The 534,567-nt window shown below is 17.7% G+C and overlaps 153 protein-coding genes, 1 non-coding gene and 1 pseudogene across 155 annotated transcripts, besides 2 other annotated features; 83 read left to right on the top strand and 72 right to left on the bottom strand.

Moving 5' to 3' along the window:
- Positions 1-2: 2 nt before the first annotated feature.
- PRELSG_0215400 (conserved Plasmodium protein, unknown function) lies at positions 3-1,517 on the top strand (the record flags this gene model as incomplete). Its single annotated transcript, XM_028679945.1, has 1 exon — positions 3-1,517. A coding segment is annotated over one exon (1,515 nt), but the record flags the coding sequence as incomplete, so codon positions are not given.
- Positions 1,518-2,670: 1,153 nt separating this feature from the next.
- Positions 2,671-5,538, top strand: VPS53 (vacuolar protein sorting-associated protein 53, putative; the record flags this gene model as incomplete). Its single annotated transcript, XM_028679944.1, has 1 exon — positions 2,671-5,538. The coding sequence occupies one exon, from the start codon at positions 2,671-2,673 to the stop codon at positions 5,536-5,538; it is 2,868 nt and encodes a 955-aa protein (XP_028535613.1).
- Positions 5,539-6,144: 606 nt separating this feature from the next.
- On the bottom strand, positions 6,145-7,548 carry TIM50 (mitochondrial import inner membrane translocase subunit TIM50, putative; the record flags this gene model as incomplete). Its single annotated transcript, XM_028679943.1, has 1 exon — positions 6,145-7,548. The coding sequence occupies one exon, from the start codon at positions 7,546-7,548 to the stop codon at positions 6,145-6,147; it is 1,404 nt and encodes a 467-aa protein (XP_028535612.1).
- Positions 7,549-8,703: 1,155 nt separating this feature from the next.
- On the top strand, positions 8,704-9,349 carry PRELSG_0215100 (conserved Plasmodium protein, unknown function; the record flags this gene model as incomplete). The annotated part of the gene is made up of 3 exons (XM_028679942.1): positions 8,704-8,916; positions 9,069-9,150; positions 9,321-9,349. The coding sequence occupies 3 exons, from the start codon at positions 8,704-8,706 to the stop codon at positions 9,347-9,349; spliced, it is 324 nt and encodes a 107-aa protein (XP_028535611.1).
- Positions 9,350-9,449: 100 nt separating this feature from the next.
- PRELSG_0215000 (conserved Plasmodium protein, unknown function) lies at positions 9,450-9,950 on the top strand (the record flags this gene model as incomplete). Its single annotated transcript, XM_028679941.1, has 1 exon — positions 9,450-9,950. The coding sequence occupies one exon, from the start codon at positions 9,450-9,452 to the stop codon at positions 9,948-9,950; it is 501 nt and encodes a 166-aa protein (XP_028535610.1).
- Positions 9,951-10,513: 563 nt separating this feature from the next.
- PRELSG_0214900 (conserved Plasmodium protein, unknown function) lies at positions 10,514-12,584 on the bottom strand (the record flags this gene model as incomplete). The annotated part of the gene is made up of 2 exons (XM_028679940.1): positions 10,514-10,911; positions 11,033-12,584. The coding sequence occupies 2 exons, from the start codon at positions 12,582-12,584 to the stop codon at positions 10,514-10,516; spliced, it is 1,950 nt and encodes a 649-aa protein (XP_028535609.1).
- A 4,161-nt stretch (positions 12,585-16,745) lies between these two features.
- On the top strand, positions 16,746-25,638 carry PRELSG_0214800 (ubiquitin carboxyl-terminal hydrolase, putative; the record flags this gene model as incomplete). The annotated part of the gene is made up of 4 exons (XM_028679939.1): positions 16,746-24,965; positions 25,091-25,159; positions 25,238-25,406; positions 25,583-25,638. The coding sequence occupies 4 exons, from the start codon at positions 16,746-16,748 to the stop codon at positions 25,636-25,638; spliced, it is 8,514 nt and encodes a 2,837-aa protein (XP_028535608.1).
- A 1,293-nt stretch (positions 25,639-26,931) lies between these two features.
- PRELSG_0214700 (conserved Plasmodium protein, unknown function) lies at positions 26,932-40,426 on the top strand (the record flags this gene model as incomplete). Its single annotated transcript, XM_028679938.1, has 5 exons — positions 26,932-27,172; positions 27,412-27,632; positions 27,884-29,170; positions 29,401-40,259; positions 40,393-40,426. 5 exons carry the CDS (start codon positions 26,932-26,934, stop codon positions 40,424-40,426), a joined length of 12,642 nt encoding a protein of 4,213 aa, XP_028535607.1.
- Positions 40,427-40,733: 307 nt separating this feature from the next.
- PMS1 (DNA mismatch repair protein PMS1, putative) lies at positions 40,734-44,556 on the bottom strand (the record flags this gene model as incomplete). Its single annotated transcript, XM_028679936.1, has 2 exons — positions 40,734-41,043; positions 41,132-44,556. 2 exons carry the CDS (start codon positions 44,554-44,556, stop codon positions 40,734-40,736), a joined length of 3,735 nt encoding a protein of 1,244 aa, XP_028535606.1.
- A 1,363-nt stretch (positions 44,557-45,919) lies between these two features.
- On the bottom strand, positions 45,920-47,365 carry PRELSG_0214500 (conserved Plasmodium protein, unknown function; the record flags this gene model as incomplete). Its single annotated transcript, XM_028679935.1, has 1 exon — positions 45,920-47,365. The coding sequence occupies one exon, from the start codon at positions 47,363-47,365 to the stop codon at positions 45,920-45,922; it is 1,446 nt and encodes a 481-aa protein (XP_028535605.1).
- Positions 47,366-48,349: 984 nt separating this feature from the next.
- Positions 48,350-50,179, bottom strand: PRELSG_0214400 (aspartate--tRNA ligase, putative; the record flags this gene model as incomplete). Its single annotated transcript, XM_028679934.1, has 1 exon — positions 48,350-50,179. One exon carries the CDS (start codon positions 50,177-50,179, stop codon positions 48,350-48,352), a length of 1,830 nt encoding a protein of 609 aa, XP_028535604.1.
- A 1,129-nt stretch (positions 50,180-51,308) lies between these two features.
- On the bottom strand, positions 51,309-53,012 carry PRELSG_0214300 (vacuolar protein sorting-associated protein VTA1, putative; the record flags this gene model as incomplete). Its single annotated transcript, XM_028679933.1, has 7 exons — positions 51,309-51,379; positions 51,628-51,699; positions 51,804-51,938; positions 52,084-52,323; positions 52,438-52,536; positions 52,669-52,740; positions 52,904-53,012. The coding sequence occupies 7 exons, from the start codon at positions 53,010-53,012 to the stop codon at positions 51,309-51,311; spliced, it is 798 nt and encodes a 265-aa protein (XP_028535603.1).
- Positions 53,013-53,996: 984 nt separating this feature from the next.
- Positions 53,997-58,229, bottom strand: VPS51 (vacuolar protein sorting-associated protein 51, putative; the record flags this gene model as incomplete). The annotated part of the gene is made up of 1 exon (XM_028679932.1): positions 53,997-58,229. One exon carries the CDS (start codon positions 58,227-58,229, stop codon positions 53,997-53,999), a length of 4,233 nt encoding a protein of 1,410 aa, XP_028535602.1.
- A 955-nt stretch (positions 58,230-59,184) lies between these two features.
- PRELSG_0214100 (AN1-like zinc finger, putative) lies at positions 59,185-60,438 on the top strand (the record flags this gene model as incomplete). Its single annotated transcript, XM_028679931.1, has 2 exons — positions 59,185-59,311; positions 59,546-60,438. The coding sequence occupies 2 exons, from the start codon at positions 59,185-59,187 to the stop codon at positions 60,436-60,438; spliced, it is 1,020 nt and encodes a 339-aa protein (XP_028535601.1).
- A 456-nt stretch (positions 60,439-60,894) lies between these two features.
- NT4 (nucleoside transporter 4, putative) lies at positions 60,895-62,334 on the bottom strand (the record flags this gene model as incomplete). Its single annotated transcript, XM_028679930.1, has 2 exons — positions 60,895-61,319; positions 61,407-62,334. 2 exons carry the CDS (start codon positions 62,332-62,334, stop codon positions 60,895-60,897), a joined length of 1,353 nt encoding a protein of 450 aa, XP_028535600.1.
- A 1,117-nt stretch (positions 62,335-63,451) lies between these two features.
- On the bottom strand, positions 63,452-65,644 carry PRELSG_0213900 (conserved Plasmodium protein, unknown function; the record flags this gene model as incomplete). The annotated part of the gene is made up of 1 exon (XM_028679929.1): positions 63,452-65,644. The coding sequence occupies one exon, from the start codon at positions 65,642-65,644 to the stop codon at positions 63,452-63,454; it is 2,193 nt and encodes a 730-aa protein (XP_028535599.1).
- Positions 65,645-66,853: 1,209 nt separating this feature from the next.
- On the bottom strand, positions 66,854-72,370 carry PRELSG_0213800 (zinc-carboxypeptidase, putative; the record flags this gene model as incomplete). The annotated part of the gene is made up of 1 exon (XM_028679928.1): positions 66,854-72,370. One exon carries the CDS (start codon positions 72,368-72,370, stop codon positions 66,854-66,856), a length of 5,517 nt encoding a protein of 1,838 aa, XP_028535598.1.
- A 1,292-nt stretch (positions 72,371-73,662) lies between these two features.
- Positions 73,663-79,328, top strand: PRELSG_0213700 (conserved Plasmodium protein, unknown function; the record flags this gene model as incomplete). Its single annotated transcript, XM_028679927.1, has 7 exons — positions 73,663-75,782; positions 75,918-77,981; positions 78,096-78,189; positions 78,281-78,393; positions 78,536-78,625; positions 78,742-78,922; positions 79,002-79,328. 7 exons carry the CDS (start codon positions 73,663-73,665, stop codon positions 79,326-79,328), a joined length of 4,989 nt encoding a protein of 1,662 aa, XP_028535597.1.
- Positions 79,329-79,743: 415 nt separating this feature from the next.
- PRELSG_0213600 (ATP-dependent RNA helicase, putative) lies at positions 79,744-83,984 on the top strand (the record flags this gene model as incomplete). Its single annotated transcript, XM_028679925.1, has 3 exons — positions 79,744-83,313; positions 83,421-83,679; positions 83,794-83,984. The coding sequence occupies 3 exons, from the start codon at positions 79,744-79,746 to the stop codon at positions 83,982-83,984; spliced, it is 4,020 nt and encodes a 1,339-aa protein (XP_028535596.1).
- Positions 83,985-84,367: 383 nt separating this feature from the next.
- On the top strand, positions 84,368-86,226 carry PSTK (L-seryl-tRNA(Sec) kinase, putative; the record flags this gene model as incomplete). Its single annotated transcript, XM_028679924.1, has 5 exons — positions 84,368-85,334; positions 85,440-85,696; positions 85,843-85,914; positions 86,022-86,079; positions 86,150-86,226. The coding sequence occupies 5 exons, from the start codon at positions 84,368-84,370 to the stop codon at positions 86,224-86,226; spliced, it is 1,431 nt and encodes a 476-aa protein (XP_028535595.1).
- A 521-nt stretch (positions 86,227-86,747) lies between these two features.
- ARP1 (actin-related protein) lies at positions 86,748-88,872 on the bottom strand (the record flags this gene model as incomplete). The annotated part of the gene is made up of 10 exons (XM_028679923.1): positions 86,748-86,795; positions 86,922-87,023; positions 87,113-87,168; positions 87,297-87,401; positions 87,477-87,546; positions 87,617-87,858; positions 87,985-88,186; positions 88,292-88,414; positions 88,561-88,633; positions 88,754-88,872. 10 exons carry the CDS (start codon positions 88,870-88,872, stop codon positions 86,748-86,750), a joined length of 1,140 nt encoding a protein of 379 aa, XP_028535594.1.
- Positions 88,873-91,418: 2,546 nt separating this feature from the next.
- Positions 91,419-92,891, top strand: PIEPS15 (parasite-infected erythrocyte surface protein, putative; the record flags this gene model as incomplete). Its single annotated transcript, XM_028679922.1, has 1 exon — positions 91,419-92,891. The coding sequence occupies one exon, from the start codon at positions 91,419-91,421 to the stop codon at positions 92,889-92,891; it is 1,473 nt and encodes a 490-aa protein (XP_028535593.1).
- A 1,642-nt stretch (positions 92,892-94,533) lies between these two features.
- TRSP (thrombospondin-related sporozoite protein, putative) lies at positions 94,534-95,274 on the top strand (the record flags this gene model as incomplete). The annotated part of the gene is made up of 3 exons (XM_028679921.1): positions 94,534-94,591; positions 94,689-94,743; positions 94,899-95,274. The coding sequence occupies 3 exons, from the start codon at positions 94,534-94,536 to the stop codon at positions 95,272-95,274; spliced, it is 489 nt and encodes a 162-aa protein (XP_028535592.1).
- Positions 95,275-96,526: 1,252 nt separating this feature from the next.
- On the bottom strand, positions 96,527-98,188 carry PRELSG_0213100 (hypothetical protein; the record flags this gene model as incomplete). Its single annotated transcript, XM_028679920.1, has 2 exons — positions 96,527-97,884; positions 98,164-98,188. 2 exons carry the CDS (start codon positions 98,186-98,188, stop codon positions 96,527-96,529), a joined length of 1,383 nt encoding a protein of 460 aa, XP_028535591.1.
- Positions 98,189-100,222: 2,034 nt separating this feature from the next.
- On the top strand, positions 100,223-102,691 carry PRELSG_0213000 (conserved Plasmodium protein, unknown function; the record flags this gene model as incomplete). Its single annotated transcript, XM_028679919.1, has 2 exons — positions 100,223-100,985; positions 101,091-102,691. 2 exons carry the CDS (start codon positions 100,223-100,225, stop codon positions 102,689-102,691), a joined length of 2,364 nt encoding a protein of 787 aa, XP_028535590.1.
- A 1,026-nt stretch (positions 102,692-103,717) lies between these two features.
- On the bottom strand, positions 103,718-105,244 carry PRELSG_0212900 (StAR-related lipid transfer protein, putative; the record flags this gene model as incomplete). Its single annotated transcript, XM_028679918.1, has 1 exon — positions 103,718-105,244. One exon carries the CDS (start codon positions 105,242-105,244, stop codon positions 103,718-103,720), a length of 1,527 nt encoding a protein of 508 aa, XP_028535589.1.
- Positions 105,245-106,847: 1,603 nt separating this feature from the next.
- UBP1 (ubiquitin carboxyl-terminal hydrolase 1, putative) lies at positions 106,848-115,506 on the top strand (the record flags this gene model as incomplete). The annotated part of the gene is made up of 3 exons (XM_028679917.1): positions 106,848-112,494; positions 112,591-115,039; positions 115,167-115,506. The coding sequence occupies 3 exons, from the start codon at positions 106,848-106,850 to the stop codon at positions 115,504-115,506; spliced, it is 8,436 nt and encodes a 2,811-aa protein (XP_028535588.1).
- A 567-nt stretch (positions 115,507-116,073) lies between these two features.
- Positions 116,074-117,522, top strand: LytB (4-hydroxy-3-methylbut-2-enyl diphosphate reductase, putative; the record flags this gene model as incomplete). The annotated part of the gene is made up of 1 exon (XM_028679916.1): positions 116,074-117,522. One exon carries the CDS (start codon positions 116,074-116,076, stop codon positions 117,520-117,522), a length of 1,449 nt encoding a protein of 482 aa, XP_028535587.1.
- A 674-nt stretch (positions 117,523-118,196) lies between these two features.
- Positions 118,197-118,991, bottom strand: PRELSG_0212600 (conserved Plasmodium protein, unknown function; the record flags this gene model as incomplete). Its single annotated transcript, XM_028679914.1, has 1 exon — positions 118,197-118,991. One exon carries the CDS (start codon positions 118,989-118,991, stop codon positions 118,197-118,199), a length of 795 nt encoding a protein of 264 aa, XP_028535586.1.
- Positions 118,992-119,484: 493 nt separating this feature from the next.
- PRELSG_0212500 (conserved Plasmodium protein, unknown function) lies at positions 119,485-122,979 on the top strand (the record flags this gene model as incomplete). Its single annotated transcript, XM_028679913.1, has 1 exon — positions 119,485-122,979. The coding sequence occupies one exon, from the start codon at positions 119,485-119,487 to the stop codon at positions 122,977-122,979; it is 3,495 nt and encodes a 1,164-aa protein (XP_028535585.1).
- An 801-nt stretch (positions 122,980-123,780) lies between these two features.
- Positions 123,781-125,628, top strand: PRELSG_0212400 (transporter, putative; the record flags this gene model as incomplete). The annotated part of the gene is made up of 1 exon (XM_028679912.1): positions 123,781-125,628. The coding sequence occupies one exon, from the start codon at positions 123,781-123,783 to the stop codon at positions 125,626-125,628; it is 1,848 nt and encodes a 615-aa protein (XP_028535584.1).
- Positions 125,629-127,846: 2,218 nt separating this feature from the next.
- Positions 127,847-129,445, top strand: NPT1 (novel putative transporter 1, putative; the record flags this gene model as incomplete). Its single annotated transcript, XM_028679911.1, has 1 exon — positions 127,847-129,445. The coding sequence occupies one exon, from the start codon at positions 127,847-127,849 to the stop codon at positions 129,443-129,445; it is 1,599 nt and encodes a 532-aa protein (XP_028535583.1).
- Positions 129,446-130,927: 1,482 nt separating this feature from the next.
- Positions 130,928-131,164, bottom strand: PRELSG_0212200. Its single transcript, XR_003699256.1, has one exon.
- Positions 131,165-133,914: 2,750 nt separating this feature from the next.
- Positions 133,915-134,340, top strand: PRELSG_0212100 (conserved Plasmodium protein, unknown function; the record flags this gene model as incomplete). The annotated part of the gene is made up of 1 exon (XM_028679910.1): positions 133,915-134,340. The coding sequence occupies one exon, from the start codon at positions 133,915-133,917 to the stop codon at positions 134,338-134,340; it is 426 nt and encodes a 141-aa protein (XP_028535582.1).
- Positions 134,341-136,367: 2,027 nt separating this feature from the next.
- PRELSG_0212000 (hypothetical protein) lies at positions 136,368-138,295 on the top strand (the record flags this gene model as incomplete). The annotated part of the gene is made up of 2 exons (XM_028679909.1): positions 136,368-136,721; positions 137,279-138,295. The coding sequence occupies 2 exons, from the start codon at positions 136,368-136,370 to the stop codon at positions 138,293-138,295; spliced, it is 1,371 nt and encodes a 456-aa protein (XP_028535581.1).
- Positions 138,296-139,261: 966 nt separating this feature from the next.
- On the top strand, positions 139,262-145,657 carry PRELSG_0211900 (hypothetical protein; the record flags this gene model as incomplete). The annotated part of the gene is made up of 1 exon (XM_028679908.1): positions 139,262-145,657. The coding sequence occupies one exon, from the start codon at positions 139,262-139,264 to the stop codon at positions 145,655-145,657; it is 6,396 nt and encodes a 2,131-aa protein (XP_028535580.1).
- Positions 145,658-146,199: 542 nt separating this feature from the next.
- PRELSG_0211800 (conserved Plasmodium protein, unknown function) lies at positions 146,200-147,891 on the bottom strand (the record flags this gene model as incomplete). The annotated part of the gene is made up of 1 exon (XM_028679907.1): positions 146,200-147,891. The coding sequence occupies one exon, from the start codon at positions 147,889-147,891 to the stop codon at positions 146,200-146,202; it is 1,692 nt and encodes a 563-aa protein (XP_028535579.1).
- A 1,098-nt stretch (positions 147,892-148,989) lies between these two features.
- On the bottom strand, positions 148,990-150,133 carry CAP (cyclase-associated protein, putative; the record flags this gene model as incomplete). Its single annotated transcript, XM_028679906.1, has 2 exons — positions 148,990-149,459; positions 149,839-150,133. 2 exons carry the CDS (start codon positions 150,131-150,133, stop codon positions 148,990-148,992), a joined length of 765 nt encoding a protein of 254 aa, XP_028535578.1.
- Positions 150,134-151,888: 1,755 nt separating this feature from the next.
- PRELSG_0211600 (conserved Plasmodium protein, unknown function) lies at positions 151,889-152,768 on the bottom strand (the record flags this gene model as incomplete). The annotated part of the gene is made up of 2 exons (XM_028679905.1): positions 151,889-152,091; positions 152,561-152,768. The coding sequence occupies 2 exons, from the start codon at positions 152,766-152,768 to the stop codon at positions 151,889-151,891; spliced, it is 411 nt and encodes a 136-aa protein (XP_028535577.1).
- A 795-nt stretch (positions 152,769-153,563) lies between these two features.
- On the bottom strand, positions 153,564-154,547 carry PRELSG_0211500 (conserved Plasmodium protein, unknown function; the record flags this gene model as incomplete). The annotated part of the gene is made up of 1 exon (XM_028679903.1): positions 153,564-154,547. One exon carries the CDS (start codon positions 154,545-154,547, stop codon positions 153,564-153,566), a length of 984 nt encoding a protein of 327 aa, XP_028535576.1.
- A 789-nt stretch (positions 154,548-155,336) lies between these two features.
- On the bottom strand, positions 155,337-159,292 carry PRELSG_0211400 (conserved Plasmodium protein, unknown function; the record flags this gene model as incomplete). Its single annotated transcript, XM_028679902.1, has 3 exons — positions 155,337-156,442; positions 156,586-158,780; positions 159,150-159,292. 3 exons carry the CDS (start codon positions 159,290-159,292, stop codon positions 155,337-155,339), a joined length of 3,444 nt encoding a protein of 1,147 aa, XP_028535575.1.
- A 3,798-nt stretch (positions 159,293-163,090) lies between these two features.
- Positions 163,091-169,159, top strand: PRELSG_0211300 (asparagine-rich antigen, putative; the record flags this gene model as incomplete). Its single annotated transcript, XM_028679901.1, has 1 exon — positions 163,091-169,159. The coding sequence occupies one exon, from the start codon at positions 163,091-163,093 to the stop codon at positions 169,157-169,159; it is 6,069 nt and encodes a 2,022-aa protein (XP_028535574.1).
- Positions 169,160-170,645: 1,486 nt separating this feature from the next.
- Positions 170,646-173,173, bottom strand: PRELSG_0211200 (conserved Plasmodium protein, unknown function; the record flags this gene model as incomplete). The annotated part of the gene is made up of 2 exons (XM_028679900.1): positions 170,646-171,706; positions 171,934-173,173. The coding sequence occupies 2 exons, from the start codon at positions 173,171-173,173 to the stop codon at positions 170,646-170,648; spliced, it is 2,301 nt and encodes a 766-aa protein (XP_028535573.1).
- Positions 173,174-174,192: 1,019 nt separating this feature from the next.
- PRELSG_0211100 (DNA binding protein, putative) lies at positions 174,193-175,509 on the top strand (the record flags this gene model as incomplete). The annotated part of the gene is made up of 1 exon (XM_028679899.1): positions 174,193-175,509. The coding sequence occupies one exon, from the start codon at positions 174,193-174,195 to the stop codon at positions 175,507-175,509; it is 1,317 nt and encodes a 438-aa protein (XP_028535572.1).
- A 758-nt stretch (positions 175,510-176,267) lies between these two features.
- PRELSG_0211000 (conserved Plasmodium protein, unknown function) lies at positions 176,268-178,469 on the bottom strand (the record flags this gene model as incomplete). The annotated part of the gene is made up of 1 exon (XM_028679898.1): positions 176,268-178,469. The coding sequence occupies one exon, from the start codon at positions 178,467-178,469 to the stop codon at positions 176,268-176,270; it is 2,202 nt and encodes a 733-aa protein (XP_028535571.1).
- A 1,755-nt stretch (positions 178,470-180,224) lies between these two features.
- On the bottom strand, positions 180,225-181,376 carry PRELSG_0210900 (vacuolar ATP synthase subunit c, putative; the record flags this gene model as incomplete). Its single annotated transcript, XM_028679897.1, has 1 exon — positions 180,225-181,376. One exon carries the CDS (start codon positions 181,374-181,376, stop codon positions 180,225-180,227), a length of 1,152 nt encoding a protein of 383 aa, XP_028535570.1.
- A 1,382-nt stretch (positions 181,377-182,758) lies between these two features.
- On the bottom strand, positions 182,759-183,701 carry PRELSG_0210800 (conserved Plasmodium protein, unknown function; the record flags this gene model as incomplete). The annotated part of the gene is made up of 2 exons (XM_028679896.1): positions 182,759-183,257; positions 183,568-183,701. 2 exons carry the CDS (start codon positions 183,699-183,701, stop codon positions 182,759-182,761), a joined length of 633 nt encoding a protein of 210 aa, XP_028535569.1.
- An 825-nt stretch (positions 183,702-184,526) lies between these two features.
- Positions 184,527-188,187, bottom strand: ATP6 (calcium-transporting ATPase, putative; the record flags this gene model as incomplete). The annotated part of the gene is made up of 3 exons (XM_028679895.1): positions 184,527-184,856; positions 184,989-185,287; positions 185,442-188,187. 3 exons carry the CDS (start codon positions 188,185-188,187, stop codon positions 184,527-184,529), a joined length of 3,375 nt encoding a protein of 1,124 aa, XP_028535568.1.
- Positions 188,188-191,181: 2,994 nt separating this feature from the next.
- On the top strand, positions 191,182-192,086 carry PRELSG_0210600 (pre-rRNA-processing protein TSR2, putative; the record flags this gene model as incomplete). Its single annotated transcript, XM_028679894.1, has 4 exons — positions 191,182-191,240; positions 191,463-191,563; positions 191,705-191,790; positions 191,886-192,086. The coding sequence occupies 4 exons, from the start codon at positions 191,182-191,184 to the stop codon at positions 192,084-192,086; spliced, it is 447 nt and encodes a 148-aa protein (XP_028535567.1).
- Positions 192,087-193,534: 1,448 nt separating this feature from the next.
- Positions 193,535-197,329, top strand: PRELSG_0210500 (annotated as a pseudogene; the record flags this gene model as incomplete). Its single annotated transcript has 1 exon — positions 193,535-197,329.
- Positions 193,535-197,329: a sequence feature (contains an internal stop codon; conserved Plasmodium protein, unknown function).
- A 598-nt stretch (positions 197,330-197,927) lies between these two features.
- PRELSG_0210400 (conserved Plasmodium protein, unknown function) lies at positions 197,928-198,755 on the top strand (the record flags this gene model as incomplete). The annotated part of the gene is made up of 1 exon (XM_028679892.1): positions 197,928-198,755. The coding sequence occupies one exon, from the start codon at positions 197,928-197,930 to the stop codon at positions 198,753-198,755; it is 828 nt and encodes a 275-aa protein (XP_028535566.1).
- Positions 198,756-199,915: 1,160 nt separating this feature from the next.
- On the top strand, positions 199,916-203,713 carry AARP2 (small ribosomal subunit assembling AARP2 protein, putative; the record flags this gene model as incomplete). The annotated part of the gene is made up of 1 exon (XM_028679891.1): positions 199,916-203,713. The coding sequence occupies one exon, from the start codon at positions 199,916-199,918 to the stop codon at positions 203,711-203,713; it is 3,798 nt and encodes a 1,265-aa protein (XP_028535565.1).
- Positions 203,714-205,312: 1,599 nt separating this feature from the next.
- RAB5c (ras-related protein Rab-5C, putative) lies at positions 205,313-206,940 on the top strand (the record flags this gene model as incomplete). The annotated part of the gene is made up of 9 exons (XM_028679890.1): positions 205,313-205,412; positions 205,588-205,671; positions 205,880-205,949; positions 206,066-206,104; positions 206,204-206,316; positions 206,408-206,460; positions 206,588-206,681; positions 206,763-206,815; positions 206,902-206,940. The coding sequence occupies 9 exons, from the start codon at positions 205,313-205,315 to the stop codon at positions 206,938-206,940; spliced, it is 645 nt and encodes a 214-aa protein (XP_028535564.1).
- A 951-nt stretch (positions 206,941-207,891) lies between these two features.
- IspD (2-C-methyl-D-erythritol 4-phosphate cytidylyltransferase, putative) lies at positions 207,892-209,871 on the top strand (the record flags this gene model as incomplete). Its single annotated transcript, XM_028679889.1, has 1 exon — positions 207,892-209,871. One exon carries the CDS (start codon positions 207,892-207,894, stop codon positions 209,869-209,871), a length of 1,980 nt encoding a protein of 659 aa, XP_028535563.1.
- A 1,041-nt stretch (positions 209,872-210,912) lies between these two features.
- On the top strand, positions 210,913-212,211 carry CEN1 (centrin-1, putative; the record flags this gene model as incomplete). Its single annotated transcript, XM_028679888.1, has 6 exons — positions 210,913-211,015; positions 211,099-211,166; positions 211,466-211,552; positions 211,631-211,711; positions 211,821-211,880; positions 212,125-212,211. 6 exons carry the CDS (start codon positions 210,913-210,915, stop codon positions 212,209-212,211), a joined length of 486 nt encoding a protein of 161 aa, XP_028535562.1.
- Positions 212,212-212,511: 300 nt separating this feature from the next.
- Positions 212,512-213,828, bottom strand: PRELSG_0209900 (conserved Plasmodium protein, unknown function; the record flags this gene model as incomplete). Its single annotated transcript, XM_028679887.1, has 1 exon — positions 212,512-213,828. The coding sequence occupies one exon, from the start codon at positions 213,826-213,828 to the stop codon at positions 212,512-212,514; it is 1,317 nt and encodes a 438-aa protein (XP_028535561.1).
- A 386-nt stretch (positions 213,829-214,214) lies between these two features.
- On the top strand, positions 214,215-216,056 carry PRELSG_0209800 (carbon catabolite repressor protein 4, putative; the record flags this gene model as incomplete). Its single annotated transcript, XM_028679886.1, has 10 exons — positions 214,215-214,388; positions 214,486-214,604; positions 214,695-214,788; positions 214,891-214,965; positions 215,106-215,288; positions 215,359-215,408; positions 215,480-215,525; positions 215,584-215,661; positions 215,766-215,884; positions 215,981-216,056. The coding sequence occupies 10 exons, from the start codon at positions 214,215-214,217 to the stop codon at positions 216,054-216,056; spliced, it is 1,014 nt and encodes a 337-aa protein (XP_028535560.1).
- Positions 216,057-216,665: 609 nt separating this feature from the next.
- Positions 216,666-218,464, bottom strand: PRELSG_0209700 (hypothetical protein; the record flags this gene model as incomplete). Its single annotated transcript, XM_028679885.1, has 2 exons — positions 216,666-217,712; positions 217,853-218,464. 2 exons carry the CDS (start codon positions 218,462-218,464, stop codon positions 216,666-216,668), a joined length of 1,659 nt encoding a protein of 552 aa, XP_028535559.1.
- A 2,336-nt stretch (positions 218,465-220,800) lies between these two features.
- PRELSG_0209600 (conserved Plasmodium protein, unknown function) lies at positions 220,801-221,256 on the top strand (the record flags this gene model as incomplete). Its single annotated transcript, XM_028679884.1, has 1 exon — positions 220,801-221,256. One exon carries the CDS (start codon positions 220,801-220,803, stop codon positions 221,254-221,256), a length of 456 nt encoding a protein of 151 aa, XP_028535558.1.
- Positions 221,257-221,798: 542 nt separating this feature from the next.
- Positions 221,799-226,136, bottom strand: PRELSG_0209500 (lipid/sterol:H+ symporter, putative; the record flags this gene model as incomplete). Its single annotated transcript, XM_028679883.1, has 4 exons — positions 221,799-221,870; positions 222,074-222,203; positions 222,294-222,366; positions 222,461-226,136. 4 exons carry the CDS (start codon positions 226,134-226,136, stop codon positions 221,799-221,801), a joined length of 3,951 nt encoding a protein of 1,316 aa, XP_028535557.1.
- A 3,057-nt stretch (positions 226,137-229,193) lies between these two features.
- On the bottom strand, positions 229,194-232,694 carry PRELSG_0209400 (hypothetical protein; the record flags this gene model as incomplete). The annotated part of the gene is made up of 1 exon (XM_028679880.1): positions 229,194-232,694. One exon carries the CDS (start codon positions 232,692-232,694, stop codon positions 229,194-229,196), a length of 3,501 nt encoding a protein of 1,166 aa, XP_028535556.1.
- Positions 232,695-237,159: 4,465 nt separating this feature from the next.
- PRELSG_0209300 (serine/threonine protein kinase, putative) lies at positions 237,160-248,076 on the top strand (the record flags this gene model as incomplete). Its single annotated transcript, XM_028679879.1, has 1 exon — positions 237,160-248,076. One exon carries the CDS (start codon positions 237,160-237,162, stop codon positions 248,074-248,076), a length of 10,917 nt encoding a protein of 3,638 aa, XP_028535555.1.
- A 752-nt stretch (positions 248,077-248,828) lies between these two features.
- Positions 248,829-250,034, top strand: PRELSG_0209200 (conserved Plasmodium membrane protein, unknown function; the record flags this gene model as incomplete). Its single annotated transcript, XM_028679878.1, has 1 exon — positions 248,829-250,034. One exon carries the CDS (start codon positions 248,829-248,831, stop codon positions 250,032-250,034), a length of 1,206 nt encoding a protein of 401 aa, XP_028535554.1.
- A 664-nt stretch (positions 250,035-250,698) lies between these two features.
- MRE11 (double-strand break repair protein MRE11, putative) lies at positions 250,699-254,028 on the top strand (the record flags this gene model as incomplete). The annotated part of the gene is made up of 1 exon (XM_028679877.1): positions 250,699-254,028. One exon carries the CDS (start codon positions 250,699-250,701, stop codon positions 254,026-254,028), a length of 3,330 nt encoding a protein of 1,109 aa, XP_028535553.1.
- A 270-nt stretch (positions 254,029-254,298) lies between these two features.
- On the bottom strand, positions 254,299-254,967 carry PRELSG_0209000 (conserved Plasmodium protein, unknown function; the record flags this gene model as incomplete). The annotated part of the gene is made up of 1 exon (XM_028679876.1): positions 254,299-254,967. One exon carries the CDS (start codon positions 254,965-254,967, stop codon positions 254,299-254,301), a length of 669 nt encoding a protein of 222 aa, XP_028535552.1.
- A 1,928-nt stretch (positions 254,968-256,895) lies between these two features.
- On the bottom strand, positions 256,896-258,011 carry PRELSG_0208900 (proteasome subunit beta type-3, putative; the record flags this gene model as incomplete). Its single annotated transcript, XM_028679875.1, has 4 exons — positions 256,896-256,944; positions 257,068-257,162; positions 257,229-257,738; positions 258,009-258,011. The coding sequence occupies 4 exons, from the start codon at positions 258,009-258,011 to the stop codon at positions 256,896-256,898; spliced, it is 657 nt and encodes a 218-aa protein (XP_028535551.1).
- An 861-nt stretch (positions 258,012-258,872) lies between these two features.
- Positions 258,873-260,777, top strand: PRELSG_0208800 (conserved Plasmodium protein, unknown function; the record flags this gene model as incomplete). The annotated part of the gene is made up of 1 exon (XM_028679874.1): positions 258,873-260,777. One exon carries the CDS (start codon positions 258,873-258,875, stop codon positions 260,775-260,777), a length of 1,905 nt encoding a protein of 634 aa, XP_028535550.1.
- Positions 260,778-265,228: 4,451 nt separating this feature from the next.
- On the top strand, positions 265,229-271,335 carry PRELSG_0208700 (conserved Plasmodium protein, unknown function; the record flags this gene model as incomplete). Its single annotated transcript, XM_028679873.1, has 2 exons — positions 265,229-266,354; positions 266,507-271,335. The coding sequence occupies 2 exons, from the start codon at positions 265,229-265,231 to the stop codon at positions 271,333-271,335; spliced, it is 5,955 nt and encodes a 1,984-aa protein (XP_028535549.1).
- A 903-nt stretch (positions 271,336-272,238) lies between these two features.
- Positions 272,239-274,027, bottom strand: PRELSG_0208600 (mitochondrial carrier protein, putative; the record flags this gene model as incomplete). Its single annotated transcript, XM_028679872.1, has 9 exons — positions 272,239-272,394; positions 272,502-272,556; positions 272,700-272,824; positions 272,915-272,986; positions 273,085-273,168; positions 273,253-273,320; positions 273,406-273,560; positions 273,659-273,866; positions 274,012-274,027. The coding sequence occupies 9 exons, from the start codon at positions 274,025-274,027 to the stop codon at positions 272,239-272,241; spliced, it is 939 nt and encodes a 312-aa protein (XP_028535548.1).
- Positions 274,028-274,559: 532 nt separating this feature from the next.
- On the top strand, positions 274,560-275,351 carry PRELSG_0208500 (conserved Plasmodium protein, unknown function; the record flags this gene model as incomplete). Its single annotated transcript, XM_028679871.1, has 1 exon — positions 274,560-275,351. The coding sequence occupies one exon, from the start codon at positions 274,560-274,562 to the stop codon at positions 275,349-275,351; it is 792 nt and encodes a 263-aa protein (XP_028535547.1).
- Positions 275,352-275,595: 244 nt separating this feature from the next.
- Positions 275,596-277,075, bottom strand: PRELSG_0208400 (conserved Plasmodium protein, unknown function; the record flags this gene model as incomplete). Its single annotated transcript, XM_028679869.1, has 6 exons — positions 275,596-275,700; positions 275,836-275,910; positions 275,990-276,113; positions 276,197-276,359; positions 276,524-276,716; positions 276,839-277,075. 6 exons carry the CDS (start codon positions 277,073-277,075, stop codon positions 275,596-275,598), a joined length of 897 nt encoding a protein of 298 aa, XP_028535546.1.
- A 301-nt stretch (positions 277,076-277,376) lies between these two features.
- PSOP24 (secreted ookinete protein, putative) lies at positions 277,377-280,439 on the bottom strand (the record flags this gene model as incomplete). The annotated part of the gene is made up of 4 exons (XM_028679868.1): positions 277,377-277,428; positions 277,530-277,611; positions 277,716-277,908; positions 278,034-280,439. 4 exons carry the CDS (start codon positions 280,437-280,439, stop codon positions 277,377-277,379), a joined length of 2,733 nt encoding a protein of 910 aa, XP_028535545.1.
- Positions 280,440-281,239: 800 nt separating this feature from the next.
- On the top strand, positions 281,240-283,647 carry PRELSG_0208200 (conserved Plasmodium protein, unknown function; the record flags this gene model as incomplete). The annotated part of the gene is made up of 11 exons (XM_028679867.1): positions 281,240-281,255; positions 281,354-281,421; positions 281,740-281,871; positions 282,103-282,173; positions 282,259-282,314; positions 282,416-282,721; positions 282,838-283,017; positions 283,127-283,197; positions 283,277-283,330; positions 283,426-283,479; positions 283,573-283,647. The coding sequence occupies 11 exons, from the start codon at positions 281,240-281,242 to the stop codon at positions 283,645-283,647; spliced, it is 1,083 nt and encodes a 360-aa protein (XP_028535544.1).
- A 2,852-nt stretch (positions 283,648-286,499) lies between these two features.
- On the top strand, positions 286,500-287,168 carry PRELSG_0208100 (photosensitized INA-labeled protein 1, PhIL1, putative; the record flags this gene model as incomplete). Its single annotated transcript, XM_028679866.1, has 1 exon — positions 286,500-287,168. The coding sequence occupies one exon, from the start codon at positions 286,500-286,502 to the stop codon at positions 287,166-287,168; it is 669 nt and encodes a 222-aa protein (XP_028535543.1).
- A 1,180-nt stretch (positions 287,169-288,348) lies between these two features.
- On the top strand, positions 288,349-291,446 carry CCp5 (LCCL domain-containing protein, putative; the record flags this gene model as incomplete). The annotated part of the gene is made up of 2 exons (XM_028679865.1): positions 288,349-288,562; positions 288,688-291,446. 2 exons carry the CDS (start codon positions 288,349-288,351, stop codon positions 291,444-291,446), a joined length of 2,973 nt encoding a protein of 990 aa, XP_028535542.1.
- A 900-nt stretch (positions 291,447-292,346) lies between these two features.
- On the bottom strand, positions 292,347-293,042 carry PRELSG_0207900 (mRNA cleavage factor-like protein, putative; the record flags this gene model as incomplete). The annotated part of the gene is made up of 1 exon (XM_028679864.1): positions 292,347-293,042. The coding sequence occupies one exon, from the start codon at positions 293,040-293,042 to the stop codon at positions 292,347-292,349; it is 696 nt and encodes a 231-aa protein (XP_028535541.1).
- A 1,716-nt stretch (positions 293,043-294,758) lies between these two features.
- On the bottom strand, positions 294,759-295,912 carry PRELSG_0207800 (fatty acid elongation protein, GNS1/SUR4 family, putative; the record flags this gene model as incomplete). The annotated part of the gene is made up of 2 exons (XM_028679863.1): positions 294,759-295,584; positions 295,776-295,912. 2 exons carry the CDS (start codon positions 295,910-295,912, stop codon positions 294,759-294,761), a joined length of 963 nt encoding a protein of 320 aa, XP_028535540.1.
- Positions 295,913-297,213: 1,301 nt separating this feature from the next.
- On the bottom strand, positions 297,214-297,974 carry PRELSG_0207700 (tubulin-specific chaperone a, putative; the record flags this gene model as incomplete). Its single annotated transcript, XM_028679862.1, has 2 exons — positions 297,214-297,582; positions 297,846-297,974. The coding sequence occupies 2 exons, from the start codon at positions 297,972-297,974 to the stop codon at positions 297,214-297,216; spliced, it is 498 nt and encodes a 165-aa protein (XP_028535539.1).
- Positions 297,975-298,837: 863 nt separating this feature from the next.
- PRELSG_0207600 (N-acetyltransferase, putative) lies at positions 298,838-299,385 on the bottom strand (the record flags this gene model as incomplete). The annotated part of the gene is made up of 2 exons (XM_028679861.1): positions 298,838-299,130; positions 299,211-299,385. 2 exons carry the CDS (start codon positions 299,383-299,385, stop codon positions 298,838-298,840), a joined length of 468 nt encoding a protein of 155 aa, XP_028535538.1.
- Positions 299,386-299,868: 483 nt separating this feature from the next.
- Positions 299,869-300,487, bottom strand: PRELSG_0207500 (cold-shock protein, putative; the record flags this gene model as incomplete). Its single annotated transcript, XM_028679860.1, has 3 exons — positions 299,869-300,098; positions 300,183-300,236; positions 300,346-300,487. 3 exons carry the CDS (start codon positions 300,485-300,487, stop codon positions 299,869-299,871), a joined length of 426 nt encoding a protein of 141 aa, XP_028535537.1.
- A 392-nt stretch (positions 300,488-300,879) lies between these two features.
- PRELSG_0207400 (conserved protein, unknown function) lies at positions 300,880-301,663 on the bottom strand (the record flags this gene model as incomplete). Its single annotated transcript, XM_028679858.1, has 2 exons — positions 300,880-301,292; positions 301,510-301,663. 2 exons carry the CDS (start codon positions 301,661-301,663, stop codon positions 300,880-300,882), a joined length of 567 nt encoding a protein of 188 aa, XP_028535536.1.
- A 767-nt stretch (positions 301,664-302,430) lies between these two features.
- Positions 302,431-304,071, top strand: PRELSG_0207300 (phenylalanine--tRNA ligase alpha subunit, putative; the record flags this gene model as incomplete). The annotated part of the gene is made up of 1 exon (XM_028679857.1): positions 302,431-304,071. The coding sequence occupies one exon, from the start codon at positions 302,431-302,433 to the stop codon at positions 304,069-304,071; it is 1,641 nt and encodes a 546-aa protein (XP_028535535.1).
- A 658-nt stretch (positions 304,072-304,729) lies between these two features.
- On the top strand, positions 304,730-307,811 carry PRELSG_0207250 (phosphatidate cytidylyltransferase, putative; the record flags this gene model as incomplete). Its single annotated transcript, XM_028679856.1, has 13 exons — positions 304,730-305,138; positions 305,327-305,452; positions 305,558-305,663; positions 305,832-305,970; positions 306,057-306,207; positions 306,309-306,511; positions 306,680-306,801; positions 306,870-306,929; positions 307,008-307,152; positions 307,238-307,304; positions 307,405-307,466; positions 307,560-307,622; positions 307,737-307,811. 13 exons carry the CDS (start codon positions 304,730-304,732, stop codon positions 307,809-307,811), a joined length of 1,728 nt encoding a protein of 575 aa, XP_028535534.1.
- Positions 307,812-307,976: 165 nt separating this feature from the next.
- PRELSG_0207150 (conserved Plasmodium protein, unknown function) lies at positions 307,977-309,008 on the top strand (the record flags this gene model as incomplete). The annotated part of the gene is made up of 6 exons (XM_028679855.1): positions 307,977-307,991; positions 308,083-308,254; positions 308,353-308,435; positions 308,578-308,605; positions 308,715-308,850; positions 308,942-309,008. 6 exons carry the CDS (start codon positions 307,977-307,979, stop codon positions 309,006-309,008), a joined length of 501 nt encoding a protein of 166 aa, XP_028535533.1.
- A 490-nt stretch (positions 309,009-309,498) lies between these two features.
- On the top strand, positions 309,499-310,116 carry PRELSG_0207100 (conserved Plasmodium protein, unknown function; the record flags this gene model as incomplete). Its single annotated transcript, XM_028679854.1, has 1 exon — positions 309,499-310,116. The coding sequence occupies one exon, from the start codon at positions 309,499-309,501 to the stop codon at positions 310,114-310,116; it is 618 nt and encodes a 205-aa protein (XP_028535532.1).
- A 180-nt stretch (positions 310,117-310,296) lies between these two features.
- PRELSG_0207000 (selenocysteine-specific elongation factor selB, putative) lies at positions 310,297-312,369 on the bottom strand (the record flags this gene model as incomplete). Its single annotated transcript, XM_028679853.1, has 1 exon — positions 310,297-312,369. One exon carries the CDS (start codon positions 312,367-312,369, stop codon positions 310,297-310,299), a length of 2,073 nt encoding a protein of 690 aa, XP_028535531.1.
- A 526-nt stretch (positions 312,370-312,895) lies between these two features.
- Positions 312,896-313,309, top strand: ERV1 (FAD-linked sulfhydryl oxidase ERV1, putative; the record flags this gene model as incomplete). Its single annotated transcript, XM_028679852.1, has 1 exon — positions 312,896-313,309. The coding sequence occupies one exon, from the start codon at positions 312,896-312,898 to the stop codon at positions 313,307-313,309; it is 414 nt and encodes a 137-aa protein (XP_028535530.1).
- A 698-nt stretch (positions 313,310-314,007) lies between these two features.
- Positions 314,008-315,208, bottom strand: PRELSG_0206800 (DNA-directed RNA polymerase 2, putative; the record flags this gene model as incomplete). Its single annotated transcript, XM_028679851.1, has 2 exons — positions 314,008-314,521; positions 315,042-315,208. The coding sequence occupies 2 exons, from the start codon at positions 315,206-315,208 to the stop codon at positions 314,008-314,010; spliced, it is 681 nt and encodes a 226-aa protein (XP_028535529.1).
- Positions 315,209-316,107: 899 nt separating this feature from the next.
- Positions 316,108-321,277, top strand: PRELSG_0206700 (bromodomain protein, putative; the record flags this gene model as incomplete). The annotated part of the gene is made up of 2 exons (XM_028679850.1): positions 316,108-321,033; positions 321,194-321,277. The coding sequence occupies 2 exons, from the start codon at positions 316,108-316,110 to the stop codon at positions 321,275-321,277; spliced, it is 5,010 nt and encodes a 1,669-aa protein (XP_028535528.1).
- Positions 321,278-322,641: 1,364 nt separating this feature from the next.
- Positions 322,642-327,658, top strand: PRELSG_0206600 (phosphatidylinositol-4-phosphate 5-kinase, putative; the record flags this gene model as incomplete). The annotated part of the gene is made up of 7 exons (XM_028679849.1): positions 322,642-326,298; positions 326,397-326,529; positions 326,620-327,017; positions 327,108-327,187; positions 327,320-327,358; positions 327,448-327,497; positions 327,621-327,658. The coding sequence occupies 7 exons, from the start codon at positions 322,642-322,644 to the stop codon at positions 327,656-327,658; spliced, it is 4,395 nt and encodes a 1,464-aa protein (XP_028535527.1).
- A 1,132-nt stretch (positions 327,659-328,790) lies between these two features.
- On the bottom strand, positions 328,791-330,131 carry PRELSG_0206500 (chromatin assembly factor 1 protein WD40 domain, putative; the record flags this gene model as incomplete). The annotated part of the gene is made up of 1 exon (XM_028679847.1): positions 328,791-330,131. The coding sequence occupies one exon, from the start codon at positions 330,129-330,131 to the stop codon at positions 328,791-328,793; it is 1,341 nt and encodes a 446-aa protein (XP_028535526.1).
- Positions 330,132-333,538: 3,407 nt separating this feature from the next.
- On the top strand, positions 333,539-334,949 carry PRELSG_0206400 (transcription initiation factor TFIIB, putative; the record flags this gene model as incomplete). The annotated part of the gene is made up of 3 exons (XM_028679846.1): positions 333,539-333,608; positions 333,798-334,252; positions 334,377-334,949. 3 exons carry the CDS (start codon positions 333,539-333,541, stop codon positions 334,947-334,949), a joined length of 1,098 nt encoding a protein of 365 aa, XP_028535525.1.
- Positions 334,950-335,607: 658 nt separating this feature from the next.
- On the bottom strand, positions 335,608-336,171 carry AKLP1 (adenylate kinase-like protein 1; the record flags this gene model as incomplete). The annotated part of the gene is made up of 1 exon (XM_028679845.1): positions 335,608-336,171. The coding sequence occupies one exon, from the start codon at positions 336,169-336,171 to the stop codon at positions 335,608-335,610; it is 564 nt and encodes a 187-aa protein (XP_028535524.1).
- Positions 336,172-336,760: 589 nt separating this feature from the next.
- PRELSG_0206200 (kinesin-8, putative) lies at positions 336,761-341,396 on the bottom strand (the record flags this gene model as incomplete). The annotated part of the gene is made up of 5 exons (XM_028679844.1): positions 336,761-336,868; positions 337,111-337,266; positions 337,354-337,476; positions 337,579-337,641; positions 337,773-341,396. 5 exons carry the CDS (start codon positions 341,394-341,396, stop codon positions 336,761-336,763), a joined length of 4,074 nt encoding a protein of 1,357 aa, XP_028535523.1.
- Positions 341,397-344,108: 2,712 nt separating this feature from the next.
- On the bottom strand, positions 344,109-344,623 carry PRELSG_0206100 (conserved Plasmodium protein, unknown function; the record flags this gene model as incomplete). The annotated part of the gene is made up of 3 exons (XM_028679843.1): positions 344,109-344,187; positions 344,309-344,412; positions 344,513-344,623. The coding sequence occupies 3 exons, from the start codon at positions 344,621-344,623 to the stop codon at positions 344,109-344,111; spliced, it is 294 nt and encodes a 97-aa protein (XP_028535522.1).
- A 788-nt stretch (positions 344,624-345,411) lies between these two features.
- PRELSG_0206000 (replication factor c protein, putative) lies at positions 345,412-348,624 on the bottom strand (the record flags this gene model as incomplete). Its single annotated transcript, XM_028679842.1, has 1 exon — positions 345,412-348,624. One exon carries the CDS (start codon positions 348,622-348,624, stop codon positions 345,412-345,414), a length of 3,213 nt encoding a protein of 1,070 aa, XP_028535521.1.
- A 1,492-nt stretch (positions 348,625-350,116) lies between these two features.
- Positions 350,117-351,760, top strand: PRELSG_0205900 (conserved Plasmodium protein, unknown function; the record flags this gene model as incomplete). Its single annotated transcript, XM_028679841.1, has 1 exon — positions 350,117-351,760. One exon carries the CDS (start codon positions 350,117-350,119, stop codon positions 351,758-351,760), a length of 1,644 nt encoding a protein of 547 aa, XP_028535520.1.
- Positions 351,761-352,611: 851 nt separating this feature from the next.
- On the bottom strand, positions 352,612-354,075 carry PRELSG_0205800 (UMP-CMP kinase, putative; the record flags this gene model as incomplete). The annotated part of the gene is made up of 5 exons (XM_028679840.1): positions 352,612-352,784; positions 352,926-353,357; positions 353,431-353,520; positions 353,609-353,696; positions 353,770-354,075. The coding sequence occupies 5 exons, from the start codon at positions 354,073-354,075 to the stop codon at positions 352,612-352,614; spliced, it is 1,089 nt and encodes a 362-aa protein (XP_028535519.1).
- Positions 354,076-354,625: 550 nt separating this feature from the next.
- On the bottom strand, positions 354,626-355,327 carry PRELSG_0205700 (conserved Plasmodium protein, unknown function; the record flags this gene model as incomplete). Its single annotated transcript, XM_028679839.1, has 1 exon — positions 354,626-355,327. One exon carries the CDS (start codon positions 355,325-355,327, stop codon positions 354,626-354,628), a length of 702 nt encoding a protein of 233 aa, XP_028535518.1.
- Positions 355,328-355,451: 124 nt separating this feature from the next.
- PRELSG_0205600 (conserved Plasmodium protein, unknown function) lies at positions 355,452-355,802 on the bottom strand (the record flags this gene model as incomplete). Its single annotated transcript, XM_028679838.1, has 1 exon — positions 355,452-355,802. One exon carries the CDS (start codon positions 355,800-355,802, stop codon positions 355,452-355,454), a length of 351 nt encoding a protein of 116 aa, XP_028535517.1.
- Positions 355,803-356,599: 797 nt separating this feature from the next.
- PRELSG_0205500 (conserved Plasmodium protein, unknown function) lies at positions 356,600-358,945 on the top strand (the record flags this gene model as incomplete). Its single annotated transcript, XM_028679836.1, has 8 exons — positions 356,600-357,235; positions 357,380-357,504; positions 357,596-357,683; positions 357,752-357,835; positions 357,958-358,088; positions 358,181-358,244; positions 358,320-358,470; positions 358,551-358,945. The coding sequence occupies 8 exons, from the start codon at positions 356,600-356,602 to the stop codon at positions 358,943-358,945; spliced, it is 1,674 nt and encodes a 557-aa protein (XP_028535516.1).
- Positions 358,946-359,729: 784 nt separating this feature from the next.
- On the bottom strand, positions 359,730-360,229 carry PRELSG_0205400 (conserved protein, unknown function; the record flags this gene model as incomplete). Its single annotated transcript, XM_028679835.1, has 3 exons — positions 359,730-359,786; positions 359,912-360,043; positions 360,173-360,229. 3 exons carry the CDS (start codon positions 360,227-360,229, stop codon positions 359,730-359,732), a joined length of 246 nt encoding a protein of 81 aa, XP_028535515.1.
- An 83-nt stretch (positions 360,230-360,312) lies between these two features.
- Positions 360,313-362,371, bottom strand: PRELSG_0205300 (TatD-like deoxyribonuclease, putative; the record flags this gene model as incomplete). Its single annotated transcript, XM_028679834.1, has 5 exons — positions 360,313-360,355; positions 360,553-360,618; positions 360,929-361,802; positions 361,873-361,973; positions 362,085-362,371. 5 exons carry the CDS (start codon positions 362,369-362,371, stop codon positions 360,313-360,315), a joined length of 1,371 nt encoding a protein of 456 aa, XP_028535514.1.
- A 1,538-nt stretch (positions 362,372-363,909) lies between these two features.
- Positions 363,910-364,392, top strand: PRELSG_0205200 (conserved Plasmodium protein, unknown function; the record flags this gene model as incomplete). Its single annotated transcript, XM_028679833.1, has 1 exon — positions 363,910-364,392. One exon carries the CDS (start codon positions 363,910-363,912, stop codon positions 364,390-364,392), a length of 483 nt encoding a protein of 160 aa, XP_028535513.1.
- An 8,030-nt stretch (positions 364,393-372,422) lies between these two features.
- Positions 372,423-373,397: a sequence feature.
- A 2,073-nt stretch (positions 373,398-375,470) lies between these two features.
- CRMP2 (cysteine repeat modular protein 2, putative) lies at positions 375,471-384,144 on the bottom strand (the record flags this gene model as incomplete). The annotated part of the gene is made up of 7 exons (XM_028679832.1): positions 375,471-380,537; positions 380,764-382,055; positions 382,251-382,940; positions 383,070-383,255; positions 383,340-383,555; positions 383,915-383,975; positions 384,079-384,144. 7 exons carry the CDS (start codon positions 384,142-384,144, stop codon positions 375,471-375,473), a joined length of 7,578 nt encoding a protein of 2,525 aa, XP_028535512.1.
- A 1,522-nt stretch (positions 384,145-385,666) lies between these two features.
- PRELSG_0205000 (mitochondrial ribosomal protein S8 precursor, putative) lies at positions 385,667-386,263 on the top strand (the record flags this gene model as incomplete). The annotated part of the gene is made up of 2 exons (XM_028679831.1): positions 385,667-385,849; positions 386,057-386,263. 2 exons carry the CDS (start codon positions 385,667-385,669, stop codon positions 386,261-386,263), a joined length of 390 nt encoding a protein of 129 aa, XP_028535511.1.
- Positions 386,264-388,298: 2,035 nt separating this feature from the next.
- PRELSG_0204900 (prefoldin subunit 3, putative) lies at positions 388,299-389,743 on the top strand (the record flags this gene model as incomplete). Its single annotated transcript, XM_028679830.1, has 6 exons — positions 388,299-388,364; positions 388,488-388,558; positions 388,829-388,940; positions 389,087-389,191; positions 389,302-389,391; positions 389,618-389,743. 6 exons carry the CDS (start codon positions 388,299-388,301, stop codon positions 389,741-389,743), a joined length of 570 nt encoding a protein of 189 aa, XP_028535510.1.
- A 1,180-nt stretch (positions 389,744-390,923) lies between these two features.
- Positions 390,924-396,254, top strand: PRELSG_0204800 (conserved Plasmodium protein, unknown function; the record flags this gene model as incomplete). Its single annotated transcript, XM_028679829.1, has 10 exons — positions 390,924-390,926; positions 391,030-391,097; positions 391,195-391,246; positions 391,347-391,411; positions 391,492-391,561; positions 391,715-391,817; positions 391,947-391,996; positions 392,135-394,082; positions 394,213-394,262; positions 394,692-396,254. The coding sequence occupies 10 exons, from the start codon at positions 390,924-390,926 to the stop codon at positions 396,252-396,254; spliced, it is 3,972 nt and encodes a 1,323-aa protein (XP_028535509.1).
- A 697-nt stretch (positions 396,255-396,951) lies between these two features.
- PRELSG_0204700 (conserved Plasmodium protein, unknown function) lies at positions 396,952-398,313 on the bottom strand (the record flags this gene model as incomplete). The annotated part of the gene is made up of 1 exon (XM_028679828.1): positions 396,952-398,313. The coding sequence occupies one exon, from the start codon at positions 398,311-398,313 to the stop codon at positions 396,952-396,954; it is 1,362 nt and encodes a 453-aa protein (XP_028535508.1).
- Positions 398,314-399,247: 934 nt separating this feature from the next.
- Positions 399,248-401,014, bottom strand: PRELSG_0204600 (conserved Plasmodium protein, unknown function; the record flags this gene model as incomplete). Its single annotated transcript, XM_028679827.1, has 5 exons — positions 399,248-399,416; positions 399,709-399,932; positions 400,049-400,231; positions 400,355-400,565; positions 400,980-401,014. 5 exons carry the CDS (start codon positions 401,012-401,014, stop codon positions 399,248-399,250), a joined length of 822 nt encoding a protein of 273 aa, XP_028535507.1.
- A 3,162-nt stretch (positions 401,015-404,176) lies between these two features.
- PRELSG_0204500 (conserved Plasmodium protein, unknown function) lies at positions 404,177-405,118 on the top strand (the record flags this gene model as incomplete). Its single annotated transcript, XM_028679825.1, has 2 exons — positions 404,177-404,593; positions 404,792-405,118. The coding sequence occupies 2 exons, from the start codon at positions 404,177-404,179 to the stop codon at positions 405,116-405,118; spliced, it is 744 nt and encodes a 247-aa protein (XP_028535506.1).
- A 1,236-nt stretch (positions 405,119-406,354) lies between these two features.
- PRELSG_0204400 (conserved Plasmodium protein, unknown function) lies at positions 406,355-406,909 on the top strand (the record flags this gene model as incomplete). Its single annotated transcript, XM_028679824.1, has 1 exon — positions 406,355-406,909. One exon carries the CDS (start codon positions 406,355-406,357, stop codon positions 406,907-406,909), a length of 555 nt encoding a protein of 184 aa, XP_028535505.1.
- A 489-nt stretch (positions 406,910-407,398) lies between these two features.
- Positions 407,399-408,179, bottom strand: PRELSG_0204300 (conserved Plasmodium protein, unknown function; the record flags this gene model as incomplete). The annotated part of the gene is made up of 4 exons (XM_028679823.1): positions 407,399-407,584; positions 407,664-407,918; positions 408,009-408,072; positions 408,145-408,179. 4 exons carry the CDS (start codon positions 408,177-408,179, stop codon positions 407,399-407,401), a joined length of 540 nt encoding a protein of 179 aa, XP_028535504.1.
- Positions 408,180-409,121: 942 nt separating this feature from the next.
- NEK4 (NIMA related kinase 4, putative) lies at positions 409,122-410,776 on the top strand (the record flags this gene model as incomplete). The annotated part of the gene is made up of 7 exons (XM_028679822.1): positions 409,122-409,204; positions 409,289-409,361; positions 409,464-409,557; positions 409,651-409,785; positions 409,885-410,162; positions 410,295-410,414; positions 410,627-410,776. 7 exons carry the CDS (start codon positions 409,122-409,124, stop codon positions 410,774-410,776), a joined length of 933 nt encoding a protein of 310 aa, XP_028535503.1.
- A 1,867-nt stretch (positions 410,777-412,643) lies between these two features.
- ARP6 (actin-related protein, putative) lies at positions 412,644-415,247 on the top strand (the record flags this gene model as incomplete). Its single annotated transcript, XM_028679821.1, has 1 exon — positions 412,644-415,247. The coding sequence occupies one exon, from the start codon at positions 412,644-412,646 to the stop codon at positions 415,245-415,247; it is 2,604 nt and encodes an 867-aa protein (XP_028535502.1).
- Positions 415,248-416,030: 783 nt separating this feature from the next.
- PRELSG_0204000 (conserved Plasmodium protein, unknown function) lies at positions 416,031-419,954 on the bottom strand (the record flags this gene model as incomplete). The annotated part of the gene is made up of 1 exon (XM_028679820.1): positions 416,031-419,954. One exon carries the CDS (start codon positions 419,952-419,954, stop codon positions 416,031-416,033), a length of 3,924 nt encoding a protein of 1,307 aa, XP_028535501.1.
- Positions 419,955-421,942: 1,988 nt separating this feature from the next.
- PRELSG_0203900 (conserved Plasmodium protein, unknown function) lies at positions 421,943-423,725 on the bottom strand (the record flags this gene model as incomplete). Its single annotated transcript, XM_028679819.1, has 2 exons — positions 421,943-422,566; positions 422,730-423,725. 2 exons carry the CDS (start codon positions 423,723-423,725, stop codon positions 421,943-421,945), a joined length of 1,620 nt encoding a protein of 539 aa, XP_028535500.1.
- A 1,963-nt stretch (positions 423,726-425,688) lies between these two features.
- Positions 425,689-426,670, bottom strand: PRELSG_0203800 (60S ribosomal protein L11a, putative; the record flags this gene model as incomplete). Its single annotated transcript, XM_028679818.1, has 2 exons — positions 425,689-426,135; positions 426,596-426,670. 2 exons carry the CDS (start codon positions 426,668-426,670, stop codon positions 425,689-425,691), a joined length of 522 nt encoding a protein of 173 aa, XP_028535499.1.
- Positions 426,671-427,492: 822 nt separating this feature from the next.
- On the top strand, positions 427,493-428,188 carry PRELSG_0203700 (40S ribosomal protein S10, putative; the record flags this gene model as incomplete). The annotated part of the gene is made up of 3 exons (XM_028679817.1): positions 427,493-427,577; positions 427,768-427,929; positions 428,022-428,188. 3 exons carry the CDS (start codon positions 427,493-427,495, stop codon positions 428,186-428,188), a joined length of 414 nt encoding a protein of 137 aa, XP_028535498.1.
- An 865-nt stretch (positions 428,189-429,053) lies between these two features.
- PRELSG_0203600 (conserved Plasmodium protein, unknown function) lies at positions 429,054-430,379 on the bottom strand (the record flags this gene model as incomplete). The annotated part of the gene is made up of 1 exon (XM_028679816.1): positions 429,054-430,379. One exon carries the CDS (start codon positions 430,377-430,379, stop codon positions 429,054-429,056), a length of 1,326 nt encoding a protein of 441 aa, XP_028535497.1.
- A 474-nt stretch (positions 430,380-430,853) lies between these two features.
- On the top strand, positions 430,854-438,704 carry PRELSG_0203500 (conserved Plasmodium membrane protein, unknown function; the record flags this gene model as incomplete). The annotated part of the gene is made up of 1 exon (XM_028679814.1): positions 430,854-438,704. One exon carries the CDS (start codon positions 430,854-430,856, stop codon positions 438,702-438,704), a length of 7,851 nt encoding a protein of 2,616 aa, XP_028535496.1.
- Positions 438,705-439,397: 693 nt separating this feature from the next.
- CSL4 (exosome complex component CSL4, putative) lies at positions 439,398-440,146 on the top strand (the record flags this gene model as incomplete). Its single annotated transcript, XM_028679813.1, has 2 exons — positions 439,398-439,866; positions 440,046-440,146. 2 exons carry the CDS (start codon positions 439,398-439,400, stop codon positions 440,144-440,146), a joined length of 570 nt encoding a protein of 189 aa, XP_028535495.1.
- Positions 440,147-440,300: 154 nt separating this feature from the next.
- On the bottom strand, positions 440,301-441,272 carry PRELSG_0203300 (small subunit rRNA processing protein, putative; the record flags this gene model as incomplete). The annotated part of the gene is made up of 1 exon (XM_028679812.1): positions 440,301-441,272. One exon carries the CDS (start codon positions 441,270-441,272, stop codon positions 440,301-440,303), a length of 972 nt encoding a protein of 323 aa, XP_028535494.1.
- Positions 441,273-441,745: 473 nt separating this feature from the next.
- PRELSG_0203200 (conserved Plasmodium protein, unknown function) lies at positions 441,746-442,257 on the top strand (the record flags this gene model as incomplete). The annotated part of the gene is made up of 2 exons (XM_028679811.1): positions 441,746-441,976; positions 442,123-442,257. 2 exons carry the CDS (start codon positions 441,746-441,748, stop codon positions 442,255-442,257), a joined length of 366 nt encoding a protein of 121 aa, XP_028535493.1.
- Positions 442,258-442,826: 569 nt separating this feature from the next.
- PRELSG_0203100 (conserved Plasmodium protein, unknown function) lies at positions 442,827-443,446 on the bottom strand (the record flags this gene model as incomplete). The annotated part of the gene is made up of 2 exons (XM_028679810.1): positions 442,827-443,058; positions 443,361-443,446. The coding sequence occupies 2 exons, from the start codon at positions 443,444-443,446 to the stop codon at positions 442,827-442,829; spliced, it is 318 nt and encodes a 105-aa protein (XP_028535492.1).
- A 2,355-nt stretch (positions 443,447-445,801) lies between these two features.
- On the top strand, positions 445,802-447,889 carry PRELSG_0203000 (ferrodoxin reductase-like protein; the record flags this gene model as incomplete). The annotated part of the gene is made up of 2 exons (XM_028679809.1): positions 445,802-447,341; positions 447,516-447,889. 2 exons carry the CDS (start codon positions 445,802-445,804, stop codon positions 447,887-447,889), a joined length of 1,914 nt encoding a protein of 637 aa, XP_028535491.1.
- Positions 447,890-448,996: 1,107 nt separating this feature from the next.
- On the top strand, positions 448,997-449,937 carry PRELSG_0202900 (conserved Plasmodium protein, unknown function; the record flags this gene model as incomplete). Its single annotated transcript, XM_028679808.1, has 6 exons — positions 448,997-449,054; positions 449,169-449,240; positions 449,334-449,407; positions 449,533-449,633; positions 449,719-449,775; positions 449,898-449,937. The coding sequence occupies 6 exons, from the start codon at positions 448,997-448,999 to the stop codon at positions 449,935-449,937; spliced, it is 402 nt and encodes a 133-aa protein (XP_028535490.1).
- A 238-nt stretch (positions 449,938-450,175) lies between these two features.
- On the bottom strand, positions 450,176-451,469 carry PRELSG_0202800 (conserved Plasmodium protein, unknown function; the record flags this gene model as incomplete). Its single annotated transcript, XM_028679807.1, has 7 exons — positions 450,176-450,283; positions 450,387-450,547; positions 450,639-450,688; positions 450,842-450,958; positions 451,026-451,146; positions 451,242-451,332; positions 451,422-451,469. The coding sequence occupies 7 exons, from the start codon at positions 451,467-451,469 to the stop codon at positions 450,176-450,178; spliced, it is 696 nt and encodes a 231-aa protein (XP_028535489.1).
- Positions 451,470-453,047: 1,578 nt separating this feature from the next.
- PRELSG_0202700 (phosphoinositide-binding protein, putative) lies at positions 453,048-458,955 on the top strand (the record flags this gene model as incomplete). Its single annotated transcript, XM_028679806.1, has 6 exons — positions 453,048-453,140; positions 453,233-453,361; positions 453,448-453,506; positions 453,645-454,045; positions 454,188-458,304; positions 458,553-458,955. 6 exons carry the CDS (start codon positions 453,048-453,050, stop codon positions 458,953-458,955), a joined length of 5,202 nt encoding a protein of 1,733 aa, XP_028535488.1.
- A 587-nt stretch (positions 458,956-459,542) lies between these two features.
- Positions 459,543-461,080, top strand: PRELSG_0202600 (Ham1-like protein, putative; the record flags this gene model as incomplete). The annotated part of the gene is made up of 7 exons (XM_028679805.1): positions 459,543-459,639; positions 459,928-460,102; positions 460,199-460,259; positions 460,364-460,441; positions 460,667-460,707; positions 460,821-460,926; positions 461,042-461,080. The coding sequence occupies 7 exons, from the start codon at positions 459,543-459,545 to the stop codon at positions 461,078-461,080; spliced, it is 597 nt and encodes a 198-aa protein (XP_028535487.1).
- Positions 461,081-461,250: 170 nt separating this feature from the next.
- Positions 461,251-462,231, top strand: PRELSG_0202500 (conserved Plasmodium protein, unknown function; the record flags this gene model as incomplete). The annotated part of the gene is made up of 4 exons (XM_028679803.1): positions 461,251-461,316; positions 461,474-461,543; positions 461,635-461,933; positions 462,064-462,231. 4 exons carry the CDS (start codon positions 461,251-461,253, stop codon positions 462,229-462,231), a joined length of 603 nt encoding a protein of 200 aa, XP_028535486.1.
- Positions 462,232-463,888: 1,657 nt separating this feature from the next.
- PRELSG_0202400 (conserved Plasmodium protein, unknown function) lies at positions 463,889-472,139 on the top strand (the record flags this gene model as incomplete). Its single annotated transcript, XM_028679802.1, has 2 exons — positions 463,889-466,666; positions 466,764-472,139. The coding sequence occupies 2 exons, from the start codon at positions 463,889-463,891 to the stop codon at positions 472,137-472,139; spliced, it is 8,154 nt and encodes a 2,717-aa protein (XP_028535485.1).
- Positions 472,140-473,767: 1,628 nt separating this feature from the next.
- On the top strand, positions 473,768-474,466 carry PRELSG_0202300 (conserved Plasmodium protein, unknown function; the record flags this gene model as incomplete). The annotated part of the gene is made up of 1 exon (XM_028679801.1): positions 473,768-474,466. The coding sequence occupies one exon, from the start codon at positions 473,768-473,770 to the stop codon at positions 474,464-474,466; it is 699 nt and encodes a 232-aa protein (XP_028535484.1).
- Positions 474,467-475,609: 1,143 nt separating this feature from the next.
- PRELSG_0202200 (conserved Plasmodium protein, unknown function) lies at positions 475,610-478,210 on the bottom strand (the record flags this gene model as incomplete). The annotated part of the gene is made up of 1 exon (XM_028679800.1): positions 475,610-478,210. One exon carries the CDS (start codon positions 478,208-478,210, stop codon positions 475,610-475,612), a length of 2,601 nt encoding a protein of 866 aa, XP_028535483.1.
- A 1,001-nt stretch (positions 478,211-479,211) lies between these two features.
- PRELSG_0202100 (DEAD/DEAH box ATP-dependent RNA helicase, putative) lies at positions 479,212-481,587 on the top strand (the record flags this gene model as incomplete). The annotated part of the gene is made up of 1 exon (XM_028679799.1): positions 479,212-481,587. One exon carries the CDS (start codon positions 479,212-479,214, stop codon positions 481,585-481,587), a length of 2,376 nt encoding a protein of 791 aa, XP_028535482.1.
- Positions 481,588-482,753: 1,166 nt separating this feature from the next.
- PRELSG_0202000 (conserved Plasmodium protein, unknown function) lies at positions 482,754-483,874 on the top strand (the record flags this gene model as incomplete). Its single annotated transcript, XM_028679798.1, has 6 exons — positions 482,754-482,841; positions 482,930-483,019; positions 483,100-483,222; positions 483,321-483,450; positions 483,556-483,637; positions 483,725-483,874. 6 exons carry the CDS (start codon positions 482,754-482,756, stop codon positions 483,872-483,874), a joined length of 663 nt encoding a protein of 220 aa, XP_028535481.1.
- A 441-nt stretch (positions 483,875-484,315) lies between these two features.
- On the top strand, positions 484,316-486,850 carry PRELSG_0201900 (conserved Plasmodium protein, unknown function; the record flags this gene model as incomplete). Its single annotated transcript, XM_028679797.1, has 1 exon — positions 484,316-486,850. The coding sequence occupies one exon, from the start codon at positions 484,316-484,318 to the stop codon at positions 486,848-486,850; it is 2,535 nt and encodes an 844-aa protein (XP_028535480.1).
- A 533-nt stretch (positions 486,851-487,383) lies between these two features.
- Positions 487,384-488,049, bottom strand: PRELSG_0201800 (40S ribosomal protein S5, putative; the record flags this gene model as incomplete). The annotated part of the gene is made up of 2 exons (XM_028679796.1): positions 487,384-487,893; positions 487,975-488,049. The coding sequence occupies 2 exons, from the start codon at positions 488,047-488,049 to the stop codon at positions 487,384-487,386; spliced, it is 585 nt and encodes a 194-aa protein (XP_028535479.1).
- A 2,707-nt stretch (positions 488,050-490,756) lies between these two features.
- On the top strand, positions 490,757-492,391 carry PSOP1 (secreted ookinete protein, putative; the record flags this gene model as incomplete). The annotated part of the gene is made up of 1 exon (XM_028679795.1): positions 490,757-492,391. The coding sequence occupies one exon, from the start codon at positions 490,757-490,759 to the stop codon at positions 492,389-492,391; it is 1,635 nt and encodes a 544-aa protein (XP_028535478.1).
- A 1,583-nt stretch (positions 492,392-493,974) lies between these two features.
- Positions 493,975-494,613, top strand: PRELSG_0201600 (conserved Plasmodium protein, unknown function; the record flags this gene model as incomplete). The annotated part of the gene is made up of 3 exons (XM_028679794.1): positions 493,975-494,128; positions 494,321-494,383; positions 494,507-494,613. 3 exons carry the CDS (start codon positions 493,975-493,977, stop codon positions 494,611-494,613), a joined length of 324 nt encoding a protein of 107 aa, XP_028535477.1.
- A 652-nt stretch (positions 494,614-495,265) lies between these two features.
- On the bottom strand, positions 495,266-495,687 carry PRELSG_0201500 (conserved Plasmodium protein, unknown function; the record flags this gene model as incomplete). Its single annotated transcript, XM_028679792.1, has 3 exons — positions 495,266-495,332; positions 495,416-495,463; positions 495,569-495,687. The coding sequence occupies 3 exons, from the start codon at positions 495,685-495,687 to the stop codon at positions 495,266-495,268; spliced, it is 234 nt and encodes a 77-aa protein (XP_028535476.1).
- Positions 495,688-496,484: 797 nt separating this feature from the next.
- On the top strand, positions 496,485-497,006 carry PRELSG_0201400 (conserved Plasmodium protein, unknown function; the record flags this gene model as incomplete). The annotated part of the gene is made up of 1 exon (XM_028679791.1): positions 496,485-497,006. One exon carries the CDS (start codon positions 496,485-496,487, stop codon positions 497,004-497,006), a length of 522 nt encoding a protein of 173 aa, XP_028535475.1.
- A 2,371-nt stretch (positions 497,007-499,377) lies between these two features.
- Positions 499,378-500,616, top strand: PRELSG_0201300 (PelOta protein homologue, putative; the record flags this gene model as incomplete). The annotated part of the gene is made up of 1 exon (XM_028679790.1): positions 499,378-500,616. One exon carries the CDS (start codon positions 499,378-499,380, stop codon positions 500,614-500,616), a length of 1,239 nt encoding a protein of 412 aa, XP_028535474.1.
- Positions 500,617-501,817: 1,201 nt separating this feature from the next.
- On the top strand, positions 501,818-504,187 carry RALP1 (rhoptry-associated leucine zipper-like protein 1, putative; the record flags this gene model as incomplete). The annotated part of the gene is made up of 1 exon (XM_028679789.1): positions 501,818-504,187. The coding sequence occupies one exon, from the start codon at positions 501,818-501,820 to the stop codon at positions 504,185-504,187; it is 2,370 nt and encodes a 789-aa protein (XP_028535473.1).
- Positions 504,188-504,893: 706 nt separating this feature from the next.
- PRELSG_0201100 (ubiquitin carboxyl-terminal hydrolase, putative) lies at positions 504,894-508,214 on the bottom strand (the record flags this gene model as incomplete). The annotated part of the gene is made up of 1 exon (XM_028679788.1): positions 504,894-508,214. One exon carries the CDS (start codon positions 508,212-508,214, stop codon positions 504,894-504,896), a length of 3,321 nt encoding a protein of 1,106 aa, XP_028535472.1.
- Positions 508,215-510,612: 2,398 nt separating this feature from the next.
- PRELSG_0201000 (GTP-binding protein, putative) lies at positions 510,613-512,006 on the top strand (the record flags this gene model as incomplete). Its single annotated transcript, XM_028679787.1, has 3 exons — positions 510,613-510,659; positions 510,768-510,814; positions 510,925-512,006. 3 exons carry the CDS (start codon positions 510,613-510,615, stop codon positions 512,004-512,006), a joined length of 1,176 nt encoding a protein of 391 aa, XP_028535471.1.
- A 329-nt stretch (positions 512,007-512,335) lies between these two features.
- Positions 512,336-513,308, bottom strand: PRELSG_0200900 (cell cycle control protein cwf15, putative; the record flags this gene model as incomplete). Its single annotated transcript, XM_028679786.1, has 2 exons — positions 512,336-513,090; positions 513,254-513,308. 2 exons carry the CDS (start codon positions 513,306-513,308, stop codon positions 512,336-512,338), a joined length of 810 nt encoding a protein of 269 aa, XP_028535470.1.
- An 860-nt stretch (positions 513,309-514,168) lies between these two features.
- PRELSG_0200800 (nucleolar rRNA processing protein, putative) lies at positions 514,169-516,136 on the bottom strand (the record flags this gene model as incomplete). Its single annotated transcript, XM_028679785.1, has 1 exon — positions 514,169-516,136. The coding sequence occupies one exon, from the start codon at positions 516,134-516,136 to the stop codon at positions 514,169-514,171; it is 1,968 nt and encodes a 655-aa protein (XP_028535469.1).
- A 711-nt stretch (positions 516,137-516,847) lies between these two features.
- PRELSG_0200700 (conserved Plasmodium protein, unknown function) lies at positions 516,848-517,241 on the top strand (the record flags this gene model as incomplete). Its single annotated transcript, XM_028679784.1, has 2 exons — positions 516,848-516,930; positions 517,085-517,241. 2 exons carry the CDS (start codon positions 516,848-516,850, stop codon positions 517,239-517,241), a joined length of 240 nt encoding a protein of 79 aa, XP_028535468.1.
- Positions 517,242-518,103: 862 nt separating this feature from the next.
- PRELSG_0200600 (conserved Plasmodium protein, unknown function) lies at positions 518,104-519,885 on the top strand (the record flags this gene model as incomplete). Its single annotated transcript, XM_028679779.1, has 1 exon — positions 518,104-519,885. One exon carries the CDS (start codon positions 518,104-518,106, stop codon positions 519,883-519,885), a length of 1,782 nt encoding a protein of 593 aa, XP_028535467.1.
- Positions 519,886-521,020: 1,135 nt separating this feature from the next.
- PRELSG_0200500 (conserved Plasmodium protein, unknown function) lies at positions 521,021-523,188 on the bottom strand (the record flags this gene model as incomplete). Its single annotated transcript, XM_028679767.1, has 11 exons — positions 521,021-521,106; positions 521,238-521,328; positions 521,441-521,515; positions 521,599-521,679; positions 521,786-521,848; positions 521,919-522,036; positions 522,121-522,147; positions 522,245-522,425; positions 522,612-522,714; positions 522,801-522,849; positions 523,133-523,188. The coding sequence occupies 11 exons, from the start codon at positions 523,186-523,188 to the stop codon at positions 521,021-521,023; spliced, it is 930 nt and encodes a 309-aa protein (XP_028535466.1).
- An 818-nt stretch (positions 523,189-524,006) lies between these two features.
- PRELSG_0200400 (tRNAHis guanylyltransferase, putative) lies at positions 524,007-524,948 on the bottom strand (the record flags this gene model as incomplete). The annotated part of the gene is made up of 1 exon (XM_028679756.1): positions 524,007-524,948. One exon carries the CDS (start codon positions 524,946-524,948, stop codon positions 524,007-524,009), a length of 942 nt encoding a protein of 313 aa, XP_028535465.1.
- A 1,462-nt stretch (positions 524,949-526,410) lies between these two features.
- PRELSG_0200300 (conserved Plasmodium protein, unknown function) lies at positions 526,411-527,796 on the bottom strand (the record flags this gene model as incomplete). Its single annotated transcript, XM_028679745.1, has 1 exon — positions 526,411-527,796. The coding sequence occupies one exon, from the start codon at positions 527,794-527,796 to the stop codon at positions 526,411-526,413; it is 1,386 nt and encodes a 461-aa protein (XP_028535464.1).
- Positions 527,797-529,362: 1,566 nt separating this feature from the next.
- Positions 529,363-530,868, top strand: PRELSG_0200200 (conserved Plasmodium protein, unknown function; the record flags this gene model as incomplete). Its single annotated transcript, XM_028679734.1, has 4 exons — positions 529,363-529,702; positions 529,811-529,865; positions 530,100-530,162; positions 530,250-530,868. 4 exons carry the CDS (start codon positions 529,363-529,365, stop codon positions 530,866-530,868), a joined length of 1,077 nt encoding a protein of 358 aa, XP_028535463.1.
- A 2,382-nt stretch (positions 530,869-533,250) lies between these two features.
- On the top strand, positions 533,251-534,566 carry PRELSG_0200100 (conserved Plasmodium protein, unknown function; the record flags this gene model as incomplete). The annotated part of the gene is made up of 1 exon (XM_028679723.1): positions 533,251-534,566. A coding segment is annotated over one exon (1,316 nt), but the record flags the coding sequence as incomplete, so codon positions are not given.
- Position 534,567: the final 1 nt, after the last annotated feature.

Below are 534,567 nucleotides of genomic sequence, written 5' to 3'. Positions count from 1 at the left end.
ATATAATAAAACATAATTATATATATTCTAATAATATTTTAAATTTATATGAATATGACATCAATACCAATTCTTATATAAATAAATTTGATGAAACATATAAAGAAGTTTCATTAAATGACTTTTTAGATATAAACAAAAAAAAAAAATTAAATATTTTTTATGATAATAAAAGATTTGAGCCTTTTTATAAATATGCCCAAAATTATAGTAAAGACAATAATTTAAAAAAAATTATGAATATAACTTATTCAAAAGAAAAATATATTAATTCTGTTTCTGTACTAAATAAAAACAATAAAGAAGGAAATGATATTAATAAAAATATGTACAATAAAAATGATACTAGTGATGATTTGAAAAATCATTTTGAAGAATCACTATCATCTGAAAATAGTAATCAAAACCATTCTAATAATTATGTAGAAAATGAAGAAAATAATAAAAAAGATAATAACAATTCCAATGATTTGTTAGACAAAATAAAAAATAACCCTGAGTTAAAAAATGAAATTTTAAGAAAAATTTGTGAAAAAATGCATAGCGAATTCTGTGAAATGAAAGTATTGGATGAGCAAGGAAAAATTGATTTAAATAAAATTGATGATATTAAAAATGATAAGGATAACGTTTTATACAAAAAAGTATATGCTATGCGTGATTTTTTTTATAATATATATTATAATAATTATAAACCTAATCTAGATTTATATGAATTAGAAACATTTGTTGATGCTGAATATAGAACATTTTCATTTAAAAAAGATTTAAATACACTATTTATAAATTGGGTATTAAATGAAAATAAAGAATTACCAAAAGTTCATTTTGCAAAAAAAGATGTTGAGATAGCTAAAGAAAGATTTTTATCGAAAAGAAAAAGAAAAATATTAGAGTTTAATAAAATGTTTTTAAAACGTCACGGGCAAGGGGAAAAAAATAATAAACGCAAAGAAGAATATAATGAAAATGAAAATGAGAATGGAAATAAAACAAATAAGAAATCAATTAACTGCTTAATTAAGTGGAATTTTGAGTGTGAAGATAAATTTCAAGAAATAAACGATGATGATAAAATAACAAAAGAAGACAACAAAAAAGAAGATACTGATATAAACGATGATAAAATAACAAAAGAAGACAACAAAAAAGAAGATACTGATATAAACGATTTTAATTATAATAAAAAAGACTTTAATAATGATGAAAAAGACTCATATAGTTTTTGTGATGAAAATCTAGATGATTTTGACGATGCAGAATCATCTTTTGATAATTTAAGTTTTGCTAAATTAGTTATTTATGATGATAATTATGATAAGGAAGAATTTGTGGAAACTTTAATGCAATATATATCTACATGTGATTATAAAAGAGCTCATTCAATTTATAATTTATTAAAGATAAAAGGAAAAGTTGACAGCTTATATTTTAAAAATTTTGAAAGGGCTGAAAACTTAGCTTTTCTATTAAGACAATCAAAACAAAAAATTTTAGTTGATGTAGAATTATTATAAAAAATTTATACCGTTATAAATTTTTATTTTAATTATTTAACTTCATTTTTTTGTTAAATGGCAACTTATAAATTTTTTGACATAAAAATATAAATACTTTTATTGTATTTTTTAGTGATTATGAAGTAAAAGCCTTTTTTTTTTTTTTTTTTTAAATTTATTTATCTAATGGTAGTTACATAAAGCAAAGGAGGATACACAAGAATAAGGAGGATTAAAAAAAAAAAATTATATATAAATAAAAGAATTGTTATGCACACTATTAGTTTTACATTATATTTTTTAAAAGAAGAAAATTTAAAAATAAAAGTAAAACGTACTTAGTATATATAAATATAACAATTAATTTTTTTATCAAGCACAAAAAAACTTTAAAATTTAAAAAAACAATGTATAATAATTATTACTTAATTCATTCTTATTCCTACACTTAATATTTATTTATATAAAAATTTATTTATTGTTTTGTTTTATTTTATTTTATTTTATTCTATTTTTATTTTATTTTATTTTTTTTTTTTTTTTTTTGTTCAATATTTTATTATTTTTACCAATTCTGTTATATAAATAAGCAATTCTTTCTTATTCTTTTTTATAATTTTTTTTTTATATATTTGTGACACGAATTCATTTTTATACAAAACCAAATCGTTAAATTGTTCGTATACTCTTAAATATGAATATATATATATTCATAATTATAAAATTATAATTTTTGTATTGGCCATTTTCCCTTAAAATGAAAAATGATTTTATACAAAAATTTATTTAAAAAAAAATAAAAATACATAAAAAATATTAAGATAATTTTATATTATTTTCCATAAAGTGTGTTTTCATTTTATTTTTTTATTTTATTTTATTTTATTTTTTTTTTTCGTTAATAAAGACTTACTAAAAAGATATATTTTACATTTTTGTATATTATTAAAAAAATATATTTAATATGACATTAAATTAATATTTAAATTAATTTAAAAAAAAAAAAACCCAATAAGTAAATTTTTCTTTTCACTTCGAATTGACTTTGAATTTTTCTGCTTTATATTTTAATGAGTTCAACATCAATTACAATATAAAATTTTTTATTATATAATAGAAAAAAATCATATATATATATATACGATAATCCTCTTTTTATTAATTTTATAATATGAATTTTTTTGAAAGTTCTGATTTAAAGAATAATTTATTTGAGTATAGCAAAGAAATAACAAATGAAGATGAAAACGATGAATTTGTATGTGACTACATAAATAACAATATAAAAAGTATTGAAGATGTTGATGCCCATTTAGAAAAAATGAGTAACGAAATAGTTGAACTGGATAAGGTTATCAACGAAAAAGTAGAGAAACACATTTTAAGAAAAAATGAATATGAAAGTAAGCTAAATAACATAAAAGAAAAAATAAAATTAATAAATAAAAAAATGGATGATGTAGATAAGAAAACAGAAGAAAGTGAAGATATACTGATAAAGTTATGTAAAGATATAAAAAAGTTAGATATAGGAAAAAAAAATGTTACTGAAACTATTATAATATTAAAAAGAATTGTAATGGTTATTACTGCTATAAGTAATTTAAAAAAAAAAGCATTAAAAAGAAATTATAAAGATTGTATATCTTTAATATCTGTCATTAAAGAAATGTTAATTCACATTTCAAATTTAAAAACTAATAATAAATTAAATGATTTATATAATGATACAAATACCTTATTTAATGATTTAAAAAATCAAATAAATGAAGATATTGATCTTATATATGATTGTGATGTACACATAGAAAAAAATGTCATTGTTGTAAATGAATTAAATGATAATAAAATTTATATTAACTTATTTGATGCTTGCAATTGTTTATACTATTTAAATTCTAGTTTTACAACAAATATAGTAAAAAAATTCACCAATTTTTTTTTAGAAAAATATGTATTGATTTTTGAAAATCAAGCAAATACTTTAGAAAGCATTGATAGAAGAATAGCTTGGATAAAGCGTTCTTTAAATAATTATGAAAATACATATTCTCATATTTTTCCAAAAAATTATAATATCCCTTTTAATATTGTAAATAAATTCTGTTCAATTACAAAAAAACACATTGTTAAAATACTTTCTTCTTCTATTGAAGAAATTAATCCAGTTTTATTAATACAAACAGTTATAAAAGTTATAAAATTTGAGAATTTTTTAACAAAAAATGTAAAATTTTATAAAGAGGATAATCATATATCTTATGATAGCTACTCTTCTTTAGATTTTCCCTTTCCAGAATTGATAATTCAAAAAGATTTGAACCATTCGGAGAATGAAAAAATTTCAAATGATAATATAAAAGAAGAAAACATTAATGGTTACAAAAATTCAGATAATAAAAATGAAACATATTCAATAAAAAATGTAAAAAATGATATTATTTCAAAGGAAGATCCATGTAATAAAGAAGAAAACATTAGTGATAAATGTAAAGAAATGCCAAATAATAAAGAATTTAATTGTATTACTGAAAATGTTGGTGATAATAAAAGTAGTAATAATATCGGAAATAATATTAGTGATAATAATAATAATAATAATGAGTTTGAAGAAAATTATTTCAAAGAAAAAAATAGGAATAATGATTACATTAATATTTCTATATCAAATAAAGAAATGGAACATAATTTTAAAGGTGTTATTTCATGTGTATTTGATAGCTATTTGTGTAATTGGTTAAAATATGAAGAAAAAAAAATTTTAGCTAAATTTGAAAGTGTAATAAATGAAAATGAAGGGGACGATAGTTTAGATAACTTAAGAAATAATGAAGCAAAACAACCACATTTTCCAAATGACACATTTGATGATGTAAAGAATTTAATAAATAAAAATGAATTTATGCTTGAAATGGATTTCGAAATCATAGAAAAACATACGGTTTATAAATCTGCTTATAAATTATTCTATTTATATAAAAGTTATGTTAACATGATATTATTATTTAGCAATTGCCAGACTTTATATGATTTTATTATGTTTTTTAAAACATTGTTATTAAAATACGGCAATGTGTTGAATAAAAGAATAATAATAAAAATCAAAGAAGAAAATAAAATTCAAAATTTTAAATTATTATCTATTTTAATTAATACAAGTTATTATGTCGAACAAACTATTAATGAGGCTTATGAAAATATAATTAAAGATATTGATTCAATTTTTTCTGATAAAATTTCTTTTAAAGAAGAAGAAAAAGTATTTTTAAATATAAAAACTAAATGTATAAAAGTAATAATTACATATATGGAAGAAAAAATGAACACTATCCTTTCTAACAATTGTGTAGTAAACATATTTGATATAAATAAAATTCAAGAAAGATCATTTTATATATCAAATATAGAAGCTTTTCTTCGTAATCATTTTGCACTTTTTAAAAAAATATTTAACGAGACTTATTTAACATATTTATTAGAAAAAATAACTACTCTCATTATTCAACGGTTTTATCAAATTATATTTTCTCTTAAATATATGACTAATATAACAGCACAACAATTGCTGTTAGACTGTTATGAAATTCAAAAAGTTTTATTTCAAATCCCTAAAATATTAAACAATGAAAAAAAAGAAAATATCTATGTGGAAAATAGTATAGAAAATAAAAAGGGAGAACAAAATAAAAAAGAATTTTCTTTAACAGAGGAAGAAAATATAACAGATGTAGATGAGTTTATTATACCTAAAACTTATTTTAATTACATTAAAAATCAAATGAATAAAATAGAATTTTTAATAAAAATATTTTTATCTAATATTTATGATATGGATTCTTTTAATTTATTACTTACAGAAAATAACAATATATGTACTATGGAGGAAATAGAAAAAATATTATCTTTAAAAGAAAAAAAAAGTGAAAATATAGGAAATCAATTAAATTTTAATAATAATTATGTATATGATATTAAGAAAAAAGGTATAAAAGCAGCTGAAGAAGTGAAATTTTTTTTTAATAAAATAACTAGCACATAAAAAAAAAAAAAAAAATAATAAAATAATCTAATAATAGTAAAAAAACAGATATACTTTGAAAAAATTTATAAAAATAGTAAAAAATTAATATCAATATATATATGTCAAATATCAATTTTTACAAATATGGAATATTTAGTTTTTTTTTTTTTAAGAATTTTTCGTCTTTATGATTTATATGAATATTTCTTTGTAAACATTTTAAATACTTTTGCTTCAAAAGCATCTCCATATATAATTTATACATATAAAAATTAAGAATTATGCAATATGAAAGTTTTCAGTTTTTTTTTAAAAGATAAAATAAAAATTTAGTTTATCAAAATCATGCGTGTATATATTTTATAAATAGTAATTAAAAAAAATGGTTCTAAAAATTTTTATGTTGATTTAAAGAATAAAAATATATAGTTCTTCAAAATTTGTTTACATTTCAAATTAATAAAAAGAATATAGTAGTATATATTAAAAAATTTTTTTCTTTTATATTAATTACAAAAATTTATAATAAAAATTAAGAAACACGTATGTATGCATATATTTGCAAATTAAAAATAATCTTTAATAAATAATATATATATATATATATGTATATATAATTTTTTTTTAAGAGTTAAAAGAAATGCCATTAGGTGTTTTTTTATTATCTAGTTGAAAAATTTTTCCTATACTTCTAATTCGTTTTGATTTTTGTTCTGTATCACTTTTTAATTGTAAATATCTTTTTCCTATATTATAATCTCCTCCACCATATTTTTTTAAAAATTGTCTAATATCATATGTACTAATAGCAAAAGATTTTAATAAATCAATAAGACATAAAATTTCTTTATCATCTACATCTCCATGAAATTCCTTAATTAATATTCCATTTTCAGGTTGTAACATAAAAGCATGTATATCATGATCTATGATTACTACCCTATCTAAATTTCTTCCTAATCTTTTTAAATCTTTTACATAAAATTTTTTTTTTTTGGAACATTGATCTCTGTGTAAACATCCTATTGCAGGTATCCCCCATTTTGATACTACCTCTTGTGCAACAGGAAAGTTATCATCAGACCAAATGACAATTTCATAAAAACTTGACAATTCTTTAAAAAATAAATCTGCATATGGCCTCTTTAATACTCTCCATCCTGTTTTTCTATCATATTCTAGTTTTGCAATTACATAATTTAAATCAATAACTAAAGTTGGTAAGTTTTCAGGATAATTTAAATCTTTAAAATCTGGTAATAAGGGCTCATTGCTTAAGGGAAAGTACTTATCTATAAATTCATGTAATAAATCATTATATTTATTTTCGATTATTTCTGACCTTTTTTTTATTATTTTTAATAAATCATCTATTGTTAGATTATTTTGTAAACAATACATATAAGTGTATCCAAATGGAATTAATATTAAACTTAAAAGTAAATACAATTTTATCAACTTTTCTTTTTGTTTTTTATCTATATACATTTGTTTTATTGTTTTATTATTTTTATTAGTAGTATTTAATTGTTTTTCTTTTGTAACATCAGTAACTTGTGCTTCTTCTTTTTTTACTTTTTCATTTATATTATTAGAAATATCACTAAAATTTCTTGCATAATACTTATTACAAAAAATTCTATTCGCACTCTTATTTTTTTCAGCATTTGTTAATTTATTTAAATTATTTATTTTAATATTTTCATTTTTTGTTTCTTCTTTGTAATTATTTATATTACTTCTTTTTAAAACAGATTCTATGTTACTTGTTAAAATAATGTTTTTATTAGACACATTTTTATTCCATTTATTGTAAGAATAATTCATATTATTAAATAAATTTATTTTATTCACCATATACCCATTTTTACTCCCTTGTACATCTAAATATTTATTTAACTTATTTACATTTATTGTTTTTTTTTTATTATCTGTATAATTATTTACTTTAATGATATAATTTCTTCTTAATAAAAATCCCTTTAATTTTTTTTCATTAATGACCAAATTTCTCAAAGACTTTATCATTTTAATATTTCCTAAATATTCCAAATTATTAATGTAAGTAATTTAAACATAATATGAGAAAAAAAAAAAAAAAAAATAATAATAAAAAACTATATATATATATATAACAGAAGAATAAATTATTTCTATATTCATATATCTTATTAAAATATAAGTTAATTTTACTTTTTTATTATAACATCAATTTTTGTTAAATGAATATTAATCTTCAGACAAAAAGAATTTATAAGATTACTAAATAGTTAACAAAGAAAAAAATAAAAAGTTAATAATTATTTAAAATTCATATATATATATAATTTAAAAAACTTTTTCTGATATTTTTTTTTCTATTAAAAATTTAATATTGAAAAATATATAGAAAAAAACTATCCTAAACATTGTTTACTTTTGAATTAAAAGCCTATATATTATTTTATTTTATTTTTTATTTTTTTTTTAATGAAAACATTATTCTTTATTTTTATTTACAAAAAACAAATTTAGTTACTTTGTAAAGAATAAAAAATAAAAAATAAAAAATAAAAAATAAATTAAAAAATACATTTATGAAAAATAGTAAATATATATTCTTTTTCAAGTACTTTAATTTAAAAAAAAATATGAATAATAAAATATATGAAAATTTTTTTTTCTTTTTTTTATATTAATTAAAAAAAAAAAAAGTAAAATAGTTAAAAAGGAAAAATTTATGAAAAATAATTTAGTAAATAAACAGGGAGAAAGTTATATAAAAATGTAGAAAACAAAAAAAAAAAAAAGGAAAAAATAAAACTATACTAAATAAAACAAGTATATAAGTTGATCCCAATTTTAAGAAGTAATTTTTTATACTTATTAAAAATATTATTTATAGTATTTTTTAAAAATCCTTGAAGTGTAAATGTACATAAGGTATATAATTAATCGCAAAAAAATATTATTAGTTTACAACAATTTTAATAAAATTCTTTTTAAGAAAAAAAAATTTTTTCTTTGTTGATTTAAAGTATAAAATGATATTATTAAAAACGATGTATTTTATAAGCATCTTTTAAATACTTTTTTTATTTTTTTAAATAGTATTATTTGTAATTTTTTTTTTTTTAAATACATTTTGATGAGATTATTTTTTATTGTAAATTTTCTAATATTTTTGAAAGAATAAAATAAAAAATGAATAAAATATTAGAAAATTTTTACAAAAATTATAGCAGTATTCCAAGAATAATTAAATTTATTGATATATATGTTATCTTTACTTTTTTTCAGTTAATTATTTTATCTTTGTATGCATATTTTACTTATTCTTTTCATGAGAAATTTTCAGTTGCAGCTATTTTTACAGCTATAGGAAATATAACTTTTTTAGTTGCAATGAGGGAACAAGTAAAAAAAAAAAAAAAAATTAAATAAAAAAAAAGTAAAAATAAATGCTTGTATTTTTGAATTTTGAAAAGATGAGAAAATACTTAATTTATATCATTTACATTTACATTATTAAAAATAATTACACATTTTCTAATTTTCCGTTTTTAAAGATTATTAACAAAAGTATTTTTAATCTTAAAAGAGAAAAAATTATATTTGATTTTGTTCTTTGCTCATTGGTATTACATATTGGTAATTTAAAAGTTGATATATTATTTTATTTTTACTTATATTTTTATTTTTATCTTTAATTTGATTTGTACTTTTTTTTTTTTTTTTATTGTTTTTATCAAGTTTTTCAATTTTTTGTGTTTATATTTTTAACATTTTTTCTTTTATTGTATCTTTACTTCTTTTTATAGGGGCATTTAGTTATATGCACTTAAATTAAAAATAACGTATTCTTCAATTTATTTTATGATAATATTTTTTTTTTTTTTTTTTGTATTCAATTGTCATGAAAAAAAGATACAATTAATAATAATTGATAAATGAAGAGTCTTCTTTTTTTTTATATTCTGTTAATTATATCATGTAACAGCTACATAATAAATTTAAAAAATGGGAATAATAGTTTGATATATAGACAAGTATGGAATAAAAATAATAGAAAATCAGTAAATAACTTTAAAATTTACATGAAAAGACTAAGAAATGCAACTGTTGAAATTGATTTAGAAAATAGAAAAGATTTGACTAAAACTGAGGTTATTAAAATTTTTTTAAAAGGAGTAAAAGAATGTAAAAATGTAGAATATTTAAAAGAAAAATCTAAAGGCCATGTTCCCCCTACAACCAAGAGAAAATTAATGAAACAGAAAAGAATGATTAATTTAAAAGCTCATATAAGAAATACTAGAATAAGAAAACAAGAAGAAGTACCACCTAAAAAAAATATTCTTAATTTCCCTTTAAATCAATTAAAAAATATTAATGCAGCTGTTTTATATTTTAAGCATTATTTTGAAAAATATGAAGAAAATACAAAATAAGTTATAGAATAATAAATTCTGCATATCAAAAGTTTTTTCTATATGCATATAATTTATAAGCATATATACATATATATATATATATTTTTTTTTTTTATTTTTGTACAATTAAAAGTTATACATATATATTTATGTATATCTTTCTTCCTTTTTTTTTACAAGTTTATAACAAAAAATATATTCTTTTATTTAATTTAAAAGAAATTAATAAATATTTAAAGTAAAATATAAAATGCAAAAATATTTTTTAAAATTGTTAATTATAAATAAAAACAAATGTATATATATATATATATATTTAGATGATTTAATATATATTATATTAATAGATAAGAATAACAAATAAAAAAAAAATTAGAAACCAATTAATAGCGTAAAAAAATTTATAGTAAAAAATAAAATAATGATTTTATTCAAAAAACAAATGAAAAAAATATAATGGATATTTATAAATCCATTAACAATTATTAATAACATAAAAACAAACACGAAAAAAATAAATAAAAAAGTTATAATATACAATACTTATATGAAAAAAAAAAAAAAAAAAAAAATTATGAATTTCAATAATATTTTTTATAATTTGCATTAATATTATTTATTACTTCTATTGTCTCTTTTTTTATTTGAGTATATATTTTATATTCTTTCTCTACAGGATAAATATCTCTATATGTTTTAACGCATCTATTATTAATATGAACGAAATTTCTTTGATAATTAAATAAAATGTTTTTGTAATGCCTTTTTTTTAATAATAAACTTTTTAGTTTCACTAAATCTTTAAATATATATTTATAATCCTTTTCTAAATGGCTAATATCTTTATTCCCATCAACATCTAGTAATATTTTTTTAATGTTAGAATCATTTATTATATTTGAAAAACTACCTAAATTTGAATATTCATTGGAGATTTTTTTTTGAATACTTTTTATATCATCATATTCTTTATTATTCACTTTAAAGTGAGAAAAAAATAAAAAAAATAAAGATATAAAAGTTGAAAAAATAAACGTATATATATATATATACATAAAATAAATAAATAGTATATATAATTTTTTTTTTTTTTTCCCTACCTTTTGTCTGAATTTCATTATCTTTATTAAATGATGAAGATTTTCCTGATTTCAAATCAAAAGAATTATTAGAAGTATTCCCCTCTATATTACATTTTAAATTTTGATAATACGAATAAATTGGTCTTAATGTTTCTTTGTAAAATTTATTTGGAATAAATTTAAAATGATTATAAAATAATTTATCATAAAGCTTTAAAATTTCTTTAATTTTTTTTTTTTCATACAAAAGCTTCTCATTTTTTAATTGGCATGGAGAAAAAAAATAATCTAAATCTTTTTTTAAAACATTCATACAAATGCTTAAATAAATATTCCCATATGATTCCATTGTAATATTTTTTTCCTTTGATTCTTCACTTTTTATTTCTTCAATAATAGAGTTTATGCTTCTTTTATCGTACTCCATGTATTGAATTTTTTCTTTATTTATTGGATTATTATTTATATTTTTATAACTTTCTTTATATTCATTAGTATTCATATCTTTTCTTGCATTCATTAATTTATATTTTTCAGTAGAATAATTATTTTCCATATTTTTTTCATTGTCAATCCTGCTTATGTTATCTTTACTACTAGTTTTTTCTACTATACTTTTGTTTTTTTTAGGATCATTAACTATACATATGTTACTACTAATATTATTATATAAATTTCCTTCTTCTATTTCATATTTTTCATTTTCATCTTCACTTTTTTCTTTTTCCATTACTTTTTTTTTGTTTTTTCTTTCTGCTTCTTCTTTATGTTGTAATATTAATAAATGTTGCTGTTGCTTTTGTTCTTCCTTTTCTTCTTTTTTTGAATCTTTTTTAATTTCTTCATAATTTTTGTTTTCTTCATTTTCTTTTTTAAATTTTTGAAGACTTAATTTTTTTTTTTCTTTAATCTCATTTTTTATTTTATCAAGTTTTTCCAATTTAATTTTTTCTTTTCTTTCATTTTCTTTATTATTCTTTTTCTCATGTAAATTAAAATTATTATTAATTTCACTAACTTGTTCTGCTATACAATCATAAAAGTAATTACTTTCATTAACATCATTTGCTTCATTAGTATCTATTTTGTAATTTTTGTCTTCATTTACTTTATCTTTAATGAATGACTTGTTAAAAGGAATTTCATTTTTGTTATTTTTTATATCACTTTCACTTAAGATGTTCATATATATACTATTACTATTGTAAAATATATCTTCATCGTCGTAATCTTCATTTAGGTTAGAAATACTTCTATCTGTTTTGTATAATTTTTGTAAAGGAAATTCTGATGATTTTACTCCCTTGTAAAAATTTTGCAGTTTTATAATTTCATTATTTAAGTTATAATCTTTTTCTATATTATTATTTTTATCATTTTCTTCTTTTAAAAAGGGGAACCAATCTTGGACACAATTTTCTAAAATTAAATTTATCGTTTCATTTTGAAAATTGGAAAATTTATAATTATTGCTCAAATTCTGAGATGAAGATATACTTAACATTGATGATGTTCGAGGGCTACTTATAACATTACTCGAATAGTTATATACGTTCGTTAAATTATTCATATTGCTTTTCTAAAAAAAAAAAAAAAATCAACATTATTATTACCATTTTTTTATAATTACAAACTTTATAATATATATAAAAATCCAATTAAATAATATATGTAATCTAAAATATTCATTATTACTGTTTTTTCCTTTTATATTAATTTAATTGTATTTTATTTCATTCTTTCTCTTTTACATATATGATTAAATACCTTCAATAAATATTCCCTATTTTTTAATTTATCATAAAAAATAAATATAAATTTTAATATTTATTTTTTTGGCAGCTATTACATATAAAAAAGTTTTATATATGAATAATAAAACAAAAATGATTTTGTTGTATTATTTTTTTCTTTTATTTCTAATTAAATTATTGCTTCATATTCTTTATTAAAAAAAAAAAAAAATTAAATAAAAAAAAAATAATGGTTTTTTTAAAAAATATTAAAAAAAAAAGTTTTTTTTTCTTCTTTTTTGCTTTTTACATACATATGAAAATACACATTAAAAATTAAATGGAAGAAATAATCAAAGATTATCAAATAAAAATAGAAATCTATATTTGTGAATATTTTTTTATTTAAAAAATTGAACTATTTTATTTTCATTGAATTTTTTATGTAATATTACTTATTATTTTTTTTAAAAATTAAATAGGAAAATTCCGAGTAAAGAATAAAAAATAAAAATTACACATTAATTTTAAATTATGCTTAAAATTAAGTGCATTCATAATAATTTATATAATATTGTTAACAAAAAACTTTTTTAATATCTTTTTTAGTATGTTTTTTTAAGTTTCTATATGAAGGTAAAGATAAACACTTTGAAATACATATTTATGAATGAAAAAACGTTATATATTTATATTATGTTTGTACAACTATAGATTTTTTTTTTTTTTTTTTTTTTATCGTATAGACTACTTACTATTTAAATAATATAAATGTATTTTTATTAAATATATTGTAATTATTATCTTATAAATTTAAAAAAAATGTATATATATTAGGTGATATAAAAATATAAAGATAAGAAAAAGCAAAAATGGATATATATGAAAAATAATTATATAAAAAAAAAAAATAAAATAAAATATGATTTAAGATAAAATTTCTTCAAAGTAATTTTACAAAAAGTAATAGATAAATCTTTGTTGAAAAAAAAATTCTAACCTTTTTTATTTATATAGGAAAATTGGAAATCAGATGTGTAATCAAAAATAAAAAAATTTAATAAAAATTAAAGATTTATAATATTAAAAAAAAAGCTAATTTTATGTTTATTATTATAATTACGTACACTATTATGATAGTACTATTATATTCATAGATATACGAATAAAATTCCTTATACATGTTAAAACTTCTAAGATTTTTGTTTTTAATAATATTTCTATGTTTAGATATTTAACTAATTATTTTGAATCATTCTTAATTTAAAAAAAAAAAAAATAAATAAATAAACACCGTATTTGCTAAAGGTTATTTTGGAATACTGCTAATATAAAATAATTACAAGAATATGTAATTATATATATTATATATATAGAGAGAGAGAGAGAAAAAAAAAAAAGTTTGCATTTTTTTTTATGAAAAATAATTTTTAAAAGATATATTACTAAAAAGCAATAAACTTTGAAATAATTTTTTTTTTTTAATTGCCAAAATTGCACACAAAAATGATAGTAATAAATATTTTAGAAAAATAAAGATACTTTTATGTTTTATGTATTTTTACATTTAAATAAAGTATATTTAAATGTTTTTAAAATTTAAAAAATATTGTTATATCTAAAAATTAGAGAAAACATAATTCAATTAAAGTATGTTTAAACAAATAATCTATTATTTCTTTTTATTTCTATTTTTTTTTTTTTTTTTATAACATTAAATAATACAAATTTTAGATATTATATATATATATATATATATTTCATAAGAATATTGTTACTAATTTTTTTATCATGTATAAGTTAAAAAAGCAACCTTTAAATGAAATATACGAAGTCTTAAAAAAAAGAATAATTTAAAAAAATAAAGAAAAATTTTAAATAAAAAAATTATAGATATTTTCCTTAGAAATTTTTTAAGAATTAATTTTTTTTCTTGATTAATTTTTCTCTTTGCACTAATTTTACAAAAAATTCACTTATGTGTATAATTTTTTTTTTTTTTTTTTGTACTTTTAGAATTTTAAGTACAAAAAGAAATATGATAATATTCTCTAATTTAAGTAATTTTAATAAAATAATTTATTTGTATTTTTTAATATTAAGAATTTTATGTGTATAATCTATGAATTCTTTTCACTTTTTCTTTTTTTTTTTATTATTTTCTTTCACATAAAAGACTTTTTTAGTGAACTTTTTTTTTAATTATTGTATAATCCTTTATATTATTTCTTTTCCTTTTATTTTTCTATTAAGTGTAATATTGTTAATAGCCATATAGTAATTTTTTAACTTATAAAACATCAGATAGATCTAAAACAAATGTTTTTTTATTTATTTTATTTTTATTTTTATACTATGTTTTTTTATTTATATTTTTATATTGTTAATTCATATATTTTATATTTTTTCTAAAATCTTTTTATATATGCAATGTCAAATATATTTTTTTTTTTTACTTTTATTAATATTTATTCTCTTACTATTATATAATTATTTCCCTTTATTTTTTTTTTTCTATTAAAAAATAATCTTATTTTTTATGTTATAATTTTAATTTATTTCATTTCATTTTTTTTTTTTTTTTACTTTTTTGTTGTAAAAATACACTTAAGATTTTAGGGATCTTTATATTTAACTTTAAAGTTTTTATTAATATTGTTTTTATTTTTTACTATTAATTTTCTTATGTATTTTGTGTTTAATTATGCATTTGATGTAATAGAAATAAATATATATATTTACAAAAAAAAAAAAAAAAAAAGTATACGGTGAAAAGATTAAAAAGAAAAAAATATATTTCAGTTTTAAAAATAAAAATGTGTATTAAAAATAAAAAAAAAAAAATTATTTTTATATAGAAAAAAACATTATATGAACATTTTTATTATTATTCCTACATTTTTATTTATTTTACTTTTTTTTTTTTTATAATTTTATTAATGCAAATGTCGTCTTCATGTGTTTAAAAAAAAAAAAAAAAGATTAGTTTGAAAATAACTAAATAATTAAAAAGAATAAATTTTTAAATATAAAATGAGTAAAAAAAAAAAAAAATTATACATATGCATAAATCTATATATATTATAATAAATTTTTTTAAGGCATGTATTTTTTTTTTTTTAATTGCATTATTAAAGATATAAATCTTTACAAAATTAATTTTATTTTATATATTTTTATATCTATTAATATTCATTTTATTATTATTTATAGCCATTGGTTTTAGTTATAAAAGTCAAAGCATTTGTTGAATATATAATAATGTTATAAGTTCGCCATAATAAAAAGATAATCTTTAATTTTATTTTCTACTTGTTTATGGCTGGCTTCTCATTATATATATTTATAATATGATAATTTAAAACAGTGTTAACTATATTTTGTTAAAAAAAAAAAAAAGAACAAACATATATTATTTATAAATTGTGTTATCATTTTGAAGAAACATTTATTTAAAAAAAAAAAAATATAATAATAATAATAGCAAAATAATATATATTATCCTTAAAGTCGTATGATTTAAATATATATATATATATATATTAAATGAAGTAAAATATTTATAATTGTGATTAAATATAGATAAAGTGGAAATAAAACCTTAAGATCATAAATTTAAAAAAAAATTACTTGAAAATTTATATATAAGAATTATGTGCTGATACAAAATTGAAAAAAATTGTGTAATTGTAGATAATAGTTTTATTTTTATTAATGATGAGTACAAATATATTATATAATAAAATATTATTTTTAAATCATCCTTTTGTCATAAAAAAAGCAACATAAATATATATATATATATATATATATATATATATATATATATATATATATATATATATATATATATATATATATATTTATATTTGTATTTATATATGTATATTTACATAAAAATATATATATAATAAATAATATATAGGAATAATAGAACAATACATGATAATATATAGTTAAAATAAATATATGTAAAAATTAATATATTAGAACAAAAAATGTTTAATAATAATGATGACGAAGAAGAAAATTATACAAGGAATAGAAGGAGTAATTCATCAGACAGCATGAATGGGAATACAATGAATGACCATGTGAATAATTATAATAATTATAATAATTTTAATAGATATCATGAGCAGAATATGAATTCATGTAAGATTGATGAAATATATGTGGATGATAGTTATGATGAAAATAATAATTATTATCAAAGAGGAGATAATAAGTTTGAAATAAATAAAAATGTAAATTTTGATGGGCCATATAGTCATAAAAACTTAAGGCCTGTTAATGAAAATGAAATAGAGTTAGTAGTAGATAATTTTTTTGATAAAATTAGAAATAATGAAGAAGTATATTCAGAATGGAAAATTTGTCCAAATTTTATTTTTAGAATATTATTTATTGCAAAGTCAAGATCAAATAATTATATGTATCCAGTTGCATCTTCTTTTATTGAAGCTGTACAAAAAGAAGATTGGGTTAATGATTGGGGATTTAGTAATGTTCAGTATTATATTATATTAATCAATCTAGCCGATTATAGAAAATCTTATTATAAAATAGATCATTTTAATTTTTCTCATCTAAACACTGATCGAGGATGGCATAACTTCGTTCCTTTTGAAAAATTAAGAGAACCTGGGTTTATAAATGAACAAGGTCAGATAATATTAAGAGCAGGAGTATATCCATTTGGGTCTGAATCTTATAAAAACAGTAGAGATGCTAATTATAATAGCAAACTAAGAACTGGTTTTGTTGGATTAAAAAATCATGGAGCTACTTGCTATATGAATGCACTTTTACAATTATTATATCACATTAATATTTTTAGAAAAGCAGTTTGTATGATGATATTTAATATTGAAAATATTATTGGAAAAAAAACATTAGAATTTTTCAAAAATAAATTAGAAAAAAAAAAAAAAAATAAAATAGCTTTAAAAAAAGAAAAAAGAGGAAAAAGATTAAAAGATGGAAAAAGTTCAGAAGTAGAAGATTCAAAGGATACTTCAAAAGATTTTCCATCTAAATTGTTGCCATGTATAAAAAATGAAAATTATTTATCATCAAATGAAAATATTATAGACAAAGAAAATTCCAATCATAGAATAAAAAATGACATGAAATTCTTTTTAAAAAATGAAAATGAGAATCCTGATTTTTTAGATAATGAAATAGGCATTGTAAAAGAAGAGAATGATAATAACAGAGATACAATTGATGATATACATAAAAAAAAAAAACATATAGATAAAGTAGAGAATTCCAAGAATGAAAAAACAAATGAATTCTCTACAAATTTTATGCTAAATAATGAAATGAATAATAGCAAAAATGAATACAAAAAAAATAAAAACATTTGTGACAGTGATATTAAAGATAATATAAATCCTAGTAACTACGACTATGAAATGAAAAAAAATAAAAAGCATGGCTATGCACACTTTTCTTCAGATCCATCTAATGATACAGGAAAATATAATACAAATAATGAAGATAATGGAGTATATAGTAGTGTGCGTAAGAATAAAGAATATAATAATGAAATAAAAAAAAACAGCAAAAAAAATAAAAAGAAAATTATTAATTATGAAGCGAAAAAAAATTTAAAGAAAAAAAAAAAAATTTTCAAATATGCAAATGAAAGAAAATATAATGATCTAGAAAATGAAGACAATGGTATTTCTCAAATGTCATCTTCAGATAATTTATCCAATATATCAAATTCCTCAAAGAAAAAAAAGTTTTCTTCTAATAGTAATTCAAATAATTTTTTAAGCACTAAAAAAAATTCTAGTTCTTTAAATACTTCCAAATCAGACAGAGATGATGATGATGATAATGATAATGATGATAAGGACTCTGTAATGTATAGTTATGAAGATTCTTATTCGGATAGCGAGCTATCTGTTCTTTCTATAACTTCATCAGGGTCATCATCATATGTCACTTGTTCGTCATCATCTTCGTCATATTATTATAAAAATAAAAAAAAGGTAAAATACGAAAAGTCAAAAGAAGCAGATTATAAAAATATTTTATTAGAAGAAGAAATAGAAAAAAAAAATATTTTGCCGACATCATTAGCTTTGCAAAATTTATTCTATAAATTACATTCATTAAATGAAGCAGTTTCATGTAAAGAATTAATTCGTTCATTTGGGTGGGATGCCAGTGATGTTTTTACACAACAAGATACGCACGAATTATTGAAATTGTTATTAGACAAAGTAGAAGAACAAATGAAAGGGACTGTTGTAGAAGGATCTGTTAAGAAAATGTTCGAAGGTGAAGTCGAAACATACATTGAATGCTTAGATATAGATTACAAAAGTGTTCGTAAAGAAAGTTATGAAGATATTCAATTAGATGTTCAAGGTTGTAATAATATATACGAATCTTTAAATAAAGCAATAGAAGCTGAAATTTTAGAAGGTGATAATATATATGAAACGGATGGATATGGGAAACAAAAAGCAAAAAAAGGAATGAGGTTTTTAAGCTTTCCTAATATATGTATTTTTTTATTAAAAAGATTTACATTTGATTTACAGAGAATGGAAACTGTTAAGTTAAATAATCGATTTGAATTTTATAAAGAATTAGATCTATCAAAGTATTGTGAAACAGGTGGGCAGTACGTTCTGCAAGCAGTCTCTGTTCATCAGGGAAATATGAATAGCGGTCATTACTACTCCTTCAGTTATAAGCACAATGAAAACTTTTGGTTAAAATGCGATGATGATAAAATATTTCGTGTAAGTGAATATTCTGTTATTAATGATAACTTCGGAGGTTATGATATAAATATAGATAAGGATTTATATGATTTTGATATATCTGATAAAATTAAACAAAGAATGAAAAACTATAGTGCTTACATGCTAGTTTATGTTAAAAAATCTCTTATCCCTAAATTAATTAAAGAATGTGATCCTGCAGTTGTAAATCCTCAAGTAGTTAAAAGATGCAAATTAGAAGAAATTATAAATAAAAAAAGATCAAAACTAAAACAAGAAATTTTACAATATGTTAAAATAAGAGTATTTGATAAATATTGTTATCTTTATAAATCCTTTAACGATTTGCCACCCAATGGAATCCCTTCTTTGTTCAATATCAAATTCGACAGAAGCAAAACAGTTGCAGAATCATTTTATAAAATTTTGAAAATATTAAAAAATATATACATAAGAAAAAAAAAAAAAAAAAATATAAAGATGTTAAAAAAATCAAATAAAAAGCAAAAAACATTGCTACAATTAAGTAGTAATAATATTGTTAATAGTATTAATGATAAAAATATCCATGAAAATAGTTTAAATACCTGTGAAAACTACAGAAATGTAAAAGATTCCTATGTTAATATAAATTCGCATCAAAACATGAATGATAATGAATCATTTCTAAAAAAAATATCAAATGAACCAGCTGATATTTCTACAGTTTATTTTGTGAATGATAATTCATTAAAAAACAGTGATATAAAAAAATATAAGGACTCCTTTAAAAATGTAAAAAAAAAAAAAAAAAAAAGTTATATATGTGGTAATATTAATGAAGGCATAAGTAATTCAGAATTAAATAGTCATGTAATAAGTGCTGATGAAAAAAAGGAAGAACTAGATGAACAAGAAGAAAAACAAAATGATGAGAAAAATAAGAAAAGTAATGAGCATGAAGAAACTAAATTAGAAGAAAAATGTAAAAGCTTTAAGTTAAAAGAAAATAATAAATCAAAAAAAGATAACAACACTAATTGCATAAATAAATTACAAAATAATTTAAGTCATGTAAAAATAGAAAATAATTACAATGAATACGATAGCTCTTCTATCGATTCATCATCATCTATTTCATCTGTTCCTTCATGTTGCACTGTAAATTCTATAGATAATTATATTAAATATATGTCAAGAAAAAAATTCAAAAAAAGTAAGAGAAAATCTGATGAAAGTAATTCACGTATGCGAGATTTTTCTTCATCAAATAATAATTCTTCATATTATTCTTCATCGTCATCTTCTTCTTCCTCTTCTAATTCAGCTGATAATTCTTCTTCTTCGTCTTACTGTTATTTGAAAGAAAAGAAATGCTTTTATGCATTACTTTCAACTAATGATGTTTATAGATTTTTTCCATTAGATATGAAGATTAATAGTCAATTATATTTATATGAATTGTTTAAGAAAACAAACAAAGAGTCATCTGATTTATTCCCAACAATAGACATTTTATATCTACCTCATAATAAAAAAACATTAATATCTGCCAATACATCATCAAAAAATAAAAGTTTTTTATTTTTTTTTAAATATTTTGACATATATGCAGAAGAGAAAATTAACGATTCCTCTCTAATCTGCCTAGATGTTGTCCATTGCGACATTCATTTAAAACCAAAACAGTTGGAAATTAGAATAATAGAAAAAATTCTGAAGGCTATGGAAAAAGGCTATATTACTAAATATAACTATGATTTATTAAAAAATTATATACAAAATGAATACTTCGATACAGATGATCCTCTAAATTTTAAAATATTTATTGAATGTAAAAATAAATGTAATTTAATAAAATCAAAAAAAAATATAGCTCATAATAAAATTGCTCCCGGTGATATTTTAATTTTTAACTTTCTAACTAATATGAATTTAGAAAAGAAAAAAAATTTTATTTTACGTTTAGGAACCAGAAAGGAAGATTTATATTTAACAGAAGAAAATCAAACTTCGTATGATATATATTTTAATGCAAATATATTAAGTAAGGTTTTATATAAAAAAAAAAAATTAATAGAAAAAATTTATAACTGCTGTTATATTTTTAATAATAGAAATGGAATATACTATAAAATAAAATTTTTCGATAGTAGTAACAGTGGAAATACATTAAAAGAAGAAAACAATAATAAAGAAGAAAATAATATATCAAATACTACTAATTTGCTAAATGATAATTATTTTTCATATAAAAGTAAGAAAGAAGAAAAAAATACGAAGGATAGTATAAGTAATCATAATTACCCCACTAGAAACATATTTATTAGTAATAATGATATATCAAATAATGAAAAAGAATCAAATCAGCTTAACTATTTTTCATCTTGCGAACATCTTTCAACTGAAAAAGAAAATGATAATGATAATAATGTTAATAATAACATAGAAAAGAAATTTAATAAGGAAAATGCAGAGCCGCTAAATAAAAAAAAAAATATAAATGATTCCAATAATATATGTGATTTAAGTAACGCAAATAATATAAAGTATAATTCTAATTATTTACAAGATGATAAAGATAAAATAGTAAAGGATTGTTATAATAAAAATTCTAATAATATAGTTTTGCCATTGGATTATGAAAATAATATAAAAGTGGATGAACTGTATATAAAGAATAATTTCAATGAAGATAATATTGATTTTAATGTTTTAAATATTAATAAAGAGAATTTAAATACTCAGGAAGTAATAAACTTATATTTATACTTAAAAAAATATAGTTCTGAATTTGCAAAAAATGGAATTAGCTATGTATACAGTTTATTAAGCAAAAGATCATTAGAAGAGGTAACAGAATATGCTTTAAATAACCAAAAAGAAATTTTGAAAAAGAAAAAGAGAAATAATATATTTAATTATGATAATATAAATATATGTAGGGATTATCAATACCCTTTTTATTCTCCTTCTACGTCTGATTTATCTACTGATGATGAAAAAATAAATACAAAAAAGAGAAAAAAAAAAAAAAAAAAGGAAAAAAAAGAAATAGTGAATACAAATTATATGAATAAAAATAAAAATGAATCAAAAGAGATAAATATAATGAGAACAATCAATGAAACAAATGTTGATATAAATCATACAAGGAAAATAAAAGAAATGAATGATGATAAACATATAACAAAAAGTATTAATGAAATAAATAATGAGGAAAATCAAATAAATATGTTTAATTATATTTATTATTCTAATAAAACGGTTAACATGAATGAAAGTAATAATGAACTAAATGAAACATGCGAATTTAAAAATGCTAGTACTGTAAATAACATTCATATTTCTAGTAATATGAATTCACAAAATGAAAATAACATTTCAAACGATTTTATACAAAGAATTAATTCAGACATTTCATTCTTTTCTTCTGCAAACTCCTCACTAACATTTACCTCAGAAAGCACCGACTATTATTTATATAATGTTGAAGAATCCTTAGAATCTATTTATACTAATGATATATATGATCATAAAAAGAAAAATAAAAAAAAAAAAAAAAAAATTAAAAAAAAAAAAAAAATTATCTCAATATATGAAAATGATAAGGAGAATGAATTTAGTAAATCTAATATTTCAGTGAATGATCGTGGTTATGAAAAAAATATAATTAGTTTAAATTCAGATATAGAAGAAGATTCTTATATAGATCCGTTATATGAAAAAGATAAACATAAATCTGATAAATATGCTTGCTTAAACGATTTTGACGATATAGATATGAATAATACAGTGAAAATAGAAACAAATAATAATAAGGATAATAGGCATGTTTCATCAAATGTAGATAAAATAAGAAATACTATTAAAAACATAAATATCCCTTTAAATAATAATAATAATATAAATTTACGTAATGAAAATGCTTCTAAAGAAGTAGGAAGTAATTCATTAGATAATAATTTTGTAAATAATGATATATCTAAAAATAATGAAATTAGTGAAATAAACTACTCCTGTGATATTACGGAACAAACTATAGAAATAAATACTAACAATAATATTTCAAATAATACTTGTTTAAATTCTTCGCTTGATAATAATTATATTGATCTTGATAATATAAGTGAAAATATATATTCCCATTATAAAAATAAAGATATCTTAAATAATAACAATAATAATAATAATGAAACGAATAACAGTCAAATAAATGTTAAAAACATTAATGAAAAATGTAATGGTATATTGCCTAAAGACAATAATAATAAGAATGATATCGATTCAAATATGCAGGATAATGTAAGTAATGAAATCAATAACGATAGTATTAATAGTAATAATACATTATTAAATATTGCTACAAAACAAACAAAAAAAAAAAAGAAAAAAAATCAAAAGGTAAAAATAATCAAAAAATGTGGAGGACTACCAGATAAAGAAGAACCAATATTACCCTTTTATGTAATTTGTGATTATTTAGATTTTGTAGAAAGAAAAATATATGTCAGTAGGTTCAGATTCAAATTGTATGATCCAATTTATCAACTAGGAAAGTATAGAAACTGCGCAGGTGTTATTTTAAAAAAAGATTTAAAAAAAAGTTGTTTGAATTATATTGATTCTCATTTCCTTTTTTTAAAGAGGGAATTATATAAAATTGATTTAGATATAGATATTAGATGCCCAACAAAGCAAATTTTTAAACATGTATGTTATAAAATGAATGTAGATCCAACTCATATATTAATTTTTCCTTATCCTCCTTTAAATAGTCCTGTGAACTTTTCTCCTTATAATATAGATTCTTTTACTTGTCATTCTGATTCAGATTATGAAAATTATCAAAAAAATAGTAATTCTTGTTATGGTCAAACACCATTTGAAACATTGATAAAGCAGCATTCGATGGCTTTAGAACATAATTCTTTAACTGAACAGAAGACATTTTGTTTATCTTTATTACCTTTTCATTATAAATATTTTACTAGATTATACCCAACAGACTCACCTAAATATTTTCATTACGTTGTTCAGTTATTTAATTCTCATGTTCAGTCAGTTGCTGCGTACAGTGGTCATATAAAATTTAAAAAAAGCCTAGAAAATGATATTAAATCAAATGATTTTTATGATCGTGACGAATCTAATAGTGATTATTCTTCATCAAATTCTGATAATTCTAACAGTACTATCATCAATAATGAATATATACCAAATAACTATACAACTGTACAAGATCTAATAGATAAAATCAAATTGGAAATGAGTCCTTATTTGAAAAAAAGAGGAATAGATATAAAACAAAAATTCCGTTTATTATTTACATTTGGTCCAAAAATAAAATACTTAAATAATGATGAACAATTAATAGAAATGGATTTTGTAAAAACAAATCATATCAAAAATATTTACGTTACCCCATTAAGAATGGAACCTGATTTTACTGATGAACAAAAACGACTAATAGAAACTGATCAATTGAAAGTAATTTTACATTTATAAAAAAATATATACCAACTGTTTTGATTATTAATATAATACATTTATAATTAATATAATTTTCTTTTATTTTTGTAAAAAATTATTATTTTTTTTTTTTTTTTTCTCAGATTATTCACGTTTTTAATCAAACACCATCAAAAGAAGTATTTGGTTATAGCTTTGATGTTCTTGTTGATGTAAGTATATATTTTTTTTAAATTTCATAGTAAAATTATTAATTTATAATATATATATATTTAATTATTTATTCTCAGCCGAATGATAATATGTTAGACATTAAAAATAAAATAAGAAAAAGAACATTGCTACCTAAATATATTTTTGATAAAATTACTTTCTTTGAATTTGAAAATGGACAAAGAATATGGAGATCAAATGATGATACTATAAATTGGAAAAATAAACAATTTGCTATAATTATAGGTTGGTGTTTTTATCTCTTTTTTTTTTTATGTTATAATTTAATTAAATGCATATATTGTTCTTATGTATTCAATAGTTTTTTAATGTATTTAATAAGCCATAATACCCAACATAAATAAATTACTTTTTTTTTTTATATATATTCATTTTTCATTTTTTTTATTTATATTTTTTAGGAGAACACCATGCTCCATCTCATTCAAAACCTCAAATGGGAATGAAAATAGCCTAACTTTTTTTTTCTCTTTTTTTTTTTTCTTAATTTTTAATATATTTATAACAGACAAAAATACATACTTAAATTTTTTTTATTAATTTTAATTAATTTTTTTTTTTCCTCTTTTTTCTCTAAAATATAAATTCATGAATTATTGAATTATAAATTTACACAAATATATGCATTTTCTACAATTTTTTTTCTTTCTTTCAAATTATATATTTTGTAGAAATAATTCAATAATATCAATGTAAAAAAAAAAAAAAATGACTTTATAAATTTATTTTACCTTTTTATTATATGAACAAAATTAAAACTTTTTTAATTTTATTTTTTATTTTATTTTATTTTTTATTGTATTTTTTCCATTATCTTTTAATATATATATATATATATATATATATATATATATATATATATATATATATATTATTTAAAATATATTTTTTTCTTCGCTTTTTGTTTTCTAGTAAAGATATAATAATTCATTATAATTTTCTCTTTTTTTTTTTTTCATTTTTGTTTTTTATCTTCAACTAAAATATATATATATATATATTTAAAAAAATAAAAAAAAGTGTATGCACACAAATGTTCACAAGAATAAAAAATACATAAAAATTTATCTTTGCAGAAAATTTCTTTGTATAAATATTTTCTTTTCAGATTATATCTATATTTTATTAAATTGTATCTATATATATATATATTTCTATTTTTTTTATTTCATTTATAATATCCTTAAAAAAGTAGTAAATATACTCTCTGGCATAAATGTATATTATTATTTAATTTTTTAAATTAAAATTAATTTTTTATAAAAAAAAAAAAATTAAAGTAAAAAAAAACAATAACAATATAAAAATTATATAAAAATTTAATTTTTAAATTTTAATCTTATAGTCTAAAAAAAAAAAAATAAAATAATTAGAAAGAAAAAGATTCTTAAAAAAAAAAAGAATTTTTTAATTCATTCTTTATTTTTTATTTTTTTTTTTTTTTTGTCAAATAAAACTCTGATAAAATTTAAAAAAATAATAATATTTACTTACAATTTTTTTTTTTTTTGTTTGTATAAAAAAACTATCACAAACGAAAATGTATTTTTACACATTAAATAAGAAAGGTTATTTATAAAAACAAAAATTTATTTTATAGTCATTTTTTTTTTTTTTTTTGTTATGTTTTTAAATGTTATACTTAAGAAAATGAAAAAAAAAAGTATAATAATATAAAAATACTTTATAGATTAATTATAGAATACTTTTTTCTTAAAATAATTATTATTATTTTTTTATTATTACAAAAATGATAAAAATAAATAAGGTACTCGAAATTAATATTAATGACATTGCTAATGATATAAATGTATTTGAAAAAAAAAATAAAGGAAATAATAATATAGGGAGACTAGAAGTAAAACGCGATAAATGTTATTTTCATAAAAGAACAATAACAAAATATAAAAATACATTTACAATTTCATTAGGCAGATATATATTTATATGTATCCTTCAAGACAATAAATGGAAACTATTCAGATACAACTGTAATAAGTATTATTTATTAAAAAAAAATACATAATAATGATAGCAAAATAAATATTTTTAAAACATTAAAAATTCATATATATATATATGTGAAATTGAAAATTAAAAAAAAAATTATAAAATGGCAAAAATCCTCTTTTTATAATATTCTAATTAAAAATTTAAATTAAATTATGTTTTTTATTTATTTTGTTTTATTTTATTATTTCATTTTTTTTTTTTTTTTTGTTTAATATAGTCTCTCATAAAGTTAGTAAATGCATATGTATTGATAATTTGAATCTGTTAATAATACAAAAGAACAATCAACTAGTTATCAAGGAATTCAAAAAAATTGATACGAATAAATCTATAAATGATATAAAATTATTAAAAAAACATGTTTTTGCTATATATATCAATTTTTTTTATATACACAATGATCATATTTATGTTGTTGAGAAATATGGAAAACTAATGGTTATATAAATAAATAAACATATTATATATATATATATTTTAATAAATGATTTGTGTATTATGTATAAAATAGAATATAATAAAATGTATTTTATTTTAAATTAAATAATTGAATTGTTTTTTACATATATAACCAATTTTATATATATATAACTTAATATGAATATAATATTAATTTTTTAATAATATACATTATTTTACTTGTTTTTATATAAATTGCTTTATATTTATCATAATTTTTTTTTTTTTAGGAACTTGATATAAAAGAATTACTTGATCCTTCTCCATCATTTAAAGAAATAGAGGATTTTGAATTAAAAAAAAATGAAGTTTATTTTAAAATTGAAAATAACATTATTTTAATTATAGCCTATTGTGATAATAAAAAAGAAGAAATAAATATAATTATTTATAACTTAAAAAATAGAAAAGTTAAATATGTAGAAATAGATATATCATGTTATATTAAAAAAGAAGATAATAAGAGAAATATTGAATATATTACACTGAATGATAATTATATAGTTATATTATTTAATACTAATGATTTTATAATTTTGAAAAAAGAAAAAGATTCTAATACATACGAAATTTATAAATATCTTGATAAAAATAAATCAAGTCAACTGAAATATTTTAACAACAAAAGTTTAAAGGAAATTGAATGTTATTCATTGGAATACATAAAAAAAATAAATAAAATTTCTTCTATTTATTTAAATAAAGACAATAATTTATTTCTAATTTACAGTGATGTCTTCTTACCAGATTTATATTTAAATAAAAATAAATTTATATATCCTTCATTTGTTCGAAATACAGGAAATATGTTAAATTCTTATTGTAAAGAATTTGCAAAAAAATTTTTTTCTAAGTTTCTTAGTCAAGATAAATTCAATAATAATTCATTATTATATGATATAAATGAACAATTAATTAAGAACACGAACATTAATATGTGTAATATAAATATTTTAGATAAAAAAATTAATGCATTAGATTTAAATTTTAATGATGAAATATACAGTTTATATAGTAATACTTTAAATATTTTAAAAGAAGGTTTGAACAATATCGATGATAAGCATCATAACCAAGAAACAAAGTTAGAAGAAGCTTTACATATGCCTATTCGTTTAGACATATATGAAATAAACCAGAATAAAATAAAAATACTTAATAACGAATTGTATGATGATATATCTGAAAAGGGTTTTTTGAATATGGAATTTCTAAAGGATATAGCAAAAAATAAAAACCAAATTGGTGACAATCATTTATACAATAATATATATTTATGTGAAATAGATAGACATTTTTTAATTTTAGAAAACATATATGATGATTTTAATTTAACATTGTATGAAGTAAAATTTTTAAATAAAATAGAATTATTAATTTATCAATTTTTTAATAATTATTATGATTCTATTTTATTAGCTGAGCGTAAACATTTTAGTTTAGTTCATCAATTTTATGTTTATTCTGTATATGATTATAGTGGAAAATATTTCGATGCTCCTTTAATTGATTATCAAGTAATTTCATATATTATTTAAATAAACTTATAATTTATACAATTTTATGATTCTATCATGTATTTTTGCTATTTAAAGTTTTTTACACATGAAGAAGTTCGCTTAATAACTTTATGTTTTAAAAATTTAAAGGAATATTTATACAAATTTTTTTATAGTTTTATTTTTTTTATATTTTTATTTTTTTTAATATTTTTATTTTATTTATTTTTATTTTTTTTTTTTTTTAGTGCTTATTTAAAATTAAAAATATATTTGATTTCCTTGAAAGAGCAATAAAATATGATCCATTTTTATTTAGAGATGAAGATGATGAAAATATAATTGAGCTTTTAAATTTAAAAAATAATTCAAATAATAAATGTGATAATGTCATAACTAATTTAAATATAGATGAAGAGAATAGTAATTATCATAATTTATTTTTTCTACTTAATGAAACTAATCCCTTCTCATCTAAATATGTTAATAATTATTACAACGTAAAAAAAATAAATACTACAGCTTTATTCAACAATATAGATATAAATATACATTTATATAAATTAAAAAATGTTTTATATTATTCTCTAAAAAGAATAAATTATATATTAGAAGAGGAAAATGAATCAACATATTCAATAAATTCTGAAGATGAAGAGGACGAAGAAAATATTATAATTAAATTAACAAAAAACAAAATTAAAAAAAAAATAAAGACAAAAACAAATATAAAGAGAGAATACGAGAATGAAAAAGAATATAATGAAAATGAATATGATTCATTTGATGAAAAAGAGGATGATGAAAGTTGTATCAATAAAATATGGGGACTATCAATTAATGAGGAAGAGTTAGATGAATATGATTCCTCTTTAGATTTATTAAAAGAAAAAAAACATGAGAAAAAAGAGATGGAAGACAAAAATTTTAATTTACTTAATACAGAATTAAATGGGAATGATGACCATTTAATAAATATAAAGGAAGATGAAATCTTAAAAAAAAAATTAATTAATTATAAAAGAGAAATAATAAGTCAAATTTATAAATTTAAACTATATAGATATATAATGAAATTATTGGATAAAGAAAGAAGTAATAACTATTTTTCTAAATTTGATGAAAAAAATAAAAATTTAAATATAATAAAATGTAATAACAAAAATAAATTTTCTGATATTTTTAACATTTTTAAGAAAAATACAAATGATTCAATAAATATAAATGAAGAAAAAAACGATAATAAAAAAAGTAATAATAATGATGATAAAAATTTAAATTCAACTAATATATATATTATTAGTTGGACAAAATTTAAATATCATTATTCTCCATTTGATATTTTAAAATATTTCTTAATTAATCAAAATTATCTTTTGATAAAAATATTCTATAAATACTTTAATACATTTGTCAATTATAATTGGCAAAAGATTTATTATTATATTCCAATAAATACAAATATTGAAGATTTTTTTTTTCTGTTACCAATTATTAAAAAAACGGAAGATTATGTAGATACATATGAATTAAATGATTATAATATTAAAAATAATAATAATAATAATAATAATAATAATAATAATAATACAATTATCAATAAGGGAATTCAGTGTTCCAATATTAAATCATCTGAGAATATTGGTGATATATTAGAAAATGAATCTTTAAATAATTTAGAAAGTAAAAGAAGTGAAAAAGAATATTCCTTATTTTTTTATAAAAATATTGACATAAATTGTATTAAAAATTTTGATATAGAATGTAATGAATGTGCTTTTTTTGAATTTTTTATAAATAGAAGTATTAATATTATAAAGAAAACACATTTAATTAAAAGTCGTCTTTTAGCATTTGCTTATATTTGCTTAAAACAAATAAATAATAATAACATTTATAAAATATTTAAATATGATAATTTATTAAAGAAATACACTTTTAATAAAAGATATTTTATTGCATCTGATAATAATATTTTAAATAAAAATAAAAATTATTCCAATAATTTAATAGAAGACTATGATAAAAATAGAAAAAACTCGAAAGAAGGAAATGTAGATATGAATGAGGAAAATAATATAAGTACATTTAATTTTAATGATATTATATTCATAAAAAACAATTTGTTTGTTAATTTAAAAAAAGATAAAATTTCAAATAAAAATGTTATATTAATGTATAGTTTTTTTATTCTTATTAAAATGTATATTATTTGTAAAGAGAATAATAAAAATATAAAATTTGATGAATTTTTAGAAATGGATATTTATGATAGATTATGCTTGATTTTAGATTTTGATATAAAATACTTATCCTATGAATATGACCAAGAAAATTATATAAAAAATTTTTATGATAAATTTCAAGATATTTTACAGAATTATAAATTTATCAACGAGCATATAATAACAACTAATAAAAATTATCTAATTTTCGATAAAGAAGTGGTTAATTTAAGTTATAAAAGGGCAAATAATTTTTTAGAATGCTTATATATAAATGCTTTATATTCATCACAACAACTTTTTATAATATTTTGTTTAAAAACACTGGAAATATTACAATCAAAAAACTTTTGCTCTAATTACGAAAAATCAAGTAAAAGCATATCATGTTTATTAAGTGAAAACTTACTCGCAGATAAAAAAAAAAAAAAGATGAAAAAAAAAACAGCTGAATTAGATAAGGTATTAATTTTTTTAAAATATATTTACTTTATTTATAAAAACAGAATTATTTTTAATGATGATTATGAATATTCTTTTTTCTTTTTAATAATTTTTTATAAACACATGAAAATAAATTTACTATATTTTACATCTATATTTAATGATTTTTACAATCTTTTGCCTAAACAAATTAAAGTAAATAAAGAAAAATTATCATTAGATCAAATACATATGAAAAGTCAATTGTGTTCTGAAAAAATTATATCAGATAGTAAGAGAGATACTAATTTCTTTAATCTTATTCACGTTTTTAAAACAAGTGATAGTTATAGTAACACAATAATATTAGATGAATATTTGAGTCATATTGTTATTTATTATTATGATAGCATTAAAAAGAATAACTTAAAATTACAAACAAATTTTGAAGAAGAAGAAAAATTAGACCAATGTAAATTAATAGAAAGGTATTTAGATATGTTTGAAAAACATTTAAATGCATTGGAATTAGTAAAACATTTTAAAAAGGATTTCACTAGACAAGAATATGACTTAAAAATAAATATTGATATAATTATAAGTTCAAGAAATAATATAAAAAAAAATATAGTAAATATATACAAATTATTTAAAATCATCATATTAAACACTAACTATAAAGATAATAATTTCACTAAGAATTGTTTACAATTATATTACAATTTATTTTTATACTCTGATTTATATTTATATTTTTTGATTTTATTTTATATTATCTTATTTTATTCTAGTGATTTCGAATATTTGTATTCTTTTATGAAATTCTATAAAGAATATAGTCATTTAGATATGAACGAATATAGTTATATAATAAATTATTTAATTACTAACAGAGTAAAAAGTATTACTATATATGACAATTTTATAGAATTATATAATTTTTTAAAAAAAGTATATTCTCCAGAAAATTTTTTCAATTTAAAAAAGAATGATGAAATTTTAACAAATTTAAGAATACTATACTATATACAAAATTTTATAAATAAAAATAGATACATAACATCGTCAGATGGCACTAATACACACAAAAAAATTTCTGAATCAAATGAAGATATATATAAATCTTTTTCTAAATTAATTTCACAGTCCTATGAAAAAGGCAGTAAGAATTATATAAAAAAAAAATATATAAATGACAAAATGTTTATTTTTTACAATAGTATTTTCTATGATAGTTACATAAAAGTGAAAATGGAAGTAAACAAATTTAAAATATTTAAAAATATTGTTGAAAATAATTTAAATCTATGTTGTAATTATAGAAAAACTTTAAATTTAATAAAATTGCTAAATATAAACAGTGAACATTTGATTGATACTATTATATATGTTATATATATATTAAGAATAAAAAAAAAAACTCAAATGTTACCTTTTTATTTAATTCTTTTTATAATTTTATTCCAAAACCAAAAGTTAAGAAAAAATTATAAATTATTTCTTGAAAATGTTATCATATATTATAGTAAGTTTTCAGAACAATCAATTAACTATATATATAATTTTTCTATGTTTTTTTTCTCTCATCTATCTTTAAATTATTCTTTGTGCTTAAATAATATTTATAAATTATTTTTAAAAAAAAAAAGATTTCTAACCAAAAAAATAAAGAAAGGCAATGAAATGTACCAATTTAATAATTTTACATCTGTTTATCAGTTTTTAAATGAACAAATGGATGAAACAAAAATAAAAGATAAAAAATCCACCGATAATAAAACTGGAGAAAGCATCAAGCAAGATAAAATATTCGGTGTGTTTAATAGAATAAATAATAATCAAAATAATAAAAGTGAATATACTTATAATATCTTAACAAATAAGGAAGAAAAAATATTATTTATGAGGGAATATACTGATAATTTAAATAATAATAAATATAAAAATAATAAAGACAAAACCTATTCTGATAATGAAAAAAATAATTTTACTGAATATTTTGTTGAAAGCATAATAAAAGATGAAAAAGGTACTTCTAAGAGTCAAGAAACAGAAAACTGTCTTGATCCATTTATTCAAAATGAAATAAAAAAAGATAATATACATAACAATAAAATTAATTTAAATTATGAATTTGATAATAATCATATAATAGATTATAAATACGAAAATAAGAATAATGAAAAAGTAAAATATTTAAACGAAATTCAAATAAATGGAAATATAGAAGCATATGATGAAAAAATGGATGAAGAAATAGAAAAAGAAATGAAAAAAGAGAATGAGGACAAAGATAATTCAAATAATTTGGGCTACAACTATATAAATGAAAATGATTTTGATGAGGACGATTATGAAGAAAATTATTTTGATGAAAACATTTTTGCTGAAAATTACATTAATGAAAGTAATATTGATGAGAGTGATACTGATGAAAATAATAATGAAGTAACTATTTTTGATGATAATTTTAATAGTGAAAGTGATAATGATATGAATAACTTTATTAAAAATGATATTAGTGATGGCCATAATGAACTAAATGATAAAGATGAAATAGATATTGATGAAAGCGATAATGAACTAAGTAGTGAATATGAAAATAAGATTTATGAAAATTCTGATGAGGAAAACGAATCTGATCATTATTTTTTAGAAAATTGTTATTATGATAATAAAAAAAACAAAGATTTAAGGAATGAAAAGGATAAATCATTAAATTATGAAAATGAAAATAAAAAAAATGATGTAAATTATAAAGAAGATTCAACACATGAAGAGAAAAAAAATTCTGAAAAAAACACTATCAAATATTTAAATAAAGAAAATTTTAATTTATTTTACACATACAATTTAAGTAATAAATTTTCAAATGATGAAACAATATATAAAAACAACTTAATATATTTCTTTATAAAAAAGGTTAATAATAAAATAAATAAATACAATGTTAGAAAATGGGATACAGATAATATTTTTAAAATAGTAAATAAGATTAAGAACATTTTTAAAAAAAAAGAAAAATTAAAACAAAGAGATAATTTATTTTTACATTGCTTTCATATGAAAAATGATTTAAAAAAAGAATATAATAATAAAAAAAAAGATATGTACTACTCTCTAATTAGTAATGATATTTATTTTGCATTTGTCTATTTATTAAGTGTTGAAGATTATGCATTTATTTATACATTTATAAAAAAGATTATACTAAGTAATTCTATTCTAATTAATAGAAAACTTAAAATCATTGATACTCTTTTAGTCAGTATATATAATTTTCGCATAATGGACCAGCAAAAATGTAACATTAGCAAAAATAATAATAATCACAATGTTTTTCTACAAAAAATTATTTGCTTATTAATTATTATAAGATATTTATTATTTCATCTACATATAAAGAAAATTAATATGATAAATATAAAAAAATTGTTCTTTGAAGATAACTATAAAAAAAATATAGTAGAAAATTTAGATAAAAGAGCATGTGATGAAATTTTAGAAATTTTAATAAAAACTGCTGATATTTCAAAAGTACATTTATTAGAAATTAACTATAAATTAATAAAAAAGAAAAGCTATTTAATATATAATATAGCGCTATTTGAAGAAAAAGATATTTCAAGCAATTTTCATATTTATAAAAATAATCCATTCAATGAAGAAACAAAAAAGGAAAAAAGATTTCAATATATGTTTGAAATAGAAACAGAAAAAGAAATTCTAAATCAATTTCAAAAAAATGAAAAAAATGCACTACTTCATTATATATTAACGAACTTTAAATATTTAAATTTTAACATAAATTTTATTTATAAAATATTATATTATATATATGAAACTTGTTTGTATAATATATGTTCTTCTATATATTTTATAAAAATATCCTTCTATAATTTTAATTTAGGAAATATTTTTTTTTCTATATCAAAAATAATAAAAAAATTATCTCTTGATGAAATAATAAGCAAGCTAATTGAATTAAGATGTGTTTTTATATATTTAAATGAATTACAATTAGTGGGATCAGAGAAAAAACAAACAAATGAAAGAGCTAACAAAAATGAAAATAAAAATAGCATAAATAATTATGAAAATGAAAGTTCTAATAATAACAAAATAATGGATAATATAAATAATAGTAATAATTATAAGAATAATTTATCGTATGATTATTGTTACAAAATACCAGAACATTTATATAGTTCCATGCATATGATATACAATTCAAAAATATTAAATAATTTTAATTTTTGTATTAATGAAGTAAAGAATATAGATTCATCACTTTATCATAAAAATATAAATTTTTTAAAAAGTAGTAACAATGTTGAAATTTACAAATTGGAAAAAAAAAATATATATGATTACTATATTTTCTTAATTAAAAAATTAAATATAAATCCCTATTTTTATGACTTATGTTTTTTATTAAGAAATTTAAATATATATTTTCATTCTTTTTTTTATATAAGTGAGAAAAATTATGAAAAAGTAAAAGAATTGTTTAATCCTGATGAAGATGATTATTTAAAATTTTTGATGTTAATGCTATTAAAGAAAAATTTTCTTTTATTTGAAAAAGTAAAAAATATTGAAAATAACGTTTACAGATATTTTTATTCAAATGAAAAGTATCATAGCATATTTATGAAGTTTTTTACTTTTCATATTTTATTAAAATTAAAAAATGAAAATGATGATTCCTTAAAAATATTTAATATCATAAATAAAAAATTTAAGGATATTAAATATAATATAGAGTTAGATTTTAATAAATGGCTTCTTATGAGTAAAAAAAAAATGAATAACTTTTCAAATTTTTATAAGTTCATGGATAAATTTAGTATATATTATTCAGAAAAATTCTTAAAGTTAGTTGTAGATAATATATATAAGTTAGACATCTTATTTATCATTCTTTTATCCCAGAAAAATAAGAAAATATTAGAATATATTATTCTTAAAATTTTGATTGTGCTTTTTTTTTCGCGTTCCTCTAAATGTACTAATATTTCAGTAAATGATTTTTTTCGTTTTATTTTTTCAGTTAATAAAAAAAAATTAAATTTAGAGAAGTGTTCATTTCTTGATGAAATATTTAATGAGGAAAAATGTTTACATAAAAAAAAAAAAAAAAATTATATAAATAATTATGATAAGAATCATCAGCTAACTATTAATAAAAGTTTAAATATAATAAGAAAAGAACATGATAAATATACTGATATTGATGAAGATTTTAACATTGATAAAGATGTACATATAGATAAAAATATTAGCACTTGTGATGATAGTGATATTGATATTATTAAAACAAATGATATTGAAAATATTAATATGGAAAAACATGATATAAATATTAATAAAAATATTATTAATGAAAATATTAATATTGATGAAAGTATTAATAGTGTTTATATAAATGAAGACTTTAAATTTGATGAAATTAATAACATTAATATTTATAACCATGATTACATTAACAAGGACTTTAATATAGAAAATATTAGTGTTGATGAACAAGTAAACCCTATTGAAGATAATAATAATGAAAATGAAAAAATAGAAAATTTTGCTGAACTTAATGAACACAATTATGAAATGATCATTAATTTTTGTTTAAATTATTTGAGTAAAGAAAAAATTATAAAAATGATAATAGAAAATGAATTAAATAGTTTAGTATTTTTAAAATTTTCTTATAATGTAAAGGTTTTAAGTATATATGAAAAATCAAAACACATTTATAATTATTTAAATAATATAAATAAATGTAATATCTTTTTTTCTATTAAAATATTAGTTAAATTGTTACTAAGAAGCAAAATGAAACAAAAGAATAATACTATTTATCACTTTTTTCTGATTCTTCATATCCTTTATTATATAAAAAAAAATTTATTTGTTATAAAAAAAGAAGGAAAAATAGATGAACACTCGGATTTTTACTTTAAAAATGATGTCAAAACGAATGAAGAATCTTATAAAAATAACAATAATAATAATAATGGAAGTAAAATGAGCTACTTCAATGATGTCACATATAATTTAGATATTATAATCACTAATAAATTATACATATTGAAAAGCTTAATAATATTATTATTTATTAAATTGACAAATATATTTTTACCTTCTATTAATAAAATATACTTTAATAAAGCAAAAGATTATATATTTATTGATGAAAAAGGTGAAATTAATTTAAAATATGATATTAGTGATTTTATATTTTTAATTTTGAATTTTATTGACATGATTTATACAAGAGGATATGAATTCATCTATATGAGTATATTATTTTTAATAGAATATTGTTTAGAATTATTTTGTGATAATAATGATATAAAACATATAAATATATCTAATATATTAATTTTTAACAAAGCGGAAAACTTGATAAATGAATATAAAAAAGATTATGGCTTATTTGATGATAAAGATAACGTATTAAATTTTGTAACTAAGGAAAATTATGATAACATAAAAATTATGTTAAGTGCAATATATTTAAAAATACTTAAAAATTGCGATAATTCTATTTTATTAGTATGCAAAATTATGATAGGTAATAGATTAAATCTAGGAGATGAAATGGATCTGTTAAAAGTTGTAAAGAATGATTTTCTTTTTTTTTTTACATACAATAATTCTATATTAAAATCAAATAAGCAAAATATATTGTTACAGAGCAATTTAAAAAAAATATCCAAAGAAAAAAATGATCTTTTCCAAACAAAAATTTATACTTTTATTAAAATACTTTTAATAATAATAAAATACAATATAAATTCTTTTAAAGATTCAGAATATTACCAAACAATTAAGCAAATCATTAGTGACAATCAGTGGTTCATTATGTATAACGGTTATTATGTAAGTGGAGAAAATGAAATAAATTTTCTTTGCAAAAATAAAAATAAAGATAATGATAATTCTTCTGATAGTAGTAGTACTGAATTAAGTCAAACATTAAAATTGTATTCATTGAATACTACTAAAAATAAAAGTGAAACAAGTAAAAATGATAAAAATTCTGACGAAGAGAATTGTAAAGATTTTCTTAAAGAAAAATTTAATGAACAATTTAAAATGATAGATTTAATAAACTCTAATGAAATAAAAAATTATAACGAAAGTGTAAGTAGAAGCAAAACTGGTGATAATTTTTCTACATGCCAACATGTAATAGAAAAATGTGAAATATCATATTATGAAAATGATAAAAATGAAAATAAAAATACAAAAATTGAAAACAATATATTTGATGATACCTTATATAAGAATAATAATGAAAACTCTTATGTAAATGAAGAATTATCAGAAAAAAAATTTAGTGAAATTAAACCAGACGATAATGAAATGAGTAATGAAGAAGATGAGTTTTTTAAATATAATATATTTAACTCAAAAGATGTTATTTTAAATGAATATGGAAAAGGATTTTTATCATTTTATATAAATAAATTAAATAATAATGAAAATTGTGAAAAGCATTTTAAAACAATTTATAAAAAATCGAAAATGATTGATTTAATGGAATATTGTAAATATATATTAAAGTATTGGAGAATTGAAATGGAAAATGATAAAAAAAGTGAAGGAATGCAAATTTTAATATTTTTTGCAAACTATTTTAATTTTTTTCAAAATTTTATAAAATATAAAATTATTTTAAAATTATATATTAATAATAATTTTAATGAAGCAGATGAAATATTAGGTAATAAGAGTGTCTGGAGCTGGTATAGAAATGATATGAAAATAAAAAATAACATTGAGAATTATTTAACAAAAGATATTTCATGTAATAATTTCTTCAATAATATAGGGGATGATAAATTTTTGAAAAATTTATATAAGTTTTATTATAAAAATAATTTTCAAAAAGGCAATTTTTATATGAAAAATTTTCGCAACAATAAATATAATAAAAAATTTCTTAGAAGTATGTATATGCAATATTATGCTTTTATTAAATATACAAAGGAAGATAATGAAGAAAATATTACAAATTTTTACCTTAATAGGAGTGATAAAGAAGAAAATGACTGCTTTAATAATATTAATAATTTACATAAAGATCAGAACGATGTTAATAAACAAAATTATGATTACAATATATTTCCTTTATTTTTCTTAAGTGTTTTAGAAGTTTATAAAGACACTACTGATGTTTATGATTTTTACTATCAATCTATCATTTATAAATTAATGAATGATCATGAATTAAATATAAATAAGTTGCAATTACTTTATCAAGATTTACAAAAATACTTTCAAAACAAATTAATTAACTATGATATATATTTAATGCTTTTTTATTATCAATATTTTTCATTTCAATCTATTTATAATTCAAATACAAATATTAATTTTTTGAATAAAAGTGAACAAAAATTAATATTATACATGTGGGTAAAATATACTCAATCACTTTTAAAAAAGTATAGGTATAAAAAATAAAAAATAAAAAAAATAAAAATAAAAATAAATAAGTATAAATTAAAAATATAATTTCAAATATGTTTGCCATATTTATTTTTATTACGTTGAATTTTATCCTATTTTTTTTTTTTTTTCTAGGTCTAAGAGTAGTTTATCTAATGTCTTCTATTAAATAATAAATAAAAATTGGAAAAGATAAAAAAAAAAAAAATTATAATAATATATTTTATGAAGAGTGTTAATTAGAAATTAAAAACAAAAAAAAATTTTTAAAATAAGAATTTACATTTTAAAGCATAATGTAATTAAGTAAATAAGTAAATAATATATATATATATATATATACATAAGCAATACAAAACTATTACACACAAAAAAGTTAAAAAGAAAAAATAAAATAATTTTTTAAATAAAAAAAGTATACTTTCAAAAAAAGGAATTTTTTTTTTTTTTTTTAAATTAAAAAAACTACATAACAATTACTGAAATTTCAATATAGGCCCAAGTAATGGTTTAGTTGACATAATTAAAAAAAATATATGATTATGAAAAAGATATTTATATGCTTCATAATTTTTTGTTAAAATTAAATTTGAAATTTCATCATATAATTTTAAGTAGTAATTTTTAAAGCAATTTTTTATATCAACATTATTAATGATATATTTAATAGTAGGTCTACCATGAGGACAATTCCATGGATTCTTTAATACACTTAATTTTTTTTTTATTTTTATCATTTCAGAAATATTTAAAGTTTTTCCTACCATTATTGCATTTCTACAAGCTCTGTAACAAAAAAATTAAAAAAAATAAAATAAAATAAAATAATAATGAAAATTTTTTTATAATATATATATATATATATTTCCCTTACTTTGATGCTAAAATTCTCCAAACTTTTTGAGGTCTAGGAAAGTTATAATTAAACCAAGTATCTACTTTTCCATTTGATTGATGTTTATTTTCTATAAAAATTTCAAAACTTCTTTTATCAAATGTTACTGGATGCTCAGTGAGATGATACAAAAGTGACATAAAATCTACGACTTCTAATATTTTTCCATTAAAAACTGGTAATGATAATAAGTATACTTTTATTTCCATGAGCATTTCTTCTTCTTCTTCGTTTATATTATTTAATTTTCTTTTTTTATGTATCGACTCTTCAACTATTTCTACTTCAAATCCATTTTCTAAAAATATTTCTAAATTTTTTTGAATAATATGTATTTGCGCTGGGCTTAGTTGCAAATTAATTTTGCTTATTAATTTTTGAGATTTCATAGTAAAAGTTTTATTATATTTTTCAAAATTGGATTTTTCATCAGCTGCATGTTGATCTATTATAAATAAAGCATAATCATTCTTATTATAATTTTTATTATTACTATTATCAGAAAAATTACTATTTTCTTGATTAAATTGATTTTTAAAATAATTTAAGTCAATTTTGGATATAACAAAACCTCTATTAAACTGCCCACATATTTTCAATTTTTCAAATAAATTTGACTTAAAATATAAGTCTTTCTGATTTTCATCAATATTACTAAAGTTGATATCTTCACTATTACTATTATTGCTGTTCTTAGTGGTATTGATGCTCTCTTTTATATTTAAATCACTATTAAATAAGTTTTTATAATCATTCTCCTGGTCATTATCAGTTAAACATAAATAATTATTTAATTTGCTTTCATCTTTCATTTTATGAAAAACAATATTTTTAATTTTCTCGCTATTTGTTAAATTTATTAAATGTATTTGATCATAATCATAGCCACTTCTCAATTTTTCTCTATTGATATACATATTGATATCTATAGGAATACTTTTAATACAACTACTTCTTATATTTTCTTTTAAATCATCAAAAGAATAATCAGTATAATCATAATTTGAATTTTCTTGTTCTACCTTTATTATTTTCATTTTATGTTCGCTTACTTGTGAACTGCTAAACTCATTTTGAATATTTTTAAATTTATATTCATACGTGTTTTCATTTTCATTATTTTTCAATTTATATTCATACATATTTTCATCATCATTTTTTAATTTGTATTCATATACTTTCTCTTTTTCATCATTTTTTAATTTATTTTCATTTGTATTTTCGTTTACATAATTTTCTAATTTATATTCATACATATTTTCATTTTCTTTTTCATTATTTTCCAATTTATATTCATACATATTTTCATCATCATTTTTTAATTTGTATTCATATACTTTCTCTTTTTCATCATTTTTTAATTTATTTTCATTTGTATTTTCGTTTACATAATTTTCTAATTTATATTCATACATATTTTCATTTTCTTTTTCATTATTTTTTAATTTATATTCGTACACATTATCACTTTCATTATTTTCTAATTTGTATTCATATATATTATCATTTGTATCATTTTTTAATTTATATTCGTACACATTATCACTTTCATTATTTTCTAATTTGTATTCGTATATGTTATCATTTTTATCATTTTTTAATTTATATTCGTTTTTTGGTTTTTCTTTTTTAATCATATTATGTTCTAATGATTTTTTTATAGTGTTTATATTATTATTTATTTGAATATCAGTGGTTCCCTTTTCGTGATATATTATATTATCATCCTTGTTTATATTTTTGAATTGAACATAATCAGAATAATAAGGACATGCCTCATTTTCATTATCAAATTTTTCTTTTGTGTTTGTATTTAAGGAATCATAAACAAAATTTTCCTCTTTAGAAGTAACATAGTTATCATATTTAAATACTTGTTTTTCTCTCTCTTTTTTTACAAACATAGAATAATTGTGTTCATTAACTTTATTTTCATTTATAACAGAATTTACACTTTGTTTCTCTATATTTTTATCTTCAGAACTCATTTCATTTTTATAAAAACTATACGTATTTTCAAAATTCGTATCATTAATATTGTTACTATTATTTTGAAATTCATTATTTGTATAATAATTATTATTATCTCGATTATTATAACATACTTTTATATTATTATTGCCTTCTATTTTTAAGATATTGTCTTTGTCATAACTACCATTTTTATTATCATCATTATCGTAATCATTAATGTTATCCTTTTCCTTTTTAATATAAATGTTATCACAACTTTCATTATTTGAGCAATCATTATTTTTATTGCTTTTGTTTAAATTATGAAGGTCTTTTTCATAATCATTTTCTATTTTTAAATTATTATTTTTAGATAATATATTATTACTCTTCAAAAAGTAATCACCAATTTGTGTATCAATTAAATTATTCGTTTTAGGTGTTAGTAACTTCACTAGAGAATTTTTAATTTGCTCACACATTTCATTTTCAAATGTAAAAAAAACTTCTCTTTTATCAGGTGTAACATTAATATCTATATTTTTAGTATCCGATAAAATATTAATTATGATAATTGGGTATAATCTACTATTAAATTCTCTGAAAATAGTATTAATAATTTTATTTACATTTTTTAATATATGTATAGGTCTACTATTCATATAATAAAATTGTAAATCTTTATCTCTTCTTCCACTATTATTATCACTAATAAATCCTCTTATTTTCCAACAATCGGAATCAATATTAAATTCCATTAAATTTCCAATATTTCTTTTCCCAAAAATTGAATAGAAGTTTTTTATTATGTTATCATTTCCATTCGTCATTAATAAATTAATATTTTTTGTTACTCCTTTAGTTACAACAATATTATTAATAGAAAATTTTATTTGATGATAAATAATAGCATACTGCTGCATCAAAAGCAGCAATTGAGATAATTGCGTTTTTATATTTTTTATAAAATCCTTTTTTCTTATAGGTATATTTTTAAAGATATTTTCACAACTAACAGTTGTTCCTCTTAATCTTGCAATTGGCTCTTCATGAACTAACTTTCCGAGCTTATCAAATTTTAATAAATAACCATGTTCACTTTCATCATTTTTAGTAGTGATATTTAAATCACTTAACATGCATAAAGAATTTAATGCTTCACCTCTAAAACCCAAAGTATTCAAAGAATTCTGAATATCATTAAATTCACTTATTTTTGATGTAGCATGTCTAGCACAAACATTTTCAAAATTTATTTTTTTTATTCCTTTTCCATTATCATGTACTTCGATTAATTTTATTCCACTTTCTATTAATTTTATTTTTATTTCATTCGCATCTGCATCAATTGAATTTTCAACTAACTCCTTTACAACACTACTTAATGTGAATATTACTTGACTACTACATATAGCATGAATAGACTCTTTACCAATGTTTCTTATCTGCATTTATTTTTTTACATACATACACATAAAAAAAAAAAGAATTTTTTTTTTTAAAAATAAATAAAGTAAAAAAATAAAAACATTTGTATATTATAAAAGTGAAGATTTTAAAAATTATCTTTATAATAAATCATTTAAAGAATAAAAAAATAATTTCAATATTTATTATATAAAGTAAATTTCCATTACACCATATTGTTTAAGAATAGAAAAAAAAAAAAAAAAAAAATATAAATTAATTATTAAAATACATTAAAAATATGAAAGAATATATATTTTTTGAAATTATTTACACATAGTATATCCAAGAATAAATATTTTTCAGAATAAAAAATTTATGTTAAAGTTTTTAAATTAAATCTAAATTTTCAAATTATTTTATTAAAATGCTTACATAAGTTTATAAAATTAATTATTTTATATAAATAAATTTATTCAAAAATAATATTCAAATATAGATAAAAAAAAAAAAAAAAATACAATTTTTATATTGCTTCATTCAATGAAAATTTTTTTTTTATAAAAGGTGATTCAATTTTATACTCATTATTTTAAAAGGAATAATTAAAAAAAAAAAAGAAATGTCTCATACCAATATAAATATGTGTATTTATTTATTCATTCATTTATCTATTTTAAAATTATATTAAAAAAAAAAATGAAAGTATAATTTATTTCATAATTAAAAATTCGTATTTTCAAATTATTTAATTCATCAAAAAGAATAAAAGAATAAATAAAATGCTATTACAGAATACAGGAGAGTAAATTACTTTTCATACTATATTATAATTTTTTATTAAATTTTAGAGATATATTTTTAATACAGAAAATAAAAAATTAAGCAACTTATTTTTTAAAAAAATAATCGTAAAAAAACATAATATGCCTTTAAAAATTATTTTATTTAAAAAAACAGAATTTATATAAATAAAATCAAATGATAATTTATAAAAAGAAAATAATTAGAATTAAGACATGACTTATTTGAGTTTATTTTATTTCAAAAAAGTTTAAAAAATAAATTTTATAAAAAAAGCAATATAAAGAATTTATATCTAATTAAATTTAAAAAAAATTGTCTTTTTAAATTATTAAAATGCTAAATATGTATGTATGCATATATATATAATCATATCTTTTTTCTTTTATATTACTTTTTATATTAAATTTTCTCTTTTTTTTTCTATTTTCTTTTTAATATTCACTATTGCTATTATCCAATTTTTTTATATTACTTTTTTGTTTATTTTGTTTTATTATATAATTAAGGTCTTTAATTATTCATTAAAACTTCTTTAAATTTATATTATTTTTCTTTTTTTTTCTATTTTATAAATGTATCTTTTTTATTTCTTTTCCTATTTTAATAATTAATCAAGAAATAATAGCATAAGACAAAAAAAAAAAAGATAGTATTGATAAAAATTAGGAATGATGACAAAATGAAAACAAAAATATAAAAAAATAAAAATGGGTATTTATGCATATAATAATAAATAAAATTAACATATACTAATATAACTACGTATGCTTTATATATTTGAATTGGGGGATTCATATATATTTGAATTTTACTGAAATCTGTAACATATTCATAGTCATTTACCAAGAGTATTTCTTTAGTTTGATTATTATGCACATTAAAAAAATAAAATGGAGTATTAAAAAATAAATGTAATTTTTTTATAAACTCATAATTTTTATTATTAATATATAACTTTTCTTTTCTTAAAAGAATATTATTATTTTTATTAAATATTTCAGTTACTAGTTGAATGAAATATAATTTATCGTTGTATTCGTTATTTATATATGAGAAATTCAGAAGAACATCAATTTTATAACCTTTTTTTATTTTCAGAATATTTTTTTTATTTTTAAAAAAAGGCATAAAAAATTTATAAAAAAAATGTTTATTAAAATATGAACTTTCACTTAAATTATTTTGAAAATTTATATATCCTGTTAATATGTTATTTCGCATATTTTTATGCTCCATTTCATTATCAAAAGTAAATAATTTTTCATTATTTGAATAACTTATATTTTTATTTAAAAAAGGAAAATTGCTATTTTCAGGAAACTTTTCTGAGAAACAATGAGTATGTTTATTATTTATACTATCTAAAATTTCTCTTTTAATAGAATTTAAATGATTCAGGTATAATTCTTCACTTTTGTTCAAACTAGAAATTTTTGATTCATTCATAAAATTTGCTTTGTTGTTACTATTATTTTTATTTTTTAAGTAATCTTCAATTGGGTTTTTAACTAAAGAAAAATCAATAGGATATGTGTATTTATTCTGGGGTATTATGTAAAAATATAAAAAGAAATATACAAATGTAGAAAAGATGAATAATGTTATATTTATCAATATATATATTATTAATATATATATGAAGTGCTTAATTTTTATATTGGTAGCAGAATTTATACAAAAATATTTCATTTGATTATATTGTTTATTCACATAATTAGTTATATTTATTAATGATTTTGATGTTAAATCAAAAAAAGTTTTACATAAATGCTTTTTTTTTCTTTTTCTTTTTTTACTTTGTAGTGATATTTTATTCTTTTTTCTAATATGTAAATATTTTTTTTTTAATTTACAAAATAATTTTATATTACTAGAGTAAATTTCATTTTCTATAGTCTTATTATTTAGCTCGTAATTCATATCATTTATTTCTTTTTCTCTTCGTTTTTTAATGAAATTATTCTCTTTATTTTTACCATTATTACTATTTCTTACAGTCTCTTCTTTTATTTCATTTTGAATATGTAAATTATCGTTTTCATTCATATTATAAATCAATTTCTTTTAATCATTATATTTAACTTTTTTTAAAAATATTATAAATATATATATATATATATAATTAAATTGTTTTTTCTCTCTTTTAAGGATATAAAAAAGGTAATATATATAAAGAAAAAAAAAAAAATTAATGATAAAATATATTTTCCTTTAATAAGGCCACAAAAAAAAAAGAGGAATTATTGAATCATTTATAATTTTTTATAAAATGTTTTATTTAAAATATAAATAAACATTGACAAATGAAAAAAAAAAAAAAAAAAATCATTGTGAAAATATGTATAAATGGAACATATTTTAAGAATGAAGAAAAAAAAAAAAATCTGCAAATTGAAAAAAAAAAAATAAACTAAAAGTGTTTTATTTATTTTTTTTTTTCTTTTTTTTTCTTTTCTTTTTTCTCATTTAATTAATATTGCAAAAAATAGGCACCTAATTTTTGTTGTGAGTAAATAAACAACGGTAATTAAAAATAAAAAAAACAGGAGATAATATAAATTAATATGAAAAAATTGCATATTTTATGAAGACATATATTTTAGTTAATTTATTTAAAGATAGAAAAATTCTCAGAAAAGTTATAATAATTGTTCAACAATCTTATTTAAAAAAAAAAAAAAGTAAAATTTTATAAGTAAATAAAATTATTTGTACATATGAAAAGTGTAAATTGAAATTTTTAATTTTTAATGTAACAAATATCCTACTTATAATGTGAATTAAAAATACTATCGTGTTAAAAAATAGATGCATCATTTTTAACGCGCATATATATATGTACTTTATATAAAAAATATTTAAATGAATTATCATAGTAAAAGTTTTGTTAATATTTTAACTTCCATTAGAATCAGTAAATCGAAATATTCTTTAAAAACTTCACATTAAAATGTTTAATAAATATAATATTTTTTCATAAATATATAATGTTAATGAATGATGAAATATATTCATTTTTATTTTTTTTTCTCATGGTATTAACCTTTTTGGATCTCTTGGAAATAATGAAGTTTTTCTAATGTTATTTAATCCTAGAAAAAGCATGAGAACTCTTTCTAAACCTATACCACATCCAGAGTGAGGATATGAAGAATAAGAAAAGGATTCAATATAGAAATTTAGTTTTTGAGGATCTAGATTGAATGATTTTACATTATTTAATAATAACTTCACATCGCTAATTCTCTGAGACCCAGATAAAACTTCTTCACCTCTCATAAAAAAATCATACGAATTTGAAATTTGAGGATTATTCTCATCGTACATAGTATAAAATGGCCTTAATGAAGAGGGAAAATTGATAATTATATAATAATGAGTATTATGAGAATCATTAATAATTTTTCCTAACTCCTTTTCCATATCAGTGGTTAAGTCATAAGTTAAAATTTCTTCTTCTTTTAAATTTAATTTGTTGTGTTTTATTAATAACCTTATTGCTTCTTCATATGTAAATATTGGTGTTACATCTAACCATTTAAAATCCTCAGAAGGATATTGATTCTTTATGGATTTAATAAACATATCATTTTTTTCTAAAGTAGTTAGTTCTTTAAATATATGTTTAAACATAGAATCATAAAAATATACATTTTCCATATAATCATATTTATATGTCATTTCAACATCTAATGATATATATTCACACAAATGTCTATAAGTATTACTATTTTCAGCTCTGAAAACTGGACCTATTTCAAATACTCTATCAAATCCTGAGTTAATACACATTTGCTTAAACAGTTGAGGAGATTGAGCCAAGTATCCATTTTGATTAAAATAATTTATTTGAAATGCATTTGCTCCTCCTTCACTACTTTCTCCTAATAATTTTGGAGTGTGTATTTCTATAAAATTGTTCTGAACTAAAAAGTTTCTAAATATTTGACATATTTGTGATTGAAGAAAAAAAATACTAAAGTTTGCATAAGTACGCAAATCAAAACATCGGTTATTAAGTCTATTATCTTGATTAACTTTTATTGTTGATTCTTCACACGTTTCTTTCATATTGGCATCTTTTAATAAAAAAGGTAATTCTTTAACTGTTCTACTTATACAGAAAATTTTATCTATATGTATTTCATATTTAATACTTGTGCTATCAATTGGTATATCCGGTTTAATTAACTTACCATATATATCGACTATTGATTCCAAAGATAAATTGTTAACCCACTTTATCATGTTCTTATCATTGTTATTATTTTTTATATCTAGAATACATTGAAGTGAGTAAATCTTATGTCTTAAAATTATAAAAGATAAAGAACCCTTTCCTCTGATATCATGTATTCTTCCTCTTATCCATATATTATTTTGTAAAATATATTCTAATTCATTTCTTTTTTCTTTATCTTCATTTGAAGTAGAAGTTATATTATTATCTTCTCTTTTAATTTCCTTGTTACTTTCATTTAACAACAAATTATATATTGCCTCTAAATTATATAATTTAATATCTTTTTCTTTGATATTTGATACACTAAGGTATCCATAATTATCTTTATTTATATCCTCACAAACATATTCTAGTATTTTCGTTGCTTCATTTTTTAAATTTTCTCTTTCGGCTTTCTTAGCCAGTTTTTTCTCTTTTTCTGCTAACTTTTTTAATTTTTTTTCTTTTTTCTTATCACTTACATCAGTAATATTAACAGTAGGTATATCCTCCATTTTTTTCGTTAAAAAATATATTTTTTGATAATTTATGAAAAAAAAATGTTTTACTTTGTATTTTTTTGATGATATATATTTTAAATTAAGTAATTTATTCAATATATAGTAAGAACTTTGCATGCTACAATTTATATTTTTTACATTTGTAAAGAAAAAAATATATATATTTTTTTAAAAAAAAAGAAAATTAATAGTAAGAGAATTATCCTTTATTTATCTCTTATTTGAATGTAAAACAAGTAATACTTTTATATTTCTATTTTTCTTTTTAATAATGATAGAAATATACTATATTTTATATTTTTTAATTATTAATAAAAAAAAAAATAAATAAATAAAATGTAAATAATAATAATTTAATAAATTAAAAAAAAAAAATTTATATAGTATCACTTCAATTAAAAAAAAAAAATGATATATATTTAATTAGTTGAGTTCATGATTAATTTTTCTATGGTATTAATATAAATATTTATATTTTTTCTTTTTCTTTGTTCTCTATATATTATGAATACTATAAAAAATGTTACTTTTGGAACACTTATCTCATTTTTTTTTTTTTATTGATGGTTTGTTAATATATATCTCATCTGTTCTATTATTTTTATTAATTTGTCACATTTTGATGTACAAACAAATATGAAAATTAAAATAAAATAGTATTATTATTAATAATAATTATATTGTTTATTATATATATGTGTATATTTTATTTTATAGTCTAAATCTTTATATAATTAAAAAATAACAAAAATTTTTACAATTTTTAATATAAAATATAAGTATTATTGAATCTTCATTACATTTTTTTATAACATTGTCTGTATTCCTAAAATATCAACATAATAGTTTTGTTTTTTTTGTTAATAAAAATAAAAAGAGAAAACTGATTGTATTTTATGGAAATTTTTATTTTTAGAAAAAAGCATAGCTAAAATAATTATTAAATTAATTTTTTAGTTTAACGAAAGAGTACATGTTTATGTTCATGAGACGAAAAATTAAATTATTCTATTTAATTTTTAACAAAAAAGAAATATAGAAAAATAAAAAAAAAAAAGTAAAAAAGATTAAAATATAATTATATACATATAATTATTTCTTAAAAATTTTATATGGACATTTATTTTTCAATTTTATTATTGTGAATTTTTCAGAATTCCTTTTATTTATGTAAATAAATCTATATACACCTTAAATTATTAATAAGTGATATCCATATAGCAAAAAATATGTATTTTTTTTAATTTTATTTCTCTAAATATGAAAGAGAAAGTTTTAACTGATATTTTGCAGTATCTAAATCTTCAAACATTAATGCTAAAAATAAAATAAAAAAAAGAAATATATAATTTTCTAATATTAAAGAAATAATTTAATATATTTTTAATTTTTTTAAATTATTCTCTCTTTATTCTTATATGAATATATCATATAGTAATATTCAACTTATTTTATTTAATTTTTTTTTTTTTTAACGCAATGTTTAAAATTAAAAATGAAAATTAATGTCTTTTAAAACATAATAAAATATAATATAAATGTTTTTATTATAAAATATATTATACCATTAACAGCATATTGGGCATGTTTTAAACTTGAACTAAAATCAATTGTGTTATATATTTTCTTATTTTCGTCTGTTAATATATATATAAAAAAAAAATAAATATATATATATAAGTATGAATGCAATATTGTATCCTATTCTATTAAAATTATATATCATTATTTTTTCTTTAACCTGATATATTTGCTTTTTTTTCTTGAAAACCTATGTCATAATCATTATTACTTATTGAATTATCTTCACAAGAAATTTCATTATTAATTGTTTCTTGGTAGTTTCTTTCATCTTTGGAAATATCTTCACATAATTCTATTTATTAAAAATATATATATAAATAGTATGGTAAAAAAAATAATAATAACAAATAAATAAATAAAAAAATAAATAAATAAATATATATACATATATATATAAAATAATAAAATAATATCAAAGAAGGAACTAAATAGATAACCTGAAATATCTTCTTTTTCATTTTTCGGGGTTCCTGGTTCTGGTTTTATATTATTATCAAAACATTTTTTTAAATATATTGTTTTATATTTTGCATAAAGATATTTTTTTTTTTCTTCATCATTTAATTTTTTGAAATGATTTAATATTTCATAAAATATCTGAGAAGTAAAAAACATTTGTAATGTTTTTTTTGTTATTTCTTCATATCTATCATTTTTATTAGCCCCTAAAAATAATCCTAATAATTTAATAAAAAAAAAAGATAATGAAATGTATATATGTGTATAGAATATGTTTTATGTATTATATAAATTTTCCTTCTCATAAATTAGAAAATATAATTTATTTTTACTTTCACAAAATTTAGAAAGCTCATTATAATCTAACGAATCAAAAGATGGTCTAATTTTTTCTGCCTTATTTAAGCAATTAATTAATATGTTTTTTGCTTCTTCAAAAAAAAATAAAAAAAAATAATACAATGTATAATAATAAAATAATTATCCTAAAGGTTTATTTAAGCTTTTTATTGCTATATTTATTTATATACTTTTTAATAATTCATGTTTTTAATTTTTAATACCTATATCAGTATAATCGTTTTTTACATAATCATTTAATTGTTCTATAACGTATAGAATGCAAAAGAATGATACTACAATTATAAAAAAAAAAAAAAAGAAGTGCAATTAAAGTGCTAAATATATTAAAAATATATGTATGTTAATCTTTATAATAATAATTTTTATTTTTATTTTTGTAAGTGTTAAAACTTATGTTTTAAAATTCATTTTATTATATTTTATATTCCAAGATACTTAATAAATGATCTTTCTCTAATTCCTCAGATTTCTTTATTATAAAATAAATAGATTTTTTATTAATTTTTTTATTTTCTTTTACATGTGTTTCATCTTTGCTTTCCATTTTTATTCAACTTTATTTTTATATATTTTAATGTCTTTTTTATTAAAAAAACAAAAAAAAAGAAATGATTTAAAAGCTAATAATTTTCTTTTTTCATAGATTTTCTAAAACTATTAAAATAATAGAAACATTTATATGTACAGATTTTATTTTGTTACATTTATAAATGTATTAATTAAAAGTTATGAATAAAAAAATAAGTTTATATATAAATGTTTTAAAATTCTTAATGACATTTTTTTACCTTTTTTTTTTTTTTGCAATCATTAAACATTTTAAATATCTTACATATTAAGAAAAATCAATGAAAAAATTGAGAATAAAAAAAAATGGAAGTAACATATAAAGATTAAAGCAATATAGCAACAGTTATGTATATATTTTTTTTATAATGTTAAAAATTTTTTTCATTTAAATTTTTATTTTTATATTAATTTCTATTTACAATAGTTACACTTAATGGGTTTTTTATATAAATAATTTTTGTCTTAGTGTTTAATAATTAAAATTTATTGCTTCAAAATTCTAATAGTTTCGCAAAAATATTAAAAAAAAATTTTAACATGAAAACCAAATTCTTTCATGTATTTTAAAATATATGTTTTTAATTCTTTTATTTAAAAAAAAAAAAAAATTAACTTTTAAAACATTATGCAATTTCATAATTTTTGAAAAAAAAAAAAAAGAAAAAAAGAAAAAACAGTACAAAAATAGAAAATATAAAATTATTAATAATATATAAATGGTAAAGCATATCTTTAATTATGTATATTTTTGTTTATAGTATATATAAAGATATATTCATTTTTAAAATCATAATGAATAAAAAATTTTTAATTTTTATTTTATATTTTTTAATTTTTAATAGAAAAAAAAATTTCATATTAAACTTCTACTAGAATATAATTAAAAAAAAAAAAAGGAATAACAAACATATATATATATACATATACATATATTCATAGAAACAATATAATTTATAGGTTAATTTCCTTTTAAGTTTTTCAATATAAAATTTTTATTTTTATCTATGTTAATTTTAATGTTATCTAATAAATATGAGTGGTACATATTGTTATTATCAACTTTTTTATTTAGCTGATTAATCCTGTCTTTTGCATTTATTAAAACTTCATTTAGAATAACAAATAAAATGTTCTCATCATCTGAAGGTATATAGTGTTTTAAACAATAGAAATAAAAAAAAAAGTCTATTTTTAACTTTTCAAAACCTTTTTCATTAAAATAGGAATTTCTGATGTATTCAGTATAATTCTTAAATAATATTTTTATTATTATGAAGAGAATTTTTTTAGTTTCAAGTTTTATATTTCTTTTATAATTTTTCATTTTCAACATATATAATTTATACATATACATTTCTAAATTTTTTTGGTCATTTATTGAATGTATACTAATATTATTATTATTTTGTATTTGTTTTATATTTTCCAAATCACTGGAGAAATTAACATTTTTTTTTTTTGAATACTTTTTACATATTTGTTCTAATTCCTTTTCTATTTTTATATATATTTCACTAAAATTATTTATTTTGTTTACATTTTTTGCTTTGTTATTAAAAAAATTAGTTAAATGATTATGAATTTTATCAATTTCTTTTAAGAGGTATATAAAGTTATTACTTACTAATTCTGCTTCTTTGCTTTCTATCCACTTTTCATTTTCAATATACAACTCGATTGTACGTGATATTTTGTTAACATAAAAAGAAATAAATAGATTTATTAATTCATTACATTTTTCGTGTAATTTATATTTCATAAATTTACAAATACCAACTACATACTTATTTTTATCATTGTTATCACTATAAAAATCATCATCACTATAATTTTCTTCTGATTTCGAATTAGACGACTCCTTTTCTATACTATTTGAAATTAATTCATTAAAGTTTTTTATTTTACTTACGCTATTTTTATTTTCTAAGTTGTATGCATTATTATTATTTCTATTTTCTAAATTGATTTTATTATCAATATCACTTTTTAAAAAAATATCATTATATTCATGATCACTTTTAGTTTCTGTTACCTTTTTTTTATTTTTTTTTTTATCATTTTCTATATTTGTATTATAAATGAATAGTTTTTTATTTATTTCTTCTTTTTTGTTATATAAAAGCGAATCATTTTCTTCTTTTTTATAATTTTTTTTATCTGAATAACTTTCTCCGTTTACTTCATTATCTGAATTAGGTAAATCATTCCTTTTAGATAAATAATAATCGCCAATATCTTCATTAATTAACTCATTTTTATTTAAATTATCACATTCAAGCATGTTCACTTTTTTCATTTCAACTTCTTCTTTTTTTAAAAATGGGTATATATCTTTGTATAGTAATACATCTAAGTTATCATATAGAGGTATTTTTTTGTTTTCATTTATTAAAGAATGAGAATTTTTATATATATCAAGTAATATAGTAAAAATTTTATAAATACCTTCCTTTTTGAAATTATAAAATACTAAAACTAGAGACAATAAAAAATATATTTCTTTTATTTTTCTTATTTCATATTTTTCTTCTTCAGTTATTTTTTCAATAAAATTCTCGTGATCCATTTTCATATATTTTTTTGTATTTTTTAAAATATTTTGTAATTCTATATTATTAATATAAATATTTTCATACAAATAATTTGATAAAATCTTAAAATCTTTTAGTTTCTTTTCTTCATTTTTTTTTTTCCCATCTTCTTCGTTATAAGTAATGGGATATATATTTTTGTATTTAAATACACTTTCTTTATTTATATATGAACTATTTGAATATTCTTTCCTAAAACTATCACTTTTATATGAATTTATGTTATTACTATTCTTAAAATCTCTCGACGTTCTTTTATCATAGTTACTATCATTTTCAGAATTTAAATTTTTTATTAATTCTTCAATATTATTGACATTTTCTCTTTTTGTTTGAAAATCATCCAAATAAGGTTTACACTGATTTTTAATATTATCATTTTCTTCCTTTATTTTTTTTCCTCCCTTTTCATATTCTAACTTTCCATATATTTTTTCTTCTTTATTGTTTTCATCTGATACTTCATAATAAGTATTATTTTCATATACACAAATAAAATATTTCATAAAATTATTAATATAATTAATTAAAAATATAAAATAAATAATTACGAAATTAATTAAGTGTTTGAAATAAAAATTACTACTTATATTTATTTCTTCATAAAATACTTCAAAATCCATGAAGGTTAAACAAAGATTTAATAATATATTATGACCCAGTTCATTTTTACTTTCCATGATATATAATATTTCTTCTTTATTACAAATATTCAAAAAATTCGAAAGAGCTATGTTATTATTAAAACACATATTATAAAAATGTAATTTTAATAATATATAATATATTTTATTTATAAAATTATTCATAATTTTTGATATGACAATTTTACAATTATTATAATTTTTAACATTTTTTATTAATTTTTTTAAACATAATACAATTATTTTTATTGGTGGATTAATTATATATATGCAATCAATGGTTAGTTTTAATAAAGCTTTAAAAAAACCTTTTGTTAAAGTTTCAATTATTTTATTATCATCATCATTATTCAATAACTTATTTAATCCATTACTATAATTTATATCAAAAGGAAGATCATCTTTATGATATTTTTCGTGTTTAGTAGTAGTTGTATTATCAGCATATGATATTATATCCTTTTTAAAAGATTTATTTTTTTCTTCTATTTTTGTGTTCAAATTATTTATTAAATTCTTTAAGTAATGAATATCTTTATAAAACTTTTCTTTTCCATCATTATTATTATCATTCTCTGTTTTATTTAAAAGAAAATGCTGTTGATGTTCTTTACTAGATTCCTCAATAAATATTTTTTTTAAATTGTCTACAATACTAAAGAAAAATTTTAATAAATGATTGTAAGATAATTCAAAAATACTTTCAAATATCTTGTTATAAAAAATACTAGCATTACTAGCATGTTCATCATTTCCTTTTTCACTCTTTACTTCTTTGGAAGTAAACATATTGCATTTTAACTTTAATTTTTTTGTGTCAAAATCTTCGTAATTATTTAAATTAAAAATATTATAAAATAGATATTTTAAAGCATTAATTCTATTTTGAATATACAAATTTCTTATTTTTTTTTTATTTTTTCCATAAGATAGTATTAAATATAAGCATGAAATTATTTCATCACTTGGTAAAACATAGGAATGTAATAATTCAAATGATTGTTCTAAATCATTTTTAAAAAAAGCAAAATTTTTATCTTCTTTTTCATTTTTATTATCCATTTTATTTTTATTTTCATTGTTTAGAAATACTTTAGGTAATTTTTTTATATTTTTTTCCTTATTTAATTTTTTTAAAAAGAAGTGACAAGCAATATTAGCTAAATTATTACTATCTAAATATAAATTTTGAAATGCTACAATATTTTTATTTTTATTAAAGAACGGTATAGCTTCAATAAAAATTTGTAATGCTTTTATATATTTCTTTTGAACAATAAAAGAAAACATATTTTGGGGTATTTTCATAATTAAATTAATATCATTTAATAATTTTTTGATTTCAATCAAATTTTCAATTTTTTCAAAATTTCTAGAAACTTTATTACATACTGAATTAGAATTATTGTCTATATACTCTATATGATCATTTATACCTTTGATTTTTTCTTTTACACCATTAAAATTTTTTTTTAAATATATAATTGTATCTGCTGCTTCAATAAATTTATTGTAATTTTCATATACTAAAGATTGCATAAAACTGTCATTTTGTTTAATTTCTTTCTCTATTTTCTTTGATTTATTTATTAACTCTTCTAAACTAGAATTTTCTAACAATTTTTTAAAATAATTATTTACATTGAATTCAGAACTTTTTTTATCAAGTTCATCTACATCTTTTATTTGTTCTTTTGAAATAATTCTTTCGTTTTCTATAGATTTTTCAGTATTTTTTTCATTTATTAAGTTTTTATTTAAATCATATTCTGTGATATTATTGTTATTCCTTAATTTACTACCCACATCTTCTTCAGTTATTTTTTTATTAATACAATAAATTTTATTTAAATTATTGATATCTTCATCTTTCCTAACACTGTTTTCATCATTTAAATTATAGTAATTATATAATAAAGAACCTACATTTTTTCTTCTAACATTTTTATTAGCCATATTCTCTCTTCATAACTCAAAAAAAAAAAAAATTTTAAAGTAACATTTCGTTTTATATAAAACCTTTTTTTTGTTTTTGTTTTTTAAAACTGTGTTTATATATATATATATATATATATATATATATATATATATATATATATATTTTTATTACATTATGTCTGATAAATCTTATAAATTTCAATATATTTATTTTATTTTTATGAAAGAAGATTTATGAATTAATTTTCAATAATTTTTAAAAGAACAAAAATATAAAAATTTCTAGATTATTTGTCATTTTTAAAAAATGTTTATCTATACATATGTGTATATTTTATCCTTATAATGTTTTTTATGTATATATATGTATAAAATAAAATTTATATAACCTATTTTATTACATTTATATATAATATATATATATTTTTAGTATTTATGTGTATAAATAAATTTCTATTAATTTTTTGTCCATTGTTTGCACTTTTTTGTTTTTTTGTTTTTTTTTTTTATTCTAAGAAAAAAAAAAAATGAATTAGTTATTTTATTATTTTATTAATTATATTTATTTTTTTTAATTTATATATATTTATATTGTTAGTCTTACTAATTTTTTTAAAAAGTGTAATTTAAAGAAAAAAATTATTTTTAAATATATATATATATATTTTTATTATAAATACTATTAATATACTTTAAATGCACAAGAATAATAACACATATACTCATTTCAAAAAATGTTTCAAAAAAAAAAAAAAATCTTAAATATATATTATATATATACAATACACAAAAACAAAAATTTCATGCTGTATATTTTGCATATATTTATTCATTATATCTAAAATGACTTTAAAAAGAAACAAAAAAAAAAAAAAAAAAACCATTAATTATTTGTAAATTAAAATGAAAAAAATGTAATTTTTTTTCATTATTATACACTTTTTAATTTTTTTTTTTTTTTTTTTCATATAAAATGAATCATAATATTGAAAAACAATGTTCATATGATTATTGCAAAATAAATGACTTTTTACCTTTCTTATGTAGATATTGTAAAAAGTTTTTTTGTATTTATCATCAAAATGCTGAAGATCACCAATGTATAGGTATTCAATAAGATGCTAAATAAAAATGAAAGAGAAAATAAAAAAATGAGAAAATGTATAAATACATTTCATAACAATAATTTTTTTCAAATTTAATTGAATTTTATTAAATTATACATTTAAAGATATGTAATAGACATTATTTTTTTTGTTTTTTGTTTATTTATATACATATATGTTAGTACTATTTTATTTATTTTATTATTATTTTATGCTTTATTTTTTCAGACTATTTGAACATTAAAGATAAAATGATGATATGTCATGATAAAAAAATAGCTGTTAAAAATGATAAAGATTTGTTTCTTGTCTGTGAAAAATGCAAGACATTGATAAAGATAAATGAAAATGAAAATGAAAATAAAAATGGAAGTGATTTCATAAATATTGTAAAAGAAATATATGAAAAACACTTAATGAATGAATGTAAAAATAATGTAATTTCTCCTAAATATTGCTTTGTTAATGAATGCATATATAATAAATATTGTATTAATTCAAATAATAACAGAAAATGCATAATATGTCAGAAAATTTTTTGTTTCAATCATGTAAATGCAGTTAATCATAACTGTGAAGAAATGAAAAAAAAAATGTCACTAAAAAAAGAAGAAATAAAATTAAAATTTCAAAAAAGAATATCCTCCAATACTTCTAGTACCATTATGGAGAATAAAAAATCGGAAATTGTTAATGATACACCAAATGAAAGAAAAAAAAAATTAGAAGAAAAAATTTTTAGAATAAAAATAAGATTAACATCTATAGGGTTAATGTCAATAAGTGAATCTTCTCGAATATTCATAAAATTGGTTATTGATAATTCAATGATTATTATAAAAAATTCTTTTCAAATAGAAAAAAAAACTTGTACGTTTAAAAATAGAAGCATTAATATATGGCTAGATGGAGATACAACTATTGGAAACAATATAGAATTATTGAGTAATATTTTTAAAGCTATTATATTTTCAAAAAATGAAAATAATTTTTTTTTGTATAAAATTTTAAAATATAGAGATGGGCAATTAACATTTAATGATGATGAATTGTACCTGTTAGATTGCTCCTCTTTTTGTCGTAATGTTATTAGTGATGGTGATACTGTACTTATAAAATAAAATTTCAATTTTCTTTTTTTTTTTGTGAAAAATATATATATAAATCAAATATAAGGATTATAAAAAAGAAAAAAAAGCAATTTTATGAATGCTTTAATTTTTAGCACTTTTTTTTTCTATCATATGAAATTTTTATTTCAATATTTTATATGAAAAAAATATTTTTTAATCTTGTATATAATTTTAAAATGTTATTTATCATGAATCATGTCTCTAACATTTTATTTTATTTCTTTTAAATTCATGTAATAATTTTTTAAAGTAAACATAGAATTCACTGTATTTTTAATTCACTTTTTTTTTTTTTAAAAAATATATATGAATATCAGTATTCTTTTAATAAAAAATAGTTTTAAAAATATATATAACAAATGAAACATTAAAAAAAAAACAACTTCATGTGTATAAAATGATAAACAAAGATTTTTTTTGATTGTGTATATTTTGCTTTATTTTTTAGGAATCTATTATTATGCTACAAAACCAAGGTGCTAATGCAAAACTGACTAGAAAAGTAAGTGCACAAAAAGAGGATGAAACAGCAATATTCCTTTCTTTTTCATGAGTATCTTTAAAACAATCACAAATTCTTGCATAGCTTATATTTATTAAAGATCCATTTGTTGATCCTACTAATAAAATAACAAATGATATAAATCCATTGGAGTATAAGAAAGAGTTTTCTTGCACATTTTTTATTTTATAAGCCAATAATAATAGCAGTATTCTGCATATACATAAAATTAACACATATTGTTGTTTAAAAAAGGAAAGAAAATTTAAGTACACAGTTAATAAAAGACTGAAAATAAGATCGCTACACTGATATAAAAACATAAATAAGTATTTATAATAGACCCCTTTGTTTAACTTGTTTGGTACTATAAAAAAAAGAAAAAAAAAAAACATATATATATATAAGCATCAAATATATATATCTCTTTTTTTTTTTTTTTTTAATTTCATACTTATATGAGGATATATTATGAAGGTTATGAAAATATTAAAAGATATTGGTATTAAACATGAATAATAATATTTAATTAAAACAGCACCATCAATTATATTATTACAATTAAACATTTTCTTGGAAATTTTGCATTCTTTTTCATTTATATTTATTTTAGAAATGTTATCTTTAACAGTATATCTTGATTCTTCATCATTCATATTAGAAACTTTATCACTTGTTATCTTATCTTTTGAGAAATTAATTTCTCCATTTTCTATTTCACTAGGTACATTTAATTTATTATCAATATGTCTTTCTATATTTTTTTTTGATTCAATCTTTTCTTTTTGCTCTAAGAAATATGGTGATCTCATATGCATGTATATAATAGACACAATGATTAAAAGTTTTAATATAACAACTGTACCAATTGATAAGATTATTGTGTTATAATATGATCTTATATTGTTATCTTCAATAGTAAAATAAGACGTCAATAAATTAATTATAAAAAAAAATAATGCACAGAAACTTATACCACTGACCAGATACCCATTGACTCTCATATCAAATAATAAAGAGTACTTTGTGCTTGCAGAATATAGGAATCCAATAAAGAATCCAATAGAAGAAGAAATAAAAAATATGTAATTTTTTGATGCTCTACATAAACATATTAATATTAATAAAATAAGCAAATTCAGAGTATTCAGAAAATTGCAAATTATTATTGATTTAAATGAAGTAAATTCAAAGGTTAATTGAATCAGTGATGAAATGATCATACATCCCGATAAAAAACCTAATATGCTTATTGAAACTTCTTCATTGTATATATTATTAATCAAAAAAGACACGTTTATTAGTACATTTGAAGGCAAACTTAACAGTAAACCTAAGAAAAAAAATATTAATTTTATCTTTGCTTCCTCACCTTTTAACATTTTATTTTTATACATTTTTTTCTAATTATACAAAATTATTACATATAGTAATTTAATAGATAAATAAAGATTTAATTCATAAATAAATAATTTAATCTTAAAAAGAAATTAAAAAAAATATATATTAACAAAGAAGGATAAATAATATTAATTCATTTACATATTCAAATAAAAAATAATATAAAATGAATAATTAATATATAGGAATTGTTATAAACAAAACTAATTAAAACAAAGAAAATAAAAATATAGAATTAAAAATGTTTGTTAAAACAAAAATATATATATATAAACAGATTAATTTCAAAATTTTTTTTCGTTAAATTCTTATTATTTTTAAATAGCACCAGGGATAAAAATAGTTTAAAAAAATTTAAAAAAAAGATTTAAAGAAGTAGAAAGAAAAATAATATAATAAAATTAAAAAATTAACTATAAAAATTTATATGAAATTAAAAAAAACATAATTTATTAACAATGATAAAATCTATAATTTCAGTTATAATAAGAATAATAACTCTAAATAACTTTTTTTAGCATTTCTCTTAAAAATTTTCAAAACTATAAATTTTTTTTTTGTAATATTTTCCACTTATGTTGCAAAATTAAAATTTTTTTTTTTTTTTTTGAAAAAAATAATTTTAAGAATTATATATATAAAATATTCTTTTTTAATAACTTTATTTTTGATAGTTTATAAAAACTTTTTTATTTTATTTTTTTTTTTTTGAATACTATATAATTTATATTTAAATATATGAAAAAAAAAATTTTTTATTTTATTTTTCCTTTTTAATTATATAAAAAATATTTTTAAATGTAAGGCAGATCAATATCTATCCTTATTTTAATTTATGAAAAAAAAAAAAATTTCATTTTTTAAATTTATAATTAACAAAAAAAAAAAAAAAGAAACAAATGTGGAAAATAAACGATTTTAATTTTTATTAAAAATACATAAAGATACATAATTAAACATTAATATTATATCTATATATAAATATATAATTATTTTTGTATTACATGTAACTATTTAAAAAGGTTCCCAAAAGTATTTCAAAGTGTATATATATATTTATAAATTAATTTTTTTTTTTTTTTTTTTCTTTCATTTATGCTACTGTTTAATAGTTGAAAAAAATATAGCATTAACTGCATTATAGAATATATTTATATGCAAATTATTTTTCTTAACATGTTTAAAAAGCTCTTTAAGATATTTTTCTTTGTATATTCTTTGTAATTTTCTAATAAAATCAAATTCTTGTTTTGTTAAAAAAGGTAATAAGGCACAGTAACCGGAATAAGGATTATTAATATTAAAATTATTTTGTATAGACAATGGAGCAATTTTAGTTTCATACAAAATTTCAAAAATTTCTTGAAAACCATTTTCTTTTGATGAATTATTAGCAGAAGTAATATTTCTTTGCTTATTTTCTTCGTTTAATTTTATATTTATTTGATTTTCATTTGTATCATTTAAGGAGTAAGAAGTATCTACTTTCTCTTTTATTGCCATATGATTTTTCTTTTCTTCGTCCTCTATTATATTATTAGTACTTGTTTTTTTCGTATCATAGTAAGTTGGTCTACTACCATATTTAATATAATTGTCTACACTTAAAACGACATCTTTGAATTTTTTTAAATCTAATATAATTTCAATATTGTTTTTTTTTTTTTTTTGCCTTTTATTATTAATAATATTATAAATAGGCTGTTTTTTTGCTGGAAAAAAACATGTTTTCTCATATTTATTAACGTAATCTACTTTATATATATTTCCATAATTCAATTTTTCTAAAATATTTTCATTATTTTGACTCTCGTTATGAAACCATTTATGCAGAAAATCCTGTACTAATTTTTTTTTATTTTTATCTATGGTATCATCTTTTTTATTATTATTAATAATAAAAAATAACTCTTTTACATAAAATACTCCAATTAATGAATAAGAAGTTTCCCCTCCAACAAATGATATGGGCATAATATAAGTTTTATTTTTGTTATATAATTCTTCATCAATTTCACTAACTGAGCTATCTCTTATATTCTTATTTTCATCATTTACATTGTTATTTTCATCATTTAAATTAATATTTTTATTATTGTCATTTTCACTCGTAATTTGAGTATTTAAATCAACTGAAATTAAATCTTCTTTCATATCACTATTTACAATTTCTCTATTACCATTGTCTTCATCTTTCTTATTTAATTCGTTGTTAAAGTCATCATCATTAAGATTTTTATCTATATCACTAACATCGAAAATGCTATTGTTATTATTTGCTCCATTTTCTTTATTTTTTTCTTGAATTTCCTCATATATATTTTTTACGTTAATTTTTTGTAATGAATCAAATATTAAACTATCAAAATCAATATACATCATATTATATTCTTTTATACAATTTAATTTATTACTTTCCATTAAGTATAAAAAATGATGAAATATTTTATTCTCAACAGATTTTATTGGTTGATTATTATTTTTATTAACATTAGAATAAATAAATTTTTTCTTGATAATTACAAAAATTTCATTATCAAATATATTATTTTTATTTATATAATCAAAATTTTCAATTTTTAGTTTTTCAATAATTTTTAAAAATTTATTATTTCTTTCATCTATATTAAGATTATATGAATCTATATCATTTCTTTCATCTTGTAATTTCTCTAAAGTTAGTTCAATTTTTTTATTTAAAATACAATATTTTAAGAAGCCATTACATATAGGACACTTCACATTGCCATTTAATAATGATAAATCAATATAATGTGCTTTTCTTTCATTTTCTTTTATTAAACAATTCAATATATAAAACAAAATACAATTTTTACATACTGAATAACCACAATTATTATTACATACAATGATATATGATTCCAGTAATATCAAGTTACATAATTTACATAAAAATTCATTCGGTATATTAATTTTTTGTTTTTCTTCAACATTTAGTATTATTTCTTTTTTGGCTTTATGAGTAATATCGGAAACATTGCTTTTTTTTTTTATATTTCTATGAACAAGAATTTTTGTTCCATTATAAATTTTATCTTCTCCATTTAGATATTTTATTTCTTTTTCATTATTTCTATTGTTTATATATTCATTATTATTTTCATCTTTATATATAGAAAAATATATATCAATTTTGTTATTATAATTAATATTACTCTGCTTGCATATTATATTTTTTAATTCATTAGCTAAAATATAATTTTCATTTTTGTTTATTTCTAATAATCTCCATAATGAGTGTTCACTAAATAACCTATACTGGATATACATATTTTTTTTTTTAAAAAACAAAAATTATACATATATATAACTATTATTATATTATTATTATTATATATTTAAAACAAAAAAAAAAAAAAAAAAAAAAAAGGAAAAAGGAAGAAGGTATATATAAAATTTATTATTTATACATTATTAATTCAATTTTTTTAATTATTTAAATAAATGTAATAAATATATATTTTATATAATTAAAAATTTTTAAATGAAGAAAAAATAAATTTATTTCATTAAAAATATATATAATTAAAAATATGAAATGAAAAATACTTGTAGTTTATTAAAAAAAAAAAATATATTTGTATAAAATTAGTTTACATAAAAAATACATAGAAAATGTATTTTTTTTTTTTTTTTACTAAACAATGACGAATTAGTCATTTTTAAGCTAAATTTTTATATATTTAGTTTACAATAGCATTTTTTAGAAGTATAAAAAAACTTCATTATTTATAATTTATATAGAAAAGTATATTTTGTATATATAAATTTCTTTGATATAGAATTTCAAAATTTATTTGATTTATTTTCTAGGGTAAATAAACACTAAAAATTTTGTGTTTTTTTTTTCTAATTTTTAATATTTTTTTAAAACAATACAAATTATTTTTATATTTAAATGATATTTTTAAAATATTCTTTTTTTACAATCTTATATATTGTTAAATACTTTTTCATCTTAATATTTTGAAGACCTTTTTGTATACAAATTTCTAATGTTATTGTTTTGTAAAAAAAAAATTAAAGAAAAAAATGAAAAAGATATTTAAAAAAATTATATAATTATAAAACAAAAATAAGATACAAAAAATGAATATTTTAATTTTATGAAATACATGGATATTACATAAAAACTTGTAACAATTAGAAAAAACATTTAATAAAAACAATAAAAAAAATCAAGGAAAATAGATAACTCATTATACTAAAAAATATATAAAAAAACAAAACAAAAAGAAACAAAACAAAAAGAAACAACAAAAAAAAAAAAAAAAAAACAAGATAACAAAAATATAAAAAATTCATTTTAAAAAAAAATTTAAATTATGCATAATTATGCTTCAATACTTATTTTTTTTTTTTTTCAGTTAATTATAAAATTAATCTTTTTAAAATCATTTTAGCTTACAATATATATTTTTATTTTATTTATTTCCTTTTTTTTTTTATTTTAGTCTATTTCAATTGTATATTTAGCATTTAAAGATTTTCACTGTTTTTTTTTTTTTTTTTTTCCTTAATTGCAACATTTTCCATTTTACTTGATGTTTCAATTTTGAATGGTGATTTTTTTAAAATAATTTTTTGAAGCTGTATACTATTCGTTTCATTATAGCACTTTTCAATTTTTTTTTTTAAATTTAGTATTTTAAAATATTTATTATCATAGAATAATTCTTCAGACTTTAAATAATTTTTCATTTTTGTAATCAATGATGTAACATAAATATTGGAAAAACTTTTTTTTTTTCTTTTTTTTTTTCTTTTTACATGCATATTTTTATCATTATCTTTTAATATTGGGAACGAATAACAATTTATTTCACTTTCCATATTCTTGGTTTTAACAATTTTGATAATACTCAAACTTTTACAAATCTTTAAATTATTCTTCGTCTTATTTACCTTCATATTCTTTTCTTTTGTGTTAATATTTCCTTTTATGAAACATTTATGTTTGTTTTCCATTTCATTTTGTTTTTTTTTTGTATGCATACAATCTGCTGTGTATACTTCATTTTTTATTTTTTTGTTTCTTGATAATTTTATGCTTTCTTTTATTTTTTTATTTCCATTATCTACATAAGATGTTTTATTATTAATATATTCACTTAAAGTAATTTTATCTCTTGTTTTTATTTTACCTAAATATGAATCAGATAAAATTGCATTTTTTTTTTCAGTTGTTTTTACTTTATCCAAATCTTTTTCTTTCATATACTTCTTGCTTTTTATTGTTGCCGATCTACTCTTATTTTTTCTTTCCTTGTTCACAAATTTGCACTTTTTAGAATCAAGTTGTATTTTACTTTTACTATGCATATTACCATTTAATAAAATTTCATAATTCATATGTTCATTGTTTATGTTATATTTTTTATTATCATTATTGTTTCCACTGCTTTTATTATTGTGATTACCAATATGAAAATTATTATCATTGTTTTTGCTGTTATCACTGATACATAAAAAAGAATCTATATGTACTTTTTCTCCTTTATTTAATTCTCTTATATTTTCTCTAGAAGGGATAATTGAATTTAATGTGAAATAAGTTTTATTTTCTGCAGAAAATTTTATCTTTCGAAAATCTTTTACACAATATGTACTATTTATATTTTTATTCATAAAATACTTGGTATCATTTTCAGTAAATGAATTAATAGTGTGTCTAATTCCATAGTGCTTTATATTAATACTTGGTAATTTTTCTTCATTCTTTTTTTTATTAATAATATTTAAGTTATTTACTTCTTTTTCTTTTAAATATATTTTGGTATTTTTAGAGGTATTCTCCAAATATTCCTTATTATTCTCGTATGAAGTTTTCTTATATTTTATTTTTTTTCCTTTTTTTGTGTGACTATGTAAATTTTTTATAAATTTACTTGCACTACTAGAATTATTGTCAGCAAGCATATCACCATTCTTATTATTACAATAATAATTATAACAAGCATTATTACTAATATAATTATTCAAATTATTACTAGTAATTATGTTTTTTTCTGAAGTACTACTTAAATAATTATTATTAGATTTCTGTTCGTTATTTACTAATTTTTTTTTCTTTCTCTCCTCTCCAATAACATTACTCACCTTTTCTGTATCATTAATAACATTATTATTATTAATGTTTTGTAAATTATTTTTACTGATTTTTACTTCACTAAAATTAAGGGAGTTATCAACAAGATCCTTTTTCTTTATTTTAACTTTCTTTTTACTATTTATTTGTTTTAATCCATTAGAATTATTAGATTTATTTACATTCAATCCTTCCAATTCATCGTTATTATTTATGCATTTTAAGTTTCTTGCTAATGACGAACTCTTCAATAATTTTTTTTCATTAGCCACTTTATATAAGGAAGATTCATAATATGCCGAAAAATTCATAAATTTGAAAAGTGAAATACCAAAACTAATACCAGTCATTAAAAACATATTTTCATCATAATAAAAAAAATCATATATATTAGGATCATAATAATAATCAACTATATTTCCATGATTTTCTATCTTGCTTGTATTATTTAATTCTTTTGAGTTTTTTCTTTGATAATTTTCATTTAAATGACTGTTATCACCATCTACAATATCACATTTGCCACAATTAGCAACAATTTCCTTAGTTGTTTCATTAATTTTTATTTTTGTACCTTTTTCTTTTTCTTCTTTATTGCAAATTTGTTCATGCTTCTGGAATAAGTTATTACTTGTCTTCTCATTTATCTCAGAATCATCCATGTTATTCTGAATTTTTTTCTCATTTATCTCATAAATACCTGAACTGTTAAGAATCATTTCTTTATTTTCTTTACTTCTGCACATTTCATCATTTTTGGTAAGTAAAAGGTCTTTGGTAATATTAGGCAAAAAATTAAAATCCTTTTTTATTTTCACCCCTATTAAAGACATTTCTAATGTATAACTACAATCAATATTGAACTCATAGCCACATATATATCTAGCTATTCCTCTATTTTCATTTTCAATTTTAAATTTTGTGTCTTTAAGTGAAAACCAAGGCAAAGATTCTGTAATAATCTCAGGAAATATTTCTGCAAACTTTTTATTTTTTATATACGTACTTGTATATGAATTTCCAAATAAAAAGCAATTGTACTTTCTTGAATGACCATGAAAATCACAAAAAAATACAATTTTATGACTTTTACTAATTTTTTTTATCAAAGATTTTGCTGCATATATAGTTGGATGCAGATAAAATATTGGTTTATTCCACTGCCTGTTTAAATCATATCCATTAGAACAATATCTATTATGCCCTAGTACTACTCCATCAATATTTAACATTGGTATTATAATAAAAATAAAATTATCACGTAAAATATTTGCATAAATATTATCTGATATAATAAAAGATAAGAATCCATGCATAGCATAACTTGCATTTGTTTCTCCAGGATGCACACGAGCTGTCAAAAAAATAATATTTTTTTCTTTTTTTTGAAAATTTACAATTCCATTTGAATTTAATGACTCTCTAGTTTTATTTTTCTTTGTTTCATAAATAACATCTTTTTTTAACAAACTTGGAAATTCATTCATAAATGCGTTAGAACTCTTGTTTACTGTATTTTGTGTCATTATATTTAAAGAACTCATGGTTTTATCACTTTTTATGTAAGTATTCACATTTTTGCTAACATTTTCACTCAAACTATTTTCATTTAAATTATACAATAAATTATAATGAAACATTTTATCGTTGTTATTTTGATTATCATAATCTTCTTTTTTATATTCTTTTGTATATAAATTATTTATTTTGCTAACATTATTTGAACCTAAGCTTGTACCAGTATATAACCCTTCATTTTCTAAATTAATAACGTTATTAGGTGAAAAACAGTGTTTTTTGTTAATTGAAGTAATACCTTTATTATCCATTTCATTTTCTTTATTTTTCAAATTTGTACAATGCTTGATACAAAAGCATTCATCATTTTGAAATATATCTCCTCCTTTTTCTGTTTTTGCATTTTCATGATTAGAGGTAAAGTTGTTATTATTGATCATATTTCCAGGTTCATTGTTGAAATTATTTTTTTCTTCAATATTTTTGTCAAACTTTTCATTAGTTATATCATTTATTTCATCTGAATCTTTTTGATTTTCTTTTGATTTATTTTCCTGAGTATTTATATGATCATAATTTGTTATAGCTATGATTGGGCATTTAAAACCACAGCTAGTTTTACATAGTATTTTTTCTATATAATTAATAGTTTTATTATCCTTTAAATAATTTTCAATAGAATTTAAATATTGTATCAAATAAGAATATGTATAGGGATAACAGCTACAAAAATATACAGTATCGTATGAATATGTAAAGTCATAATTGAATTCTAATGAATAAGTATTATAATTCATATTTTCAAAACAGTTTTTTTTTATATTAAAATATTTTGCTGATGTATTTTTTATGTATTTTACATTATATGCACATCTTTCCCAATGAATATTTTCAAATTTACTTTTACATTCTGAAAAAACCAAAGGAGAATATCCTTCTTTATATAAAAAATAAGGCTTTGACATATTTACTATTTTAAATCGAACAGTAAATGGTTTTTCCAACTTTTTGATGTTAGATACTGAAAATTTATCAGATGAATCAACAGAATATTTAATATTATTACTATCTATATATATATCTTTATTTATTTCATTTAAAAACTCACTCATATTTCTCTGCTTGTTTTTTTTTTTATCTAATTCATATTTATAATATTCATCTGGAACATAACTAGCACTAAAATAAAACCACTGATTTTTTTTTTCGTTCATTCTTATATCATGATTTAAAAATAAAGAATATATTTCTTTATTTTTTTCTTTTATAGCATATTGCAAATTAGCACTTTCAAATTTAGAATTAAATAAAATATTTGCTTTAGAAATATACAACTCTTTAATATTGTCCAGTCTATGATTTGGTGGATATATATATTTATAATTAATTCCTGGTTTATGCATACAGTAAATATTTTTTATTTTTTCATATATACAACGACAATTTTTACTTTTTATTTTAGTTTGTTCATTCTTTTTTTTTAATATGTTTTTTTCATATAGGTCATTTTCCTCTGAAAATTTTTTATCTACCTTTATTTCATCACATCTTTTTTTTTGTTCATCTTTACACAACTTTACTTTATGTAAGAAATCACAATTCAAAATACACTCATCAATATTTGCATTAGATGAAAATGCATTTTTCTCATATAAATTAAAATTTTCTTTATCACTCTTAGTTTTATCATTTTGTAATTCCTTTTTCATTTTTGGAATATGATATAAGAAATTATCATGATTCTGAACAAAAATTATATCCGATTTATACATATTTTTGTATATAGAAAAATAATTATAATTCAATATTTCATTAATCAAATTAATGTTTTTTAAAAAATGTTCCTCATTTTTCAAATTCAAATACTTTAAATTACTATTTAAATAATCTTTTAAATCATCAATTTTTCTTACATTATTTATTTTCTTCTCAATGTTATTATTATTACTGTCATTATTATTATCCTTATCATATATTATCGAAGGTAGTTCTATATGTATATTTGTATCTTCATAAATTAATTTATAAGATTCGTGATAAACTAAATCAAACATAGTTTTTAAATTTTCATTGCTATTCATAAAATCTCTGACTTTTTTAGGAATATTTTCATTACTATTTAAATTATCCACACTTCTTTTTTCTTCAATGGAAAGAAGATAATTTTCTGAATTATCTTCTAAGTTTTTTATGCATTCTACTGTGCTAGGATTTTTCTTTTGATTTTCATTATTTATTATAACATCTTCGTTTTTATTTCCATCTTTATTAACTTCTTTATTTAATTTGTTATTTTCCAAATTTATAAAATGAAATAAAGAAATACAGCTAGGGTTAGTACAAGTAAAATCATAAAGATTATTGACACTGTCTTCATTTTTAATAAGCATTATATTTTAAATAAAAAAAAAAAAAATGTATATTCTAAACCTTATATACTACAATTATGAAATTTTAAAAAAAATATTTTTCATATGCATATATATATATATATAAATGTAAAATATCAATTATGGAATTCATTAAAAAAATATTGTATATACATATATGTACATATATATATGTATAGAAGGGAAAAAAAAAATGTGCAATACTTTGTGCACTTCTTTGCTATGTAAAAAAAAAAAAAAAATGTTTAATGGATTATTCATTAAATCAAAAATCACAAAAATTCAAAAAATATAAAATATTTTTATAATGCCAATATCTTATAATATATTTTAGTATCTATATTAATAATATTCCTTTTAAAATATTTTCTGCTATAATATAAAAAAAATATTGTTAAAATTTTAGTTTTATCTTAAATTGAGATCTTCATAAAAAATAAAAAAAAAAAAGAATCACAAAAGAAAAAAAGAGAAAAAAAAAAGTGACAATTAAAAATTGAGAACAAACATTTTAACAATATATTATATATTTAATTAAATAAATGTTTCTTTTTTAAAAAAAGTGAATAATTCATAAAAATAAATATAAGAGTAAAGAATAAATAATATATATATATATATATGATTGAAAGCATTAATATGAGAATAAAGAACATAATCATATATGGACATAAAAAATTAATAAAAAAAAAATTTAGTGAAAATTAAAAATGTAAGTTACATCTTATATTTTAAGAATAGTTTTCACCTCAAATTAAATTTAGAAAATTTTCATTAAAATTTGTAGCAAAAATACAATTCATTACTTTCATAAAATTTTTTAAAGTCAGTATGGTTCTTTATTTTGAAATCTTCAATTTCTAATTTTTTCTTTTTTTGTTTTATTTTATTTATTTAAACTTAATATTTATGATGATTTTAATATGTTCATCAAAATATAAAATCGAATTTAAAGGCTATAATTTTTTTTTTCTTTTTGACCTTTGTAACTTTTAATAAAAAAAAAAAAAATTAAAGGAATTTAATTATTATTTTTATATTTAAAAAAAAAAAAAAACAGAACGTTATAGAAAATATAAAAATGAAAATAAAACTATATTGGAATAAAATAAGAAATTTTAAAAAAAATGTTAATAAATTACTGTTTGAATTTATTTTTAATTGACACATGCTTATATAAATTATTTTCTATTCTCAATTTCATCTTTTATTTTATTTTACTTATTTATTTATTTACTTTTTTTTTTGTTTCTTTACACTTTCCTTTTTCAAAATATATTTAATATGTAGAAATGGATTCACAAAATGATACAATAGATTCATTAATTTTATTTATAAAAAAAAATAGTATCGATGATGATTTAATATATGTAAAAAAAATATTTCATTTGATCAAAAAAAATAAAATATCCAACGATTTAAAAATATTTGATGAAAGAGAAAATATTTTTCATAGCATAGCTTCAGTTATATGCAATAAACTAAAAATTTATATCTATTTATTAAAAAATGAAAATTTCAATATTATTTTTAAAAACTCAATTTTGGAAAACAAAATTAATGATTATATAAAAAACTATGATATGTATTGTATTCCCAAGAGTTACTTAGTAATAGAATATTTTTTGAAAGTTTTAGCTTTTTGCTTTGAGAAAATAAATAATAAGGATAAAATACTTTTCTTTACATTTTTAAATAATATTTCATTATTATTAGAATTAGAATTTAAAGAAAATTCTATAAATAAAGGGCAGCTGACAATTTTTAGCGAAGAATTAAATGTTATAATAATAAAATATATAAAAAAGTTGTTCATTCATATATATCCATTAAACATATTTGAAAATTTAAATGAATATGATCTTATAAATATACATAATAGCATAGAATATTGTGATACAGGTAATGAATATGTTATATTTTCTTGTCTGGCTAATGTTATAAAAATTATTTTAGAAAATATAATAAAGAAAAATAAAAAAATAAAGTTGAAAAGTTTAAAATTATTATATATAATTCATCAAAAAATAGAAAATGTCTTCATTATAAAAAAATTATTTAAAGGAGTTAGTTTAAATCTTTTTATTCTATACAAAAGTTGTGATATAAAAAATTTAAGAAATTTCATTGTAAAAATATTTTCTTTATGCTTTGATAAAATATTAACACACTATTCTTTTATTCAAAATGATTTTACTAAATTATACTTAAAGAACGAGTGGAGAAATTTTCAAAATGATTCTTTTAATAATGAAAATTATAAAAGATATTTTACTTTTTTAAAAAAAAACTCTCTAACAAAAGAGTATTTTATTGCAAATGATGAAAAAGAACTTAATACACAAGACAAAAAGATTAAAAATATTCATTCGGAGAAAAAACAATATATGAATGAAGAAAATATAAAAAAAGAAATTAAAGATGTAAAAAAAAAAATTGAAACAAAAAAAATAAAAACGGGTGAAATTAAAGAAGGAATAGAAAAAGTAAAAACAGATGAGAACAAAAAAATTATCTCAAATATTTATTTTGTCTGTTATTATATTTTGATTAATTATGACGATAACAATATTGAAATTTTTAATTTATGCAAAATCATTATTAAATATTACTTCATTTTAAATAAAAATTTAGTTCTAATGAGTTTTTTTTTTATTTTATCTCAAATATTATATGATGATAACAATTTTTTACCACATCTTTATTTATTATTTAACAAGCATATAGCCCAATTTTTTGAATTAAATAACATATATATAGAAGACTTAAATGAAATAATTGAAATTTTAAATTGTAAAAATTCATGTAATTTAATTAATTTAAAAAATAAAAAATTTGAAAATTATGATGATAATACATATGATATTAATAAAAGGTCTGACTTAATATATAATAATACTTATTTTTATAACGACTTATATTCTATTTTCTTTAATTTAATTAAGTTACTAAAAACAGAAGAAAGTAATTATTCATTAAATAGTATTTCTAATTATTCTATTGAAAATTTAAATCATAATATCGAAAATTATTATTTTAAATATATGTATAATATTTTTTTATTCAAAAAGCAAGATGATAAATTTCTTTTAGAGTTTTTAAAGGGTTTTATTTATTACAATTTCATTAACAAACATATTAATAAAAGTTTATTTCATAAAAAGTTTAATTTATTAGATTATATATTATACTTATATGAAATATCTGATTTTTCTTGCATAAAAAATCAAAATAATTTATCTTTCTGTACTTCTAATAATATACTAAGCGAGGATAATACTCTTTATTCTTTAAATATATATGAACATAAAAATGAGAAAGATTATCTCTTTATAAGTGACGATCTAGAAGAAGAAATAAATTTTCATAAATTTCAAAATATTAAAGATGGATTTAAATTTCAAAATATTAGGTTAATAAAATAGTTGCAAAAAAAAAAAAAAAAAAAATAATTTTTTTTTTTTTTTTACCTGTCTTTTTTATATCAAACTTTACATATTTATATTTTTTTATTTACGCAATTAATTTTTTTTTTTTTTTTTTTTAGTCTAATTAACGACCTAAGTATTTTTTTTTTTCTTTTTACTGACGAGAACGAAATAAATAGTTATTTAGATGAAATCTTATTTTTTAGGTGGTGCGGTAAGGAAAATGTAATAGAAGAAAAAATAGAAAAAGATTTTACTTTAAAGAATAAATGGTGGGAAGATATATACTATTTCACTGATTCCAATGAATCAAATATATTGAATGATAACCAAAAGAAAGAAAAAAAAATTCAAGAAAAAAAAGAGAAAATAGAAAAATTAGAAAAAAATACTAGAAGTAAGAAAGAAAATATTGATGAAACATATAAAGAAAGTAAAATAGAAGAAAGAATGGAAGAAGCATATAAATTAAAAGAAAAATACAAATGTTTACATTTCATTAATTTTTATTTAGATTCTCTAATCATAATATTATATATACATTTTAAATTAATGATAAAAAAAACAGATAAAATACAAAGTTTAAATACAAGTACAAATCTTGATAGCATCAATAATTATAATTATTACGAGAATTTTTTAGAAAATGATTTATTAAAAAATGTTCTGAGAGAATATTCTAATATTTTTAATATATTTTTTTCCTTAGCAATAAAAATAAAATTTCTAAATTTTAATTTAAATTTAAAAAAAATATTAGAAAAAATAATCTTATTTTTGACTTGCAATCATGTAAAAAAAGATGAAATAAAATTAAGAAATGAAATAAATATAGATAACACTTACATTTATTATTATATATCCTTATTAATAATATGTATAAATAAATGTTTTTGTATATTATTTCTGTGTATGTATGATGATTTATTAGAAAAATACTTTTATAAAATTTTGCTCTATTTAATGTTAAATATAAATAGTTCTTCTTCATATGTTAAAGAATTATCTAAATATACTGTTTTAAATATTCATTATTATTTAAACGAAGCAAAAAAAAATAAATGTAATGTTACTTTTACTAAATGTGATAGGAGCTTAGAAAAAAAAGATATATCTATTAATAAGAAGAATAAAAATGAAAAATATAATATATCAAATATAATCAAGATCTATAATGATATTATATCATCCTACATATATAAAAAAATAATAAATATTGATTCATTTAGTAGTTGTAATAAAATCTTAAACATAACTCAATTTTTAGCTAACTATAATTATCATACATATATTTATAAAGATATTTGCTTAAATTTAATAAAGTATACTAAAAAATTATCTTTTTCTTACTTAACTTATGAAAATAAAAATAAAATTATTATCATTATTCTAAATATTTTTAATTGCATTTTATATATATTTTACAAGTATATCAATAATAAAAGAATTCAAATATGTAATGAAAATGATTACTTGATTATAATGAAAAATTTGTTATTCCAAGGTTTTATACACATCAATTTTAATGATTTAAAAAATTTAAGTGAACGAAAAGATAAAAAGAATAAAAAATATTTTGATAAAAGGGAGAACAATGTTATAGAAAAAGAATTAATGAATGAAAAAAATAATAAAAATTTTAATAAAGAAATTCATGTTCACATAAATGAAGACAATATAAATAAAAATGGAAAAACTAGTGATGATAATTCTTTTGAAAAATGTTATAAATTTAATAACGAATGTTATTCTTCTATAGTTCATAAAGATGCAAAAAAAAAAAAAAAAAAGTTATTTTTGCATAATTTCTTTTTCTTTAAATTTTATGATAGCCTTTTTAATTTAGATTATCTGAATATAATTTCAAATAATAATTTAAAAAATGAATATTCAAAAAATATAAAAGATGATATGAAAAATATCATAAGAGAAATAAAGAAAAATATCAAATGTACGAGTATTGTTAATATTTTAGTAGATGATGATTTCTATGATATAAATGATGAACATAACAAGAAAAGAAAAAATGAAATAAATAATAATCCAGATTACTACAAAAATAATTTATTTGATAATAAATACTTTGAAAATATCAATTATAAAGAAATAACTTATTACTCAAATATTAGACATACAGTATCTCATATTTTTAATTTTTCAAAACGATTCTTATGTCATCAGAAGTAAATCAAATGGAAAAAAAAAAAAAAATAATGAAATATATTTATAAAAAGAATATATATATATATATAAATTTTATTAAACTATATTTTTATTCATTTTACTTTTATATTTAGTGTATACGTAAGATTTAATGCTTATCTCTGCATATTACGATGTCTTTTTATTTTTTCAACACGCCTTTTTGAATTATATCCAAAAATTCATCAAGTAATACAAAAAAAAAAAAAAAAGAAAGAAAGTATGAATTACCTATAATTATGAGAGAAAAAAAAAAAATCTATATTACTTTTATTAATAGATATGGGGATATATAAAGATAAACTTTTCTAATAACACATATATGAATAACATAGTAGTGCTAAATATAATAAATTATATAATAACGATTGATGATAAATTTTCAGTTGAGAGGTGATATTTTATATATTTTTATATAACTAAAATGGAATATTAAAAATATTTTGTTGTTATTTTTGTTTTTATTTAAAAAAAAAATATTACTATAAATAATTCTACTACTTTTTTTTTTCTTCTTATTTATTTATTTTTCTAGAATTTTAAGTGATATCATTCCTCAAATATTTGACAAATTAAAGTCTTTTGAAGTAAAAAATGAAACATCAGAACAAACCTACGAGTACAAGTAATATACTTTTGTTTAATTCTTAAAAACGTATTATATAAATCATTATGTAACATATTAATTTTAAATTACTTTTTTTATTTTATTTTATTCTATAAATATTTCTTAATTTTCAGATTTCTATTTAATGTAATGTTGTTCTTTTTAAATATTTCAAAGGAAGAAAAATATTTTGAGAAAACACATGAAACTATTCTTTTTTTTTGTTTAAAATGTCTCAATAAAACAATTAATGAAAAAATTAAAAAGTTATCTTTAAATATCATTTGTAATTTATATCTTAATAATATCCCAAAGGTTAAATTATTTTTTTTTTTTTCATTATGTATATATATATCTAAAGTAACACAATCTAATATTTTATATATTTTCTTAGATAAAAAAAGGTATAGAAAATTTAATAATTATAAAGGATAGAATAAATGTTTTAAATAATGAAAATACAAATGAGAAACAAATATTAAATACTATTTTTTTAAAAGAAGATATTAAAGATATTTTACTTGTTCAACCATTACACTATGTATCATGTTTGTTAAAAATAGAAAATTTTAAAGAATTAATTTCCTTAATTATACAGATAGATGATAATTTATTGAATTTCCTATTATTTTATTTTTCTTTTTTAAATAATAAATATAAATATAAATGTAGCTTAAATCAGCATTCTCTAATAATATATAATCATTTTAAAGATTCCTAAATTTCCTGTTTAAAAAACAGATAAAATAATAAAATTATAACAAATTAAATAATATATATTTTGTTTTAAATTATTTTATTAATAAATTTAACTTTTTTTTTTTTTTTTTTTTTTTAAGAATATTAAATTCTACAATATCTTTTTCTTTTTAAAATTTATTTTTATTTTTATTTTTATTTTTTTTTTTTTTTTTTTGTAATTCTCTTTATTATTTTAACTGCATATGTTATATTTATTTTTATGTGAATACTTTTTAATTTTTTAATTTTTTATCATAATTTATATAATTTCTTTTTTTTTTATAGATACATATATTTTTATTATATTTTTTATAATTTTTTTTATTTGTCATAATCATAGAAGCATATATCTTTTTATATTCCTTAATTATTTTAGCACTATTTTTTCATTATAAATGTACTTTCATTTCTTTTTTTTTTTCTTCTGTTATTTTCTTTTTTTTTTTAAGTTCTTCACATCTAATTTCTTAATTATTAATTCAAAAAAAAATTCAATAGCCTTTTTAAAAACCGGCTTATATAAATCGTATCATATTAATTTATTTGATAATAAAAAAATACAACTAGAACATAAGAAAAAACATGATAATTTCGGAAAGGGGAAACTTAAAAAAAAAAACCATGATAATAATAAAACAAAAGAAAAAAAGAATCAAAATGATATAAAATCAAAGAAGATAAGTAACAAATTTTTTAAAAAGAGATATTATAAGAGACCATTTAAAAAGTTTTATAAAACAACTAAAAAAGACAAAGAATTGAAAGTATCAAAAAATAAAGATGAAAATGAAAATAAAAATGAAAATGTAGATGAAAATGAAGAAAAGAAAATAAAAGAAAAAAAAGTAAAAAAAAGAAAGTACATTAATTTAAAGAAGCTTAAGGAAAAAAAAAAAAAAAGTGAAAAAGAAGAAAAAATTTTGAATATGTTTCAAAATGACTTAAATTATTCTATTGAAAAGCTAAATAAAAGAACTAGAAAATATGAAATATTTAAAGAAAATGAGAATTTAAAGGATAATATTTTAAAAAATGAAATTCTCCAAAAAGTTTTTGGAAAAAATAGTTCAAATAAAAAGGAAAACATAAAAAAAAAAGAAAAAAAAAAAGTATTTATTGATGACATTAGCGATAATAACAATGATGTCAATGATGAAAGCAAAAATAAAAGAGAAAATAAAAAAAAAAATAATTATGAAAAAATTAGGTTAGAAAACAGTGGTGATGAGAATAGTCTAACTGAAAAGAAAAAGAAAAAAGAAACAAATATTAAGAAGTATCCTGATTTTAAAAAATTAAATCATACTAATCAAATTCATTTTAAGACTAAAAAAAAGGAAGATTTAGAAGATAGAAAATTTATGGAAAGTAAAGATTTATTAATTTCTAATGAAAAAAAAAAAAATTCTATAAAAACAATTACTAAAAATAATAATAATAATAATAATAAAACGAAATCAGGAACAATTAATAATGAATTAGAAAAAGATGATAAAATTGAAAAAATTAGTATTCAAAGAGAAAATAATGAGAAAACAAAAACTAACGAAGAAGAAATAAATTACGAAATGAGAAATAAAAATAAGGATAGAAAAATAAATAAAGAAAAATTAGCCAATGAAAAAATGAACATAGAAAATATAACTGAGGAAAAAATGAATAATGAAAAAAATAAAAGTAACATAGATATACAAAGTATTCTAAAAATTGGAGATTCTATTGATAATTTTAGAAAAGAAATTATAATTTTAGATAACAAAAATAAGGAATATAATAATATAAAAAGTAAATTAATTAAATTTAATAGTATTATAGATTTAAATGCAAACAAATACACAGAAAAGAAAAAAAAAATTAATAGTAACAAAATTTGTAATTTTAAAGATATAGGAATTTTTGATAATTTTATTAATGTTTACTTAAAGTATAATAAAATTAAAACAGCTACAGAATATCAAAGAAAATATATACCTATGATTCTTTTTTTTATGAATAATACATACTTTGATTTACGAAATTGTTACAACTATATAAAAGATAAGAAATCTTCAACTACGAAAAATACTAATTTTTTATTTAGTAGAAATAGCACTTCAAATTTTTTAGAAATACAAAATAGTGATAATCAAATGATAAAAAATAAGGAAATAAGTTATCAGAATATAAAAAAAGAAAAGGAAAAGGAAATGAAAATAGAAGATAAAAAAGAAATGATAGAAGATAAAAAAGAAATGATAGAAGATAAAAAAGAAATGATAGAAGATAAAGTAGAAATGATAGAAGATAAAGTAGAAAATAATTATATAACTAATGATATAAATAATAACAATAAAATAGAGCAAATAATTTATGTAAATAAATATAATGATTTAAGTAAAAAATTTATAAGAACTTTTTTTTTACATTGTCCAACAGGAACAGGAAAAACATTTATATATTTATTACCTATTTTTCAGTCTATTTCTAATTTTAGTTTTTTAGAATATGAAATGAATTATTTAATTAAAAACGAAAAATATTTAAACAGTATTTTATTTGATGAAAATAAGCTTTTTTATGAAAATAAAAGTATTAATGAAAACTTAACTTCCTTTTTTTGCGTAGATAAATTAAAAGATAATTTTTTTGATGAATATAACCTACAAAGAATGAATAATATTTATAAATGTTTAATTAATAAAAAGAAGAAAAAAGTGGTAGATCAAGACAATAGTTTAAAAAATGAGATAATAAATTATAATCATAAAGTAAATAAGTGGATTGATAAGAATATAAACGATTTAAAAATAAGAAAAAAAAATGATATTCTAATTCTTACCTATAATAAAGAACTGGCTGTGCAAATTTATGAATTATATAAAGATATAATTAACTCTTTTTATAAATCTTTTAATTCAAATTTTTTTAAAAACAATGATTCATTAATTTTTTCCAACTTAATAGAAAAAGAAGAACAATCTATTATTGAAAAGATAAATGTAAATTTTAAAAAAAAAATTAATATTAATGCATACCTACTAATTGGTGGAAACAATATAAAATATCAGCTAAAAAGTTTAAAAAAAAAAAAAATAAATATTACAAGTGAAAACGCAGATAGTATTAATAACTCCAGTATTGATAACAATACAAGTAATGACTGTAATGAAAGTAATAAGAATCATAACAATAAATTTTTTAATGAAATACAAAATATAAATATATACATTGGCACACCAGGAAGGCTAGATAAATTAATACATGAAAGAAAAATTATAAAATTAAAAAATATTTCTACAGTTATATTTGACGAATATGATTTCTTTTTTAATTCTTTTAAAAATAGTGATGATAAAAGTAGTTGTCAAAAAATAAAACTAGAAAATATATATTTTTCTAAACTACTGAAAAGTATTTACTTAAATAATAAAGAAGAAAATAAACTAAATAATATAAAAAAAATATCATATACTAACGTAATTTGTTGTAGTGCTACATCTGCAGTATATTCTTACCTAACTTATACAAAACATATAATAACAACAAATTTTTTACAAAATTTAAGATATAAAATTAGTGAAAATACACTAGAAAGAAGCAATTTACTAAATAATTCAATTGTAAATCAAAAAGATAATTGGGAAATAAATAATGAAAATAAAAATGAAATGATAGATAAAAAAAGCAAAATTGAAATAAATAATGAGAATAAAAATGAATTAATAAATGAAGATAATGCTATACAGAACAAGGATGGAGAATTAAAAAAACATATATCCTCTATTAATTACAAAAACGAAAGGAATATGTTAAATGAGTTATTTAAAATAAATGAGATAGCTAAAATACCAGAAAATTTGATACATTTAAATTATTACTATGATATAAGGAAAAAAAAAAAAAATAATAATGCAATTTCCAATTTTTTAAGAATTTTGTTTTCAAATCCCTTGAATAAGAATGTTTTAGTTTTTTGTAACACTAAAGTAACTTAATATTATTTTAATAAGATGCATTTTTTTATTTTTTTTTAAATATTTTAAAATATTTTTTTTATTTTTATATATTTTTCAATTTTTTTCTTACTTTTTAGAAAAAGGTAATGGACATATGGAGTTTATTTAAAAACCGTTTTGATGTAGATATTCAGACAATCTTTTGTGATAAAGAAAAACAAAAAAAAAAAAAAATTTTCAAAGATATTAATTATGCAAATTTTTTTAAAAATGATTTAATAGATTATAAAAATTTAAAAAAATACGTAAACTTTTTATTTATATCAACAAATTTACTATATAGAGGAATAAATTGTATGGGATTTACAACCGTTGTTAATTTTGATATGCCTCTAAGTAATTTTTTGTGAAATAATAAAAGACATACATATATATAAATAAGTCATATAAATTTTATTAGAGACATTATATATATATATATATATATATTTTTTTTTTATTTAAATTTAGATTCAACAGAATATGTACATAGATGTGGAAGAATAGGAAGAATAAATAATAAAGGAACAATAATAAATATTTTTGAAAAAAAATATAAAAGAAAATACTATAAAGAAATTTTTAATAAATTAAATTTAAATGTTTTTGATATAGATTGCTACATGAATCATATGTTTACTTTAAAAAGTGAAAAGAACTAAAAATTATATTTTTATTTAATTTCTTTATTATTAAATTATATAAAAATATAATTATCATTTGTTAAAATTTTATAGAAGTCTTCTTTTTTTTTTTTTTTTTTGTTCTTTCATTTAAAAATTTTTTTTTTTTTTGTAAATAATTTTTCTAAAACTATGTTACTATCCCATTTATTGTTACAATTTTTTTTTTATTATAATTATTAATATTTTATTATTTTCTTTAATTATATTTTCTTTTACTTTTTTTTCAAAAAAAAATTATTGTTTGATAATCTTTCTATGATAATTCCTTCTTTAATCATTCATAATTTTTTTTTCTTCAATTTCTTTTAATTTTTTTTTTAGATATTTCCTTTTTTTTTTTTTTCTATTTAATAAATAAAATGAATTGCTTAGTATTATTATATGGTAGCCCTTGTAGTGGTAAAGACACATTCATAAATTTTTTATTAAAAAAAAAAAAAAAGCTTCTTTTATTTCTTTATTTTTTTTTAAATTTAACAAAGAAGAAGCCTTATAAATATATAAGAGAAAAAATATTCTTTATTGAATTAATTAAATATTTTTATAGGATAAATAACTATAGATATAAATTAGTCTATATAAAAAAAAAAAAATTAAGAATTTCTTTCAAATATCTAATATATTTGATTAGGCATTTTGATATTATTATAAAAAATAGATATTTTTATCCTAATAAATACATGAAATTAAATAATCTGAAAAAAAAAATTCTTAAGAATAATAACAAACAAGGAAAGTATACATTTAAAAGATGGAGAATAAAAAAATACCCAAAATTATTTGATTATTTTAAGAATTCTAAAATATTTTTCATTTTACATAAAGAAATAACAAAATGGAAAATATATTTTAAAAAATTTTTAGAAAAAAATAAAATTTGTATTTACAACATATCAACTGATTTTATTGAAAAACAATTTTATCATAATATAGAAGAAAAATCATTTAAATATAGCAAACGTAATAAAAAATATTTATATACATTAAATAAAAAATATATAACTTTCTCTAAAAAAATAAATGATACTTTTTATTTATTTCTTAAAAAAACAAATATCAAGAATGAAAAGTTTGTTATAAAAAAAGAGAAAAAAAAAAAAAAAGTAACATTAATTAATCAAACTAAAAATTGGAAAAAAGCAAGAAAAATTGCATATGAATATTGTATGAATATAATGAAAATTAATAAGGAAAGTTTTATAAATGATAATAAAAAAAAAAGAAATTATTATTATAATGAAAAATCTGAAAATAAAATAATTATCTTAAATGATACCTTTCATTTGCCATCAATGAGAAAACAGTATTATATATTATCTAAAAAATGTAATTTTTTTTTGTCTATTTTTTAAAAAAACCCAAAATGAATACGTGAAATGTACAAGTATGTGTATTCATATATATATTCATGTTTATTTTTTTTTTCATTAGATTATTACAATTATATACAAATTTTTATAAATACTCCTCTTAAAAAATGTTTAAAGAGAAATATAAATAGAAAGAAATTTAAGTACATATCTAATAAGACAATTATAAAAAATCACAAATATCATAAAAAATATGCTATTAGATTAAAAGAAAAAAAAAACAAAAATTTCTTTAAAATAATTAATGTTATTAAAGGGAATTACAAATGGCAAAGGAAAATATTATCTCTGGAAATTAATTCTTTTAAAAAAAAAAAAGTTATATATATATATATATTTTTTTTTAACCTTTATCTAAAATAATATAAATACAAAATTTTATACTAGTATATATATATTTTTTTTTTATTAAAAAGTTTTTAGAAATTTTATTTTTTATATACAAATATTCTAATTATTTCAAGAATATAAAAGAAAAAAAAATAATGTCTATAAAAGAACAAAAGAAGCCAAAAATAGAATTAAATCATTTAGACGTATTTTTTATTTTTTTTTTTAAACATTAAAAAAAAAAAAAAAATTATAATAATTACATTCCTTTCATAGAATTAATCCTTTTTCTTTTTTTTTTTTTTTTTTGCAGATTATTAATACAACCATTAATAAAATTATACATGAAAAGTTGAAAGAACTTCCTAATGGTAAACATAAAATAAATTAATAAGAACATATAAAATTAATAAAATAAATATGTAATTATTTTAATATCAGAACAAAAGAATGAATATGCAAAGAAATTTCGTTTAATTAAATTACAATTATTAAAAGGTAATAAATTTTCAATGTAATTTATCATTTATTTTTTTATAAATTCTTTTAATTTTCTTTTTTTTTTCTAAATTTATAGAATGCAAAACTAACAAAACATATACGATGAAAAGTATAGAGAATAAATTCATAGTTAATTAAGGAAGTTACAATTATTTTTATTTATTTATTTTTTTTTTTTTTTGAATTTTGTCTATTTTTTTATTTTAAATTATATTTATAAATCTAAAGAAGGAATTTAATAAAAAAAAAAATTTTTATTTTTTGTGATAATATAAACTACTGAAAAAATTACTAAAAAATAAAAGATAAAAAACGTAACAAATCAATGGAATATATATTAGTCATTTCTATATTCTAATATAAAGGTAAAAAAAAAAAAAAAGAAAAATGCAAAATATTAAATATATACTTTAATTTGTAAACAATATTATTTTGAATGAATAAAATATATATAATAGACAAGTAGTACTCATATAAATGCAAAGAAACATTAAAAAAAACTTATGAAACTATTTATTGTCATTAAAAAAAAAAAAACTCAAAATGTTTTTTTGTGTAGTATAACAGAACCATATTCGTCGAATTCCTATAAAAAGAATAAATAAATAAATATAAATAAAAGTTCTTTCTATTAATTTTAACACATATTAATTAATTTTATATTTATAAAACCTTATTATTTAATTTATTATTATTTTATATTTTTATTAACTTGTTTAGATATCCAAATTTTTTTAAAAGTTGCTAAAGATGCTAAAATTGATCCTCCTATAAATGTACTGAATTTTCTTTCCGGTGGTGCACTAATTCTTATCTATTCAAAAAAAAAAACAATTATAAAGTAAATAAAATATGTTAATAAATAGATAATGAATAAATTAAAATAATTTTTTATAATAATACTGTTATATCTTTGGGAGCAAATTTCCTAATTTCATTTAATAGTCTATCACCGAAACCTAAAAAAAAAAAAAATGTAACACTTTTAAAAAAATTGGAATAAAAATTATATTATTATTCTATAAGTTTAAAATAAAATGGTAAAAATTATATATATATATATATATATTAAAGTTTTAAAGTTAACCATGAAATAAAGTTGTTCCTCCAGATAAGACAATATGTGAATATAAAGTTTTTCGTAAATCCATATCGGCTCTTGTTATTGATGTAACTATTAGTTCAGATAATCCTATATATATATATATATATATAATAGGTAAATATATTTATATACTCAATTTTTTATTTTTAATTATTATCTTACCTAAATATTCTAATCCTAAAATAGATGGATTAAACAAAACTTCTGGTGCTCTATACCTCTCAGATCCAATCTATTATTTATTAAAAAAAAAAAAAATTATTTATAAACAATTTTTAAGAAATTTTTATATGTATATTAACCAATATTTGTGATCCATCAGGAAGTATGTAAGGTAAAGCAGTAATAGATTTATCAGAAGAATTTTTTTCTTTATTCATATTAAAAGAAACATAACAACAATTTTCTTTCATAGTTTTTACTATTTCCATTTCAGCTGAAGTATTAAATAAATGCCCATTTTTTCTTAACAAATAACCTAAATAAGTTGTGATATCTCTTCCTGCAACATCTGTTCTTGTTATTGTATTTGTTATACTATATCCTTTTATAGAAATATGATATAATAAAATAATGATATAATTTTAATACTAATATTTATAAATAAATCTTTGTTTTTATTTGTAAATATATATAGTGTTCAAGATTGTTTGATAATTTTTCTCTTTACCTTCATAAATTGAAACACAATGGCAAACTCCATCTCCGCAATCTAAAACTGTCCCATTAGTTTTTCCACAAGAATATAAGGAAAGAATAGCTTGAATAGAAATAAATAAGGCAGGAACATTAAATGATTCAAAAAAAACCTCCGCAATTTTCTCTTTATTTTTTTGAGGATTTAAAGGGGCTTCAGTTAATAAGACAGGATGCTAAAAATAAAAAAAATAAAAAAATTAAAAATAAATAAAATAAAAACAAATAAATTTAAATATGTGGATATGCATTTAATTAAATTAAAAAAAATTTTTATATACTTCTTCTGAATTAATTTTTAAAGAATTGAATACATGAATCCAAATATTTTCCATATCATTCCAATTTTCAATAATTCCATGATTAATTGGATAAGTAACTTTTAATAGTCCCCTATATTCTTCCTATAATAAAAAACAGATATTTGAAAGAATTAAAATATAATAGATTTTTATAATTATACTCTTTAATCCTTACTATTTTATCCCATTTATTATTAATTTTACTGTAATTATATAAATATATATATATATATATTTTTTTTTATTACCGCTTTATTTCCGACAAAAATGTTACCTTCTACTGCTCCCGCCATAACCCTCTTATATTTTGGTCTACCTACACTAAACATAAAAAGAAAAAAATAATTAAAAAAATATTAAATGTTTGAAATATTTTCTTATTAATATATTTTATGATATATTTAATGATTTTAAGATATTATATATTTATGTATTTTGTACTATGATGGAAATACAATATTAGGAATATCATCTCCGGCAAAACCAGCTTTTATATATCCACTTCCATTATCAATTATTATAGGTTGATTAGAATAAATTTGATTACCATATTCATTCATTCTATCAATAATATATACATATACTCAAAAATATTTTCTATTTTTTTTTTTTTCTTTTTTTTTATAAGGAAATATAATTTATTCACAAAAAGAAGAAAAAATATATCAATTATAATAATAATTTTGAGAATAAATTATAATAAATAATAAAGTTTCTGCGATACATATAATAAAAGTGTTTTTATAAGAATACTACATATCTATATATCTACATATACATATATATATATATATTCATCAAAAAATTTTTTTTTTAATATACCTATTTTTTGTCTTAAAAAAAGTAAATATTAATAAACATGTTAGACTTTTCTTAAAATATAAAATAGAACAATTTATGTGTGCACATGTGTGTAAAAAATAAGGAAAAGGTAAAATAGGAAAATAAAAATATAATATAAAAGAACTATAATAATTTTAAGATTAAGAATTATCATATATGCACTCATACGTACAAATTATGAAAATAATTTTAAAAGTTTTTAAAAATTATACATATGTATGCTTTTTAAATTGCTAATTTTTATATAAAATAAAGTTACACCCTATATTTTATCATATAAAAAAAAAAAAAAAAAAAAATACATTTATAAAAAATAAATATAAAAAAAAAAAAATTGTCATAAGTATTAAGATATTAAAAAAAGTAATTTGTATACAAAGAAAAAAAAAAAATGTAATGGCATTCATATATTGAAAGAATTAGTAGATTTTGTCTGAAATATTTCATTTATTTTTCAACCTAAAATAAGTTTTATTATTGGGGTTTAAACATCAATGAACATATGTAATGCTATGTATTTTTTTTTTTTTTTTTTTGAATTTTATTTGATTTTTATATTGATTTTGTTATTAATGCATTCTTATTTTATTTTCATTTCCTTTTTTTATAATAATTTTTTTTCTTCTTTTTTTAATTTTCATTTTATTTATAATAAAATATATTTAATAGTTTTGATTTATATAAATTGTTTGTGTGCTTACACATTTGAATGATCAAAACTTAAATTTTCTATAAAAAAATATATTCATTTATATTTTTATTTTTAATCTCTTTTTAAATGAAATAATATTAAAAACAAATAACCAGTAACTAAAAATATTTAGAATATCAATATTTGTATAATATTAAAAATATATTAAAAGTTTTATTATTAAAATTAAATAATTCATATATTTTATCAGAGGAATAAAAAAAAAAATATTTATATACATAAATATATAAATATTGGAATAGACAGAATATGATAAAAAAAAAAAAATCAAACAAGTTAACATATATCATTAATCTTATTTTATGTATCAATTTCCATTTATTTAAATATTTCAAGAACCAAGTATCTTTACAAAAATGTGTAAAAAGAGAATTTTTATTTTTTTAATTAAAGTGTCTTTTTTTTTCTGATTAATAATTAAAATAATTATAAAAATATTCTTCAATTGATGGAGAATATTATATTAAATACAGCTAAATAAAAAAAAAAAGAATTATATTTTTATTTTTTTAGTAATTCATTTACAACGTTTTTTCAAAATATATGGTTTACTTATTATTTTATGTTTTAATTTTAATTTTTTTATTTTAAACTCTTTCACAAAAATATATATATATATTAGTGTATTAAATGAATATTATCAAATATAGTAGTCCTCTAGTATACTATTTTTTTTTTTTGTAGCTGTATTATATATTTAAAAAAAAAATGGTGTATTTTATTTTTAGTTAAAAAATGGGTAAATTTATTTTTATATTGTTCCTCTTAAAATTTTAGATAAATTGAAAATGAGCTTCATATTATTAAATTTTCTATCTTGTTATACTATTTTTTTTTCTTTTTTTTCTAATAAAATGAATATAAAAAGAACATTTTTTCATTTTTAATGTAATTTTAATTATATTTTATGACTTTATTTTTTTTTTTCCTTTTACAATAAAGTGATTTACGTTTGAATATTAAAAATGGAGAAAATTCTTCTTCAAACATAAATATACACGTTTAAACAAATTTCTTAACATCTTTAAAAAGTTTATAAAATATATACATGTTGTATTTTTAAATCATTAAAAAGAAAGTAATAGAAAAATCATTTTGAATTATCATTTATTTTTCCATTATATGACAATCATGCTTAAAACTTATGAATTTTTTAATAAAAAATAAGCATATAATTTAAAAATTTAAATAATTATTCCATTTTTTTTTTAAGGTTTTTTCAAATTAATACATGTAAAAATTTTTTTTTTAGACCTGTTTTTTCGTTTCTTTTTATTTTTATTAACATCTATAAAAAAAAAAAAAAATAATTTTGTATATATTTAAATTTTTTTAAAATTTAATTTTTTATTTTTTATTCTTATATCATTATCAAATTTATGTAATATATAATATATATATATATATTACATATTTTAACTATTTTGTGAGAAAAAAAGAAAAAAATTATATATATATGTCATTATTTTTAATATATTTTTTTATCTTTGTTTTTTTTTTTTTTTTCATTGTTAATGAATTAATTACATTTTTTTAATATGTTTAAATAAAATGAAAACTTATATAATTTTATATAATTTAATTGTAATAGTTAGCATTTTTTTAAAAAGGTGTATAAATGAAGGACGGAGTACAAGTTATTTGCCATTACATTCATTTAAATCTCCATTTACAGTAAATGATTTAAATAATGGATGGATTTTAAATTATTCGGCAACAAGTACAAATGAATATTTAGTGTTAATACCAAATGTGTACAACAGAAGAGGATTATTTTACCATGACAAACCAATTTTATCAGATAGTTTACAAATAGAATTTACATTTTATATGCATAAAAAACAATATAAAGAATCATTAGATGATAAATATTACCAAAATGATGATATAAAACAGATAAATTATAAAACAAATATTGAAGAGAAAAATAAAATTAATGCTTTTGGCTTATGGATACTAGAAAATGAATTTTCAATAAAAACAAGTAATGAAAATAATGAATTAGATGAAGATGAATTTATCCTATATGGATTTAAAAAAGGATTCAATGGAGTTGGTATTTTTTTTGAGTTAAAAAGTAATGAATTGATTGTATCTGGTTTGTTAAACAATGGGAATAATGATATAAATGTAAATAATTCAGTTGTAAAAAATCACAATTTTGATTCATTAGTTTTTAATAATTTAATAACTGTAAAAGTAGTTTTACATAAAAATGAAATTAATGTTTCCTTTTTTGATGCAAAACGCTCAGAATATATACAAAGTATATTTATGAAAAAACAAATTTCTAAAAAAAACTATATTGGTTTTAGTGCTTTTAACTTTAAAGAAGATGAAAATATACCATTATCGAATATAAATAAATATGAGCCCACGTTTGTAGGTATAAAAGAAGTATCTATTTTTAATAATTATACAAATGAAGAAGATGAAACAAATTATGATGATTCCTCGAATATTAAGAATATAAAAGATATATCTACGAATGAATTAAATAATTCAGCTAATGATATATTAAAAGAATTATCTCCTCATAAGGATCAAATTAATCAAACAGAAGCTTTAAAATCTTTAACAAAATTATTTCAAAAATTCATGGTATATCAAATAAATTATGAAAAAAAATTATTACATAGTATTGATATAATGAAAGAAAGAATTCAAATTATGCAATCTGAATTAAAATTGATAAAAAAAAATTGTACAAATAAATCAGATGATCCAAAACATATTCAAAAAATATTTACAACCGAATTAAGTGGTTTGAAAAATTTATTTCACTCACATACACAACATCATAAGAAAAATATTGAAGACATTACCAACAAATTAACTAAAAAAATAGATAATAACCAAGAATTAAAAATGCTAGCTGAAAAAGCAGAAAAATTAGAAAATATAATTAATAAAGGAAATAGTACTACTTATATTTTTTCAATAGGTTTTGCTGGTTTAATAATTACAACTCTAATTTTAATTTATAAGAAAATTAGAGATGTAGAGAAAAAACATATTCTATAAATATATATATTATTTTCTTGTTTTTTAATCTTTATTTTATTATATAATACTTTTTTTTTTTTAATTTTTTATCCTACACAATTGTTTATATATTATTTAATAATATTTTCTATATATTTTATTGTACTTTAATTATTTTATTTTTTATTTATTTATTTTTTTTTTTTTATAATTTTACATAAAACCTTATTTTTTAAAATATCACATTAAAGTTCGTCTTTTTTTTTTTTTTTTTTTAAATTTCTTTTTTCTTTTATTTATCATTTTAATGGGAAAAAACACATATATTATATATATATGTTCATGAATTAGTCAATTAAATATTAAAAAAACAAAAAAAATTATAAAGTAAATAACTTTGAATAATACAATAGTAATTTTTATCATATTTTACCTTCATCATTAAATGAGAAATATGAATCTTGTAATTGTCAATAAAATATATGTTACTTTATTTTCTTAATTTAGTTTGCTTTGTATATAAATATTTATTTATTTAGAAATTATTAAATTTTTTGATCCTTTTTGGCTAAAATTCTGTTTCTTTTTTTTTTTTGTATAAAATTTTCTTGTGAAACATTTGAAGTATCAATTTACCTTTCTCATATTTTGCTTTTATTTTTTAGTTATATATTCTGCAAGTTATTTTTTCAAATAATTAAAAAATGATAAAATATAATTAATTAAAAAAAAAAAGAAAGTTTCCATTTATATAAGCATATCTATAAAAATTGTCTGAAATTACAACGTATATACCATCTCTTTAGAATATTAATTTTATATAATTTAATGAATAATTTTTTTTATTCATACAAAATTTATTTATATATGATATTTTCAAAATGTATTAGGAGTAATAATTATTTTAACAAATTTCAAACAAAAAAATAGTAATACATCTGTTGTATATATTTTTTTTTCAGCAAGTTTTAAGATTTCGCAATGTAGAATCATTATAGTTTTAAAAAATAAATTGAATTTTTTATTTACTATTATTTTTATACATATATATTTTTGTTTCTATAAATTTTTGAATAATTCAAATTATTATCAGCATAATATATATGAAATATTATTTTACAAAAAATACGTTTTCAAGTATTTTTTTGACTTAAATTTTATATTTATTTTTATTTTTTTCTTTAAAAAAATTAAATAATGGCTATTTTATTATTCGTTGTATTTTATATTATTTATTTATTTATTTTTATTTTTTTTCCTCAAATAAAAAAAAAAGTGTAATAAAATAAAACAATAATAAAACATAAATAGCAAAATTAATAAAACCAAATTAATGAAAATAGAAAAAAGAACAAAGGACAAAACATTTATTTTTTAAGCATTTTGCATGTAGAACAAAATCAGCTCACTGTCTCTCTATTTCAATATTATGAATTTTAATTTTTGTATAACATCAAAAAGATCCTTTCTTTTCAATTGTAAATTTCATTTTTACATGTTCAAATTATTTTAAATCCTTTATGTGATAAAAAGGAAAATATATATATAAAAAGAAATATAAATTTATAAATTAGATCTTTTTTTTTTTTTTCAAAATATAAATAAAAAAGACAAAAACTTTACAAAGTTGTAAAAGGTTTTTTTTTTTTTTTTTATTGCAAACGCGTTCTTATAATTCAAAATGTTGATAAATATCTCTATGTACTTTTTTTTATTATATGTGATTAAATCACACTTTGGTAATCTTAAATTTACTACAAGAAAAAAAAAGAAAAAATTTTATATTTCTTATTAAATTATTTTACAATAAACTTAATTTTTCCTTTTTTTACACAGATTCTTTTTTTGGTTACAAGAATAATCCTTCGGTACAATCTATTGAATCAGACATGTAAATGAAACTTTTTTTTTTATATAATTTAAAAATTTTAATTTCACAAAAAAAAAATTATATTTTCTTCTTTTATAAAAATACATTATAAATATCTATATTAAAAAATAGTTAAATATATAATATTTTTTACATTAATTTTTTTTTTTTTTTAGATTATTATACAAATGTTCCAATATAAAAAATAGAATATTAGAAGAAGATAATCCTGTTTGTGATGAATGGTCCGAATGGACAAATTGTTCAAAAACATGCGATGTTGGAATAAAAATGAGAGTCAAGATGGATAGCAAAAAAGAACATTCTAGAGAATGTTCCAAAATTACTGAAACTACTTTATGTAAGTTAAAAGAATGCTCTGAATCTGATAATCAAGGAAATAAATATGAAACAAAACATTACAATGAAGAAAAAGAAACAAAGAAAAAAATTTTAAGAAAATATCTTTTAATTTTTGGTATTATTTCTTTTATTAATATATTATTACTAATAATATGTATAATTGTCTCACTAAAGAAAAAAATTATATAATTTTATTAGAATTATTTTGAAAATCAGTTAATTAGAAAAAAAAAAAAAAAGGATATATTTTTCTGATTTCGTTATTTTTTTTTTAATTCTTAATATTTCATATTTTATATTTTTTTAGTATCATTTGTATTGTTCATTATTTTAATATTTTTTGCATATATATTTTTCTTGTATTTTTTTTTTTTCTGTTTCTTTTTCAATTTGTTCACTTATATCATTGTTTTTTTTTTTAAAAAATATTTTTTTTAATTACATAAAAATTACACCTTTAATAAAATTTTGAAGCTCTGTCATTTTTCAATTGAGAAGTAAATTTTATAGTCAATTATTATCAAAAAAAATTTTTGGTAAACTAATGTTACAACTAATATATCTTACATATCATTTATGAATTTATTTTTATTCATAAACTTAAAATTATTATTTCTAATTATCATCATTATATATATATATGTATATATATTCAAAAACAGATAAAAAACACAATATTGAATAATAAACTTAAAGTTACATACAAATAGCTGAGTTTATTATTTAAAGAGAAAAAAGAAGACACAATCAAAGATAATAACAAAAAAAAAAAAAAAAAATTTAAAGACAGACAACAACAAAAAAAAAAATTTTTTTAATTCTAATAAAAAATTAAATGGTTAACAATTCCTAGAATTTAATCATTTTTGCAATATTTTAATATTATATTAACATAGATTAATTGTGTAGAATTATAAAATATAACATAAAGTATATAAATAAATGCTTAAACTAATTTAATTAATAAATATTAATTCATTAATATTTATAAATTAAATTACAAGGAAAGTACATTTATAATTCTTATAAAAACAAAGAATTTTAAATAAATAACTAAAGTAAAAATTCATAAATTTACCAAAAAGTTCTGTCTAAAATGAAATATACTTATATGAAATACTCTTATCTGTGTAATATAATTTTTAACTATATATTTTTTTTAAACAATATCAAAATTTTCTTAAAAAATATTAACGTTTAGGTAATAAATGATAATTTCTGTATAATTATAATTTTATAGAAAATTTTTATCATTATTAGGATAATGATCTATTAGTTGTAAACTTTTTCTATCTTTTTTAATAAGAAAAACATTAAAAGTATTAATATTATTAATTTTATAAGGTGAATCATGATAAGAAAAATCATTATATATATATAGCTTCTAGATGATTTTAATTTATAAGTTTTTTACTTTTAACCCTTTTAAAATTAAATCTAATTAATCAATGTAATTTAAATTATCTCTAAATATACAAGTAGTAACGTTTCCTCTAAAAACTTTATCTAAATTTATAAATGTTTTTTTCTTTTTTTTTTGTTTGTTTTTTTCTTTTTTTTTGTAATAAATGTACATATCACCAAAATTTGTATCTTGAATTTTTTTGTTTATAATTTTTCCATTATACAAATTATTTTGTGTGATAAAATCTATTACTTTTTTTTCTTCTTCATTCCTAATTAGAGTATCTCCATGATATTTATTTGCAGCATCGATAAAATATTTTAAGTCAAAAACATTAGAAAATACATTATTTTCAAGAAAATTCATTTTTTTCTTATCATTTAACATGTCCTTTTCATTTATATTTTCCAAATTATTTTTACATAAATTTAATGTAGAATTTTCCTTTTGAATACTATTATTTTGAGTTTCTACTACTTTCTTTTTTAACTTTTTCTGTATCTTCATATAATTTATATGGGCATTTATAAGCATTTCACTCAAGTCAAAATGTTTTACAAAACTCTTGATAACATTATTATTTTCTTCAAGAATAGTATTTAATAAAAAAAAGTTATTATAATAGCAAAGAATATTTGTTTCTTTATTTTTTTTTGTGATATTATAAGTAAAATTACTTTCTAATTTAATCACATCCAATAAATCATCTTTTTCTTCTATAAATATAATTTTACAAATTTTGTTTTCTATTAGTTTAAATATTTTATATAAATTTTCCTTTAAATTTTTACTCTTGTAAATTATAACAGTATTAATATAAATGGGTACAATAATTGAGATAATATCATTTATATCTCTTATTAATAGATAAAAGGAAACATTATTAAAATCAATAGCGTTTATATCTTCAAAATTATATAATATAACACCTTCTGATAGATTTTTAATACAATATTTATATGAAAATAAAGAGAAGGAATATAAAAATTTTTCTACATATAAAAATAGAAGAAATTGAAATTCATCTGAGCTAATATATTTATGTATATGTAAATTTAAAAAATCTTTTATATTTAATTTAAATATTGGATATATTTTATTATTATCTACAAAAGTATTATTGAAACATCTTTCAAAACATTTAATTAGATTATAAGTTATTGTTCTGTTCTCAAACAAACATAAACATTTTTTATTCATCTTACAATATATTTCCATTTTTTCTATTAGATCACTATATTTCGCAAAATATATTTTATTTCTATCATTTAAAACACTTTTTTCACCTCTTAAATAAATTAATTCATTTATTTTATGAAATATATTTAACATTTTTTTTTCATTAGATATTTCAAAAATGTCTAAGGTATAATTAAGAGCTTTAGTTATAAGTTCTGAAGAAAAAAAAAGAAAATAGAAAAGTTTTCTTTGTGTTACACTTTATGAATTAAAAAGTAAATGAATACTCTTTTTATAATATGATTCATATATATAGGATATTTAAAAAAAATAAAAAAAAATTCTATATTTCGGTAATTTTTAAAAAAATAATATTTATATTTATTTTTATGCATTTAATATTCTATTTTCCTTTCTTTTTCTTATTTTATAGATCATATATATATATATATATATATTCCTTATAAAATTAGTTTTTCATTAATAAAGCTTACCGTTTTTTCTTAGCGAATATTCCATTTTTAAAAATTACATTAACAAATAAAAAATATATAGTTATTTATTTATTTTTATTCACATATATTGCATTCAATATGGAAAAGAAAATTACATATACAGACAAACAATTGAATTTAATTTTCTTAAGCTTATATTATTATCTTATTTTTGTTATTCTATTAATAATTGAAAAGAAAATCTTTCATTGTAAAAATCAAAGAAATGAAGAGGAAAATACATATATTCATATTAATAAACATTGAAACTCTTCAGATACAGTATAAAATAATTAAATTCAGTATATTTTTTATGATTAAGACAGGAATTATTTACATTTTTTATTCTTATTTCCTTTTTTTTTTTTAAAAAGGAATATATATATATATATATTTCTTCTAAATAAATAAAAAAAAGAAGACAATTGAATAAGCGTTCTTTGTTTTTATTAACAAATCCTTTTAAAATTGTAAATTATTAATATTTAAGTTTGTATACATTGAATATCGAAACATAATAACAAAAGAGAATAAAATTTTATTTCTTATTAAAAAATATATTTTTTTTTTTTTTTTTGAAATAATTTTTGTAATTCAATATATTTTATATTAAAGCTAATTTGCTTTTATGATTTTTTAGCTTTTTTTTTTTTTTTAATATATATATGATTTTATCAAAATAAATAAAAGTAATGAATAATACTTATAAAGAATTGTCTCTACTTTTTTTCGTAAGAATTTTGAATAAAAAAAAGTATATTTCATTTTTAATTTTTATTTAAATGAATTTTAAAGTTAGCCAAAAGAGAATTAGTCCAAAAAAAAAAAAAAAAAATATTTGTTATCTATATTTTATGTGAGAAATTAAAATATTTTATAAGAAATTAAGAATTCACAATTACAAGGGAAGATAATTGAAAAGTATACTAATGTTTATATCTCATAAAAATTTGTATTTATTATTGTATATCTTTATTTAACAAAATAAACTCTGTCTATAATTCACAAAAAATTTAAAAAAATGGAGCAGAAAAAATATAATTATCTCGATAAAATTGAAGGATTTTAATTATAAGTGTTTTATAAATTTTACATTACTTGAAAAATTATATGATACAATTTTACAAACTTTTTGTTTTAAAAGGGGATTTTAAATATTAACTCAAATAATTATTTAAAAAAAAAAAAAATAATATACCATTAAATTTTTAAATAATTATATTTCTGAAACAAGAAATATTTACATGGAAAATCAAAGTCTGTAAAATGGTTTAGATTTTTTCTAAATTGATCATTTGGAACCCTCCAATGGTAATAAATATATAAAAAGAATTAAAATTTTTTTTTCTTTGATTTAAATAAAGAATAAACGTGATTAAGATATTGAATAAAAACAAAGATAAAAAAGAGAAAGCAAAAGATTTTTAAAGAAATCTTTAAAAATTAAATAAAATTAATAAAATATTTAATATATGGACTTACATATTTTAATATATTTGAAAACTTTTTTTTATTTTTGTTATGCATGCAAGAAAAAAGTATATTAATATATATATTTATATACATATAACTGATTTAGCTCTTCTAAATAATATTTTTTGATGATTTTATGAGTTTTTTTTTTTTTTATTTAATAAGATCATTACTCTAATTTTTTAGTTTTTAATTAATACATAAATGTAATAAATAAAAATGGTATTATTGCAGTGTGCATGATATTAAAAATATAAGGATATATATGAGATATTTAATTAAAAATTCTTAATTTTAATTGAAAACATATTTTTTTTTATATTTATTACAAAATATTAATATGTAGAATATAAAGAAAAATATATATATATATATGTATATATATGTATAAATATTAGTTTTATGTTTTAAAAAAAAATTTTAAATTCTTACATAAGAAATTATGTAGACATGTTTTGATGCGTATGTTTTAAGATCATATTTTTAAATATTTTTTGTTCATATTTTAGTTTTATGCATTATTTGCATTTATATTATTTGCTAGTTTATTTTTGTATATCATTTTTTATTTATATTAATTTTAAAAATGAGTCAATTTTATGATGTAAGTAGAGAAATATCACAAACAGAATCAATAAAGCATCATTTAAAACAATTATACGGACTTGTAAATTCCGAATTTGGTTATTTTTGTAGAAATAATGGTGATGAATATTCTTTTAATAGAATAAATGACTTTTCTAAAAGTTCGTTGATGCCTTTTTTTTCTTCTTGGAAAATGGATGATTTAGCTAATTTTGATTTAAATAGTATCTTTTCTATATTAAGGAGAAATCAATTTTTTATGATATGCATATCTTTTCTTGGTCTTTTTTCATGTATTTATATTACAAGTCTTATTCTATATTCTAAATGTGCAAGGAGAATAATAAAATTATTTACTAGTTGTTGTATTAGAACTAAAAAAAAAAGAGAGGATGGAGATGAAGATGAACTTGAAGATGAAAATAGAGCATCTAGAGATACATTAAAAATATTCAAAAATATCTTAACATATTTTTTTTTGTGTATTTTTTTATGTGGTCTTATTATTACGGGTTCCTTTTTTCTACATTATTTTTTTAAAACTAAAAAGGGTATCCACATGAATATATGTAATGTTTCTAAGACATTTGAAAATCTAATAAAAGATAAATGCCCAAGTCAAATACATGATAATATACCTTGTTTTTCTGTTGAAAAAGTAATAAATGAAGCTATATCAATTTTACAGAAATATAAAAATCTAAAAAAACAAGTTGAAGATAATTCTCTTGTTGATATAAACAAACCAATTCCTTTCCTTGCAAGTATAAATATATATATATATTTCATATATTTAATATATTTTTTTTTTTTTGTATTCACATTATGTTTATATAATTTTTTTTTTTTTTTTTTCATATAATTTTTAGAGTATACAAAATCTTTTAATAACTTAAGTAAACTGAAAAACATTTTAGCTCGTAATAATAATGTGCTTGAAAGAAGATATTTGCATATGTATCCGGCTTTGATAGGGTTAGAAAGAGCTCTTGATTCTATTATATATGATGGAGGTAATCATTTTAAAAAAACGGAAGATACAATAATTCAGATAAAAATAGCAATAAAAAAAACTTTTGATAATATAGATTATTCTATATCACAAAGTTTTAGGGGAAATTACGATAATATAGTTGAAAAAATTCAATTAGCTAGTTATTTTATAAGTGAATTTAACGGAAAATATAAATTTAAAGAAAACATAAATAAATATACCAATTCAATTCCCTTTATATTTGTTGTTCTATTATTACCACCTTTAATTATTCTTATAGGGTTAATTTTTTATATAATATGTATAATAAAAGGAGATGCTTTAGGAAATAACAATTTTTTTTTTAAACTATTTAGTTTATTTAGTGCCTATTTCGGTTTTCTAACTATTATTTCTTTAATTGTTACCACTGTTTTAATGGGTTTTTCAATTTTAGGTGGAACCACTTGTGCTATAACAGAAGATGTATTGCAAAAAAAAATAGATATTAATTTTCTGAATAATACAATAATTGAGAAATGCTTTGTAAATGAAAATGCTGCTTTAATTGATGAAAAAGATATTAATTTATTTACAAAAAAAATTAATATATTTAATCCAAGAATTATTGAAGACAAATTAAATGAATATGAAATATTTTTTAATAATATAAAACATAGGTTTTATCAAAATTCTGATAAATTTTTTGAATATATGTGGGTAGTATTAATGAAAACAGATAATAATAGATATTACAATAAAATAAAAACAAATGATATTAAAGATTCATTACCAGCAATAGGAATTACAAAAGAATCTTTTCATTTTATTAATAAGGATCTTATCGGTATAGATGAATATTTAAGAATTTTAAATCAACGTATTTTTCATAATAACAATAATAAATTATGTTTTGAAGATGATATATGCCAAAATGATCCAGATAAATATAATATTACTGAAAAATCTAGTATTGATGATCAAAAATATATTCAATTACGTGATCAAATAAATGTACTTATTAGGGAAGATGTGGACGAACTTGTTCAGTTATTTATACTTAAAGCTAAAATTAGACATGACAAAATTTTCGATGTAAGTGATTTAGATAATACTATAACAGAAAAGTTGGAGTGGAAAAAATATACTCCAAAGACTGATGCACAAACTAGAAAAAATTCGATCATATATAATTATATAACGAATACAATTGACAGTATAAATTTTATTGAGATTAAAAATTTTTGCAATCAAATAAAAATTCAATTTAGTTTAGTAAAAGAATTAATTATCAAAACAATTAGATCAATATCAAAAAATACTAGGTGTAATAGAATTATGAAGGAAATACAGAATGCGAAATATTTTTTTTGTAATAAAATTGTCTTAAATTTAACTATCTTGTCTATTTTTTTATTCTCATTTTCAGTTACTTCTTTTATCTTATGGTTTTTTTTTCTATTTTTGTGGTTACGTCACAAATTAAGTATAATGTAACAGGGAAATAAAGAAATATTATTTTTTTATTATTTAAAATAAAAAACATAGTTATCTTTTCAGTTATCATATTCTTTATATAGAAGTATAAAAAAAAAAAAATTGAAAATATAAAAGAAATTAATAAAGAAATAAATGAATGAAAATGCTTATTTTATTAATATTCATTATCCTTCAAGATCTAATGATTACTTAATATAATGAAATTATTATTTATTGTCTTTATTACTTCAGTAAAAACCGTTTAAAATAATTTAGTTATTTAAATTAAATTATATACTATTAATAAAAATAATAATAAATAAGTGTATAATATTGCTAAAATAGTAAATATACATATAAGCTCTAAATGTTAAATTTGAATTATTTGTTTCTTTCTCTTTTATTTTCTTTTCAAAACTGTTTGTTTGTCTATTATTAATTCTACATATTTATTGCTAATTTTATTTATATATTTTATTGTTTTTTTACGTTATTAATTGATTTTTTTTTTTTTTTTTTTTTGATTAAAAATTTTGAAGTGTCTTTATATTCTATTTTTCTCTTTGTATGAAATAGTTAATATTTTAAAAATATATTTTTGCCGTTTATAAAACATTTAATATGTTTTATTTTTTTTTTTTTAATAATAATATCATTGATATATTTGTTTTGCTTTTTATATTTGATTCTTAATAATTTTCTTGAATTTAATTTTTGTTTCTTAAAGGTTATAATGTGACAGATGCATATATATATATATATATAAAGAACATTTTAAAGAAAAACTATGTAAAAAATTAAATAAATATATAAAAATATAAAAAAAAAAAAAAAAGGTGAATAAATTTATTAAATAACAAATTATAAATTATAAATAATTAAGAAAATAATAATGAAGCATAAAATCATTATTAAATACATGAATATTTTTCTGTAAAGACAACAAAATGATAAGAAAACTAAATTTTAAAAAGTAAAAAATTAAGATATAATTAAGAAAAATACAATTTCATAATGTTGATGAATATATAAATATATATATATTCAAAATAAATGATACAAATAAAAAAATAATTTTTTTAAAAATTTTTTCTTTGCTCTCCACATGGAGTTTACTTTATCAATGAATAAAAATTTGAACGATTTTGTATTAAAATAATTAGATTTTATATCTAATTTTTCATTATATTTTTTATCTTTTATTTCTCTTTTTTTATTATTATCTTTTTCGCAATTTTTTAAATCATTAGGTGTTAACAGTTTCATTTTGTCTTCATGACTAATATCTTTTTTTTTAATAGTTTCTTTTTGCGAATAGTTATATAAATTATAAATGAGAGAAGGAAATAAATGACTAAATAAATTATTTTGAATAATTTTGGGTATGCTAGCATTGTAATATAATGAAATAACATAATCTAAACCTTTTTCAAAAAAATCCTTACTTTTTGGGTATATGCAAAAAAAATTCTCATAATTTTTAATTCTTGAAAAATTTTCATTTTGGTTAAATATATCATTAATTGATTTATTTACAATAATAAACATGTTTTGATGTTCATCATAATTTTGGTAAGCTTCATATATAACATCATGACTTTTAAATGGCCAAGGTAGACTATTCACCAAATAAAGAATATTTTTTTTATCATTTGATAGATCATTCTCATTATTTACTATGTATTTATTAATATTTAGCATTTCTGCATTATTTCTTTTTTTTAACAACATAGCTTTACTTATGTTTAAATAATTTAATTTTTTAATATTTTTATTCCACTTTTTAATACTTTCAATATCATTTAACGAATAATTTAAAGCATATGCAGATACATCCTTCATTTCACCATATCCAAGTAAGTCATATTTTTTATCTTTATTTTCTAAAAGATTTTTATATAAAGTTAAAATACTTGAATTGTGAACTTTAAAACTATTTTTCAAATCAAAAGTCTTTTTATAAACCTTATTACAAATATCTTTAAAATTATCAACCATTTCTTTATTTATCATTTCATTAAATCTAGGAACCTTGTTTTCATTAATATCATTGCTATTATTATTTTCTTTTTTTAAAGAAAAATCACATTCTTTATTTTTATTTTTTAATTGTAATGATTCTAGTTGTTTATCATTTTTAAATATATTCCTAGACCTTATATTTTTGTAAGAATTTATTTTTTCTAAACTATTGAATTCTTTTTTTTTCTTTTCATCAATCGGAACATAAGAATATATATTGTCTTTATATTCTTTCACAATTCTAAAAATACTTTTTTTTTTTAATTGTATATTACCAAAATTTATCCTATTTCTTTCATTTATTATTATGGGATTTTTAGAAAATTTTAGCTCATCATCTAATAAATAATTAGAATTATTTTTTAAAAATAATTTACTAAAAATTTCATTTTGTCCTATAAATGGTTTAAAGAATAATTTTCTTTTTGAAAATTCTGAAGAATCTGCATTAAAGAATTTTATAAATTCTTTTTTTTCTTCACAATAAAAACATACATTAAATAAATGGAAAAGTATTAATATAATGAATTTTTTTTTTTTTAAAATCATTTTTATAATTTATATATATACTCAAGCAAATGTACATCTTTTTTTTTTTTCCCTTTATTTTCACATATTTTGAGTAGATGCAAAACAAATAATGTATATTTACATTTTTTGAAATACAAGGATAATTGTTTATTCTTCTATATAAAAATTTTAATTTTATTATGTTTTTTTTTTTTTTTTTTAAATATAGCAATACATATATTTATTTTCTTTTAATATTACAAAAAAAATTTATATTTATTTACACAATATAATTTTACCCTTTTTTTTTTTTTTGTCACTTTTACATTTGACTTTAAAAATTGTAAAAAAAATATATAATAATATTATTAAATAAGGGAAAGATTTAATTTTTTAAATAAATGAAAATTATTTCAAATTTTAATTTATGAATATCCATATTGTATGTTTAGAACAGTATTAACAAAGAAAGATAGTAAGAAAAAAGTCATGAAAAATTAGTTGAAATCATTTATCTATTCATATATGAACAGAGATAAATCTCACAAATTAGTACTATTTAGATAAATTAATGAATATATATATATATATTTTCAGTTTTCTACTATCTTTTTTTTTTTTTTTTTTTGTAAAATAGAAACTAATTATTCTAAACATAATTTTCTAAAAAAGATATTATTTTCCTATTTTCTATAAGCTTATATAATTAATTGTTAAAATAAAAATCTATTTATAATTGATTCAAAAAATGATAAAAAAAAAAATATTTAAAACAATTTCAAAATATGATGAAGTATATTTTACATAAATAATATGCTTTATAATTATTATAAAAAATACTTTTTCTATATATAATAAGTGATTCTAATTTTGTATTTTTTTTTTTTTTTTCATAATTTTAAATAAGAGAAATAAATGGAAAATAGAAGAAAAAATAAAAAGTGAATTTTTATATTTTAAATTTAAATTAAGTTTATGATTTTCTTCATTAGCAATGTTTTTATTATATAAATTCTAATTTTTTTTTTTTTTTTTTCTAAAGAATAATAATTGTATAAAATTGAAGTTATAACTTGAAGTAATGTTGTTTCTAACGTTTTGTTTTTTTTTTTCTCCAATTTACACTTAAATTTTCTTTTTCTTAATTTTTTTTAACTTTTTTCCTTTTTTTTTTTATTTTTCTTGTTCTTACAAATTTTAATTTTTTTTTTTTTCTGTTTTTTGATTTTATTTTAAAATTAAAATTAATAATTTTGAATAAATTTTATTTCTTAGTGAAACGTGTGCAATTTCTCTTAGAAATAAACTAATTTACTTTATTTTTATTCCATGTGATGAATTTGTTATATAGAAAAATAATAATCTAATTTTTTAAGGAATATTTAAAAAAGCGAAAAGATAAATTTATAATATATTATAGTTCTTAAATTAGTAATAAGAAAAAAAAAAAAATTCCTCTTTTTTGTTTATGTTTTTAATATCATAAATATAAACTTATTTATTTATACAATGACCACTTTAACTTTTAATATTATTTGATATTATTAAGGAAATATATATACATATTGTAGAAATTTTTTTTTTTTTTTTTTTTTTTTGATTTAACTAAATACAATGAATACCACAATTAAAAAAAAAAAAAATGCAAAATAAAAAATATCTAGACTATAATAAATTAAAAAAAAATGACAGATTAAAAAAGAATATAAAAGTAATTGACTCAATATTATTAAGTAATTTTAATAATGAAAAAAAATTAAATTTAATAAATAACTACTTTAGTTTATGCTCTAATAATGAACGTGATGCGTTCATATATAAATTAAAAAAAAAAAAAAAGGAAAAATTACGAAAAAAAATTAACCAAAACAATATAAAATTAAATTTATATAATTTAAAAAATTTTGAATATAGAAATAATTACACGTTTACACAAATAAAACATAATCAAGAAGACTTCTTTAAAGATATAATAAAAATTAAAGAGAAAGAAAAAAAAGATAATTCAAAACATGAAGTCATAAATATGTTAAACTACAATGTTAATAAACTTAATGATTTAGATATATTAAAAAGTGAAAATGAAAGAATAAACAGATATAATTACATGGAAGATAAAAAAAACCATTATGAAAATGAAGATGAAGACAAAGAAGAAGAATATATAAAAGAAGAAAATAAAGACGTAAAGGAAGATGAAAGTGAAAAAGAAGATGAAAAAGATGAAAATGAGAATAAAGTAAAAGGAAATAAAGGTGATGAGGATGAAAAAGTAGAAAATAAACAAGAGAAAGATGAAAAAAAATCAGAAGAAAAAAGAAATGAAATGCCTTTATATAATGAAGAAAAGTATATTGGTGATGTTTATAATTATGAATATGAAGATTTAATAAGTAACAAAACTAAAAATTTATATTCAGAAATAAATCAAGTAAACTTAAATGAATTACAGAGTTCTATTAAGAAGAAGAAAAAAAAAAAGAAAAAAAAAAGTGATATTTTGTTTGAATATAATAAATATGACAAAAAAAAAAGATTGAAGGAATATAATGATTCTTATAAAAAAATAAGCAATGTAGACAATTTTAATAAAATGAAAAAAAAATCATCTAGCATAAGTGAAGAAAAAAAATTTAGTTCATTCTTTAATATTAATGATATGGATAAACATATGAGTGATATTTCAAATGATGATTTAAAAAATAATGTGGAAATAAATTCTCATAATGAAGATAGTTTATCTACAAATAAAGAGCCATCTTCTTTAAATGATATAAAAAAATTAAATAAAGAAAAAAAAAAGAAAACACATTCATATGATAAACAAAATAAGTATAAGAATAACCATAGTGGAAATGATTATAAAAGTCATATTCAGTATGATAAACATAAAATGAATACACTTGATAACGAATCATGGAATGAATCATTGAAAGGTGATGACAATTCAAGTGAATATTCTAATTACGAAAAAAATATATCAAAATTTGATTCAAAAAAAAAAAAAAAAAAAAAAAATATTAATGAAAAAAATAATGATAAATTACTTAATTATTGCACGTATGATTACTCTAATAAAGAGAATGATGATAACGAATTATCATTAGAGAAAAAAAAAAATATATATATAAATGAAAATTTATCTATTAAAGATAATGTTTATGAAAGTTTTGTTAAAGAATATAAAAATCTTCAATCTTTATTTTCTTATAAGAATAAAATAGATGATCATTATAGTCCCTTTTCCAATATAAATGAAAATCTAGATGAAAAAAATTTTAAAAATGAAAATACTTTAATAGAAAATAATATTAATAAGTTATTCTCTTCTTCTCATGAAAATAATTCTAAGAAAATTTTTATTAATTATATAAATACCGAAGATATAGATACTTTTGAAATAAATAAAAAAAGTAGTAAATTTGAATCCTTAGATAATTTTAATTATGATAACAACTTAAATCAAATAAATGAATCACAAAGACTATATAGTGTAATCAGCAATGACACTTTTAAATTCAGTCAGGGATATACTGAAAGAAGTTCACATAAAGAAAGTAATTCATTTTTAAAAAAAAAAAAAAAAAAAAAGGAAGATAATAGTAAGTCTAAGCAAATAAAGCTAATGACCAAGAGAAATAAATATTCGCATAATATTAAACTTGGGGATCATAGCGAATCGTATCATTATAATTTTAAAAAATTAGATACTTTTCCGAGTTCATTAAACTTTTATAATATAACGTCAAAAAGTAGAGGTAAATTTAATTCAGAAATGAGTAAATCTTTTTGCATTTCAAATAGTTGTAATAAAATATTTTACAATGATAATAATTGTGAAAATGAAACAATAAATTCCAAAAAAGTGTCTAAAACAAAAATGAGTAATGAGCACAACTTGAATGATTCTAGCTTAACTTTTAATCGAAATTTTTTTAAAGATCATACATATGAAGAACAAAAAAAAAAAAAAAAAAAAATGAGTGAACACATTTCAAACTATTTCAATGATTCTTATTTTATTGATAAGAATTCAATGTTTTCAATAAATGATCAACGCGATTTTACAGATAATGATATTCCAAACAAGAATGAATATAAAAAAAAAAGAAAAAGTACTCAAGAGTTAATCGACGAGGATTTCACAACAGAAAATAGTAATATTAGCGGTGATAATAATATTAAGAGTAATGATGAGGATAATAAAAAAATAAAGAAAAATAAAGAAAAAAAAGGCCAAATGAATAATGGACTAATTAAAAAAAAAAAGAATTTGAGGTATAGAAAAAAAACAAATTTCCCTGTTGAAGAAAAATTTAAAAGTTATAATATTTCAAAAGAGCAATATATATTAAATTATAATAATAACAATTTTAATTCTATTCTAGAAAAAAAAAATAAAGAAAATGATAATAGAAATATATTTAAATATTTTAAAACAGACAACACTGAAGAAGGCGAAGAAACAGAAGAAAATATAAAAGGTGAAGAATTAGGAGTAGAAGAGATAAAAAAATTCAACAAAGATTTTAAAGAAGAAAATAAAGATGAAAATGTTAACGAATTTTTTAATTCAATAATAGAAAATAATGTTTCAAAAAAAAAGAAAAAGGAATATAGTTTATTAAAAGAAACTATGGTAAAAGAGAAAAAAAAAGAAAAAGAAAAAGAAAAAGAAAAAAAGGAAAAGCAAAATTCCCAAAATATTTCAAAAATGAAAATAGACGAAGATGCAAATTTGGAAATAGAAATATCAAAAAATGAACCATTACAAGATGACTTTTTAAAAAATGAAAATTTAGAAAAAAAAAAAGAAATATATACAAGACATGCTTCTGAAGAAAAAAATAAAAAAAGGCAGAGTAATGTTAAAGAAGAAGAAACTTGTTTCAAAATCAATGATCAAGGATATGAAAAAAAATCACTTTCTCCTAACTTAAAAGGGTATGATTATGAAAATAATGAAGGAAAACAAACTAATTTAGAAGAAAATAATTTAAAAATGAGTAATATATATTTTAACAACATAAAAAAAAATGATACAAAACAAGAAAAAATTAGAAATCAATATAAAAAAAATAATAATAATTTGATAAATGATAATTCTCAATGGAATAAAAATAATTTAGATGAATTTTTTTCAAATAATAATTTTTTTCACATAAAAGGAATAAAAGAAAAAAAAAATAGTATGTCAAATTTTGTTATAAAAGGAGATATTTCAGATAAAACTGATGAAAGAGGTGATATTGACATAAAAATAGAAAAAAAAAATACATATGATGATCCTAATAAAATTAATTATAAAAACATTGGAAGTAGTAAAATAGATGATTTTTTAGGCTTTCATAAAAAAAATAATGAAGTTATTAATTTTTATAACAATTTCATCAATGAAGGTAAGGAGAACATTAATAATAGTAGTAATGATAGTAATAATAATTACAATTATAATGTCAGTGATCAAGATATTATTAGTAATAAAAATAAAATTCTTAATAATAATAATAATGACGATGATGATAATAATAATAATAATAATAATAATAATAATAATGACGATGATGATAATAATAATAATAATAATAATTATAATAATATTATTAATAATAATAATAATAACAATAATAATATTAATAATAATAATAATATTAATAATAATAATAATATTAATAATAATAATAATAACAATAACAATAATAATAATAATAATAATAATAAGGATATCAATGATGATGTTGATAAAAATGACATTAGTACAAAAAATTTTAAAAATATTAAAAACATATTATTATCATTAGAGTTAAATAATGAGGAAAAAATTGATAAGATTAGAAAATTATTATTTTATTCGTCATATGAAGAAAAAAAATATATAATGAATGAAGTATTAAATATTTTATATATCTATCCTCAATTATATAATACATGTATAGTTAGCCTATTTTATATATTCATTTTAGATAATGAAACATTTGAAAAGAATTTTAAACCAGATGATTTAATTTATATATTTAACGATAAGATAGATTTCAGATACGCAGAATGGTTTCTTAAAACATATCTTTTTTATAAATATAAATTTTCAAATGCAACATATTCAAATGAATATTATAAAAAATGTTTTAAAAAAAATTATTTGAAGGATAATATGAATAATGAGGTATATAAAGAAAGCTTAAAAAATATGAACGAAAAGAAATATAAAAAAAAGCTGTATTCTAACAATTTTTATAAAGGTAAAAAAAAAGTAATAATAATGAAAAATAAAAATTTTGATAATTTTTTTGAAGGCTATAATTCAAACATTGATTCATCTGATAATTTTTTTTGCGAATTTTCTGATGTTGAAAAAGACTTTTATACATTTTGGAAAAATTTAGAAAATTTAAAATATGTAGGCTATAATGAATGTAAAATATTATTAAAAATTTGTTTAAAAAATGAAAAAGAAAAAAATGTTAATAAAATTAGCTCTACAAAAATTCGAGATTTAGTTGTTTCTATATGGTGTAATATACCGTCTTCGAAACCGAAAAAATCCTTCGTTAAATTAATATATAATTGGATAAATAATAAAAAAGACGATTTGAATAAAAAAAAAAATTTATTTTTTTTATTAAGAGCAGAAAAAGAACATAATCCTAATTTATCCAAAATATGCTTTACTTATTTTCTGAATTTTTTAATTAAATATAAAGAGAATTGTTCAAATGATATTATATATACCTTATATTTAATAGAGCCCGATGAATTAATGAATTATTCAAAAAAATTTTTTCAAAATCATAAAATTAATTTTAATCAATTTATATCTATTTGGAACATCATGTGCATTTTATTTTGGGACACGAAAAAAATAAGTCATTTCACTTTTTTTCAAAAAAATGAATATTACTATTATGATTTCATGCTTATTTTTTTAAAAACATTTTATGAATATATTTGTTTAAATAATGATATGAAGGAGAAAATGAAGTTAAATTTAAAAAAAAAGTTTTTGCCTGATCATTGTAACAATACTAAGGATAAAAAAAAGAAAAACGTGATTTCTCATAAAAATATTTCTTATACTTCATCTAAAGAGGATTTTTTAGTTACTAACACTATGAATAAAGAAGAAATTAAAGAAGAAAATGAATATTTAAATCTTTTTGATATTGAAAACATTATAAATAATTTTAATTTTAATGACTTTGTAAACAATGAGATAAAAAGAGAAAACTATTTTGATATATATTTCAATGGATACTTATTTAATAATGATCATAATTGTGAAAAAATAAATGGTAGCAAAATAAATATGCATATATATATAGTAATATGAAAAAATTAGTATTTTAATGATATATTATTCCACTTTTTTTTTTTTTTTTTTTTTTCAGAATGGAAAAGTAATGATTATACTAATGAAAATATAAATAGTAGTGTATTATCATGTAATTTAACTTTGCAAAATAACAGGGAATGCAGTAATTTTATGAGTGGTAATAATGAAATAGAAAATTTAATTTTTTTAGGTATTTGTATAAAAATTGTGGTATGTAGAATTTCTTGTCTTTTAAATGCAAAGTCATGTTTAAAACAATTTCATTATTTCTTAAATCATAAAATATTGGGTCTGAAAACTTTTAAATATTCATATGTAGTTTTAGTATATTTCATTCCATTTTTCAAAAAATATTTTTTTTTATGGAGATTTATTGAGCATGAAATCGATTATGAAATTATGAGTTTAATTAAAGAAATTATAAAAGATTTAGAAAATATTCAGAATGATAATAATGAATCAAATATTAGTAATTATAATATCTATAATAATTCCAATAACATAAAAGAAATACATAATTCTAGCGTAGTCAGCAACCCGATAAACTGCAATCATTTATCCTCTTTATCTAATATCTCGCCATTTGATGAAAATAACAATATCAAAAGTGAAAAAAATAATTTTAAAAATGATATTTTCCTAAAAGAGGAAGAGAAAAAAATGAGAAATCTCAAAGATATCAATATAAATCTTGGCAATAATTATTATTCTAATAAGAATAATTATTTCGTCGACACAAAAAACAGCAGGGACAATAAATTTGACAATATAGATAGTAGGGTAAATAAGAATTTTAGTAATAATATTAGCAATAAAATTTATAATATAAATAATGAAGTAAGTAATAAATTTAATAGTATTAATAATAAATATGATGTTGATATTTTTTTTGAAGAAAATTTAAAAAATGAAAAATTAAAATCAAAAAAAAATTATTCATTAAAGAAACGTTCAGAAGAAAACTTAGAAAAAATGAATAATAATTCTTATTCAGATTTTCAGTTTTTTTTTAATAAAAGGGATTCAGAAAAACACATTGCTAATAATCATTTATTTAAAAATTATAAAGGTGAACATAATAGTGTTAACAAGAATACATTAGAGAATAACAACGTTAAAGACTATGCAACGAATTTAGGTTTCAGTAAGTTAGGAGATGATCATTTTTTATCAAAAAAAAATATTTCTAATATGAAAAATTGTGAAGAGAAAAACAATATACAGGGATTAAAATTGAATAACGAATGTGTACCACTGTACAATGAACTAAATGAGAATAGTTTTGCTTCTGAAAACTTGCCTAAAGTAAAAGTATCATCACCAAGATATGATATTTACGATAACGTTAACAATGATATATTTAAAAATTGTTCAGATATATATTATAATAAAAAAAAAAGTAGAAATACATCATATTCATTTTTTAATCAAGATGATAGTCCTTCAAATATATTAAAGCCATCATTGGATTATTTTTTTAGGGAGCCAATATCTCAAAATAATGGATTCAATAAAAGTATAAACAAATATAATGAATACTTAAATAATCCTAATAATATAGATTGTAATTTAGAAAATATAAAAGCACACAAAAAAAACGATGAATTTTTTTATACTAGTCCTATAACGAACGAAAATTATAGTATTCAGACAGAAAAGAATTATTCGAAAAGCCATGCATTAAATGATAATTATAATGAAATAAAATTTAGTAGTGATTTTTTGGAAGAAAATTTTTTTGATAATAAAAAGAAAAAAAAAGAAAGAAGCGAAAAGAAAAAAAAAAAAAAATATTTAATGCTACGTATTGATAAATCAGAATTGAAAAAAATGAAAAAAAGAGAAATGCAACATCCCCCTGTTGGACTAAAAAATTTAGGAAACACATGTTACCTGAACAGTTTATTACAAGCATTATATAGCACCGTATCTTTTATAGTTAACTTATTTTTATTTAAAATTAGCGGAAACAAAAAAAAAGACCAACACCAAGCATTAAATAAAGAGGAAATATGTAAAGGAGCACCAACTGAAGAATCAGAGCACTTTTTAGAAGAATTAAAAAGTTTTTTTAAAAAAATGACAATTACGAATAAACCATACATATCTACTGAGCAAGTATTAAATATCCTTCCAAGTGAACTTAGTAACAAAAAGCAGCAAGATGTAACTGAAGTGTTTAGGTATATATTTGATAAATTAGGAGGGTCAGATAAAGAATTTTTAAGATTAATTTTTTCTGGAGTTATAGTTCAGAAAGTCCAATGCCAAAAATGTCTTTATATTTCAAAAAAAGAAGAAATTATACATGATTTATCATTTCCTGTTCCCATGCATACTACTGAGGACTTGTCAATACAAAAGTTTTTCGATACTTTTGTTCAGAAAGAAAAAATATATGGCAGTAACAAATACAAATGCTCTAAATGTAATAAAAGAAGAAATGCTTTAAAATGGAATGAAATTTTATCACCTCCTTGTCATCTTATTTTGATATTAAATAGGTAAAAAAAAGAAAAAGCAGTAACAATTATCACAATTTTTTAAATAGTATTAATAGTACAATTGTATATATATATATAATTTTATTTTTTGTTATTTTATTATAAACAAATGTATGTATTTTTATAGATATAACTGGTCTTTTACATCTAATGAAAAAAAAAAGATAAAAACTCATGTGAAAATAAATTCAAAAATAATTGTAAATAATTTTGATTATAAATTATATGGAGGAATAATACATGGGGGGGTATCAGCATCATCAGGTCATTATTATTTTATTGGAAAAAAATCTGAACATAGAAAAAAAAATAAAAATGAATGGTATCAAATGGATGATTCAACTGTTACTAAAGTAAATTCAAGACTAATAAATGATATTTCAGAGGATATATCAAATGATCATACACCTTATGTTTTATTTTATCGATGTAAGCAAGCACCTACTTCTCCTGCTTTGCATTTTTAATATATATATATATATATTTTTTTTTTTGTATTCATTTTTTTTGTCCAGTTTTGTTTTTTAATCTATCATAACTATAATAGCAATAATTATAATAATAATAATTGTAACTAATATGTAAGATTTTATCTATTTTTTCTTATAATTTGATTATTAGTATTCATATGTTTTGATTTTTACTTTTTTTTTTTTATTGTTAAATATTTTAATTATTGTATAAACAATTTAGTGTTTTTAATTAAATATTTATTATTTACATTTATATTATTTTTAATTACATTTTTTTTACATTGCATGTTTTTTTTTTTTTTTTTGGTAATAAATTTAAGCCTGAAGTTAAATTATAAAAAAAAAAAAATATGAATACATATTTAAAATTTTTTTTTAATTGCCGATTTATTTGTTTTTTTTTTTAATCTACTTTATATATAATGTATATTTTGTTTTGAAAGTAAAAAATTTTAAAATATTTCATTAATAAGAAAAGAAACAATTTTTTCTTATGATAAATTTTGTATAACATTTTAAATTTAAAATTACGAATAAATATAGAAATAAATATAATTTAGAATGTACTACGCTTTATTTCCCATTTTAAAAAAGTTGTTTCCACTTCATATTCCTTGTTCAAAATACTCCCTCAAATTATTTCTGATTTTATTCTTCAAATGTTTAGTAATTTTAATAAATGCAAATAAAATTAAATATACAATGAAAAACCCATTAAAATTATTAGGAATTCCCCATAAAATACCATTGGCTACTTTTAAGACTAGGAATATGGAAACCTTTGTAAATTTTAGAAAGAATGATGCAAAACTAATAAATTATGCTTTTCTATATTATAAACTAAAATTAAATAATAGTAAATTAATTCAAAATGAAAGTTTTTTCAATGCAAGAAGGTTTAGTAATAAAAAAGCACATGAAAAAATAAATGTTAATGAAATGAAACGTCTAGGAATGTGCGAAAAAAGTAATGAACAAGAAGTAAATTCTATAAATGAAAATAATAATACAGATAAAGGAAAAGAAAATATAATTAATAATGACGAAAAGATATTATATTTAATAAACCCAAGAGGGTTTTGTAAAGGGGTTAGTAGAGCAATAGAAACAGTGGAGGAATGCTTAAAATTGTTTAATACTAAAATTTACGTGAAACATAAAATTGTTCATAATGATATAGTTTGCAGTGATCTGGAAAAAAAAGGAGCTATATTTATCGAGGATGTAAATGAAGTCCCTGATGGAAGCATTTTAATTTATTCAGCACATGGAATCAGTCCACAGATAAGAGAATTAGCTAAAAAAAAAAAACTAATTGAAATTGATGCAACTTGCCCATTAGTTAATAAAGTTCATGTATATGTTCAGATGAAATCTAAAGAAGGATATAAAATTATATTGATTGGCCATAAAAATCACGTAGAAGTTGTAGGTACTTACAATGAAGCACCTGAATGTACACATATTGTTGAAAAAGTAGAAGATGTAGAAAAATTAAATTTCCCACAAAACGAAAAGTTATTTTATGTTACACAAACAACATTAAGTATGGATGATTGTGCATTAATTGTAAAAAAATTAAAAGAAAAATATCCTCAAATACAAACAATTCCAAGCGGTTCTATTTGTTATGCAACAACGAATAGACAAAGAGCTCTTAATCAAATTTGTACAGAATGTGATTTAACAATTGTTGTTGGAAGTCAGTCATCTTCAAATGCAAAGAAATTGGTTTATTCATCACAAATAAGAAATGTTTCAGCTGTATTAGTTAATACGGTTGATGATTTTAATTTTGATATCCTTAAAAATGTTAAAAAAATAGCTTTAACTTCTGCTGCTTCAACTCCCGAAGTAGAAACACAAAAATTCGTACAAGTCTTGACTAATCCCCCTTTCATTTATAAATTAAAAATTTTTGATGGAGTTAAGGAAACCGTACCCAAATGGAAACTACCTAAGAACCTTTTAGATTATATAAAAGAAAAAAAACAAGATGAAACAAATTAATAAAGAATATTTTTAAATAGTTCTATTTATCTCAAAAAAAAAAAAAAAAAGTATTATATTTAGGAAAATAAAAATTCATGATATAAAAAAATGGACTATAAAGTAATTAAGAATAATTAAAAGGAAATGAACAATTACAGAAATATTAAAATTACAATAATTTAGGGATATTAATGCATATTGCTAATTTTGATAATATAACCATTAAAACAATATCCTTATGTATGCATTAAAAATCTATGAATTTTAATTTAATAAAAAAGTTATAGATTTTATCATAGTAATTTTGTATATTTATATATATATATGTATATAAACATATTTTTTATGAAAATCACATGATGTTTTTTTTAAAAAGCTATTAATATGAATTATTATTCATATAATTCCTATATTTATAAGTTTTATTGAAATAATTTTCTTGTTTATAATCAAAAATATTTATTTTTCATTTATTTAAATTATTATTTTTAACTAATTTTAGAGAATTTATCAATACATTTTTTTAAGAATTTGATTGTTCTATTTTACATATTTTAATTTTTTTAACATAAAACACAAAATTTTAGTTTATTTAAAAAAATTTAACTTGTTATTCTTATATAATGCCAAAACTTTTATAGAAATATTTTTAAATAAATTTTTATTTATTTTTTTTCTTTATAAATCAAAAATTAATTGTCTATGATTGATACATGATGCCTCCAATATTTAACTGATTCTAAATATTTCTCACGATTTAAATTAATACCACTTCCTCCTTCAGTTATTAAAGTATTTCTTAGCATAGTAATTGGGGTCATAGGTAATTCATAATCTTCATCTTGAGGTTTTATACAAATTATCGAATATAAACAGTTTGATTTTTTATGTGGAATAATTTTTGTTTCTTTATTTTCTTTTTCTATTTGTTCTCTTGAGTATAAAATTAAATCTAAATATTTTGCTTTCCTTATATCTGTTATATCTTTTTTTGATATCCATCTAATTAATACAGGCAATTCATTATCTCTTCTAGATATATAATCTGTTTTTATTAAGTCTCTATTTTTATCAGTAATTTCTATTGTTTCAATTGTTGCATCAGTAAAATTTTCAATAAATATATGCTTACAAAAACCTGCATAGCCTGGTACAACTTTAATCTTTTTTTCTTTTATTAATTCATTTACTTTTTCAATAAATTCCGTTTTATTATATGGAATATAAGAACAGGATTTTTTTGTTTTATCAAACTGTTTGTAACAAAATTCATCCAAATCTACTTCACAAAAATCCATTTCGTACTTCTTTAAATATATCTTTCTTTTCTCTTTAAAAAAAAAAAAATTACTTTTTATAAAAAATAAATTTTTATTTTTCAAATAGTATGTAACTTTATTCATGTAAATAATTCTAATTTGCTTTAAAAATATTATATAAATAATGTATGTTATATATTTTTTTCTGGAGATATATTGTATAAACATAATTTTCTTTTCTGAACTAAATTGTATAAACCATTTAAATTTAAAGTAAAAGTAATTTAAAAAAAAAAAATAATAAAAATATAGTAATTAATTATTTTCGTTGAAAAGAATTTAATGTTCATCCTGATGAAAAAAATTAAAACACTTCAGAAAAATACATATATATGCATATAAATATTTTGAGTGAATATTAATAATTATATATATATATATTTTTCTTAACAACATACAAAGTTATGCATTTTTTAATTTTATATTTTTGAATTATTTAGCTTTTACATCATTAGATAAAATTACAAAAAAAAAAAAAAATGAAAAAATTAAAGAGATAAATTTTTTTAATAACAAATATAATAATAGTTTATATCTATTAAAACCAATGAAAATCAGTATTCCTTTTTCTCCTTTTTTAAATTTTATATTTGTTTATATAAAAACAAAAATTTTCAGTGATTATATATTTATTTCAAAAGCATAATGGAAGTTTATGATTATGATAAAATTAAAAATAAACTATTTTTTTAAAAATGTGAACAACATTTTTTTTTACAAAGAACGAAGGAAATTAATTCTTTGTAAATTTTATTCTAATAAAACATATTTCTTAAATAATTCAGAAAAAGAAGAAAAAAAAATTTATAAAGAAAATAATGTAGAAAATAAGGATTTGGTTTATGGAGATTTAAAAAAGAATAAAATAAATATAGAAAAGTTAAAAAATGATATTATAGGTATAATTAAAGATGTAAAATCAATTGAAAATAATGAAATAGTTATATATAATTTTATTGATATAATTCTTCATTTAAAAAATAATTTAAATATTTTATTATATTTAAAAGAAAAATATCTTATTGGATATCTTTGGTCTATATCTAAAACCATAAATTTTTTAGAAAAAAAGAAATTAATGAACAATGAAATAATCTTAAATTTGAAATATCTTTTCGTTTACATTGCTAATTCAGTTATTAAAGAAAAAGATTTACAATACAATAACACTTATATTAATCTAAAACAGTTTATTTTTTCAGTTCTATCCATTAGAATAAATAACAATGATATAAATGAAATTAACGATGGTAAGTTTTATAAAGATGAGGATTTTATGAATTATTTATATAATTATAAAAGTAAATTTAAGGATGAGAAAAAAGTAAATAAAGAAGAAAAAAATAAACAGCAAAGAAAAAAAAAAGCAAAAAATAATAAATTTAATGATAGCAATAATGTATATAGTTTGAAAAATAAAAACTGTTTTTTCAGTATTTATAAAAAAAATATATTTATGAACGTATTTAACTCATTACAATATTATATTATAGAAAAGTTAAAATGTATTAATCTAGATGTTAAGACAACTATTAATTTCTTAGAATACTCTAATAAAAATATGAATTATAATATAAAAATATTAATTAGTAATATATTATTAAATAAATTTCATTCTAATCAGAATATTTATGATTTTTCTATTTTTGAGTTGTGTAGATTAATAAATATAATAGTAAACTATAATATAAGAAATGCAGATAAGCTTATATCAATTATTGTTAATTTATTATTATATGAACAAATTTATATACAAAATGAAATTATATTTAACTTTAATTTATTATTACTAGATGAATTTTATATAAATGACACAAATTTTTCTAAATATGTTTTAAAAAAAAATTCAATTAAAAATTTTAACTTATGGCTTCATAATGGGAGTAAAAGAGACATTTCCTCTTTAATAAGAGATTTTTCAAGAATCAAAATTATGAATAATAACTTATATAAAATTTTAATTGAATGCTTTTTATATAAAATAAATTACGTAGATATTAATAAGTTGACTGATTTATTTGAATTTCATAATAGCATAAATATTTTAGATAAAAATTATAATTTAAGTAAGGTTAAAAATTCTGATACAAATATTTCATACAGCAAAAACTATATGAAAAATTTTAAAAAATATGATTCATTTAAATTATCATCAAATATAGTAAACACATACAAAATAGATAACTGTAGAGAAAATAAATTAGATAATAATTTAAATAGAGAGAATAAAACAAAAATAAAAGAAGATATTTTAAAAAACATTTCTACTAATAACATTTCGAGATATCAGGGAAGCAATAATTTTATAATGAATATGAAATATATAGAAGAAAGAAAAGATAATAAATATGATGAAAAAAATATTAGCATATCGGAAATAAGGAATTGCGTTGATGTTTTGATAGGCTTAGCGAATGTTAAATATTTTTACGAAAAATTTATACATTTTTTTGTTCATAATATAGTTAAGAATGAATATTTTTTTAACTTGAAAAATATCCAAAATATTATTTTAGTTAAGAGAAATTTGCTAATTTTAGAATACAATAATTTACTTATTTTAGAAAAATTATTTAATTTTATTATAGAGAATCATAAGATTATTGAAATAAAGCAACTAATAATGATTTTCTATTCAATATATAGTTATATTATTAAACAGTATCAGTCGAAAAATGTAAAATACAATAGTAATACTAACAATTTATTTTATACTTCTAACACTCTTAAAAATGATGATTACTATATAGATAAAATTAAAGAGAATAATGAAAAAAAAAAAAAAAAAGAAATTATATTGGAGTTATATAATATGAAAAATAAATTATTTAATCAATTATACAAATTATCAGATATTATATTTTTAAGAAAAGAAGAAATTAATTCTCTACAAGGTTTAGTTAATTTTTATTTTTCTTTAGTTAATAGCATAAATGCTTTATCTATAGAAAAATACAGTTTATTTTATGAAAAATTTTGGTATTTATTAAGGAAAGAAGGAAAAAAGAATATAAAAGTACAAACTATTGCTCAAATTTTTTTATTACACTATAAAAACAATATGATACATAAGAAACTGTTTTTATATTTACTTGATGTTTTTATTACTTCTTTAGCAGTTGATATTAATAATATGTGCGCTATTACTTTTATATCATATCATTTTAATATTATAAATAAATCTTTCTTTAATTTTATTTTAAATATGTTATTTAAAGAAATAAAAAATAGGGAAGAACAAAGAATAACTCTAGTTAACAATATTAAATATGATTTAAATAATAATGAAAAAAAGAATAAAAAGGTAGAAACAATGATGTTATATAAAAATAGTAGTATTAATAATAATGAGTTATCTTTTATTGAAGAATATAGATTAAATGAAGGAAATATCATTAGTGATTTTAATAAGAGCATAGTTTATAACACATTTGATGAAAATTATGATTTTTTTAATGATTTAAATAATTTTTTAGGTGTTAATAATAATAATTCAAAGGAGGAAATATATAATAAACTAATTAAATGTATATGGCCTTTAGTTTTAAGCAGTTTTTTTCTTGAAAGTTCAAAAATTACATTTCTGAAAATTTGTTTACTACTAAAAAAGATATTCAAGAATAAAATTATTTTGAATGAAGAAGAACGTAATATAGTATATCAAATAATGTTAGGTTTAAATTTATATTATAAGAAAAATAATTTAAAAAATCATTTAAATGTCCCTGTTACTTTTTATATTCCATATAGCATACTAAAAGAGGCAATAAAAAATAACATCAATTTACAAAAAAAAATAAATATATCTAGTTTTCAATATAAAATTTCTAACTATTTTAATAAAAAAAGAATAATGTATAAATCAGAATATTCTTTAAAATATGGCATAATAGTTGATTTTTTACTTTATAGAAATAATAAACCATTTTTACTGTTGGAAATTGACGGAATATATCATTATAATATATCCAATGAAAATAACTATGAGTTAAAGTATAATAATATATTTTTAATGAAAAATGGAAGAACAATATTTCGTAATAATTTAATGCAAGTTTTATACCAACTGAAATTTATATCAATACCTTGGTTTTTTTTTTTACAATCTGAATCCTTTAAAAAATTACAAATTATATTGAAAAAAAATGAACTGTAGAGAGAAAAAGAATTAATATTTTAGAAAAAAAAAAACATATAAATATACATATGTTAATTTTACACATTAAATTTTTCCTTAAGCCTTTTTTTGAGTATTTTTGTTTATATTTTTTTATAAATTTTTCGATTTTTTTTTTTTTTTCATTAAGAAAAATTTAGTTATTTTTGTTTAAAAAAAAAAAAATTATAATAAATATGTTTTAAAAGAATCTATACGCATATATGTTATATATGTATTTTTTTTTTTTTTTGAGTTAAAATTTTCTTAATGTATATCCCATAAAAGGAGGTTTGTATGCATGCGTATGCCACATATTTGGTTCGATGAAATCTAGTCATATATAAAATAAGTATTCATTTTTTTTTTTATTGCATATTAAATCTCCTAATTATTAAAAAGAAAAAACTGTCTGAATTAATATTTTAAATATGTGTAAACTATAAGGTAAATTAATTTTTATTTACATTTACATATTTTTAATAGAAGTGATATTGTCTAAAATAAATTTATAAAGAAGAAATAATTTACATATACATATATATATATATATATATATATATATATTTGTTTATAAAATAATGAATTACAAAAAGCTGAATGGGTAATATTCAGGATTTGATTGGAGTTATATTAAAGAATTAAGTTAAAACTTTAAAAAAAAAAAAAATAAGGGAGAAAAAGAGTTTAGGGGGGGGGGAAAAAAAAAATAAAACACAAAAATTAAAAAATTATTAATATTTACGTTAAGAAGAAAAAATATTTACATATATATATGCACATATATATATATTACTTAAAATGGTATTTTTACAAAATGAAAGAGGAAAGGAGAACTTTTTTAAAAAATATTTTATAAAAAGTATAGATATAAATAAATTATCAATTACACAAAAATATTTAATATTTACATTATTCTGTATCTATATAACGACATGCGTAGGAATATTTTTTAATTGGATATCTTTATCAGACTTTTTTTATAGTGGAAATGTATACATAAATTATTGTAATGAACAAAATAAAAATATAAAAAATGAAAGCACTCAAAAGTATAGTTGTGAAGAACAAGATAAAAAGGTTCAATCTTTGTATCCAATTATTCTTTGTTCTAATTTTATTATGTCAGCTATATCCGGTATTTTTTTTGATTATTGTGGACCGAAAATTACAGCATTGATTGGACATAGTTTTAATATACTTTCTTGGATTTTAATTGGATTACAAGGAGAAGGAAACAATAGTATAATTTTTGGTGGTATATTTTTAGGATTATCTTGTGATTCCACTTTTATTCCTATTCTTAATTTAATTTATTTATTTCCTAAACATCATACTGTTTATACTGTTATATTAGGATGCTGCGCTTCTTTAAGTTTTTCCATACCAATATTTTTAGAATTATTTTCTAAAGATAATGATTCAAATTCTTTTCAGTTAATTTGCTTTTTATATTGTATTATTATTTTAGTCCCCTTTTTCTTTGTTTTACTAATTTTTCTTCCGTGGAAACATATACAAACTCCCACAGAAGAAAATATAAAAACTCGTAATACTACTATCCAAGAACTAGAAAGTTATGTCCTTTCATATCATATGGGAGACGTAAAGTCAAATAATTCTAAAACTGATACTACAGAAAATCAAAATAATTCATTAGGTAGAGAAAATCATCAAGAAAAAGAAAAAATAAAAGACTTTGTTAGAAATAGTAATACTTTAGACATGATAAAATTGAAAAATGAAAACAGTAAAAAAAATGAGGATAATCAATTGTTGGAATATGAAGAAAAAAAAAATTATTTAGGGAAAGAAAATTTATTTCAAGAAATAGAAAAAGAAAAAAAATTACATTCATTATCTGAAGATAAAGATTTTAATGAACAAATAAATTTATCCGTTTCACAAAGCATAATTTTAAGAAGAAAAGATAAAATAGAAAGTAGTAAAATTAATGAAAATTTTTCAGAGGATGACGTTGAAAAAAGAAAAAGTACACCTAAAAATGAAGAAGACAATATAGAAAAAAAGAAAAAACACAAGTACAGCATCCTAAGTAACTATTGGCAAGAAATTAAATTGATATTCTTTTCCTTAAAATATATAAGTATTTGCTATTATTTTACCATATTTAATTTATCTTTAGTAAATTATAATGAATGTGCTAAATTATTTTTTAAAGACTACAATGATATACAAAATTTACTTAAAATATTTGGCCCTTTATCAGTCTTTCCTTGTGCTTTATTGGGATTTTTAATTCGAAAAATTCATATACTTCCTATAATATTTTGTTTACTGATGAGTAATATATTCATGTACACATTTGCTGTTTTAAAATTAAAAATTTTTGCTTATTTTAGTTCTTTTTGTTATTTAATTGTAACTGGATGTTATACTACACAGCTTTATTGCTATATTCAACTTATGTTTCCAAAGTGCCATTTTGGAAAAATTGCTGGAACTACTAGTATGATAAGTGGCTTATTATCTTTATTAAACATACCTATTTATAATTATTATATTGTAGATTATAACAATAATGATCCTAATCCTTTTGCATATATTGTTATTGTACTTTTAATTTCTACATTTCCTCTCCTGTTTTATATTTATAAGGAAAATAGAAAGGAAATGTTAAATTTATAAATATTCAAGTTTAAAATATTATTTATAAAAAAAAAAAAAAAAAAAAAAATATAAATAAATAAAATCAAATATATTTTCGTATAGCGAGAATATAAATATTAAACGATTCTAGGATTCTCAAAATTTAAAAAAAAATTACTTCAATATATGTTCTTAATAATTTTTAATAAGTAGTTACTAAAAAAAAATTTTTTAATTAAAATTTGAGGCAAATAAAAAGGAATACATTTAATTTATACATATAAAAAATTAGAAACTATTAATTATTAATAGAATATTGATAAATTTATTGATTTTCTATTGTGCACTTGCTAAAATAAAGTCATTAAAATATGAACTAAATACCTAGTAAAAGTGTATCAAATAAATCAATAATAACAAAAAAAACAATTGTATTTTTGCATGAGAGAAATTATAGAAAATAATGAATAGTTAGATAAAAGAGAAAATAAAAAAAAAATAAAATATATTTTTTTAGTGAGAATAGCTCATTAGCTGGATTTATTTATTAAAAAAAATAAAATATATAGTAATATTTATTAACAAAATACATAAAATTATTTTGTTAATAGAAAACTTTTGGGAAAATTTATAATCATAAAATTATAAATTTAATTAATTATTATTTTAATAAAATATAATAAAAATACATAAAGTGAAAAATAGAAAAATTATAATGTAAAAAATACCATTAGAAACATTATTTTTTTTTTTTATCTTATTGCATGCTATTTTATTATATTTACATGGTGAAATTAAAATTAGGGTATACCTTGTTTTTTTTAAGTTTATTTTAATGCATTTAGTAGAAAACAAAAAAAAAAAATTTTTTTTTTTTCGTATATTTTATATTATACTATATCTTTTGTTTTTTTTTTAAATTATAAAATTCAAGGATGCATATATCATGAACTTTTGTTCTATTTTGATCAAAAGTGTAAGAGGTATATATTTCTAATAATTTGTTGTACTTGTTTTTTTTCTTTTTCCATATCAACTACAAGACAGGTAAATGCAAATAAAATAAAATATATATTTTATGTTTATATAAGAATTTAAGAAATATATATATTTTTGAAGTCTTACAAATTGGTGAATAGTTACAAAGATGAATAACTCATCATATATATAGTGATTTTAAATCTTATTATTACTTATTTCTATATAAAAATTCATAAAAAATATTATTTCATTTATAGGAATAATACTTCAATAATGCAAACATAAGAGAGAATATATATACGAGAATCTACTACTACACTTAAACATTTAGATTTATGCATGTAAGTGTAAAGGCAAATCCTTCTATATATATGTATATATATTTTTCACATGTAAAAATAAAATTGGAAGATAAAATGAAAATTTGTGTACAAAAAAGTATTATACTAATATAAAAAATATATATGCAAATAAAAAAGTTAAAAAAGGTGAAATATACTGAATAATAGACTATTCATTGCTATCAACGTTGATATGTAGTGGAGCAATTTATGTAACATTTACAATTATATATATTCATAAAAATTTCAATAAAAATATAATATGTTTTAAATAAAAAATTTCTTGTAACATTAAAAAAATTTATAAAATTTACCTTAAAATATAATTTATTTGAAATATTTAAATGTAGTTTTTACTTTAATATTTCATAAGACCATTCGATTTATCATATATATATATTATATATACATAATATGTATTATTACAACTTAATTATTTTTTACAAAATACTATCATGAAATATTAAAAAAAAAATAAATAAAATATAATAATTAAAAAAAAAAAAATTTATAAAAAAAAAAACAAAAATTGCAAACACAAAAAATAAACCCAAAACAAAAAATCAAAATTTTTTATTGAATGCAGGAAGAATATTATATCTGTATTAATAAATATAAATAAATATATTTATATATGCATTTATTTTTTGAAAATATTATAATTTCATTATTTTCTTGAATAAATAAAAATAGAACAACCTCATAAAAATTAAAAATTTTTAATTTTTTTTTCCTTAATTTATTATTTTTTTTTCTTACATCTTGTAACGATTTTTTCTTTTTAAATTTAATTATATATATTTTTAAATTACATTATTTCATTTTTTTTTTTTTTTTACAAGTTGTAACATTTTCTGTTATTTAGTCATATTTTTTTTAATTAAAAAAAATTGATACGTGATTACGTATAGTTTAAAACTAAATTAAAAAAAACAATGAAAGAATCTTTATATGATAAGTTCATCAAGGGAGTAAAAGGATTATGGCTAAAGTCTGATCCAGAATTGCCAGGAGCTAAGCAAAAAACCCCATTAAATATAAGCCGGTTTTATTTGTTAATTATAATAGTAATATATACAGCAACCTCTGCATGTATATATTTTGATTGGAGTGCAGTCAGAAATTTATTATTAAAAGCTAGAAAATATGAATATTTAAATGTAGATCAGTATAGTGACATAACATTAACTCCACAATATAAAAGAATAAATAATTTATTACCAATGACTATAGCTATACATTTTACAACTTCGGTTTTTTGCGGATTTTTATTTGATCACATTGGACCTAAATTTACAGCAATTTTAGGACAACTGTTTAATATTATTTGCTGGATTCTTTTATCAATTGAAAGCACAACTGTAGATACAACTCTTATTGGATTTATATTTTTAGGATTAGGAGCAGATACAGCTTTCATACCTATTCTTACTGTTGCAAATTTATATCCAGATGCATCTACTTTTATTTTAACAGTTGTTGGAGCAGCAGCTTCATTAAGTTTTGCTGTTCCTGCAACATTAAATATAATTTATAACAATATTTCTAATATTTCATTTTCTTATATTTGTTATGGTTACATTTTTGTTATTCTTGTGCCTTGTCTATTAGTTGCAATATTCTTATTGCCATTAAAACCATTTAAAGGATTAGATTATTATTTAGAAAAGGATAATGAAAAAGTACAAAATCTGAAAGACGATGCGGTAATAAAACATAATAATATTAATGAAATAGAATTAGGATATATTGAATCATTAGATAAAATGAACAAAGAACATAGTGGCAGCCAATCAATTTATGAAATGGAAAACGATTTTGAAAAAATGAAAAATAAAACTAATAATATTAGTAATGAAAGTACGATGAATTCATCAAAGAGCATTATGGAAAGTAAAGATTTCCACATGAAAAGTATAAAATTATTTTTTAGAATATTAGTAAGTTATCCTGGTGTATGCGTTATTTCTTATTTTGTTTTATTTAATATTTCATGCGTTTTTTATGGAATGGTTAATGAAACATATTTTAGCTATGATAGATCTATTATAAACATTATTAATATTTTATTACCTGCTTCTTCTATACCTTGTATTATATTTGGAAGATTTGTAAATAAATATGGAGCTGCTTTAATTATTTTAATTATGAATGCATTTTCAGCGCTTATGCATCTTACTGCTTTAATTAAACACAAACTCGCAGGATTAATTTCTGTTTTTCTTTATATGTGTGTTACTAGTATGTATACTAGCCAAATTTATTGCTTCATTCAAAATTCTTTTCCATCTATTGTTTTTGGAAAATTACTTGGATTTGCTAGTTTGTGTGGGGGTACATTTTCTTTAATTTGTAATAATCTTTATGATTCTGCCATAAATCAAAATAATTCAAACATTGACCCTACTAATGTTTCCTTACTTTTAGTTGCCTCATTTATGATTATGTTTCTTCCTTTAAGTATATTATATGTTAGAAAATATGAACGATCCATTGAAAATATAGGAGAAAACAATAACTTAACGGAAAGTTAATTTTATTATGGGATTTATATATTTGTTAATTAAGATGATAATATAGACATTAATATTACTCCATTTATTGAGTTATCATTCATACATATATATTTTGTTATAAATATAGCATTATTTTAGTCTATATAAAAATATATATTTGTATAAAAAAATTTAAGGAACATTAGAGTAATTTTTATATCTATCTATTTATCTGTTTATCTATATATATATATATATATATATATATATATATATATATATATATATATATATATATAGTACAACACTTTTTTTTAATGATTTTTTAATAATGATTTAATTTTTAAAGATTTTTTAGCATAATTAACATAATTGTGCTATTTAATCCGCAATTATATTACAATTTTAATTTTTTTTTTTTTAATATTTTCTTTATTTCATACTTAATCTTTTTAAAAGTGTTGTTTAAATTGTTATTTTTATATTTGTAAAATTGTAGATTTTGTAATTTTATTGTTTTTTTTTTTTTTTTTCTTTTTTTAAACCTTAATACTGGAGCTTTCCCTTAATATTACAATGATTATTTAAATTATTTTTAAAATAACATTAAATATTAAAAAATGATACATAAAAATAATACATATTACATTCTATAAAAAAAAAAAAAACTCGCAAAATTTTTTATATATTAAGGGAAAAATAAATTTTTGATAAAATGAAGGTAATTAGTGAAACTCTTATGGTGGATTAGTAAAGTTATACGATTATATATATGAAGCATAAAAAATAAAATTTACAATAATTTTTTATAAAAATGCAAATTAAAATGGAGTTTATCATAATTTAAAAATTATCTAAGAAATGAATTTTTATTCTCATTCTTTTGAATATAAAAAATATTTTTGCTTGAATATAAAATAAATAAATAAAAAATATATATTACAATACTGAATATAATTCCATCAATACTATTAGCTGAATTTTTATAAAGAAATAATACGTGACAATTTATCAATGTATATGAAAGAACATCTTAGTGAAGACAAAAATATAAATTAAAATTTAAAAAAATTTATGAATAAAAATATTGTTCCTAGTTATTTAAAAGATACGATACTGTAAAAAAAAAAAAAAATAGAACGATTATTTTCTTTTCAATTAAAATTTAGTAAATAGAGAACTGAATTAAATTTTATATAAAGTGCTAGAAAATGTAAATTGATAATTATATAAAATCTCCCCATATTCTATGAAAAAATATTAATAAAAAAATAAAATTTACAAGAATTTTATATATTTTTTATATCTAATTTTAAGTTGTTAAAATAACATGTTAGTCAATAGGTTTAATAAGTTTTTTAAAATTGAACAAGTATTAATATAAAACATAAAAGTAAAAAAGAATAAATATTATAAAATGTTCAAAAAAAAAAAATAAAAATAAAAATAACACTTTCCTACACATATATATATATAATGGGTAAATTTAACATATGTATAAGCCCCATTCTGTGATGCCTAAAGGCACATGTTACATTTAACTCGCATTTTAAATATAACTTTGTATATAATCAATAATTTACAAAGAATTTATAAGATAAATAACTTATTAAGTTATTAGCTTTCCTAAAAAAACTTTTATAATAATAATCGTTTATCTCGGGGACTTTCCCAACAGAATAAATGAAAATTTCTCAAAAAAAAAATTTTCTGTATATTTTCTGCAAGTAACATTACTATGTTAAATTTATCCAATATATATATATATACAAATTACACAACAGTATATGTAATCATTTGAATTTTCAACTTTCAAGAAAAAAAATTATTTTTATTTTTATCAAAATCCCTTATATATTTTTCTACTTCATTTAAAATACATAATCACACAGGTATATTATTAAAATAGGTATTTTTCTATCCAATTCAAAATAAAGTTACTTTTTCATATGAAATAGCATTTCTTAAACTTCTTGTTTTCCATTTTATTAATTATAAGAAATAATAAAAATTCTTTCAATTACTTGTTATATTTATCATATTCCTCTTCATTATTCATAGGTATGAAATAACATTTATTTTACATGATATCAAAACTATTAAAAGGATATTAGTGTTACATTCTTTAGTGTCATTTTTTTTTTTTTTTTTTTCAAAGAATAAAATTATAAATAACTTAGTAAAAAAAAAAATAATAATAAATAAAAACAATTTTTATATTTAACTATAAAAATCAAATTTACAAAAAAAAAAAATAAAAATAAGTTTTAATATTTAAACTTAATATAAATTATGCAACAAAGAATTAAACCATTATTAATAATACATGTTTATGTATATAACTTTAATTTAAAAAAATATGCTTTAAGAAATTATATTTACTCAATGAATATTAGTATACATAAATAAAAAAAATACAAAATGAAAAAAGAATATATATATATATACAAAAAAAAAAAAAAAAAAAAAAAAAAAAAAAAAAAAAAAAAAAAAAAAAAAAAAAAAAAAAAAAAAAAAAAAAAAAAAAAATACATAAAACATAAAAAATAAATACACATATAAATATATATATAAAATTAAATAAAAAAAAATATATAAAAAGAGAATATAAAATAAAAAAAAAAATATATTTATATACATAAATAAAAAAAAAAAATAAAAATATATATATATATATATATATAAATAAAAAAAAAATATATATATATAATTAAATATAAAAAAATATATATATATAATTAAATATAAAAAAATATAAAAAAAAAAAAAATAAACAAAAATAACAATTATATATATATAAAGAGGAAATAAAAAAAAAATATTGCATGTAATTAAAAAAGTGTTGTATTTTAAAATTTTTTCACTTTAAAAGTATCATAAGTGCATATGTATTAACACAAGTGATATTTTTTTTTAATCCTTTTTAATGTATACAAGAATAATATAAATTTATGTTTTAATGAAGAAATTTAGTAAAAGATTTACAAGATATAAAAAAAAATATTTACATTTTAAATTGTGATAACTTTTTTTTCTTTAACATAAATACTTATTTTTTATTCTCTATAAATAATTGATATTATTTATGCTCTTTTTTTTATTTTTTATTTCACTTTACAAATATTTAAAAAAAAATTAGTAAAATTCTTTTTAAATGTTAATTAAAGATTAATGAATATTTAATATTTAATTTTAAATATTATATATTTGCTTTATTTTAAAAAGATAAAATTACTTCTAATTTAACTGAAGAAGTATCTCTAGAATTTGACTTTTGTTAACTTTTATTATTCTCATACATTATGATTTCTTTACATAATAAAAAAAAATAATTTTATAAAATAATTTAAGATTTCTTTCATATTGAAAGAGAAAATGGTAGTTACATAATAGAAAAATCAAATTATAAGATTAATAAATTTCTCAATTTTTATCATTAGTGTAATTGAACTTTGGATAATTTACTGCAAAAATGTCATAAGTTTTTATTAGAAAAACTTTAATATCACATAAAGATCTTGTATTTTATATTATAATTTAAAAGAATTTTTTACTATTTTAACTATATTAATTTTATTTAAAAAATATTAAATGCTTGCACAGGTCATAAACAAAGAAGCAAAATTTAATTTTATTTATTATTTAACAATTATTTATAATATACATATTTATTATAGTTAATGCATTTTTAAAAATTTTATTATTTTGAACTACTACGAAATATAAAAATAAAAAGTGAAATAATAAATATAGAATTTCCTTTAAGATAATATACATTTATATAATATACTTAAATATACATTTTTTTTTTTAAATAAATATAAAACATAAAATACTTAAAAATATAGAAATTTTTTTAGGAATAGTAACAATATTTCTCAAAATCCATTACTAAATATATTATAAAAATTTTTAAAAATAAAAAAATAAAATATGTTATAACTAAAACTATACTTTTAGTGTATTCTTGTATTAAGAAAGAAAACGAATTTTATATTACTATATTTTATATAATAGTGTATAAAATGAACAAAATGAGCATGTTCTAAGAAAGTATATTACAGTTAAAAAAAAAAAAAAAAAATTAAAAAATTAGATAAATAAATAATAAAAGTTTTTATATAATTATTGGTATTTCATTAATAAAATTATGATTTAAAATTTTTTTTTTCATTTATAATAATTTGGAAATTTCATATTATAAAATATGCATATGAAATTTTATTAATACACAGTTTTAATTTTGTAACATATTTTTGTAAAATTATATTAATCTTTTTCAAGTGTTGCAATTAAAAAAAAATGAGTAAAAAAAAAGAGAATCATTACAATGAAAAAATATTATTTATTTCAGATATTATATGTAAAAAGAAAAATAAATTTTCTACTATTGTAAAATAGATGTTTTTGAAAATAAAAATTTAAATACTACATAAGGGGGTTTATATATATATTACATTTTATTTATATACTTACTATTTTTTTTTTTTTTTTCTTAAAACAAATAAATGAATAGCAGTAAAAAAAGAAATAATGAGTTATTATTTCCTGTAGCAAAATTACAAAAAAAATTTCCTTTGATTGAGTGGTGGCAAGGAAAAGAAATTTTGCATAAAATTCAAAAAAAAAATCAAAGAAATTTTGAGACAAATCCTTGTGATAGTTTATGGGGAAAGTTTATTAATTGCTTAAGGAAATATCCTCATACATTTTCTAAATGTAAAATAGATGCTATTAGATATTTACAATGTTTATCATCTATTAATCAGAAAGAAGAAGTAGATAAACCTATGAATTATGTAAAAGTTTTAGAATATTTTAAAATTTTCAACGAAACAAGTAGATTTAAATATAAAAAGCCAGAGTTAAAAGATTATTCTTTTTCTCAAAATTTATCGTTCCAGAAAAATAAAGATAACAGTGATATTTTTTAATTTTTTATTTTTTATTTTAATTTTTTTTTATATCATATTAATATTGCTATTTTTAATAAAAACTATTAAAATGAATGATGAGAAAATATATAAAAAAAAATTAATATACATAAAAAATACATAGACATTAAGAAAATAAATGTATATTCTTTAAAATTATTTTAACTGTATTGATTTTATTTCATTTTTTATTTCATAATTTTAGTGTGTTGTTTCTATTTTTTGAATACATAAAAAAAGAAAAGAATTATTAATGAATACTTTTATTATTTTAATGATATTCTTTTTCTTTTTTTCTAAATAAAGTATACTATCATTTTTTTTTTTTTTTCGTTTAATAATTAGAGCAGTTTCCCTTTAATTAAAAATTATCATATTTAATTTATTGTAGTGAAAAATTACTTTTATGAATATATATTTAAATATAATTGTTTATATTTGCCATATATGAATTATGTAAAATATTTTCCAGACGTTTCATTTTTGTAAAATATAATTAATTTTTACAAATAAATTACTTAAATTATTATCATTTTTATAATTATGATAGTATTATTGATAATATAGAATATTTTTATTTATTTAAAATTATAAATCCTATATAAATAATCCTAGTTTTTTTTTTTAATAGAGTATATAAAATATTTCTAGTAAATGAAATATATATTATTCTTCTAAAAAAAAAAAATTGTATACTTGTTGGAAATGGCAATGTTATTTAACAAATTGAATATAGTAGACTAGTGCATTTGATTAAATTTGTTTTTTTATATTTTCAAATTTATATTACAATACTATTATCTTTATATAACTTTAAAGTAAAATTTTATTTTATTTTTTTTAAATAATTTTCATAGTCCTATAGAACTATTTAATTGTATACAAAATTTATAAAATTTTATCTCATTGTTTTAATTTGTTTTTTACATAGAAAATCTTTAAAAATTTTACAATAAAAATAAAATAAAATAATTGTTTTATTATTTATTTTTCTTTTTTTTTTTTATAATAAATACTTAATTAAATTAATTATATAACAATATGTATGCGCACAATCCCTTATATTTTTCATTTCGTCATTTATTTACATACTATTACATATATTCATCTTTTTTTTTACTTTAAAATATATAAATTATACAACTTTTCCACTTTCTTTAATACTAAATATACATTGCTACTTTTTTTTTTTTTTTTAATTAATAATATAAATATTCTATGGAAGGAAAAAAAAAAAAAAAAGACAATTATTGGAACATTGTGAGACTTAATATGGAAAATTTGTTGTGAACAAAAAAAAAAAAAAAAAAAAAAAATAAAAGTTTTATTGCATTAAAAATACAAAAAAAAAAAATTATGAGATTATAGTAAATATTCTTATTCTTTTTTTATAATTTTATTTTATTTTTTAAAATGTTATGACTAAAACATATAATTGTATTATTCATGATATGCATTGTGTATTTCTCAGTTCACTTTTTTCTTATTGATTATTTAAACAACTGAAATTTATGGAAATTTAAAAAAAGTTATATTTTAAAAGATCATAATAATTATTATTAATATAAATTATAATTTTTTTTTTTTTTTTTTTAAAAATAATATAATGGAAAATATATTTTATTTTTTATTCCTAATTTCATAAAATTTTGTAATTTTTTTTTCTTATTGTTTTTCTTTTTATTATTTGTTGATTAAAGAAATGATACATATATTTAAAGAAAAATAAATATATTACTACATTTATAGATTAAAACAGTTACATTTATTGAGTATATAAATATAAAACCAACTATATGCTTACAATTTTTTTTATAAAAATATATGAAATAAATTCAGTTGCAATTCATATGCATATATACAGACATGTATAATTTATGGAATAATATTATGTTAATATTATTTTCGCATATATTTTTTATGGATATGTATATTGAAATTTTTTTCTGATATAAGATAATAATATTTTCATTTTTTTCATTTTTCATTATTTTTATTTTTTCAATTCATTTTGGGTTTTACATCTAATGACCAACTTGAATTATAAAAGAGGATATAACTCTATAAATGATTACAATGATGAGGATCATATAAAAAATAAGAAAAATAATAATAAAAAGAATGAGAATAATACATCTTTTGAATCAAATGAATTTAAATGCTTTGATTTAAATGAAACATGTAAAAAAAAAATACTGATTGAGAATAATATAAAAGAAGACAAAGATGTCGAAAAAATTGGAATTCTAGCAGAGCACGTTGATGAAATATTTTTTGATACAAAAATAGATTTACAAATATTAAACAAAAAAAATTTTAATTTGAAAAGTTACATGGATAATAATATAAGGCAGTTAAAAAAAGAAGATACATCAAATTTGGTAATTTTTTGCTACATTACAAATATAAAAAATAATATAATAATGATAAATATATATATTAGAATAACTGAGTAAAAAAATATTAAACACAAAAAAATTATTGAACTTTTTTCAAAATGTAACAAAAATCATTTTTTTTTTTTTAAAAAAAAATATATACAATTGCAATCATTTCTTAACATTTTATTGTTACAAGATATAATTAAAACATAAAGCATTTCTTTTTTTTTATTATGTGTATATATATGTATATTTTTAATTTTCTTTTTCTTTTTAAATTAATATTTTTGCATATATTTATATATACGATCATTTTTATTAAGTTCTTAATTTTTTGAGTTATTAATACTCTATCACTATTTTTAATTCTCTTTTTATATAAATACTTTATATGAGAACTTTTTTTGTTTTAAAAAATTTGATATATATATGAAACAATTGAAATTTATTCAAATATTTCAATATTTTTTTTATATGAAGTAAATAGGATTTTTTTTTTTAATATTTATAATTTCTGTACGAAATTCTTATAATTTAAATTTTTTTTTTTTTTTCAGATAAATATAAAGGATGGTAATGGAAATAAAAGAAAATACAGTTTAGTTGACTATAAAATATTATGTAGAAAAAATAAAATGAGTGTTATTGATGTAATAGAAAATCCCTTAATTGAAAAAGAATTAGTTGAAGTTGTAAAGAAAGCAAACTTAAAGGTTCATTGGGGTTCAGAAAAAGTTAAAGAATTTGAAAAAGATAATGATAATTATTCTAAAAATGAAAATAATTCAGAAAAAGCAAAAATTTACAAAAATAGTAGACACATTATTAATAACTCAAAAAAAGAAAATGAATTAGATGCTGCTATTGATTTATTAAAAAGTTATTATCAATTAAAAGAAACTTTTATTTATTATATATCACAAAATGGTAAATTGCTACCAGCAAATTTGTCAATATTTAAAAAAGTTATAAACATAAAATTATCAAATGATAAGATTATAAAAATAAATATCAAAAATATTATAAAAGTAGAAGACCATTTAACTAATTCGAAATATATAAAAATACATAATTTGGAAAATCTTAATTTAATTGTTATTAAATATGAAAAGTCATCGAAAGTATATTACTTTCCCATTATATTCAAGGATAAATTAAAATTATGTTTATTTTTCACTTTACTCAAGTCATATCATAGAATAAATTTTAAGGAATTTTCAGAAGATGCAGTAGAATTAATGTCTAGATATAGTTTAGGAGTCAATGTTAGAAAAGTTTCTAAGAATGGAAGAATATCTGATTGTAAAATTTTAATATACGATAATATTATCAGATTTTTTTCTACAACAAAAATGAAAGGTAAAATATTTGATATTTTAGAAGATTTTATATCATATGAAACATGTATAAATGTATCATATTTTAATTTACTTGATGAAGTTCAAAAAAAACAAATTAACCAAGAAGAATGTGTAGTTTTACATTTTATTAATTCATCTGTACCACTCATCTTTTCTTCACCAGCTGAAAGAGACAATTTTATTATGTTATTTTTATTCTTAAGAAGACATTGAAAAAAAAAAAAAGAATTTTTTTTTTTTTGTTTAACTAATTTTTATAAAATTTTCCTATTTTTTTTTTTTTTAATGTGCATTAAATGTTTTAAAATTTTGCGACAATAATTAAAATGATTGTATATTTTTGTTTTATTCTCTTAATTTTTTTATAATTAAAAAATTTTTTATTTTTTCCATAATTTTTTAATAATTTATAATTCAATATATTATATTTACAAATATATATATTAACTATTTTAAATATGTATTAAAAATTATTAAAAATTTCATAATAAAATATAATCAATTTGTTAAGAAGTAAAAAAAATAAATAAATAAGTACTTTAGAATTTTGTATTTTTGGAATTCACTTTGTGCATATGGAAAACCCTTTTTTTTTTTTTTTGTCATCAAAATATTATAAATAATTAATATTTTTAATACACTAAAACATTTTCTTACATATTCAGAGGATTGTTTTTAATTATAATTTTTATTTTATTTTTTTATTTTAAAATAATTCTATAAGTTTATTTATTATATATATATATATATAAAAATACTATTTATTAATTTTGTTATATCCATATAGAAATAAGTTTTATCATTTTCTTAATTATGATTAGATATGTTAAAGAAATTTTCAATGAAACTTTTTTTTTGTTGTTTTTCCTTTGCTTTTTTAAATTTATTTAAATCTAAGTTTAAAAATTTTATTTTGAGTTCATTAAAAAAATGATCAAATAAATATTTAAAATGAACTAGACAACATTTATTTTTATCTTAACAATTTAAGAATTTTAATATAAATTTCTTTATTGAAGAGAAAAAAGAATTAAAAGAAAGCCAAAAAGAAACATAAAAAATATAAATAAATATCTTTTATATTAATCATTTTATTGAATTAATATTAAAGAACTTGAATGCTGTTATTTTTTTTAATTATTTCTTTTTTTTTTTTTATTTAAATAGTAAAAACAAATAATGCCTTTGTTTCATTCATTCGAAAGATATAACAGCATAAAGTTGATAATATATGTAGCATTTCCACTTTTAATTTTTATATTTTTTTTTAATTACAAAATTGAAGATTCTTTCAATAAATATTCTCCATTTAGAATAGAAATCTTATATTCAAGTAAATATAAAAATAAAGAAAAGGAAGAACATTTTCCAATAAAAGATATAGATTTTGTTAAATTTCGTAAACTGATATTAAAAAAATACGAAAAATATTCAGAGGATTTTTTTTTTTCTACTAATAAAAGTGAAAGTAGTAGCAATTCAAAGAAGTTATCAAATTTCCAGAAATATAATTTAAAAAATTTGAATTATGAAAAAATTTTTGAAGAAATAATTAATTTCATTGAGAAAGATAAACATAAAAATGATGATAGTTTTATTACATACAGAAATTTTAATCCTAATAATATAAAAAAGGAAATTATTAAAAAAAAAGATAAAATAATATACAAAAAGAATAATGTTAATAATTTAAATAAAAAAAATTATTCCAAAAATATGATAAATGTATCTAAAAAAAATAAAATTTTAGACAATAATAATTTTGATACGTATGATAAAAAAAATTATAAAACGAATTCTGTGTGGAATATTATTGAAAAAAGAGCACTGGAATTAGATAAATATTATAATTTACTTACAGAAAATATTTTCAATTTAAAAGAAATACCTAAAATTATGTATAAAATAACACTTTATTTGATTAATAACAATAAAAATGGAAATAATAAGAAATTAAAAATATTTAGTAAAAACAAAAGAGAGTACAATAATACTTGTAAAAAAAGGGCAGAAACAAAATCCTATAAAAAAGGTAAGAATTTAATATTATTAGGAAATACTTTTTGTAAAATATATTTAAATAAAAATCATGTAGTTAATGATTTGGTTAAATATGAAATTTTAAAAAGAATAAAAAAAAAAAACAATGAATCTAGTAAGAACTTAGAAAAAAACATTGAACGTAAACATTTTATTCCTATTTTTAAAAAATACAGAAACGTAAAAAGCTGTTTTCGTAATGATTATAGAAAAATTAATAAAGAAGAAAAATTAAAAAATCATTATCAAAATATCTCTTCTAAAAATAGAAAAAATTCTGAAAATTTAAAAGATGAATACGAAGATGAAAACATAACAAAGGATGATATAAGTAATGTTAAAAAAATTATATCAAAAATAAAACTCAATATAATAGAAGGATCTAATACCAGTTTAAATTTATTAAATAATAAAAGTTTTCAAATAGATATTATATATGATATAAGAAATAACTCAATGATATTATTAATATTGTATAATAAACTAAGAAACAATGATTCCTCTTCTAATATGTATAAAAGTGAATTACATATATATTATAGGTCTTTAAACGAATTTGTTGAAAATATAATTTCTAATTCTAATATAAAAAATAAAATAGAACAAAATTATAAAAAGAAGTTTACTAATAGTAGGAATATTATATTCAATAATGAAATAACCGAATTAAAAAGAAAAATTAGTACACATTATCATGAAGATATATTAAAAGTAAAAAATGATCTAGAAAAATTAAGAAAATATCACAAAATTTATTTTAATGAACATAAAAAAAAAACTGGATTAAAAAAAAATAATAATTTTAATATAAATAATAAAAGGAAATATATAGAAAAAATAAATGAAACTGGAAATGCTGACAACATAAAAAGTACTTTAAAAAATAATGAAATTCAAGAAAAAAATAATTATTATGAAAGAATATTCAGAAATTATATTAAAAATAACAAGGATATACATTTTTTCTTAAAAGATAATATCAGTGATAAGAAAAGTATAATAAATTATTTATGTAATAATAATAAAAATAACGATTTTTATAATTTTTCAAATTATATTTCTAATTATTGTGAATCAAACGTATGCAATAATCCTTTTTATAAAAATAATTCACATATACAGAAAAAATTTTCAAAAAAAGAAATATGCAAAATGTTAATATATACATATTATGATATTGTTTATATTGATAAAAATATTAAATTATATGAATTTTTAAATGATAAAAAAAAACTTTTCTATAAAACTTATAATCTCTTGGAAAATAAAGAAACGAATAATAGAAATAAGAAATTAAAAAGTATAGCATTTTTACCATTTTATATTTTAAAATATTTATGTAACATTTTTAGTATATCTTACGAGATATATTTATTTATATTTAATGATATATTTCAATGTTATCTTTTGTTTATCAAATATAGTTTTTATTATTTTTTTGATAAAAAAAGTTTTTTATCTATGTTTAATGATTTAGAAAACTTCCATCCAAGTATTGCATTTAATATTATTAGAAGGTTTAGATTTATTTACTTTTTAAATGAAAGAAATAGTCAAACTGAAAATTTTATTAAAAAAAAGAGGGAATTTTTTTCTTACATGAAGAATTATTTATATTATGATAAAAATGAAATTTTTAATCAAAAAGAACTTTCTGATAAGACAATATTTTTTGACGAAAACAATTTTTCCTATGAGGGTTTATGCAATAAGAAGAATGAATACCATTTATTTTCTTACACAACAATTTTATGTAAAATAGTTTTCATTATACGTTACATAATAATTTACTTAATAGTTTCTTATAATACCTTAATAAATATTATGAAGAAAACAATAAATAATATTATGATCATATTTAGTTATATATTATTTTGCGAGAAAAATAAACATATATATAAAAATAATCTATTGTTTAATTTTTTAGAATACCAAATAGTAAATTCATATGAAGAAAAGGTCAGTCCTATTAAATATATTAAAAGTAATAACATTTATTCTCTATTTTTTTTATATTATTTATTAATGTATAAGAATATAAATTACTATTATAATGATTCACATATGTATTCAGATTATTTTACCATTTTATTCAAATATTTAAAAAAAGAAAAAAATAAAAATGAAGAAATAAAGAAAAACAAAGAAGATTGTGAATTGGATGATTTTTTTTTAAAAAAGAACAACAATTGTAAAAAAAAAATAAATATATATGAAAAAAATAATAATTCCAGTAAAAAGAATCATGTTAAATATATAAATCATTTTATAAATTCAAATGGATGGAAACATGTAACTACAATCATTTTAAATTCCCTATCATCCCATATTGTAGTAAACAAAGAAAATTTCGATTTTATTATTAAATACAAGACATATATAAATGAAAAAATAGTAAACAGACTAATATATTTCCCATTAATGAATACAAATAAACTGGAGTTATTTAATAATAAAATAATTTCTATAGATGAAAATAAAATTGTTGTAAAATATAAGGAAAATTATAAACCAGTACATAAATATATATTAAATATATATAAGAAAATGATAAAAGATAGAGAAGAATTAAAAAAAAAATTAGATAACAATAACAAAAAGAAAAATGTAAAAAATTATTATTATAATACTAATAAAGTTTTATATTTCTATTATAATAAAAAAAAATTATTAAAAAAGGAAAACTACATTAATAAAATAAATAATTATATCAATTTGAAAAAAAATAAAAAAAGTAATTCTCTTCATTTTTCCAATAGAATAAAATCAGTAGAAAGAAAAAACACCTTGTTGAATATGTTAAATACGTTTTTCTTTAATAAAATGAAATGTCTTAAAAACAAAAATATATTAAAAAGAAATAATTCTTATTATATTGAACTGATAAAAAAGAAAAAAAGTATCTATAATTTTGATGAATATTTATTTTACTTTTTTTTTTACTTTTCTAAAAAATATTATGTTTCAATGAATAAAAAAAAACATAATTTTATAAAAGTGAATGAAAATAATATTATATCTTCAATAAAAAATCAAATGGAAATAATTAAGTATATTTATTTTTGCATTTTTACAGATTTAAGAGATTATAAAGAGAAATTAAATATTCTAAAAACTATAAAATATATTTCTACAGCAAAAAACATGATACATTATATAGAAGAAAATAAAAGTATATTATCTGAGAGTAAATATATATTAACACATCCTTTTATTAATATTTTTATTGAATTTATTATAAATGCACTTAAAGAATTAGGTGATTTATTATCATTTGATTGGGAAAAAAGAAGAAATTTGGAAAATTATATAATATATATGAATCTTATTGATTTAAAAATAGAACAATTATATCTCTATAGACAAAATTTATATAATTTAAAAATACATGAAATTAAACAAATAAATTTTCATAAATTTATTCTTAATTATAAAAAAAGAAAAAATAAAATGAAAAAGAAAAATCATGAAAGGGAAAAATACATTGAAAAAGATGATACTCTAGATAGAGATAATTTAAAAAGTTATCAAAAGAAGAATCATATACAATACAAAAAGAATAAGAAAGGATATGATATGCAAAATAAAATTATTTTTTATGAAAAAGAGCATGTGGTTATGCTAGATTACTTAAATTTTTCTTTTTTTTCTAATAATAATTATGAAATTAATAATGAATTATTTAAAAATATGTATGCGGTATTTATAAATAAGCAAAAAGAAAATGCAGTATATAAATTTTACCTAGAAAATAAAAATAGTTACATAATAAGAAATATAGAAAATTATAAGGATATGATACTAAATTATGAAGAAATACTAAAAGAAAAAATGAAAAATTTATATCGTTTTAAAGCTAATTTATTGAGAACTATAGATCTTTTTCTTATAAAAAAGAAGCAAATAAACAAATATAAAAAATATGAGAAGAATTTAAAAATTTTAAAAAAAGAAATATTTCTTATAGATTCTCTAAATGAATTAAATAATAACGAAAGAGTTTTATTCAAAAATTATTTAAAAGAAAATTTATTTTATGTATATGAATTTCCTTATATTAGTGAAATATCATTATTGAAATTAACAAACAAGCGAATATATTTTGGTAATAAAAATGATAATAAATATATTTGTTATGGATCAGTAGAATTATCAAAATTGACTTCAAATTATGAAAAATATAAATATATGAACAAGAAAATTCCTCAGTTGCCAATAGAAATATCAATTCCAAATTATAATGCTAATAAAAGAAAACGAAATAAAAATTTAAAATTTTTTTTAATAAAAGAAGTAGATAATAATAATGAGGGAGAACAAATTATAACTATATCTATGTGTAAATATAATAATATTTTAAGATATTATTTCAACATTTATAATATATATAATATAATTAATTTGACTAATTATAAAATAGATTTCTTAATATCACAATTTCAGAAAAGGATATATAATGAAGCTAGTAAGAAGGGAATTCAACAAAAAGGAAAATGGAATTATAATATTTATAAACTTCAAAAAAACAATAATAAGAATGAAAATTATTTAGTTTTTTACAAAAATAAGCTTTCTGAAAAAAGAATGAATTATTTATTGAAACTCAGATGTATTCAAAAATTTGCTTTACCAGCTAATATATTAAAATATTCTATAAACTTGTATGATGTTATATCAAATATAAATAATACTAGAAATAAAAAAAAACCATTTGATATAAATCAAGAACGCAATATATTCTCTGTTTTATCAGCATTAACTAACTACAATCTTAGTTCCTTTTTTTCCAAAACAAATTGTGCAAATAATTTTTACGAATTCTCTAAAAGAAATTTTAAAAATTCTAACTTTTTGGATTTATCAAATTTACAAGATTTTATTAATAATATAAATGAAAATAATGATAGGAAATGGATAAATAGTGATGGAAATATTATTGCTTTTTTAAAAAGTTCTAATTTATTTTTATCATTAAGAGATTCTGAAACAAATAAGATGAGTAAGCCATATTATGTATCATTAGATAAATTACCTGAATTGTATAAATCTTTAAAATTAATTCATGTGTCCTTTTTTTCTATTGAAAGTTATTTTCCTTTTTTGAATGTAATAAATCAAAAAAATCCAGAGAATAATTTACATAAAAAATTAATATTTTTACTTTTAACATATGAAGATGGTTTACTAGCTCTTATAGCGGTTTACGATGATAGTGATAATTTATATTCATATTTCTTAAATAAATTTAAATCATTTTTTACCAATACTCATTATTTTTTCTTGCAAATGTTCATTTACTTTTTTTTATATATCTTAGAGATATTAAGATTCCATTTATCAGAAAATGGAGGAAACCAATTTGCTCAAATATACTTTGCCTTTCTTATGTTAATAGATACAATTTTATATCCTATTTTTTTTTTTCTATATTATATTTTTAATTTTGTAAGGAAAATATTTTGTAATCGTATTAATAATACCAATGTTATTAATAATATAGATAACGATAATATTCAAACACCAATTAATAGATAAATTTTATGAATTATATATACATATATATATATATGCAATTGAAATTTTTTTATTTTATTTTATTTATTTATTTTCTTTAATTTGCATCAATGCTTTTTAAAAATTTTTTTTTTTTATATTAAGTAAAAAATCTTTAAATGTGTATCTTATAAAAATTATCATTATTATATTATTACATAAATATATATATATATATATATAATAAGATATTAAAAAAAAAAAAATTTATAAGTTTATAAATATATATGTAAAGCCAAGCTTCTTGTCACTTTTTTTTTTTTTAATTAATGATCATTAAATCTCTATTTTTAAAATAATTTATTTTTAAGTATTCTTTTTATTCTATAATAAAAAGTTAATTTTCATATATATATATATATAACGATATTTTTTATCTATACCTATTTAAAATATTCATTTTTTTTTCTTTTTTGTTTTTTAGTACTTTATAAAAAAAAATTTATGCTATACATTTATAAACTTTTATATATATGTATATTTTTTTTCTAAGTTAAAATTTAACAAATTAATTTTTTATTTATTTAATTTTCCTTCTGACTAATGTCCATTTTTTTTTCATTCAACTCTTGATTCATTTCTTGTAAATTCTGTTTTTTATCTGTTACTGAATATATGATATCACATAAATAGTTTTGTTGTTCATTCTCAGTTCTACATTTTCTCCATTTCCAAAATTGAATTTTAGCTGTTTTATAACCTAAATTTTCAAAATATTTATGCTTAATTTGAAAAGAGGTATGTCTAACAATAGTATCTAAATCAATTATAATTTTCTTATCATTATCTATAAAATCTACTGAATATGAATGAACAACTTGAAGAGGGGTGAAATTTAATTGAAAATTTAAAGCAATTGAATTTAAAACATTTTGAACTTCATGAAAGGTTTTTAATGCTTGTAATTTTTCGTGATCTATTCTTAAGAAATCATTCATAGCATTTAACCATGATGGAGAAATATTATTTAAATCAAATTTAAAATTATTATCAGCTGATAAAAAATAGATGGGTTCTCTTATTTTAGCAATTAACGTTAATGATTTAGGAATATTTCTTTTAAATAATAAATTAATTAAATCTAACAATTTTTCCTTTTCTATATATTTGTTATAATATGTAGAAGCATGAATAAAATCAATTAAAGTAGCTGTTTTTGTAGTATTAAATTGATCATATTTAATATTTTCAAAAATTTTGTTTATTTTATTTTCTTCATTTATTTCGTTCATATAAAGTGTATACAATAATTCAGATAAAGTAGTTATGTTACAATTTTCTAAATGTTCTTCAACATTTTTATATATTATATCTATATGATTTGCTGTTGTGAATTTCAACTTTGTCAAATTATATATAATATTTATTAAAGAAGAATGATGAAAATGTGATACATTATCAAAAACTAAATTACATAAACGGCGAATCAAAAATCCTCTTGGTATACCAGCCATTGATAATGTTTTTAAAGCTAAGTTCACATCTTTTGTAGTAAAACGATCAATTTCTTCACACATTTTCTCTACTATCAAATTAGTTAATTCCACATCTAAATTTTGTGATAATCTCATACTTTCTAATAATTGAGTTAATAAAGTTGGTGTAAAAGCATCAATGTTTGAAATTGTTTCTTTTTTTACATGCTCAAAAAAATATTCATTGATATTATTGCATAAGCTTAAAGCATAACAAATCCCAACCAAATCCCTTGGGTTTACATTCATTTTTTTTAATATGTGCTCACTTATTTTTGTTAGTACCCTTTTTATTTCATCATTATTTATTGAAATACTTACTAATCTTAAAGAAAAATTACATAGATATCTAGTATTCATTATATTGATACGATTTTCTATTTCTTCAATGATGTTTAAAAATTTTTCATTTTCTACAATTTTTTTCTTATCATCAATCTTTTTTCTACTTAAATTTTTTATTAAATTATATAGTTTATCTATATTCATATTTTTGTTTTCTTCAAAAAATTTAATTATGTCATCATTGCTCATGTATTCATCTACATTATCTTTTCTTTTTTCTAAAACATTATTTGTTACATTCCTCTGAAAAACAAGAGCATTTAAATTTATTTTCTTTATAATTTGTTGACTACATATTTCATTTATTCCCTTTAAATAAGAAAAATTACTTATTTTTCTTCTCGATACATTATGAAAAAAATTACATTTCACTACTGTGTTTTTTAAAATTCTCATTTTGTATAATAAATATATATTTGAAAGGAAAAAATGAAGTATATTTAAAATAATTTATATTTTTAGTTTATTCATTAAAACAACTGATTAATATATTTTTTTTTTATTTTTTTTTTTTTTAATTTCTTTGCTTTTTATGCTTTTTAAATAATATACAAATTTTTTTTAGATTAATAATTACTGAAAAATATTTTTAAAAAATTTATTTTTATTGTATATTTTTTTTTCTTTATAAATATATTAAAAATATGTATCATTTTATAATTATGTTTATCATATTATAATCCTATCATAAAATAATATTTATTTTCTTTCTTCTTTTTCAAGTAAAAAAAAAAAAAAAAGAGAATAATGTTAATATACATTTAAATGCTTTTATAAGGTGCATTATTGTTAATATAAGTATTATTATAAACTTTAATAAATTTGTATATATGTATCCTTACATAAATCTACATATATTAAAAATAAATATTTTTGATATTTATATTTAACTAAAGTTTTATATGCTAATTTTTTTTTTTCTATGTTATATTAAAATTTGTTTTTTTTTTTTTTAAATTTTAAAAATATGTAGTTAATAAATATATATTTCTACAGTTTCCTTTTTCTTAATATTTTCTACTTTGTTGTATATATTCTTTAATTTTTATAAGAATATTCTGAAAGTTTTTTAGAAGCTTTTCTATTGAGTACAAACAAAGTTTCATTTTTATATAATAATTTCTACAAATTATTATATTTTTTTCATTTTTTTAAAAACAAATATTTATAATTAAATATGATTAAATATTATATTTTATGAATAACTATTGCTCGTTTAAAAAAGAAGATAACATTTAATAAAACGCTATCCATATATAATATATAGAATATTAATAAAATATGAAGATTCACATAGGCAATTAAAAATTGAATAATCTTTTTATAAAAAAAAGAAAAAAATGATATTAAAAATAAGGGAAAAAAAAGGCATATTTATTAAAATTATATATAAGAAACAAATATAAACAAAAAATAAAATTTTCTATAATAAAAACGAGTTGAAACTATATTAACAATTATTACATGATAATATTTAAATAAATATATATGAATTTAAAACTTATATAAATCCGAAACTCTTGTATTAAGTTTTCCGTTTTCTAATTGATGCTGAAATTGTTCAGGAATTGTAATTTCTTTCCAGTCATCTTCATTTTCTAAGTGAACATTCATTTCAGCTGATAATGCTGTTGTAAACTCTGTTTCATTATTTTCTTTTGATAAATAAATATCTATTCCTATGCATTTATCTATAGTGATAGACGAACATTTTCCGAGAACTTGAATTTTTATTTTTTTAGAATCGATTATTTCAATAGAAGATATTAAATTATTTAAAACTATATTGCATTTTACACATTTCTGAATTTGCAATGACTTAAATTTATCTTTTTCTATCACAAATGTGGTATTTTCACAGTCAAATATATTAACAGCATTATTAAACTCCACTTCACTTAACTTAACAGTCCCTGAATTCTTGTAATTAGAAACATCCCATTGATTATCTTTCAGTTCTAGCACTAATGTGTAAAAAAAAAAAAAAAAAAATTTTTTATAAAGAAAACTAAAAAATTGGTTAATGATTTATATAAAAATTATAGTAAAAAAAAAAAAAATTGGAAAAATTAGATAAATAATAATTAAAACAATAAAATAAAAAAAAATTTTAAATTTTCAACTTTTCTAACAAAATGAAATTAAAATTATAAATATATTAATTTAAAAATTACAAAATATACTTTTTGGAACATATTAAAAATAAAAATATTATGAAAAGTGACAAATGCTTTACACATTTAAAATTACGATTAATTTTAGAAAAAAAATAAAATTAAACTATTCATACATATATATAAATAAATTTTCATTGAAAATTTGAAAAAAATATATTTTTTTTACTTGATTTTGGAGCCATTGTATTTTCCTGATTTTTGGAGAAATTTCTTTTCTTTTTTTTTAATTTACTCTTTTTATATTTTGATTTATTATTTTTAGAATAGTTAGATTCTTTATCTTTTGATTTATTATTTGCTTTTTTTTTTTTTTCATTATTAGTTTTTTCGTTTACATAATTATTGTTATGTTTTTCTTTATTTATTTTCTTACCATTATTTAGTTTTTTTTCATCCAATTTTTTAATATGAAAGTTATCTTTTGCTATACGAACTTCAGTGCAACATGAAAAAATATCCATTTTTTTTTTTCAAATAATAAAAAAAAAAAAAAAAGCAAAAAAAAAAATGGATAAAGTAACAAAAAAACAAAAAAAAATGACAAAAATTCCCCTCTATATTAGCATTGTATATTTTTATGACTTTTTAGAAAAATCAAATACAATATAGAAAACAAAAATAATATTCAAAGGACAAAATAAAGCAAAATTCATACAATAAAATTCATTATATTCAGATTAAGAAATAATGAAAATTATAATATCGTTATTTTAACATTTGCCAAATAAAAAAAAGTAAAACTCATAAATAATATAGGTTAAAACAAATTGATAGACAATAAATTTACTGTTTATATTAAAAAAATACTTGTCCTTATTTAAAATTTAAAATTATAAAAAAAAATAAAAAACTAATTATAAATGAATAAATAAAAAATGGTATATCAATTAAAAAAAAAAAAACACACACACACACAGACATATATAAGAATATGTATTATCTATATATATTAATTTTGAAAAGCACAAATAATATAATATTTGAAAATTTTATTTCTCTTTAATGATTGAAATAAAATTTATCTTATTTTATTCTTTACTTATTCTTAAGTATACTGTGTAATTACTTTTTTCTTTCCTTTTTATAAAGTATGACAAGCTAAATAAAACTTCCATAAGACAAAAAAAAAAAAAAAAAAGAAATGAGTTTTTTCTTTTTTATATATTTACATAATTTTAAATTTTATTAGAGTTTATAATTTTTTGAATATGATTATTCACTAAGGTAATAAATTCTTTAAATTAATCCTTAATTCTAGAAGAAATGTTAAGTTTTAAATTAGTCTATATATGTCCTTAAAAGAGGATTTATTTTTAAACATGTACAAAACAATATATTTTATTTAAATAATAAAAATTTTATGCTTCAATTATAAAAAAAAAAAAAAATAAATAAAAGTAAATAAATAATTAGGAATCAGAAAATATAACCATTGAAAAAATATAATTAGCAAGAAAATGGATATATATAAAGAGAGCAAATTATTTTTGGCAATGAAAAAACTAAAAGAAAAAATAGTTATATATACAAATTTAGGGAAATAAAAAAACATGAAGAGCTATTATATAAATAAAAAAATTAGATAAAAAAATGCTAAAGAGAAAAAATTCTTCACTGAACTGGGATGGTGCATATAAATTAAAATAATTTAGGGATTATATATATTAGTAAAAATTGATAACTATAAATAATAATATAAATAGAGAAATTAAAAATAAAATCCCAAATAGAACTGACAATACAAAAACAATAACTTAAGGAAATTTAACATATTAACTAAATAAAAAATATAACATAGTATAATATCATGAATTCCAAAGTTCATATATTAGATTTATATAAAATAATAATTTGATATATTACACATTTTTGTTATGAACTCTTTAAAATTTCTTTTTTTTTTTTTGAATATTTTGATAAAGGTAGTTTTTAGTGATGTTACTTTGTTTTAAAATTTATAAATTATTGTTTAAAAAATAAAATAATAAATTTTATGTATTATGTATTTTTTTTAATTTTTTGTAAAATTGCTTATTCATGTAGATGCCTACTTTAACTATATATATATGTTATCTTTCGTAAGCATTTTTATTTATTTTTAGTGTTCATATATATATATATATATATATATTTTAATTTAAAGGTAAATATATGTGATTGAGTTTTAAATTTGTTTTTTGTCTACATATTTAAATTTTTTTGAAAATGTATTAAGATTATGGAAAATGAGGATTAGTAACATAATAATTTGTTATATTTCTATGTCTCTTATTTTTTGGAGAATTATATTCTAAATTATCAACATACAAATAAACTCCTATACTACTAACTAGAATAAACATAACCAAAAAAATAACACCTCCCCACATTAAACGTGAATAATAAAGAGTAGATGTTCCCATTGCATTATTATCCATATCTAAAAAGTAAAAAAAGATCATTATATGAAATGATAATTATTTTATAAAGAAGAACAAATGAAATTAAAAAAGTAATAATGTGTTTTATTAATACAAGTTAAAGGAGAATATGCTTATTAATTTTTATGAAATAATAATAGTAATAATATATACATTTATTAATAATGACAATAAAGAAAAATAATAAGAAAAAACACTAATGAAATGTATTATTTTAATATTCATGTATTTGTCTTAATATATTATTGTAATTAATATATTTTAATGTTTCCATTAATTTCCTTTTTCTTTTTTCTTTGTTTTTTCTTTTTTCCACATATATAAAGTATATATGTTTTGCAAGGATATAAAAATAGTATGTTATATATTTATGTCTATTTTTATTTAGTTGAAAATTTATAATGCTGTGAATAAAATACATTTATAAAAACAATGAAAGTTTATTTTGTTAATTTCCTTTAACTATACCTCTAGATACTATTGATGGATCATATATATTTCCCGATTTAACTTGTAAAAAATTTTTTTCATTATCATTATTTAAAATATGTAAATTATTTTTTTTTTTAAATTTATTTGTAAATGTATTTCTTTTATTTCTGATATACATGCCATTCTTTGCATAAAATGTGTTAAGAATAGTAAAATAAAAAAAAATTCCTATAAATAATTTCATTTTATTTAATAAATTAGCAAAACACTTTTAGATCAATAAAAATTAACACTAAAATAAAAATAAATAAATTTATTAATCGGATTTATTAAAAAAGTAACATATGCATATTTATTTATACTTACTAAATTATTAGATTTATATTATTTTTTTTTATTATAATGATTTTCTCAATAGAAAAGATTGTGCAACACTTTAAAAAAAAAATATATTCATTTGTTAACTAAATTTTTCCTAGAAATTTGTTTTTTACAATTTTTTCTTATATATTTTAAGTATAAAAGACATCTTTTTTCATTTTTCTTGTTTAAAAAAAATAATATAAAAAATATTTTTATTGAATAAAATTCAAGATATTACAAATTAAAACAAATGTTACATATATTTTTTTCAAAAATATTTGGGAATAATTTTATAGTATATATCTAATAAATATTAAACGTGCAAATATAAAAAAAAGTATACACATAAAAAAAAAAGAATTGAAAAGGAGCCTATATAATATCAAAAATAATATATAAAGAACAAAATGGTAAATAGAATAATATTTTATAATACATATATATATATATATATATATATATATATATATATATATATATATATATAAATGTTATGTATATGTATAAAATAAATAAAAATGAAATGGATAAATAAGATATCATGTTTTTTTTCTTTTGCTTTTTTTAAGATTACAAGATAAAAAATAAAATTTATACTATAGAAAAAGAAAAAAAGTTTAAAATAAAAATAAAATATACAAATGAAAATTATTTATAATATACAAAAACATATTTGTTAGAATATAACTTTATCATTTGGATTTATCCAATTCATAATTTTTACGTTTGCTGAATTATAAACTGGCATATCAATATCTACTCTTTTCGGTACAGGATCCCTTCTATGAGGTAAAGGAAAAGAAGAAATAGATTCTACTTGGATAACTTGTCTATTTATTTGATCAAAGGTATTTTTATAACCAACAAATTCATCATCTTCATTTTTTATATTTTCATAATCACCAATTTCTTTATATCCAATTTTTTTGGAGTATATTAATTCCTTAATTTTCATTATAGCTTCTTTTTTAGTTATTCTCTTTGTTTTATCATCACATAATTGATTTTCGACTAAAAACCTTTTTACACTTTCTTCTTTATATATTAATCTTATTGTATTTTCTGAAAAGAAATATCTTTCACTTAATTTTTTAAATGTGAATCTATATGGATCAAATGAGTGCAAAAAATATATGTATTCTCTTAATAAAGGATCAATTTTTTTATGTTCAGGAATTTTAATTGGAAAAATACGATTAAGAAACTTTTTAAAACCGCTATCTTGCCAGTATCTATAATTATCAAAAGTAGATAATGAAGGATTTCGAAATTCACAGAAATCAGTATAGGATATATTATCACTAACATCTCGACTATATTCTTCTTTTATATTTTTTTCATCCTTCACATTCTTTTTTGTAGGAATGACTATTTTATAATTATATGGGACATTATATGCATAGTTATCTGAAAGTGAAAAATTATATTTTTTGTGTTCTTTTTTTAATTCTTTGTCTCTCCATTCTTCTGACCAACTTCTATTATTTTCTGATGGTTGCATATAAGAAGGAAGATTATCTTTTTCTTTTAAAGGAGGATCATATACATTTTCTTCTCCTGATTCATTTAATTTATTATCTAATTCGGAAATTATATATTTCTTTTTTTCAAAGTTTGTCCTTTTATTTCTTAGTAATATTCTACATAAACTGATTGCCATTAATATATTTAAATTTAGATAAAAAAAAAAAAAATAATAAGCAAATAAAACGTAGAATATATAATAATTATTAAAATTTAAGAAATAATGAAAATATAAATTCAACAGCAAAAAATATATATATATAAATTCAATGAAAATATACGTTAATAGAAAAAGTTAAGAATAAAAAAAAATAAAAGGAACAAAACGAAAAGAAAAATTAACATTAAAAATATAAAAAATTTGAGTTAATAACATATGTAAAATTAAAAGATGTTACAATAAAATAAATTGAATAAAAAAAAAAAAAATGAATATATGTAAAATATACAAAAACGGAAAAGAATTTAAATTCCAAAAAATTAATATAATATTTATTATTATTTTATTTTTTTTTTTTTTTAAGAATCTAAAGGATATATATATGTGTTATATGAATTAATAATATTTTTAATTTTGTTATTCCAATTTTTTATCATTTCTATAAAGAAAACTGTATTTATATAAGGTTGTTTTTTTAAATCTTAATTTTTTTTCTTATAAATTTTATTATTATTATTTTATTTTATTTTTTTTTTTTTGGGAAATTGCATATAATGTTAATGCTTCTTTTAAAAGTTAAAGAAAAAACAAAAAATTAAAATAAAATAATTTTAAAAATGATAAAGAATAAAATAATAAAAAAATGGAATAAAAAATAGATTATTTAAAAATTAATGATATATTTAAATTTATTAAAAGTATTAAAGAAAAAAAAAATTTGAATTTAAATTAAAAATATGGAAATTTTTTTTATTTTTCAATGTATTAAGAGCTTTCCCAAACAGTTTCTGATATAGATATTTCACTCGGAACATTTTTATATTCATAAACAATTGAATAATTTGAGTCACTAGATGAATTTTCATATATATTTTCTCTATCTTTTTCATTCTCTTTTAAATCAAATAAACTTTTAAAATGACCACTTCTTGAAATTTCTTTTTCATTATTATTTTCACTTCTAATTTCCCCTTCATTTTCTTTTGGGTCATTTAATTCCTTTTCATCCTCACTTTTTTCATTTTTTTCATCATCACTGTCTTCTATTTCATCATCTTCGGTTTCATCTTTTCTTTCATCAAATTCATCAGAATTAATAATAATAGACCTATATACATTTCTAAAACTTTTGTTTTGAATAACATATGCTTTAAAAAAATGAGTTAGCAAGCATTTTATTAATGCTTTATTATGATAAAAGTATTTTGGTTCTTTCATAAAATTCAAACATATATTTATATGATGTTTAAAATAAAAAGAATTAAATTTTTTTAAAAGTAAAACAAAATATTTATTCATAATAAAATATATAGGTGTAGAAAAATATATATCACAATTTCTTTTCTTTTCTTTCATTCCTCCTTTTTTGTTATCTTCTTTATTAAAATTTTTCTCATCCAAATACTTATTGCATATTATAACATCCCATATATATTGAATATAATGACGATAAACATAATTTTCATTAAAATTATAACAATAAATATAAAAATCTAAATTTATATCGTCACAAGAAGGAGGTAAGAAAAATTCTATTTTCTCAAATGAGCAAAATAAAATATATATTAAACCAGCAGTAAAAAATGTAAGTACACTACTTAAACGCAAAATCATATTACCGCTTTTCATTAAATAATTAAAAGCTATAATTAAACTAGCAACAAAATAATTTTTTATTTTTAATTCCTTCTGAACTAAGTGTACAAAATTAGGAAAAATAGTATTTAAGTCTATATATATAAGAGAACAAATATTTTTTTTTTTTAATTTATTTATTAATAATTCACTAAAAATTTTATATGGCTTTCTTGTTTCATATAATTTTTCAACACTAATAAAAGAAACACGGCTTTTTCTATGTTCATCAGTTACTACAAAAAATAAAATAAAATCACATAAATATTTTATAATTAATTATTTTTATATATTTTTACATGTAAATATCAAAAATAAATACTATTTTTATTTTGTATATATATATATATGTGAACATTTATTTATATATTTTAGATACCATATTCTATTGGATTGTTATTTGAGTTTTCATTTTCTAATGAAACATAATAACCATTTTCAAATTTTGAAAAAAAATTATACATAATGCTTTCTGCACTTATAACTAAGAAATTTTCTAAAAATTTAGAATCCTTAAAAATATCACAATTAGCACAGTTTTTTAAAACAAATAAGCAATCAATAACATTACAGTATAATTCATAATTTATATATCTAATGCTCAATGGTTCGTATTGTTTCAATATTTGTTTTAAACTATTTATGTGTATATCACAATTATTATAATACAAATAATACCTGCATTTTAAAATATCTCTAAAAATGCTTTTTTTTAAATAAAAAGGTTTCTCAAAATTTGATATATCGTTTTGTAAATAAGTCTTAAACCAATTTCTATTATTTAAATATGCTTGTTTTTGTAATAAAAATTGAAATTCATTTTCTTCTTTTAAAAAAGAGCTTTTTTCTAAAGCAAATACCCTTTCTTTCAGTATTTCTTTATCTAATTGAAATAATTCTTTCTTTCCTGGATTTTCTTTTTTATTTTTGTATTTTATTTTTTTTAGAAGAGTTGCAATTTGTTTACTATACCTTTTTACATTATTATTGCAATCTAAATTTTTTTTATAAATATTTTCAAAATATGCTTTCTTATTTTCAATATGAAATACTATGTTTTTTATTTTGGATATTTTTTTATTACTATATATAATTTCGCTGCAGGTATAGCATGAATCACAACTTTCAGAATTATTTTCTCTATCCTTCTTACTTAACAAATCATTTTCATTTTCTGTTTGATCGTACTGATATAATAATTCTTTATCTTCATATATATTAACTAATTTATGTAATAATTTATCTTTTCTTTTAATCTCCATTATTTTATTTTCTTCAAAAAATTTGGAAATGTATGTATTTTTTGTATTTTCAATATTTTTTTTAATCAAATTGGTGTTAGAAACATTTATGCATTTTTTTAAGTAATAAATTTGATAATCAATAAAATGCTTAATACAATTTTTGTATTCTTGAAAAAAACTATTTTTTATCCATTTTCTAGGTATTATATTACTATTTAAATAATTTGTGGTTTTATTTATATCAGAATACTCATTTCTGTTATCTTTATTTTTATTATCATAAAAATATGTTATCTCTTTTTGTGCTGATTGAACCCAATTATTTAAACTAGATAGAAATATAGATGTAATACCATTAAAATGGATACCTATTAAAAATACTACATTCCTTAAGTAACAGCAAGAGGGTCTATACACTTCTAATTTTTTAAAGCAAATGGATAAAATTGAAAATACAGATAAAAGAAAATTATCAAAAGACAATTTAACTTTTATAATAAAAAACCCTCCAATATTTAACATACCTAAAGCACATACTAGTTGACTCACACATAGAATCTTATCAATTTCTATGTTTTCTGTTGTTAAATTTTCATTTCTTTTTTTTAATTTATAATCAGTATTATCCATTTTTACACTATTTGAAGTTATTAAATGAAAAAGTTTTATTTTATTATTTTCTCTTACTGTCTTATTCCATATATAGTCAATATTTTCTAAATGAAGGATATTACCTGAATTATTTATTCCTGATATCCATTTTTCATTATCTTGTATATATAATAAATAATACAAAGGGTAAAACTTTTTATACCCTAATGAAATATCCATATTTTCCTTTTCTTCTATATTTGAGGGTATATTTATATGCGAACAATTTTTTTTATTATCATCTTGATTTTCTCTATTGTCACAAAATTGAAAAAGAATTTCATTATTATTTACATATTCACTAAATGGGTTTTCGCTCATTCCCATCCAGTTATGATTCACATTATTATATTTATTCACCTTGATATAATAATTTAAACAACTTATAAAATTTGCTTCTTCATCTAAATGAAAGCTATTAAATAATACTAACTCTTTATTACTCTTTGTGTCAATGCACCTTTCTAATACTTTGCGATCCTTTAATAATTCATAAAAATACAACCAATCTTCATTTTCTATTTCATTATTTATTCTATTTTTCTTTATATACCTAACTATTTCTTTGTCATACTCAAAGCGATTTACGACATCTTTATATTTATCTACAATTTTTTCACATATTTCATTATAATATTTTTTAAGATCAGAAAATTCTTCTAAATCCTTTTTTTTTTCACTGTAAAAAATGTTTATTTTTTTTTTGATAAATTATAAAATATAAAACATTTTATAATTTTTTGACAAAATACTTTTAAGAATAATATTAAATTATATAAAATATAAATTTTTTTTTATATTTTTCTCATTATCTTTCTCTTTCTCTCTTCATATATATATATATATATATATGCATGTATAATGTGTAAAAAAATAAATAACAACTTATTTAAAAATAAAAACAAAAAAAAAAAAATAAAATAAAATACATTTCTATATACACTTTAAATAATTTTTAATTTAAATTATGTTTTTCTTAAAAGTTTTGATAGCCTTTTACAATGTTATATGTATTTATTTTTTTATTATAATTTATTCTTTTTTTTACCTTCCTAATTCTTTTTTTATAGTATCACATTTACATATTCTTTTCCTTTTTATACAATAATCACAATTTTTTTCAGAGTTTTTAACATCATCGCCTGTAAATATATCATTTAAATTTGTCTCAAATGTAAAAATATGATTCATTTTTATGTTTATTTCCTCTGAATCATAAAAAGAAAAGTAGGTGATTCTTCTGTTTTTTCTCGTTTAATTCCTAATGTATTTTAATTACAAAATCATATTCTAATTGCTTATTAAAAATATAAATTATTATATATTTTATTTGACATAAACAAAATTCTAATTTAATTTTTTTTTCTTTCATGAAAAGATCTGATTTTTGTTTTGTTTCATTTTTTCTTTTTTTATCATTTTTAATTACTATTTTTTTTTAATAATATACGCATTATTTTTATTGTAATATATATATATATATATTTTTCTTTTTTATTGTATATCTTTTTATTACATTTTTCTTTTTCTTTATTTTTATTCCTATTTTTATTTATACTCTTATTTTTATTTATTTATTTTATTTTATTATTATTTTTTTTTATTATTTATATAATTTAAATCTATTTTTTATGTTTATATCTCTTCTATAATTTTTTTTTTTTATTTTTTTTTTTTTTTATTATAATATGCATAACTTATATAAAAACAGTATTGCCATTTTTTTTTTTTTTAAATGGTATTATTCTTGAAATCCTTGCATTATATATAGAAATTCATCCTATGATTATAAACCTCATACTAAAAATTATCTATATGTTTTAAAACCTTTTAATTGTATAATAAATAAAAAAGTTTTTAAAAATAACACCAAATTGAAATTCAATGTATTTCCTTTGATTTCTTTAAAAAGTGAATGGTAGGATAGGTTTTTTAGTTAGTGCTCATAAAAATCAGTAATTAAATTATAGATATGTCTTCTGTTTTATTGAAGAATTAATTAAAAGATTTTTTCTAATTTTTTTTTTTTTTTTTATGTGTGTAATTTTTAGTTATTACAAAATATCTTTATTATTATTATATAAAATATATATTTTAAGTTTTCATTACAATAAAGAACAAATACAATTTAAAATGATCGAGACGTGATTAACTATTGATATTTATTTTAATTTAATTAATGATATTGATAGCTTCTAAAATTCTTCTGAATTTTTTTTTATATTTGTTGAATTTTTCACTATAGTAGCTTAATCTTTTATTTGAATTCTTAGGTGCAACTTAAAATGTATTTACATGAAAATGAAATAAGTAGTACTAAATGTTATTTTTAAATATTTTTCCATTCTCTTTTATAAAATAAATGATAAGGTTTCATGTGAAATTTTTTGTCAAAAATAATTTTTAAATCAAATTTTTTTTATTTTTTATTCATTTACAACATTACTAATCATTTTTTGTTTATAGCATATTATAGAAAAAGCACCTAAATAAATTGTAAATAAAAAATGTATTCTTATTAATCTTATGAAATGAAAGAATTTACATATGATAATATTTACAATTTATTTATCCTTCCCCTTTTATCTATGAATTTACATGGATATAAAAGCATAAGAAATAACATTAATAAATAGAAGTTGTATACTTTTTATATTTACTTTTATAAAATGATTTTATAAGCTTTAATAAAAATTTTATTTTAATAAATTAAGGATTTAAAATTGAATTTTGAGCAAAATAATTTCAAATAAATAGAATAAAAATTACAAATAAACATTAATATAAAACCTATGAGGAAATAAAATGATTAATATTTTTATATTAGATATATGGAAAATGGAGAACTAATTAAAATAACTTTTGGAAATGTGGAATAAAAAATAGCCTTTAATATAAAAAAAAAAGAATTTATATATATATATATATATATATATATATATACACATATTTGCATGCTATAAAAAATGAAATGATATTAAAATAATTAAATAATTAAAACAGAGCTCAAAAATATGTTGGCTTTTCATGTGGATAAAAATAAATTTTTCCAAGTTGGAAAAGTTTTATTAAGGAGTATTTGCAAATGAATATGAATATATACATATGTGTAAAACATTAATTTTATCGCTAGATTTATGAATAAATTCTGAAAAAAATCTGAACATTCAGAAAACATGTATATTTACTATAGAAAAAAAAAATAAAAAGTATAATTTTACTTAAAGAAAATTTGAATCTACCATTTATATTACATAATTATATGAACTATAAAATGTTCATTTCAATGCAAATATGAGATTCTCTAAAAATTTTTTTTTTATGCATCTCATACAGGTTTATTTTTGGACTTCAAAGATTAACATAATTTTTATGTTTTTACTCAAAGATACTTGACATTGAACAACATTTTACAAAATTACCAAAAATATAATATTTACAAATGTTTGTACTACTTTATCTATTATAGTCCATTTACATAAATATTATTTATTTCTCTTAATACAAGTATTTTGTGTTTTTGCATATGAATAATTCTTGAATTTCATATTGCTCTTTATGTTATTTTTTGTTATCGAAAAATCGAGTTATGCAAAATTGTCATATTCATTACTTTAAATTTATATATCTTTTATTTTATTTTATTTTTATTTTTTTTTTTTTTTCATAAATATAATTAAATTTTATATAATCATATTTATTGTTATCATATTTTTTTGATTTTTAAATTATGTATTTTTTTTGGATTTAATAAATTAATTGTTGCATTGAATATTACAGAATAATGAGGAATACATGAAAATATGAAAGAAAGAAAATGATAAAATAGAATAATAATAATTTAATTACAAAACATTATTTGTTCGATAAATAAAATTTTCATCTATTTCTTTATTTTTTTATTTTTTTTTTTTTTTTATCGTATTTATATTTGAACTATAATGAATTACCTTAACCTTATAAAAAAAAACGTTTTGTCAACTTTTTTTTTTCATTATTTTTGAGTATGCCAAGAATATTTCATTTTCCGCTTTTTTTTCTATGTGTATGTTTATGCATGTTCTGATATATATATATTTTTTTTATTAATACATCTTTTATTTTTATAATTAGATGTACTAAATATATTTTCCATACTTGAATTATGCATATAAATACGTTTTTATACTTTAGTACACATATATATGTGTATAATAATACATAAAAATGAGCATTTAATAAAAAATTAATTGCAAAGTTATTTAATCATTATATTTAATATATATATGTTAAATTTTTTTGTAGCATGTCCACGAAAAGTAGGAACATTTGTAGAAAGAATGGCACATATTGAAAATGCTAAAAAAAAATATATACAAATAAATATAATACATTATATATATCCATGTTTCCTAAATATATTTTGTGATATATTTTTACGTTTTTATATATTTATTATATCACTATTTTTTTTAACATATACTTAATGTAATATATATATATATATATATATATATATATATATATATATTTATACATATTTATATGCATATATTCATATATGTATATAAATATATCAATATTTATAAATATATACTTATAAATTTTTTTTTTTTTTTTTGCAGAATTTATTTGAATTTAAAATATATTTTTCTTTAAATCTTAAAGAAATAATTAAAAATAAAAAAAAATTATTATTTAGATTAATTAAATGTTTAAATTGCTAATTAGATAGACTATCTTTTCAACTAAGAAATTATGCATAAATACATATATAAATACATACACATATTTGCATTATAAATAAAACTAAAAAATTTTTGCGAGCATTAATAAAAAAAAAAAATTCTACTTAAATTATTATTTACATATATTTCATACCCACATTAAAAACTTATATATTTACATTAAAAAAATTTACAAAGATAATATGTGTTGTAAATTTGTTTTATTTGTATATAACTACTCTATTTTTATATTTTGTATGTTTTTAAAATAAAATTAAAAACTATGGATACTGTTAAACCAAAAAAAATTAAGAATATTAAAAATAAGGAGGAATCTTATAGTATAAGTAATGTTGAAAATGCAGAAAATTGCATGAAAATAAATAAAGGAAAAAATCACAAAAGTACTAATAATAATTATAAATCCTTATTAAGAGAAAATCAGACGAAATTAACAAATAATTCAAACTATAATAATTATTCATATAATTTTACAAATAATGGGAATTATAATGAAAATAAAATGTATAATAATCAAAATATGAATAATAAATATTATAAAATGTATTGTAATGAGAATAATTATGAGTATTTAGGGAAAGTTAACAATTTCAAAAATAATAAATGCTATAATGGAGATTATATAAAATACAGCAAAAAAAATAATAACTATAATAGTTCTAGTAATTGTAGTGCATTTAATACACTTGAAAAGAATTTTACTTCAAAAGAACTTACTGAATCATCAAAAAAAAGTCAAAATAATGTAGTGGCAAATGAATTATACAATGTTAAGGAGTGTAACAACAATGAAATAAAAACAAATAATAACACAAGTAGAAATGATAAAAAAGTAATTAGTAGAAACAATAAAAGATTATCTATGGAATTAGTAATATCAAAAAATAACACAAATGATAGTTATATAAAAGATGATACGATTTCAAATAGCATTCAAGACGATTTTTTATCAAAAAATAGGAAAAAAAACTACTTTCGCAATTACAATAACTATAAAAACAATTCACAATATTTTAACAATTCATTGAATAATAAAAACTCTAGTTATTTTAACTTTAGTTGTTGTAACTACAATAACAACAATAATGCTAAGGGAAATAATAGCTTCAACTACAAAAATAGCAATGTTATTAATAACTGTCATAATTATAGTAATTCTTTTAATATAAACTCTAATGATAATCTAATTAAAAGTGAAAATATCAATTACAACAAAAAAATAAATAAAATGAATAATGAAAGTATAAATAATGAAAACAATAATAATAACAGTTATGTTAAAAAGAATAACAATAATAACACGAATTTTAGTAATAATGACAATAATAGCTATATTAATAATGATGAAGATAATACCAATATTAACTATGTGGACATTAATAATAGCAACAATGATACTATTAATAGTAATGACAATGATATTAATAATAATAATTATAATAGTTATTGTAATGATATTAATTATAATTATGATTCTTCGTATAATAATAATAATAATGACTTTAATAGTACAAATAAGCATAGCATATACGATCTTAGTAATAATGATAAAAGTATTAACGAGAATATGGAACTAAACATAAATTATAATAAGATAAACATAAAATATGAACAAACTCCAATATGCAAAAAAAGTACAAATAATATAGAAAAAGGTATTGATAACATGAATAGAGATGCCATAAAAGAAAATTTTGATAAAAAATTAGATGAAAACAAAGGTAGTGATAAAAATAATGATATGCATAATCAGAAATTAGTTAACTACTATAAAAATAATAATCACAAAACTATTAAGAATAATAATAATTATAATAATATGAAAAATGAAAAGCGTAATAACATAAATCAACATAATAATATAAATTGTAATTCTATGAGTAATCATCAAAGTTTTCTTCATACAAATCATGGAGAAAATAAGATTACAAAAGAAACTTATTCACTGAACACATTTAATAAAAATGATATCAGTAAGAAGGGAGCGTTTAATAATTATTATAGTATACAAAATTCAAATTACAAATATTCAAAAAAAAAGTTTTTTAGGCATAATAATATGAATGATGACTTCAAAAGAAGTCATATATTTAGGGACTACAAAATTAAACGAAACACAGGTGATAATTTAAAGGAAAATAAGGAACAAGGAAGGGAGTGTAATATAAATGAGATAAAAAGTAAGGAAAAAATAAAAAGTAATATTAACACAATGAATGATGATAAGGTAGAAAATTGTGAAGTTATATTAAATAATGATAAAATTAAAAATTGTAATATGAAAAGTTATGACAATATACAATATGATAAAAATTTAGATTGTGAAGAAACAAAAAATGATGATAACATAAAATTTTGTGAGAATTTTAAAAATTTTAATGAAAACGTAAATATAAGAAAAAATATATCAAATAATTATAACAACATATACAATGTAGAAAACAATTTTATTAAAGACAATAATCTTAATAATAACAATTTAAATGATAATTATACAAGAAATAATTCAGATTATGACGCAAATAATTATTTTTTTAATGATTCTTGTAATCTCAATCTAAATAAAAATAATATATGTAGCAAGAATAATGATTCTTCTAATTCTAACAAAAAGAATATTAAATATCAAACAAAAAATGAGAAAGATATCACAAATCTTAAAATTAATTCATTTAAAAATAAAAGAAAAATAAGCATTAATTCAAATTACAATGAAGATAATACAAATAATCAAAATAATGAAACTTTTTTATGCCAAATGTATGATATTAATAATGCAGACACTCAAATTCCAATCTCGTCTAGTTCAACAAATAAACTAGTTTCTGACATGAAAAAAAAAGTTACTCAATGTGAATTAGTAGAAAGAGTTGATAATAATAACAAAAATGTAACATTTCCTTCAAATAGCACAATTCGGAGTTATAAAGAAAATTATAACTGTGATAAATATTCGCTTATGCTAGCACCTGACTATTCTGTAGGTAATTATAATAAAAGCTTAAGTTCAAGTGATAACTTAAAAAATGAATCAAATCTAAGTAATGAAAAAAAAAATAAAAATATGAAGCCAATTAAAATTAATTCAAAGGGAAAAATGAATCCAGATAAAAAAAATAAAAATGTAATAGACAATAAAGAATTAAAAGATTATATATCACATAGTGAAAAAAAAAAAAAAAAAAAAAGTCAAAAAGTGATTCATAATCATTATAGATCTAAATCAGAAAATATGCATTATAAAAAAAATAATTTTAAGGATCTTGAAATCTCTATGATAAAGCCGCATATGCTGAAATTCGAACAAACAATAAATATGGAAGGTTTTCGAAAAATATTAAAAAAAATTTTAATTAACGATGAAAAAGATTCATTAGATTATTATGTTAACTCAAATAAATCTCTGTATGTTAATAAGAAAGACAACTATTATTGTAGTCAAAATATTCACACACATATAGTTAGTGAAAATAAACTAAAAAAGAACTCACATATTAATGAAGTCTGTGATAATGAAGAGGATGAACATATACTAAATGACAAGGAAAAAAATTTAGAAAAAAATATAAATTCTTTAGAAAACTATGATATTAATTTATTGAGCAAAGATAATACTTTCCATTTAAATAAAAATGCAAAATTAAAAAATAAAACTGATGAAATTAATATGGCCTGTTACAATTATCATGATAGTGATTCTATGTATAATGCTGATTATAACATGAAAGCAGAGAACACTTTTCTTTGCATATTCAAGCAAAAATTATTTCCTATTAATGCTTTCAATAGAAAAATAAAATGTTGTTCACAAAAGCGATCTAATACTAATTTTGATAAGTCTCATTCTAAAATAAAAAACAATTCAAATATATTGAAAGTAAATAAATGCCCAAGTATTGTTAATAACAGCAATAACTATAACCATATTATTAATGATATAAATAAGAATAAATACATATATACTAATAACAATGATAAGCTTTATGCATATAGAGATAATTCTAATAAATCATTGAATAGTAGAACGGAGAATAATGATCTAAAACATAATATAAATAAAGTGTCAAATAATGGTAATTTGAAATTAGAAACACGAAATTATTTATATCATGATAATAATTTAACGTATAAAAAATATGGAAATGTTTATGATAAAAATATAATTCACAGTTATAACGAAAAAAACTTGTGCAAAAATATGCCTTACTTGAATCGAAACTATCCTAATAATGATTTTTATATGTTTGATCATGATAATTCGAATTATATGAATACAAATATTCATTATAACGACACTAATATGAATAAAACGTATACGCCAAATTACTCCCTTTACAACAATAATGAAACATATAATTGGAGGAATAATAATTATTATAATAATTATTGTAACAGTGATGATATATGCTCAACTATAAATGCTAACTCAAAACATTATTATATAAATGATGTCAATGGCAGTATTATTAATGCTTCTAATTTCAATATAAATCAAATAACATGTAATGGAAATTATAATAATGATAACGCAAAGATTAATTATAATGATATCAATAATCATAAAAATATAAATATTAATAGCAATTATTTTAACATGAATTCAGCAAGTAACAATAAAAGCAACAATAGCAAAAAATACTTATATTATATCAAGAGAAATGGGTATAATGGAAGTAGTTATTATTTAAATGATGGAAAAATTACAAATATTTGTAATAATAGTAACGGTAAAAAAAAAAAAAGAAAAAATTTATTTCCAAATAATTATGTAAACTATTACAATAATTACCATTACAAACAAATGTATTATAAAAATAATAATTTTAACAGTATAAATAATTATAATATCCCTCATTATAATAATGAAAATTACGAAGAAAAAAGAAAATATATAAATTTTAATTCTTCGTCAAATATACAGAAACAAAAAATAAATAAAAAATATATAACTGGTAACATTATATACAGTACAAATTCAGAAAATGAATTAATCTTTAAAAATAATAATGAAGATATAGAAAAAAAAGATGATGATATTTACAAAATACACAATAGAAAAGATAACATAATAAAAAAGGATAAAGCTAGTTTAGCTTTAGTAAAGTCTAATCCTAGTGAAATTCTCAAAAGTGATTCTGAGAAAAAGGAAAAATATAATGAAAAAAATGAAAAAGAAACAAATGATATTAAGGAAAAAAAGAAAAATGAATTACTAGATGATTCGATAGAAAATGAAGAAAAAAAAGAAAATAAAAACCAAATCCAATTAAAAAAAAAAGATCAAAGAAATGAAGAGGAATATAAAGGTAATAAAAAAGAAGGAAATAATAAGTTTACAAAAAACGAAAAAGAAAAAGAAATTAAGAGAAAGAAAAAAAAGGATTCAAATGATTATTTTCTTAAAAAAGAAATAGTAAATCTGGATGAATATACTAACAAAAAAGATAAAAATAAGTTAAAAAATGATAAGGATGAAAGGAAAAAAAAAAAAAAGAATTTTGATAATGACAACTCTATGAATATTTCAAATAACGATAAAAGTTCAAAAAACAAAAAAAAAAAAGTTATTTCCAATGCAGGAAATGAAGAAAATTTTTTAAACAAAGAGGTTGAACATTTATACAAAATTAATCATCAAGGTGAAGAAAATAATGAATTAAAAAATGAAAATGTAAGAAAGAATTATGATATAGAAATAAATAATATAACGCAAAATCAATTAAATTTTCAAAAAATACAGAAAAATAATAAAAATTATTTAGCTTATGAAAAAATGAATGATGAAATAAATTTAGATAAAAATGATTCCAAAAAAAGCATTAAAAAAAATAACAAAATATATAGTAATGACTTTTATTCTAACGCCAATATTAAAAATTTTATAAAAAATAAAGATGATAATATTTCAAAAAAAAATGATATTAATGTTAACTCTAATATAAAAAGAGAATATGATATAGATTATGGTCACATTAATAATAATGATATATATAAAGACAATGAAAAAGATAATAATAATTATAATTATAATTATAATAGAAAAGTTTTTAAGAATAATTATTATGCATATAATAATAAAATAGTATGTAATTCACATAATAGTAATAATAAAAACGATTTAACAAATAGTAATAATGATTATATTTTATTCAGTAATGAAACATATACAAATAATTCTATTACAAATGATAAATTCTATGTTTATCCTCAAACTAATATGCACTCAAACAATACTAAAAACGAGAATTATTATAATTCTTATGAATATGATAAAGCTAATAATTATAATAAAAATAACTACAGTAAAAATAATTTCGATAAAAATATTTAAAGTAATTACAACAAAATAAGCAGGAATAACAAAAACGGAAACGATAAGATTGTATTCTTGAGTAATTACAAAAAAACGTAAAAAAACATACAAATAGTTTATATTAATAATTCACTTTTGTTTCTATAACAAAAGAGAGAGAAAAAAATGGTGTATTATGCATCATTTATTAATTAAATTAAAAAATACAATAAATAAAATATGCATAATTCTTGTTTCTTAATTTTATTTTCCTTTTTTTTTTTAATATATTCTTAATAATTTAAAAAATATATGCAATTAATGTGATAATTTAAGATATAATTAAAAAAAACTTCCTTTTCAATTCAGTTTCATTTCTTATTTATATTTTTTTTTTTTTTTTTTTCATTAAAATCTTAAATTCCTTTTTTTTTCATTGTTTTAGTTTTACTTTTGTATATAATTGTTTTATTTGATAAAAAAATAAAATAAAAAATTATTTTAAAATAATATGCTTCTGGCTTTTATTTTTTTTTTTTTTCATTTTAAACTAATACACATTTTCATTATTAATTTTAATTAATATTTTAAAAGAATAAAAATAACATAAATGATCCTTGTTAATATATTTTATTGCTTATACTGATGACATAACATCATAAAAATATTAAATATAATTCGTCAATATTTATATGTAAATTTTGAATTTCAAATAATTATATTATTACTTTTCAAAAAATTATTTAAACTTTTATTTCATTATTTATTTATCTGTTTTTTTTTTTTTTATAAATTTTTCCAATTTAGAAATTGCCTTTTAATTAAAAAATAGATATAAATGGTAAAAACATTAAAAAATCAATTTATATTAAAAATTGAAAATTTATATTTAATAATTTGAAATGTTTCCTAGTGCTTTTCTATATTAAATTTTGTTGTTTTCTTATTGTTTAATAAACAGAAAATATATAACAACAAAATGGTGTATAAAAAAAAATTGTTTCCTAATTTACCTATATAACAATTAAAAAAAATTAGATAAAACAATTATAAATAAATTACACAAATAAATAGCCAGTTAGTAATTTTATATATAATATACGTATATTAATTATATATGTATTCTTTATAAATGAATTATGCAATAAATTTAAAAAATTTTATAGATGATATAATACAAATTCTTATATAAATATTATATATATATATATATTCCTTTATAATGCATATTTAAAAAAAAAAATAGAAAACTGAAACTTTAGACTATATACAAAAGTATATTTTTTATGAATAAAAAAAAAAAAAACATAATTAAAAATTTATAATTTATGTTTCTACTATTTTAGTAATAAATAAAAGTTGAGTAAAACAGAAATAATATACATACTCATTCAAATATATATATATTTAAATGATTTTATAATGATTGAATAATTACAATTATAAAAATATTTATTTTAAATATATTTTGAACAAAAAGTAAAATATATATATATACATATATATATATATTTTGTGTTATTCTTTAAATATTTTTTGGTCTTCTAAAAAAAAGAACATTATTTTGATTCTTCAAATATCCAAAATGATTCCATCCTGTACTCATAGGAATGCGAAGATAGTATTTTACGTCTAATTCATGTAGAAATGGGTATTTGTCATTAGAAAAACATTCAAAAGCTTCATTTCTTTCTTTCGCACCTGAACTAACTTTTTGATTATCAAGAATTGATTTCACTTTTTCTTCGAATAATCTACTAACTTCAATAGCTCTATATATATATTTTTCATCTTCAGTTTTTATAAGATAAACAACAGGGCCTAGTTGAGCAGCATATTGCACATTAAATAGTTGATGTGATAGTAGAAAACTTTCATTTAATGAAAATACTGGTTCGAGTAATTTTGAGAAATCTGGCGCATCTAATATATTATCAAAGAAAGAATCTTTTTCTCTTTTCATTTTATTCATTAAGCACATTAATTTTTCTCTCTTATCTAAAATGGACAAGTCTTCTGTTGATTCATTGTCTGTGATAGATAATTTTCTTTTTCTTAAGACTATACTATTGTCAGTAATTTTTTTTTCATCTGGAAAATTGATATTTTCTTGTTTTTCTTTATTAGATTTATAATAATATTTTTCAAGAAACTTTACTTCAGCATCATAAAATTCATCGGTATCATCTATTTCATCTAAATCACTTATAGGTTGAAGGTTCATAATTTCACCTAAGTTTGGAAATGGAACATCAAGATACCTAAACTCCGATCTACACTTATTTTTATATTTTTCATATTCAGAATCATCTATAACATTTTTTGCATGTCTATATAAAAACATCCTATCAATATAATGATATTTCATTTCTTTATTTTTCGCATTTTCAATTATTTTATTTAATTTGCTTGTACTAATATAAAATTCTTCATCTGCTTCTAATAATTCGTCAATAAAGTTTAATTCACCTTTTCTTCGTATATTGGAGTAAATATCTTTAAAAAATCTTTTACTAAACACATATTCCGCATCATTTTTAAGAACATAATCATCTTCATCATTTGAATCTAATGGTTCTATTTTTTCTAACAAAAAAAAAAAAAAAATGAAATGAAATAAAACAAAATAAGAATAAAATACATATATACGAATTTATTTATTATCCTATATACATTTATTTATTTTATTTTATCATTTTTTTCTTTTTGTATTATAATAAATTATTTAGTTAACTCTATTTCTCGTGCTTATAATAATTTTATGATAAGTACTTAAAAACATGCATACATATATGATGTGTAAATGATATTACCTTTACGCTTTATATTATTATTTTCAAATTCTTCTGTATTTTTAAAGAAAGATGTATGAAATAAAGGATTATCTGAATCATTTTCTTCACATATTTTATTTATTTTTTCATTTTTTGAATTTTCTAAATTTTTCTTATTATACTCATATAACAATGAAGAATCAAAAATACTCCTATTGGCATCATGTCTAATGTCACTCAAATATAGTTCATTCCATGAGCTATATTTAGTTGTATCACTATGCCTACGTATTTTATTTTTATAAATTTTTTCATTATTTTTAAATCTTTTATTAAGATAATGAGAATCTGAGTAATTGTATTTTTCGTATTCTTTCGCAAACTCAGTGCTATGTCTTCTTTTTAAAGGATATTCTACGACTTTTTTAATGCTTTCTTCAGTCTTCGAAATTTGCTTCTTATTTTGTTCATTAATATTCGATATATGTGAATATTTTTTTTTGAGTATATTTGGATATGATTCAATGCATGTGCTTTTATCAATATTTTTTTTAGGAATCTTATTTTCATTCTCGCGTTCAAAGTTAAAACTTGAAATGGTAGATTCAGAATTCATATAAATAGGAGCAGTATCCCTATGGGTATTTAAACTATCCCTATTTCTGTTTTTATTTCTAAAATAATTATCACTTTGCGTTGTATTACTCATTATATATGTTTCATTTAAATTTTTACTCAAATGGAGTTTTAAATTGTTTAAATCATAAAAATAATCAGAATCATTTCTTTCAGGGTATTTATTAAGATAGTATGCTTTACTTTTATCTAGGTAATTTTTATCATTATGTTCATAATTTTCGGTATTTTTGCTTTTAATATTTTTGTTTACAAAAGATCTTATAGCAACGCTTTTTTTTATACTTTCATCAACACTATTTCTAAGTTCTCTTCTGATTTTTAGAGGAGAAAATTTATTATATAGTAAAATATTAGGTGAATACTTTCTTCTTTTCGTGATAGAGTTATTAAAGTTATAATTTAAATATTCATGATTATTTTTATGAGGAATATCTTTTTCGCACATGTATGAAACTGTGCATCTTCTTTTTTTAATTATTGGTTTATCAACATCATTAATTTTTGATGGAACACTATAACGAGAATTAAAAATTTTATGAATACTTAAATTCATATTATAAAAATAATTATTTTCAGAAGACATATTTTGTTTATTACATATGTAACTTTTATTCAAAAACAAATTATTTGAATCATTCATAACTTAATCATTAAAAAAAAATTTTAAATTAGAAATTCATATAAATGAATGTAAAAAAAAAAAAAATTCCAAAAAAAAAATTTGATATTGTCTTAACTTTTTTTTTTATTTATGCAAATGTGATAACATTGTAAAAAAATTATAAATAAAAAAATTAAAATAAAAAATAGTTTTTTAAAATAATCAAGATATGAAATGTGCGCACACTCATTTTTATATAATAACTATATACATATATATGAATAAATAGAAAGTTCAATAAATATTTTTAAAATTATGAAAAAGGGAAAAAAAAAAAAAGTTAAAACATGTTATAAAAAAAAAAAATAGCATGAGATGATTTCATAAAAAAAAAAGAAAAAAATACAAAATACAAAATAGTGCATTTTTTTATTTACATTAAAAAAGATATATTTTTATATGCATACATATTTATTTTGAATCGGCGCATTTTTATAAAAATATTATAGTTCACATTATAATAAAATATTAATGATGATATGATTTTTTATTTTCCTTTTCTTTTCCTTTTTTTTTTTTTAATAACCAAATAAAAATTATTTATAAATTCTTTAAGAATATTTCATATATATATATATATATGTATATTTTTTTTTTTTTTTTTTGTTATATATTTAATATATTAATAAATAGCCATATTTTTTGTCAAATTATGAAAAAAAAAAAAAAAAAAAAAATTTTTCCTATGTGCATAATATATATGCAGAAATTTTTTTTTTATTTTTTTTTATTTTCTCTATTTTTATGAAAATAATTATTTTGAGCATATGCATTTGTATATTTTGTATATGAATAGTCATATATACATTTTTCTTTTTTATCTTTTTTTTCTCTTTTTTTTTTTCTATATTAAAATACACTTTTTTTAATAAAATGATTAATACAAGTACATTTATAATCATATTTATATGATTGACTTAATACTTTTATATATGGTTTTGACTTTTTGTTATCATTTTTTGTTTTATATAAAATGCAGAAATATTATATATAAAAAAATGTTCAGAAGTGTAAACAAATTTTACAAAAGCTCAAATCGTTATTACAGCAATAAAATTAGTGACTATTTTAATCCTTTGAAGTTTACAGGAATTGTAATTTATGTTAATCGAGAAAATATTGCGAAATATGAAAAAAATATCATAAAATATTTGAAAACTGATATTATTGGATTTGATACCGAATTTGTTATTGATATAAATAATTCTAACACAAAGTTTATAAATAATACTGAAAAAAATAATTCTTTAATTAATAAAATATCTGAAAGAAACATTTTAAATAATTTAAAAGAACCTAATAAATTATTAGAAAAAAAATATTCTAATAATTTAACTATTACATATAAAAATAATAAAAATGTCAATAAAATAAATGTCTTTAAAAAAAAAAAAAATAGTGAAAATATAAATAAGGAAAATAAAAAGTTATGTTTAATTCAATTAAGTTCTAACGATATTTGCTTTGTTTTTAATATTAATAAATTAAAAGGAAAAATACCTCTTTCTGTTAAAGAAATTCTTGAAAATGATAAAATAATAAAAGTTTGTCATGACATTAAAAATGACAAAGATATGTTTCTATCTAATAATATTGAAATAAAAAATGTTTTTGACTTATATAACTATTCTATAGAAAATTTTATTTATCCACCTTCTCTGCAATCTTTAGTTAAAATATATTTAAAAAAGTTTCTTGACAAAAATCTTAGGTTATCAAATTGGTTAAGTGATAATCTTATTGAAGATCAAATTCTTTATGCTGCACTTGATGCATATGCTTCTAGAGAAATATATATGATTTTAAAAAGTCAAAATAAGATTGATATATCTAAATTTATTAATATAAATATCGAAAATGATTCAGTTGATATGAAAAGGAATGCATTGGATGCAACTAATGTTAATGAAAATAAGAATTGTATTAAGACAAATAAGGGAGAAATAAAAATAAATAATGAAAATATGAATGATGATAACAAGAATCGTAAAATGAAAAGTAAAGAGTTAATCTCAAATGATGATGATTCTAATGAAAAAAAGAAAGAAACAAAAAAAGGTTATGAATATGTGGAAAAGAATAAGTCAAACATAATTAATAATTTGAAAAATGAAATAAATATGAAGTGTTCTAAATTAAATAATATTACTTTTTTTGAAGAAATGGTTTTTTCTAATAATTCCTATAAGAATGTTTTGTATTTAAAACATATAGAAAAAAATAATTATTTAATTAAGCTTTCCTCTTTTAATTATGACGATGAAATAAATTGCTGTAAATTAATTTTAAATTATATTGATAACAAAATGTTGTAATTTTGTTTAACTTTATATTATTTATTTTAATTCATCATATTTTATATTTTTTGTCTGTTTTATATAATATATTACAATATTTAATATTCTTAATTAAGTTTTTTTATTCTTTTTTTTAATATTTTTATTTGCATAGCATTATATATATTACCTAATATTTTTAATTTAATTTTTTTTAGTAATTTCTTTTATATAAATTCAAAAACTTTAAAGTGAAATACTTTCACTGGTTATTTATTCTTTTTTTTTTTTTTTTTACATCATTTATTCGTAAAAGTAATTATTTTAAAGACTATATTAAAAAATTTTTTTTTAATTTTTAAAATAAAATATTATATTATTTCTAAGGTGATATACTGAAATATGAAAAATTATTGATAACATATTTTTCTATTTTTTAATAATATATTCTATAAATAAAATCAATGAAAATTAAAAATGACAAAAAAATTAAAAAATAAATAAATAAATAAATAAATATAATTCTTAATATTTTATTTGGTTTCTACATAGAAAATGTAACGATAAAAAATTTAAATATCCCTTTAATATATTTTAAAAGATTTATTTTGTAAGATAAAATTTTTATGTAAATATAAACACTTTATGAGCATTCAATTCATAAAGTTTATTACAAAAAAAAAAAAAAAAAAAAAAATAAAGTAAAAAAAACAAATAAAATTTTTTTTTTAATTTTGTTTTTTCTTTTCGATCTCTCTATACATTTGTATTTATATTTACATAAATCATGTTAAATATTATGCAAAAGAAAAATGATTTTTATTTTTGGATGGGTAAGAAATGGAATAATTTAAAATGCAATCATATATAAAATAAGGAGTTACAAATAAAGGAAGTTTTTTTTTTTTATTTTTTTCCTGAAGAGAATTATAAAAAGAAATTGAATTTTGGTCAGTAGAATTAGAAATAATGATATATTCAGATTCTAATGGATCCTTTACTAATTTTCCTTCTCCTAAAATAATTAAAGTTTTACATAAAAATAAAGGATCATAATAATTAGATTGTTTAACACTTTCAATATTAAATATATAAAAGAATTGTTTATTAAACAATCTATCATGAGCTAATTTTTGTCTAGTATTGAAATTTTTATTACAAACAATAAACTCATTTTCTGAGCATATAGTATTCCAAAAAGCATCACTGTATTCTGGCCATCTTTTATACTTCTTTAAAATAATATCTATTGCTCTTTCTTTAAGTAAATATACATCGCTAACTAAACTGCATAATATTTTGGGATCGTATAAGTCTACATGTGCTTTTTCATTCGGAACAATGCAAAAGCTAATCTTGTTCCATTCATTGACATCACTTGGTAAATCATAAATTTCTATACCTTTTGTTCCTGCCCCATTTTTGGTAATTAATCCTTTTGGGTCATATGAATAATTAGGGGGTCTTAAATGTTTTACCTTATTTAACTTATTATATATTATATCCTTATAATAATTATTTGCTGCTCCTATCAATTTAATTTTATTTACTAATTCTCTTCCTTCATAATAACTAGAATCAACATTCTTTGATAATTCATCTGAATATGAAGAATCAGTACTCTCATAATTGATTGTCTGCTTGAATTTTTTTTCATTTTCCTTTATTTCATTTATTATTTTTTTCCTTTTTTTTTTAATATTTTCTGTTTTTAATATGATATTATTAATCATTATACTATTTTGATTTGATTTTATTTCATTTTCAAGCAATTTTTGCTTAGATATTTTAAAATAATCATAGTAGGAACATATTTTAAAATCAAAAAATTTTATAATATTTATATAAAAATTCTTAAAATTTGTTTTTTTTATCACCCATATATTGTCAATTTTATTCCATTGAAATAAATTAGTTTCTTTAATCTTTTTAATAATTTCTTCATTATAAGGTAAAATTTTTATATACATAGAATCACTTTTTAATATATTATTAACAATTACATGTTCTATCTTAAACATTTTTACGTTTTTTAAATATTCAATAAATTTCATTTTGTTTTCTTTAATAAATATATCAAAACTGTAACTATTTTCATTTATAGAATTATATGATTTATTATTTACGTTACTATTATTTTGGTCATTCTCTGTTTTATATATTTTTCCCATATGGTTATTATTACTCAAAGAATTGTTCGTTTTCATATTTGTAATGTTGCTAACATTGTTATTTAATTGATTATTATTAATTATATCATTATTTAATTTATTCTCCTCTATTTTATTTTCATTATGTTTAATACTATCATTTCTTTCTTTCTCATTATTAATTTCATTATAATTATTATTATTATTATTATTTATTTTTATATTATCTTTTCTAGTTTCCTTATTATTAACCTCATTACTTTTTATTTCTTCTTTATTTAATTCATTTATTTTTAAGTTATTAACATTTTTAATACTTGAAAAGTGATTAAAAAGCTTGCATAAATAATAAAGAACTAAATCACTAACTGTACCACCTAAAAATAATGTAAGCTTTGATATTTCAAATATGTAAAATAATGGTATATGCCAAACTTTTTTTTCATTTTCCCATTTTACATTTCTACAATTAACTTTAAAATAAGAAGTTATTATTTTATTTTCATTTGTGTATTTTAATTTTAAAATTAAATACCCTTTTTTATCATTTACTATATCACTACAATATTTATTGTCATATAAAATGTAATTATATATATTAGATATATCTATATTTATCCATTTCTCTAAATAATTCCTATTATTCATACCTTCTATACTGTTTAAAAAAAAATCAAAATTATTTTTTTCTTTTTCATTTATATATATATCTAAAAATATGTCATCATTATAAAATGTTTTTTCTAAATTTATTAAATTTTTATCAATTTTTTCAATTTCAATCTTTTTAAAATAATGTGATCTAATAAAACCATTATCCTCTTCTTTTTCATAATATTTGGAAAACATGTTAAAACAAGAAATGTACATATATATAGGAAATTATTTTTACATTTATAAAAATTAAAAAAAAAAAATTAAAAGTTTTCTGATCAATTCTGATTTTTTTTTTTTTTCATATTAAAATTGATAAAATATATTCCTGCTTTTTTCTGTTAAAATTTTCATCCATTAATTAGATTACTTGTTTTTTAACATGTTTTAATTTTTGTTTATTTTATTTTATTTTATTTTATTTTTATTTTTAATATTTTTTTTTTTTTTTTTTTTTGGCATATGAGACTTTTTCTTTACATTAATTTATTTTATATTTTTAAACAGTATATTTCGTTTGTATATTTTTATTTTGTATATCTTAATTTATGAGTTTATGCATTTTATAATATATATTTTTCTTTTAATATATAATAAATTATGAAAATACTTTTATGCTTTATTATTTTTAAAATTATTTTATAATACTTATAATGCATTAAACAAGATTAAAATACAAATAAAAGACCATAAAAAAAAAGGATATCCTTCTATTAATACACAACATTTAAAATTGATTATAATAATTAACTGTAATAAAAATATTATATCCTAAAAAACATATTAATGTATCTCTTTATTTATATAATGTAAAATAATATAAAATAAAACACAAAAAAAAATGAAATAAATTTTAATTTATTCCTTTTTTAAAAATACATATAATGTTTCAAATAGTCTTTTCATATGTATGGAATAATTGACATTAGTTTTATATTTCAACATAAAAAATTAGTAAAATTAAACTCAGAATTCACTAAAAAAATTCATTGAATTCATTTTTTTATAAGATTTATATTTTTATTCTATAAGAAATATTAAAAATAATACAGAAAAAAAAGGAAAAAAAAGTTTCATTAAAAATAAGAAAAAAAAATTACTATTTTTTAAAAAAAATATAACAATTATTCCAAATAATAATTATATAAAAATAGATGATAAATAAAAAAAAAATACAATTCCATTTTTCATAATATCAAATGAAATTTATAAAAAAAAAAAATTTATATAGCACGAATAAATGCATATAATATAAAAAAGGTGAACAGCAAAAAAAAAAAAAAATTAAGATAAAATAAATAATAATAAACTATAAATATATACATTTGAATTAACACATTTTCTTCATAATACCATTTGTTGTCATCTAACAGATAGAAACGTAATTCATATATATGCATTTAGTTAATATTTATTTTTACTATACACTAATGTATTATATAATTTTTAACATAATTTCTTCCTTTTTTTCTGGAGATTATTATTACTGATACAAAAATGATTAAAGAGTTGTATAGTTGAATTTATTAATTTATTAATTTATTAATCAATAATGTTAAAATTATATTTACAATAATTTTTATTATTATTATTATATTTTTTGTTTAAAAAAAAAAGAAAAGTCAGCTTCAATTGTAGATATTTTTATTATTATTACTTTTTATTTTAATTCTTCCTTAATAATGTTAGCATTTCTTTAGTTATGCTGATTTAATTCATAAAAATATTAAATTGCTAATTCTATCTTCTATATTATATATATTATTAATATTATTATTCTTACATTATATTTGATTCTAAAAAATAATTATTTTATTATATTTTGATTTTCTTTATTTCTTGCACCTTCCTCATATTTTATTTTATTTTATTTTTTTATTTCTTTTACATTTACTATATTCCTCTAAACTTACATCTTGTAAATATTTTGAAATGAAAGAAAAATTGCTTCTATATTTTAAAGGATACAGAAACATAAGGATATATTTCTTCATCATTTTCATCTGATTTTTTGATATAATTTTTTCCAATTGAATCAGTAGAAGCAAAAATATCGTACAATTTTTTTCTTACTTTTTTTTCCTTGCTTTCTCCATTTATTCTTATACTAAAAGATGCAAAATTAGGAGGAACACCAAATCTTAAAACAGATTCACAAAAAACTCTTAAAATGTTGATGTGAATAAAAGCAATAAAAATATCTGAAAAAGCAGCTAAGCACATCCTTCTTAAAAATGTTTCTTGCCTAATAATTTCTGCTTCTATTTTTGTCCTTGTTTCCATCATATCATTATACTGTTTTTCATCATATTTGAATGATTTTACAACAATTTTTTTTAATTTTGCAGCTTGTTTAAAATTTTCTGCAAATTTCTTAAAAACTAAAACTTTCCATAAAGTATTTCCATCTTTATCAACTAAATCTTTAAATTGTTCTGTTGATCTGGGTACTACATATTCGCAAAATTTTTCATAATTGCTCTTCCATTCTTCAACTAAATTTTTTGGTACACATGCAACTAATGTTGTTAAGTGTTCTGTTTCTATAAAATCTGATTCATTCACTGTTTGAGGTGTTAAGATTTCATTTAAATTTCTTAATAAAAAATTATTAGAATCATTTAATGGTATATCTTTTTTTTTTTTTTCTTTTAAATCATTTAACATGCTTGATTTTATTTGTATTTCATCTGATAACTTTGTTATATTATTAATCATGATATCAACTGTATCAGTTAATGATCTATTTCTTGGATATTTTGCATCATCCCAACTAAAACGCCTTATATATTGATCTATATTTATATGTTGTCTCTGATATATTATTTTCAATTCAATATTTTCATCGTACTCTTTAGCTATTTTTTCAATTTTTTTTAAACATCCATATGCATAACTATCATATTTTTGCAAATCGTCTGCACATTTTAATAAATCATCAAATGAACAAAATTTTAAATTAGTTGGTACATCTAATATATTAGTATCAATACATATATGACTACCTAAAAGTCTATTTTTTAATATGGTGTAAATGTATTCTCTACTTGTATTATCTCTTGTTGAGCAAGCAATAAATAAGCACATTGGTATTTCACTCATATTGTGAGTTTACTTATTATTCTACATTTAATATATATATATATATATATATATATATATGTATATAATTTATATATTAGCATATAAAATATAATGAACTATAAAGAAATGGGGAAAAAAAGGCAATTTTTTTTTCTTTTACATATATTTTTTTTTTTATTAGTTGTTCATAAGAAATTATAAGAAAAAGGAAAAGTAATACATTTAATCATTCTAGTATCTCAAAAAAAAAAAATATATGTAATTAAATATATTTAGATATTTGTGTATCAAATTACTAATGATTAAAAAAAAAAAGAATATAAAAAACTCTAATAATAATAAAAGATATAATAGTTGTGGATATAGCTTTTTTTATATCAATTTTAGATTATTTTTATGTAATTATTTTAAGATGTATATATATATATATTTTTTTTTATTAAAATAAATATATATGTTATAATTAATACTTTATTAAATACATTATATTTTTAATATTATATGAAAAAGTTTGTTTTCATTTGCAGCAGAGGGGGAAAAAAAAATAATATAAAATATAAAATGCAATTAATATATGAAAAATAAGAAATGCACTCTTTTTTTTGGTTTTTTTTTTTTTTTTTCCATTTTAATTTGTTTATATTACCCTCTAATAATAAAAAAATATATATAGAAAAATATAATTATACATCAACAATAAACTAAAATGCAGTATGAATAATTTATCTCTTTTTGATAGAGTTTTCTTATATTTTGTTTTCCTAAGTTTATATATTTCATCGTTATTTATGCATAAATATATGGATTATAAGTATCTTTATTTGTAGCTATATTTAATTTTTTAAAATGTTAAAATGCTTAGATTTCATTTTTCTTTAATTCTTCAAAGCATATTTTACCTTTTTTTATAATACACATATAATATATATTACTTAAGTGTATTAATAAAAATATGATATTTATATTTTTCTCAATTTTGAAATTTATTTTTAAAAAGAAATAAATATAAGTCCCTAAAGAAATATATATATATCTGTTATATTATTTTTAATACTAAAAATTAAAAAATTATGAACAAAAAATAAATTAAAAAGTAAAATAAAAAAGGATAAAAAAAATAAATTACATATTCTGAACAGTTTAAAAAAAATACATTCACATAAATATATATGTGTTTTTGAAGAATTATGAAAAAAGTTGGCACACACACACACACACATGTAAATGAGAAGAGAAACTAAAAAAAAAAGTAAAGATTAAAAAAAATTAAGATTTTTTTCTTTTCAATTAATATAGGAGAAATGATGCAATTTTTTTTTTTTTTTATATTATATACTTTTTACAATAAATTACTATTATTTTTAATTTTGTTTCATTCTTTATGATTATTTATGTTAATATTAAAAGTACTTGAAATACGTTAATATATCTTTATAATATGTTGGCCCTATTTCAGTAGGTAGTTTTTTATCATCTAAAGTTAATTCATTTTCAATTAATTTTTTGTTATTTTCCATATAGAAACTTATGAAAGAATTAAATTCCTCTTTACTAATTTTGTCACCAACTAAGCTTAAATACATTCTTAATTGATTTAGGTTAATTTTTTTATTCTTGTTCATGTCTAGGATATCGAAATTCTTATTAAATACCATATCGTCATCAATGGTTTGGAACAATTTTCTTTTTAATAACGTTAAAAACATAGGTAAATTCATTTTATTAATTTTCTTAATTTTCATTTCTTTCTCGAATTTTTTTATATCTCTTATATCATAAATTTGCTTTAATTGCCTAGCCATTTTAGGAAATAATTTTATATCTAATTCTCCTTTCTTTTCATTATCATAATATTTAAATAATAACTCAGCTTCAGAAAAAAAATTTATGATTTTGTGTCTAAAAATTAATAAAAAAAGAGAAAAAATAAAGCATATAATTTTTTTTCATATTAAATTTTTATAAATATGTTATTAATTAAAATCCATATTTAATTATATTAATAAAATATATAATAGTAAACTATTAAATATTTTCTTATTATGTATTACGTAAGTTATTATTCTATTTTATTTTATTACAGCTATTTTTTTAAATAAAAATTTTATATATAATATTTATTGAAATCCCTATTATAAATATAATAATAAAGCTATTTTTTTAAAATAAGAAAAAATATAATAATAAAAAATAAAAATGTAATAATAACCTGTTGTAAAAATTTGTATTTTGTGATTGATCTTTCTGTTCATCTAATTTATTTATTATTTTCAAGACAATCTTTTTAGTAACTTCATGTTCATAGTTAAGTTCAGGTATTTTGTTAATATATAATGAATCCATATTTTTTTTATATATGTATAATTGTCAAAATAAATTAGTTTATCTATTTTCAATATTTATCAGCAGTAATTAAAATATTCTTTTTAAAATTAAAGATATAAATAAAAATAATTGCTATATTGATATTTCAGTATTTCATTATATTCCTTAGCTACCTTAATATTTTATTATTCTAGATAATTTTATTTTTATTATTTAATGATATTTATTTATTTTTAAGTAATATTTAAATTGAATATTATATGTAAAATTAAAAATTAATTTCATCATTATCATATATTTAATAAACAAATTCAATTATTTGCACATAAAAAATTCTAAATAATTGTCAGAAAAAAACTCATAAACATTAAAAAAAAAAAAGTGCCATTATATTAATCGTTAATTTTTCTATTTATTTTGTATTATCTTAACATATATATTGCATATATAATTTTAAAATATATAAATATGTTATATTATTTTTTAAATATTAGTGTGTAAATATATAGTTTTGTGATGAAATAAATAAAACATATATAAACATAATTTTTTTTTTTTTTTATTATATAATTTTTAACATTTATAAAATTATATCAAAAAAATGTAATATAAAATGAATATACATTTAAAAAAAAAAAATAAAATAAAATAAAATAAAATAAAATAAAAGAATATTATGCGAAAGTATATTTTAGAATCATTAAAAAAAAAAAAAAATGCATATTAATTTAAATATAGAATACAAATATATAAAAAATATAATATTTATTTAATATTTATTAAGAAGAAACATCAAATTATAAAATTTAAAAGATATTATATAAAGTATATATTTTTTTTTTTTTAATCAGTCTTTAATTTATTAGTGGATTGTTCTTCATTTAATTTTTTCTTTGCATAAAATTTAATAATTTCGTCAATTATTATAACAGGAAATGACCATAAAAATACAAGGAACCAATCATAATAAGTCAAGGCAACAACACCAAAAATACGAGCTAAGGGAGGAATATAAACTATTAAAAAGTGTAAAAATAATGAGCCAATTGTAGCTAATACTAAATAAAGATTTCTCCATGGTGGTATTTCGAATAAAGAATTATATTCACTTAAAGCATTTAATGCATTAAACATTTCAATTAAAACGAGAACAGATAAAGACAATGTGCTTGCCTAAAATTAAAAAAAAAAAAAAAATGAATACAAAAATTTGCAGTTCTTTCACTTTTATATGGAATATAATGTGACGGTAACTAAAATTTATGCATATTTAAGTTATTAATTTATATCAAATAAATTATTTACTTTAACTTTTCCCGATGAAAAATAAGAACATCCATTATCTGTCATATCATAAACTTTATTAACCTTAAAATTACTCCATCCCTTACATTGATTATAATGAGACAGCTGATAAAAATTTATTAAGGTATGCCTATCTGCATCCGGGTAAAATAGATACCAGTATACAAATATTGAAACAGTAGCTATTCCTACATATGTACCGATAATAATATATCGCAATAATGTTAAACCATTTATTAAATTATCACTTTTATGTCTTGGTTTGCATTTCATCACGTCGTGTTCAGGAGGATTGAAACCTACACAAAATTAAATATAAAATAAAGTAAATGTAAACAATATAAAATGGGAAAAATCTATAGGCAAATATTTTTCTAAGATATATAAATTTTATAATGTAGTAGTGCGTTATAAAAATGTTATCAAATTTTTTTTTCTTATTTTTATTGTTACCTAATGCTGTAGCTGGTAATCCGTCTGTTACCAAATTAACCCATAATAATTGGACTGGGGCTAAACTGTCTGGAATTCCTAAAATTGCTGTTATAAATATAGAAGCAACCTCTCCTATATTGCTACTAATTAAATAACGTATGAATGCCTTCATGTTGTTATAAATACACCTTCCTTCTTTTATTGCTTCTACTATAGTATTAAAATTGTCATCTGCTAAAATTATATCTGATGCTTCTTTTGCTACTTCTGTTCCATTAATTCCCATGGCTATACCAATATCAGCTGATTTTAAGGCAGGAGCATCATTTACTCCATCGCCTGTCATAGCAACTGTCTCCCCTAAATCTTTTAATACTTTAACAATTTGTTTTTTATGTTTAGGTTCAGTTCTACAAAACACTACTCTTTCACTATTTTTTAGTATGTCTTTTTGTTTTTCTAATGGAAGGTCTTCAAATTCTCTTCCATTATAGCAACATGTATTATCATCATCATCACCCCCATTATCTTTTAATATATTAATTTCTTTTGCTATAGCTTTTGCTGTATCAATATTATCACCGGTTATCATAAATACTCTTATACCTGCCACGTGGCATAAATTTATAGCTCTCCCCACATATTTACGAGGTGGATCAATTATTCCTAACCCTCCTAAATAAATTAAATTTTGTTCTAATTTATAATAATCTTCCGAATTTACAATATTTAAATCATTTTTTTCTAATTTTTTAAAAGCAAAACTGAGGGTTCTCAATGCTTTTTTACCCATATTTTTAATTTTATTGTTAATATCATTTTTTAATTCGTCTGTTAAAGGACGAATTTCATTTCTTGAAAAATAAAATTTACAATTTTTAATAATATTTTCTGGTGCACCTTTACAATATAGAACTAATTCTTTTTTATTATTTTCTACTATTACACTCATCAATTTTCTTTCTCTTGTAAATTCAATAATTTTCATTTGCTTACATTCATTTCTCCAAGCAGTTATGCTTTCACTAGGTGTACTAGAGTCTTCCTTATTACTACTGCTGGAATTTGTACATGCAGTGCTCAAACTACATAAAGTGTTATTGTTTGAATTATTATTATTTATAATATTTTTTTTAGAGTCCCCTTTTTTATTTACATTGTTTACTTTTTCATATTCTGCAGGCATTTTGTTGCCTTTAGGGCAAGCTGGTAATATATCAAAATTGTGAACAAAATATAGCAAAGCTAATTCTGTGCTATCCCCAAATTTTTTTACAATTTCGTTATTATTATTACAAAATATGTTAGCTTCATTACAATTGACCAAACACATATAAAAATGATAATCAAATTCAGAATAGCAATACTTACTAATTTGATCTTCTATAATTTTACTTCCCCTACTAATAAAAGTATTTTCTTTGGTTTCCATCTCTCTTAATGGGATTCCTTCTTCATCTTCACTATTTCTATTTTTCTTATCTTCTTTTTCAACCATATTTGTTTCATCTATTTGACCTTGTTCTTTTAGTTTCTTAAAAAAGGAATTCGTTTCTTCACTTTCAAATGCTTCATAGAAATAAAAAGTATCACCCTTTTGACACAACTGATATTCTGTTAATGTATCAGATTCTCTAAATAAGTGAAAAACGGTAGCAGTCATCTGATTTGTTGTTAATGTTCCAGTCTTGTCGGAGCATATAACAGTAGTGCATCCTAATGTTTCAACACTTTGAAGTTTTCTAACTATTGCATTTTTCTTTACCATTCTTCTGGTTCCCAAAGCCAGGCATGTAGTAATAACGGCTGGTAATCCTTCAGGTATTGCAGCAACAGCTAAAGCTACACTTATTTTAAAATAATATAAGCATCCATATAAAAATGAACCATGTATAGGATCAGAAAAATGCTTAAAATTTATTATCCATACAGTTATACAAATAATAAAGATAATTTTTGACAATTGTTTACCAAATAAGTCTATTTTTATTTGCAATGGAGTAGCTACATCTTCATTATTTGATTCTATTACTGCATGTTGTATATTTCCAATTTCGGTTTTCATACCTATCTTAGTAACAACAGCTATGCATCTACCGCATACTATAGATGTAGAAGAAAATAAAATATTTTTTTTTAACTGAATTTCGCAATTTTTAAATTTCTCATCTAATTTCTCAGCATATTTATCAACAGAACAAGATTCACCTGTAAGCATACTTTGCTCTACTTTAATATTTGTAGAATATATTTTTATTATTCTTGCATCTGCTGGTGTTTTATTTCCCACACTTAATTCAATTATATCTCCTACAGTTAAATATTTACTATCAATTATTTCCCATTTTCCATCTCTTAACACTTTTGCTTTCGTAGGTTGTAACTGTTTTAATGCTTCTAATGATTTTTCAGCATTACATTCTTGCCATACCCCAACAGCAGCATTTAATATCAATATAAGTACTATTACTAAAGGCTCGATAAAATCAGATATTGCTATTTTTTTATTTTTCATATCTAATAATGTTAATGCAAAACTAATAAATGCAGCTAGCAACAATATCTTAACCAATAAGTCATCAAATTGATTTAATATTAATTCTAGCATACCTTTCTTTTTTTCTACTTCTAATTCGTTTAAACCGTATTTAGTTCTTCTTTTAAGTAATTCATCTTCTGATAATCCTCTATTTTCATCCACGTCTAATGCTTTTAAAATTTCTTCTGCATCATATATATGAGCATATTTAATAATATTTTCCATTATTTATATTCTTTAAAAAAATATAAAAAAAAAAAAAAAAATAAATAATGAAAAAAAAAAAAAAAAATAAGATAAAATTTTATGTTTTAATGCATATAAATAAAATAAAAATAATTCTAAAATATATTAAGAGTAATTAAAAACATAAAATAATTTTAAAATATTAATTATATATTTTTTTTTTATTATATTTATTAATGTGCATAATACTCTTAAAAAAAGAATAATCATAAAAATATGTTTCGCATTTTTGTGAAAAAAAAAAAAAACATAAAATATATATATATATATGTATATATATGTTGCTATTATTTTATTTTTGTTTATATAAAGAAAATATATATACATATATAAATATTTACTATGTGTATTGAATAATTTATAAGAAATTAACTAATATAGTAGATATTTTTAGATTTTACATTTTACATTTCATGGATAGCAAATACAAATTTTGTTTATATTTTTGCAAAAAAAAAAAAATTTTAAAAATATTATGAAAAAAAAAAAAAAAACATAATAAAATAAAAAAAAAAAGAAATAAAATAATAATATAAAATTAAATAAATTTTATATTTTATTTTTAGTTATTTATAAATGTTGAGAATTTTAATATATAACAAAATATAAAAATTTAAATATAATTATTATAACCATTAAGAATTAAGCCTTTATAAACAGACAAAAAGTTCAAAATTTAACTTCATATTTGGAGAACGAAAAAATAAAATTTAAATAAAAAATAGAATATTTGTAAATATGTTTTATATATGCCAAGATGTATTCATTTAAAATTTCAAAATTTATAGTATCAAGAAAAAAAGATAATATCTGATCATTTGTTATATATAAATATGCACATAATAAAATAAAAAAAAAAAAAAACCAAAAAAAAATTTATTTAAATTATGTTAAAAATATAAATTTAAAATGAAAAGTAAACAAAGGCTGTAATAAAAATTTTTAAATTTATAAAATTATATATTTAATAGAGCTTTTTTTTTTCTTCTAAGTTAAGATATTCATATTATAAAAAAAGTTAATGAAAACCCAATTTTCAAATTCCTCTAAAATAATATATAGCATTAAAAAAAAAAGATAAATTCAAGAAAATAGTTTTTTTAATTTATTTCATCAAAGAAAAACAAGTGTTTTATGAGTAATTTTTAAAAATAAGAAAATATGAGATTTTCGTTAGATAAAAATTTATAGACACAGACACATTTTTTTTTTTTTTTTGCACATATTTATAGAGGTAAAATTGAAAAAAAAAGATATATAAATTAAAAATTAGGTAAATTATTTTCAATAAACCTTTCTCTTAAAATATATGTATACTTTTTCCTTTTTCTTTAATTTTTTGTTAAATTAAAAAGAATTTCTAAGTATTTTTATTATATTAATAAGAAGAAAGAGGGCTGATTAATAAACGGAGAAGTCAAAATCATTGTAATAATAGTAAAAAGTATAATTATAAAAACCTAATTTTAGAATTACATTGATAAAAATGGAAAAAAAAATAAATGAATTGGATAATGAAAAAATGCAAGTATAATCATTAAAGGAATTTTTAGTATTACAGTAAGTTCCTAAAACATTATTAATATAACTATATAATTGTAATTTATTCTTATTCGTTTATTAAAATGGAGAAATTTTTATGTATACTTTCTTTATATAAAAGTCTTTTAAATTGACTTTTTTTTATTAAAAAGTAGATACTTATGTATATTTTTAACTTTTTTCTTTTCTTTTTTTTCTCATATATAAAAGTGTAAAAAAAATGTTATTAATCCATTTTTTATAAAAATAATGTTTTTTTAAAAAAGATTAACATATTAATCATTTGCGAGAAAGTATTAAAATTATCCATATAAATTATTACTCTAGAGTTATTTTTATTTTATCCATTCTATATATTTCATTTTTTTATAACATTGTAGAGAGCAGAAAAAATCCCTAATTGCTACTTATATGTAATTGAATAAAAAGTATAAAATTACGCATTTTATATTTCTATGTAATATAAATTAAATTGCAACTGAAACTAAATATTTTAAGATATTTCATTTTTAATAATTAATTTTAAAAAATCTTAATAGTATTCAAACAATTTAACTTTTAAAATATATTATTTTTTTCATTAATAACAATTTTTTTTCTTTTTTTTTATTCCTGTTTTCTCTTCTTTCTTTAAAATTTGTTTTCCATTTATTTATTAATGAAATTGATTATAAAGGATTTTTATCAATATTAAAGTATTATTTTTATGAACATTTTTTAATAATTTTTAAATTATTAAAAGTAATTAATATACTTTATTACAAACAAATATAATATTTATATTTTTTTAACTTTAAATTATCCCTGTTAAAAATTTTATTTAATTAAAAAATTATGTTTTCTTTACTATTTTTCTGGTTTTTTTTCTAGGTACTTTATCAATGACTTTAATAACCTGTATAAAAATGGCATTTAATTTTCAATAAATATAAAATATATATATTTCAAAATGAAATAAAAACTATTATATTATCTTATGTATCTGCTAAATATAGAAAATATTTTCATCGAAAAAGTATTATCCTAAAATATAAATTAAGTTCACATATATATAAATAAATGAATAAATAGCATTTTAAAAAAATAATAAATGTATTCTATAAATTTTTTTTTTTTTTTTTTTTTTGTAAATTAAAAATTTGTGGCAATAAAAATATTATGCTCTAAGCATTTCATTCTTTTTTTTTATGAGAAAAAAAATAAATTTATATTAATCTTTAAATAGTTCTATATAGTGGCTCTTTTTTATTTTTTTATTTTTAGAATTCTTTTTTTAAAAAAATGAAATGTAACAGTTGTAATTAAAAAATTTATATTTTTTCTTTCATATTTGTTCTTTAAATTAAAATTTTATTATATTTATTAATATTTTTTTAAAATCTTTTATTTGATATTTATTAATTTATAAAAAAAAAATAAAATAAAATAAAGATGAATGATGATACCTTAGTTTTATTGAATGAAGGAATTAATTTGATCTTTGAAAAATGGTATGAATTTATAAAAAGAACAATTAAAAATATTTATTATTTTTAAAATTGGTACTTTATTTCATAAGCTCATAATTTTAGCTTTTTGAAAAAAAAATACAAAACTTTTTTAACTAAATAATAATACTATTAAATAAGTTTATAAGCATATACATATGTAGATTTATAAATTTCTTCAATATATATTCAATTAATTTTTTTTTTCCCTTTTTCATCTTTTAGGACGGTTCTTCGTTTAGCAGTTTCAAATAATTGGGGAGGAATAAATTCAGAAGAAAAAAAAAAAAAATTAGTTGAATATGTTTATAACTTTGTTTTATCAAGTACAAAATAATAGCATAATAAGATATAATGTGTATCTTTTTAAAAATATAAATTATTCATTATTACATTTCTGCATAATTTGATAATTTTATTTGCATATTATCATTAAATTTCTTATGAAACAAACTTTGATCTTTTAGATAATTTTCGTAACAATAAATTATGTGATTTTTTAAGAGATGAAATGAATACTCTTTTTAATGTTGAAATTGAAGATGATAGTGATGTAATGATTGCATGAACAAAAAAAAAAAAAGGAAAATATTAAAAATGAAAAATTCCAAGTATATCTTTTTTTTTTTTTTTTTTTTGTATTTTTAGATAGAAATTGCAGAGTTAATATTAGATCTTTATCAAAATTTAAAAAAAAAAAATTTAGATATATTAGAAAAAATTAGAAAAATAGAAGTATCTGATTTATCATGTTGTAGAGAAAAAAATTTAGTAGAAGAAGTTCAAGTTAGTGATGAAGAATATTCTAATAGCGAATATTCAGACGGTGAATACTCAAATGGTGAATAATGTGCAATTAAATAGAAATATCATATAGTAATACATTATCGATATATCAGTGAAGAAAAGATGAACTCTTTCAAAAAAAGGTAGAAAAAATGTTTGAATGTAAAATTATTTGAGGAACATACAAGATAAGTAAAAATAAAAAAGTATATTAGATTCTAAGAATCATTAAAAATTAAAGATAAAATTTTTCATAAAAGAAAAATTTTATATAAAATAATAGTTATTTTTTTGTAAATGTATTTTAAAAATATCATAAAATAAAAAAAATAGAAATAAATAAAAATGTTACATATAAGATACTATATAAAAATAAAAATAAAGAAGCTAAGTTTTTGTAGAATGCAGAAAAGAAGATAATAAGTAAAAAATGCTTAACAATATTTTAAATAATTGTTTTAATAATTTTTATAATTAAAGTTTCATTTTTAAAACAAATGAAAAAATGTATATATATATATATATAAATATGAAGATTAAAAAAAAAAAGTTAGCAAATTAATAGTATTCATTAAAATAACCAGCATTATAAATTACATTAATAAAATTAAAAAATTTATATATTTTTGAATAAAAAAGTTCATTTAGAACATATCCTTTTAAAATATTTTTTTATCACAAATATAAATTTTAAATAGTTAAAGATACGTTTTAACTACAAAAAAAAAAAACTTTTTTTAATCTTCATTTTTTCAGTTCTTATTTTATGTACTTGAAAAAATCATTGTGTTTTTCTTTTAAAATATTTATATAAAAATTTAAGAAAACAATATTTAAATATAGTTATTTAAGGAAATACTCCAATAAATACTTAAAAATCCGAAAACAGTTTTTACACATTTTATTTCTCTTTATGTTCCATTGAACATATTTTATTTCTTTTTGAATAAAATTCTAATATATATTTACTTAATAAGAATAATATTTATAGATAATGAAAAGTATTTTTTTGGATTTTTGAAATATAACTGTTTATATAAATGTAATATTTATTTATATATGTATTTTCAAGAGGATAAAATATAAGGTAGTAATATGAACATTTTCAGAATATTATAATTTTTTTAAAATAAATATTAAATGTTAATAAAAAATTTTAATTTTCTTTTTTTTTTTTTTAAATAAAAGAATAATTTCACTCGTAAATAGAAAAAAATGACATACAAATTGTAAAAATAAAAAATATAAAACATTTATATACGTACGCTTATGTGCGCATGTATATATACAAATGCATACATCCATTTTTTTAGGAATGAATATTTTTAAAATTTAAAAAATTATAAAGTTTCTTTTATTTTATTTTTGTATTTTTTGTGTATTATATTTTTTCTTTCTTTTTTTTTTTTTTTTCTGTTTTAATATCTATGCTTTCAATTTTCAGGATAAAATGTAATATAATTGGATTTTTTAAATTAAAATTTTTGAAATAAAAAAAAATTATCAGGAACATGAAATTAGATTATTTAAAAGCTAGAAATAAAAAAGATAATGGAAATTTTCTTTATGAAAATAATTATGATAAAGAAAAAACTGAAATAGTAGATATTTGTAAAGATAATAATTTACAAAAAGAAGAAAAAATTGATAAAAATGAAGGAAGACTCAAGATGCAACAATCTTTTGAGATGGAGAATAAAACATTAAATGATGAAGTAAAAGAAAATGAAATAAATAATATAAATGAAAATTCAATGATTGAAAAAAAAAGCAACGAATTTAAAAGTAATAATAATTATATTATTTCATTAAATGAAGAAGATTTAAAAAGTGATAACATTTGTGAAAGTAAAGAAACATCTATATCAGCAGAAGAAAAAATTAAGTCTGAAAAATATCAAGAAGATATATCACATAATAATTGTTTAAATAATAAAAATAATTATAATTTAGTTAAAGAAATAAATTGCGCAGAAAACACAAAAAACGAAATATTTGAAAAAGTAAAAAATAGTAAAAATGAAGAGAATGCTAAGGGTGATAGCCAATTTAATACGAATAAAAAAACAAATACCTGCGTATATGAAAAAAAAGAATTATGCGATAATACATGTAAAAAAAATAACAATGTAAAAAGTAATTCATTTAGCTCAGATAAAAAAATTCAAAACAATGATATAAAATGTGTTAATGATATAAAAATTGATAATTGTCCATTGATTGAAGATAGTACAATAATAACTAAAAATTATATTAAAAATATTGATATATTTAAGTACAATGAAAAAGAAAAAATGATAGAATTACATAAGAATGATAAAAATACAAATATAAATATATATAAGCGTATGTATCAGTCATACATTCTTTTAAAGAGAGAACATCAAGAATTAATAGAAGAAAATAGAAAAAAAATAGAAAGAAATAAAAAATTAAAATATGAATTACAAAATCTAAAGAATAATAATTATTATTCTAACTTTTTTTTTAGACATGATTCAGATAATCTGTTTGATGATTTAGCATCAGGATTTAGTAGTATTTTAAAATGGATAAATATAGAAAACAAAATTGTTCAGAAAAATCCTATTAATAATAATCAAAAAAACAATAATAATTTTTTACAAAATGATAAGAATGCAGGAAAGAATTGTCAAATAATTTCACAAAATAAAATAAATATAAAAAAAAAAAAAAAAGTCATATATCAAAAACAGGAAAGCAAATTATTAAATAATGACTTAAGTAGTAAAAAAAAAGATTTCATAAAAATTGAGCATCATCATAATAAAGAAATACAACAATTAAATCAGAAAATTTTAATTAATGCAAACAAAGGTGATAAATTAAATAAAAATGAAATATGTGAAAACGATACATTTAAAACTACTAACGATACTATGATTCATGATGCATGTATTGTTGAAAACAACGAAGATATAAAAAACATTACTAAAAAGGGATTAAAGGAAAATAGTACTAATAATAAAAATATAGATGAAAACTTAATAAAAAATGATAATTTTATAAGTGAAGAAAATATTAGTAATGAAAAAAAGGTTGATACAAACTTGATATATAAAGAAAGCTTTATAAGTAATGATAAAGTTGATTGTGATAAGAGTATAAATAAAAATGTTGAAAAAAAAGAAAATTTTATAAATAATGAAAATGATATTAGTGATGACAAAAGTTTAGATAAAAGTTTAATAAGTGATAAAAAATTAGAAGAAAATAATTTATCTTTTCATGTAAATGATAACATAAGTATTAATAATAAATGCTTTGATAAAAACAAAAATATAGGAAGAAATAAAAATATAGAAAAAGATTATAACACAAAAGAAAAAATAAACGTTTCAAACATTCCAAAAAAAAAAGAAGGGACTTCAAATTTAGTTAATAGTAGTAAAGTTCAAAAAATAAAAAAAAATTCTTTCTTATGGGAAAAGGAAAATGCTTTTAAAAAAAAGGAAATTAAATATTATTATAACAAGGAATGCGAAAAAGCAAAATGTTTTTATAAACAGAATAACTCTTTGTTACTAAATGATTCAATAAATGAAAATATTATTGATTATATAAAAAAAAAATTAAATAATAGAATTAGGAATATGAAAAAGATATCGAAAAATGGGAATTTGGAAAAATCTGTATTCCATATATGCAATTACAAGGAAGACAAGTATATTCCTCTAAATTTAAGTCATTTTTTTATAATTAATGAAAATATGCATTCAGATATAGATCTTAGTTTAAATCATTTAAAAAATATTGATTTTATTTTAAAAAAAAAAAAAAAAAAAAATTTAATTAATAAAAGTAACAATATAAAAAAAAATATTATAATGTATACATCAAATGATGGGAATAAAGATAAGCATTTAAATTTGACTAATGATTTAAGAAAAAATGTTACAAATAATATTAATGTACAAATGAATAAAAATAATAATTCACATTATAATGAAATAAATATTAGAGATATTTATGATGATTATCCGAAAAAAAAAAAGGATTACAACTTCAAACATTCTCATATAAATTGTAATTATGAAAATGGTGAAAACTCAAAAGAGAAAAAATTTTATTTTTTAAACAATATAAAAGAGAAATATTTTTGTATAGTTAATAAATCAGGTAAAAATATGATAAACAAGAATTTTAAGAATATTAAAAATAAATCAATGAAAAAAATATATACAATTATTCAGAAAAACAATATTAATTTTATATTTAATAGAATAGGTGGTATAGAAAAAAAAAATAATAAAAATAACAAAACAAGCATATATAAATTTAAATTGATTAATAATAGGAAAAATGAAATATCGTTACATATATTAAAGAAAAATTCTAAATATAGAATGATTTTTACTAATGTATTTCCAAACAATAGTCTGTTTTATCATAAAAAATATTTTATGTTAAGAACAAAAAAATTCCCATTTTACAAGGGTATAATAAATAATAATGATAGAGAGAGAGAATTTTTAAAAGAAAAGAAAAAAAAAATAGAAATTGAAAACATTTTAAAATATAATGTAAATAAAAATGAAAATAATATTTTTTTTAGCAATAGCATAACAAATAAAGAATATATTTTAAAAAAAGAAAACAAAATTTTTAATGAAAATAATAGCATCATTAAAAAGGATTGTGCATATAAAAATAACTCTGAAGAAGAATACGAAGTGGACATTTATGATAAAAATGAGAGTATTGAAAGAATTATGGAGTATACAAAGTCTGATGAGGTAAGTATAATTACAAGAAAGGAAGTAGAAAGTACATCTAATAATGAAGATATTATAAAAATAGAAAAAATGAAACAAGAAAAAGATAAATCAAATAAAATAAATGAAAAAATGAAAGATGATATATTTGAAAATAATGTTGATATTTCGGTAAACAGTGAGCTTTTAAAACAATTTAAAGAGTTATTAACAGAACATATAGAATCACTAAATATTTTAAGTAAAAAAATCGATAAAATAGAGAATGAAAACAATTGTGAAGTAATAATAATGGGAATAAAGCTCGTACTAAATGATAAATATATATTTTTACTAGTTGATGCATTAAATAGTATAGAAAATATAGTATGTAAATGGATTAATAAAAATAAGGAAATAATTAAAAGTTATATAAGAAGTAACTCTAAAATTTATAAATTTTTTAAGTATTATGATATAAACATATATATTTTTTTTTGCAACCTTTTAAATATTCTAGAAAATTATATTGAACAATTCCCTTTTTATTTTTCAATTTCATTTGAAGACTTGTTCTATGTATTTTAATAAAAAAATTTAAAAACAGTACTTTATAATTTAAATGATTTTCTTTTTATTTCTTATTTTTTTACGTGCGTTGAAATACAATAATTTATTCTCCATTATATACATATTTTTATTTTATTTTAAAATTTTTTTTTCATTTAATACCTGTTATATATTATGTGCAGTTCATTTTATATATATGGTAACTTATTTATTTATTTTTTTTTTTTTTGTAATATACAAACCCTATAATAAATATATATACATACAATAAATATTATTCTAATAACTCTTAGTTATGAATTAAATAATGATTTTTTTTTTTTTTTAAGAATAGTTTCTTATAGGCACTTATATGCAGAGAAAAAAAAAAAATTATATATACGTATATAGTAATATAGGCTTATATTGTATAAAAAATATCATAGGATCTTATTAAGGTCTAGATCACTTATTTCTTCCTATTTTTTTTTTTTTTTTCTTATTTTAAATAAGATATTCTTATATTTAAAAGTCACATCTTTTTAATATATAGTAAAAAATGTATTACAAATAAATATATATATTATAAATATATTAATGTATGTAAAAAGATAGAAATATCAGGTTAGACATAGAAAATATGAAATACATTATTATATTTAATTTTTTTCTTCTTTATTTATATAACAGAGGAAAAAATAATTTTGAAAAAATTTTTTTTTTTCCTTTAATTTTGGAAAATGAAGAAATAACAAATCTGAAGTACAAAATTTTGATTGGTAAAAAAAAAGGGTATAGTAGAATATTATATGGATTTTTTAGAAAACATAGAAAAAAAAAAGGCAGAAACAATAGCGAAAAAAAAAGACTAAGAAAACAAAATAAAAAGAAAAAAAAACAAAGAAGAAAAAGAAGAAAAGAGCAAAGAAGAAAAAAAAGAGAAGAAAAAAGAAGAAAAAAAGAGGAAAAAAAAAGAAGGAAAGAACAAAAAAAAAAAGAAAGAGAAGATAAAAAAAGGAGAAAAAAAGAAAAAAAAGAAAGAGAAGAAGAGGAACAACAAAAATTAGACACACAAGTAAAGATGACAGAAAGGGAAGAAGAAGATGAAGCAGAAAATTCCGAAGAAAAAGAAAATGCTATTCCAAGAGAAAGAAATAAATATAATGGTTATGAGGTTCCTCAAAATAGAAGTATAATGGAAAATCAAACTCGCTATCCTCAACATGAAGTTTCATATACAAGAAATGAACCTGTAAATTCATTTCATACCAACAATAGAAATAACATAGAATCTCAACCAAGCAGTTTTGTGAATCAAAACGAAAGAAATATGAATTATTCAAATAGTACATATGATAACCACATAGAACAAAATGAAGAAGTTGTAATAAATTTTAATAAATTAGAACATGAATCTAAAGGAGAAATTTTAAAAAAAATTAAAAATGCCATAGAAATATTGCAATAAAAATTCCATACAAAATTTTATATTTTTTTAGTATTTTAAGATTTTTACTATATTATTATTTTTTTTTCTTTTACTATTACTTTTATATGTAATTGTAATCATTTTTATTATTTCTTATTTTTATAATTATTATTTATTATTATTATTACTATTTTATATTTAACTATATAATCTTTATGTTATTTATTCATCCCTTTCTTTTTAAAGTATCACAAATAGTCTGCTTAATTTTTCATATTTTTTTATTACTTGCAATTATTAATCCGCTTTTTTTTTTTTTTTTAAATATTTCACTTTTTTATTTCATTATTGTAAACGTTTTAATGTTTTTTTTTTTTTCAGTTTTTATCTAATTATGTTTAACCTTAATAAACACAATTTACTATTTTATTACAAGGAAAATAAAATGGATATTCATATACATATACATATATATATATGCATTTTAAAATTATGTTATAGAAATATTATTATATTTACTTTTATTTTTTCTCTATATTTAAAAGAAAAACAAAAGTATTAATAATTGGTTGATTTTAAATTATTAAAAAAAAATTTTTTTTTTTTTTTATTTTTAATATCTCTATGATTTACTAAATATTTTATTCGTATAAGAGTATATTTAAAATAAAAATATATTCATTTTATGTATATATATATATATATATATCAAATGATATGAATTATTACATAAACATATGTTGTATTATATAAATAAATATAAACAGAAATTATTTTAAAGTTATGAAATGATTCTCACATTAAGAGAAAAATATTTTATAAATTAAAAAAATTTATTAATTGAAGATAATATATTTAAAAAAAAAAAAATATGATAAAATGCTTTACATAAAATATAACATAAATATAACTGCTGCATAAATTTTAATAGAATTATCTTTTTATTTTTGTAAAGGCTTTTTTTTATTTCATTTTTTTAAACACTGCGAAAATATAAAAGGAAAAAAAAAAAAAATATATATATATATATATATATTAATGAAAAATAATTGAGAAAATATCAAAAGCTACAATTTTAATATTTTTTTTTATAGAAAAAAAATTTTAAAAGAAACTACGATGTATAGAATATTAATTTAATAAAAATAAGAATTACGAATTTATTAATCTTTTTATATATTTAAGAGAAAGGATATATAATGGAAGAAAAAAGGAAACATCATAAAAAAAAAAAAGTTGGAAAGAAAACTAAAAAAAAAAAAATTAACAAAAATGTAAATAAAAAATATCATAAAGCATTTGCATTTAGTGGAGGTATAAAAAGTGCTCATAGAAGAAAACAACATTTGTTTGAATTAGAAGAAAAAAAATTAAGAGTACCAAGAATTTTAAAAGAAGGTAATAAGAACAGTCCATTGATTGTTGTAATACAAGGTTCTAAGGGTGTTGGAAAAACTACATTATTAAAAAGTTTAATTAAATATTATGTTGGAGTAAATGTTAATGAAATAAATGGCCCCATTTCTGTTTTTACAAAAAACAAAAAAAAATATACTTTTATAGAAGTAAATGACGATATTCTTAATATGATCGATGTTGCGAAAATTGCTGATATATGTTTACTAGTAATTGATGGAAGTTTTGGGTTTGAACTAGAAACACTGGAATTTTTAAGTATCTTAAATACTCATGGAATGCCAAAAGTATTAGGTGTTGTTACAAAACTAGATAAATTTAAAGATAGCAAAAGTATAAGAAAAAGAAAAAAAAAATTAAATAAAAGATTTTCGGAAGAATTGGTTGAAGGTTCTAAATTATTTTTTCTTAGTGGTATACAAAATAATAAATATAATAAAACAGAAATTCGAAATTTATGTAAATTTTTATCAGTCATAAAAAAACCCATAATATCATGGAGAGAACAACATGGCTATTTGGTAGGTTTACGATTAGATATTGATGAATCAACTAATGAAATTTTAAACTCAAATAACAATATTAATTCCAATGATTTAAAAAGAAATAGTGATGAAGATGAAAAACAATTAAAATCATTTTTAAATAATTGTAATGAAAATATATCTGTTTATATAGAAGGTTATGTATATGGATCAAAACTTTATAAAAATCAAAACGTTCATATCACAAATATTGGTGACATTAAAATAGAAAAAATAGATATATTACAAGATCCTTTTAAAAATGATGAAGAAAAAAAAAATCCAAATATTTATGCTCCCATGTCTGACATAGGGAATATAACTTTCGATTTTGATAACATGTATATTCATATACCAAAAAATAAAATAAATTTTACTAAAAAAGAACTATTAATAGGAGAAGAGAAGGAAAAATTAGGGATAGAACAAGGTGAAGAAGAAGAAGAAGAAGAAAGAGGAGAAAAAAAAAATGAAGAAAAAAAGATGAATAAGAACTCTGATAAGGATAATAATGCTAGCATTGACGAGAATGAGAATGAGAATGACGATGATGATGACGATGATGATGACGATGAAGATGATGATGAAGATGAAGATGATGATGAAGATGAAGATGATGATGAAGATGAAGATGATGATGAAGATGACATTAGTAAAAATAATGATTCCCAAAACAATAATAAGGACAAAAAAAAAAAAAATAATATCAAAAATAAAAAGTTTTTAACTGAAAGTATAAAAATGATAAGAGAATTGCAAAATTCTAATTATGTATTTTCTAATAACTCTGAAAAAGATGACTTAATTTTATTTGACAAGAGAAATGATGAGTCACAAGAAGATAGAAGAAAAGCTCCTTCTAACGTTTATTTTAGTGAAAAACAAAAAAAGAAAAAACAAGGAGAAAACTATGTAAATGAAAAAGCAGAAGAACACAGTAAGTTAGAATTAATTTTATATGAAAAAAAAAATGATAATGATGACTATTATTATGCAAAAGATATCCATATTTCTTCTAGTGAAGAAGACAGAGATATAAATTTCAATAAATTTTACAAAAAGTTTGGGATAGAAAATGATAAAGAAGAAAATAATAATATATATGAAAATGCTGTTGATGAAGAAAACAGCATTAATATTATTTCTGACGAAGAGAAAAAAGAAGAAATAGAAAAAATTAATGAAAAAAAAGAACAAGAATCCCCTTACGATTACGAAATTGCAGAAATATTAGCTTTTGATAATAAAATAAGTATAGATAGTTTCATTTACGATTTTAATTATATTAACAGAAAAAATAATTGTTTATATTTTAAAGGTGATATTATGACTATTATAAAAAAAGAAAAAAATGATTTATCTAAAACATCTTTATCAGAAGAGGAAATAAAGTTGTATATTACTAAGAATTTATTAAGTACAGAATCAGTAGATGACAATGTAAAAAACTATTATAGTTATATGAATGAAGGTAATTATTACCTTGATGATATAGACACTTTTAAATGTGTTAAAAATGATGTTTTTATTTTTAATAATTTAACAATATCTTTATCTGATATAAAAGATGATAATTTAGTAGAAAATTTTTTCACCAGATATAGCAGTTTGTATAGCATGTATTTTAAAAACTCTAATAATGACAAGGTAAAAAAAAAGGAAGAAATGGAATATAATAATGAAAATAATGAAGATGATAGCTATAATGATGATGATAATGAAACTGATACTGAAAACAAAGACCAAGATCATGAAGATGAAGATGAAGATGAGAATGCCGAAAAGAAAGAAGAAAATGATAACAAAAAAGAAAATGATATTGATAGTGATAACTTGAAAAAAGTAAAGGAACAAAAATTATTATTGAAAGAAAAATATATAGAAACTGAATATATAGGAGTTTTAAATAATGCATATGGTTCTTCTGTTAACATAGGAGAATATGTTAGGATTCAAATAACTATTGAAAAAAAAAAATTGGTTATACTAAAAAATAATTTGATTATATGTGGTGGATTACAAACCTATGAAGAAAAAGATTCTTATATTCATTGTAGAATAAAAAAACACAGATGGTTTCCTAAGGTGTTAAGGTCAAATGATCCTCTGATTTTTTCAGTTGGATGGAGAAGATTTCAAAGTATTCCAATATATTCAATCAATGAAAGAAATAATGTGAGAATAAGATATTTAAAATATACAACAGAACATATGCATTGTAATTGTACATTTTTTGGTCCTTTATCAGCAGTTAATAGTGGTGTTCTAGCTTTGTATAATTATAAAAAGGTTCCTTTTTATCGTATATGTATCAATGGTGTTATTTTAGAAACTAATAATAATTTCAATATTATGAAAAAGCTAAAATTGATTGGAGAACCCTACAAAATTTTTAAAAATACCGCTTTTATTAAAAATATGTTTAATTCTGATTTAGAAGTTTGTAAATTTATTAATTGTCCTATTGTTACACCTAGTGGAATTAAAGGGTTAATAAAAAATAAATTGAATGACAAAGGTGACTTCAGATGCACTTTTGCCGATAAAATTAGAATGAGCGATATTGTTATTTTGAAATTATTTGTTAATGTAAAAATTAAAAAATATTTCAATTATGATATAGAAAATAAATTGAGATCTATTAATGAACTGAGATATATATACAACATTTATGTCAATCATAATAGTAATTATAGGAAAATTCCTTTTAGACATTTTTATCATAGCAAAATTCAAATAAAACCAAATTTATTAAAAGAATTACCGTATAGATCAAAACCCAAATTATTCAAAAAAATTGATGATTCTAATAAGCTAAAGAAAAAACAAGAAGAGAATGATCAAATAAACTTTAAGTCATTAGAAAACCCCAAGTTAGCAGCAAGATGGTATCAAATGTTACGTACTATTAAAAAAAATATTATTGACAAGAAAAAAGAAAAATCTAAATTAACTTATCATAAAAAATTAAAAGAAAAATTAAAAATTGAAGAAGCAAAGCAAAATGTTATTAAGAAAAGAAAAAAATTGGCATATAAAAAAGGTAGAAAAAATTAAGTACATATATATATATTTTTATTATTTAATTTTTAAATTTTCTGAACTTGTCCAGTTTTTTATTCTTTTTTAAATATATAACTATTATATTTTATTTTCTTATTAATATTTGTAATGTTTCTTTTTTTTTTCTTTTTTTTTTATAATTCATTTGCAATTATTAGATGCTTTCTCATTCTATTAACAATTCTTCTGTAATTCATAATTAACTATTATATTTTCTTTTTTTCTATTAACTATTTTTAACCATTCCCTTTATAATTCATATATATATTTACTTTCATTTTTTTTGTTATCACTTTTTCTAAATAATTATATAATCATTTCTGCTAAAAAAATTTCATTTTCATATTGTATTTTAAATAAATTTAAGTTTAAAAAGCTTACACATATTATATTTTCTTTTTAAATAATGCTTACATTTTATATCAATATAGTAAAAAAAAAAAAAAATAAATTAAAAGTAATTATCAGATAAAATAGTTAAAAGAAAACATTTTTATATAATGCTATTAAAAAAAATAAAATAACACATCTAATTTTGTTAAAAAATTAAAAGGCAGTATTAGTTTGAACAATAATATTATTTTCTTTCAATTATTTATTCTTGAATTTAAAATAAAGAAATAAAAAAAAAAAAAAAATAGAAAGGTAAACAGTTGCATACTCTTGAAAAATAAATCAAAATTTGGCTATGATATTTTTTTTCATTTTTTCTTTGTGTGTGCTTATTATGTGTGTAAGCATATTGATGTTATTTTATATTTCTTTTTATTTATTAATTCTTTTTCTTCTTTTTCATTTGAATATATAAATTTAGAAATATATAATTTATAATTTTTTTTTCCTACTTAAAAAGATCGATAGTTATGCATTTTATTTTTTAAAATATACATATATATATATACATATTATTTGTAATGACTTATTTCCCGTTATATACTTTCTTGTGTATAATTTTTTTTATTACTCAAAATAATTCAAAAAATGAAAATTGTAAATATTTTTTTTTCTTAAAATTCATTCTTTTTTTTTTTTTCTTTTATAATGATAAAAAAAAAAAATATATTATTTATTATATTATTAGAGAGAAAAAAAAATAATTTTAATGTGAATGCATAAATAAAACATGTATGCATATATTTATTAGAAAAAAAAAATGTTTTACTTAAAATATATTTTTTTTTTACTTTTTTCTAAAATGCATATTTATTTATTTTTTAATAAAAATTTCGTTTCTCCACTTTTAATATTTTAATTATTTTTTTTGTACTTTGAAAATATATATATATAAACTAATGTAAAAAAAAGAAAAAACTAATAAAAATGATTGTATGATAAATATATTTATTAATAAGTTCAAAAATTGTTACGTTATTTGTTTTAGTTTTTTAGATAAGATCGTTGCATATATGAGATAATTGATATAAAAAAAAGAACATTATTGCTATCACATTTAAAAAAAATTAAGCAGTAGCATATATTTAGTTATATATATAATAATATTACTTCATTTTATATGTACAATTTTTCCTTTAATACTTTTTTTTTTAATTAAAATTTTTGCATAATTGTAATTTCTTATTTTTTACAATTAAAATGGCATTTTATTTATCAAATTTTAACAACAATGAGAAATTTGAATCAAATCAAAATTATAATTCTACAAAAGTTTTTAATTCTAAATTAGTTTTGTTAGGTTATTAATGAACAATTTCTTTTAACTTATTTTATATAGATGTATATTTTTTTTATTATTAATTCTTTTTGGGAAATTCTTTTGATTTTAAATTATATATATATATATATATATATATTTTCTTTAAAAAAAACAAACAGACACATTTATTAAAATTGCAAATATATATTTACAGGAGATACATCTGTTGGGAAATCGTGTATTGTTGTAAGATTTGCAAAGAATGAATTTTATGAATATCAAGAATCAACAATTGGTGGTAATTAAAAATATAAATTTTTAATAATATATATGAAGTAAAAATGAAAAATGGACTATATATTCTATTTCTAATTTAAGCATAAATGTGTTTGATAGTTATTCTAAAATATTTTTATTAAATATATTTGTGATATAAATTTTGTGTATATTTTATTTATCTTATTAATATAAAAATTAATATATATTTATATATTTTCTTTTGAAAGCTGCTTTTATGACCCAATTGATTGATATTGGTGAATGCACAATAAAATTTGAAATATGGGATACAGCAGGGTAAAACAAAATTAAAAAAAAAGTTGATAAACAATAAAATTTTTTATTTCTTATAATTAGAAATATATTAATTTTATATGAAAATCTTTTTTTTATTTTTAAATAAATTTATAAAGGCAAGAAAGATATAGAAGTTTAGCTCCAATGTATTATAGGTTTAAAAATTTTTCTTTTTTTTTTTTTATTTTAAAAAAATTGTCATTTTGTATTTTCATTTGATTACTTCCCATCTTTTCTTTTTCTTAATTTTTTAGGGGTGCTTCAGCAGCTGTTATAGTTTATGATATAACAAACAAAAAATCTTTTGAAGGTGCTAAAGGGTGGATTAATGAATTGAAATCAGTTCATTCAAATGATATAATTATAGGTAATTTTATTTTTCATCATATTTTTTAAAAAATTAATATATTATTTAATTAAATTGCTTTATTATTCAATAATCTTAATTTTAATTATAGCTTTAGCTGGTAATAAAAATGATCTGGAAGACAATAGAGTTGTAGATAGAGAAGTAAAAAAAAAATTAATATATATATTAGCATTACATATAAAATCAAGAACATTTTCTATTATTTAATAAATAATTCATAATATATATAAATATGTACAAAATATGTATATATATGTTTATTTTTTAGCTAGCTGAATCCTTTGCTAATAGTAATAATATTTTATTCATTGAAACTTCAGCAAAGACAGGGCAAAATGTTAATGAATTATTTTTAAGAATAGGTTAAACTAAAAAATTACATAAATAATTTTTTTTATTTTAGGTTCTCAAATTATTTCATTTTATTATTTTTTTAATTATAGCTAAAAAATTACCTCTCAATAAAAAGGAGCAAGATAAAAATTCAGGAATACAGGTTTAGAAATTAAAAGTTTCTATATATAAATGAAATATTTTATATATAACTTTTTTTTCTTTTTCTTATTTCTTTTTTTTTTGTAGATTAACAATACAGAAGAGACTAAGAGAAGATGCTGCTAGATTCAGAAATATAAAAATTAGAATTTTTTTTTTTTTTTATTCCATAAGATAGTACAACTTTATTATTATTTTAAATTGCTTTGTCTGCTTTAGAAATAAAAAAAAATAAAATAATACTTCAATATTAAAAATTGTTTCAATAATTTACAAAAAATAATTTAAATTTTAGAATAATTATCATATATATATATATATATATATAATTCATTTTTATAATATTTTTTTTTTTTCTTTATATTTTTTATCAGAAATGAAATTATTTTTAAATTATTCCTCTTTTCAATTGTTAAATATAATTATTTTATTTTATTCTTTTTTATTTCTTTTTCCATACTTTATATTTTTTATTATATATTATTTATTTATTTAATTTTTTTTTTTTTTTTCTTTTTTGTTTTTTACGATATTTTTTTATATATAAAGTTTTTATTATTATGTTATGCTATTCATTTGTTTACATGATTCTATTATTTTATTATTTTATTTTAGATGTATCTTCTTTAAATAAAGAATTACGATCTCACAAATGTTCATTATTCATGCATATTTTATATTTTTTTTTTCCCATTTTTTTTTTTTTTTTGTCATACTACTAAGATTTCATAGTAGAAATAATTCCAAAAAAAAATAGTAAAAAGTAATGTTAAAATTAATATTTAAAAAAAAAAAAATATTACAAAAATAGATAAACAAAATTAAAGTAATAGCTTTTTGTGAAATGTGAAATAAGATTTTATATAAAAAATAAGAAAGAAAAAGAAAAATATAAATGAAAACAAAAAATAGTTAGAACTAAAAAATTGTTAAGTTATATATATATTAATGATATTATTTTTCTAAAAGTTTAATAAAAGTTATATGTAAATTTCTTTTTTTTTTTTTTTTTTTTTTTTGTAATTACTCATTTGTGTTATGTCATTTTAAGTTTTCTTCTTTAGTAAATGTATAATAATGGAGCTGTTGAACATGAATAAGCTTAGTTTATTTTTATCTTGGATTTTGTTTAATCATTTAATTAACATGAGTAGTTCTAATTTAAATTTTTTAAGAATAAAATCTTACCAAAAGAATACAAATTTCAAAAAACTAATAAACAATGATTATTGTAATATCCTATGTAAGATGCATAAGAATTTGTTATTTCAAAATACCACAAAACGAAATAAATTTTATAGAAAAAGAAAAAAAAAAATTATATTTCAATTTATTTTTAACAATTTAAAAGATGAAAAACGAATAAAATTTTCCAAGAAATATCTCTTTCCATATATATTAGATATTAATAATTATCAAAGAAAAAAAAATTATAATTATGAAAAAATGAAAATAAGTGCCCAACTAAAGAATCAACTTAATAGTACACAAGAATATTTAGATGAAAAATTAATTCAAAGTGTCTATGATAATTGTAACAATAATTTAAAATATTCAGATTTTAATTTAAATAATTTAAAAAATTATGAAAAAAAAATAAAAAAAAAAAATATTCATTCTATTTTGTTATGTGGTGGTATTGGAAAAAGAACTTCATTAGCTACACCTAAACAACTTTTAAAATTAAATGATATCCCTCTCTTTATTTATTCATTTAATTTATTTATAAAGTGTAATCTTGTTAAAACTGTTACCATTGTGTGTGATTCAAAATACTTTAATTATGCTGTTGATAATATTAATATGTACAATCCTCTTCTTTTAGAAAAAAAAATAGAAAACAAATTTTTATATAACTTTACTGAAAATGTAGAAAATAAAAAAATAAATAACAAATCCATAAATGATGAACCTATTAATGGAGAAACTATAAGTGATGAATCTATAAATGATAAAACCGAAATAAGCAATAAAATTGATATTTTTAATTACTTAGAAAAAAATGAATACATTATATATGATAATGAAAAAAATAAATGTATTTTTGATGTGGATGAATTACTTCACGATATATTAGAAAGCATTGAAAATAAAAAAAATGATCTGAATTTTATTAATAAAAACAATAGAAAAAAAAATGATAAAATTAAAATAAAATTAAAAAATATAGATGTTAAGAGATATAAATTAATAAGAATAATTCAAAGCGGAAAAGAAAGGTTAGACTCCTTTTTAAATGCTACTAAAACATTAGATATATATTTAAATAATCAACTATACATTTATGAATTAATAAAGAATTATACGGAAAGTAAAAAACAGAATAATAATTATCAATTTGAAAATTTAAAAGAAAAGGATAGAAGAAGTCTTTCAAATGATAATGAAATAAATAAAAATATAAAAAAAGAAAAAAAAAAAAATTATATAACAAATATATTAATTCATGATGGTGCGCGACCATTTTTATCTGAATACGATTTTTTTAAATTAATATATTATTCTAGTTTAGGTAAAAATGCAATATTAGGTGTTAAAGCAACAGATACAGTAAAGTTAATAAATAATAAGGAAGAAAATAACACTTCATATTTAATTAAAAAAACAATAAAAAGGGATACTATTTTTCAAGCACAAACACCTCAAATTTTTGATGGTAAAACATTATTGAGTGTTTTGCCTTTTTTTTTTTTTGATGAAATAAGATATGAAAAAGACAGTAATTTGAAAAGTAAACAATTTACTGATACATCGTCATTATTTCAATATTTAACAAAAAAAAAAGTGTATGCTTTGCAATCTTCTTTTCCTAATTTTAAAATAACAACTCCGGCAGATGTATTTCAGTCTATCTTTCTTATGAAACATATTTATAATTTTAAAAATCTAAATATAGAAGAAAATATATTTAAAGATGAATATATAAATTCTGATTCAAGCAATATATTGAAAAATCAATTTAATAATTTTTTTTATTATAATTCATTAAATGAAAAACAAAAAATATTATATCATAACTTTTATTATACAAAAAAAAAAAAAAAAATAAATAAATAAAAAGCTTAAAAATTAAAAATGTAAAAATTTCAATTTAAAAAAAAATTTGCAAATTAAGTTGAATTTGTTTATCTATTTGTAAATTTATAAAATGTGTATAAGATTTTAAATTTATATTTTATTTGTTTATCTATTTAAGAATCATAAAGTTTATACAATATTATTCATATTAAATATATAATATATATGACTAAATTTTGTATCCAAGATTTATAAGACTAATATTTTATATTTTTTTTTTTTTTAATTATAAAATGAATTATATATTATTTGTTTTTTATTTTGTTTATTTATTTAATTCAATATTAATTATTTTGCATTAATATTAAAATTTTTTATTTGTTTCTTATTAAGTATCTTCGTAATGCTTTATATATATATTTTTTTTTTTTTTTTTTTTGTTATATTTCCTTAAAAAGACACATATATAGTTTTTACATAACTATTTAATAAATTTAAAAAATAATAGAATCAATTTAACTTTATAATTTAAAATATATATATATCGAATTAATAAAAAAATATATTAGATATATAATTTTCTTTACAAAAATATTAATATAACAAAAAATTATGTATTTTTTTAAAAAAAAATTAAAAAAAAAATTCTTATTAGATATGCCGTTTATTTAAATTTGAATGAATTTTTTTTTTTTATTATTTTTTATATATTTTTTTTTTTTAATACTATATATATATAAATTTTTGACAGAATAACACAATATTATTAATTATATTTTGTTCTCTAAAAATAAATATTCATTTAAATTTACATCGAACATATAATTTTACAATACAAAAAAAAAAAAAAAATAAAATAATAAATATTAGATAAATAAAATACATATAAACTTAAAATTTATAAAAATATACACAATCAAAAATTTATTAAAATACATATAATTATAAAATATTGGAAAAAAAAAAAAAAAAAAACATAAAATAAATACGAATATAAAATTAACAATATATATATACACGTTTGTATATATATGTTTAAACACATAACATTTAATTAAAATGAATAGGAAAAATCAAAACATGATAAGAAACGCTAATACTCGTAATAAAAGAAATGAATTGAATGAAGAACAAAAACTAGAAATTAAAGAAGCTTTTGATTTATTCGACACTAATGGAACAGGTTTTTTTTTTAAAAAAAAACTTTATAAAATAATAACAATCTATATATAATCTTCTCTTTTCTTTTTTTTAAATGTTATCCAGGTAGAATAGATGCAAAAGAATTAAAAGTAGCAATGAGAGCTTTAGGATTTGAGCCAAAAAAAGAAGATGTAACTTTTTTTAATATAAAATATTAAAAAAAAAAAAAAATGCATATATATATATATATATATGTCTTTTATACTAAGTTATAATTTTTAAAAATAAAAACAAATATAATAAATAATAGTTTTAAAAAAATTATAAAATAAAGAAAAATATTAAAAAGTAATATAGTTATATAGAACTAAAAAAAGGACAAAAAAAAAAAAAAAAATATTTAAAGATTAATTGTATATTTTAAAACTAAACAAGAAACAAAACAATAAATTATAATTATTTATATTTATTATTTTTTTTTTTTTTTAAGATACGTAAAATAATAGCTGATGTTGATAAAGATGGGTCAGGCACAATTGATTTTAATGATTTCTTAGATATTATGACTATAAAAATGGTTGCTCTTTATAAAAAAAAAAATATATTTGTATTATCTTATTCAATGATATATATATTTATCTTTTTTTTTTTATAGAGTGAAAGAGATCCAAAAGAAGAAATATTAAAAGCTTTTCGTTTGTTTGATGATGATGAAACAGGGAAAATATCATTCAAGGTATTTATCACATAAAATTTATGATTCTTTTTTTTTTATTATTTTCCTTATTAATTTGTCTATTCACCATTTATTAATTTATTTGTCTTTTTTTTTTTTTTTTCTTTAGAATCTAAAACGAGTTGCAAAAGAACTTGGAGAGAATATAACTGATGAAGAAATTCAAGAAGTAAAATTAAAATTAAAATATTAATATATAGAAATATAATAGTATAAATTATTTCAATCATTTAAAAAAAAAAAAAAAGGGAAACCAAAAATTTCTTACAAAATAAATGAAAAATATTATATCTCCATTTATACTATTTTATATTTTTTCTCTATTTAGTTAAATTTATTAAAGATATATTCTTTTTGTTCATGTAATTTATTTTGACTCTATTAATTTCTCTTTTCTCTTTTTCTTTAATTAGATGATAGATGAAGCTGATAGAGATGGTGATGGAGAAATAAATGAGGAGGAATTTATGAGAATTATGAAAAAAACGAATTTATTTTAAAATTAATAGTTCTTTTTTATTTTTTTCAATAATATATATTGTCAATAATAATTTTCTTTATATATATATATATATATAATTTTTGAATAATTTATGTCATTTTAATTTAAATTATTATTACTTTTTCTTTTTTCATATATTTTTTTTTTTTTTTTTAAATCAAGTAAATATATAAAAGTTCTGTATTTATTTTTTTTTAATTTCAATGTTTTTTTTTTTTTTTTTTTATCAGTAATTTCAACTCTTTTTTTTCATTTTTGAATATACGAAATACCTAAAATATTTCTGAAATCTCTATTTTTATTTTTTTAATTTAAATTTTATTTCGTCAGTAATTTCAATTCTTTTTTTTTTTTTTTTAAATTGTCTTTTTCTTGGTTGAGAAAAGTTCTTTGGAGAATCTTTTTCAATTTGATTAATTCTATCATCTAATCTATCCAACAATAGCTCATCAAATATTAGTAAATTTTCATAAATATTTTTTATAATTTTTAAATGTTCTAAACTTAATTCATGAAGAATAATTTGAATACACAAAGAAAAATCAACAAATAAGTTTATATCTCTTATATGTAAAAATGCAAAAGACCAAATAATTTTAACTAATATGTCATTTCTCTCCTTTGAATAGATATAATTTTTATTTTGAATTAAGTATCTAATATAAGGTACTAACAAAATATATAACTCCTTAATTAAGTCTTTATTGTGATTTATTTTTGCTAAACTATAAATTAATTTATATAGCATAACATTAGATAATAAATCTATGCTAAAATTGGACTTTTTTCTTGATTTGGAAATTTCGTGATTATGTATTCCTTCACTTTTTAAATTATTTGTAATATTATTACTTATATCATTATTACATTTAATTTGAGTTTTATTTTTTCTAAAACTCTTTATATAAATTGCCTTTTTATCATTAATGCTTTTAGTGGTTATTCTATTAGTTATTTTCTTTTCAAAATTTTTAATATTCTTATTTTCTTTTATTGTATTTAAGATTATATAATTTAAAAATTCACTCAAAATTTTTTCATTTTTCTTAAAATTACAATTTAATATTGCTATGTTATAACTAATTTCAGTCAAATAATATAAAGAAAAATAAGATAAGTGATTATTATAAATATGTAAAAATATTATTTCTAAAGAATTTAAATCCCTCAATTCAGAAAACTTACTAAAAAAAAAGTAAAGGTGTTTCGGGTCATATGTCAAAATATTTTTCAGAATTTTAGAAATAGCATCTTTATACAAAGTTGAACTTAACTTCACTTTATTAATATTTTTTAACTCATTACTAAATTCTTTATTTTTTTTATTTTTTATTAAATAATTTAAGATAAGTGTTGAATCGTAAATACTAAAATTTTCTATTTTGCTATTTTTTATTATTTTTAGTATATTTATATTATTTTCTATATTATTTTTATCACTTAATTCTTCATAAAATATAGATTTTTTATATATATTTTTTTTCTTTTTATTTACTAAAGACACTTCCCTTTTTTCAAAAGATGATTCATAATTATTTTTACTTGAAAAGTAATGCTTTTTATATATTTTTATATAATTTAAAAGCAGTATATGATTTTTTTTTAAATTAAACATTATAAAAAATACAAATGTATGTATATATAATGAAAGAAAAAAGAATATAAAACGAAGTAATAAAATAGTTAAAAATTCATATTTGAAAATATCGTATATATGTATATATATAATCTTGATAAATAATAATTATAAAAAAAAATTTTAAGTAGCAAAAAGAAAATACATTATATATTCTTTTTTTCTTATAAAAAAAATAGAAAAGTTTAATGTCAAAAAAAAAAAAAAAAATTAAAACAAAATAAAATAAAATAAAAATAAATATAAAATGAACTATCAATTTATTAGTATGTTGTTTTACTTAATATCATTTTATTAGTAAATTTTTTTTTTTAATATATATATTTCTATACGTTTTTCAAAAATTTAAAAAGAAAAAAAATAAAATGTATGAAGGAAAAAAAATTCGAATAGGAACATTAAATATATTTAATAATATTTATTATTCCATTAAAGAAAAGCTTTTAAATTTTGGTTCTGAATATATTCATAATATACCTCGTAAAAATTTGTTATTTATGCATTTATTTACTAATTCTTTTGATATCATTTGCTTGCAAGTATACACATATATTAAAATATATATATATATATAATAACGATAAATAAAAAATTATAATTATAATTATAATTGTAATTATAATTATTTCTTCTTAGGAAGTAGATTTATTCATGATAAATGAATTAAAAAAAAAATGTTTAAAATATGATTTCAATATACATATATCATCAGAGAATATAAAAACATCAAAAAATAACAATTGTATAATTTATAAGTAATATAGTCAAAAAAAAAAAAAAAAAAGAAAGGAGTTATTTTTATTTTATTTTTAATAAGAAATATATGTAAATTTTTATTTTTTTAGAAAAAATTATAAATTACTGGATGAAAAAATTTTTGATTTAAATAGTTCTGTATCAAAATATTTTATGAATTATTCTTCTGAAAGTAGATGCGAAGTATAGACAAAAAAAAAAAAAAAAAAAAAAATTAATAATCATTATGCCACTACTATAATACAACATTAAAAAATAAATTTATTTGATATTGTTTCATATTAGATCCAAGATGCTTTTATAAGAGAATTGAAAAATAGGCAAAGTATTGCTAATATGGTTCTTCTAGAACTTTCAGATGTATAAATATTAACTTAAAAAAAATTAAATTTTTTTTTTTTTTTTTTAATATAATCTTTTTTATTTTCATTGTTCTTATCATTTTTAACATCTTAAACACTTTCTTGTGTAATTTTTTTTAATATATATTTCTTTTGAAGAGGAAAACGCTTTTGGGTATTTGTAATTGTCACATTTATTGGAATCCATTGTATCCTGATATAAAATTGTATCATACATATTTAATAATAAAAGAATTCTATCAATTTATTCAAAAAAAGTTTAACGATTTTCCTTTTATTCCTTTAATATTAATAGGAGATTTTAACTCTACACCTTTTATAGTATTCAAACAATTAATTTTGTTTATTTTATTTTATTTTATTTTATCTTTTTTTTTTTTTTTTTTTTAAGAAAAAAGAAAATGATAATTCACATTTAAGAAATTTTAGTGGTGTATACGAGTAATAAAAAAATATAAAAAAGAAAATTTTTTAAAATAATAGAAAAAATAATTTTCAAAAAATTATTATAGGTTGATAACAATGGGGAGGATATCAAAAACTCATATAGAACATCCAGTAATAATATATGCATCTTTTTTTTTAAAAAAAAAAAATCTTATCATTTTTTTATTAGGCACAATTAAGAAAAGATAAAGTCTTCTGCATACTTCCTGAATTAACTGTTGAACCTTTTAAAAGTTCATTTAAAGAAGTAAAAATAAAAAAAAATATATAAATATATATATATATATATATATATATATATATATATATATATATATTCCTTTTTTTATCTATGATTTCTTTTTTTCTAAGATAAATGGCAATGAACCAATATTTACTAATAAAACTTCCAGTTTTAGTGGATGCATTGATTTTATTTTCTACAAAGAACTTATTCCACTATCAGCAAAAACAATACCTAGTAACTTGAAGTAAATAATTATAAATATATTTTTTTTTTTATATATAAAAGTATATTTTAAACGTTTTTATATTCTTTATTTTAATTTTTTTTTTTTTTACTACAGTGATATAAAAATGCTACCAAACGAGCACTTTCCATCAGATCATGTTCTTTTGGTGTCTGAATTTTTTGTTGTTTAAAAATATTTTTAAAAAAATAACAAAGGTGAAATATGCTCCACTTCTTATTCATTCATCTTATTTATATTAAATTATCACTATTTTTATTTATTTTAACTGCATACTTTTAATTTAAATTTTTTTTTATTACAAATTAATTACAATATGATAAATGTATGAGTTTGTCTTCGTATACACATATCTTTTAATATTTAAAAAAAAATTAAATTATACATTTTTCTTTTTCTTTTTTTTTGTATAATTAAACAACACATTTAATTATTTATTATAATTATTTAAAAATAAAATAAAAATAAAAATAAAAATATTATAATTTTTTTACTTTTACTAGACAAAAATATTTCAAGTAAAATGCAATTTTTATGTATCATATATTAATGTTTCAGAATAAATAAAAACATTTTAAAAAATCAGAATTTAATATACAAAAAGTGAAATTGAGAATTAATATATTTTTTATAAAAAAAATATGTAAAAAAAACCAAGTAAAGTCTATAAAAAATAATAAAAAGTTATAAAAAAAAAATATACATATATATAGTAAGTATATAAATTAAAGAAATATATGTAAAAAATAAAAATGTATAATTCTTAAAATTAATAAAAAAATCAAAAAAATGAAACAAAAAATAATAAAAATAATGTATGTTGAAAAACATTTAGAATAGAAAAAGAATCCATCTTTATCGAATTTGGTTCTACTTTAGTTTTATCCAAATTTTCTTCAGTGTTAATTTTACTTCCTTTTTTTAAATTATTATAACTTTCCTCTAAAGTAAAATTTACATCTTCTTTTATTTGATCACTATTGTTAGGTATTTCTTTTGAATTTGATAAATCCTCATCAATTTCATTTATATTTATATTATTATCATCATTAATAAAATCATTATTATTTTCTTGTATTTCTTCAGGATTATTTATTTTTTCTTTTTCATCGTTTAAGGGATCTTCAATATCCACTTTATTATGGTTATTAATTTTTTCATTTACCATATTTTTTTCATCCGGTATATTTTCATTTTCTAAAACTTCTACATTATTATTATTTACTCTTTCTTCATTTATAACTTCCCTTTGATTTTCTTTATTATCTAAAATAATATTCTCTTTTTTTTCATCATTATGATTTTCTTTTTCTATTTCCTTATCCTGATTCTCATTTTTGAAGCATAATAATCCTTCTTGTAAAAAACCTTTCTTACATTTGCAAATTTCATATATATGATATGCATTATTACCTACACTCACCATATGATTTGAATCAAATGATATTGGATTATATTCAAGATTTTTTATATTTATTTTTTTTTTTTCTTCTTCAGTTTCAGCTTCATCTTCATTTTTTGGTAATAATCTATTAAATACTTCGTCTTCTCCATTATTCAAATTATTTTCAAATTGTATAACATCTTTATTTTTATTGAAAATTTTATCTAACTCACATGTAGAATTCTCAGAACATAATCTACATACTTGTGGAATTCTACAAGCATATTTAACTTCATAAAACACATAATCTGATTCTTTATGGTCCTTATATAAATCTAGCATATTAATTTTACATATTTCTCTTTGTGAACAGTAGGATAAAATTTCATCCTTTGATATAATGTTAAACTTTCCATTAGACATTTTTCCTGATATTTTTATAATCTATAAATAATTTAGGAAGAATTAAAAAAGAAATTAAGAAAATGAGAAAATTTGTAAAATTTTATTAAAATATAATAAGATTAATATAAAAAAAATGAAAATAAGAAGATTTTTTTTTTTTTATTGTTTTTCATAATTACTCGAACAGTTTTATGATTTTCACATCTTATGTATGCAATTTTCCCATAAGAAAAAGCATACCTAGAAACATGACGTGCTTTTGTTGGTATAACGTAATGATGAATTAAATCTTCACATACAAAGAAAATTTTCAATTTATTTATGTTTGAATTCCTATGTCTTTTTTTCTTATCATTTATTATTTTTAAATGTATAGTTTTTTTATCATCAACAAAATTTCTTTCTTCATCTAATTGAACAGATAAGGAACAAGAGTTATGTTTTTTACAAAGTTCATTGAAATACTTGGAAACATCCACCTTTTTAGTTCTAGTAATCATCAAAACTTTTAAAATTTTTAATGATAAATGATCTAAATGGTAAGGATATTTCTCATTGCACTTCAATTCAATTATCTCTATATTATAATTTTCATTTTCTTTGTATAGATCAACTGAAAAATCACCATAACTAACAATTCTAGGATATATCATTTTTTTTACTTCGTCTACTTCCTTTTCATCATCAAAAACTTCTACATCATCTATCTTTGATTTTGCTTCTTTTCCAATTTGAAAAAAATGCAATGTATTTAAATTTAATTTATTTCTAAAGCATTCTAGTGAATGCATAAAATATAAAAAGATAAATATCAATATATAATTCATAAAAATTATCATTTTATTAAAAATAACTTAACAACAACAAAAAAAAAAAAAAATAAAAAAATAAGCATAAAGCTCAATCTCAGAAATAATTCAAAATTTATCCTTTATTTTAAAAGAGAAAATTATTTAAATATTTTAAAATAAGTAAATATATTTTTAATGAGGATTATTTTCATATATCGCTGTGATCATAATTACAAATAGCTATTAAGCTTAAAATATTTTGAACATGAGTTAATAGAACTTAACAAAATTAAAATTTTGAAAAATATAATGTATTTTTCCAATAATAATAAAAATTAAGTAAATTATTTTATAATATATATATATATATATACATGTATATAGATTTGTTCCTTATACAACAGTTAAAGGGATAAATACATTAAGTAAAAAAAAAAATAGAATAAAAATAATTTTAGCTTTAAAAAAAAACAAAAAAGACAATTGTATAATATAAAAAAAAGTAAACATATCCATTTTTTATTTAACCAAAATTATAGAAATATAACAATATATAAAAAAAAAAAAAAAAAAGAATTTTTAATCGTTTTTCAATTTATATCTTTACACATGCAATGAGTTGTAAATTCTAGCCCAAGTAAAAAATCATTATATATAAGAAAAAGTCAAAGTTTAAAAATAGTAAAATTATATGTAATATTAAGAATAAATATATTTAAAAAAAAAAAAAAACCAAATAAGGTCTACTGAAATAAGACAAGTAGTTTTCAAAATGTTAACTTTTAGATAAGACATACATAAGAAAAGAAAAAAAATTGAAATAAAAAACTAAAGTGTTAGATATATCACTAAATAATGAAAATGTTTATTTAAAAAAAATTGTCATTTATTTGAAAAAATTTATTTAATATATCACTCATAACATTTTAATAATGTTAATATTTTTTTTTTTATTGTTGGAGATTATGAAAAACAATTTAAACCCTGAATGTAGTAAGAATTATTCATATGAAAAAGTATATTAAAATTTCTACAAAGGAGGAAAAAAAATTGAAATTTAATTTGAAATTAAAAATAACATCATTCTTATTCTATTTTAAAACTATGAATATTTAAAAATATATATATATATATATATATTTAATCTTACTTTTTTCTCTATAATTTTTTAAAATCTTTAAAACTTTTTTAATTTTGCCAAATCATTCAAACAAAAAATAAAAAATTTCTTATATTTATTTTGAAGATATTGCATGGTTTTATTGTTAGATTCATATTTTTAAATTGTGTAATTCTTATTTTCCCAAAAAAAAAAAAAATTACTTAATCATAATTTCAATAATAATAGAATTCCTTTTTTTTTCCCCCTCCCCCTCCTCCATGTTTTAAAGAATGAAATAATTAGTATAAAAAACATATATTAGGATAATAAAAAAATTTAATTTTTCATAAAAAGATATTATTCATTTTTGTATTTATTTAAAAATATATATTTAAAAAAAAAAAAAAAAATTATTGTATTTATTAAGATTTAGTAATTTTTAATAAATAAAAAAAGCAAAAATTGGAAAAATAACTCGTACGTATATATTTTTCAAATTAAAATTTATTACATAGATATATTTATAATTCTTAATACACCCCTATATAAAACATTTATTTTATATTCGTTTTTTTTTCAGATTATGAATATAAGAAATAATACTTTAAGTGATATAAATTTAAAAAAAAATATATAATGAATAACTTTTTCTTAAAATTAAATACAAATAATTTTACTAAAAATATTTTTATTACAAATTATATGTATTTTTTAAAGTTATACATCTTTTTATAGTAATCTATATTATTTTAACACATAAAAAATAAAAAAAATATTCAAAGGTACCTTTTTTTTTTTAAATGAAAAAATTATAATAAATTTCTAAATAATTTAAATTCCTCCAAATAAATTTTATATGAACAGAAAGAAATTTTTTTTACTAATTTGTTTAAAGCCGTAATATGTTTATATTAAAAATCAAAAAATAAAAAATTATAATAATTTTTTTATTGTTTTAAAAATGTATATATGAAATAAAAAATATTTATATTTTATATACTTGTGTATATTTAGGAAATCTCATTTTATTAAATGCATACAATAATATATATATGAATTAATATTTATTAGAGATTTTATATATATTTATATATGATGATAAAAATAAAATTATAATATTTTATATATATTATATCTTATAATTTGCTTTTAATAAAATAATTAAAAAAAACAAAATAAAATAATTCTTTGCTTTTCTTTATTAAAAAGAAAAAAAAAATATATATATATAAAAATGTTTAGGAGATATATTTGGAATAGTATTTTTCGTGATATTAATTATCGTTTAAAAAAATTTTATCATTCTTTTTATTATTCTCAAAGTCACATAAAATATGTAATGCTAATATTATTTCCTGCAATAATATGGTCTACTAGATATAGAACAGATACAAAATTAGGTTACTTTTTTTATATAAATGATGAAAAATTATATCCCCAATACTCAGATAATTTAATAAATACGAAATGGAAGAATGGTACAAAGTTTTACTTGGATGATCACTTAACAGTCAAAGATATAAAAAAAATTATTTATCAAAATGAAGAAAAAATACCTAAAAATATAAAAGTAGGATGTAAAGGAAGAATGATGGATGATCAAGATAACTTAGCATTGGCTGTTAGAGCTTTTTGTAAAAGAGATCCAAAAGTTTTTATATGGGAAGATGAACATGCTCAATTTATTTAAAAAATTATAATCAGTACAATTAGAAAAAATAAGGATACATATATAATATAAATTTTTAGTCTATTTTAACAATATTATTTTTTGTTCATTTCATATATATATTTATATATATATTTAAATAAATGATTATTAATATGAAGCACAAACTTTTTGATTATAACATGTTCTCTGTCTATTTTTTTTCTTTTTTTTTTTCTTTTATTCTTAGCTACTTATTTTACTTAATTTTTATATAATTATGTTTTTATTTATTTTAAATACTTTATTTGCTTAAAAAATTTTTAAAAGAAAAGTTTAAAAATTTAAGTAAATATCTTATAAAAAACACATTAAACTTAAAAAAAAATTAAAAAGCTTTATAAAAATTTATTTCTTTTTATATATTTTATGTCAAAATATATACATGTATATATTAAAAATTTTAATATTTTTTTAAAATACTGAATTAAAAATGAAAATAAAGACAACAAAAATGTATAACTTTTTTTTTTTAATTATATGTAAAATTAATAATTTTTAAAAAAATAAGAACATCAAAAAAATTACAAGGGGCCAAAGCTAGAAAGAAGAACGGGCAAAAACATAGATGAGAAAATTATAGAAAAGAATAAAACCTGTGAAAAAAAAAAAAAAAGAAATATAAATATAAATTAAAACAAGGAAAATTATAATGTATAATCATATTAAATATTAAAATTTGAAGACAATGCATTTATTTGCAATAAAAATTGTATGTAATTTATATATTATGGGTAATTGTTGTAAATTTTATTAATTATAAATTTACATAGAAGAAATAAAATTATAAAATTATTACCAAACTTAGTGTTTGAAAGAAAATAACAGTAAAATCTTTATTAGAAAAAAATAAAGTACTTATAACAAACCACGTTGATAATCCACTATGTAAAACTGGACCTATCATTAAATGTAAACTTTCCTTCATCCTATTGAAAAAAAAAAAAAAAATTTGAAAATGAAGTAGTATATATAAAAGATTATTATAAATATTATTTATAAAAAGATAAGGTTCTTACTTCTCATCTCTTGTCTTCCCTAAACTATGTGTAAAAGCTTGAACTATGTGAGATGTATGATCAATGGAAAAACCTTAAAAAAAAAAAAAACACAAAGCATATATATATATATAAATAGAACAAAATATGAAAAAAAAAAAATTTATAAATATGTTTATTCAACTTACCAACTGAAAGAACTAAAATAACCATCGAAATGATATTAACTGTAATTCCACATAAGCACATAAATCCAAAAATACATAAATCGATTAAGAAAATAATTAAGGCAATTATAACACAAGAATAAAATCCTTTTACTATATATGCAGTAACAATTAATATAGTAATAATTGTGATTCCTAAATTTTTTAATGTAACTTCTACTATTGCTTCATCTGTTTCATTAAAAATGGAACTTAAATGAAAACATACCATTTGAACATCATAATTTTTGATTCTACCAATTTCTTTACAAGTCTTCAACCACTTTGATGATATTTCAGTATCGTCAATACTTTGCTGGAAATAATGAAATCTCCATGCAACTAGCTTACCATTTAAAAAAATAAAATCATCTTTAAATGAATTAGCTAAAAAATCAGTATTTATCCATTCAGTAAATTTATTATAAAATTCCTCAGAATTTTCTTTGCTAATATTTTCCATATTTTTACTTAAAAACATTGTAAATCCATTATAAATAGAAGAAACAAATTCTTGATTTTCAAAATTGTTATGCATACTTAATAGTTCTCTTTGTACATCCTTATCTTCCCAATGCACATTTTTATTTATCCTTGGATTATTCATCATTTCACGATCAGTTTTATCAGAATATAAATAAGAAAATGAAACTGATGGTGAATCATTGTTTAGTTTTCTATATTTGCTTATGAATTCTTTATCAAAATAATAGACTTCTATAAGATCACCAAATTGAGGAAAGTATTTTATTTTCGCTGCAGTAAATTGACGAACATAGGAATCCATTGGAAAGGCTTTATCATATTTTATTCCTTTTTTCATAAGAGTACAACCATATATAGATAATGCAATTATAATTGAAAATATGACATATACAATAATTTTTCCTAATTTTGATGATAAAAATGGAACGTAATAATTTTTTACTAAGGATCTGAAGCATTTGCCAATGTTACCCTTTGGCTCTTTATATATATATTTATAAAATAATGCATTATCATGAGAGCTTAATAAATATATATTTTTGTTATGTTCATTTATATTATTAGAAGTATCTTTTGTATCTAATTCTATTGAACTATTATATTTATATAAATTTTCTTCTATTTTAAGAGCCTCGTCATTTCCTTCATTAACATTTTTATCTACTTTACAGATATTAACATTTTTATTATTATCTTTTTTAAACTTATGTAAAATATATCTTTTTCCTTTTTCATTATCAATTAAAGAATTATTTTTATCCATAGAATCAAATAAATCATTAGCAAAATTCTCATTATTTTTCATATCATTTTCAATATCATTTATTACACAATTTTCACTTGTCTTACAATCTTTGCTATTACATATTTCAGAGTGAGCACCAGGAGTATTACTAATATTCTCTTTTAAATTATTAGAATAGACTTCTGTGATGCTTTTTTTTTCCTCAGCATCTTGATATATATAACTGCTGCAATCATTTTTATTTTTATCATCATCATTTTCTTCTTTAAAATCATTTAATTCATTAGATTTTTTCTCCATATCCTTTTCATTAATACATATTGACGGCAAATTTTCACATATGCCAATATTTTCATTATTTTGATATTTACTACTTTTTTCATTTGATAAATAAATCATATTTTTTTTTTTCTTATTAAAAGATTCTTCAAACAAATATAAATTATGTATCCATTCATAAATCGAAATATTTTCATAATCAATAGGCCTTTTTCCTAATTCATCGTCATGCTGTATATTTAGAATTATATTTGTCTGTTCTCTTTTCTTTCTAAATATACAACAGAAGAACTTAGCAATTCCTGAGAAGACATTTTCCTTTTTTTTTTCTAATTTTGCTTCGATGCACAAAAAGCTAAGAAAAAAAGTCAAGACCATGACATAACCAAAAAATAATGAGCTAGCAGTAAATAAAGAAAAACTACATATAGAATAAAATGGTGAAATAGCACTTATTAAAAAAGCAATTATATTAGTTAAAGTAGTAACAGTAATAGCAAGAGCACTGTCTTTTAAACAAATTTGAATTCTTTTTTTATCATCCTTAATCATAAATAATAAAGAATAAGAATTTAAAATAACAAAAATGTCATCGACACCTACTCCTATAACTAAAAATGGAACAGTTTCTGCAGGTGGTACTGATTTTATTCCTAAAAAATACAAAAAACCTGACCCTGCAAGAAAACCTAAAAATCCGCAAAATATTCCCATGATTGCACATAGTGGTTTACTTCTATATAAAACAGAAGTAACATTATTAAATAATGCATATATAAAAATTAATAAAACTCCAATTAAAAAAAGTAATCTGGTTAAATTATCAATTTTTGAAATTCTATCAACCTCATCTTCTAAACTTCTATCAGTATATACATGAAAACGAATAAATGGATCCTTATTGTCATTAGTTTCTTTATTTATAATTGCCTCATTTAAATTATAAAAACGTACATAGTCAATTAGTTCTTTTTCATAGGCTAATACATAAGGTTCAAATGTGTAAGAATTTAATAATGGGATTATTGTTAAAATTGCATTTGCTGAATTAATTACATATTTAGAATCATTTTCTATATATTGCATATTACCTAATATTCCTCTAAACATCATTTCTTTATATGCTTTTTGATTTAAGTAAAAATCTAAATTATCTACTATTATTGGATCTTCTAATTTTGCATTACCATTTTCATAATACGAAAATAATGAACTAATATTACATTGATTATTCCTTTTTTCACATACATCTTCTAAACCGTATGTGATTTGTTTTTTTAGTTCTTCACTAGCTTCTCTTAAATCTATGTTTAAATTTTTTTCCTTAAAAACATTTTTCAAATTGCATCTGTCACTTTTATTAAGCATTGGAGGTATATAATAATAAGGGAAAAAATTGTCATCTTGGTAATCGGATAAATTAATATTAAATGATTTATCTAATAATGAATTTCCCTTTAGAGAGGAATTATTTGTATATGATACAGAATCAGTTAATGCCCCTTTTTTTTTTTCTCTCTCTATCTTTTTCTCATTTTCTTGTAAATTCTTCTTATCAATGTCTTTAATAGAACTTTTTATTTTATGTTTTGATAATTTATTATTGTTCTTAGAAGATTTATCATTCAAAATATTTAGATTGTATTTTTTTTCATAATTTTGCAATATTTTCATGTTTTCATCTCTTTTTTCAGATAACATTTTCAATACTTCTTCAGATGCTTCATTTTGTTCTTGTTCTATATTAGAATTTTGTTTACATTCATTTATTTCTGATAAATCCACTTTTATATCTTTAATCCCATCTTCAAATTTTTTCAATTCTCTTAATATATCAGGTTCCAATAAATTACAGTTAGACTCAATCAAAATAAATGATTTTCTACTTTTATAAAAAAAGTCATTAATTGTTTCATTTGTCTCATAAGCATATGAATTAGATATGGAATATAAACGGTAAATATCTTTTTCATGTTCTTTGTAGTAAAATCCCATAGTTAATATTAAACAGCATAATAAGCTGCTAAAAATAAAAGTATAAGGCCTATCGTATACATAACCTCCATAATGATATAAAATATTAGAAAAACTTTCTAATGATTTAGCCTTCAATTCTTTTAATTTTGATGCAACTTTTTTTAAATACATTTTTCGAAAAAGTTTTCATAAAAAATAATAAAAAAAATGATTCATTTAGAAATACATATATATTTTGTATACATATAAATTAAATATTATTAAAACAAAATTTAAATAATCCAAAAATTATAAAAAAAAGTCATAATAAAAAATTAAAAAGACTATATTATAAAAAATTAAAAAAGAAAAAATATCTGTAAAAGGTTTATAAATATATATACTAAATAAGATGGATGGAAAAAAAAAAAAATATATATTCAAAATCTACTAAAAAAATCAAATTTAAAAAATTAAAAATGTATCTATTATAAAGTAAGATATTGAAGCAAATCTTACATATAAATTTATGAAAAATATTTTAAGAATACAAATTTTCTATTTAGAAATTTTTTTTTTTTCTTTGTTTTATTAACAATAAAAAAAAAATTTCATAATGCAATAAAACAATTTATATATTATACTTTCTAATAATTAAAAAAAGCAAAATCAAATATATAATAAAAGAAAGATGTAATAAATGAAAAAAAAAAAAAACTTTAAAAGTTTCTTAAAATGTAAACGAACAAATAGTAAATATAAATATAAATATAAACAAAAAACTAAATTCTTTATAATAAAACATTTATTTATATATATAACACGAGAATTTCAAAAAAATATTTTTCCTTAGATATATGTATAAAAAGGAAAACATAAGAATAAAAAAAATACATAAATTATTATATTACTATTTATCTCTATTAATGTTATAAAACATATCTAAAAATTTTTTCTTTTCAAAAAATTTTTACTATTTAAAAAAATATTGCATGTGTAAAAACTTTTTTTTATTTATTATAATATGAAGTAAAAAAATATTTAATATATAAAAATATTCTTGGCACATAATTGCAATAGCAGCTACAAAAAAACTTAAAAAAAAATAATTTTCATAATAATAATTTTTTTTTTAATTTTACTTTTTTACTTTTTTACTTTTTTTTTTAAAGTTATGAAATAAATATATATTCATATATTATTTAATATGTTTTAAGAAATGAGAAAACATTATTTTCAATGATTTTAATTATTTAAATACTATAATAAGAACAAATCTTCTAGCAAAGTGAAATCTTACAGATGCTGTTTTTCTTTTGTCATGCAACCATTTTTATTCTGCACATCTAAAAAAAATTAAAAACGTTGCAAAAATGTTGCATGCAATTATTTAAAAAAATTGTAAAATATTTTAAACACATAATATTAAGAATAAAATTATGAATATATATATATATATATATATATATATATAGCTTAGTATAAAGATAATATATTTTATTAAATTTTAATATGTAGATGTATATATATATTTATAAGAGATATAATCAATATTAAAATTAATAAGAGAAAAATAAATTAAATAATTAAATTATTTTTATACAAGACTTGATAATTTTTCAAGCTATCAAGAAATATTATAATGAAACTTTTTTGAAAAAAATAGTTGACTAGTTTGTGCCTTAAAATATATATCAATAAATATTAAAAACAAAAAAAAATAAATTAATTATATTCAAAATTAATTTATTTTCTCTTTTAGCTTATTTCAACTAATGCACAGGAATAATTTTAAACTTTTTTTCTATTTTTCTAATTTTTGTGAACTGAAATAGGAGATAGAATCTAAGTATATATATATTTGATTATAATTAAATTTTAAAAAAAATTTTAATTATTGAGAAATATTATTTTTTTTTTTTTCTTCAATTAAAAATGTTAACTTTTATAATGTTTGTTTTTTTTTAAGAAGGTTATCTAATAAATGTGCTTATTTTCTAAATTCAAATATATTTAAAAATATTAAAAAGATTCTTTTAATATCAAAAAGGAAATAAAAGTATAATATTAATTCGTATATACTTAAATGTATAGTGTTTTTTAACTTTTTATTGATCTATCTAAAAGAATTAACGTGAAACTTTTGAACAAAAGTTGATGCAAAAATTATATACAATTACTACACAATATTAATTTTATTCTCTTAAAAAAATTTTTTTTTTTTTATATTTAAAAAAGCCTATATTACATAATTAAAAAATTGAAATACAAAAAAAAAATAAATAAATAAAATTTTTTTCAACTATGATAAGACTATAAAAAAAAAAAATTGTTTCTATTATTTATATATTAGTAAATATTATTTACTAAAAATGCAATAGTATATCAATATAGGAAAGTATTCATTATGATTTATTATTTCTTTATAATACATTAAAATGATAAATTTAGTAATTAAAAAAAAATATATTCTCTTTTATATTTAAGTTCTTTATTAAGTCATTTCATAAAAAAAATATAATTTTTAAGAAAAATTTATAATATTTTATGTATTTTTAAAATAAAAATTATAATTAAAGGTTTTTCTCGAGTCCTTACTAAATCAAAAAAAAATCTCTTAAAAACAATGATATTTAACAATAGAGGAGATGATTATCAATTTTTAAGAAAATAAAATTTTATTAACTTTATTAGATAATGTAATATAAATAATAGATTAACATATGTTTTCTTATATTTTTAACTTTTTCTAGGTTATTTTACATTTAATATAATTTATTCACAATAAAAATTCTAATACATAAAAAATTTAAGACGATTCATTTTAATAGCCTATGCATTATTTCAAAGAACATGAAATCTCTTTTTATTTAAAAATAAAAATACATTCTAATAATAGTGCATTATTATTAATTGTTATTTACACAATATATTTTAATTATGATATTTATGATGTTTTAAAAAAAAGGGAAAATGAAAAAAGAATAAGTATCAGAAATATGCAAATTTAAAAAAAAAAAATAAAATAAAATGAAATAAATCTAAAAATTAAGTAAATGTCTTATAATTAGAAATAACCATTCTATGTTATTAATTTTTTTTTTTTTTTAATTTTTTATAATTTTGCTAGGTTTATTTAATAAAAAAAATGAACGCATAAAATACATATTTTTATGTGATATATATAAAATGAAATTTATAATATTTATTTTAATATATTTTATGGATATTTTCTAATAATAAAATGTTTCATTTATTATATAAAACAAAGTCTAGCAAATAAGCGTGAATTTTTACATTCCTTCTTATTTTTAATGAGTAATTTTCTAAAAAGCAATATATTTCATTCTCTAATTTGGAAGATTTCGTATAAAATTTACTCACTTCCTTATCATTGTACTCGTATAATAATAGATGCATTATTTTTTTAAGATAAACTACGTTTATTTTCTGAAAAAAAGGAAAATTTAATTCTTCATTATTTTCGTATACTTTTTGTTTTACATCTGCATAAAAAAAATATAAACATGTCAAGCCTATATATATTTGCTTGTATAAAATTTGAGAATTTATGTAAAAGTCGGAATTAATTAGAATACTAAACAGATATGTAGCATTTAAAATATATAATTCAAAATGATTTTCAAATATTTTATGAAATAAAGATGGTAGCAATAAATAGGAAAATTGCATATAAAAAAGCATTCCTATTTTTTCATTATTTAAATATTCATTTTTTTGAAATATATTTGTATTTTCAATTTTTTCAAATTCTTCCCTTTTTTTTTTGCTTAAACTGTAGATATAATTATTTTCTCTGTTGATGATTTTTTTTTTTTTATTAACAGATAAAGTGATATTAAAAAAAGTGTGACAACTATTAAAAAATATATAAGGAAATAAAAAAATTTTTTTATTTAAATGCATATTTATATATGCTTTAGAATTATTAAAAAATTCTTCATTATCTTTTATATTTTTAAAAAATTGTAATTTTAGAAAAAGATAAAAATAATGATAAATATATTTGTCATATGTGTTAAAATAGAGGAAACAATATATTAGTTGTACTATATTTTTTAAAAATAACTGAATATAAATTTGTTCTTTCTTTTCTATTTCTTCTATTCTCCATATACATAAATTGATCATTTTTTTTTTATTTACAAAAAAATTGGATATGATAAAATTGAAAAATTCTAGTGAAGAAGTACGTATATATGACTTTGTATTTTGCAAAAATACACATAAAAAGGAAAAATGTGAATATATGTTATAAGAAATTTTATGTTCATTACTAGAAAAATGCTTCAATTCATTAAATTTTAATTTATCTCTGAACTTCTCTTTTTTAATAAATAAATTTAAAATTTTTATATTTCTTGCATTATTTCTATAAAGATCAGATAGTTTAGCACTGAAATTATTCAAATAATTTATCTGAAAATTACAATAAATAATACTTATATCTTTGATTATTTTATATTTTACATATTCGATAAAAATTAACATAAACAAATATAAATTAAGGTGATATAAATTCTTGATTATTTGAGAAATGTCAATAAAATTTTTATATGTGAAACTATCAATATGATTATATGATATAAATGTATTTTTAATAAACTTTTTGAGAAATATTTCATGTGGCTGTTTGTTATATTTTATCATATTTATTAAATTATTAATATTATTATTATTATTATCGTCCTTATATTCAAGGTTATAATTTTCTTTAAAATAATTGTTCATAAAATATTCGTAATTCTTATCCTTATCATATTTTCTAAATTTAATGTTATTTTTTTCATTATTTTCAAAATATAATTCCTCATTAAAAAAATCTTTATATGGTACCATTATTTTATTATATCTATGAATATCTTTTGTTTTATTATGATTCAGCATTAACAGGAATAAATTATCTTTAATTAATTTGGATTCACTTATAAAATACAATGTATTTAAGTAATCTATTAATTTTTCATTATTTACTTGAATATAAAATTTCTCCTTTTCAAATGAAATTATATTACTGTATATTATTTTTTTTGATAAATTTATTATATAAGAATTTTGAAAGCATTCAATGTTATTTAATTTATTATTTTTATTATAAATGTATTTAAAAAGGATATTTGTAATATCTAATATGATGTTAAGATTAATTCTAGAAAAAATGGTTAAAAAATAAAAAGAAGATATTATACAATAAATAAGGATATTATTTATACAATTATTTGATTTATTTAAAATTATAAAAAGAAAAAGTTTAATTAAATCTTTAAAGTATAACTCCATTTCTTTATTTTTATATGAATTAAAGAACGCTAATTTTTCCTTTTTAATATAAGACAAATTTTCTTTTTCTTTTATGTATAAAAAGGTTGAAAGTATATAAGGATAGACATTAATCCATTTTATTTCATTGTTTTTGTTTTCATGACTATTAAAATACATTCCCATAAGTATTTTACGACAAAAATAGTTATTAAAATTATATATGCAATTATAAAAATTACTTAAATATATATTTTTTTTTTTGTGTTTATCTTCATTTTTTATATCATTTCTTAATAATCTATAGCGAAGAGAATCATTCCTATTATAAATACTATTAAGAAATATATTATAAGTACAAAGCTTGAACATCTCTATATATTTATCCAAAATTATGTAAATTTCATTCATTAGTTTATCTTCTTTATTTGCTTTATTTATAATTTTTAATGGAAAAATATTAATAATTGCTTTTAACGTTTTAGAAAATTCAAAAAGAATTTTTGAGTCTAGGTTTAAATAAATTAATTTTTTTTTTAATAAATAATAACTTATTTCATTATTAATATAATTTTTCTTATTTTTTTTATTATCGTTTTCTGAATAATTAATAGAACCTTGAAATTTAAAGTGATTTTGACCTTTTTTTTCATTGTATAAAATATTATGAAGTGGCTTCAGTTTCATTTGCGTATTTATTTTATTATCATTTACAACAGAAATAACATTTGCTCTTCTTAAAGCTATGTTCAAAAACAAATTAAGATAATAAAAATTTCTTGAACAAAAGAAAAAGGAATAATATACACTTTTGTATGTAAAAATATAAATTAAATCTTCGTAATAATATGTATTGCTATAAAGTATAGAAAGATTTTTTGGTAAATATTCATATAAAATTTTAATTAATAGATATAAAATTTCATCGAAATTTTTTTTATTTAAAACATAAAGTATATTACTTGAGAAATTTTTCTTCAAATTATTGTTATAAGTAATATAGAAAATTTTATCAATTTTTGTATCTTTGTTTCTTTTTTTTCTTTTATTCATCTTTTGAATTATTTTTTGATAAAATAAGATTATATCAAAATTAGGTATACTACTAAACTGTAACACTTTTTTTTCTAAGTAAACATCTATTATTAATGCAAAATTCTTTAAAAAAAATAATGAGTTATTTATATTAAAATAAATTGAACCATTGCTGAAGTCATTATTTTTTACAAATTTTTGAGAAACAGAAGAATTAATAAAACAACTGCTCATTTTATAAATATTATTTTTCCTTTTTTGTATGTTTATGGAAATGTAACTTAAACTATTTTCACACATATGCGTATATCCCTTTCTGTATAATGAATAATAATCAGTTTTAATTTTTCTAAGTGGTAATACCTCTTTTTTTTTTGTATTATCAGTAACTTTTATTACCTTTGTTTTCAGTTCTTTTAACAAAAATAATTTCATTTTATTAACTCAAAATTAATTTGAAGTATTACTTAAAAGTATCAGAAAAACATTTGCATTTTTATAATTTATAAGATACTTATTTTATTATTTTTCTTTTCCCTTAATTCATATAATCAACCAAAGAGCATAATATTGTTTTTTTATTTAATTGTAAAATATACTTCATTTTTAAAAACTTTGTAAGGAATTAAGAACTCATGTATTTTTTATATAAAGTTAGTGAATAATATTAAACTTCTTTTTGAAATAATTTATCTTCCTCAATAAATTGATATTTCCTCTTTTTTCTAATTTTACATTTTTAGCATAAAAATTAAACTCCATTTATTTTTTTACTAAAAATTAATATCTTCATTTTATAGTAAATAAAAATGAAAAAGTTACAATGACATATTTTAATATGAAAAAAATAAAAAAAATATTAATAGAATAAAAAAAAAAAGAAAAATGTTATGTTTATAAATTTGCTTTTTTCTTTTATCATTTTATATAAAATTAATGGAAAACTGAAATAAAAAAAAATTTTTTTTTTTTTTTCGATTTAATTTTATAATTCTTTTTTATACATAAAAAGTACTATTTTATAGAAAAAAAAAAAAAATGTAATTTTTATATCAATATCTGCGAATATTTACATAAATAAATATAAATTATTGAGGCAAATTATTATTTTTCCATGTATTTTTCAGTAAAGTTTAATATGCTCAAAATAAAAGAAAGTATTGATTATTTTCAAGAAAAGTAATAAAACAAAAACGAAAAAATATTTGTCATAGAAAAATTCAACAGAATAAAAGAAATAATGATGCAGCATAACGAAATTTTTTTTTTTTTTTTGAAAGAAGTATACAATATATAGTTTCATAAAGATCTCTTATTTCAAAAAGAAATATAAATTTTTTCATATTTTTAAATGCTTTATATTATTTTGTATATGAGAAAATGAACACTTAAGTATATTTTCACAAAAATTCAATTATACATCTTTTATATGAAAAGTTTTAATTTATAAATAAAAAAAGTAGATGTAGTATACTATAAGCTCTTGTATGCTAAATTCTAAAAGATTCAAAGTTTCCTTTTTTTTTTCCATTTCTTTATTATAAGAGTGCAATAAAAATATTCTTAAATATTAAAAGAAATGAAGTGTAAAATTATAATATTAAAGATTTTTATTACTTAAAAAACTAGGAATATTTAAAATGTGTACGAAATGTTATATTCCTAAAAAATAGTTAAATTATGAAAAAATAAAAATAAAATAAAATAAATTAGAAAATAATTAAATGTTATATGTTTGCCTCAATTTTGACAAAATAGAAATAAATTTTTTTTTTTTTTAATTATAACTTAATATAGTATGTGATATTTTTTGTTTATAAAATTCAAAGATATTTTTTTTTTTTAAACATCAAAATCCTCATATTGCATATATGCAAATGCGTAATTATTAAAATATGAATAATTAAAATAGACTAATATTTTAATTTTTCATCATTTTATTTTTTTTTTAAATTGTATTTTATTTATTTTAAAATTGCAAGTAGGAGATAAAATATTTATTTAGTTTTATATATAATTAAATTTTTTTTTATTTTTTTATATACCTTAAAAAATCCTACTAAAAATTCGCTTAATTTTTATGTAAAAAAGAAAACTATTATTTACTATTTATTATTTATTATTTATTATTTATTTTTATATTTATATTTATATTTATTTTAATTATTTATTTTTTTTTTTTTTGTAGTAATATATACTATTTTTTTTTAAATTTATTAAAAACATTTTTTTTATTTGTTCTTTTATTTTTAATGGTTTATTTTTATTTATGTTTTTATACATTTTAAATCTCATAATATTTAAAGTAAATATAGAACATGTATATTTAAAAAAAAAAAAAGAATTTAGCATGTAATTTTGTATGTTGTTAAGCAACATGCATAATTTTCTGAATATTAATAAAAAATTAATAGATTAATTCATTTTTATCCTCTTACAGGTTTTTTCCTTAAGTACAAAATTAGAAAAAATTAAATTTTTTATGTATACAATTATGTTGTAATTTTTTTTTTCGTACATATTAAATTTTCTTTAAAATGTATTTTTATGAATAATTTATTAATTTTTTCCTTTTTTCTTAATATATTATCCCTATATTTCATTTAATTTATATATATATATATAGTTTATTCAGAACTTTTCTTTTTAATTAAATACTTAGATACAATTTTCCTCAAGTTTTTTTGTTTTTTTTATTGTACTAAAAATATTCCTTCGTAAATATAAGTAATGATATGTGTTTAAATTATATTTTTATATATATACACAAAACAACCATTTATTTATATTTTTTCTTAATTATATCTGAATTAATATTTATTTAATTTATATATATATATATTCTTTTTTTTTTTATAATTATATTTTTTCATTATATATATATTTTTTTAGTATTTTTAATTATTTTATATTCCTTTCTTATGAAATTAAGCTTGTCTTATACAGTTGCAATATATGTATCAAATTATATATATATTTATATAATAAACTATATTATACATACCAATATTTATATATATATATTTTAGTCTTTCTTTTTTATATATATCAAATATGCATAAAAAAAATAAAATTTTTTTTTTAATGATTATTTCTTTATTTATTTTATTTAAAATTATTGTCTAATAATTAGATTGAAGTGTATGCAACAAAAAAAAAAAAATGTATATATATATAAATTGAGCTTAATTTTTTTTTTTTTCTCGAAAGGAAATTTTTTTTTTTTTTCAAGCATGTATATAGATGACTGTACTAAACTACGGAATAAATAAAAAAGAACTTTAATTATATTTTTGTCTTTATAATATTGTGCATTTTTTATTTTTATTTTATTAGATAAAATATTTTCACAAAAATATTATTCATTTTTATGTTAAATCAATACATACATTTACAATACACTTTTTTTTAATATCTTATGCACATACATATATGTATTTTTTTTTTTTTCTTTAAAAATATATTACTTTTTTTTGTATTTTTATTTATTCATTTATTATCTTATTTCCGTTTTTTTTCACTTTAGTTTCTTTAATTTTTGTAAATAATATTTTGACTATAATTAAATTTTTAATCAATAATTTTAATAACAAAATTTTTTTTGTAAAATATATTTTTTTTTCTTACTAAAGATAGTATTAAACGAGAAAAAAAATAAATATTTTTATATAAATAATTTTTGCATAGTATGAATACATTTATATCTATATACCTTTTTTTTTTTTTTTTTTTTTGTGTTAATTTCCTGATTTCTTTTTTTTTAATTATCAATTTAATTCTAGAACTTTACATAATCTATATATATATTTTTTTTAGTTGTCTATGTACAATGTAAGACTATATCTTTTTTTTTATTATCTTTTATTTTTTTTTTTTTTTTGTATTCTAAAATAGGTAATAATATATATAAGAAAAGAATGTCAAGAAAACTATATATTTTTTTTCTTTTTCATTTAATATATTTTTACGTAAATAGTAAAATAATTATATTGTGATATATGTGCAAATAATTTTTTTTGTATTATACTGTAATTTAAATATATATAGATACATATTAATATTTTTTTTTTATTTTTGAATATAAATTATTTTTTTTTAAATTAATGTTTTCTAATTTATATATTAATGTCTTTAATATGATGAAATTATATTGTAAAAAAAGAAATATTTATTAATTTTTTAAACTTTGTTTTTTTTATATCATTTTTTTTTAATCTTAGAATGGAAGTATATTATAATGTAGATGTAATAAATTTATTAAATAGACATAATTTTTTTTTTCTTTTTAAATATGTAATTTTTTTTTTTTTTTTATTCTTTATGTTTGGGTATTATTTCTCTGTTTATTAATAATTTTTTTATGTTATTATTAATTTTTTTTTATTATTCTGTTAGATATATATATATATATATATATTTAATTTAATAATATCTCATATTAATAATGATAAAGTTATTTCTTACCTATTATAATTAAAAATTAATATTGTAAAATTTAATAGATTATTTTGGGTACAACCATATTTTTAAATACATTTTTGAAAAAAGGAATAAAAATTCCTTAATACACTTATATATTAAATATGAAAATATAAAAATTAATAATAGAAATGAGTGAAGTACGTGATAAGAATTTTTAATTTGACTTAATATGCTTAATTCTTTTTGATTTAGGTTATTTGATTAATTTTAATTTCAGCTGCTATAGTTTATGTGAGTTGAACCATTTTGATATACTCAAGTTGATTTTAGTTTTTATATATTTGATTTTACTTTATTTGGTTAATTGTAATTTTTTTTTTTTTTTTTTATTTATATGTATACTTAAGAGAAAAGCTGATGCTAATAAGTGTATTATATATCATAACAAATATTTACTATAAATAAAAAAATTTTGAAAATGTTAAGGAGAGAAAAAAAATTAAAGAAAAAAGTATACAGTGATGAATTTAATAATATAAATAAAAAAATTAAAGATAAATTTATATTTATATATTTAATAGCAGTTGGAGGATTTTCTTGTGTCTATAAGATAAAAAAAAAAAAAAAAAAAAAATTTTACGCATTAAAAAATGTAAAGTTTTCTGCAAATATATTTAATTATGAAAAAAAAATTTTGTTAAATTTAAGAGAAATTGAATGCTTGAATAAATTGAAGAACCATCCTAATATTGTTAGAATGCATGATTGCTGGTTAGAAGTTAATGAGGTTTTATCAAAATCAAAAAAAAAAAAAAATTTAATTATTTCATTATCAGGTGATTTACAGAAAAATAATAAAAAGAGATCTTCAAACCCTTCAAATAATATCAAATCACTTTATTTAAATAAAAATAAGAACAAAGTTACTGCTGGTAACTTACTGCAATTATCAAAAGCAAATGTATTTAAAGAAATAAACTACTTTAATAATAATGAAGAAATTGATATTAATAATTATCAATTAGTAACTTTTAAAAATAATTGTAATAAAAATGAAGTATGTAAAAACAAAATAAATTTTGCAAATGTTTCTGAAAATTTGAAAAAAAAAAAAAAAAGTAATAATGGGAAAACTGAAAAAGAAAATATTTTATTTTTTTCAGACATATATTTAATTAGAAAAAATAATTCATTCTTCAAAATGAATAGTTATGATAAATGGAAAATGTTGCAATTATATGAAAATTATTTAGAAAAAGAGAAACCTAAACCATCTCATGATATATATAAAATGAGTGATTTAAACGATTTCTTTATGAAAATAAAAAAAACAAAGGATGATTTTAAAATTTATTATAATTTTTTTTCAAATTTATCAAATAATCCCTCATATCTTCAAATTAAGTTTAAAAATAAATGTGATTTAAATTATTTTATTCTTTGTAAAAATATAAATAATTTCACTAATTTATTATTTAAAAACAATTATAAGATCTCTTGGACATATAAAAAATATTTTAGCAGTTTAACAAACATTAAAGAAAATAATAATAATAAGCAGTATAATTTTTTTTTGTGTAGAAATTTGTTATGCAATAAAAAAAAATTCAAGAAAACGGGCTATGCATATAAATATAATAGATTTATTTTAAAAAGTTGTTTTTCTTCTAATTATTTAAAAATAAATAAGGACCTCAAAAAATCAAAAACAAATCAAAGTAATAAAATTATTTATAAGCATAAATTGAAGAAAAATATTATTTTTCATATAAAAGGAAATACACATATTTACAAAACTATAGGTAATTTTTTATATATTGTTGGTATCTCCAAGTTAAATTTAAATGATTCAAAAAACATTTTAAATAAATATTTATTAAAAAATATAAAGTTAAGATATTTAATTTGGAATAATTCTAACAATAATAATGAAAATAATTTCATACATCCTAAAAAGTATGAATTAAGCGATAATAAATGTTCTTTAAAATATTATATTCTATATGAGAAAACAAAAAGGAAATTTTATGATTTAACTAATGCTCATAATAGTGTTATTAAAAGAGAGGAGAATAAAAGAAAAAAAATTGTCTTAAAAAAAAAGAAGAAAGATATACATTTTTCTTCATTCAACAATTATTTACTTTTTTTTTATAAAACTCAAAAAAATTTTGAAATAAAAAATAAGAAAGTTGTCAAAATTACTCCATCTAATTTATATGTAGAATTAGTAGTTTTACTTTTTAATTTACTTTTTAACAAAGATAAAAAAAAAATAGCTAATGAAATTTACATAAATTTAAAAAATTTTAAAATGTTACAACATAATTTAAATATAAATAAATTAGATGATTATTATAATAATATAAATATTAAAAAAAAAAATGTTATTATTAAGTCATTTCTTTTGAGAATCCTTTTTTTTTTAATTTTAAAAAATATAGAAATAAATATGGAAATCTCTTTTAACCTTTTTTTAAAAAAAACAAAAAACATGTTTTTAATAAATATAAATTATCAAGAAAGATTAATAAGAATATATTTATTAGTTTTATTTAAAATATTAAAAAGTAGAAAAGTTCGTATTATAAGTAAAATTCAACAAAATATATGTAGTGTATTAAAATATGTGGTAGCATTTTATAATATAATAAGAAATAGATCCATAAATAATGTAAAAAATACAAATTTTATAAATATTAAGAAATGGAATAGAATAAATGAGTTAATATTGCAAAATAAATTAAAATATAATAGTGTATTAAAAAAAGAGGACTACGAAAGTAAATTGTACCATCACAAAACGATGAAGAAAACAGAAAAATATAAAAGCTGTTTAAGTTATACAGGAAATGAAAATGATGATAACAATAATAATTTTAATTGTAGTAATGATTATTATTCATACTTCATTGATAAAAATGAAAATAATATTAAAAATGCATATATTAGAGAATATAATTTTAATTACTTTCATAATATGAACGATAGAAAACATTATAGCAAAAGTATTAATAAGGATATACTAAATTGGAATTTAATCAACCCTATAATTAAATATGAAAATAACTTAAAGGAAAATTTTTTTTATAATCCTATTAAAAAAAATAATTTAAAAAATACAATAAATAATAATAAAAATATTAAAAGACCGTTTAATGTTCCCTTAAAAAATGATTTTATTGATCAAAAAAAATTTATCAGATTTAAATATGACGATACATATTTTATGCACGAACTAAAAATTATTATAAACGAGAATATTATGAAAAAAAGGAAAATACCTATCCATAAAATTGATGCATATTATAACAATTACTTTTTTAATAGTATTTTCAGTCATGATGAAAAAATAACTTTAACAAAAAAACAATTTATAAAAAGAATTTTCAGTAATCAAATTTATAAAAACGAAAGATTTTTGGAATTAATAAGAAATAACTCAAAAAATATTTTTAGTGAATTTGACAAATTATCGTATAATAATAATAACATAAGACATCTAAAAAAGATAAAAGATAAGACAGTTATAATTTATAATGATTATAATAAAATTAAGGATGGTTATTTAGAAAACGGTAACATAAATAATAGTAGTAATAATAAAATTAATTTAGAAAAAAACAACTTAATAAAAAATAGACTACTAAAAAAAGAGTACATAAATGTTAACAAGAAAAGAATTTTAATGAAAAAAAAAAAAAATGTATATAAATACGAAAATAAAGAAATTCAAAATAATATATATGATACAAATAATTCTCAGAATTGTTTAACATATATAAATACTAGCTCGCTTTATAAAATGAATACATATCACAAGAAAAATGAAGTGAAATATGTTTTATTCAAAATGCAATGTAATAATAATTCACTTGATAATAAAATAAAAAAAGGAGAAAAGGAATACTGTACAAACAGTCTTGAAAATAAAAAAGAAATATTAAGTATGATGAATTTTAATCAGAAACACAATAATTTAAAAAATATTAATGGTATGAAACTCAAACAAAGTATAAATAATACACCAATAAATAATTCTAATAAGAAGAATAGTAAAAATATAAACATATTCGAAACAATGCATTGCAATTTGATTTATTGTATTACCTTAATTTTTTTTAACAAATTTCCTGAATATGAAAGAAGTGCATATCACCAATGTAATATTTTTAACGATATTTATCAAAAGATATATTTTTTACTTTATCTGAAATCAAATTTAGGTATAAAGAACAAAAATAAAAAAAAATTTCTTATAGAAAATAATAAGATGGATACTTTCTTTAAATTTTGTAATTCACTTATGAGTAAACAAGACGAAAAATATTATCTACTGAATTGTAAAAAATTAAAGTTGTTTTTTTCTAGAAACAATGTTAAAAAATATTTCAAAAGAAAAAGTTTGAGGTTTCTTTTTGATTTACTTTATAAAGTATCAGTTATTTATAATTATTTATTGACAGTTAAAATTCAAAGAAATACCTACGGTAATAGGTATTTCCTAAATTTATATATTATATATAGTATTAAAGATAAAAATTGTCTTTTTCAAAAAATTACAAAAAATTGTTATTTTTCAGGTGTACATGTAGAAAACATTTGTTTTAATAAAAGGAAAATATTTTACTATTATATGTTTAGTTCTATTTTCAAAGTAAATAACCATTATTTTGATAACATTTGTGAATATAATAATTATAATAATTTATTAAATATTATGAACAAAAATATTTTAATATATAATATATATGTTGAATTATTCGTTATATTCACACTAAAGTTTTTTAAAAATTTTTATATCTTTAATAAAAGTTTTAGAAAATATTATAAGAACAGCAAATACAAATTATGTAAACAAAAAAATACGAATAATGTCTTTTATATTTCTTGTATAAAATGTTATAAAATTTATTTATTAAGATTTTATAATATTCTCTTAAGTAAAATTAAACATTATGAAATTAATATAATCATATTACTTTGTTTCATAGAAGAAAAATATTTAAATCATTTAAAGCGTGACGAAGGAGGTTATTACGTTAATTTATTTAAGCATAACCTGTATTATTTTATGAGAAATAATAACTTTTTAAAAAATGAAAGTAATATATTTAATTTATATAACATATATCATAATACGAATATTAAAAATAATTTAATGGATGAACTAAATAATTTTTTTATTTTTATTATTCATTTTTACAATTATTACGAAATAGTTAAAATTATTAATCAAAACATTCTTAAGGAATTTGTTAGTATCCCATTTTTACCTATTTTAACAAATGGAAAAAAAAAAAAAAAAAATGAAAAAATAAAAACGATTATTCAAGAATTTAAAAAGAGAATAATTCTATTTCATGGAGTAAAGGAAAAAGACATAAAGAAAAATATTTTTATGAATGAATTAAAACATAATTATTATAAAAATTCAAACGAAAATAGAACTAAATTATTTAATTATAACATATTAAGTAAAAACAAAATTACTACTTATCATCATAATTTTTTAATTACAAATATAATTAACTTTTTAAATTGTAGCAATTTGATAACAAACATATTTATAAAAAAAAATGAACAGGTATATTTATCATTGAATGAGGAAGAAGTAATAAATAATTTATTTATTATCAATTTTAATAATTATTTCATATACTATATGTATTTCTTAACTAAAATAAAAAAATATAAAAATTTAAATAACAAAAATATATATTCTTTGCCATTATTAATAAATATAGCTATTACTAGAAAAACAAATTTAGATATAATTTTTAATATAAAATCTATTAGTAGTGATTTATTTGTTAGTAATCCTTTACTAATTTTTAAAAATATTTTATATCATAACAATTCAAATATTAATATAAAAGGTTCTTATTATAAAAATAATAATAATTTTAAGAAATTCAGGTATAACAATAACCATATATGTTATAATATTTTTAAAAAATCAAGTAATTATTTGCAAATATACTATTACAATATGCTTAAGGAATGTTTCCAGAAATATAGTAAAACCATTTTACTTCTTGATTATTATCCCTTAATATTTGAAAGGAATATTAGTTTTATAAAAAAAAAGTATTTAAAAAATTACTTATTAAGCAAAAATAGGAAACATTCATTTTACAAGTCTGTTTCATTTAAAATAAGTAAAAAAAAATGGGCTATAATTAAACACAATAGTTTATTTAAAACAGATACGAGTAAAAGAAAATGCATTTTAAAAAGAAATCAAAAAAAGTTAGATGATAAATATTTTATTAATAATATAATTAAAAGTTGTATGAAGACTAAATTTTTTTATATTAAAGTTACAAGAATTATTTATAAAAAAAAGGAAAAATATTTCATATTAAATATTTTAAAAGACAAGAAATATTCTTTTCAGTATTTTAATATTTTTGATATGTATCATATGAAAATTCACAGGTATAATAGTTTTAATTTTTGTCAGATGCTTAGTGATTATACTAAAGAATACAAAAAAAATAATAGTAATATAACAAATATAAATAATGATAATATTCAGCATATTAAAAAAATATATATCAATAGTTTAAAAAAAAAAAAAAAATACCATACATTTTTAAAAATACTCTTTAATGAGATTAATACTTCAAACAAATGTGAATATAATAAAATGAAATTAAAGAAAAATAATTATAACTTTAATGATAAACATAAAAATAAAAAAAAAAAAAATATTATTCATAATTCTGAAAAAAAAAAAGTGCAAGTATTGAATGAGAGTACGGTATTTTTAGAAAAATGGAAGAACGAAAAATTAAAAAAAAAAAAAATTCAGCACTTTTTTGAAAATATTCAATATTCTAGTGAAAATGAAGACTTTAAAATAATTTTTGAAAACAGTAGTAATAACGAAGAGAAAAAAATAAAAAATAAGAAAAAAAGAAAAATTGTATTAAAAAATAATGGAATAAAAAAAAAAAATACAAATCTTAACTATATTAAAGCATGTCACCATATTTATAAAAGAAAGCGAAGAAATATTTCTTCATGTTGCTATATTAAAATGCGAAGTCAGGTTGTAAACGAAAAAATTATCAATTATGCTTCTTTAAAAAATAGATTTAGTCAGAATGACCATGATATATACGGTAAATCTTCTATTAGCAATTCACTGAAATTTTTTTTATTCAGTAATAATAATAATAAGAATTTTTATAATACATCTAATAAAGTCAATAAATCAAATAGTGTTAATAATTTTAATTGTAATTATGATACGTGTAATAATTATAACTTTGATCAACTTAATGAACACATTCAAGTTAAAAAAGAAAATAATAATGATAAATATATTGATAAGTGTTTTTCTTCAAGTTTAAAAAAAAATTATAAAACATTAGAACTCTTAAAAAGGGAGCTATTGGTTAAAAATCCCTCAAATGAATCTTCACTTTTGAGAAATAAAACTGATTTATATTACAATACACATAATAAAAATAAATGTAACAAACATAGTAAAATACAATTTAATAATTATGATAATAGCAATGGTTTGAGCATTTTAGAAACTAATATGATAAAAAAAGTATTAAGTAATTCAAATAATAGTTTAGATAATGGAATTATAAAAGGGAATAATTTAAAGAAAAATATAACACATCTTTATTCTGATGAAATAAAGACTAATAATGAATTAAAATATGAATATTTTGATATAAATTATAGTAAAAATATTATGTTTCATTCTATTGATATCGACTCAATTAAAAATTATGAACTGATGTATAACACCACTTGCTCCTTTAACGACTCATCATATAAGAAAAAATTAAAATTTTATAAGAGAAATTTTTGTAAAAAAAAAATGAAGAATAATAATAGAATAAAAAAAAAGAAAAAAGTATACATTTTTTTTGAAAAAATAAATTCTCTAAGTTATTATAAAAACAAAGCAAAGTTTAAACCAAAAAAAATAATAAAGAAAATTTGCCAAATAAAGAGAAATTCTAATTTAAAATCAAAAAATTTAGATAAAAAAACAAAAATATATGCTTTTGATAATAATAATATATTATTGAAAATTCTGAAAAAAAATAAAAGAAAATATATGAAAACTAATAAAAATTTTAGTTCTTCCTTAGATTTAAAAAATTCTAATTCGTTCAAATATTTTACGAGAATTAATAGTGAAATATCACATCAAGAAGAATCATCAAGAAATTTTGATAATATACAAAATCAGAAAACTTTAATTCAAGACCAATATATAAATGACAATAGTTTATTAAAAAAAAATGGAGATATTTCTAGATTACCTAAAATGGAAATAACTCATATTAAATTAATTTTTCTTATGAATTTAATGAATGATTTTAATCATATCTACAATATTTTGAAATTAAGTTTAATGAATAATATGTATTATAATTTATTTAAAAGAGAAAAGATGAAATATGTACTTTTTTGTATAGAGTATATTAAAATTTTTTACAAAAATCATTTCTTAAATAAAACCAATTATAAAAAAAAATTTCTTATAAGAAATCAACATGAGAATACGATATACGATGCTAGTTCAATTAATAATAATAATGTCTTCAATACTCTAAATTTAGAATTCAATGAAAAATTAAAAAATATTTCAAACGAAGATTTTTTTTTTAATAATAAGAGATTTCTTGAAAATTATTATAATTATTATTTATGCCACATTAATCAAAATAAAAAAAATAATTTTTATTATAATCAAAAATTAATAAGCACAAAGAATATTATCTCGTATAATTTTAAGTTGAAAAAGCTTTATAATATAAAAAAAAAAATTATCAAAAAAAAACAGATTGTGTATATTAATAATAAAATGCCTAACATGAAGATGAAAATTTTTCATTTTGCAAAGAAACTAACAAAAAAGGGAAATGGAATAAGTAAAAAGAGAAAGAAAAATATTACATTTTTTAATTCATATTTAAATAATCAAGTAATTAAAAAAAATAATATGAAAATTTTTCTTTTAAATGTTGCAACTCATATTTTTTCCTTTGATAAAATGAATGATAAAAAAAATGTTTATTATCCTTTAAGATTTTATCAAATGAATAACAAAATAAAAAAAAAAAAAAAAATTTTATGTGAAAATAAATATTTTTATAAAGATGACTTTTTAAATGTTCAAGGGCATTCACGTTCCTCTTTAATGGATAATTATTTTTTTCAAAATGGTGTAATTTACGAGTACTTTAAGTATTATTTTTTTCTTCTTAACTGTTTTAATGCAATAAGACAAATGAATTGTACACTGAAAAATATACATTGTTTTTACTTAAATAAAAGTGATTATAACTGTAATGATAATAATCCTACATACAAAAATAAAAGTTACAGTACTAGTAAATATTATAATTATAACATTAGTGATAAACATAAGCATAAGGATAATAAGAAAGGTAATAATATTGGAAAATGCTTCAGTTATATGGATAATAATGAAATTAATCATTACAACTGTTATGAGAGGTATGTGCAAAATGATAGTAATAAAAACATTAATCATATACATATGAAAATATTAAGTAAGTTAAGTGGAAAGGAAAAAAATTTTAATTTATTAAAACACGAAAATTATAAAAATAATAATTTCACTTCTTTTTCTGTAAAAATAAATAACAATAATAATAAACATAATTTAAAAAAAAATATGAAATATAAGTTTAATTTATATATAAGGATGGAATATTGTAACAATACTTTAGAAAATTATATTAATAGGAGAACATATATTAATTTTAAAAGAAATCAAGAAATAATCCACATGATAATAATAGGATTACATTATATTCACAAAAACAATATCATGCATCGTGATTTAAAGCCTTCTAATATTTTTATTTGTGATAACAATATTGTTAAAATAGGTGATTTCGGTTTAGCTTCATATGATTATTTAGATGCAAGAAAAATTAATTCATGTTCAAAAGAATATTCATATACTAACAAGATTCATAGCATAAATAAAACCAATTTTGAAAGTAGCATACATATTAATTCAAATGAAAGTATAATAAAAAAGAAAAACGTAAATAGCAAATTTAACAAGAATAAAAAAAAAAAAAAAGAAGAAAATAACAATTTTTCATTATCTTATTTAGCAAGAAAAAAAGTAATTTATTACTTAAATAAACATATTTTTAAAAGATTTATGAGAGACGTTAAAAAAAAGCGTTTATCAAATTATAAATGCTTTGATAATTTGCAAAATAAAATGTTAAATCATTCTTCTGAGTTAGATAAATCAGAAGAGTCTAGCAACTCAGAAAAACTGAATAAATCAGAAGAACTAATTAAATTAAATAAATCCAATAAAAGAAATAGAACAAGTATGCTACATATATCAAGTAAGTTAAATAAATTAAAAAAGTTAAAAATTTTAAACAATTTTGGAAAATCAATTGAATTTTACAATAAAATAGATAATACAAAATCATTTACACATAAACATTTCAAAAATAATTTCCCTATTAAAAATGATGATAGAAATAGCATTAATAAAGTATTTAGAGAAAATGAAAACATAATAAATGAAACCTTTACGTTTAAAAAAGTCAAGAATAGTAAAAAAATTATTTCTTATGATAAAAATTTATGTGATAAGACTGTTATTAACGCAAATATAAACACTTTTGTTGAGAATCATAATAATGGCATAAACGTTAATAAGTTAATAAAATGTGATAATATGAAGAATCTTTTTATGATTTCTACAAAAAGAAACTATACTAATAGTGTATTAGATAATAATAAAATGGAGAAGAATGATAAAGATAAGAAAATTAATGAGAAAAGTTCTTATTGTTATTGCACTACAGAAAAAACATTTTTACCTAATTCTTTGACAAGATACAATAAAAATAGTAAATTCCAAAACAAAAGAAATAACTTAAAAGAATATGATTTTCACTTGCTTGGAAACATTAATAATAATAAAATGTTCAAAAATAAACAAGCAAAGAAGAAAGAATTTTATGACTATAATTATCAGATAAAAATATCAGAAAAATCAAATTTCAACTTGAAGGATGAAAAAGAATCTTATCATACTCAAGGAATAGGAACAAAAATGTATTCAGCTCCTGAACAATTAATTGAACATAAATATACAAAAGCAGTTGATATGTTTTCTCTCGGTTTAATTATAGTTGATCTTTTTACTATAACTGAAACAAATATGGAGAGAACAAAAATTTTATGTAATGCTAGACAAAGAATTTTACCTGATTTGTTAATTAAAAAACATCCAAATGTAGCAAAATTATGTAAAAATTTATTATCCCTAGATTACAAATCTAGATTAACTTCTGAAGATTTATATAACAGAATATTAACTGTAGGTAACGTGTTTTATTTCAACAAATGATTTGTTTTTTTCTTTAAAAAGATGTATTTTACTTTTTTCATATCCACTATATTTTTATGTTATTTATATAAAATATTTTAAAAATTTTTCAGTATTTAAGAAAAAATATATATATATATGTTTACACATTAAGTGTTCAAGTTATCTAATTTTTTTCTATTTTTAGCAATGTTTAAATATATATTTATATATAATATATTTATACTTAAATATAAAACGAACAATTTTTAATTTACCTTTCCTCTTTTTCTTTTTTTTTTTTTAATATTCTTTTTTAAAACTTGTAAATATGTTTCCCTTTTACTATTTTACAAAATAATTTAAATATAATTTTTTTTTAATATTTTATTAAAAAATTAATTTTTTATTTTACAAAATTAATATTTATGATTCACTTATGTTTTATTGTGAAAGTTTTGTATAATATTTTAAATAAATTTTTTTTTAAAAGGACGATTTTTTTTTTCTCAAAAAATTAAATTTCATTTTAAAGTTTTTTTTTTTTTTTTTTGTGAAACTTCAAAAGAAAATTTTACTTTTATATTATCATATAAAAATTTTTTAAGTAAAATATATAGATAAGTATTGTATTATTTAAATTTAAAAAAAAAAGGAAATAGTGCTGCAAATATTAAAAAGAAAAGTAATTATTATTTTAATACGGAAGTAAAATAAAGAAAAAAAACTAAGATACTTAGAAAAAAAATTGCAAATGAAGTCTTCTATAAAAAAATATAAAAAACAAAAACAGGATGAATATATATTTAAAAAAATACGTGTTCTTTTTTGTAATAATTTATTTAATTAAAAAAATTTATTGTTTTGATGAAGACGGAAAATTAACGAAATTAAAAAAATTAATAAATAAAAAAATAAAATTACATGTGAATGAAACACACAAAAATGCAGGAGAAAATATAAAACATTTATTTATGTATGTACATGAAATAACATTAAATGATTATGTTGATTATGTTTTAAATAAAACAGATGATTATGATTGTGTATTATTTTTAATCGATGTGGATAGTAATAATATTACTTCAAAGTTTGATAAAAAAAGTTTTATTTTATTAGAATTATTTAATGAAGTTGCCAAAAAAATAACTTTAGATAATATTTTTTTATATAATGAAAACTTTTCAAATGAACATGATAAAGAAAAATATAATGATAACAACCATTTAATAAAACCAGTTTTCTTTTTTTTATTAAATTTCAATAAATATAATAACAGACCTTTAAAATATATTCATATGATTTACAATTTACCAGAATTTGTATACATAAATAACAACACTTTTAATAATTTTAATTATTCTTCTAAGATTAGAAAAAATTTTATGTTAGAATATTACATAAAAGATATTAAACAAATAGATCAAAAGAAAAAAGAATTAAATAATCAAATTATTCAAAAATACTTCATAGAATTTATTAATTTACATAATAGAAATAAAATTATACTACATGATAAGTTTTCTCACAAAAAGAGATTAATTATAACAGGTTTAATAATCATTATATTTACATTTTTATACTTTTTTGTTTTGTTATTAGAAAAATACAATGTTATAATATATATTTGCTCATATATCCTTTACTTGATTTGCCTAAGTGGAATTTTTCATTGCTTAATTAATAATTCAGATGCATATAACAAAGATAAAAGTATTGAAACCATCTTTCAAAAATATATATACCGTTCAACAAATACTCAATATATATATGAAGGCTTTATCTTTTCATTTCTGATTTTAGTAATAAATGTATTATTATTTATACTATTATATTACTCAAATAAAGAAAATATACCTAAAATAAAAAAAAATATACTTTTTTTTCCTCTTATATTTATTATTTATATTTCTTTAAAAACAATACATACAATTAATATTTATAAAATATATTTCTCAACATACCACTTTTTTCCTCCTCTTAAATTTTTTCGTAAATAATTTCATATTCTTAAATTGATTTTATTATAAATATATATTAATCATTTGCATATATGATGTTATTTTTAATCTATAAAAATAAAAAATGTATCATGTATTTTTTTTTTTTTTTTTTTGAAAGTATTAATTCAACACATTCATTTTTTTTTTTTTTTTTTTTGTGTATTTTATGTACAAGAATAAATTTTTCTCAAAAATTATTTTCATTATGAACTTTTTTTTTTTCTTTAAACATAATAACTCATTATTATTTATTTAAAAAATATATAAAATAATAATGTATCTTTTTTTAAAACTTTTAGAACTTCCCTAAAATAATTTTTTGTGTTCATAATTTCAGTGTTACAAAAGGTTCATATTTTATTTTTTCTTTATCACATACGATATTTCTTAGATTCATTTTATTTTATATTTCACTTTAATGCTGGATTAATATATTTATATGCTTTTTTATTTAAACTTTTTTTTTTTCTTTTTATTACACATTGCTTTAATTATATTCATATGATCATTATTTCTTGAAGTTTAATTTTTAGTGTTTCATAAATTACCGTTCTATTTATGTATATATAAATGAAATAAATTTACAAAATATGCTGGTAAATAATTATAATAAAGAAATTTAAAAGGATCATTTTAATTTATGAGAAGAATTTAATAAAGGATGAACAGTTTGATAAATGATGGAAATAATAATTGTTTATGTGAAAATGATGATATAAATATATTGAATAAAAAAAATATATTTAAAGAAGAATTAGAAATAAACAAAAGTAATTTTAATAATATAGAAAATGAAAGCATAAGAATAAATAACTTAATTAAAAATAATGATGATGAAGCTCTTGAAAGCAGTACAAGTATTTTTGGAATAAATAATAATAATACTAATAAATACATAAATAATAATGACCATGAAATACTAAATAAAAAAAGAACTAGAGTGTTATCTATAAAAAATTTATATAATAATTTGTATAAAACAAGTGATATACTATTAAAAGAAACAATAAATGAAAAAGAAGAAAAAGAAAAGGAAGAAAATCGTAATTTTGGAAAAGATAAACACATAGAAAACGAAGTAACTTATGAAAAAAAATTAAATTTAAGAAACAGAGACATAAATGATATAAAAAAACCATTTATATGTGAAGATGATATAAATATGTCTACAATTAACAGAAATAAAATAAACAATTATTTTGAAAAAAAAAATAAGGAATATAATAATATTTTCAAGCTGCATAACGAACATAATCATTTAAATGAAGATAGTAGTACAAATATAAAAAACAATGATGATAATTTTATATATTACAACAATTGTGAAGAAAATGCGAAAAATAGCAACAACGATGGCCATAGTTTAAATTTAAACAGAATTTTCTATTATAATAATGAAAAGGAGTCCATATATGAAAACAAAGAATACAATAACATTGAGAATAATAATAATAATACAAAAGATGCAAAACACAAGACGAATGAAAATAATACAAAGATCTTTGACGAAAAGGAAGAAATAAATCTAGATAATAATTTAAGAAAAAAAGAATATTTTTTTGAGCATGAAGAAAAAAAGGAACAGAAAAAATTGCTTGTTTCAGATAGAAAAAATGATAATTTTTTAGATAAAAAAAAAGAGAAAAAAAAATATAACTTAATAAATGAACGAGAAGGTGGAGATTTATTTAAAGATATGAATGTAAACGAACTAAAAACGAAACTGAGCGAAAAATTTCCTGATACTTTTAAAATTATGTTATGTACAGATAATCATTTAGGATATAAGGAAAATAATTCAATACAAAAAAAAGATAGTTTCAATTCATTTGAAGAGATTTTATTTATAGCAAAAAAATTAAATGTTGATATTATTTTGAATAGTGGAGATTTATTTCATAAAAATAAAGTATCCGAATATGCATTGTTTAAATCTATGCTAATAATGAGAAAATACTGTCATGTAAATAAAAAAGAAAATTGGATATTGGAAGAAGAAGAAAAAGAAAAGGAAAAAGAAAAAGAAAAAAATAATAACAAATTTAATATACATGTAAAAGAAATCACAAATTATGAATATGAATATTATAGAGATGAAGAAATAGATAAAGGAGTTTTAAAAACTGAATGTAATAAACGCAATGAGGTAATTGAAGAGATAAAGAAAATTAGGAATAAAAAAGAAAAAAAAAAAAAAAAAATAGTAAAAAAAAAAGAATACTTCAATTCTCATTTAAATGAGAATACTATAGCAAATGATAGGAAAAGAAAAAAAAATACTAATGAATCAAGCTATGAAGATGATAATGAAAGTGAAAAATGTAATGATAGTGATAATGGAAAATACAACGACAATGACAAATATAAGGAAGATATAATAAAGGATTTGAATAATTTAAAAAATAAAAAAGAACTTTTGAATAGATTAAATATTTGTTCAGTAAACGAAAAATATGAAAAATCTATCCCATTTTTTGTAATTCATGGGAATCATGATTATCCTTATAGTTATGATTTTATTTCTCCATTAGATATATTAGATATTTCTAATTTAATTAATTATATTGGGAAAAACAGTTTAGATAATACTGTAATTAAACCTATTCTTTTAAATAAAAATAAAACGAAAATTTCAATTTATGCAATTGGATGGATGAAAGATGAGCGATTATACAGATATTTTGAAAATAATAAAGTAAAGTTTGTTTTGCCATCTGATTATAAAAATAGAATAAATATTTTAGTATTACATCAAAATAGATATATAAGAAATACATATGGTAATAATACAAAAAATTTTATTAAGGAATCATTTGTTCCAAAGTTCATTGATTTGGTTATATGGGGTCATGAACACTTTTCTAAACCTTATTTAGAAGAAAGTTTATTTAATTCTTTTTATAATTTACAGTTAGGATCATCTGTTAGAACATCATTATGCACAAACGAATATGGAGATAAATATATTGGTCTACTAGAAATTAAAAATGAAAGATTTCGTTTTTTAAAAATAAAATTGGAAACGGTCAGACCATTTGAACTTAAGGAAATCCGATTAAGTGATTACAATTTAAATTTTAAAGAGGAAACAATTTTAAAAGAATTTTTGCATGACCAAACAAATACAATTTTGAATAACATCAAAGAAAATTTATACGAAGAAATTAAAAAATATTATTTATTTAAAAAATTGTTTTTCCAATTTAATGATGATAAAGATGCTAAAAAATACAATTATAAAAATAGAGAAACAAATGAGCTATTTTCCAAAAAAATAAATGAAAGTACAGTGAATAGTATATTTGAAGAACCAGAAGAAAGAGAAAAATATTTTTATTCCTTGATATCTGAAGATGATATTCACAATTTTTATTCTAACTTAAAAAATGAAGATTTTTATTCAAGCACTTTTATACATATGGCTTTTTCAGATTGTTATGACACTTTTGATTTATTAAAAATAAAAAAATATGTATATGAAAAACCTCTAATAAAATTAAAGGTAGAATATGATGATATTAACATAATAAATACTCAGTTATTTGGTTCTCTTTTTATAAATAGTATAGCAAATCCTTCTGAATGTTTATCTTTTTATAAGAAGAAGTTAAAAAATAAGAGCAATTTACAATGCAAGGAAGATGATGAATCAAATGATAAAGATACTTATAATTTAGAATATATAAATGAATATAATAAAGTATTTGATATATTATTTGATTATTGCGATATAAAAAATAAATTATCCATATTAGATGAAAAAATGATAATGGATACTATGCAAAATTTTATTTTAAATACAAATTCTTCTTTTAGTTCTAATTCAAATTCCGATTTTAATTGTATTATTTCGATGGTTGATAAATGCTCTAAAGATAAAATAGAGTTACTAGAACAAAATATAAAGGATATTCCAATAGACAATTTAACAGATGATTATTTAAAAGATCTTACGAAAAAATTAAAAAATCAAGAATTTCTTTCAATATAATGTATATATATAATTTATTTATACATATCAAAATTATGTAAATAATAAAATTTTCAAATTTTTACGAAAAAAATTTATATATTACAATAAATCCAAAAAAAAAAAAAAAAAAAAATTTAAATAGATTCTTTGTAAAATTTATGAATTAAAAATGTTAAATTATATCTTAATTTCTAAAAAGGTAAATATATATATAGCATAAATGTTAAAAAAATTATCAAAACATTTCCAGAAACTTTATTAATATTATTATTATTATATATATTTTTTTTAAGGATTTTTTACATATAATTCATTTTTAATTTTATCAAAGTCATATATTTTAACTAAAATATCACCTCCTATTTTATAATTATTCAGGTCATCATTTTGCTTAATTATTAATTTTGCATGTATTTTAGGTGCTATATAAACTAATATAAAATTTTCTTTAATACTTAAAATTTTAGAATTGATAAGGTAATTTGTATTTTTAAATGATGATAATATTTCTTCATTAGTATATTTCTTAATATCAACTATAATTTTTTTATGTATACTATCGATTTTTGCTATTCTTACTTTAATTATATTATGTATTTTTATTAATAAAAAAATATATTTATTGAATTTCTCTAAACTAAAATATTCTGATGTATTTAAATATGCTTTTCTATCACATAGTATATCTATTTTTATTTTCCTTTTATTAATACCTAATATTCTACCATAATAAACATCATCAATATTATATTTTTTAAAAGGATAATTTTCTTCTTTTATCTGCTTATATATTATATTACTTTTCATAATATCTCCTTGAAATATTTTTTTTATTTTAATAGTTTTCCATTTTTTAATATTATTAAAATTACTATTTAAAAATAAATGACTCTTTACATTTATATTAATTGCATATGCTGAATTAATTAAAAGAAAAATAATAAAAAAATGAAGCATAACAAAAATATAGAAATAGCAAAAAATTATATACTTACTATTATATAAAAAAAAAAAAAGTAAAAAATATAGAGTATAAAAAATTCCAAATTTTTGTAAAAAAAAAATATATATTTTATAAAAAAAAATTTACCTTAAAAATTAACTTTTTCTTATAGTATTTTATAATCTATTTTTTTTATTGTATACTTAATTTTATTTTTAATGAAAAAGAAGATATAAATACACATACATCAATTTTTTTTTTTTTTTATACAACTATTTTTATTAATTTTAAAGCATGAAAATAAAAGTTAAAAAATATTAAATGAAAGATCAAGTTATATTTCATAGAAAATTTTTAATCGCTTTATTATATTCTCAAAAAAAAAAAATAATATTTATATATATTAAAAGTAAATAGTTTGAAATGTTATATTCATCATTTAAATTACAATGATATATATATAATAATAATGAATATAATATTGGCTTATAAATTAAAATAATTTAAATTATGAATTTTGTGAAACTTAATTACATTTTTTTTAAAATTTAGAAAATAAATTGAAGTGATAAATTTAAAAATTTGAATTAAATACATACTTTCATGTATCTTTTATTTTTTTAGAGTTAATATCATAAATTATTTTTATAAATTTATTTATTAAAATAAATACTTTCTTTTAAAGCAAGTTATTCAAATATATAAAAAAAATTAAAATATAGTATTAGGAACTAAAAATAAAAAGGAATTACATAATAAAATATGATAGAGTAGTACTAAATAATATGAAATATAATAAAGAAATATAAAAATATATATAATATATTTAAATAGAAAAATATTTATTTTTTTTTTTTATCTTATATGGCAAAAAGTATTAATTTTTTTTATATTTTATAATATATGAATATTATGTTACAAATTAAATATCTTATATGGGATACTTAAACCAAAATTTTTTGCTAGTAAAAAAAAAAAAAAATACTCTTATTTTAAATCTTCTAAAGATATATAAAAAATAATAAAGTTTCTTCTCTTTTTCCTTTTAATTACATTTGTAAAGATTTATAATGCTATATCACAAGATAATCCAATTTTCTATGTTATTTATATTATAATATTTTAAAATAATATCTAACCTTAATGTGTAAAAGGAATGATAAATGATCAGTGAAATTTTATATTGCTAATAAATGAAATCATATTTTAAAATAAAAAATATATTGAAATGAAAATAAAAAAAGTAGAATAAAAATGAATGTTGCATTTTGAAAAATATTTATGAAACTATAAATATAAAGAATATTTTCTAATAATTTTAACATATAATAAATATTCAAATTTAATATTTACTATGAATTTATTCTATAAAGATAAAATTAATAAAAATGAAAAGGAATATCACTAGGTATTAAAAAAAAGTAATGTATTTTAAAGATTATTCCTATTTTTTTTATATGTAAACAAATATAAATTTTTAATTTTCCTTAAAGAAAATTTCACTTTATATTCTTATATATTATGTTTATTTTTCTTAATAGTTTTATATTTATATATATATTTTTTTATTACGCTAAATATATAAGATGATATATTATTATATATAGTAATTCTTAAAGCATTAAAAGAAATATTGCATTGAGCTTTATTTAAATATATTTAGTTATTTAAAATATTTAATTCAATTTTTTTATCATTTTAAAGGAATGAATCTATATATTTTTTTTTCATAATATTTTCAAAAACAAAAATTTGAAAAAATTAAATAAAATTTTTATTTTATTAATTTTTTTTTATTTTTCTCTTTTTTTATAATATTAAGTTGGTTAATTATATGTAATTTACTACTTATCTATAAAAAAATGATAGAAGATAATTACAAAAAAAGGTTTATTTATTTTTTTTTTTGTATCCTAAATTGTAAAAAATATATATATAAAATTTAATCCATTCTGGCTTTTAATTTTTTCTTAATAACTTTATCTGGTGTTCTATTAAAAAAAAAAAAATGTGAACTTCATATATTTGTGCAAATTAATAAATTAAAAACTTTTTTAAAATCAATCTCAATAGATAAATATAAATTTATTTTATATATGTATATATATTCTTACAAAACATAAACTTCAGCTCCCCATCCTGATAAACAATCTCTATCTAGAGCACTTAATAAGCATTGGGAAATTGTTTCAAATAATCCACTTTCATCCTTTAAAAAAAGAAAATAATAAAATGCATATATATATATAAAATATATCATGTATTTTTATATTACTTGATCTTTTATATATAAAGATTCACACATTCCGAATAATTGTTCACTAGTAACTCCATTGATAACAAAATCTTTGGTTTCACATTTTGCTCCTATTAAATCGAATGCTGTTAAATAGGGTTCATAAGTAGTTGTTTTATTTCCCTTTTCATCAATGGAATGATTAATTTTAAAACCAACAACAATAGGATTAACAAAATATGGAGAAAATCTATTTGAATATAATATACTTGATAACATATTTGAAAAACAGTCTATATCCATTAGCTTTTCTTGCATTATTTCATATAAATTTACACGATATCTTAATAATTCATAAAGTGTTTGAATATCTGTAGCTAATCCGCTTAATCCTACATAAACATAATCATTCATTTTAAAAATTTTAGTAAAATTAGTGCTAACTGTTGTAAATCCATTGGATCCAAGTCTTAGGTCACAAGCAATTGCAACGCATTCAGATCCACTCATTCCTAATACACAACCACCATTATAATTAAATATACTTCCCTGTATAAATTAAAAACAAAATCATTCTTATATATAATTTCTTCTTAAAAAATTTCACAAAAATATAACTATTAGTATCATTTTATATATATATATACATCTTTTCATTAAATATATTAAAAATTTTCATATAAAATTGTCATTCAAATTCTTTCATACGCTTCTTCATGAAAAACAAAATCTAAATATTTAAAATATTTATTTTATTTTTATTATTATTATTTTTTTTTTTTTTTTTTTTTTACAAAAATTTATCCTTTAATTTATTACCATTGTTATTTATTTTTAAAAAGAAACTTAGCAACAATTGAAAAGCTTATTTTTTTTTTTTTTGTTTTCTTTGATTTTCTGTAAATATTTATTCATAAACACATATATTTATTTATACATTTAAAAAAAAAGTTAAAAAAATAAAATAATAAATGCTATATATTTTATATTTAAAATGATAATAAAATAAAAAGAAAATGTAAAGAATTATTTTTTTTAATTTACATAAGGTGAATATATTATTGTATTCCTCCGATTTAACATTCAAAATTCTAAAAAAAGTATTTATTACAATATATCACTTTTTTTTTATTATAAAAATTATTTCTTTTAATATTTTTTTTCACTAATTATATTGTTAAACTTTAAATTTTCTACTTTTTAAGTTTATTAATTTTTTTTTTTTTTTTTTTTTTTACATACATTTTCATAAATTTAACATTTATATACTTCCTATTATACACATGTGAAACCAATAATTATCTCCCTTGATTAAATTTTTTTTTAAAACTTGAAGATAGCTAATGTATTCTCTACTATTTTAAATTGATAAAATAGTAAAATTACATTTTTTTTTTTTTTTTTTGATGCTTTGTAATAATAAAAATATGATAATACGAAATAAAATAAAACATAATAAAGTGATATATAACAAGGCATAGTATACCTAAGTAAAATCTATATTATAAAATTATATTTAAATAATATATAAAAACAAAATAATGTAAAATGAACTAAAAACATATAGAAAAAATTTAATTCTTTAAAGAAATATATAAGAAAAAAATATTTAAAATTATTTGACATAATTATTGTTTATGATTCTTTTTTTTTTTTTTTTTACATAAGAACATATCATCACAAATGAAAAATTTACTTATTAAAAAATCTTCACAAAACTTGATTATATTCAGCAAATGTTTGAATCCAAGTAGATATAACATATTAATAAAACATTTTAATACAAGTAATTCGATAAATAATGAAAATAAAAAATTAAATGATAATTTAGATTGTAATAGTAAGCAAATAATTGAAAAATATAAAAATTTGATAAGAACTAAAAATACAGAAAAAATTGAACAACCAAAATATGAGATTAACCAAAATGATGAATGCAAAAAAATATATAATGAAAGTTTTTATATAAAAAAAAAAGGAGACGATGAGAAAATAAACAGTGTAAACAACGAAAATACAAGTAAAAGTGTTACACTGGATAAAAGTAATGAGAAATTAATACCTGGTAAAGATGAAAAATATGTTATTTTAAAAAAACAAATAACAAAAGAATTTATCCATAAAGTATTTTTACCCCATGTAGAATCTCAAATAATTTATCATATAAAAACTTATACACCAGATCAAATAGTTAATATATTTCATATTTATTCATATTTATATTATTTTGATAAAAAGAAAGAAATGATAGAACAATTATTACAATACTTAGAATATAGACTTGATTGTTTTAGTATACAGAATGTTGTTTTAATACTAGAACCATTATATATATTAAACAAAATAAATAATTTATATATATACAGATTAATTATAAATTATTTAGATAAAATAAAAGAAAAAATAAATATATATAATTATATTGGAATATCAAGAGTTTTTACTAAAATACTAATTGATATTTACTGTGAAGAAAATATGAATAAAAAATTTTTTTTAACTGATTTATTTCAATATTTAAAGCAAAGAAAGTTTCGAAAAAAAATACCATTTGATCAAAGAAGTATTTCTCATAGAGATTTTATCATTAACTTTATGAATGAAGTTATTGAAAAAATAGATAGCCAATTACATTTATTATCGGCTATTGAATTAACAGATTTATTAAGTGTAGTTTCAAATTATTCTTATAAAAATAATTATTCTAAATATAATATTGAAGATGATAAAATAAGTATCAATGAAAATAATTCTAATAATTCAGATAATATTCTTTTGAATAAAACTTTGAAAATTTATAACTTATCACAAAATAATGCATATTTATTTAAAGAAAACATTGTATTTTTCATAATTATAAAAGAAATGGTAAAAAAATATGACGAATTGACTACCTTACATAAAATAATGAATTTTTATAATTTGTCAAAATTATGTATATATGATGAAAATTTTATTAATTTAATTGAAAAGGATTTAAATAATTACCATTACATAAATAACATTCATCATAAATATTTATCATTATTAGTATGGTGTTTGTTTAAATTTAAAATTTTGGATAAGTATATAGATAGATTAATACCTATAATTAAACAAAATATTTATAATTTTAATGCTAAAGGATTTTCAAGACTATGCCATTCTATTTTTTATGAAAAAGAAATTTTATATAAAATAGCTAATAACTTAGTGAAAAAAATAGATGTAATGAATATTAATGAATTTTTATGTTATTTTTATTCAGTTGTTCTCCTAGATTTATTACCATTTTATGTTCCATCTTTTGATGATGATAATAAGAAAATTCAAAATAGTGATAATAATTCTTTTACATATCCTCAAAATGAAAGCGAAGTATTAGAAAAATCTAAAAGTGAGAATATAACTAATCACTTATCCCTCTTAAATAAAAACGAAATATTACATAAATGCTTAAGTTTTATTAGTAATAATAAGAAGGATATTGGAAAGGATGAAATTACAAAAATTGTTTTGCTTTTAAAAAAAAAAAAACATGAAAAATATTTATATGTATTAAATATGTTACCAGAAGAGTGGAAACCCTTTATCCATTTAATAAATTAATTATAATAAAAAAAAAAAAAAATTGTATATTTTTAAATATATTCATAAGATTTAAAAAAATAAAATAAAATAAACTTTTATAAAAATATTATTTTATTCTGAAACTACATAATTTTGAATTAATTTTTTTTTTTTTTTGTCTAATAAAAATATATATATATGTAAAACAAATATATACTGTTATATCTTTAAAATATTTTACATAAAACATAAATTTTATATGAAAAGAAAATTTAGTTTAGCTGAGGTTAAAATTTGAAATTTGATGATTCTTTTGTATCTTTGTTTTCTCTTTTAAAACAATAAAATAATGGAAAATAAGGAAGAATAATTTATATATAGATAATGAATTATATAATTTAAATAAGTACACATTATAAGATATCTACTTTAAAATTAAATTTATTTTTTATAAAAAAGAAAAAAAAATTATTAATATAGTAAAAGTATTCTACAAAAAATGTTTTAGTTTTATATTTTATGAATATAATTTATATATATTTCCTTTAAAGGAAAATTACTTATATTAGCACACTTATAATAATAAGAAATGTTTAGGGAAATAAACAATATTGAACTTTAGCTTATTTCATTTTATATACGTTATTTTATTTTATTTTATTTTTCTTTTAAATAAATAAAAATATGTAGCATTATATTAGTAAAAAAAAAAAAAAAAAAAAAATGAAATACTTATAAAAATACATATTGTTTTGTATTCATTTTTATTTTTAATTATTTTTTCATATCATTTTATTTTTTCTAATAAATACTTTTTTTAGAATGATACATTTTTTTTGATAAAAAAAGGATCAATTATACTTTAACTTTTTGTTTTGTTTTTTTATTTTAAACTATTTCTGTTTTTCTATATGTTATCTTATTTTTTATTTCATTTAAAAATTACACATTTCTATATTTAAATTATTAGTTAATATATATTACTAATATTATTAGTTCATTTGGTTTTATGTGAAATAGGAAATTTTTTTTTTTTAAAAAATGAATTTACTACCTAGAAAACATGAGCCTCTTATAAATTTTGTAATTAATAAAGTTTATAACAAAAAAAAAAAAAAAAATATGATATCATAATTTAAACTTTCACAACATATTATATCATTTATATAATGTAACATAAAATGTTAATTTCATATATTTTTAGGTATATATTATATATTACTCTTATTAAAAAATAATAATAAATTAATTAATAAATGAATACATATGAAAATTATCATTACACTATTTTTTTCGAAATAAGTAAACTACTTTTATGATGCAGAGTTAAAATGATAACAATAATCATCTTTAGAAAAGTGTTACCTTCATGTTGTTTTTAATAAATTTAAAAAAAAAAAAAGTAACAAGAACTATCATAATACCTAACCTTGAAATATGTTTTACTTGTTTATTTTTTTTTTTTTTTTTTTTTTTGTAAAACTCATAATTTATTTATATATTTCATTATATTTTCTAATATTAATGAATTTTTTTTTTTAAATGAAAATATTACAAAATAATAAAAAGAACAAATATTAAGCAAATGATAATATTTATAGTTATATTCAAACTTTTTATTATATAATTATTCAGGTTTTTTTTTATCTATACATTATTTAAATGAACCTTTATATAACTAATATCTTAAGAATTACAATATAATATATTTGTATAAATAATGATATATATATATAAAATACTCTACCAAATACATGTTACATAATTTTTAGTTAATAACATAATCTTATCTTACAACTTAAATACATAGTTCTCATTTTATCAAAAATATTTCATTTTATTCGTTTTATTTTCTTTTATATAATATTATTAATATATTCTAGAAATTATATATATAAATATGTATTAAAAAAAAATATAAAAATAAAGCATATATGAGTAATCGAAATAACATATTTTATTATTAAACTTAAATGATTTATTTACTTTTATTATGTCTAATTTATAACTTCATTTTTCTTTATTTTAATTTGAATAGGCATATTTTTAAATTATTTTAATTAAAATCCAGCAATTTTTATTTATATTTCCTGGTAATATTATTTTTTTATTATGATAGACATATATAATAAAGTCAATAGTATATAATTATATATGGAATCCTTTTTAAATAAATAAATATATGAATAATTTTATTTTCTATAGTTCAACAAAAAAGTTTATTTTAAAAAAACATTTAATGTTTATGTTAATTTTACACATATGTATAAAATATATTATACAAAATATTAAAAAAAAAGAAATGCTTAATCAATGATCAATTTTATTATAAATGTATATTTAATTATTAAAGAATATATATATAATAAGTGATCCATTTAATTTCTTTTTTGTAAAATAGAAACTTTTTTTATGCCTAAATGTATTTCACAGTAAATTTATGTACATTTTTTTTTTTTTTATAATTTATTTATATTTATATATGTACATATAAAAAGCATTACACATAAATGTTCAATATGAAAATATAGTTTCATAAATACTCTTTTAAGTTATAATTTTAATATTCTATCTTAAAATTGCTTTTTTTTTAAAGAAATTAAATTACTTTTTTTCTTCTATTATTAAATAAAAGAAAGTAAAAAATGTTGAAATTATGTAAGAAAAATAAGAAATTTTTTTTTTATTTTTTTTTTATTATTTTTTGTAAAATTTAAGCAATTCATTATATATTTGAAAAACAAAAATGTACATATATATATTACTAAATTTCACAAAATTTAAATACTTTCATATATGCTGTAATGTTACTATTTCATAAAAAAAAATGAAAAAAAAATTCTATATATACAAGTATAGTTTATATAAACAATATATATTTAGTGTTAAATTATACAATACTTTTGAAATAAGATAAATTTTATGCATGTAAATTCAGAGTTTAAATATTAATTCCTATTTTTTTTTTTTTAACATAATGATATAGTATACATAAATATATTTTTTTTTCCCCTTTCACTGCATCAGAAGTATTAATTTTGATGTTTTTTATCATTTAATGAAATATTTTACGTTAAATCATTTAAAAACACTTATTTTTTTTTTTTTTTTGATAAACATAAAAAAGTGAATTTATGTATCATTTGTAAAAAAATAAAATAAGATGTATATATATAAAAATTATGATTTTTAATTTATTAACATTTTAAACATATTTAAATTATGCAAATTGTCAATATAAAAAAAAAAAAATTAAAAAAAAATTAAAAAGAAAAAAAAAAGTACAAGTAAATATAACAAAAAAAAAAAAAAAAAATTCAACGTAGAAAAAATTAAAAAAAAAGTGAAAATAAAAAATTAAAGTTATATTAATTATTTTTATAATTCAATTCAATATTTTAAGCATTTTTTTGTGCATATATATGTATGTATTATATTTATACATATTCGTTTAATTTTTTTTTTTAATGTAATAATTGTAAAATTATGCTTAATTTTGAATATAAAATAATATGATGAAATAAACAAGATAAAGAAATTTCATTTTTTATTTTCATATATATCCATTTCAATATAGATTCATAAAAAAAAAATTATACTTCAAAATAATACCATGTAAGTACCTTTTGTAAATTATTGCACGTGTTTAATAAATTTCATTTTATAAATATTTTTTATGTACAAATTTTTTATAAAATGAGCATATACATATATAATTTTATTCTTCATTAAAATAAAATCAAAAATAATTAGAGGAAAAAAATTAATTTAAAAAAAAAAAAAATTAAAGCAAAAAAATAATAATGATTAATAAAATTTGATTTAAAAAAAAAATAAAATAAAATTATATATATACATATATATTTTATATTCTTCAAAGCATGAGCTTTGCAAAGAAATACTTGATATTTAAGTGATTACTTGATTACTTATTTTATAATTGATTTAATATTTAAATTATTAACGCATTTACTAAATTCTTTTTTAATTATTAATTCATTTGCTTATAATTTATTGATTAAAATACTTTTTTTTTTTTTTTTTTTTTCCATAATTTATAAATACATATTTTATTTATAAAAATTTAGCTAATTTTTTCAATTTTTTTTTTTTTTAATAGATAAATTAACATTCGCTTTTTTTTTTTCTACTATTATTATGCAAATGATATATTAAATAATAATTTATGAACAAGTAATGAGCATAGTATAATGAAATAGTCAGAGTAAACTTTGCATCACACCTTTTAAAGGAATAGAAATTACATATATATATATATATATATATATATATATATATATATGTAAAGAATAAAGATTATTTTAAAAAATTTATTTTTTATTTTTTTTTCATTTTTTTTTTTAAAAAAAAAAATGAAAAAAAAAAAAATCAATGAAATATAAATGAAAACAAAAATAAAAACATAATCACATATATTATAAAATACATGACGTAATATAAAAGAAATATAACAAAAAAAAAAAAAAAAAATGGAGTCATACATAAGAGAAAGTAGAAAACTTACTTTTAAAAGTAGTAAAGGGAAAAAACAGTTACGATATTTAGATATTTCTTTAAATAATAAATCTTTATACGATAGTCATATATTAGAATTAGTAAAAATATTAAAAAAAATAATAAAAATAGTGTATAATACTTATTACTGTTTAAATATTGATTTAAGTGAAAATCATATAACTTGTTTAGGATTAAAAACATTGTTAAAATATGTATTAAATTATAATGAAAACATAGGAATAAACATTTTAAAAATTTACAAAAATAGTATAAAAGATGATGGTGTATCATTAATTAAACAATTAGTTTATATTCAAAAAATCCCAATGGAAGAATTGCATTTATCTCATAACTTTATACAAGACAATACATGCAAAGAACTATTATTAAGTTTCGTTCAAGCAAAAAGAGATAGTAATTATGTTTACCCTAGATATGATAAATATCAGAATCCATATAAACATGTACAAATACCTGTATGGATAAGATTAGAATATAATTGTATTCAAAATCCTAAAGAATTATTAAAAGAAGTAGAAGAATTTGCAAAAAAAAAAAGAGGATACAAAAGTAACTTAATTATATGTTCTGCTTTAAAAAGTGATAAAAGATGTTGCCCATATAAATGTTTGAATGCTACGGTTAGAAATACTCCTATTATGCATGTTTATATGTTTATACATCAAAAGGAAAATTTAACAAATGGAAAAGTAAAGGAGGAAAAAAAAGAATTTTTTTCTGTTGATGCAATTGAAAGAACAGAGAATAGTCTAGAAAAGAAAAATTCAGAAGAAAAATTAAAAATTGATAGTAAAATAACAAATAAAAATTACAAGGAGGAAGAAGAAGATGATAATGATGAAGATGATGATAATGATGAAGAGGATGATGATAATGATGAAGAAGGTGATGATAATGATGAAGATGATGATATTGATGAAGAAGATGATGATAATGATGATGATGATTATAATTTTAAAGAGATGAAATCTTTTGTAGACATTGGAAAATGTATTAAAAACGAGAATAATATAAGTAGTTCATATAATTCTTTAGATAATAAATTAATTAATAATAATGCAAAAAATAATGATAGAAGTTTCAATGATTTTAATAAAAATAATGAAGAAAATAATGATAAAAAAAAAAAAAAAAAAAAAAAAAAAAAAAAAAAAAAAAAAATAACAGTAATAATACAAATAGTAATATAAATACCAGTTTAAATTTGGAATCTGGTATTTATAATAAAGATCAAATAAATTTAATTAATAATGTTAATAGTTTTCCACTTTATATTATATTGGATTGTAGTGCAGTACTAGATATGAAAGAGCTCTGGAAAGATAAATCTCTTTTGCCATTTAGCTTTCCAGGATTACTTTATTTATATAATAATAAATTATTGAAAAATAATAATGATAAAAGTAAAGATAAGAACAGTACTTTTAATGATTCTTTTATTTGCTTAATGTGTAGTTATGTAGCAAATGAATTAAAGATAGTATGCCAAAAAAGTGAAATAATTAGACAGAAAATGGTAAATTTAAAATTAAATATTTGGGATAAACTGTCTGAATTAGGTATTATTGAATTTTTAAGTGTACCAAAAAATTTTAAGGAAAAAAAAAAAAATTTTTTAAATTCTTCTTTCTTAACTGATGAACAAATTAAATTAGCAAATGAATATTATGATATATCTCATGAAACATTACAAATGATTCAATTTTCAATCTTATGGTCAACATATATTTTTAAAATTAGTAATAAAGAAATAATTATTGAAAACAATAAAAAAGAAATTAATAAAGCAGATGTTAAAAAAAGTAAAAAAACAATTTTTACTGAAGTTTTATATTTAACTTCTTCTTCCAATATTTATTCCTTTTTTGAATATTTATATGAGCAGGATATCAATTTTATTCTTCCATTGTGTGTAACTGTTAATCAAATAAATAAGTATATACAAGATGAGCATAGTTACATTATTGATTTATTAATTAATAATAAAACAGATAAAAATATTAAATTTGATTTTAATAAATCATTTTTTCAACAATTTATCAAAGAAAAATATTCAAAATATTTGCAATACACAAAAGATGAATCAACTTGTGATATCAATGAGAAAAAAAATAATAATGTTGATGTAGATAAAAAAAAAAGTAGCATAAAAAATGATCAAAGTGTAAGTAAATCCATAGAAAAAAATAAAAATATAATATCTAGTTCAGAGAAGCAAACAGATAATGATTCTAAAAATAAAAGCTTCAATAATAATACCAATCAAGTAAAAGAAAAAAAAATTGCAACAGTAAATAATATAAAAAAAAAGACTAATATTAATAGCAACAATGATAATAAAAATAATGATCAAATAAAGGAAATGAAACATACTAACAGTAATCATAATTTAGTTAATGATAAAAATAATACAAATAATGATTTAAAAAATAAAAATTTAAATAATGATATTTTTAATAGTAGTTGTAATGATGAAAACAACTTCGATTTAAAAATTAAAAAAAAAAAAAATAATAATAATAATAATAATAATAATAATATTTTTAATAATAGTAGTACTATTATTAATAATAACAATATTGATAGCAGTAATAATAATAAAAATAAATTAAATGAAAATATAAATAATTATGAAAATAACAAAAATAAAATAGATGATAATAAGAAGAAAAATACATCCAATATTACTAATGATAATAATAATGACTATGATAACAATACTAATAGAAACAGAATGCATTATTTAAATGTGAAGGATACAATGAATAAAAATACAAACATGGCTAACATATATAACAGAAATGCTTATATAAATAATGAAAATACAAGAAAGAATAATATAATAAATAATTTAATCAATTACGTACCATTACTAAATAAAAATGGAGATAATGAAAATGTTATTAAAGGAATGAAAACAGTTAATAAAGATATTGATGTAAATAATTTAATTTATGAAAATAAAGTTGATAATAATTTGAATATTCAAAATAGTAGTCCTTATGATATGTATGATATAAAATCAGTCAAATCGTTATCAAACGAAAATATTAATAAACTTTGTAACATAAATAATAATAATAATAATAATTATAGTAATAGCAATAATAATAACAATAATAATAATACTAATACAAATAAAGATGATTGTTTTAATGAAAATAATATTTATGTAAAAAAGAATAACGAAACTAATAAGAATCAATATTATACAATGGATGAATACAAAAAATTAAATTTAAAAGTATTAAATATGAATGATCTTGATTTATTAGAAAAAAGAACCGATTTTAACCTTTTGAAAAATATAGAAATGAATAAGAACAACAATAATGATAACTTTATTCGTGACAATTTAAAAAATTTAGAAAGCTTACCGAAAAATAATTTCTTAGAAAATATGTATTGCAATTTGGAAAATAAAATTATCAATAATAATAATAAGGAAAATACAAATAAAATTATTGACAAAGAAAGCAGTTACAATTTCTCTTCTAACAAAGAAGATAATGTAAACATTTACGAATTATTAATAAATGCATTTAATGAAAAAAAGAAAAATATCCATGATTATAATGAAAACAATAATTTACATATGGATAATAATGTAAGAGTAGATAAAAATTTATCAGTATTCACACAAATGAAAATAAAGAATAATACTAATGAGTTAAATAAAAATGTTGATAGTTTTGATAAAATGAATTATACAAGCCCCAATCTATCAAAAAATATCACTAACAATAATAGTAAAAATATTAATGTAAACAATAGTAATAATAATAGGAATAATACATCAAATTCAGAACATAATTCTTTATTTTCTCTTAATAACTCGTTTTTGAATAATTCAAATTTAAATCAGATAACAAGAAATCAACAAGTAAATAAAAACGATACATTTTTGCCAACAAAAATAAATATTGCAAATAATAATAATTCTTTTGACAATGTACATATAAATAATAATAATGGAATTATAGAAAATAAAAAAAAAGGAAAAAATAATAATATTTACGAATTAAGTGATGCAAAGGATAATATAATTTTCAATAAATCTAATGTGAATATTTTAAATAATAATGATTGCAAAAGCAATTTAAATAATAGTATTGGAAATGTAAGTATTAACGATAACAGTCATATTTCTAAAAATAGTAATAATAGCATAAATAATAATTTAATTAATAATAATTCAATAAAAAAATTAATAGCACAAAAACTAAACTTAGAAACAAATAATAATGAATTAGAATTAAATAATCTCATGGAATCTCTTCAGAAAAATTTAAAAGATAATTCATCATTTTGCATAGAAAATAATAATAATAATAATAATATTACAACAAATGAAAATACTATTTCTATTTTTAATCAAAACATGATGAAAAATGAATTAGATATCAATAATAATAGAGAATACAAATTAATAGAATTGAAAAATATTTTTGATAAATATAAAGTAGATATATTAAATACTTCTTTGTTATTAGAGGAATTGATATTAAATCAAAGTATTTGTAAATTTATACCTACTGATTTATATAATAAAATTTTAAAATGTTATGAAAAATTGGATCAAATACTTGTTAATTTGAATTGCTACAAAGATGATTTCAATATAACTAACTCAAAAAATATTAATAATAAAGTGGATCATAACATATTATATGAAGAATTTAAGAATTATTGGGATAAAGCATTTTCAAAAAACAATTCTACTTTATCAACTAAAGAGATAAAAAATCTTCCTAATATTATTCATAATAATCAAAAAATGAATGTAATGACTCCTCATCATAATTTTATTGTTAGTAATAATAATAATGATAATAATAATAATAATAATCATAATCATAATAATAATAACAATGATAACATTAATAATAATAATAATAATAATGATAATAATGACAATAATAAGAATAATCATAGCAGTAATAATAGTAATGATAATAATAATAAGAAGAATAATCATAGTAATAATAATAGTTATGATAATAATAACAATACCACTACTACTAATAATAATATTAATAAAATAAATTCAATTAATGCAAATCAATTATATTATAATTCAATAAATAATGCTAATAAAATAAATAGTTCATTAAATACTAATAATCATTTAAATAATTCTATTAAAATAAATCAAATTCATAACGTAATTAAAACTAATAAAATAAATAATCCGGTTAATACAACTAGCATAAATAATACCATTAATTCAAATAAAGTTAACTCTACAAATATTACTAATCCATTAAGTAGTTCAGTTAATAGTAATCAGTTAAATAATACAATAAATAATAATTTAGATATTAATTTTAATAACCTAAAAAATAATTCATCACAAAAAAAATATTTAAATGGAGATACTCCAAGTTTTATAAATAACTTAGGTGATAACAATGTGAATTCTAATTCAACGATAAGCGGAAATATTTTAAATATAAATAATAACTGTTCAAATTTAAATAAGTTAACAAAGGATTTAAATAATTTAAAGTCTATGAACAATGAAAGGGAAATAGACATAGATACAAATGATTTAAAAAATAAGAATAAATTATTAATGCTAAATAATAATTTACCTAATGTAAAAGTTAATGAAAAAAGTTTATTAGATTATAATCCTATGATAAATACAGAAAATTTCTTAAAAAAAAATAATTCATATAACGATAGTGCTTCCAATTTATTATCATTAATTAACATGAATAAAAATAAAAATGTTTTAAATCATCAAAAAATAAACAGTGATAAATATAAAAACGATTATAATACAAATGAATTGAATGCTTCAACAAATAATAATTTTAAAAAATTATTAAATAACGAAAATTTATATATGCTTAATAAGAGTTCATTAAATGATATTAACTTAAAGTATGTAGAAGCATTAAGTAATCAATTAAATTTTGTTTCTAGTGAGAATAAAAAAGGTGATCAAGATAAAAGTGACATTGACGTTTTAAATTTTCAAAAAGAATTAGAAAGTAAATGCAATAATCCATTAATAGATTTGTGTGAAAAAGCGAATATTAAGAAATTATGAAACATTTATAAATTATAATAAAATGCAAATAAACAATTATGTAAATTATCATCCACTTATATAAACTATATGATAATAATAATAATAAATTAAAGCGTAATTAAGTGAAGGAATATATATATATATATATATATATATATATATATATATATATAAAGAAAATGTAATATATACTATTTATTAAGGTAATAATATATATGCATACAATTACATAAAAATAAAAAAGTTATATTTTATATATATAATTTTTTTTAAAAATTGCGGAAGTTTAAAAAACGTAATTTACATAAAAAAAAAAAAATTGAAGTGAAACATTTTATAAAAAGAAAAAAAAAATTATATTAAAAAAGTTAAATATAAATATATTATATATGGAAAAACCTAAAGTAATTTAAGTATTTTATTACAAAATAATTACACTGAAGAAAATTCCAAAGAATGAAAATATATACAAGAGTGTAATTAATTAAAAAAAAAAAAAAAAAATATAATTTCATATGGGATGTATATTTATTAATGTGTATGTATATATATATATAATATTTAGGAGAAATAAATATAATAAATGTATTAAGAATAATGTGCATAAATACATATTTATATTTACAAATTTTTAAGAATGATTAAAACATTTTTTTTTCGTACTTATAAGAATACCATTTTTTTAGAAATATATTAAAAACATATGTATATATATATTCATAAAAAGGTATTAATGTAATAAAAAATGTGAGCAATATAGATAAAAACCTCATAACGAAATTAAAATTTGCTGTTTAAATAAAATTATAATAAAAAGATTTAGAAAAAAAAAAAAAAATAAAAATATCCTAAGTAAACAAAACTAGATAAAAATTCAATTAAAAATTTTAAAATGAAAATAATTTTTGTCTTTATGAAAAATTAATTTTTTATATTATTTGTATTATTAAGAATTTTTTTAAGAATTTCAATAATAGTTACATTAATTGACATACTAAGGCAGAGTAAGCTACATCTATATATGTTTCCTTTAAATAAATTAAAAATATTTCCTTCTTTTAACAATTTATTTATTCCCTGTTAAATTCCAAGAAAAATTACAATCAATTTTATTTGAAAATTAAATCTTATTTGTATTAAATTTAACTTCTTATTTTTTATTCTTTTTTTTTTTTTTTTTATACATCAAAGGAATTATTATAATAGAACAATGTTTTATTTTTTTCTTGAATTTGATACCTATAAATAAAAGATACAATAATTAGTAAATATATGCGCTTGTGAAATATTAAAAACACAACATCAAAATTAAATTAAAAAAAAAAAAAATACGCAAATAATGTAAATTATTAAAAGAATTTTTTTTTTATAAATAAAAAAACCTAATCCTAACTACGTCAAAAGGAGATGTTATTAGACCAGATAAAAAGGAGCAAATAAGATTTAATTGAAAGCTGTTAAAATTTGACGATTCTATACTTAATTCCTTCATTAGTTTTTGACCAATCTAATGAATTGTTATTTCAAAAATAAAATCATAAAATTATAATGCAACATAATTTTTATTTTTTCATTTTTATTAATTTATTATTTTTACATTCTGAAAAAAGAAAAAAAATCCACCGAACATACCATATGTTAAACATGTAGAAGTATATCCTCTATATAACTAAAAATTTATCAAAAAAAAAAAAAAAGAAAAGAAAGAAAGGTGAGAAAATAGGAACAAATGTAAAAATAAATGAACTTTAAGAATATCAGAATTACTCTAAAGAATCCATCTCTATTAATTAGATCTTTTATCAAATAGTAAGATTTATTATATTCTCTTAATTGCAAATACTTTTGTGCCTGAATAAAAAAAAAAATAAAATAAAATAATAATTAATGTTAAAAGTTTTATATATTTTTTTTTTTTTTAATATATCTTAATACTTGCAGTCTTTCTTTAACAACATCTATTGGAACAAATATGATACATGATATAATTTCTGCTAATAAACCTATGTAAAAAAAAAAGAAATGAATGAATTATTATAAATATATATTCTAATGATCATTTAAAAAAATATGCTTAAATTGTAATACCTAAAGAAAAATAATCGAAGTAATTTAAATGATCAAAATTCTCATCTTCAGATTTTTCTTTGTATTTTTTTTTGAAATCTATTCTTTTTAATTTTAAATATTCAAAACAACAAAAATATAAACTTGTCGCCGGAATTGTTGTTAAAGATGCAAAACTGAAACAATATTTTTAAAAAAAAAGAAATATAAAAATTATATATATATATATATTATAATAATTAAAATTTTATCTGCCAAAAAATATTATACATACAGAAAACCTTTATATAATCCTTTAAAACCAAATTTTTTAATAAATGAAAAAAAAAAAAATTTATCGAAATTTTGATAAGTTTTGTAATTATTTATATGAACTTGCTTATTTGTTTTAATTGTGTCTAATGGATATAGTAAAGTTCTGCTTATAATTGAGGCAAAAACAGACCCCAATAAAGTGTATAGCATATTACCTAAATTATTTACTAATTTTAAGAAATTAAAATTAATAGTTGAATATTATATTTTTATCTTTGGAATTTTTTTTACTTTTTTATATATTTTAAATAATTCATATTTTTAAATTTTATATATATATATATATATATATATATATATATATATACAAACCTTCATCATCTTTCATTTTGTATACATATAAAGAATTTCAGAAGATGCAAAAACAAGTACATTTAGAACTTCAGATTATTTTTTTCTTTTTCTTAACAAAGTATATTTAATTTATTAAATAAAATTTTATAAGGATGAACTTTAATTTTATATTACTTAAATAAGTCATAACAAAAAGAAAAAAAGAGCATGGCTTTAAAAAAATAATTTTTTATTTCTTTTGCTATTTTTAATTCGAAAGATTAGCATTTTTTTTTTTTTAATTAAATATATTTTATAAATATTATGAAATAATAATATCTTTACAATTAAAATTGTTTAAAACAAAATTAAAAAAAAAAAAAAATACTAAAATTTTTAATATTTTTATTTTTTCATATCATATAATTTTATTCTGAATCAAATCTTCCCTTTTATAATAAGAAGTTTTTTGTTTGAATTTGATCATAAAGCTAAAAAAAATTAAAATTTTTTTTAAATATTTTCTCTTTATATCTCTCTTTTTTACTTTTAAATTGAATTCTTTGTTTTATTATTTAAAAAAAAAAATGGCAAAAAGAAAATATATGTCAAAAGTTGATGGTAAAATAAACGTAGGAGAAAAGTACCAAGCAAAAATTCCGAATTTAATTATAAGAGAATATAATAATTTAGATATAAATAATAAAACTGATAAATTAACAAAATATTCAAAAGAAACAACAAAAAAAAAAAAAGCAAAAATTGAAGAAAATGACGACTATTTATATAATTCAAATAATGAAAATACAAATAAAGTAGTTGATTCTATTTATGATTATGATGAAAAGGAAACAAGAAAAAATGACGTGAATGAAAGTGAGATAAATGAAAATAAAATAGGTGAAGAAGAGATAAGTGAAGTAGAAACAAATGAAAATGAATCTAATGAAAATGAATATGAATCAGATGAAAATGAAATAAATGAAAAAATGAATGTAAACAAATTCGATAATGATGAAAATGAAGGTAAAAAAAATGAAAATGCATCTGATGAAGATGAGTTGAATGAAGAATCAAATGAAGAAAATAGAGACGATGAAGAAAACGAAGAAAACGACGAAGAAAGTGAAGAAGAAAACGATGAAGACAGTGAAGAAGATAATGATGAAAACGAAGAAAATAATGAGGAAAATGAAGAAGATAATGAGGAAAATGAAGAAGATAATGAGGAAAATGAAGAAGAAAATGAGGGAAATGAAGAGGAAAATGAAGAAGAAAATGAAGAGGAAAATGAAGAAGAAAGTGAAGAAGTCGAAGAGGAAAGCGAAGTTCAAGTAAGTGAAGATGAAGATGTGATAAATATAAATGAAAAAAAGTAAAATAGTTAATAATAAATTAAAAGCAAGAAATTAATAAATGACTTTAAATATAAGTTAAAGATATTTGTAATTATAATATCATTTATTATAAGGCATTTTTTTTAATTAGAATACATATATTTTTATGTGTTAATCCATCATTTATTAAAATAAGTAATTACAATTCTCACTTTTATTCTTAATGAATTTTAACTTTTTTTTTTTTTTTCTAACATTTATTGCTATACATCTTAGTGTTTATGTTTTATTCCGTCTTTAATTGTATTTTTTTCTTTTTTTTTAAAAAAATAAGTTCGTCTTTTTTCTTGTCGTATAAAAGCCTGGCTTTTTTTGCTCGATTTTTTGGTAACTGCTCCCAAAAAAAAAAAAAATTCATTTTATTTTTTAAAAAAATTACTATGTATGAGAAAGATATATAAATAAGCATATATATTAAATAAATAATTTTTTCGTGACTTTTTTTATTACATTTTATTTTTATTACCTTTACAACTTCGAAATGTTTCAGTTTTAAAATGTTTTCATCTAAAGATAAACTAGGGAACTTGTTTTTATAAAACTTTAAAAAAAAAAAAAAATTTAATATCTTGCTATTTAAAAAATTTTAATTGAAATTATTTTTTTTTTATTCATTTTACATAATATAATTGATAGGGATGAGGTGGCAAAAAATTATCTGAAAAATATTCATATCTTTTCATAGCTGGATTATAAAAGCAAGAAACAATTTCAACTTTATTATCATCAGTATCATCATAAAATCTAAAAGAAAAAAATTTAATACACATAAAATATCGTAAAATTATTTATTATTAAATTTTTATTGTTTTTTTTTAATTATATACTCTTCTTTGTCAATATCTATATCAAAAGGTAAATAAATACATATTAAAAAAACTATGCAAAAGGTTAATAATATACTTATTAAAATATAAATTTCTAAGTACTTATTGTTTATATCATTTCTTTTTCCTTCTGAATATCTTTTATATTTTTCTAATCTATCACCTTTATAAAAAAAAAATAAAATAAAGACCATGAAATAGTATATAAATAAAAATAAGAATTAAATAATAAGGATATTTTATAATAACAACTTAATGAAAGATCTTAAAAATTATATAGTAATATAAAAAAATATATAATTAATTAATTTTTTTTTTTTTTATTACTTTTTTCTTCTTCATTCTCATAAATGGATTCATCGATTATTTCTGTATCATAAGTGTTCTGATACTCTTTGCTAATATTTTTATATTTTTTATATATCTGAAGAAAAATTTCTTCTTTATTTTTTTTTCTTTTTTCATTCTTTTCCTTCATATAGGCATCAGGATGATAAGCTTTTAACAATTTTAAATATTTCTAGTAGAAAATAAATAATTACATAAATATATATATATATATATATTTATAAATATTATTTAAAAATAAATATATTTCATTATTCAAATTAAAATGAAATGTGTAAGTACAATTCTTTATACCTTTTTAATTTTTAAAATATTTCTTTCATCATTTATATTTAAAATATCATCAATTTCATTATTTTGAAGTCTTTTGAGTAACTTATAATCTTCATTATAATCAAAATAATTATTTGTATTTTTCTCATTAGCTACATTATGAGATTTAAAATATATAAAAAAATTATTTTTTATTTTTGTATGTTTTATAATTTTTTGTAAATTTAAGTATTTATAATGTTTAATATTTGAAAGCATTTTTTATTAGATTGTTATAAAATAGTTTTTTTTTTTTCTTTTTTGTATTCATGTTAATATAACAATCTTAAAAATATGAACGTTTTATAAAAAATAATATTTTACCAAATTAAAAAGTCTGTTTATAAATTAAAAAAATTATATCAAACAAAAAAAAAAAAAATGTATATGTATATGTATATATATTAAATCATATAAGTACATTATTATATATTTCTTATCAAAATATTACACATATGTATATATATTTTATATTTTAAAAAAATAAAATTATTTTAAAAAAAAAATAAAAAATAAAATATTATGGAATATTTTTAAAGGGAGATTTTGTTGCAACAATTTTTTGTCGTTCTCTGAAAAAAAAGAAAAAAAGAAAATTTATGCATTATTGGAATTATATAAGTATGCATATATATATGTACATATTTTTTATGTACTTATTTATTTTTCTTACTTTCTTTGTGTAATATATTTCTGATTTCTATTAGCTGAATTTTCTAATACTTGATATGAAGGTTGTACATATGAATATGGGGCTAAAAAAAAAACAAATAAATATTCGCATATATATGAATGAATACTTATATATATATATATATATTTATTTTAATTTTTCTATTTATATAAAAAATATAATTACGTTGAACATAATTAGGCATGTAATCTTGTTTACTAATAAAATTATCACTAGTTAAATTAGAATTTTTTTTATTAAATGAATCAAAAAATTGAGCATTTGTATTATTTATTAAGTCATCACTTGATTTTATTTGTTCATTCTTATTTGCATAGTTATTCATTAAATTTTTATTTATATTCAATTCTTCTTCATTCTAAAATATAAATATAAAGAAAATTTTGTGAATAAATGTTAAGCATGTATATATATATATATATATATATATATATATATATATATATATATATATATATATATCCATATTTTTAATCATATTACCTTATTTTTAGCATTTTCCTCTAATATAGGATTTGTGGGATTTATCTTAATTTTGTCAATGGTATTATCATCAATATTTTTTTCAGCAGTATTACAATTTACATTTAATGATTGTAAATTGTCTTGATGAGTTATCAAATCATTTTCGTAATTGTGTGTTTCTTTTGTATGAACTACGTTATTTACATTAGAATTAAAGTTATAAACATTATTTATGTTATTAAAATTATTATTTAATTCGTTTATATTATTTAAGGAATTTACATTATTATTTACATTTATATTTTTATTCATTATAGAATTTTTTTTATTTACTAACTCCTTTTCATTTATATTTAAATCTTTACTAAATAAAATACCAGTTTTTTCTTCATCTTTGTATTCATTTAATGGATAGCTATTTATGTTATTTTTATTATCAATACTCTCATTTACATTGAGTGTATCTGAATTTTCTCTAATCAAATTGTCATTTTTATTATTAGTGTCATCTCTTAAATAATTATTATTAAAATTATCATATTCACTTTTCCTTGTATCTTCTATATTATTTAAATTAACTTTCTTATTATCATTTAATGCATTAATAGAGTTTTTAAAATAAAATACGTTTTTATTGTTTATATCATTATTAATACATTTATTTATACTATCATCATACTCATAATCACCTGATTTTTTTAAGAAATCATGAATTCCATTTTCATCAAATTCATTATTTATTACATCGCATCTTAATTTATTTATATCATTTTCATTAAATTCATTTAAGAAATTATCTTTCATTTTATTTACTTCATTATCATCGTATTCATTTAGTATATTACTTTTCAATTTATCCATTTTTATTTCATCATCAATCAATCTATTAGTAGTTAATTCACTTATAATTAAATCTGATTTTGAGTTAATTTTTTTTAAAGCTTGAGTAGAAATATATGTAAAAATACCTATATTATTAATATTTGATATCATATCTGTGTATATATTTTTATTTTCTTTATTTATTATATTAATATTTACTAAAATATTATCTGTGTTTTCTAATATATCATTCAATATATTTTCATAATTAGATATATTTTTCTTTTTTTCTAAATTAAATAATATTCTTTTCAATAAATTTTCAATATATGCATTTTCACTCGATCCATTCTTAAATGTATCAACAGTATTTTTATTTCTATTAAAAAAGCATTTACTTACTAAAACCTTTAAAAAGTATATAAAAAAACATATTAGTACAATTCCATAAATATCTTTATATTTTTCACTACTTTTTTTATGTATTGATAAAATAGTTAAAAAGAACTCTTCCATGTGAGTTAGTACATTATATATAATTATATTTTTTAATGGAATTACAAAATGCGTATACCTATAAATTATTCCTATTTTTATTATTAAAATTATTTCTCCTAAAAACTCAAAAAAGGTTCCTATGAATTCTGGCTTGCTTAATTTTAATTTTTCGTAATTTTTATTGAAATCATTATCCATTTTGATTTTTTGATTTTTTTCATCTTTATTATTATCATTATTACTATTATTATTTGTTATATTGTCATTTTTCATATTATATTTTAACTCATTCTCTTCATTATCAGAATTTTCTTTTTCTTTTTTCCTTTTTGCTTTATTCTTTTTACCCTTTTTATTTATAGTTTTGATATGGTTTACTTTATCTTTCTTATTTGTATTTTCATTCTCACTTTCACTTTTATTTTCATATTCTTCTTCAATTTCCATACTATTTAGTTTTTTTTCGAAATTTAACATGTCTTTATTATCTTGAATTTCTTCATTTTTATAAATATTTTTCGCTGTATTATTATCATAATATAATTTTTCCCCGTATTCACTTTTCAATAGCATATCATTCATATGATTTTCATTATCTCCTGATGAAATTTCATCTAAATGTTCTTTCGTTTCTTTAGAATTATCAAAGTCATTATTTTCCATATTTTGGGAATTTTCAATAAAATGTGTAATATCATCACTAATATTTGAATTTAAACTTTCTTTCTTCATTTCCTCAATTTTTTCATCAATAGAAATAAATGGTTCTATTTTTGTCTTATTGTCATCAGTAGAATCTACATTATTTTCATCAATTGTATATCTCCTATCAAAAGAATTACTTAACTCACCTTCATTTTTATATTTCTCTTCATTTTTTACATTTGTATCATCTTTATTTTCATTCACATTTATTATTTTTTTTTTTTCATTTTTTCCTTCTTTGTTCGTTTCAGGATTTATTATGTTCTTTTGAACTTCATTTATTTTACTATCCCTATTTATATTTTGATTTTTAATTATAGAAATAGTTATTAAACAAGAAAGAAATATACACAAAATTTTCATTTTTTTTTTTAATTTTTCATATTTTACTTTTTGCATCAAATATATTTTGTGATTCTCTTCTTTTTTTTTTTTTTTCCCCTTCTTTCTTTCCTTCTTTATTCTGTTTTTATTTTTTTTTTTATTTTCAATATTTACACTTGTAGATAAATCAAATACAAGTACAATAAAAAAATTCTATATTAGTTTTTTTAATTTATGATAATATACATTTATATATATATATATATATATATTCGTGTAATACGTTTATATTTACAAAGAAAAATATATTGTGTTGTATTCCCCTTAATAATTTCTTTTGAAATCATATGATACATCAATGTTTTATTAATTTTATAAATTAAAAACAAAGCAGAATAATACAATAAAGAGAATTAAAACAGGAAAGAAAAAAAGAAAAAAATATAAGAAAAAAATTTATTTACAAAAAAATATATTTAAATTAGAAAAAAACACAATATAAAAGCTTTTTTTTTATTTTATTTTTAGAATAATTATTTCTTTTTTTCTTTTTTTTTTTTTCTAAAGTGTAATAATTATATATTTGTTTTTAAAAATAAAATTGACATTTTTTTCATTTTTTTTTTAAACTTTACCACTCCTAGATAAATAATAAAATTAATTTTTTCTGTTTCTATCTTTATATCAATTAAAAGAAAAAAAAAATGAAAATATTTAAATAATTATTCCATTTTTCTTTTTTTTTTTTTTTTTTTTACTTTAATTTTGTAATTTTTTTTAAAATATATAAGCAAATTTGTAAAAGGTATCATCCTTAAATAACCATCAAATAAAAAGAGAAGTCTTATTAAACATTAAGCTAACATTTTTATAAAATGTTAATAGAAAAATGTAATTTAATAATAATTATGTTATATAAAAAAAAATTAAACAGAATATATAACTCTTTTAATTATTCGTTATATAATTTTTTTTTTTTTTTTTGTTAGATGACGAAAAACCAAAATTTGAGATAGGATTTTCACCATTTTATTTTATTTCTTATCCTTTGTATAATGTTATAAAATACATATAATTTAAAAAAAAAAATAAAATCAAACTTAGTTAAAATTTAGTTTTAAAAAAAACAAAAATATGTAAATGTTTACTATAAACTATTGTTTCAAAAAAAAAAAAAAAAAGAATGTTATCTTTATGAAAATTTATATTAATAATATCTTAAATTATATTTAAAAAATATATGAAAATTTGAAATAATACTTCCCTTTTTTTTATTGTCTTATGAGGAAAAACTATGAATTACTCTATCAAATAGCTCTTATGTTAACCTTAAACACACTTCCATTTTTTTTTTTTATTCTTAAATTATTCTTAGATACAATGCAGAAGCATATTATATAAATATTTAAATTATTATGATGAGAGTATCAAATACAACCATTTTATTAATTTAAATAATTTAAATTTAAAAACATATATTATTCATATATTTAATAGTCTACATCAGGTAATTTTTTTTTTTTTTTTATAATTAATAATATATATAGTTATATTTTATAACAATAAGATAAAATTATTAAAATAGAAAATAATATTGTAAATATACAACTAGATTTTTAAAAAAGAATATAATAATTTCTCTACTTTAAGATGAAATATATTTTTATATATATGTTTATCTTAATTTTTATATTCAATTTGATTTTCTTATATATTTTTTTGTTTATGTGCACTTCAGATTTACAACGATGAAGGTTTTAAGGGATTATATAAAGGAGTAATACCTATGTTAGCTCATATAACAACAAAGTATAAATAATTTTCCGTTTAATTAAAATAATAAAAAATTAAATAAAATTCATATATGTGTTTACTTTTACTTTTACTTTTACAGAAAGTCTATTTATTACTTTTTAGAAAAACTACATTTCGTTATATTCAAAAGAATAAGTAGGAAACAACAATATATATATATATGAATAAAATAAATATCTTTTTTTTATATGATTATATAATAATTACGCACATATAAATTTTTAACTATAATATAGAAAACAAGAAAAAAAAAGATATATATGATAAAAAGATAATATCAAATTATGAAAGAAGATTTGTGAATAAAAAAGAAAATACTAATAATTTTATTGGAGATAATACCAATTATAAAATAGTTAAGCATATTAATTTTGTTAAAGAAGAAAATAATTTTATAAAAAAAAAAAAGAAAAAGAAGTTTTTTCATTTATCGTTTTATCATAGTTTTTATGAATATGTTAGTTGCATTTTATCTTATCCTTTATTAAATATATCAACCAAATTAATAATTTTTCAAAATAATTCAAAATCCTTTATTTATAGTAAAAAAAAAAATAATAATAAAATAAAATAAACAAATAATACAATAAAATAAAAATATGTAAACAAAAATATATGAACATAATAAATTACCTTTTTCGAATTTTTTTTTTTTCAGATTTAAAAAATATTATTCATTTGACTTATATGTATGATGGTTTTTACGGTTTTTTTAAAGGTCTAAGTAATTATTTAATTATTCAATCAATGGATAAAATATTAAATTGTTTTTTGTATTTTATGTTTTCAAGTAATTGTTCTTACGATAAAGTTCTTACAATTAAAGTAGTTTTATCAAGTAAATATATAAATAAAAAAAAAAAACTAATATATTGAAATATTAAACAAGCATATGTTGCTCTTTTACATTTATTTTTATTAATTTCTTTTTTCTTTTTTTTTTTTAGCATGTCTAAATACGATTATGGCACCATATATTCAATTTTCTATATTAAATAGATCACAATCCCACATTCCTGTAATATGTTTTTTTTTTTATTTACTGAAATTTTTTTTTTTTTAACTTTTTTTTTCTTTTTTTTTTTTTTTTAATGTAGGGATTATGTAAAGATACAAGTTTTAATCAATTTTTTAACCACTTTCATTGGAAAGTAAGGATATTTTTTTATTTTTAATATCTCCTTTCTTAAATGTTTTGAAAATAAAATTATATATATTATTTATATTTTTTATTTTTATCACTTAGAGTCACTTGTCCAATATATCTGTTGGTTTAGCTGTAGCAGGAATTCAACTAATGGTAATAAAAAGAAAAGAAATTTTCTAATTATAAATAAAAATAAAACATATATATATATATATATATATTTTTACTTTTTTTAATATTGCATAGATTATTGCATTACTCCCAAAAGATACCTCTAAAAATGATGAAATAATTGATAAAAAAAAGGATGAGTATTTTTGAATTAAGTTTTATTTTTTTTTAATTTTAAATTCATGAATTAAATTAAAAAAAAAAGAATTGTGTAATTTTTTTTTTTTTTTTTTAGTTCATATAAACAAAAATTTGCTTTAAACATTTTTTAATTTTTATATCTTTCCATTTATTTAATTTTTAATAGAAAAATAATAATGCTAAAACAATTTTTAAAAATTTTCCCATGTGTTAATATAATACATATATGCATATATGTTAGATTAATTCTTTTCTATGATTGTATATAATTTTAATCATTAAATTATATTTTTATTAAAATGATGTACATTTCATTTTTTAATTTTCACAAAAATACATAAAATAATTAATAAAATTGTTTTGCTTATTCAAAATTTTTTATATTTCAAAGTGAACTTTAAAAATTAAAAAATTTATAAATAACCATATTTAAAAAACTACTTGATTTTAAGATATAAAGTAATAAATAATGCATCTGTATTTTTTAAAAAGAAAAATATAGAAATATTTGTTCTATATATTTACAAATTTAAAATAAAAAAAAGAAAAAAGTTAAGATACTTAATTATTACTTGACATAATTTTGCTGAATTAACATACATATATATAATAACATAATTTCTTAATTTGCCTGAGGCATTATAATGTAATATTTAGACAATAGTATACATTAATATAAATAAATAATACACACAATTAAAGATACAAATTAATTATCTTAATACTCTACCTTTTATTTATTTGTATTGTAACTTTTTCAATTATAAATAAATATTAGGGAATTATCAACTTCACCATTAAAATATAAAATCAATAGTATAAAATTCAAAGTTTTCGCTTCATTCAAAGATAATTTAATAACATAAATATTAATTTTATTTTCCATAAAAAAATTATTCATGTGACTTTTCATTTTAAAGAAATTATAGAAAAAAGTTCATTTATTAACTTTATTTCGAATAAATTTAAAAATTTTTTTAGTATTGTAAAAATTTGCTTTTCATATATCTTCTTATATGTATCGTAAAACTAAAAGATATGAACAAAAAAAAAACTTTCTTTTTTTTCTATATCATCCAATAAAAGATATAATTCAATAAAAAGTACTATTATTTTATTATATACTAAATGAAAAAATTCTAAGAAAAATAATTCCTTTTTAATTTACAATATAAAACATATTCTTAACATGCTCAGTATACTTATATATAAATTAATTTTACGATATGCGATGATTATATGATTTTTCAAAGAGGATAAAAACCAATAAAACTATTAAACGCAATATGCTTCATATATAGAAGTATATTTATTAGTATGTAAATAAGATATTTAACAACGATGCTATATAAAGTGTATTCTTTTAATAACAATATGATAGTTAAAAATTAACTCTATTTTCTATAAAATTTAAAGAAAATAAAGTTTAAAGTAATTTAATAATTTATTTTAATTTTATAATAAAATTATTTAAATAACAGTTATAATTATTGATTTTATCAATTTTTTTATATGTTAGCAAATGCGTGCATTTATCATTTAAAATATAAAAACCACGTGTACTCCTGTTAGTACATATATGGAATTGCTCATTCATAAAAAAAAAAAAAATTATAAAAAAAATATAAATTGTTCATGTAAATTTCGAATAATTATTGATTCTTCTAATTAAAAAACTTTAACAGATTTAATAATTTTATGACTATTATTTGAATTTTTCCACATTTTTTTTTTTTTTTTTTGTCTTATTTTCCTTATACATAAAATAGTTTGAATAAAAAATTAATATAAAAAACTAAACATTATAAATACATTTATTTTTTTTTATACTTAATTAATTCCTTTATCTAATAAAATATATTTTTTTTTTTTTTTTATATAGAACTCTTCCACTAAGAATAATGCTTTCCATTCCTTTTTTTTATATCATGGTAATTACATATTCAATTTTTTAATATTAAAATATAAGTTTTCCACAACATCTAAAAATATGTAAGTAAAAAAGAATAGGGAATATATTTCTTAAAAATTATTCCTTTTACATGACCATTCTATTTTTTTAATTTCTTTTTGTTAACATTTTATTATTTTAATCTCGTAAATTTATATTAAGATACTACTAAATTCAATTATTAATAAGTAAAAAAGTAAAATAAAAATAAAACATTACATATAATTTTTCTTTTTATAGCTGCATTCTTTAAGCAGTTTATATTCTAAATTTTTATCTAAATAGGAGTAATTATTTATATAAAAATATTTTTAACATTATTTTTGAATAGCAACTTATAATACTACTATTATATTAACTTTTTTTTTTCCTCACAGATATTATGAATTAAAAAGTAAATTCACATTGTATAAAAATATATTTAGGACTTTTTTTTTTTAAATTTATAAAATATTGTAATTGATAATTTTGAGTTAAGAAGCTTGCACACTTACGATATTAATAGAGATTTATTTTTTAATTTTAATAGTTTTAAGGTGTGTAGAAAAAAATATATATTTATATATTATATATATATGTATTTATAAGAAAGATTAGGAAAAAAAATTTTATTATAGTTATTTCATTTTTTTTTTTTGTTAAAAAGAATAAATTAAATGCCAAAAAAAAATGTACAACTGTTCTAAAAAATGCAACATGCACACACACACGCACAAAAAATTATGCATACTAGCTATTTTTTTTTTTTTTTTTTTTTATGTTAGATGAAATTATTCATATATTTACATAAAATTTTTTGTGGATATTTTTTAAATGTAGTTTTTTTTTTTATTACTGTTTTTCTTAAATAATTCAAAAAATTTTTTAATTTTCTTTTTCATAAAAAAATTGAATGTTACTTTTCTTTTAGATGCTTTCTTCAATATTACCAAAAAGATATTATTTCAATAAACAAGGAAAAATAAAAGAAATAGATTTGTTAACTTGCAAAACAATTATTTCTCCACAAAAGCACGTTGATACAAATAACAATTTGACTTGTACTACTCACGTTCTTCCCAATATTTATGAAACATCACATAACCCTCCAAAAATGAATATAGCACACGAGAACAATTTTGATAATGTAGCAATGAATACAGGTGTTTATATAAACCAAACACCATCTTTAAATAATGTAAATGCAGTCCCTTATGCAGCAGATCAATACAATAATATCAAGGAAGTAAATGTCCATGAAGTTACTCAACCATTAAATTTTGCAGATGGTAATTTATACTATGCAGATGGTCCCCAGGGAATTGATCCAGGGGTTCTAGCTGTCTCGAATGCTTTATTTGCTTATAATAGTTCTTTTCAATCTATACCTATTAAAACTTCCCCAAAAGTATTCAGACGAAGAAGAAAAGGAGAAAACAATTCAGAATGGAGTAACGCTTTTGTTACTAGAGTAGACCCTTGTGAATGTACAGAACCAGAAGAAGAATATAAACCATATGAAGTCACAAAATATTATGATGAAAGTGGAGTTAAAACTGTGTTTAATTTTGATCATGATTCTTTTCACGAAGCAATATAAATTCCTTTAAATATACTTTTAACTCATCTTTTTTTTTTTTCAAATTTACATTTATATGTATATGCACATACCTTAATATTTTTTGTAGATCTCTTTCTTTATAACAATTATAAAACTAATTACAATTATATCCTTGTAGTATTATATAATTTATTTAATTTTATGTTATATTTTAATGCATTAATTTATTGCTTCTTTTTTATTTAAAAAAAAAATTGATACTCTTATTTTTATAAGTATCTTTTCTTGAACTTTATTTAAATTAATAATATTTTTAATAATATTTTTTTTATTTTTTATAAAATTTATTCAACAGTTTTTTTTTTATTTTTTTAAAGTGTACAAGTAATTTTAAAATATCTATAGAAACAAAAGTTTGGAATAATATTTTGTTGCTTTTAAAGAATATATCTAAATTAAAAAAATATTTTTTTAAACAATACTTTTTTTTATCTTTTCTTATGATTTTTTATATTTACTATAGATAAATTTTTATAATTAAGTGCATTTTCCTATTATTATACCTAAATTATTAAGTATTCTTTTTTTCATATTTAATATTCACGAACATTTCTAAAACCTTGAACATATAAAAAAAAAATAAATGAAATAAAAATATGTTTCTGTTACAAATTATTTCTCTACCGTATATGTATAGATATAATATAAAATAATATAAAATAATTTAATATATTTTAATTAACTTTTAATAATTTTAATGAAGTTTAATTTCCATTTTTTTTTTTTTTTTTTGTTATAATGTGTACCTACAGTTGTCCTATCACAAATAAAAGAATAAAGCACGAGACAAAAAAAAAAAAATTATAATTCCTTTAGAAGACTGTTCAGTATTAACATATTTTTTATTAAGAGTATATTCTTTCTTTTTCTTTTTCTTTTTTTTATGTATTAATTGGTTGTTTCGCTATCCACATATTTTTATGAAAATATCATATATCACTCACAAATGATTTTAAAAATATTTTTTTTTATAATAACGTTTTAGATTTTAAATTAACTTTTTAATTATACATAGTTTTTAATACCTGCAATAATGTAAAAAAAAAGAACAGTAGCAATAATATAATATAAATAATCTAAATAAAAAAAAAAAAAATAGATAATACAACAGAATTATTTATTTTTTTTTTTGTTTTGTAGCATTATTTAATGATTGAGAATGACAAAAATAACAATTATTTTTTTTTTTTTATATTTGATTAAAAGCATTTTTATTTTCTCAAAAGATCCAGCATCATCACTTGAAAAAATAACTGAATTTAGACAACAACACAGAAAAACATTGGATGGAAGACTTTGTGCTTCTGCTTTTCTTCATGATGATCAAACCTATACAGACTGTACGAACGCAACCTCTCCTGATGGAACTAGTGGTTTGTATGAACACATTTATTGATGTTCTTAGAATAGAATAATCGATTAAATTAAAACATTACAAATACACATATAGCATTTTTCTAAAATTATATATATATATATATATCTTATGAACTTTTAGGCAAGGAATGGTGTTATGTAGAGGTTCAATTATTAGGTAAGGGATCTCGTGACTGGGATTATTGTGCTAATGCAATAAATTATGACAAACTAAGAATGCATGTAAAAAAAGTTTTTGAAGAGAAATCATTAGAAGCAGATAGGTTAAAGGATAGATTACAAGTTTTAAATAGTAGAATCTATAGCATGCTACAAAAATTTGATTCTGTTTGCGGTAAAAAACATGAACTAATAAATTCTAGAATTGAAAAAATTAATGAATGGCTTACTAAAAGTGAAGATTCCTTATCAAAAATAGAAAATAATTCTAATGATATAGATTCCACTAAAAATATTATTGATAATTTACAAATAGATATTAAAAATGAGAGTGAAAATGCTAAACAAGCAGAGGAGAATTGTGAAAATTCTCCAGGTTATGAAGATGAGCCTCATAGTGATGGATTAAAAGTATCCTATTTTAATAACCCTTTTTTTGAAGGATCACCAACTGAAACAAAAATTGAGAAAGATGTTAATTTTTTTTATAGTAATAGAGGCCCAGTAGAGAGTCTTTCTCCTTATAAATATTCTATTCGATATGAAGGATTTTTATTAGCACCACACAATGGAACATATATTTTTATAATTGAAACTGATTGTTCTTTTAGACTACTTTTAAACAATAAAGATGTATTATTGTACGGCTTTGAAGAAGTAGAAGAAGAAAATTCTTTTCCTAAAAGATCAATAAAATATTCAACAACAAATGATGAAAAAAGTGAAATAATTAAAAAAAATTCGAAACCTATTGAGTTAATAGGTGGTGAAAAACATAAATTTGTTTTAGAAGTATCTCATTCTTCCCATTTAAAATATAAAAATGGAGAATCAGCTTCTTTTAAATTATTATGGAAATCTAGTGCAATAGATGAACAAGTTATTCAAAGTCATTACTTTTTTAGTGAGAATGTTATCCCTCCAATAAGATTTTCTTCATTAAATGCAGACTTATTTGAAATAGGCTTAATTGATATAGAAGAAAATGTATTTAAAAATGATGCTGATTGGTTAATTACAAGCATTCCATCCAAATACATTGGTTTACATCTCTTACGAACTGAACAAAATCCTCAATTTACCAATTTTTCTTTGTCAGTTAACACTGGTTCCAATTTATTTATTGCTGCACCGGTAAATGAAGTTTTACCTCTTAGCCCTCATAAAGATTCTCTATGGAAAGCATTTGATACAGAAGATATTTTAGAAATCACTCACAATATAACAAAAGAAAAAAAAAAATTTAAAATAAAATTTATTCCTTTAAAAAATAGGGCAGACTTGAAATTTTATGTGTTACAAAATATTCCTTTTTTAATATTTGCTCAACAAAGAAAGATTTTACCAACTATATGTAATGGTGAGGAAGAAGTTTTATCATCCCCAGAGAACAAAGTTTTTAAAGAATGCATAGAATCGTCTTCCTTAACTGATGAATTCAATTGTTTAGCGGGATTGAGCAATTTGCATATGGATAAAAAATATAGCACTTGGAGATCATTAAATACATCTATTGGTGAATATATAAAAGTATTTTTTAATAGGCCTGTACAAATTAATAAATTTCGTTTTAAACCAAGAGATAATATTTTAACATGGCCATCAGAAATATCTTTACTTTTTGATGATACAGAATTAATTATACCAATTTTGCATACTTCTAACATAGATCATAATACATTCAAACTGGAGCATCCAATTATTACTACTTCAGTTAAAATAGAAATTAGGGACATGTTTGTAAACTATGATGAAACAGGTGGATCATTTGAACTTATTGGAAACTCTTGTAATATAACTGATAATGATTATATGTCCCATCATGCAACTATTGATATTATTGATTGCAATAATACGTTAAATAATATACCGGATGTTCTACCTTTAATTAATGGAGATAAATTCTTAGCCACTTGTGATTATCATTGTATAGAACAATTAGCCGGTGAGGTTTACGGTTCAGATATATATTCTATTGATTCATCTTTATGTAAAACTGCTGTTCATGCAGGTGTTTGTAACAAGAAAAATGATAAAAATTGCAAATTCTTAGTAATGATAAATGATAAACAAGAAAACTATGTCGGAAATTTGCAAAATAATGTTTTATCTTTGAACCAAAATAAAAATTCTAATTTATCATTCACTGTTTCTCCTGCATTTACACAAAATTTTAATCAGTTATATTCTTCCTCTCCTAATAGTTATTCTATTGTCTTTAAAAGAAATAATGATTTAAATTTACCAAATAAATTTCTAATAGATTCAGGGGAAGTATTTAAAGACTATGACACTTTTGCATATGGCTGGAATAGGCCAATCAGCTTTTTAGAACCTTTAACACAAAAAAATATTTATTCAAATGGTTTATATTCAGGAGGAATCAACTTTCCACCTGCATCAGCTAGCGAACATTGTATAACTGATTTAGAATGTCAGACAAATTTTTGGAAATTTAGAACTCATGAAAATGGGACATATACAATTCAAGTTTTAATTGGCAATATATCTTCCAGTGATAAGCAAAATGCCTTTATTGAGGTAAATGGATTACCCTTAATAAAAAATGTTGAATTACAAAAAAATGAATATTTTGTTGCTGTTAAAAATGTACAGATAACTAATCGATCCCTCATATTTACATCAACATGTTTAGAAAGTGAAAACGAATGCACACATGCTAAAACTACTATAATGGCTATTCAAATCTTAAAAATATAATTATGTAAATATAAAAAGACAAAAAACTAAAAATTATGTCACTCAATAAAATATATTAATTTACATAATTACACAAATATATTTTTAAATTACTATAAAAAATAATTCATAAATATATATATATAATTTGTATTCCTATGATTTAAGATTTATTAGTACTAAATATGAAATAAAAATGTTAAAAGTAAAAATACTTTCTTTTTTTTATATTTTCATTAGAATTTATAAATAATTTTTTTTTATTTCTTCTTTTTTTTATTCAACTATTTATTTTTACCTTTTTACATTAACTAATGAACTATTCTTAAAGTATTTTTTTAAGAAATTTTTTTTATTATTTAATTAATAATTACCTAATTTTATTTTTATTAAATTAAAAAAAAAAGATACTATATTTTTTATATAATAATAATAATAAAACATTAGGTTTTTTTTTTTTTTTTTTCTAAGCATAGAATATGTTACACATTTTAAAGTAAATTAATTATTTTTGTTTGAATTTTTATTTAGCCATAATTTATATTCTTTCATATTTGTCCCTTTTTTTTGTTACTTTTATTAATAATTTCAACACAGTTAAGTGAATATTATAAATTATATTAGAGACATTTTTTTTGTATCAAAAATGGAATCACAAATTATTAATAATTAAATAGTTAAAAAAATTGTTAAAATAAAATAACATTGTTAAATAAAACTTAAAAAAAAATTATATTTAAAATATTCATATTAAAATATAATAAAAAATTTAAAAGGATAAATGATAAAATAAAAAAAATAAAAGGAGAATAAAAAAAAAAAAAGACAATTAAAAAAAAAAAATGCTTGTGTTATATATAAAAAAAAAAAAAATAATAATAAACTTATGCGTTTTTTTTTTTTTTTTTATTTGAATGAATTTTAATTTTCGGATTCTTCTTGTACCATACAATGTAACTTAAATCTTGAAAGTATACTTGATAATCCATTAATAGCTATACCACAATTGTTCAAATCAAATAAAGGTAAAGCTTTTAATGTAAAACCAGGTGGCAAATGAAAAATACATTTTGATGATAATGTTACTTGATATAAACGAACATATTCTTTAGGTCTAGTTACATGAGCTGGTAAGTAAGGTAAATAGACTGAATTAAATTGTGTTTTCCACCATTCTCCTAAGAATTCTCCAATTTCAACTGTTTCTTCTTTTTCCACATTTATTTGATTTGATATAAAATGTATATCTTTAATTTTGTTAATATATTTCTGTAATTTTTTTTTTAATACTTCCTTTGGCTTTTCCCATGTCTTATACTTTCCATTTAATAAATAATATTTCTGACTTTCTAAATGTTGTAATAATAATAAGTGTGGGTATTCATATCTATGACATAATATTATTGCTAATACAGAATTTCTTATTCCATTTTTATTATAAGAATTTATACGTTTCTTGCATTTTTCATTATCCAAAATAAATTTATTTTTTAGTTTTTCATCAATATTGAATTCGTAATTAGATTGAGGATATAATAACCACTCAGATTTATTTTCTCTGTTACATATATTAACGTTTGTAGCATTTATCGTAGAACTATTTGATTGAGTTACCATATCTTTTAATTTTAAAAAATTTTGTTTATTAAAAAAGAAAAAAAAAAAAATTATTGAACACTTAGTTATATTTTATCTGTTTAATACCATATATAATTCAATTTTTAACTTTTAAATTTTAATATTTTACAAAATAAAGTAAAATGCAATAAATGTAATTAGAAGAAATATATAAAAACAGTAATATTATAATAATTAAAAAAAAAAATTAAAATAAATAATTTGTTATTACTCGTTAAACTTATTCCTACTTTATCATTTTTCCTTTTTTTTATAAATATCACATTTATATTTTTTTGACTTTTATATATTTGTTATTATATTATTTTATTGACTAAATTTTATATCTTTTTAATATTATTATGTATATAACTTAATATTTATAACTATTATTATTTTTATTGTTACTTGTAATTTTCTTTTTCTTAAACACTTTTTCTATATATATAATATACATAGCAGTCATTTATCTTTTATATTTATAATTTTTGCTATTTGAAATCAAAGTAATCATGATTAATATGAAATTATTTTAATGAGAACATATCATTTCTTTGTAGTAATTATTTATTAGAGTATAAATAAAATTATTAGTTTTTTTTTTTTATTTTTATTTGTTCGTTATTTTTAAAATAATTTTTCCTTAAATTATTAAAATAACTGTTTGATTATTAAAAGGGGGAAAAATATATATATATTCTCGAATTAATTAAATATTCCATTTTAGTAAACACTTTTTTTTTTTTTTTTTTTTTTTGTTCCCTTTTAATATTATATAATGACATAATCCTAAAGCTTAATCATATATATACGTAAGTATATTTTTTTTTTTTTTTAATAAGAAATTTTTTTAAAATATTTAATCATCATGAAAATAAATTTTAAAGTGTAAATAATTATTTTATAAATTTGGAAACTTATTAAAATTAAACATAAACTTTTTTTTTTTTATATTACTGAAGAATTTTTTAGTTTTGAATTTAAAAGTGAAATGTAAATTTTTTTAAAAAGTAATTTTATTTTTTTAAATTCCATATTTTATTTTTTTTTTTTTGTTCTTTTGCAGCTATTAGTATTCAACAGATACTTTTGCTACTTTTATAAATATATATAAATGTATCTTTAAGCAATGATATGTATATAAGTTGTTTAAAGCAACTAATTTTTGAATCATCAAAATTTAAATAGGAATATTAAATAATTATTTGATTAAATGCTATTAAAAAAGAATAAAAATAAAAAGAATTTTTTTCTTTATTTTAAATAATAAGAAAAAGGAGCATATATATATACATGAACAATATATATATATATATATTCTAAAATGACTTGTATGAAAAAAAAAAAAAAATAAATAAAATAATGCGAAATTATTTCCAAATTATGAATTATATTATGTCTATATAAATTCCCTTTGTGCAACCCATTTTAAATATAAAAAAAAAAAAAAAATTAAATAAAAAATAACAAATATTATTTACATAAATATAATTTAAAAAAATAAAAAATACTGAAAAAAATTAATAAATTATTAAAATTAAATGGTAAAAATATACATAAAAAAGAAACAAAGGAGTAAATATGAAATACTTAGAAATAAACATGTAGCATCCAAAAATTGATAAAAATAAAATTTGAAATAAAATTGTTGAATTCATAATTATTCATTATTTTTTCTATGAAATTTAATTTCTTAAAAAAAAAAAAATTTTAATTTTATTCTTTCTTTTTTTTTATAAATTTAACAACATATCTATTAATAAAATATTTTGCAAATAAATATAAATAAGACAAATACATAAGGCACGCAAAGAATAAATTTTTTCTTGAGATATAATGGCCATTGTCAAACGAAAAGTTATTTTTCAATTTGTGAATAAAATCGATTTCCCAATTAGTATTATATTTGTAAATATAAGTTATGTATAAGCAATATATGGTTAACAAAATACCTAAAATCATTTGAAAAATTTGAATAAAAGTAACAACAACACTCCATTTTAATGGCTTATTATATAAAGTAGCTAAAAAGTAATAAAAATACATTATAGTATGAACAAATGCATTAATAAAAATAAAAACAACTCCAGCTGGTAATTCAACATAATATGTATCCCATGTATATAACAAAACTGTAGAATGATGAAACCAGTGTAATAATGTTACTTCTTTTTTTCTTAAAATTAAAAAGCATGTATCAATTAATTCAAAATATTTAGACAATATAAATAAGCATATCCATAATCCAACAGGGCCAAATGCATACATATAAATTGGGGGTATTATTAATAATCCAGTTAATGAATAATGGTAAATTATATAAATCAATACAGGTAATAATCTCATTATTACAAACATATTAAAACATGATAATAAAAAGTTCCATATTATTATTATCTTTTTTATATTAAATGGTTTTCTATTTTGCATGAGATTATTTCCATATTTACAAAATAATAAATAAATTATCACAACAATTGGGCAGACGTAATATTTATTGTGTACCAACTCAATAAATCTAAAAGGAGTAAAATCCTTTTCCCTAATAAAATGTAAGAATAAAAATAAATAAAAAAAAAATGTTTTAAGTAAATATCCAAGATAAAATACTAAAAAAAGATGTTTTTAGTAAAATAGACATATTAATGCTTAAAAAAATAAGTACACATACATATATAAATATATACAAGAAATATATGATAAGAATTATTTATGATATAATTTTTTTCGAACCACTGAAAACATAAATATTTATAAAAAGGAATAATTTCCTCTATATTAAAAACAGCTTTCTTAGGGTAGTCCCGAATATTACCTAATATTCTAAAATATGATTCATCATTTACTTTAGTTATTATTTTTTCAATCATCTTTCTATCCCTTTTTATTGAATTTTGTTTATTTTTTTATTTTTTTATTCAAATTTTTATTTTTTTTCAAAATTTTTATTTTGTATTCTATTTTTCTTTATATTTCCTTGCAAATAATATTTTAACTAATTTTAATTTTAAACAAAATAATGAGTTATTTTTTAAATTTATTAATTCAAATGCAAATATGAATAAAAAAAATATATATATATATATATAATATTAATCATAATAAAACAGTTTAATTAATTATACATTTAAATTCGAATCTTTATTAAAAAAAATCATTATATATATATATATATATATATATATATATATATATATTTAAGAATATGTATGTTTAAAAATATATATATTTAAAAATATATATATTTATATATAAATATACAAATAAATATAAAAACAAGAAAAAAAAATTGTTTTTAAATGAGGAAACTTACATAATTCGAGGATACTAGAGATTTATAGTTATATTTATTACAAGAAATATAATTTTTTATTATTCTAAATGCACTAATAATGCATAAATTCAAAATTTTTTATGAAAATTTATTTAATAATGATTTTATTATGCTCTTTTTGTTGAAATAACATTAAAAAAGCTTTTCCCATTTTTAAATAAATGAATTTATATCTCATTACTAAAAAAATATATACTCATTAAATTAAATAAAAAACTAAATATTTTTAATAATCATATTTTCTATAAAAAGTATTTTTATATTCATAAAAATATTTATATTTCAATACTTTCATGAGTACAAAACTTGAAGAGATGCATTTAATTTGTTCTAGTGTCCATTTTTATTGACTCCTTTTTTATAATTTTTATTAATTTTATATAGTAATTAGTTTTACTCAAATTTTGATATAATTATTATTCTTATTATATTACACTTTCTGTTAATCTTTTTTTTTTAAAAAACTTTTATAAATATTTCTCATTTAAATTAAAAAGAAATAAAAATATCAGATAATTTATGTATTATTTTATGAGATATAGTAAATTTTTTCTTTTATTAAGGAAACACTTATTTTAAATAAAACACCAAAAAAAAATAAATAAAATAAAATAAATAAATAAAAATAATTAAAAAGAATTTATAATAATGTAAAATGTTTAGAAAACATATGCATATTATTAAAAACATGAAAAAATAAAAATTAATATAAGTCAAGGTTTAGAAAAGTGAAAATATACGTAAAAGGAAATATTAAAAAAAATAAAAGTTAATGGAAATAAAATTTTAGATAAATAAAAATTTGTGCCTATATGGTTTAAGCAAAAGGAAAATTTTCTATATGTCTACATATTCTTCTTTTGGTAATAATACAGGATTATTAATTATTCGATTACAAGAAGGTAATGTAGCATCTTTAATATGAAGAAATATGTTTTCTAAAGTTTGATTAATATTATTTATTTCTTTACAGAATTCTTCATACTGTGTAGCAAAAATCTGTTTTAATTCTTCTTCAGAATATTTATTAGAAAATTCAATTTTTTTATCATTAATTTCTAAAATGCCTTCAAAATTTTCATAAATTATATCGCATAATTTCTTTAAACTTTTTTGTAAAGAGTTATTTATATGTGGTAATACTCTTATCGTTTCTTGTAAAATTTCTTCTGCTCGTTTTATCTCACCTTCACTTTTCTTTTCATCCTATTAAAGATGGAAAGAAAAAGGAAAGATATATATTTATTAAATAACTAATTGTACATATACATGTATTTAAATAATGAACAAAAAACAAGTACACATTTGTTATTTATTTATGTTTAATTTTACAAATATTGATATTTAATAATATTTTAAGCATTTATATATATATATGTATATTTATTTTAATTATATTAAAGTCATTTAAAAAAAAGGGATATTTTGTTTATTAATATAATTTATGTTATATAAAGAAAATATGTTACCTTGAGTTTATTCACTTTACTTTTTAAATCTTCTTCCTCCTTTTCATAATACATTAACTCTTTTAAAAGCCTTTTAACGGCACCATGGTTTATTTTCAAATTTTTAAAATGAGATAATATGTTTTCCATTTTGTTATTTATATTTAATTATATTTTTTAAAAAATAGAAAATATATTTTTATTTTTCAACAAAATTAAAAAAAAAAAATATTTAATTTATATTTTATTTCAAGTATGCAAATTAGTATCCTTATTAATTAAATACTCATTACTAATTTTATTCTATTTTTTTTTTTTTTTTAAATTTATATAAAAAAATATATTTTTGTTGGGAAGCTTTTTATTGCATTTCAAATAAATAAAATTAAAAAAAAAGGATTTAATATAAAAAAGTAGCAAATATATGTATATATTTTTTTTTTAAGAATAAATTAAATGTCAATAAATGAGATATTACCTACTATTCTTTTTAAAAATTTTTGCTTTGATATAATACTATTAAATGTCTTTTAAAAAAAGAGTATCCTGACATTTTTATTTCTAAATAAATATTCATGCATATTTTACTCTTTTTTTTATTTTAAAAACCTATGAGCATGTACTTTATTTTTTAATCTCTCAATAATTAAATTGACTTTTTCTTAAAAAATTGCAAAGGTAAAAGTTTATCCTATATAAGATTTTCACTTTTTTTCTTTTTTTTTTTTTTATGCTTAAAAATGAATTCTCATATTCAAAATATAATTTATTTAAAGGTGCGTGTTAGACCAAAGTATAGTTTTTAAAATAATATGCACAAAAAATAATAAAAATAAATATAAAAAAAAATTAGTAAGAAATATATTTGAATTTTATTTTATTTTATTTTATTTTAAGGTTTTTTTTTTTTTTTTTTTTGGCATAATAATAATAGTAAATTGCGTTTTTTTTAGATACTATTATTTATAAATCAAAATTTTAACTTTTTCATAACTTATATATTACTACCTACATTACGTTTTTTCTAAATTTAAGTATTTCCTCATATCTAGAGCACTTTCATTACCACAATAATAATTAGTAATTTCTTCATTAATTATGTAACCCAATTTCTTATACATATTTATAGCTGGGTCATTAGAAATACGAACAAATAAATCAACAAAATAACCCTTATGAATTATTTTAGATATTTTTTCAAATTCATTCATTAAATCAATGCCTTTTCCTGTTCTTCTACTATCCTCTTCAATTGATAAAGCTGTTACATGACCATGATATTCCTCATCATAACCTTCTTCTTTACCTTAAAATATTGGAAATAATGTAAATTTTTTTAAAATTATGCATATTATATCATTTTAAATTTTTTTTAAACCTATGTACCTATTATATACCCATTTATATGATCATCTATATCTCTGCTAATAATGTTCATATGAGGCCATTTGTAAATATATCTTAAATAAAATTTATCATTAAATACTTCAGTAAAAGGATCTAAATTCACATTGTTAATTTTATATAAATCTATATAACTAAAATACTGATAACTAGCCATTTTTTTTTTTTTTTGTATTTGTTAATACATGTATTTGAGGCTTTTAAGACCCTTTTTAATATTTAAAAAAATACATAAAACAAAAAAGAAAAGAAACAAGTCTTACAATTGAAATTGAAAATTATATTATTCATTTAATTATCTTTTTTTTTTTTTTTTTTTTGCTTTTCTTTAAATAAAAAAAAAAAAGAAAATAATAAATCTAAGCATACAATATTTTTTTTTAATAATATTATAAAAATTAATTTTTTTTTTATATTTTTTTTATTAAACCTTTATAAATTTTTAAAGCTCATGTAAATAATTAAAAGAAAAAAAAATGTAACATATTATTTATTCTTAAAGGTTTCAATAAAATGATTTTGAATATTTCAAAATGAAAAAATTTTTTGCTCAGATATAAAAATATTAATAATAAAAATTTAATAAAAATATAAAATATAGAAGCACATTCTCTTTAAAGAATGTTTTTCCTAAGAAATTTTAATCAAGATACTCAACATTTATTGCTTTACTAGAATGACTTTTTTCGTCATATATAACGGAAAATTTTACTTTTTCACCTGGTATTAAGTATTTAAACTCTTTTTTAATTTCTTGCTTTTTTTTGTTATCATTTTCAAAATTAAAATCAATTTTGCTATTCCTCAAATCCATGTTCGAAGTCCATGCTAATTTTTTTTTTTCATCATTAGTTATTGCAAAACTTCTACCTATAAATTATTTAAAATTTCTTTTTTGTTTTTTTCGGATTTTAGTTGTTTATATTAAAATAAAGGATGTGTAATCAGAATTACTGTAACAAATATCAGAGTAATGAACAAAAATATCTGGTCCTCCATCATTAGGCTCTATACAAAAAAAATTAAATAAAATATATATTTTAATAAGGAATTTCACATTTAATATGATTATTTTATTTATAATAAGCATATATATATGCGCACATATATTAATTACTTATAAAACCATATCCTTTCCTTTTATCAAATTTTACTACATTTCCTGTTATTTTATCATTCTTCTCTTTATTTATTAATTCAGAAAAAAAAATTTTTTTAAAACAGTTTAAAAAAGGATAATTCAGTTTCCTATTAAACATTTTTTTGAGAAAAATTTCCTTTTAAAAACTTAACATTTTGTGCTTATTTTTATAACAATATAATTAGAAAAAAAAAAAATTCATTTATGTATTATTTATAAAAAAGTGTTTCAAATATGATAAATGTTAATTTGTTTAAAAAATATATATATATATTTATAATTCAAAAAAAATTTAAATTAAGAATTTTATATATACAAATACAAAATGAGTGTAAATAATTATGAAAAAAATATATATAAATAAAAATACTGCTTTATTCAATGAAACATATTTAAGCAAATAAATTGTTTAAAAAAAAAAGTAAATTTAAATATTAACAAAAATATAAAAAAATAATGCATTTGAAAAGGAAATAAAATTAAAATTATAGATGTATAAGGAATACTTTTTTAATCTCTATTTTCAAAATATCTCCTTTCTGGTATCATATTTTTTTTTTTTTCTTTTTGTAAAACTCTTTTTTCTTTTTTAATAACTTTTTTTATACTCTTATTATTTAAAAACTTTTCTTCGACCATTTTTTTTATTTTCCTATCACTATAATAAAATGGCTTTTTATTTTTTGTTAAAATATTTTGTTTTTCTTCCTTTATCAGCTGGGATTTTAGCTTCCTTTCTTCCTCCTTTTTATTTAATAATACATCAGCACTCTTATAATTATTATATTTTTTTTTTAATTCTATTTTTTCTTCTTCTTTCAGATTTTTACTTTTTAACTTTTTTTCTATTAATTTCTTTTCTTCCTCTCTAGAGTCATACAAAAATTTATAAGCCTTTTTAAAAAAATTTGGATTAAATGTACCTTTAAAAAAATTGTATAAAATATATTCTATTTATAGTATTGCTAAAAATAAACTTCATAACATTGATATGAGTTCTTAATTGTTCAATATCTTTCTTAAAAGACATTTTTTTTTTTTTATTTAATTTTATATACTATATATTTAGCTACTTTTACATTTATTCAAAATTTTAGTTGCATATGCATATAAAAAAAAATTTCTTTATTTTTCTTTTACCTGAGAATTCAGAAAATCTAGGATCTCTTACTAGAGGTTTAGAATTTTTTTTTTTTTCAGAAACATTGAAAGGCTTCCTATTACTTACAACCAAAGGCTTTTGACTTTTTTTAATTTTAATTCTTTTTTTAATTTTTGATTGATCTTGCTCCATTTCTAAAATATAATTGTACAATTACTCAAATTTTATATATATATATATATATATTTATTCTTTTTTTAATTTTTCATCTTCAGCTCTTCAATATTTATAATATTGAAGCTCTTAAAATATTTTCAGCATATTAGTATTAGTTTTCTATTTTTTTTTTTTATTAACTATATTGTGATTTATTTCATCTTATTTTTATATTTATTTAATTTTTTTTTTTATTTTATTTTTTTTTATTTTTATTTTTATTTTTTTTTATTTTTATTTATTTTTTTTTTTTTTTTTTGTATAAATTATGAGAGTTTTAAATTAAAAAAAACAAAAATGTAAGCATATAGATTAAAAAAAAAAATAAAAATATTGATATTCTAAAAAAATAAAAATGCACTTAATGCAAAAAAACTATGAAATATTGAGAAAAAAAAAGAAAAGGATATTATTTAAATATATTAAAATACAATTAAGGCTAATAATCTAAAAATATAAAGGGTACACAGAAAAAAAAAAAAAATATACAAATTTACAAACCTGTTTTAAAAAAAAAGATAATTTTCTTTTTTGTTAGCTTTTCTACGCGTACTTAAGAATAAGTAATATTAATACGTGTTTGGATTAAAAAAAAAGAAAAAAAAAAAAGAAAATTTGATTCGTTTATTCATGTTCATTTAATTTTATATTCTATATTTGTTTTATTTTTTTTTCATAATTCAAAGAAAAAAAGAAAAAAATATTTCTATAGAAATATATACTCTTATCTATAGTTATTTAGAATGAATACCAATATATCCGAAGAAAAGAAAAATGAAGAACTGTGTAACTTTCTTCATATATTAGACGAAGAATTTAAATTATGTAAAGAAAAAGAAAAAAATGAAAAAAATGAAAAAAAAGAACAAAATGAATATTATGATAACTTAAAAAAAGACAAAGGAATTGATGTTTTATTAAATGAATATACTACATCGTTAAACATAAGTAAAAAGTATGAAATGGATCATAATAAAGTAATTGGTATGATTAAAAAGCTGGAAACGCTATATTATATTATTAACAATATTAAAAATTTTAACACTTATCAATTAACAGAAGAGGGAGCTCAATATTTAAAGGAAGGATCACCAGAATTTATTGTGTTAAGATTTGTATTAGAAAAAAAAAAGTGTACAATGGAAGATTTAAAAAAAACGTTTGGGAAAAAAGGTGAAATAGGATTAAACATCAACTTAAAAAATAAAATGATAGAACTAAACAAAAGTGAAAAAAACTTAAGTTCAAGTTTTGATATAAATAAAATTGAGGATAAGACACAAAGCTACTTAGAAATCATAAATAAAAATGGAAATGATGAAAATACTCTTTTTGAAGAATTAAAAAAAAAAAATGTAGATAATTTAAATAACTTAATTCAAGATTTAAAAAAAAGAAAATTATTAGAAGTTAAAAAAAACTCTTATAGTTATGTTATAAAAACTAGCAATTTTAGAAAAGATATAAAAAAGCAAATAACTGATTTAAATTATGCTTTGTTAAAGAATGAAGAATATAAAAAATATGACATAAAAAAATATAATTTCTTCTCAAGCGGAAAGAAAATAAATAAAGGAAATTTGCATCTTTTAACAAAACAAATGAGAATCTTTAAAGAAATTTTTATTTCTTTAGGATTTGAAGAAATGGAAACTAATAAATATGTAGAATCTTCTTTTTGGTGTTTTGATGCTTTATATATTCCACAACAGCATCCTAGTAGAGATTTACAAGATACTTTTTTTATAAAAAAACCAGAAACTTGTCAAGACGATTTTATAGATTCTCAATATATTGAAAATATAAAAAGAGTACACACACATGGAGATTATGGAAGTTTTGGATGGAATTATAATTGGAAGTTAGATGAGAGTAAAAAAAATGTTTTGCGAACACATACAACGGCTAATTCATGTCGTGCTTTGTTTAATTTAGCAAAAGAATACAAAAAAAATGGGAATATTATACCAAAAAAATATTTTAGTATTGATAAAGTATTTAGAAATGAAAATCTTGATAGTACTCACTTAGCTGAATTTCACCAAATAGAAGGACTTATAATTGATAAAAATTTAGGACTTGGGCACTTAATAGGAACATTATCAGCATTTTATAAAAATATAGGAATACATAAATTAAAATTTAAACCAACATTTAATCCTTATACAGAACCATCAATGGAAATTTATGGATATCATGAGCAAAGTAAAAAATGGCTAGAAGTTGGAAATAGTGGAATTTTTAGACCTGAAATGTTAAGGTCTATGGGGTTTCCAAAAGATGTATCTGTTATTGCCTGGGGGTTAAGCTTAGAAAGACCTACAATGATTAAATATAATATTAAAAATATTAGAGATCTTTTTGGTTATAAAAGTATTGTGTAATTCTTTTCTTTTTTTTTAATATATAAAAAATTATACATTTTAATTTTTGTCCTATATATATTTATGTGCATATCAATATTTTATTTTTTTTTGAATTTTTTCGCTATATTTTTTTTTTTTTTTGTGCACATTTTATTCTTTAAATATAACTTCTTATTACTTGGTATAAAAAATAAATTATTTGCACAATAATTTTATGTTAGTAAACTATAGTATATTTTTTAAAAAGATTAACTTTTTATATGTAAAATATTTTAATAAAAATAAACACAAAAAAATTATAAAATAAAATAATAATAAATAAAATAAAACAAAAAAATAAAAAGGAAAATTAAAATTTCTTCTTAACATAAGCTGATTTTCTTATACACTTAAAATATATATACGTAAATATTATTTTAAATATATATATAATATAGATGCATTTGTATAAATAATTATTTTTATGAAATTTAGTATATTAAAACAAAAAAAAGAAATTTATTATTTTTTTTTTTTTTTGTTTTCTTAATTTTGAATATATAAAAAAGAAAAAAAAAAATACTTAACAATTTGAAAAAGTACATTAAAAATTGTAGTGAAAAAAGAAACTACCTAGAAAATAATTTAAAATATTATTTTATCTGTTAAAATGTCAAATAAAGTATATCAGTTTTTTATGGAAGATTTAGGAGTAATCAATGTTCTATTAATATCATTAATAATATTTACAGAATTAAAAAAAAAAGTTTTTATTTTTTGTCATTTTACATATATATGGATATTTTTAACTCTCCTGTGCAACTTACTTATTTCTTTTTATGTATATTACAATAGAAAGAATAAAAAAAAAAGAAAATTCAAAGGCACTTTCAACTATTATCTAACCATAGGATCATTTTATAAATATGAAAAGCTCACCAATTTATCTAAAAAAAACAGTCATAATTTTATTAATTTATATCAAAAGGGTGCTATTAGTATTTTTCAATTATTTTATTACACATATTTAAATAACATCTTCCCTTTTTTTTTCTTCCCATTTTTTTCAACACTTTTGATTCTTAAATACAAAATCTTGACTTCTGGTCTATACCTAAAGAATTTTTATTTTATTTTTATTTTTATAATTTTTTTTTTATTTCTCTTTAAAAAAAAAAAAAAGCTTTATATATATATATTTTGAAAACTGTTGAAAATATTCTTAATGTGAATAATAATATCTCTATAAAAAGGTATCAATATAACTAATTGTATTTTTTTTATTTTTTTATAGAAGTTGCGATATTATCTATAATATATGTAAATAAGTTTGTACTTTCAAGTATTTTCCTAAGATATGTTAAAATTAATATCCTAACTTATATTGCATATAACTCATCTTTTTTCTTTGTAATTTTAAGTAATATTTATAAATAAAATAATCTTATTTTATATACATATATATATTAATTTATATTAAATTTATAATATATCAATATTATTTTTTTTTATTTTTTTTCTTTAGACTTAGTTAAAATTAATGAAAAATTAATAATTATATTCCTTTTTTTCGTTCTGAATTTTACGTTCTACCATCTATTGTTGATGGCATCCTTTCTCTTAACAAATAGGTTAATACTATTCTTTTATAAAAAAAATTAATAATCTAGTTCCATTTTTGAGAATTGTTTAAAAAAAACATTAAAAAAATTATTGATATAGAAATTTCTACTATTTACTTAAAAATTTTTAACTTAATTATTATCAAAATGTTTTTGTCTAATTTTTTTTTTTTTTAGAGTATTTTCATTCTTAGAAGGGTTACTACTAAGTGCTATTGGAACTTTAATTCTTGATTGTTCTTTTTATAGTCATCTTTTTTATTATTTAAATAATAAAATAATTCCAAACATTTTATTTATATTTTTTAGTAAAATTGTAATAAAAAGAAAATAAATATATTATTTTATTATTTTTTTTTATATTAATAATTATAAAACTTGCATATTATTTCTTCTTATTAGATTATCAGTTTGGTTATATATGGAATATGTTGTATATATTGTTTACAAAAAAAAATAAAAAAAGGAAAACTTTTTATATTATCATCATTATTCTTTTCATATAATATATTGAATCTTTTTTCAAATAAATATGATTCTGTAGATAAAAAAAGTAATATAAATTTAGAATTTTTTATCCAAAATAAAAAAACTATAAAGGATAAAAAAAAATTTATTATGTATTTTTACTCTTTTTTTTTTTTTTTTTCGTAGATGAAAAAGTATTTTATGTTATAATAAATATAATAAGAAAAAAAAATAATTATCTCCTAATTTTATTATGGCTTATTATAACTATACTATATTTAATTTATATTTACAACTTATCAAAAAAAAATAAAAATCTCCCTTATATTAGAAAACATTATCATTTTCTTCTTTTTATAAATGTCTATTTATCATTTATAACCAAAAAAGTAAAAATAACAAAAATAAATATATTCATATAATACATAAAAGAAACTACTGTAAAATCATATCTATATATACTCATTCTTTTTTATTACGACATTATTTTATTGTATATATATATATATATATATATATATATATATATATATTTTTTTTTTTACTTTATCATTTAGATTGAATTATTAATAATATCTCTTTCTTTTGTATTTTTATTATTTATTTTAATTGAAATTATAAGAAAAATTTCTGAAGATCTATTTCCTTTATCTAATATAATAAAAAAAATCATTACCAGGTTTAATAAGATTACATAAATCTTTTTTTTTTTTTTTTTTTACTTTTAATTATCATGTGTTTTATTAGATATATAGATGAAAGAGACAAAAAAGGATTAGTTCTTACTCATATTTATCTTTTGTCTGGGTAAGCTTCTTTCAAATAATGAATAAGAATTGTTAGAAAATTTCTTTAGTATGTCTTATATATATTTTTAATTTTCAGTGTATATATACCAATAATCATAGATGCAATATTTAATGACAAAAATTATGTTCACAAAAAAAATCAAATAACTTATAATTTTAGAGAAAGTAATTTAATTTTATATAGCATTGGATTAAACACATTATGCATAGGAGACTCATTTGTTAAAAAAAAAAAAATTTAATATTCTTTTTTTCTTATAAATTATATGTTTGTTATTATTTTTTAATTTTTTTTTTTTTTTAAAGGCTGCAATAGGGGGATTACTATACCCAAAACCAAAAATAAAGAATACAAACAATAAATCTTATGCTGGTTTAATAAATTCTTTAATATTTAAATTTATTTATTTTTATAATTTAAAAATATATAATCACTTATTTTAATTTATTATTTCTATTCATTTCATTTTTAGGTTTTCTGTTTTTTTTCTTCAGTACTTTTTTCTCGTTAATCATTTTCGAATATTTTTTTGAAGTAAATATTAATATGAAAATTTTTTATTTGCATTTAAAAATGTTTGAGAATATATACATAAATGTAAAATATTACTTTTATTTTTACTTTTAGAACAAATATTTATTAAATTTAAATGTTTTTTTTATCATATCTATATTCGGTGCCTTGTTTGAAGTAAAAAAAAAAATAAATAAAATAAAATATAATGAAATTAAATAAAAATTTTGTTAATCTATTTCTTATTACATAATTTACATTTATATATATATATATTTTTTTTTTTATAAGGCATACCTTAATGATATAGATAATTTATTGTTACCTATGTTTACTTTTAGTGTTTACTTGAGTTTTGAGAATTAAATAAAAATTGAAATTTTTATAATAAAAAAATTGATTTTTCTTTATAAAAATTTTTGTCCAAACAAAAAAAATTAAAATAAAATAAAATTATTTTTTACTATTAAGTAATAATCTTTTAATAAATATATATATTCTCATTATATAGATTTTTTTTTTTATGTTAAGATGCCCTACATTAAAGTAAAAATGTTTAAATTTCCCAATTCAAAGAAATATATAAAAAATAGTTAAAATGGATTATGAGAAAATTTTTTTTTTTTTTTTTGCACAGGCACCATCAGATATTACAATACTTGAGTATAAATACTCTAAAAATAATAAAAGGAAAAAAATTAATTTTTTAAAAAAACTTTTTATTCATTGTTCTTTTTTTACAATTGGAAGTAATTGTAATAAATTAAATAGCCATGATATTATTAAAATTCTTTCAAATGTATACTCAGGTATGAAATAATAAAAAAAAAAATTCATTTGTATTAGTTTACTTATATTTTATTTTGTCTCCTTTTAATAACTTTTGTTGTTTTTTTAACTTTTTTAGATAATGGATTAGATAATAAAAATATGAATACGGTAAACGTATTAAATATTTTAAACACTAGACAAAAAGATGTAGAAAAACAAGTAACAATTAAAAAGAAAATAAATAAATAAATAAATATATATATATATATATTATAAAATTCTCTAATTAAAGACTATAAATATTATTTTTTTATAAATAAAGATTAATTCTTTTTTTTCTTCGTTTATACTTAAATAATAGGTTAAGTGCAAGATGTTTTCTTTAATGGGTATGCTACAGAGAAATACATATTTTTACATAAATAACTTCATATATATTACAAAAAGTAGAAAATCCATAAATCATTTTTACAAATATATTTTTTTTTTTTTTTAAAGGTTCTCTATTACTTCCTTTATATAGTTTTAAACACTTTAAATATTACGATGCAAAAAGTAAAATTATAATTTTACCTTTTTTTTCAATAGCTGGAATATATTTAGGCTCTTTTTTTGGGAATTTAGCTACTGGAAGGTTGACAAAAAAAAAAAAAAATTATAATAATAAAAGAAAAAGAAAAAAAATGTAAAATTTTTTTCTTTCCTTATTCTAATTATTTCTTTAGATTTAGCGACTATAAGCGTTCAAAATTTCTAGGAACACTACCTGCAAACGTTTTTTTAAAAGAATGAAAAAAAAAAGGATAACTATAAGAATGAACACAAAATTCTATAATTTTTATTTGTATATAATACAATTACTTATTATTTCTATTTTTAATATTTTCATTATTTATTGTTTTTATTCATATTTTTTTTTTTATTTCTTTAAATTTTTATTTTTAATGTATATCTCTTCTATTCTTTTTTTGACGTATGTTATAATGTATATACACAATAAGATATCTTAAAACAAGAAATTATAATATAATGATATTATTTTTTTTTTCTGTTATTTTCTATTTTTTTTTTTTTTTCTATATTACAAAGTTTTTTTTTTTTTTTTTTACAGTATTTTTTATTTTAATTGTTTTATATATATTGTCTTATTTTATAATATGAAATTTGACTATTTAAGAAAACCTATTTAAACTACACATTGATATTTAAAATATGCAAAAAAAAATTAATGACATAGATAAAAAATATGTACATTTATATATATATATATATAATGCAAAAAATGAAATTCTTTAATTGTAATTTGTTTCTTCTAAGTATTTTTTTTTTTTTTTTTGTATTTATTTCCTTTTCGTCAAGTGAAGAAATTTTCGACATGGGAAATTTGCCAATTTCAGAAAAAAGACTTGCTTATAATTTGATACAAATATATAAAGAAACAATAATCGCACAAAATAATTTTTATGTAAATTTTGAAAATACTCAAAAAATGTTTAACGAATTAAAAAAAGAAAATAATAATAATAATTCATCATCAAGTTTTCTTCAAGTAAAATCAAAAGGACCAGTAGAAGAAGAAACAATATGGAGAGCATTGTATGATACTCAATTAAGGAGATCTCCACCAACTGAAGAAGTTCATGTTTATTCAACAGAAAATGTAGAAAAAGAATATGAACAAGCAAAATTAGATGCTTTTAAATCCCAAATAAATATTATGAAAAAAAATTTTGAAAAAAATTTACAATATATGAATGAAGAATTGGCAAGACAAAAAAACATAAAAGTTTTATTAAATCAAACTACTTTATTGGAAGAACAAATAAATAAAATACCAAAAAATAATTCATATAAAAACGGTCCTATAAAAAAAACTTATTCAACAAAAATTCAATGCTAGCTATTTTTTTTTTTTTTCTAAAAAAGCCATAAAATCTTAAATGTATTTTTATATATAAATGAAAATTGAAATAATGATATAATATATAAAGAAATGAGTATTATATTTATATTTGTTATAAATACAATAGAAAATATATATATATATATATAAAATCAAACAAAAAAATTAAAGTTCTTTTTAAAAAAAAATTTTTTTTTTGGTAAATATATCTTTATAATATTTTATTAAGACAATGAATGATTTATAATTGTTCTTAAGATAAGAAATATCATCATCTAAATGAATTATGAACTTCCCATTTTTTGCAAATGGTTTCATTATACAACCAATATGCTGGATCTTTAAATCATTTTTATTTGTTTGATAACTTGAATCAACAATGTAAATTTTTTTATTCAAATATGTACTTACTTGAGTGGACGAATTAAATATATTTTTGCATATTAAAGTATAATTATCAAGTATTTTTTCTATTAATCCAATTTTTTCTTTTTCTTTCAGAATCTTAAAATCTTTATAATCTTCATATTCACTAAAATTGGGTTTTTTATTAACACTAAAAGAGTTATTTTTATAATGATTATCATCTATTATATCTAAAATAGTTCCATATAAGCATATTCTGCAATTAAGATTATCATCATTTTTTAAAAAAATACATTTTTCATTTTTAAAACAATAAATTTTTTTTTTCATTATTACTAAAAAATATATTTCTTGTTCTTCTTTATTTTTCTGTTCTAAAAAATCTAGTTCATTAATTAATAAATAATTTCCATTTACATCAAAATTTTTATTTTCACAATTTTTGTTTGCTTCAATTAGTTTACCCTTTACTGAAGTGGTAGAACTATTTAATTCTTTAGTTTTAGAATCTGAATTTTCAATTTTTTTAAAAAAATATCCATAACAGAGAGAAGAAGAAAAACCAATTATACATGTTAGTAATTCCGAATTATTCATGTTTTTTTTGTAAAACTCTACTAATTTTACTTTACATATAAACATAGAAAAATGTGATATCTTAGAATGTTCATGAACAATAATTCCTCGTTCAATTTTTTTCGTATTTTTTAAATTATTATTGGATATTAAAAGAGATAATCTATTTCCCTTTTTTCCCTCATCTACTTTCTTTTTAAAACTTTGAATTTCCCTAATTTTTCCTTTTTCATTTATTGGTAAGATAATAATATTACTATTATTTTTAATAATACCTTTTATGACAGTTCCTGTATAAACGATACCTTTACCTTTTATTTCAAAGGAATGATCATATAAAAAATAAAATTCCTCATAACTTGAAGTATCTCTTGATGGTATTTTTAATACATTTGTTAGCAAATCTATCAATAAATGTATATTTAAACTATTTTTGTATTTAGATAATTTCTCATCATTTTCCTTATTTATTTCTTCTTTTAAAAAAGTTACATCTTCACTTTCACATAAATGATTTTCTCTTTTTTCTATACATGAATAGTTTACATTTTTATTTGAATCATCATCTATACATTTTGTTATATCACTTTCACATTCTGAAAATTTATTTTCTCTCTTAAAAGATACCAAATTTTTTTTAGTTGTTACTGAGTTTTCTTCTTGTTTTTCATCATGTAAACTATTATATTCATAATTTATATTTGTATTTTTCTTAATTTCAGCTGCTACACTAATTATATAATATTTTAAATTTTTTAGATTAGTTTTACTTAATGCTTCAAGAATTTTTTTTTTCATCAAATTTATTTTTTTTTCTCTAATATTTATTGGTATTAGATCAATTTTATTTAATATTATAATTATATCACTTTTTACTATTTCACATAAAACTAAGCATTCAATTGTTTGTTTTTGTATTCCTTTATTAACATCAATAACTAAAAAAATCATATCTGTTATTTCTGCTCCCATCACAATACACTTTAATAGAGAGTGATGACCAGGGCAATCTACTAAGCATATTTGAATAATTTCTTCATTCTGCTTATTGTCTTTTGTATCAATATCTATATTTTCATTTTTGTAATTATATTTTAAAGTATCTTCTATATTGCTATTAATGGAGGAATTAAAAACTTTCTTTTTTATATAAAAAGAAGAAAATCCTAAATCTATTGTTATTCCTCTTTCTTTACTTTGTTTATGCTTATCTAATGCACAAGTGCTTAATATTTCACTTAAACATTTACACAAACTTGTCTTCCCTGAATCCACATGGCCCAGTACTCCAATATTTACATTTATCATTCATACATAAATATATATAATTGAATATATATTATCTACAACTTAAGATAAAATTTTTCAAAAAAAAATAGTTGTAATAAATTCAACTTCTAACATTATATTTATCATAGATTTTTTTTTTTTTTTTTTTTAAACTACACTTTTTACGATAAAGATAATAACTTTATAGAATTCATAATCTGAAAAAGAAATAGTATTTATCAAAAATAATTTATCGTAAAAGATTTAATTTAAAAAAAAATTTTTTTTTTAAAATTTACTATATATATAAATATAAAAGTTTTTTTTTTTATTGTTGTGCTTTATGAGTTAATTTTTTTTTTTTTTTTTGTTTTAATTATCATATAAAAGAGAAAAAAAATAAAATAAAATTAAAATTAAATGAAAAGAAAAGAAAAGAAAAAAAATAAAATGGAAAAACTAAATGTAAAAATGTTTAATTAAATCTAAGAAAAATATATAATATTTTTAAAACATATATATATTAGAAAAAAATCTATATGGAATTCTTTCTTAATGAGAAAAAATGGATATTGAAAAATGTTATGAAAATTCGTGTAAAGATAGAGAAAAAATAAAATTTTTCGAAAATAAGAATACAAAAAAAACTATATATCCACCAGATAGAGCAGAAATAGGTAGAGCATCTTGGCTAATTTTACATACCATATCAGCAAATTACCCTGATAAACCAACAGAAGAAGAAAAATTAAAACATACGAAGTTTTTTTATGCCTTCTCAAATTTATATCCATGTCATATTTGTAAGCTTGATCTTTTACACCTTTTAAAAAAATACCAACTAAATTGTGAAAATAAAGTTAGTTACTCAACATTTATTTTTAATTTACATAATATGATAAATGAAGAAATAGGAAAGGATATATATCCATGCGATAATATTCAAAATATAATCGATAAGTATAAAACAAAAAATTAAATGTTTTTTTTAATTTATATATCTAATAAGCGAAGAAATAGAAGAGAATATGTAAATATATGTAAATGAATCAAAAATGGAATAGACATAAAAAAAAAAAATTAAAAACTGTATTAATAATTAAAAATATTTTAATAATATAGAAAAATATAGTGTATTTAATGAAGAAAAATATATATAAATAAATAGTTTTCATTTACTTATTGAATTATGAAAAAAACATAAAGAAAAAGAATAAAATAGTATAATTTTTTAGGATATATACATTAAAGGAAATATAAAAAAAGAGAAAAAAATATCTGCACCGTTAATAATAATTGTAATAAATAAAATTATTGTAATGTATTTTAACTATTATTATTTTTTTTTAATTTTATAAAATTTTATGCTTAAACAAAAAAATTTATATGTATATATACATATATATATATAAAAGAAAATCTAAAACTGGAAAAGTAAAAAACTTAATAAAAATATATATATTGTATTTGTATGAAAAAATGAAAATGAAAAAGAAGACAAAATGATGAAATTTGTTAAAAAATCGGTTAATACAAATACTAATCAATATCAAACTAAGAATGACATGATTATTCACAAAAACAATAAAATAAGTGAGAAGGTTATTATTGAAAAAAGTATAAAAAATAACTCATATTTTTATATATAATTATTTTTTCTTTCTTTTTTTTTTTTTTCTATTCTTCGCAAAAATATTCTTCTATATTTAAATCATATAAATTTTCATTTTTTAATTTCATTTCCTCATTATATTCTTTTTCATTTATATTTAATATTTTATATAACTCTTGCTTTAATTGATCCTCTTCTTCCTCCTCTTCATCTTTTTTTTTTTTCAATTTTCTTCTATTTTTCTTAATAGTACCGTTATTTCCGTTATTTTTTCTTTCTCCATCTATAACATCTCCACTTATTTCTTCTTTGATGGATATCTTAGAATCGTTACCTTCAGAAGAATCAGATGATTCATCACTTTTATATAAGTTATCACTCTTTTGTTGTATTTCTTTCTCCCAATAATGACAGTTCTTATCTGTACAAACATAAATTAAAGCCATCGGATTATAACTAATTTTTTCTGGTAATTGTAAAAAAACTGCTTCATTGTTCCCACATTGTTTGCATTTCCAATCTCTTACTCTCCCCAATGCTGGATCATTTTTTGTTTCTGGATGTATATATATATCTTCCCTATCAAAAAAGAGTGTAAAAAAAAAAAAAATAAATTTATAAAATATGTTAATAAAAACAGAATACTATTTGTCTTTAATTAAATTTTGTGTGTAGTAATTTTTTTCTTTTTTATTCTATTTTTTTTTTCTTTTATAAATTATATTTCTATATTTCTAATTGTGTTTGCACCAATGTGTGCATACATTATTATTTATTTGAAAAATATATGACTGCTTATAAAATTTTAACATATATTTATACAAAAAAAAAAAAAAAAAAAAAAGGAAAAGAAATAAAACATCTAAAATTTTTTAAAATAAAAATTAATTGGCTCATATATATATATTTATAATGATTCTTCTTTTTAACAGAATTTTTAATTAAAAAAATAAATATAATATATTATCAATAATTTTTTTTTGTGGATATGAACAATTTTCGAAATATAAATATTCTTTCTTTTTCATTCTTATTTATTCTGTGTTTTTTTCTATGTAGTGTTACTTTTTTTTCTTTTTTTCTTTTTTTTTTTTCTTACTTTCTATTATAATTGTAATTAATTCTTGCTACAACATTGTGCTCCTCATTTTGTTTATGAGAAATAAATTCACAACTCCTACATACATAAATAAGCTTTTTATTTTTACGATCACTTCTAGCATATAAAATATTATTGCATTCTTCACAAAAAGTAACTTCAGCCATCTTTGATAGAATATTATATATCTATATTTATATATTTATATATATTTATATATTTATATATATTTATATATTTATATATATTTATATATATTTATATATATTTATATATATTTATATTTATATATATTTATATATATTTATATATATTTATATATAAATGTTGAAATTTAAAGAAAAAAAAAAAAATTTCTACAAAATGAATTAAAAATAAAATAAATAAATAAGTTAAAAAAAAAGTGTGAAAAAATATACTAATATATTAAAAATATCTATAAAAATATCTTTATTAAAATAAATAAAAAAAATAATAAAATAAAATAAAATAAAATAAAATAAAATAAAATAAAATAAAATAAAATAAAATAAAATAAAATATAGTACATTAAATAATACAAAAAAATAATAAAAATGCAATAAATAAAATTCATATATATATATGTATTTTTAAATGTACTTAAATGTTGTAACGAATAAATATTTAGTAAATATAATTAACATAAATAATTACTCAAATCTTAATATGATTTAATTTTTTCTAATATTTATTTTTTGTTGCTTTTTTTAGCATATATATAAATTTTCTTAATATTTTCCTTTTTTTTTTGTAATTATATCAATATCTTTTAATTCATATGCATTCTTAACTTTTTAACTTTATATATTTTTTAAAATCATAATTCAATTAAGATAAATCTGTGATTAAAATAAAAATAAAATTTTGAACATTTTTGTTGTTAATACCTATACATGTAAATTTGTTATTATACAAAAAAATTGATTTATTAGAAATAAACAATTTTTCCTTAAGCAAAAAAATAAAAATATAGTTTGAACAAATGTGTATATAGATTACTTTTAAATATTCTTAATTTAATTTTTTATTTTTATTTTTTTTTTTAATGGAAACAAGAAGAAAATTTAGAGAAAAGATAACAAAACTGAAAGATTTAGAAGAAAATAAAATAAATGAAAAAAATGATGAAATAAAAACAAGTAATGAAAGTTCGAATGAGAATATAATCGAATCAGGCTTGATAGAAAGAACAAATAAAAAAAAAGATAAAAAAGAAGAAAAGCACATGAAAATAAATGTAAATACAATAAGTAATGAAAAAATTGAAAATAATGAAAAATCAAAAAATGAAGAAAAAAATAAAAATGATGACGGAATAAATTATCCAAGCAATATTATAAAAGATAATAAAAGTAAAAACAATAACAATAATGATAAAAATAAAAAAAATAATAAATCTAATATTTCTGTTAAAAATGAATCATTTGAAGATTCAGAAATGTACAAAAAAAAGAAGTCAAGAGAAAAAGAAGATTTCAAATCAAAAAAGAGAATTAATCAAATAAAGAAATCACATGATTTTGCAAATTTAGATATTAATAATAATAATCAAGAAAAAAATAACGAACATATCACAAAAAGAAATGAAAATGAAGAGACACATGAAAAGAGAAAAAAAGAAAAAGAATTAGATAATAATAGTATAAGTAAAAAAAAGAATGAAATTGAAATTTCTAAGAATAAAAAAAAAAAAGATACCGAAATTTATGCAAATGGAAGTATGCACAAAAAGAACATTTTAGAAAATTCTATAAGAGGAAAAAATTCCTGTAGTATGACAAAAAAAAAAAATATTGATTATAATAATAAAAATGATTGTGTGGATATAATTAATAACAGAGAGTTCACTGATAGCAAAAGAGAATCAAATAAACTTCTTAAAATAGAAGAAGAAATGGAAATTTCAGATAAAAAAGAAGATATAGAAGAATCATATAAAAAAAATGAAATTAATGATTACTATCAAGAAAATAACGAAACAGATGATTTGAATAAAAGAAAAGATAAATTAAATGAATTATATAAAAAAGACGAAGTAACTAACATAATTTGGGATGGGACAAGTAATTTAAATAAGCATGATGAAATGATTCATATGACTAAGAAAAATGATATATGTAATATAAATGAAAAAGATGAAACAATAACTATTAAAGAAAATCAATTATCATTGGATAAGATGATCGAATTTAAATACGAAAATGAAGTAAATAATAACATAAATGTTAGTAGAAATACAAATATAGAAGAATTTAATAATAAAAACAAATTAAAAAATAACCAGAATGAAAAAAAAAATTTAACAAATGAAAACGCAAAAGAAAGTAAGGGATATGAATCTTTTTTAAACAGAAGTATTAAAAGAAGATTATCTCAAATATTAGATAATATGAAAAAGAAACAGATTTTTCAAATGTTTAATAACTCAGATGATTATACTAGTATATGCTTTGAAAACAAAGAAGAAAACAAAAAATTAAATATAGAAAATGAAAAAAATAATAATGTTAAAAATGGTGAAAATGAAGATAATAATAATAATAATAATAAGGAAAATGAAAATGTTGGAGAATTAAAAACTAACAATTTTTCACAAAATATAAATATAGACATAATATATAATAAACTACACTACAATTTTTATAAAAACGAGTATGAATTTAATGATGATATGTTTTCAATTTTTAATAATATCAAGAGAATTATTGAATTTACTGATAATGAGGAAGAACAAATGAACCTTTTTAATTTAAGAACTAATGCTTTAAAAGATTATGAAAATGAATTTTATAAAATGTTAATATCTATACGAGGAACGAAAGATGCGAAAAAGTTTATTACTTCCCAGAAGCAGTACAATAATGAAGAAGAAAAGTATTTTTCTAAAGTTTTAATAAGTGTAAATAAAGATGAAAAAAAAGAAAATAAAAATAAAGTCAATAGCAATGAGAAAATTGTAAAAAATAATAGAACGAAACAAAATATTTCATCAAAAAAAAAAGAAAGTGAAGTGAAAAGAGTAATTAAAAAAGAAATAAATAAAAATGAAAAATCATCTCCTCTTAAAAAAAGTACTTCAAATATTGAAAAAATAACACTTTGTAAGGAAAATAATAAAGAAATGGATTTTTCTCTAAGCATAAACTCAAATTTATGCAATATTAAAATTGATAATGAAATTAAAAAGGAAAATTTTAATGAAACCAATAAAAATGAAATGAATTATGAAATAAACAATAATTTAACATACAATGAGAAAAACAATAATAAAAAAAAAATCAATGAAGAAAATAAAGAAATACTTAAAGATGACATAAATAATAAAAAAAAAGAAAACACAAAAATTACCAAAAGTGTAGTTAAAGAAAACAAGAACAAAAAAACAGATATAGTTAATAAAGAATTAAATAAACTAAAGGAAATAGAAATAAATGAAAGTATGAATTCTGAAAAAAATGAGAAAACAATAGAAAAAAAAAATGAAAATGAAAATGAAAATTTAAAGGAAGAAAAAAAAGACAGTTTGAATAATGATAAAACAGGAAAAACTGAAATCAAAAGAATTTTAAACCAATGGGAAAAAATACTAAGAGATAATATATTAAAGCTTTTAAAAAATGATTCTAATTCTTTTTATTTTAAAATTCCGGTTTTAGAAGATAAAAGTATTAGTGATAACATAAAAGAAGAATATAAAATGAAAATAAAAAAGCCAATGGATTACACAACTATTTCAAAAAATTTGTATGATGGTATATATAAAAGACCTATTGATTTTTATTCGGACATGAAATTAATTTATAAAAATTGTCTTGATTTTAATCCTGGAATATCAGAAAATCAATATATAATTGATGCAGCAAAAAGTAGTGACGAAAAATTTGATAACCTGTGGAATAAGTGGAAGGAGAAAATATTTAATAATTATTGTGATTTGAATAATAATGTTTTTAATTTATCTTATTATTTAGAATTTTTCAAAAAGATTACAAAAAAAAAAAAAAAATATAGCAGTATTTATGCAATGTGGATAGATTATCTTATTAGTAATAATATAAAATTGAGCGATTTTTGTAAATTAAGAAATTTTAAGATAAAAGAATTAAATGAAAAAAGTAAATCGAAAGTAGATTTAAATGATATCAACTTAAAAGATTATAAAAAATTAAACAAAAACAATTTATTGTTTTATATATTTAAAGAAGAATATCAAAACATTTTAAATTTAAAAAAAGAAGAAAAAATTACAAAAAATGCCGATGAAGAAGAAATTATAAATAAGAAAGATATAGGAGGAAAACAAGAAAATAATAAAATTAAAATTATTTTAAGAGATTCAAAAATAGAACAAACATGTGGAATTAAATTAAAAGGAAAACAAAATAACCTTTTAACTAAAATATTTAAAGAAAAAAAAAAAAAGAAAAAAAATATTGTTTTTTTTGAAGAAAACGTTTTTGATAATTATTTAGATAATAAAAAAAGTTGTATGATAAGATGTGATAAAAATGTATTCATAACTGATTGTTTTTATTACAAAAATATTTTCAAAAATCTAGATGAATTTCTTGATGAAAACTTAAAGGAAGAAAACATAAAAGATATATTAAAAAGTGAAACTTTAGGAAATGATTCAAATAATGTAGAAAATTGTATTCATGATGAAACATCTATAATACCCGTTTTGAATCGCGAAAATGAAGAAAGAAATGAAAACGCAGAAGGAAAAATTATTAATGAAAATGTATCTTTTACACAACATAATAATAAATTGGATGAAATTAATAATAATAATAATAGTAATTGTTTAAATAAAAAATCTGAAGAAACTTGTAACATTTATTCCTCTAAATATAATAATAAAGATGAAAATGATGACATATCATCGAGTGCACATAATAATGTAAAAAATGAAAAAAAACTTTTTCTAAATAACAAAAAAATTTATTTCAATTTAAAAAAAAAAGAGATAAATAAAATTATATGCAAAGAATTCCAGGATGATTATGAAGAATCCTCAAGCGAGCATAGCATTCCTCATGAAAAAACAATACAAGAAAAAGATTCGTTAAATGATTTAGAAAAAATAAATACTAAACAAAATTTTGCTTTTAATATAAATGATCAAGTAATAAATAATAATTATATAAATAGCACCAGTACCAATAATTATAATATTAACAGTCATAGTTTATGCAGTGATTCATTCATAGAATTAAATGAATTTAAAAATTTAAATTACAAAAAAGAAAAAAGCCAATTTTGTAACAAAAGAAAAATTCATGAAGAAAATACAAATGACACCTTGAACAATGTAAAGAAATGCAAAAATATTACAGAAATAAATTGTTCAGAAATTAATAAATTAGATTTAAATAATTCTAATAATGTAGAAACAAAGGATAATAATAAAGATGCTTATAACCATATAAAAAATAGTGATGATTCCGTTTTATTTAATATAAGTAATAAAAATTTTTTTAATTTTAATATATTATTTGAAAAAAATAAAAAATTAAAAGAAGAATTTTTTTTAAAAAATCAAATAATAGAAAAAACGTTGCTTTTAAATTTAGAAATGGAGTATACAAAATTTGTAGATACTTCATTTTTCCCTGTGAGTAATACATACTTTTATAATCATTATTTTGATGATAATTTTTTTTTTTTCATAAGATCTCGTTTTAAGTTAGATTTATTTATAAAAATACAAAGAAAGAATATTTTTTTATCACAAGAAAGATATTTTGAATTTTTAAAAATCCATTTAATGAATAAGTGTAGACAAAATAGTGATATAAAATTTTACTTAAGTAACTATTCTCCAAATGCTGATGATACACTAATTCAATTTTTAGAAAAATGTTTTAAAAACTTAAATTCAGATTATGGTACGTCAAATTCTTTAAGATTATATGATGCTGCAAATGAAATTTCTTTTCTTTTATCGCAAATTAGGATATATATTAAGGTAAATAAAAAAAATTTCATAATAAATTTTTTTTTATATTTTTATTTTAAAATGTTACTTTTTTCTAGTTTTATACTATATTATTTATATGTACATATATTTAGATATTGTTACTACAATGTCTTTCAATCATTTTTTATATTTTTTATTTGCACTTCAGGAAATAGATATATTGCTAAGGTTAGATATAGATAAGAAAACAAACATCACTACCATTAGTATTTTAAAGAAAAAGTTGTTATAATAATATGTCTATTTGATTTTTTTTTTTTTTTTTTTTTTATGTATTTTTGAAGAAATATACTTAGAAGTTACATTATATTTTCAAGTTTTTCCTTTCTTAAATTAATAAAAGGGAATTTTATTTCATTTTTTTTTTTTTCCTTTTTTATTTTATTTAAATTTGAATAACTTTAATTATATTTAGACTAATTTATTTTATAGAAAAAAACATTGCATGCTTTTCTTTTCTTTTCTAAATAAATGTTAAAACATTTTTATTTTTATCTATCAACAAAATAGAAAACCTTGATAAGAATATATATACGATATTTTATTTAATCTTTTTTTATTTTTATTTTGGTTAAATTATATCTTAGAGATATTTGGAGATAATATTTTTATTAAAATTATTTACCTTTTAAAAAGTTTTAGTTTTTTCTTTTCACACAAGAAGAATAAAGAAATAAAAAAAAACTAAAGTACTGAAAAAACAAAAATATGTAAATTATAAAAGGAGAAATTTTTTACAATATTTCTTTTTATTCTTTTATTAAATATCACTTACTAAAAATATTTTTCCTTCTTTTTAATATATTATGTTAGTATTTATATATATATATATATACATAAATATAAATTTCTTTTTTTTTTTTTTTAATTACATATTTTTGTTTCATAAAATATTCTTTGTTTTAAAATTTACTCATATAAATTTGAAGTAAATAAGAATATTCTTGTAAAAAAATTCGTATTTATTATAAAATTATTTGAAACACGTTTTTTTTAATTTTATTAATTCCTCTTGTAACTCTTGTCATAAAATATTAACTTTTTTATATCTTTATTTTTCAATTTCTCTTTGTTAAAATTACGTGTAATCTAATATTTTATTTGTTTATCTTTTTACACACATATAACTTTAAATATTTTTAGAATTATTTTTTTTTTAAATATATTCCACCAATACATATTTATAATTTATATATATGTATAATATATTTTTTTCAAGCATATATATGAATATACATATTTTAATACTTTTCCAATTTAGGTATTATTATTATTTATATTTTTATTATTCCTATTCTATATATATATATATATATTTTATTTATTCAATAAAATTAAAAAAAAAAAATTTAAGTAGAAACACATATTATGTAATTTTTTTTTATCTCCAATGATATTTTTTTTTTTTTTTAATGTAGCTTTTTTTTCATACTTTTTATTCTCTTGTTTAATTAATTTTTAATTATTTTTTTAAATTATGAAAAAATATATATATATATATATGTTTTATTAATTTTTATTCTGTTCTTTTAATCATTTCATTTTATATTTTAATTTTTTTTTTTTTTTTTTTGTAACATTTAATTATCAAAACAAATGAAATGTACAAATGTAAATATAAGAAATGTATTAGAATGGAACATAAAAAAAAAAATAAAAGAAAATACAAATTTAAGTGATGATGAAATTATGATAATTTATAAAAGATTTAATTCTATTAGTAATAATGGAAAGTTAAATTATGACAAATTTGAAAAAAGTCTAGGGATACTTGGTACAATAAAAAATGCATATTTATATCAATCAATATTTAAAGCTTTTGATTTAAATAATGATAATTATCTAGATTTTTATGAATTTTGCGTTGCTATTAATACTATGTTAAAAGGAAGTAAAAAAGACAAATTGAAATTATCTTACAGAATAGTACACTCAGGATTTAGTAATAATAATAATAGTTTGAATTCCAATAATATTAATGAAAATAATTTAAATAATGAAAAAAAAAATGATCAGAATAATGTAGGTAATGATGATAAAACAATATACAATAACAACAATGATAAGGAGAAAGAAGAAGAAAAAAAAAAAAAAAGTGATTATACAAATTATATTACTTACGAAGATTTTGAGAAAATTGTTTTAAGTATAAATGATATTAAAAAAAAATTATTGGGAACTAAAGAAGAAATAATAACCAGTCAAATTAAGTATATTTTTAAATCATTAAGTATTTTATGTGAAGATGGGACTTTTAGAATGAATTTGGAGTGCTATAAAAGAGCTATGAAATGTAATGAATTTTTAAATTTATTAGGTATACATACAAAAGTAGCTGATGTTTTTTTACGAAATGAAATAATGAAAAAAAAAAAAAGTAAAAATGAAAAAAATAAAAAAAAAAAACAGGAATTGTTCTCTTCTGGTAATAATAAATCTGAAAAAAAAAAAACGTATAAGCAACTAATAAGATCTTTTTCTGAAACAACTAATAGAAGAAGATCTCTTTTGAAAAGATCTAATCATTTATTTTTAAAAAGAAAAAAAAAAAAAAAAAAAAAAACATATGAAAAAAAAGGTAGTATATCGTCTAATGAAAGTAAAAAAAAAAATATTAGTATAAATACTGATTTATCATATATAAATATTCTTCAACGCGAAAAGAATAAAACAAATAATAGTAATGATTTCACGTTGAAAAAAGAAAAAAATATTACCAAAAATAAATTTTCTTATTTGAAAAAAGCGTTTCAGAATAATACTGGAAAAAGTGAAATTAACATAAAAATGTTCTCTAACAGTAAAAGTAATAAAAGTATAAATAATAAAAACAATGATAATAATAATAATAGTGATATTAAGAAGAGTTATACTAATTTTTTTGAGTGTAATTTCATTAGTAATGAAGACAATATAAAAACAAAAAAAATTAATGATATAAAATTAAAAAATAAAAATGAAAATTGTAAAGATACAAAAATACCTTCAGGTAATTTTTTTTATTCTAATTCACAGGAAGAATATAATACTACTGATAGCAATATTCTTAATACCAATCATTTGTTATTAAAAAATAAAAGAGAGATAAAAAATAATCCAAAAAAAAAAGGAAAAACAAATTTTGAGGAAAACGAGAGAATATTTTTCAGTAGTAATAATAGTACCCTTCATAAAGGAAGTAATAAAAAAAAAAAGGAAGATTCAAATAATTTAATAAAAAACATAAAAGAAAAAAGTATTAATAATGAAATGTGTACGAAAAATAGCTCATCAACTTTAAAAAAGACAAATAGTCTATTTGATAATAAAAAAGATAAAAAAAATTCTAAATTAATTAATCAAAACATTATGCTGAAATTAAATAGCAACCATTCTGAAAGTAGTAAATCAATTTATGAATATCATTCTGATATGGAAGTTCTAAACAGAAGAAGAGAATATAGAACTAATAACATTAGTTTATATAACACAAAAGATTCATTATTTCCTCTAAAAAAGGAAGGAGATAGAAAGTATAAAAATGAAGAAAAAAAAAAAGGTAAAAAAGAGGATGAAAAAAAAAAAGATAAAAAAAGAGGAAAAGAAAAGGAAAAAGATAAAAACAAAAACATAGATAAATATAAAGAAAAAAATATATATGGAGATATAATAATGAACAAAAAAAATAAGTATAAAACAAGTAGTGATAAAGATTTTATTCTTAAAAAGGAAAATTCAATTATAAAAAAGGAAGAAAAAAAAGTAAAAAAAAATGAAAAAGAACATGAAGAAAAACAAAATCAAGAAGAAAGAAATTTAAATAAAATGAAATGCACATACCTAAATGATGAAATAAAAAGTGGAATCATTAATTTCGAAAAAAAGGAGGAAAACAAGAAATATGTAGAGTATTATCATAAACATTTAGAGAGATATAAAAAATATGTAGAAGAAAGAGAAGATATGGAAGATAAGGAAGAATATTTAGATGAACAAGAGGAATGTTTTGAAGAAAGAGATAACGTCATAGAAGAAAAAGAATTTTTAGAAAAAAACTTTGATTACTATAATAATGATTTTTATTTCTATAACGAAAAAATTTTAAATAATAGTGAAAGTAATTTAAGTAGTAGGAATTATTTATACAACAAATTTTTAGAATATAAAGATTTTATAAAATATTCAAAATTATCCATTTCATATAATTCATTAATATCTGATAGTTATAATAGAAATGAAGAATATTTTAATATTTACTTTGATACGGAAAGTAATGAAATAAATTCCCAAAAAAAAAAATGTTCTTCAAGTACAGAATTCAGCGATGATATAATAAATAAAAAGTTTTTTATACCTGGCGCAAAATCTCATTATGTTACGATCAACAGCAATTTAACAAAAGAACAAGTTATGTACTTAATTAGAAATACTCTATTAGCAATTGAAGAATATTTAAAAGAAAGAAACGGAGATTATAATAAAATCTTTTTTTTATTTTTTGCTATATTCTTCTATAATACGCAAAATGATCTAGAAGAAAATGAAATAACTAATGAACAAATAAATTCAAAAAAAAGTAAAATGGAGATTTTTCAAAATGTCTTTTTAGTTATATCAATAATAAGATATTTTCTTCACACTATAACCATTTCTCAAAAGTATACTTCTTCGTGCGATTCTTTGGATGAAAACTATACAAACAAGGATATTAATTCTTTAAAATTAAATGAAGTAAAAATGCTATTAAATCAAGCAAATGAAATTTTAGATAAATATTCGAAAGGAAATCATAAAAACAAAAAAATTTATATAAATAAGTCGAATTACTATAATTTTCCAAAAAAAGGAAAATTATCAGTATCATTGCGTCAAAGTAGACAAAAAAAAACATTTCACAAAATTTTGGCAGTTTATTTTGGTCATGAAAGATGGGATTTGGTGATGAATATGATGGTTGGAATTCGAATTTCTGCAATAAAGCAATTTAATGTAAATGATATTTCAAATCATTTTGAACATAAAGACATTTTGGAATTACCTACAACACATGCTCAAAAAAAAGTACTCTTTAAAAATTACGCGCCAATTATTTTTAAAAATATCAGAAACTATTATGGAATTAAATCAAATGAATATTTAACTTCTGTTGGCCCTGAACAAGTTATAAGTAACATGGTTTTAGGAAACTTGTCAACTCTTAGTGAATTATTATCTGAAGGGAAAAGTGGATCCCTTTTCTATTTTACAAGCAATGGAAAATATATCATTAAAACTGTAAAAAAAATATATGTTTTATATATCTATATAATTTAAAAAAAAAAAAAATTTCTCTTATTTATGCATACACATATTTTTTTTTATTTTTTAAATAGGTATGCAAAAGTACATATAAATTATCAAAAGCATTGTTGCCAAAATATTATGAACATATCAGAAAAAATCCAGATTCCCTTTTAACTCGTTTATATGGAATACATTCAATTAAATACGAAAATGACTCTAAAAGTATAAATAAAATACATATATATATATATATATATATATATATATATATATATATATATATAAATTTACATACGTTTTTTTCCTTTTTAGATGGAAGAAAGAAAACATATTTTATTGTAATGAATAATTTTTTCTCATCAGTTGTAGAAATACATAGAAGATATGACATTAAAGGAAGCTTGGTAGGTAGAACAGTACCATTATCAAAAAGAGAAGATCACACCATCGCATTAAAAGATGTAGATATCGACGAGTTAGGTGATATAATAAATATTGGTTCAAAAAATAAGGAAAGATTACAAAATGTATTAAAATCTGATACAAAATTTTTAAAAGAAAACTTCATATTAGACTATTCTTTACTTTTTGGTATACATTATAAAGAGTTATCCAAAGATTTGGTTAATTGGGATAAAAGTAAAGCAAATGAAATTCATCACATTTATGATGAAAAAGGAAATTGCATAGCATCGAAACCTTTTCATCAGGTATATATAAATTTTTTTTTTTTTTAATACGTATTTTTTTATAAAATCATTGTATGTAACGATGCATTTTTTTAATTTTTTTTTTTTTAGTGTGATCATGGTGGTATTATTAATGTAGATAAAAATAGAATTTTCTTTTTTGGAATTATAGATATTTTTACTAGATGGAGGTAGAAAAAAAGAAAAACTCACATATTTTATAATTATTTATTTATGGCAATATTTTTATATAAATAGTATGTAATTATATATGATTTAAAAAATTATTATACATTTTTTTTTTGTTTTTTCTTTTATTTAAGCCTAAAAAAAAAATTTGAGCATACATTTAGAACTTTACAGTAAGAAATAACAACATAGTAAAATAAAATACATTAAATATAGCAATGTTTAAAATTTTATTTTATTTTATTTTTTTCTTCTTTTATAGGAAATTAGATGGGAAAAACATTTCGTGTATCCATCCTAATGCTTATGCAAGTAATTTAATAAATTAAAAAACCAATTTATAAATAATATTTTTTTTCAATATGTCTATATTGCATTAATATTAATAAACTCTGTATATATATTTGCTTATTTCTTTTTCTTTTTTTTACTTAGAAAGGTTTGTCACATTTATTGAAAATCATATGGAATAATTTTATTTCTTTCATCGAACTGACTAATTAAAAGAAATTAGAACTTTTAAAATCATTTTTTAACATTCCTTCTTAAAAAAATCCTTTTTTTATCATTGTGATGTTTCAAAAATTACAAAAATATGTGAATAAAATAAATTTTGAATAATATATGCATATAGTTGACTTCATGTATAAACATATTTTTTATTAATGTTTTAAAAAATTACTGCTAATCATCTTTTTAATCTAAATACACATTTCTTCATAAAGTACAATTTTGTAGTATTTTTCCTTATTTTTTTTTTTTTTTTTTTTTTTGTTAATATCTCATTTTTATAAAAAACATTTTTTTTATGTACTTCTCTTTTATTTTGTTTTAAAATTTTTTAAAAAATAAAGAAAAAAATTAAATACATTAGAATTAGTAAATAATTGATTGTATTCTTATTATTTTAATGGTTAATAAACATAACCGTTTAAGTTGCCCCATTACTGCTTTATGCATTAATCTGTTAATTCGTTTATTTATGTCTCATTCACTTTTTAATATATCTTCTTAGTTATATTTGTTTTAATTAGAATGAAATGGAATAGAATAAATGAAAAATGATTAAATATTTGACAAACAAGTAAAAAAATAAATAATTAAATCTCTATGTATATAATGTGTAAGATAATAAAATAAAAATAAGTATTTTTTTTTTTTCTTATTATTTTAAATATAGTGATATCATGAAAATATAATAAATAATTTTCTGATAAATAATGTTAAAAAAAAAAAAAATTATAATAAAATTAAATACTTTATTTTTTTTTTGTTTTTTTTTTAATATTATTATCTTATGAATATATTACTGGTAATAAGACAAATTATATAATTCAATTTACATAAAAAAAATACCATTTCTATATGAATATGATCATATATATTTATAGTCAAAAATTTTATTTAAGTTAATATATGTTAAAATGAATGTGTGTATCTAAATCTGTTAATATGAAATTATATAAATATTCATATGAATTAATAAATTTGTTCATATAAATTTATATTAATATTCATATAAATTTATATAAATGTTTATATATTTTTATAAATATATTTAAATAAACTGGAAAATATAATCAAATAAATTTATAATATTTGTATTTATTCTACATCGGTGTCTGTTGTTGGTACAGTATTTGATTCATCAAGTAACTCCATTTTTAATTGCCAAAATTGAAGAGTGTTATCTTCACTAGTAGATCCTATGAACATCTTTAATTTTTTGTGATGATTCCAATTAAAATCTGTAATTGGTTGTGTATGTCCTCCATGTGAAAAAATCAATTCAGATGGTCCGTCTGATAAATCAATAGCATCGAGTTCTTCACCAATTTTATTTAAATCATAAACATTAATAAATCTATTATTGCTAGCCGAGGCAAGTAAAGAAGAGTCATTTGGAGAGAAATTTAATCTGATAATTGCTTCTTGGTGTGCATTAATAATATGTTGAGGCTCGTTAAATTTTTTGATATCCCATATTTTGATTTTTCCATTATCACTTCCTGATGCAAAATGTCCAGTAAATTTATTTAAAGAAACGGAATTAACAGGAACTTGTTGACCTAAAACTTGCTGTGCTGGTTCACTTGTTTTTATTCTCATGTCATATAATAAAATATAACCATTATCTGCACACGCTAATATTAAATTAGGATCATTAGTGGGAGAAATGTCATTTATTGGTGATTTATATTGAATCTTATAAAATGAATTTACGACATTTGAACTTAAATCATTGTAATCATAAACATTTATTAATCCATCATTACCACATGTTAATATATTCTTTTTGTGTATATTAAAATCTAAACCAAATCCATCTGATTTATTCCCAATAAAAGAAACTTCTGGACTCATCTTATCATCATTTGTTTCGATTTTGTGTTTATTTATATCAAACAAATGAAGATTTCCATCTACTGCTTTTGTTACTACAAAATTTTTTTTTTCTAAGGGCAAAAATTTTATTCTATTTACTTCACCTGTATGTGCAATTTTCGATTTTATAGTAAATTTTTTTTTTTCATTGCAAAATTCAAAACCTTCATAATTCTCGTTTGCCTTATATACACATTTTTCTTGTGGTACTTTTTCTAATGGAAATAATACGTCGCATACATATAAAAAGTTAGGTTCTTTATTAGATGTGTGAGTACCAACACATACTATTTGATTTAATACATTGTGTTCTATATTTTCATCGTGAAAATCACCAAAATCAATGGATAATGAAGGCCATTCTAATTCTTTTCGGCATACGAAATCGTATAATAAACCACTATTTGTCTTCCAATTATTAAACTGAACTTCAATATGTTCTTCTTCACTTTCTTCCTTTTCTTTATTTATTTCTTCATTTTCTACTTCTTCACTTAACTCAATACAAGCTTCATCAAGAGTATTAGATTTTCTTTTTTTATTATCTTTAGGACTACTCATTTTTTATTTTATTTATTTATTTTTTTTTTTTCTATAAATTTATACTTCTTTTTTTATATAAAAAACTATATTATTACTTTAAATATATAAGTATTTATATTTATATATATATAAATAATAATAATAATAACTTTTTGCTATTTAGTATATGCTTATACAAAGTTAATTGAATCAATTATTAAAAATATGTTAATTCTATATTAAAAAGGAAAATATCTTCACTTAAATGATTAATATACTTATATATTTATTAAGAAATAACCATAAATATACTAATAAAAAATTATTATACATAAAAAGAAATATATATTTAAAAAAAAAGGAATAAAAATGTCCCTTCTTTTTATATAGAACAAGTAAATATAATTATAAATTATATTTTAGTAGTCACAAGAAAAAAAAATAAAAACAAGATATTTATTAGTAAAAAAAAAAAAAAAATACAAGAAAAAATATTAATTAAAATTCTTTTTTCTATTATTATAACTTTTAAATTATTAAATTGGTTTATCACTTTTTTTTTATTTTTGTATAACTATAAAGCTAAAATTATTTCTTAAAAGTGTTGTTAAGCATATGATGGCAAAGATAAAATTTTTATTTTTGCCTTTTTAAATATAAACATCAATTTTAAATATATAGATATAAAAATTGTAAAATTTAAAAATATGTAAATATATATATATATATATATATATAATAAAAGAAAATAAGAAAAAAAGTTTTAAAAGAAATTTATCAACTATTATTATTTTAAATATTTTAAAATAATTTCTCTCGTGCTTATAAAATTTATTAGAATAAAAATAAAATAGAATAAAATAGAAATATTAATTTAAATACTATCAACGATATATAATTTTTGTTTTATTATTACTTCAATTATTTTTTTTTTTTTTTAGTGTTTATTTTTTTTTTTTATATGTGTATGTATATATAATTATTTTTTCTCTTCATATTATATCACTTTATTTTATTTCTTTTTTTTTCTCTTTCAAACTAACTATAGTTTTCTATTTTCTTTTTATAAGACATAAAAATAATATATAAGATAAAATATTTAAGTTTATTTTTCCAATACTTTTATTTAAAATTTTTGGTAAATTGAGGATATGATATAGCTCTGTAAAACTATAATAATAATGTGTTATTTAAATTTAATCATATATATTATTTTCTAAAATAGGATAATGTATTTTTAAAAGATATTTTTTACCTTTATATATTTTTCTATGTATATATTATATATATACATAAATATTTTATTAAATTTTCGTTGAATTTATGATCATAATTTAACACATCTTTTTTTATAATAATTTTTATTAACTTATGAAAAAAATGATAAAAAAAAAAAATAATAATAATACACACATAATTTTTTTAATATCATATAAAAAGCTTTAAAAAAAAAAAAAAAACCTTTTATGCCATATAAGACACTCTTTTTTATAATGACGATTAATGAATAATTTTTTAATTTAAAAATGATATAACACATTTACATGTATATATATATATATATATTACTATATTTTTTATTTTTTTTTTTATTAATAGATTTTATGAAATTTTAATTGATGAAGGATATTTTTTTTTAATGGTTAATAATTTTTTTTTTTTTAAATCGTAATACTGTATATTATTGAATAAATATGTTTATACATATACAATATAATAAATTTGTTTTTTCAAGTTAAAAATTGATAGTAAAATTAAATAATAATATACTTTTTACTAGAGAATGTTTCATATATACGTATACATTATTTTATTAGATGAGTCTTTTTTTTATTTATGCATATATAGAAGTATATATAACATTTTTTATATAATAATAAATAAGTTATCTTTTCTTTTTTTTTTAAAATACCGATTTTTCTATTTGTAATTTCGTGATTATATTTTTGTATATTTATTTTAATTATATTTACAATATTAAAGAACATAATTTTTATAATTTCATGACATTTCATTTTTTAATTAAAAATGAAAAAGGAACTTTTATTGAATCATATACTAATTCTATTTTTACATATTAAAATATTTTTAAAAAAAAGGAAGATATTCTGAAAGCGTCTTAATACTTTTTGATCGTTAAATATTGCATTTTACAATATTCATTTTATCATTTATATTCTTTAATTTTCTATATTTTTGTCTAATGAAATTTTAATATTTTTTTACAAAATTTCATTAAAATGTGATAACAATCTCTCTAAAATTTTTTTTTTTACTTTTTCTTCGAATTAATAATATCCATTCCATTATATTTCTTTCTTCTCATATTAAAATATATAAACTTAAGATAGAGAATATAAATAGAAAAATAATTCATTATAATTTTTCTATTGAAAATGTCCAAGAATTATAAAAAGTTAAATATTTTAATATAGCATATTAAATGTAGCAAATGTGTTATATATATAAAAGCAAGGATAAATATATTAATACAAATAAAATATATATTTAATATATAATAATCCCCATTAATTCTTCCTCAACATAATATTTTTAATAAAAATTTGATATTTTTCATTTTTCTTTAAATAACCATATCGTCATTATGCTTTAATAAAACTTCTTATGGTACATTTATTATATATTTTTTTAATACATTATAAAAAAAAAATTACATAATTGCAAATATCTGAATGTAACAGAGTAATATATTTCTATTAACATACATTAAGTTCGTTCTTCTATATAATCAAGAATAGTTTAAAATTAAACTATTAAAATATTAGTATTAATGAAATTTTAAAATTTAACAAAATAACCTATATAAAACTTTATTTTTCCTTACATTAACTTTAAAAAAAAAAAAATAGTAAACAAAAAATATTTAATTAAATTATATTTTAAAAAGTTTGTCATTTTTTTTTTTTTAAGGATTAATTTAAAAAATATATAAAAAATAAAATTAAAATTTTTTTTTTATTTTATTTATTTTTCTGTATAAAAAATGCTCATGTATTTTTTTTTTTTTTTACTTTTTTAAATATAATATTTAAAAAAAAAATTTATAAACAACCCATTTACCTCTTTTATTATATAAAAGAAAATATTCTTTTAAATTTCTTTTTTCTATTTTTTTTTTTTAAAGAATTATAATTTAAAATCATTTTTTTTTTTTCAATATAAATATAGGTCTCTAAAAACTCTAATAAAGAAAATAATAGAAATTTAAAATATTGATATTATCATTTATTTAATTAAAAAATTAAAAAAAAATATTTTAAGAAAACAATAAGAAAATTTAAAGAAATTTTCACACACAAAAAAAAAAAATTTTATTAATTTATAACATATTAAAACTAATCCATAAATATACTAAGAATATAAAAAATAAATAAAATAAATTATTAAATAATACAGAATAATAAAAAAAAAAATGATAAATAGAGATGTCATCAGCTTATAATAAAAAATTGGCTTTAAATTCCTTAAATGATAAGCCTGTTCCTTTAAATATAAGTAATTTTAGACTATTTTCTTTTTTTTTTTTTTTTTGTTAAGAAAATTTATTTATATAGATATAATTACTATAATAAATATATTTATGTGATCATATTTGCAAAAAAGTAAAGTTGTTCATATAATTTATTAGAAATAAGTTTATATAAATTACTAAAATTATATATATATTTCTATTATTTTTAATAGATACAAATAATGAAAACAATAATATAAAAAGAAAATTATTTAGATCATTTAGAAATACAAGAAATGCATTTTGCCCAGATTGTAAAGAAAAAGGAATAATTATATGTGATAATAGTGAAGGAACGCAGATATGTAATGGATGTGGGTTAGTAGTTGAAAGTAATATTCTTTCAGATGAACAAGAATGGAGAAATTTTAATAATGATGGTCATTCAAAAGGTAATGATAGAAATAGAGTGGGGGAAGCTAGTGATATATGGTTAGAAAATAATTTAACTAGTACTACTTTTATTAAATCCAGTAAAAAATTACAACACTTAAATATGATGACTCAAATAAATAAAAATGATCAAACATTAATTGCTGCTTTTAATATTTTAAAATTAATTTGTGAAACATTTTTTCTTCGAAGTAATGTAATTGAACGAGCTAAAGAAATAACTAAAGAATTACAAGTATGGAAATTAAATAAATAAAAATGATAAATATTCAATTGTATTAAAAAAAGAAAAATAATTATTAAATATAATCATATATATATATGTATTTTTTTTCTTAATTTTTTCTATACATTTATAGGATTTAGAACAATTAAAAAATAGAATAAATAATTTGAATATGTTGGCGGTTGTTTATTTAGCATGTCGAGAAGCAGGACATATAAAAAGCATAAAAGAATTAATAACTTTTGATAGATCTTATAAAGAAAAAGATTTAGGAAAAACTATTAATAAATTAAAAAAAGTATTACCTACAAGAGCCTTTGTTTATAATGAAAATATTTCTCATTTAATATACTCATTATCAAATAGATTACAATTATCAACTGATTTAATTGAAGCAATTGAATATGTTGTAAAAAAGGCTACCACTCTGATTACAACTTCTCATAGACTAAATTCATTGTGCGGTGGATCAATTCATTTAATAGTTGAATTAAATACAAATGAAGAAAAAAATGTAAAATTACCGAATTTATCTCAAATTGCTACAGTATGTGGAGTAACAACTAATACACTAAAAACTACGTTTAAAGAATTACTAAATGCATCTGAATATATTTTACCAAAATATTATTTAACAGAAAATAGTCAAAAATTGTCATTACTAAAACAAAAATATATAAGTGAAGAAAAAAAAAAAATAAAATAAAATAAAAATCAAAGATATAAACAAAAATATATATATATATATATACTTAATGATTTTTACTTATAATTATTTTGTTCGTATGTATTTATGTAAATAGATTTCTTTTCATCTTATTTTTTTTTAATGTTTTTTGAAGGTACATATTTATCTTTTTTTAAATAAATTTACATATATATATATGGAAGTATTTTTTTTTATTTCATATAAATTTTGAGCCTTTAAATGTTTTGTTTTTTTATTTTATATACAAACTTAAAATGTTTTAATTTGTAAAAATATAAATTTTAAAGACATGAAACTATGCTTTTAATATGTGAATTAAAAAAAAAAAATATTAAAATTTATGTAACATATATATATATATTTATCTAATTTTTTTTGGGGGAGAAGATGGGGATATTCTTAAAATTCCATTAATAAAAATGTACAAACTTTTTTATTTACTATTTATTTATAATTCTGTATTTCATATATTTCTTTTCACTACTTTTTTTATCTTAATAATTATTTGTATTTTAAATAATTTTCAGAAAATTTTTTTACATCTACTATGTAAATACTGACTTATTATGTTAGAAAAGGCATTAAAAGAAATTTCAATGAAAATCATTTAATAATAAAATTATATAAAAAAAAAAAAAAATTCACTGATGTATTTTTAAGCTTGATTTATGTATGATAGAATCCAACTTTTTATAAATTGAAGATTTTTCTCGTACTGCTCTAAATCGTTATTTTCTAATTCATCAAAAATATTAGAATTTTCAAAATGATCAAAAATATCTTCTTTTATAACTTGAAATATTTCACATTCAATATTATTTTTAATTTTAGCTTCGTTGTAATTTCTCTTTTCTAGTCGTTCATATAATTTAGATGTTTTAATTGTCAACAAAAAAATATGATCAATTAATTCTTTTTCTTCAATAAAATTAACATCATGAAAATCTATTATGTAACCACCATTTTCAATTTTTAATTTTTTTAATTTGTCATTCACTAGATCTTCACTGTAAATACTAGCATCTAGTTCGTCGTCAAATTCTTCATATAATCTTTCTTCTTTTATTATATTAGATAAATTTAAGTGTTTCACTTTTAAATCTTCAGTTTTTTTTATTTTTTTAATTTCTTTATTAATTAATTCCTCTAATTCTTCACATAAGGTACTTTTACCTACACCGGGAACGCCCGTTACAATTATGTTTGGTAAAAATCTCATTATTTACTTTTATATTCTTTTATACTATTTTATCTTTTTTTATATTATTTCATTTTTTTTTTTTTTTTTTTTTTACCTTTTTTATTTTATTTTATTTCATTTTTTTTTTTTTTTTTACTTAATATATTTATTATATTTTATTTTTATTTTTTTTTTCTCAATATTTTTTTATATTGTATTTATTTTGAAGCTACATTTTCAATTTTTTTTATATTCGTTTTTGCTCGTCTTAATAGTATTCATTACAAAATGTTTCTAATTTAAGAATTTTTTTTTTTTTACTATTATAGAGATACGTATTATTATATATATTTTAATTATAAAGAAAATTTTTTTTTTAAATTTTTTTCAAAAATGAATTAAATAGAAACAATGAAAAGAAGTATAAAATAATCATATTACTATAAAAAAATAACAAATTGTTTTGATGTAAAATTATATAAGTGTATTAATAAATACAAAAAAAAAAAAATAAAATAAAGTTCATTTTTTTTATCCCTAAAGTAAATATTCTATGGCATAATATATATAAGTATATATTTATCATTTTTGTCATTTTTCACATATATATATGAGTCTTATAAATTTTTTATTTTTTTGATAAAACAGGAGCATCTATCATTTTTAGCTGATCTCTTAATTCTTCAATTTGTCTTTCTTTTTGGCCAATTATAGTAGATGACAATTCAAAAAATTCCTAAAAATTTTTTATTATTCATATTTATTTTTTATTATTCTTTTTTATATAATTATTGTTAAAATTATTATATATTTGTATAAAAAATTTCTCAGTTCGTAATTTATAACGGACAACAAAACCATAATTTTGTTTTAATTATTATCTTTTTTTTTTTTTTTTTGTTATAAATATAATATTAACTATGATTACAAAATTTTGAACTATTTAACTTTTCTATTTATGTAATTTTCATTAATTACTTGTAGTTCTTCTTTTTCTTGTAGCAACACTTTGTTAGTATAAAATAGATATAAAAAATTTTTCATTTGTTCATCTTTTATTTTAATTGGTAACTCTTTTATTAAATTATTCGTCTGAGAAATATTATTCCTTAACTGTTGATCCATCTTATCCTTCTAGAAATGAAAAATTAAAATTAAATTTTTTTTTATAAAATAATTTATTATATATATATATATATATATATATATTTAAAAAATTACATTTTCCTGCAATATTTTAATATCATCATCCGAAATTTTTTTTATTCTCATTTCATTATTTTCAATTAGTTTTCTCTCTATGTCTAAAACAATCATTTTAATTTTTTTTCTTTCATTTAAAAGCTTATAAAAAAAAAAAAATAAATAAATTATTTTATAGGAATTATTTAATAAAAAGAGGTTATATATTAAAAAAAAAATACAGAAAAATATATTTCTTTTTACTTTTGTTAATTCATTTTTCCATTTTTCAAAAATATCGTCATTTTCTTTATCCCCTGTATTTTCCTAAATAATATAAAAAAAGAAATTTAATATAAAATAAAAACAATAAAGATAAATAAATGTTTATATCTTTGAAATGAAATATTAATAGAATGGTATATTCATTTCTCATGTTTTTTTTTTTTTTTTATAACCTTTAATTGAGTATATTTCTTTTTTAAATCGTCTAATTTTTTTTTTATTTGAATATGATTAACATCATGATTGTAAATCATAATTTTAAATCCATCAATTTGTTTTTTATATTCTTCATTTAATGATTTTAAATTTTGAGAAATTTGCATATACTCTTGTAATTTTATTTGGAATTTTTTATTATCCAAAAATAATTTTTCATTCATTAATTTTAAATTAGTCATTTCTTCTTTATATTTAGAAATTTCTTCTACAGAAAATTCGTTATATGTATCATCGCATACTTTGCTATTTCCATTATTATTATTATCATTATGATCACATAATTTCAGTTTCTGATTTTCCTTTTTTAAATTGCATATAATATTTATTAATTCTTCTTTAGAATAATTTTTTTCATAATCCTTTATGATATCATAATAGTCATAGTTTGTTGAACTGGTACTCATATACTCATTCACTTTTTCTTTTTCATTTAATTGTTCTTTTAAAAACTCTATTTCATTTTTTAATTTTTCAATAACATCAATATACATGGTGAGATGATGTTTAACAACAATTGAGTTAGATGTAACAATATTTTTTATATTTTTTGCTCTATTTGCATATTTTAAAGTATTATGAGTATCTTCATATGACAAATGAGATGGGCTAATATTAGCTATCATAACAGTTTTGCAATTTCCTCCTAATGAATCTTTTAATAATCTAGTTAATTTACTATCACGAAACGGAATGAAATTAGATTTACTTGATCCTTTACTTCTTAATACTAATGCATTTATTACATTACCTAAAGCTAATAAGGATCTATTAATATTTGCTCCCTCTAACATTCTCATTCCTTTATTGTTAGTTTGGCTAGCTCTTTCACTTCCAGCTAAATCGATTACACATAGTTTTCCTCTTTTCGTCTGTTGATAAATGCCTTGCCCTTTTTCTGTTTCTTCAACTATTACTTGTAATACTCCATGACTTCTTGAACTTGTTTTATTTGCATCTGTCGGCTCTTGTGTTCTATTTCTATTTCCAGTATGAATTAATTCCATTATTTCTTCCACAGATGTAGTGCATACCTCAAAAATGTTAGAAACAGTTACTCCTTTAATCGGATCTTCTCTTAAATCTAAATATTCACTAGATGGATTCAATAAATCACATATATTTTCATTATATATTTCAATAAAAGAGCATTTTACTTTATATTCATTTAGCACTTCTAAACTTTTTATTTTCTCAAATAAATCTTTTAATATCATCATCATAATTCCAGGTTCGTTCTTATATCCAATAATAGTGTGCGTCTTTCCGGCACCTGTTGCTCCGTAAGCAAAAACAGTAGAATTATATCCTTTTATTACTGCATCAATTAAACATTTCACACTATTGTTATATACATCTTCTTGGGAACTATTTTCATCAAAAGCATAATCAAAAACATATTTTTTTTCTCTACTTCTATTTTGTCTCAATACATTATCGGAATTATCTGACGGATCTAGCAATACTACCATTTTGTTATCTAAAATTTTTATTACATTCTTTGCTCCGTCATTTTTTTCAGCTATACTCATTGGTCTACATCTTATTACAACATTCATATTATAAGTTATATCTTTTTCACCACCTAATGCATTTTTTTCATTCTTACTTATTTTACCATGTATATTTGTGTTATTAGAAATATTCGCGAAATTTTGAGTATGTGAAGTAGTATTTGCTGTAGCGGTATTTATCCTATTATCTATTTTAATTGTGTTATTATCACTATTTCTTTTCATCATTTTTGGTGTTTTTACATTTTCATTTACTTTACTCTTCATTTTTATTGCCTTAGGAGAACCTATTACTGCTTTACTACATATTTTGTTAATGTTTTTTGGAGACTTCATTTTCACAGTACTTACTTTACCTGATTCTAATTTTGATGATTCATTCTTTGGAATTTTTATATTTGATAAATCATTTTTCAAGAAATTTAACTTAGGAGAATCTATTTTTACGAAATTTAAATTTGGAGATTTATTATTCATAGGATGTAAAATTGGAGTACTAGTTTTAACTAAATCCAAATTAGTTTGTAAATCATTATTTATATAATTAAAATTTGATGAATTGTTTTTTGCAAAATTAACTTTAGGTGAATCACTACTCAAATAGTTCAAATTAGGGGAATCAATTTTTGCAAAATTAAAGTTGGGTGAATTACTTTTTGTTAATTCTAATTTTTGTGAATTAACTTCAGTGTAATCTAAGCTTGGAAAATCGCTATTGGCATAGTTGAAATTTGCTAAATCACTGTTCACATAATTGAAATTGGAAGATTTTCCTTTTATTAATAAATCTTCATCACCAATTTTATGTAAATTTTTTTCACAAGTTTCTAACTTTAACTTGTTTAAATCTATTAAGTTATTTTCAATATCATGAAAACTCTTTTTCATTTTATCCCATTGATTAGAAGAAATATTATTTACCTCATTTTTTCTTAAATTTAATGGGCTTATTTCATTTATATTTAATTTTGTTCTGTTTACTTCACTATCTTGTACATTTTTTTTTTTTTCAATCTCCCTTTGATGTAATTCATCCATTTCATTAGAATTAGAATTAGAATTGCATCTACTTTTTGGCATGTCATACAAAAATTCTTTACTCAGATAATTCATAGTAGTATTAAAAATTTTTAAAGAATTATTTTCAATGGATTCATCTGGAATACCTTTTTCTTCTTTTTCTGTCAATTCATCATGTAAAGAACATTTTTGGGAATTTTCCTTTTCTACATTATTACAAAGGGAATCTTTATAAAGATTATTAAGAGATTCTAAATTTTTATTAGAAGCTAATTCTGAATACATTTTTGATATATTGTTATGAAATGACAAATTATTTGTTGAAGATATTGTTTGCATTGAATTATTAAAAAATTTTATATCTTTCATTAATTCATCAACTGAGCTAAAATCTTGATCTTTTATTACATCATTAAAAGACTCACTTAAATTTTCTAATTTATTCCTATATAATGGAGATAACTTTTTTTCGTCATAACATTGAGTTGTATAATCATCATTTTCAATGTTATTTTTTATACTATTTATAAATATTTTCATGATATTTTCATTTATTTGATTATTTGTTTTCTTAACTTCATTTTTACTTTCCATTTTTTTATAGAAATCATTTTTTACATTCCTACTTTCTATATTATCGGAATATGTTTTATTATCATTATTATCTTCACCTTCTTTATAGTAATTATTATTCTCCTTTTTATCTTGGTTATTTCCATTATTCTCAAATTTTTTTATTTCTTTATCTTTTGCATTATATGTTTTTATACTTTTATTAAGTAAATCATTATTATCATTTTCAAAATAATTTACATTTTTATCACACATTTTCGTAGAAAAATCTGAAGAAGAAAAAAATTCTCCTGTCATTTCCTCATTCTCATTTTCATTTTCATTTTCTGTTGTTCTATTTGATATTAACATTTCCTCTAAATTAGAAATAGGTAATAAATCATAATTTTTTAAATTATTAGCATTATTTACTTCTTTATGTGACCATTTGCTTGCATCATATGATTCTGTTTTTTTATTATTTACACTTCCCATTTTTTAATTCATTATTTAAAAATATATACATATTTAAAAAAAAAAAATAATAAATATCAAACTATAAAGATTTTTTTTTTAACTGTAACTGTTGTAAAAAACGAATAATAAAATTACTTTAATAATAGAATTATAAAATTATATTTAATAGTAGTAATTATAAAAATATAATTATGTAATTTTTTTTAATCACAAAAAAAAAAAAAAGAAATTTAAAAAATAAAATAACATATGTAAAAATAAATAAAACACCCTATTTCCTTAGTTTAATAAAAATGATTTAATAATGTATAAATATAAAAGTAAATCTTATATATGGTATATTATCTTTATCACATTTTTTTTATTCTTTAAAGAATATGCCCTTTAGAAAAAAATTTATACATAGAAAAAAAAATTAAAAATATGCATTGGAGAAATAAAAGAAAAATATAAAGATGTCTAATTTCATATATATCTTCTTATTTGTTAAACTTTTTTGTTTAATAATATATGTATATATAAAAAAAAAAAAAAAAGGCTATAATAAATGAAAATATATCTTTATGTTGAAGAAATATAACTAAATCTGTCTTTAATAAATTTATTTATAATTTTTTTATTTCGTTATTCTTTTTGTATGAAATTTTCAAATTCTGAGTTAATCTTTATCAAAAATTAAAAGTTTTAAAGTAGAATCCCATTATATATCATGTCTAAAGCATTTAAGAAAACATGTATTCTAAAAAGATTAATAGAAAAAAAAATTAAATTAAAAATAATAAATTAAATAAAATATCAAAATAACAAATAATTATTTTTTCTTTTCTTTTTTTTTTTTTTTGCCATATACAAATCTAATACCAAAAAAAAAAAAAAAAAAAAATTAAAAATAGTATAAAATTCAATAAAAAATAAAAATTAAAGTAATAATTATCAAACTATAAAGAAAAAATGTAAAAATTAAATAATACTTTATTGTCTAGTATAATATTTAAAAAAATAAGCAACCAAATTAGACAGAAAAAAAAATTATATATATTCTTATTCTTATATAAATACTTAAAGCATGAACTTCTTTTAATAAGAATTATATTTTAAATAAAAACAAAAATAAGAGAAAAAAAAATAAATGGCATATTTTCTCATAAAATTATAATATATGTAACTTTTTTTTATTCCTTTTTTCTGTATTTTTAAAATTAAGAAAAAAAAACAAAAAAAAAAAAAAAGATGGTGTGCATTCTTTGTGCATAAAAAATTGATTTAAAAATGCAAACTCCTTTTTTTCATTTTCTCTTTATATAACTTAAATATTCTCTTAAAGTTGTTTTTTAAACAAAATGAAAAAAAAAAAAAAAAACCTAGTTATATTTTTTCTATTTTTATTTTTCTCTCACATTTTTATAATACTCCTTTTTTTTAAGAAAAAGGAAAAAATATTTTTAATAAAATCTAATTATAGACAAGAAAGTTTCAAAAAAATAAAAATTTAAATAAGACAAATATTAAATAAATATTAATATATACTAATTTAAGAAAAAACAAAATTTCTTTTTGTGTGCAAAATATAAAAAAGAACAAAAAAATGATTCAAAAAAAAAAAAAAAAAAAATGACATCCTTTATATACATTATTATATATAAAGCTAAAAAAAAGGTTTCATTCATAAATCTTGAGAATAAAACTGTATATATATAAAAAGAAATATACTTTGTAAATAATATTTTTATTCTTTTGTATATATTATAATTAATTTTAATTTCAAGTATTCTAAAAATATATTATATATATATGCATACCATTTTGTAATAATAAAATGTAGTATATTTCTGTCACAATCTATAAAAAGATGTAAAAAAAAATTTTCTTTTTCAAAATTTCTGGAAATTAAACACAAATATTATATAATTCAACTTTTAAAGAATACTTAAAGTTTTCAGAAAAAATTGTAACAAAAAAGAAGATTACGTAAAAAATTTCCCTTCAACATATATTAAAAAAAATTATATATAAAATGAAAATGGATTATCAATATTTTTATGAAATTATATACAGGGTAAAATGAAGCAATTTATATATTAAGGAAAAAAATACAAAATATACGCTATTATGTTCAATGATACATTTTTAAATATTTAAAATTCCAAAAAAAAAAAGAAGAAAAATTGCACATGAAATTTCCTAGAAACAAAATATAATATGATGCAATTCAGTTTTATTAGTTGTAATAAAGACAAAAAAAAAAAAAAAAAAAAAAAAAAAAAATGATTCATTTTGCAAATAAAAATATTTGTAATTTTATAAATTTTTTAATTATTTTAATTAAATAAAATTGTTACATGTGAAATTATTTTATTTAAAATCAATTATTTAAATTTAAAAAACTATTTTATTATTTTCTTTTATTCTAAAATTTAAAAAAAAATGTAACATAAATTAAAATTTGCTACATTAAAAATATGAAAATAAGAAAAAAAATTTAATATTCATAAATTATTTACTTATTATATCTATAAGCATACATGTATTGTTTTAAATTTATATTCAATATTTATTTTAATAGGTATTTTTTTTAAAACTCATATTTTACTAAAATTTTTATAGTTTAATAATTAATGAGAATATCTTTAAAAAGAAAAAAGGTTACATTAGAATAAATACCAAAAAAAAAAAAAGAGATAACACTAAAAAATTTAAATTATTATTTATTAAATCCTTTTCTTTTACTTTTTACTTCCTTTGTAAACTATCTTTATATATCTCTAATTCTTCAAACCTTAAATCTTTTACTTTTAATACTTTTCCAAAACTATGTAAAAAATAAATATTCGCATATATTATGTGTCTATCTTAGATAAAAAATAGTGAATAAAAAATTATTTTTTTAAACTATAAATCTTTTTTTTTTCTTTTTAAAAAAAAAAAAAAACCTTTGTAAAGGACATTGCGGTTGATTAATTATTCCATGAAAATATTTCCACATTTTTGGACAAATATTTTCCATTTTTTCTATATGATTATTATTTATCTTATTCTTCAAATTTAAAAAAAAAATAAAATATAAATATATATATATATATATATATATATATATATATAAATATTTGAATGTTTTTTTTTTCTCTTTTTTTTACTTTACACAAATAGCAGACTTTACTATTTTTATATTTTACAATATATTGATTCATAAACATTTCAAATGTATTCAAATTGTTTTTCAATTTTATAATTTTATTATTTTCCATTTTTCTATTAAATTGCTTTCAAATATATATTATTAAAAAAAAAAAAGGACAAAAATTTCTTATTTTAATATAAAAGAATATAAAAAAAATACAACAAAAAAAATATCAATATTTCATATATTGATATTTTTCTTGTCTTTAAATTATAGTTTCTAAATATAAATTTCATATATTTTTTTTTTTTTATATAAAATTAAAATAATGAAAAACGAAATAAATAAAGTTATACATATAGTTAAAATATTTGTGTCATTCTATACTTGACCTGTTATACTATAAATTAAAATAATAAATTTTTATTGTTACATTATTATTATTAATTTATTACCATCTTTCATTATTTTATCATTATAAATCTTTTTTTTTAAAAAATTAGTAAACAATACCATTTTTTGCTATCGTCATTTTTTTCTTTTTTTTTTTTTTTTAGAATTTAAATACAAAAATGAAAAGGGTAAATTTAAAAAAATTTATAATATTAAAAAATTTTTTTTTTTTTGAGCAATTTAAATTTTCTCCATAGTGATAATGTAATTTAAAAATTGAATGCAAGATATAAAAAAACAAAAAAAAGAACAAAAAAAAAAAGTTTAAATATATACATAAAGAAAAAGTAAAATTTTTATTAAAATAAAAAGAGATAATATACTAAACAGAAAATTGATAATTTTATTTTTTATTAAATAATAAGAATCATTAACTTAAAAATTATACGACGTATCTTTATTTTTATTATAATTGAAAAATTCTTATTAACAATATATATATGTGTATATATTTTTCTTTATTTATTTCATAAAAACACAAAAATTTAATGGCTGTAAAACGGCATTACAGCGCTCTTCTATATTTTTGTAATAACCTTTCGTTTTAACATATTTACCTGAAAAATAAATTTTTTTTTCTTTATTTATAATTTTATTCATATATTCTTTTTCTTCAACTATTAATTCAGATAAAGTAAAAATATTATTTTGATTATTACAAAGGATTTTTGTTTTTAATATATTTTGTCCCATTTTTACATTTTCTTCTTTTACTAATTTTATTTCATCATTTTTCTTTGTGTCTATATTTTCAAAATATTTTTGAAAAGTTTTTTTATAGCCGTTTTGATTTGCAATTAAAATCATATCACTTAAAGATATCTCAAAATTTGATATATAATTAACTTCGAAAGCAGACTTTTTACTGTTATTCTTTTTAGATGCCTTAATAATTTGCATTTGATTTAAATTGTTTTTTTCGTTGAAATTAATTGAATTATTATTTATCCACTTTTTTAACTCATTCAAACTTTCACATACATTTGTATTTAAAAAATTATTTTTTGTCTTAAATTTGAAGGTACTGCTAATTAAATTAATTTGTGTATTTTTATTCATATTATGAAACATAGGAAATATATTTGATTTTTTATCAGCAAAAATTAGGAAATCATCAACAAATGGATCAAATACATAAGATTTTTCTACTTGAGAATTAAGAACATTGCTAGTTTTTTCATTATTTTGTTGGTTTGTGTTATTTCTATAATTTTTATATGAAAAACTATTAGTATGAGAATTAGAGAACGTAGAAACAGATATATTTGTAAACGAAATATTGAATAGTGTCATTATATATAAAATTTTTAAACAAAAAACTTGAAATTTATTTACTTCTTTATATTCATATGGAACTAAGATATATTTAGGTAAATCTAATTCTCTATAGTAAGTTTGCTTTCCCCATAAATGTACATTTTTAAAAAAAAATTCATTCATATAAAAGAAAGAAAATAAATAATTTATTGTTTCAAAGAAAAAATTTTTTGAATATACATACTTATATGTTATAACTCCATATTTTTCATTTATAAAATTGTCTTTCATTTTTTTAATGTCAATTTGCTTTTTACGAAAATAATTACTGTGACTGTTATTTATTAATACATATTGAATATGAGAATTCGTATTTAAATGTATAGTTATTATAAATAAATATACGACATAATAAAGAGTTTTTTGTAAAGAATAATTTAATGCTTGTTTCTGCTTATACTCTATGTTATCACAAAAAGATAAGAAATCTAAACAATAACTTAACTTACAAAATTCAAAATCATTAAAAGGAATATTTAATAAATTATCATATATATAATAATAAGTTTGTAAATAATTATACTCATTTGCTAAATTAATATAAAAAAAACTATGGCACTCTTTTAATAATTTGCTTATTATTTTTTTATTTTTATTTTTTACATAAATCATATTTAATAATTCAATATAATTATTGTTTGCATCTTTATAAAATAAATAGGAATTTAATAAATCTAAATTTATGATTATTTCATTCTCACTTTTTTTTTTTTTTTTATTACTACTATCTTGTTTACTTATATCTTCATGCTCTAGCTTACTCCATTTATTTGTTGAATTCATATTATTGTTAAATAATTTATCTCCGTTTTCATTCTTATCATCATTTGTTGAATAGTTTAAATAGTTAGTAGGGTTTTGTGCACCTATACTTAGAAAATATATAGTATTTAAAATAGCTCTAACATCACTCTTATATATTTCTATTAATTTATTAATAGTTTCATTGCTTATTTTTATATTTTCCTTATCACAAATATAATTTATTCTAGTTTTTAACATTTCTATATTTACATTCTCTACAATAACCACCTTACAAATTTTTCTTAATTCTTTCAAACTTTTATGATATATGTCATTACATATACATATAATTGGTCTTTTAATAATACTTCTATTTTTTTTATCTTTTTTATTAAGAAATTTCATTATACCTTCAATATTTTGATATGTACTAGATAATCCATCAATTTCATCTATAATACATAAATTAGGCTTTGTACCAATAGAATTTATACATACTACTGATTCAATAAATGGGATTAATGTCTCTTTATTTCTATCATCACTTCCATTTATTTCTATAACGTTAAACTTAAAATGATTTGCAATAACATATGCTAATGTTGTTTTTCCTTTTCCTGATGATCCACCTAATAATAATATTCTTTGGAAATCATTATTTTCATATTCTACTTTTTCTTCATTATTTTGATTTTGGTGTATTTTTTTTTCTTTTTTTATTCTATCAGTCCATTGCTTTAACCATAATAAAACTTCTCTATTAATAGATTCATCCGTTAATAATTCAGAAAAATATTTGGCCCTATATTTTTCTACAAAATTTATCTTATTTTTATTTGTTATATTTTCTTTTTTTATATTCAAGTCATATGCAATAGTATCATGTTTCATAGATAGATTTATATTTTCTGATTCATCGAAATTTATTTTTAATTCCTTTTTTTTTTCAGATTCGATTGATTCCTTTTTAATTTTTTCTATTTTTTTTTTTTCATTTATTATTTTATCTTCCTCTTTAATTTCTAATAATAATTTTTCCATCAAATTTCTGAACTCTTTTTTATTTTTTTTTAAAAAATTTTTACAATTTACTCCATGTTCATTTTCTAAATTTTCTTTTCTCTTTTCTTCCTCTCTTTCTTTTTCATTTTCTTTTTTCACATACATAGGTGGATATAAATTATTAGAATCGTAAATTTTGATGAAATCATTTATATCCTCACTGCTATCTAACAACTTTTTTTTTTCTTTTATTTCTTTTATATTTATTTCTTCTTTTTTAAAAAATATATCATCACTTACTAAATTATTTTTGTAAACATATTCTTTTAAAAATTCATAGTCATTAAAAATATAATTGTTATGAAATGTTCTATTGTCGATAATATTATTAAAAGAATTTGGTGCTACTTTATCTCCATTAATAGTTGTATTATTGTTACTTTTATCTAAATTTATATTTTTTTTTTTTTTTTTATTTAACAGTAATTCATATTCATCATAAATGTCAAATTTTCTTTTTTCCTTTAATTTTTTTTCTTTTTCTATTTCTTCATTCAATATATTATCTATTCCATTCAAATCATCTAAATAACTTCTTATGTCATCATTCATTTTTACAGAAAAAAAAAAGAGAAAAAAAATTGAAGATATAAATAGATAATATAAAAAATGTAATAATAATTTACCAAATATACAAATATATAAATAATTTTTAGTATTTGAAATAATTATAAAGGTTCTTAGAAAATAAAAATAAAAAAATAATTATATATTTATTGTTAAATAACTTTAATAAAAAATATATATATCCGTCCCTTTTTTTTAATAAATTAGAAAATATATAGAAAACATATGAAAAATATTCTTTAAATACTTTTTTTATAATTTATACCATTATTTTTTTTTTTTTTTATCTTTATTATTTATTTTAATTTCTATTTTAACTTGTTTTTCTTTTTTTCAAATATTATTCCAAATATAGAAAAAAAATAATTTATAAAATATTTATCATAAATTCCCTTTTTTTATTTTTGTCTTTTATAAGAGCTATTTTTAAAGTAATATATAAAATCATAAAAAATATATACCTTTGATTTTAAATGTGCAAACAAAAAAAAAAAATAATTTTACTAATAGTAAAATAATATATATATAAAACTTTTCAGGACAGAAACAATGTATATATATATAAAATCATTATTTTTTTTCATACAATCAAATAAAATGATATAAAAATATATATATATATACATAATGGAAATAAGTTTTTTTTTTTCTTAGCTCTTTAAATTATATATTTAAAATTTTCTATCAAATGCAAGTGCATTTTATGACATTTCAAATATATTCCTATAAATTGTTGTTATTGATTCATTTGTTGAAACTTCACTAAGTATATGAATAATTACATTTTATTTATTCATATTGCATACAAAAAAAAAGTATTTATTTAAAAATAGTTGATAAAATATATATAGTCATAATATATATATATATATATATCCCAAATGTTTTTAAATAAAGTTTTGAACTTGTATATTTCTTTTTTTTTTTTTTTTAATCAATATTATATATTACATTTTAAAATTTTAGTTCATTAAGCATTTTTTCATTTTCTAATGTAAAAAATCTTTATTATGTTATTAGTTGTGAAAAAAGAAATAATAATAATGAAATATTCTCCAGAAAAATTTTTGTAGAAAAAATAATTTTAAAAAAAGAATTCAGACAAAAAAAAAAAATAATAAAATTTAGTATACTAAATCTGAAACATAATTCATCTGATTAAAATTTGAATGTTCATATTAAATGAAATGAAAAAAAAAGCATACTATTAAAATGTATTTTATCTATTTACACAAACAAATAAAAAGTAATTAAAAAATGATTGAAATATAATCTTTAAAATAATTCCATTCTTTTTTTTTTTTTTATAATTTTATTTTTGCATATTTTTCAAAAGATATATATAACTGAAATGTGTTAATGTTTTGATAATAACATTATATATATAATAAAAATAAAGTAATCAAAAAATAAAAAAGTTCAATGTGTATGATTTTAATTAAAGAGTTCATTTGCAATTTTTTAATTTTTTAAGAGAATGAAATCGTATACATTAGAGAAAAAAAGTGAAGTGGCAAAAGAAAATAATTATGAGAAAAAAAAAGGCGAAGATAATAATATTAAAAAAAACGAAGCAACCGATAATACAATTTTTTTAAAAAAAAATAGTTCAAAAAATGAAGAAAATATTAGAAAAAGTATTTCAGATGATTTTTACACAAATTTGAAAAAAAAAAAAAAAATTAACGGTGATTCAATAGAAGATAATTTAAAAAAAATTTTTGATAAATCAGAAAATATATGTCAAATAAAAAATAATTTAAATGATTTAAATAATGAAAATATGAATATATATAATAGCGATAATAAAAAAAAAAATATTCTTATTGGGCACGCAGTATTTTTTACTCCCAAAAAAAATTTGGTAAATTCAAGCAATGAGAAAAAAGAAATTGAAAACAAAATATTACAAAATGTAATTGATGAGAACATTTTAAATAATAATTTAAATAACCATTTATTAAATAACTATAAATGGTATAATAATAATGATCAGAAAAAAAATGATATATTTAATAACACAACTATAAAAAATAAAGATGTATTATCAAATATCAATAACACTTCTAATATTAATAATACTTATAAAACAAGCAATAATAATATTAACATGAATAATAATAATAATAATTTTAATTATAACATAAATAATAGTAGTAATAATAATAATTTTTGTATAAATGATAAAACTTTCAATATAAATAGTAGTTTAACTTTTAAAACACAAAGTGTAAACACATCAAACTTAAACAACATAAATTTTTTACCAAATAATGGAAATAACCATATAAATAATGAAAATAAATTAGAATATTTAAACATTTCTCAATATTCTTCCGAAAAAAAAAAAGATATAGTTTATTTATTTCAAGAATTACTGAGCTACTGTGAATGCTTAAAAAGAAGTAGAAAAAAAAGTACTGAAGAAATTAATAAAATAAGAATTAGTTATAATAAAGTTTCAGATTTATTAAAAGAAACACTGAAAAGAGAAAAGAATAGTCATATAAAAATAGAAGAATTAAGGAATATTATAATTAATTATAACCAAAAGTTTGATCAAGTTAAAAACAGCTCTGAAGGAACAATAACAAATTTAAATAAAAATGTTCAAACTTTAATTGATCTAAATAATAACCTGGAGATGGAAATGAATAAAATTGTTAATGAAAATCAGCAACTAAGAAAAATAGCTCAAAATGAATTTGCTCTTACTAAAGAAATTAATGATTTAAGAAAACAAATAGAAAACTTAAATAATGAAAAAATTTCTTTGTTAAATCAAATTGATAGCTTAAGATTAGAAAATTCCAAAATTGAAAATGAAAAAAACGTTTTATTAAGTGATAAAACATTACTTCATTGTAAAATTGATGAATTAGAAAATGGACTAAAAAATAAAAATAACATTTTTAAAGAAAAGGAAATATTAGAAAAAGAAAGTAATCCTTTTATTATTAATTCAGATGAAGAAATAAATGAACAACTTAATAATTATTTAAACTTAGATCATGATCAAAGAACGGAACTTTTTAAAAATTTTTTGTATCACTGGAGAGAAACAAACAAAGCAGGACAAAAATTTTATGAACAGTCATATATTATAAATCAAAAAAATTAAAAAAGAATTAAAAATAAAAACATTATGAAAAAATAAATATAAAATGTGAAATAATATTATATTTCTACTTTTTTTTTTTTTTTTTATGTAATATTTATTATTGAAATTTTTTTATTTTTAAAAAGAATTTCTTTTTTAGAGAAATTTATAAAATAATGCCATTTCGTAGTAAATATATTTCCCTTTATATATATAAAACATTAAGAAATATATATATATATGATTTTCGTATCTTGTTTTGTTTTCTATTTTAATTTTTTTTTTTTTATTAACATTATTCATAATATTTAATAAATAACTTTCATGTAATTCTCTTTAGCATAATAAAAAAAAAAAAAAAAGCTAAATAATACTTAAATTATAAAACATAAATAGGTTATTTTTTAATACTTTATATATTTTTTCATAAAAATTTTAAAAAAATATTGTTTTTATAATGATTTTAATTTTCTCACAGAAATTTTCTCATAATATAATTTTACTCTTATTTTTATTCTTTTTTTCATTAAATGATAAATATTTTTTCTTTTTTATATAATAACATATGGTCTTTTTTTTTTTTTTTTTAAAGCTACAAATATCTTATCAAATTTAAAAATTAAAAATTGAAATTTATTTAAAAAAAGAAGGAAAAAATAACAAAAAAGTTTGTAAGTGTAAATATATATACATCTAAATTTTATATCTTTTAGCAAGTTTTTAAATTAAGAAAATATGAAGATATTGGGATTATTATAAATTATATTACCAATATATACTATATAAAATTACATAAATTATGAACAAATAAAATACACAAAGTGAAAAAGTATTGCATATATAATATCTTATTATAAATATCTTTTCTTAAATTACATATTTGAAAAAATATATTGTATATCATTCCAAACATTTTCAATATTTTTATTTGCATTAATAAAAATACATTTATTTTCATTTAAAAATAAATTTATTATAGGCATACAATCATTTTTATGAGTTTCGAATCTTTTTCTTAATGTTTCCATATTATCATCAGCTCTCCCTAAAAAAAAATAAAATAAATGGATAATAATAATAGCAAATATAATATGATAATAAAAAGAATTAATAGAAAAGTATGCATATATAAACAAAAATGAACAACGAATTGATAACATGTATATATATATATATGTATAGTTACCACTTACTAATCCTCGATTCATGCACCTTTCAATCATAATTTCTTCATCACAATAGAGAAACAAACATAAATGTACATAAGCGTAATTTCCTATAATTTTTATCCATCCATTAAAATTATCGTAATTTCTTGGAAATCCATCAATAATAAATTTATACTTTGCTTTTTGTTTTAATTTATTTTTTTTTAATATCTCTAAGACTTCTTTATTTTCATATATATTATTTTCATATTTTAATTTCTTATTATATTCTTCTATATTTGTATTCTTTAAATATATGTTTTCATCCAATAAATTAAACGAAAAACTGCTCTTTTTTTCTTTTTCTTCCTCTTTAATTAATTTATCTTCTACTTGTTTTCTTTTTTCTATTTCACTTTCGATTTTTATTTTCATTAATTCTAATGTTATATGTACAGGAACAATTTTTCCTAAATAAAAAAATTAATAAGAACTTTGAATAAAATATATACATATATATATGTATGTATATATTTTTCAAACCGTTATTTATACAATCTTCTACAATTGACTGATGTTTTTTATTTACTTCATTGTTTCTGCATTTTATTAAATACTCTCTTAAGCAATCACCTTTAAGTAAAAATAAATATATAATATATAAATAAATAAATTAATTAGTTAATAAATATATAAATAGGATATAAAAAAATAAATAAACCTGCACTAATATGAATAAAATCAAACTTTTCTTGAATTAATTTACATTGTGTTCCCTTTCCACTACCTGGACCACCAAGCATAAATATCTTAAAAATAAAAAAATAATAATAATAATAAATAATTATTCTTTTTTTTTTTCTTGTCTTCTTTTTATATTACCACAAGAGGTTGATCTTCACTCATTATAAATTTATTATTAATAAAAAATTTCTTTTCAAAATATTGATTTAAATTAAATTTTTTAGTATTTAAAATTATGTTTTTAAAGTTTATAATTCTTGTTATTTTATTTTTTTTGAATATATTTTTAAAATTATCTCCTCTTTTATAATAAACATTTGTTCTGCTTAAAAAAAGAATTTTTTTCTTATTTTCTGAATGACTTAAATTTTCAACAAAGAAAAATTTGGAGAAATTCACTATAATCATAAAAAAAATTCTTAAATAAAATTTTTTATAATTCATATATATTTTTTTCTCTTTTTTCTTTCTTCTTTCTCTAAATTACATATCTATAAATAATAAAATAATCTCAATTTTTTTATTTAATTATTCATATATTCTTATATTTCATTTGAATATTTACTCCTAATGAAAAAACTTAAATTTTCATTAAAAAAAAAAGGAAAAAAGAAAAAGAAAAGTTAAGAAAAGTTAAAAAATACGAAAAAATTATAAAAAATATAATAGAAAAAAAATACTTCAGAAATAATATAAAAAAAAAGTAATATATAATAAAATAGAAAAATGTAACTCAAAATTAGCAAAGATAAAAAAAAGAAATGTAAAATATGATCTAAAATTTTATAAAAATAAAATAAATAGAAACAAAAGCATGCCGAAATAATAAATTACAATTATTATCATAAAAAAAAAATTATGTACACAAAAATCAAGTATTTATTACAATATCTTTAAATAAGATTTTGAGTGAAAAAGAATATCATATGTATTTATCAAAAACAAGTAAAAATATAATTCATTACAACTTATCCTTATTTTTTATTATTATATTTTACTTTTCGATACTTTCAATAAAATTAAAGAAATAATTAAATTGATAATTAAAATAATTAGGAGAGGAAAATATGTTAAACAATAAAAAAAAGGGAATTAAATTTTTTGTAATTTCGTGAATAATCTTTTTGCAACATTCAATTATATTTTTTATTATTTTTATATTTAAATTATTATCAATTGTATGCTTTTGGCTAATTAATAAATTATTTAATTTTACTTCACATAAAATTACTAGGAAAATAATTTTATTCTTTTCTTCCTTACAAAAATTATTAATATCAGTTAATGCATTTTTTTTTAATTTATTCATTGATTCTATTTTAATATTTAAATATAATTCAACTGAATTAGTAACTCCCTTTAAACTGTATAAAATAAAAGATTTTCTGTAAGTTTTAAAATAATAGCAATTATTTTGTTTTTCTTTTTGTCGAATAATTTTTAAATCTTCTTCAATACTTTTATAATCGCAGTATCTGATACTTTTCTTTTTTTTTTTCTTATATTTTTCTTGTTTATAATACGGAAAATCATCATTTTTATTAGGTTCATAAAATAAGTGAAATTTGAACCAATTTAATTGTAATTTTTGATAATATAATTCTATATTCTTAAGTAGTTTTATATATTCATTATACTCTTTTATAAAAAGTTGTTTTAACTCATAAATATCCGCTAGTCTTATTTTCTCATCCATTTTGTATATTTTTAGTAAAAATGGAATATTATAAAATAGTTAAAATTTTTATTAAAAGTCAAAATATTCAAAATATTCAAAATATTCAAAAAATAGTGATTGGATACTTTTATATATTCCTTAATCAATAAAACTTCTCAGGTTTTTTATAATGAAATATATCATTAATAGGATATTTTTTATTAAAATATTTTTCATATAAATATATTTTTGATTTATTTGATGAATATTTAATCTTAAAACATTTAATTAAATTGTCTAAATTATCGAACCATACATTTACAAAATTATTATTTGAATGATTTAAATTTAATAAATTAAAACTAGTAATATTTGAAAATCTAAATAGATAAAATTCCTCTAGGCAACTAAACTTAAAATTAGTATCAATCAAAAATTTTAAATTTGGTCTCATGCCAAACCAACATAAGTGATATGGAAAATCATTTAGTGTTTTGTTTCTTTTTAAAATCATTTTGAATTTAAAAAAAAAAAATATATATATATATATATTTTTTTTTTTTTTTAAATAATTTTTTTCCTTGTTTTTTTAAATATAGTAATTCTATCAAAATTTATTTACATTATTTTTTAAAAATGTACTTTATCCCCATATATAAACTTTTTTTTTTTTTTTTCTTAAATGCATGAAACTATTCACATCTTATTTTTTATCTACATATTATTTTAAAAAAATTCAAATAAAAGAATTTGTGCATATAAAATTTTACTGTTTTTTTTTTTTATTTTTTTTCATATATGCATACTTCTATAAATATACGTAAACCTTTTTAATACTTTTTTTTAATTTACAAAAAAATAAAAATAACTTTTTATTTTTTTATTATATTTTGTTTTTGAACTTTAAAAAAAAATTTTTTAATCCCCATATTATTTATATATATATGTTAAAATAAAGTTCACATTTTAAAATATTATATATGTATTAAGAATCATATATATATATATATATCTTTATGCATTTGAAATTCTACATTTTCACATATATATATGTATGCATATTCTTTTAATATATTTAAAATATTATATAAAAAAAATATAATTTCCTTTTAGTTATTTTAAAGCCATGTTTTTTAATTTTTTTATAACGTTGTTTAATTTTATTAATTCTATGTAAGAAAAAAAAAAAAAAAGGAATAAAAATTTTATGTATTTTGTTAAAATTAAGTTAGATTTAAATAATCCAAGTTTTATTATTTATTTTGTTATTGTATTTTATATTTAAATAAAAAAAAAAAAAAAAAAAAAGAAATGAAGGAAAACGTAGAATGTATTAATAATGATTTTGCTGAAATAGGGAAAACCCAAAAAAACGGTGATTCATGTATAAATGATGAAGATAAGAAAAATAAAAATGAATATTTTAAAAATAACAAATCAAGCAATAAAACAAATTTTAAAAATAAAAATTCTCTAAAAGAGAATAATAAAAATGACTATAAAAACAACAGTGGAAATATGAAGTATGATTCAAATGAAATAAAAATAATGAAAAATAAAAACGAAGCAAAAAAGAAGAATGATGAATTGAAAGAAGAAAAGAACAAGAATATGGGAAAGATAAACACATATAATGGAAAAGAAGCAAAGAAAAAAAAGGAAATAAACAAAGATTATCAAAAAGATAATCCTAAAAAGAACTTTTTAGAAAAAAAAAATGAAATAAACAATAAAGAAAATAATAATGAACTCACAACAGAAAATCATAATACATATAAGAAAAATTTAAATGAAACCCATTTGAATGAAAATGGCATACGTACTAATAATATGAATGATAATAAATCAAATGATATAAATGGCAATGAAAATAGTATAAATAAAAACCATTTAGATCAAAAAAGTAAAACAAATTCAAAAAAGGAAGCAGAAGAAAGCAATAATAAAGTAAAAATAAAAATATTTTTAAAAAATAGACATTTTTATATAAAGCACTCCTAATACTTTTATATTACCAAAATTTATATTTTATATTTATTAATACTAATTGTAATCATTAATTTATTTCCTTATTTTTTCTGTTCATTTTAGAATGAAAATTATCTACAGAATTCCTGGGCTTTTTTATTTGATAGAGAAAATAGAAAATACTATGAACAGTATATTAATAGTTTAATATCATTAGAAACATTTAATACAATAGAAAGATTTTACAAGTAATTAACAAATAAAAAAGTGAAAATACGGAAAAAAAAAAAAATTAATAATATATATATATATATTTTTTTTTTTTCCTTTTTTCAACAGGAATTATAAATATATGAAATCTCCATCTTCAATAAAAGAATATTATAATATTTATCTCTTTAAACAAAACTTTAGGCCACTCTACGAAGTATAAATTAATAATAATAATAATAATAAAATAAAATATTTACTATATTGTTTTAATTTTTAATATAGGAATACCCAAATGGATTTATTTGTATTATAAAAAATGTAAATTATTTTAGAAATAATATTGCTGATTTAATATGGGAAAAAATGGTAATTTTTTTTTTTTTCCTTTAAATATTAATTATAAATATTGAATATAAAATTTCAAGAAATAACAAATTGCATGAAAAATTATAATTTTTAATTTCTATTTTAATAAATTTTTTTCTTAGGTTCTTTTAACAATTGGAGAAGAGTTCAATTTGGTTGATTTATCTGGTATACAATTATGTATAAGAGAAAGTGAAATTTTTTTTAAAATATGGATGAAAAATTATTCTCATTATTTAAAAAATATTTTAACGTAATATACAAAATTATTAATGAAATAATTACATATATATATATATATATGAAAACATCTTTTAAAACTTTTTTTTTAATATTAATTGTTAGGAAGAGACTAAGCGAATTATTAGATTTGCCTTCAAACACATCTATAATTATAAAGATATTATCTGTACGATTAAAAAAAAAAAATTTATACTCACATAATAAAATATAAATTCTTTAATATTTTTACTATTATTTTTAGCATGTATGTTATAACAGAAAGAGTTATTTAAAAGATAAAAGTGAAAAAGGAAAAAAAATTTACAGTAAGAATAAAGCATCCGAATATCCTTCTAAAAAAGATACATTTAAAATTAAAAATTACGGTAGCATAAGTCCACCAAATTATATAGGTGCGTATTAATTTATTTTTTCTTTTCATTATTAATATTTTTAAAAAATTCTTCTATTATCAAAATTTTTCATTTTATAGGAAATTATAATATTTATAAAAACAGTATAGATACGAATTTGTATTATTTATATAGTAATCAAAATATTCAGAATCCGTATTTGTTTTATCCTTTAAATTTATATAATCATCAATTCAATAATTATTCTGATTTTTTATATGATTATAATTTAAATTATCCCATAGAAAACTTAAGTCATCCATTAGAAAATGAAATAAATGTAGAAAATAATTTTATAAATAATCAACCAAATGGAATAATTTTTGACAAAAAAAATAAATTTGATTATGCAATAAAGAATGAAGATAATAAAAAAAATTTCACGTATCCTAATAATTCTAATGAAGTTTTAGAAGAAAACAAAAACTTTATAAAAATCCCCAATACAGATGATAATAATAAAAAAAAAAAATAAAATTTACTCATTTAAAGTTTGAAAAAATAAAATTAATAAAATTTTTATTGTTAAAAAATTAAAATGTCTTCAAAATAAAGAAAAAAAAAAAAGGTAATTTTAAAGATGCTAATAATTTTCCCTTACAAAAATTTTACATAAAATTATATAAATATTACATCATTGAATATTTTAATAAATAATAATTTTATAAAATGTATAGATACAAGCACAAGTTCAATCAAAATTTAATAAAAAACAGTGAAATATAAGTCATAATACTAGCATATAATATTCATTGAAAAAACATAAATATTCTTAATCAGTTTATTTTCACCTATCTTTTTTCTATAAAAAAAATTAATTCATATATTATTTTTAATTTTTTATTAAAATTTTGTATTTTTTTAATTAAACGTAACCTGTTTGTTTAAATTTTTTTTTTTTTTTTCTATTCCTTTTTTTTTATACTGCTTTTTTTTTTTTTTATATATATCATTTCTATTCGCAATTATATGTTATAATATATTGTCGTAATTATATGTGTTACTAATATTACATATACTTTAATATTACTTTTTCATATAAATAATAATATATATATATACGTTTTTATTTTTACATTGTGAATTTTCATTTATATATCAAAACTTTAAAAAAAATTAATTCATCTAATTTATTTATTTGTTTTTATAAATATTATTTTTGAAGAAACAATAATAGATGAGTATCAATATTAAAGTAAAAAATAAAATTAAATTAAAAATATTAAAATATAAATTTTTTTTAATACATATCTGCCCGTTCATTTTTCATTTTCAAAATTTGTTAAATGGCCTAATCCTTTTTTATTTAAATCATTCTATAAAAAAATTATATATATATAAATAATGCAATCTTTCATTTTCTCTTTTATTTTTATTTTATTCATTTTTTTTTTTTTTAATTGATGCATTTTTTTTTTATTTTGTTTATAATCATTATTACTAAAACACAAATTTGATAGTCTTCATAATAATCATCGCAAGCTTGTGTTAAATCACCCTTAAGAAAATTATTTTTATACCAACTGTTAAAACATTTTATATATTTTTCTTTTTTTTCTTTGCATTCTTCAATCTATCTTAAAATATATTTTTTTTTATATATATTAGATGTGAAACATTAAAAAAAAAAATTTAAATAATAAAAATAAAAATGAAACAATGTAAAAAAAAATAAAAATAAAAAATAAAAAATTAATTTTACCGCTTCTAAATGTGCCTTTACTGTATCTTTGGACAGTTCTTTTTTATTATTTTCCATCTTTTTTTTTTTTTTAAATAATTATATATTTTTCTTTTTTTATAATACAAAACTTTAGATCTATCACTAGATATTAATTTTATTTACTTTATCTTTTTGAACAAACTTAAAGTGTTACATCTGATTCTTTTAAATTAAGTATTAAATAATAAAACAAAAATTAAACATATAATATATAATATATTATATATTGCTTTAAACATAAAAGAAACAAATGAAAACTAATAATTCATATAAAATATACAAAAATTTAAGAATTCATTAAGAAATGTTCTTAAACTGAAAAAATATACGAAATAATATTAAAATATATTTCAATTTACTTTTTACAAAATGCCTCAAAAGTTATATTGGGCTCCTTTATTTTATATGTAATTTCTGCTATGTCTCTGCAAACATATATAATTATAAAATTATTTATATACACTTTTAATAAAACAAAAAAGTATAAATATATTGGATGAATGAAAAAAAAATAAAATAAAAAAATAATAAAAATCAATACAAAACAGCCATTTTTTTTTTTTTTCAAGATAATTATGTAAAATTATATATTCGTTGAATATTTAAGTATGGAAAGAAATGTAGAACCAAATAAATATAATTTAAAAAAAAAAATTTATTTTAAAACAATTATGAGTTAAATTGTATATATATTAATATTTTCATTATTAAATTTTTTTTTTTTTTTTTTTTTACCTAATATTGTATGGCTCGTTTCTTTCTTTAAATATGGTCGTATCATCACATTGTATTACATTTTTTATTTTTTTTAAGTTTGTATAATTTCTTTTTTCATATTTCTCTTTAATGAAATGATACGACGCATGCGTTTTTTTTATTGAACACCAAGGTGCATCTGTCTCTAATAATAAAAGATTTAAAGGTATTTTTTTAACTGTATTTATATTTTCGAAAGTTTTTAATGAACATCCATTTACCCCTATATACAAATTTTTATAATTACTTATTCTTTCTATTATTTCCTCTTTATCTGTAAAGCTATGAATAACTGCTCCAACTTCTTCAATTAATGGCTTATATTTTTCTAAAATTTCAAAAAAATTATCAGAACAATTTCTCATATGTAGAAAAATTGGTAATCTAAATATCTCTGCCAATTTTAATTGATAAATAAAATATTTAATTTGTATATATTTTGGACAAAAAAACAATCTATCAAAATCTAATCCTATTTCACCAATAGATACAATTCGGTTGCTATTATTTATTATTCTTTTTTTTAATGATTCTAAATAATTTTCATCTTTTTCATCATAAACAAAACCAGGAATTTTAAAATCTTCTTTTATTTGTTCATCGGAATTTTTTTTTTTTTCATGAACTATTTTTGTATTTGTTAAATTTAAGTTATTTTCTCTGCTTTTAACTAAATCTTCATTATTTTTATTTTCCTCTAATATGTTTTTCTCATTTTTATAATATTTTACAAAGTCTTCATATTCCTTTTTTGCTAACACTTCTATTTCTTCAATATGTTTTTTCCCAGTAAATTCATAGCAATTTGTTGGATGCACACCAGCTGTTAAAAATAGAAACTTACACTCAGGATCTGTTTAAAAAATAAAAAAAAAGTGTTTTAAAGTTAAATTTCACTAATATTTTATAAAAAAAAATTAAACCATATGTTTCACAAATTTTAAGTGATTTATCAATATCTTCTAAGCACGTGCAAGTTATTATAATCTTCTCAACATTATTGTTCTTTGCCCTATTTAAAACACTATGTGAAAAATACACAATTAAAAATATAAAAAAATAATTATATATATATATATATATATATATATATATATATATATATATATATATATAAATATGTTTATGTTGTTACTATTTTAGATCGTTTTCATGCTTTTTCTTATTATAAATTCCATCAAACATTTTATCAGTTAAATTTGCACCTATATCGATAAATAAATTTTCTTGATTATCCATTTTCCTTATATTCGTATTTTTTTTTACGATAATTTTTTTTTCTTCCTTGAACACTTTACCTTTTTCAAAAAAAATAAAATATCTTATATTTTTTAACACTTTAAGACTTTTAGTTTTTAAAAAGATATTAGAGATATAAAATAAAAAAATTATATATTTAATAAAATAAAAAATGAATCGCATATTTTTATTTATTTATTTTTTTTTTTTTATCTCATTCACGTGGAGTGAAAAAAAAATATGAACATTATTAAGATCAAAATCTGTTATATTTAATATAAATTTAAAAAATTATTATAACTTTTTATTAAATGTTAAAAATTTTACCAAAATAAAAAAAATAATAAAATCTGAATTAATGATTATTTTTTTTTTTTTCAATGATTATAATGAACTGAACTATAAGAAAAATAAAAAGGTGTATTCGTTTTTAATATATGATATATTTCTTTAATATTCTTTTCATTTTAATTTATAATTTTTCTTTTTTTAAATAAAAAATGTTTACATTTTTGTTTTTAGAAAGTCACCTTTCAAAAGTGTAATATTTTGTTTTAATGTTTTTATTCTTTTTTTTTTAAGTTTATTATCTATCTTTAAAAATAACACATAGATAAATTTATCTCATATTTCAATAGTAGCACAATACATTCTAAAGTAAAAAAGTTACTGAACTTTCATTGTTGTGACGTTAAATCATTTGAAACCTTCATTATACTAATTTTTTAATTTGTATTATTTTTTATTAAAATATCATTCTAAAAACTTTCTAAAGTAATACACTGATACTTGATAAAATACTAAAATCCATTACTATTTTAATTACTTTAATAAAATATATACTCAAAAGATACAAAGAAAGAATCCTACAAGTTTCGTAAGAATAAAATAAAAAATTCATACCTATTATGGAAGAAATAATTTACAAGTTAATATTATATCTTTTTATTATTTAAAAGAAAAAATTGAAGAATAGAAAAAAAAACTATAAAGAAATATAAATTTATTTTTTTAAAAATATTATATCTCCTTATAAATGTTTTCTAGGAAGTTGTATGTATAATCAGACATATTTTTTTACAATATATAAATTAATATGTGCTTAAATATTTCTTACTATAAAAAATAATTACATAAATATTTTGATATATTATTTTTAAATCTAATAGAAATATATTACAGACTCACTTTTATTAAGTCCAAAGATAATTTTTTTTACATTTGTATATTTTTCATTGATTTCTGTTTTTTCAGCACAATTAAAAATTCAATATTTTTTTTTTTTTTTAATTAAAAAACATTATATATTATAGCTAACTTTAAACTGAAATATTTATTTAAACATGAAAAAGTGATAACTTTTTTTCTTTTTTTTTTTTTAACATATTTAGCTAGAAAAAAAAAAAAAAAACTACTAGTCTTCATATTTTGGTTGAAAGGTTTTTCTTAAATACCATTTTGCAAGACTTAGCTAGAAAAAAAAAAAAATCACTACTTTTTGTATTTCCGTAAAATTCTGTTTTAACAACTTTTTTTCTCTCTTTTTTTTTTTAAAATAAATTAATTAATTTTATTTATTAATTTATAATCTTATTTTTAAAAGAAAATTAAACTGTCTTTTTCTTCATCCAAAATTCTCTTTAAAATTTTTAAAAAAAAACATAATTTTATTATATATTTTAATTTATACACTTATTTTTTTTTATATTAAACCAAGAAAAATGAAGATTTCTCTAAGTTTCTTAGCTGCTTTGTGCATGATATTTTTTTTTGCCATATCTGTTAATGTTGTATCAAGTAGAAACCATGGAAGCAATCAAAATTTTAATGAAACAGAAAATGCAGCTAGAGCAATTAGAAAGTTATTAAATGGTGAAATAGACTCTATCAAGTTAGAAAATGGAGATGAACTAAAAATAGAATCCAATGATGAAAACTATAAAGATAATGAAAGATATAACAATTACTCATTTATAAATAATTATACAATAGAAAATGACAAAAAGGATTTATTAAGAAAAAAAGATCAAAGCAAAAATATAGAAGGCAACATAACAGAAGATAAAGAAGATTTTTTTATTTTAGATAATCAAAGTATTGAAAATATAGCAAGGTCTTTTGCCTTGGAAAATAAATTCGATGAATCTGAATCTGCATTATTTGAGCAAAGTCTTAAAAATATTATTAAATCATTAAATAACTGAACGTTATTAAACAATATAAAATTTTTACATGTATGCACACAATTAATATTTTAATGCTGCTAAGCAAAAGAAGCTAAAAAATAATGGACAATTAATAAACAATTAAAATTCTTTTCTTTCTTTTTTTTTTTCTTTTTTTTTATCATTAGATTTTTTAAAATAAAAATTTTATTTTAAGAAAAGACAAACAAAAGTATATGCAAATAATAATTTTTTTATTAACATTAATTTTTTTTTTTAATATAAACAAAAGTAATAGTTTTAATAAAATCTACATGTTATATAAAAACATTCAATAAGAAAATTAAACATATTAAACAAAAATAATGTAGATAAATAAAAAGAACTACGATATAAATACTACACAAAAAATATATATAAAAAAAAAATGTTAAAAAAAGAGATAAACCAAAATATTATTTCTTTTTAATTTAAATGTTAATATTTTAGTAACTTATTTCATTATTCTTCTTTAAATTTCCTAATTAAAATCAATAAACTTAAAACGTTCTATTTCATCATATATAACTGACAATACTTAAAAGCATAATTTTTTATCTCATGAAATGTTATGTTCATGTGGCATATTGAATAAAACTTATTTACTCCAGATAAAAAAATGGTATATCTTTACATAAACAAATATAAAAAAAATTATAATTTTTCGGAATTTCATTATTAGATCTTTCATTGAAAATTGACTATATCATGCAAAAGTATAAATATAAAATAAAAATATTTATTTTTCATTATTATACATGAAAATATTAGTAATTTAAATTCTTTTTATTTTCCTAAATACACATTTATTTAAAGCATTCATTTAGATATTGATAATACTTATTTTAAAACTTTATAGAATCCAATAATAATATGAACCTTAATAAATAAATGTCTAATTATTATATTTTTTTTCAAAATATATATGTTTGCAAACCTCAAATATCAGAACATTTTAATTTTATTCTATGTTATTCATGAATATATTAGTATCTCCAAAACATATTTAGGAAAAATTTTATTTTTTATAAATTCATTACTTTAAAAATGTTTTCATTAGAATAAAAATCTTATATAAAACCTGTTTTATGATTAAACAGCAGTAATAATGAGATTTATAATGGTAATAGTAAAAAAAATGTTATAAAATTCTCATTAAATATTACATTTTTATTATGATAATTAAAATAAAATTTACTAATGAAAAAAAGTAATTTTTTTAATTTTTTTTTCCTATAACAATACTAAATGCGTTAGTTTAAGTTTGACAATTTACAAAAATATATTACTCATTTAATTATAAGTTAATATCACAATTTTTTTCACATTCGTTGATCAATATACTAAAAATTATCTAAACGAAATTTTAGTTGTATATATACATTTAGTATATGAGACTTAAAAATGTTTTTAAGAAAATAGACAACATTAGTTATATAAGTTTTATTTTGAAAAATTGTATTATTTATAGCAACATAAAATTTGGGATTATTGAATTATATCATTTTATTTTTTCCTATATTAACAGAGAAAATATGCCTTGTCGGCAAGTGTCAGAGAAAAAATTTTAATAAAATATCAAGATTTCTATTTTATACTACTATTTATTATAATCAGTATATTTTTTTCTTAAGTAATAGATTCGTGAAATTTTCTCCAAATTATTAGAATATTAAATTTTTACTTTTTTTCTTTAAGAAAATAGTCTTTCTTTATATTCTTTTAAAATAAACATATATCAATTACCCTACGAAAATTTAAGTAAATCTAAACAATTTACAAAAGTTTTTCCGAAATAATATTTATTCTTCTTAGCTTTTATTTAAAATTTTACTATCAATCACAATATTTTTAAAATTATAATATTAAGAGTTAAGTAAAATAATATGAAATTCATCCATATTAACATAACATTCTTTATAAAAACAATCTGTAATTAAACCTATATCCCTCTGTATGCGTTTTAGTAGTTTTCTTCAGCTATTAAATAAAATATTAATTTACACAGTACACTCTTCATTTTATAATGGTGAAATAATATAAAATATTAAAATGTCCTTACAGTTTCACTGTAAAAAGTTTAAAAAGATTTTATTTATTTTTTTATCTATGTTATATTTTGTTCTTTTAAATATATTTTTTAAATAATAATATGTATATTTCAGATTTGTCAAATGAGTAAGTATTCAATATAAGGAACTTAACAAATTTAAGAAATTCTTACTTATTCTATTAATGTTCTAGACTATAATTAGTTAAGATAAAAAAAGTTTTAAAACAATTGCAATACATATATGTAATATTTTAAATCATATATTCTTATCATTTTTTCAAGTACAAAACATTAAATTTATTATATCTGACTTTTTTTTCTTCTCTCTCAATTTCTCTAAATTTACTTTTCATTATTTATTTCTCTAATTCAATCTCTGTTTATACTTATATAGCTTGTTATTTAATTATTATTTTTCATATTAATGAAAATTGTTATAATTTTTTTTTATATCTTTTAGTTAAGCAATTATATATTCCATCTTATTATAATTTACCTTTAAAAAATCCCAAAATTAAATATTCATATGTTTTCATGAGTAGATAAAAAAATATAATCTATTTGTTATATAGCAAAAATAAAAAATAAAAACAAAATTTGCATAATATTTCAACTTATAAAATTTATTTTCATTTTAACTAAATTAGAAAAGTTACAAAGTTGTTCTTTGATTCATCCATAAACAAGTTAAATTTGTCAAAGCTAATTTGTTCTGTCTTATATATTTTTAACATATTACAAATAAAAACAGTTTTTTTTTCTTATTCCATAAAATATTAATTGGAGTACTTCCAGTGCAAAAATTAACTGTCCTGTACTTTTGAAATTATTTTTATTTTTATAGATACTATTAACTAAATAGTTTTAAAATACGTTTTCACAATAAACATAAATAGTACATATAATAGTTATAACTACAGAATAAAAACTATATAACTTTGAATTTTTCTCGAAAAGATACAGAAAATATTAAAAAAAAATATACTCGATGAACTAAATTAATTTTTTGTTTTTTAATAGTAAAAATTTTTTGTCTTTATTTAATTGTTAATTTATACATAATAAATTAATAATGTACATATAATTTTTCTATTATTTTGAATCCCACATTGTGAAGTATAAAACTTTAAATTATGCATCTCTTTTTTTTTTTATTTATATCTACTTTTATATTAAAACTTTTATATTTTATGTAATAAAAAATCTACAAAAAATGAATAACATAAATGGCATTTAATTTTTAAAGTAATTTTAAAGGAATTTAAAATATATTATTTAAAAAATAAAGTAGCTTTTCTCTTTTATAAAATCATTTAATAACATTTTCTCTTGTTTTTCAAGAACTCTTAGGGAAAAAATTACAATTTATAATTCCAGATTTAATATGGATTATTGTAGAAAAAATTAATAAAACTAGATAAATTTTATGCTTAGATTAATTGAAAATACATGAAATAATATAACAGAAACATAAATGATAAAAAAAAAGTTTATATTTATTATAATCTTAAAAAATTAAAATGATAAAATAAATTAAATTTTTTTTTGGTTTAATCTACAGTACATTAAAAAATATTTATGCTATTAAATAAAAATTTAACTAGTAAAATAGTTTATATATAAAATATCCACAATACGAGTTAGGATATTTTCGTAGCAAAAATATAATGAAATTTCAAGTATATTACAAAAGCTGTTGAAACAATATATTATTCACTTTTGTGTACTTAAATATTTATAAATATATACATTAAAATGACTGTAAAAAATTATTGAACGTATAAAAAAGGTCATTATTGTAAATAGTTTAGTATGATAATTTTCCTTTGGTAAGTATTGTATCAATTATAGAATCTATATAAAAATTTTTAAAATAATAATGAATGTATTCTTAATACACATTTATGTATTTTTTTTATGGAAAAATGATAAATATAATTTCTGAATATTATATTTCGGGATAAAAATCAATTTAACAAAAAGTGGATGAAAATGGAAGAAAAATAATCATAAAAATATATTATTATGTTCAATGAAATAAATGCAAAAATTAAAAAAAAGAGAATTAGTAGATGTTTAGTAAAAATATTCTGACAAACTTAAATTGATAAAAAGAAAGAATAAACGATCATTTTAGTATTGTTTTGTTCTTGTTATCTGTAAATTTTACTATTAAAAATGAAATTTTAAAGAGAAAAATATCAATTTAAAAAAAAATGATGTATCAAAGCTCTCTTATTTTTCTTTATAAATCTTTATTTTTTACTAAAGATAATTTTTGTCAATTTAAAATGGATTTAAATTATTAAAAAGAAAAAAAAGAAGAATATTTGTAAAAAGTTTAAAAAAAAATGAAAATTGTTTTTTATATGGATATGTACTTTTTTTTAAGATTTTTGTTATAACAAAAATATGCAGAAAAAATTAAGATACTATTAATATTATATTTTTCTTAGTATTACTAAACATTAAAATAGGTATTTTAGACAAATTTTCACTCTTATCATTGCTAAACATTTTATTATTCTTTATAATTTATATATAAATAAATCATTTATTAAATTTGAACATACTTTTCCTAGGAATTAAATAAAACCAAAGAAAATTTATTTTTAATGATATTCCGAAATTTTATATATGAAAACAATTTTTTTAGAAAAATACCTCAATTTGAAGTGTATTTTGTATCACTGTGTAAGAATTATGTATTTATTGAAAATTTGTTTTACTGCCAAAAATATTAAAAACAATATTTAAGAAAAGAACCATTCTTTTTTTTCTATTGTTGATCTCAAATGCTGATTTTGTAAAAATTTAAAAATTGTTGAAATTAGCTTTGCAATATTTTTGGAATAAAAATCTATATTCTTATTTGTCTTAAAATTTTAATGAAAATATTGCTGAAGTTAAAAAACATTACATATAAAAAAAAAATATATTAAGTTTTTTTTCGAAAAATTTTAATATATTTTTTAGTTAGATTATTTAATTTTTACTTTATACAAGCAATAATTTGTATGTAGAGTAATTAAAAATCGTTTAAAATTTTATATGAAAGTAATTAGAAATATAAGTAAATATTTAAAAATAACACAATAGTAATATGAAAATACCTTTACATTTACCTCATTTTATTATTTAAAAAAAAAAATTTGATGTTCCATCTATAAAATATCAAAGTATTTTTTCTATTAATACGTTTATCAAAATATGTTTTATCTAACAATATATCTTAAATATATTTTTAGTAATTGTAATAATTACCAAAGATTCTAATTTGATATCGAAAAAGGTATTTATATTTACGACACGTTTCATAGAATAAAACGTTTACCTAAGAAGTTTTCCATTTATTTTTTGATTTAAAAGAATTATGATTCTTAATTTCTCTAGGATATTTATTTACGAAAATACGAAGAATTTTTTAAATATACCATATGATTTTCTTCTTAACTTTGAAAATTTCCTAACAATTTGCATATTTTTGGATAATTTCCTTATGAAGAATATTTTAAGTTTAAATATACTTCAACATTATCTTATTTGCTTTTCTAATAATTACATCAATGGTGAATTTATATATTTATTTTTTTTTTTACTAATAAAATTTTCATATTCCACATTATTCACTTTATAGATATTTTTTATTTTTAATTTAAGATTGTAATGAATTCACTAATTTTTTTGATTTACTTTTAAGTGAATATAATTTAAAAAAAAGTGAAATTGACATTCACTTTATAAAGTAACAGAATTACACTACATTAAGTCCTTTAAGAATAGGGAGTGTTGGCTGATAAAAACAATTAAAAAAAACTATACTTTCTGAAAACAGTTTACTAAGAAACTTAAGTGGAATATAAAAAAAAATTAAAGCATATTATTTTGTTTGGAATCAAAATATGAATATGTTAATATGCAGAATACGTTCCCTGCTAATGAATCATACGATTGATAATTAAAACTACAGCACGTCATACATATCAAAACATTTTTATTACAAAAATTGTTTTATATTTTAATATTTGGAGAATTATAATAATAAGGAGAAAAAATAATGTATTTTTTAGTACCCTTAATATAAAATTTAAAGAATAAATAAAGTATTTAGACAGCGTAGGGTAAATAGTTATTTTGTTTTTATTAAGTGTATATTTTCCTATAAAATGAAAAATATAATAGAGCTAACATCTATTGATTTTTTGAATAAAATGCTACATTTATTATTTATATCATTTTATTATTCTTCATTAAATGATAAATTTACGTCTCTGAAAAGAGAAGCAAAACTGTTTTTAATTAATCTAAAGTTGTATTTGTTTTCCCTAGAATGAGAGGTATTTTTTGGTGAAAATATTATAAAGAGTATTATGAACTATATAAGTGTGTATCTTAATTAAAAAAGAAAAAAATATACAATATTACAGTAAAATATACGTTCATTTAATACATACAATTTAACTAAAAAATATTATAATATATATTTTTCATCTTTCTTTTTATTTGCAGCATAATCTTAATAATAAAAAAAAAGAAAACAATTAGTATACAAAATTATTTAAAATATGCATATTTATAACATATTCATAATGTATTTCATTTCCATCAAAAATATACCAAAATAAATTAAAATTTAAGAATGATAATTCCTTAAAAAAGGAAAAAAAGGACAAAATAAAAAAAAAATACAAAAGTATATTTCCAAAGTTCAAATATAAACAATACTATATAGTATTATCAAATAAAAATTTCATCTTAAAATAGCAATAAAAGTTCTATTAAACACCCTCAAAAAAAAAAAAAAAAAATTGATTTAACTATAATACTTCTAGTAAATTAATCATAATATTTTATTATATGTATATTTTTTTTTGTACTTTAGGAAATTATATATAATAAGATATTGAATTTAATTTTATTAACTTATATAACATATTCTATAATTAACTATCTATTTATTTAGATTGAATAAATACCATGCTTATTTTATAATTAAATTAAATAACGTGAAATCACACCTAATATTTTTATTACTTTAAAATTTGTTATCTTATTTCATTTATTAAAATTATATCTTCAGTGATCCTTTGGTGTTATTTTTATTTTAAGACGTTCATTTATTTTAAAAATATTTTAATAGTATAAACGATAAATTATTTTATTTTTTATTTATTTGCATCAAAGTAAAATTATTTTCATTTGGTTTATTTAAAGAATTACTAAAAAAATTTTTTCCATCTATATATTCATTAAATATAGTATTAATTTATTAGAGTTAATAATATAATATAAAAATGTAATTTATTTTTTAGTTAAATAATAAATAAGTAATAAATTATTTATATAATATATTTGATTATTTATATTAATTGCATCATTATTTAAACATTTATATTAATATTTTTATAATAGTATTATCTATTAAATAATAATATATTAATATTAATTATTTTATGTAATTATTTATTTATATAATCAATTATAATATATATTAATTATTAATATTAATTATATTATACATTAAATTATTTATATTAATTTTATTGCTTATTTATTTAAATTCTTAAATATTAATTTATTATTTATTTATTTTTTTTATATTAAATATTGATTTTATTATGATTAAAAAAATATAAATATATAAATCTTTTAAATTATATACTTATTTTTATTTACTTTTAATTAATTTTATTTATTATTTCAATTTAAATTTATTAAATACAATAATATTTTATATATTTAATTAAATATTTATTTTGACATAAACTATTTCATTATTTATCTATTAAATTTATAAACATAAACAAATTATTTAGCGTATATTTAAGTAAAAACAATATATATATATTTAATAACAAGTTCAATTATTTATAATTCTTATTTTATATCTATATATATATATATATATATATATATATATATATATATATATATTTTAAATATTTTTTGTTTATTTATTATTAATTTGTATTATTCAATTAATTAATTAATTAATTGTTTATTTTATTTAATTATTTTATTATTTTATATTATTTAATTAATTATTATATTATGTTATATGTTAATAATAGTTTAATTAATTATTATATTATTTATTAATAACAAATTATTTATTTAATTTGTTATATTATTTATTTTATTATCTTATATTATTTAAATAATTATTATATTATTTATTAATAATGAATTAATTATTTATTTGTATTATTTTATATTATTTATTAATAATGAATTAATTATTTATTTATATTATTTTATATTATTTATTAATAATAAATTAATTATTTAATTAATTCGTTATATTATTTATTAATAATAAATTAATTATTTAATTAATTTGTTATATTATTTATTTTATTATCTTATATTATTTAATTAATTATTATATTATTTGTTGATAATAATTTAATTATTTATTTATATTATTTAATTTATTATATTATTATTTATTTTATTATCTTATATTTAATTTTTTATTATATTATTTGTTAATAATAATTTAATTATTTATTTATTTTATTATTTTATATTATTTTATTAATTTATTATATTTGTTTATTTTATTAATTTATATTATTTAATTAATTATTATATTATTTTATTAATTATTATATTTATTTATATTAATTGTTTATTTATTATTAGTTTATATTATTTATTTTATTAATTTATATTATTTAATTAATTATTATATTATTTTATTAATTTATTATATTTGTTTATTATATTAATTATTTGTTTATTTTATTAATTCATATTATTTAATTATTTATTATATTATTTTATTAATTATTATATTTATTTATATTAATTGTTTATTTATTATTAGTTTAATTAGTTTATATTATTTATTTTATTAATTTATATTATTTAATTAATTATTATATTTGTTTATTTTATTAATTTATTATATTTGTTTATATTAATTATTTATTTATTTAATTTGTTAATTATATGTTTATTGGTTTATATCATTTATTTATTTTTATATATATATTCATTTATATTATTTAATTATTGATTTTATTAATTTATATAAATTTATTTAATAATTTATTGATTTATATACATTATATATTATTTAAAATTTTTATTTAGTAGTTTATTAATTTATATTTTTAATATTTATTTGATTTATTCATATTTATTTTTCTTTATTTATCTAAAATTGTTTATATTTGTTTATTTAATTTATCTTATTTGTATTTAATCAATTATGTTATTATTATTTTTTTTTTTTATTGCATTTATTTAGTTTATTTGAATTTTATTTATTTTTTTATATTACATTTTATTTTATTCATCTTGTTATTTAATATATTTTGTCTAATTAATTTTATTTATTTTGAAAATTAATCCAATTTTAATTATTTACTATCTTTTTTTTTTTTTTAAATTATTTTAATCTTATTACTTAATTTTTTCTATTAATTTATTTGTATTATTTTAAACTATTATATTATTGAATTTATAAATTTATTTACATTTATAAATGTATAAAAATTTATTTTTTTTATTTTATATTAAATTTACATATTTTATATATTATTTATAAAGTTTCCTTTATTTCATTTAATTTTTTTTTTTTAATTTTAATTAATATATTCAATTTAAAATTTAATTTTATTTCATATTTATAAATAATTTATAAATATTTACGATTGTTTTATTTATTTTAATTAATTTATTTATTATTTTCTCTATTAATTTTATTTTGGTGATATTATAAATTATTTTTTATTATATATTTCATTTATTAGATTTTTCGTTTTATTCTTTATTATAAATTTTGATTTATTAACTATATTATTTCGATAAGTTTTGTATTTCTTTAAATTTTATTAGTATATTTATTAAAATTTTTTTAGGGAATTTATATAAAAAGAACTTAATTGAATAGTTTTTTTAATATTTCTAATAATTTTATTTGTATTTATTTTTGTTCATTTTATTGCTTTCTTAATTATATTAATTGTAATGTTCTATTATATCAAGATTAATTTAAAATAAATTATTTTACTTTACTATGTATTGATTCCATGATAAGGTGGATTATCTTTTAGAACCTTTTTGTATAATTTATTAAAAATGCATAAAAATTAAAAGATAATTTGAAATATCTTTAATCAAATTTAAAATATTCATTTTTATAAAACCATCTATATAATGATATATAAAAATACGTGGTATATTAATTATATTGTTTTACATTGATGTATAGATGGACAATGAATAAAATTTTAATATTTTGAGTATATGAATATCTAATAATTTATATAAATGTATCTTTAAATATTTTTTATAAACATTATATGTTTATCTTAGTTTAATACCAAAAAAATTGTCTTTTTTTTTTCTTTTGATAATTTGATAATGGAATTTTTTTTAGTTGATATAACTATACCTATCAACAGTAAATATACGGTGTTTTTTATAGTTTAATGTAAATATATGTAAATGTTCTCTAATTCTTTTTTAATACCTCGAGAAATACTAATTATGAAAAAAAATTTCACAAAAATTATGCACATTTTAGTTGTTTATTAATTATATGTATAATTAAAATTAACATATATAAATATGTAATTAGTTGAAAAAGCAAGATACTTTAATTAGCTATAATATTATCTGTACTTTTTTAATTCATTATTAATAAGAATTGTTACCTCAAAAAAAATGTAATGTGTAATTTTTTTTAAATAAAATATGAAAATTTTAACATAAAATATTTTAATTCCATTGTACAAAAAGAAAAATGTGGAATTTATAAATCTATGTAATAATAAAGCAAGCACTATTTACTCATTAGAAAAATAAGGAAAGTAAATAAAAAAATATAATAAAGCTTATAAGAAAATTTACATATTTATTTATATATCTCTTTATGGTTATTTTCCATGATCTTCAATATTTGTTAAAATTTATATTTCATTTTTTTTTTCTTTATCATTACTATTTCTATTTCCTTTATTATTTTCTATTTAATTTTTTCTTTTCTTTTTTCATTGATATCTTTATCCTTTTTTTAATCATTTTCTTTATTTTCCTCATTCTTTTTTCTACTATTTTTTCTCTTGTCTTCATCTTCATCGTAATCCATTTCTTTAAAACTTAATTCTATTAATTTATTATTAAAAAATTCTGAATCATTATTTAAACATGATTTATTATCATTACAGGTATCTTCATAATAATCAGCATATTTTAATTTTTGATAATTATTAACTAGATCATTAATTCTATCATTTAATAATGTTAACTCATTTTCCATTTTTGTATAATCAAATGAATCTCCTTTGACAGCATCTTCAACATTTTTTCTAAATGTAATATTTTTTTTTTCATTAGCCCTTAAAAGAATTTCATACAACATTCTGAGTTGTTCAATTTTATTCTTAAGATGAATATCTCTTTCAAATTGTACAATATTCTTCTTTGCAATGAATAATGAAAATAATTGCATTATTAATTCTTTATCTTTCATTTTTATTTTGGTAAATGATAACTGCAAATCAGGAAGAATTAACCCTGATTTAACCGTATTTTCGTCATATAAAAATTTAAAATCAGTTATAAAGTCTTTATCATATTTTAATACATTAATTAGTGCTTCATAATCAGACATTATGGTGTGTCTATCTCTTTTATATACAATTGTTTTTTTGTTGTTTTGAATAATAAATGAATTTTTTGTAAATAAATTCAGTATTTTTTTATGTCTTTGAAAAAATGTCCTTTTTTTTAATTCGTCTTCCTTAATTTTTAGCCATTCGTCAATGTTCTTTGGATCTTTAGTTATTAATTTTAAAATTCCATTTTTCCCTTTTTTGTAAAAAATTTCATGATCAATTGTTGATAATCTTAGAATGAATTCCATGAAATAAGAATGAAAAATGGTAAATTTTAAATTTAACACACCAAAGTACATAAAATTTGATAAAACATCAAGAAAATAATTTTTTTCTTCATTTGTTAACATTTTTTTGTTGAATAAAGTTGGTCTTTTATATTTCCTGGTTAATTTAATTGAATTATCACATGTATTTAGAGAAACTATAGGTTCTTTATAATATTTTTCTTCAGATATTTTTGATATTTTCACAAAATATTTGCCTATAAATGGCAATTTAATCATTTTTTTTATATGTCTTAAATTTTCGATGTACGAATAACAAAGGGATATCAAAACTTTAGCTATAAATATAAAATTAAAAAATAATAAAAACAATAAAATATAGAAATTTATAGTTACACTACAATTTGATATTGTTAAAAAGACAAAAATCATTAAAGTAATCGTCCAAGCAACCATACTGTAAGTTTCTAATTTATTTAAGATATGATAATTTCTTGAGTCAAAAGGTTGAAGTATCAATTGTAATGTAAGAAAAAAAGATGAAATAATAGTAAACAGCCACATAGTAGTACCAAATATTCTAGCCGTTTTAAATATAGGAACAGTCGATATTAATAAAACTAAAATTTTCCTTAAAAATTCTATCGATTCCCAATACCAAAATTGAAAATTAAAACCATTATTTAAAAATCCGTATTTAAGTAGAATATTTTCCGAGTGCAATTGTTTTCTATTTTTATATAACACTAAATAAGACATTAATGGAACACCAATTCCCCATACTACTAATCCACTAATACCTAATATGAAAAACTTAGCATAATCTTTAGATAAATCACATTTTACACTTGGTACATAACTCATATATTGCTCTACAAATTTATCATTGTAGTATATTGATTTACAATCTAACAAAGTTAACATAGACAAAGTAGTTTTTGTGTGGATAAAAAATAACAATGTAACATACATAGGAGTCATATCCTCAAGAAAATTTCTTATTCTTTTAAACTTTGAATCTTTAGGTATTGGTATGTATCTGAATAATACTAAAGCCCTTTCTGATGGTAATTCCTGCATTAATTCTTCATATAATTTATTATTTCCTAGTTCTTTAATTTTATCTATTATATTTAATTTTAGTTTTGTTTCATTTCTGACTTTATACTTATATATTTCTACAACAATAAACATTAAAATTGTCAATATAATTGCAAGTAAAATGGGCCTAAAAGCATAAAAAACCATTCCATAGAAATAAGCATCTGAATGTGATAAATTAAAATAATTTGTTAATATGCAGTATGGACCATAATTTTTTTTTGCTTTTAATAATCTTTTAATATTTGTAATTATGTAATTTGCATGAGAAGAGAAATTAATGGGAAAATATATTTCACTTGTACCCATAACATAAAAAATTTTCATACAAGAAAAATAATTAACAGCAATTTTAATAACAATAGAATGAACAGATTTTCTATTTGCCCCTGTAAAGACATTTAAGTATGCCATAATAACAGTAAATAACAAAACAAAAGCACAAACAAAAATCATGTGTAAAATATTTACTATATTTCCACTACACTTTACACATAAATTTAATTTAGAAAAATTATTTGTATATCCTCTTTTGCACTCGCCACATAAAAAATTAGTCATAGATTCATGACACTTTTCGTTGTGTAGACAAGCTCCTTTAATTGGACATTCTACAATAAACCAATCAGTGTTGTATATATTTGTCTTTAATTTGTAAAGTGCATAATTTCCTTTAGGAACAGGCATTACATGTTTAATTTTTGATGGATCTAAATAATTCTCATTTTTTTTCATAATTAATAAAGTTTCTTCTTCAAAACCTCCTCTACAATATGCACCATCAGGACAACTTAAACAAACTCCATTTTTAAAATAATAATTTTCTAAGCAAAAGCACTGAGTTTCATGAACAGTTCCAATTAAACTGGTTGAATTTGGTTTACATTTAGATTCACAGGCAAAATCACCAATCATAGTCTTAAAAAACCCACGTTCGCACGGTACACAAATTTTTGATAAATTATTTGGAGTAGTATATACATGCTTAAATCCCTTTTTACAAACACAAAAACTTTTATTAAATGGGCGTTCTGCTTCAAATGATACAATGGTATTTGGTGGACATTTTGACGGAGCATAATGAATAGTTTTGCTTTTGTTGTTCACTATCATTTTTCCACCTTTACAGTAAGTATTCTTATCACTACATGGTAAACAATGATTAAAAAAATAATAACCTCCTGAGCATGTACAATCTTCTTCCTTCGTACTTCCTATTTGTCCATCTGTTGTATATGGTGTTAAACACATAGTGCATTCTGCGTTTGATATAATATCTTTATAAGTGTTAACTGGACATGGAACACATTCATTTAATTTTTCTTTGTTTATTGTGTATCCCTTATCACAAAAGCAACTTGATTCACTAAAAGATTCTTCACCTTGCGTTGTTGAATGTTTTATAGGGCATTTTGTTTTTTGAGGTTTACATAAATGTAAGGTGTTATTTTTAAAACAGTCTTTCAAATACCCACCAGGACAATAATATCCTTTTGGACACTTAATACATTTAAATTCATTTATATCCCAATAATAGCCTGCCATACATAAACATTTATTTATATTTTTTGTTTTTGTATATAAAGTAATACTGTTTTCTGGGCAAGGTTTCTTTTCAGTATTACTGAGTTCTGACTTGTAATAATTTTTAGGAACTTCTAAACAATCAAATTCATTTTCATCCATTTTTACAAATTCGTACCCTTTTTTACATAAACAGCTTAAATGTGATACATTTAATCTATTCGGGTGTTTTGTCAAATTTTTTCCACTACAAGGGACTTTTTGATTTTCGTAAATTGCATATTTTGGATCTGCTATATTGAAACCAGGGCAATAATGATTATCTGGACATAATAAGCAAACATTCTCAGAATGTAAGTAGTAACCTTTTTCACATTTTTTACATTGGGATATGGAAGTGGATTGTGTGTCATCTGTGTATACATTTGGAGAACAACTCTTACATTTTTGTTCCGAAACAGTATTTTTATAAAATCCTACTTTACATGGTATACAAACTTGGGAACTCTCTATATCTGCTATGAAGTCTCTGTAATCATCGAAAATAGGATCATTTCTAAAATTATAATTTGCGATATCTATAGGATCATAGGGTTCGAATCCATAATCACATTTACAACTTTTTATAGAAGAATTTTTTTGTGTTGTATTAGTAGTATTATTTGGGCATTTTATTTTATTTGTTTTATATCCCCCAGGACAAAAATAACCTATATCACATTCTTCACAAAAATTTATAGAATCTTTAGAGACAAAATAATACCCTTTTTTGCATTTACATTGACTTTCTTCTTCACTGCTACTACCCCTAACTGTGCTATACGAATTAGGGTAGCAATGAAAAATGCAAGGAGAATTAGAAAGTTCAGTTTTCCATGTTTCTCTTTCACATGGAACACATTCATAATTATTATTTAGCTCATACCCAGGTAGACATAAACATTGAGTTACTGAAGTAGATGCTTCCTTTTTAGTGGTAGAATTATCATGACATAATGTACATTCATATATATTATTATATTTAATATATTCATTAAGGTTATTATACGAACCTATTGGACAAGGAACGCACCTCTTATCAAATACTTTCATTCCATCAGCGCAAATAACTATAAAATTTATGTCTACTTCTAATTCAACAAAAACTCCATAAAGCTTAGCAGTCAAATTAACTGGATCACCTACAAATTCTGATAATTTAATTTCAATTGTTCCGTCATATTTATCAATTGTAACGTACTGTGATTTATTAACATTGTGCACTTCAACTTGAAAAGTATGAAGTAAGTTCATTTTTTTTATTTCATGTGATTTTATTTTTAGTGTATATACTTTATTGTTGTCTTGTATCACCGCCGGATAATTATATTTGAATTCAAGCTTATTTGCAATGTTTCTCAAGGGACTATACATAAATTGCACTTCTCCTTCGTGGTATTTCACTATTAAAAGTACATTTCTATTAATTAATTCTTTATGATCATAAAATTTATATATATTTTCTATTTTCCCATCATCAATATAAGTATTATTTATTCTAGTTACATACAACAAATTGTTATTAAGTTTATATTTATCATAATGTAATAAGTTTATTTCATTAGATTCTTCCTAAAAATTCAGAAAAAAAAAATTATTATATACTAATTCTTAATGTTAGTAAGATGTAAATAATAATAAAGGAAATTTTTTAGTAAAATTAAAAGTTATATATTATAAAAAAATTTAAGTAAACAATAATAAAAATAACTTAAATATATATATATTTATTCTAGTACTTAATTTTTTTTCTTTATTTTTTTTAGTTTTATTATCATAGTAAATAATTTATGTTTACCTCGCTTATAAGTATCACATACGATTTATCATAAGGATAAACTGTTATATTTTTGGGTTTGTATAAAAAAGTGTTTGATTGACTAAATACAGAATCATTATAGAAATAGATACTCTCTTGAATTGAGTCATTTTTATTTTCTCCTTGAAAACTGTCTATAACAATTAATAAATTTTGTGGTTCAATGTATTCAATAGCTATAACAGCGTTATTTAATTGATCAATTAAAAAGCAGTCTAATGATTCTTCCTCTATAATTCCACATGAAATATCTGTTATCAGAAATGAAGAATCTTTTAAGACATCCAAACTAAAATTGACGCCACGAATTTCTATTTCTGAATTTTTCACAACATTTATATCATGCTCATAAATGACATTAAAATGTAAATCAACCATCATTAATTTTATATAGGGATGTGACGTTATTAAAAAAATCTGCTTTAAATTTTTATTTTCATCATAAATTGGTTCCATCATAATAGGTGATATGCATTTTTCACATTTTAAAAAGTGAGAATAATCTAAATAATATGATAGTATAAGTTTTACATCAGCATCATTTACATTATTTGTTATAATTCTTTTTTTATCCATTACTTTTTCTGGAGTTATATCATATAAAAATAAAGATTGAGAATTTTTTTTTAAAACATATAGTTGTACTTCATCATTGGTAATATGCAAAATTGAACTGGAAGCATTAGTTATTTTAAAATATTTAAAAAATATTGGTGTCATGTTTTTATCATAGTTATAAGTTAGGATTATTTCATTTTTCGTTGAATAGCATAAAAATGATAAATATAAGTTATTTGTATTATTTATATTAAAAATATTTAATAATTCAGGGAAAAATTTTAAGAAATTTGAATTTCTACTTATTGTATACGTTCTAATATCATCAGGAGCAATATTAAAATCTAGTAAATGGTTTATATCCTTATAATTATGTAAAACATATGGTTTTACCATAGCATATCCAATTAAAGAGTGTTTATCTCCTTTTTTTGAACAAATTTCTAATAACTTATTGTATTCATTTAAATTTATATTTGAAATATATATTTTATCAAGAATAATATTTGCATTTTTATTACTATTAACCTCTATTATATTATTTGAATAAGACACGTCTTCACCCGAACAGTGGTTTATTTTTTTTTTCTTCAAAAATATTTCTTCTAAATTCTCATTTAATTTATATCTATGTAAAACAATATAATTTTTCAAATTTAATTTAATCGGATTTAAGTCTAGATATAAATAACTTATTTTGTTTATGTCATAACCTAGAAGTAAAAAGAAAAAAAAAATATTCATAAATATTTTTATTCATTTATGTTTTCATAATTAAATATCGAGAATAATAAAAATAGAGCTACAATGATAATAGAAACAGTATATAAACACAAAAAAATACGTAAATTTTTAACATACGAACAGTACAAAACTATAAAAAATTATATATTGAAAAAAATATTAACCGTTAACATGAATTGTAGAGAGAATAGCAGAATATTCAACTCCATTATCACTTGATGTGTAACATAATAAGTAAGTTCCTGGTTTTTCAAAAACAATGTCATCGTTATATTTTTTTGGATCAATATTATATAAAAATATATCATAAAACTCAAGTTTTTTTTCATTTTTATAAAAATCTTCTTGTATTTGGTTAAATGAAGTATCTTTAATGTTATTACAATTATAGCCTTTTACTTTTTCAATGATAAAGGCTTTATTAAAAGGAAATGGTGTTGCATACGCTTTGAAATTTAAAACGAGTTTATTTCCAGATAACAAATGTATTTCGTGCGTAAGTTTTTTGACTACTCGAATAGTTGATATATTTAAATAATGTTTATTGGTATCTGTGCACTGGTTATAATAATTTGGATATTCCACATGACAGGAACATACATTATATAAACCTTCTACATTATTACCCACTTTAATATTTTTAAATTCAAAGCCAATTATTTCTCCTCTATATAATATAGGATCACCGAACTTCTTAGTCTTCTGTGAATAAAATTTAAAATCAGGACTTACTGATTTTTTTTTATTCAAACAAGTATCTTTCGTTATTATTATAGAAGTGTGAACAAATAATGATTCATTTTGAATTTTTAAATCAAACACTTCTCCGGATTCAAGAATTACATGATTTTTACCTTATAAAAGAAAAAAAAAATAAGAATAATATTGTGAATGTGTTAAAAAATTAATAAATTTAAAAAGAAAAATTATACATAAGTTAAAAAATTAAGAAGTTACAAAAAAAAAATTATATATTTTTTAACTTATTTTCAAATATTCAGATTTATTGTCAACTAAGCATTTTAAAGATATTTCATTAATCTCCTTGGTAAAAAAATTATCATTGAGATTAAAATCAACAGGAGAATCACATATTTTTTGTGAAGATGTAAATCTGTTACAATTATCTATATTTTTAAGTTTTTTATCTTCATAACAACTAGATAGAACTGAAAATATTAAAAAATATTATTTAATTATAATAATTATTAATATATTTGTCAATTAATATTTTGGTTAATATTTTATCTTACATTTTGTTTTTTCCTTTGAAAAAATACTGCTTAATAGATTTATTGGATCATCTGATTTTAACTCTAAAATTTTGTTTAAATTAAGTGAAATAAAACTAATTCCTCTTTTCTGTATTTTTTTTTTCTTAGGTTTATGCATATTTTTAAAAAAAAATTTATACTTTAAATTATTTAATTTTATTAATACATCTTTCTTAACATATGGGTTTCCGTATGCTTACAAAAAAAAAAAAAATATAAAAATATTGAGTGTATTATGCATATAGATATATTTAAATTTTTCTTTTATTTTCGTTATTCATCTTAAATATGTTATTATAAATTTTCACTTTTATATCTATTAACTTTTTTTTTCTTTTTCTTTTTCAATATTTTGAAGTAAAAGTAAATTTATAGTTTGTCTATCTAATATTTCAGAAATTTTAGTGAATACTTCGTTTTAATTTTTACTTCTCTTTTATATTTTGTTTAAATTTTTAAATTATATATATGGTTCATTATAATTCATATTTATAAATTAATATATTTGTAAAAATTATTAATTTAAAGTTAATGTGTTATTTTTCATTTTTTACTATTCATAAAAGAAAAATTTTGTTCTTTTGTGGATTCGAGTGTTATACCAGCAACATAATACTAAAAAAAGAATAAAAAAATTATAATTTTATATTTGTTCTACAAAAAAAAAAAAATATATATAAGTCATTTGAATTTAATACGTTATTTTTTTATGTATTACATGTCTCTTAAATAAAAAATTAGTTAGTAGAGAAGAAAGCAAAAGAAAAATTTTCGGGTTCACCATTTTGTAGACAAAATATTGAAAATCATTTTAGGTGATACCAAAATACCAAAAAAAAAAAAAATTCATATTTATCTTAAAATGAATTATTTTAATTTAAATATATAACTATAAGTTTTATAATTTTGTGAGGGAAAGAAAAATTACTGTGTGCATGAAATTAGAAAAAAAAAAATTATTTTTTGAAGTTTTTTTAGAAATATTTTGTTCTGCATGCGACATTATTAAAGCAACTTTAAAACATCATGTTTGAACATCTTATTAAGTTTTCGTGCTTATTTTTTTTAATATATGAAAAAATATATATTTTATTTTAAATTAAAATTTACAATTTGAAAAAAAAAAAATAAAAAAATGTAGAAATAATTTTATCTTATTTTACAGAAATATTTCACTTTTTCTTCTTAACTCTACACGTTAACAATTCATGTCTTTGATAGCATATCATTTATTTTATTCCATTAAAGGAATAATTTTCTCACATTTAAGTATATTTATAAAAATAGAGACGATATTAAACAGTAAATTTAAATGAAAAATAGGCAATATGATTTATTTGTTTTTATGATGTAATTTATATTTTTATTTCGGTATATCAACAGAGAAGCTATTTTTTCTAATAACTTAAATGAACTTAAATTTGACTTTTTTTATATTTTGGAACTATAATAAAAAGAATTAATACTTTATTAGAAAAATTATTTCAGATTTATTTTTTCTTACGTTAAAATAAAGGAACGTTAATTTTTTATATGTTTAAAAGTTAAAATATTATGTTATTCAGAAAATTTGTTGATAAATACATATATTTTTGTGTTTAAAAGAAAGCTCCAATTTATATGGAATATAAATATTCATTTTTATTGAAAAATATAGCAAATTAAGATTCCACTAATTTTTACAAAATTATATCATAAATGATTAAATAAAAATTGTCTCATTTTTTTTTTTTTTTTATATATCAATTAACCTAATGATAAAAAAAAAAAAATTTATAGTTTATTATCTGTCATTTTTAAAAAAGTGCTGAGCAAATAGGAACATTGCAAGTTATATAAAAGTATTGTATAAAATAAAATATTACATGAATATAAAGCATTTAAAAATTATACATTTGAAAGGTATTATCATACAAAAATGAAAGTAAATGTGTAAAAATATTATATGTTATACATATATAAAGAGGAACATTCGTATCGTATATCACTAAAAAATTTGAAAAAAAATAAAAATATCCAGGCAAAAAAAATATTATTTTAGAAAAAAAAAGGGTAGAAAAAAGTTATGTTTCAATATAACATGTACTGTATTTGATAAATTAAATTTAATTTTAATATAAATTTTTATTTTATCGTTTTACATTTTATTTTGTTTTACTTTATTTTATTAATTTTTATTTTTAATATATATTTGAATAAGTTTTAATATTTTAATAATATATATTTAAATTTATTTTAATTAAATGATTTAATATGCCATAAAAAAAATTTTTTTTTCTCGATTTTTAATTTTTAACAAAATAAAAATGCAGAGGGCATGTGAAATGGTAGTATCTTTATTACGAACTGACTCCATGACTCAGAAATGTCCTTTCCATGTGTTAAACGTTCAGATTCTTGAATTATTACAAAAAGAGGGACTTATTAGAGGGTTTGCAATTAAAGGAACAAAAATAGATATACTACTTAAACATTACAAAGGAGCTCCTGTAATTGATATATTCTTTTTTTTTTTCGTTTTAATAATATTGTTAAAATACTTATACATTAAATATTCAATATAAATATTTATTTGAAAAAAATAACTATAAAAATTCATTTATAAATAAATAAATAATGAAGTAAAATAGTTTGATATTTTGAATTTTTCACTAAAAATATTTTTTTTTTTTTTTACATAAATATTTATTCTTTAGGTTATAAGAAATATTCGTGTTGTTTCTAAACCAAGTAGAGATATATGGTTAACTCCTCATGAACTTAAGTTTCGCACACGATTTAACACAGGACTTTGGGTTATGCAAACTAGTTGTGGTGTAATAAGCCACAGAGATTGTATTCGAATGGGGATTGGAGGGAAAATGTTATTTGCAGTTAATAATGGTTATCAACATTTTTGCTGAGTTGTTGACAATACTAAAGAAAATATTCTTTTAATTTAAAATTTTAATGTAAGAAAATAAATAAGAGAAATATATATATATAATTTTAATTTAATGAGTCATTTATATATTTTTTTTTTATGTAAACAATTATTAATCTTGTGTTTATTAAAAAAATAAATTTTAATAAATATAAAATAATTTTTTATAAGTAATTGAAATAAATAAAGGAGGGTTTGTATATGTCCATTATTAGTTTATTTATTTGAAATTGAAATAATAGACAAAAAAATTATGATTTAAAAATGGCTTAATAAATCACATTATTTTTAATATCTTTGGATTTGGAAAATTTTTATTCTAATAATATAAGAATTAGAAGGAAAAACTATATATTTAAAATACCTTAAAATTTAGATATCTAAAAATAAAAAATATATATATTGACAGAAAATATATGCCAAAAAAGAAATTTTAGGATAAAATATTTTATAAAAAGAAGATGAATAAACAATATAGATAAAATAAAATTATAGCACAAGACATGAAATTTGTAATTAAAATTTTTTTTTTTTTCGTTTCTCATATATTTTATTATTTCTTTATTATAAATATAAGAAAATGTTTAGATATAATAGAATGTTCCTACAACTATATTTCACATAAATTTTTATTTATATTTTTTTTTTTTTTTTGATCTTATTAAATTTTAATTTTTTATTATTTTTATGAATAAAAATGTTATATAAAATATTATTTATAGATATATTTTGATAACTGAAATAAAACAAGTATATATATTAATATATTTGATATGTAGAACTATTGCTTTTAATAATTTTATACCAAAATGAAAAATAAAGTCAATGAAATTATGAAAAGCAAGATTTATATTTAAATCCAATTAATAATTTATAGGATTTTAATTTATATTCATTTTTTCATTATAATGTTTTTACTTATCGCTTTCTTGTATTCCACCATTTTTATTAAGTATTTTTGTTTTATTCTTATCTATACACATTTTTTATTTTAAATTACGTTTTTTAAATTATCATTTACTTTTAAAATGAAATATCCAAGAGATAATATATATTTTATATTTAGTGAAAAATAAAAAGAGTTATAGAATCTTGTGATATATGTGAACTTTTTCTTTTTATTTCATTATTTTGCTATTTATCTTAGTACAAAAATAACATATTTGCTGATGCTTTAAGTAAAATTATTTTAAAATTTATTCAGCTTTTATAAAATATGAAAATTTTATTTCATAAAACTTAATTTACACTAATAATTTTATTAAAACAGAAGACAATTCTTCTTAATTGTTTAAAAATTCCTTAATGTGTGCATTGGAGAATTCTTTGCTTATATTTAATTTAAAACACTTGTTCTTAGCAATTGAGAATAAAATATGAAAAAGAAAAAAAGAAAAAAAAAAAATATTTGTTCACTATTACAAAAATATGTGAAGTAAATATAAAATAAAAAAAAAAAATTATTTATTTAAAAAAAATTATAAAGAAAAAATCGTGAAACTTTAATACATAATTCATAAAACAACATGCTATATTGCTATATAGAAACAAATTTAAAAAATATATATTAGGTAGGACGTACAATTTAAAGATAAGTTTTGTAAATAAAAGATAATAATTTTATATTATCGACATTTTATTATATTTCTCTTCTTTATTTTAAATTTTCTCATTGACAATAAAAACAAGGAACATACAAAAAAACTTGTAATTAAACTATGAATTATACAGTAATAATTTTATAGTTATTAAATATTTTAATAAAATTAAAAAAAGAAAAAAAAATTTTTTTCTTTGATAAATATAAATTATGCTATTATTTTCGTTATTGTAAATATAAAGAACATTTAATAACAAAAAAAAAATAAATAAAATAAAATAAAATAAATAAAAGTTTTATATAAAATAAAAAAAAAAATGATATTTTAAATTTTAGTTTATATTTAATGATTTCATTTTGAATAAAACTATAATAATTTTACTACAAAATACTATTTAACTAAAATTACATTAAAATGTCATTTGAAGATTTAACTGATAATACAAAGTCTGTAAGGAATATTCCAGGAGCAAAATTCATAGTTAGAAAAATAAGAAAATGAAACTTTTAAATAATAGTTTTTTATTAATATTTTTTGCCGGAAATAAAAATATAATAATTATCATAGTATTACCTAAAAAATTTTTATATGTTTTTTACACAGGAACATATAACAGAATTTTTACAAAATAGAAATGAGGAAACTATGCTTCGTTTGGCTAAAGAGCTTTTATTGTAAATATGCTATTAATAAAAAAGATATATGATTTTAATATTTTGAAATAATTAAACATTTTTATTATGCATTATTAATTCTATTTTATTTTATATGATGAAAGGAATTAAAAATTTTTATTTCATGAAAACCTTTTTTTTATTTTTTCTCACAATATATTTAATGAAACTACTCATACACATTTTGAAATAAAAAAAAGAATTATTTTATTTTAAAAAAATTTCATATACTCATTGAATGGAAATTAAATTGATTTTATTTGTTTTTAGGAAATATAAATTTATGGAACATACTTTTGTAACAAGACAAATGAATACTGAAAAAAAAATACCTGAATTAAAGGATGCTTTAAGAGTTGTAAATGCTCTTTATAAAAGAAAGGTTTAATTAAATATATTAATATTATTTAATATTTTAATTTTACGAACATATATATATATATATATGTTTTAAACAATTTACGTTACTAAAATAATAATAAATATATATATGTATATATACGATATTGTAAATTGTCTTTTTAATAGGAAATGGGTGAAAATAAAAATATGGAATTATATTTTCCCCTAGAAGAATCATTATATGCTAGGGGAGTAGTTGAAAAAACTGATAATATTCTTCTGTGGTTAGGAGTGAGTATAAAAATTAGCAAATATTAGTAACATTATGTTAAGTTACATATATTTTGAAGAGCTCATTTATAATGTTTATAATAACTCATATTTAATATTAAATTTATTAGGCCAATGTAATGGTTGAATTTCCATTTAATGAAGCTTTAGATCTCTTGAATCAACATTTAGATAGAGCAGTCAATCTTTATGAAGAAATGGTACTTTAAAATATATGTTTTAAAAATATTCATTTTTAAATAATATTAAAATTTAATTAAATAATTATACTTTCTTCTTTTTTAATTATTAATATATAAAAAAAAAGAATAACTTGAAATAATATTATTTTTGAAGAGAAAAAAATATATTAAGTATGGTGCATTTATTATTATATATACTTTTAGATAATTTTATTTTCTCATTTACTTAAAAATTTTTAAATAGGACAAAGAACTTTTATGGTTACATGAACAAATATCGACAACAGAAATTAATATATCTAGAATACATAACTACGTAGAGATGAAAAAAAGAAATAAAGGAAACAATCTTACTGAAAATCAAAGCTAACTTACAATAAATACAATATTCATAAATTTTTTTTTTTAATTTTTATATCTATTAAAATATATAATATAAATTATTTGTCTATATTACCTGATACAAAAATATAAAATTATGATTATAAATATTTTAATAATTAAAAATTTTTTTAAACATAAAAAACTTATATGACATTTATGTTTTACTTTTGTTTTCTATATATATATATATATATATTTCTATATATATATTTTTTATGAATTATTCTTTTATTTTAAAAATATGAAGTTCAATTTTTTTATGAAACAAAAAATCTTAATAGAAAAACAAAATTGTCTTTTACTGTAGTATAAAAACACACTAAAATAATATATTTTTTATTAGCTTAAATATTTCATTTTAAATGTTATATTTGGAAAACAAAATATAAAAATTAATATTTTTTTTTATTATTTTATAATTTTTTTAAATACAACAAATTTGTAAAATAAAATAATTAAAATGAGTTCTTCATATATATATATACAGACATTTTTTTTTTTATTGTGCTCCAAATATGTTAATATTTTTAAATACAAATTTATGAATTCTATGTTTAACTTTTTTTCTAAATTTTAATTTTTGTTTATTTTTTTTTTTTATTATGGATGTTTCAAAGTTTATTTAATTTTTTTTTTTTTATTGTGCACACGGTGTTTAGAAAAAAAAAAAAAAATTAAAATACAGCAACAAAAACATAGAACAGCCATAACAAAAAAGAGAAAAAGTACTAAAATTATATAGAATCATTATATTAAATAAAAAATTTTATCAAAAAAAAATTACAAAAAGTTTTATTAAGCTTTAATTTATATTTTTCAACTTTTTTAATGCTAACTTGTTCATATTTAAATGCTTAAGCAGTGTGTAGAACAAAAAAAAAAAAAAATTCGAAGATTATTCGTTGTTAACTCAACAATGTTTCACAAAGAAGAAAAATATTAAAGAATTCATTTATAATTTTAAGTAAATATATAAATTCATTGTTTTAACATGTTTGGATACCTTTAAATTTTTAAGACAAATATATCTATTTTTTTTTAAAAGCAAATAATAACACTTGGATAAATTAAAATAATACAAATTTCTTTTTTTTCAATAATTTATGAAAGTGATGTAATAATTTTGATATAATACTCATTAAACATAGCATAGTATATTAAAAATAATGGTTAATTTTTATTTGCTTTATATTTGAAATGAAAAAAAAAATTAAATAATTTAAAAATATTTTTATTATACTAAATGAATCATTTTTTAATATTCTGTTGTAGATGGGTATGAACCACGATTTTTTATCTGGAAATTTTGTGGGATATCCTTTAGAAGAAAATACATTATTGTAAGAAGAAAAAATATATATGTATTATATAAATATTAAGAATGTATTCTTTGATGTTTACTTTTATTTTGATTTTTTTTTTTAATTATACTTACAGGAGTCACCGAGATTTTAATTTAAAAAAATATAAAATAAATCCTTTAAAAAATGTTAATACGTATTTTAAATCAGGAATAAAATAACATAAAATCTTCATAAAAAAGTATATAATTTTTTTATTACATCTTTTTATATTTTAATTTTTTGTAGAATATTTTTAACAATTACGGAGATTCATCAAAAGAATTAGACGACCTAAGAGAATATAAAAGAATGTATTATTAAAATTAAATAAATATTTAAATGATAAGAAATGTGACAATTTTAAATTTTATTGTTTTTTTTTATATTTTAGAACTACCCAAAAAATTAAAAGATATGAAAGTACTATATACTCGTATAAAAACCAAATACGCAATTTAAAAGTAAGAAAAGGAAATTATAGTAAATAATATTTCATTTTCATCAAAATATTAATATTTTTCTTTAATAAGAAAAATAATTGGAAATAAAAATAACTATTCTTATTTAAACTATACATTTTTTATTTATATTTTCAAAAAAAAAAAAAAATGTAGAAAGACATGTTTCATGGAGAAGTAAATATACAACTTATAAGTGTATTTGTTAATGCTATATGTGACATAATAGAATATCTGTGCTCAGACATAAATAAGACGGGTAACATACATATATTGTTAAAAAAGAAAAATTAAAAAAGTCATTCAAAAAAATTATGAATATATTTTTAAATAATAATTATATATTTTATATATATAATAGAAACTTTATTTTATATTACATTTTTAGTCTTATCTACTTTACCATTTATTCATACTATACTAAATTCGATCTCATTGGTAAGAAAAAATTAATTTCTAAAGCTTTATGTAGCAATATATATATAACTGCATATAAAATTTAATTAATTATTTTCCAGAATAAAAAAATACTTCAAATTTATTATTTTTTTTATATGCATAATGATATTTTTCTAGAGAGATAAACAAATATACCATTGTTCAAAATTGATACATGCAACATTAACTCAAATAAATAATGAAAATAAAATTAACAATAATGAAAAAATTATTCAAGAAGAAGAGAATAAAATTTATCAATTCAGTTCTCATAAATTACAAGATTTGGAATGGCTAGCTTCTGAAACAAATGATAAGGGTTGGCTAGCGGTAGGTGATAGGTGGGAATTATGTAAAAGAGATTTAAAATGGTTATGCGTAGAGACAAATAATAGGTCATGGCTATTATATCGTAATGTGTGGGAAAATAGTTCTAATGACTTAAAATATTTATCTGTATTATTTGATGATAAAAAATGGCTCAATTTATATAATATATGGAATTTTGTACCTTTAAGTCTAAAATTAAGAGCCATTTCATTAAAAGATCCACATATTTGTAAGCCATCATTAAATGAAATCATGCTAAAAGACGATGATATCTATAAAATTAATATTTTGGAATTAAATTCAGATATATCAAATATTTTAAAGAGAAATTATTTAAAATATAAATCAAATGATAAAATGAATGATTTTTCCTTAAGGAATACTTTTCATCAGCATGATTATTCTATTGACGAAAACGAAAATGAGCTTTTAACTGAATATGGAAAAATTAAAAAAAGAGAAAATATTTTAGAAAAATCATTAAAATATAATTTATGCACTATTGAAGAAGAAAATATTCCTAAGGGAAATGAAAATGGCTTAGTTTTAAAATTTCTACCAAGAAAACTAATTAAAGATGGAAATACTTCAAAACATATGGAAAAGGAAAAAGTTAATTCTCTAAAAAAAGAGCCTTTCACCAAAGTGTTGAAAAAAATTCCAATTTTAGCATTAAAAAATGAAAATAATAATAATAATGGTATTAAAAAAAGTATTAATATTCCAATTAAGCCCCCAGTTAAACATGAGGAAAACTACATAAATAAAAAAAACCCTATTATAAATAAAATAAATAAAAACATTATTGATAATAAAAGTATAATTCCTAAAGTAGTGGAAAATTTACAAGAAAAAAAAATAAAATTAGAATTATCTGAAGAAGGTTTTGATACAAAACAAAATATTTTAAAAGAAATTCCTAAAAATACTGCCATTAAAAGTTTAGTTAATAAACAAATTATGGAAAAGAATAAAAATGAACATATAGAAACAAAGGAATTTCTTAAGCAAAATTCAAACAAAGAAATTCAGGAAAATAAAATAATGAATAATAAAGAACAAAAATTAAATAACGATAAAAAAGAGAAAGATATAGTTAATAAAATAAAGCAGAAATGTATAGTACCAGAGAAGAAAATTTTAAATAATCTAAAAAAAGAGAATATGTCAATAAAGTTACCTCAAAGTGGATTAAATTTGTTAAAAAAAAAAGAAACGGAACAAAAAAGTGAATATACTACAAAAAAAAACATACCTACAAAAATGGCAGCTCCACTAAGCATTTTACCTAAAATAAAAGAAGAAAATTTAAAGAAAAGTGCTGCTGTATTAAAGTCAAATTTTTCTAAAGAAAATATTCTTGGGATAAATAAAAATAATGATTTTCATGAAAATGAATCAGATAATATTTTAAATGAAAAATCTATCAATAATAAAAATGGAAATACTATCCCTAAAGTAACAACACCTACAAAAATTGTACCTCCAATAAATAATTTATCCAAGATAAAAGAGAAAAATGCAAAAAAAGTTCCTGCTATATTAAAAAAAACTTTTCCTAAAGAAAATATGCTTGAATTAAATAAAAATGGAAACACTCAAATAAATGAATCAAATAGTATTTTACATGAATGTGATGATGAGAATAAAAACATAGTTAACATTACAGACAATCTACCCAATATTAATTCTTGTGATTTAAAAACTATTAAAAGAAAAGAATCAGTCCTAAGAACGCATGCTTTTATAAATAATGGTAAGAATAATAAATTAAAATTTGTATTATTTATGAGTCAATAATCCTCCTTAAAAGGAATAATATTTTATTATATATATACATAATATTTATTGAGAATTATTCTAATAAAATTTTAATTTTTTTTCAGAAAAGGAAATTAAAATTAATGTATCACAGAAGATAGAGGATCCAAAAAAGGTAGTTTTAAAAAATTAAAAATGAGCATTTTATATATATATACCTTTATAATTGATATTTTTATTTATAAAGTTATTCATTTTTTGTATTTTTAACTTAATTGTGTGTTTTTTCTTTTTGTGCATTTTAATTGAAAGTAATATTTTATACTTTATTCGAATCTAACAAAAAAATTATATTAATAATTTTTACGTAAGATTTGAAAAATATTAATTTTATGCTATATATTTGAAAGGTGTTTCATACTTGATATATGAAACAAAAGATTCACTATACACATTTTTTCTTAAACTTATTAAAAAAAATAATTGTTTATATATTTTTCATAAAAAAAAAATTTTAAATAAATGTCTACATTTTATATATATATTGATTATAAAATTAATTATATACAAATTTTATAAAAACATAACTAATTTTATAATTTAGGAATCTCAAAATGTAGTTACCAATTACTTCACGGATTTATTTAATGCATTTAATTTTGTAACTAAAAAAGATGAAGATGATGAAATATCAAATGAAAATAAACATATTGAAGTAGAAAAAGATGAAGATGATGAAATATCAAATGAAGATAAACATATTGAAGTAGAAAAAGATGAAAATGAAGAAAAGAAGAATGAAGAAGATTCATATAAAGAAGAAAAGAAAAATCCACTGAAAGAAAAAAATTATTTAAAGAGTGAAAATAAAGATTCAAACAAAGAGGGAATATGTTTAAAAGACAAAGAAAATTTAAAGAAAGAAGAAAATAAATCAGAAGAAGGAAAAAAAGATATAAATGATGAAAAAAATAATTCAATAAAAGAAGAAAAATGTTTAAAAGACAAAGAATATTTAAAGAAAGAAGAAAATAAATTAGAAGAAGAAAAAAAAGATATAAAGAATGAAAAGAAGAATTCAATGAAAGAAGAAAAATATTTAAAGAAAAAAAGTAGCGATTCCAAATTGAAAAAGAAATATAAAAAGGAAAAAAAGAAAGATTTAAGAGAAAAAGGGCATGATTTAAGAAAAAAAGAAACATACTCAGAAGAAAAAGAAATAGATCAATTGGAAGAAGAAAAGGATTCAAGGAGAAAAAAAAAGGATTCAGAGAAGAAAGTAAGGGATTTAGAAGGAGAAAAGAAACATATAGGTGAAAAAGGAAAGTATTCAAAGGAGGAAGAAAAAGGTTCAAAGGAAAAGATAAAAAATTTAGAAAACAAAGAATATATAAAAGGAAAGGAAGAATATTTAAATGAACTAAAAAAAGATTTAAAAGAAGTGGAAGATTTAAAGAAAGAAATAAAAGATTTAGAGAAGATAGAAAAAGATTTAAAAGAAAAAAAAAAAAATTCAAAAGAGAAAGGGGATCTAGATAAAAAAAAAAACGATTCAAAAGAAGAAAAAAATTCAGAAAAAAAAGATTTAGAGGAAAAAAAAAAAGAAAATGAGGAAATTGTAAAAAAGGAAATCAGTGATGATAGTAATGAAAAAAAAATGAAACTAAAAAGTATTAAATCCATAAGAAATATAAATTCTAATAAATATTCTATAAAAATTAACTTAAAAAGTTATTCAAATAAAGGAATATTATTGAAAACTGAGAATACTCTTGATTCGGAAAATGAAACAGATACAAAATATTCTGAAAAAAAATTGGAATATAAAAATAGGAAAATTTCCCTAGATATAGAAAAAGAGAGAAAAAATGAAACTTTGGATGAAATATGTGTAGAATCAAAAACAAATTACCCAAAGAATAAATCTATACTTTTAGAAAAGCCTTCAGCAAAATTTACAAAAAATAAACCTAGTAGCATTCTACAGAAATTACTAGATTCTGATTTATCTGATTTTGATTCTTCTAGTAAAAAAATGACAGCTGATGAAATTGCGAAGCATACAAATGCTTCACTTCAAATATCTGTGAAGAGAAAAGCTTCATTGTCATCCATAAAGGTTAAGTCAAAACTAATGCAAAAACCAAAACCATTATTTAATTTATAATTAAGAAAGAAAAATATGAAAATTTTTAATTTTTCTTTTTTAATAAGAAAATTGATTTTTTTTAAAATTGAGGTTTGGTATTATAAGCTTAAAAACCAGGAATATATTAATTTTTGTATTAACTCCTATATTTCTTGTTTAATTTGTTTTATCTTTATTTTTTTCTTATTAAATAAATGTATATTTTTTAACATATTTATACATTAAAAGATTTTAAAAGCAATTGCATATTTTTTTAAAAATATATAGTTATTTTATTTATATATTTATTTATTTTTTTTAATCATGCATATTTTAATTCTACAACATTTATAATATGTAATGATAAAATATGAAAATTTATAATTTAAAAAAATATATTAATAAATGTAGTTATAATAAATTAGTGGCATAAATCCCAAGTTTATATAAATTACTAAGTAGGAAAAATTTTGCCTTTACTGGTGTATATATATATAATTAGCTTTTATGAATATTGGCTTATTTATGATGTTTAATAAAAAAAAGATTATTACAATTTTTAGAATTTTATAATTTAATTTTCTTTTTGAAATAATTTATTTTTAAAAAGATGCATAGAATAAAAAGGTTATTTTAAATATATCAGTAAAATGTAATAAAATATATATGTTTAATATTTCTTTAAATTATTCAATGGCTCATATGTTAAATGTTAATTCCAAATAAAAAAGTACAATTATTTCAAAAATTTAAAAAAAAAGAATGTTGCTGAGGCTAACATTATTCCAAATATATCAGTAAAAGAAGAAGAAAGCCCAAAAAATATTTTCTGCGATTTGTTATTTGTTTCATCAAGATTTTTTATAGCTTCTTTTTTTAGATTTAGTATTCTTTTATTGGAAAACATATTTTCCTTTTTTCTCTTTTGAATGACAGAATCACAAGAGTTAATGATTAAAAAGTTCTTTAGTGTATTTAAAGCTTTATTTTTGTTGCTTTGGGTAGCATCATTATTATGATAATTTTCTTTATTTTTATGATATATATCATTTTTATGTTTTATTGTATCACCACTTGTATTGTTGATTTCTCTATGATTTAGTGAATTTTTTTCTAATTTATTTTCTAAAATAGTATCTTTATTCTGCAACTGTATATTGTCATAGATATTTGTATCATTTTTCTTATGTTCTTCCATAGAATTATATTTCTTAATTTTATATAACAATAAAAGTCCATAGAAACTTGAAAATAGGTAAGGTACTATTAATATAGAACAATGTATAGGAATACCTTTCCAAATGGAAGAATTTTTGAAGCATAATGAGCATAAAGCACATATAAAAGCCATTGAACCTGAAGGATGTATAAGTACAAAATCTATAAAATTTAATAATTCTACTTTCTTAATATATTTAAAAAAATAAAAACTAATAAGATTGGAAAGTAAGGAACCACCTAAAAATAATGACAGAAATTTTAATGAACCATAATACTTTTCAAGGAAACGAGAAGCTAAAAAAAATGTGGATAATTGAACTAAACATTGTAATAAATTTTCATTCGTAAAAAATTGTGATGTTAAATACTTTATGTTAAATATATTTTTATTTATGTTCTTTTGATTTGATTCAAAGTCATATATTATAAAATAGTTATCTAAGTAATGTAATATTTTGTCTATTTGTAATAAAATGCTCTCTTCATTATCACAATTCCTTAAATTGTAAATCAAAATTTTAAGGAAAGCTGAAACTCCTACCATCCCTAAAACAATACATATAGCTACGTACGGAAAAGAGGTACTTTCTGGGTAATATAGGAATTTGTTTGATGTTAGATCTTCGTAATTGCTTTTTTTTTCTTTATATGACTCTTTGTGTCCTTTATAATTCTTAGAATATGTTATATACATTTCTCCTTTCTTACTACAAAAAATACTTTTAAATTTATTTAATTTAGTTCCTTTTAAATTGCTGTAATTATTTAGTGAGGGATTATACAAAAACTTGTATTTTAACTTTGAACATTTTTGTATTAAATTGTTTTTATATGAATAATTATTTAATGGGTTATTTTTTTTAAAAAGATACATCATTTTTAGTTTGTCCTTTTAATAAAAATTTTGAAATTGCTCCAAATTTTTTTAAACTTCACATGAATTCGAATTGATAAGATATTATTAAAAAAATTAGTTATTAATAAATTTTAACATTTTATTTATTAAATACCAAGAATGGATAACATATTTAAAAAAAAGAATTTGCTTTTCTCTTTTTTTTTTTAAATATATTTTTAATAGCTCTCAAATAAGTTAATATTTATATGTATCAATTAATATTTCATATCAAATAAAAAAAGAAAAAAAGAAAAAGAAAGGAAAGGAAAGGAAAGAAAAGAAAAGAAGAGGAATGGAAAGGAAAAGAAAAATAAAGAAATAGGTCAATATAAAAAAAAAAAAAGAGAAGAAAAAAGAAAAAAGAAAAAAAGAAAAAGGAATAGATCAATATAAAAAATATATATATATACATATAATGAAGATAAAATTTTGTAAATTGCTAAAAACTATATGATTTTATTATGATAATATAAAATAGACCTTGAAAGCATAAAATAAAAGAAAAAGTTACTTTTGTATAATATTTTCTGAACTTTTACTAGATTAACTAGATGAATTATAAAATTTTAATAATATAAAAAATAAAACAAATTAGTTGTATTACAAAAAAAAAAAAAAAAAAAAGAGGCAATACTTCTTTAATAAAATTAATGAACTTTATTAAAAAAAAGTAAATGTAATATTTTTTATTTACTAAAACTTAAAAATAATATTAATTATGTCAATAAAAATGAACTTTTAATGGGATTAATAAGACATAAAAAAAAAAAAAAAAGATATTTATAAATTTTTTTAAAAGAATATATATTTTCATTAAATATCGTACTTACATATTCATAGATATATTTAATTTTAATGTATTTGTTAAATTAATAATGAACTTAATATTTTATATTATCTATAATATATCAAATTATACTAATGGGTCATCTTCTTTGCTATTGGAATTTTCAAATGAAGAGAATTCATTGAAGCTTTGAGTATTTACTGTAGTTTTCTTACCCATTTTTTCATCTTTTAAATGTTTTGCAACATTAACTATACATGTAGAAGGTTTATATATAACTTCTTTTATCCATGCTCTGCAAAAAGAAAGTACATAATTTCCATATTCTTTTTATTATTATTTCATTATGTTTATTAATATTATTGTTATTGCATACAAATTGTTTCTCAAGAAAATTTTAATATTAAGGTTTTATTTTATTTTATTCTATTTCATTTGTTTAATTTTTATTTTTATTTCTCATTCGTATAAAAAGGATGCCTTTTTTCTTTTTGTATTACATTAATTTTTTTTCAAAATAATAAATTACAATGCTTTTCTATATTTACTATGTAACGTACTTTTTTTTGATATTTTTTTATTATTACTTAAAATCAGATTCTTTTAATTTTGAATAATAATGGTTATCCTCTACAACTTCTAACCTTCCCTTTCCAAGAGGAACTGTAGAGATCAACTCTTCACAAACACTCATTGGAGTTACAGTGTCATTAGATCCATTTACTATTATAACATATGGAAATGTAGACAGGTCAGGTTCTAAGTTATGTGTGAATTTTTGAAACATTTTAACGGAGGGAGATATAAGAATCTGAAAATGAATTATAAAAAATGAAAAAATATAAAAAAATAAAAATTGTTTATTATTATAAAAAAAATTTATATATTTAAGTTTTGTTTTATTAAAGTTTTATTTATAATTTGTACTAAAGATTTTTTCCCATTTTTATAGTTAAGATTCATAGCTACAACAGCTCCAAAATAAATTCCAACAACAACATCTGGATTATACATTTGTACTTTTTGTTCTGCTTGTTTAATTGATTTTTTCATGATATAATAGAGAATTAAGTGGGATCCAATAAAATATATAATTATGGTTATAATTACCTACATATAATAGTATTTAATACATGCAAAATATATTTGAGAGTATTAATATATATTTAGAAATTCAAAACTTTAACATTTATTATACGATCATTTATTTTTCCTTTTTTTTTTTTTTCCTACCGATAAGAAAATCGTTATTATAAAAATTAAAGTCACAGAAAAATGGTAAGATACATAGATGTTAAATAACATAACGCATACTATAAATAAAAGGAAAAATATAAATGAACTAATGCTATGCCTTTGATTTATACCTGTTGTTATTAAATTTTTTTTTCCAACAACTTTTTCAATCAATTTTTGCTTCTTGCTTTCTCCAAAAACGTGAAACCTATTAAGAGAATATATAAAATAAAATATTGTATTTTTAAATGTATGTAATTAGTTAAGTATTTTTTAAAAACTACATAATTTTTAATTTTTAATAAGAGAAAAAAAATAATTTAAAAAAAAATATATTCTTTAATAAAAATGTAAGTGAAAAAAATAGTATGTAAAAGAATTGATTTTGTACATATATTATAGATTAAATATCATTGTATTATAATGTATGAATTTATGCAAATCTAAATTTGTTATTTAAAAAAAGAAAAAATATTATATAATTTAAAGTACATATATCAAGTACACGACGGAAACTACTCAATATTTTTTTAAAAATGAAAAAATATTCTATATATGTGAGAAGAATAAAAAGATATTTTATTTATTAATAATAAATTTAGCTTAATTTTATTTTTATTACCCATGAATATATAATATCTTCACACTTTCTTTCATTTTAAATGAAAAAAATAATAAAAATCTATGTCTATGACAATATTTGAAAGTTTGAAAAAAAAACAAAAATATAATTAGAAAAACAATAAATATATCAATCTTTTTCTTTTAGTTTTCATTAAAATAAAAACTTCTTTTTTAACTAAAAAGATAACACTTTACTAAAATATAAAAAATGTGCATCTTAAATGAAAAAGAAAAAAAAAAATGAAAAATTTGGTAAAGAAAAATATTACACTGTTTGATATAATATATTTTAATAGAAAATTTACAATTTATTATAAGACTTTATAGAAATAATTTTTTTTTTTGAATGAAAAATACAACCCTTTAATTAATAATCAAAGAATAAAAATATAGAAGAGTTATAAAAATTAAACTTTTGTTAAATTAGTGAATTGCAATAACCGTTGTTTTATTTTATTTTTTTTCATTATTTAAAAAAAAATTCTCCTAGAACTTTTTTTTTATATTAAAATTATAAATTTAATATATAAACAAAATTTTAGTTGTAAAATTTATTAATATTTTTATATTGGTAATATAAAATGAAAAATTTTATTATAATTATTATTAACATACAAGATTTTTATTCGTTTTTATTTCAATGGATTATTTTATTTTGTTTTTTTTTAAGTTTGAATCTATTTTTATTATGAACATTAATTAAAAATCGTTAATATTTTCTTTTTTTTATTTTATGTTCATAAAAAAAAAAAAGACAAGAAAAAAAGATGTTTGAATGCTTAAGTTTTAAATTGAGATGATATATTTTCTTAATTTATTTTAAAGCGTAAGTGAATAAATATAAAGGGATTAAGGAAGCAACTTAATAAAAAGGAAAAACTTAGAAAATAACATATTTCACAATTATTTAATGTTTTGCAATGAATTTATATATGTCATACAAGGTTATTTAAAATATTTTTTATTTGATATTTAATTAAAGATAATAATTTTTTTTTTATATGATATTTATATTTACACATTTTTTTATAAATTAAAGTATAAAATGTTAAATTTGCTAATTAATTTTAAATGTTACATCTTCTAAATAATGCTCATTAAAGCATTGCAAAATAAATAGATGTTGAGTAAAGTGAATATTTTTTATTATTTATAATTTTTTTTTTATTCTAAAAATCCTATTGAATAATATATTGATTAATCGAGGAAGTTATTTTTAAATGAGGTTCATTATTAGTACAATATTTATAATTAAAAGTATTTAAATTATATATAAAATAAGTATTATTTTCAACGATACAAGAAGGAAAAGTGTTTTGTTAAGTAAATATATTTAAAAAGAAACATATTTCACGAAAAGTTTCTATTGTTAATAAAATTTGTTTAATTAGCGCCTGTTTTAATTAATTTGAATTAAAAGTAGTAAAAGTTTCTGTACTAACAGGAATACATTATCATAAAAATATATAAATAAAAATAGAAATCTAAAGTAAAAAAGAAAATAATTAAATAGCAATTTTATCAATATATGAGCTGTTTAAATGGAATCATTGAAAAAATATGGGCACCTTTCCAATCAAAGAGAGTTAAAAATTTTCTAGTGTCGTTTTCATTGAATAGGATATATACATATAGTGTTGTGCAATATTATTAATTTATTTATTTATTATTATTATTTTATTTTGTTTTATTTATTTATTTTTTTTTTTTTGCATGCTTTAAGAAATATTTGAAAGAAATTGAGAGAACAAGGCTTTATTAAAAAAAAAAACATAAATTATTTAAAAAATTAGTGAGTCATTAGCAAATATAATCCTATTAGAGATTAAAGATACTCCTTTATTTATGATGTTTATAGCAAACAATTTCAAAATAAATGAGTGTTACTTGCACATTCAGTTTAGTTTTGATTAATTTTTTATAATTTGAAATTAAGTATTAAAAGACCTTATTTTTTTAAAAATTTTTTTACTTCTATATTGACTATAAATCATATGATTATTAAAAGAAATAATTTTATTTCTTGGAATAATAAATAAAATAAAAAATGACTCAGTTTTGTATTGTAAAATTACAAGCTAAAATTTTAGAATAATGTATAAAAAAATTTATTCAGTTGTGTTAAAATTATATGTATTTAAAAAAAAATTGTAAATTTTCTACAATTGCAAATATTTAAATTTATTCATAAAAATATACTGTATAATTATCCAATTTTTTATAAGACACTTCTTTTTCAGTGAATAAAAAATTAAAGAGATATTTAATATTATAAAATTTAATAAAAGCTGATAATTATGTGTAAGAATGTAAATGAAAATGTGTATAAAGCTGAAAAAATGTGTAAACAAAATAAAAATAAATAAAATAAATTAAGACATGTATAAGAATAAATAAAAACTCATATTCTTAATATTTCTCGAATAAATTAAAATATATGGAAACATTTTTTATTTAATTTTTCTTTAAATAAATGATTTTAAATGAATCAAAATTGTTTTATATATTGAAGTGTTGCCTACTTTTTGCATGCAAACAAGTATGAAGTACAAAAATACTTAAAAAAGTAAATGAGATAAAGAAAAAAGTTTGAGAACAAAAAAAAATTGACAGATAAAATTTGAAGGTGGAACTGTCAATAATTTATATTTTTTTTTTGTTTATTAATTACACCAAAAAATTTTAGTATTTATTACATGGAATGAAAAAATTAAATCCTTATATATTTTTTTAACTTTGAAAAATTTAAAGGATTTTTTTGTATTTTATTTTATTTTTTTGTTTTGGAAAATATTTTTGTAACATACAACTGTTTGCCATTTACACATTAACAACACCACAATTGTGTAAATAATACTTTAATGGAGAAAAATAATTCAACTTTTTTAATGCAATTATAGCTAATTATTATATTTTTTTTTTTTTTAACCGTTGTTTTTTATTTCAGATATTATTGATTTTAACAATTTTTTTTCTTTTATTTATTTTTTATTTATAAAATATTAGTAGATATGCCATAAAATAAAAATTTGTTTTAATATTTTTATTATAAAATTTATTTCTGTTAGTTTTCAAAAATTTCTATGTTATTTTGAAACTCATTTTTTTTTAAAATAGGCGTTAAAATGAACAATATTTGAATAAAAATAAAAAAAAAGAAAAAAATATCCAATTTATTAATTCTTTCAGAAAAATATGCAAGCAATAAAAATTCTTTATCTTCATATATATGAAGATGCGAAAACAACAAAAATCAGAAAAATACTAGAGAAAATTTATGGAAAAGATAATATATTATCTTCTAAAAGCAAATCTAGGACACTAGATATTTTAATTTTAATTTTTGTGTATATTTTATGTATACTGTGTATATGTATTTCATTTTACTATTTATTTGCTACAAAAGTGTTAGTATATATGCTTATTTTTCCAAGTATAATTATTACAGTTATTATTTTTTTCCTTGGATCAATAGCAATTTATGAAGTGTTATATCAAAGATCCTTAGTTGAAGCTAATCAGTTATTTAAAAAATTTAAACCTAATGTAATTGTTGCTTATCAGTTTGGATGCATTTTAGCTATGAATATTGATTCTCCAAGAGTTCCAATGGTAATATATATTTAAATACGTACTAAAATAAACTCATTTCTAAAAATAACTAAAATAATTTAAATTTTTTTTTTTTTTATAAACAAGAAAAATATATAGTAAATAAAAAAAAACTTTAAATTTAATGAATACTTCATAATTTTTTTTTCTCTTTTTTTATTATTTTTATAATTAACTTTTTTTTCTTTAATTGTTCAGCTGTTAATATCCCCAGTTCAGGAAAATTTATTTTCAACTAGATTGAGAAAGAAAATAAATATAACAGATTATCCATATATAATTTTTGTTCATTCAACGAAAGATAAAAAACGTAGTTTGAATAAGACTTTGGAATTAGTCGAATCAGTAGATAAACAAAAGTATAGGGTAGAAATAATAGATGGGGGTTATAACTTAGAATTATTGAGCAGTTCGGATTATAAAAGTTGGGTAGATGAAATTTATACAGAGGGGAATGTAAGTGCAAAAAAGTTATCACAAAATGATAGTGATACTGAAGATAGTTTGTTCAAAAATGATATATAGTTTTCCTTTTATATCTTGAAAATAAAATTTTATTTTTTTCTGAAGAATAAGATTTAAAATGTTCTTTGTAAAAAAGTTAATGATTATAAAAATATACAAATATTTAAATTTCTATTTTATTTTATTTGTTATTTTTTTTTTTAATTTATTGTGTTATTTTAAATAAGATTAAAAAAAAAATGTCTAAAAAATTTTACTTCATGATATCTAAAGAATATTCTACAAAAAAAAAAAAAAATTGATTTTTAAATATATTATGCATTTTTTCATTTATTTTAAAAATTTTATATATTTGAACAAATAATTTTTAATTTTTCATTAAAAGTTAACATGAATAAATAGATTATGTCAAAATTTTAAGTAATTTATATATTAAATTATATATATATTTTGATAAGAAAAGCTTAATTTTCTTTTTTTTCTTTAAAAAAAATATATGACAAAATTTATTAAAAATAAGAATTTTAAGAGATTTACTAAGAAAATGAAATAAATTATTTAGTAAAATCAATAAAACAAATTTTATTATTTTTTTTCTACTTATTTGTAGTAAAATACTTATTAAGGGGAAAAACAAATATTATATGTTTATAAAGAAATATTAAAGAAATAATTTTCAATTATTCTAACAAAATTATTAAAGATATAATTTTAAGGTTTTTTTTACATGGAATAAATTATCCGTTTTTAAACTTAATAATATGAATATTTTTCCTTAACTAAGGAATATGATTAAAAATAAAATATGAATTTATCATGCCAAAATTTTATTATTTCTTTGGTAGTATTTCTTAATATAAAATTAAAACTTATGGTTTGCTGAAGTATTATAAGATTTAATTAGTGTTTCTATTTTTTATATGAGTAATAAAAAAAAAAAAATTATATTAATTAAGAGTTTTATTTTTTTACTCAAAATCCTCTGACAAAAATTATCACAAACAACTATAAAAGAATTACAAGGAAATTAAAATATTTTTATACTATTGTAAGTGCACGTATCTCTTTCCAGATATTAATTTTTATTTTAAAGTAGTTTAATTCAACATTTATATATTTTTATAATTTCTTGTAATTTTATTTATTGTGATGTTATTTTTATTTTATTTTGTATTTAAACAATTAATTTATTTTACTGTTTTTATTAATTTTTTTTGTTGAAAAATATTTTCTCAATTTACATTTTTTTTAAAATTTTTTTTTTACTTTTTAACATTTAAGGTATAATATTAAACAATGGTTGAAATAAGATTGAAAACAAAAAATTCAAGCTGTAAATTTAATCTTGATTTTAATGAAGTTAAAATACCTGATGATATACGTATATTAAAAGATTTAGAAAAGGAAATTGAAAATTCTATTTATCATCTAAAAAGATCAAATGAAGAAATAAAAGAATTTGATCCTCTTGGTAAAGATAATGATCTTTTTTTAGCATTAAATGAAAATAAATTTGCTTTAAGTAGAAAAGAAGAAAGATTAAAAATAATTAAAAAGAAAATACAAAATTTAGAAAGTTTAAATACTTTAAATGAAGTAAGTGTATGTAATGATTCATTAACTAATAAAAATAAAAAATTAGAAATTGGAAGTTTAATTGAAAATGAGTATTTAGACGATAAAGATAATGGTTCTTCAACAAAAAGTGACTTGAATGATAATTTAAAAGATGATAATACAAATCAAGATGATCTAAATAATAAAGTTTTTAATAGCACAGTTACAATTGAAAGTGAAGCCAATTATCAAAAAAATACAAATACGGTAGAAGAAAATGGTATTTATTTATAGAAAATTTAATAATATATGTTATTTGATTTATCCACTATCCCTATTATGTAACATTTTAAACTAAAATTTACTTTCTTTTATTTTATTACTTATATTAAAAGTATATTTTTTCTCATATTCTCTTAAATTATTATTTTTTTAATTTTTTTTTTTAAGTGTGAAATTTTAAATTCATTAAAACCTTTTTTTTAAGTTTAACATTAAAAATATTACAATTAGTTTGCGATATAACTGCAATTTATTTTTTCCTTTATTAAAAATAATAATAAAATGTTTTAATTGAGTGATTAACAAGATTAATTTTTAACGCTTCTTAAATTGATATATATAATATATTTTAATCTTCTGATATATTTTATTTTATTTATTTATTTTCCTTTTCCTATTTTTTTTATATTGTATGTTTTAATAATTGATTCAAAGATATTTTTATATAAAAAGACTATATTTTTTTTAAAAAAGCTTTAGATATATTTAAAAGTTTATTATTTAAAACATGACATCAAAGAACATAGTTAAAAATGTGTAAGATATATAGCATTGTAAGAAAAAGTATAATACTTCAAAAGCTAAAACAAAGGAAAAAAAAAAGGCGAAAATACCACTTGTCATTGTTGCTAATATCAATTTCATTAATTCTCCAAAAACACAAAAAGCCATAAGTGGCCTTACTGCCTAAAAAAAATAAGAAAACATGAATAATAAATTATAATAAATAAAAAAATAGAATAAAATTAAATATATTATAAAAAACCTGAAATGTAGTTCTAGCCATATAAATAAAAAAAAATCTATAACTTAGAACATATTTTATAGCAAATTTTGTCATATCAAAAATGTTAAAATAATGATTAATGGATGGTAAACTTTTTATTAAGTTTAAGGGCGTTATATCCTCTTTTAATCTTTCGTTATAACTTTTATAAATATCATTTTTGTCATTGTTACTAGCGACTTTTTTATCAATTTTATTTGTTGAAACACATCTTTTAGATAAACAATTAAAAGCCTAATTAAAAGTTAAAAAAAGGATAGAATAATTTCATACTAATGAATTTAATGTTTTGTATTTTTTATAATCCTAAAAATATTTTATTACAGGTGAATAACTCTTAAAAAAGTTCAAAGAATAAAAATTGTTCTTCCATATATAAGGACTAACTCTATAATTTAAAAAGAAAAAAAAAAGGAATTAAATAGATATTTAAAAAAAAAATTATTATTTTATTAAATACCCTTCAGTTATTTTTCCAAAAAATATTCTACTCATTTTATTAGTTTTTTTTTAATTTCTTTTTTTTTTAATAAAAAAAATCATATTAAAAAAATAAATAAAATAAGTATATAAATGATTAAAAAAAATTAAAATAAGAAAAAAAAAAAAAAAAAATTCAAAAATTTATTATTTTTTAAAAAAAACATGTATACATGTATATATATATAATATATATATATATATATATATATATATATATATAAAACAGATAATTTATTATATTATACAGTAGAAAAATATTTTTTTATTTAAATGTATGCACACTTGATAATAAAATATCGAACAGAAATAAAAATGGAATAAGAGATAATAAAAAATTGAAATTAAAAAAAAAAAAATTAAATTAAAATAAGCAAATTATTTGAAATAAAATAAATATTTGAATTAAAATAAAAAGTACTGAAGTGATACAAAGATATAAACTATTTACAAAAAAAAAAAAAAAAAACAATTTTAATAATCTACCAATATTTTTATCACATCTAAAATCATATATTAATAATATAAAATAGTACATAATTATATAAATAAAAGCTTAACCCAGGTTTATTCTTTACAAAGTAAAGAAAATTAAAAAGTTCAAAAAATAAAAAATGTTCATTTGGTATATACACTTATTCTATGAGGACAACAATGCTTTTATCAAATCAAACAAAAAAAAAAAAAAAAATAGGAAAAGAAAAGGTCTTTGTAGCAGAATTAAAAATGATTTTAAAAATTTTAATTAATTTATTTTTTTCTTTTCTTTTTTTTCAACTCAGTTTTTTCATTATCCATTTTTTTTTATCTTCTATAAACAGGAACTTCAAATAGAATATTATAGAATTCTATATATATATTTTTTCTATTTTATTAAAAGTTTCATTCTTTAATAAGGAAAATATATTTCTGCTTTTTTTTTTTTTGTAAAATATATGTACATAAATATTAGTTAAAATGAATAAATATGAAAAAATAAGAGATATAGGAAAAGGAAATTATGGAAATACAATACTTGTTAGAGATAAAAAAAATGACCAGTAATTTTAAATTTTATAATAGAATAAATAAAAATAAAATTAAATATATAAAAATAAATGAATTATATGTTTTTTGTTCTAAAGTTACGTAATGAAAATAATAAATATTTCTCAAATGTCTCAAAAAGAAAAACAGCAATGTTTAAAAGAAGTTGAAGTACCATCAATAAAAAAAATAAAAAAATAAAATAAAACATTTTAAGGATATGTATTAACGAATAATATTTTTTTATTTTTTATGTCTTTACGTATCTTTTAGTTATTATCAAAATTAAATCACCCTTTTATAGTTAAGTATATTGAAAGTTACATAGAAGGTGATACTCTTAGAATAGTCATGAAGCATTGTAAAGGTAAAAAAAGATAAGAATTAAATTACACCAATTAGTATATATTAGAAAAAAAAAAAAAAGTGAACTTCTTTAATTTTTTAATAATATTTAAAGGTGGAGACCTTTATCATTATATTCAAAATAAAAAGAAACAAAACACACCTATAAAAGAAAAACGTATACTTATTTGGCTAACTCAAATTTTAACTGCTCTAAAATTTCTTCATTCAAATCATATTTTACATAGAGGTTAATTACTTTTTTCTTATCAAATAAAAAGAAAAAAAAAATCACATTTAATATTATTATATGAATTATTAAAAAAATATACATTTTTTTTTTTAACAGATATGAAATCACTAAATATTTTGATAGATAGTGACAAGAGAGTTCGATTATGTGATTTTGGAATATCAAAAGTTTTAGAAAATACTTTAGATTATGCTAATACATTAATAGGTACTCCATATTATTTAAGCCCAGAATTATGCAAAGATAAAAAATATAGCTGGCCTTCAGATGTTTGGGCTACTGGTTGTTTAATTTATGAACTAGCCACATTTAGAACTCCTTTTCATTCAACCAAAGGAATTCAGCAATTATGCTATAACATAAGATATGCACCTGTATAAATATAACACATACATATATATATAATTTATTTGTAATTTGCCATGTATATGTTTGTTTATAAAATTTAATTTATTCTTGTATTATTTATTTATAAATTTTTTTTTGTGATATCTTTATTTTTTGAGATACCTGATTTGCCGCATATGTATTCAAAAGAACTAAATAATATTTATAAAAGTATGCTAATTAGAGAGCCAAATTACAGAGCTACCGTCCAACAATTGTTAGTGTCTGATCTTGTTCAAGTAAATATAGAAAATATAGAAAAATTAACAAAAATTTTGCTTAAATAATAAATGAAAAAGAAAGATGCACATATATATATTTATACATAATAAAATATATACTTATTTATTACATTAAATTTAAAAGTTAAGAATATATACTCAGTAATATTTAATATATTACTATATGAAATATATGTACCATTTTTTAAAAAATTATTGAAATTATTTAGAGACAATTAAAATTATTGATTGAAGAAAAAATACGAGAAAAACAAAGTATGAAAAAACCTTTAAAAGAAAAACCAACTGTTGAAAACGACAATTCAGGAGTTAACGAACAAGAAGTTAAAACACTACTATTAGACGTTGTAGACAATTAAAATTAGATTTATTAAAAATATAGATAAAAAAGATTAATCATATAGTATGATACATTTTTTATTTATACTTATAGACAATTTTATTTTATGTATAGTTAAAAATGAAAAAGCATGCTGCAGATCCATTAGTAAAATTGAAAAAGTTATTTATTAGAAGTTTACTAACTTAAAATTTTTGTTTATTTTTTTCCTATATAATAAATTGAAATCAAATGTATATATTTTTTATGAATGATTTAAAGATGAGAGATTATCTTATTTTAATCTAAATATATTTGACTAAATTTGTATATATATATATGTTATTTTTTCGTTTAATGGACTTTTGAAATTTTTTTTTTATTATATTCAGTTATTATATTAATTTATTATAATTATTTTTTTTTTTACTATGTCTGTTATTATTATATTCTTTTTTAAATGTCATTTTAAAATTTTATCCTTTATAAAAATACGAAAATAAGCTTATGTATATAAATTTATCCTTGAATTTTTTAACTACTTAAAGTAAATTATAGTGTAAAAAAATTATTTTCACTTAATTATAAAATATTTGAAACTGTTTCATTATACATATATATAACTATATATGTATATATGTATAAATTGGGTGATTTTTTATTTTATCATAATTTTTCTTAAATAATTAATATATTTTTTTTTTATTTTGTTAAATAGAAAACTTATGAACACAGTTTGCGTAAAACCTTATTAAATCGGTATATCAAAAAAGATAATTCTTTTTCTTTAAATTTAAGAAAAATCCATTTCTATAAATTATTTAAAATTATATTTCTATTTAATTAATACATATTTTTAAATATTATAATAATTCTTTTATTTATGTAGAGTTATTTGTTCTTATTACCTTTTTATTTTAATAATATTAATCGAAAATATAATCTTTTAAAATTGTTATTTTGATTTTTATGTATATAATTTTTTATGCATTGCATTTTTTATTGAGTGGTGATTATCATTAAATTTTAAATTAACGCATATTATGAATTTATAAATTTTCTTTAAATAAAAAAAAATTTAAAAAATTTTTTTTTTTCTCTTTATAAGAAAAAATTATATCTTTTAATAATAAAATTTATTTATTTATTTTTTTTAATGTTTAATATATATTTTAAATATATTTTTTCTAAACCTAAATAAAAAAAAAGATGTATATGCATTTAAGTAGAATTTATCCGATTATGTTCCATATTTACAATTAAAAATACAAAAGTTTTTTAAGTCAATTTTTACAATTAAATATATAAGGTTAATTAATGGATATATATATATATATAAAGATTTTTAAAAGGTGAATACAAATAAAAAATAAAAAACAAAATTTTAAAAAAAATGGGCTCATAAAAAATTGCTATTAGCTAATTTTTTGTAGTAGAGTATTAAGAAATGTTATGTATGTTTATCTTTAATGTTAGGAAATTAAGAAATTTTATAATTTCCTTTTTTTTTCTTTTTTTCTTTTCTTTTTTTTCTTTTATATATTTATTAATTTTATTTTTTTTTTTTTCTACCTTAATCATTTGTAAATTATTTTAATAGCAGAAAAGCTAATTTTTTAACAAAAAATTAAATAACTATTTATTTAATATTAGAAAGAAAAAAAAATATATAAAATGATAAAGAAAATTATTTGTTTTTTTTTTAAATATATTGTAATAATAAAGTAAAATAATACTGAATTTTCTTAAATGCAGGAAAAGAAATGTAAAGGAGATCAAAGAAAAAAAACAGAAAAAAACAAAATATAGGCTGTACGAGTTTTAATTTTTTTTTTTTTTATGCACTGTTAATATAGAACATAAACATATTAATTAAATAGTGAAATAAGAAAAAAAAAAAATTGAACATGTCAGCACCTATTAATATAGACATACCGAAATTAATACTAGATAATGGAGGAGGGTTAATAAAAGGTGGGATACTTCCAAGTTATTCGCAAATGGATGATACGTTGTTTGAAAACATAGAACCAAAATTCATTGTACCTAACTGTGTAGGCCAAATAAGAAAAAAAAATATTTTTCATATAAGTGATAGCTGCTATAGTATATGTGAATACTTTTGTCATAGACCTCACGTGGACGGATTATTATTAGATTTAGAAATGCAAACAAAAATATGGGAAAAAATATTTGGATGTAAACAAACAGTTGGGAATAAAATAAATGATATGGCTATTTGTGTTACCGAATCTTACTTAACACCTGCATATATAAGACAAGGTGTTATTGAATTGTTGTTCGAATATTTTAATTTTGAACAAATAGTTATTGTCTCTTCTCAAACAATGTTGCCATTCTCATTTATAGGTTTAAATTTAGGGCAATATGACATATTGAATCCTCCTGTTTTTAATAAAAACTCGTTTATAATAAAAAAAGGTTATGTGTCAAAAAAGAAAAGAAAGGGGGAAAAGAGTAGAGTGAATTTAAAAAAACAGAGTAATTCGAAAAATAGTATAAAGGAGAGCATTACTTATAGTAATTCAATAAAAAGTATGAAAGAAAAATCTCTAGATGAAGTTAATGAAGAAGAACTTAGTGATATGAATAAAAAATTACAAAATGTTAGTGAAAATGAAAATTTTTACGAGAGAGATAAGTCAATAAAAAATACGGAGGAAGAATACGATGAAACTAATATATTAACAAATAAGCATATTTTCATAAAAAATATAGAATGCTATAATAAATATACCTATAAAATTTATATGAATAAAATGTATCACGGAGAAAATTGGCAAGAATACTATTTTAATACCTTTTTTAACCTGAATTATGATAACAATAATTTATGTAAAGATTTAGATAACCCAGGAAATGATTATTTCTTTAATAGTAATAATATTGTAAGTACGCTTTATGATAATAATTATATAGGAAATAATTTTTTAAATCAAGACCCGAATTTTTTATTACCAGATAAAATTGATTTATGTAAAAGTTATTATGATAAAAATTTTAAAGATATAAATGCATTTAGAGAAAATTATAATAGTAGTTATATAAATAATTTTTATAGTAATATTATAAATGGTAATTACAATTTGTCTTTACGAAATCCGTGTGCTTTATATATTGATGTTGGCTATTCTCATACATATATATTGCCCTATATTGAATATAAACTTATTGAGTATGCTATTTTAAGAACAAAAGTTTCTGCTTCCATATTAAATACATATTTAAAAAATATGCTTTCTTATAAACACGTTAACTTAGAACATAATGAATTATTAGTAGAAAATATTAAAGAGAGAGCATGCTATGTGTCATTAGATTATGTAAAGGATTTAGAAAATGAGAAGAAACGATTGGAAGAAATAAAAAAACAAAAAATCAAAGATAAACTGAATATGAGAAGTGAAATATTAATGAGAGAATTAGATGAAGAAAGAAATAGTAATTTAAAAAATATAAATGAATTAGGAAAAAAGAAAGAAAAATTTATCGATTTAAATGAAAATAATTATAATAGTAATGATTTTAAAAAAGAAGAGAACACGAATTATATCAAAAAGAATAACAGTAGTTTAATAAATTATGAAAGTGAAAATTATAATACAATAAATAATAAAAGTTATAACATTTCTGAAAATATGCTAAAGAAAAATAATAAAAGAAATGATGATTTAATGGATAATAATGATAACACATATGAAAATTGTTTCAACTTAAATAATAATTATAATCAGTTTATTAACTATGACAGCAATGGAAAGTTAAGAGATGAGCAAAAAAGAAAATGTGTGGATATATATGGCTTAAAAAATGAAAATAAAACAATATTTGATAAAAATGAAGCTAATGGAAAAAATGAAAAGGAAAAACAAAAGAAAATAAAAAAAAATAAAAAAGTAGAACCCCATTTATCTTATAAATATAAATTAATTGATTATAATAATGCAACAAAGCATGAAATAAATGAAGTATTTGATACGCTGAAAAAAGATTGTTCTAATGATTGTATTCATTTAGAATCCGATTATGATTATAAGCAAGAATTTTCTAATTTTAAAGATGACGATTCTTTTATAAGTGAATTAAATGTAAAAGGTTCTAAAAAAAAGGAGGATATCATTAATTTAACAAACGAAAGAATAAGCATACCAGAGGTTTTATTTAATCCTCAAGATATTAATTTGGAACATTGTAGCATTGTTGAATTAATATATAGATGTATATCATTGTTACCAAAGGAAATTCAAAAGTATTTTGTTTCACAAATTTATATATCTGGTGGATCCACAAAATTTAAAAATTTTAAGCATAGATTATATAAAGAATTAAGGGCCATTTTCCCTACTGAATGGGAAATTAATATTTATTCTCATAAGAATAGTTTATATAGTAATTATATAGGGACTTATGTATGGTTAAGTGATCAAAATATATATAACTACAATGTTATTACAAAAGAACAATATTTTAATCATGGAAAGAAAACCTAAATTATATCAAAATCGTTACATTTTATTCACAGAAAAACATTAATTTTTTTTTTTTTTATATTATATTTTTCATTTTTTTTTAATTTTAATATATATATATATATTAAAAAAAAAAAAAAAATTTATAATTCTGTGAACTTTTTTTAAATGGCAATAAAATAAAATAACCTCTTATCTTAAAAAATTGAAATTTCTTTAAAATTAAAACATTCATATATTGAAAAAAAGAAAAAAAAATACATATATATCTTATATAATTATCTAATTTCCATTTTGTCTACTTTTTAGTATATACTATCAAAAAATTTTATTAAAAAAATTGATAAATTATGTTCTTAAAAATAAAAGAAAAAAAAGAAATTAATATTTTTTATATATTGTTTTTATTATCATATAAAAATATAATGTAACATATAAAATTTAAATAAGTATAAAATGAAATTCAAATAAGACATTTAAAAAAAAAAAAAAGCTATAAAAACAAAATTTCATGTATTAAATGAACATTAAATAAATTTCTTAAAAACTATTACAAAAAAAAGGAAATAAGCAAAAATAATAAAAAAATAAAAATTATAAAGAATGTAAAATTTTCAAATTTAAATATCATTCAAATGAATAATTAAAAAATTATAATTTTTCTTTTTTATGGAATTACTTAGTTTTATTTTTAAGAATTATTTAGCAAACTCCTTTTTATTTTTTTTATTTTATTGTATACTTTTTTTTTTTTTAGAATTAATTCCTTTTTGTTTTAATTTAATTTATATATATATATATTTTTCAAGTTTTTTTTTCTTCCGAATTAAGTTGTAGAGCATTTTGTAGCTTGCTTTGTATGAATTCTATAATTTTTGTTTTATTTAAGGTATTATCAATAGTTAAGTCAATTAATTCATTATTTAAAGAATTGTTTTTAAAATCTAAAGTATTGAAGTTAAATATTTTTTGCGAATATTCTTGGTTGAAATCATAGAAGTCTTCGTATCTTGTAAAAGGGATTATATTTTTAAACATCGTCTTAGCGTTTTCACTTTGAATTCTTTTTAATGTTAATTTATTTTTTGTTAAATAATTAAAATCAAATAAATCACTTTCTGCTGGAAGTAATGCAGAATATATATAAATTATATCAAACACCTTTCTTGTATCATTATAAAAATTTTCTTTTAATTCTTGCTTAATATAAGAAAATTTATTATAAGGATCAAGAAATATCTTTTCATTTTTTATTTCAAAGTTTATGAAAATACCTTTATTATAAGGAGGAATAACATAATTTTCGTTTATAAATTCAAATGTATACAATTTTTTCATATTATATGCTACTATGTTTTTAGTATCTTCTTTTAGGTATTTAGACAAATCTGTTTTTAAAAAATTGAAATACTCATTTTGGATTTCACTTAGCTTTTCTTCTTTTGTATTCTTTTTTGTTTCAAAAAATGGATTTATTAAAATAGGTTCAAATTCAAAACTTAAATGGTTATGCATATAGAAGTTTTCTTCTCTTTTGTTATTTAAATTTTTTTTTTTTTTTTTATGCTTTTTTTTTAAATTGTTTAAAAGAAAATCCATGGTATTTTCTTCATATGTACAATTACTGTTAGTGCAGCTGTATTGCATTAAGTGTTTCAGAAATATTTTTTCATTTATAGAAGTAAATATAGAAAAAGAATTAAAATTAATGTAATTGCTTTTATATTTATTTTTACTATTCCCTATAGAGTAGCAGTATTTTTTTTCTCTAAAGTGTTCATTTTGAAATAATTTAGGAAAATTAGTTGAATATAGTTCATCTTTTATCTTGTATTTTCCTTCATTTTCGTTATTTTCTTTCTTTATTTTTTCTTCTGAAATGTAGGAATTGTTTTCCTTTTTTATGTTCTCTGTATCTTTGATTTTATCACTTTTCTTTTTTCTTTTATTTTTTGCATTTCTGCTTATAACTTGTAAAAAATTGATTTTGTTTGTATAAAAAATAGGTACGTAATTATATACTTTTTTACTTTGATTTATTATAAGATTATTTATAGATATATAGAAAGGTAAGGTGGAATGATCAAAAAACTCGTTTCCTTGTGAAAAAGGGAAAAAAGAATATTCAATTTCAATTTTATTAATTCTATAATAATTAATATTACTTTTTAAATAATTCAATACATTTAAGTGTTGAAAAGGAACATCTTCACTACTTCTAAAATTTTTTAAATAATCAATATGCATTTCTAATTTTATATTGTATTTTTTATTATTATTTAAAAAAAAATTAAAGAAAATATATATATGATAGGGCCTCTTATAACTGCAATAAATCTTATTAACATATTCATTTAAGTATTCAGATTTCTCATTTTCATAATAACTTAAATTAACACTAGAACTCAGTTTAGATTTATTTTTTTTGCATAAAAATTCATATAAAGGATTATAATGAAATCCAATAAATAATTCAGTTAATACCACTGGAGTTTCAAATTCTATATATCCTTTTTTGGATAATAATAAAATATCATTACTTTCTTTAATACTTTTATTTATTAAAAATGTATGTTCTTTTTTTTCTTCTAGTGTATTATTTTGAATGTTTAATAATTTCATTCTTTTAAATCGTTCAGATGATTGTATTTTACTATTTAAGACTTTCTCATACATGTAGATTTTTCCTTTTTCATTAAATCTCAAATTATCATCTATTATTTTTTCTTTTTGATAGTCAACTGATTTTAAATCATATAAATCATTATAAATATAAAAATTTTCATGGAAATGACTTTGTTTTGAGTGATCAAAATTGTACTTATTATCACCGTTTTCATTATTAATATCATTATTATTATTATTATCATTATTAATATCATTATTATTATTATTATTATTATTATTACTTCTACAACTACTACTACTATTGTTATTATTATTTTTTTTTTTTAAACTATTGTTATATATTTCTATATTTATTATATTTTTTAAAATGCCATAATTCCACATACCTTTTAAAATAAAATTTGCTCTTATGCTAGTGTTTATATAATTAAAATGTATATTTTTATTTATATAATTATTATTGTAACATACATCCATCTGAAATAAAAAATCCAAAAACATCTTCTTGTGATATTTATAAATAAAAACAACATTTTTACAAACACCGTTGTAATCTATTTGTAATTTATAAATGTTTTTACTATAATTATAATCTTTATATTTTTTTAAATTACTTAAAATATTTGTAGAAAGCATCATCAATTTTGATTTATTTGAGTTAAATTTTTTCCATTCTTCATATATTACATTACCAGAAACTTTCATGCTTTCATTATTTTTTTTATTGATGAATAATAATTTGTCTTTTTTATAATTTTTACTAAATTCCCCATTGTAATTAACATATGAATAATTATTATATTGTGTGTGATTATCATTGGGGTTTATACGTTTTTTTAAATTAAATATTAATTCAGAATTTTCAATAGAATGAAAAAATACGCAACCAAAAATATAATTACTATTATTTTTTTTCTTTTTCCAAAGTAAACTATCCAGTGTTCGTAATTTTAAATTAATTCTTTTTATTGATAAAGAACTGTTTTTCTCTTTATCTCTTGTACAAATTCCTATATTTAAATTTTTGTTGTTTTTAAAAACTTCGTCAAAATTATTTTTTATTTCTATATTTAATTTTTTTAAAATACTGCTAGCAGTATTTAAGCTAATTTCATTCTCTATTTTTTTAAAGATTTTGAAATATTCTAAATCTTCGTTATATCTCATAATATACCTTAATAATAAATTGTTGTTATTAATAAGATTAAATGATTTCTTCAAATGTATACTATCACTATTATCATTGTTATTTTCATCCTCATCTTCGTCATAATTGTATTCATCTTCTTGAATGTTTTTTTTATTTATATTTTCAGAATTTTCTTTATAAATGGAATTCTTTTCTTTAATTAAGTTACGTTTTTCTATATTATTATTTCTTTTATCGGTATAACTATTAGAATTTTTTAAATATATATAATTAGAATAAGAGTTATCCCAGGCATGTTTAAAAATTTGATTAAAATTTATTTCATCTATTGCTAAAGATAATGGTGATAGGAAAGATAAACTTCTCATATCACCTAGGTTTTCTCCCATATATAAACCTTTAATTTTATATTTATTATTACTGTTAGTTAAATCAGTAGAGTTATTTAATATATTTGTTTTATTTTTATCAATAAAATAAGAATATAATTTTTTAGAATTCTTTATTTGGTTATCAGTTTTTGTAAAAAAAGAAAAAGTATCTAATAAAAAATGAAAGAATTTATAAAATATGTTATGCTTTTCATTATTTTCTTTTTCCTTTTTAACTTTATTCATTGTTTCTTCTTTAATAGTAGTAAAAAAGGGATTTGTATGTAAATATATATATTTTACTTGTTCTTCCTCATCACATCTTTCTTTTTTTTTTGTAACTTTTTTTTCATTTTCAGTATTATCCTTATTTATATTATGGCAATCTAAGTCATCACAACTTGAGCAATATGGAGATGAAAGTTTTTTATTTATAACATTATTAGATGATATATAAACGTTATCTCTAAAATTTTCAACAAAAAAATCAGCTAAAGATGGGTGGATAATTAAATTACATAATGCTTTTGGATGAACACAAATAAATAAACTTACTAATATAAACTTAAAAAATAACATTTTAAAAAAAAAATCATTTTTCTTATTATATATACTTTTTTTTCTTTTTTAAAAAAAAAGAAGAGTATTAAAATTGAAGTGTTTCTTCTATTTTTATTAATACTTGTACATTAATGGATATTCATTTTTCATAAATGTTTCTTATTAAGGATTTATATAAATAAGTTTTTATAATTTTTTTATATTTTTTGATATATATACAAGTTATTAGCTTTTATAAAACAATTATGAGTTTTTAAGCGTAATATATATATATATATATGTTTAAAAAAAAAAAAAATTTATATAGTTTATTTTCCATAAAAATAAAAAAAAATTAAGAGATATTTTTATACATTAATATTTTTATTTTTCAACTTTTTTTAATTTTAATTTTTTTATTTTTATTATATAGTTAAAGTAATTTAAATTGAATACTTTGTTCTAAATTTTCATAATATAAATATTAGATGAAATTTTATATATTTTTGAAGAATTTAATAAGCCTAATTTCATTATTAATTATTATCAAAATAGTTATTTTTTTTATGTTATTTTTTTTAAAATTTATATATTTTTTAAAATTATTTTAATATTTTCATTTGAAAAAACCCATACATATATATAAATTTTTTTTTTTTTTTTTTGGATGTATCTTAAGACAACATTTTTGCAAATAGCATACATATATATATGTAATATTTTTGCTTTGAGAATTTCATGTAAGTGTTTGAAATTTTTTTTTATTTAATATAATTAAAAATAAATAACTATCTTAATTGTATTTTTCGTAATTATTTTGATACGATTATACTTTAATATTTTCACTGTATTTTGTTATTTTTTTCTTTTTATATAAATTGCTAAAAGTTTATTACAAATAAAAACTGTATATAAAATTTATTTCAATATTAAATAACAGTGTATTAAAAAATGTTAATATAAAGACAAATGCTCAAAAGAGTATATATAGAAAATATGTAAAAAAAAAAAGTTAAATGAAGTAATTATATGTTAACAAGTAGTATAATGGAATTAAAGATATATTCAAAATAAAATAACTAAATAAAAAGTATATATATAAATAATATTATTTTATTTATTTATAAGTTTTCATAATATAAATTGTCTATTTATGTTAAAATGTTATTGAAGAAACATAAATTCAATAGCTACTTTTTTTTTAATCCAATATCAATTTAATGATCCACTCGTATATTTATATATATGTTTAGAAATATTAATAAAATCCTATTTAAAAGATTTTGAAACTTGATAATTTTTATAAAATTTCTTAAAATTACATGTTATTTTTTATTATAGAAAAATAGAAATATAAAGTAATAATAACAAAGTATCATTATGGTTAAGTAAATATAAATAAGAGAATTAAAAAATCAAAATAGTAATATCTTTTAATTTTTATAAAATTATTTTTAAAAACAATTCTTTATACGAACAAATATAAAAAAGGGTCACTTTTTGCGTTTTACCCTTATAAATTTAAAGCACATTTTTAGGAAAAAGAAAAATATGAAAAAGAGAAACTTAAATTATAAAAAATAAAATATATAAAAAAGTAATACAACAAAATTTTCTATAGAATAAATAAATATATTTTTTTATAGGAATTAAAGTGCAAAACAACATATAAATATGTATATACACATACATACACACACACAAAAAAAAAAAATAAAAAAATAAAAATAAAATAACAAATAGGCATAAGTATATAATAAAATTAGGATTTTTCTTCTTAATTATCAATTAACAAATAAATGAATTTTTTTTTTTTTTTCAAAAAATATTATTTTTTCTTATTTAAAAAAAAAAACATTTTTATTTTTGTTTTTCGAAAAATATAAATTGTTTATAAAATTTTGTTTTGATTGAATATAGAATTCTTCTAATTACTTTTTATACAATTTTTGGAGTTTCTACAAATTTTTTCTTTTTATTGTATACTATATTTATATTAGTATCATAATAAACTACTTGTTTTTAAATTATATTTGCCCAATAATTCTTGGGTGCTTCAATTGATTATACATAAGGCAAATTGCAATAAAAAGAGAAATCAAGCCAATGAGTAAATATAGAATACCTATTGACTGAACTTTTTCGTTAATAAAAACAGAATCTTCTGCTATAATAAAGTACTTCTTTCCATTAAATTCATTAACGGGAAAGTTATTCTTTATATTTACATAAATAGGTAATTCCACTTCTGATTTTATTTTTGCATATTTTTTTCGAAATTTCGATAAAGCAGCTGTTTTCATCCATACAATAAAATGAGAATTCTCAACCCCATAACCGTTTTCCTCATTCATATTTAAATTTGTTAAATATTTTTTATCCATTAACCAGAAATCTACTTGTTCTCTATATATATACATTTCACTTTCTGATGGATTTTTAAATTTATTATAATCACTGTACCATGTAATTGCTTTTTTTGATTCATCTAATTCTATTATTTGCTTCAAATAATTATCTGCGTAAATGGAAAATGTATCATTAAATACGCTTCTTGCTACCAAACCACATGGATGCAATACTTTACCCTCTTTATTTTCAGTAATGGGGGAACATTGAGACACATCGCTAGCTTTCGTATATATTTTTCCCTGTGTAAATAAAAAATAAAAAAAATTTTATTTTGACATTTTTTTACAATGAAAAAAGAAAAAAATTGGAAAAATTGGAAAGATGTAGATATATTTGAAAATAATGATATTGCAAATAAATAATTTTCAAAATAGAGAAATTGCATACATATATTTTATATACCATTAATTGATTGTGAGATTTGGAAATAAGATATTTTTTATGATTTTGATGAAAATTATGTAATTCGTAATAAATGTAAGAATTTTTTCTAAATGGCCTTTTTGGTCCAGAACAAGAATTTTCATTTATTTCTAAAATTAAAGAATCGTTTTTATATTGATTATAAGGTATTTTACATTCTTTTCTTGTTGTAGATAAAATAATAAATGTTAAACCAACTATTATAAATATTATAGATATACATAAATAAGTTATAGTTAAACATAGAGGTGTCCAATAATGTTGCCATGATTTTAGTTCTTGTTGTTTAAATTTTTCAATAATAGAATTTTTTTTTCTTTCTTTTATATCAAAATTATTTTTGTTTTCCTTTTTCTTTTTTCTTTGTTGTTGTTCTTCTTCTTGTTCCCTTTCTTCGTCTCCATCTTGTAATCTTTTCATTTTATATTTCGTTAATATATTTTTTTTATTTTTCTTAATAGTTTCCTCTTTGTTTGTAATATTATTTGTATATTTAAGATAGTTATTCATATCATTTGAATTTTTTTTTTTGTCTTGAAAATAATTTATATTGTTGCCGCTATCTATTACATCTTTGTTATATCCTAATAATTTTAATTCATAAGATTTTTGTGTATCTTTATTTTCAAATATATCTTTTTCTTCATCTGTTTTTTTTTTTGTTGTTATTGTTGAGTTGTTTATTTGTATAATATTTTTTTTCATTTCATTATTTTTATCCTTTTTTTCATTATCATTTTTTTTTTCTGTTAATTTTATACTTTCTCTTTCTATACCATCATTTTTTTGTAACTCTTTTTTATAAGTGCCTTTTTTTTGGGTATGTTTTTTAGTTTCGTATGATTCTCCCCTTTTTTTACTCTTTCCTTTTCTTATTTTTGCTTCTACATTCTTTTTTACATCTTCTTCATCTCTAAATACATTTATAGCTTTTATTTTATTTTCTTTTTTCTTAATATCATTAGAATCATTCATTATAATTTTTTGAAAAAACTCTTTTCTATTTGAGTGTTTTTTTTTTTTTTTTCTTAAGAAAGAAAATTTTAAACCTCTTAATTATAACATTGATATATTTTTATTTTTACATATATCATATATGAGAAAAAAAACAGTTTTCTTAAGGGAATTACTAAGAAAAGAGGACAAACAATATCAGTAAAAAAAAAAATATATAAATAAAAATGAATGAGTAAAAATAAAGAAAAAAAGAAGAAAAGATTGAAAAAAGAAAGGACAAAATAAAGATTAAAAAAACCTCAAATATGTTATAATATGCAGGATGATGGTAAAATAAAAAAAAGAAAATGAAAGAATTAACTAAAATACATGTATATATATATATATTTTTAATTAGACACCAACAAAAAAAAACATTACATGAAATAATTAATAAAAAAAAGGGTTTCAATATAATATAATATATATAATAATGATAATTAAGATGGTTTTAAGATAAGTAATATCAACAAGTATATATCTATATTTACAAAACTTTAAAAAAAAAAACCTTATTATTTATTGATGAAAACATAATTAAATAATAATTTATTATTATATATAATATTCTAGATATATAATTAATTACTAAAATGTATCTACTTAAAATTTTTATACATGTATTTGTATATATATATATATATATATATATATATATATATATATATATATATATATATATGTATTTATATATTAATTATTGTTTTTTCTATTTTTTTTAATGTTCTGATAAACATTCGTTCTTTTGATTTGTTCTAGTTTTTTTTTTTTTTAAATTTATAAATATGTTAATAATTTTTTTATTTAATAAAGCAATGTAGTAATAAGTATTTTATTCTATCTAATTACTGTTCCAATTTATTTATTCTTTACTAGTAACTTTATAATTTGATAAGAAATAAGAATAACAAGATTTTATATTTTATATATTGTGTGCAAAATTATACTAAAATAAAAATTCACGTAAAAATATTACACTTATAAAAAAAAAAAAAAAAAAAAAAAAAGTCAATAATTACTTCAAATTAATGTATTATTTTTTTGTAAATATTATAATAGATTCTGAAACAAATTTAAACATATTTATGATTAAAATTATTATAACTTCAAATCATATTTAACATACAATGTACTATTTTAATGTAAGAGAAAAAATAAATGTTCAAAAATACTTTGATAAAATGCTAGTATTTTTTTTTTTTAGTTAATAGAAAAAAAAAATTTTAAATAAAAAATCTGCATTATATTATATAGACACTTTAATTTTTTTTTTTTTTTAACATATTGATACATTAACAATGAAATAAAAATAAATATAATTCACATATTAGAATAATAATAAAAGTTTATGTTTCTTTTGTTCTTGCTATTTTTTTCCTTTTTTTTTTGGGGGTTTTGAAGAAATTTATACACAGTATGATACTTTTATTACTGTTATTAATTTTATTTTTGGTATTTCATTTTATCTTTTTTATTATTTTCTAATTTTCAAGAGTGAATACGGCATTCTTATTGTATAAAATATATGAAAAACTTTTAAAATTATCCTTTAGGCTCGCTTATCACTGCCATTAAAAAAAAAAAAATAAATAAAATAATTAAAATAAAATTTTTTTTTCACTTTTTATAAATCATAGTCTAATATAATTAAGCTTAACGTTTGATAAAAATAAAAAGAATCTTTTTTTTTTTTTTTTTAAAACATACACCTATAATCACATGCAAAATCATTTTTTTCTTTTATGAAATATGAAACATGTGTAGATATATATTTTATATATATGTACATTTAAAAGAAAAAAAAAAAAATGATTTACATATGTAAAAAGATGATTTACTTAAAAACATATATATATATGGAAGTATTTAATTTTTTATTTTATTAAAATATAGTGTAGTTGTTATCATCCTATAATACGAAAATAATAAATAATAAAATGCTTTATTTAAGTAAAATTCCATCAAATTTTGTTTGAAACCATTTCATAGCATCTTCTTTTGTAACTTTATGAGTTTTTGAGATTCTTGATCTTCTTCTTCTTCTTCTTGTAACTCTATATCCTGGTCTTGATAAATGAACATAAAAATCCATTCCGTAAATACCCGTGGAAGGGTCATATTTGATTCCTAAATCAATATGTTCTTGAATACCAAAACCAAAATTTCCTGTATCTGAAAAATTTTTTCTTCTTAATTCATATTCTTTTACTTTTAATCCTTTTTCTAATATTTCTAATGCTTTTTTTCCCCTAACAGTGACATAACATGATATTTTTTCATTTCTTCTTACACCAAATGATCTTATTGTAAATCGACATTTTCCAAAAATTGGTTTTTGCTCAGTTAGTTGTTCTAATACTCTTGCAGCTCTTGTTAATCTATCTCCTGACTAGAAATTTAAGAAATATTAAAAATGAAAAAAGTATTCAAAAATAAAATATTCAAAATTTTCAAATTATATTAAATACATATATATATATATATATATATATATATATATATATATTCAAAAAATTTTTTAATATAGTATATTTATATTATCTTATATATTTTATTGAAAGATGCTTTTAAAATATGTAATTAAAAATCATGATAATTATTTATATAATTATTTCTTTATTTTTCTTTCTATATGAAATATTGTGATACTCTTATGAATTAAATGAAAGAAAGTTCTTATATTTAAAAATTATTTCATATTCTATATTTCCACATTTATATATAAATTATTTTTAAATAGTTTTGAAAGCATTTTCTTTTATATTAAATAATAAAACATAAAATAGAATATATATATATATATATATATATATATATATATATATAAAATGATATAGTAAATTTCTTACTTCTCCAACGCAAATATTAAGAACCAATTTGTTAACTTTAATTTCTCTCATAACATTTTCTTCTTTTTTCTCCATTTTTTCTTATTTTATAAAATATAAATTTTTTTTTAAAAAATATGAAATAAAATAAACGAATTAATTTTAAGAAATAGTATCTTTTTAAAATCTAATTTTTTTTTTTTTTTTTAGTAATTTTTATACAACATTATTCTATTATAAATTCACCTATTCCTTTTTCCTTAAAAGAAATAAGATTTGGGGATATTTAATATGAAAATAATTAAAAAAAAAAATACGTATATATGTACTATTTCATTACATAAAAATACATAATACAAAAAAATTTAGGATAAATGGAAAAATAAATTCACAAAAATTTATTGAAAATTATCTTTATTTATAATTTTGTACGTTCTCTTGCTCCATATATATGTATATATATAAAATAATCAAAACTATTTTAAAAAAAATAAAATGAAATGAAAAAAAAAAAACAGAAAAAGAAAAAAAGAAAAAGTAAAATTTTTGGTGGGGAGAGGGGTGAATCAGTCACTTACATTTAGAGCACTAACTTAAAAAAAAAAAATTATTTGTACATTCACAAAAAAAATGATGTTTTTTACATAAGGCGAAAAAAAAAAAAAAAAAAAATATTCTTCAAAGAATATACAAAATTCAATATTATTAAAATTTTAGTGTATTTTTCATATATATATACATTTATATATATATTTTTTTATTAAATAAAAAAAAAAAAAAAAAGAAAATGAGAAAGAATATTTAAAATTATTTTGAAACAGAACTAAAAATTGTTGAAAAAAAAATTCCAAAATTTAAAATTTTTTATTATATAATTTTATTTTTTTTTTAATTTATTTTGTTGTTTGAAATTTAAAAATGGAGAAAAAAATACTTCCACATCATAAATATAGTTATATACCAAAACAAAACAAAAAATTCATATATGAATATTTATTTAAAGGTAGCTTAAACATTTGTATGAATTTTATATATTTATATCTTATTTTTTTGATTCATGTATATGTATATATATTAAAACGAAATATGCATAATAAGAAGTGTATGAGTAAACTTTTAATTATAAATTTAATAAGAATTGAGTTTCATTTATTTTTGTGTGTACTTATATACTTTTTTTTTTTAATTTTTAGAGGGTGTTATAGTAGTAGAGAAAGATGCTAAAATACCTCGTCATCCTCATTTAAATATTCCCAATTTGCATATAATGATGACATTAAAATCATTGAAGAGCAGAAACTATGTTGAAGAAAAATATAACTGGAAGCACCAATATTTTATATTAAATAATGAAGGTATTCATTATAAATATTTTATTCACTAATATATTTCACTAATTTTAAATCACCTTTATATATTATGATTTTATTCTATAATTTTTTTTAAGGAATTGAATATTTAAGAGAATTTTTACATTTACCTCCATCTATATTTCCTGCAACTTTATCAAAAAAAACAGTCAATAGAGCTCCAAAAATTGATGAAGAAATTACAAGAGATTTCAGACAACCAATGGGAAGAGGAAGAGCTTATGATAGAAGAGGCTTTGAATAAATTTTAATTATAATTATTTTCTTTTATTAATATTATTTTTTTTTTATTATTTATTTTTTTTTTTTTATTATTTACACATTCTCATAAAAAAAGCTATTTATTTAAAAGAATTACTTGATTTTTAAAGAAAACGGTATCAACAAAGTTTACAGTATTTTTAATTACACAAAAAAAAAAAAGAAAAAAAAAAAAGAGAAATTGTAATGAATTAAAGTAAATTAATAATTTACTATTTACTATATGAAAGTAGTATAAAAATAGTATTTTAAAATAATTATAATTTTAATTTACTATATATCATCTAATCACATGTATGTAGAAACAAAAAAAAAAAAAAAAAAAAGAAATAAAAAATAAAATAAGAATAAATATATAAATAAAAAAGACTAAATATGCAAGTTAAAAAATATTTAAATACGTCTATAAATGAATAAAATGTATAAAATTAAGACTTTTCATTTGTCATTATAAGTATAATGAACATATTAAAAATAATATTATTTAAAAACATTGATATAAAGTATTATTAGTATAAAATAAAAAAAAAAATTATATAAATTTATGATTTACTAATCAGCAAGGATCAAATGAAAAAATTTTATATTAAAAAAAAAGAATTACTTAAAAATATATATAAGTAAAATTTTTAATAAAAGGCATTACTAAAAAAAGAAAATATATTTTTTATTTATAAAATTTATATATTTGTTAATAAAATAATATTATTGATTTCATATTATGGGGAATATCACTTCATAATGAAACACATTAAATATACATTTTAATTTAATTTGTATCTTTTTAAGTTATTTTTTCTTCTTTTTTTTGATACACAGTAAGTAATATGCTAATTTTTTTTTATATTTTATAATTTAGTTTTTTTTTTCTTTTTTTTTTTTTTCTTTTCTTCTGTATTTTCCTCTATTTTTTCCTCCAAAACAATTTTTCCTGAAAGCCTATCTTCTCTTTTTTTTTTTCTTTTAAGATATTTATTTTCTATCATTGTTTTAATTTTAGATTGAATAACTTTGTAATTTTCTTCTTTCTTTTTTATATATTCTTTAAAAAAAGATGGTAATTCTATGTCATAAAATTTCATAAGTGATTTTTTAGTTTTTTCAGAAAACTCTTTTCTTTGTTTTTTGTAAAGAGAATTTTCACTAATAATCTTTTGCCTCATAGTGTTATAGTTGACAGACTCTAAAAAAGTTTTTTCATATTCTTTTTCATTAAAGTTAGAATAATAATCATTCGCCTTTTTATTAAACATAATATATAAGTAATCAGGTCTGATTCCTTCCATGAAATCTCTATTTTTAATTTGATTTTTAATTGTTTCTAATTTTAAAAATGCATTATCTCTTTTCAATTTATTATCACATTTTTCTATATTTAGAAAATCAAAAAACATTTTTAATATAGAAGGATGAATACCTTGATTATTTATTTCTTTATTTACTTTTCGTATAGCATTAGGTAAAGTCGTTTCATCATTTTCTAAAATTTTTGTAATTCTTTCATGATCATCTAAGGGTGTTACAGGTGATACTTCTTTTAAATTCCTTATAGCCATCCATTCTTTCCACAACAATTCTTTTTCATACATAAATATTTCTGTGTAAGATGGCATATAAAATCTCATTTTGTATTCTATATTATAACAGAAATCATCATATGATATTTCATATTTATTGGTAAACAATTTGTCGATGAATAATCTAGGTGTTAATGAATAACAACATAACGGTTTAAACGGATCACATATCTTTCCAATTAATTTTAATAATTCATACTTAACTGGATCAATTAAACCAAAAGGTAATTCATATCCCTTTAAAAATTCTGATTTAATTTTATCTTTTAAAATTATATATGGTTCTCTTTGAATATCATAATCTGGTAATTTATAAGGATATTCATTAATTAACTCTTCTATTGATTTGTATTTCGACGATGATTTATAATCATTTTTATACGATTTATTTCTTTCATTTTCTTCTTTTTTTCTTTTATTTATTATAATTTTTGATTTTAATTGATTGCTTTTTTTTTGAGCTGGACGAGATACATACACACGATTATAATAGTCTTTTTTATTCGAAAAATTATTTTTAATAAAAAAGGAAGTACTTAAATTATTTCCTAAAATTATTGTATATATTGTTATTGTTATGAAGCTTAATATTTTCATATTTTTGTTTTTTTTAAATAATTAAAACAAGAAAACTTAATCCACTTTTTTTTTTTTTTTTTTCACTTTATTCATTTGAAAAAACATACTTTTTTATTAATTATTCTTTTTCTTATTTCCATTCCATTTTTAACATTTATATAGACAAAAAATAAAATATAAAAATTTTAAATGTATCAATAAGATATCAAAATTGAAAATATTGAAATTATATATTTATTTTTTTTTATATTATAAATTTTTGTTTTTACTATTTATATTGATTTTCTTTTTCTTTTTTTCTTTTTCTTTTTCTTCTTTTTTTTTGTTTATTTTATTTCACTTTAATTTTAATTTTGATTTTATTTATATTTATATTTTTATTTTATTTTTTTTAATTTTTTTTTTCTATTTTGTTTTACACATACATGATCTTTTTTTTTTTGTTTTTAAATCATATAAATGGTTTAATTTTTTTTTTTTTTTTTTAGTATGATGAGTCATTTGAATTTATGTGATTATGGTAAGGCAAAAGTTTATTTATGGAAAACTGAAAAAACTAGTGAAAAATTATTTTCTGAAATTTCAGATAAAATAAGAAATTTATATGAGAAAATAAATTATGATGATTTATTTCATCATTTATACACATATATAAAGTACATAAATGGAAGTGATAGTGATTTATTTATAAGATATGAAAAAAAAATATGTGAATGTACTATAAATAAAAATATACAAGATGATCATTATTTTTTTAGTATATTTAAAAATGCTAACTACGTTAAGAGAAATGGTAATTTATCAATAAGTTATATTGATTTAATAGATAAAAATATTAAAATAGATAGGATGAATTTATTTTCTAATATTTTTATGTCTATTGGTATACATGAGTTATATGATGAAGATATATTTAATAATGGCACTTCTACAACTACAAAAGGTATTGAAAAAAGAAAAAGAAAAAAAAAAAATCAAGAGGAAGATGAAGAAGAAGAAAAAGAGGAAGAAGGGAGAGAAGAAAAAAGTACAAATTTTCAAAGTGAAGAAAATGGATATTTCAATAAATTAAATGAAAACATAATTAATCTAATTAATTCTTATAATAATATATTATTTAGTAATAGCTGTGTTTTTATACAAAGAGTATTAGTAATTCCATCATCCGATAAATATGATGATATAATTATGATGAAAATAATGGAAATTAATGATAATTTTTTATATAAAAATAAAAATGGAGAAATCAATCAAAATAACAACATATATAATACCTCAAAAAATTGTCATTTAAGTAGTTTAGAAGAATTTAAAAATAAAGAAAAAAAAAAGAATGCCATATGTGATTTTTTATTGAAACCAAATATTTCTGTTATAAAAAATTCTCCATATAATGATTCATCAAACAATTCCGAATTATTTATTTTTAATAATAGTGATACCAAATACCTAAATGAAAATTCTTATTCAGGACATAATGAAAATGAAAAAAATATAAGTAATAAAAAAATTAAAGATAGCAAAAATGCAGTTAATAGTAATAATAATAAATTAAGAAAAAAATATTCATCGAACATATTAAGAATGTTTAATAAAAATATAATAAAAGAATATAAATCATTAAATGTGAATTCTGATAGTGATAATTCTTATGATTACACTACGGAGAATTCTAATAAACGAAAAAATAATGATATTATTAATAATGTAAATGATATGGAAAATGCTTCAAATTCTGATATAAATGAAAAAAGAAAGAAAAAAAATGATCATAATTTTTCTTTTATGTGTGATAATTTTCACAATTTTAAAATAATAATTTTTCTTCCTTCTATAAAAAGGCATTTTAATATTCAATATAATAAATTTTTTCAAGCTATTATTTTTAATATTTTTTATATTTTTATTTTTTTTCTATATGATTTATTAACAAAAGATGATATGTGGAAATATATTCATACACTTATTGATAATACAGACTATGAAAAAATAAATAATAAAATAGTTAGAAATGATAATGCTTTTGAAGAAAAGAAAAACAATACATCAAATAAAAAAAAAAAATATAATTTAAAAAAAAATAATAGTAATCAAGATATCATTGATAAAATAAACACATACGAACATATATATAAAATAGATAATAATATATATAATAATATAAAAAAATATTACAATAATGTAAAAATTAATAGACTAGGTAAGGTGAATCATATAACTATTAAAAAAGAGGGTTTATTATATGATGATATTTATAAAATTGCAAAATCTAGCACAAATGAAGGAAACGAATATACTAAAGAAGATAAATATGAAGGTGATGATGAAGATGATAATAATGATGATGAGGATGAAGAAGATGATGATGAAGAATATGATGATGAAGATGAAGATGAAGATGATGAGGAAGATGAGGAAGATGATGAGGAAGATGAGGAAGATGATGAGGAAGATGAGGATGAAGATGAAATTAAAAGTTCTCAATGTAACAGTGAAGAAAAAAAAGAAAGTATAGATGAGTACGAAGAAGAAGAAGAAAAAAAAAGAAAAAAAAAAGGTATCAAAAGAGAGAAGAAAAGAAAAAAAAAATTTTCAAAAGTGAAAAATTATACATGCCGAATCAAAAAAAAGGAGGGAGATATATTTTTGTTATTAGGAAGTCCATTAGATTCTTTAGAAATATATATGAGTTGTTATGAAATAAGTAAAATTCAAGATGATTTTATGTATGAAGGAAATATAATTTTTTGTATTATTTTATCGATATATTTATATATAGTACAAAATTGGATAAACTTCTGTAAGTTAAATAATAATGAAAGTTATCCTTTCAAGTTTGCTGAAATTATCGAAAACGTTATTTTACAAACATATGAAAAATTAACACCTAATAAAAATACTAATTATTCAAATTTTTTTTTTGATACTTCTTATAGTGGATCATTAAAAGAAAAATCACATAATTATAATTTTAGTTTTTCATTGTATAACACTGATCAAAACAATGATGCAACAAATATAACAAAAAATATAAATTTATTTATTAATTTATTAAATGATAATGACGATAATTTTAAAAGAGAAGATGATTTCGTAGATAATGAAGATTATTATTTTTTTAACGTACTAATAAAACCGCATAATATATTGTTATATTTAATTAGATATATAGAATATAAATTAAACGAAGTATTATATAATTTTCAAAATTGTTCTTTTGCTCACGAATATTTTTGTGATTATTTGTTATGTTATTTAAAATATCTTCTCATGCTAAAAAAAAAGCGTTTTATTTTTTATATAACAAATAAATATTCTTATGTAGTTGAAAAATTTGAATATAATTTATATATAAAATATCATATGGAATTAGCATTGATATATAAATATATTGGGGCTTTCAGAAAGTTTTCTTTTACTATATATTTATTATGTATACGTTTTTTCTCGAATAAAAATTTTTTTTTGTCTTATTTTTTTCTTAATAATTTATTACCATTTTACAATTTACCTAGTATTTGTTTCAACTTTAGTTTTAGAACAACAACAAAAAATGAGAATAATAATTTCAGAAATGATCAAGTTTTACAATTTCAAGACAATAATTGTTTTAATCATTACATTCATAATATTTTTGTAAATAGAACTAATAAAATTAATGTTCCCTTTTATTGGCTTAGAAAAACTGAGAAGACTATTTCTAAGGAAAAAGGAGATGCAAGAAATAACGAAAATAAAGTGATAAATAACAATAATGATTATATAAATAACAGTAGCAGTAATAATAATAAGAAAGAATTTACAAAGAAAGGCAATATACAAAGTATTATTGATATTTACATAAACAATAAGCTAGAAAAAATTAATGTGAACCATGAAACAAACAAAAATAATATAAATAATTATGAAAATAATTTTATTAAAAATTCTTCTATTATTGAAGATGATAAAATTATAATAAATGAAATAAGAAAAGATGATTGTTATAATTATTACATGGAAAATGCTTTAAAAAATGTATATATTTACAGCATATTTGACAATCTATTCAACTCTTCTAATTTTTTTAGAGTAAGTAATTTATTTAATTTTTGTTCTCGTGAAATAAGCAGTAAAAGTATATTTCATTTAAATAAACATACAAAGAAATTACAGATATATAAAAAAAATAAAAAAACATATAATACTTCATTACAGTATGATATTCTTTGTTTTCTCTGTTTAGTATTAAAAGAAATAAATTATACAACAGATTTAGCTTTTTGTAATTTTTTGATGTTACTATTTTTAAATAAACACATATCAAAGCAAAAGCAAAAAGAAATATTGTATACTATATATGAAACATTAAATAAAAAAAAAAAATATATTTACTTCCCTCCTTTTATAACTTTAATATTAGATGAAAAAAGAAAAAAAAAGAATAGAAATTATTTAAGAAAGTTAGATGAAGGAGGGAGCGATTTTAACAATATATCTTCGTCTTCTGATTCTTCTCACTTGTATGATTTATCACCTGAATCATCTTCTTCTTTTGATTTTATTTCTTTCTCTAATATTAATTCTAATAAAAAAACTATGAATGAAGAGAAATTAAAAAAGAAAAAAATTAATCAAAAAAAAAAAAATTCAAAAAAACAAAACAAATTGCATTTTCTATATGGTTTTACCGAAGGAAGGTGCTCTCCATTGCCTATTTTAGTTAATATTGAATATGTAAATAAAAGTTATAATAATGAAGAAATTTATAAAAAGATGGAATTAAATAAGGTTAAGAAAGAGGAAAAAAATGATTCATATGAATATAAAGATGTTTTTAAGTATAATCCTTTTACTGAAAAAGAAACAAATGTAAAAATTCAAAACATGTGTGCAGTAAATGAAATAAAGAATGTGGTAATAACTTTAAAAAATACATTATATATTAATTTAGTGTTAAATAATGTGACCTTAATATCATCTGGAATAGCTATAGAAAATTATCCTACTAGTGTAATATTGTTATCGAAAAAAAAAAATAATTTAACAAAAGTTCAATTGTCTTTTAAAGCAAAAGAGACTGGAATGTTATTTATTTTAGGTATTTCTTACTGTATTAGTTATTTTTATTTTAACCAGTATCTTTTATATGACACATCTATTTTAAGGAAATATTTTATGGATAATCAATTTTTTTTTAATTATAACAAAAAATGTAATGATAATTATGAGAATGAAATACATAAATTTTCTGAAAACTCTCAAAGTTTTAAGTATGTTAACAAAGAGAGTGATGATATTTTACAAAAAAATACATTGTATAATTTTTATTTGAACTGTATTAATTCTAATATACAAGGAATAAGAGAAAAGGAAAATAATGGTTTATATTATAGTGAAAATAATAAAGAATTATATAATAAAGTAAAATTATTACATTATGTATTTAAATTATCCAATATATGTTCTATTTTTGTAATTGAAAATTATTTTTCTCTTAAATCAGAAATTAAGCTTTTTAATTTTAGTAAATATATTAATATTAAATCCTTGTTAAATGATAAATCTTATTTAAAAAGGTTTTGTATTACTTCAAATAAGGATAAGTCATCAAAAGTAAATGCTTCAAATGAGGAAAAAGATATATTTCAAAGAAATGATCTTCATGAAGATACAAATGAAGAAAATCATTATGAAAATAAGAAATATGAAAATAATAATAATAGTAATTTAGAAAATTTCTTTTTAAATAAAAAGGAAGAATATATTGATGATAAAAAAGAATTACGTAGTAATTATAGTGATGAAGATATTAAGGAAACAGACAAGTTTTTAATTATTGAAGATGACATAAAAAAAAAAAATTCAAATTTAAATAGTGCTAATGATTTGCCTGTAAGTGATTCTGTAGATAAAAGTAATTTATCTAATAAAAGTAATAAAAATAATTTTATTGATAGATGCAGAAAATATAGTAGTGAAGAAAGTCATATAAGTTTGAATAGAAAAAAAAATGTGCAAAATTGTGATCTATTGGATTCTATTAAAAGCTTATCTACTTATAATAAATGCTTCTTAAATAAAAAATGTAGTTCAAAAAAATCTTCTTTTTCTATTTCATCATCAGTATTGTCATCAATATCAACAACATCATTATCTTCTAGATTAACTGAAAAAATTTCTTCATTGGAAGAAAATAAGGATATTCAACCTTCCAATGATTCCATAGTTAACTTAAAAAAACCTTTTAATTATTACAATATTAGAAAAGATAGTAATGAGAATTTCGAAGATATAAATGGAAATCTTTACTTTTCATGTGATGCAAGGCATTCAGAATTATTAGAAGGAGAAATTAAATTTTTGTGTTTAATATTTGAAAATAAAAGTAATATAAATATTGATTATTTGAATATTATTGTAATACATAATGATAAGACACATGGGGATTACTTCATAAAATTTTTTTTCAATAAGGCATTTTGCTTAAAAAGTAAATGTGGAAATAATAAAGAAAAAATTATAAGAATAAAAAAAAATGAGCCATTAAAAGTTAAAAAAAATTATTCTTTATATATACCTATAAGATGCATAGGATCTGTTTTAATTAATGAATGCGAAATAAATATATTTTATTCTAGCAATAAAGACAGTTCATATTACTCTGTTCAAAATTTGAAATTAAAAATTAATGTAAAAAGAAATATATTTATTGAAAACATATTTTATTTTCCCTATGTAAGCTTTAATTATAAAGATATATTAAATGAAATGTTAAATTCAAATTATTATAATGCAGATATTATTAAAAAATTAGGTTCTTTAAAAAAAGAGAAGAATGAGAAAAGTATTGAAAACAATAAAGAAGAGATAATATATGATATAAATTTTTTAAGAACGAAAAGTTTTAAATATAAAGATATTAATATAGATAATTATCTTGAAAAAAAAAATACGCAAAAAAGGGAGAGTCATATTATTCGTAACTTAAATTATGATAGCGATAATAATTATGACAAAATAAACAATTTTGGAAAGAATAATAATATGAATAATGATATAAAAAATTATACTACAACTCATAATTTAATTGATAAGGATGATTCTTTTAGCGATTATAATAGTATATGTGTAATAAAAAAAGATAATAATAGTGATGAAACATATAAATATAAAGAAAATTTAAATATTTGCACAGATAATAAATATATATTTTTAGAATTATACATAAAAAATTTTAGTGGTTACGTAAACTATTGTAAAACCAAAAAACTAAAAAGACGACCAATGTGCATTGTTGATAAAGAAAATAATTTAAGTAAATGGGTACTTTGGATTAAAAGGATAAAAAGAAAAAAAAATTTTATTTTTGAAAACGAGGAAGATATTTTGAAGTATTTTTTACAGTATTTAGATTTTTATGTCTACTTAACTTTTTCTAGACATAAAAAAATGGGAATTTTAAGTGCTTACAGTTCTTATTTAAACAATATACACATTCATAAAAAAACAATTAGTGATTTTTTTTTTAATTTTAAAAGAAATAATAATAATGGCAGAATAGAAAAAAATGAAGCAGAAAAAGAAGAAAACAAATTTATCTTAAAATTAAATGATGAAGATAAATTGTTTAAAAGAAATAGTTCTTCTTATGAAAAGAAGGAATATTTTTTTTCTTCAAATAGTTTCACTCTTCCCCAAATGTCAGATAATAATGAAGAATATGGCATCTCTTCTAAAAATATGAAAATAGAAAAATTTGATGAGTACTTAAAAAAAGAAAAAAAAGAAGATAATAACAGTAACAGTAGTAATAATGAGGATTTTCAAATAAATATAAATAAATTATTTCATAAAAATTTCGTTAATGATATTTTTTATCCGTATATATTAATAAAACCAAAATTTTGTAATTGCAAAAAAAGAAATAGTGTAATTATACCAAAATGTTCAAAAATATTAAATTTTACTGATATTAAAAAAATTGGTATTAAAAAAAAATATTTTGAGTCTTCAGTAAATGAATTTTTTTGTGTGAAAATTTTTATAGATAATTTATCTTATATTGATTTGGGCAAATATACACTTTTAATATATCCATCTAATTTAAATTGTATAAAAATTATAGGAAGTTTAAATACAAGTGGATATCTAAGTAAATATGATTTCATTTCTTCTAAGACAAATCAAAATTCTAACAATTTTCAAAATAAAAAACTAAATAACAAAAAATCACATTTTTTGCATTCTTTCAATGTATATTCATTATTTCCAGGTAAAGTTCTATTTTATATAGCTATTTATTTTCATAACTTTCATACCTTTTTATTTTATCACGAACCTATTTTAGTTGCAATTGTTTAAAAAAGAAAAAAAAAATATATATACATATAACCATATTTTACATTAATTTTTATATTTTTTTTTTTATCAAATATATATATATATACAAATAATTAATATTCCTTAATATAATTGATTTATTTCTTATTTATATATTTGCTTATGTATTTTTTTTTTTTTTGCCTCTTCATAATTTTGTTTATCATGAGATATGACTTATATTATTTTTCTATGAAATATTATCGTATTAATATTTTTTTTTAATGCTTTTTTCGTTTTTTTTTTTATTTAATTTGAATTACGAAAAAGTAATTGTTAATGAAAAAAAAAAAAACTGTTTTTATATTTTAAATAAAACTATAAAAAAAATTATTAAGATAATTTTCTTATTGGTATTGTTGCCAAAAAGAAGAAAAAAGAAAAAGTGGAATTTAAATATACATAAAAAAAAAAAAATCTATATATATAAAATAATAGAAATAAAAAAAGAATTTAACAAAATTTATTTCTTTATTTTATTTTTATTTTTTTATTACAAATATATTTAAATTAAAAAAGAAAAACAAAATTAATATAAATAAAAAAGTAGTATAAAATAAATAAAATAGGTATGTATATAAATATAATAAATACATGAAAGAAGGCAAAAAGTTATTTTGAGAGTTTTTATATTTTAAATTATAGAAAAATTTTAAAGAAAAATAAAATAAAATAATGGATAACATAGTGTTACCTGGAGAAGTAATAGGATCCGAAAAAGATTATATAAATGGTGAAAATACATATGTATTAAAAAATGAAATAAGATCAACTATATTGGGTAAAAAAAATATTATAGTTAATAATGATAATAAAAAAATTATTAATGTAGATAACATTAAAAGTTTTGTAGCTTTACCCAAAGCAGGAGATATTGTTATATGTAAAATTTATAGAGTAACATTTAATATGATATATTGCAATATTATATTATCAAATAATAAACCATTAAAAAATTCATTTAAAGGATATATAAATAAAAGTGATATTCATATATATGAAGGTGAATTAGGCGATAATTTTGATTGTTTTAAACAAGGTGATATAATCAAGGCCAAAATTTTATCTATAGGACAACATTCTTCTTATAAATTATCAACAGTAGGTTCTGATTTAGGTGTAATTATTGCTTTAAGTGATAAAGGTTAATATGAAAAAAAAAAAAAAAAAGGAAATACATATATATATTTATAATTCATTAATTATTGATATTATTTATACCAAAATTTTTTCTCTCTAATTATTATATTAAAGTTAGTTTTATATAAATCCATTTGTATATAAACTATATTAAAAATATTATTTTTTTTATTACAAATATAGGTGAAATATTAAAGCCCGTTGCATGGAATTTGATGGTTAATTTAGATGATATGAGTTTTGAGCAAAGAAAAGTTTCTAATGATTTTTCAATTCCTGTTTAATAAATTTTAACATTTTTTTTATTTATAAATATATTTTTTTAGTAAAAAATTTAGCTTATTAATTATTATATACTATATCTATTTTGATATTTATTTTTTGTTTTGAAGTTATTTTATAAAATTTCACAAAAAAAAAAAAGAAAATTAATTTTTATTACATTAGTAATTTTAAAAAGTCTGGAGAAACTGTATTGTCTTTATCAGTTTTTTTCTCTTCTTTTTTTATAGTTATAAATTTTAATTTATTGGAATTTTTTCTTGAGAATAATTTTTTTTTTTCTTCTTGATTTTTTTTTAAAATTAATTTGCTACTTACTGTTTTATTATTATTGCCTTCTTTATCTATATTTTTTTCTAAATATTTTTCATAATTTTTATACATACTCTTTAATGCAAAATTAAATCTATCCTTTCTTGAAATATTTCTATATAATACAGAAGACACTAAATCATTCCAAGTAAAATTTTTTAAGTACTTAATATGCCAAAAACTCTCTCTTAGTATATTTTTTCTTTTCTTTCCTCCAATCATTTGATTGTTCAATAATTTTTCTACTTTTATAGCATCTTTTTTATTGAAAAATTCTATGTATCCATCAGAATATCTCAATCTTTTGTTATTTTTTTCTTTTGAGGCAATATCAATTTCATCCTCTTTTATCTTATTTAAATGCATTTTATCAATAGAACCGTATTTACTAAAAATTTCTTTAATTTTTGAAGCATTTAAACCTATTGGTATATGAGACAAATATATAATCCCTTTTTTTGATTCTTCCTTTTTTACTTCTAACCACAACTTATCATTGAATTGAAATCTTTCATCTTCTACAAGATTCAATTCTTTTTCTGGAAGAATTTTCTCTTTATTTGATTTATAGCCGTCCTCATAATTTGTATTTTTACATAAATTACTTTTCTCATTCTTCACATTTTTTTTTTTCTCTTTTTTATCCAAATTTTTTTTATTTTTTATTTTTTCTTTCAAATTGTTATTCTTATTTTTTTTATATTTTTTTTTTTTGAATTCATTTTTCTTTTTTTTAAGTGATTTTTTGTCTTTTTGCTCAGTATTTAACTGATTTTTTTTGTTTCTGTTCTTTTTAAATTTTAAAAGTTCCTTCATTTTTATGTTTAATTTCTCTTTTTTAATTGTAACTTTTATTTTTTACCTGATTTTTTCTTAATATATTTTAGAATCTTTTTTTATTATTAACTTAATATATAAATTGAGCTCATTCATTACATTATATCTTTTCATATCTCCATTGAATTTTATTTTTAATAATAAATTATTTCATGCATATATTTTTATTTAATAAAAAAAAAAAAAATTTTTTTTAATATGTTTTATACATATATTTTTTTAATTTTTGCTATCTTTCTAAATTGAAACGTTTTTTTTTTCCATAATTTTAATGTATATGTATGTTTTTATATTTTAAATTTTACAATTTTTTTAAAAATTTTTGCGTATATTTTTATTAATACTAATTTTTTCTTTAAAGTATATTAATTCTTTTTCTTTTAAATTATTTATTATATATATATATATATATTTAAATCAAATTTTTTTTTCTTAATTTAAAATATTATAAAATGGAAAATACTCAATATTATAATAGGCTTCTTGAACTAAATTTATTAGCAGAAAGCGTGTTTTGCCAAAATCAAAAATTATTACTTATTGATAATAATTTAAATGGTATTAGAGAAACAAAAGGAGGATATAGAAGAAATGAAATTGTTAAAAATAGTGGACACCTTAGCATATATAATAATTTATTTTTATTATTAAACAAAAGTCAAATAAATGAACATTTAGATAATGTATAAAAAAATTATAAAAATTCCCATATATATATATATATATAAATATATATGTTCTCTTTAATACCATTTTTTCATATGATAGATATTTTTTAAATGATAGATTTATTATTTTAATTATATTGTTTTTTCTTTTTACAAAATAGGTAGAAAAAACTCTTATGGAAAAAAGAGATAAAATAAGAGATAAAAGAAAGTCACTTATTAAAGAACTTATCAAATTAAATCCAAGTGTAACCGAAATGCCACTTGAAGAAGCTAAATTCTTACTCAAAGGATGAATTTTATATTTATTAATAATAAATATAATTAAAATATAAAAAGTTATAAAATAATATTGGTATTTATTCTTATTTTAGAAAAATTACAGATTGAAAAAAGAAAAAGGAAATGAAAATTAATAATATGCCAGGATAAGTAACAAAGAAATTCAAATACAAGAGGTTTTATAATTATTTAAAAACTTATTTATTTTCGCAAAATTTAAAAATTAAAAAAAATATGGAGCAAAAAAATAAAAAAAGCAACAAAAATAAAATACTATAAAAAAGAATAAAAAGAGGGATAACAATATTAATGAAAAAGTTAATTACTATACAATAAATTTCTAATTTTAATTTTTAATTATCTTTATAATATATGCATATAGATTTCACATATATATTTGGCATCTATTCTATAAAGAAATAAGAAGAAACGGATTAAAAAATTAATATAAATTTGTATTTAGGTTTTTACATTTCTAGGATATTTTTCACCCAATATTATGATTTATTTGTATATTATTTTATTTATTTATTATTGTAATATGATGAGGATAAAATTTACGAAAAAAACTAAAAAAAAAAAGTTAAAACTCAATTTTATTATTCACTTTATATGATTCTTTGTTTTCTGTAACCCAATATTCCGTACCATGATCTTGGTAAAAAATAACGTCTTTGTCAGAAATATTCTTAATACATTTTTTTTTCATGTTTTTATATTTCTCTTCTATTTTATATGTTGGATACTCTTGTAAATGAAAATCTTTCATTCTATTATAACTTTCTATGTAATCTTCATCATTCTGTATATCATACCTAAAATTCATAAAATAAAATATAGGGATATAAAAGAGAAACATAATAAAATATAAACAATGAATTATTATGTATGTGTGTGGGAAAGAATATCATTATGAAAGGGTAGGGGATAAAGTATAAGAATATATAGAGTTTTTTTTAATAAATAGTTTAAAGGGAGGTTCAAATATAAAGAAAAATCAATACTATTAATTCAAATAAAAAAAACAAAAAACAAAATAGAGTATGTATGTACAAATATACATTGTATTTTTTTTTTTTTTATAGTATATATTTTTTATTATCATTAATGAATTTACCATCCAGATACATGAACTTTTGGGTTGTAGCACTTATTTCTTTTATAAGCTGACATGTCACATCTTACTGTATTAGATTTTGACATTTTTTATGTTTTTTTGAAAATATTAGACTTTATACTTCTAATTTATTATATAGATAAAATGAATTATTAAAAAATTAAGAAATAATATTTTTCATTTAAAGAGAAAGGTTATTTTTTTATAAAATATTAAAGGAAAAATATATAGAAAATATTAAATACACATTAAGAGTTAAAGTTTCATTTTTTTTATATTATTATATTAGAATATTGTTGATTCTATATTTTTAAATACTTTTTCAAAGAACAATAGAACTTGAATAGTTATACGAATTTTAATTTTTGTTTTATTTTTTTTTTTTTTTGTGCATGACTTGATTTGTAGCTAGCTAAGATATCTTTAAATAAAATATAATTAAAATATGTACATGTATGTTTATATTTTTTTTTATATTTATTGAAATTTTATTTAAAAAAAAATGTGTTAAATATTTATTCTTAATTTTATGCACATAAAAGGAAGCACCTGCTTTTTTTTAAATGCGCTCACAAGAACTATTCTTGTTAGATTAAAACATTTTTTTTTATATGAACAGTTAATATTTTTTTTTATTTTATTTGAGAGAATGAATAAAAAATTCACAAATAATTAAAAAAAAAAAATAAAATAAAATAAGAAATAAAGGGATATAGTGTGTGTTACTAAATTTTTTTTTTTAATTTTAAACGTATAGAATATAGTAAGCACAAAAACTTTATATATATATAAAACCATAAATTTTTTATTTTTTTATGAAATAAAAAATAAAACAATCATATTACAGTTTAAACATACTTTTAAATATTAAATCATTTAATTATATAAATAAAAATGAAGAAACAAAAATTTTACTATTTGTGTAGTAACATTTTTTGAAATAAGTACAAATTTTTGAAGCACCAATTTTTTCCTAATTTATGTTAAAATACATATATGAATTATATAGTAGCATTACAATATGTATAGAAATGTAATAAAATCACTTATTTAGAAATATAAAGAAAAAAAAAAAGAAATAATTATAAAAAATTATGATATTTTAATTTTAGTATGTAATCGCAATATATGTTTTAAAATGAAATATTAGGGTTTCAATGTAAATAAATTCTAAAGAATTATCTATAAAAAAAATTTATATTATTACAATATTATTTCTTATATATTTACATAGACAATAATTACGTTATCGTATAAATATGCACATATATATATTTTTATTTGAAAATCTTCAAAATACTTAAATACAAAAATAATATCTAGTAATTATATAAGCATTTAAGCGCACAATATCTATTTATTTAATATCCTTAGGAATTCATTTTAAGATATATATATATAAAATACCATAGAATAAAAACAGAAAATTTAAGAAATTTAAATATATAAATAGAATAACGTTAATATATTTGGGAAGATAATAAAATAAGCATTAAACATATATAAATCTTTATAATACATATAAAAAAAAATATATATAAATGTGGAGAGATAAAAAAAATATATATTTTTTAAAGTACTAATTGTTAATAAGAAAAAAATAAAAAAATAAAGGGAAAGATTAAAAAATTTAATTAAAGTTTTTAATTAAAAAAATTGTGAAAAATATGCAATGAACTATTATTTTATTTAATTACTTCCAGTATATTTTCAATCGAATAATGCATCATATTGTTTAAAAGTATTTTTTATTACTCTTCTTTTTGCATGGGTAATTATGTTTATAAAAAACGTGTAAAGAAATAAGCTGCATTTCAGTATGCATGAATTCTAGGATGCTTTATAAAGAATAAAAAAAAATAACAAATTTGAAAATATGAAAAGAGTTTTAGGTTTAAAAAAAAAAAAAAAACATTCTACATATATACTATTTTAAAAAAATGAAATTAACTATAAGTATAGAAAGTTTATGAAAAAAAAAAAAAAATCGATGTTAAAAAATTAATAGAATAAATTTTTTCGACGTAATATTAAATTTATTGTTTGAATATAAAGTACCAAATAGTTTATAAATTTAATGTTTTAAGGGTCACAAAACATACTATTTAATTACACAAGTGGATTACTAAAAAAAAAAAAATTGATATTAAAAATTATTGATTCCAAAAAAAAAAAAAATAAAATTAATGATCAAGAAAAAATAAAAAAAATAAAATAATTTACATAATAAAAATAGGAGAAAATAAATGCATTAATTAAAATAAGATTCATAATAAAAAGCATAAATGATAAAAAAATTAAAAAAAGTCTATATCATATAAAATTTTAATTTAAAATTTAATATATATTAAAAAAAAAGTACAAGAATATTTTTAGTTAAAAAAATAGTATACGTGTAAATGTATATATTTTTGCAAATATAAAAAGAAATCAATTTAAAAATGAGAGGAAGTATTATGGGAATAAATGAGAAAATATGTAACTTGTTAAGAAGTAGAAGATTAAAAAATAATGGAATATCCTATAACTTAAAAAACAATTTTTCATCTTATTCGAATAAAAAAACTAATATAAAAACGTATATTATATGGGAAAATAAAAATAAAAAAGAATTTTTAAATAACAATAATTTTCTTTTATTTATGTCTTTAATGTGTGCAACAACATTAATAAATAAAAAATTTAAAAGCATGAGAAATAACATGGTTGCATGCTCTAATTTAGAAAAAGTATTCTTATTAAAAAAGGATGAAATAAAAAATGGGGAAATGAAAGAAGTAAAAGTTCATAATGAAAAGGATTGTGTTTTATTAGTAAATATTAATAATACTTATTATTGTTTAGGTCCCAAATGCCCACATTATAGTGCACCATTAAAGTCAGGTGTATTAACAAGTCAATACATTACTTGTCCTTGGCATGATGCAAAATTTGATATAAAAACAGGAGAATGCATTAATGGCCCTTCTTTTGATGACATTCCAAAATATGAAGTGATTGTTGAAGATGATAAAATTTATGCATATTTACCGGAAAGCTTGGAAATATTTAAAAAAAAAAAAATATGTGCATGTAAAGATAGATGTGAAAATAAAGCAATTTTAATTATAGGGGGAGGTGCAGCAACTTTAGGTGCGTTGGAAACATTTTTAAAATTGGGATATAATGGAAAATTGATTGTTTGTAGCAAAGATTCTTATAAACCATATGATAGACCAACTTTGTCAAAAAGTTTATCAAATTACACTAAAGGTTCCGAATTATATGAAGAAATAAAATTAAAAGAGGATGAATACTATAATAAAAGCAATATTTGTTACATGAATGATGTATGTGTGACAAAAGTGGATGCAGAAAATAAAAAAGCCTTTTTAAGTAATGGAGAAATAATAAATTATGATAAAATACTTATAACTAGTGGTGTAGGTCCATGCCCATCTCCCATAAAGGAAGTTAATTCTAATAATTTACTCACTTTACATAATCTAAATGATAATATAAAAATTGCCGGATATGCTAAAGAGGGAAGTAAATGTGTTATTATTGGCTCTTCTTTTATAGCATGTGAACTTTCTTCAGCATTAAAAAAAAAAAATGTTAATGTATCAATAGTTTCAAAAGATGAAGTACCTTTCTATGGGACCTTTGGAGAAAAAATTGGGAAAATTGTGCTTGATATTTTAAAAGATAAAAATATTCAATTTTACTCAAAAATGTATCCAACTGAGTATATAATTGATAAAGGATTTATAAAACTAAAAAATGGAAAATCAATACATGGTGTTCGATTAAATAATGGTGAAGTTATTAGTTGCGATTATGTTATTGAAGCTTTAGGATGTAAACCAAATTCTGAATTTTTAGATGAAAAATTTAAGGATGCTAATAATTTTATTGTTGTAGATAAATATTTTAAAGTGAAAAATTCAAATGATATGTATGCAGCTGGTGATGTATGTGTTTTTCCATATTTTGTTACAAGTATTATTTTCTTTTAATTTATATCAACAAATTTATACAAATATATATATATATATATATTTAATATATGTTTAATTATATGTAATTTTTTGGTCATTATACATACATTTTTTATTTTTTTTTATAAATATAAACATATATTTTCTGTTCTTTGAATTTTGTTTTAATTTTTAGATAATTTAGTAAACATATGCCACTGGAATGTTGCAATACAACAAGGAAGAATAGCAGCACATAATATGCTAAGCAAAGAAAAAAAAGAATTTAATTTTATACCTTTTTTTAATACAAATATTTTTGGTAAAAATTTTCGATATTGTGGATTTGTAAAAAATTATGATAAAATAATATATGAAGGTGATTTAAGTAAGTATAACTTTGTTGGATATTTTGTGAAGAATAATAAAGTCATGTCTATTTTAACTCTTGGTAATAATAAAATGGCAGCATTGAATGAATGTTTAACTAGAAATATGATACCCAAAGTTTATGAACTAGAAGGAGGTTTAAAAAATAGTGATAGTATGATCGAATCTCTTAAAATGTAAATAAAAATGTTTTTAAAAAAGAATAATTTTTTTTTTTACTCTACCCTTTTAAGTAAAGAAGAATTACATCACAAATATTAAAAAATGTAATAACACATTAAAAAAAAAAAAATGTAACTATAATAAATATATGTGTATATATATATATATATAAAGTGTGTTTTTAAGAAAATATAATAAATAAATATTTGTTTTAAGATAATAGGAAAAAAATTTTAAGAAAATATTGTAACAAAAAATAATATAGTGTTTTCCTTTTTTTCTAATGTGTTTTTTTTTTTTTTTGATTATATTAAAAAATTTGTTTTTAGCTTTTATTCTAAAAAAAGTGAGATAAAAGAGATAATGCTAACATAACACTTTTTTCAGTTATTTTTTTTTTCCATATAGCACATATATATAACAAATATATTTTTTTTTTTTTTTTATCATTGGTAATATTTACCTCTTTTTCAGAGTATACATTTTATACTTAATTTTATTTAATAATTTTTAAAATTTCAATTTTTTTAATTCTAAATTTACCCGTAATTAACAATAATAAAATAACATCGAGATATATAAAATTTATTACAATTTCATATTCTTTTTTTTTACTTTTCATTATAATTTATCGTAATTTTATTTCTCTAATTTTTCATTTATTTTCTTATGATATTTATCACTTTTTTTTTTTTAATTTTCTTATTTATATGTAAACATATATACAAACATACTTGTACTTTTAATCTTATTTTATGTTTAAATTTTTTGTTTTTATTCTTTTGACGATTTATATAAAATAACTATAAAAAAGAAACAAATTTACTAAACGTTAATTCTTTTTTTTTTTTTTTTTTTTGTTAGTATCAAAAAAGTATTTTCAATTTCTTAAATGAATTCAATTCTGTTTTAATTTTAATTACTAGTACAATTTGTTTCATAATTATAAGAAATTTGTTTTTTATTATAAAATAGAAATAGAAAAAAAAGAGCACAGTAATATTAAGAAAGCAATATGAATAAAATAAAGTTATATCTAAAACACTAAAAGAATTTTCAAAAATTTAGTAATATATTTTTAAATTTTCATAAATCTCACATTTAATAAATAAAAAAAGAAAAAAAATGTCATATGCAGCATGCCCTTTTAATTTTATAAACATTAATCAAAATCAAAAAGAAGGTAATTTAATAAAAAAACAAAAGAAAAAAGTATATAAAAAAATAAAATAATCTAAAATGTGTGAAAATATAAACATATGATTATTTCTTCATAAATTTTTTTAATGTGTTTTAGATTTACTTAGATTTGAAACTTCTGCTATTGACAACTTTAAGCATTTAAAAGTTATTGAATTTAAATCAAGAAGTATAAATAAATGAATACATACATATATATAATAAAACTAATATACGTAATATATTAAAAAATATTTAACCTTTTTTTGTCTTTTTTTTGTAGTTCGCATTAGTTTAGTAATTTTCATAATTTCTCTTTTTATTTTTCTTGCCTATAAACTAAGACATAACAAAATAGTAATAAATATTTTTATCTGTATATATGTATATAATTTTTTTTTTAATAATTAAGTATTCCTCATACTAAAGTATTTATATAAAACATCTCATAAGAGAATATTTTTCTTTTTTTTTTTTCTCAGATAATTGAAACTTCAAATAATATACCCTTAATATTATTTGTTTCATTATTCTTCTTCTTTATAATTAAATATTATTACAAGAATTTATTTAAATCGAAAAAGTATTTAATTAAAAAAGTTATAAATTATTATATATATATATATATATATGTATATATATATTTAATATTTTCTTAATCCTTTTAGTTATATAAGAAGTTTAAATAAAACATTAAAAAGTTTTAATTTGTATCTTGATAAAAAGTAAGTTTATTTAAAAAAAAGAAAAAAGGAATAAAGAAATAAAAGAAAAAAACATTTTATATAAAATAAATGTATGATAATATATATTATTCACTAATATATTGTTTTTTTTTCTTTTTAAGAAGTTTAAAACTTTGCATTATAGGTTTAAAAAAAGAGTAATATTTCATTATATATATAAAGCCTTGTTTTATATATTATATATCTTGTAAAAAATTATTATCAGATTTTTTTTTTATTATTTGAATACTCTCATATTACTTAATTTTTTCTTGTTCTACCAAATAACTTTAAAATGAAAAAAAAAAAAAAAAATTAAACTAAATTTTCAATTTAAGCAATTTTTTCTTTCTTTTTTTTTTTTTTTTTTTTGTTTAATTTTTTAATTAATTACAAATTATTATAAATAGACATTTTTTATTTTTCTTATATATTTATGTGCAATTTCTTCTCCTAAGGTGTTAACAACATTTTCTAAAAAGTTATATTTCTTTTTATTTTTGCATTCCTATAAAGAAAAAGGAAAAAAGAAGAAAAAAAAAAATTAAAAGAAACTTGTATATTAAATTTTCTGTTACTTTTCAATTTTTAATTAATTTTTAATAATTTACTTCTCTATATTCAAGCACTAAATCATTGATTTTTTTCATAGCTTCTTTCATTTTTTCTTTTTGTTGTTCTCTTCTATACCACTTCTTTTTACCAACAACCATATTGTCACAAAAGTGATTTGTTCCTGTGTAAAAATTTTTATGCCATATCCATGGTAAATCTTAAAAAAAAAAAAAAAATATATATATATATATATTATATATAAAATAATAAGTAGAATTATAAAAGAAAAAAAAATTATATATATGTACCATGCATATAATATTGTTTTTCAATATCTGCTCTATATCTTCCTGATAATCTATTAAAAAAAAAAAAAACAAATATTTTAATTATTATTATTTTATAACTTGATAATATGTAAAATATATTTATTAAAAAAAAAAAAAAGAAAAAAAAGTCTTTTAATAATGTATTAATGAATATTTTTATTATAATTTTTTTTTTTCTTTACACAGGAGGGTGAAAATTCCCTAATTCATCTTTATTAGGCAAAATTGCAAAAGGGATATCATAACATTTTCTACTTCCTCTTACATAACATTTTAATGGGTCAAAATGTTCATGATTTCTATACAGAAATATAATATATTAAAAATAAAACAAGTTAAAAAATAAAATAAATATAATTTGACTACCTAGAATTCCAATTATCAAGTCTATATTTTTTGTCTTTATTTAATTTTACATAAGGATTAAAAGTAGATTTATATCTAATTTTATCAAAAGTATTATAACCGTAAGCTCTTCTAGGTGTTCCTTTATATTTTTATATTTACAAAAATATATATATATATATATATGTATAAATTTGCTTTCATAAACATATTTTTGTGTTTATTTTGATTATTTACCAACACATTCCGACATATAACGAGGTTTTTTTTTTAATTTTTCTAAAATAATGTAACGAGATAAATAAGGTACTTCTCTTAATTTTCTATCCTTTAAAAAGTAAAAAAGCAATTATATTTATAAGTTGTTGATGAGAGATAAAATTTATATATTATATATATTTATTAAAATAATCTAACTATAGCTGTAAAATAAGTTCTCTTTCCTTTAAAAACATTTATATTCATTGTTCATTTTCATAAAAATATTTGTATTTTTTTGTTTAAAAAAAAATGATATCTTATATAGATATTTTTTTTTCTCTTTTTTCTTCTTATAGAAGAGAAAATTATATATATATATATATATTGAAAAAAAAGTATTAAAAAGAAAATAGAAATCAAGTATATATTCCTATATAAAAAATTTCTAAAAAGAAAAATATAAATAAAAAATAGTTAAGAATAACATTATACTCTGTGTACTTAAAGTAGGTTTAAGTAACCAAACAATTTTTCTCTAAATGTTTTTTAATTACATTTTACGAAAAGATACACATATTTATTATTTTATTTTTAATGTAAACCTTTGTATACTTTTTATAACATTTAATATCTTTTACATAATATTTTATGCACTATTTAAAAATATTTATTTGTTATTTTTGATTATTTTGAATTAATTTTTCATAAAATTTATTTATTTTAATATATGTTTATATTTTACATCAGAAAATTTATAATAATATTATTTTTATATTATAAATTCAATTTTTTTTTTTTTTTTAAATTAAAATTTTTGTCATTTAATTTTTAATATGAAAATATTTTTATAAAAAATTATATGATAAATATTATAATTATTCAAAAAAAAAAAAAAAAGATTTTATAATTATATATAACAAAATTGTATATTATATACAATTTCACGTGATAAATTATTTATATTAATTAAAAAAATATATATGTATATATATATTAAATATTTGATGTGTGAAAAAAAAGAGGAAATAATTATTATGAAAATAATTATGAATATATATATATATATATTTTTATAGGTATATAATAGATAAATTTGTGAATATTTTGACATATATAGATAAATGTTTATTTATACATATGTTTATACACACAATTAGAAATGCACACGTAATTAGTAAAATAAATTTTAGTTATTATTGAAATATTCTTTTTTTTTTTTTTTTATTTAAGTTTTTTTGATTAATTTTTTTTTTTTACTGATATTTGTTTATTCTCTTATTTTCTTCCTATTTTTTTTTTATTTATATGTGCATTTATTTATGAGTGTAATTTAGGAATTTTTTGTTTTAATTATAATAAAATAAACATATCTACATATAAAAATAAATAAATTTATTAATTTAAATTTATAATATATTTTAAAAAAAATTAAAATAAGTTTAATTTTCCATTTTATTTATTTGGTTGTTTCAATTTTAATATGTTGTAGTGCAATTTTATATACATAGACTTGTTTGGCGTGAATTGATTTATTTTTTTAATAATATAAAATTATTGTATTTCTTAATATATTAATATTTTATTATAAAGACAAAATATATATATAAAAAAAAAAAAAAGAAAAAAGAAAGAGAAAGAGAAAAGAAAGAAATTTGAATATAATGCATTTTTATAAAACATTGCTATTTATTTTACCTTTTTTATTATTTATCTCTTTTTCTTTTTTTTTTTAAATTTAACTTTTTTTAACTATAAATTATAAATTATAAATATGAAAAAAAAAAAAAATATATACCAATAAAAAAAAAAAAAAAAAAATATAGAAATATTTTTAACTGCAAAATGGAGGAACATTCAAGTTATGAATTTAAAGACAACTTAAGTATAAACATTATTAGAACAAATGTTGTCAAAAGAAGTTTTTATAGTTACACGGTATTTATTATTATAAATATGTAAATATATAAATTATGAAATATATATAAATATATGAATGCATATATATTTTTTTTTTTCACTAATTATAGGAATATGTTTTAGAATTTAAAGTTTTGAATAGCCAGAAAATTTTAAAAAAAAGATTTTCAGATTTTGTTACTTTCTATTTACAACTGAAAAATGAATTATATGATAAATTTAATGAATGCTTAGAAAAAGTATTTATATATTTAAAAATACATATATATATATAGAATTTTTTTTTAAAATTATATATTTTTTCTTTTGAATATTTTTTAAACAGATAAGTGTTTTACCTTCAAAAAAGCTATTTGGTAGATTTAATTATAATTTTGTTGAAGAGTAAGAAAGATAAAATATGATAAAAATAAAATTTAATAGATGAATAATTTTTCTTTTTTTTTCTTTTTTTTGTTATTATGTAAGTATATTTTAAAAAGTTCTTTTTATGTTACATATTTTATTTTTATTTATTATTAGGAGGAGACAGAAACTTGAATTGTTCTTAAAAAATATTTCAAAAAATAAAAACATATATTTATGTGACAATTTTTATGACTTTTTATGTTTAGATAATATAACAAAATATTTATTTAAATTAATGTGTACAGAAATTAGTGATTATTCTAATATACAAAAATTTCTGAAAAAAATAAATTACATTTTATTTATGTCTAGAAGTAATACATTAAAAAGTGCTGAATGTGATATAATCAATTTCTTATTTCATATAAAAAAAAATTTAAAATTAAATAATGAAATAAAATTTTTTATTTTAAATATTTTTCTTCATCATTTAACTTACACAAAAAATCCAGAAAATTTATTAAATATTCAATTAATGAAATTTGCTTTTGAAATAATTCATGAAAATCTATTAGGTAATTATGTTTCTATTTATATTAAAATATATATGTAGATATATATTTTTCCAATTTTAAAGAAAAATTGTACTTATAAACTAAATATTAATTTTCCTTTTATTTTCAATTATAATTTGTATTTTGTTTGATTTTTTTTTAGGAGAAAATATAAATGAAGTTCTGTTAAAAACTTCCTCTGAGACAATATTAAGAATTGTAGATAAAAAAAATGATGTCTTTTTAGAATATTTAAAAACTCATAATTTTAAAGAAATTTGTACCATTTTCAATATAATAAATAAGAAGAAAGAGAAAAAAGATGATGAAAAAATTGACAATATTGCTTTTAATGTATATATTTTAGTATCTTTATTATTATTATCTTCTATTCATTTAAATGAAATTCAGAATTTTTTTTCTATGAAAAATAATACGAATAAAGGAATATGCATATTGGGTTATATGTATGACAGTCAAAATATTAATATTCAAATAATATGCTGTATTATATTGTCTTTATTAATAATTAATAAAAAAATAAAAGATGAAGAAGTTATTTATAAAACAAAGATGTCTATTTTGCTAATTCAAAATGAAATTCAAAATATAAAGAATGTAGATTATCAGTTAATTGAAATTATATGTAGTAAAAAGAATATTAGTTTACTAAACAATATTCTTGAATCATTATTAAAAGATAAAGTAATGAATTATGATCTTAATTTAAATGATATTGATAATTTTGAAAAACTAAAAATTGAGTGTAATCCCTTAGAAAAAGATTTATTTTATGAACAAAAAATAAAATATGGGAATTTTTCAAATAATGATATAATTTTACAATTTATTTTATTTATTATTAATATTGGTGTGAGTGAATTCTTCATACTTAAAAGAAATTATAAATTTAGAATGAAGAAGAAATTAATGAAAATAAAGATGAGGAAAAAGGAAATATCTAACAATAAGAAGATGAAGAAATCGAAAATGAATAATTCACAAATTATGTTAAATGATCGAGAAAATGAAAGCAAATATATATTACAAATAAAAAATAGTGACACTAATAAAAAAGAAAGGAAACAAATGAATGGAAATTATAGCAACTATTGTAAGGGGATAGAAGAAAATGGAGATAATGATAAATATAGTAATGAAGAAGATGAAGATTATGAAGAGAACCAGAAAAAAAGGAAGGAAAGAAGAAAACAAAAAGAAATAAATGTTCCAAAAAGTGATGATGATAGTTGTGATAATGTTAGCAATGATGGAGATGATGAAGAAGATGATGATGGAGATGAAAGTTACAATGAAGATTATGATGATGACGTTATAAAGGATAAAGATAATGAAGATGAAGAAAATGAAAATTATAATGTTATTAGAGAATATAAAAAAAAAAAGCAAGAAGATAAAGAATCTACAACAAACTCATGTGTATCTCCATTATACTCTTTTTCAAGTGATTACAATAGTTCTTATCATGATGAAAATGAGAATTCTTCAAAGATTAATTTAAACATAGATATTATAAAAAATGTTTGCTATGAAGATGAATTTAGTTTGGATTCTGGTAACATAAAAAATGATATATTTTTTCTTGATAAACAAAACAAATATAATAATTCAAAGGATAATGATTCCGTTAAATCATCTAATGATTCAATGCATAATAAAGATTTTAAATGTTACCAATATAAAGTTAAAGAAGATATAAAAATGATGTATGAAAATAGAAAGAAGTACGTTAGAAGAATAAGAAGAATAAATGAACAAATATTATTAATCTTATGTAATGAAAAGATGATTCGCAATATATATAAATGTGCAAATTTGGATAATTATAAAATAAAATTTTACGCATCACTTATACTTTCATACATACCTGATATTAATGAAATGATTGCAAATAATACAATTAATGAAAAACTAAATAATAATAAATGTAATAATGATGATATAGATAATATTAGTAGTAATAACTTGAATATAAAAGAAGAAATGGATGAAATAAAAAATTTAGAAGACTTTACAAATGAAAAGATGGAAACTTTTTCTAAATCTCTTTTTATTCCTGATACTATTTTGATAAAAAAAAACAATAAAAATTTTATTTGTAGTGTTGAGGGGGATTATTATAATTATATATATAAATTTAATATTTTAAATACATTATTATTTTACTTATATAATGAGACTTGCTTTTATGAACATATCATAAATAGTATAAAAAATTTTATTTCCGAACAAAGTTCCATTATGAATTTAAAATACCTGAAAATTAAAAATGAGGAATTGATAAATACAATATCTTTTAGCGATATAAGAGGAAATGCTGAAAAGAAGACGAAGACAAAGAAAAAAAAAAAAAAAAAAGAAAATGAAAATTTTGTTTTTCCTAAAAAAATAAATAGCATTGAGAGCACGACTTATGATTATAATAATAATAGTAAAATTAGTGGCATGGGAAATGAAAGTAACCTTAAAAATGATAATAGTGAAAAAAATTATGTAAACAACAATTTAAAAGAAGTGGATAATAAAGAGGATTTAATTAATGAAGAAAATGCTTCATTAGAAAATCAACAAAACAATAATCAGTGTGTTTTATATAATGATTCTAAAATATACAATCATATACATTGCTTATTTAATTATGTTTCAAATTTAAGGACATTTGGTTTACTAAATAATTTAATCGTACAAATGTATATTAATATAAAAAAAAAATTGAAGTTTATTGATATGAATTTTTTATTTGATATCTTAAAAAAGAAAGCAGAGGAAAAAAATGAAATGAAAAAAAGTATTCGCAATTTAAAAGAAGAATATGAATTTGTTAACATTACTTATAATGATTACATAAACTTACAGTATGAATCAAATAAATATATGAGTATAATTGAAAAATTGTATGAAGAATTAGAGGAAATTGATAAAAAAAGAAAAAAAATTCTTCGAAAACACAAGTACGTGCATATTAATGTATGTAATTATAGAAAAAAGCTAATTCACATAGAAAAAATGATTGAAGAATCTCCATCTATTAAAAAATGTTTAAATGAAGAGTTGAATAAAATAAAAGGAAATATCATACTTTATAAAAAAGATAAAAAAAAATTATCTTTTTTTATTTTATTACATAAATTTTATTTGGATAATTTCAATGGGATACTCAATAAATTGAAAATAATGAATGATTCTTTTGGAAATATTAAGTTACTTTCAAATGATTTTGATAAAAACAAGAATTTAATATTAAATGAAATCGCATGCTTAATTTCAAATGATATCATATTAGCTGATATGCTCATGGATAAAATAAATATAAGTATAGATAATGAAAATTTTTCTGTTTTACTAGGAAAAGCAAAAAATATTGATAATTTTAATTATAACATTTGCAACGAAAATAAATTGATAATTATTAATAAAGATAATAAAATAAGTGATAAAAAGAATGTTGATTTATTTAAAGTTAATGATATGCTTAATGAAAAATATAAATATTATTTTAATGATGATAATATTTTAAATATAGAAGAAAGAAATATGAATGATGAATTTAAAAATTTCAATGAAATGGAATATTATAGTAGTGACAGTCAAACAACAGAAAGAAAAATAGTAAAAAATGATAAAATGAAAAATATTCAAAATAATCTCAGTGAATATAATGTTGATAATCACAATTCATATTATAATTTGGATGAGACCCTAGAAGATTTTAATAATGATAGAAGATATATAGAAGTAAGAAACTATAAAAATTTTTCTTATAGTGATAAAGTATATGATGAAGGTTTTAAGAAAGGTTTTGATGATAACAATACTAAAATATATGAATACACTCATAAAGAAAAAAATGAAATGGAAGAAGGAGAAAATGAAGAAGCATTGAGTACAGAATTCGTTTCAAGTGATGAAGATAATGAAGATTTAAAAAAAAAAATAGACGAATTAAATAATTTTAAAAATAAAAATATGAAATGCTTGTTACCAGAAGATATAAAAATTGATGATTCTATGAATAAAAAAATGTTTATTGAAATAATGGATATCATAAAAAATCGTAAAAAACAAATAGAAAAAGTAACATCACAACAGAATAGTCAAATATATAAAAATATACATAAATATAATAATCTTTTAAATAAATGTAATATTCAAATTAATGTTAATCAAAAAAAATATGTTAAGTTAAATAAACAGATTTTGTCAATTGATACAAATTCTATGATTAAAAAATCTGAGTGTATATACAAGACCATTAGAGAGTATGAAAAAAAAATAAAATAAATAAATAAAATAAGCATTAATTCGTGATAGTTTATTTAAATATATATATTTAAAATTAAATAGCAATATATATATTTATACATAAAGTTTTAGCAATATTTTTTTTACTTTCTTAATAGAAGTATTTTTTTCTTTTCAAATAATTTACGTACATTTACATTTCTTATATTGATGACTTTTATTTTTTATTTTTATAATGGATACTAATATTTTTTTTTTTTTTTAGGTGGGATGATAAGATAAACATTTTAAATGAAGAAATTAAGATTGTAGAAAATGAAAAAAAAGAAAAAGAAAAAGAAATATCATCACAAAAACGAAAATTAGAAAAAAAAGAAAAAGAAAAGAATCAGAAAAAAGAAGAACTCAGATTATTAGTTACAGATATGTACAAGCATAATAATAAAATAAAAAAGAAATATAAAAAAGATCAAAAAATTATTTTATTGATATTATATAATTCTTGGTTTTTATATCATTATATTTACATAATATACCTGAATACAATCAAATTAAAAAATTATTTATCATACAAACAAAATATAAATGAAGTTTGTCTTTCTTCAGCTAAAGAAGCCATTTTAAATATTAACTTTTTTTCCGAATTGCTAGATGGAACTGATTTTTAAAACAAAATTTTTTATGTTTTTTTTTTTTTTTTTTACCTGTTTACCTTTTTTAAAATAAGATATTATTTTAAATTTTATTCTAGAAATTATAAAATATTTTATTTTTTACTTTTCTTATATTGTTAAGGAATTGTATATTTATTTATATATAATTTCATTAAAAAATATATATATATTTGTAAATTTCCTTTTTAATATTTATGTATGTTACTCTATATGATACATTTTTTTGAAAAAGAATCCTTTTTATTTTTTTTTATTTTTTAAGTTATGTTTCTTTTTTTCTTAAGGGTGTATCATTATTTTTTTTTCGTTTATTTTTACTTAAATTTTTAATGTTTAAGATCGACAACAAAAACCTTTTAAAAACTTTCCATTTTAATTTAGAAATTTTTATTTCTTAAATATATAACACTTTTTATATTTTTTTTTATAATTTTTTTTTTATACTTGATATTTTTAAACTTTTTCATTATTATACTTTTTTATATTATCCTTTATGTTTTTTTTCTTTTTTATTCTTACAATTTTATAAATATTAAAAATCAAAATAAAATAGCTTTTTAGTAATTTAAAAGTTTACCAAAATGGATTTATATCTAGTTACAGGAAATAAGAATAAAAAAATAGAGTTTGAAAAAATGTTAAATAATGAATTAAAAGTTGGATATATAGATTTTGACTGTTAGTAATTATGAATTATTTTTATAGTTTATTTTTATTTCTATTTTTATTTTTTTTCTAAATATAATAATTTTAAAACTAAATACTTAAGAAGAAAAAAAAAAAAAGGAAAACTTGATTAGAATAAACAATAACTCTTTCATTTTACGAGAAAACAAAAAATTTTTTTTTGCTTTTTAGTTTTTTTATTTATATGATATTTTATTTTTCTTAATTATTTTTGTTCTTTTATTTTAAAAATTAGAAAAAGTTCTAAATTTTTTTTTATATATATATATATATATTTAGTAATTGAAATTCAGTCAAATGATATAATAGAAATAAATGAGCACAAGGTTAAAAATGCCTTTGAAATGTTTATTGAACAAAATATACAAACAGATAAAAAAAAAAAAAAACTTGTTATAACAGAAGATACAGGGTTATACATTGATTGTCTAAATTCTTTTCCAGGACCATATGTGTATTAATATATCTCAAGAAAAAAGAAATAAATAATAATATATTATTAAGTAAATAAATACGTTTTTATTTTTTATTTTTTTTTATCATTTCTTAGCAAATGGATGCAAAAGGCAATTGGATCAAAAGGAATTTATGAAATTGTTTCAAAATATAGTGTAAGATAAACATTAATTATATACTTAAAAGATATATATATATATATATATATATATATATATATATATATATATATATATATATATATATATTTTAATTGAAGGATAATAAATGTCATGCTGTTTGCGTTTATTCTTTTTATGATGGAGAAAATGTACATTCTTTTAAAGGAGTAACTCATGTACATTTAAAATTAAAGCTATTTTTTATACAATTCATTTATAATTATTTCAAAAATAAATTGTGTTTAATTTTTTAACTAAATCATAAAAAATATTATTAAATTTTCTTTTCTTCTATTTTTTTTTTTCTCTCTCTCTCTATATATATATACATTTTTTATATTTACATATTTTTTTCTACTTATATATTTTTTTGCCTTTATTTTTCTATTTATTTTTTTTAGGGGAAAATAGTAGAACCTAAAGGATCAGACAAATTTAGCTGGTTGGGAATTTGATTTGATTATCATCTAATAAAAAAAAAAAAATTTATATATATATACATTTTTATTATTTTATAATTATATAAATGTATATCTCTTTTTTTTTTTTTCTAAGGGATAATATTTTCGAACCCAATGATTATAAAAAAACATTTGCTGAAATGACTTTTTGCGAAAAGAAAGAAATTTCTCCTCGTTTTAAGGCTTTTGTCCAATTAAAAGTATAAAAAAAAAAAAAATTTCTTGTTTTAATAAAATATTTAAATATCATTTTTTACTATTTATTTATAAACAAATAAATATATTTTATATATATATATATATTTTTTTTTCTAGGAATTCTTATTAAAGGAACTAAATAAATACAACACATAATTTCATTTTTTTATTAATTAATTTTTTTTTTTATATAATTATATATTTTTAAAAATACTTAAAAAAATTCTTATTTTAAAAACTTTAAAAATTGATCACTTTTGTTTTTCTTTAATATTATACAAAAATTTAAAAGAAATTTAGTTTTTGTAAAAATTTTTTATTTGATAATGTTTTTATCTGAAGATTTAGATCCAGAAGAATTAAAGAATGAAGCAAATATAAAATGGAAAAATGTTTAAGAAAAAAAAGAAATATATATATATATATATATATATATATATATATATATATATATATATATATATATATATTCTTAAATATATTTGAATACACATAAAATTAATGTTTTAAATAAAATAGATGTAAATTTTTTTTTTTTTTTAATTTTAGGGAGAATTAGAAGATGCTAATAACTTATGGAGAAAAGCATTAAAAGAATGTATAAAATACTCAATGAGAGGTATTTTTTTTTTTTTTATATAATTTTAAAAAATTTAAGGTTTCTTTATTATTATTTTATCCTTTTTTTTTTTTTTTCATAATTTTTTTAGGATATCCAACAACGAAAAATAGAGATATGCAAATAAGTTTACGATTAAACCTATCTTTGTATCATTTTAAAAAAAAGGAATTTTCTGAGTGCATTAATCAATGTAATATAATTTTAGAAAATTTAATGAATCTAGATGAGATATTAAATTATTATGAAAATAATGAAAAGAGTGAAAAGGAAGTAAATAAAATAAATGAAGAGAAAAAAGATGATGCAACCAATGAAAATAAATATATAAAAAAGGATACTCTTATAAAAATATTTCTGAGAAGAGCCAATTCATTTTTATGTATTCAAGTATAATCAAATTTTATTTTATAATAAAATCTTTTAGTTATATTTTTTTTTTTTTTATTTAACATATTCTTTTCATATTTATATTTTAATTATGTGATTATTTTAAAAAAAAAAATTTTTTTTTATGAAGGATTTTGATAAATGTAGAGAAAATATAAAATTAATTATGAGATTGGATAATAAAAATTCAGAAACGGCAACTTTAGAGAAGAAAATGAAAATTGAGGAAATGGATTATAATAAAAAGCAAAAAGAATTATACAAAAAAATGTGTAATACAAGTAAAAAAAAAGAATAAGAATAATATTAAGAGTACGTAAAAAGGAAATTTTACACAAAATTCCAAATGATATGGCAAGAATTCAAGATATAATAAAAAATTACAAAATATAAAACTATGTCTAATATGAAAATGCATTTTCTAAAATTAATTTGTTTTTTGTTTCTTTTTTTCTATTTATACAAAAATATATACATATATATATTTATATATATATGATAATATTAATTTATTTTCTACTAAACTTATTTAAAAAATATGATAAAAAAAAAGTAATATACATTTTATTTTTATCAAAAGAGAGGAATACCTAATGCATATAAATGAATATGTATTTATATACATAAAATAATTTATTAAATAAAAATTGTAAATAGAATATTCCTTTGATAATTTGATAAAATTTTTAAAAAAGTATATAATAAAATGTAATATTAAAAATAAACAAAATAATAAAATTTTCTTATATTTATAATATGATAATATAAAATATATTAATGATATAATTAATACGTAATGATCAATTAAAAGAAAAAATAAAATGTTGTAAATAGTAAGATTAAAAAAAAAAAATATATAATAGATCGTCAAAATATTATGAAAATTTTACTAAAGAATAAGATGATACATTTTATCCAATAAATATTTTCTTTCTGTATATTTTTTTCACTTTATATAATTTTGTATTAAATAATTAAAAAAAATATTGAAATGTTTATTTTATTTTTAAAATATAACAATAAAAAAAGTATTTGTGCTCCTAAATATATAAAAGAAAAATACAAGATTTTAAAAAAATTTTGAAAGAATTTTTTTAAAATAATATTACTTTTTTTTTATTATATATTACGGATATATAAGTATTAAAACTATAAATATTATTTTTTTTTCCATTTAAGTTTTATTGTCTCAGTTATAAAAAAATGTGTACTGAATCAAGTAAAATTTTAAAAGTTATGAAGTTGTTAAATGATCAAATTTTTATTTTTCATTTTCTCAAGTTATTACATAAAGCTAAAAGTAATTTTCTCAAAAAATAAAAAAAAAAGAAGGAAAGAGGATAAAAGAAAAAATTATACAAAATAAATAATAAAAAAAAAAATATATTTTTTATAAAGGAAGATTCAAATTTTTTTTTTTTTTTTCATTGCATTCCTTGATTTTACATATTAAAAAGAAAATGAAATATATTCAAAAAAATAAAAAATAAAATAAAATAAATAAATGAAAAAAAGGAAAAATGCAAAGTATCTTTGAATTGCTATAACAGTAATTAAAATACTTTGCTATTTCTGGAAATTCAAAATAAAATAAAATAAAAAGTTCACATTTAAATGCTCTTTTTTTTTAGTATTTTCATATATTTTTTTTCTTCATAAAATAATTCTGAAAATTTATTTTTTAAAATATTAAAGATGTAGAATTAATCAAGAATAAAAGAATTTCTATAGAAACAAAATTGAATGATTTCAAAATATATTGTCTCTAGTTATTAATGAAAAATTATAATTATATTCATATATATATATATATATATATATATATATATATATTTATTTTTTTTATAAGATGACTACTAAAAAGAGTAAGAACTATATTTACAATAATTTAATAAAGTTAAAAAAAAGAAGAAAATAACAAAAGTAAAAAAACTATAAAAAAAAAAAAAAAAAAAATGGAAAAGGAAAATGAGAAATTAAATGAAAGTTATGCTTTTGATACTTTTAATAACAAACATATTATAAGTGAGCATATTAGGGAAAGCAAAGAAACAATAATTAAAAACAATAAAATAGTTAACATATCAAAAAACAAAAAGCTGTTTTGCAAATCTGAAAAAAGTTCTTATAATGAAAATACAATTATAAATAAAGAAGAAGATACAAAAAAAATTAAAAATCTCGTTTTTATTAATAATGATAACTTTTCAAATAAAAAATACCAACAAAAAATTACTATTTTAAATGAATCAAAAACAAATGATGAAAAATTATTAAATAATTTTGAAAATTTTAGACAGAATTTTAATATGCAGAAAAATGGTGATTATGAAATACGAAATAATGATAATTTTATAGATGAAAAAAAAGGAGATTTAATTTTATTAAATGATAGAAATAATGAAGTTAATGAAGAAAATAAAAAAAATACTGATAAAAGCAATAGTTTAATAACTGATGATCATATCAAAAATTATATACATAAAGATTTAAATGAAAATGAAAAAAACTTATTTTATAAAAAAGTTGATGAAATTCTAAATTTAGGAAATGTCAATGAAGATGAATGGATCATCAAAGAAGTATATGAAAATAAGAACAATAACGAAAAAGAGGAAGTTAAAATTTTGTTTTCAAATTACGAAATAACAAGGAAGGAAAAAAAAGAGAAAGATAAAAAAAATGAAAACGAAAAAAAAAAAGAAGAATATGTATTAGATTCAAATATATTTAATTTAGATGAAAATGAACTACATTCAATACTCAAAAAAGATAAATATGAATTAACTAAATTCAATATGCATATTAGTAATACTATATATAAATATCTTTATTTATATAAAAAAAAAAAAAGTATAAAGAAAGAAAAATATATAAAAAACAGTAGTTACGAATTAAAACAAGACCAAAGTTTAAATACAGAAAATAATAATTTAGTTCAAGCGAAATCAGAAAAAATAACAAATTTGAAAAATGAAAGTTATGTTGATACATATGACTCTCAAAAATCTGAATTAATTCATTTAAGCAAATCATCACAAAATGACTTAGTTAATTTAAAGAATCTACCGAAAAGTGAAGAAAGAGAAAATATGCATATTACAAATAGAAATTTATTAAAAGATATAAATTTTTTATATATAGAATATTTCATAAGAAAAAAAAAGAGTATAAAATTAAGAAATATTTATAAATTTATTTATGATAAACAAAATTTATTTTACTTGAAAAATTTTAATTATAAGAATATTTTTTTTTTGAATTCTAAATGTAATAATAATAATAATGAAAGTTGTATAATTAGAGATATTTCTCATTACTGTTTTAACAGTAACTTTTTATGTTTGCAAATGAATAATGATGAAATATTAATTTTTAGTTTTAAATTATTAAATCTAAATTCTCTAATATTTTTTAAAAATAATGAAAATAACTTAATAAATGAAGAAAAAATAAGAATTTATATTGATGAATTATTAACTAATAATTATAATGAAACTTGTATGACATTTGATATTAATTTTTATTCAAGTCCTTATGCTATTATTAAGAATGAGAAAATTAAGAATATTAAGAACATTGATATAAATAATTTGAATAAACTATGTATAAATACGAATTATTCTATTTTTATATATGAAATATTTTTTAATGGATCTAATATTCAATATAAATATTTATGTTCATATATTGAAAAAAACAATCTTTTATCGAAAGAAAATCAAATTTGCTATTCATTATTTACTGATGAAAAAAAACTTATATATTTTAGTGATTATAATATTATTTACCTAAATAGCAATAATAATATTTTTAATAATGTATTTACTATAGTAAAAGATATTAAATTTAAATTTAAAATATTAAATATTTCTTTTTATAAGAATTTATTAGTAGTATCATATTTCAATAAGATATCCTTGTTTCGTAATAATAACATATATTTTATCATTCAATTTGATAAAAATGGAGATATAATAAACACTCAAGATTATGAACAAAATGAAAAAGAAAAAAATATATATAAGCAACAAGAAATACAAGAAAAAAAAAGAAGCAAGTTATTAGAAGAAATAGAAAAAGAATTAACAACTAAATTCGAAACAGAATCTACATATGAATTAAAAGAAGAGTTATCGGAAGAAAACTGTTATATTCCTTTTTTGTGTTTGTTAGAAAATAGTTGTTTCTGTGTTGGTTATGGTCAGAAGCTTTTTATAATAGAATATATTTCCGAAGTTAAAATAAAAAAAAAAATTTACTTAAATCATTTTATTTATTACTTGAAAAGCTGTGATAATAATATTATTATTATTTATGACAGATATAAATTATATATATATCAAATAATGTATTTAAGAAAAAATTTCCATTTATTTTTGTTATTTGAAAAAAAAGTAAGTAATGTGAATAGTTATTTAATTTCAGAATGTGGAAAACATTTTGAATCTTATGATAATTCTATTAAAATAAATACGAAAAATATCAAGATTAATAAATATGATAAAATTTCTAATTTTATTTTTTATTTGTTTAATAAAAATGAACTAAATATAAATAATATTAATAATAATGAAGTTAATTTTTTTTATGTAAATTTAATTTATGTTTATATTTTAAATAATAATAAGATTGATATAATAGTTATAAATTCATTGATATATTTAATATATCTTTTTTTTTATTATAAAAAATACAATTTGCTTCTAATTCTACTCCTATATATATACAATGTAAGAAAAAAAAAAAAAAAGTAAAAAGTAAAAAATAAAAAATAAAAAAAAAAATAAATTAATTTTTTTTAAAATTTTTTATTTGTTTTTATTTTAGGGAAATATGTGTGTTCTAATGGATTTTCCATTAAATGAAGATGAAAAAAAAAATAAAATAAAAACACTTTTTTTTTTTTTTTTTGAAATGAAGATAAAAGATATAATTGAAAATTATGACAAATATAAAGAAAATGATGTAAATATTATATATGATTTCGATAATAAAAGTAAATATTTTAGGAAAAGTTCCAATTTAAAAAAGTATCAAAGTAACTTATCATTTTTATCTAATGATTTATCAAGTAATTTATCAGAACATTCATCAAAATACATTTCATCTTCTAAATTTATTTCATCGTCATCATCAGGATCGGCATCAACATATTCTTATATAACATCATCATTATCATCATCAAATTCATCTTCATCATGTACTAAATCTCCTCTTTCTTCTAATTTAAATGATCAATTTATCTGTTCATCAAATTTTACACATTTATGCTCAAATGAAAAAGAACCTAGTGAAAATTCATTTTTATTAAATAAAAAAACTATCAGAGAAGTTATAGATTCCGAAAAATTTTATATAAATGAAAAAGTAGTTGACAAAACTTGTATAGAAGAAATATTAAAATTATGTAGTTTAGGCTTAGAATTAAGTGTTAAATTTAATATAAATATATATGAATACATTTTTAAAATATTTAAAGTATATAATATAGAAAATATATATTTTTATACAAGTGAGCATTATATTATAAATAAAAAAATATATTTTACTCATTATACACTAATATATAATTTGATAGATTACTTTAAGAGATTTTATAGAATGTTCTCCTTATATGATGATAAAAATTATGATTTGTTTTTATTTTTTTCTAATTTTATATTTAATAATAAAGATGTTAGAAATAATCCTAACAAAAAAGGAACTATTTTTAATGAAGCATATTTAAATAGATTTATATTTTCATTAGAAGTTAGTAAAATAAATAATATTATCATAGAAAATGAAAAATTATTTACACAAAAGGATACACAAAGATCTTTTATGAATTTCGATATGTATTTTGCTTATAAATATTTAAATATAAAAAAAAGAATTAAAAAAATTAAAAAAATATATTCTTTTATATGCATAATCAACAAGTTTTGTAAAATTTTTGAATATATAGATTTAGAGAAAAAAATTGAAAATATAATTTCATTATTACCAATACATATATGTTCCTTTTTATACAATAAACATAATGAAGATAAAATAACAATATCAGAATTCTTTACTTCTTACATAATTAGAAAAAAAAATATTTTTTTTTTCAATTTTTGTAAATCAAATAATTTAAAAAATGAAAACTACCCTATATATATTCCTTCATATTTATTTAAAAATTTTTATCAAACACACTTTTTTTTTGATTACATATATTGTGTTATATTTAAGCTCCCATTTTCAATTACTATGAATAGGTACTCTATCAAAAGAGATAACATACTTATTTTAAAAGATAATTATGAAAATATATATGAGAATTTTGTTTTCAACAATTTATCTAATTATGATAATATCTTTTTTATGTATTCCTATTTTATTTTTGAAAGAGGAAATTACTGCACATTAAATAAAAATATTATATCATTTATTAATTACTTGTGTAATAGATATGATAAAAAATATTTAAATTCTACAAATAATAGAAACTTTTTAGGTATTTTGTTACATAATGATTCAGATCAAATTATAAATAAGATTAATGTTGATGATTTTAAAAAAGTAGAAACATATGCATATGACAAAGAAAAGAAAACAAGTTATTTAGAAAAAGAATTAGAGAAATCAATTAATGATGAGATAATTGTAAATGAAGAGATAAATGAACATTGTGGAAATGAAATTTTATTTATGGAAAATTCAAATATAACTAATAAAATGAGAAATACAAATAATAAAAAAGAAGATTTTTTTGAAACAATTAATTTTAAAGATATTAATTTAGATAAAAATGGAATCTTTTTATTGTTACAAATATCTTTATCAGAATCTTTTTTTTTGATAAATAATTTGTTTTTTTATTATAATTTTATCAATAATTATGATATAGTAAATAAATTAGTTGAAAATATTTGTGAATTTTATATACATTTAATTATAGCTTTAATAAATTATAAGAACAATTTAAGAGAAATCTTAAAAAATAAGTTAGATAAGAACATATGTGACAATATTTATGAAGAAATTTTATTTGGTATTAATCAGTGTTTCCATTTTTATGAAATTAGTCTTTTTTCAATAAAGGTGTCTAATTTTATTAATTCAAAAATTAGCACAATTAAAAATAAAGAAATAACTGATTTAGTTAAATGGATTATACTACAAATATATTTTATTAGAAAACACATTTACAAAACGATAAACAGTATTACATATATGTTAATACTTTTTTTTATTTTTTCTAATAATATATTTTTTCAATATTCTTTGAATATATTTTTTATTAATTTTCTTTTTCAATTAAATATTTTGAGGAGGAAAAAAAAAGTTTATTTTAAAAAGTATAAAACTTATCGTAGTCAATTTTTATCTTATAATTCCAATAGAAATATAAGAAGTTTTTTTCAAATTTTTGGTTTAAAAAGGAAAAATATCTTTATAAAAAAAAAAATAATTAAGTTGCATTTCAGGAACAATGATATATTTAATTATAATATAATCAACTATATTATGAATATAGTTTTCTGCTTTGATATAAACAATATATTAAATAAGTGTGATTCTGATAAAGCAAATAGTGATAATCATATGAATAATAGAAAAGAGCAAATGAGCACCGATGGAAACAGTAGAGAAGATATATATATATTTAAAAATATTTCAAATAATAATAGTATATTTAAAAATAATAAATTAAAAAATGAATATTCTTTTGATTATTCTTTTAATAATCAAAATAACGCAAAACTAAATAAGAAGATAAAAGAAAAGAATGATAATGATAATAATAATAATAATAATAATAATAATAATAATAATAATAATAATAATAATAATAATAATTTGTTTACAATAAATTTTTGCAAAAATAATTTAAGATATATTTTATTATTATATGTTAAAAAGTTATTGCTTTTATGTGAAAAAAAAAGCTTAACAAAAGAAAATAAAATAAAAAAAAAAGAGATTGAAAAATTATTAAAGTATATCTTATTTTTTAGTTGTAATAGTAAGTATATAAATATTTATTGTATATTATTAGACTATTTTCATTATTATAATATATTACTTGAATATTATAAAAATAATAATTTAAATAATTTATATGAATACATCTATTATAAAATTTTTTTTTATTTTAAAGAAAAAAACTTAAAAAAAAAGGTATATGGGTATCTTTTTTATACTGATTTGTTGAAACATATCAATATATTTAATGATTTATTTATTCATTACATTTTGAATAATTATTTTGTTTTTCATAGTAAAATTAAAAGGTTCTTTGAAAAAAAATTAAACAAAAAAAAAAAAAATTTTACAGAAAAAGAAAAAGAAATGTACAATAAAGACAATGATGATATTATTTCTCATAAAACAAGATTGATTTATATAAAAAAACAAGGTTATTATAGAGATGATAATGAAAATGATAATAATTATTATTTCAAAAAAAATGAAAATAATAGTGATGATTGCAAGAATACAAATATAACAAGACAAGAAGAAGAAAAAGAAAAAGAAAAAGAAACAAAATCAAATGAGACTACATATATATATATGAGCAATTTTAACAAAGGAAGAAATAACGAATTTAGTAGAAATGAAGATAGATTAAAAATTATAAATGCTTTGAAAGAAAAAAATAAGAACTGTACTAATATTAGTATTAAATTACTTAAAATTTGTAAATTTTTCATTAACAGTTTAATTCATACAAGTAATTTCTCAGATAAAATAGAAAAGAGGATATATTTTTTATTATTATATAAATTAGATTTGCCAATAATGATAAAAAGATATTTATTTAAGAAAATATTTTCCAATTATTTAGATATTTTATGTAGATATAAGAAGGAAAAGGTTTATAAGTGTGTTAAAAATATAAATGCAGAAGAGTATTTGTATATATATGAGAAATACAATAATGTTAATGTAATATTATATATTTATGAGAAGCATGGTAATTTTATAAAAATAATAGACATGTGTTTAAAATTAATAAAAAGTAATATTTTAAAAATTTATGATGCTTTTGATAATATAAATAAATGGACTTTTTCAAAAAATATTAATTATGATGATATATATTATATAAATTTTTCTCAAAAAATTGATATTTACAACTATTACTTTATGCCTTTTAAAAAACAAGTCAAGATATTATTTTCTAAAAAAGATGAAGATACACCAAAATATTTGACTAAGAAAGGAGAATTTTTGAAAGAATTATTAAAAGAAATAAATTATAAAAAGGATGCAAAATTTTTTTATGACTATTTTGTAAATAAATATGAAAAAAGTAGAAAAAAAAAAAATAAACAAAAAGAAAAAAAGGAAAATATATCTACAAAAAAATACGAAAAAAATGAAGCAGAAACTAATAAGAATATACATGATGAAAACTCTTATGAAACAAATTCAGAAAAATGTAAAGATATAAGAACTTTAAAAAAAAAAAAGAAAAAAATTCTAAATTTTAATAATATTGAAGAAAGAGATATGACTAAAAATAACTTGGAAGATTATCAAAAAAAAAAAAATTGTGATTTAATTAATTCGTATTGGATATACAACATAGAAGAATACAATTTAATTTTTTTATATATATATATATTGACATTTATTTTAAAACAAAATAAGTTGACTGATGAGAAGATTAATCAATATATAATTTTTAATATCATTAATGAATGCCTGAAATATTATATTAGCATAAGTGAAAGGGTAATGAAAGAAAATTATAAAGTATTATTTTTTAGTTATTTGTTTGAGCAAGTTATATTGTTTGTAATTAATATAAATTCTTATATTCATACTCATAAAATATGTAAAAGATTATTATTTAAATTTAAAAAATTTCAGATGAAAATAATTAAACTACCATTAATTGAAGTATTAAAACATATGAATGATATATATACCTTCTTTAATGATAATTGCCAAGTAACTCAAAATAAAATAAGACAACAAATTAAAAATTATACACATGAAAAGAAAAAAGGAATGGTAATAAATTTTGATATGAAGCATAAGCATTATTTTAATACTCATTTAAATACAAATATTAATGATCCAATAAAGGAGCAGAAAAACAATGAAAATTTTTATTTATCCAATGATATTATTTATATTAATAAATGTGAACACAACCATCACTTTTCATGCTCACAATTATGTTACCTATGCGATAAATTTAAAAAAAAAAAAAAAGATTTTTAATTATTAATATTATCACTTCCAACTTATTATTAATTATTTTTTGTTTAGGATGTTTTTTATTTTTAAATTTTATTTATAATTAGAACATATATATATATATATGTTTCTCTTATGTTTTTTATTTTAATTTTTTTTTTCTTTTTTTGTGTTTTCTTCTTATAAAGTTTTAGAATACTGATTTTTAATTGTTATATGAACATATCAACGAATTTTTTTCTTCTTTTTTTAAAATTACATATTTTTTATAAATATATTTGTTTTCTCAAAAAAAAATGAAGACAATTTTTTTGAATAATTTTGTCATTATAAAGAGAATTACCATTATAAGAAACTCATTAGAATATTAATACTTTTAATATATTAATAAAAAATATATCAATTAAAATATTAATCATTTTATATATTTATTATCTTTTATTTTAAACTAAAAGGTATACATTTGTTCTCTAATATGTTTTACATATGTTATTTAATATTGTACATTTTTTTTCTTTTACATATAAAAACCATTTGTTAAATTATATATATTTTTTCTTATCCTTATATATTAATTTATATTATAAATATTATTTTTATAAAAGGTAATATTTTGCTAAAATTAAAATATGTTATTTTATATGCATCTATTCTTTAATTTTCTCAAAAATATTCTTCAAAATACTTATATGCAAATACATCCTTTTTTATTATCAATAGTAATTTTTTTTTTTTTTTTTTAATTTCTCTTTCTAAATAAACAAAAACATAAGAAAAAAACTAATTTTATTATTATGAAATAGCAAGATATTATTTTTTATTTTTTTTTAATATTTCAAATACGCATACTTCTTATGCACCCACTTATATATATAAAAGCGTTCATAAGAAAATATGAATATATATGCATATCTCTTAGAGAATTTCGAATATTCAAATCAAAGATATATTCTCAAATTTATTTTATATTGGATTTTTTTTTTTTTTTTTTTATATTTTTACTTAATTTATCCTAAAGATATAATTTTAAAAAAATTCTTATATATAAAAATTTTTAATATAAATAAGAGAAACTTCACTGGATTACCTGTTAAGCAAACTTCAAAAAAAAAAAAAAAAAAATAATAAAGTAAGAATATACATACAAATATATAATTTTTTTTTAATATTTTAATACATCTTAAATTTTGTATACTATGATTAAACATAATATAATATTTTTTTTTTCTTTTTTTCTTTTTGATACATTTTATTTTTTACTCTATGTATGTTCTTAAATTTTTTTTTTCATTTTGAATTTTACTAATTGTGGGATATATTTTTAATGAACTATTTCTTGATTTAATTGCTTATCTTTATTTTTGTTTTATTTATCTTCTTTTATATATATTTTATTTTTATTTTTATTTTTATTTCTGTTTCTGTTTTTTTTTTTTTTAATTAAAAGTTTACATAATATATATATATGCATATATATTTCTTCCTGGAATAAAACTTTATTAAAAATATTTTAATATTATCCTTTTTTAATTTACAGGCTTCTGAATTTCTTTTTTCTTAGCTTTTTAAAGAAATAATTATATTTAGATATATATATATATATATATATATTTTTTATTCTTTTTTTCATTACTCTGAATTATTTACTAAAGATGTTGAAATATTATATTTTTATTGTTGCTTTTTTCTTCATTGTTAACTGGGTATCATGTAAATCGAGAATATCAAAATGTACATTTTATGATAAAAGAAATTCTGAATTAAAGCAAACATTTTATATTCCTTCAAGTGATGTTAGTATGTATAAAGCTACTATAGAAAAATTGCTATCAAGAGAACTTAACTTGTTAGATGAACCTATTGAATCAAATGAAAGTAGTGAAGGTAAGAATGTAACAAATTTGGAAGATATTAAACAAAAAGAAGAAAAAAAGAAAAATAAGGAAATGGAAGAAAAATTAAAATATATTGAAAAATATAGAAATTATGCAAAAAGTGTATTGAAAAATGTTGAATTTAAGTGTGAAACTATTGATGATTATGAAGCAAAAATAAAATGTAACTTATGCATTTATACAGAAATTGTTAATAATAAACATATAAGACAAGGGCAAGTTGTACAAATATTTATGAATGAATGTATATATGGTTTTTATTACTATGATAATATAACTCAATACACTGAAAATAATGAAGTTTTTAAAAGTATAAATGATGAAAATACAGAAACAAAAATAGATGATATATATTTTAATATTACAAAAGATGTTGCTGAAGGAAACACAAATCAAATAAATTTTTTTAGGCAAGAATCAAGTAAATATCACCCAGTTTGTTATGTTACTGAATGAAGTTATCTATATAAGGAAAGAAAACATATTTATATTTTATACAAATAGAAAAAAAAAAAGAATAAGTTTAATTACATAAGAATATTAAAGCATAATATAATACATCACTATTTTTCATTAATTAATATATTATTAAAAATGTAAGATAAAAAAAAAAAAAAAAATGAAGGAATATTAATAATAATAGAGAAAAACATATACATGCGAATTTTGCATAATGTTTTTCACTATTTTAAAATTTATGTATAAAAATATTATAATGTTATTTTATAAAAATTAAAATGATAATAAAATAAATAAATAATTTTAATTTTTTTTAGATTTTTTAAATAATAAAAAAAATAAGTAAATAAGATATTACATGTGTAAAGTATATTATTAATATTATATAGAGATGCTTTATTATATACTTTTTTTTTTTTTAAATATAGTTGTATTAATATATAGTCATATATATATTATTTTTAATGTTTTATTTATTATTTATTTTATTTTATTTTATATATTTTTTCATTTTTTTAACATTTTTAATTTTCTTTTTCTTTTTGCTCTTTTTGCAAATCAGAAATTGTATTATGCACATATATGCAAGGATGCAACATCAATAACTATTAAAAATTAAAAACTTCAATAGCATAAAAAATACAGAATATATAAAAAAAAATTTTACATTAAAAAAGTAGACATTCAAATAATAAGAATTTTACATATATGTACATTTATAATATTTCTATATTTAAAAAAAAAGTAGACAAACATATTTAAATAAATACGTTAAAATTGTATATATATATTTAATAATATTTGCTATACACTTTCATTTTTTTTTTTTCTTTATAAAAAATTTTAGAAAAATATATATATTATTCTAAAATGTGCATAAAATAAATGTTTCTTTTTTCTCTGTCTTATTAATTAGTTATATTGTTTTTCATAAAACTAAAAAGAATTTATTTATGTAGTATTCTGTAAATACACAAAAAAATTAAAATTAACAAATTTAACAAAAAAAAAAAAAAAAAAATAAAGGAAAAAAAAAAAGATATAACTGTTAAGTAAGTACATATACAAATATATATATTTTATTTATTTAAAGTAAATATTATGGGAAACTTATATTTTTTTTTTTTAATTCTGGTGTTATTACATTTTTAAACTTTTTATAAAATGTTTTTTATCCGTATAGGTAAATTTATAATTATGTTTTAAAAACATTTTATGTTCATCTATTTTAATTTTACTTACTAAATCATCAAAATAAGGATCATTTTCATATATTTCATGTGTTCTTTCTGTTATATATATAGGAATAAGAAATTTTAAATTATAAACATTTTCAAATTCTTTATAGAGAGAAAGAGGAGATAATGAGCATGTATCATTATTAAAACAATAAAAATCTATATCAATGAAATATTCAATTTTTACAAGATCAATTCTAAATGTAGGTATGACTTCTTCATTTAATATAATGCTTATATTTTTTTCAGAACAGTGTAGTGTGCATACACTTTGTTGTATTATTGTTTTGCAACTTGAAAAAAAATCGCATGATGAATTATCTGAATTAAAGGAAGAATCACCTTCTAATGTGTTATTTTCATTATATAAGTTTTTTTTTGTTATATTTAATAGATTTTTTTTCATTTTTATTTTTTCAGCTCTTTTTAATGAAACATCGATATGCACAGTAGATATCTCTGCATTTCTAAAATCTAAATTTATATTTATAATGCTATTACAAGTAAATGTGTTAGCTATTTTGTTATTATTTGCATCGATTAAAGTAATATAACAAATATTTTTATTTCTTGAATTTATACGATACACATTTTTTGATACTTTATTAATAAGATTTTTTTCTTCATTTTTATTATTTGAAAAATCCACAATCTCATTTAACAAAATAGATGATTTCATTTTTTTTGTATCTGTGCATTTAAACATACCACTATCAATCAAAAATTTTATTATGGTATCTATTTTTTCAAAATTTTTATCATATTTTATAAAGTTATTTTCTGAAGTTTTTTTATTCTCTACTCTGTTAAGGTTTTTTTTTTCATCATTAATTAAGTGAATTTCAGTTAATTTTTTTTCCTTTTCATTATTAAGATTATTAATTGTTCTCCTTTCAATAAATTTAGAATGATTATCTCCATCTTCATTTTTTTTACTACTTTTTTTTTTATAAGATATTTCTTCATCATTTTCTTCTTCTAAACTATAAGAATTATTATTATCACTTTTTAAATTTGAAGGAGTTTCATAATTTATATCACTAAAATTACTGTTACTATTTTGCATGTAATAATTCTCAGAATAAGTTGAATTCTCCAAATTATCAAAAACTAAATTATCATACCATTTCACAGGATTATATTTTATATCATTAAATACAAAACTGTCATAATTACAAAAATATAAATCATATAAATCATTGTCATCATATAAAATGAAGTTATCAATGGGATTATTCAAATTCTTTTCTTTTTTTTTCTCATCTTCATTTTTTTTTAATTTTACATTTGTTTTGTTAAGAATATTTTGGAATTCATCTTTATATGTAATGATCATATCATCATTTATACGAGAAACTTCATAATTATTTTTAGTTATGTATCCTTCTTTTGATAAAAAATCCTCAAATTTTTTATCGTCTTCTGATTGATTAAATATATGTTTCTTATTAATTTGTTTTTTATTTAAGCTAATTTTTAATGAACCTTTATTATTAAGAATAAAATTATGATTTTGTAAACTTTTCAGAAAAGAGCCAAATTTAACATTTTGAGATAATTTTATCGTTTGGATATTATTAACATAGTAATTATAATGATAAATAAAATAAAAAAATAAATGCATAAAATAAAAATAGTTATAATTATTAACAAAATAGTTTAATAAATATAAAGATGAATCTTCTTTTCTTTGAGAACAAATGTTGTAAATACAAAGGATATTCTCTAGATTTGATTTTTTCGTATTATTATAAATATATGAAGGAATAAATGTACTATTAGAAATATCTCTGGGAAAAGTATCTGTACATTTACTGTTTACATCATTAATTCTAATATGAAAATTATGATAAAAATAATTCGATTTTTTTTTGTTGTTCAATTTTAAGTTAAATGGTTTTATAGGAAATGATAAAATATTTAAAAAAGGGCAATTAATATATTTTGAGCTTAATATATTTATAGGAAAACATGCTTTATAATCTTTTGTTATAAAATCTTTTCTATTTTTATATAACCTCTTAACTGAATGAACGTATAAATAATATTTAAATTTTATATTTCTTCCATTATATGAGGGTGGAATGAAAGAAGGAAGAATGCATTCGAAAATATAGTATGAAGTATCATTGGGTTTTTCAAATTTTATATCGCTACATAAAATAATAGAATTTGTGTAGAAAATTAAAAATTTTTGTTCTTTTATATCATTTTTATTATAAAAAGGTAAATTGACATTATCCTGCCTTTTTATTAATTCATCACAGACATTTACTACTTCTTTATTAAATATATAAACTCCATATATATATATAACAATATAATCTAACTTAATGTTTCCAATATACTTACTTGGCCCTTTCAATTCAAATATTGCTTTAAAAGCATCACCACTATAATTATTTATATCATTTAAATATATATTTAATATTATTTCATCATTTTTGATGCTCTCAAAATTAATACTGTCTTTTTTTATTTTTGTATAAAAAAAAAAATTCATTAGATACGTTTTTTTGAAAAAAATATTTAAATAATATATCTTCAAAAATTTAAAACAATACAATGCTTTCAAATGAGAAAAATATATATTAAATAATATTAAAAAAGATAAATGTTAAATACAAGTAACACGAAAAAAAAAAAAAAAAGAAAAAAAAAAAAATTATTAAGAATAAGAGAGTTTTAATTTTTATATCCGTTTTACTTAAATGTTTAGATATTTATTTCAAAAAAAGAAAAAGATCATAGAATATCTTTTGAAAAGAAATGTCCGTTGTGTTATATGTAATTTTTTTTTTATAGTTAATATTTAAATTTTAATATAATATTCTAAATTATAAAATTTACTGATATGAAAAAAAAAAGAAAAAGAAAAAGAAAAAATCCCATATGCAGAATTTTAATTTTTTGAAATAATTTATTGTTTTTTTTTTTTATATACTTATTTTTTATATTTTTTTCATTTATATTTTGAAAATAATTTTTATAATTTTCTGTTTTATTATTATTATTATTATTTGTGTTTTTAATTAAATAATTTATATATTAATGAAAAATGATATATAATAATTTTATATTAAGTATTATTTTTATTTGATTTATAAAATTGAGTTTCTTTTTTAATGATTAATTTCAATTAATTATGTATGAAGAATTTTATATTTGTTATAATAGCATTTCATTTTATTAATTTTTGTATACCTTTAATTTTTTTTAACAAGTTGTTAGATGTATAAAATAATAAAGTAAATTAGGCATTAAATTAGATGAAATATTTGTTTATATTTTTATTAATTTTTTAATTAAATATATATATGTGTTTGTATTCCTTGTAGAAGTAATACTTTAATAAGTAAAAAATATTTTTTTTTTTTTAGATGTTATGTTTTTTGTTTTAATCTTTAATCATTTTCTTATTATTTTGTAAGTTTTATTTTTTAATTAATATATTTTAATACAATGGGTAAGTTTAATACAAAAAATAAGTTTTCCAAAAGAAATATGGTAAGGAGTAAATCTCATGAAAAAACATTTTTAACAAAAAAAAAGAAAATGATTAAAAAAAAAAAATATTTAAATAGTTTTATAAAAAAAAGAAGCATTAAAAAGTATAATAGAAATAGTAAGATTGATCGGAAAAATAAAAAAGCTAATGACATTGATATTCTTGGTTTATTAGAAAATAATACAAATGAGGTAGAAGATTCTGAAAAATTATTAATAAAAAATAAAAAAGGTAAAGAAAAAAAGAAAAAGAATAATAAAAACGATTTTGATGTTAATGAGTCATTAAAAAATAATACATATATTACTGAAAATAAAGAGAAATTATTAGATGACAAAGAAAAAAAAAAAGGCCTTTCAGAATTTTCAAAAAATAATGATATTTTAGAGTTAACGAAAGAGAGAGAACATCTGAAAATAAAAGATGAAAACATATTTGATGGAAAATTTTCTGATTTAAAAAATGTCTTAAGTGAAAGTTTAATAAGTAATTTAGAAAAAAACAACTTCATTAAAACAACAAAAATTCAAAAAATGAGTATTCCTTTGATATTTAAGGAAAATGATGTTTTTCTCAAGTCTATGACTGGTTCAGGTAAAACATTATGTTATGCAATACCATCAGTACAAAAAATTTTAAATATGAAAGAAGAAATAAAAATAACAAGAGAAATGGGAATATTTATTTTAGTATTATCACCAACTAGAGAATTAGCAGTACAAATAAATAATTTATTCTTTAATTTAACAAAATCATATCCATATATAGTTGTATCGTGCATAACAGGTGGAGAAAAAAAAAAATCAGAGAAAAATAGATTAAGAAAAGGAATATCTATTTTGACTTGTACACCTGGAAGATTACTAGATCACTTAGAGCATACAAAATCATTAAAACTAACTTACTTAAAAACTGTTATCTTAGATGAAGCAGATAAGATAATTTTTTTAGGTACACAAGATAAGATAAAATTAATTTATGATTTAATTAAAAAATTAAAAATAGAAGAAGTAAATAAAATAAAAGAAAAAAATAAATATATTACAAATAATTTTCAAATGATTTTTATTTCTGCAACATTAAATCATGCTATAAAAAGTTTAGCTAACTATTGTTTAACCAATAATACTACTTGGATAGAAAAAAAAAACATTCCTACTAATTTTGTTATTAATAATGATATAGAAAATAGCAATTATGAATTACCGGAACAACTAAAACAGTATTGCATATTAATAGATCTAAAGCAAAAGTTCTTATGTTTATTATATATGCTATTAGATTGCATACAAAAAAAGAAAAAACCAGTTGTGTTCTTATCAAATCATCACAGTGTGGAATATTTTCAAATTCTTTTAAAAAATTTATATTGGCCTACTGATGTGAATAAAAAATATATAGAAGTAAATAAAAGACTGAGTGAAGGTATTACTCCGGTATTAGAAAAAGAAGATGAAAAATTATTGAAAAAACATTTAGAACATAATTTCTTAAATAGTTGTAAGGAAAAAAAAAATAATTTAGTATTATCATATAAAAATATAAATATTGAAGATATAAATGAAGATGAGGATCAACAATTATATAATATTAATGCTGATAAACATAAAAGAATATATTTATTTCAAAATGTAAATATATATATATTACATGGGAACTTATCAAAGGAAGACAGATTGGGAAACTTTACTGACTTTTCAAAAAATCAAAATTCTATTTTATTATGTACAGATATAGTATCAAGGGGAGTGAACTTTAATTCATTAAATGTTGTTATTCAATATGATGCACCTCAAATGTTAGAAGAATATATACACAAGGTTGGTAGAACAGCAAGGTTAAATAATGAAGGATCTTCTTATTTATTTTTATTAAATTCAGAAAAAGAATTTCTTAACGTTCTTAAAAAAAAAAATATTCAATTAAAAATACTTAATGGAAACACATTAATTAATCAATTTAAAAATGTTTACATTCCTTCATTTCTAAAGACAGTTGGTAAAGATATTTTAAATTTTTTACAAAATCATTTTCAATCTATAGTGAAATCTGATAAATTACTGATTGAAAAATCAACAAGTGCATATTTATGTTCTATTACATCTTATTATTCAATAAGCAAAGATATAAGGGATATTTTTAATGCAAAGAATTTACATTTAGGACACTTAGCTTTTACATTTTTACTAGATCAAACACCAAAAGAAATTTCTAAATATAAAAAACAACAAAATTATTTAAATATTAAGAAGCAAACTAATCTAAACAAAAAAGAAAAAAAATTATTGAAATCAAAAAAAATGCAAAAATATTCAAAACAAAATGGAACTTTTCCAAGACAAAAAATGAAAACATTCAAAAAAAATATTTGAGTATTTTTAGTAGTATTTTTAAAACACTAATTAGAACTATTAAAATTTTTCTTTCATAGATATACAAATATTTAAAAGATATAATCATTTGCAGTTAAAAATACTGAAAAAAAAAAAAAAGGACCAATTGTAATAATAAACGTTATTGTAGAATTTAAATAATATTATAATTGAATTAAAAAGAAATTATGTTTTCTAAAGGTATTTCCGTATATTTCATATCCATATGAGTAATATATATAGATATAATTTTTTTAGATATGTTTAATTCATGCATATATATATACATAAAGAATTATTTTAATTAATTATTATGAATATATATATGTATATGCATATATCTTGTTTTATTTGCTTTTATTTATCTAGTTTTTTATAAATTATGTTTTAAATTAAAACTTCAAACTTCATTTTTTATTATAATTTTCAAGGAAAATATCACATTATTGTTTAAGTTGATAAATTTCTTAACATTATTTAAAAAAAAATAAAATAAAATATATAAACAAATTATAAAAATAATAATAAAATAAATATCAATCTTAAAATATATATTTTTAATGAACTCTATCGCATTTCATCACAACTCTATATAAGAAAATTTTCATTATGCTAAAAAGGTATTAAAACAAAAATGAGAAGAAAAATTTAAAAGATTTTATATTTCAAAAGATAATAGAAAATTATTTGTATGAAAAAAAAAAAAAAAAAAAAAAAATTTATTACATACACACTGATTATTTTATAATTTTATAAAAATTATAAAAGTATATTGAAATACCTGAAAATTAAATTTTATTTGAGTATGCATTTTAAAAAATCAGAACAAGAAATATGTATTCATTATTTTTCTTTTTTTAAAAAAGTAAATTATTAAATAAAGAAGGAATTTTTTTAGGTTTTATAATGAACTAATTTTATTTTCTTTAAAATACATATATTATTGCAAATATATATAAAAAAAAAAATTAAATTTTAAATATTCTCTCTATAAGGAATTAATTGTTACTAAATGATTTCAAATAATTTTTTACAATAATAAAAGGATATTATTATAAAAAAAAAAAATATTCTATATGTATTTTTAGAATATTTTCATATTATTATGAACATATATTTTTATATATTCTTACATTATTATGAATAGAAGATTTTTATGATATAAAATGTCAAAGCAAAATAATTTAACCTCTGAGAAAATTGATTCCATAAAGAATTACCTTTGTAATTTTGATTATAAAAATGTAAATGAAAGTAAGCATACGTGTATGTATGTAATATTTTGGAAAAATAAAAGAATTCAATATACTTACATTATTAATTATATATTTTTTTTCGAAAGGTATTAACGGCTTTGTACAATTGCTAAAGCAGATAAATATAAAAATGGTTGTTTTTGATTTCGATCTTACCATTATTGGTGCACATTCAGGTTAATAAATATTTTTAATTTATGAATTATATATTTTTAATTAACATGCTTTTATATATATACTTTCTTTTTTTTTAAAGGTGGATACATTGATAAATTAAATGATGTGGATAATATTGGATTAGCTGTAACAAAAGATTTTAAAATATTTTCTAAAGCTTTACACTCGAATAACATCAAAATTACCGTTGCTACTTTTTCAGGTTTAAAAAATAAATAATATAATTTCTTACATAAATATAATTATTTGCTTCAATATTTCATTTTTTTATTTTATTATATTAATTGCTTATAATATTAGATGAAGAAGTCATTAGATATAGTAAAAGTGGTTCTCCCAATTTAATTGCTGGTGAAGAATTAGTTCAGCATTGTTTAAAAAAAAGTAATTGTAATACAAAAATAGAAAAAGTCTATGCCTATTATCCATAGTAATTATTAGAAAAAAAAATAATAATAAAATAAATATTAATAAATTATTTAATATATATATATATATATTATATATATATATATATATATATATATATTTTTAGTTGTTATAAAGATCCCAAAAAATATAGAGCTTTAGGATTAGATAAACCTATGACTAATGATAAATCTTATCATTTAGAGAAAGTAATAAGATAATATATATATATATATATATTTGTAAAAGAGTAAATAAATTTTTTTTTAATTATTTCCAAATTTCTTTTTACATAGATAAGATTAGAATTTTTTGTAAATTTTGATGAAATTATATTTATTGATGATGATATAAATAATTGTATTTCAGCTAAAAAAGAGGGATATATTACTTTTAATGTTACAGGAAAAGATGGATTTAATTTTAAAAATATAAAAATTTTATAATGAAAAAAATTAAAAAATAAGAATATATATTTTTTTCTATTATATGAATAGTATATATATACTTTAAATAAACATACATAAAAAAAGAAAAAAAAGAAATATTTAAAATTTCCTTCATTCTCATTTAATTTAATTTTTTTTTTTTTTTTTTTTTGTATTGGTCTTTTTTTTTCTTCTTTTTCTTATTTTAATTTTTTATTCTTTGTATTTTAAAAAAATATATACATTTTTTTTTTATATATTCTCTTTTATTTTTTAAATATAAAAATAGTATATATATATTTTTCTTTTATTTTTTTTTAATTAAGAATAAAAGATAAGTCTCTAATTACAATATATAAATATATATATATATATATATTTATCAAGTTTATACGCTTTTATATACTTTAAATTATTAAACCTTAATGGAATTTAAAAAAAAAAAAGTAAATGTCTAAAATGATAAAAAAAACAGTAAATAAAATTGTTAACATTAAAAAAAAAATTACAAAAAAATATATATATATATATATAATTTATCTTATATTTAGTATAATATTGTTAAATTACCTCGTGATTTATTTTGTTCTAAATTTCTATAATAAAAAACATTTAGGAATCAAAAAAGATTTTTCATCAATTGAATTATCAAAAATATTAGAAGCGAATGATGAAAAAGAAAATTATGATACATCAACTTACTTAATATGTGTTGTATACATTATTTTTTCTTTAATTTTTTATATTATAGAATTTTTTATAAAATATAACGGAAAATTTTGTGATTATTTATTTAGAGAAAAAAAAAGAAATATTATTGAAAATAATGTAAAAATTCCAGTATTTCATAAAAAAACCGAAATATTTATTACAATAAATTATGTATTTTTATATCTTTTGTTAGCTGTATTGGGATTAATTAAATGCAATATAGATGAATATTTTTTTTATTTTTTTTCTCTACTAATAATATGTGAAATTAATACTCCTTTAAAAGTATTCATGGTTTTTATAAAATTTATAAAAAAGTATTATAAAAATAGTTATTTGAAAAAAGAAAATTATAACTTAGAGAAAATTAAGAAAAGAGATCTTTATTTTTTTTTTTGTTATTTTATTATTCTAAGATATTTAGAAAGTTTTTCACTAAAAAAAAAGTTTAGCATATTCAAAGATTTGCTAAGTAAAAAATGTTCAGAAAATTTATCAAGCAAGAAGGATTTACATATAATTAATTTACAAAAATATATCAATGAAAGAAGTTTTTATAAGAACTTTCTTAATAACAAATTATCAAAATGTATAAAAAATATATGTAATTTTTTAAAAAAATGCTTCTATAAGTTTAGCTTTACATTTATTTTTATAAAGGACAATGTTAGTAATATTCTATCTTTTAAGTTTTTTCATGTCATACAATATGAATTAACTGAAAAAAAGAAAATTTTCAATAATCAAACAAATGAAAAGAAAGCATGTATTATAAAAAATGATAATATACAAACTGGAAACTATGAATTAAATCATGAAGCTAATGAATTAAGAAAAAAGGAAAATGACAAAAATGTGAATGAAATACAAAAATGTACATCCCAAAAAAATAAAAACAGTTTATATAAATATTATAAAAAAAGGAATCAAATTAATGAGAAAATGATTTATAACGATAATTTTATAAATAAAAAAGAAAATAAGACTATTGATGAATCCAATTATTTTTATGAACTTAGTAAAAAGGAATATCTTAAGATGAAAAGGAATGTAAATAAATATAATAAATATTATAGATATTTTAGAGATCACAAACCCTATAACAGCGAAAATGAATATGACAGTACTTCAAAAAATGAAAATTTCAGTTTTATTAAAAAGAAGAAAAGGGAATTTCATGTTGTTGAAGGAGAAAAAAAAAAATTTTTTTTTGATAATTTAGAAAGTTATGAACTTGATAACTATGATACATCAAAAAAATATTTAACTAATAAACTAGATAAAGAGTGCTTTTTTATTAAGGAATATGAAAATAAAAGAAATAATTGTAAAAGAGAAGAAAATGAAAAAAATAACTCTGTAGAAACAAAAATAAATAAATCAAATAAAAAACAAGATAATGCATTTATATATTTTCCATTTTTTAAAAAATCCAGTAATAGTTGTTTATCTAATAAATATGGTAACTTATATAATAAAAAGGATTTATATAACAAAAATAATTACTTAGATGATATTTGTATGAAAAAGGAAAATAATGAAATTCATAATAAAAGAAAAAAATATAATAAAGTATATATCAAAAGTGATATAAAAGGAGATTGCCTTAATTCAAAAATAAACCAATTGGAAAACTTCACAGACATAAAAGATATTCAATTCAAAAGAAGATATAAAGTAAAAATTAACAATGAAAAATTAATAGAATGGAAAAATGGAAAAGAAGAAGTACATATTTTCAGAAAGGGAAGGGAAAGAAAAAAAATTATCAAACTTTCTGATATACAAAATTATTCAACAAAGAATTATGTGAATTTAAAAAATTTTAGTATAAATAGAAAAATAAATGATGGACATAGAATTAAAAATGATCTTAAAAAAGTAAATAATAAAACTTTTGTTAGGACAAAAGAAGCAAATGAATTTCCACACAAAATTATTAGCTATAAAGATTATAATCAACAAGAAAAAAATATCCTAAGAGCAAACAAAAAAATGAAAAGCTTTGAAAAAAAAGTTAAGATTTTTTTATCTAATTTTAAGAGAAAAATGGAAATATGTATTCTTTTAAATATGGTATATAAAATCATTTCATTACTAAATATTTTATTAATTTTTTTTGTAAAGGGGATTTTTATGTATATTAATTTATATTATTTTATATCTAAATATAAAAATTCTTTTTTTTTTCAAAAAGCACTATTAACTTTAATACAATGTTCATTTTTTTTTTTCTTTCATTTATATGTATATGAATACAAAAAAATAAAAAGTAAGTATTAATTATTTTTTAGGTATTTTAGAAAAAAAATATATAATAGTATTAAATACATATTAATTTTTAATAAAATTATATCTTTAACTTCATATATGTTCTTTTATACTATGATATTACTTTTCTTATCTTTCATATATTTTTTTATTTTTATGTGCAAAAAAATATAAACATATTTCTACGCATATGGTCTTTTACAATTATTTCTAGTAAAATACTAATAATGTATATCCCCGCCTTTTATTTTTAAAATAAAATTATTTTTAATTTTTTTATTAAAATTCCTTAAGAAATTCGTTTTTGTTTTATTTTTTCATAAAAAAAAGAAATTATATATAAATTTAATTATCATGAAAATTTCAAAATACATATTTTTTTTTTTTTTTAAATGAAAATTTTAAATTTTAATTATACTAAATAAAAATATATTTGTTTACTGGTTTAAAAGATAAATTCTATAACTATATACTCCTTAATTTCAAATAATATTTGTAAAAAAAAAAAAAAAAAAAAAAATGGAATCACCGTACATTTTAAAATTTTAACGATTTGCCTTTGCAACTCTTTCAATTTCATCTTTTTTTTTTATTGCATAAGAGCTTGAAGATTCATTAGCACAATGGATGATTTCTTCAGCTAAACATTCTGATATTGATTTAATATTTCTAAAAGCAGCATTTCTAGCACCTGTACAAATTAAATAAATAGCTTGATTTACTCTTCTTAAAGGAGATACATCAACAGCTTGTCTTCTTACAACACCAGCTGAACCGATCCTTGTAGAATCTTCTCTTGGTCCACCTTTTTGTACAGCATTTACAAAAACTTGAATAGGATTTTCTCCAGTCATCAAGTGAATTATTTCAAATGCATATGCAACTATCCTTATGGCTTTTAATTTTTTTCCATTATTTCTTCCATGCATCATCATAGAATTTACTAATCTTTCCACTATTGGGCATAATGCTTTTCTGAATCTTTTTTTTTGGTATCTACCTGCTGTATGTGGAGTATAAACACATGCTTTCTGAGATACAGCTATGCAATCCACCTAATAAATATAAAATATATATATGTATTATAAGTTTTATTTTTTATTATGATTTTATTTTACTTTTTTTTTTTTTTTTACCAATGATAAATCAGCGATGTTAACTTCTTCATAGGACCATTTTTTAAAAAGTTTTATATCAGACGTTGCTTCCATTCTTTAAAATAATTAACTAAGATAAAAAAAAAAAGTGTTCATAAATAAAATTATATAAAATTTATAATTTTTTCAAAATAAATATGTTACATATATAAGCAAAAATTAATTAGTATAAAAAGATATACATTTTTTTTAATTTTTTTTTATTTATATATAAAAAAATGTATATATTCTATGTAAAAAATATATTAAAAAAAAAAAAGTAAAAAAATATCTGTTTTCATCTGAAATTTCTTTCTATAATATAAAATATATTTAATAAATATATTACCTTTCTTATAATTTATGATTGTATCAAAATTTCATAATTTATGTATAAAAATTAAAAATAAGAAAAAAATTATAAATTTTACAATTTTTTTTTTTTTAGAAGGGATATTTCTCAAAATTAATCTTAATTGAAATAATATTTCATTTTATACTTATTAATGAACGCATACATTTATATAAATTTCTCGTTATTTTTTTTTTTTTTTTTTTTTTTAATAATGCATATTATGAAGAAATAATAATTTCAAAACCCCTTATATTTCCTTATTCATATAAACTGACAAAAAAAAAATATACATATATATACATATATATATATATATATATATATATATATATATATTTGTAAAAATAATTTATGCTTTTATTTTTAGCTTGCTTATAAATTTAACATAAATCTTTATAATTTATTTCTTCTGATGTTTTTATAAATCTTAAATAAATTAGAAAAAAATTAAATTAAAAAAAAAATATATGTTTCTTTTTAAAAAAACATGCATTAATTTAGTGTTCCCAAAGTTGAAATAAATATATTAATTTTAAAAAAAGAAAAATGACTTCATGAATTATTGTAAAAATATTTCATTGTATTTTAATTGATGTATTTTAAAAGTATTATATGTTAAAAAATTATATGAATTGTAATGGATTGAATTATTTAAACTTTATTTGATTTTATTAGATCTTTGAAAAAATATGAAATTAAATAACTTATATAAAGAACTTATTTTTATTATAATAGAGTTGAATAATGTATTAATTTTTAATGTCAATTTTTAAATGCTTTTATGCATAAATATTGTTTATAAAAAAGATATTTTGTTTAAATACAAAGAAAAGAATTTAGAACTGCATATATATATATCTAGAACTAAAAACAATCATTCTAATTTTTATCTAATAAAAACAGGTTTACAAATAAAATAATTATGTAAAAATATTGAAATTTATTACATTTTTTACGAATATTGAAAAATTTATTTCAATTTCACGATATAGTACAAAGTTTTTAAAGCATTTTTAAATATTTATTCTCAAATGAAATTAAAAAAAAATTGTTTTACAAAAACCAAAAAAATGAAAGGTAACTAAAAAATTAAATATTCTTTTAGTGCGCTTTTATTTTGCTTCCCTTTTTTTTTTTTTTAAGAGAACAAGATTTTAAGACTATACATAGTTATTTTAAAAGTTTCTGCATATAATGCTAATTAGATTATGATACATATTTTAGTATAAAAATAGATAAATTAAATGCATTATTTTTATACATTAATGTCTTGTTTAAACAATTAAATTATAATAATGTATATCAGAAATATATATAAAGATATACTCTTTTAAAATAATGGAAAAATTTTTATATATATAAATCTTTTTACTTGCACTTTTTTTTGCACTTTCTTTTGCACTTTTTTGTATCATTTTTCTAAATGAAGCCTTTAATTTCATGAAGAAAGCAGTTATATATTAAATCTGTAAAAATATTTAGTGTCCAACTAAAAAATACACAATATACTTTATATATGCAGCATAATAAATAATATATTAATATTTTAACTTCAATATTCTTACTAATTGGTTTAAAAAAATAAAAAAACTCTTATTTACAAATAAGAATGATAATGTTATATATATATATATATATAATTAAAAATTTAAGTATGAACATTCATAATAAAATGTGTTCAGATTAATTTACAATAAAAAAGACAATAAAATTGTATGTACATACATAGAATATAAAAATGTCTAGAATTAAAAATGTTCATAAAGGCAAAAAGAAGAAAAGATAAATAAATGTTTTTATATTATGTTAAATTAACAGGCATGATCATATAAACATATATGTTAATTAAAAATTAATCCTGTCTAAAATTTTTTTTAGCTATTTTACTTGATAAAATATTACTCAGAAATATATTTTTTGAAAATAGAAAGAAAAAATATGTTATGTTCATATTATATAAATATAATTTTTTTACATAAATATTATTGTATTATAGCATTTAAAATAAAAAAATGAAGTATTTCAAAAAAAATTAAAATTCTTTTTCTGTCTATATTAAAATCTAAAATTTATTTTGAATAGTAAGCATATTTTACTTGATCATATAAATTAAGTGAAGATTAATTTCTTAACGCAGAATATTTTTATTTTTTTTTTCTTATGTATATATTTTTGATAAATTTAAGGATTTTTTTTTAAGTATATATTTTTATTTCATATTTTATATTTTTTTTCTTTATTTATATTTTTTTTTTTAAAATATATTTTGATTTATTTTTTTTGATTATCCAAATTTCCTATTTGATAAAAATTTCTTCTTTTTTTTTATTTTTCTATTTTGATAAAAACTCACATATTACACACTTGAATATATGTTATTATAATTAGACAAAGAATTGTAGATTTTAACTTTATAATGTATACAAAATGAATGTATTATTAATTTTATCATTTTTCCTTTATACTATTTCATCTTTAAAAATTATAAGAAGAGATCAACATCAACATCTTGATGATCTCTTAGCAAGGGAGTTAGAAAAAAGGGGCCTCGGTGGTAAACGATTGAATATAAGAGAGCAAATTAACTATCAAAGAAAAAATAATTACGAATTATATGTTACTCCAGATGGAGAACTTAAACATGAAAGATATAATGTGAATGAACCAAGACAGAAAATGAAGAATAATGAGCATGTCAGGTATTTGATAAATGATTTAGAAATACTGCATGGTGTTTATCCATTTAGTGGAAGAGATGTTGATAAAGTATTAAAAGAAACATTAAAACCACCATCATTATGCTTTATGCTTGCTGGATTATTAATAAATGATTTAAATAAAATAAATATTGAGAATTCGCCAATTTATGGTTTTTTGATTAATGGAGAAAAAGATGGTCTTAATGTAAAGAATGTTTTGGAAATCAGTGTTATTTTGTCAAATGTTACTGTTCCCTTGGGTAGTTATTTCTTCCCAAATGTAAAGATATATCCTTACCAAATACCATTTTTAGTTGGATTTTATAGTAATAAATATGGTTATAAAGAATCAAAGATATCATATTTATGTTCATTACCACATTTCCTAATTGATGTAGTGCATACATCTTCCAGTGGACTTGTTTTTAATTTTAATGGAAATGAAATTAGTTTCAGAGAATTGTTTCCAGCAACATTGAAACATTCCATGGAAATACCCAGCTTTTTACCTGTTAAAAGAGAAGATCCACATGAAAGTGAAAGAAGTAAATTATTAAGTAAACTTCAAAAATATTCAGAAGAAGTTCCATATAGGAGTGTGAAGGACGCAAAAATAGAAGGTGAAGGAATTGAAAACCCAGCAGAAAGAATATTAGTAACTAAAACATTTTCTGCTGCTAGAGATAAAGTAAAAAATTTATTTTCAAGCTCAGGTAGGTCTTCTATGGATATAAATTCAATAGTATTATACTTTTTAGCTTTAGGCCAAAATATATTTCCAAAAACAAAACCTTTATCATTATATAGAGTAACTATGGTAAAAATTGAAAATGTACAAGTAGATAGTGCAGGATTTTTATCAAGCTTTCAAGTAGAATTGGTTGTAAATGACAATGAAAAGTCTATTTCAGAAGGAAGTGTACATGGAAAAAAAATATTAGTACCTAGAGAAATTCTTCGTACACCATCTATAATCTACGAAGTTCCAATTACTTATGGGCTTTATATAAATGCAATGGGATTAGTATATGGATTTGGTGGTTTTTATTTTCCATTGAGTAAAGCACTTCCTTATAATGTACAAAGTTTGGCAGCATATGTACAAAAATCTGATTCTTCTACTCCTTCTACTTCTCCTTCTACCCCTCCTCCTTCAACTACTCATGGCTCTACTCCTTCTTATCGTACTCGTTCTTCATCTTATCCATCTACTAGATCATCTTATTCACCAACTAGATCATCTTCTGCTCAGACTCCTTATGGTTCTCCCCATATCCGTCGTTATAATTCTGCTCCATCTTATCTTGCTAATTCCCGTTCTTCTTCTCCTAATCCTAGTTCTAGTCCTTCCCCCCCCTCTTAGTACTATTAATCATGTTGCTGGATTTTTTTCTAATCCCTTCTATAAAGAGAAATCGTTATCTTAAATTATATTGTTTCACTTTTTTTATTTTAAAACATTATAGTAAACCGAAACTACAATTTTTTAGTTCTATTTGTTTACATAATGTTAACAACATTAATATAGTTAATTGATATGTTTAAATATTATATTTAAGGAATTCATAACTAAAAAAATGATAAATTGATTATTTTATATATGAATAAAAATTTTCTAATATATATCTGTATATATTTTGTATGTTTTAATGTATGATTTATTATCATTTATTATTTTTTTTTTTTTTTATCATTAGATATTTTTTTTAAATTATATTTTTTGTATTAAAATTTTCTATATATTTCTGATTTTAGTTATTTTTTTAGTATTTACGATTATTTTTCGCATTATTGTTGCTTATATTTTTTTTTTTTTTTTTTGATGTTTTTTTAAAGCTATATTTCTTTACAAGTGATCTTTATTTTTTTTCAAGATTGTACGTTTATATCAACTTTAAATAAGAATAAAATTATATAAATTAAAATTTATTTTATAAATGCTTTTTAAGACATAAAACTTTTAATAAAAATCTTATATTTTTTATATCTATACCCTTAAGAGTAATGGAAATTATAAATAACTACGATAAAAAGAACCATTTTAATTTCATTATAAGAAATACATTATATTATAGAACAATAATTGTATTTGAGAAATGGATAATTGTAATAAGAAAACTTATAGCATTAAATTATTTTTAAAAAAAACTTTATATGTCCCAATCAATAAGAATACTTAAGTAAAAAAAATGTATATTTGCTTCTTTAAAAATAATATTTTTCGATACATATAAAATTTAGAGAGATTTATTAAGAAATTTAAAGAATTATTTTATATTTTTTTTTTTTTTTTTTTTATATATTTAAAAATGTTCAAGTGTTTAATACTCAAAATGGAACAAAAGAATAAATAACATTTCTTTCTTATTTTTTCTTTAAAGTTCATATTACATTGAAGAAAATATATAATATATAATTTATGACTATAAACAATTAGAGTTCAAGAAAAAAATTATTGATATTTAAAAACATATTTTAACGTATATATTCTTAAGAATAAAATGTTCTTAAAATATTGAAAAGAAACAATTTTATAAAAATATTATTTTTTATATTTCACAATATTACAACAAAAATAAAGAAATTAATGCAAGTATTATAAAATACTAATATTTTTTTTTTACAGAAAAATATTTAAAGAAAAAATAAAATTGAAAAAATTTAACAAAACTAAATATGTATAAATTAAAAAAAAAAAAAGTTAAAAATTTTTATATAAAATAAAACAAATATAAAAACTTTACTAGATATATATTTATAGATTAAAAATATAATTATTTTAAGAAAGGAAAATAATTTTTAATACATACTAATATAAATAAAAAGAGAAAAAAAAAATTATGATATTCCTTTTAATGAAGTAAAAAATAATATATTATTTGAAAAAGGAAGAAAAAGTACTTATTTTCTTTTTGATTTTTATTTTTAATATAAAAAGTTGTACAAATGCAAAAAAATATTCCAGAAAAAGGCAATCAAAATGAATTAAAAAGTGATTTGAAAGAAAATAAAAATGATTCAAAATCAAATGAAATAAATGAAGATAATATATATATTTTTGATGAACCTGATGACGAGTTGGAAGAATTTGAAGAGATGGGTATTTAAATATATATATATATATATAAATATAAATATACATTATTGAACTTTTGTTAAATAATATAGAAATTAATATATTGTAATAATTAAAACATAATATTTTATTTTAATGAATTATTAACTTTATAAAACATTAGTATGCTACACTAAATATATTTCAATTATTTTCTTTAATTTTTTTTTTAATTAGGTAGTGTAGCTTTAAATGTAGACACAGATTTAGAAAATTGGGAAGAAGATTGGGGAGCGGCAGGTTTATATTAAAAATATATTAAAAATAATAATAATAATAAAATATATATATTAATAAATATAATTTTTATAAATAGATAAATCTTTAGTTTATAATATCTCATTTTTTTTTTTTTAATATTAGGATGGGATGATGATGATGACGACGATGATAAATTTATTATGAAAGTTGAATCAGAATTACAAAAATTTAGAGCTAGCTTAGATGCAGAAAAAGATCTAAAAAAATAAATTGATGTACAATATATATTTTAAAATATATTATTTTAATAACATTGTAAAGTGCTAAAATTGAAAAAAAAATATTTTTTTTTTCTTAATTTTATGGTACTAATCTCTAAATTTTTTTATGTAAATATTTTTTAATTTATTTTTCATTTTATTTACATACATAAGTTTCTTAGAAATGATATAAGAAATATAACAAAAACTATGTAATTAAATGATATAAGAAATAATAAAAAAAAAAAATTATCCCATAAACTGTTTATATTACTGATACATGATGGTATAATTATTATTGTTATTATAGTCACTTTTATTTTTTTTTAAAGGAAATAAAATTTAATGTGCTTTTTGACTTTTATAAAAAATTTAAAGTTACATATAAGTTACAAAATAAAAGATATTTACTTTATATCAAATTTTTTTTTTTAATTAAAAATATGATGGCATAATTTTTATATATTTTTATGTTGATTATAATGTTTAAAAAAATAGCAAAAAAAAAAAAAAAAACAGAAATATATATATACTTAATAATTAAAATTGAATTTAAAAAATAACAAAAAAGAAAAAAAAAAAAAATGGTATAAATAAAATAATAAATGTTCTTATAATAATAATTAATTTTCGCAAAAATTGAATTTTTCATTTATTAATTTTAATTTATAACTTTACGTTGTGGCAAAATCATCGGGTTTAATTGTGATATATATACACATATCCAACTAAAAAAAAAAAAAAATTAAATATTTTCATTAATATTTTTAAAATTAGAAAAAATATAATCATTGTTTTATATGAAACTTACAATATCCATAAACAAAATACTGCCAACGAAACTAGTGTAATAATTAATCTATTAAAAAAATATATATATATATATATATAAATTTTATTCTATTATTAAATATATATATATATATATATATGATAAAGTTTTTAAAATTCTTAATAAATATACTTAATCATATCTCTTTTTGATATTTTCCCATCTTTTCCAAAAATAAGACAAAATATGATACAAGATATAAGCCAAATAATTAAGTAAATAAATGTTCCTATTAAAATGTTATTATCCATTTCTAACAAAAAAAAAAAAAAAAAAATGAAATAATAACATATTTATTTTTATATTTTGCACATTTTTTATTTTTACTTCAAAAACACTATATATATATATATGTGTCAAGATAAATATTATTCTTATTATTAGAAAATTCGAAATACTAAATTCAACTATTTTATAAAGTATTTGAAAAAAATATTTCTACCTTAATTTATGAGAAACTGAGAAATCTAAGAAGATAAATTTACCTTATTTTTTTAATCTTAAAGCATATTTTTACTTTTTAAATAAATAAAAATAATGAGATTAAATAATAAAGAAGAAAAAAGCAAAATATAAATAATTTTTTTTTATGAAAAGCCGTGTGCATATACTATATATAGTTTTTTTTTTTATGTTCATAAAACTGTTATTTATTTATATATTATATTTTATCGTTGGATTCAACAATAAAATATATTTTTTTTTTTTTTTTTTTTTTCATTTAATAATATTTTTATTGTGTAAAATAAAAAAAAAAAAAAGCTTAATTTTTTTTTTTTTTAAATTTTATATAAAAATAAATTAGTGACAAAAAAAATTATTTAAGTAAAGATTTCATATATAAAAAATTGTTTTCATTTGAAAGGTCATAAAAAAATTGAAATTTTTATCTATATCTATATATATATGTATAATATTTTTTTTTTTTGATGTTATTAATGAATAAAATGATGTAATAATCTTCACATGCAAAACACTTTTTTTTTTTGACTGTATATATGGATAAGAAGAATTGAGAATTCAATAAGTTAAAGTTATTATGATTAAAATGAAAAAAAAATATGATAAAAGTAGTAAAATATATAAAAGCCATAAATCAAAAATAAAAAATTATGACGAAAAAAAAAAGAGAAAATATAAATGTACAAAATATGATGATGGTGCATCAAACAAATTATATAAGGAAACAAAATCAAATAAAAAAATAAGCAATAATTACAATACCAATTTATTGGTAAATAACAAAAACAAATCTAACAAGAATTCACAGGTTTCTTATAATTCTTACGATTATTTTAATAATAATGTTTCAGAATATGATTTATCATCAAATTACATTGTTGAAGAAAAACTGAAATATGAAAAAGAGGTTTTTGAAAGAGCATATGGATTGTCACTAGATGATATTTGCTATGATAATTCTTTATTCAAAAAAGAAAATGGAAATATAAATAATAATAAAAAAAAAAATGAAGAGAGTAAAAAATACTATGAATGCTTTAGTTGTAAAACAAAAAATTATTATTCAAATGTTCAATGCTATAAATGTAAAAAGTTAAGAAAATTATAAGTTCAATTTTTAAAGTAATTTATATGTAAATATATTTTTGTTGTTGACAAATTGAGAATCATCAATTTTTCTGTTTTTTATATTAATTATTAAATAAGAATATTGTACTACATTTACTTGGATATTTATTTAAATTTTTTCCTTAGAACTATTCATAATTTATTAATAATTCTATTAGTAATATCAGAAAATAAAAAAAAATTAAAAAAAAATAAATAATAATAAAAGTTATATTAAAACTTTAATTGAAATAATGAATTTAAATACTGATTACAGTAATAAATTTACACAACATTTTTAATTAATAAAATTTATGAAATAAACGCAATTTATAAAACATACTATAGGCATAAGAAATAGTATTAATGAAAATGTGATCATATATATCTTCATAAATAATTTTAATGTTACATTAAATGAAAAAGAAAAAAAATTTATCAAGTCTAATAAAAATGATATATGTTATTTTTTTTTTTTTTTTGTTTAAATTAATTTATCATGCTTTTTGATTAATATTATAATTTTAAAAGAAGGAAAATTTATATGATTGAATTTTAATTACATGGATGTATATATATACTGTATATAGAACACAAGAAATGAATAGATTTAATTATATTAAATTTTAATTTATATCTCTTTATTATTATTAAGAAATGGAATTAAATCAATATGATAAATACATATAATATTAAAAAAAATTATTCAATAAAATATGAATTTTTTTTTTTGTTTTTTCATAAATATAACTACATTGCAACTTATTTAAAGATTATATTTGTATTTTTTAATTTTTTGCAACCATTTTAAAAAAAAAAAAAATGTTATTTTTTTTTTATAAATTAAATGAAAATAAAAAAAAATTATGTTATAGTAATAAAAGGAATATTCTATAATTCATCTAGGATATTCACTCATAAAGGTAAACATAACATATATCAAATCTTTAATTATAAAGAAAATATATTTTTCATATGATCAATATTTTGAATGATTCCATATTTCCTTCTTTTTATTTTTTTATTTCTTGCAACTGTTGTTAAGAATTAAGATAATTTTTATAGAAAATAAAATTTTCAATATTGAATAATATTTTATGCGTTGGAATTTAATTAATATTTTTAATTTTAATATATTATTTTAGTTAAAGCATTAAAACTCAATTCATTCTTTAAAATAATATTATTTGATTTATATTTGGAGTAATATTTAAAAAAATAAAAAACACAAAATTACGAAATGAAAATTATATATTATGTATTATTAGACATATATATAACATGGAAATTATCAATTCACCTTTATATATACATATATGCACTTATGAATAGTTTCAATATAAGAAAGGATTATATAAAATATATAAATAATTTTATTTTATAAACCTTTTTCTTTTCTTTCCATGTTATAAATAGGATAAAATATATATATATTTATTATAAATGGGCTTATAATAAAAAGTACAGAAAATTATTAATACAATTTAATATTTCTTATTCATAAAATTATAAATATGTATATTTTCTTTTTTCTTTTTTAAAGTTACACAACTCATGTTCACAAATATTTAATATAAATATTAAAATATTAATTCATTTAAATTATTTATCAAATGAATATAAATAAATAGTTATAAATTTATAATATATAATTTTCCTTTTTTATAAGTTTTTTACATTTTAAAAATAAAACCATTATTAAAAAAAAAAAATTTGATGTAATATATTTTTCTTTTCATATATTTAAATATTTTAAAATTTATAAGTACATTATTTTTAATCATAAAATATATTCTATTTTTTTAATTTTTCAAATTCCTAATATATTTTAGGCACCTAAATTTTTTTTCTTAAAATAAATAAATTTATTTTTGAAAATAAAATATTTTTTTAATTTAGTACAAAAATATTATATTTAAAATGTACAATTGAAAAATGAAGACTATTTTTTTTTTTTTTTTTGTAAAAAGGATATAATTAAATATGTTTTTAGGAAAAAATTATGTAATTTAAATTCTTTGTAAATATGAATTGATTACTTAAAAATATTTAATAGTTTTTTTTTAATAATGAATTCTTAAAAAAAAAAAAAAAAAGGTATTATTTATAACATCATTTTATACAATTAATTAATGATTACCCATTTTAGTAGAAATAAAAAAGGGTTATTTTTAAAAGGATAGAAAATATATATATATGATATATAAGAGTAAATGATCGAATAATTAAATGTAAACTAAGTAAATATATAAATAAAATTAGGCATATAATATAAATAAAATCAAATAACTATAGTAATTAAAATATATATTAAATAAGCAATATAATATAATGTCAAAAAATTATTTATAATTTTTTTTTTTTTTATTATTATGTTGAAAATGAAGTTATTATATAAGAAAAGAGATAACAATAATATGATTATATCATTACTTACTGAAGAAAGTGATGACTTGTGGTATGTATATAATTTAATAAGTATTAATGATGAAATAGAAGCATTTACTTCAAGAAAAGTTCATAAAGATATTGGTAATAATTCATATGTTACAGAAATTAAAAAATTAGTTTTAATTTTATCAATTACTAAAATAGATTTTGACTCTGAAAGCAATAGCTTAAGAGTATCTGGAAAGAATGTAAAGAATAATGATTATGTTAAAATTGGTCAATATCACACATTTGATATAGGTATTAATGAGAAAATAAAAATTATAAAGAAAAATTGGGATATCATTTATAATGAAAAACTAGAAGAATGTACAAATATAAAAATGTATTCAGAAGTTGGAATTCTTTTAATTGATTGCGGTTGTGCAAATATGTATTTATTAACAGATAGCTTATATAAAAGTATTTTTAGTATTAATAAAATTATACATAAAAAAAAGGAAAAAAATAACAATTCTTTATATAAAAAATCATTAGAAAATTTCTTTAGTGCTGTATTAAATAATTTATACGTAAATTTAAATTTTGAAAAAATAAAATGTATTGTTTTAGGTGGGCCTGGTTTTTTTAAAAACGACTTTTTTGATTTTATTTACAAAAAATCAGAACAAAAAGATAATAAAGAAATGTTAGGTATTAAACATAAATTTTTAATAGTTAAAACTTCTAGTATTTATAAAAATTCTTTAAATGAAATTTTAAACGATGAAAATATGAAAAAGGAAATTCTTAATATGAAAGCTATATCTCATGTAAATATTTTAAATAAATTTTATAAACTTTTTGATAAAAACGAAGAAAAAGTTTGCTACGGTCCAAAAGAAGTGGACTATGCTTCAAATATGAATGCAATTGATTCATTATTAATAACAGATAAAACATTGAGAAATTGTGATCTTAACAGAAGAAAAAGATATGTTCAATTATTACAAAATGTAAAAAATACAGGAGGAAAGGTTTTTATTTTTTCTGATAATCATACATCTGGAGAACAATTAAATTCTTTAACAGGAGTTGCAGCTATTTTAAAATTTCCAATTTTTTATGAAAATAGTTTAAAGGAATATCCAAATGATAGGGAAAATAATCAGTTAAATCAAAAACTACTGATATACGATGTAAATGATAATATAAAAAAAGAAACAAACTTTTTTTCATGATCATATTATGTAATATATATATATTTTATAGAAAAAGAATAAATTAAATTTTGATATTCTTTCAAGAAACATAACACTTTATATACTTTTTACAAATTTGTATGTAAAAATTACTTTTTTATTTATTTTTCCATTTTTTTGCTCTTAGAAAAAATGTTTTTTTTTTTTTTTTTCTTTTTCGTTTATATGAAAAGAAAAAAATTTTAATTTATATAATAATTTAATAATATATACAGAATTAAATGTGTAAATGTATTTTTATTACAATTAATAATATTTTATTATTTGTTTGTCAAAAAAAAAAAAAAAAAAAAAAATTGTACTTTATTCGTCTTATTTTTCCTTTCCTTTTTTTTTATTTTCTTCTTTTTTGTTTAATCATCCCATTTATTTGTTTAAATTTTTTTTGAAATATATTAAACTTATTAAAATGTATTTTTTTTTTTTTTGAGTATTTTTTTAATTTTTCAATATGTTTTTAAAATATATAAAAACAAGATTTCATTTGTTTTTTTTTGAATGTATATATTAAAACATTAAACATATATGCATATTTTAATTTTTCCAAGTTGTCATAATAGTTCTGTTATATTTTCATAAGAAAAGATTTGTTCTAAAATTTTTAACATTTTTTATTAATGCTATTTGAAATTTTTTATAATGAAATTTATTGTAATTTTCTTTTCCTTTTAATTTATTCTTTTGTTTGTTCTTTCTCTTTTTTTTATTTTTTTTTTAAAAACAAAAAAAAAAAAAAAGGAGATATTTGTTAAACTTTTTAGTTCTTTAGAAAATATTCAGAAAAAATAAGATAAATACTTTTATATATTTTTTAATATGAGAAAAAATACATGTAATAATATATAAAAAGAAAAATATATTTTTTATAATTTATTATTAATATGCAAATGATTTGATTTAGTGCACGAAAGTGCTTTTTTAATCAAAAAATATTTAAATTTAAAGGTTTTGTTATTAATACATATAAAAAAAAAATCTACTAAAATGTCTATTTTTCTTATATTATGAAATATTTACATTAAAATGTATGATTCAAACCAAATTTTTTGTTGATTCACTTTCATCTATATTTTTTTTTTTTAATTGCATAATAACAAATGTATATATATAATTAATTTATTAATATTTCAAAATTTGAGTTTTTGATAGATAGTTATTTAAAATTATTTTAAAGATAAAAATGAAAGTCCTTATTTTTTTAATCTTTTTTCAATATATTTTTAACTCAAATACTCTTATTAAAACGTCTAACGATATATCTAATGCAAAGATATATACAATTGACAATCCAAATAGTATAAATTCTGAAGTTACAGTCAAAAATATTAAAATCGAAAATATTAATGAATCACTAAAAAATAGTAAAAACAAAGGATGCTGTAATAACATCAATAAGGATAATGAAAAAAAAAAGGAAAAGACAGAGAATAATGAAAATAATATAGAAAATGAGAAAAGTATAGAGGAAGCAAAAGGTTCAGAAAATAACCAAAAAGAAGAGCAAGAACAGGAGCTTGAGGAATATCAGGATTTAGAAATAGAACAGGAAGAAGAAAAATATAATGAAAGCCAAAACAATGATTTAGAAGAAGAAGAAAAATATAATGAAAGCCAAAACAATGATTTAGAAGAAGAAGAAGAAAATAATGAAAACAAAAACAATGATTTAGAAAAAGAAGAAGAAGAAGAAAATAGTGAAAACAAAAACAATGACTTAGAACAAGATCAAAAGCAAGAAAATAGAGAAAAAGGCGGTGGAAATCAGCAAAAACAAGAGGAAAGAGAACAAAATCGTATAGAAAGAAAAGAATTAGAAAGAAGAGAGATGGAAAAAAAAGAGAAAGAAAGAAGAGAAAAAGAAAAAGAAAGAGAAAGAGAAAAAGAAATAGAAAGAGAAAAAGAAAGAGAAAGAGAAAAAGAAAGAGAAAGAGAAAAAGAAAGAGAAAGAGAAAGAGAAAGAGAAAAAGAAAGAGAAAGAGAAAGAGAAAGAGAAAAAGAAAGAGAAAGAGAAAGAGAAAAAGAAAGAGAAAGAGAAAGAGAAAAAGAAAGAGAAAGAGAAAGAGAGAAAAGAGAAATAAAAAGAAAAATAAGTGAAATAATAGAAAAAAAAAAAGAAAAAAACTTTAATGAAAGCATTAAAGCTTTTAAAAATAATAAAAACATGAATAACAACCTTAACATAACAACAGATGAAGATAATAAGAATTTGGATAAATCCCGTAAAAATAATTTAAATTTGAGTTGTAATAAAACGAGTGATACATCAACTAATAAAATAAAACATTTACTAGAAGAAAAAGAGGAAAATATTTCTAATAATAATTTGAGGATTATAGAAAATCATGATTATGATAGAAATAAAAGAGAAAAAGTAGATGAAGCCATATCCAATGATGAAAATAATAATAATTTTACAATGAATAATGACTTAATATATGAAGAACGAAAGCAAAAAATATTATTAATTCACGTTTTAAAGAATATAAAAGATCTTTTAGATAGACAAAGAGAAAACTTTTACAATTTTTTATCATTTTTAAGTGAAAATTATGCAAGTTATGAAAATTTGTATTCAAATAAGAAAAATGTGAATTATATTGACAAATTACTTAACAAAAGAAGACGAAGAAAAAAAAAAAGAAATTTTACAGCATCATCTTTTTTAAGCATAAAGGATTCGTTGCATCATCTAGAAAGTATAAATAATACTTTTATAAAAAATAATAATGAAGAAAATAATTCAAATACAAAACCTGAAAACATAAATATAAAATATGAAGAAGAAAAAAAAGAAAATGGTGATAATAAAAAAGAATCTGAAAATATCAATCAATTAAAAAATACATTAGATAAAATGATAGAGTCGAATGACATTAGCGATAAACAAAAAGATTATATATTATTAATAAAAAATATATTAGATATAGAAGATAATATATTAAATAAAGAAAAAATACAATATAATATAAATCAACAGATTATTTCTATATTAAATGAGAAATCAAATAACCTAAAAGATATTGCTCTAAAATTAAGTAATGAAAATAAAGAACTTCAAAATTCACAACGCGTTGATTTAGCTCAAAACATTGTTTCAAATTTATTAAACATTTCAGTTGAATTAAAAAATACAGGTAATATTGTTTATAATAATATTCAAGGTCAAGGTGAACTTCTTCAAAATATAGAAAAAAGTATAAATGAAACACAAAGAGATCTTCAAAATACCCATGTTTTCACATCAAAAAATAATACAAGTAGATCTAATAGTAATGAAAATGAAAATAAAGTAAAGGAATTAAAAAAAATAAACGAAATGAAAGAATATCAAAATAATTGTAATAATAAAAATAAAAACAACAACATAAATGATAATTTTAATTCATTAAGTTTACAAAATTATAATTCTTCAGAAAGTCTCATTCAAACTAAAAACTATTATAAAAAATTTAAAGTTGATGAATCAATGAAAAAATATTTTTTTAACAGATTTATTAAAGAAGCAGTAATGTTAAAAAAATTATATAGAATGCTGTATGATATTTTTTAGAATAAAAAAAAATACAAATAAACATAAACATATGAATGCATAATTACTTCACTTATTAAAGAATCGTAGTATATATCTAAATTTAATTCACAAAAAAAAAAAAAAATTAAAATAAAAGAAAGGATAATATATAATTTGCAAAATAAAAGATTAATATTAACATTCTTTTTATTCATTTTAATAATATTTATATACCCACATATATACAGAAATATATTTTGTCTTTTTTAAACTTATTTAAAATTTATATTTTAAAAAATTTATTTGTATTACATTTTTTTATTTTAAATTTTATCATTTTTAATTTTTTTTTTTATTTTTTTTGGTCATTTGTTTAGACATGTGTAACTTTTTTTTAATACTTATTTTTTAATTTTTGTTAATTTTTATTTATTTTTACCTTTCTTTTTTCAGTTATTTTTTTTTTAGTATATATATATATTTACATTTTTTTTTTTCCTTCTCCGTCTTTATTAATTTTTTTAATTATTTAATTTTTTTTAGAATAAAAAAAAAAAATCTATGAAAAAAAAAATTTTAATTGATAATATCTTTCTTAATAGAGATAACATTAATATAAAGACTAAGTATATTCAATTTTTTTCTTTTTTAGTATTTATTCGTGTATATATTAAAAATAGAAGAAAAAAAAAAGAAAAATTCTGATTACTCGAATTTTTTTTTTTTTTTATACTTCAAATTTTATTTAAAGATTTATTAATAAATCATTTACTTGCGACTCTAAATTTTTTATTGTTTCATTTAACCTTTTAATTTTTTTAGTATCATTTTCATCTTCATTATTAATTGTTTTAGTTTTGTCTAATTTTTTTTGAATGATTATATTATTATTTAAATCTCTATAAAATTTAATTTTATCTTGTATTGTTGTTTTTTCACTATTTTTTACTTTTATTGCATTTTCAATATCAACTATATAATTTTCGATATTCTTATTTTGATTTTTTATTTCATTTATTTTTTCGTGAATATTTTTAATTATTTTTTTTTTTGATTCTAATTTATTTAGATATTTATATTGAATGTCCGTTAATATATTATTATATATATTGGATTCATGAGATAACTGTGAATATAAAATGTATAAAAGTTCATTTTTTAAATTATCATTAATATAAATATCATTTGCAAATATATCATATATTTTATTATAAATGTGACTATTATATTCATACATGCCATCAACATTGAAATTTTGTATTTCTGTAATATTTTCTTCATTATCATAATATATAATATTATTATTTTTCATTTCACTGTTTGGACAGTTATGAGAATAATAGTAATCAAAAGAAAAATCGGAATTTCCAATTTTGCTCTCTTCACTTTGTTTATCCATTTTTTCTTTTATAAAAGTATCTTGTAAATAATTCCATATTTTCTTTGTTTTTAAATTTATACAATAATTATGATTATAATTTGAACTATGCATTTTTGCATGGCCTTTTTGATATCTGCCACAACCAGTATTAGAGCAAATTAAACATAACCAAATATCATCAGTGTTATCACAATGTTTACATTTTAATGTATTGATTATTTCATTTAATTTTAAAAACTTTAAAACTATTTTATCAATTTTTTTTAAAATATATTTTTTATTTATTGTATTTTTCTCTATACAGCAATATTGATCATATTTTTCATCTTTATCTTTTTTTCCTTTGTTGTTTTCCTCTTTTCGATTTTTATTTTCTTCCAATTTTTTTTCATCATCTTCTAATAAATGATTTGTTAAAACATTATTTAGCTCTTCTTTACTTAAATTTTTTTTCAGATGATCATAAGCATGGCTATTAAATACTTTTGATATAACATCATAAAAATATATCAGAGTACAAACATTACAGGATAAATTAATATAATCAGAACAATTTTTGTTTCTTCTCTTTATAATATTCCATTTTTTATTTCTAGTTAATATATAATATATTTCATTATCTAATAACTCTATGCATATTAAACATACAGGTATGCATATGTTTGAATCTATTATAATATTTCTTAAAAAATTTTCATAATTGTTTATATCAAAAAGTTTGAAAGCATATTTCTTTTTTATTACACCTTTTTCTCTTAAATAATTTTCAGTTACACTATTTTTACTTAAAATTTTTTCTTCTGTTTTTCTTTCATTTATGCAATTTTCACTTAAATATTTCTGACTTTTATTTTGTTCATTTAAATTGCTTTCATTTAAATTATTTTCATCTAACTTATTTTTTTTAGAATTATTTTTGTAGTCTTTTTCATATTTATTGTTATCAATATCTAATCTATTATTATTTTTTTTTATTTCTAAATCATTTGATTTCCCTATTTCTGTTTTTCTATTTATATTATAATTAAAATCTGTTTCTTTACTTTTTATTTTATGGTCAACTATATAATATATTAAATTTACAAATACACAATAAATATACCAATTTTCATAAGCATTTATTTTATATTCTGGATATTTTATTTTCATTAAAATTTCTAAATTTTTACAATGAAATTTTTTATAAAACATATCAGCATATATCTGTGTTTTAAAAATTATTAATACTGAATAACATTCTATTTTTCTTTTTTTTTTCAAATTCCTTTTTAAGATATTGTATATTTTTTGATAAGATAATAAAAGTTCATCTTTACAAAAAAGGGAAGAAAAATAATTATTTAAATCATTTCTTTTTTTTTTATTTTCATCTAATAAATCAGAATTACTGCTATTAGATGATTTTTTTTTTTTTTTTTTTTTAACATTAGTTTCAGTGCTTAAAATATTTTTCCTATTAGAAATATTATTGTCAATTATTTCATTTCCGAATTTGTTTAATAAATCACAACTGTAATAATCTGAGTATAAACTTGAACTACTACTTAATACATAGTCATATTTTACACTATTATTATCATCATCTTCATTACTCTTATTATTACTATTTTCTATACTATTCTCTATGCTTAATGATATATTAGAATTTTTCTTTTCAATTATATTATCTTTATCATTTGCCTTTTTAAAATTTTTTTTTTGCTTATAATCCACTTCTTTATCCTCACATATACAAAATGAATTAGTGTTATCATTTTTTTTGCTTTTTTCTCTTTTATTAATCTTTTTTCTAAAATCTTTTTTATTTTTTTCTTCACAATTTACATTAATTTCTATTTTTTTGTCTTTTTTATCTTCTTTATTTTTTCTATGATCTTTCTTATTAGATATATCTATATTTTGTTTACTTAAAATATTGTTTGAATTGTTACGAATGTAATTTTTATCAGTATGCTCATCCTCCTTCTTAACTTCTTCATTATTTTCTTTATTTTCTTTATTCTTATATTTTTTCACATATTTTTTATGATCTTTTGAAAAAGAATTTTTTGAATAACAATTTTTTTTTAAAAAATTAAAATTACTTTTAATATAAAAGATTTTCACAAAAGAAATAAAATCAGTAAATTCATGTATTAATGAAAAAAAATCATAAAAAGAAAAATGTTTTGGAAGCGATAAAATAAACAAAATATGCGATCTCTGCAAAGGAAGATTAGCATCAATAGATTTATCATCCTTAGATGATATAATGTCTTCTTCATTTTTTTTATCATCTTTTTCTTCTATCCTTTTTTCTTCATTTTTCTTTAATCTCCTGTTTTTGTTATCTGAAATGTTATCATCTATACTTGTTGTTTCATCTTCATCAATCAAGTATATATCAAAATTATTTTCATTGTTTATATATAATTGTAAAAAATCAGATGTATAATATTGTATTTTATTTTTTCTTATGCATAATTCATATTTATAATCAATTAATTCTTTTTCTTTTAATTTCTTATCTTCTATTTTTTCTTTCAATAAAATATTATCTTTACAGTCATAATTTTCTAAATGATTTTTTTCATTATTTTTCTCTTCAATTTTATTTCCATCACAATCATATAAATTTTCAAATAAGGTTAAAAAATTTTCTATTTTATTTGCATTTTCTTCTGTATATATTATTAAATGAAACATAGTTTTATGTTTAAGTTTAATTCATTTTTAAATATTACTTAAGTCTTATCTTAAAATAGTATATTATACTGTAAAAATATAAAAAAAAAAAAATATTAAAAATTAATATAATGGATTAATAATAAATAAAAAAAAAAGAAAAAAAATTAAAAAAAGAACAGCTTTATGTAAAATAAACATATTCTTATATTTTATTATTTATGCATAATTTCAAGTGAAATTAAATTATATTTATTTATTTATATGTTTATAATTCGTAAAAAATTGTAAAATTTAGATAAATTCTCTAACTTCAAAAAAAAAAAAAAAAGAAATGAAAAAAAAGAAATGATAAATGTATAAGATATTTACATAAATTAACATAAAATTTTGTTTACATAAACTGTACATTTTTATAATTTATGATATTTAATTACGGATTATTTTTTAAAATATAAAAATATTTCTTCATGAATTAAATAGAAAAAATGCTTATATATGATAAATAAATTATACTAATTAAAAATAAAAGGGAATAAAAAAGTTTTTTTCATTTTATTAAGTTTTCATTTTATAAAAAAAAAGAAAAAAAAGTGTTCTTCATAAAATTTTACTTAAATATTGTTACTACAAATAATTTTATTTTTAATATATTTAAAAAAAGAAATTAATGTAAGTTGAAAACGGAAATTTATTATAAATTAATAGACAAAAAAATTAACATGAAAAAAAAAAAAAAATAATAATATAAACTTTTTATTAGTTTTTTAAAATTAATACAAACATATATATTTCATAAATTCTTTATATGTCAACTACTTTTTAACGTTTTATATAAAAAACAAAAAAAAACAATGAAAATTTGTATTTTTTATGTAAATACCTAAAATATAATCAAATAAGTTTATAGAGCAAAATAGATTAATCAAAAATGTAATAAAAAAAAGAAAAGATATATAAAAAGAAATGTTATATTAAAAAGGAGAAAAAAAAAAAAAAAAAAAAACTTATTTAATGTAGTTATTTATATTAAAATGATATATTATTCAAACTTTTTAAAATAAAAAGGTTGTTATGCAAATTGGAAGATATTTATACCTTTAAAAGGTTAAATATGTATTTTTATTTTTCTTAATTGAATTTTTTGACTGTATTAATAGAATTAAAAATTTTAAATTAAAGAAAAATATTTCCTTTTTAATTTTTAAATAAAATTCATTTAAGCATAAATTTTTTATTTTATATTTTTCTTTTTTTAAATTTCTTGCACATTTTTACATGTAATATAAATCAATCTGTTTTTTTTTTTTTTTTTAAATAAGAAAAAGTATATATATAAATGATTTTTACTAGATAAAAAAGTATATTGATTGTTACAAAGAATGGAAAATATGATAAAGTGTATAATAATATCTTTTTGTTAATATACTTTTTTTAATAATTATATAAAATATTACTTTTAGGTTTTAAAATTAAAAATTTTGAATAACTTTTTTAATATATTAAGGTAAAAAAAGAAAATGTATATAGAATTAATATAATGTATTCTTATAGATTAGAAAAAAAAAAATATATAAGTTATTTTTATTTTCAAAAAAAAAATAAATAAATAAATAAAGCAAATGTATTAGCTAAAGTGTCTAATTTTTATAATTAATTATTAAACTCTCATTTTTTTCTAATTTAAATGTATCAATGCTACATTTACTAATATATTTATTTATATTATTTATAAAAGATGCTATTTGTATTAATTGTAAAGACGTTTAGCTTATAATTTCTTTGGCTATTTAAATTTTTCTATTATTTCATTGAATAAAATGTGATTATTTTTACTTTTTTAAATTCTTATATTCACATTCTTTATTTTTTAAATGATTATATGTTTTTATATTAATTTTTTTTTTTTTTTTTGTTAATGTTTCTTAACTATTTTGAATACATATTTTTGTATGTTGATAAATTTTCATTCCAATAGCATTTTAATTTTTCATCTAAAAGCTTAATAACTTATTTTACATTTTCTTATTTATGGAAAAAAATAATAAAAAAAAAAAACAAAAAAAAAAAAGAAAATTTCACAAAATTATAAAAAATGCTTAATTTATTAATAAGATTTTTTTTTTTTAAATAGTTTTTAGAGGAAACATTTTTAATTTTTAATCACAACGTAAAAATATATTTCACAAAAATTGAAATTCAATTTTTTTTATAAAATTTTTTTTTTTTTAACATCTCATAATTTTAATATATGAATAAATACTTGTAATTTTTTAAGTATATCATTTTTTTTTTTCTAAATATATTAGTTGAATATACATATAAATTTAAAAAATAAAAATAAAAGAATCTAATTATTTTTATAGTAAATTACTATTAATACAAATTTAAAATTTAAAAGTATATTAGTTATTTAAAAATGGCTCCAAAGAAAAAGGAAGAAGAGCAAAAAATATTATTAGGAAGGTATATATATAAAAAAGAAATCATATAAATAATTTTATTTATTATTCTCATTAAAAATAGATGATAAATTTCTTTTTTTTATTTTTTAATAATAATAATTTTTTGTAGACCTAAAAATACATTAAAAATGGGATTAGTTGGTTTACCTAATGTAGGTAAAAATAAAATATATAAAAAAAAAAAGAAATATTTAAATGTATTAGAAAGTAAATATTAATATATATATATATATATATATATATATTATTTTGTTTTATTTTTAAAGGGAAATCTACTACTTTTAATGTATTGACGAAATTAAATATACCTGCTGAGAATTATCCTTTTTGTACAATAGATCCACATGAGGCAAAGGTTACTGTTGAAGATGAGAGATTTGATTGGTTAGTAAATCATTTTAAGCCTAAAAGTTCTGTTCACGCTTACTTATCTATTTTTGATATAGCTGGATTAGTTAAAAATGCTCATTTAGGAGAAGGGTTAGGAAATAATTTTTTGTCAAATATATCAGCAGTAGATGGGATATATCATGTTGTAAGGGCTTTTGAAAATGAAGATATAATTCATACTGAGGGTAACATAAACCCAATAAGAGATTTAGAAATAATTAATTCCGAATTAATTTATAAAGATATTAGTCATTGTGAAAGAAACTTAGAAGAAATAAGTAAAGTTTTAAATAGAAACAAAAAAGATAAAATTAAGCAAAATGAACACGATGTATTAACAACTGTTTTAAATCATTTAAAAGAACACAAATGGATTAAAGATGGAAATTGGAAAAATGCTGAAGTTGAAGTTATTAATGACTTTAACTTTTTAACAGCAAAACCTGTTGTTTACCTAGTTAATATGAGTGAAGAAGATTTTATAAGACAAAAAAATAAATACTTAGCAAAAATATATAACTGGGTACAGGAAAAAAATAAAGGTACTATTATACCTTATTGTGCAGATTTTGAACAGAAAATATTAAGTATGACAGAAGAAGAAAAAATAGAATATTTTAAAAAAAATAATATTAAACAAAGTATGTTGAATAAAATTATAAAAACAGGATATTATGAAATTAATCTAATTCATTTTTTTACATGTGGTCAAGATGAAGTAAAGTGTTGGACTATTCGAAAAGGAACAAAAGCTCCTCAAGCAGCTGGCGTAATCCACACTGATTTTGAAAAAGGATTTATATGTGCTGAAGTATACAAATATACGGACTTAGTTGAACATAAATCTGAGAGTGAAGTAAAGGCTAATGGAAAATATTTACAAAAAGGTAAAGATTATGTAATAGAAGATGGAGATATCGTATTTTTCAAGTTTAATGTATCATCAGGAAAAAAATAAGATCATTTTTTTTTTATTTTTGTTTTTCTTTTTTTAAAAATCTGAAATTTTTCTGTAGCAGAATTAAATATTTTCTTTATGTTAAAAACAACTTTTAATATAAAAAATTTACAAATGTGATTAAATTACCAAAAAAAAAAAAAAAAAAAAATCATATAAAAATAAATTAAGAAAAAAAAGGAATGAAATAAATCACATTTCATTATTATTAAACCATAATATAAGAAATAAATATTTATATTAAGGTAATAAAAATCAATAATATTACAAAAAATTTCTAAGTTAATAATAAATAAATATGTATATACTTTAATTGAAATGCATATATGTTAGTGGATATATTTAAATAAAAATTTTTTATGAAAAGCACTACGAACAGTATCATTGATAAAAGAAATTGTTTTTTCTTTTTTTTTGCAAGTATTTCTAAATATAGCTTCATCAGTCCATTTTCTTTTTTTTATATTTTGTTCTGAATCTTCATTGTCACTACTATCTTCTAAATTAATTAAAGGATTATTTGTTAGTACATTATTCTTTCTATTTTTCATTATTTCTTGTTCTTCTTTTTCTTTTTTTAATTTCTCTAATTTTTCTCTCTTTAAATTTTCTAGTTCTCTCAGTAACTCTTTTTCTTCGTCATCATCTTCATCATCATCATCATCATCATCATCTTCGTCATCATCATCTTCATCTTCATCTTCGTCTTCGTCTTCATCATCTTCATCTTTTTCATTATATGTATGTTCCTCTTTATTAGTATCACTGTAGTCTAAATTTCTTATTTTTAAATTTTTTTTTTTTTTTTTTTTTTTAGTTGATTTAAAATCATTAATCTCATCATCTTCATCTTCAGGAAAAGGATTTGTATAATCTTGATTTGTAAATTTTTTTATATTTTCAATAGCTAATAATTTATTAGTCTTGGTATCGTTATTATTGTTATTTTCTAATTTAATTAAATTATTTTTAATCAAAGTTTTATCTTCTACATAATCACTTAAATCTCTCATTTTCATTTTAGTATGACTAGGCAAATCTCTACTGCAAACTTTAACAGTCTGACTAACTTTTCGATTACCACCTAAATTAGAAAAAACAAAATTTTAAATAAATCGACATGTTAATTTTATTAGTTTTTAATAAATATGACAATAAACTTGTATAAAAATATAAACAAATAAATAAATTAGAATATATATATATATATATAAATATGCATTATATTTAAATAAATATTTATTCACCTTGATTTTCTCCACCTATAGCATTATACCACGTAGGCCTATGTGCTGTAGTCATTTTTTCTTTTTTATTATTATTATTTTCTTTCTTTTTTTTTTTTTAATATATATATTATTATAATAAACTTATTTAAATCATGTTAATGTATATGAAATATAACCATATATAACTTTACGTTATAAATGAATATGTGTATAGTGGTATATAAAATGTTTTATATTATATATAATATGAAAATTCTTATTTATTTTCTATTTTTATTTTCAATTTTTTAATGAACTCCTTTAAAAAAAAAAAAAAAAAAAAAAAAGAGTAAATTTACTTTTTTAAATTAAACTTTTTTTAAATTTTAATATTCATTATAAAAAATTATTACAAAAAAAAAAAAAAAAAAAATTAAAATTGAAACAATAATATTAAAGTATATTATTTATTTAATTTTTTTTATTTTAAATTAAAACATATAAAATTATATGAAATTAGAGTTTAAAATAAAAAAAAAACTTTTTTTTTTAAATATTATAAAAAGCAAAATTAAAATATAAAAAATAAAAAAAAATTTAATATATTTTTTAAAAAAAATATAAAGTATACATGAATATTGAAAAAAAATATATAATACTGATAATAATTAATTATAATAAACCATTTACTAAAATTGAAAATGAAAAGATCAAATAAAAAAAAAAAATAATAAAGATTATATTAAAAATACTAATTTCTTTAAAACATTTTTTTTTTAAAAATAACATCTCTATTTTTTAATTATATATGAAATATTCTTTAAAGTAAAAACAAATATTTTAAAACAAAAAACAAATGTATTTATGTGTACATCAATTGGAATTATTAAAACTTATAATTGTGATAAAAATATTTTTTAAAATTTTATATTAAAATATTTTTAGTTATTTTTTTTAACTTTTTTCCTTTTCTTTTATTTTATCCTTTAAGCTCTTTCTAAGATATTTGGGGACTTTAGAATTTAAAAAACTATTTTTTTTTTTTTTTTTTTTTTTTTTCTTTGTATCATTTTTGTTATTATTATTATTTTTATTTTTATTTTCTTTAATTGTAAAATCATCACTTGTTGAATCGTAATTTTCACTTTGATTATTGCAAGAATCATTAGCTTCATTTATACTTTTCATTTTAGTATTTTTATTGATAGCGCCATTTTTAGAATTATTTCTATGATTGGAAATTTCATTATTTTCTCCATTACATTGTTTAATATATGGGTTTAATTTTCCTATTTCATTTTTCTGAAATTTAATAGTATCTGGTGGTAATTTATCTAGTAATAATCGAATTTCATTTTCTCTAACTTGTTTTTTTGTTTCGTAAGGATTGTTAACAAATGTATCAATATTAGCTATTCCTGCTCCTGGTACTAAGAGAGTTTTAATAGAATATTTTAAACCAGCACAACAAATATCTTCAAAAGGTTGAAATGATAAAGAATTAATTTTATCTCCAAACATATTATGAGTTAGATAAATTTCAGGGGAAGTAAAAAAATTTTTATAAGTTCTAAAATGGCTATTCATAGAAAAGCCAACAATGGATGTATCACTAATTTCAATATTATTAATAATATTATGAGCTCTATAAGATTTAATAAATTGTAATTTTCTCATATCCCATAATTTATAAGTACAATCAACAGAAGCTGTTATTAAATAATTATCTGAAACACCAATTGAAGATATTGGAGTATAATGACAAAAAATATCACAAACACTTTTATCTACGTTAGGTGACCATAATGTAACGTGACCGTTTTTATGCCCTAAATAAATTATAGCATCATTTTTGTTTTGTTTCATAATAGAACATGATCCTTTTTTTGTTTTTTTTCTTGTAACTATATTTCCAACTGATATATCTTGGTAAACCAATTCACCAAATTCTCCTATAGATACTAATAAAAAATGATATGGCAAAAATTCCATTTTATAAGTATACAATATATCTTTTATGCAATTTATTTCTAGTCCTGTATTATCATAAATATATATATATTTTTTTTGACCTACTGCAAATAATTTATGATTGTGTAAAATTGTATTACATCTTATTGTTTCATCTACTTCAAATTCACACAAGGATTCTAAATTTTGAGTATCAATTAAACTTATATGCCCTTTCTCTCCTGTTGCTAATAAATATTTTCCATTTCTTGAATAATTACAACTGTATGGACCTAGACTTAGATTTAAATCAAATACTTTTTTTTGAGTTCCTATATCTGCATTATTATAAATATAATTTTGACTTAAATATTTTCTTACTTCCTTTTTTTTTTCATTTATATAATTTTCGTTATTTTCAATAAAATTTACTGTATTATTATATAATTCATCTTTCTCCGTTTCATAAATATTTAATTTTCCTTTACTTAATTTTTTTTCGTCATCTTTATCTTGATTATTTATTTCTGTTCCTTCTTTCTTTATTTGTTTTTCACTATCTTTCTTTGATTCACTTACATTTATTTCATTCTTACTTACTTCTTTTTTCTTGTTTGTATTTTTTTTTTTTTTTTTTTTGGTAACATTTCTTTCTTCATTAGAATCAAATTCAATATACCCTTCTTCTGCAGGCTTAAATTTACTATTTGCTAAAATTTTTTTTGATGATATGATGGCTAATTTAACATCTTTCTTTAACTTGTTTTTTAATTTTATATTTTTTATATTTTTCGTGTTTGGTAAAATTTGATGTAACTTTTCATCCTTTATAGGTAAATAATTTATTCTTTTTATTCCTTTTTTTTTTATCTTCCTTTTAATTTTATAAATAATCTTATTTTCATCAAAATCAACCTTTTCTTCTTCTATTTTTTCAGTATTTATATTATGTTCAACAAACAAATCTGACATTTTTTTTTTTAATACTTATATGTTAATTTTTTTGCATTTAATAAAATCATGAAGAAATAATATTAGCTTTACAAAATTTTAAAAACTATATATATATATATATTCTTTATTTTTAAATTTATAATATATATTTTTTAATTATTTTTAAAAGTATGTGTTTTAGCCATATTTGTTTACTTTATTTTTGGTAGTTGCATTCAATATAATTACATAAATTAGAGAATACAAAATTTTTTTTTTTGATTCAAATCAGTATATTTGGAAAAACTTATATAACTAATTATTTTTATTAATATGTAAATATATATACATATATATTTTTATATAATGATAAAAAATAATTCCAATTATTTTATTAATAAATTTTTTCTATATTTATATACATATATATATGTATATTTTTATGAAAAAAAAAAAAATTAGTAACAAGAAGAAAAAGAAAATGCACCTTTAAATTTTGAAATTTTTAAAAATAATAAAAAAATATAATTATAAAAATTAAAACAACAAAAAAAAAAAAATAAAGGCAAACAAAAATATACATTAACAATAAGAAAAAAAAAAAATTTTTTTTTTTAAAATAAAAATAGAAAAAATAAAATTAAAATGAAAAAACTTCAAAAAAAATAAAGATTAAAAAAATATAATTTATTTAGTACAAAAGTTTTTCTTCTATTTTTAATTATAAGAAATTTAAAAAAAAAATAAAAAATGTCAAAGGCTGTATATGCAAAAATTTGGATGAGCACAAGAAATTTCCAACTTAGAAGAAGATATGGATGGTTTAAAGTTTGGTAATTTAAAAAAAAAAAAAATGAAATAAAATGGAAAATAAAATTTTTTGCTTCTATCAATATATTAAATAGTACTTTGTTTTAATAAATTTTAAAAGAGTACATTTTGTTTTATTAAATTATAAATCAATACATTTTGTTATATTTTTTTTAGCTCTCGTTTAAGCCCATGGCTTTATGTATGGTCTTTTTTTTGTGTATCCTTACTTTTCCCTGCATTAAATAATGAACATAAAAAATTATTAACTTTTGGAATTTGGAAAGAAAATGACGTTGGATATAATAAATGTGCTCCTCAGCCATATGAATAATTTTTTATCTTTTAAAAAATAAAAGAAAATAAAGAAGAATACTATTTTTTTTTTTCCCTATCTTTTACTGATGAAATTATAATATATATAATTTATTAAAAAAAGTTCTATATATTACGCATATATATATAAACTTTTAGGTACAATTATTTAAATTTAGTTTCATTGTATCTTTTTTTTATGAATATTTTAAAAATAGTTTAATTTTTTAATTATACTATATCGTATTATAGACGCATTCTGAAAGTTTTCCAATTTTTTCTTTTTTTTCATTTTGATTTTTTTTGTAAATTCATATCTTTTTATAAAGCAACATAGAAAAAAAAAAATAATAAAATAAAATAAAATACATAGAATATGATTTATGTAATTTTAATAATATTTATTTTTTAAAATAGAAAAAAAAAAAAATAATAATAAAACAACATAAAGAAGAATATTTTAGTGAATATAAAAAATATACGACTTCCAATGTACATTAAATACTAAAAATGCGCATAATAAAAAATAAAATAAAAAAATGTTAAAGAAAGGATAATAATAAATTATACGCATAATAGTTTTTGAAAACTTTTGTTCTCATCCTTGTAGTTTGAATTAAAAGAAAAAAAAAATGTCTAAATTATATTTTGGTATTTCGTATATTTAATTTTATGTATTTAACAAGTGTTTGTTTGTATTTACGTATTTGCATTTGCATATAATAAGATATTTAATATTATAAAAAAACATTTAAAATTTTTTTATAATTTTTTTTTGAGTAATTTTTTAATTTTTGTTTTTTTTATTATTTAAAATAATAGAAGAAAAATATAGATATAAAAAAAAAAAAAAATATTTTTAAAAATATATTGTCTAAAAAATGAAATATGAGAATTTTTTTTGTTTTTGTTTTCTTTTTCTTGTAAATTTGTTACTCACTAATGGAAAAGATAAAAAAAATGAGAGTACTAGTAATTTAATAAAAAATGATGGAGAATATTTTAAAAAAGAGAAAAAAGAATTAAATGATAAAGACATTTTTATAAATAAAGTAATGGAAGATGAAAAAGAAAAAAGAGAAGAAGAAATTAATAAAGAAAAAATAATAAAAGAAAAGGATTCTCAAAACGATGAAATAAATAATAGTAATGAACGTGATGAGGAAAAGAATGATCAAAATGATGAATACTTTAATGTAGATATAGAAAATCTAAGTTTATTCCCTAATCCAGATGAATTATATAATTTTTTAATAACAGAAAAAAATAAGATAAGTGAAGGTTACTTAAATAATAAAATATTTAAAAATTTAAAAGGATCATTACAAAATAAAAAAATAACAAAAGAAAATTTTCTCGAATTATATAAATCAGCATTAAGTAACTTTGATATAGATGGATATACTTTTTTAATGAAGAAAATAATGCAGAAAGAATACAATCAAAGATTTACTCAAAAAATCAAAAATTTAAATGAGTCTTACGCCCATTGTGATAAAGGAATATATGAAAAAAATAATCAGAAAAAGGAAAAAAAAAAAAATGTAGAGAGAAAAATAGTATATCCAGGAGGTCCAATAAGATCAACGTATGGTAATAATTTAAGTAAATGGATGAAAGATTCTTTAGAAGATATTGAAACACCTGAATCCTTAAAAGAACCAGGTTTAGCTAACATGGTTATGCAAAGTTTAACCATGGTTAAAGGATTAATTCAATCAGTAGCTAGCTCAGTAGTAGATATTGTCCCTCCTTTAATACCCCCACCTGTGTGGATAAATAGACCTTTACCATGTCTACCAATGGTTACAGGGAAAAATTGTTTAGGTTCTGTTTTATATCCAATAACAGCAGCAGAATTTGTAACAGCTGATATAACAGATTCTATTATGAATGGAGTCATTGCAAGCTTCCCGTCAAAATATGCAGTGAAAATTGGAAAAACATCAGAAACACAATATAGAATATGTGCAATGGCTTATTTAGGTATGTATTGTGCATCAATTTTCCCGATTTGTTGGTTACCTATTGGTCTAAGAGTTGCTGAAACAATGCCTATATGTTTTCCTCAATGTTTGGCTACTTTAATTGCTTGTCCTGGTTTCTGGATTGATGACATTGAGGGCCCATGTAGTAGTGTTTCTGTACCTCCATTTTGTTCTTTTTCTGTTTTTGTCAATCAAAAAATTGTTCCCCCTCAATTAACTTCATATGATGATTCTCATTCTTTTCCAGCTACTTGTCCAACTAAAGATGAAAAATATGATGTGCCTGATGATTTATATGAGCATGAAAAGGTATCAGATCCTTTATCCAAAGAAATAGATAATTACTCGAATGTGTCCTTGCCTACTTATCCTGATTTAATCAGTAGTTTACATGTTACAGAAACAAAAACAGAAGAAATCCAATCATGTAAATGTATGACTATTATTGATACATGCAAACTTAATTTTGCTTTACCAGTAATTAATAACAATAATCATATTTTTAAAAAAAAATATGAGACACCTATTAAATTATCTAATATGCAAAAAAAATGCTGTCAAAAATGCAAACCCATATGGCAAATTCTTTATCCGAAAAAAAAAATTATCAATTTAAAGGGGTCACCAGTATATCCAAGAAATTCTAAACTATTTTCAGATATCATACAACATTAAACTTTTTCTATTTTTTTTTTTTTTTTTTTTTCATAGAAGCACATTCTCTTATTCATATATAATGTGTAAATGCATATACTTTGCCATAAAAAAATTATTAAAATAATTTTTTTTAGTTTGATATGAACATATATAGATATTATAAAGGCAATCCAAAAAAATTATAAAATATTCTAAATAAAAAAAAATTGAATAGTATTTTAATTTTAAAAGTTTCGTATATTTATCGCATGTTGTAAAATACACATTTATATTATAATGAAAATAAAAAATACGAAAGCTTAAGTAGAACATTAATATATATGTAATAATGTTTTTTAAAATAAATATTATATAGATATACAATACCCATATATAATCATCATTTCGCTTATTAATTTAAAAAATTTTTTTTTTTTTTTTTTTTGTTCTTAACAGTTCAATGTTTTCAATTTTTCAAGCGTCTCATTATTTTTATTCGTTATATTTTTTTTAAAAAAAAATATAAATAATAATAAATAAAAAGTAAATATGATATTTAAAATTTTTTTTGTACATAGAATTAATAACAGATTCAACAAAAAAAAAAAAAAAAATTCAGAATACTATTATCAAAAATTTATAGATATAAACATGTATATATATAAACAATTTTAGAATTTTCACTAAAATGAAAAGAAGTAAAAAAGTAAACAAATATATTATGAACAAATTTAATTTTTTTTTTAGATGAAAAGTAAAAACAAAAAAAGAAAAATTTAAGATACAAAAAGATATTATGAAATAAAAAAAATTCAAAAGTAAAAAAATTAGGAAGTAAAAAAAATTAGGAAATAAAAAAAATTACAGAGAAAAAAACTAGGAAGTAGAAAAAATTAATATATATATAAAAAATTTTGTAAAAACCCTTAGACATCAAAAGATATGATATATTAAAGAAAGAATTAAGTAAATCACAAATTTATTGTATTTCTTTTTCTTTTTTAATTATAAATAAAAAGACAAATTAAAGATGAAAAATACAATAGAATTAATTTAATACAATAATAAAAAATACGATACATATATAGATATCAAAAAAAAAAAAAAAAAAAAAAATAAAAAAAAATAAAAAATAACTAAATAAAGTAAAAATAAATAAATGTATTTTTAATATTTAAAATAAAAATACAGCGTTTTCATTTTTTGTGTTCATATATCCTATTCTTTTTCCTGATCTATATGGCGAAGGTTCTCTATCATCTAAAAAAAAAATTTTTTTTTATCAAATGGAAGCAGAAAATGCATTAATGAATTAGTACATTAACATAGATATAAGTATAGAATTCATAATTTTTCTTTTATAATTTGTATTATTGTATAATTATTTGTACGGTTAAAAGATATGGAGCATTTTTTATTTCTGCATGTAGTGTTGATATGAAAAGATTTTCTATTATTCTCTGCAAGAGGAGTCAGATCCGTCTTTATTCATAAAAGAAAAAATTTAAATAAATATATATGCATATATATAATTAAAAATTATAAAATTAAAATATTTATATATATGTATACATATATATTAATTTATTCGAACATTCAAATTTCCTTGATAATATTTCATTTTGCTTAATTTTTTTTTCTCTTCAAAATCTTTAGGAACATAATTTACCTATATATAATATTAAAAAGAAATTTGTTATTAAAAAAAAAAATATGAAAAAAAAAAAGTAAAATAAAATAAAATATGAATACATCTAATTTTGACTCATGTAGATGAATTAATTTTTTGCTAGAATTTGGAACAAAATTGTCTTCTTTTGGGCATAAAGATTTCTTTAAAAAAAAAATAAAGTAAAAGAAAGAAAATAATAAAAGGATTTTAAATTATCCATTTTTGTATTTTCTTTTATTAAAATATATAAACCTCTAATTGAGTTACATAATGACTTCTTTTTTTTTTAGGAATAATTGAGTCTTCACTTTTATTTGGTACCAAGCAAGACTATAAACATAAAAATATAAGAGATAATTATACATGTATATATATATATATGTATATCATATTATTTTACTGATAAATTGTCAACATGTCTATATATTTTTTTTGGTGATGGTAAATTATATTTAAAAACATCTACACCCCATTTGCATGGGTTTTTTTCTAAGCTATAAGTACTAATTTTTTTGCTACTAAAATGAAAAAAATATTAATAAATTTATATTTATATAATTTCTTTAAACTTTTTATTTATCCATAACTTTTTTTATTAGAACCTTTTTTTCTCATTTGTTGCATCATTACTGTAAATAAAGAAATATATTTAACAAAATATTTTAATAATATTTATCTTTATACTATTTTTGTGTATATATAATATATATATATATTTTTTTTTACTATTCATCTGAAAATATAAAAAAATTTAAAGTATCTTGAGAAATTCTTTTCCCAGACTTTTCATTTGGTATATAATTCGTATCATTCTGAAGTATATTTTTTATATTTAATGAGGAAGGAGTGACTATTCTTTTTTTTAAAGTATTCTGAATGTGCAAATTTTTATAGTCAATAGATCTTTCTTCTTTTTCCGAATATTTTTTTGTGTAATAAAAAAAAAAAAAAAAAATTGGTTATGAATATAAGATACATAATTATAATAAAATATTTACATGCTACACATTATGATAAAATATATAGTAATAAAAATGTTAATAATTATTAGATATTTATAAAAATTTTATATTAGCAATAATTTTATGCAAACCATTTCTGTTAATATGAGCTATGTCAAATATTGAAGTTTTATTTCTATGATTAATATTTCTTTTAGAAGTTTTAAATTCCATTTTACTAGGCTCATAATATAACTTAAAATTATAAATTATATATGTAAATATATATAAATGAATATAAAATAAAAGTTTAAATTGTTAATTTCCTTTTTAAATTTTACTTTACAAAAATGAGAATTATCGGAATATGTAGGTTTTCCAGCTGGTTTACTAAAAATTTAGGGAAAAAAGATAAAGAAAATATAAAAATTATAAGAAAATATCTATTAAAAGAAAAGGGAAATGTTGCAAATATCATAAGAAGATATATTAAAAAGAGAAAATATCTATGATAAAAAAATGTGTGTAAAAAAAGAGAAAAAAAAAATGTAGATATAAAAAGAACTAAATAAGCATGTTGAAAAAAAAAAAAAAAACGTTCATAGGAGACATTTTTTATATATTATATAGTATATATATATATATATATAATTATTAAGTGAAATAAATTTACTCTTTGAATGGATTATTTAAAGACTTTTGAAGTGGTTGAACATTTGAGCAACTCATTTTTAGTTATAGTAAGAATTTAAAATATTAAAAAGAAACATTAAAATTGTTACAAAAAATTTATTCAAAAAGAAAATAAAGTTATTTATAATGAAAATAGTTTTTATACATATATGTAAATTTTATTTTATTCTTAATCTCATTATTCTTTTTTTTTTTTTACATTTGTTAGCATAATGAAAATTAATTTCAAAAAAAAAAATTGTGCATTTTTATGCAAAATATCAGTTACATATAGACCTATTATCTTCTTTAATTTAATAGGGGAAAAAAAAAGTACCCACGCGTATAATTTATTTATTATAAAGAATATATTTGCTATTATATAATTTATTATTTAAACAATGAAATAACAATATTTACATTTTTTATCAATAATAACACAACACAAATTTGTTACTCTATTTTTTTTTTTGTTTTTTTAAGACAAATTTATTTAAAAAAAAAAGACCTTTTTAACTTTTTTTTTTGAAAGATAAAGATACCTTATTTTAAAGTATTATTATTTTAAGAAGCATTTTAAAATATTTTGTTATATCCTAATTAATAAGTATTCCATTTAAAAAAAAAAAAAAAATATTATTTTTATTTTACAATAATGAATTTTTATATTTTTTCTTTATTTCTTAAAGAAAAAAATTTTTTTTTCTTAATGTTAATAATAAACATAATAAAAATTGTATAAGAATGTTGTATACTAAAAAAAAAAAAAAATCATAATTATTCATATAATATAAAAAATAGTAAAAAAAATTAAAATTTTTTTTTTTTTTTAACAGTAATAATATAATTTTAAAAGAATATTTTATATAGTTACTTTATTCTTCTTTTTTTTCCCTTTTTTTAAAAATATAATCATACTTATTCCAAAATTTTTCACTGATTAAATTTTCATGAGAAATAATGTATTTACTTGAAATATCATTAAATTCTTGATTACATTTAATATCAGAATTATCAGCAATATTTTCATTAGTATCTAAGTTAAAATTATCTTTCACATGTTTGTTAGTATTTATATTATAATCATCATTTATATTTTGATAGTTGTCTAATTTAATAATACTATCAAATCCTTCTCTAAATTTTATATTCGAACAATTTTTTTGATAATTCTTATTTCTAATTATAATCGTTCCTCTTCGAAACATTTCAGGAATATTATTATAATTAATATTATAACGACTGAACAATAATTCGTTTTTATCCTTTGTTTGAGTTGTTAATAAAAATTTATGAGCTTCTTCATTCGTATAATTATCTTTTAAAATTAAATTCCAAAAGCATTCATTATATTGAGTATTAATATGACAATCTACTTGTCTCCAGGAAAAATAATCCTTTATTTCTTTTTCAGATGGGTAAATAATAATTCGTGCATCAAAAGATGGAGGATAAACTAAATCTTTTTTAAAAAATATTTTCCATTTATATACAAAAGAAGAAGTAAAATATGAAACAACACTACTAAGTATTTTATCGTATCTTCTATTCCATATTTTTGTACTTTTTCTAAACAAGAAACTATACTCATCTGAATGTCCATAACATAAGTCTATTTCATGAAATTTTTTTAATACTTCAATAGCACATTCATTCATTAAATTTAATCCTCCTATATCATTAGGCTTGCTATATTCATGAACTTTTATAAATTTTTTAAAGTCACATCCATCTATTCTTAATACAAAGTAACAATTAAATAAAATTTTTTTCTCTTCTTCATATAACTTTACATAAGAAAATTTGCTATTAGCCATTGATACTACATAAGAAGTATTTATTCATTAAAAATATTTTAATCATTTGTAAAAATAGAATAATCTATAAATATACTATATTAATAAAAATCAATTTCTAAGTATTTATAAAATAAGCAAAATATATATATTACTATATCATTTTTATTTTAAATGGTTTATTCTTTGAAAATAAAAAAGTTCGGTTTTAATGAATTCACTATGCATGAGAATTTATAAGATTAACTATTTATAAGATTAAGAATTTATAAGATGTTTGTAATAAAATATACTTTTTTCTTTTTTTTTTTTTACAAGATGTTATTATTTATTATTTAGCATATATATATATCTTAAAATATAATTTTTAATTATTATACATTTCAACTTTTACTAAAATTCTTTTTATCAATGGATATTAAAAAAATATTTTTTAAATATTATAAGAATAATATCAATGTTTTTTATATCATTGTTCTAATTTTGTATTTACATATATTTATATTATCTTTTAGAGAAAAAAAATTTTTTTTTTTTTAAACAAAAGAAATGAACCATATTAAAAACTAGAAAGAACAAAAAAAATATAAGCTAATAAAATTTTAATATATAATAAATTATAAATCAACTAAAAAAATTTAAAATACTATCAGAATAAAAAACAAAAAAATGTTAATTCGTCAAACCTCCGAAAAAAAAAAAAAAAAAAGTTATATAGATTTAGTTGTAATAACAAAAAAAAAAAAAAAAAAAGAACAAGTTTATAAAAATATATGAAATAATATATTGAATTAATACTATAAAAAAAAAAAAAAAATAAAATAATAATATTGTAAATTGAAAATGAAATATAAAATTATATATTTATCTTTACAAAATTTTAATTATAAAGAAAAATACAAAAACAAGTGTATATATATAGATTTCTTTATATATTTACATAATTAAAGATGGAAGTATATTTTACAATGAAAATAATATTAAGATATATGAAAAACTTTTATTATATTAAAAAAAAAAAATACATTAACTCTTCCATTTTTCTAAAATTTTTATGAAAATAACTTTTCTATGGTTTACTATGAAAAAATATAGTACCTAATAATTATCAAGTATTTCTAGCTATAAATTCTGAATACTTAAAATAATATATTTCTCTTTAACTTTACTTTAGAAATAATACAATTATAATTATTCATTTTAAAAAGCATATCTCATTATATTTCCATTTGAATATCTTAAATCCTACCATATTTTACTTATAGAAATACAATTACTTTTCTTCAACTAATGATAACAATCATATTTTTTTTTTTTTTTTTTTACAATTAACTTTTGTATGAATTTTCTTCATCTAGAGAAAAAATGAATCTTTATATATTTAATTTTTTTTTGAACATAAGAATTTCATACACATATTTTCCGTTTTTGTAATTTGCGTTAAACTATTAAAATCGATTTCTTTGTGTTTTTTTTTTATATTTTATATTTTTATTTCTTCTCTCTTTTTTTTTTTTTTTTTTTTTTTATTTTCTTCTGTTTTAAAAAATTTCTTTTTTATAACTTTTTCTAGTTCCTTATAGTTAGAAGCATTCAAAATATCCTCATATATCTTCAACATTCGAAATGTTGAATTTAAATCATCTGTTATATATTTCGAAGTATCTTTGTTGTTATGATTTCTAATATTCTTTTTCTTATCTTCATAAAAATCTTGTTCTAACCTATCTAAAAATGCCTTTTTTAATCTAGCATAAATTAAAGGTTTATAATAGGATTGAAATTTTTTTTTATAAGGTGATATAGAATCTATTAATTCATCCCAGTGAAATAAATCAATTTTATCAAAAACATTATTTTTATTAATTATAACATTAAAAAGGTATTCATTATCTAATGTAAAAGACATATGTAATAAATATTGTGAAATTATAGGATCTTGTTGAAATACTTTTGGGTTATATATTTGAAGTACATTAGAAAAGTAATATAAAGACTTTCCAATAAATTTAATTATTTCATTTCCTATTAAGTCTTTTGAAAGGATTTTATTGACTAATCTTCTTGAATCAGCAGGATTTTTTATATCCCATTTTTCATTATAATGATTTAAAGGAAAAAGTCTAAAAAGAGTATGAATAGTAGTATTATATAGAAAAGGAAAAGACAAACTTGAAATTTCTTCTTTAATAACAGATTCTGAATATTTTTTTAATATAACATTTTTGCTTAATGATTTTATAAAAAATAAGAGAGCATTCATCTTTCTTAGTATTTCATCTAATTGTGCTTGAACATTTTTAGAAATTGGCGTAGTTAACACTTCTTCAAATAAAAATAATAAATCCTTTTTTTTATATCTTGACTCGGAGATACGTTTTGAATCATCATAATACTTTATTAATAAAGGAGAATATTTTATTTTTTTTTGTAGTAATAGACATGACATAGCATTATCATCATTATTATTTTTTATATTATTTTTATTTGCTTTCTTATTTTTTTTTAGTTCTTCTAATATTTCATCATAACGATAAAACATTTTTTCATCATAATTTATTATTTCTCCTTTTTTATTATATACAAATTCCATTTTTGACTTTTCACTAATATTTTTATATATAAAATCCGTTATAAAAGATGTAAAAATTGATTCATGAAATTTTCTCATAAATAAAATAATGGCCAAATCTAAAGCAGTTCTATTACATTCATCTCTTATAAGGGGGGATGTTCCTTTTCTAATCTCAGCCAACGCAGTAACTATATCATTTTTTTTTAAATAATAATGAATAGAATTATATCTTCTGTATATATCTTCTAATTTAAATAGTTTATTATCATACAACAATTCATTTGTCAATTCCATTTTTATTTTTTTTTTTCTCAATATACATAAAAATTTTGTATGTATATAAAAATAACGCCTGTCAAAAATAAAATAGAATTATGATAATATATTTATCTTCAATATCATTTCATCTATTTTTATATATATGAATATTTATGTATATGGGAATTAATGTATATATACTCATTTTTTATTAGACTCAAATAAAAAAAAAAAAAAAAAAAAATTAATAAGCAAACTTATACGACTGATACCAATTTTTTTTAAAAAAAAATAATGATGAATCAAAAATATTTTTAAGAAATCTTATTTGACATATGTTTCAAACCAAAATTATATATATAGAAAAATTATAGACTTTTATTTATTCTAATTATTTCTAATAATATATATATATATATACATATGCTTTTTTTAATACATTTAGTTATATATATATATATAATACATATTTATTGATTTTATATAAAAATAAAAAAGTTGTATAAATTATGCAAGTATTAAGTAGACATATAATTTAAAATGAAAAAATAAATAGATACACTTTTGAAAAATACTTTATAAAAATTATATAAATATATATATGTTAGACAAATAAATATATTTTATATATTCTTTTTTTATTTTGTTCTAAAGATCTTAACTCATTTTTGATACATTTATTTACAAAAAAAAAAAGGAAAAAAAAACTCATATGTTAATTTTTTTTTCTTTTATAACAGTAATTCAATATTTTTTGATTTTATCATTTATTAACTATTTATAAATTTAAAACTTTTTTTTTTTATCATATTAATATAAAAATTAAGATATTTACAAAAAATTTTATTTTAACGAATATAAGATGAATAGACAGAAGTATATAAAAATATTAGATAAAAAATAAGAAAAAGAGAAAAAAATTGTAATAAAAAGATTAATAAAAAGAATAGTAAATACAATGAATGAATAAAATAATAAATTAAAAATTAATAATAAGAACAACTATATATTTTTTTTATACCTGTATTAATGATCTTTAATAATTATTATTTTAAATAAATAAATATCCAAAATATTTTTTCTTTATAGATACTTCTAATATATATATTACAATGTAATTACACTAAAATTTTTGCTTCATCTTTAATATTTTATTTATTTTTTTAACTTTAAATAATACCAAGCAATTAAAATACTGAATATATATATGCAAAAGACTTATTTTCTTTTATATAAAAGAAAAAAAAAAAAATTTCATTTTAATAAAAATTAACGTTTATTATAAATACAAAAAGAACACATTATCTATTTCCTTTTTTTTTTTTTTTATTCGCACTCTTGAGCACATTGAGTATATATATTATGATTTACTTTTTTATTATTAAGGTATTTTATTATGTCTTGCTTACAACAAAGCTAGAAAAAAAAGGGATGAATCTATTAATATAAGATTGTAAGAATATGATTACTTTTTAAATTAATAATATTCATATAAAAGTACTATAAACGTATTTCATAAATTTTTTTTTTATATTTTAACTTTTATTTCTTAAATAATATTTTCATTGTTATTATATTGCTTGTAAATTATATTATCGTAAAATGAAAGCAATAATTGTGATATTTACTTTATTTATTTTTTCATATAATATAAAATTAGCAAAATTTGAAAAATCATTATTTAATTATCTAAGTGAATTATCTTTTAATGAGCCTTTTGAAAAGCTATTTGAAAATTGTCTTGAAATTCCTAATAACTTGTGCTTAGGAGGAACAACTACTCCCATTATTTCTCACAGTATACCTAATGGATTAGTAGGGAGATGGACATTTGATGATGTATATGCATTAGACTATAGTTCAAATCAAAATCACATGCACAAGTTTATAAGAACCGGGCCTAGCTTTAATGGGCATGGTTATAGTGGAGCATTTATAGGAGGTAATAATAATAAATATATTATACAGAAAAAAAAAATAAAATAAAAATAAAAATTACAGAATATATAAACACCAGTTTACATTCTTTTTTTTTTTTTTTTTTTTGTAGATATATCAGGATTCGTTCCTTCTGGTGAAACATTAAAAACAACTGAATTTACCATGTTTGTTTAATCTAGAGGACTATAAAGATATATATTTTATATTAAAAATTTATATTTTTTTACTAATCCAGTATCTTATATATATTTCATAAATTATATATATAAAGTATTATTATAGTATAAATATTTTATTATTATCTGTTAATATATAATAATATTACTGTATTTATTTACATAAATATATAAAAAAAAATATTATTACATTTCCCAATTTTATAATTGTTAAAAACTTAGAGTATTCTGGATTTATCTACTAGAAAGATCAACTAGTCACTTTCGCAACATTATTTCACAAATGTAAAAATTATAAACTTTTTTTCATATCATTTTATTTTTATTTTCTTATATATATATATATATATTTTTCTATGTAATTTAATGTAGAGACAACAAAGAAGAAAAAATAGCTATATTATTACATCCTTATATAACAAAAATATCAGTACGAATAATTGGAGAAGATAATTCGAATGAAGGTTTATCTTCTATTGGTTATATTCCATTGAGAAGATGGACTAATATTGCTATAACATTAAATGAAAAACAAATAGAAATATACATAAATGGAGTATTTGATAATTCAGTACATTTAAAAAATAAGATTGTAGAGAAAGGAGGAAATATAACAATAGGAAAAAATAACAATTATTCTAGTTTTAACGGATATTTAGATGAATTACATTTTTATAACAGAAGTTTAAGTATTTCAGAAATAAAATCTTTTTCCATCCCAAGCATAACAGGAATATATGATACAGATTTTGTCCATATTGGTTGTCTTAGTTGTGACTATGATACTGCTAAAAGTGATAATTTATGCAAAAAAAATTATGAATTATGTTCTTTATTTAATTTATATAATGGGGGAATACATTATGCAAGGGTAAATGGGATTCTTACAGAAAAATCAAATATTTGGACTTCTGATATATCAGAAGATACTATAGAAAAAGGAGAAAACAGAATTGCTTTATGTTGTAAAATATACAAGGATAATATTTAGAATTATATATAAATAAAAAAAAAAAAAAAAAGGAAAAACTAAAAATATAAAAAAATGAAAATTTTATTGATAAATTAATCTATTCTAATTATTTCTTTTAAAATAATTTTATTATTTTTTTAAAAGAAATATGTATAAAAATTTATGTATAAATATATATATATATATATATGTTATCATATTTATTATTACATTTCAAATAAAGAAAATTAATCTTTAATTACATTAAAAGGATCTTATTAGCTTTAATCTTTAAATATAACTAAATGTTCATTTTTTTTCGCTTATATTTACTCTCTTTTTTGGTGAATTTTTTTTTCTTTATAAAAATTTTTTTTTTTTTTTAGTAATTTACTGAATGACTTTACAATTTTACACACGTTATTATGAGAGATTTCTTTATAATTTTTTAAAATTTATTTTTTTAAAAACAACATATTTTGGTAATAAAATTTCAATTGATATATATACATAAAACTATATTTTTGTCCTTTTTTCTTCTTTTTTTATCTTTTATAATGAAGAATATTTTTTTTTATATGATAGACGTCTTTTATTTAAGCAAGTTCATATATACTTAATAAATATATAGATTTGTTTTATGAAAGAGAAAAAATCAGAATTATTCTAAAAATATTAGTGTCTTTAAAATTTAAAAATATTTTTATTTTTATTCATTTAAATGTAAAAATATATTATTTTTTATATACATACAAATTTTTTTTTAATGCATATAACAGGAATAAATTTAATATTTTTAATTACTATTAGGATAATTTAATTTTTATTAGCCACTTTTGAAAAGCATAAAAAGAGAATGGATGATCATCATTTCTAATTATTAGACAACTTATAATTTTAATTCAATTATAAATAACTTTTTTTTTTTTTTATTTAGAATATATGAATTACATATAGCTCATTTTTTTATTATAAGAATTGAAAAAAATAAAAATTTATTTTTTATTATAATAGTACTTAAAAGTTTTATGTTTCCTTTTTATACAATATAATTTTTTAAAGTTTTTTATTTGAATTAATCTACCTTCCAATATAAAATATAAATAAAATAAATTAATTCATTCCAGTAAATATATAATTATTAAAAAAAGAAGCATTCACCCCAAGTGATGTTGTCTTAATAATTTTCTTAAAGATAAGAGTTTAAAAAAATTTTTTTTATCTTTTTTTTTGTTATTAATATTATTTTTTTTGTAATAATTGAAAATTACATGCGAAAATAATAAAAAGGCTACATATTATTTTGAGCGTTGCCTTCATTTTTTTTTCAAAATGATTTTTTAAATTTTCATTCAATACAAAAATATAGTCTACTATATAAGAAGTAAACCATTTTTTTTTCCTTTTTTTTTGTTATATTAAAATATTTTATTTAAAAAAAAATATGTATATATTTTAGATAATAAACAAACATTTTAAAATATATATCTTTTAATGAACAAATGTTGAGAAGTTGCTTCTTTTTTATAATTTTTTTTATATCTTATTAATACAAATTATTCTTAGAAATATTGGAAGATTATACATATATTTTTAATTATATAAATATATAAATTTTTTATTTTTCATATTTTAGTAAATCATTGTTTTTTCCTGAAATTAAAAGTTTATAATAGGTTGTGTTACATACGTTTTTTAATTAATACAACGAAAAATTATTTATAATTTTAAAAGTTTAATATATTTTAACTATATTATTTTATTTTATTTTAACATAAAAAATAATGTTTTAAAGTTATAAAAAGAAAAATTTAAAATATATGTATATCATATATTTTCTTTTAAAATTTTTCAACATTCACAAAATTTTACAACACTTTTTGTGTGCAACTCGAAAGAAAAAAAAAAAAATAATTAATGTCGTTTTTAATTTTTCAATATTTATTTAAATTATTATTGAATTATATTATATTAATTTATTTTTTTTTATTTTTAATTTGGAATTTTTACTATAAAGAAATTCATTTAAGTGAGTTTTTATATAATTTTTAATCGTTTTGATATTATAACTATTTTTTTTATTTTTCATTTGACTTTTTTTTTTTATTTTATTTTTTTTATTTAATGTTAAGCATACCATTTTTCATGATCAATTTTTAATAAAAGGGATTTTTATTATTTTTTTTTTATATTTTTTTAGCTTTTATTATTTTATCATTTTTTTTTTTGAGTAGATATATATATATATATAAATGCATGCTTTTAATAAATTTTAATGTATAAAAATGTTAGTAGTAGAAATTTCCACCAAAAACAAAAAAGAGTATTTTTAGTATTCATAATAATTGCTTTTTGAAACTTGAAATTAATAGAAGTAATAATTAAAATATAAGCAAATTGAAACTCTATATGATAAATACAATGACAGATCAAATAGATGAATCGAATGATTCAAACATACTGAATGAACTTGAAGGAAAAGCGGATATATTGAAAAAAGACATAAATTTTCTAGGGGAAAAGGAATCCCAAAGTTTTAAATATAATGGTATCCTTAATAATGAGCAAAATAATACTAAAAGAATGGATAATTCTAACGATGAAAACTTTGAAGAAAATGAGGAATACTTTTCAAACATAAATAAAATTACGACTGAATCATTAGATAAAAAAAATAGTTTTTTATCAGATATGATAATAGATACCTCTTCTATACATGCACATGGTGATATAGAAAAGAATTCTGATGTTATGCTAAATAAGAGTAGTATTGTTTTAGAAAAAAATGGTTTAAAAGAAGAGAAAAATGAAGTAAGTAAGCATTCTTCATTTAATAAATCAATTAGTAAAGGAAGTATGATGAGTCAAGAAATTGGTGGATATGACAATGCTACATGTGACAGAATTAGTTATTCTAGAAAATCCAGCAGTTTAAATAGTGAAGGCCTGGAAAATAAGATTTCCAATGAACCCAAACAAATGAACTATTCAAATATAACAGAAAGAGTAATTAGGGATATAGGTAATGATACAAATAGCCAAAACGAAAATAATGTTATTGGGAATAAAAATAATGAGAAACCAGATAAAAATGATTTTTTTAAAAAAAATAAAGCTTGCACAGACATTAAGGAGCAATCAAGTAATAATCTTTCAGATAACATATATTCTAATCAAAATAGTTTAAGTTTCAAAACAGATCAAAAGATGAAAGATTTAACAGAAAAAAGGAGTAATGTTGAGGAAAATGATGGAATTTTGAAAAAAAATGAAAATGATAAAAAAAATAACATTGAAGATAAATTTCAAAACAAAGGAAAAATTAATAATATAAATGATTATTTAAACGAAAAAAGAAATAGCCAAAAAATTACTGTTTTTGTTGGTGAAAAAATTCAAAAAGTAAAAGCTGATTTTAAATATGGAGAAGATACAATACCTAAACTACAAGGTAAAACTGTGTATGAATCTCAAAATATAAAGGTAAGCAATGCTGATGCGAAATCTGGTGAAAGATTAATTGAGAGAAAGCAAGAAAAAACAGTTTTTGAAGCTCAAAGATGTGAAAAGAGTACAGCAGATGCAAGAGCTTGTGAAAAGTTGGTTGAAAAAAAACCAGAAAAAACAGTTTTTGAATCACAAAAAAGCGAAAAGAGTACAGCAGATGCAAGAGCTTGTGAAAAGTTGGTTGAAAAAAAACCAGAAAAAACAGTTTTTGAATCACAAAAAAGCGAAAAG

This window comes from Plasmodium relictum, assembly GCF_900005765.1.
Source record: "Plasmodium relictum strain SGS1 genome assembly, chromosome: 2".
Classification (NCBI taxonomy): domain Eukaryota; phylum Apicomplexa; class Aconoidasida; order Haemosporida; family Plasmodiidae; genus Plasmodium; species Plasmodium relictum.
Note: the sequence above shows the minus strand (reverse complement) of the source record. Positions and strands in the feature narration are given on the sequence as shown.